This window comes from Larus michahellis, chromosome 5, assembly GCF_964199755.1.
Source record: "Larus michahellis chromosome 5, bLarMic1.1, whole genome shotgun sequence".
Classification (NCBI taxonomy): Eukaryota; Metazoa; Chordata; class Aves; order Charadriiformes; family Laridae; genus Larus; species Larus michahellis.
Genome location: NC_133900.1, coordinates 80,470,225 through 80,908,590, shown reverse-complemented (window position 1 = coordinate 80,908,590; position 438,366 = coordinate 80,470,225). Strand labels below are relative to the sequence as shown.

General features: G+C 41.2%; 6 protein-coding genes across 69 annotated transcripts; 4 read left to right on the top strand and 2 right to left on the bottom strand.

The window, feature by feature from the left end:
- Positions 1–10,700: 10,700 nt before the first annotated feature.
- PDLIM3 (PDZ and LIM domain 3) lies at positions 10,701–37,426 on the bottom strand. 3 transcript variants are annotated; one of them, XM_074588300.1, is made up of 8 exons: positions 36,979–37,426; positions 31,373–31,524; positions 29,610–29,694; positions 22,565–22,632; positions 17,909–18,172; positions 14,805–14,932; positions 13,590–13,701; positions 10,701–12,620 (listed from the first exon to the last, which is right to left on the bottom strand). In XM_074588300.1, exons 1-8 carry the CDS (start codon positions 37,069–37,071, stop codon positions 12,431–12,433), a joined length of 1,092 nt encoding a protein of 363 aa, XP_074444401.1. In that variant the 5' UTR covers positions 37,072–37,426; the 3' UTR covers positions 10,701–12,430. The 3 variants fall into 3 exon arrangements, with proteins under 3 accessions (XP_074444401.1, XP_074444402.1, XP_074444403.1); XM_074588301.1 differs by lacking the exons at positions 17,909–18,172; positions 22,565–22,632 and adding an exon at positions 23,091–23,278 and having other exon boundaries at positions 36,979–37,248; XM_074588302.1 differs by lacking the exon at positions 17,909–18,172 and having other exon boundaries at positions 36,979–37,214.
- Positions 37,427–54,052: 16,626 nt separating this feature from the next.
- Positions 54,053–244,403, bottom strand: SORBS2 (sorbin and SH3 domain containing 2). Of its 50 annotated transcripts, none has more exons than XM_074588244.1 (26): positions 244,025–244,403; positions 197,299–197,422; positions 138,900–138,949; positions 130,545–130,571; positions 129,423–129,547; positions 127,834–128,451; positions 120,081–120,560; positions 115,544–115,688; positions 113,025–113,200; positions 107,778–107,844; positions 106,602–106,646; positions 105,206–105,392; positions 101,156–101,270; positions 84,709–84,761; positions 83,839–84,026; positions 76,860–76,951; positions 74,155–74,201; positions 72,591–72,705; positions 72,353–72,481; positions 70,366–70,569; positions 66,243–67,019; positions 65,025–65,219; positions 63,523–63,630; positions 59,858–59,907; positions 56,878–56,984; positions 54,053–56,160 (listed from the first exon to the last, which is right to left on the bottom strand). In XM_074588244.1, exons 3-26 carry the CDS (start codon positions 138,907–138,909, stop codon positions 56,099–56,101), a joined length of 4,122 nt encoding a protein of 1,373 aa, XP_074444345.1. In that variant the 5' UTR covers positions 138,910–138,949; positions 197,299–197,422; positions 244,025–244,403; the 3' UTR covers positions 54,053–56,098. The 50 variants fall into 50 exon arrangements, with proteins under 50 accessions (XP_074444345.1, XP_074444348.1, XP_074444353.1 ...); XM_074588247.1 differs by having other exon boundaries at positions 76,860–76,948; positions 106,608–106,646; XM_074588252.1 differs by having other exon boundaries at positions 120,525–120,560.
- An 81,959-nt stretch (positions 244,404–326,362) lies between these two features.
- Positions 326,363–337,794, top strand: TLR3 (toll like receptor 3). Of its 3 annotated transcripts, none has more exons than XM_074588241.1 (5): positions 326,363–326,487; positions 330,025–330,470; positions 332,420–332,611; positions 334,349–336,174; positions 336,817–337,794. In XM_074588241.1, the coding sequence occupies exons 2-5, from the start codon at positions 330,033–330,035 to the stop codon at positions 337,043–337,045; spliced, it is 2,685 nt and encodes an 894-aa protein (XP_074444342.1). In that variant the 5' UTR covers positions 326,363–326,487; positions 330,025–330,032; the 3' UTR covers positions 337,046–337,794. The 3 variants fall into 3 exon arrangements, with proteins under 3 accessions (XP_074444342.1, XP_074444343.1, XP_074444344.1); XM_074588242.1 differs by having other exon boundaries at positions 326,377–326,606; XM_074588243.1 differs by lacking the exon at positions 326,363–326,487 and adding an exon at positions 327,140–327,297.
- Positions 337,795–341,431: 3,637 nt separating this feature from the next.
- On the top strand, positions 341,432–378,195 carry FAM149A (family with sequence similarity 149 member A). Of its 6 annotated transcripts, none has more exons than XM_074588238.1 (14): positions 341,432–341,808; positions 360,875–360,985; positions 361,564–361,696; positions 363,610–363,752; positions 368,172–368,297; positions 368,455–368,631; positions 370,510–370,700; positions 372,166–372,308; positions 373,490–373,593; positions 373,800–374,027; positions 374,344–374,464; positions 375,202–375,339; positions 375,731–375,809; positions 376,632–378,195. In XM_074588238.1, exons 1-14 carry the CDS (start codon positions 341,591–341,593, stop codon positions 376,703–376,705), a joined length of 1,986 nt encoding a protein of 661 aa, XP_074444339.1. In that variant the 5' UTR covers positions 341,432–341,590; the 3' UTR covers positions 376,706–378,195. The 6 variants fall into 6 exon arrangements, 4 of the variants coding, with proteins under 4 accessions (XP_074444339.1, XP_074444337.1, XP_074444341.1 ...); XR_012587125.1 differs by having other exon boundaries at positions 341,433–341,808; positions 361,564–361,729; positions 373,800–373,942; XM_074588236.1 differs by having other exon boundaries at positions 341,436–341,808; positions 361,564–361,729.
- Positions 378,196–382,249: 4,054 nt separating this feature from the next.
- Positions 382,250–400,985, top strand: CYP4V2 (cytochrome P450 family 4 subfamily V member 2). Of its 2 annotated transcripts, none has more exons than XM_074588235.1 (12): positions 382,250–383,229; positions 384,989–385,339; positions 389,198–389,310; positions 390,313–390,398; positions 392,183–392,373; positions 392,797–392,866; positions 394,111–394,237; positions 395,924–396,115; positions 397,463–397,565; positions 397,920–398,054; positions 398,220–398,399; positions 400,104–400,985. In XM_074588235.1, the coding sequence occupies exons 2-12, from the start codon at positions 385,129–385,131 to the stop codon at positions 400,277–400,279; spliced, it is 1,584 nt and encodes a 527-aa protein (XP_074444336.1). In that variant the 5' UTR covers positions 382,250–383,229; positions 384,989–385,128; the 3' UTR covers positions 400,280–400,985. The 2 variants fall into 2 exon arrangements, with proteins under 2 accessions (XP_074444336.1, XP_074444335.1); XM_074588234.1 differs by having other exon boundaries at positions 382,250–383,871.
- Positions 400,986–406,281: 5,296 nt separating this feature from the next.
- Positions 406,282–425,867, top strand: LOC141743616 (coagulation factor XI-like). Of its 5 annotated transcripts, none has more exons than XM_074588230.1 (15): positions 406,287–407,563; positions 408,151–408,209; positions 410,292–410,454; positions 411,107–411,213; positions 413,341–413,500; positions 414,079–414,188; positions 417,424–417,583; positions 418,389–418,498; positions 418,598–418,757; positions 418,884–418,999; positions 419,519–419,693; positions 421,652–421,827; positions 422,132–422,227; positions 423,603–423,742; positions 425,290–425,867. In XM_074588230.1, exons 1-15 carry the CDS (start codon positions 407,475–407,477, stop codon positions 425,443–425,445), a joined length of 1,977 nt encoding a protein of 658 aa, XP_074444331.1. In that variant the 5' UTR covers positions 406,287–407,474; the 3' UTR covers positions 425,446–425,867. The 5 variants fall into 5 exon arrangements, 4 of the variants coding, with proteins under 4 accessions (XP_074444333.1, XP_074444334.1, XP_074444331.1 ...); XM_074588231.1 differs by having other exon boundaries at positions 406,287–408,209; positions 419,519–419,578; positions 419,675–419,693; XR_012587123.1 differs by lacking the exons at positions 421,652–421,827; positions 425,290–425,867 and having other exon boundaries at positions 406,282–408,209; positions 423,603–423,737.
- Positions 425,868–438,366: the final 12,499 nt, after the last annotated feature.

Below are 438,366 nucleotides of genomic sequence, written 5' to 3'. Positions count from 1 at the left end.
TTCACTTTGTGTACATGGAAGGTTCCTAACAAATCTAATCCATCTTTCAAACTAGCTTCTTCTCAGATGGAAATGTGATCCTAAATGTACACCTTGCCTCCATCTTAATAATTTTTTTCATGTTTTTATATGTGATCCAAGAAATTTGTTCAGGTAAATCAAAGGTAACTTATTATAAAAAGTAAAAAAATACTCAGCATTTATTATTACATGAAGACAAAATTTATTTATTCAGTTGTATTAAAGATTTTACGTACCACTGTAGAATATTCATGAAAGGGGACGCTTACTGCCTTTAACATAGGATAATAATTTTTTTAAGAAATTCCAGACTAAATCTCACGTTTCCTGGCATCAATAAAAATAAAAATAAATGCAAGAATTGTTGGTCAGGTCTTCCAGCATGTGTTGAAGTATAAAAACCCTTACCTTGAGATCAACAGGACACAACAATATTTTAAAGTATTAATTTATACAAAAATTTTGATGCTTTCTCTATCCGAAGACCTATAACAGAATCCCTTCTTCCTTTGGTTGTACCTTGTATTAGGCAATGGTACTGGTGCTGACCTGAGGTACCTTGGTGTCATCTTTGTAGAGAGTATGAGGAGCATTTGCCATCTTGTTCACTTGTGAAGTCTGCAGGTGGAGCATTCCTAGGCAGATCGAACTGTACTGTACTTCCTCCTAACTGCTGTTCTGATGTAGTACAGCTGATGAAGACTGCTCTGAAGTATTTCTTTACCCCCTTCTGTCTCTCTTCTCTTTTTGCAATTCTTCCTCTTCTTTTTTCTTCTGTATTTCAATAATCTTTTCATTCACCAACAAGATGGAAATATTCAAAGCCGGTTAAAATGTATTCAGATTAATTTAAAAAAATTTGAGAAGATGTTAGTGTATGGGGACCGGCCTCGTGTGGTCATCATAGGAGCCAATAATTTCTCCTGATAAGTTCCCACTAGAAAATGTGTGGTCCCAAGGACCTGACACCCAATTCTAGCGAAGGCCTCAGTTTGCTCTTTTAATACAAATGATAATTGTGTCCCTTGCCTTCTGTGGCAGTGCATTCTCCCTGCTGAAGCCATAACCGACAGAGGGGGTCATGATGACTGCACCTAGCTTACCTCACCAAAGGTTGTCTGGAACAGGGACCCAGATTTCTTGCTGGTACGCAAATATGACTATAGGTCAACCATCTTACTCTATCAATAGTGGACAACCCAGGGCCTGCTGAGCTCTCCTGAACAACAGCAGGTTGCAAGCCAGGATCTCCCCTTGAGTAGGGACACTGCTCAAGGTTACTGCTCGAGGCTGAGAGATTCCTTATTGTGTCAGATACTCAGTAAGCGACTTGGGAATAAGCGTGCTGAAACTTTGGAATCTTAGCTAAATGACATAAAGGATTGATTGCGCACATATAATTCTTTATATGTAAACCATTGACCAAGTCTGAGGCTAAGGTTGGATCCAGCCATACCTAGACTCCTCTGAGCAGGAGTTTAGAAAACAAGGGAGACCTCTCTGAACCTTGTGACTCAACGGGAGAGTCTCCCCGATGCATTTGTCTGACCGTGTCCTCTATACAGTAAATAATCAAGCGTACCTCGCATTTACTATCAAACTTTGTTAAATAGCTGTTTTCAATAAAATATATTTTTATTTCTCTCTTGCAAGTGGAGTGCATCACTCCATCCATGACAAATTGGCATAGTCGACAGGATGGCAAGTAGTATCACCGATTATTTACAGAGGCATGGAGTGAATCCAAGTCCCAACTTCTCAGAAGAACAGGCTTGTGGCAGTTGGCATAATTGGGAAGCCATTGAAGAGCACCTAAAACTCAGAATGCACAAAGGCAATGTTAAAACTGCTGATTAGAGGAGCCCTGGCAATTCTTAAAGCCCAACTAGAGTTGCAAAATGAGATAAGATCAAGAAAGACACAGAACACAATGAGGGCCTAGGTGATAATGCTCAAGATGCCCACAAGCACCTCTTGAAAGAAGCAGAATTAATGCACAGCATTAACTACAGCTGTGAAAAGGGCTGGGATGATGCAGCAGCTGAAAAACAAAACCTGAAGCCCTGAAGATCACAAAGTTCAACTTCTCCAGTGCCAGTCCCCAAAAAGGGAGACAACCCCTTCCTGCACCTTAGCAAGAATTGCCGGGCATGAGGCCAAAAACCGAATGCTTGTCCGGAAGGCAATTGGGCCTGCCTGTCTGGAAAGTGGAGGCTTACTACTGATGTGATGGTGGCCCATCATGGTCTCTGAGGAAGCAGACTAGGCTCCTGCTGAGACCGAGCATCTCTTTGAAAGAGATGGATCAACCCTGGCAAAACGTGTACCTCAGGGGGCTTCTCTCACTGCCCCACTAGTGAGTAACTATGAATAACTTGGTTTTGGGTGAGCAGACTCACTGGAAGACTCCTCACCTAAGGAGGGGGCTCAGGTGAATGAAGTCTGTCTGATCCCACACAGGTTCTTAGGCCTGATTGCTTCTCATAAAGCACCTGTAAGGCTGATGCACATGGGAGGCTCTTGGTTGCAAAAGCAACTACTGACATCATCAACATTATTTTGGAAATCAATACTACCAAAGGTAAAGTGTTTTGTTTTTTTTTTTTTAAATTTCATTTTAATTTTGATCTGTGTCAGACTTTTAACTCAAAGATTGTATAACAGTTAATTGGTGGAAGTTATATATATTTTTTTAAACCAAATACTGCATAAAAGCTAAAGATCTGGCAGGATTTCTTGATGAAAGAACAAATTCAACCTCAACCTTTTTATTTCACGTTCAAATTGTGTGTAGTTATTTCTTTTAATTATTTTTTAATAAGGAGAGAGAAAGTGGATGAAATCTAGAACATAACTGGTTAACTAGTTTAGTGGTGGGAGATGTTGAGGAAATTTGAGTTTTTTAATATTCAGTCATGGGATTTATCATTCTGTATTTATGCGAAAAGCTTGCACATGTGCTTACAGGATCAGAAGATTATAGTTCCACAGGTTGACAAAGACATTGATAATGGTAAAATTGAGAATCATTTTGGAAGGGTAGTTTGCAATTATGTAGATAAAAGAGTTAAACTGGGATTGTGCCTCTCAGTCCTTAAGAATGGCATAGCTGTAATATTCGAGGTTTTCGGGCTCTCTAAATAGTTCTAACGTGTTTTTGCAGAAGTACAAAGTTGGTGAAACCACTTGACACCTGTCAAGGGACAGCTGAAGAGTTTAGTGGCTCGAATTAGTCCTGCAGTATTACACAACACCAACGAACATAAACCTTATCTTTAGCTACTTACTTTCCAACCCAGAAATAATTACTTTTCATTTTTGTCATATGATAAGGGGAAAAACAAGTTTTGGTTTATGTTTGCAATCCATAATTAATAGAATATAAAATCTGTCACTGTAACCTGTCCCTTGCTTACAATTTTTGAGGTTTTTTTGGTTCCTATTCTGACATTAGTGACAATGATGTTTTCAAAGATGTTTCTTCAGTACTATTCTGTGAGCTAGAATCAGAACCTTTTACTGGGAGTCACTGTCAGGGATGACTAGTATTTTCTGTATGTGGCATTTGAAATTGATTGTCGTGTCCTTAAAGAAAGCTTTCACAAAAAGAGTCAGTAAGAGTATTCACTAACTGTTTCTATTTAAAAAAAAAAATAAAAAAAATCATAGACTCATAGGATCACACAATGGTTTGGGTTGGAAGGGGCCTTAAAGATCATCCAGTTCCAACCCCCCTGCCCTGGGCAGGGACACCTCCCACCAGACCAGGTTGCTCCAAGCCCCGTCCAGCCTGGCCTTGAACCCCTCCAGGGATGGGGCAGCCACAGCTTCTCTGGGCAACCTGGGCCAGGGGCTCACCACCCTCATAGTGAAAAATTTCTTCCTTATATCTAATCTAAATCTCCCCTTTTCCAGTTTAAAACCGTTCCCTCTTGTCATATGGCTCCATTCCCCGATCAAGAGTCCCTCCCCATTTTTCCTGGAGCCCCTTTAGGGACTGGAAGGGGCTCTAAGGTCTCCCCGGAGCCTTCTCTTCTCCAGGCTGAACGCCCCCAACTCTCTCAGCCTGTCCTCACGGCAGAGGGGCTCCAGCCCTCGGATCATCTCTGTGGCCTCCTCTGGCCCTGCTCTAACAGCTACATACCCTTCTGATGTTAGGGGCCCCAGGAAAAAAAAAGGAGAGCGACGTATCTGGAAACAGCCCGTTGTTTTTGTAACTTGCAGTATCAGACACCAACCTGGCTTGAGACTGCATGGCTCGGGTCTTTATAGCCCCATGGGTCTTCTTAGGGAAATGTGGGCTAAACGTGAACAGCTGATTAAATTTGTCTGTGTCCCTAAATATGATAGAAATGTTAGAATCAGCTACAGGGACAGCTGTCACCTCTTGATTATTGTGAGACGACGAGTGGACATGTTCCACGAACCTTTGAACAGGTGCAGCCGAGGCAGGTTTATTAAAACATGATAGCGGTAACTATAAAAGTATGTGAGGCATTGGGATCTGACAGCGGGATCACAGAGATGAATACATTAAATATTTGGAGGTATCAGTTTGTTTCTCTAAATTGAGAGGCAATGTGTTAGTCAGAGCTACTGTCAGTTTACATAAGTTGACATCTTTCAGGGAGGTCTGAAGTATCGAGGGCAGAGTCATTTAAGATATAAATTCAGAAGAGGATTCTTGTATCACCACTGTGGCAAACTTGCCTAATTTTATGTGTAGGAATCTGTACGAGTGTGACACTTACATTGTTCTACTCTACTAATTCATTTTACCCTGTATCCAGTATCCTCTGTAATTGGTACTTAAGATAAAAGGTTAGACACTTAATGTTTCTGTCTGATGTTGGAATTTGAGGAAAAAAGAGATTGTCCTACTATCAGATTCCTATATTATCTTTTGTAGCGTAGTGAGAACGTGAGTTTGAGCCCTTTCAGCATTTTGGAGGAGGGGTTGTTTTCAGGAAATTTAATTGCCATGGAAAGCCTTTTGGCAAGCAGCAATGAGATCCTGGGCAGCGCTGCAGTTTGAATGCCGCGAAGGTTTTTCTTTTTTCCGTACATGCCAGAGTAGAACCATGATTGATTTGACAGCTCATTATTTGCCCAGGTGCTACCACTATAAAGCATTTTTTACTCAGTCCTTATTTCTGTCTTGAGCCGGGCAATAGTTGATACAATTTTTGCTAACAGACATCAAAAACTACATCTGTGTTTAGGTGTGACTTTCAAAGAACAGCCTTTGTGTCACAGAGTCATTAGAACTCCACGCTTAATAAAGGGACTCACCTCGTCAGCATTTTGGTGGACCCATAAGGAAAGAACACCATATCTCGGGATCATTTCTGAAACGCTGCTCTTCCATACTCTGTCAAAGGTGAGAATAGCTCTTGAGTCAGGAAGGTGGGTTGTTAATAAGCAGTGAATAGGAAGTACGTAGGAAAGGCAGTTGACAGGCAGTTAACGTGTGTGTATTCATAGAGCAGAATCTCATAGTGAGAATGGAAAAGGATAGATGAATTGTGAGTCAGGGAAGAAAAAAGTGAACATTTTTAGAATTGTATTAGGATCATGTATTAGGATAAAAGAATCTCCTGAAATCCCTGAGGTTGTGTAGTCATAAATTAATTTATACTCAAACAGAAGTGCAAAGACCTAGTCCTGTTAGGACACAGAGCAGGATCCTTACCTTGTCTCGTTTTTCCAATTAATTTGAGTTTAGGGAAGAGAGAAATTGTTATGAGCCAGCCAGCAACTGAGTCAGCTGATAAAAGGTCTTGCTGGTGTCTTGGCGTAGTTTTTACACATTTTACTCTCTGTGTTCTTTCTTTGTGCTGAATGGTTATTTGTGCCTTTTTCTCTCACTTTGTAACTCTTACGGCTTCTTTATTTCAACCTTAGTCCACCAACTTATATGAAGAGAAGCAAAAGAACAAAATATTTATAAATTATCATGTCATTTATCCTTCATATTGTGTATATTCCCTTCCATACTGTAATTGCCTTGTCTGCTTAGTCTGAATTTTAAACTCTGGGCTACCAATTATTTCTTATTCTCTATACAGTAGCTGATACAGTTGGGCCATCTCTGTTTCTGAGTGTTCTTGTAATATACGCTTTTTTATAAATAATAAAAGGAGATAAGGTAGACAGTGGAAGAATCTCACTTTGAAACTTTGACACTTTTCACTTCATACATCCTACTTGCTTATAGTTTTGAACTGGCCTGGTTAAAGAGGTGCAAGAGATCTGGAGCAGTGAACAGGAGCTTTCTGTAAAAGTGGCTGTGGTTTGGAAGGTGGGGGTATTCTTGCAGTGAAAGTAAAATGAAATTAAAGGAATTTGCAGGAGTAAAACAGCAGAAAGGGACGCAATTCTTGGAAAATATTAAAAAGACAAAATAAATGCATCTTAGTTAAGTGTCTCATGTTTGTCAGTGTTAACCCACTCCCAATTTTCTTAAATGCGCAAGCTGTAGACGTAAAAATGTTACAAGTCCAATCTCCACAAAGTATAGCAGTAGTAAGAATTATTTGTGACGCTGACAACTAGAGAAATTTCAGTCAGAAATATGATAAATAAATAGATAGCATTCATTTATAAGTAATAGCTTGAATGACACAGACTGAATAGTCAATATGTGAGAAGGATATTTTACTTGTAAGTAGACCCAAAGACTGATTGTGCAATCATAGATTCTCTTTGGGGTTTACTCTTGCTCAAACAAAACTACCTCCACCTGTGCTTTGTGTACTGCACAACCTGCAGACACCTTGTAACTACACTGGCTGCAAAGCCGCTGTTGGAGACTCTCCACGTGCAAATTCCTTTCGATCTGCAAATGGACTGAATGTTTCTGTGCCTCGTGGCAAGAGTGTAAGGAATTGCTGCTGACACCCTACAAGTTTTGTGTAAAATCGTAAACAACGTTGCTTTTATCGTAATATGGAAACTTGGTTTTGGCCTGAACATGCTGAGACAATTTGAGTGCATGTATTACTTTTTTTTTTCTTTTTTTCTTTTTTGCCATTGAATATATTGTTCTAGTCATATCTCTTTAGTGCATCTGGTCTAATTAATATTTAACTTTTTATAGGCTGCTGGTTTAGCAGGATAATTAAAACCCTCTGAAATCAAGAATATACTAAAAACATTTTTTAGAAAGATCATTATGCAGAGAATGAGACATCTATAAAAATCTGGTTTTGAAGAGTATCTGCAAAAAAAAGATCAAAGACTGAAAATCTTGCGAGAGACTCTTCCTCTTGCTCAGAACCCTCTTGGTATTTACTGAATATTTTGTTTTCAGAGTAATAAATAATAAACTTTAACTACAGTTTCTGTGTTTCTAGATTTGTCACTCCAGCACAGCTGTAGTTTAATTTTGTCAGCACATGAACTGTATATGAAACAGTGTTTCTTTGAAGTTTTACTTTGGACAATGGTTCTAGCCTGTGCCAAAGAGAGCACTTTTTGTCAGAGTAATAGAATATACAATCTTTCAAGACTTTCCTAAAAGCTTTACTGGTCTTTGGGTCATGCCCTAGTGTGGGGAGAGGGAGGATTAGGTGGACTGAGTGTGACTAAAAACACTCCCTCAGAATGCTAAAACAAAACCATATATAGAAAGAAAACCCTTTGTGAACTTGGACATTGTGTAGATAATATTACTTCTCAAGCCTATGCTGTGGAGACAAAGATTTTGGTTGGTGATACTGAGCATATGCTGAAGGCTTCTTGTATGCATTTTATTTTAGGAATTCATGTATTAAGAAAAAAGGAATAATCTGCTTGTATAATTTTCTTGTTAACAATTTCAGAAGAAGCTATCTGAACAGCTTGCTTGGATGAGAGGAGAAAAAAAGAGACAAAAGGGCAAATCTGCAGAGTATGGTTGCCTTTAGAGAGAATAGTTGCTGGATATATGCCCACAAACATGTTTTGAATCACAGAATCATAGAATAGAATCTTCATGGTTGGAAAGGACCTTTGAGATCATCGAGTCCAACCATACACACACACACACACAAAAAAACCCCCCTACAGTCTCTGCCACTAGAGCATGCCCTGAAGTGCCAATCTAGACGTTTCTTCAATACCTCTAGGGATGGTGACTCAACCCCCTCCCTGGGCAGGCTGTTCCAGTGCCTGACCACTCCTTCAGTAAAGTAATTCTTCCTAATATCTAATCTAAACCTTCCCTGCCGCAATTTCAGACCATTTCCTCTGGTCCTGTCATTATTCACCTGGGAGAAGAGGCCAACACCCACCTCTCTCCAGCCTCCTTTCAGGTAGTTGTAGAGGGCAATGAGGTCTCCCCTCAGCCTCCTCTTCTCCAAGCTCAACATGCCCACCTCCCTCAGCCTCTCCTCATATGACCTGGTCTCCAGACCCCTCCCCAGCCTGGTAGCTCTCCTCTGGACACGCTCCAGCACCTCAGTGTCCCTCTTGTACCATCACTTCCCTGCTCCTGCTGGCCACGCTATTCCTGGTACAAGCCAGGATGCTGTTGGCCTTCTTGGCCACCTGGGCACACTGCTGGCTCATGTTAAGCTGGCCGTCCACCAGCACCCCCAGGTCCTTTTCTGCTGGGCAGCTTTCCAGCCACTCTGCCCCAGGCCTGTAGCGTTGCTTGGGGTTGTTGTGACTGAAATGCAGGACCCGGCCCTTGGCCTTATCAAACCTCATACAGTTGGCCTTGGCCCATCGATCCAGCCTGTCCAGGTTTTATTTCCCACCATTTTATTTCTAAATGTATGAACCCACTAGGTAAATAATAATCTTGTCCTTGTGAAAAAGCCCCACTAAAACAGAGTTTAAATCAAGTGCGTGTAGTTTAAATACAAGTCAGATCTATACCCAGCTGCACAATTGTTTCCTTTTATATGGTTTATAGAAATTTGAACCAAAATTCTTGAGTAAACACCTCTGAGCTTTGGAACATCTGAAGGTGGGTCCAAATTCTGAGACTGGATGTATCTCTAGTTTTAAATGGTGAGGAATTTAATTTCTGTTAAGAAATTTTTTCTCTATGAAAATTGCAAGAAATGCTCCAAGCTATGTTAGCAGGCAGGGTGGTGCAGTAGGAGCAGCTCGGTTGGTATGGAGGACCTGGCATCTACCCATCAGTGCTGGTGCTCATTAACAGTCCTCCCAGCGATTCTCTTCTAATTGAATTTCATTGTAAAGGAACCCACTTTGTGCACCCTGAAGCTGTTGTGTGATGTGAACCAAAATGTAGGGTTTACTTTCAATGTCAAACTTCTGATCTGAACAAAGGTTTTAGTCTAATTTTTAAAGTGACAAAATGTGGTTGAAAAACTGAAAAAGTTACTGAGTTGATGGAAACACCATAGTTTCTCTTAACTACTTAAGAGAACATTTTAGGTTTCAAATTGTTGGCAACTTAAAAGAGCAAAAGCATTTGCCATGGAACAATTGTACGCTATAAATTAATGTGTATATTTACAGATACGATTCTTGGCTTGCTCATTTGGAGAATTACAGTTTCATGTAAGCCTTTCACATCTCCCAGAACAGCCCTGCTGTTTATGCAGGAGGAGCATAGCCGAGGAAAGCTTTTCACACCTGTTGATCGACATCTGAAGAGTCGAGATAACAAGCATGTGAAGTCACACTTACTATCTTTCTCTCCATCTAAAAATAAATGCCACAGCTCTCTGCGGCTTGTAACATATATATAAACAAGCCTGGACTTGTTTAGAATGGCTATGCCATTCTTAAGCCAGAAGATAAAGTGGATAGTCCTTTAGCTGGACTCTTTGTAAAGGATTTGTGCCAGGAGCCACTGCCACCCTACTGAGATAAAGAATTCACCCTTGAGCACGCGATAGGAGAATTGCTGTGTCTTTCTCTCACATTTAAATCTCTATATTCAATTCTCCCAGACTGCAGTGATTGTAGGATGAGATTTCCTTTTTCTCCTCTGTCAGGATCAAGGATTTTAGAATCTGCATTAACTGAAAATCTTTGTTTCTGTTATGTTATTTTGGTGTAAAGGTTTTCACGTAAGTCGGTACTTGCAATTAGATAGTCTTACCTTCTAATTCTATCAAAGTCATGTCCAACCTCAAACCTCTCAAAATAGCACCATGTGACGATGCAACACCACTGAACTTTTGCCAAAGTTCTGGCATCAGATCACATCCTATGACTTTCTTTTAACCTGACGGTTCTTGTATCTACCTTTCCCAGAGTTTCGCCACATTTAAAAACTTCCAACACAATCCCACATTCCAAAACTTCCCATCCCTGGAAGTTTTTAAGGCCAGGTTGGATGGGGCTCTGAGCAACCTGATCTAGTGGGAGGTGTCCCTGCCCATGGCAGGGGGTTGGAACTAGATGGTCTTTAAGGTCCCTTCCAACCCAAACCATTCTGTGATTCTATGATTTACGATTGGTATGTTTGGCCTGTTGAAGAGAGAGCAGTTTAAGTCTTCAGTTCCGAAATCACGTGATCTCATTGAGTTTCAGAAAGTGAATTTTGCCCAGATTATATACTCAAATGCCTAATACAAAAACTGTATTTCATTCTTGCCCGTCGCTTGATAAATCTTTGATAAATCCATACTCCGTCAGGCTGAAAATGCCAAACTTCTATTATTGTCACTCACGCTTTCTCGTTTTTCATACCAGTCGAAAAGAAATACAGAATCTTTATCTAATGTAGTAGATTTATTTTTACCTTCAGTTATTCCACAAAGAAATGAACATTAAGCAAATATTTTAAATAGACATTATGTGCACTCTCACTTCAAAAAGGATTTTCAGGTTTATTTTATGGGCTTTATCAGTGGAAAAATATAAATGCTACACATAGCCTCCATGATACACGAGGAGCAGAATTATGGTTTGTGCCCAAAAATATTCAGGAATTAACCTTTAAAAGGCTGCAACGCTTTTTTTTATGTCTGCTTTTGATATGCAGCCATAAATTATAAATGCAATGATACGCACATTTTTAAAATATTTAAATTCTGAAATAATACTTTAAGACATTTTGAAAAGTCTTTGAAGATGTGCACATTGTATTTAAAGCTTTGGGACTCATCTGAATTTTTAAAATAAATTTAAATGTATAGCTTCTTATTTTGATTTCATAGTCTTCTTCCATTTTAACCATCTTATATTGTAGAATGGGAAAAGTATATAAGATTGATTGCCACCAAGTTGTTAATTTCTACTAGTCTTGTAGACTTGGTATAAAATTTTGTAGATTTTTCTCCTTTAAAGTGGGTTTAAAGTACCCTAATAAATCATGTATGAATGTGTTGAGATTTTTTTGAAAATGCTAAGGTTGGGTTTGTAAGTCAGGTGTGTCTATGTAGCTGCCACCTACCTGAAAGCAATGTAGCCTTTAAAACATTTCAGAAATTGATTTAAAAACTGTATTTTTTCAGCCTTTTTTTTCCTTAGGACTTCACCAGGCTTTTAATAAAAATCTTTCCTTTGCATATTTTTATTACCGTTTATTCTTTATAGTTGTCCAAGTTTTAATTTACCAGCAATAAAGATATTAGGGTGATATTTTCCCATTATTTCTATTATGTGAATTGCCAAACAACCCAGTGCCATTTTCTGCAGAAGGTTTTTAAATTTACTTCCGTTCCCAGTTTGCAGTGAGTTGGTTTATTTCCAAGAGAGAATGTGTGTGTGTGTGTGCCTTAGCACAATTTCCTGCTGAGTGATGTGAAAGCTCATTTCATTGCAAATCATTAAAACAATGTAGAACTTCTATTGTACTTCTTACTAAATCGTCTTTATTATACCGTTGTATATTTATCGTACGGGTTGATATTTTTCTTATCACAGTTGCTGCATCAGAAAATTCAGTCAATATAACCCCAAATTCAAAGCAAAGTAAGCAAAATCTATTTTTGGCATACAGTAATGGTAGTTGAATAATAGATGGTGGAAGCAGACATGAACAACAGCTTGTTTTGTGCTATCCATGTAAAATAGCTGCTTTTCTAACGATCTGTCAAGTTTCTACCTTTGTTAGGGCCCAGCCTGTAACACTTTGATGGCTTTGGTGATACTTAATTTATGTTAAAAATAATGTCTTGATTACAGCACTTATGTATATGCTGTAGTAATCATATAATACCTCAGCTGTTTCACTCTTTTTTTTATTCCAGTACAGCTGTTTTAGTTTATACTTCATTGAGTTATATTGGCAACTTCAAAGATAATATATTAGCAGAATTTTACTGGTGTAATATGCTACTACTGGTGAATAGGGACTTCCACCTTCCTCAGAACCCCACAAGAAAAGGTTTAAAAGCTGCTATTTTGGAACCAGGCAGAAGTCCTGATGCTTGTACTGCAGTTCTACGCTGTTAATGGCTTTTTGTGTGCATGCATGGATTCGTGTCTTAAGGTAAGACTAGCATTTTGGGTAAACAGTAACTGCTTCATATCCCTCCGGTGGCCTCATGCGAGCTCGGGCGTGAGCTTCACAGTATAGCTGGCCCTCCACAAAGAAGTAGCCTTTTTGTTTCAGGTTGAGGTTGCAGTCAGAGCACACGAAACATTCTGGGTGCCGGTATTTGTCACGTGCCTTCACCACTGTTCCTCTATGTGGAAATAATGGAAAGAAAAAAGCACAATTAATTCGTATTAAAGTGAGAAGAAACTTCAGTATGACACAAAGTAAGTTCTATGTATTTATCTTAAGGCTTTTAGGTTGTTCATCCGGTGGTTTTGCCAACTACTATATAATTTAAGGTTGGAAGCTGAGTTTGAGTAAGTGATATAAAATGCCGTGGAGTTGATCACAATAGTTCCTTGGGAAACTAAATTTTCCAGAAACACGTTAGTTTGGTTACAACACAGAAAGTACAGTATAACCTATCAACATGGTGACAAAATGAGTTTAAAACCCCCACGTTTCTTTTCCTCAGTGTCTGTTTTCTCTGAGCTCATCATTACCTGTATTTTTTGCTGAAGTTAGTGATGTCATTCAGACAGAAATCTGGTCGTTTTAAAGTAGGCCCACAGAGCTTTCTGGATGCTCCCGCTGCGTTGGGAGAAGGATGCTTTACACTGCCGTGAAACTTTTAAGAATTCAGAGCCTGAGACAATGCAGCACAGGTAACTGCTGGTTTCATTATCTACGTGTTAATGGTTGACTTGCAAAAAGGTCCTGAGAAATCTTAATTAGAGCCTTGATAGTACGTTGTCAAAACTGAAATCATCTGTATTGAAAGTGTCTAAGGTACAGGTTAATAACTTGGGATTTAGAAGAATATGTTTTATAATCATAGAATCCCAGGTCGGAAGAGACCTCAAGGGTCATCTCGTCCAAACTTTCTAGGCAAAAGCACAGTTTAGGCAAGCTGGCCCAGCAGCCTGTCCAGCTGCATCTTAAAAGTGTCCGCTGTTGGGGAACATTGTCGTTGTATCTCTGTTCTCTAGTAGAGTAATTTCTCTACTAGTGCAGAGGGAGACGAGGACCATCACTTGGAAAACATTGCTGTAGTCTGCCGCAGTGTTTGCGGACACATGCTTGAACTATGGATTTCTAAAACTAAGAAACAACTTACAGAATCCCGTTCCCACACTTGTCGCACAGTGGCACTTTTTGGACGCCAGGCACGGCACTAGGTATCTTTGTCACAGGCGCTTTCACACTTCTTGTACCCGCGGGGCGTCCATCTGAGAACAAAACCAATCCTGTTATGTACAGGCTGATATAAAAGCCGCTGATGCAGTTAAGTACTTCTCCTGTAAATACACTTCTGCGTGTATTTACAGGCTTTCACTTGTATCAACAAACAACAAAGTTTCTCAGTACAAGTTTAGTGGGCCAGATTCCACCTCTTTGGAATTAGGAAAAAATATTCTCTAGCTGTAGCCAAAAAACCAAGTACAAAAGTGATTATATATATAGTGTCATAGACATCATCTAATTATATGATAGTAGGTCTTGGATATAGCAGGAGAGGAAGGGGGATTTGGCTTTAACATAGCAACAAACATACTCCAGACCTGTTGTTAGAAAGCTTCTTATTTATATGACTAACCATAGAACAGATCTGAAAAGATTAGTAACATGATATGAATACAAAATTAAAGCAAAATACAAAAAAATGCCAAGCAAAATCCCACAATATTATATATAAAACAATTACATGTATTTATCCCTTCTCTGGTACATATGGAGATATAAAAAATAAAATTTTAATTATTTACCTTTTAGGTTAATTTTGGTTGTGTTTTACACTTACAATAAGTATAACAAACTTGCAGCCTGTAGTAATGTTATTTTTCAAAACTTCTTCATTTGATGGAAATATAACTATAAATTATATTGTCCTCTTCTGTTTTTATTTAGAATGAAGAGGGAATGTGTGAAACTTATTTTAGGAGTGGGTTTAAGTTTCTCTTTTCCTGGAAGTGGAAGAGAGTATTTTCTTTCTTGGTGTCATGAGTATATGCAGCTCGTCCCAAAATTTCTCTTGCATAAAACTTTTTGTCATTCAGTTAAAGTCAACTTTGTACCTTAACGATCCAAATTAATGAAAGTCTGAGAAGACATTCTGGAAAATGTGCTCTAACACCCCCAATTTATTCACACAGGAATAAAAGAAAAGCTAGCTAGAAAAGTGAGGGGGGAAAATGTTAGGGGGCTGGTGTGCTGTCTCTAAGATTTCAGAAATTCTCATAGCTCTGATCTCTCTTATTTTCTTCTCAGATTCCCCCTTCCCACAAACATCTCAAAATGCTTTGAACAGGTAAAATATGTCATTATTAACCACCTTCCTCGGAGACTAAATTCTGGAGCACCTTAAAGGAACCAGACTGGCGAGGTTGGCTGGGCTCCTCCTGGTTGGTGTGCAGCATCCTGTAGACGTCGGACTGAGGCACCGAGTTGGGAGAGGGGTCACTGCAGCACAGGGAGGAAAAGCAGGTAAAGCAGTTTAACAAACGTGACTTTAAAGCAATAGCCCCACCAGGCACAGAATATGATTCAGGAAACCAACGTAAAGACAATGTGTTTTTACAGCTACTGAAAGACTCCGTCTTCCAGGTAGCATTGCTTTATGTAGTGATCTAAACTGCTTTATGTAGATCTAAAAGGTGCTGAAAAACAGATCTGCGCAATTGTTAGAAAAATAAATCTACAAACTCATGAAAGTATTTCTATAATTACTGTTCTGGCTCTAACGGCATTTGGAAATCATCTGGCACCTGTGTTCAACCTCAAAGCAGTTGCATTCCTGGAATCAACTGCTGTATTACCGGCTGCTCTCTGGTGTGGTACCCAGAAGTTCCATTTTCACAGCATATGGCCTCAAGAGTGTTGTTAAAATCACAACTCTATCTTTACATAAGGTCAGCCGAAACCTAAGCAAACAAATTTTTTGGGAGAGTAGCACGATATGAAGGTGTTCTTGTTTTCACAAGTTGGTTCAAGGACTAGTTAATGTAGTGATTATTTGGCTAAGATAATTGTTACTTATTTAACTTATGGAGATGAAAAAAAAAGAATGAATTAGGTATTGCACAATAGGAAGTATTGTAACGTGAACACTTACGAATTGAAATTCAATTTTTAAATTTAATTAGAATGGGACATGGCTTAACTTCTGTAATGCCACTTTTATGGTAAAAATGCAAAGTAAAGTATTGTCTAAGCAGCACTTGATGGTTGAATTTCCAATGACAGGCGAGCCAAAAATTTTACAAGAATATTTCATGGTATTTTAAACTGTGCCGAATGTTTTAAATTGATCATGATCACTAACATCCGAAGTAGTTGAGAGGAAGAGTGGATGACTATATTCAGGGGCAGGAATTAGGCTGAATGTGTGGCATCTGTAAATTTCAAACTGCTACTGGGACTAATTAGAAACATCCAGATTTACTTCAATGAAGTCTGTTATTTCACTGATATATACGTAAATGTCCAGTTTAAGTTTCCTGTTGCCACTGGCCTCCTACTGTCCATCGAACCTTAGGTAAGTTTCCACTGGAAATAAGCAACTAATTCCCCCCGGAAGTAGGCTGGGTTTGCTTTATATGGTTTGGTTTGGTTCCCAGGGTAGCATCTAAGCTGTTGAATGGCACAGTGAGAGCAGCCACAGTGGGGCAGTGAGCCCTGTAGCTTATGTTAAATGTTTGCATCTTCCGATTTCTTCGAGCTGTCTTTAAGCTGGTGAAGCTTGCAACAAGCTTTTAATGTATAGGAGGAGCTTGGTTTTTACAGTTCTCACCAATGGCTAATTAAACCCCTCATTCTCTCCTCTTTACTAAAGTAGTTCTAAGTATCAAACAAGTGATAATACAGTTACATACAGAAGGCAAAAAACCCCCAGGCACAACGGTGTGAGATGACATTTCTCAATGCATACACAGTGAAAACCAAGCCCGCAACAAAAGACATTTCAAACCCGCGTAGGGAGTCCGTTCTCAAACTGGGAATGACACAGGCATTTGTGAAATCTGATTACTCTGGGCTTAATCCATGATTTCAGAATAAAGAAAAAGGAAATTTTTCTTTTATTCTGTTATTCTCTAATTGTTGTGACTGAGGATAAATGTCCGTGCAGTAGAGTAACATCACTTTTCATGAACTATAGTTTTATTTTCCTCAAATAGTGTGAACTTAAACACTTCTATATAAATGTAATTTTTATGGTTAGTAATAGCCCAATTCTGCAAGGTGCTGAAGAAGACTTGTTGGTGCCAGTGATTATTGCTTATTTAAAATATTAGTAATTAGCTTTAGTTTACACCATATATATTATGAATTATTAACTTAAGTACTGTTGTAAAACAGAAAAATAAGTTACTATTCTGCAAAAGTAAAGATAAAGATAAATAATGATGAATTGTCCCTTGAAAATAATGCCTGGTGCTTTAAAATTTTTTTTTGTTTAATCAACATTGTTATCCAGATACCTACCTACCTGACTTTTAGTCATTGCTATGGATAAAATTCATAAATTGGAGATGGATTAATAGGGCTAGAAACTAAATTTTGGCTCTTCTTGGACGAGAGCTAGTTGTGCTGAATGAGTTGTCCTGAATGGGATTTAAATATCTAGAACATTATAAACATCTACAGTATTCCTAATATGCATAACCTGAATTTCAACAGTTGAAATTAATTTGAGTTAATAATATTTTATTAATTATTAATAGGTTATTAAATGCTTATTAAATAATAGAATCATAGAATCATTTAGGTTGGAAAAGACCCTTGGGATCATCGAGTCCAACCATCATCTCCACTCTACAAAGTTCTCCCCTACACCATATCCCTTAACACCACATCTAAACGAGTCTTAAACACATCCAGGGATGGTGACTCCACCACCTCCCTGGGCAGCCTATTCCAGTGTCTCACCACTCTTTCTGGGAAGAATTTTTTCCTAAAGTCCGGCCTAAACCTACCCTGCTGCAGCTTGAACCCATTCCCTCTTGTTCTATCGCTAATCACCTGTGAGAAGAGACCAGCACCAACCTCTCTACAGTGTCCTTTCAAGTAGTTGTAGAGAGTGAATAATAATAATGAATAGTTTTGAATTTTGGAGGGAATCAGAATCTTGATTTGGAGTGGTCAGTCAGCTAATAGTCGAGGTAGCATCATCGGTTTTTATTTACTAGCTACAAATATAAGATTATTTCCTATGAAATATTTATTTGTACATTCTGAAAGACTCCTTTAATATTTTGGGTTAAAAATGGTAAATTACTAATATTTTAATGAAAATATTGAATGGCTTTAAATGACTTAAGTTCCCTCTAACCCTTTTACCCATTTTCGTAGAAATGGTTTGGTATTATTAAAGCTCATGATTTTTGGTATCTTCTAAACGAGCGTATTCATAAATACTAAAGATACTGCTCCAATTACCTTATTACGGGTGTTTCCCCCAGAGCTGTAGAAACTTGGCCTTGCAGTGTTTCCATGATATTGTCATCTGAGTACAACTGCATGGGGGTGTTAAACTGAGCGTGCACGATCTTGACACCAGGAAGCTCCATCTCCAAGGGAATGTTCGGGGCCATCTTAGACACGGCTTTCAGCTCGGTGGGGCAGATGGAGCTGACCGTGCTAATGGAAGAGGGGGTACTGCGGCCGCTGCCACAGTCTATCCCCGAAGGAGTGCTGCATCCACTGTGTTAATAGCCAGGTTACAGAAGAGGGTGCAATGCATACCGCATTATAGAGAATAAAGACAAAAGTACAGGAATACGGTGGGGTTAACAGGGCTGAAAAGCGTAAAGAGAACAGATACAGAAAAGCAAAAGTATAGAAAATGGAGAAAAGCAAAAGTATGTGTATTCATTGAAAAGTATTTTCCTATAAAATGTATCAATGCCAGTTACAAATAGAATCATCTAGGTTGGAGGAGACCTTTACGATCATAGAGTCCAACCATTAACATGGCACTGCCAAGGCCACCACTAACCCATGTCCCTCAGCGTCATGTCTACGCGTCTTTTCAATACCTCCAGGGATGGTGACTCCACCACTTCCCTGGGCGGCCTGTTCCGATGCTTGACAACCCTTTTGGTGAAATTTTTGCTAATATCCAATCTAAACCTCCCCTGGTGCACCTTGAGGCTGTTTCCTCTTGTCGTATCAAAAAAAGCAGTCCTTAAAACTCTGGCATACATTTTGTTTAAAGACAGTAAAAATTCTTTGATAGATTGAATAATTCAGAACATAATATTACTTTACATTTTTGATGCTAGATTTTATTGTGTATTAATTAAGCCTCCCTAAAATTCTTTGTTCTGGGTGAGTAATTCTTAACATTTACAAAAGGGTAGTATACAAAGGTTACGTGAGTTGTCCGTGTCAGGGACAGAATAAACACCTGCAGTACTGGAATCTGAGACACATCATTCCAGTCCTGTACCTTACAATGGTCTTAGTCCGCAGTGGAAGAGACTACTGTAAAGTAGTGTAAAATAATGAACGTGACGTTTCCTAGATTTCCTTAAATTCTACAATAAGATATTTACAAATCTTTTAAAAATAGTTTAAAAAAATATATATATTTAATATTTGTTGAACATTTCAAAGAAGAAAAGACACTAAAATAGCCAGGCATACTTTTGCGTTTCTAAATTACAGTGTTTCTGATAGAATGTAAAGTGGTCCTTCACAAGAACAATGGATATGTATTCAGAGAATTAATTTCAGTGCTTTTGAAGTGGATTTCATATGTAATTTATATATAATAAAAGGATGTACAGTTTTTTAGAAATATTGACATTGCTCGACATGACTGAAGTAAAGTTACTGCACACCAATTTGACATCTCTGGAAAAGGATTAGTAAAATAATGTGAACGTTAAGCCCAAAGTCTTTTTCAGTGTCACTATTTTGAACACTTCAGTCTTTTCTCCGTAGCGCCTCAGAGGCTTTTCTTTGTTCTAGGCTATTTCTTTGCTGTTGCTGTGTAACAGCACATAACCCAGGCGTTCCACAGTCGCTGGTTACCAGTTTTATGGTATTCAGAGCTCTGAGATGATAAATGCTTAATCTTTTCTCCAAACTGCATATCTGGGTTGTGGGTAGGTCTTTCCAAACTGAATAATTCTCTGTAAACCTGGGAAAATACTCTTATTTCCCAGTTTGATAGTACAGTATTCTGCTCAGTAGCTACTCTTGGGTGGAGAAGACGACCCAAAATTCTCCCTTTGATTCAGAAGGGAATTTGTGTAGGACCACTTTCTCAAAACTGTGAAAGGAAATATGTACTCTACCATCGAAGGCATATCAAGAGAAAAGAAATTCCAGAAATGGTAGGCAAGCCTTAAAGCAAAAGTACAGTTCCGCATCACCGCCTAGCATGAGCCAGCCAAAAAAGTCACACAGGAGCAACTTATAAATTTACAGTCTTTTGTTTTAGAAGAATCAAGACCACCTTGAGATCCTGCAGCAGAATAAGTTTTGTCAGTGCTGAGAGTGTTAATAAATAGAAAGTAGCAGGAAAGGGCTGGAAAAAGCACAAGTCTTCGTAGGAGCAGCCAAAGTAATGTTAAAACAGAATAAATTATAAGTATAAAAAAAATATAATTATATATTAAATAAAATTTCCAGTTAGAGTAAAGTCCAAATCTGTGGCTAATGTCCAACCTGTTAGCTCAGCCCCACAGTCCAGCATCAGCTCTTCTTTTAGTTGAAGTCCTATTTAGCCTCAGCTGTCTGTCCTAAAGGGGTATTTACAGTCAGGGTGGCGGTTTGGCTTTTGCTGTGTTTAGCAGAGGACATATATCGAGCCAGACTGTTGAAAAAGGAGCAGACAAACACTGTGACAACCAAGGTTTTGTGGATGTAACACTCTGCAACAGAGATTCTGCAGTTTGTAAATCTGGGCTTCCCCAGTGCTAAAACACCTGACAGACCTTGGCCAACTAAAGTTCTGAAACTTGTTGCATAGCTCTCACGTTAATTTTTGCAGATTTTTTTCCCCATCTGACATGCTGGAAAATGGCCATTTACTTCAATATTTTCATGGAAAAAAAAAATTGTTTAATTGACATTTCTGAATTAGGAGGTTAAGCTCTTGATACACTCATTTGAAGTGGGCCTGTGTGAACCTCATGAGGTCCAACAAGGCCAAGTGCAGGGACCAGCCCCTGGGTCAGGACAACCCCCGGTATCAGCACAGGCTGGGGATGGAGGGATGGAGAGCAGCCCTGCCGAGAAGGACTTGGGGGTGCTGGGGGGTGAAAAGCTGGACGTGAGCCGGCAACGTGCGCTCACAGCCCAGGAACCCCCCGCAGCCTGGGCTGCATCCCCAGCAGCGTGGGCAGCAGGGCGAGGGGGGGATTCTGCCCCTCTGCTCCGCTCTGGGGAGACCCCCCTGCAGTGCTGCCTCCAGCTCTGGGGCACCAACAGCAGAAGGACACGGAGCTGTTGGAGCGGGGCCAGAGGAGGCCCCGGAGATGCTGGGAGGGCTGGAGCCCCTCTGCTGGGAGGACAGGCTGAGAGAGCTGGGGGGGTTCAGCCTGGAGAAGAGAAGGCTCCGGGGAGACCTTAGAGCCCCTTCCAGTCCCTCAAGGTTCTCCAGGAAAAATGGGGACAAAGTTTTTAGCAGGGCCTGTTGCGGCAGGACAAGGGGTAATAGCTTTAAAGTAAAAGAGGGAAGATTTAGACTAGATATAAGGAAGAAATTCTTTACTGTGAGGGTCGTGAAACCCTGGCCCAGGTTGTCCAGCGAGGTGGTAGATGCCCCATCCCTGGAAACATTCAAGGTCAGGCTGGACGGGGCTCTGAGCAACCTGATCTAGTTGTAGATGTTCCTGCTCATGGCAGGGTGGTTGGACTAGAAGACCTTTAAAGGTCCTTCCAACCCAAACTATTCTATGATTCTATTCTATGTTTTGAATCTCCTTAGATCCTATTAGGTGCCTGTAATTGGTCCCTGGTGGTCCAAAAGTCAGATTAGGTACAGCATGCGAGTGGTGCCTACGGTTAGAGGCCATGCATGCTTGCTAAGGGCTGCTTGGTCCTTTATCCTGGGTCAGCATCAGACTGCAAGGAGAGACAGGCACCTTTTTCCACTGCAGCGGTGTTCTACGTGGCTAGTTGTTCACAAAAGGACGGCAGCCTGTCCATCTTCTACAGTCTGCCATTTATCACTCAGGTAGTTGATAAATTTAACGCATCGCACAAAACTGATAATCCCTATGAGATTGTCCTTTGTACACAGGAATCAATTAGCACCCTGTTTTTCTGGTTTAGAATAGACTTAAATTAGTATAATTGAAATGCAGGCATTTTAGACTTTCAGAATGAAATGTGGAACGCTAAATCCATGGGTAAAAACTGCTCCTGCTAGAAAGGATAAAGGGTAGCAATACGTTGCAACACTCAGGCACTTTTGAGCTTCCTTGCGTTTTTAGCCACAGAGTTTGTATTGTTTTTTCCATTATTTTCAATAATGGAAATAATAGTAAGTGAGGCATTTCATCCCCAGTTATGATACAGGAATATTATGCTAAAATGATGGGTGTAAATATATAAGCTTCTTTGCATTTTAGGGCTTTACATGCCTGTGGCATCGGATAGTTCTATTGTAGCTCTGCATTAGGTTGCCTTCTGAAGAGACGTCTGCTGAAAAGCAAACGTAAAATCTCTGAATGGCCTAGATGACAAGTTATATAACTAGCTATCTTTTATCTAGCAAGGTAACAAATTACATGTATTTGGACAGAAGGATTGCAGTGTGCCATACATTTATAGGTATAGAGTATCTGGTGCTACGCTGTAAACTGAATCAGGTTCATCAATACAGTTACTTCAGACTCATATCAGTATATCTGAGGTGGGAGTGTGGACCTGCTTTCTTTTGGAAATAGAAATCTGAATGTCAAGCTTGATCTCTGTAAGTCAACCATTTCATTTTTTTAAAAATTTCAGTGTTAGGCTATATACTACTGTAAGTAAATTTCAAATGCATCAGTAGGCTTTATTAATGTCAATGGTGAGTATCCGTTAAAAAATAACACCATGCATCCAAACCCAGCACAGCACTCAGAGTTTTTTAACCTGCTTCGGCCTGAGACTATGAAAGGTTTGGGCCGAATATTATGCTTGTGTTCAAAGTAGTTCACATCCTGTAAAGAAAAGAGGGTTAAAATAACTTTCTTTTGCCTACAAATGCTTATTTCTAATCGAAAAGTAGCTAACAAAGTTTTAAAATCGTCACCATGAAGTAACCGTGTTTAGTTTGTACGTTCCTGGCACCCAAAATACAACCACTTCAGTGTTCAGAAATATCCGAGTAAAATGCAGTTACAAGAGGGAGGGACGGTAGGTAGTGTTGCAGCTCGTCAGCGAGGGCAAAGTTTAGCTACCTGCAGCATTGCTACTACAGAGCTGAATAGGTAGTTTTCTGTGTTGGAAAAGAATTCCTTTGTTTATCACCATTTTTTTTTTTTTTTGGATAATCAACAAACTCCTGATTATCAGAAAAAAAAAACAAAACAGCAAGAGCTGGACTTTTTAGTTGAAAACAGAACAGATAGTGATATACCACAACTGACTACGTATTATAATAAATACCAGTACTCACTTTTGCGATGAATTAGGAATGAGACCCCTCAGTTGTCCGTGAAGCGCGTCTTGAATATTGCCAGATGAATACAGCCCAATGGGAGAATTATAGGAGGAGCTCACTACCTGTCTTTTGTCATCAATATTTGCTGCTGCAACAAAAGGCTGGGCCCTTCTGTTGTGAGCTGTACCAATAGGCTTGAATTCCTGTACGTGATAGGCAGACAAAATACACAAAGCTACAATGCACACCAAAGCTAGTAATGGGTCAAACCGACAACATCAGTATTGTTAATCTCTGCATTTTTTACTTTTGCGTCTTTGTTATTATTATTTTTTTTTTTAACTGGTGCAAGCATACTATATTTTTCCATGAATTTTCTACACGCTACTTAAGCCAGGCACATTCAGAGACCATTATTTTCCTGCCTCAGAGCAAACAGAAGGCATTCCGCGTTTGTAAATAGTGTGCAACTTTAAGAAGAAATAGGAGGGATGAATGTTGTAGTAACATGTTGTGTTCTCTAGATTTTGCACTGTTTACGTTCTTCTTTTAGAAACATTCCATATATAGTTAGCTTAATTGCTTTGCTTTAGTGCTAACCTCTGGCTTCTGCTTTTTTGTCACGTAGAGATGGAGGGACTCGCGAAAGTATGAAGATTTTATTGTAAAAGTCTTGCCTAGAAAACCCATAATTTTCAACATTTCTTTTAACTGAAATAGTCTTGGATATACATCAGATTGAGGACATTCTTTGGACCTTATTCCGTACTTTGAAGCATACCCGTGTGTCAGAAATTGTGATGCTGTATAAATTACAGATAATGGGAAATCATCATAAATAAGTCAAACCCAGAAACGGGTAAATTGGAAATCAGTGCTTATTTCTGGAATACAATTTTGTTTATTGTTGGCCCAGATAATTTCATCCGGTTGTGGAATTCATAGGGATAAGACCTGGAAACAAAATCTCTGATGACCTTTCGGATAACTTACAATGTTCTTCATTGTAAATTCATTCACTACAATGTAGTGATTGGCCAGGAATGATAAAGACTATTGACTGCATGAAAATCCACTTATTTGTATTGTGTGTATTTAGTCCAGTCTCCTTTGAGTCCCTGTCAGCTCAGGTCCATCACGAATCCACAGAAATACAGAATTTGGGAAAAATAGTGCTGTCATCTGCTGAGGTTTTTTTCTCCCCGCCTCTGTTCTAGTGGGGGAAGAACGTTTGCTGCTGTAGTCCATCACCTTGTCCTGATGTCCTGCAGTGCTCTTTGGAGACAGTGCTGCGAGAGCACTTGAATTTCCATCCATATGGAATAAAAAACTTTTGTTCCTAACGAATAGGTTTCTGCAATCTGAATTGGTCTCTTCTTTAGAGACTGGAACTTGCTTAAGATAGCACAGGTCATTTATACTTCAATTTTCATAGAAATCTTTGCCAGTTCTCTGATTTGGCTTTGTATTCCCAGTATACCCATCACACTCAAAAACACCTACAACACTATAGACCATTTCTGTATTATTTTTTATATATATATATATATTCTGTATTATTTTGCTATCCCACTGTGCAATATAGAATCACAGAATTGTTAGGGTTGGAAGGGACCTTGAAGATCATCCAGTTCCAACCCCCCTGCCCCGGGCAGGGACACCTCCCACCAGACCAGGTTGCTCAGAGCCCCATCCAGCCTGGCCTTAAAAACTTCCAGGGATGGGGCTTCCACCACCTCCCTGGGTAACCCGTTCCAGTGTCTCACCACCCTCCTGGTGAAGAACTTCTTCCTAACGTCCAGTCTAAATCGTCCCATCTCTAGTTTTAATCCATTCCCTCTAGTCCTACCATTACCCGACTGCCTAAAAAGTCCCTCCCCAGCTTTCTTGTAGGCCCCCTTAAGATACTGGTAGGCCACTATAAGGTCTCCTCGGAGCCTTCTTTTCTCCAGACTGAACAACCCCAACTCTCTCAGTCTGTCCTCACGGGAGAGGTGCTCCAGCCCTCTGATCATCCTCGTGGCCCTTCTCTGGACGTGTTCCAGCACCTCCATATGACCTATAGGCAGTCCAAGTTCTGATACTGCTGAACGAGATTTATTTCAAATGGTTGAAACCTGTATCTTAGTAGTCACTGTGTACTGTTTACACTGTCTGGTATTTGCTGTCAAATATTTTTGATGGTGAGACACCCAACATCTTCAACTTTAAAATTATTCAGGTGCAACTGTAGTCTTTCACTTGTCTTGCACGCTGTACAAACTAGTCTCCTTGTTCTGCTAAATTAAACTCTGAATAAAGTGGGTTTTTTTAATGCAGAAATGCCTTTTTTTTAGATTACCTTAGCCTTTAGGAATGCTAGAAAAATTTCGAGTTAGAACAAATGCAACTTGTTACCAAAAAACAAAATAGATATTTGAATACTCAAATCCACAGAATAAATCAAGATAATAAGAGCAGATTAGATAAGCATGGACAAGTTTTTGACTCCCGTAGATTTTTATTCATTCCTCAGAGCATTATTTGCTTTCTCAGAGAATATCAAGTCTTTGTTCAGAGATTTGGTGAATAATTTATAATAATTATGAAAACCTGAATGTGATTTGGCTTTTTTGTTTTCATTTAAAACAACAGTTTCAGAAATATATTTAGGGACAGACCTAAAGAAAAGTCATGGATATATAGAATGTGCAACCAGAAAATGCAAAGAGTAAAAAGCAGTTTTATTAAATGAAAATGTTTAGCAGCATTGCACTGTAAGAGGCTATTGAAAGCAGCAATCAGCTAAATGAGCACAAAGATTTTACTTGCAATTCCTTGTTTCTGGCTGATAGAACTGGGTTGCAATTAACAAAATGTATTAGTAAATGGAAATAATCTACTAGTGTTTAGGATCATCTACTTAATGAAAGATATTAATGTCAAAGTATTTAAAATTGATTTAAATCCATGTATGATACAAAACAAACAAAAACAACTGTGAACATTGTAATTTCACCCCCTTTTTTATTTCTTGTTGACAAATGAACAGCACAGAAGACATGTGGCGCCATAGTAGCATGTTTACAATATAACAGTTGTGAAACAAGTATTTGCAGTTAGTTAGACTTAAATTCTGGTTTCTTTTAAACTCATCTATCCATATAAAATGTCAGTGACAGAACAGACAGCAGCAAAAATAGTCCAGCTCTTGTGTTTATTGGATCACATTGAATCGGAGAAAAGTCCTCCTTTAGTTCAAAAGCTAAATGAGAACTGGAGGTTGTTGAAATTCCTAATCAGGAATAGTAAAGAATTACAGTATTTCATTTCTTAAATTATTTTTCTAGCTGACCGATGTCCTTTTTGCAAGGCTAACTACATTTTGCATTGATACAGGTATCAGGAATAGAATGAACGTCGCCCCCAAAGCCTGTAGAAATGCATCCAACATGGACCATATTCCTCGGGGCTAATTACTATGATGGTACACAGATGTTCAAATTTTGGAAGTATCGTGTAACTAAAATCTTTATCTCTGAACGCTGTTATGGAAGAGCGGGTAGGTCCTCAAAACTTGATTATAAGTGGTAATAGACTATAAACTTACTTTTTAGAATAGTGTTTTTTGGGTTTTTTTAGATTTTCATATTTATCTATGTGTATAGTATATTTATATCTCCCAGGAATGTATAATGTCTTTCATGGCCAAAAGCCTAGTTACACTGAACAAAATGTTCAAAGGTAAAGATAGAAGCAAAAAAAGAAAAGCCCAAATAAAAACAATTCATGGAATGCAAACAAATTCATTTTAGATGAGATTAAAGGGATTGTAATTGAGAAAAAATTACAGGTTATAATATTGTTTTACATTGACAATAGAGGATAAAGAATTTAAAAAATAATTTTAGAAGATACAGTTTGCCATTTAGATTGCTTCAATTTCTCATCCTAGTTATATTCTTTGAGAACCTTATGTTCTAAATTGCTTTTATATAAAATACGATGTGATTGTATTAGTCATACTTCCAAGTAGTCTATTATTTCCTATTATTTATCCATCATGCTATAGGTTGCTCCAGACTAATGAAATTAGGTGGCTGTAAGTTATTTACTAGAATTTTTGTCTGTTTCCTGTTCCCAGAGGAAAAAATAGCGAGAGGTTTCATTGCGCTCTGACAATTGCCTCTATCAATCTCCAAATGACTCGTTGGGGATGCTCAGCCTAATGCAAAAGTTTGCTGTGGTGTAAAGGTGCCTTGTCCCACAGCTGCAGGTAGGCACAGTATTTAGTTGTTTATCAGTTTTCACATAACCATCTCCAAGTACCTGTAGAATAATTTTCATTCACTGAAGCTAAAGTAAGCATTCTTTGGCCAAACACTTGGCCAAATTTCCAAACAATTCAAAATATGTTTTACTTTAATTTATAACTAGTATTTATTAGCTCGCAAATAGAAATTAGATACTTACTAAGAAGATCGTGTAAGTCTTCATCTATTATTGTTATTTAGTTGGCTTTTAATGTATTTAAAACTATTGACTTCCCTTTGTGAAACTTTCTTAGTGAACTTTAAAATGCCTGTCTGGCAAGAATGAAAAAAATCTGCCTACATTTATAACATCTATGACCTTTTCAGTAGCTCTAGTTATTATATAAATGGAGGAAATGCTTTTTATAGAACTCAATGATTTTCCGTTTCTGCACACCAGCCAATGTGCACAATACTTTTGGATAAAAGTGTTTTACATTTGAAGGAATACTGCTTTCGGATTTTCCTCCATTCGTCTGAGCTTTGATGCCTTTATTTATTGTTGGACTTTAGGAAACTCTAATATCACCTAAACAGCACAGGTTATAGTTGTGCAATAATTTGTCATCTGAGGTTAAAGAAACTTTGACGTTCTGTTTTCACTATGGTTATACACACTGCTGGCTTTCCTGTGTTGTGACTAAATATGCAGTAAAATTTAATTTAAAATTTCAGCAATTGCAGGGAAAAAGCTATACTTTTTTTCCCCAGGGAGAGCAGAGGGATGGCTATTCTTGGATGGAAGAATTGAATCTAAAATGTAAATCATCCCTAGAATGGTTTGGCATAGTTGGTTACAAGCATTACTACTTTTCTGGGGCCTACTATTTATTAAGTATAATCAGTACTCCTGATTTTCCTAGGAAGGAAAGAGGGAGACATGCTAGAATGAAGGGCTTGGCTTTTTAATGTAGGAGAAACAGTTTTTCTGATAGCCCAATGGGGACTGCTTTTCAATAGTCTGCCGAATAGCGCTTAGTGAAATCTTGTGATTTATTTTTAAGTAACTATCCTTTTTAGGAATGCAGCTTTCATGCAAAGGGATTCCTCTCCTGTCATACATGCCTATGTGTTTTTTTCTATAGCTTTTTTAGTGAATTCGTTCCATTGCTATTTATTTTATCTATATCCTAGCTACTCCACAAAAACATGCATTTTTAATAGCTTTGTTTCTTCACTATACTATGTCCTACTGCTGAAGAAGGTAAGTTATTTCTGATGAAATTTGCTGTATCACTTAACACAAGTTTTTAGATTGGAAAGAAGAGAGAGAACTGGAACGCTGAAATACCATATTCATGTTTTGAAGTGTCTCCATGAAAACAGAATCGGTGGAAATATTTATTGCCTAGGATTTACTGCAATGGAATCTGCACTTGCATTTTTCTAGGATAGCACAGAATAAATACTTTGACATCCTTGCTTTGATCCTGGAAGGCCAGGAGCAGCAGAATGCTCTTCCCTCCCCTCTCTTGAGAGAACAGCAGACATTCGTGTAGGTTAAAGAGGAAAGACAAAGGAATAAAGCACTAGTCGTAGATAGTAGCTAGCTAATTAACAATTAACAATATGGAGACTTCAGCTCATAGCTTTGCACAAGGGGGTGGGTGGGAGTTTGAAGAGAGAGGGGGATTTCAATTGATTGGATTTGTTTTGCCCAGGTACAAGGATCCAGACTTTGCTGGCCAGAAGCGATGAATCGTTTGCTTATTGATCAGTACATGTGTTTTGTACAAATTTGTAACTTTCAGTTCTGTGGTGTAGTATAAAAATGTCTGGAAATAAAGAGACTCAGCATTAAGGGCTCTATTTAACTGACTGTTACACCACAATGTCTCTTGTGATGTGATGAGTGTATTGCTTTGCTACTTGAAATGTATTCCTGATTGAAAAACTTCATATGATGAAGGATCTCTAAGAGTTAAAGCAACTTAAACTGTATCAGAATAAAAGGAGATATTTTCTTTCCATAATAAAGCTATGGAGATATGTACAGTTTTAGAGAAAAATGGGAATGTGTTGTAAGGTGTTAATGTTTTGGTTCAGTTATAGCTGAAAAATCAAAAACATTCTGTCAGATAAAATGATGTTCATACGTATCATAATCATGATGGTTCGTATTGGCGTAAACTGGCAATAATGGATGAAGTGCTATTCAAAGACCTTTAATGACCACAAGGGAGACCACTTGGAGTGTAAAAAGGTGAATGGAAATGGTTAGGTAACTTTTAAGAATTCATACCTGTGGTTCAGCTTCCAAATTTATCTTGAAGGGATGTGCTTTGCCATCTTCTGAAACTTGTGGGGACCATAATTTTGTTCCTGCCCTAGAAAGAAAGGCAGGCAGAATTAAAATAACTTGAATTCCTATGGAGTTTTATATGTCCCTATAAAATACAGTGCAGCTTGAAAATTTGCAGTTTGTTCTGTGCTTTTTTAATATTTTGCCATAAAAATACTTCAACAATATATGTGTACTATAGGTAGATAATATGTAAAAAGTGTACGTGCTTTTTTAAAACTTACGTATACTATGAACGACGGGAAATATTTTGTTAGTAGTCACCAAATGCAAAGGGAAATTAGTGCCTTTCTGACATGACCTGACCAAGTGTTTTACAGGTTTTTTTTTCTTAAATGGTTGATAGAAGAAATGTTGGGTCCTTGGAATATTTTGCACAGATAAGTGAATATATTAGTAATAACCCTAAACCAGATCGATATAAATTTATTTTTTTATGACCACAATATCCATGCAAAACCTGCTTTTCAGTGTAGGAGGAGTGCAATCTAGGTACGCAAAGTATACGTGCAATTGTAAACAGAAGTTGCACAGGTGATTCTTTCAGTCACTGAAGCAGAGATAGCAAACATGCGAAATTCAGCAGCTAATTTTAAAATGGTTGAATATTAATGTTAAATATTAATCTAATACTTTTTCTTATATAAATCTTTGGTATTTTAAAAATATGTGCAGATTTCATAGGCACAAGTACACTTAAAATATTTTCAAAATTAATTCCTAAGAGAATTGCTAAATGGCCTATGTCCATCTAACAGGACTTGCAATTAACTGCAGGAATATTTTAGCAGTGGTATGTGCTGTAGTGATTAGATAAAGCTCCTTCCAAAGAAAAACCAACCCCACCCCTTCTGTATTTGGAACAGAATATTGTGGTCAGCTGTAATAAAGTGCTGTGCCTCCTTGAGGGCCTCAGGTCAATCAGAGGTGTCTGATTCTTGGAGCCAGCTGGAGGAGTGCACCAGGTGATGCTTATTAAAGGCTGAGCAAACTTAGTTAGGAGATGAGATGATGCAGGTTCTTTCTCTTGGTGGCTTTAGTTGAGAAAAGTGAATGCAAGAAGTTTCTGGACTCCTGAAACATAGGGCTTGCGGGGTCAGCAGAGGCAGGAGATGATATGGTTCACAGCTCAATAAATGTGGTGAGTAGACTGAGGGGAAACTATTCTTCTTGTGCCTGTGAAGACATGTTCTGGGAAGTCTCGCCTAGTCTGAAGTTGGTAAGGTAGGTCTGGGTGCTCATAATTTTAAAGGTTTTGTGAAATTCTTGAAGCTGTTTGAAATAGTTACACTACACAATAGCTATACTGTATAATATAAATATATATGTATTACATATGTGTGTGTATATATACAAAAGCTGGAGTGGGACTTACAAGGGCATGTAGTGATAGGACGAGGGGTAATGGCTTCAAACTGGAAGAGGGGAGATTTAGATTGGATGTCAGGGAAAATTTTTTCACTATGAGGGTGGTGAGCCCCTGGCCCAGGCTGCCCAGAGAAGCTGTGGCTGCCCCATCCCTGGAGGGGTTCAGGGCCAGGCTGGATGGGGCTTGGAGCAACCTGGGCTGGTGGGAGGTGTCCCTGCCCAGGGCAGGGGGGTTGGACTAGATGGTGTTTAAGGTCCCTTCCAACCTAAACTATTCTGTGTTTCTATAATCAGTTGGTGGGGTAGTATCTTCTTTCAGAAGTATGCACACATACCTCTCTATTTTCAAAGAAAGCTGGTGTGCAGCTGCTTTAATTCTCTCCTGGGCATCATTATGTGTCATGTTCTCTGTGCTTAGACCATCGATAGCTACAATCACATCACCAGGGCACAGGTTGGCAGCTGAAGCCTTGCTTCCAGGTGTGATCTGGAAAAAACAAAATTCAGCTGTTTAAGCACCATGCATACCCGAAATTCGACAGAGAAAATGGACTTTGCTGTGCTTCCCTATTTTCTATTGAATGGCTGGGGAGAGGGGGCCTGTAAACAACTATGTGATTCCTTACAGAAAAAGTGAGTTCTTAATTCTGCCAGACCCTCTGTAGCTCTGTTGTCAGATCACCGTATAAATGCTTTATTCATCATAACTTCAAATTAGATGGAGATTATCTTCACGCTCTGCATTAAATAGTTTCCACTCTGATTTCTGTAGTTACCGTATCTTGTCTTTGAACCTTCCATCTCAGCTGCCACTGTGTAATTTCCTTGAAAAGTTAAGTTTTCCCCTCACAACTCCAGGCAATAGCAGAAGAGTAGAATTGCTAAGAAATTGTGCTATTTGACGTTCACATGCGTGATGTGCCATTGACTGGATAATATGGAAAGCCACTTGTGGCCTTACCACATTTAAGGACAAGTATTGCAGTTAGTGTGTTTTCCGCTAGCCTGGCCTCTCATGTTGTCTTGCTAAGTAATCGTAAATATCCTAATAATACTGAAATGACACTTTTCTCTTTATTCACATCTAATCCAGACCCTGAACTCCTTAAAGTGCTTAGTGTTAAGTCCCATTGCGTTTGGATAATAGTGGACCTCAGTTGCTACTAAGGCTTATTCTAGAATTGGAGGCCTTTATTTGCAAACAGGCAACTTGTCATACCACCACACCGCTTAAACAGGCTTTTGCTCACTGGGTGGGATTTTGGTCCCTTAGGTGTGTGTTGCCATTTTAGGTGATCTTTGATGCCCAAGACAGCAACATGAAATGGATGGATGGATGTAGCACAGAAGCTTCTGGAATTCAGCTCATCTGAAAAAGCAGCACAAAGGGGATGGGTGGATTAATCTAAAATAACTCTAGATGCTTGTTTCTAGATAACTGAATCCCAGTGTGAAGGACAAAAATGTCAATATAGTCTTACTTACAAGAGCAGTTCTCTGATCTGTGCCATGTATGAAGTAAAAAAGCTGTTGGAGATAATCTGTCTCACTATGGGTTCTGCTACAGCCAGAGTAAGTGCTATCTCAATTGGTAAAAGTAATTAAGTGTTATGGAGAACTGGAAAACATGCTATGGAGACATTCTTCAATTCTGGTGTTTCCCAATTTTCCAGCAGAGGAAGAGAGTGAATTGCCCAGTCTACTTCCAGTATGCTCTGAACCCCAGCTATGGTGAACCTGTCAGACTTACTGCCTCTGAAGGTGACAGTAGGAACTGACAGCATAAAAGCCAAATAGAAATATTCTTTTTGATATGTGCTGCACTGCATTAGTATTGAAACAATGGCAAAGATCATCCCAGTAGAGTAATTCTCTCCTCTTCCCAGCTGTCTGTTTCTGTTAGGTGGGTCTGAATGCTCAAAGAACTTTCTTTGTTTTGTGGGCTTTTTTCTGCATTCCAGCGTGTAAACTTATTTTTGTTTTCACTGGAACACTCTGCAATGCATGTGCTATTATCAAGTCAGGCAAACTTTCCAAATGGGTACCTGTGGCCAGCTGGAGGCTTTTACCCCCCAATCCTCTGGAGTCTCCAAAATTGTCCATTTCTCAAACTTCAACAGCTGCAAGTGTAAGTGAACTGCACTGAGACCACTTACATTATTCTAATAAGACAGGGTGGAGGTTTGATCGTGCTTCTCCATCCAACCTGGAATGGCTCCTGACTTTGCTTAGCACGTCGTGGACATGTGTGGAATGACAAATGCAGCAGAAGTCCTAGCGTTCGGGTGTGACTGTTGATGCTCTAATACCCCAAAAGGGGCAAAAGCAGCCCTCTCTAGAGTAAGCTTGGTTCCCTCTCAAGAGTGAGCTTGTTTGAATAACCCTTATACAGGTTACTTGGTAGATTATGCTTTTTGCACATTACAGCAAATCATCTGCTGTGTCTGTGGCATACCTCAGCAACGTACTGAGACAATGACCCTGCCTCGTAAAGTCCTGTGTCTGTCTAGCACGGTACGTTCCCCTGCAGCTGTGCTACTAGTAGGACCTAACATGCTCTGTGTCGCTGGTAATAATGCACAATCCCTTGGATTTTTGTGACATGCTGTCACCAGCTGCAGTGATAGCACTATACAGTTGGATGAGGTTATCCTTGCTCGGTGGGAGCAAGGAAGGAAAGGAGCAGGGGTCTGTATTTCCTACTCGTTAGCTTAATTGATTACTGCCAGGCTTCTGGGACGTGTCTGTTGGGCCTTAACATCTTGATGGGTCTGAGTTCTACTTGCCCAGGCCTTCTGGGGTGCAGAACTACCTGCCCTCGTGTAATCCTTTCACTCCAAGACCACACCATATCACGGGTGTATATCGATATTGTTAGTATCTCAAGAAACAGTATTGCTTGCATTATTAGGGAACTTATTTGCGATACATTAAATGTATATTGCGAACACTTAGAATCATATCGTGACTGCAGTGTTTCTTGCTTGCTCACCCCTGCTTCGTGAGGTGGATTCTAGTGGTGCTTTGGGATTCTTTTTGGTTTTTTTTCTTCAGCATGTGTCTTTGTGGCCTGCCTGTTGCTCCTGTATCCTAGGAATCTCAGCTACAAGGATATGTGTTGAGCATTCAGATGTTGACAGAGACTAGATAACTGTGTAACCACGTGAGGGGCAAAGTCTCCTATGAAACTTTGAAGAAAACCATCTGTTAAGAGACTTGTGAGCTCATCATGATGCTCCTTCATAAATATTTCAGGCTCTGTGCTTTCTGAAAAGAGTTATGAACGTCTGCAGACAAGGTGCCTAAATATAAAATTGAGTTAATATAAATACTTGCGTTGTGATCTGTAAAGGTTTGTATTAAAAGAGAACTTAAATCTAGAGTTGATGATATTTCACCATTCCCTCAAATCTCTGCAAATTTTAATTGTTTCTGTAATGCTTTATTCAATATGACTGAAGTTCTAGGATTGTGTTCCTCTCAACACTTAACCCAAAATGGTACCTTCTGGTCAGATTAAACTGAAATTATTCAGTTTCATTAAGACTCGGGTTTTGTTCAGTTTTATTGATGTAATGTCTTTTCGTCTATGTAAAGTTCAAAGGATTTCAAGAAATGTTCTCATTATTTCCAGTTAATTTGTTGTTTCTGACCCTAATAGAAGCTGAATATATCTATTTTTAGTCCCCTCCTGCTCTTCCTACCCTCCCAGTGACCATGATCTGTGGGTTTAGCATTTGCTTGAAACAGTCAAGAGAATTTCCTTGCTTGGGAAATCGCAGATGGGTTTTCGAGGTGACATCTGTTCTTTAGACAGGTGGATGATGATCTCTTACGTTGTCTGTCTCTCTTGACAAGTCCTGGTAAAAGCTTTCTCTTGTTGAACGAGGACTATAGCCAACCAAATGTAACACCTGTCCAATCGTTTTATTCAAAATGTATTTTAAAATAATTTTGATTTATTGGTTTAATGGCTAATAATTTCTTTTTTCTTGTGAGGACAGTTAAGCTAAATGTGAATGGGCTGCTGGTGATATCTTCTGTGAAAGGAACACCTAGGCCCCAAGAAGCAAGGCATATGAATCTTTTGAAATATTCATTACTATTTAAGGGGTGCTGCATGAATACTTATTTAGGGACTCTTCTAACTGTGTGCTGCAGCAACAAAAATAGTAATTTTAAACAAATCTACCATTAATATTCTTGAACTTGAGCTAAGCAAAGTTAAACGTGTCATTTTCTCATATATCTATATTTTATTTCGTAGTTCTATTTGAAGTCTGATTTTTTTTTTTTTTTTGAGCCTTTCTGTAATATGCTAGAAACCGATGGCTTATGTCTTGTGAGGCATTTGGTAGGTATGAGTCAATTGCAAAGTCATTTATTCTTTAGAAAGTTACATTTATAGTAACATCCTTTGTTATTGCAGTTTTAAACTTCATTGCACTTAATCTAAACACAAAGAAAATACAATCCAGACACCGCTAAAATATTTTTCATTAGAGATAATGGAAACTATTTTTCTTTTGGAGGCCCATAAAAGGCAATGAAGGTCCCAAAACATCCAGAGGCTTTTTTTTTCTTTTTTATTCAATGTTTTTGTCTCCTGTTCCTCCAAAAGTTTTGCTATGTCCTATGAATATTTGTTATGAAGCTACATACTGTCAAATAACAGCATTCTGGTTTACTTCTGTTTAAAATAAGTAAAATCTTTTATGCTTATATAAATCTGGAATAAGTGATTAAATGAAATTAATTTTTACTAGTATAATATGTGAAAGGATCGTCCTTAAACTTTCTACAGGCTCCTGTTTGGAAGCCCATTTACCGCAAGGCATCACCAGTGGTCTCCATCCTTCAAGGCTCTTGACGTTTATTTAATACCAGGCATAGTGCATATATTGAGTCATAGTGCAGGGCTTTAAAAAAAAAAAGGGGGGGGGGGCCAAAAAAAAGCATTGGTGATTTGGAGGCTCGTGGAACACATACTTGGTGTGTCTGAGGTTCTGAAAAGCAGCAAAAGCATAAGGAGGACTAATTCTAGTCTGACGTGCATTGAACACAATTTTCAAGACATGCAAAATATCAAAATACACGTCCTGTCTTTTGGGTAGATCTATGCCTGTAGATGCAGGGCAGCAGACAGCATTTTATATTCTCCATTCATGCAGTAACTGGTTTCTTAAATAAATTGCAATTAATAGCTTAAAATCCATGGAAAAAAAAAAAGAAAGCTTGGATTCTTGCCCTTTATTGGGGGGTAAGGTAAATTCTCTATTTCTAAATATGGCAGAAAACACCAGAGAACTCTTTCCTTCATATTCAGGACTGGATAACTTTCTAATAATTCACTGATTAAACTTTCATGAAAATGAAAACCTTTACATACATAAAACAAGGTACTGTTGCCTTTGCTGGCAATAATCAGAACATCAGAACCTGACTTAATTAAATGAGAGTCAGATTAATCTTGTCAAGTTGGCAGGGAGTTTGCAAAGCACAAACTCCCAGGCGTGAGGAGCTGCTGCCAAGCAGCTTTTCCTCCCCCCCAGCCCCGTGATCCCAGAGGCTGCTCCTGAAAATGATAAAAGTGGGCTCTGGCCTTTAGTAGGCTCAAAACTAATTTTCTCATCTGAATGCCTGGGGAAATCATGCCAGAATTGATTTTTTTTTTTTTTTTTTTTTCCTGCTGCCAAGGCACTTAAATTCAATTTTTGAGGTGTAAGTAGAAATGCCGTTAAAGCCTCTTGGACCAATAAGGCAATCCCAGAAATGCGTCCCACAGAAGTTGTAAAAACTGTCAGCGTTCAGCTGGCTCCCCTCGGGACCAGCAGCTACGCGCAGCTCCCTCTGCATCCCTCAAATCCAGAAAAGTACAGGGCAAAACTCTGCAATAACTAATAAATGCAATCAGTAGGGAAGAAATGGAAGGAGTACATACCCTGGTTATGATTAAGGGTTGGTTAAAATCTATTCCTCCCGAGAGCCTGAATCCCCAGGGCGCCGGTCCTTGGAGAATAACGTTTTGTGGCATCCTGGAGGGGTTTTTCTTGGTTACTGCTCTTCTTTCCCCTGAGGTCTGGGTGAGGAGCCGGGCGGCAGGGTGCTGGCAGCGGAGCACCTGCCGGCCAGGGCAGCCCAGCTCGTGTCCCTCTTGGGAAGTTGTACGCGTCCCCCAGCTGTGGCTGGGCTTTATCCCTGCACTCCGGCTGACGTCAGCCCGGCCCTCGGCTTCTCCACCCACGGAGGGGAGTATCAAACTCGGACGTGTAAAGCCTGAACGCTGGAAGGTTTACAACAAATGCAGCAGCTTTATCTGCTGCTTCAGCGGCCCCTCACTGCTTCGGGGTGCAGCGTCCTTCTGGTTTCTTACAGCCACCCTCTTGCTCATTTGGTATCATCCCGATGATATTGCTGGAGCTTTTCAGCTTTATGGAATGCACTGCTCTGACTCCACACACCATTCTGTTTCATGTAAACAAAAATATTGATAAGGAGATTTCCCTCTCAAGCTCTTGTTCTACATCTACTCTGTTCTTACATCTCCTTTTCCACTCTGGTGAGACCCCACCTGCAGTGCTGCGTCTGGCCCTGGGCTCCCAACATGAGAAGGACATGGACCTGTTGGAGCGGGGCCGGAGGAGGGCACACAAATGATCACAGGCAACATGAACCTCTGCTGTGAGGACAGGCTGAGAGAGTTGGGGGGGTTCAGCCTGGAGAAGAGAAGGCTCCGGGGAGACCTTCCAGCCCCTTCCAGTCCCTAAAGGGGCTCCAGGAAAGCTGGGGAGGGACTCTGGATCAGGGAGGGGAGCCATAGGATGAGGGGGAATGGTTTTAAACAGAAAGAGGGGAGATTTAGATGAGACATGAGGGAGATGTGCTTTGCTGTGAGGGTGGTGAGCCCCTGGCCCAGGTTGCCCAGAGAAGCTGTGGCTGCCCCATCCCTGGAGGGGTTCAAGGCCAGGCTGGACGGGGCTTGGAGCAACCTGGGCTGGTGGGAGGTGTCCCTGCCCAGGGCAGGGGGTGGAACTAGGCGATCTTTAAGGCCCCTTCCAACCCAAACCATTCTATGATCTTGTCTTATTTGTACTGTAATAGTTTATTGCACTAAAAAGTCCTTCCAGCCCTTCAGCTGAGTTTTTCAGCTGCAGTCACTTGAGACCATGGCATGCACCAACTCTAATGGCTTTAAAATTTTGGACTGATGTCATGCATGTTTCTCATACTGAGGAAGAGAAATGCAGTATTGGTTGGCGATGTCTCGTTTCTTTGTAAAAATCTTAGCTTTTTTTTGTAGCTGCAGATACCTCTGTAGATTGTTGGTGTTACTGAATAAATAATTTGCATTCCTTTTGGTTTCCTTGCGTCAGCCTCATCAGCTTTATTCTGGCTTCACTATCCCTTATATTTTGTTCAAAAAGAGATGGAGAATTTTTCAGTGGTGGTGGACATGTTCACTCACTTTCCTATCACGGTGTTACAGATTTCTCTTTATAGGTGACATTAGCAAAGTTAACATATGCATGGGTAATGTTTTTCAGCATCTCTTTGCCCAGTTTGTCCTGTTCAGTGACAGTATCTACTGCTCTTATCAGACAGCGTGGTGATTTTTTTTTTTTTTTTTTTGATGCTAAATGAGTGAACAGCAAGTCAGTGAGAGCTTGAAAAGAATAAAACCTGATGATATATATGTTTTGGTAGAATAACGGTACAAATAATTTTTCTGCCTTTGAGGAAAGTTTCTGGGTTTTTTGTGTGTGTTGTGGTTTTGCTGGTGGTGTTTTGTGTGCCTTTTTTGGTGGTGGTGTTTCAGTTTTGGGTGTTTTGTGTTTGGTTATCTGGGGGGTTTTTCTTGGTTGAGTGTTTGTGCTTTTAGTTTGTTTTTTTGCCCCCCCTCCCATGGCTGAGGATTTACCCACGTTTGTTCGCTCCATGTGCTTCCCTTTCTTGCTAGCTGTAGCCTGCTTGGAAAAGTCTCTGATGGACAAGAAAGAGCAGCAGGTGAGAGGGAAGAATAAAATGCAGGTTCAAACCATTCATATAATTTCTGGTATGGGTAATTTGTTTAGCTGTAGATTTCAATGTAAAATTGGCTTCCAGCAATTCCACCACTTACTGAATGTCCTTATCTATGTCTGCTGCTAATGTCTACGTAGTCAAAGCCCTTCTCAGAAAGATATCCTGAGTTTTGGTGGTGTTTGGTTGCGGTTTTTTGGGTTGTTTTTGGTTTGGTTGGTGGTTTTTTTTTGTTTGGTGGTTTGTTTTTTTTTTTTTTTTTTCCACTGTGAAGGTTAGCCTCAGAATTTTATTTTGGTGTTTTTCCCTTACTTGTGGCTTGCTATTAGATAGTAGTGTTCATGATGGGGTTTTGTGTTTGTGTTCTTGTCCAGAATATTTCAAAGGCTTTCTGTATTGCTGGAGTATATTTCACACCCTGATTGGGATAAAATAAATAGCAGTAACTCCTTCAAAGAAACTACCGGAAAACACGTCTGTATCACAAAGAACTTGCAGCGTGACAGTTGTCATGAGCTTGTTGGGGGCACAGCTCGCGTTGGGGATGCGAAGGGAGATAGGCACGTTTAAAGAGCTAAGGCAAGGCAGGTGTTTAGGTCAGGAGTATATCGATGGTGGTAGCTCAAATATTCTGTATGTTCTGAAGGTGAGGGGAAAAAACCCTTCTCATTGCTTGTGAGTAGTGTACATACTCTGATGTGTTCTGACACGTTTTGAGGTTGATTCAACATATACCCTCAATATATTGAGGCTTTATGTGATTCATCCTGCTGGATTACATTGTGTGTTCAAGGTCAGAATTTATCACCAAATAATACTTCACTTTCTTCCCTTTGCTCTTTCTCCCCGATACCTGTTTTGAGTGAACACACTCCCATGCTTGGTACCCTTTTTCCCCCCCTCTTTTCCTAGTGAATCCTGTAATGTCTTTTCAGTTGTATCTGGGAATGCATAGCATATTAGATGTATTCGTTTGAAGAGTTCCTTCGTGTGCAATTTGCATTTTCTTCTTCATTGAGTACTGGCAATCTCAAATAGTGAATTCTTCAGGGCACTTCAGTAGAAAAGGATTCAGAAATACAACGTTTTCTCTGTCAGGCTCTGAGTTTCCAGTGTCAAAAGTCATAATCGTGTAATAACTTGCTCACTTGAGAGGTTTCTTCCAAATTCCTGTTAGTAAATTATTGATCTATCTTCTTTTTTTTTTTTTTTTTTAGAAATCCCAGTTGGTGAAAGTAATTTGGGATTGTTCATGTGTCTTCAGTATTTTGAGATCAGCTCATATGTCCCTTCTAATCTTGTTAGACAGATGTAGGGGGAGGGCAGGCTTAACCTAGGCAGGTGATCGCTCTTAATTTCAGTGAAAGTCGTACGCTTAGATGAGACTGAGCTCTGGATCGAAGATTATTTTTCTGCCTGGTTTACTGGAAGGGTGACTTGCTCTCCAAGCCGCTGTTGTCCCAGTCAGCAATTGCAAGATCCTGTTTTACTGATGTATCGTGGGTTGAGCTTTAAGTCTGTGTGCTCTTTTATCCCTCCCCCCCTTCTATAATTCTCAAAAAACCCAAAAACGCTCAAATAAAAAAAAAACAGACAAAACTTGAAAGGCGATACTGAATTGATACTTGTGACATACGGCTGTTTCCTAGTTTATTTTCAGTGACTGCTTTTAAGAAAGTCCTTCACCTATTTACAGCATATGTGTACATTTTTTGTTTTATCACCCTAAAACCCTTCCGGTTTTTCATACTAGACCAAAATGACCAGCTGAGCTGAATTGAAGCTAGAGCCTTTTATCGCTTAATAAAGGTATATTCCTAAATAAGCAAATACTGAAATTAAAGATTCATTGTAATGAAACAACATGAAACTGAGTAAGATGAGTCTTCTAAGACAACGATAGTACAGATTTCAAACTACGCACCTAGCTAGCGCTTTCTCTGCTGCTTGTTTTGGCTTTCATAATAGTTCGAGCTATGAACACGCTTTTTTGTAAATATGTATCAGTGTGAGATTTTAAGTTGGTTTTTTTTTTCTTGTGCCACTGAAGCTTCCATATAAGAAAACGATTGCTTGTAATGGATTTTTCTTGTTTTGTTGTACAGTAAGATTATTGGTGTTACAACTTTTCTTACCTACCAATACGCATCCTCTGAATTTAATGGCTCCTCAGAATCATAATACAGTCTTTTGGTTTGTAGTATGACTAGACATAATGTTTGAAGGAGGCTTTCGCTCTCTAGATTGGTATTTCATTTGATTTTTGTGCCAAACGTTATCTGTCCACCCAATGCAATCTGAAAGAGTACAACCACTCCTTTATTTGATTTTATTTTTACCAAACTGGGGCCGGGGAGGAAACTCTGTCAACTTTTTTCATATCACTCAAGTTTTTGGGATTTGGTGGGTGGGGGCACAGATTGAGCATCAGAGTAGTAGCATGATGCACAAATTCGTCATTGCATACCACGCTGTCTCACTAGCTTTGGACAACTGAACTCCTGCGCCTGCGGCATGGCATCGTTTCCCCCCTGGTGTTAGTGAAAGGCACTCTTCCTAACCCAAGTCAGAATATTTTGGGATGCCAGCTTCCTGTTTTCCCTCCCAGTATGTTCCTGCCTTGATGGAAGGAATTGTTGTTTTCCTGACCATTTGGCAGACCAAGAGTTGAAAAAAAAAAAGTTATAAGTAGCAAATGTTTAAGGCCAATTCATCCCTCGGTGATCTTGTGGAGTGCTCTGCTGCAGAACTAGAATCAGCCCCGGTAGCGGCAGAAACAAACAAACAAACAAAACCTCTTCAGAGTGTGCATTTTAAACCATAAACCTCCTGTCCTGTTTCGGAGGTTAGTCTCTGTCATGATAAGCTGCACTGGGCCAGGCTGCTGTCTGTGAAGTTGGGACAGCAACAGCCTGGGATGCTAAATGGCGCTTGAAAATCACTCGCACATGTGGAACAGCGTGTACTTAAACTGGCTCTGCAAGGGTGAAAGGCCAGAGCATTCCCTACTGCCCGGCCTGTTTTCTATTTCAAAACATGTGCGTATATGGGAAATCTTCTTACAATAAGCACTACTTATTTTAAAACAATTTCCCAAAGCAGTAAGATGTGACTGTTTATGTACAGTTTGAAGTTTTTCCTAACTGCGCAGTCGGGGAGCAGGAATGGTTAATAACTTGGATCCCAGTGAGCTTTTCCTGCCAGCTTTTGGTTAGTGAATGCCTGATAAATTAGCAGTACCCTTAGTTCTTCCTAGCAAAGGAGAAATCCTCTTTCCTTTTCCTAGCTGGTACAACAAGCACTTTTGGTAATCTCCCCATGCACCCGGCAAAGAGAGGAGGAGCGGGGCTCTGGTACTGCACCCCTCTCCCAGGCGTTAGAAATTTCCAGGTGGGAAATACATGGGAGGTGGAGAAGGGCATTCCTACAACCCCTTCCTACCCACCCAGCTCTGGCGCTGTTTTGAAACAGCAATTTGGGTCAACCGTTCTCTCGTTTCAAACTTTTGGTTACCGTTTTCGCATAGCTCTGGTACTTTTCCCTGCTGTTCAGGTTCTGAGTAGAAAACTGCAACTGATAAGCATCTCCTTAAATTTTCTGTCTGCAGGCTCGGGAAGCCAGGAATGTCCTGTCTTGGGTTTTTTTTTTTTTTTCCCCCCCTCCTTCTTCTCATTAATCTTTCAAGGGTGATAAATTTGTTCTGAGAATACTCCAGAAACTGCAGACTTAAACCTTCCCACCTTCTCCAAGAAGTTTCCTACGTAGCAACTGGGGACTAGGTGTCTCGGAGCCTTTGAAAGCCTACCTTAAGGATCTGATCTAAATTAACAACAAATGAGCGGAAAGTAAGTTTTTTACTGAAATAATGTATTTCAGAACTGTTGCATAAATTTCTAAGCAAGCTGAAAGTAGACATTGAAGTCTTCTATATAAAAAAATCTGTTTAATTATAGCTGTGCTTGTTTTTCATTTGAGTTTTCATCTTATCTGAAATTTGCTCGCTGATTTTTTTTCTTGTTTTCCTTTTAATTTAAAAAAAATGTGAAGGAGGAATTGGGGCATACGTAAAATAATGACTTGCGTTTCAAAAAAAAAAATAGTCTAAAGAGCATATTGAATGGAATGAGATGCTCAAGTCACAGTGAGGCATTGAAGCACTTCACATTGTTCACCTTCATTTTAAAACTCGCGTCTAACTTGTCTGCAAACCGACATATGAGCGTATTGACGCTCCGTCTGTGTTGCGAATATTCTGGTTAGTGCATTGGTTACCTGAAGCGTTGCTTCTGTCATAGCACTTCTGCTGTGTCTTTACCTATTTCACAGGGGTTAGATATTGTTGTGACTAGGGAAGAAATCTGTTGTCCTTTATTGGTTTCTTTGTGAGCCTGATGCAATATCAGCTCCTATTTTAACCTACGATTCCTAGCCAAAAAGTAAGTTGCAAAGCACTCCTTGGATTTCGTGCTTAATTGCTGCGCTTCTCAAATTTCATGCTTAATTGCTTCTGCGAGAGTTGGATGCTTTCTGAGAGGATGTGTTTGCTGTTGTGTACGGGAAAGGGTTTGCCCTTCTCCACTGACAGCCTGTAGAAGTTCTGATGGAGAATCTGTGAGGAGAGAGTTGTTTTTTTTCTTTTCGGCTCATTCACTCCTCAGTGCTTCTGCTCCCTTTAATAGCTACAGTCAGACATCACCTCCAAATTTGGCAAGCCGATGCCTTATTTGGTTTGAAGTTAAAGCCCGTTTTGGCACTGGAAACGGGATAAGCTCATTCCAGAAGAGTAAAGTTGGAATGAAGTTAGCAAGGCTGTGCGCCAGCAGATAAGTCCAGTATGCTTCATAAATTAACATGCTGCCACATACGTAACTTTTAAAAGAGTGTAAGGTAGCTGTTAAGCAACTCTGATGCACTTGCCATTCAACGGTACCCGAACAAATAATGCATAGAAATCGTTAGATTTATGAAATCTCTTTCATGATGCGCATTATAGAGCAGCATTCAGGAAACTGTTAAAAGACTTGATTAGGTGTGTAATGACATGTGTCTACAAGAACCATAACGTAACTCTTCAGGCAACCAGCAGTGCCTCTAACAAAAGCAAAGTTTCGTTTTGTATTTCTGCAATAACTGGTCTTATTTCTTGATTTCATCTGTGATTGTATGCATTTAGCCGTCATTTAATCTTTTTTTTGCTACATGGAAACTTTAACCACCTCATCTTTTCTGGAGAAAAGCTTATCATATTATAGGGATGGTGAAGAGATCAAGTGGGATCAAGAGACTTATCTCCTGCTCTTTCCAAACCATAGAGGTAAAATGTGAACGTTACCACTAGATTGTTCTCAGCGGCTGGTGGTGATTCTTATAAATGAGCTGTTCTCTGGTGGTGGAGGTAAATAGGCATGAATGTGTGTTCTGGCAGCTCGTTGACACGTATACCATTAACAAGCAGATGTTGCCTGGCCGGTGAGCCCTGGTAGAAGTGGACGGGAGTGCTTTTTGGTGGCTTTATTACTGTTCGTAATTTGTAATTTGAGAGACTTTGCAAATGTTGGGGTAGTTTCTCCACCCCAGACACCTTGGGAGGGCAGGGACTGCAGAGCAGCAACCATCGTTATGCTTTTCCTTGGGTGCACGGGCTGAAAACAGGAGGGGTGCCTAGGTCTGCGTAGGCCAAAATAAACGTATGAATGCTTTCAGTATGCTGGTGGTAGCTAACCGTACATCTTCTCTTGTGCTGGTTTACGTGACGGAGGTCGGGTATTGGCAATGCACAGAAGAGAAGAGGCTATCTGATGGTCCTGGAGGAAGTAAGGTGATTGGGATCAGGGAAGCAGGCAGTGAGAGTGATGGAGGTAACGCCAGCTCTCCTGAGGGGCTGTGTTAACTTGTCATTCAGAAAACAGCAGTGATTTCAGATCCTTAGAAGCTGTTGGCTGGCTGTGTTTCAGACGTGACCCAGTCAGCTTCTGCTGCGTGCATCTCGTTTAGATGTTGTGTCCTTTCTTTTTCGACGTGCGTTTTGTCACTGCTGTCCAAGTTCCAGGCATGGGATGTGAATTGTTGTATCCACACTACTCAGGGACTAAAAGTGGTAGGGAATGCTGTGGTACGTCCTTGCTATGTTAGTCTGTGGAAATATATGCCGTAATTGCAAAAGTGTGATCCTTAATGTGGAGTGACGACAAGCCTTGCAGAATGACCCTTCTTGTACTCCTTAACTAATCAAGATAAAAGGTAAATTACAGGAAAAGGGGTGTTTGTGTGGAGATCACCCATGCTGCCGCTGGAGAAGGAGCTGATCTTATTCAGTAGCACTCGAGGTGACAAAAATTTCTGAGAATTTTGCAAAGTTCAAGGCTTCAAGAACAGATCCATAGTATAATTTGTGTGACTAGGGAAACCTGTCAGGCAGCAAGTAGTAGCGATGCTACTTTAGGAAAAACTGCTTTTTGAAGAGATTAACGTTTCTTTTAGTCATTGCTAGATGATGAGACAAAGTCCTTCTTGGACTGGTAAAACTGTCAGCTTGAGATCCTGTGTGTAGTGTAAATATGTCTCTCCCCATGGAAACGTGCGTGTGTGCGTATGTATGTTTTCTCCCTTCTGGTTTATTTTTGTCAGTGGAAGTTTGTATCTCTGGAAAAAGATCTGAAATGAAGTGTCAAGAAAAGGACAGTGTTTTCTTGGTAAAGAAGAAAACGTTTATTGCTTGTATGGCTGTGACTTGTACTTTATTCCTGGTCTAAGCTTTAGCCTTCCTCTGGGTTATCTTTAAAGCAGATCTTTTTTTTTTTTTTTTTTTTCTTGTCTATACTTTTAAAACTATTTTCCTACGTTTGGCTTATTGAGAATGCCTTCCATTGTAAATAAGAGACAGTAAAAGTCTTGAGATGCTACTACTATCTACAAAGTGCCTTTAGGGAAGACAGAAGTAAGGTGGGGGGCAAAGCTGCCCATCCTGTTTGGGGCTTCTTCTGAAGTTTCTCCCAGTTTTCCTTCCAAGCAGTTCTTTTTACTCCCTGTCTTTATCCGCAGCTGTAAATTAGTGCTCTTTGATGGGGCTCTTCAGGTTTAGCAGAGCAAAGTGCTTATATACAACTACTCCAACAGCGTGAATGCCGTTGAGAGTGTGTCCCTGGTGTTTCCCTTGGGCTTGCTGCAGGTTTTTGGAGGCGTGTGGGCAACAGGGGACAGTAAGGACTTCCAGTGTGGTCCATGGTGGCTTATTCTGCACCACTGAAGTTGGCAGGTCTTTTGATCAACTCCTCTCTGGGTGTTTGTGTGCGTCTGTGTGTATGAGAGAAAGATACCTTTGGTAATGGGTATTTACAATTGTTTTGCGTTAGTCTACTGGCCCAAAACCTCTCTCTGGGAGGCTTAGAAGGAAGGGGAAAAAAAAAAAGAGTTAATTCTGCCTTAAGCCTGAAAGAATACGTAGATTTTTGTAAGTACAGAGCAGTCCAGGGTTTCTCTAAAGCATGTGTCAAACTTTTTTAGATCAATACCTTGATAATTTGTTTGTGGTCTCCCAAGAGATGAGACTTCATACACAAACAAATGATGAGATCACATATAAGGCCACAGCCATTTGTAGCCCAAGTGCCAAACCTTCCGAGTATTTTTCTCTAAGAAACAGGCATCAGAATTTCTTTTAACATACAATTTTCATCTTTACGTTCCATGAACTATTGTGTTCCATATCTATTTTTCTTTCACCTTGTGGTTTGGGTTTAGCATTTTAACAGCAGTTGCTATGGAAGAGTTAGCCATGTTTATTGGGTCATGACAAACGGCAACAGCTGAAAGACAAATACGGTTTTCTGTTTCAAGTGTAAGGTGGGCCCCGAGCCAGAGATCAGCAGCTTCAGAAAGTGGCTAGCCGCAAAGCTGGATCCTAGGGTCCTGACGCACAGGGTAGTTACTCAGGCGTAACGCTTAAATTTAGCCGATACTTTAAGTATTGTCCTTGTTAACACTTTTTTCTTCTTTACAACTCTTTTTTTCTGTATTTTCCTGTTTTTCTCTCTTGCTTGCCTTTGTTCAGTGACGGTAGGAGCAAGTGCACAGGTTTGAGCGGAAAAAAATTTGCAAAAGCTGGCTGTATCGTGAGAAAAGACACAACCGCAGCAGGGGCAAAATCGGTAGAAACTTAACCAGGGTAAACTTCTCAGTTTTATCGACATGTGCTTACTGGATCTGAAATGGTCAATGTGAAAACTGCCGGACAGGCATATACACAAACAGTCTCAGAACGGGTATTCTTACATCCACTCCTGTTATACTCCAGCTCGCGGGGCGTTAAGATGATTCATACCATAGCTGGGAGCTTCTGCTCTTCAAGTTTTCTAGTACTGTAGAAATCCAGGCCAGAACTTGAGTGTAATCCCTCCGCGGCTTTTCAAAGGACGATCCTGTCTCTACGATATGAAGACAGGTAAATCGTGGTATATACAGCTAGTGCTTTGAAATGTGAGTAAACCTCTCCTAACAGAAGTCTTCCTGGAAATGGAGATCTGGAAATGGGCTTGCTCACCGTCCTTACCACCACTCCCCAAAAAACCCCAAACCACCAAAAACCCCCAAAACAAAAAAACATTCAGAAACGAAAAAAAAGTTTCCTTGGAGGTTGAGGTTTTCTCTTGCCCTGTCCATCGCATTTTAGCAGTTCCTGTTTTGCACTTCCCAGAGCTTAAAAGTGACTTGCCAAAGTCTCCTCAGGTGAGGGAATGTCAGGATGTTTAAAAGTCAGGTCCTTCTAACCAACGCGGGTCATGTGCTGTGGGAGCTGTTACCATACGTGTTATGGCCCGATGCAGGAGACCTCTTCCAGCTTTGGAAGTTCTGGATTTTCAGTAATGATGACCAAGATGCTGCGGGTAATGCCTTTGATACACCTTTGGATAATGTTAAGACTAGACCCAGAGCGCAAGACCTTGAATGGGGTAAAGCAGAACTCTGCAGTGTTTTTCAGTTGTAAAATGTTTCGTGCTTCCATGGCTGGCTGCCTTTCCTTGAATAGTCCTCTTGCCTGTGCGGCTGACGGGAAGAGGAGAAGTGGAGAACAGAAGGGAAAGAGGGACAGGGCGCTCTTCAGGGCAGGCAGTAAGAGGCCCATAGAGCCTGTGGGATTTCAGACATGGCTTGACCTCTGCTGAGCTTGCCATAGCAGTTCGTATCTTCCCCTGTTGATCTTGCTCTTGTCTCTTCCTAGCCTGGTCTGACTTGAACAGTTGCCTTGCTAAAGGGAGGTGTCATTTGTGGAAGCACAGGGGGGGTGTGGTGAAGGAAGAAGGCCGACAAAGATTGACAAGTCTGCCTCCATGACATAGGAAGCTAAAGAGAAGCTCAACATGAGCTGGCAATGTGCACTCACAGCCCAGAGCCCCCCCGCAGCCTGGGCTGCATCCCCAGCAGCGTGGGCAGCAGGGCGAGGGGGGGATTCTGCCCCTCTGCTCCGCTCTGTGAGACCCCCCTGCAGTGCTGCCTCCAGCTCTGGGGCACCAACAGCAGAAGGACACGGAGCTGTTGGAGCGGGGCCAGAGGAGGCCCCGGAGATGCTGGGAGGGCTGGAGCCCCTCTGCTGTGAGGACAGGCTGAGAGAGCTGGGGGGGTTCAGCCTGGAGAAGAGAAGGCTCCGGGGAGACCTTCCAGCCCCTTCCAGTCCCTAAAGGGGCTCCAGGAAAGCTGGGGAGGGACTCTGGATCAGGGAGAGGAGCCATAGGACAAGGGGGAACAGTTTTAAACTGAAGGAGGGGAGACCTAGAGGAGATACAGTGATTCTACGAAGTAGCCCAGTATCCTGTTTGGAGGCCTGAAACAGCTCTCCCTGGTCTCGTCTGCCTCTGGTGTCCCAGGTGGACTGCTCTTTCTCCAGCAGGTATCACCCCGTCTCTCTGGTTTTGTGTTTTGTTTGTGTGGGGTTTTTTTTTTTTTGGGGGGGGGGGGGGGGGGGGCAGGGGAGCTTGGAACAGTAATTTTACTTGTATTTCTGAAACATTTGCTGTTCCTGTATCTGAGTTACAGGATGTGGCTATGAATAGATGTCTATAAGTGACATAATCTAGTTGAATCTAGTGATTTATTGCCCCCCCCCTTTAAGGTTAATGGTTAAGACCTTAAGGGACCAAGAACCTCTTAGCATCGGTGCTGGACAAATAAGCTGCAGAAGGCTGAGTCCTCTCTCGAAGCCTGCACTGTTTATGACCATACAATGAGATCGATAAACAACGGAAGAGTGTGTTGCAAACAAATGCGAAGAGGGTTTGGCGAGTAAGCAGTAGTTTCGGGGTGCTGCCATTTATCAGCGATGTGTGCTACTGAAAAGTTGGTTTTCTGTAATGGCTTGAAACCCAGCAGTTCTGCAATTAAGACTACGATGATCAGAAATTATTATCTGATGCGGACGTAGGTTGGGGACAGTTTGTTTTTTGGTTTGTTTGGGTTTTTTTTGTCTCTGACCGCTCTTCTTTAGAGCTCCTTTTCACTGAAATGGCAGGTACAAAAATTTTGCACCCGTCTGTAGCAGCCCGCTTGCTTCAGAACACAGGTGCGGATCGGGAGCTAGGAGAGGGGGTTTCTATGCGTTCTAGAATTTTCCCTGTGGTTTTGGTGGCGTATGACTTTCAGACTTTCTGCTGCAGGTTGTGTGTAGCGCTGCTCTGTGCCTTGTACCTCCGAGCTGGCTGCAGGAGCAGATGAAGTGAATCTATTAATAGTTTCTAGAGCTTTTCTGTGGCACGTAAGTATTGCTCTCTACTACCTCAGGCGTACCGGGCACATTCATTTGTTCTCTTTTATGGTTTAAGGAGGGAGGGGTTGATCCTCACCTGTTCGAGTATTTCCAGTTACATGTGAAAAAACCCTCTATGTATAACAGATGAATCTCTGGCAGTGTAAGGAAAGCCTTTAGCCCTACTTAAGCCAGCCAGTGTTTGTACATGTTTCACGTTACAGTTTGGAGCGCTCACCCGGGGAAGCATGAGTTGGGTCACTGCGTGCTCGGGGTTTATCTCGCAAATCACAGCGACAGAAGCGGTGCGATGACCCACTCGGAACGACATGTTCGCTCTCCTCGGTGTTCCCCGCCGCCTGCAGCGCTGGTTTCAGTTGTACGCTTGGCTCTGTGGCGAGGGGGGAGAAGAAATCTTGAAGGAAACAACTGAATGGTTGGTTAATAGTTTAATATGACAGTCCATTTCCTTGGTTCCCAAGTGGAACTTAAATGGAACTTTCAAGACATGTGGGAAGTCTTGAAATAAAATGGAAGCTTTATTTTTTTTAAGACAGCCAAAAAATTCTTAAAGGACCAGATCCTTTAAGATATTTAAATAGCAAAGTACTGTGCAAATCGGTTAGAGCTAAGAACCTGAAGCGGACCCACGGGAATGCGGGACCGTCTCTTGTAAAAGGCAGTAGTGGCTTGCGACAGAGAAGTGTATCCCCTCCTTTTTGGAGGGAAGTATCAAGAGTCACTCTAGTAATTCTTCACTCGTAGAAATAAATAATTACATTATTCTTGGGGTGTTTCTTAAAGTGGTTTGCTGATTTCTCTGATGGATGGAAAATGTAGGAGGATTACTTTGCTATGCATCTACGCGGGTGATGAAATAATGGCTTCCAAGTTTGTTATTTGTGTTGGCAGCGAGAAACACAAATTGTTGAGATGTGAGTATCTGCACTGAGGATAAGCCTAGCAACGCGTTTCTTGTTGTCAGTCAACACTTCCCCCCCCATCCTCCCCGCTACGGTGTCGCTTGTGATGTAATGCTGTTCCGCCAAAGCGGAACCCTCCGTGCGCCCCGTCTGTAATTAGATGTGACATCACTATACAGAGGCTGCTCAAAAAATTGCCGCAGGATAGTTATCGTAGGCATTAGAGCTATTTTAGCAAGAATGCTTTCTACTTTTCAGTAATATAAAATATTCTCTTAACACAGAACTTCGCTCCTTCTCTGTGACCCTTGAAGAAACAGAAGTTAAATACTAGAAGGCATAATTCTGAAATGCTTTATATACGGGTTCACACTGATGCGAATGAAACGGGAGCTGGGAGTTCTGGGTGCCGGTGCGGGGTGCAACCCACCACCAGGGTTACACTAAAAACTGTACCTGCAGGAGTGTTCGGGCTCTTCCCTGGTTCCACCACCTCATATTAACCTAGGAACTTCTGTTGTTCTTATGTTTCGGAGGTGACACGAAATCCATGAATGAGAGCCTATATGTCACCGGTATCACTTCCTAAATAGTATCTGACTCGGGGTAGCGCAAGCAGGAATTCATTCATTCTTTTGTTTCCCTTTCAGTGGATTTCTGCCATATTCTGCATTGATAATATGTAAAAATATTTTTTATTTTCAAAGGAAGGTGACTTCACTGTATTGGTGGGAGTAATAGATTCTATTGGGCAATTTTTAGCTAGGACTTGGGAACTTAGAGCTATCTGGCCATTGGGGAGGAGGATAAAAGCAAAATGGCATTTTTTGCATCCAGTCAAATGAATAGCACGATGTGGGTTGATTACCTGTAGACTTGCAGAAGAAAGGCTTATTAAATTAATCTTCCCTGCTTACTGTGTATTGGCAAGGTACCAATTTCTACGCGTTGGTCGGGCAAGTTCCTGCTCTGTAAAATGGGTGGATTCGGGTCTGGGTCTGGTTGATATTTGCCGGATGTAGCAAGGGGTTCTGCTGTATAAACGTGTTTAAAAAAGGGAATTATTGTCCCTTTCTATATGGTCTCGCAACTTTGGAGCCACATATGATTTGCCTTTAAGTTAACTTGCCAGTTAGGTGCTGGGGAAGGGGTAACCATGTTCTGTGCTGTGTAGTGGGAGCAGTTAAAGGAGCGGTCTCTGCCTGCTCTCGTACTTCTCAATAAAACCCACCCAAACTGGACGTTTGCTTGTTTCAGTGCTTCTCTCATGCAATTTTTTTTTTCAAGCTTAACACGGTATTCCCAAGACCGTGGGATCTGTTGACTTCAGAGGAGTTTGCTGTTAATTGGAGCCGGGGCCGGGTCTCACCGTGTAACTATAATGCTGTAAGGGAATATAATTAGCAATGACCTAAGGTCCTTCTAGAGCTCCTGACTTCATGTTTCCAGCTGCCCATTGGCTCCCGCGCTGCTTTTTCAAATGCCCAGGAAGCACCTCGTGTTCCTGTCGGAGGGCTGCGCGTGTAAATGGCAGCTAGTAAATACCAGACGTGGCAGGGTGACAACGTGCTTCGCTTTGGCGCGGGTGACAGAATGTCACACCAGCTGGGGTGACCCTTCCCTCCGTTTGGGATTTAGATCGTTGCCCTCAGCTGCTTGTGCATCGGCCTCGCTGGCGCGTGGGTGTCATCTTGCGGGTTTTCTCGTTTTAAGAGGCCGTTGCCTCAATGACAAACACTGCGGGGGAGGCAGCGGGATCTATTGGTTTTTTTAGGGACACTCTGGTTACATCACCAATTTATCCGTAACGTAGCGCAACTCTGCAACAAACCTGATTTCACGTGGACTGACGTAGACTTTTCTTAGTCTGCTAACGCAGCTTTCAAAGAAATGATTTGATACATAATTTTCTAGAAAAATCTGTGACTACCTGAGGCTTTTAATTGATTTGTTCTGGTCCCTTCCTAGAGATTAATCTGGCTGGCCTCTAATTCCCCAGGTCTCTCTTCCTCTGGCCTTAAGGACAAAGCACCGCCGTGTCCTGTGGGCTCTCCGTGAGTGTATAGGGGAGCGAACGAGGGTTGTACAAGGAAGCTCAAAAAATCCTTCAGTTTGTTCCTCAAATAGCGTAGGTGGGATTTCAGCATGCTTAGCTGATTTGAATATATTCGGTTTACCTGGATATACCTTTAATATTGCTTTACTTTTTGACTAAAACATGTAAGCTACGTTTTTTCCTGAAGCCTCAGTGGCTTGCTGTTGTGATTGCAAGGACCTATCCTTTCCTTTCATCCCCTCTGCGATTGGCAGGGAGGATGCTGTTTCACCCCTCAACCACTCAGACCCTTAAGCATCCAGGTATTTTTTTATATTGGCGAGATTACACCAACCAGTTGACGTTGTTAGACTAACTCTTACAGAAGACGACCGCTGAAGCGCACCGCTGCCTACTTCTTACAGGCTGTGGCTGCCCCATCCCTGGAGGGGTTCAAGGCCAGGCTGGACGGGGCTTGGAGCAACCTGGGCTGGTGGGAGGTGTCCCTGCCCAGGGCAGGGGGGTGGAAATGGATGGTCTTTAAGGTCCCTTCCAACTCGAACCGTTCTATGGTTACAGGGCTGTGGGAAGAGCTGTGTGCGGTGGGTTTAAGCTAACAGCACTGGAAGGGCGCAGTTGCCTCAGTGGTAGTCGCGCTGACTAAATTAGGTCTTGTCCAAATGGAAAGCACTCCCAGCACCGACCACGTTCGTACTGACAAAGGAGTTTATCTGCTGCTGATGGAGTTCTGACAGCAGGCCCTGCTCTGAAAATGTTAACTTTGTCTGAAGGAAGGCTAAGCTACGTACTCGGGTATTTATTTCGACATGTGGCTGGTTTTGCATTTTCCAGGCATTAAGGACGTTACGTATGGGATAATTCAGTTTTGCAGGCGGAGTCCCAAGCATAAGATGCTCCCCCCAAATCTGTATTTTCCTGAAATCTTGCTTCTCTGCTGCCACTTCACAGAGGAGTCCTTGTTCTGATTTTGTTGAAGGATTAGGGTGGGGGAACTTTTGCCAGGAATAAAGGGGTCACCGTTACGCGTTTTACCTTTGTGCTTCTGGAGTGAGGGGCGGCTCTGGCAATAGAAAAACTACCTCAGGTGAGCACAGTCCATGCGGAAAGTACATAATGTTGTTTCAGGGATGGCACCGAAGACGACCACCCGAGAGCTCTGTGGGCCACCTTAGTTGCCCATATCTATAACCAGTCCAGGCTTGGTGGTGGAAAAAACCTCTGTACAAGGCAAAACTATGTGCATATAGGCAATATGTACTTTTAGAAATGATGGGGGAAACAGTTGTGTACTCCAAGCAAAATTTATTAGAAGTCTATTCAAGAAAAAAAACCACAGAGACCTTTTGCTTGTAGGAATTCAAAGTCAGTTACCTGAAAGCCAGGTATGAAAAACCTGTATTTTTCTAAAATCAGATACAGAGTAGAAACAGTACTTTTTAAATATCACAGGCAACAGATATTTAAGTCTTCAATCATAAATGGCATCAAAGATAGGTATTAATCTCACAGCAAAGCTGCATGCAGATCTAGTTTTAAAATTGAAAGCCTTTGAATATAAAGCCTTTGCCATGAAATCTGCAATAATAAAGGTATGCTGCACAAAGATGTTTCTTTACCTTTGTCTTAATGACATTTCTCAGTAATAAAGACATATGTACATTTAGATTTGGCTGGTAAACCATATTTTAATTAATAAAATTTTGCATAAAATGCTATCTTACAGAATTGCACTATCCAGATGTGCTTATGGTAAATAGAGCAAGAAAAGAAGGATGCGTTGAAATGTTCTGTATGTGAAGGAGGGCAAAGATCAAATAAGGAACTTAATTTTTTAAAATCGACAACCAAATGGCTCTGTACAAAAAAAGCAAACATATGTACAAAATGCTACAGAGACTACATACATTTTGATAATTTCAGTCCTTTACCCATGAGAAATGCAGTAGAAGCTTTTGCCATCTATAAGGTGCTGAAGAAACCAAATCTGAATTTTTATAAAGCCATAGTCATTATCGTCCTGTGCCTTAATCCCGTTTGCTATGTATGCTTATCTTTGCTTACGGAAAATGTGTTTTCAAATACTTTTTTCATTCAGAAAAAAAAAAAAAAGAAAAACCCACCTCTAAAATGTATCAGTTTTAATACTTGTGACTTTTTTTCCCTGTACTAAATTCCTAAAAAGAATGTGTAACTCAGGTTTTGTTAACATACATATGTGTATATATAGTGAAGTAAATCAGTACGTGATACTTGTGAATATTTTTCTTTTCAGGTGGCTATGTTAGGAAAAAAAATCAAAACCCCAAACAACCAACAACCCTTTGCACTAACACTGTTTACTTCCCGCTGCTTAACATTCCTGATACGTAAAACCACTAACCTCTCAAATTCCATCTTGCTTACTATTACGACTTTTGGATTACAACCATTGAACGTCAGTAGCAGGTTAGTATTTGTCTATGCTTATATCATTGTCTGTCTCTTCGTTAAATCCTCTTTCCCGAGGTTTTACGCCTCTTGCACTTTTTACCTTTTAACAGAAAACGCTACAGCTTTATTAGGGAAAAAAGAAGAAAGGTTTAGCCGATACCATTGCACCCGTTCGGAACACTTGCAGTTCTTCCATTATTATTTTCTTTTTTTTTTTTCACTACGCTTGCTTGAGATTTTACAATCACTGTGCATATGTTACAACATACAAGTGCAGGCAAAAAAATCTACGTTACAATTTTGTCATACGTTGTAAACCAGCACAATAGGCAAACCTGTGATACGGCAAAGTGAAAGCGACAAATGCTGCCAAAGCTAATAAGGATGGGGAAACTCAAACAATATCTTTTTTTTATTCTTTTCTTTTCTTTAAAAATAGTAAACAGCAACTTCCCCCTGTATTACATGCATGCTGGAAAATATCCCATCGCACTTCATGATGGTACCCCAAAATGTCCAAACCGAGAACGGTTTCTCCCCCTTCCCACCCCCCCTCCCGGCAATTCATCCGTGTACCTCTCATCAGGCTTCTCCTCTAGTGGCCTTTTTCCTATGTCCTTCATATTTTCCTATGAAAAGACTTTAAAGCAGGGAGTATTTAAATGTTGAAACGCTTCCTCTCTTGTTTCAGAAAAGCTTAGTTATTCACGCGGTGGTCGTTGCTGTAATACTGCAGGGACGGCGGGGCGGGTGGCATGGGATGGGGATGAACTGGATGGTCTCTGTTCGAGACTGCAAGCGAGAAAACAGAAGGCCAGCGGAGCATGTTTTCTAGCAGCTTTATGCAGATGTGTTGCAGAGATGCAGCATAAATAAGTAGGGGAAAAAAAATAAAAATTCACAGCCTCTTGACATAGTTTCCAGGGAAAGTACCAAAGAATTTGGTTCTTCTCGAGGTTCCTGAAATTAGAAGCAAGAGATGAAAGATGGGCATAACAACAGGAAATCACTATGTAAGCACGGCCTTTAAATTCTCATGTTTAATATTGCACAAACAGAAATATCTACAGTTCTTTCAAAATAACTTGTCGAAGTTATATTGTAATTTCATTTGTGAGTCGCGTTAGCAAATTGTAACTGCAAAATTTTAACTGAAATTTTGACTTGATGCATAATTTAATGTTAACGACATCAAGCCTATTTAAATAATCTGAGTTTTCGGAATGTCGAAGACTGGTCAGATGGTTGAGTTAGCCACTGCGTGCGTGGGCTTATGGGATGATTAAGCCACCCGGTCCGGGCCTAGCTATGAAACCTCTGTTTGCTCAGGAGCCCTCGGTTCTCACAAGTCGTCGACAGGTAGATGTGTTGGCGCGGGTAAGTTTTACGTTACCCGGCCCTTATGAAGAGAGCAGTAATACGCGTTCCGTTGTGTGTCACGTGAGAACGACAACAGTGCCGTTGTCACATGTCAGTTTGTGTCCATCATTTACCAGACACAAGTGAAAAACAGCCCACTGACTTTTGGCGGATTTTGGTTGAGATTTCTCCTCATAAAGCCAGGTTCAGGTTTATTGCACTGAATATCAAACGTTAATTTGTTTAAAAGACACCAAGCAAAGAGGGCAGCAAAGGTCAGGAGGGGGAAAAAAAAGCAGAAACCAGATGAGAACATACCCACAAACCATCCATCATCACTCTTTTCCATCACATCAATGACATCTCCCTCTCTGAGCTCCAATTCATCTTCGTTCCTAGGAGTATAGTTATATAGAGCCTGAAACCTTAAATAGGACAAATGATGTATTTTAAAAAGAAGTAAGAGTTTTTTGCGCCTTTGCTGAAGTAAAGGAGCTGGTTCAAACATTAACTAATACGTAACACTTCTCGCGAATACAGCGGAAAAGGGTTTATTTTGCCTGGTGGACTGCGGGGCCAGGTACTTGTTATAGTAAATAAATAAAATGTTTTTTTAGGGGACTCATCAGACACTACAGACTGGGGACTCGCAGCAAGCCTGACGCCGCCTCAATCTGTTGCTTTGAACGCAGAATTCCAGTATTATTATTTTTATTTATTTTTTTTTTTAGCCACTCTATGAGCTCTGCATGTAAAAGAGGCGCCCGCCTCTGTGGGGACGGGGGAGAGTAATTGCTGTTTGGAAACACACAGCTGTAACCCCTTCCCTGGTTAAAACTGCCCTTGAGATAAATAAATGAATATATATATATTTTTTTTAAATTTATTCTTTTTTTTTTATATATATATATGTATTAAAAAACCATATCTGAAAGTGAGGGAGAGGCTTGACTCAAAGCGGGGGCCGTAAGGATGGAAGCTCAAGCGGTGTTCAGCCGCTGACTTGTACCTCCACCCCGGCTGCAGGCTGAAGGATGTGAGGTGGATGAATGGGAAGAGGTATGAGATTACTGCATTTATTAGCTTCCGCTCCTTGTCAGCTTTTAATTGAGTTTCTCAGAGCTGAAAGACCGGCACTAAACTCTGTCTAGGGGAAGGGAAGGGAAGGTGCCGGGGCGGGCAGCCCACGGGAAGATGCTGCACCAGCCCCGCACAGTCCGGATCTGCCTTTGCGTCCTCGCCCGCTGTGCCCCAGCTACGACTGACTGGGTGAAGGAGCAGAAATTGTACAAAGGCAATAGTTTTAATTTCAAAATATTGAAACTAAACATAACCCTGTCCGTTTTTCCCTCTTAACAAGAGTTCACTGACTTTAAAACCTTAATGTCATTACACTTCCCCCAATAAAAACAAAATAACCCCCCCTTTGATGTGTTGGTGCCGAATATTTCCATTAGCTCTGTATCGTTCAGGCAAAGCTTCCATGGCTTAAGGCGAGATGTTTATTTTGGTAAAAAATTCCCGCTCCTGAAAGTCCCACGTGAAAATCCTATACACAGACCGGTGCCGTGCTTACTGCGGTGGCGGTCGTCCTGAATAAACTACACAGATTTTTCACATTGCTCACTTGGAGAAAAAAATAAAGATGCTGTTCCAAGAAAAAAAAATTGATTTTAACTTAATTTCTCGTGACTGGCAGTCGTCTCCCCAAATATGAAAAGTCTAATTTTATATTATAATCATACTAACAAAATGGAACGGGACTCTGGCTATTTAAGCAATTATCTCTGGTAATTTGCGTAGCAGGAGTAAGACCAATCTGTGCAAAAAATGAAACGGCAATAACGCTTTCTGTCATGCTTATCCTTATTCCAGGAAAACAGAGCTATGAGGATTTTCCAAAACTGATGAAATGCAGCTTCCAAAGGGACGGGAGTTGCAGATGTAATGTGTCACGAATAGGATTCAAGCCAAATACTTATTCAAATACAGCAAAAAGAACTTCCCAATTAGCGCTCTTTGGCCTTCAGAAATCTAATCTTAGTCGTTTCCAGACAATCCATTTTACTCACTCCTTTGGAGGAGTTTCTTTCTCTCTTTGCTAGTTCTTACTTTCATTCTCTCTTTGCTAACCTAAGAATTTCTTAAATAGATAAATATATATATAATATGTAAAAATACTACCATTTACAATACTAAAAATACATATTCAGGACAAAGAATGGTTGGTTGGCAATTTAAATTTTTAATTTTAGGAATAAGTAACTTCAGTCGTGAACTACTTAAACTATATTGAACAAAATTCATTAGGTAATTATTGCTTACAAACGAGAGTTAGATGCTTCGGTGTGCTCAGATACCCGCAGGAGCTTGTGGTTCTACTGAGATTAAACCCAAAATGTTGAACTGTCGTTATATATTGTCTGTGGTACAGTTATTTGGTAACTTTTGCCCCTCTCTTCTCTTTTGTCATTTCTTCACGTGACTAAGAGGTAAACTTTTAAGTATTTTTTTAGATACTAGGCCTTAGTTACATTTAAGGGCACGCTGCGAAGTGCTGTGGTGCTCGAGGAAGAACGGCTGCTGGTTTCCGTGGTCACGGAGGCAGGACCCGAGTGCAAGGCTGGGAGGGGGGGAACCCAAAAAAGGAAAAAAAAAAAAACCACCAAATAATCCTGCACTGAACTTGCATTTTAACAGTCCCCACTGAAACAGCCTTACGTGATTTATCCCAAGTGCTTACGTTGCTTGTGAGAATAAGGCTTGGGATCCAGGTGCTTCTCTTGTTTTTGGAAAGGCTTTCTTGAATCTGATTTTTAAATTGCCCATGTAAACGGCACCAGAAAGTGTCAGCCTGTGTTCCCGTGATCAACGTGACCGAGTTGTTTTTTTTTTTTTTCTCTCTATTCACACCCAGAACTGTTTCTGAATAATTTGTGTCAAGCCAGTAAAGCAGATGAGTTGAATCAACGCTAAATCTTTAGTTGGCGTTCTGCTGAGATGTAAAAATGGAGAGAATAAAAAAAAAGTCAAACTTTATTTTTACAAAATTATTATCCCTTTTAAGTATGAACGACGGAGAACTGTAAGTTGGCACAGCTGGCTGAGTTTGATGTAAGTTACACAACTAAGGCCTCACCCTCTGGGACCTCCCTGGATACTTCCCTACATCATGCGGTTATCGAAATTCCTGCACTCTCTTCATAACCCGGCGCGGCAGGCTAACGAATGATTTGACGACGTGCTGGCTATTGCTTAAGCGTTAGGTTTTGGGTTAGTAGACAAGAAGTATACTTACGGTTCCCCCCCACCGTGTATGTTTTCATGAGCAAGCACAGGGCGCTGTGGCTGAAATGAAATGATTTGAAATGTAATAAAGATTTATAGGCTGAGGTCCAAAGAGTTGGGGAGGGGCGTGATGCAGAGTTGCTCAGGAGTTCAGATTCTACCTTGCTTAAAGCACCACCTCCCTCCCCTCCCACTCACGATAAATTCTGAAGAGACGTGGCAAGCAACAGAGAACTTGGGCAGGTCTAAATATCTGATTTTTGGAGGATGTAATAAAAACTAAAACAAAGCTGTGAACTTTTTCAGCGGTCCGTTCTATTTATAGTGGAGTAGAAAGTTGGCACAGAACCCTGCTGCCTCTTCACTGTGGAACAGAAATAGCGTTAGAAAAATCAGATGCAACTGATGAACATTATACATTCATCGGGTGAAGTATATTTTTAGATAAGCAGAAATAAAAATCTATACGTAATGGCAGAATTTAGAATATTCATGGACAAACGACGTACCAATGTACGTTACGCACACACAGAGCACTAACTTGGCAGGCACAACATGCTGCGCTTTAATTAATTCTGTTTCATCTCAAGGGGCAGCACAAAGCCATGCGGGCTGTTGGGAGGCAAAGAGCAGAAAGGATATTTGAAGGAATGCACGTAACTGTGTGAAAATAACAATTAACACTTTCACTTCAGAGGAAAAAGTAGTTTGTATTTCCAGTGCAAAGCTTTATGAAAGGAACTGTTTTCCTTTTTAATGGAGCATTACCCACCACTAATACACAATAAATCGGGACGCAACGGAAATGATAAATATTAATCTACTAGAGAAACCTTATCCTGCTTAGAAAGCTGTTGACTTCTGCCCGTTAGAATCTGGCTGGGGCCAGAACCGGCGCGGGAGCAGCTGCTTGGGAGAGCCCTTGGCGTGCGTGGCGGTGGCGTTCTCTGCTGACCGAGGCTGCCCTACGGCCGCGCTGCAGAGACGGACGCAGGCCTGGGAATCGTATCCGCTTGGGGAGCGCGGGCGGCAAACACAGCTCATGGCGCTTCCATGAACTGAGAAAACTGCAACCTGATCCCGAAGCCGTGGGACTCGTCTTATTGCTCCATGGTTCTCCCTTTCCCAGGTTTGGCTATTTCAGTTCATCTTGCTTCAGTTCGCTCTTGAAGATGACGCAGTCTTCAATGAGAGAGGGCCGTGGTAAACAACCCGCAGCCTCATGATATCAATGGAATGTTAAAATGCACTATGTTTTTTTGATTTTCTATTCCCCCCACCCCCCCAACATCTCTAGGTGAAATTGAAGTAGTTAAATTTCTTTGCATCCAGTCTGTGTGTGTCCATGCAGAAAATACTGTGAACATTCTCCCCTTCATTTTTACAGTCTGTAGAGTATAATTTTAAAAAGGTGCCTCAAGATGCAGGCAGGTAGATTACAGAACTGTCATGCGTATTAACGGCAGCTAAGTGGGAAAGAGGTTTTCAAAGTCCAAAAAAAAAGTTGTTTATACTCTTTGACTCTCTCCTCTCCCTCATTTAACTCTCCTCTGCCAGTGTACAAGACAGACAGATAATTTTTACTGAAGAATCCAACAATAACGATTGCAAATTAGACATTTCAGTTCTCAGTAAACCCTCTTCAAGAGTGGGTTTGTCAGGCAAGAAGAGAATATTCCACTGGGCGGTTTGCGTGGTATTTGGATTGGAACCTGACCTTATTCTCTGCTCATCTTTCAGCAGGTCTGTGACTGAGCTGAAGGCCAAAGAGAGTCAGAGATGCAAGAGAACTCAACCGAGGTTAAGGATTTTTCTTGCAAACAATAAAAGTCAATGTCCTAAACAATACTACAACTGATTTAATGCTCTGGACATATACCAAGCCAGGAAGAAAGTAGGTAGGTCAGTATTATCTTCTTTTTCTGCGTAAGCTTTAACGCTTGAGAACATTTTATTAACATTTAACTACTGTACAAACAGATGACAGAAAATAATTGAGGTGAGTGAAGATTTTCAACCCTGTGTTATTGCTACAGGAAAAACTTTGATGGATTTAGAATCTGGGAAAACAGGGGTGAAGCAATCTGTGCTATGTCTGAAGAGGGAGCCCTTGGAGCTTGCTCTCTATCCAGATGCATTCCTCAGTAGTACCCCAGCTGGCATTAAGTAGCTTTCTCCGTGTTTTCTTTCCCTAAGCTCTCATTCCCACATACAGGGGCATTGGCTAGAATGGGGAACGGTGCAAGGTCTGGCTAATCGTGCCCAAGAGAGAGCACGAAATGCGTCACCCTGTGGGTAGCTCCTCTTCATTAGGATTGCTAGTTTCCAACTACGGCTCAGTTCACTATCCTGTTTCCTGGGAAAAACTGTAGGGCCTAATCCCCAAAAACATTAAAAATTGTGCAGTCAGGTCAGTGGTCCCAGTTGTACATCTGATTTCCATGCGTGATTGATATACCCCTGCGTATAATGGTTCCGTTTAGTCCTGAAGATGCCAATTAAGTGTGCGCTTTGTGCTCTTGTAGCTTTGGAATTAAAGACATAAATGCACTGAATATTGACCAATACAGTCCTCTCAATTATCAGTTACATACCATTCATTTGGAGTAACAAACAAAATTAAAATAGGGCTTAATCCCCTTTTTTATGGATCTTATTCCCAGTTGGACTTTCTTTAGGATGGTGTTGCTCCGCTACCACAAGAATCCTGGCCTTCCTATGATTGAATTCTCTCTCTTCAGTAATGAAGAAAGCACTGTCCCTCACACCTGGCAGCAAACAGAGGCCAGCCAAAAAGCCAAGACTTTGAAAAGTTACGGAAACCTGCGCACCTTAAATTAGAATTCAAATTTTAAAAAAGGGAACCACCAGAAAGATGATAACCTTAAAATCAGCAGCAACAGCCTGGAGAACAGTTCATCCCGTTAGCAGTTTTAAGAGTCGAATGTTAAGAAACCAACGCAAAGAGTGATTTAGTCCTCAACTGAAAGTAAAACATAACCCCTAAATTCTCATTCTCACAGAGTTTAGGTTGGGTGGGTTTTTTTCATAGTTCAGATCACCTTTTTGAGCGAAACACATTCAAACTCTAAACAATCTGACTTTCTGGCTAGGTAAAACTGTTACAGTCCCGTTACTGTTATACTACAGGTCTGAAGGGAAAGGCTGAAGAGGTGGCGGTGTGGAATAGCAGGGCTTGGATAAAGAGCACACGACTGAGTGAACATAATACAGCAGCAACAAAACAGTTTGAAAAGGAGGACATGGATTCCAAACCAAGAATTCAGCCTGTATACCTGCAGTGAAGTATAAATTTTTGACTCTTAGAAGCTGCTGTAATTTTAATAAACCAGAAACGCTTTGAAATGCTTTGAAATAATTTAGGAAAAAAACAGGCTAAATGTAAAGGACCGTGATCTCCTACGTGTTGTAGCACTGGAAATACGATGCAGTACTGCAGAGGTACAAGACACTAACAGATTTATAAAACAAATTTGGGCACACACAGACCTGTTGGCTTTACTCAGACATCGCACGGAAGCACAACAGGAAGAAAACACGGCGTACTGAGAGTGTTGAGACACTTGGGGAAAAGCAAAATACTGAGAGACTGGACACTGTCCTCCTTTATCTACATAAATACTGCTCTTGCACACTGGGCGCCCAGTACCGTACCCTGTGCGAATGGCTGGGACCTCGGCCAGGTGAGCTGCAGGGTCTCCTAGTCATCACTGGGCTACGAGGAGGTTTACCCAGAACAAATAGCTCTCGCTTTAAATTAGCCTAGAAAAACCACAAAAACTCCGTCAAGTGAGGGCTCAGTGATGAAGCATCGTGGGATTTTTGGTGCTTCATTCATACATGCAAACTGGACATGCTTTTCTCGATAACAAAAAAGCGGTTGCGTTACAGGTGCAAAGGACGGTACTGCTAGCGTACGGCAGTTTCACTGTCGCCACCGTACCTTTTTTCCAAGGGTTTGCTGCTCTGGCACGTGCCCTTACACATTGCAGTTAAAAGATGAATCACGCACAGCGTATGCAGTTGGAGTAAGAACGGTTATTGCAAGAGTAGCCACTGAAGTAGCTCGGTCAGTAATACAGAAACGCAATCTGAGAAATACCAACGACAAGCGTTGCAATTCCTTGCTGTTAAACAGAACGCGGCCCTTAAATTTGCATTTAGAAAACAAGTTAATACTTGATGGTAAGTACTTCAAGGAAAAAATCCTTGTTTTCTTAACATCACTATAAATCAGCTCAATATTTGTCAAAATTTGGCTCTTAAGGGGTGTGTGTGCAGCAAATGTGAATTCCCAGGGGCAGGGGTGAGTCGGAGGGAATGGGAGAGGAGGGGAGTGCTGCGATTGGAAACCTTTTCTTTGGTATTCGTGACTGTTTGCCAGTAGAATGGGGCAGGACAGAAGAACAGCCCCCTCTTAGAAGCTGAGAGGGTGAGCAGCAAAAAAAAGGATACCAAAGGAGGCCAATGTATTTTTTTGCCATAGATGTAATGATCACTTTTTCTAGGATAGTTTCTCAAACTTTTTACGTGACTTTTCCTCCTTCTCATGAGCAAACGGACTCTCAGGAAGTCAGCCCTGGAAATTGACTGGGTCTAAACTGGGGCTTGACTTTGTCCATCTAGAGCAACTTTCCAGATTTGATTTTTCTGCCACGGATCTGCAATGCCGACACAAAGTGTAGTCTTGACGAGCAAATAATCTTTGTCCGGTCCGTGACTAACAGAACTGGGATTTAGAACACAACCCTCTGCAGTGGGGCTTTGCTGTGAAATTTATGACTCTTCTCCCAGGCTTTGGATTGAGGTTGAAAACGTTTTAAAACTACAAATGTTACTTAGTTTCGGGGTACTTAAATATGATTCTGTTTCTTTCAATTAAATAGGAGTTACTGATGTCCTGGGATGGACTTGAATTTGAGTCGAAGGCTTTCTGCTTTCCTGTCACTGGTACCTCCTTAAGCTATTTCACTGTATCATCGTGGTTATGGTCTCACCTTGCGCTTTATCTGAAGAAGGCCTAATGGTCCACGTGCTGTTATTTAATATTAGTAAAGGAAACAATACCTCTGAAAAGATCGAGCTTGGGGTTAGCCTTGCAGTTATTTGATATACGTGAAGATTTGCAACAGTCCATGCTGGAGAGGTGCCGTTACCTTGAACGTTGGTGAGTCTTCCTCCTGCTGATGGAGGGGTGCAGGAAGGAGAGGAGGGGAGAGGGAAGCGGGAGACGGGGATGTTGTAGGGACAGAATGAGAAGCCGGTGCCATGGCAGAGTGAAACGGAAGAATAGAAGAAAGGTGGGGAGGAGGATCAGAGTCTCCTGATGTTCCCGCTGAATGTAGAGCTGGCTTAAATGTTTAAGAAAAATGAGAATTGTGCTATAAAACCAGCTGTGAAGGCCATAAAATGCTCAACAAGGAGTCATGTAACTAATTTTGAACAGTTAGAAATGTGATGCTGATTTTATTATGAGTCAGTCTACTTTTCTGGAAGAAAATTCTTCCCTCAGAAATCAAAACGAGTTGCCATTTGTGGCCATGGATTTCGCGTCTGTTCGTACTTTTTTTTTTTCTCCTGTGTTTTTCAGGTTAAGTAAGGGCAGAGGCAGCCTGCAAAATCTTTCTAATTAACTAGTTTTACATTTGGCCTAAACCATATTGTCCTAAGTATCTGATTTGCATGTTGGCATGTGCCAGCCAAAGCAACTGCCTGAACAGTCTGTTGAAATAAGTGCTGGACAGAAAAAATCTGTTCTAAACCCGTGCCCAGAAACCACACAAATGGTGTAGCGATATTGTGGCATTTAATGGCGAGCAGATATTTGGGATAGTCCGGTGGTGTTCTGTCCCAAAGAGGAAGTGGGGAGGGCTTTAGGGGGAAGCACTCGTTTAACTGCCAAACATAATCTGATCTGTTATTATTAGTCACATTCTGGTAACAGACTCTACTATAAATACATCCGCGGGTGAAGCGGCACATGGGAAGCGCAAACCGCGGAGTCTCTGCGGGAGGCACGTCCCTCCCTCCGAGGGCTCTGGCAGCACGTGCTCCCTGGGGCCTCTGGCTCAAAAATGTAATGGGCCAGTGAGGAAAACAGGTGACTGGCCCTTCGCATCAGAAGCCCGATGGCAGCTAACAAGGACAGAGGGGAAAGCACCAGCAGAGTCGATACACCATAGAACTTAGTGGTGTCCACAGCTGCGGCTGAGAAAGGACCATTCCCTAACACTGACAATTTTTATCCGATGCAATAGTATAAATCTGTGCCTGCGCACAACGCGAGCATGTAAATACAAGAAAAGGCGGAGAATAATTATACTGAGTAAGCTATCTGAACACAGAAGCCAGGTTTTTTTCAGAAATTAAAATACCTTATCAATAGTCGGTGAAGTGTATCCTTCAGAACATACCATGGAGTCTCCTCCACTCGCTACTGGGAATTCTAAACTGTCATCTCCCACATCCTCCTCTATATGGAGTCTTGTCAGCTCTTCCATCGAGTCTCGCGCTCCTCTGTAGAACTCTGATTCTCGAGGCTGTGACTGATCCCCTGTGTTAACTGAGAGGTCTGCAGTACACATTTCCTCTTCGTTTTCAGCAGATGCAGCTACCACACTGGAGATGGGGCCACCTTCCTGTGGCGAAGGGGTGCTACTGATAGCGCCAACATGTTCACCTTCGCCTGTAGCATCTGACAAGTCTTTAGGTTCTTCAATAACCAAAGAGTCAAGTATCACTCTCAAGTCTTTATCTTTTCCTGGTTTGGCATGGTTACCGGTATGCTTATAGACTGTGTCGTGGGATGAGACAGAGGTAGGTACAAGAAAGGACAGAGGAAGAGCTGGAGGAGAGCTGAGAGAGACCTCTGTATTTGGGCTAAAGTGATCATCCTCGACTCGCTGAAGGCTATTACCTGGGGAGATTGCTACAGACTGGGATGTTGTCAGTGCCAAAGAATTGAGCTCTTCTAAGTCACAAAGAAAAGTGTCTGGAAATGGTGGAGGAGGTAAGGTGCGCACGCTTGAAGGTGAAAAGCCAACAGTCCTTGAAAAGCCATCACTAGCGGCAGCCGGGAGAATCTTTTGATCAGTGTGAGACCAAGAGGAGGAAAGGTGTCTGGGAAGTGGGGACAGTGCTTGGGCAGGCAACTTCAAAAATAAGAAAAAGACGGGAATTTAAATAAATAAATAAGCAAGACAGAGAACTAGGATATGAGTAGAGTGGAAAAGAAAAATGTCTGTGCCATCATCTGGATTATAGGGTGTCATTTCGGTGAGCACGGGTGTCTGAAATCATTACTACGTGAATCATAACAGCAGGAAAGACATTTGAAAAATGAAACTGTATCAGGTTCTGGCTTGCGGCTTAAATGTCAAACGTTAAGACAGATCTGAATCATTACGTCCATGAAGGCGACTGCATTTGATCTGCTGAAGTTATGTTACTTATGGCGCTCTGTTAGTGAGCCTGTCACAGGTTATTAAATCATACAATTAATATTAACGTAATTTGCCCCAAACCATTACTGTTATTTTGAGAACAGCATTTTCAGAAGTACATTTCAGGTGTCATTAAGTATTTCTTTTAAACTGTAACAACTGAGGTGATTTCTAATTACCCTAACGATAATACTTCTACTTTTTCGTAGTACTTCTGAGTAAATGTTTAAGAAACATCTTTAATACATCGCATACTTTTATTAAGGCACGAGCAGCTACAGGATGCATTTTTCTTCAAAAGTAACCCTATTAATTCAAAATGACATCGACATTTGTGAAAGGTCGGCAGTCAACAATGCTTTTAAAACACTGAGAGCACAGAACACAGCGGTATACTCTGAGTACCGTTACACAATATTGATTGAAGTATCCTTCTGGTAAAAGAAACATCCTTTTGTAAGAACGAGAGACTGGCGAGTCATACGTACACAGCATCAGTAGATATCCATTGCTTCAGTAAATACTGAAAATGCATTTTTGTTACTACGAATCCTCAAAATTAAAATGGAAGGACAAATATTTTGATCTCATTGCTGGAATTATCCAGAATAATTAGGCGCGCATCTCTTTAAGTTATCTGGACTACTTTAGACTTTAAGTATTGCTCTAGAGTAGGAAAATAATTTCAAAAGGCTAAATCAATGTCGCAGAATAGGGAGGTTCATTTACTTACCTTCTGTTTGAGTCTTTTTTGAGGCAAATAGCTATATTTTACAGTTAGACAAACCTTTGTTATGGAGCCTCCTGTACCAAAGCAAACGGCACAGACTGGTACAGTGCAGTCTGCTGAAACGGAGCCAGGCTGTTAGCGGCAACGCTCAACCTCTTTCCCTCCTCTTTCCACTTGAACAAGGGCCTATAACCTGTGTTTTTAAGGTTAATAATACTGCCAGGGAGATATGGCCACTTTGAGTTTCCTGTGGCTACAGGCTGCACTAGGGCCCAAGATGGTCTAAGGCCAAGTTAAGGAGAGTAAAGCTCGCTCCTGACTTGTATTGCTTTTTTATTTTTATTGCGATCAGGCCAGAGAAGTTTAGCACAATTGCTCTAGCAACAGGGAGTGAGTCGTGCCAAAAAACTCCGAAGGAATTGGAAAAGTGGTATCAGTAATTGTAGTAAACTCCAGAACACCTTCAGGACGGCTGAAGTCCTTCTAGGTAGTCAGGAGCAAGGTGTATTCTCACCTGGTGTCGCCATTTCTGAATACGGCTGAATTCAGAAGCACGATGTCTGTTTAAGTGTGCCAGCAGAGGCTTGCTGCTTTTTTTTTTTTTTTTTTTAATTTTGACTTACGCTAGGACCCAATGACTGGAAAAGTTTCCTACGTTACAAAGAAGGCTTCTTCCGCTTCCGTCCCATCAATAACTAACTTAATAAAAGCGGCAGGACAGTTCTGTAATCTGCATGTAAACGCTCTGAAGCGTCACCTGTGCTCAACAAGGATCATAGGGGTTACACCACCAGCAGCTTTAGCTGCAGGATGCCTTAGAGACAAGTCTGCCCCATAGAAAATGGGGAGAGAGAGGCATCTCCAAATACAGAGAGACAGCTCCGTAATACGGAGCGGATAAATGCCTCGTACTCTTGACTTGCCTTCAGGAACACGTGGATTCCTGTAATAATAAGGGGTCCTGCCTTATGAATACCTCAGTCTGCGACTATAGAATTTGATGCTACTTCAATTCAACAGTTTTGTTGGAAGGGAAGAGCGAGGAGCTGGTTCTCTCTTGTGACACCTTCTGGAAAAACCAGACAAGACCTGTTCTAGCAGCTCTCCAAAACCAGCTAATACTGTTTAGCCGTAAGCAGTATTTTCAGAGGCCGCTGTTGTCTATAAATGACATCGTTTGGTAGCTGTCGCCAAAGCTGCCAATAAATGTGGAAATTATCTCGAAGTTGAAGCATCTAAATGAGCACGAGTATGCAAGTATATGAAAGTAGAAAAGGGGGCAAACCCAACAGAAACAAATAAGAGATCAATAGCGGGATAAGTTGTTTATAATTACAGACCAAACCCAGTGCCCATGCTGAAGAGATATAAACAAAGAAGGTAGAGAGGAAGACTTAGAAAAGCTTCCATCTTGAGTGTTCAAAATCATCGATAATACATCAATGCTAATCACAGTTTGCAGGCAGAAACTGTCTTAGTTTCTATCACTGCCAAAGGGGTTGTGTCCCTGCACAGGTGACTGGGAAATCTCACAGAAAATCACGAGATAAATCGGAACACAGGAATCTTTTTGCGGCAGCTTCATGTAGTGTGATTCGTGGTGGTTACATAGACTAGGAAGGAAAAGAATTCAGAACGTACGATGGACGTTTGGTGTGAAAAATTCCAACTCTAAAGGTCCGGATCCAAGCTCATTGACAATGTGGTGACATGTGCCTCGCTGCTAAATGAAACAACACTGTCACCGGTGTGATACCCCTCCAAAGAACCTCGGTGGTACCAACAGCCACCTCCTGGCGTGTGAATGGCAAAAGGAGGGAGGTTATAGCCCCAAAGCGCTCCTGAGCCATTCTCCTTTGAGAGGCGCACAACTGGTCTTGGCAAGCCGTGTCCCCACGCAAACTGCCCTCTCCTGCCCTTCGCGTGCTGGTGGGACTGCAGGCTTTTGGGGCAGCTGAGGTATGGGAATGTCTCCGCACTGCACTATGCACAGTCTGCTAGATCCATCCCTCGTGCTCGAATTCTAAGATTCTTGAACTAATTTTGTTCTGTCAGCTTGATTTTTCTGCCCACATTTTGCCTGGCCCTACTCTCAATAATGTAATAGCCAACGAAGACAAGAGCACAAATCCTGGCAGAATGTAAGACACACCCTCAGCTATTAAAATACTTTAAAAACAAGTTAGTAATGCAATTCTACCATTGCAGGTAAGAAAATGAAGTGTACTTAATGCATAAATTATGTATTATCTTATATTAACAAAAAAATTCCAAGTCCTTCTAAACCCACTGTAGGGGTGACAGCAAAGAAAAAAAAATCCTTACCTTAGTTGAACTTAAATGGTGTATTCTGTCACTAGAATAGCTTTGGGGTATCGGAGGATCAGGGTAGTCATCGAGACTTTTTGATGCATTCTTTTTGATGACTTCGACGTAGGAAACGGGGAAGATGCCTTGTCTGTTGGTTCCTGGTATTTTACCTTCGTACCAGTTCTGATCAACTCGCTTCAGAAGGATTACTCTGTCTCCCTGAAATGCATCATGAAAATGAGTTATCAGCAGATACATTGCAAGGTAATTTTTTGAATAGCAGGCATTATTTTAACACGCAGTATTATTTTCCCTGCAGTGCTGATTCCCACCAGTCTTGAGAATAGTCTCCATTTTGACATTTTTCCTCCCTTTTATAACAACCGGGTATACAACTACCATTCCAGCAAAACGGGGGGGCGCTACTCAGGGACTGCAAACGCTTTTCTTTTATCAGAGGGGAATCTCGTGTACTCTCCTGCTCTTGGTTGGGGGATTAACATTTCAACTTTTATTTGGAACATAACCTGTTCTAATTGTTGGCCAAAGTACTAGGTAACACCCCACCTGTGTAATGTGCATTAGTGACTGCTATGCCCAGTTCCCTGAAAAGTGATAAAAGTTAAACAATGAAATCCATACAAGTACTTTGTTATCAGTAAAACTGGAGTTAAGTGGAGGTAGAAAGTGATAAAATGAGCTAATGGGAAAGATGAGAGAAAGAAGTGCTTTTCCTGTGCAGAAACGACGGGCAGTGGCTCACTCGCTGTTTTTAGAGAGCTTAGCAACTGAAATGGAAAACATCAACTTTCTTTTCAAACTTTTCTCTGTAGTGCAACTTCACGAGCGACCCCCTCCTTTGTTTTACCTGATGTGCTTTTTACTGTGTGCGTATTTGTAACAAATCCTTCCCTATTAGTTTTGCCTTCTCTTGGGTTTCTGCAGTTTTGTTTCTGTAGTTGGTTTGTGACGTACCCTCAAATTAACTTCAGTGGGATGGAACAAAAGCAAACCAGTGCAAATTAACTTTTAAAAACAAACCCAACCTGGGCTGTCGAGGTTATGACAACCACAATAAGCATAAAAGAGAATTAAAAAAAAAAAATAAATCTTCAAACTACCCCCAACCCCCGATTTTTTTTGATGTTTACCAATCTCAAATGAGTGGAAAAACACCCATTATCTTCAGTGATGCTGGATTAGGCTTTAGGCCAGCATCAAATAAATATCCTTAATCTTATTTCAAAAGAAAAATAAACCACTGAAATAATTGTATGAACTCTAATTCTTAAAAAAAAAAAAAAAAAAGAAAAATAAGAGGTAGAATTTTCCAGGGGATAAAAAGTACATGCTACTTACAACTAAGCGTATAACACCTGCAACAATAATGTTTCTCTACATCTGTAATGTTCCAGTGTCTCACCAACCTCGGAAATTAAACATTTATTTTGCTCATGGGCTATAAAGCATAACCATCAGGATGCGCACAGAAAAGAGGAGAGAGTATTACAAAAAGCGGATTGTTGTAAAGTGAAATATTTGCAGGAACTGGCGCATTCACAGAAACATCTCTGAGCTTTTTCTTGCCCCCTGTATTTTCTGTGTTCTTCTATTCCTTCTAGATTAAAACCCTTACCGTGATAACTGTCACATCAAGAAATAATTTCTCGTTTTTCACTTCGATTGTCCATTCCTTTTTTAAATAAAAAAGGAATGGACAATCGAAGTGAAAAACGAGAAATTGAGGTGGGCAGGTAGTTGTTTGCGTATGCTAACCTGCTCCGAGCCAGTTTATGTGCACAACATATTTAAATTATTTGCAGGCAGCTGTGAGAGCAGACTGCAAGCCAACAGCCGGTACGTCAGTAGCTTCCTACCACGACTTTGCTTTGCGCGTAGCCAACGCTGAATGCGGCGTGCACCGGAGCACAGTATTTACCTATGTATTAATTCTGCGTAGTGGTAGACACTGTAACAGTATTTCGATGAAGATAAACTGTACCTTTCTAAGCGACAACTCCACATTTGTGTCTGCACTGAAATTATATTTGGCAACGGCTTCTCCAATCTCTCCGATCTGTGCGGGGGGAGGCGGCCTGGCAGGCTGTGCTTTTTCTGGGGGAGAAAGTTTCTAAGGAAAAAGAAGAAAAAAAAAAAAAACCCTCAGATTTTCATCATTCCCCTGCAGTTTGTGGACCTATTACCCAAAGTAATTCAAGGAATTAAAACAGAGAACAAACCTCGACATAAGAAATTGGGAATATTCCAACTCTTCCGTGGTGCTCGCCCTCATACCAGTTTTGATCAATTTTCCTGAGGATATAGATAGTATCTCCTTTCTTAAAGGACAGCTCTCTGTAATAAATTTATTTAGATCAGATGTTTACAGCTTTACATTTAACTCTCCTAACTGCACAGTTTCTGAGATCTTTACAGTTTTACAGAACTGAAACGGAATGTAGCAACCAAACATTAGAAGGAGAGGTGTCACAGCTATGGTACATTTACTGCTTGATTTTACCATATAAAATGAAATTATTCACATTTATGAATCCCAGGTACTACCTGTAAGTTATATGGGTCCGTTTTACACTGTGATTCCAAGGCAGTATTGCTAGTTATTACCAGAACACTTAGTACAGCGTATGCACGCGAGTATGATGTCTTTTGGATGGCCTGTTTAGGTGATGCTTTTAGGACAGGCATCTGAGGGGTATTTGGTGCTCTTTAGGAAATCGGTAGGGAAAACTGTAGAATATATCCCCCTCCCACGTCTCTATGGCCTATTGCTACCTGTTTGCAGCAGCACAGCTTGGCGTGCTTCTGCTCTCTGCAATTTTTTATCAAGACAGCTGTTCAGAAGCATGACGAACGCAGGATTACATTCTCACCGTTTCTGATACTCAGGGCCTGTGATGCGCTTCATGGTGGATACCAAAAAAGGGAATTATACAAATCATAGAAGAGTTGGGGTTGGAAGGGACCTTTACAGATGAGCAGGGACATCTTCAACTAGACCAGGTTGCTCAGAGCCCCGTCCAACCTGACCTTGAATGTTTCCAGGGATGGGGCATCGACCACCTCTCTGGGCAACCTGGGCCAGTGTCTCACCACCCTCAGCGTAAAGGATTTCTTCCTAAAATCTAGTCTAAATCTTCCCTCTTTTAGCGTAAAGCTATCACCCCTTGTCTTATCGCAACAGGCCCTGCTAAAAAATTTGTCCCCATCTTTCCTGTGGGCCTCCTTTAGTACTGAAAGGCCGCAATAAGGTCTCCCCGGAGCCTTCTCTTCTCCAGGCTGAACCCCCCCAGCTCTCTCAGCCTGTCCTCCCAGCAGAGGGGCTCCAGCCCTCCCAGCATCTCCAGGGCCTCCTCTGGCCCCGCTCCAACAGCTCCGTGTCCTTGTGCTGAGGGTTCCCGAGCTGCACTGAAGCATTATAGAGAAATTTGATAAGCACTCGATCGGCACTGTACCTTGTCTAACCTAAATACAATTCACTACAAACAAAGAGCGTTCCGTGGGTGACCCTCAGGACCTGTGCTCTAGGAAGGCTGAAGATGCACAGCCATTCATCTGTTCAAGCAAATGCAATGGAGAATATAATAATTTAAGACATTTTTATAACAAAATAACTTCTCACACAGTTTGCTAATGCAGAGACTACCGTGACAGCAAGCGGGGTCCTCTGCTTCCACGGCATTTGCTTTTGAAACTGGCTCGAACGGCAGTTAGCTGCCACCAGTGCTAGAAGGAGGAGTTTTCTGGAATTATGAAGTCTTAAATGAACAAAAGTCCGGTACTTACTTAGAAGTCTGAGCTTTAAAGTCATACACAGCTCTAGCTGGCAGTTTCTGAAAAACAGGCAAAGTGATCAATACGGTCAGGTAGCATTACTGTACGGTAAACATGTTTCAGCTTTTAAAAAGGTGACCAGGATCCAAAAAAAGGAAAAAAGGACACGTGCCTTACCGTGGTTCTTGCAGTAACAGGCAACTAAATACACAGCTTCCTTTTTTAAGTTAGGTGTTTGGGACTTAGTGTTTTAAAAATAGAAATAGCAGCTAAATTTTACTACAGACTGCTTTGCAATTTTATGTTTAAGAGAAATATAAAAGTAAAAAAAAAAAAGTTAACTAAATGCCAATTTGACTTGTAGGCAACTAGATCTCTAGGTACAAGGGAAATTCACATCCTTAATATCCTCTAATACTTTAGATGCCTCTGTTAAACTTGATACCTTTAGGCTAATTTCACCTGCAAGTACTGCATCGCATTTTATATATGTATATATAAAGGGAAAATTACTCTTGAGAGCTGGAAAACGTTGGGAATATTTTAAATTTCTATAATCACATTCCTAGTTTTAAGAAAGTCTGAGAAACACAGGACTGGAAGTGACCTCCCGAGTCATCTGTGCAGCTCCTGTGCGATCACAGGCAATCACAGCGTATCATTCCTTGCATGTATTTATCAAGTTCTATCACCAAGTATGGGTAAGCTCAGGATTGTTTAACAAATACAAGTGTGAGCCATCCCTAGCTCTCCTCACCTGCCTGGCTGACACCTGTGCTTTCACTGTTTTCAAAGCTGTGCTGAAATCACAAACTGCGACGTGACCCGAGAGCCTCCCTCGTCTCGTCTCTGCCGCGGACGGATAAACCAGCGCCAGGTACTTCAGAGGAAGGTGCAAGAAGTGATGAGCAGCATTATGCGAGGATATTTGGTAAAGTGATTTAGTCTTTCTCTGCAAGTACTTGCACAGATGAGATACTGCTACATTTTTAAAAATCTCTCAGATATACTGGTGACTAAAATGAGCTGATTAGGGTAATTCTGAGAGATACTGCTTGTAATGATGTCAGGGTGCTCATCTTTGCATAAGAGGAATAAGAAGGGACTCTTGTAACGTCTGCATTTTACCTTTCTTCCAGGCCAGATGTTCTCGACTGGGTTCTCTCCCTTCTTGTCATCTAAAGGCTAGCAAATTCAGCATACCTACAGCACTGCCTTTGCTATGATAAAAAGGTCCCCCAAATTATTACAGGGATCCTGTCAACTTGCACTTTGCAATACTAATACGATTTTCCATTACAGGTCTTGAAATACCATGGCCTAAATATAAAAGCATTTTTCTGTTCTTTGCTGCTGTTAAAAATAGCATTGTAGCCAGGAGGGGATATTCGTATCATCGACCGTAGCTAAGCCCTTTTCACTCTTTCCTGATTTTGGCACAGCTGGTGCTGTAACTACTAAAGCAAATAATAGAAGAAGGGGGATAATACTAAAAAAACAGTGGAGCTGCTAAAATACAAAATACTTTGAAATGTACAAAACATGCTGGAAATAGAGAAGCCTTTCTTCTTTCATCTTTTTAAATGACAGCAGTCTTAAGAATGGTTTGTAGCATTAAGGATTTTACGTATTTTCAAATCGAAAGATGACTTTCCATGTCACAGAATTCTTTAAAAGGAAGACACGATATGGCTCCTGGAAGTTTTTTAACCTTTATTTTGTAATGAGCAGCCTGATTTTGCAGTCAGACTCTTGACCGAATGGCAGCAATATAACCATGCCAGTGGGGTGTAAGTGGATCTGAATTCAGATCCCGTAACCAGGTCTAACCCGCACCACCACTGAACAAGGCAGATGGCCCAGAGCAAAAACTTAAATATTAGCAATTACAATATGGTACTCTCTTATGCTGCCGTTATTTTGTGCAATATTTTAATAAAAATGAATGGAAAACGTTAACAACCTATGGTCTGTAGATGTTGGTTAATATAAACGTACTGACTTTGTGATGGAGTAAATGCCCTGAAGCCTGTTTGGAGAGCATTTATAGTTCTAGATCTAGAAATATTCTTAAGGTACTGAATGACACACTCCATTTTTTGGGGTATTCTTTTCAGTGATACTTTGTGTTGCTTATTAAAGGTTGTATGCCTGCTTCCATTTCCTCTTCCAAAGCATTAATATAAGTAATCAGCATACACTTACCACCACCAGCTGTTACAGAAATGAGAGATTGCTTTTACGATAGTGGTTTTGTCTGACACACGGCAGTGTTTTTGCTTCTTCTGAACAAAAATAATGGTGAAATACAGATGTTCTTTGAATCAGTTTTGAAATGACTGAGGCAGTTTCTTTGTGTAACGCTCAGGTTCTCAAAAGAACCTTTCCCTGGTCACATCTCTTCTCCTCTGTCCCAAACACCCACCCCGGTCAACTTTGGCAGAGTCTGTCAATGAGTAGCAAACTTACGCTCACATCTACTTAAACATAAATAGATGTAGCTTATCTTACAAAGCTTGAAATTCTTTTAATTTCTTGTTGAACCAATCTGCTTAATGGAAAAGAAGGATGCTGTCCCATCTGATGATATGATGATAAATAACTGTTCCTTTGGTCTGTATCATTACAGTGTCTTAAAACCAACACAAATCTTGTCTCAGATTTGTTACTCATTTTCCGTATGGATATTGCTGCATTATTGAGTGTTGTTTCACTACCTCTTTCTCTGTAGTTCCTCTTCTCTCCCTTGGAGTACATCGTCCCACATCAGTGAAAGCAGAAGAATAGCTTCCAGGAGACTCCTGGTCTACTGAAAACAGAAATTATGTGAAACTATGGTAAATTAAACCAAACCATTCCAATCTGTGATGGTGCTTGGTTTCATTTAGGGGGATGGAGAGGTATTGAAATCTATAATTTTACTTTTAATAGAAAGAAAAGCACATGATATGATGACTAAAGTGCACCTTTAAAGAAAAAGAAGATACTGATCTCAAGCAAAGGCAAAGGCTGTCCGCTGAGCCGCAGCAGAAGAATATATGACAAAGGATCGAGAGAGCAAAACTACGCCTCTCTGTACGAAGGGGCGCAACCCTACTGGACCAAATGGAAGATGTGACAGCAGTACCGGGACTTCATCAGGGTGCAAGAAACTGTTTCGGAATGCCAACAACGTAAACACATAATTATGTGCACAAAACGTGATTAAAGCATGCTTCAATGAGAAAATAATGAGCAAAAACTGTTTCCTCCTAAGTGATCTAAGATGCATTTCTACTTTACCACGGGCACTTGTTAGGCAGCACAAGGGAATTTAAAAGGCTGTTATTTCATAAAACCAACTCTGTTTTAAGAGATGGAGTACAAATCATTATTCACCAATCTATGTGGCAGATTTTTCTCTAAAGCAGAGTTTACCAATGTTTATTACAGGCTGGTGAATACATCTTTTCATGTTTTAATAAAAATAAAATCCAAATCTTACACTCTTTATAGCTCTGCAAGTTGCCAATGTGAAATGAAAATATAACGGAATCATTTCAGACCAGAGGATGAAATGAACTGCCTCTTGACTTCCCAGATTTCCTATTTTACTATTATTTATTATTTTATCACTGCCACAGTGATACCTGCTAGTGGAGCCATATGACATTATAGCAGCCTTCCAGTACCTGAAGGGGGCCTACAAGAAAGCTGGGGAGGGGCTGTTTGCAAGGGCATGTAGCGATAGGACGAGGGGCAACGGTTTAAACTAGAGCAGGGCAGGTTTAGATTAGACATTAGGAAGAAGTTCTTTACACTGAGGGTGGTGAGACACTGGCCCAGGTTGCCCAGAGAGGTGGTGGAGGCCCCATCCCTGGAGACATTCAAGGCCAGGCTGGATGAGGCTCTGAGCAACCTGATCTAGTTGAAGATGTCCCTGCTGACTGCACGGGGTTGGACCAGATGGCCTTTAGAGGTCCCTTCCAACCCAACACATTCTATGACATGCATGTCTTCCTTTGACTTCATTCTCACAATGTGTTCTTACCAAGCCCATACACTCCTAAAGAAGAACAAAGTGGGAAAAAGGATATAAAAGATTGGCAGCGGGCTGCTGGCTAAGCCACAAAAATTTAAGGCTATTGCTAAATACAGTGGAGGCAAAAACCCTTGGGGTCTCTGTGTGGATGGTGCTGTAAGAGACACAGACAGAGCCAACAAAACATGAAACTTCATTAGAAGTAGAGCTCAGCCATGACTGTTGCTGATGGAAGTCAATGGAATATTCCGCTGTACTAACTCTCCACGCTACTCTAAGGATATCGATGTTGACAGAACGTACCATTTTGCTCATGCCAGACTCCTTCATAGCTGCAGAAGCTATTAGGGATCCACGTTTACTCTGCATCGTGGATTTACTTATTTTCAAGGACTGGAAAATTCTCATTTAGCAACTGTGGTACGTGACCAGCACAATTTCCAACAACTTCGGTCTCATTGTGTAGTGCTGCCTGACAGAGTTAATCATGATCAGGCCTCAAGTACGGCTAATTAAATTCTGAACTGTGTTTAATAGCTGTTTTTTACCAAATTCTCTGTGCTCAATGTCTATTTTAACTAGTTAAGAAGAGACGGTAACAGCTTCAATTCTGATGTGCTGCTGAGGGACACGGTTTAGTGGTAACTTGGCAGTGCTTGGTTAACAGTTGGACTTGATGATCTTAAAGGTCTTTTCCAATCAAAACGATGCTACAATTCTTGAAATACCTATTTACTAGTGTGGCACTTGCGAAAGTTACAGGAAAAGTTATGAGATTAAAGATAAGTAAGATGAGTCTGATCAAATATTTTCTCTTACATCCAGTTGTGATTTCAATAACAGCTTTTTAATGTCATTAAATTCTCAAAGATGCTCTGTCAGAGGACCCTATGTCTAGAGGCAGAATTCTTTAGCACAGAAATGTTGCCATTTAAAAAGAGAAATAAATGACAGGCTTGCCAAAGACATTAATCTAAATCATCTGGGATACACCTTTGTGCACTCCTGCTATGAATCTAGTTTCCTTCTTTTAATATTGCAAGATTAAACTTTAAAAACATTTTAAGCTCAAGCAATTTCTTTTAGCAAAAGAGAAGCAGAGCAATGAACTCAAAGCAGTAACTTTACAACCAGATCACTGTCAAGACAGACTTCTTTAAAACTTATATTCACCCCGACAGTTCCAGTCAATTCTTGATTATCGAGAATTTCCCCTCTAAAAGGATAGAATATTTCTCAAAGCTTCATAGATATATGAACATTCTATGAGAAGAACTAGTTTTGCTGCCACAGAAATTGGAAATTGTATTGTTTGAACAGTGGAAATGGAAACTTCCTAGAATGACTGTAGGGTCTATTCACAAAAAATAATACAAAGCGGTGGAATTAGTGTATTTTCATAAGAAAGCAGAATCAGCTTTCTACGATACTGGCAGAATTAACAGCATTTTTATCGCTTACATGTAACAAAACTATACAGTACAACACGTTTTAGATGAGGATATTTTTTTTTCCCAAAATAATAAAGGAAAGGCTATCTCCGTATCATTTTCTGTTTGACCAGCGTCTTATGACACATGCGTTCACTTTCTGCAAGGTCTTTTTCTTGGAGAAAAAACCCACATTGGTTAATTTAATAACACCATCGTCATTTGTAGCACTAATAATCTCTTAGGTGAAATCCACCGTTGCTCCAGCTGTCCAGATTACTGTTTTTTGTGAATAGACGGCAAATTCATCTATCCATATCACCTACGTAAAAATGACATCCTTCATTAAGGCTTTTGTGGGATGAAAGCTTCTTCTAGACGACACAAATAAAAATGGAATGAGAAAGGGTGGGAAATACAGGGAGCAAAGGTTGGATAAGTAAATCACAAGGACAGAGGAAGAAAGTTAATCCACCTTGGAAACACAGTGCACTATCATTGTTGTTAGTTGCGTCCATGTCTGGAAAAGAGGCACTAAGAGGTAATCTTCCACAATCGTTCTGGTACAGTGGGCAATGGATAGCACCATCTTGGGGCAGTGGATGAAAAGGCTGGTGCATGGGACTCTTTTTCAGAGCTTTGAGAGATGAATTCCGTTCTGGAATGTCTGGAAGCAGCTCGGTAATAAGTCTGTGTAATATACTGTTGTCGGGCAGGCTTCCCCTTCTTTTTTCAGCTTTAATTTGGTCACAGATGTCTTTAAGTGCAGAATCGAGTGCTTCAAATACAGACGACTTGCATTTTTTCTTTTCAGTTTGTTTTTTAGGAGCTGCGCTTTTTTTCCTCCGGAAAGGCACTGGGCTGACTAGGAATGCTATCTTAGAGAGGCCAGACTCTGCTTCCTGTCTCCTGGGATCTTCAGTGGTTTCTTGTTTAGCCCTTTCATGTTTGAGCATGGTGGTGAAGCGGGTGTAGGATGCTGGGCATCGCCCTTTGCAGGAGCTGATGAGATGCCGGTGGTGGTGGTGGTGGTGGTGATGGTGATGGCCTGATCCATAAAAGCTTTCGGATGATGTGAAGGAAAAGTGGTCGAAGTCACTTTCACTACAAAAGGATGAACCCTCTATCTGGATAAAGTCACTGAGGTCAGAAACCACTCCATCTTGATCACTGTCGGAAAAATCCATATGCGATCGTTGTGGCTCATCACTGGTCACTTCAATATGAATTGGCACCAGGGTTTTAGACTTGTAGCTCCGTTGTACCTGAGAGGGATGTCTGACTGGATTTTCTTCTTCCAGCAAGGATTCAATAGAAAATCGCCTCTTTGGACATAAGCCGTTTTTAGGAGGCTCTAGTGTAACGGTTGACAACATTTCATCACCCAGGTTCGGCATTGATTTTGACTTCTGAATTAACTTTTCAAATTCAGATATTCTGGTTGGTACCATGTCTCTAGGCACCTCTTCAGTAGAAGACTCTCTCCAGCCTTGAAGAATACCTTTGTGCTGTTCTTTTTCGTACTGCAGGATTCTGGACTTCACAGAACAAATCACCTCAGAATTCATCAAGTCCTTGCGATTGATGCGGTGCATCTTTTTGTACATTTTTAGGAAACCTGGGGCATCGTGTGCAGATCTGTGACGAACTCTCGGCCTGCTAATACCACCACGGCCCTCAGGAACATATGGGGAGGTCCAGTTCATTGAGCAAACTTCTTTGGAGTCCTCCTCACATAACAGAGAGCCCATGCTTTCAGACTTGGCCTGCGCATCGGGGAAGCCATCCCGGTCATCTGTTAACAGATCATCACAGCTACGAGATTTCCTCTTTGGAGAAGCGGTTTCTTCTGTGCTGCTCCAGACTTCTGCATTTTGACGAGTCATTTGCCAGCCATTCTTGTAGTTGATGGCCCTTCTTGAATCGTTTGGAACAGCTAAATGTTGCCTGTAAGTGCTACAGTAATCTAATTCATTTGAGGTGTTGTGGTTGTGCACTGAATAACTTAAAAGGGATGGATATACTTTGCTAATGTCCCCACCTTTATAATCCATAGAGCAGCATGGTAAAAAAGAGACATTGCCAGAAATTAAAAGATTCAGAAAGTTGGAATTAACATCAGTAATAGAAAGACTAGAAAAGAGACAGCAATTAATGCATCGAGCAGCTTAGGTCAGTACACAGGTTGCTACAGCCTGGGGCAGCAGAGCTAATCATTAAGTTTTTTCCAGCTGTAAAAATGTACTCACGATAATTTGAACATCAAAAAGATTTTTTTTATGAATTATGGAGATTTTACCCCCTCCGCAACCCCCCTGGCCAAAGCAATGCAAGAAAACAAGCATTAATATTGATTTTGAAGCAGGTCAAACAGACAATAAAAGCTGCAAAGGATTTAAAGATGAAGCCAAACAACAAATCCAGACCTCAGTCAAATGTTGACTTTTCCACCTGTGCATTCTGAAAGAAGCTGCTCAGAATTTTTGAGCTGAGTAATGCTCAGAGAGATCACAGCAACTGCATATTCTAAGATAATTAAGATAAAGATAAATCTTTATATAAGATCGAATGGGAACTTGTTCCCAGTTGTTGATAGGTGGCACAGGGAGCCCGCTCTTTCCCCGTGTGGTAGCCCTGAAGGGAGTGGTGGTGTCTGCAGCTTACGGAGGGCAGAACAAGGTGGCTGAGGAACCGCTACACGGGTTTAAAGGAAGATGTATCAGTTCACTCAGCCTAACCAGCACGTAGAAGAAACATGCTGACTTCCGTAGCTTGACTTCCATAACAAAGCCTGAGTTTTCAAGCAAGCCTTAAGACATATTTTTATGGGCCTGCCAGATCTAGAAGTCACTATGAGACTAATTTGGAACTTTGGTCTCATACTTGCACTGAACTTTCAAAAACGGTCTCAAGTGGCAACATTCAGTTCAGGACGCATGCTTCAAACAGCTCAATCTGCGTTCTAGAAAAACAACCTGAATCTGGATCAGAAACTGAAACACTTGAGTTCAAAATCCACACTGATCAAAGAGGTTGTAAGGTGTTGCTTCTTTAACAAAATGGTTAATTCCAAGAACAATTAACATTCTAGTAGGTTTCATAATGCTGGGAGAGGACAGAGTGACACAGCTAGGTCACCTTCCAAAAGTTAATTAGCTGTGTTAGGTGTTCTTATGGGAAGGATTTTCAAAGAGAGGAAGTGTTTAAGTCATGGTAAGTGCTCATTATCGGTGGTGTAGTCAAAGGTAAATGCGGGTAAATGGAATTTACCAACTTTTCAGTGCCTGGCCTGGTCACACCACATGAATGAGTTTACCCGCTGTTTAAATTACCCCTATAATACTGGATTTAAAATACATTTGCTTTTCCATCACTTCACTCTCAATATTCCTCACTGCTTTTCTTTTTATGACACATTCTATTGCAGGCTGGATATTACGTTCTTTTCAGTGGGAATTGTCTTTTACAAAGGTTTGTAAAGTCCCTAATAGAGCGACAGGCCGATTAGAAAGTGTAGCTCAAAATACAGCCATTAAATGAATAATGATAACTTAAACAGAAGGAGACATACTGTATACGGTATTGCTCTGTATATTACTTCCATCACATGTTTTAGTCTTGGTAAAAAGACCCACTGAAAACTCCAAACCCAAACCAACAGTCGATTCAATGATCTCTTTTCTGGAGAGACATGGAGAACAGCAATGGAACGGCAAGTGACTTGGAAAAAGAAGGCAATTAGATTGTATATGCTGTACTAGATACTTCAAGGATTTACAAAATCAAAAATCAGACTATGGATGTTGCTTGATGAAATCTGGTCCTGGTAACTGACAAGGTCTAAGATATCAGCTATGGATTTGAAAGGTCTGCTAGTCTGGAAACGCATCTTTAATCTTAATGCTATTTGTCTTGATTTACTTTCTGTAATAATCTAGTAAGAGAGTAGTAGAGTTAGAACTTTATGGGTTTTATATACTCTGGTACAAATCATAGTCTTAATTTAGTCAATTTTGTGTTGTTAGAATAAGCAGTTGAAACTGGAAAATCTTTGTTGCAAATCCAGCTTTTCAGCTTCAAATGACACGTGGAAGAACAAATGAGTTATCTGTTCAACAAGCCGTTGCTTCATAGAGTGAATCTCCCAGTGAAGCGCACTGAGCAACAGCGCGCAGTTGTGTTTAATATCAAGGTTTTGTAAAAAAACCCGTCGTCTTCTTGCTAAGGAATATGCTCTCCTCTTACCTTTTGCTCTTGATGGAGAAGAAGGAGACGAGCTAGTTAAAGGCTTTCTAAGGGTGGAATACGGGCCTTGCACATCTGCGCGGCCCAGGGTAGGTCTGCTGGCGTTCTGATCGCTGTGCGCCCTCTGATGACTTACAGCAGGTTCCGACTTCCTTCTTTTTCGGTAGTCGCTCGCCGTACTCGCAGAACTACAGAAATAAACAGTATTAGCGGCAGTCTAATTCTGAGACCATAATTCAGGAATTTAAAAAGTAAGCTCATAATTCTATCAGCAGTTTATAGATTAAACAATGCCAGAACAAATACATCAAAACATGTAAAGGGGAGAAGTGCTGGTCTGAGACATCTCACAGGATATTTCACAGGAAAAAAGATGAATTTCTTCTTCACCTGATTGTTTTACAGTTTTATACAAAACTGCTGTGTCATTTGCCTGATGCATTATTTGAAATAAATGCATCAAATTTTTTTTAGACTGGGTTTTTGGTACTAGAAGTTGAGCACAAAGATAGGCAAAAGACAGAGGGCGAGAACGGATGAGGCAGCACGCTCGGGGAAACGGCAGGCAGCGAGGCTGAACGACAGATTGCTGCTGTTGAGGCAGCAGCTGAGGGACGTTAGCGGGAAGACCCAGAATATGGCACGGCTTATTTTGGATGTAAACAGTAAGTCCTTGTCAAACGAAAGCAAGGTTTACACTTCGGTACCAAAACACGAACACCCTCTCCGTGCATCTCTCTATTTTCTCGGTGGCTGACAAGGTGAATGTCAAAATCTGACTCTCCGCCACATCGGCTGGCTTCGGGTCACAAAGGAAACCCTCCGGCTGCACAACCTGCGTCTGCTGAAATCACAAATCGTATCTCTTACCTAGAGGGCCTGTCCAGGCCTCTGTCTGTTGAATAGTGATGATACAAGGAAGTCTGTGAAAACAAATACACGCATCTGTTACAAGTCTGTATCTGAAACGGGGGTGACAATTCTGCTCATCGTGTTTGATGATGCTTTGTTACTCTGTGACAAGTCCTATAAAACCAGACGAGGATGATTAACACCCTGGGCGCTCCAGCACAGACACTGCAATATTTCATGAGAACAGTTACGCAGTTTTTATAAAGCATCACTAGGTTTCGTTTCATATTCTACTTCAATAATGGTTTTTTCTTTTGAAGCGCTACTAAATACGATCCAAAGTCACGCTTCTCTATCTGCTTTTCAAAAACAGATACAGAACGGCTGAAATGAACTTTTACTGCAAAAATATAAAAATCTAAAACCAATTCCTATATGCGCAAGTGAGGTCTGCAGCGCTGCTCCTCCCTCCCAATTACTCACCAAAATCCCACAATCGGTTATAGCCAGAAACTTTTGTAAATCCCATGATGTTTGTGGCCAGGTGTTGACCACCTCCTGTTCCTGGTAAGAACGGTTCTCATCACACAACACTAGCCGTTGCTTATGGAGTTACGGAATTAGCTACTGCACAAACCCAGGAAGATGGGATATAGTATTGCTCCGTAATTTTATTATTAATACAAAGTCAACCTTAAATGACCGCTAATTATAAATCAGTCATTTCATACATTTCAAGCCTGCAGTGAGAATCAGGTAATACTACAATTCTGGTACCTAGGTATGAATCCCGGAGGAGCCGCATGGTCCCAGGGGTATTTCTTCACGGGTACAAAGCAGCGTGATTCAAAGGTTAAGCTTGTTCTAAGTTCCTGGCGCGTCATTTCAGAGCTCACCCCATGGACTGGAAACAGAACTACCATACAGCTTCGTAAGCTGCCGGAACTATTTTTCTCTCCATAGAAGCCCTCTGGATTTTTTTCTCTGTATGGAAAGGTCTGTACAGACTTTTCTCTGTGCAGAAGGACTGAAGATGTAATAGCGCTCACGGCCCGGGTTAGTGCTGGTTTTGGCGAGGTATCCCTTTTTTCCCCGTGATTTGAATTGCAAGTTCATGAACAGGACTTCACCCCGATTTGCAGGCTGACACTTAGGTATACTTCTAGAAGGCCACCTGTAGTCTAAGAATATTTGGGAACAGATTTCATGAGACTGTATGTTTTAAATGACATTCTACAGCAACTGTTGAAGCCACTTTTACAGGCACTATAAGGACGATACGATTGGTCGGTGAGAGCTCATTTGTCAGTAGCCGTCGTTATTTAAGACCCGCATCACGTAGCAAGTGATGCCATCAGGACACTCACGGAGGTTTTGATTTCTGGATTGTACTGAAATTTATTATACTGGGAGGCAGGAAGAACCACACAAACATGATACAACATGAATCAAATGCTGTCTAAAACTTCAGCTAAGATCATTCTCATTTTCTCCATAATTTTTAATTGTAGTTTAATTTAAGTCACATTAAAAATCAGGTAAAGAAAACTTCCGCGTTTTTGGTAAGAACAGCAGCTGAGATGTAAACAGTTAAAAGAGGTTAATAATTCAAAGACTTTAAAGTTACTTTCCAGAGAAAATTAGTCCTCTATAACTTAATTAAGGTGATCTCTGCATAAGGGTTTCAAAATGTTCATTTTTTTTAAATAGAAATTTCTTTGCTTTGTGGACAAGTATTCAACTATTTCTTCTGCGTTGCTCCTTACTACTCCTGTTATTCTCACTGTTAAATACTGTCACATTCATAAGCTCCAGTTTGCATCAGAATAACGTGCTGTATAAACACAGAGGTAGAATCCCTCCTCCAGTGGGATTATAAACGCGAGAGAAGTGATCTATCAAGAATATGCTCACTGCAAACGCAGCAACATAAACCTGACCGCTAGAAACGGCAGAACTAGGTTCCTGATACTTCTCTCAAGTCATAATTAGCTTAACTTGTAAAACACTGTGGCGGAACGAGCTCCAACATGAATTTCCAGGAGGCTTAGCATTCTGAATGTGAGCTATACCCTGTTGGAGGGGTTTGTGCACAGCTCTTGTTCCTCCTGATTTCAACAGACCTTTTGAAGGCAACAACATTTTGTGAACATTGGGTTGTAACGTTGGCAAAGAGGGTTATGGCAACTCTGGTATTTCACCAAGAGACAGCATAGGAACTGGCCTGTAATTGACGGAATTTAGTTCCGGGCCTATTTCAAGGCGTCTTGGTGATCTTGGATGCTTCAAGGTGGCACGTTTTCATCCCGCAAACACTCATGTGCATTTCATTGTGGGGGAAATCTCAAAGTAAGCACGTGCCTAGGAAAAGGGGAAACCCAAGCTTTTGGTTATAACAACTTCTCTGTTTTCTTCCAATTTGCTTTGAAATGAAATAGACTACTGGACTAAATCATGAACCCACAAGTGTACCGCTTCATTGTTTTAGTAATCCGTGTGCTTAAACCTGCTAGTCTTTGCATCTCTTCAGAACAAAAGCAGTGCAAGACGCAGGCAATACCTCTAAGAGTCACATGCTCTAGAAGCCATGTGTCTCCTTTAATATTCCGTCACCACAGTAGAGGCAAAGCTGAGGCCATTGCTCTGCTGCTGCTGCAACTCTCACCTGATGGATGCTGTTAAATTGTTCCTGTCAGAGCTCAACTAGCCCCAAACCGCTGAAACTGCATCCAAAACCCAAATGTGATTCTATTGTAATGCACTACATTGCTCTAATTTGACCAATATTTTGTTTTATAATAAATTGGGAAACCAGAAGAACAGATTTCATCTTTTTCTCATCCTTATCTTTCCATGGTTGCGCTGCATCATGGGTTTTCAGGTTGTGGTAATCTACAACTCTGCTCCAGTGACTTGTGCTACGGACGAAAAGAGGAGAGCTAGAAATAAAAGCTCTGAAAATTATGCTAAAAAAGAGGGCTACGTGTGATGCAGTTATTTTCAGCTCATCCAATACAACCTCCAGACACATCAGAGGAGACATGATCACCTCCATTCATCTGCATCTCATTTACATTAAAAAAGTTATCAATGGCAATATGTCCACCTGCCAGGAATTATTATGGTGTTCATTCTTTCTAAATTAACATGTCCTCAGGCAACACTCATCTGCAATTTGCAGCCTGTGGATGAGAGATCTCCACATAATCTGGGAATGAAGCTGTTACCAGGAGGACAAGGTGAGGTAGTGGGAGATAGCCCACGTTCTCAAGGAAGAGGGCACCAGTGAGGCCAGGAGGGTGGCTCACTCGGTGGGGCAGCTCTGCTGCAGTAATGGCCTGTTGGAAGACGACTACCAACATTACTGACCATGTGCCCAGCTTCTCCCAGTGTTTCCATCAGTCAAGGTTTGCCTCACTCGTACCATGACGAGTCCCTTTCCCAGGTGGATTTCTGGGCAGTGGTGCTCCACATCATATGCTTTTGTTCCCATGATGGGAGAGTACACAAGACCGTGGAATACAATCAAGTTTTATCACTGCATTTGATTTTTATTGCTACATTTGATAAAACCAACCTGGTATTTTTCTGCAAATGACTGTGAAGTTATTTCTTACAAGTTTCATTTTCCTAGCAAAACCCAGATTTCAAGGTTTGGGTTTTTTTAAGATGATCTATCATTGCATTGATTTTAGGTGATAAACCAACTATTTATGACATGTTAAAATAAAAACTGATTTGTGGATTTGAATGTGAAGAACTGAAGTACTGTAACCGAGCTCATAAAGTCAATGGAGTTAAACATTAGAGAGAAGGGCTACTGTGAAACAAAACCTTGCCATCCGCTCTAGGAAAGGAGGAAAGAATCAAACCTCCTTTCCAAAGGTGGATTAAATAGAAGCCTGTGTTTTGGAGCCAGTTCTGTTATGGAGCTGTGCTGATGATCATCAGACATTCTCAGACAGAACATAAACCTGCTATTAGCACTCAGGAAATCATCCCTATTTTATTTCTCAATATTTGGAATATTGGGCTCATGATGAGTGCATTACTGTTAACTTATTCTGTCTAAACAAAATATCGTGGTATTTATTTTTTAAAATACATTCTGAAGGAGGTATTTATTCTCAAGTCTTTACTGTTCACACAGTTCATATTTTCAAGTTTTTGCCTTACATCCTCTGAAAGCTGCGAACTGCTTTATGACAATTCTCCCATCACTATCCAACTTCAATGATTTTAAGATAAATATCTAACGTTGTGAGGTCTGCCTGCAATAAAACCATAGAAGCCAGCAGCAGCGTCGCTCACGCCGACAGCTAGTGTATCCACAGTTCTCCTCGCATTTCGACACAATGGAGTGAAGCAAAGGCCTCAGATCCATGCGCTTCCCTACACTGCCCACAAAACACACATCCAGCCTGTTCTGGAAAACGTCAGAGTCTTATTTCAAAACTGTCCACGACTACGAGTATCAACCTCATCTTTGTTGACCAGTCACTGACATGGTCTGGTACCAGCGGAGGAAGGAAACTGGGGCTCACAGGTGACCTCTATTAGAACCGTTGCATGAAGTGACACAAACACTGCAGATCCATTGCGGGATTTCTTAGGCAGGTTCCAAGCCCTTCCATTAGAAAGTGAACCGAGACCATCTGTCACATGATGGCCAAACAGACAGAAGGCCACTTGTAATGGCTCTGGGGCTATACAGACCACGATGTTAATCCCAAGGGTGGTGTAGATCCCCATGGCCTCCTATGGAAGGGAACAGGTAAATCACACAACTGAAACCAAACCATAGAGAACTTCTTTATCCACAGCATTCCGCAGGCCATAAATAGTGTGTTAGTGATCCGCCCAAGACAGCAAGAAGTGTGTGTCGTGCCAAAATCGGCTGCTGGGTTACTGTATGGCTTTTGCTTTTAAGATACTCTTATCACCTTGACTGTAACTTGCCCTTTTGCCCTTTCTTTGATGGTTTTCTCTATATGAAAGATGCTGTATGTCGCACATTCTACAACACTGATTTTTCCACAGGCATATGGTATTATATATAGGCTGTGTAGAGGTCATACCTTCTACCCACAGGTAGAGCCGGCACTGATACGGCGTATAGGGAAAGATGAAAGCAAACAGTGGATGTGGTTTTTTACTGCCAAGGGTGGGTACCACTGTTTGCAGCTGTTCTATCAGCTCTTGGGCATTTATCAACCCATGATCCCGCCAAGCCTCTTCCGGGTGACCCGATAGAACACATACCCCCCCCACTCCCCCGTCTCCAAAGCTAATTAGGCAACTTCCAGAATATTCAATGCTGCCCTATATGGATAAAGGCTGCCCAACAAAAATAATTAAATATTGGAGACAACCACCCCAAACTACCAAATACAGACTTTGTTGAATACTTTGATTCCGTTCTACTCAAAAAGCCAGATACGTATTTACAATTAAGCCGATGTTTTAGCTGTTTTCATGCACCAAGACTTTAATGGTGACTGAAAATGAAGTTAGGAAAAGTAGGCAAAAGTTGTAAACAAAACCCAGGCTTGTTTGCATAATGGTTCTAGTACTTTAACAAATTATTTTGAAATATTTTCCCTCCCTGGAAAAAGATTTAATTTTCTGTAGTTTTTGAACATGATTTATCATATTCCAAGATTTAAAAAGTTTCAAAATAAAAGATAAAGGTGTTTGTAAATTAAACAATGAGAAAACCAGTATACTTAACAGCCATTTTACCCAGACCTACTGAACACAAATAATCATCCTTGGGCTTTTAAATTGTCTTCTCTGATATACGGAGCACTCTTGATTATTAGCGAAGGCCTAGCAGCTTACTGTCTCGGAGAACTGGGACCGAACTTCACAATCATGAGGTTTGTCCAGATTTATAGAGCTTGAAACCAAATCAGAGTAACTTGCAAACAATTAACAATTTAAGGCCACGATTTGCCTTTAATTTTTGAAGAGACTACAGAAGGTGAGAGTGAATCATGAACACGAATGAGTTAAAGCCACCATATGAAGTAAAGCTGTCATTACAGGATTCACTGACTTTTGCCCTAATGCTCTAAAAATGGGGAGGGAAGGCGGGGAGAAGGAATGAAAGCCTGAATCTCTCCCACTCAGAGCCGGGCAATGACAGCCCACCACCTGATCCTGATGCATTTTGTTTGGAGTAACGGCAGTGCTCGTCAATCCTGCCATTATAAATTTACAACGAGATTATTAATTGCTGTATTGCCTGATTAGCAACCTTAGTCGTAAATACTTAATTGGAGAAATGATGGCTTAGCCACAAAGGCTTTCACTTGACATACAGAATTTGCAGTCAGGTATTTTAATTAAAAAAATACTAGTGTGTTGATGTATTCACTGTGTCTGAAAGCAGTGCGCCTGCCCAACTCTGAAGAAGTGGGAATTTGTCAAAGAGTTAGAGATGTATGGGCTGCTGTGGAATTCCGAGTGTTAATCTCTGAGAAGTTCTGGGGATAAGGACTCACAGTTCCTAGGAAAATAAGATCAACATCCAAATGCACTAGTGATCTGGAAAGATACAATGACTGTGAATTAGAAACACCCCATAGATACCAGAAGGAAAGCACTAAATCTTAACAAACGTTAAGACACAAATGGCGAGCACTCCAACCCTTCTTCCCAAGAGAATCATCTGAACAAGAATCATTCATTTACCTCATTGGAAACACCAGCAGAACTGTCTTGAACATAGTCCAAAAGCTTTTTAGGTGGCTGCATCATAAAAGCAGAAGTGTAGAGATGAAATGGAGTAGAGTCAATGGCAGCAAGGAATGAAACATGTGGAGAAGGTGACACAGTTAGAAACTAAGTGTTGACAACATCAGATACAAAGAGTGACACATATGCGCAGAATGGAAGGAAGAATGCGTTACAGCATTTTTTTAAATTATAAGCATCTTAATAAAATGTTAGTAACTTTAGGTGGTAAAATTTACAACTGGAATGGTTGAATCACTACTAGAAGTTTTTAATACTGATGAGACAGAATAGTGTAAAGCATCACGGTTACGTTCTACTGGGGAAATCTCAATATACTTTATCTTACAGGAGCCACTATTCTCAGGTTATCATTATCGGTTAAATATTGTTGACATATAGTTCATCAGAAGAATGTATTGGGACTGTTTCTGCCCACCTAGAGGGAGGAATGACAAAAGAGCTTGAATGGCGATATACAAGGAGATAAAAGGTAATCAGTGAAAATAGGATTCGTTATAGATGACTGGACAAGAAATTAAACCCAGAGATATTTAACTTTTTTTTAATATTTATTTTCAGGTCATATTCAATGGGTAATTTTTTTAAATGTTATGACTAAAAAAATAAAGTTTTAAAAGAATGTATGTGGTTTGCTTTCTCTTCTGCTCTCACTGAAGTAGCCGGAAGTTCTGATTTTGGCCTATGGCCAGCTACAAAAAGGGACTAAGGTGCCTGGTTCCCTGAGTGCCCTCCGGGGCCCTGCGGCAAGTGCTCAGGCTCCCCATGGAGCCCTGCACATCAGTAATTAGAGGGGGGTCCAGAGAATTGTTAGCTAACTGGGAAAGGTAAGAATGGGCATGTTTTAAATCCTGGTACTCTCAAGCTCAAATGTGGATTTGGGATTTCCCTCGAGCTGCCCAGGATCCCGGGGGGCTAGGAGGATACTCAACCAGAGCGAAGGAATGCTTGGGATAAAATATCTATATCTATAGTATATCTCTTGTTTTTCTGAGGGCATTTGAAGCCACATCTTCCACCTGTCTGGAAAGTACTCTAACCACCGCGTTAGACATTCTCCTGGGATGAAGACATTTGTTATCCTTTTTCCTAAAGTTAAAGTGTGCAGGAAGGAACTTGAGCTCCGTGGAGCCAGAGGGGGGTGCGCAAAAGCAAGAGCAAGTGCATCTCCAACCGAGTCGTTAAGGCAGGGAGGAAGCGGAACCCAGATCTCAGTCTTGCTTCGAGGACAACGACACTGTTCTGTCCTTGTATAAAATCTATAAAGAGCCCTTGGTGCTTACAGCCAATACGGCCGGTGGGATTTGCAGAAGAATTGTGAGTGCGTAGGCAACCAAAAGTGAAAAACCTGAGGTATCGCTGACGTTTATCTGTTTCAACCAATGGAGGTTTTCAGGTTTGTAATTTTAAACACAAATGCTTGCAGTAGGACTAAGGTGGCATCTGTTTGCCCTAGTCTTTTTTATTTTTTTTTGGACCTGGCTATTCGTGAAAATGGGAGCAGAACTGAAGTCTGTTTCTTCAAGCAGGTGTCCAGCTTGAAAACGGAGCAAACCCGTATCCCTGTGTTCAGGTGCAAAATACATACTCTGCATGCATGCATATAAGAGGACAAAAAGGAAAAAATTCTCAGCATTTACTGCCATAAGCAATTTGTATACGGCTGACTGCCTTTAAATTCAGACACATTCCTTTAAGTAAAATACAAGGTTCGTAACTTTGCATCCCTAACGCAAACTGACGTGTTTTTCTGTTCTGAAAGATTGGTCGAAAATAATCCGGCCAAATGCAAAAGATTTAGGTAGACTGGTAAACATCCCTGTTTAACGTGCAATTGATCTTGTTATTAAATATTTACACACTATTATTTTTCTAATATGTAGTCTCTATTAAAGCTATTAAAGTCACTACTCTGGCAAGTTAAGGGTCCACTTGAAAAATAGTAGTTATATGCATGAGATGACTTTATTAGCCTTTCTCAAAAAACATCATATTAACTTTACTGGCATATGTTTGCTGAATTTGGTGATTTGTAAATTCCTCATTATAAAAATATTTTTCCTAATGTTTAAATATTAATATTCTGTCCTCACTTACCGGACATCCAAACTCCAGTTCTGAAAAGAATTTATACCAGGGTTCGTTTTCTAAATCTATGTCATCTGGGTTTATGCGATCGGTCTGGAGCAGTTGTGAAGGAAAAGGGAAGGAAAAGGCACACACTGAGCAAGGTGCTAGAAATGCCATGTCACTTTATCAACACACACACAAACACAAAACAAATATGGGGAAAGGAATGGAGTAAAATCAAAGAATGAAGACGGTATTTAGGACAGAGAGTATTATTCAAGAGCTGTCATTGACTGGGAGCTTTAATGCTTTTCTTTTTGTTGCTGTTCTTCCGATGACTGGAAGATGTTAAATGTTTTAAAATTACTCTTTTAAAGCTCAGAGGGCTCTTTGACCAATTCTGTAAACACCGCTGCATTACTTCAGTACATTCAATGCTACGAGAGATTCCTTGTTAAGAAGATGGTTTAAACGATTGCCATCTTCAGCATAGGCATGAAATTGCCCACCTGATCAGCAATAAAGATATAATTTTATTAGTATTGCTTTTGGTCATTCCTTGTCTTCTCACAAAGCATGTTAATTCTGGATCTTGCTGTCTTGAAGCAAGCGCTGAGCAGAGATAAGGAATATGCATCATGCAGGCACGACTATATTAAAAAGCCACTTCAGCATATGAAATGGAACTGGTATATTTAAATCCTATGGTCAAAAAATAGGCAATAAAAATGTACACATTCCATAATACTTGTTTTAGTAGTATTTTGTAATGCTTTATCTCCCACAGCCTTGTTGACTTAATGAAGCAGTTTTTTCCACAGTGAAATACATCGTTTTCGGCTGAAAATTCTCACAGCAAAGAGATAAAGTAGCAATTGAAGATAGCATTAAGAAAATTTTTCAATGAACAGAAGAATAACTGACAGATTTATTCAAGTAGCATGAAAACACGACAGTGCAAAACAGTAGAGCTCCCAATGGGATATCTAATCAACTGTAAACTTGGCCGCATTGATTATTTTCTAAATAGCTCCAGTTCCTTTTGGAGGATCTGATATAAGCTGTCACGCAGCACAGAATTACAGTGAACTGTTGGCTTAAAGGTCTCCGAAACAGAGAAAGCCTCTTGTTAGAGATATTTCTGAATTTAATATTTGGTCCTCTGCAACTGTAATTATCAGAACTTGGACACTAATTATGGTGTGACTTAGAAAGCAATCCTCAAGGAAGAAGACAGGGTCCTGCATAAAGAACGATACTGGTGATTAAGTATGTACCGGCTTTTCCTCCTGACTCAAGCTGTCACCAATACGCCACAGCAATCACATACAGCTATTTCTGTTTTCTGCGAGAGATAACACCCTGCTCTTGACCATTTCAGGTAACTAAACGTCTTACAGCACTTTTCTTGCTGCCTTTGATGTTGCTGGAACAGACCGCCAACTTTGCTCTATTGAAAGGTCAACAACCCTTTTGAACTACCTTGGTCCTCACATATCTCCGAGCTGTTCATGAAGTATCTGGACACCAACTGTTGTTTTATAGATTTATCTCCACAACGTCCCTTTCAAGGAAGGGATGCATTGCTGCCGTGAACAGAGTGGGAAGCTAAAGCCAGTGAGGAATAGCTTGCCCGTGCTCCATGGCAGGGTTAGGGGTGAAGCTCCTCTGGAGTTTTGCCCTTAGGTTTCCACCATCCACAGACATAATGCAGCACCACTAATGACAACTGTTTCAGCTCTACTGTACATACCCAAGACTTTAGTAGAAAACCACCACTGAAATGAGTTTCATGAGCTTTCCAGTAAAGATTTGTCACCTTAATAGGGACTATAATTGATTTAAGAAAAAACACAGGATTCTCGTCTACAGAGAGATGAGGGCAAAAATTGTCAGATTCACAAAGCAGAAGATAACTTCGTTCTATATCAACTTGATTCCCATTACAGAGAATGCTTGGTGTATTCAGAGTTTTGTGCTTACCTTAAAGAAAATAATCCAGAATTTAGATCTGGATAATTTGAGAAGACTGCACTAAAAAAAGGCTTTTTCTTTATTTCTCCAAACTAAGTTACAGTATGTTGAAATATTTATAGCATGCTTTCCTCTTTCTATTATACCAATGAATTAATTTTCATGGACAGAAATGTTAATATGAGCAATTGGGTGCATCTACATAAATAAATCAATCAATCCCGTGAAATGCATATGGGGTGGAAATCGCGGGGCTGTCGGCACTACAAAGCCATGGATGGAGCGGTGTCCCTTCTTGCAGGGAGCCAGAACACACCGTCAGACCAGCTAGGCTTCCACCCAGCTAGCCAAGGAGATCAAAATGAGAATGGGAGCTGGCTCCTCTTTTCTCTTCAAATACTCTCGCAACTAAGTTAAAAGCTTAAACTCCCCCGCATTTCTGCTTCTAGAGGAAAAGCTACAAATAGAGTATTTTATGTCGTTTCTAAGTTTTTGAGTTCTCCTCGTGTAGTAGGGCGCAAATAAAATGAGAGCAGAAGAAAGCATGTAAACTCCACGCACCCAAGTCCTGCTTTTATTTACAGCTTGAACCGCAGAGGGCAGCAAACAAAAAGAAACCGGGCACTAAAGGTTGCGAATTGGCTGCTGCCTGCCAGTTCCAGGGAGGATGGTCCCTGGGCTCCCGAGATCAATACACGGCAATTGATTTCGCTTGGCTTTCAGATTCAATTTGGCTGATGGACCTTTTTCTATTCTCTCCCCTTCTAAGAGACTTCAAATGAACAAATCACTTTGACTTAAAAAACTGGTTTTGGCTTGGTCTCACAAAGTATCTCCCAAACTGCTTGAACAGAGGATAAAAGCAATAAGAAGGTAAATTCTCTTCTTATGACGTGTCAGTCAACGAAGTCATGTTCTTGTGCTCTTATCCTTAATCTAGTCATTCAGCAACATTTTCATTATTTGTTGAAAATACACTACTAAAGACCAGTAAGTATCTTTACTCTTTTTGCATCAGATGGTCAACACAGCTCTGCATCGACGTACTCAAGTATAAAAGAACACTGATGCTGTTTTAAAAAAATACATCTATAGTGTTGCACGCAGCTTTGCCTGCGCTTGACCGGATATACATTAGACATTCACAGGTAATAATCAAAATCGTGCGTTTAATCTGGTGGGTTAAAGGTTCTTATACGATCTGCATGGTCAAATTAATATTTTGCATTTGCGATTTCAGACACCATACTGAAGAATGGACTGAGATGTTTGTTGTCTGCTTGGCTTTGGCCAAACTAAAGAGATTTCCTTTCTCTTTTCCTCCCCCCTCCCCCTAACATTTAAATAGCTGTTGTAGCTCCAAGTCCACCACCAGATTGACCTGGTCTCCCCATATCTTTATGAGAAGACATGTTTTCTAATGTCATATCAAAACATACCTATATGTGGAATTCCTGATTTCATTTTAAAACACCCTGAGAAATTTTTTTTTAGTTGACAAAGTGTTCTTGAAGTAACTCAACCAAAACCGCGTAGAACATTCTGATAACCAGCTTGAGATGTCAAAGGTGATCAAAGTTGCATATTCTAAAGAAAACTTCAAATTTTCCACCACAGTAAAAAAAAACCCAAAACACCAACAAACAACAGATGTACATCACGGTGCAAGCCCAGACTGCTTCTGCTATTTGACAAAACAGTAATGTTTTTTAATTTATTCTGATCATGAAATCCTCTTGCATATAAACTCAGTAGAAAATTTGTATACTGAACATAATAAAAAAATCTAGAAGTAAAATTTAACCTGACAGTTTTATCTGACTAGCACATGTGTACCTTCGTGCTTAGACTAAAACACCTAATGGAAATAAAAGCATCTATTGGTTGTCCCAGTTTTACAAAGTCTTTCTTTACAGTAACAGCAGGATTTTTCCTTTCTTGCTTTACTGCAGAAATAGAGAACTGTACATGTATGAAGGAAGTACTTCACATATACAAGGTTGAAGCTAGCAAAGAATAAAAAGTTAGCTTCATATCCACAGGAGTAGATTAAATTATTACACTGCCACTTACTTATTTACTGAAAGTAGACACCCATTTTAGGAAACAAATCCATGGTTCGGATGACATTAGAGAAAAAGAAGAGCATTTTACTGAATTGCAGCCATTGGAGATGGAAACATTCCTCAGAGCGACTTACGGGCCACCTTACAAAATGGGAACGTTCTCTGGGCTTATTGAAATGGGAAAAAAGCAGCTGCCACACCGTTGCTGGGCAAACTATGCAACAGTTTAATGTCACTTAGATGTAGCTGTAATCTCAAAGCATCAACCCAAGCCCCTCCTTTCTGTTGATGTTTTATACCCTTACAAGTTCAAATTACAGAAGAAAAAACATTAATTTCCCATTTCATGACGAGGGCTGCTACATGATAGTGCAGCCTGCAATTACACTCATCTTTTTATATCCATAACAAAGATAATAATCTACCCCTCGCCAATCTATCCATGTAATGTTTATTACTAGGTCATTTTTTTAGGTTTCTTGTTTCTTACATTCTTTTGATCTACTCAATAAGAATCTGCTGAATGATATTTCCCATTAAATCTTAGTTTTACATTGACTCTCATTTTATTATATTCTTCCCATGTTTCTAATTTCCACATTAATGACCACTGATTCCAATGGAGTATCTACGTCAATAATGGGAACGCTGATCTTTCAAACCTCATCTGTCCTGTTTTACTAAACAGGCATAAAAGGCAGTTGTAAATATTTTTCTTTCTTTTTCCTTCAGATCATTTTGCCACTAAAGCTGCAATCCTGTAGACATGAAAATGATTTAATTTCAGCAAAAAATTTTAAGATTTGGAGTGTTGGAGAACTCCCTTTGATTTTTTTGTTTTAGCAAAACCGATAAAGTAAGAATTTCTATTTCAAATGTTGTAAATGTCTATCTTTTACAAAACTAATAAAATATTTATCTTTATATTCTATAATTTGATTTGATTTGATTAGTATTTTCTTTCAGTATCATCAGAACAATTTTTTCGATATTAAAAATCAAATCTTTTGAAATTCTGAAATTACCAAGATGAAAGACATTACTCATGCAATATTGACAAAATCGAGAATTTGGAGTTTTCATCTGCCTTCAGAACTACTACAATATTTTCAGATTTCAGATTTTCCTGGACACTCAGAAAAATCTTTTAACCTCCTCTGCTGACCATCGTTTAACAATTCCCGAGTTGTACTTCCCATACCCCATTCAATGAACACAAGGACAGCAAACGCTTTAGTGAAACCAAGTCTTTTTCTTTTTCTAACTTGGTCCAAATAAAGCTAAACATCATCGTTATCAACAGCAGAAATTCCCCACTGATAAAACTGGGATAGCTTACTCCATCTATTTTTATATCAGTCAATAATGTTACACTAGTGTCAGCTCAACTTTCATCTCTTGCATTCTCCAATCTTTTACAGCTCTGACTTATAAATAAATAAAAATCTCTCCATTCTATCCATGAATATTATTTCCGCAGCTTTTAAAATTTATTGTACAAAGAGATGTTTCCCTGTATTTATATCAGCTAAATATAAACTTCTAGTCTAAGCTTTAGATGCTAAAAGTGTGACCTTGCCCTTGACTGATACTGCTCAGTAAGTACAATGTGACTAAGGCTTTTCGGGGTGGAAATATTTTAAGGACCAAACACAAAGCTCAAAATCCAACCTCTTGATCGAGAACAACAAAAATAAAATGCATAAGCAAGTTAACAAAAAAAGGTTCAGGAACAGTCAGCAAAGATCACTTTTTTTGTCATTTCATTCATTTGCTAAAATTGAAAAACTGTATCTATGATCGTATTCATCAGCACTGCAATTCCTGTATGAATTCTTTTTTCACATTACATTAGTAGAAAATGTAATTTATTAGAAAAGAGAGGCCATTCTTGAAACATCACTGTAATTTTATTACTTTTAACTTGAATCTGCTGTTATTCTTTGGCATTGGGAAGGCTGGTAAATGACCTCCGTGTGTATAATGGCGCCATGGCAATCAAAAAAGCTCAGATTAAATGTCACCACCTTTTAAATAAAATTATTTGTTAAATTCAGCTTCATAATAAATACTAAATCCCATTTAATTATATTGATTTATAAGCAGTTCATCTAGAAATGCCAATTTCCTCTTTGAAAAATGCATCAGTTCTGCAAGAACTTAATTTCACAGAAACACAGCTTAGTATTTGCTAGCTAACAACAATTATATTCCTGCAAAGACCACTAAAACACAAGGGAAAGGTGCTTAGTGGAGGTGTTTTGCACTGTTGACATAATAAATACTCTAGAATTCAATTATTTGCTTAATTTATTTTAAATTAGTAAAATAAATTATGCGAACAAGCATGTAATACAGAAGCAAATAATAACCCAGTGGTGATTACATAAACGCCTTCTTTAAAACCGGACTCTCTCAACCATTTCAACCTCAAGGTAAAAGCCCGAGAAGAGAAAATACTGCCATTGGTACATAACAGTTTTCCTAAAATAAGGAAGTATTGAGATAGCACGAAGGTAAATTCGAAAGGCTAGGTGAATGTGTCTTTCAGCAAATGAAAAGTTCCGTTAGTGGTCATTTTGCATGCATTAAGCGTAGCTTTATCAGACATGCTTGTGAAAAATTCCACAACTGCGATCATTATTCAGAAAGCAGAAATAAAGACTTCTAATTACACGTTAATGGACACTCAGAAATCGCAGAGCAACTGAGGCTGGAAAGGACCTCCAAGAGGTCACCTAGCCCAACCTCCTGCTACAAGCAGGTCTAATCAGATCAGGTTGCTCAGGGCCGTGTCCAGCTGAGTCTTGAACACTTCCAGAAATGGAGATTCCACAGCATCTCACAGAATCACAGAATGGTTCGGGTTGGAAGGGACCTTAAAGATCATCTAGTTCCAACCCCCTGCCCTGGGCAGGGACACCTCCCACCAGACCAGGTCGCTCACAGCCCCGTCCAGCCTGGCCTTGAATCCCTCCAGGGATGGGGCATTGACAGCTTCCCTGGGCAACCTGGGCCAGGGGCTCACCACCCTCACAGGAAAGAATTTCTTCCTGATATCCAATCTAAATCTACCCTCTCTCAACTTGAGGCCGTTACCCCGTGTCCTATCATAACACTCCCTGATAAAGAGTCCCTTCCTCATCCTTCCTGTAGGCCCTGACCAGTATTTGACCAAAAATCTCCTTAAGTGTACAATTAGGCACACCCTGAAAATGCAAATAGTTTATTTTTATGCATTAATTAATCAGATATCATGTGTGCTGTTAACACTACTGAGTATTACGGGTGCTGGAGATGCATGCCAATTAGAAAAAGCAGTTCTATTAGTTCACAGTTCTGCTTATCATCCATTAGGTTTTCAGAGCGGTGGTTTGATTTCTTGGAAATAGCAGAAGAGCTAAGTTTAACAAATAAGCCAAATTCACATTTTCAACACAATCATCAGGAAAGAGCGAAGAGAAATTGCTGCAACATCCTATTTGAAAATGGACTTCAATATTTGTCCAACTAGTTATAATCAGTAGTAAACAATAAAAAGACGACCTCTCACCAAATCTCTTTACTGTATTACCCATGTCACTTATGTGTCTTACCGGTCTTTCATGTTCAAGGATTGATGACTTTCCCGGCTCATATTCAAAAATACTTCTTGGTTCAGAACGGAACTTGCGGGTATCTACCTTTCTGTCAGGGGGATCCCAGTCATTTCTAAATAACAAACATGAGCAATTGAGTTAATTTTTTGCTGTACAGCTCCATGCAAGAGAAACACACTAATAGAAATGAATTTCAGCATGCTTTCTCTTTCCGGATTTCAGTTATGAAATATCTGGCCTAACATCCCAGTGTTTTAACTACTGTATCATTGCAACCATCAAATGCACCCTCAGCAAGTTTGCGGACAACACTCAGCAGAGTGTTGTGGTTGACACACCTGAGGGACGGGATGCCATCCAGAGGGACCTGGGCAGGCTGGAGAAGTGGGACCATGGGAACCTCACGAGGTCCAACAAGGCCAAGTGCAGGGTCTTGCCCCTGGGTCAGGACAACCCCCGGTATCAGCTCAGGCTGGGGATGGAGGGATGGAGAGCAGCCCTGCCGAGAAGGACTTGGGGGTGCTGGGGGGTGAAAAGCTGGACGTGAGCCGGCAATGTGCGCTCACAGCCCAGAGACCCCCCGCAGCCTGGGCTGCATCCCCAGCAGCGTGGGCAGCAGGGCGAGGGGGGGATTCTGCCCCTCTGCTCCGCTCTGGGGAGACCCCCCTGCAGTGCTGCCTCCAGCTCTGGGGCACCAACAGCAGAAGGACACGGAGCTGTTGGAGCGGGGCCAGAGGAGGCCCCGGAGATGCTGGGAGGGCTGGAGCCCCTCTGCTGTGAGGACAGGCTGAGAGAGCTGGGGGGGTTCAGCCTGGAGAAGAGAAGGCTCCGGGGAGACCTTAGAGCCCCTTCCAGTCCCTAAAGGGGCTCCAGGAGAGGTGGGGAGGGACTCTGGATGAGGGAGGGAAGCCATAGGACGAGGGGTAATGGTTTTAAACTAAAAGAGGGAAGATTTAGACTAGATATAAGGTAGACATTTTTTATGCTGAGGGTGGTGAGGCACTGGCCCAGGTTGCCCAGAGAGGTGGTAGATGCCCCATCCCTGGAAACATTCAAGGCCAGGCTGGACGGGGCTCTGAGCAACCTGCTCTAGTTGAAGATGTCCCTGCTCATTGCAGTGGGGTTGGACTCGATGGCCTTCACCAAACTATTCTCTGATTCTATCATTAACCTGTTTCCAGCAGCTACATTCAGTACAGCAGGAAAAATACTAGGGAGCCTGTGTGACCACTCACTCCTTGGGTATAACTGGTAGAGCCGTTTATAAACTTCCCTCACATACTGTGTCAAAATACCATGACAAGCCTTCTCAAATTGCAAGTTGCCTGTACTTGTTCTATGCACTATACTAATATGGGCGAGTGGTAGATATTTTTGTCATCACAGAACATGACAGTAAGTCCATATTGAAAAAGTTACAAAATTTTCTGAGACAAAAAATGAGAAATTTTTTAAAAGACACTGTGAAAATCTAATAAATGCTCTTTATCCTGATCTGTGGTAGAACTGCTCCTGAATATCCTTGTAAGCACTATCTGAATAGAAAGCTGAATAGATAAACAAGAACAAGAATTTGGCAGTTGACTTTGCGAGGGAAATGTAGTCATTTTCTCTGTAATTATAAATTTGCTTTCAATTTAATAGTGCTATGCAGAGAATAAAAACTAACCCCTACTACTCTGTTTTTTCAGTAATTTACCGTGTTATATCCATAGCTACCAACACATTTTTGGGCGATAGTTAGCTAGTTACCATCACAGTGCGAGTTACCTTTTCATGACAGTTTGTTTAGTCACTCCTCACATTGCCTTTGGAAAAATGTAGCTCACCCATCTTTTTATTCAGCTCTGTGTAAAATGACCCACCAGGAACTCAAAGAATGGGGGAAAGGAACGGGGAAATCCTATCAGCTATTGTCTGTGTTTACAACAAGAAAGAACATACAGGGATTAAATTCTACCAGTTCTATCTGCCTTTTCGATGTGATTTTGTTTGATGTGGCCTGACATCATAAGGCACATGTCACATGCCTCAAAAAAAATAATAATCTATGGAGTAGCTTTTGTTTACAGTATGTTTGTGAGTGCAATTTCTGGCAGACAGACACCTCTATCTACAAAATGCCCTTCATTTCAAGGGAAGTGGTTCTACGTGGCCCTATTGTTTATTTTCACTGAGGAAAAAAATTGGTTTCAAAGCAGAAAAGCCTGTATTGTTTGAGAATGGACAGGAAAATGGAAGTGTACTGATCAAGCTGCATTACGCTGCAAGTCACTGAAGAAAAAAAGATGCTGCTGAAATCCTGATTCACGCTCGGTTCAGTTAATTTACAACGTTTAGCCTGTAATCCCTTATGGACTACGTTAATGCAAACCCTATCTTGCCTCCCAGCTATAAAACTGTGATACATGTGGACCTAAGCCTCTTATGTGAGATTTTAAATACTCAGGCTTTATAGGCAATTAAAAAAAAGGAATCTCCCAATGGCAGGAAAAGATTGACAAGCTGTAGCTGTCAGCAGCAGGCAAAGCACAACCAACGTGTTTGGCATCCCCTGGCCTGGAGAACATAGATTTTCACTGCCTGGCTTATCACGCAGGGGATTAAAAGGAGAGGATAAACAGCCCAATTCAGTGCTGAAGCAGTTATTTCCAAGCTTGACAAAAGGAACTGTAACAGGCCTCAGTTTCTGGGATCAAGGCATTTGGCCTAGCACAGGATGGTGACTCAGACCTTCAGAGAGCAAAGCCAAGCAGATCCACACTTTGGTGCCTTGCTAACAAAATCTACACTTCCCTACGACTTGCTAACAAAATTCAAACCTTTGGGAGGTAGCCCAACTCCAACCCGTGGCAACCTGCCCTCAGCAACAGGAGCAGCCCCAAACCGGTACCCATCGAGCAATCTCTCAGGCTGCCCAGGGAAGGGGTTGAGGCACCACCCCTGGGGGCATTTAAAAGATGGGTAGACACAGTGCTTAGAGATATGGTTTAGTGATGGCTTTTGTCAGCGTTAGGTTGATGGTTGGACTAGATGATCTGAAAGGTCCCTTCCAACCTAGGCGATTCTATGATTCTATGATCTCATTTTCCTCTGCAATACCTGTATCTCCTGAATTACCTTCTGGATAGCCACTACCTACAATTTTTTCAAAAAGCCATAGTCGTAGTCTTAATTTTAAACACTTAGCTTGCTTTTTTCTCATAATGCTTTATGAAAACTGCAAGTTATTTGGAACTGCTTAATATAATCCAATTTCTACATTTAAAAATGTTTACAACGTCCAAGCTGACACAATGGACAAATTCTGTTTTGTTTCTGGAGTGTAACGAAGAGACGTGGGCTTTTAGCCACAAATGGAACAAGAATATTTTGAAAAGATATTTTGCATATATAAAATATCTACATAGATACACATATAAACGTGTAATAACATAGTATTATATGAACATGTAGTATTCATGAAGGTAAACACTGAAGAAAAAGCTTTGTGCTTGAGCTAGTAGCTTCAGATATGCTGAAGAATCTACAGAGTTTGTGTGCAGGGCACTCTGCATGTTTTTATTAGAAGGATAGCATATCCTTCCTGAGTTATTAAGTATTAATATTTTCCAGACTGGACCCTAACCACTAGGACCTGGTTTTGGGCAGCAAGTTTGAAGCTGGAAAACCATGAGAAAACTGAAAGGCCCCTTTAATCTGTAAACAACTTCTCGGTCTACAAAAACAGAGGTGGCGATTAAAAAAATGGGGATATAAAGCACTTCTGAGCTCTGGGGAAACGTGAGTTGACTCTCTCTTACAGTTTTGCTCTTCCTTGAATTTCAATGTACAACATCATTTAGATCCTTTCTTTAGCACATTGAAGAAATGGCAGGAGCATGCGTGATGCCCACACTGCTGACGAAGATTGCCCCCATCATCTGACTGTCCCTCGAATAAAGCCCTCGAAGTCCTATTATTCTATAGCTACTATTTTATCCTTCGTATCCTGTAATTGGATTACCGCACATGCCAAGAACACTTTTTGAAACCACGCTAACTTACTTTTCTGGTGTCGACCTTTCCCTCAGACGATGCGGTGGGACTGGAGGTGGCACATGTGGAGGTGGTAAAGGGGATGAGACCTTAAAGGCATCGGAGCTACTGTCAGAAGCGCTTTTAGACAACGGTCTGTACGTCTGCGTCTTTGCAGCCGGGTGTGCCTGAGCAGAGAAGGACGGGCTGTAGCTACCTAACAGAAAACAAAAGCAGAAATAGTCACAGAGTGAGGGTGAGTTTTAATAAAACCCAAGACGGAATGCTACAAGCACCCCCAGTTAGTCACTAAAGCTGCAAGGTTACAAAAATGTGCAAATGCATTTTTAAATGCACACTGCTGTACACTATGTAGCTCATTAGAATATTTTTTATGTATTTCTATATAAAACCACAAACACACAGATAAAGTGCGGTATAGTTAAAACAAATTAACGATTAATTTGAGGCGGGGAGAAGTTAATGGCTGTCTGTACCCATCGGAGCTGTTAATGACACTCTTGTTAATCCCCAGGCTCGTCCTGCCTCTCAGTGGTTTTACGGTCAGAAGGAAGAGAAGAAGCAGGAAATGCACTTTTTTTTTTTCATTGTTTTAATAATTACTGTTAGTCTAGGACAACTAGGCAATAGGGTATCTTGAAGAGGATCACAAGAGTCCAAACAGGTCTCGAACAACTGACCCACAACAAATGCTCTCAACAGCACACAAAAAGGCAGTGTGAGAGTGTGTCCGATGCAACAAACACGGAAATGGAAGAATTTTGAATGGCATTTTTGCATAGGCACTATATATATATTTTTTTCCCATATAGTCTTTCACACTTTCACTTTTTTTCTTTTAAATAATTTTACCACATGGTTTTAATCTTCTGAAAGGCACAACAATTATCTGTCTATGAGATGAATATGTCTTCCTTGCCAACTACATAACATCCACACCAGTGCCGACAGCAAAGATGAGCAAGATCATAAGAGAGAGTCATCTTTATTAGGCACTCTTACTGCGTATTTACAAAAGGTGTTTTCAGTACCACCTTTTTGCCTTCCCATCGATGTAATTAGCATTTGTACTTTCACACAGTAGTCCCCTTTTCATTTTGATAAGGAAAGGCTGTGTTGCAGACAATCACGAGTGAAAATAAACGCAACGTCATCAGAAACTACAGTACTACAATACATCCCATCTGCAGGATTAGACCCACAGCTGCAATTCATTTCTGTGGCAAAAATGAAACCAAAATTAAACTTTGTTTCATTTGGGAAAAAAGGCATGAAAAAACACCAACTGAGATCAAACAAGACAATAAAAAGTGTTTATATAAGCATTATCAAAGCAAGCAAACTACCCCTGTTACTTGCTGACATTAACAAAAGACTCATTTTGAAGTGAGGGAATAATTCCTACCAGTACCGTATGCATATGCAGTATTATACATGTCTGTGTCGTCATCTACAAAAAGAAATACACATGTTACAGCAGTGCAATTCGGGCCAGTTTATCACAGCAACGCAGCTTTGGTTTTGCAAATACAAACAGAAGACTGGTAGGCAATCAAGCGCTGTCTTTCTTTTCCTCATCTCACAGGTGTTTTCTGAAGACTCTCTTTTCCCACTATACTTACCACAGGCTATTTTTACCACCTTATTGGTAAAATGGTATCTTTTTGTCGTGTCACCCATGTTGTGTACTTGGAAATTGTACCAAATTGGAAATTATACCTTTTTGTCTGTTTTTCCTCCTTTCCCCAAGCTCAATTTCTTCGTTATGTCAGCGCTCCTCGACTAGAGACTATTAAGTTGTTGTTCCTATCACAAAAAGCAACCTCAAATATCTACTACGTGACCAGTGTTCAAAGTAGATCTTGTAAGCCAAAATTTTCTTGCTTATATTTTTTATTCTCCCACTAATTCTGTATGACCATACTGAACGCAAGCTCTACTTCAGGTGAATAAAGCCTCCTCCCTTTCAGAGGTGTAATGAGCATAATTGCCGTTTATACAGTTTCTTGTCATCCTTGGTGACAATCATGATAAAGGACGTTTACTCTAAAGCTAGTATTGTCACCAAAGCTCCATTTCGGCAAAACCAAATAAGACGTTCTGTGAAAAAAAAATGCAATTCAGACGGAAAATGTATCCTCAAACCAGCCAGTTTACTAGCCCACGCTGTTCCTACACACGAGCTCTCCAAAAGAAAGCTGGTATGGTAGGAGATTTACAGGGGCCAATTCCTCATCCCTCAAACTGGAGATGAGCATCACTTCACTGAGCTGCCCAGTGACATGGAATCTCAGCGGTTGCATACCTGTTCTCATCACTTTATTTTTTTTATTGAGTTTTAGTGATAAAATAAAGCCAGTAGAATTTTTCAGCCTTTACCAGAGGAAAACATATGTCTCTGCAGTAAAATCTATCATTCAATTTACTCATTTGATTTGACTCATTACCTGACACTTGGTGAACATATGTATTTTCACATAGCAGACAATCAAAATGCAGAAAAGTGCATTTTTAATACCACTGAACACCAAGTGGTATTAAAGCCACTGGTATGCACCAGCCAAGAGAAAGGCATACCTACCGGGCTTGTGAACCATATGGATTTGCTTGAACATTGTCTTGTACCAATCCTTCGGCCTGTCAACTGTCTAAATAAAACACAGTTTTAACAATTAACACAAAAATAAAAATATCTGTGTGTACAGACCTGATCAGACATTTAATGTTATTCTGGACACAAAGTCTGTTATGTTTTGTCCCCTATTTAATATAATCATTTTCATACCATCTATTCCAAATGGTGTATTTAAGCTTTTCATCTAGGAACTCCTGTAACAAATTCTGGAAGACGCTGAAGACTGAGTCAGTTTTGGACTCTGATCTTGGAGGGTACAATGGTTCGGAACAGAGGAACTAGTGCCAGATCAAGAGTTTATCTTCTTAATGCCCTATATTTGACAGTGATGAATGCTACATACTTTATGGGAGAACACAAACACCTCAGCAATTACAAGCATGTAAGAAGAGCTTCTTTTGAACTCCCGGCAATTTCCAACATAAATTACCTTCAAAATGTAATCGTTAAATAATGCAGAAAAACTTGGGAATACTACTGAGAAAAGAACTAAGACAACACTATATTTAAGACTATATATAAGACAACACTATAATTAATGTTTGTATTGTAAACAAACAATATTTCATCTTATCAGTTTTAAATTCCCTTTCCAGCAACTTAATTTTAACTTATTTTTCTATTTTGAGAAACATGCATACAATATACCTTTCAATAACCATTCATTAAATTACACTTATCCTTACTTTTGCAAACTAAGCAATCCCAAAGTTCCCAAACTCTCCTCATATTAACATTTGCTCATGCTTCTAATTATTTTTCTCTCTTACCTTTCTGCATTCCCGTTTTTGCTGCAATGTTCTCTGAGATATTATGATAATATTTCAAAAAAAAAAAGAAGACAACACAAAGGCAAGCATGTTTTCAGTATTATTATTCTTAGGTCCTAAAAAATTGTACTTGTTCCACAGTAATCAGAAAAGCAAAAGTTTTAATGCAGATGAACAAAATTATCTTCAAAGCTCATGGTGCTCGGGGATAATTCAAAAGACCCTTCTTGACGTGCGTTATCTTGCATTAGGCTAGCACTAAATCCGCAATCGCTCTGCCCGCTCCTCTTTACCATGAAAAGTGAAAATCCACAGGCTCTTCTCTACAGAATAACCAGCAGATCTGAGTGTGATCACCTGGCTCCGCTCCATCTTCAGCAAATTACACTTTTGCCCTAAATACTTGTCACAATTACTGTACTTAAATAATCTGTTTTGTTAATGATGGTGAGCACTGACTATAAGAGACTAAGCAGAAAATGCTCTTGTATTTTGAGGAATCAATATGAGTTCTCATAAAATTGCTACTAAATGGCTTTATTTTAAAAAAAACCCAATAGTTTAAAGGAAGAGCTGACAGTCAACTGAAGAACTTGGGTATCTGCTGGGGAAGAAAGAAGTTTAAGCGGCAGGTTATACTTTTTATCCAGACCTACTCGCAAGACATGAAGGAGATACAGTTTTGTACCAAGATCAGGTCCCTTCCCCCAGCTACCGACATTCCAGACTTCTGCCAATAAGAAGATATTCAGAAACAGATTTGGACCATTTTAACATTGTTTCCCTAAAGGTATTAAACATCTATACTAGTGGAACTTTGGTAAGAATAATTTAGTCAGGTTGGACACAAGCATGCTGTTTGGTGCTCCAAGATCATGTATGTTCAAAAGTTCACAAGGAAGTCCAGAAGGTCTGAAGGAATTCATGCTGATGGACATAACCTCCACGGTTGCTCCTCATTTCCCACCGTTTTACAAACCTGCAATAGTCCCATGATACCACAACTGCCTCTGGTTGTGGTGGGCCAAGAAGAGTCTTCCAATAGAGCTTGAATCAGTGATATGCAACCAGTGCATAAATATTACTGCCATGACCCTACTGTTTGTCAAAGGACAAAGGTGCACAGATATCTCTTTGCTGGATCCTCCTTATCAGTCAGGTCCTCCACAAACCAACCGGAGGCTTCCACATAGAGATGAGGTGTGGAGAAGCTCCCAGGTGACCAAAGAAGAAGGTCTCCCAACATCTTTATGGACATTTGAGTGTTTTTCTCCCATCATCTCCCCCTCAACCCCCACCTTAGTGTTTAAAGCCTCAGCCAATAATTTGGCTTTGCACTATAAGCCACCTAGGATTAGTTAACGAATAGAATAAATTAATTCTAAAAATACATTTTCTCAATTTATATTCGCTAATCCCACATACCAACATTTGTTTGAGGAATTAGCAGCATTGACAATGCACTGAGCCATTCAGATGCCATCCTGCTCTGTCTACATTATAGTTGTTGCAATTCAATGCTGGAACATGGTATCATCACGTGTGAGCGAACAATCAGCCAAACAGTGTGAAGAGGACACAACAAGTATCTGCACTTGGTACTCAGGAAAGTCCATAATCATTGCAGTATTCTAATAATCCACCAGAAAGTATGCAATTAAAGGAGGCATTTATGACTTTCAGTGGACCATCTGTGTTGGTTTTTTTTTCTAGATGAAATATTACATCACTAAATACAGAAAAGAAATCTGGTGTGACTTGATTTTTTTTTTTCATTCTTAGTAAATAGAGGCCTTTTCAGTCTACAGATTAATTTTGCTCATTAGACATGAAGCAATCACTTTGGATAGTCTAAAGCAGTGTAGTCACACTGTTTTCCACGAGTCTGGGTTTTTTCCTTTCCTAGGACCCAGTTGGTGGTAAACTGGTGGTGCCGTTTGACTGAACGCTTTTCTGAGTGAACAGCATTTTACCTTCTCTTTTCCAAAGACTTCATTTTCAATGCTGTGGAATTTCCCCATCTTTGGGGCAGGGCTTGGCATGGTGGCAGAACTTAACAATGATCTGAATTTTCAGGCTTCAGATTTGCACTTCCCAGCGCTGGCAGGAGCTCAAGTGGTATGGAGGGAACATGCTACCGTGGGATGGAGGTTCTCAGAGAAGGGAAAGCTTTATAGGAATCCTTCCCCTCTTGGCAGCTTTGGACAGAGAGAGTTTGCAGGAGCAGGAAGAGAAGAGAAGATGGCTGTGCTATCCTTGGCTAAACTGCCGTCACAAACCAGGCTTGGAGGAGATAACCACAGCTTGAAAAATCTCTCTGCTCCTGAAAAGCACTCCAACTCTGGAATACAGATAATCCCAAATTCTTATTTACAAGTTTATCTTTGAGTAGCAAAGTGTTTCGGAACACAGTGTGTATGTTGCCTATCACCCGTGAATCTGCATTTACTGCTTTTTTGATAGACTGCTGCCATTTTCATAAAGATGGAAGAATAAGAAACTTTTCAACTTTGCAGCCAACAAGAAACTCCACTCATTTAAAAACTCCTATCTCTCTCTGGATGGAGTGAGGCGGAACTTTCTGGGACGAGATGCCTATTTGGATTACTTGCTGACCTTGGAGAAAGAGCCAGTGATAGATCCTGCCTTCTATTCTTTGTGGGAAATGCAGTTATAGCACTTTTGCATGTTTCTGCATCGTACTGCACCGCTGAGAGGTGCCAAGGTGCAGCATGTTTGAGTCTTTCGCTGACAACTGTTATCACCTTTGCTCTTACGCGACTGGGAGCACACAGGGCTCAGATATACTCGTGCACATTTAAAACGTAATCTCAGATCAGTATCTTGAAAACAATCTCATTTCCAGCTAAGTCCTAAGGAAGCAGAATAAGGACACGGAGTGGCACACGAGACACACACTCACCCATACACACGCGTAGCATAATCTTTTAACTCATATCTCACTGAGAAAAATATTAAGTTTACAAGCTAGGAGATATTTTAAAATTAAAACATAACAAAAACCCGAGCAAATCCAGCTGAAAAATGTCCTAATTCAAGTTACGTTATGTTTTTAGGTGAAAATCAGAGAGACTCAGACCATACAATCCGAAAGTTAAATATAGGCTGGCAGATTGCCGACTCTGTTAAGCACCCTTGAGGGGGATTTCTTGAATAATCTTTTATAAATGATATGCACCGTATTAAATCAACCTGCTATTAAAAAAAAAGAACCAAAATAATTACTTTATCCTATAGAAAGCATAGGGGCATATTTACTTAAAAAGGGGGTAGGAAGCTACAAGCATTGTTGCAAAGAAATTTATTCATTTTTAAAGATTCTGATCGTACTACTTTTTAGGTCAAAAATAAAGCAAGAAATGACAGAGTTTCCCCCCCTTCTTATCAAAATTGTCCCCCAGTCTTGCCACTCATTCTGAATTTTTCCTATTGCTTTTCTCCATCAATTCCCGATTTTCCCCCTAAGTTTTTCAATCCACGGAAGCAGTTCTTGGCAATACAACCCAGCCCCGTGTGTCTGCAGTGGCAGAGAGGACACATCCAATAGCTGCTACATCCTTGTACCTCCCAAAGACTTCACCTGCAAGGGCTCTGCCGCTTTCATCCTGGCTCCCACTCTTCTTACTCTTTCTCCGTCTAGCACAGTACTTCTCCGGCTGGGAAGGCCAGTGAGAAATCCCTTTACGGACCCAGTACAGCTGCCACTGTGCTCTCTGGAGCAGCCAGAAGAGGCTGCCCTGACAGCAGAGTGGAAAGAATGCTTCAGCGTAGTGAAAACAAAACTCCTCAGTTCGACATCCTGCGACCGCTCAAGCAGGGACTAGTGGCAGATGATCAAAACCGGGCCAGCCGCAATGAAAGGGCTGCCACGCTGCTCCTTTACGTGTCACTCAAGGGCACAATGATTATATATCGCGCTTCCATGAAAACACTGGTCACTTACATTATTATCAGAACAAAACTATTCATTCCTGCACTACCCTGACGACACAACCATTGCACCTAAAAATGCAGAAGCGTGAGATTTTTTTATATATACATACACATATGTATACACGTATAGTTGCATGCATGCATATATATAGTATGTATAAACTTTATTTTAGAAATCACAAAAGAAATGCAATTACTGCATATCTCCAAAAGGCAAGAGCTACAAGAGAATCAAGAAAAGAAAGACAAAGTTTTGGCTACTTCTAATTAAAACTAGAAACATGAGGTTGCCCAATTATGCTCCCATCAGCATTCTCCTTTTCCGTCAACACACAATATTATATTCACGAGCTCGTTGATTACGCACACTGTATTCCGCATTATATAAGACTAGAAGAATGTGAAAAACCCATTACCAACAATCAGTTCATTGTATGAGTTCATACACAGATTCCCCAGAATTTCCTACCGTTCTAATTGCTGTAGGGATTCCAGATTCATCCACCGGGCCAATCCCTGCATAATGTGGAGCTTTAATGACTGTAATTTTTTTTTCTTCTTCTGAGGATCTACAGATCGGTATTGTACTGGTGGTGGTGCTGCTGCCAACAGTCTGAACATGCTGTGAGTATGTCTCTGTGGACTCTGTAAAGATAACATGACAGAATATTGTGTAACGATACAATAATCACACTTGGCAGTTATAACACGCTTCCCCACTTCATTATGCTGTGCAAAGACTGACAACAATCTTAACCACATGCATATACAACACTTAAAAAAAAATTTCATCTTAGCTGGGGCTTTGCCCTGCTTAATGTTACATTAACAGAATTATAAACTTATTGGAAGGACCAGACAGGCCATTCAACTCAGGTCTTCTTAGATTAGAGGTACTTTTTCCCAGCATCTTGCTCACAAAAAAAGAAAAGAAAACAAAAAACCCCCAAAGCCAGCAAAATCCATTGTGAAATAGTGGCAGCAGCCTTTTGCCTATAAACCAAACTCTTGCACCTTTCCTATCCATTCCTTGAAACTAGTGATACAACTTCAAAACTTCTCCCTCCCACCCCAAATCTAGCAACGTATAGAAAATTGCTGTTCTGTAAGTACAGCAACAGACTCCAAACAGCCCTCCACAAAGACTTATGCGATATGTGTTTAGAAACACTGTGCTGATGCGTGAAGATTTTTAAAAAACGAATTCTGACATACAATTTTTGTCCTTTAGAATTATATGTTTAAGTGCCTCTACCTATAATCCACAAAAACGGACCTCAGTAAGTTGGCATCTTTAGAGCAACCTGATGATCCACCCCCAATATTTAGGTGAACTGTGCAGGCTGCTGCTGGTTTGTGGCCACTTGCAATATTTTACCCATCTTCCCCAAATCTTCCTTTATAGTTAATGAAATTAAAAAGTCACTGTTACCATTTCCCTCTAAAATGCAGAGTCGTTTATTGAAGGAAAAACCCCTCACTGCTGAGATGTGTCATGTTTGTACTGCTGCAGATGATGGAAAAGAGCCCTACTCCTTCAGGCAGCCCGTTTCAGTAAATTAGTGCGCTGCTAGGACAAAGCAGCTATCTTTATTTTTTTTTTTGCAAGAGCAGGTACTGTGCTTGTAAGACATTTCCACCGCAGGATAAATGAACGTAGGGAGTAAAAATAAATATTCTAACACTATTGGTGAAGATTACAATTGCTGTTCGTGTGACATCAACATCTGTTGATTCTACTGAAGCAAAATATTTGAATTGTAACACAGATCAGCAAAAGGAGCTCTGGTGAGTGAAAGCTCTAATTTTAATTTGAGTATTTCTGTTCATTCCTACTGCAGAGAGACGGATTTGGTGTGGCTGTTTCAGCTGTTTACTCAAGTTTGAAATCCTGTGAATAATCCAGTGCTACACATATATGGCGAGGGGCAACTCTGCGTGGCAAATATCTGAATATTTGGGCCTTCTTCCCAAAATGCTTGATGTTAAATTTAGAAAACATTTTGGATTTGATCTTTCATAGGCCTCAAACTGAAGCCATCAGTGGGATTTTTACATAAGCAAGGAGAATTAAATCAGGCTGCGGAACACAGAACTTCAGTGTCATACAGGAATAGAAGCCTTGGGAAAACACACTACTTACTTCAGGTACATCCATCACAGAATTGATACGCCTTTAGATCAGCAAACTGGAAGCAAGCAAAGAATCTAGAATTCTGGGATGGGGAAGACCCCACGTATACAGTTTTTGTGCTTATCACTATGATAGGGAGAGCAGCATTTGCCTGAGCTGTAAGTCTCAGAGTGAGAACTGTCACCTAATTTCCCTCCATGCACAACAAAAAAAGTAAATTCCAGGATCACATTAAAATTATTTCACAGGTATAGTCTTATCTGAGTATGCAAAACACTGGTAGAAAAAGCAGCAAGCAAACAATTGTTCTGGCAAAACTGGATTATACTGGCCTTTCTAAGGCTGATCATGGATTTTTTTTTTTTTTTTTAAATTAACAACGCCCTACGAAAAAAATACATAAAACAAATTATAGACTGACACGTCTCTAGGTGTTTAAAATCCTGGAGCCCCTCCCTTTGCCAGCAGTATTTCTACTGAAGATTAAGGAAGCTGTGGGGAGACCCAATGGACAAAGTTGGCCCTTGGCTTCTTAAAGAAGGCAAAATCTGAAGCGGTTGCACAGCTTGAGCTGTTTTGATATATGCCCCTTCCTCGATAAAGCCAGTAGAAAGGTGGCAAGAGGTCACCCTGACACATATAAGGAATAAAACTTCAAAGCAGCTCCGGCTCAGGATCACTACTGCACCTAACAATAAATGCTATTTTTTTTTTTGCATTTCCTTCCCAAGGTAGATGAATAGACAATACCTTCATTATGGCTGTGAAGCACTCTGCCATTGTTTGCAGTCTTTGCCACATGAATTGGAATATGTTGCGTAATGTATAAAGCAAACATTCTGCGTGAGGCTTACCCATCATCCTGCCATGCTGCATGATAACAATGTTGGAATTGAGCGAAGCTGGCGGAGGGTAAGCTGAAGAAGGGGAAAAAGGCCTTTGGAAGTGACTCACTGGGCTGGCAGCCGTGCCAGAGTTCCCATTCACTGTGATCTGAGCCTGAGAGAAACAAAACAATATCCCATTAGACTACACACAAAGCCCTCCGACCGCCATCCCAAACAGAGTGATGCAAGACTGCCATCCACACAACAATTACCAGTTGTCAGGTACCCGGCCATAATGGCATCTGCGTTCACTGAAATACAAAATTCATCACAAGGGGAGCAGAATGTGTTCCTTATATATCTTGTACCTCCCCCGTTCTCGGTAGCATCTCTTTTAATGCAGAACTCTTCTTTAAATCCGAACAAAATCAGAAGTGCAACAAACTTTGCTCAATTTTATGTAACAAAAGAGAAGAACTTAAGCATGCTGTGAATGTAAAATATGAGACTACCTGAAGCAGCAAGGCAGAAGTAAAAAAACATATTAAAGGGCATATTATTTTTACATTTAAAAATGAAATGGTTCATGACCTCTTGTATACATTTGTATTTTGGAGATTACTGATTTGATCTGAAATATTTAACGTCTTAGCCTCCAATAGCTAAGAGAGCAAAACAGACATCCTGTGAACTCCTCGGTGCATTCAGGGGTTTCTCATCTCAAGGGTGTCTTTTTTCAGAACTGAGCTGAAAAGTCTGTGTTGCAGTGATGCCTCCGTTAAAGCTTTTGTGTTTAAATGTTTCCTCTCTTAATAAAAGTCCAGAACCGAAATGTCAACTCAGTTGGCTTTCCTCACATCATCCTCCCCTCCAAAAGAACGTGGAGCTGGAAGGATACAAAAGCTCCATGAGCTCAACCATAGCATTTTGAGAGGTATGAAGCCATGTTTTCAGATGAGGATCCTAGATGAGGCCCAGCCAGCTCTACGCTGCTTCAGGGGTTCACCCACGCTCTTTTCCTGCATATTATCTTTTGGGGAGAGCTTGTTTCTAGGGAAGGCAGGGTGTAACTATGCCCAGAACTTTACACCTTCTTACTCATTTACTACGGCTTTTGTTTCTCTGAAGAGAAGAGCAGAACTAGTGTGAGTTCTTTGTAGACTGGGAAGCTAATCCCGTGAACTTCTGTAATAAAAAACTAAGATATTCCTGTCATGGGCTTTACCGAGTAGCTGGGTTAGACAGTAAGGCTCTTACACTACGTAGGTACACAGTATTACGAAAACAGGATCCACACAAGTAGCTGATGGACGTCAGTCTAAGTGTGTACGTGGCATGTCCATACAAGACATTTTTGGATTTGCTTCTAAAGGTTTTAGAGAGGATATCAACTCAGCTATAATTTCCTAGTTCCTAATGACTTTCTTCTGGAGGAATGTTTCCCTGAAGGTGCCTATTGCATTTGTTTATCTGACACATCTTGCACTGGTGAGAGAGTTAGCAATAAAAGATTTGCAAAGTTTCAAGTTCCAAGGGCCTTTCCTGCCCTTGGAATCATTTGGGAGCTACTGACATTTCTATCTGACAATGCGATGCTTTAGTTCCAGGTGACAGAGTTTGTTCCCAGATTTTACACAGAAATCTTTAAGATGCCTATTTGTGAATGAGACCTTTTACTTTCCCAGGTAATCTCCTCTGTGGGAAAATAAGATGATACAGAAAATACTATCTCACCAAATGCACCTATTTCCCAGCTTACTGGGAAGATAATCCTCATCGCTTTCATGCTGTTCATTTCCTCAGGCTCCTCCATTTATTTTTTTCTCCAGTATACTTTACCCGTGCTCCTCTGCCAGCAGAGCCACCTCCTTCTGCTGCTAGGTAATCAAACCCTTGTAAAGATTCCTCCTAGCTACCAGGTTTAAACTTCCTTTAATTTGCCTGGGCATCAGAAAGAGCAGCTCTCTGGGCTTCCGAATCAGAGCAAAGCATCTATTTGGGGCTGAAGCTGCTTCCTAACTTTCTGCTGAGGCAGGCAGCAAAGGGAAAGAGGTTCCATCACGGATGTCTGAGCAGTTTTGTGCAACAATGCTGCCCAGCACACCCCTGGCCTCAAGATGCTGAATTAGGCTAAAACACTCAGGATCAATTCTTGAAGCTCAAGACAGGCCCGAAACTCGGGAAAAGGCAAAAATCTAATGTGTACTTCCATTTCCAAGTTTCCATTAGATTCCGCAATTTTAAACTACATAAACAAAAAGAACCCATGAAAATGACTTTATAAGGGACATGTTCATAATTGGAACAGAATCAGAAAGGCTAGTTTCCAAAACCAGCTGTTCTCTGATTTTAACTCTAATTCTAAGCATAAGCCCAAAGAAGAATTACAATTCTCATACTTCGGAGGTTTTCAAAGAAACTGTAATCTGTGACTAGAAGTATAGCCAATTAACCACAGCTTTATGTTTAGCTCTGCCTTTTGCCTGGAATATTTTACAATTTTGTTGATTCAGCTCTTCCTGATGCTGTTTCTTCTTCTCAGAAGATCTGCTGTAAAACCTTTTGCCTAAGCTTTCATTAGGGACCTCAAGTACAAACAAACATCCCCAACGTGGACCTAACGTCATGAAAGCCTTGAAAGCGGGCACAGTGCTGGATAGCACAATCCTATATTAATTTTAATGTTCTCTCAGCAGTTTTCGTCTACAAAACCAAGAGGAATCTCCTTTGATAATGAAGATCATTACAGGAGTAGAGCTACCAGCAGCATACGTGTGTGTGCCACCAGCTTCCCCATCGTTTTCTCATTTCACAGACACATTATAGTCATAGAATCACAGAATGGTTTGGGTTGGAAGGGACCTTAGAGATCCTCTAGTTCCAAGCCCACTGCCCTGGGCAGGGACACCTCCCACTCGACGAGGTTGCTCAAAGCCCCATCCATCATCTGTTTGGTCCTTCTCTACAGAGGGTGGGAGACGAAGACTTTTCTACGCTGCAGAGGTAGGTCTTGACAGCAGTTTAACTTCTGTGGGGTTCTTAAGATCGTTTGGGGATTTTTGTCCTTTGGTGGGAGACTCATCCTTTCTCTTTGTCCATCCGTGGAGAACAACTGTTATGCTCATCCCTGCCATGTCTGAGAGAGAAAGCGGTGGTCAGACCTGACCATAATGTATCCCTCTACAGGGAAATCCCAAAAAAGGAAAGAAGGACGGACTTTCAGCTTACAAAAATGGTGCTCAAAGAAAACAAATATAGCTAGCTGATTATTTTAGAAGCAGTTTAGAAGAAAACACAAATGTTCCATGCTTCCCACAGCCAGTAAATGGTCACGTAGTGATTGAGCCTCATTTACACGTACCAGTCTACATTGATTACGGGATCTTTGATTACAACTACTGGGCTGTATGCAGTTTCACTCGACTTGACTTAAAAAAAAAAAAGGTTTCAGAGCTGTGTTACAAGAGTTAGGAATGACAGCTTTTACATGCCTGTTACGAATATTATGTTTTTAACACCATCCAGAGCGCTGACAACAGATTGTTCACTTTCCAGGTGACTATGTGCAAGTTTGGGCTCAAAATACTTTTCATAAAATATACATGAAACTTTAAAAATATATACACTGTTTGTTCTTAAACTTGAAAATGACAGCATGCTGAAGTATTTGTACAAAGTCTCCACACCGTTGTGACCCAGTAAAACTGTAGACTCAGAACATCTCCCCGTTTTGTAATTCAGCAACAAATTGCTCAATTTAAATGACGGCTTTGTTCTGACTCATTTTAATCATGCAGATAATCTCAAAAGAAACCAGAGTGATCTGGATTTGACCCAAATTCCATACCTTCTTTCTACCCATATATGAGTGTACTAAGGTACAGAAAAGTGAATGTACGTATAAGATGTCTAATTGCATGATGGTTTTTTCCTTGATTTAACCAAGAGAAAAGTAACGGGACACTTGGGTACTACGAGATTATTTATGAAGTTCACTCCTGGAAGAAACCGTGCTTAGGGGAGGAAAAGGTTAGTTAGAGGAGAGAAAAACAGTTTTGTGCAGTCAGTGGTGGTGGCTGGGGAAAAAAACTGTGTTAAATATTACCAACATTTACTATGAATATACAAGTTATATTATTGAAATCTGTACCTCAGTATAAACAAAAAATGGTGGTAGCCCAGAGGCTGCAAACTCCACAAACCTGTCCGTTGCTAACAATATTTTAAACAAATCTCTTCGAACTCTACGGACCACTCGCTTTTAATGCATTTAGAACTGATATTTTTTGAATTTATTTTCATTTATTTTGAGCAAAGTGTTTGATAGACCTTAGCTGACCATACAACTGTGCAACATCTTAGAATCATTTTCCTATTACAAATCTGCTACGCCAATGGCTTTTTGTTAAACAACTGTTTCAAAACATACTGTCAGACTGCGAACACAGAAAACTACTAACGGAATACTTGTCTGTGCAAGGGGAAAACAGACAAGTCTGAATTCTTTTCCCCTTTGACAACCTGTTTGAACAAAACGGAGGAGGAAAAAAGGAAGCATAATTACATGAGAGGTGGCAGCAGTGTTGGTTAAGGTGGTGCCATCTGACACAGCAGACATCTGGCTCAAGGTTGGGGAAGGTGTTTCAGAGCAGTCAGTGGTATCATAGCTACAAGTCTGCAGCTCATCTAGAATGGCCGTGGAGGACTCACTCACTGTGCGGGAGGAGCACTCGCTCATGGCAGAATCTGTGCTTACAGAGGCCGTTTCGTTCCTGTGGATAAGGCTTTCGGAAGCTAGGTATGGGCATTTGTAAGAAAACTGTGAAAGGGCTGGGGTTTTATAAAAGCGTGAAGGCAAAAAATCATCAAGCGTTGGCAAAGAATATGGTACTAGATGGGTGGCACTGTCTGGTGAGAAAGAGGTTCTGTTAACTGGTACCACAGGAGGAGGAAGAGGCAGTGGAGAAGCTTCTGTTGCTGTTTGTCTGTGTGTCTGTGAAGCATTTACCTCCATCACAGGGGCAGTTACTTTCTGGTTTCCAAGCTGAGATTTGAGGAAAAAAAAAATAAGAAAAGAAACAGATTACCAAATGAATAAAAAACTTTTCCCTTTGCCTCTTGCTGTGTGTAGGAGAATTACAAAAGCGTAAGTTTTTCAGCAGCCCGAGGAAGTTCACATTCACATGGATTAGGAAATAAATCAACCACGCTCTATATTAAAGTAGGAAAACATGAAAGAAATGAATGCACCAAATACTAGTGGAAGCAATGCCAGAAACCATAGTGTGCTGGGGATGAATATTCATAATGTGCTGCATCTATTAATGATCCCGGTTGCGCATCGAGAAGGTTCACACTCCTTTATACTTGCCGTAAACATGAGGCTGGAGAACGTCATATTCATTTTGTTTGCAAAAGGAAAAAAGGAACCTGGAAGTCTGATCTCCGTAAATGTTACTCTCTCTTTGGGAAAAGGACAAGTATTATTTTGAAATTGACTGTAATGTATATTGTGTATTTTGAAATCAACTGTAAAGTATAATGTATATCCTGCCCGATGGGCAGGGCTGCAAGCTAAATGGAAACACTAATATTGAACTCTCGTACAATCTGCAGGCAACGGGTTGTGGGCTTCTTTGCCTCTTGTGACTGAATACATCTTCTCCACTGCCTCTCTAAGAAAAATGTTTGGATGATCTTAGAATTTCCAAGCACCCTGGAAGCACCCTGTCAGCTTACTGGGTAAGGTGTACGCGTAGGAGCCTTTTCAACATTGGAGGACACAAGGATTGTTGGGGTAACTGGTGTAAATCTGAGGAACAACAAAGATTGGGAGCACAAGAAAAGGACAGAGATGACTTGTACTGAAACAAAACACACTAGTTGTTTGGCTTCAGCATAATTCCTTAAAAGTATAAGGGAACGTGCTCATGAGAGTGCTTCTGAGATCTGCCACACGATGTACGGGGCTTTATGTTCTGTCATTTCAAATCGGACACAGGACACTGGGTTTAAACTAGTCCCAAAACTGGCTTTTTGCATCTGCAGCTTCTTTTTGCATTAAAGACACATGAAAAGCATGTTGGCATCCAATCTTTGTTAAACAGCTGCACAAATCCCTCTATACTGCCTATTAGCCACAGGCTTTCAATCAGTTCCTGAAGTACGTAAAATACTGCCTACTTCAGCACCCACGGCTTCACTTTTGGTAGGGCTGAGGAACTCTGGAATAGCTGCAGGGGAAGAGCTGCATAAACAGAGGACAGTAAGATACCGTATCCAGTAATTAATATTCAAAAAAGCAACATTTACTCATAGATATCACATTGTTACCAAAAATATTATGGTTATTTCCTACGCTCAGAATAGGCAGATGTCTTTAATCATTCAAAAAATGTTTCAAGCCATCAGATTAAAATGCCACTTCGGCATTTTAATCCAAAATCTGAAAATATCTTCTAAAGCTCTTATGGAAGACTTGGAACACAACCCAGATTGTGCTACTTATGAGAGGTCACTGGGGGTCCAGTTCCATAACTCTTGCTGAGATCAACTAGAATTTACACAAATAACCTTACTGAGGTCAATGGGACTATCCCTATAATAGGCATTTCAGAAAAGAATCTTAAGCACGTGAACAGCTATCCATCACTTGTTCCAAATGATTCAAAAGAACTCTTTGGCATTACTGCACCTCTGGGGCAGACAAAAATAGCCAGAAGATGCTGTTAAAGTCTGCAGTTAAAACAGTGAAGAAACTTAATCAAACAGCTTAAAATCCAAATCTTATTCACAGCAATGTTTCAAATCTACAATTGGAAAAAGAAAAATAGAGTAAATCTGAACAGATTAATTAATCGGAAAATCAATAATTGAATATATGACTGTAAAAGGAGATATGATCTTTAGAGATAAATAAATTGCCCATGGAAACTTCAAAAGAGCAATGGAATACTATTAAAATAATTTCATGAAAAGTAATCATATGCAGATGTGAAACAGCCAGTTGTACAGCACAGTGTCTCAGGGGTTTAAGATATGTGCACTTACATACACATATAAGAAACAGTAATTTCACCTCAGAGATACATAAAGGGAAGACAGAATCATTATACATGATGAACTTCTTCACCCACGTCATAATTCAAGATCTCCAGCAAAAGACATGAACCAGGAGATCCCTAATGCAATTATGAGGCAGAGCCAATATGAAGTTCTGAAGTTCTTGAGAGCAGGTAACCTCTCAGCATCCCCAGAAGAAAAGTTACATATGCCTGAGCCAAAAGATGAAAATTGATCTCTAAATAGTTAAAATAACAGGAAATGTTGGAGACTTGAGAAACCTAGTAAGCCTTCTGGCTTCAAACTGAGAAGATTGCCTGCATGCTTGAGAAACGAAGGGATGGACAACACAAGAACAGATATTCAGGGTGCATCCAGAGAGCTAGTGAAATTGAGTTCTTAAAGAATTAAATTAATTGTGTTTGGCAAATAATAGCTGATTTCACCAAGCCAAATTCTTAAAATGAATATAAAGTTATCGTTCTTACAATGTGGGTAGAAGGAATGCAGCAATTCTAGGTACAGATTCCCAACATGAAGTTTCTCAGCTTTGTAGAGTAAAACTTGAATATTCTGCCTGGGTCTAGAATTCTGTCATAGCTACAACCATCACTCTGGGAAAGAGTGGCTGAAATGGTGATTTAAAAGAGCATTATTTTTGAAAACTGATTACACCGTTTAAAAAACATGAAGTGTTGCTAAACTCTAAATAGAATCATTTGGCTACTACCAATCCATATTTTTCATCGCCGTGAAAAATATGAGGAGGACAAGGCTGAATGCATTCCAGTGTGCTTCAGATTAGGTTTGTTATTGTTATAGCGCAAGAAACGCTAGCGGAAGTCAGGCGGATTAAATGCCAAACAAGTACTTAATCAATTAGAATGAGGAAAAACTAGTTAGACTACATAATTATTTTGGATCGTGGAGCAACTCTTGAGAGAGAGAGATAAATGTCATCACAGTCTTGAAGTGAACTGAAGGTCTCAAGCGCAGCTTTCTGCTGGTCCTTAGAAATCTTCACCTTCCATCAAATAGTAAAATGTCAGGCCTGAAGAATACAGTTTCTACCAAATCCACATAAAGTAGACGTGTGACCCCAGTATGTGTTTCCAAACCAGTCATCTATCATTTCAATGCAAGATCTGCGGGCAGTGGTGTGAGATTACTAATGACACCAAAGTGCTGGCCTTGCTTCGACAGTCAAGACACAGATAAGGAGACTCAGAGATAAGTGAATCAACTCATTTTGTTAATGCATAGCAGAGTTTAGTAATCAACAATCAAATTACACCCATACGCTTGCACAAATGGGTAAAAATACCTCTATTTTTAATTGTTAAAAGCTGATGTCAAAACCTCCAAACCGATGCTGCAAGTGGTATTCCCTATGCCCATTTTCGTGACCTAGCTCTCTTCTACACTCAGTACAAGGAGGTGGAGTTCAGCCCTTGCACAAAACCACACTAGTGATACAGAACTTAAAATGAAAATTATGCGCTCGATTTTCTTTGCCCTCTGTCCCCAAAACATTGAAACCTGTCTTCTCTCTCTTCTAAATCACTGGATGTATTGTCAATACCTAACAAACAGGGATGTATTAGACAAACCGATTCAGAAACAATTTTTTGAATTCCAGGTTTATTTTCCTTGCTTCACTTGTCTACAGCCATCGGGCTGGCAAAAGAAACATTTTCATTAACATCTAGAATAGTAGTTTTTATTCCTCCAGGACACCAGGACTACAGCAAGTGTTCACTCATTGTGGAATTCAAACAAACGGGACAAATGTTTTGCGTCCCCAGTTTCAGAGAGCGGTATCTAGAACAAGAGGACACTTGGGAACTCAGGAACAAAATGAACATAAAAATACCAGGTGTTTGTTTGAGAAGATGCAGCTCAGAATTCTTCATCAGTGTAGAACTTTCTCTTATAAGAAATTTGGACGGCAGAATTTACTACCATCGGTGTCATACTAACAAATACTAATTTCTCTGTTGAAATAGATTAGGTTATTTCTCCTGTATCCACTGTATGGTACAGAGCAGCAGCATCTCTCGAGACTGTAATAATGTAAAAAACCTAATATTGAGCAACCTGAATGCTTCTCTTTTCATGTATACTTTTAAGGGGTTTAACCTTTCTCTGAGTAGGAGTGTTTACAAAATGCCACTTGGTGAGTCATACCACACTTCTGCTTGCGCCTCATGTTTCAGCAGATACGCTCTGAAATTAAGTGCAAACAGGAGCACAAACATAATAAAATAGATTAAAAAATACTGCAAAATTGCCGTGCATGAACTCGGACCATACAAGCTCTCTGTTGGCTGTACTTTTCCATACTTTGTGACATATTATAGTTGTACATGTTCCCTACACACAGAGATACCCACCAATACAAAGTATTTCTCATTCATCACCTCTTAAGAAGTGATGATTAGCCAATCTTACCTCATTCTCCTCCACACGCATAAACCCAGATGCAGAGGGAGAGTTGTCTGTTTTTACAGCACCTTTCTAAATGTCTTTGGGTTTTGAGAGTTTCTGTGGTAGCTTTGAACATTGCTGATGGGCTTAATCTACAGCCTGAGAGCATCCTTGGGGGATACAGCTTAACATAACAACCTACGATCTGCATATACAGAAGGATTTTAACTGGTGTACAAAGTCCTGTAGAGCTTGCAAATCTAAAACAATTTAAAAAATGAAAGTACTATCACGCACAGTATACTGAAAGCTATCTTGTCTTTGTGAGAGAACTTCTGAACTTTGCAAATACCATGAGACAGAGCGCTAAGGGGGATCATAATTTTTGGCATTAGTTAGAACAGTTCCAAGACTTCAACCAGAGATCTGACTCAGAAAAGAAATCCTTTTCGACATATAGCCGTAGCCTTTATTTCTACCTGTAGCCCATGGCATCTTGGCTTCGGGACCTCACCTGACGCAGAATTTTACACCACCACACATGCTGCTTTGTACTCTAGTTTTAGGTATGTATTTTAACACAGAGCTAGCAAAACCCACCAGCTCCATGACTCGATTGTGATACCAGATACACCAGACACTAATGTTTAGAATTTACTTCAAAGCTGAACATCAGGGAGGATGTCAGCTGAATTTCGCAGGCAAAAGATCAATAAATAGATGCAGTCTGAAAAGCTGGCTACTTTCCTTAGTGATCCCTGTGATCAAGTGAAATTTTTATCATTTTATTCAAAAAAATCCAGTTGCCAAATTTCTGATCATTCTTCCCACACACTGAAACCAAGGAGAGGGCAGAAAAATAAGTGTAGAATTGCCAATCAAATCACAGCTACTTTTCTAACTTTTGTCAGCTCATAATGAAACTAAACCAGATTCTAAAATAAAAAGAAATCACAAAATGTGTTATGACTCTTAAAATTTAAAAAAAAAGGAGCTAGAAGATAAATGATTTTTAGTCATTCTGATTAGAGTTTATTATTTTGGATCATTAAAAAGGTATTTCCCCTAATTCTTGTTAGCTGGCATAAAACTACTTTCTGTTTGAGAGGCACTTTGACTTATCTGAGCATATCTAATGCATCATGCTGCTAACAGGCTGAACAAGTATTAAGTGAAACGAAAACACAGACGCCTAAGTTGTATTGGCCACACTTACACCTGTTCTACTGTCTGACCGTGCTCCTCGATGCCCATATTTAAAAGGCTTGCAAGCCTGCCTCCTAAAATCTTCATACCCTAGCTAGCCGGAAAAAGCTCTTGCTCAGCCTTCATTACTGTCTTCTTTACTGTGGTTCTTGCTTGAACCTGTTCTACTCGACAAAAATCACTAAGTAGGGAACTGTTTTTTCTCAAGGGTAAAGTAACATGTTTTTCTCAAAATGTTCTAAATTGTATGTAGCCTAGTAGAAGGGTTTAAGATGACAGTTTTGTCTCCAATCTTGAGGACAAACGTGATTAATTCTTGCGTGCTCCCGTTTGTTAATGGAGTGAATTCAAATGGAGCATTGCAAATTGTTGCCATATAATTTCACTGAGCTTTGTTCTGATCGAAATTTTTACTTGGGAGTTGAACGGGGGAACTGACACATTACAACTTGTAAAACCATCCTGTAGGTAACGCAGGCGCTTGTGGCTTCCAGAGTAAGGACCTGGTTGAATGTGATGCTCTGAAAGAACCACAGTCCGAGCGAGCAGATGTGTTACTACTATTGCCAACGGGGCTGTCAACGGAATTCAAGTTTGCACCACTGATTTCAGTAGAACCAGATGAACACAAAACCACCACGATGGGATCCTGGCTCAGACGAAGCTCTGAGGCAGATATGACTAGACCTATAGCAATCCCCACCTCCAACTGAAGGGCTTTCAAACTCAGGTAAGCTGGTATATTGGTAGATACGCTAGAACAATTAACTTTTAAAATAGAAAAGTCTTAATGTGACTAGGTAAAGCGAAGTAGAAATGACAAAGTATTCTCTCCGTTTGCCTTGCATGTATTTGCTGCTGCTTTATTGCTCCCAGGCTTATTTTATTTGACTCAGTAACTTTCTGAATGGAGATCAACCCTCCTCTGGTCCTATAACTGTGTGCTTGATACTCCCCTTTCTCCTAGGTGAGCTCAGTATAGTTAACAAAGAATTTCCATCTCAGTAGGTATAGGGGAAACAGAGGGACTTAAAAGTTCAGTGCCTTGTGATGCTTCATGTAGAGGTCGTTGACAAAAGATTTTATCAACCCATTTTCTTTAAAAAGCGCTATTGCACAGGACACGCAGGAGACAGCAGTGACTAGCCTTGCAGAAAGCACCGGCTGAGAAAACATACTTTTTTTTTTTGGTAGCCCTAGCAAACTGGCAGAGCTGCATTTGTAGAAAGTCCCCCAACCCAACCCTTTTCTATCCATACTTGATCCTTCCAGCACCTATGGCAGCATAATGCTGTAACACAACCCCCTCTAGGAAGAGCCACTTAAGCAGATGCATCACCTACAATCCACTAATTTCCTACTGCGCATTTGCGCTCCATAAAGTGCTCACAGAGGAACAAAGAAATCTACCTTCCAGCTCAGCTGGGTTAATTTTTTTTTTTTTTTTTGCAATACCCTTCCAAAAACTTCAGGTTTTGTTCAGTTCTGTTTTGATCCATGTGACAGGTAGTTTTACCCAGAAAACACAAGGTCTAACTTTGATAATGTAAGTATAACTAAACAGAGGGTTATTAAGTGATTCATGAATGATCTAAAATAAAAGATGGAAAAATTAAATATACCACATGGCATTCTGCAGCCTGTGAAGAAGGAAGAACTGTAGACTTTTGTCCCAAATCCTTTGAAGCCATCTTTGAAGTGTCTGGAGAAACACTAGGTGGATGTTCTTGGATTTCAGGCTCTGCTTTATTGTCAGGGATGGGAGCTATCTGAACGGAAAGAGATGCTGTGTGTTTCTCAGGCACGGGGTTACGGGCAGGTGAGACAGGCCTTTGTGTAAATACTGGCACTTCAACAGGCTTGAGCTGTTGCTGGGTATTACAACGAATGCTACTCGCTGGGTCGCGTGTCCGGGTTAATTTCAGGGTAGATACCCTACGTTTTTGAGACTGTTGCCTTTGGCCTTGATGGAGAGTAGTACTAATACCAACTACCGTGCTTGTGCCTGCACTGGAGATGGAGGTGAGTGGTTTAGTGATTTTTTGTGCATAGCACACACTCGTGTTAGATATTTGAGAAGACATTGTCTTCTGGACAGATTCCTCGTTAGTGTAAAAGGCAGTATCTGTGGGAAGGTGTTTAGCCGGACCGGTCGTTACTGCCTGGAGGTTAATTTCGTTCTTGTGATTAGTTACTCTTGCTTTCCGAAAACTTTCTTTTCTAGGGGGTGGCAGAGGTGCCTTATTTGCCAAAAGCATCCACACACAGCAAAATAACATTGAAGAAGAAACAGAAAGAAAGTATATGTTAGCAGGAGATACAACTCAGTTTGACTTTTATCTTTAAATAAAGGAACTAGCAACTTAAGGGGCTTCACCCCACCAGCGCTCAATTCAATGGACAAGTGAATTGGTCGGGTTCCCACCACCTTTTGCTGTGCAGGGCTGTACAGCTTGTGTTTAGAAAGCCAGATGCTCCATTTGCTCAGACTAAACTGGGATCAGAAGGGAGCCCACAACAGTCCATTTTCTTTTAAAAAAACAATTATTACACTGAATAAGAATTATTCCTGTGAAATTGTTCACATATGTAAGTAATTTGCAAAATGTACTCCATGATCTTAGATAACAAGCTATTATTCACAGGTAACAAACATATATAAAACACACAGAGCGTCTTAAACCTTTGAATTAAAATAGTAACAGAGACAGTACTGATGTTGGCATGTTCATCTTTTTTTGACAGATAAATATGCTTCCAAGTATTGGCTTTTTTTAATGTGCTCTAATTATATTGTCCTGCAAAACAGGCAGAAACATTGTCTACCTTATAATTACTAAACCTTTATCCTCAGATATTATTTTGATGACCGATGCATTTCTCCGAGTGTAAAATATTAATAAATACTCTTTGAAGTCTGGGAAAATGCCTAGAAAGCTTTTATTTGTGTATGACCTACTTTCATTTAAGCTGGCTGTCTTGTTCATTGAAAGCAATTTCTGGTAATTAACCTGGAGGCATGCATCATGTGTGGAGTATATTTTATCTGTGCAGGAAACCAGTTTGTAATGACCCATATGAACAGATGATTCAACTGTCTGGAAGACATCAGGTCAATGTTCCATAGAGATATCCCATCTATATATGCTACCCCCCAAGAATAACCCACACACAAATGCCAAAGCATGCAATTTGGTGTGTTCAGTTTTACCTGAGTTGGTGATTTTTTATCCTGTAGATTTGGCCGCACGCTCCTAAAACCTTTTGCTGTAAGAGATGAACTGCTAGCATCTCCATTCAGTGCCTCTCTACTTCCATCATTGTAAGATCTCCAAGCTTTTGTGAGGAAAAAAGAATCAAAGCAGGGTTTTTCTGTGATTAGTAGATCTGCATGTTGTTATCATCATAGCAACCCAGCCATTACACACACTGTGGAAAAGCTTAGTTCCTACACGACTGACACTGCCACTGTTATCACCATGGACGTTATTAGAACAGGGCTAAAGCTGCCACTTTACACAATATTTATCTTTAAAACTTAGAAAACTCAAGCAGGGACAATAGTGCTGGTAGCAGTTTGATGTCTCCCCACAGACGATGGGTTTTAACCTTGGGGGTCCTTTGGAGACGTTGGTGCTTCAGCCCCTGTATAAAGCAGGCCAAAGTACTTTCACAGATTCGGTTCTTGAACTTCACTGCTGCATCGGATTTTGAAAAACATCCCAGCTCACGTAAAGTTAGTTGGTCATGGCAGTTCCACCACATTTCACCACCACACCCAATTAGTTGTTCCAATAACGCAGCTTATTTCCAAATCTGAATGACACCTTGATTTTACAACCAACCAACCATGTTTTGTCTCTGTCTTCAAAGCTGGAAATGCCCTTAAGGCATGGTCCAAACATAGAGGGGGATACTTTCACGCCTCAACGAGTTACAGATTTGAAGACAAAATATTATAAGAGGCTGGGAAAAGTAACACATTATGTGAGCAAGCTGCTGTGTGGGGTGGGCAGAACTTGCGATCCTGAGTAAGGGACTAAAAAGGAAATAGCAAGTGCCACTGAAGCTAAAGGTGGCAAATAAGCAGTCTGTATTCTCCCACACAATTCATTTTCTGACAACATATACTGTGTTACAGGAAATACTGCTTTCAAATGAGACCTGAATTCGAGGTCTTAGCCACTTGCAATTATTATTACAATTTCAGTGGTGCTTTCCTTAAAGAATGTGGACGTATGGAGCAACGAAATCAAATAAATGGGAGATTGTTATAATTCATTCACTTCCATAGTATTACACTGAGGCATAAATAACACAGTGTTTTATTTACCTGAATCTGGAGACTGAGAATCAGATCCTGAAAAAGAAACATCCAATATTAATTTGTGTTAGAAATAAAAACGTGATGACCAAACTTGAAAAATACGTAGGAGTCTTTCTGTTCAGTTACCTAATTCCCTCCTGTTGCCTAAGCACACCTCAGATTATCAGAGCATAGGCAACTGCGCAATGTTTATTGCACAAGTTCTACAGAAGGTTGTAACGCGCTGAGAGTTATTGTCATTTAATCACTGCTACTTCAGACAGCTAATAATAAATAAACAAACTGTGGATTTGCTGTGGATTTTTTTCCCAGAAAAACTCTGATATACTACCATCTAAAGTCTGGATATCAAAAGAAAAATCATTCCTCTAAAATGAGCTGGAAAGGTTTAATTCAAACCCAAGCAAGATGCCTAGAGATGCTGTCAGGATTTTCTCTCCCCCTTGACAGCAGAATGTGTGATGCTTTCTTCATCACTTTGAAGCAAAACACAGAAACTGATACATTCAGACTGCCAGCACAGAACAGATTTGAAATTCTGGTGGCGTTTTAGCTTACTTTTAGATATATTAGTGTTTTTTTTCTCCTAAAGAAACTAAAATTACTTCTCTAAAGAAATTTAAAATATTTTTAATAATTGTAGTACTAAGAACGCTCCTTATCACTAACTTTAAGTGCAACAAAGCAAGACATTAAGAGGCTTGTATTGCACGCTTAAATGATAAAAATTTGTTAGAAGGGTTGCTAAGAAATAAGAACCCAGTGTTTTCTTAAATTTACATACACTCAATAATCCCAATAGCCATTCCACTGACCTTACAAAAAACAGGAAGCAAATTTTCAATTTGATTCATAAATTCTAACAGTTCTTATTTCTGGGGATTAGTCTTCTATTTGAAAAGATTTACAAAACAAAGACTTCATCTTGCAATTATTTTCTGGCTCAGTCTTTCTTCAGCTTCCTGTACTGTGCCTGTTTGGTGTGAACGCTGCATGACCAGACTGGTGTAAATTAGGCTACACCACTCAAGATTCTTTACTCATTTACACCTACAACTATTTAATTCACCAGTGAACCTGGGCAGCTGATACCCATTATGATTTAATTTTGCAAAATCAGACATGAGTATTGCTAAGAAACAATTCTGCCTGTCTGCTAAATATTCTGCCTGATTTTATTGTTTTAAGCATTTTCAGGAAAACATGCTTGATAAACGTTTTTTTTAAGTTAATCTGGCTTCTGACGATCATTTTACAACAACATTCAGATTCTTTTGAGATGAGTTTTAAAGCAAGTTGCAATAAACAAAGTTTGTAATAAACAAAAGCTACTTTTCATGCTATGTTATCTTGAAATAAAACAGGGGGCATGAGACTCAAAATATGGACAGAAGGTAAAATTAATTTATAAATAACTGATTTTTTCCTAATTTTCAATTAGGAAAATTCAAAAATTTCCAATTTTTTTTTTTTTCATTAATGCATAGGCAGTGAGAAATTAAGATTACTTTTTAAAGAGCGCTGTAGAAGTAACAGACCTGTCAGCAGAACAGAAAATACGGTTACCCTTCTCCTCCTTGCAGAGGAATATTGCAGGAATGCAAAAGACTACGGAGAAGCCATTGAGGAGGAGCATCTCCCTGGTTAGCGGTTATACCTGAGGCCAATAGGTTTGGAGAACTCTGAACTCTCTTCACAGCTGTTAATGTGACAGACATGGCAGCACGTTTGCGAGCGCACCCACCGCTATCTGGAAGCACAAAACAATACAGACAGCAGCCCCAGACAAAGCACATGCAACGTCTCGCAGGGTGAGGAACGCCAAAGGTAGAGGAAAACAAGCGTGCAGTTAGGGAACTGCTGCAGCAACGTGTCGATTAGCGAGTTTCGCGGATTAGCAGAATACATAAAATCTCACGAGCTTCAGACTACAATAAACCCCACAGAAAATAAGTAAAGAAAGCAATATTTTAATACTTAATCCACTAGGGAAATATATACATTCTGTCACCTGAAAAACTGCTTAATTATAGCCAATTAGTAAAAACAAACAAGTAATCAAGATGAAGGATTACACATTCCAGAGTAATGTCAATAATCTGCACTGTAAAATCATTTCATTGTATGCATTAGAAAGACACCATTCATAAACTAAGCTTATGTTTGATCAGCTGACAAAGTGCTTTTGTTCAGTCTTTTGGCTCCTTTAAGCTCAAGAAACAAAATTACTAAGGGTGGCATAATTTTTTTGTTGTTTTGATGGAACATCCTTGTTATCCCTCCCCCCTCTTCTTTTTTATCTAACGGAAGGTGAAAAAAAAATGCATGTCTGGAACCCAACAACATCCTGAGGGAATGATTAGAAATCTAAAATCACTCCGAACAGCCAGGAATGGAAAAAACCCCTTTTTTATTCTGGATCTTGCATGACTCCTTCCTTTCCTTACTCTGCTCCTCTCTCACTTGGAGCTGTCATTCTGCTTTATAAATACTTCGTTATTATTAGAAGGTAGCTTTCCCACAATTATGTTTTTAGCAACTCTATCACAGTTGTAAAAGCAAGTTAATAAATATTCTTCCTGATTATATTTAACTAGAGTATTTTTCTGCTCTTACATTTAACAATTATTTTAATTTTCATATTTGATATTACTGAAATTCCATACAGGGCCCTTCTGAAGTCAAGAAGAACCACAACTACGATAGAGGGTTTTATATCTGTGTGCTATGATAGGGAGTTTTATAAAATTATACTTAAGGAAGACCTATTAGCAGAAAGCATTTCCCGTGACAGCAGTAATTTGAGCCACAGAGACATCTTCAACCCACGTCTGCAAGAGAAACGAGCTCCGGGTATTTCTTTGCTCATTCCAATACTCCCCCGAAATAGAGAGCCCTCTGGCCCCAGGTCTTGCAGGATATGCATTAAACGCGTTAAATACTTGTTAACGTTGGCAAACATCAGAGCCACAGCCCCAGGTGTGAGCGGTTCCGAAGACTCATTGCCAACTCCAAGCCTCAAGGCAAAAGGCCAAATGACTTCAGTCAGCAACAGTCGGAAGCAATAAGTTACCCGCAATTAATTATTGGTGGCGTACGTGTGAAGCAAAGACAACGGCTATCAAACCTGCACACTTGTTTTAGCTTGCTAACCTAAATATGGAATGGCAACAGTATTTAAAATCACATTTTCCATTCTTGTATTCCCTCCCTGACACACAGCAGAAGCAATTCTAAGGAGATTTGATGATGTGCTGATACTGAGGTTCTGTTCCTACCCGAATACTGGCAGGCAGCATACTTTACTTGATTAATACAAGCTAACGGGCAAACTTGCTATACTGTCACATTTTTTATTCAAACAAAGCAATGCTTTATTTGTATTTTTTCAAGACCTACCTTCCTCAATTTCAGGACAGACAAACTGAAACGGAAGGAAAGGAAGAGAAAGGGAAAACTGACTACAGATATTTCATCATTGTAACTTCAAGAGATTCTGCTTCAAATTAATTTTTAATGTAACTGAACTGAGTCAGATTTTCATGTTTAGTGGACCCGTTATCTAGCAGAGTATTTGACAAGGCTTCAAACGAGACAGCTAAAACAGGTGTTCTGGCTATATAGATAAATGCATACAACGTTTACCCCTATATACAGAAGCCCATATGCAAGCCTCTACCTGCAATAACATTCTCAGTATCTGCACAAAATAATGAGAGTCAATTAGCACTCAATTAAGACACAACCTCACAAATATAGCATATCGAGTTGTGCAAAGTTTCTAATAAAATACAAATGTGTGTGGGCAAGCTTGTATTTATGAACAATGGACTCCGTCTCCCCATCTTTGTTCAGCCCAGGCTCCCGCTAAGTCAAGGGCATCGTATCTGAGTGAAGGTCAGAAGAATCTTCATGCTGCCTCAAAAAGTGGCAGTTTTCAAACTGCTTCCCTCATCTGCACGGCCTTACACAGTGGAACTTTTAAGAGGCTTATTCCTTTTTCACAGCGCCACCAAACTCCCATCAAATACTGATTCCATTCACCCAGACTCTTGAAGTCCAAATAATACCAAAAAGCTCGAAGTCCAGACAACAGAGAATTCAAAAACAGTAAGGGAGGCTGAATTCATGATCATCTGTTCATTCCGCTTGCACTATAAGCAATTAATATTGCACAGCTGTTACTCCAGGAACAAAGGAGGATATGTGAAGCAATCTATACAAAACGTATGTGTATATAAAAAATGAAATGTGTGAAAATACGTATACACATATGCACAATTCTCTATGCTTTTGACATGACAAATTCTTCAGGAGTGAGATTCCTGTTTTCCTAGGTATTGTTTTAATATTGAAGCAAAGGGGACCTGAATCAGCTAAGGTCTGCAGGCAGTAACAGAAGATGAAGTCGGGCAATAATTCACAATCAAAACAGCTGCCTCAGATGCAAGTCCAGCTCAAATCAGGACTCAGCACAGTCGGTGTCTAGATATTCTTTTGCAAGCGCTGCATACTGTCATCAAATCGGGAAAAGACAAATACGCATCCTTAGCAGGCAGTGCAGAAAATGAAGGAGAAAGGGGAGGAAAGGATTATCTGGCAAGACACGTTTCTGATGGTATCTTGCAGAGCAAGGGCCATACGGGGACAAACTTCTGAATGCTAGGATCAACTTACCTTCATGGCTGAGGCTCTCCTGGGATGGTCCTGGGAGGGACCTGGACAAGAGAGGCTCTTGTGCCTCCCTTTGTTCCTTGGGAGTCCTTAATTTGGGTTCCTGCCTGCCCCTGTGCGTCTTGAGGCTTGTGGAGATGGACCTTTGATGGCTCCTGTGATGGGCCTGGGAGTCGCCTGGCAGGGCAGGCTATTACTTGAGCTTCCCCTCCTGCCACTGTTCCTCCCAGCTCCTTGGTGGGAGTGCAGAGGAGCTTCTATCCCATAACCCAACATCATTGACTACACTGGGGAACCTCGTATTATTTCGTTCTTTGATGCTGCTAAATTACAACAAATAATGATTAAAGACGGAAATTTTTTGCAGAATGCCTGCAACACTCAAGCCCACCTAATTTGCTTTAACGATCTAGAAGTGGCTTCACAATCTATTCAGGGACTCTGCAGGGACCCAAGAATTTCTATTCTTGTCTCCCAGACAAAATGTAAGAGATTAGTGCATGTGATGACTTCCATTAATAATTTTAACAAACACAAAATATCTGCAGTCTTCCAGAACTGCATACTTTTTCACTCTTGGCTCGTCTTTATGTGCTTCATGTCTTGCAAGCAGCTAACTTGTTTAATAAATTTAAAATTAGATGCACTTACCAAGAATTATCTGTGTGAAACTCAGCCAAAATATTTACAGATAGACACTAAGAATCTGTTTTAGCGTATTAACTTGTATCCATTCATTATTTCTCAATGCAATTTCCTCTCCCCCAAGATCAGCTATGCATGCACATATATAGTATGAATAATAAGCACATTTATCCCGTGTTTTAATGTGATGTGAGCTTCATGGGTAGCTCAGGTTTCCTGTGACTTAGTTTCTCAAAATGTCTCACCAAGTTAATGACGCTCAGCAATTCTGTAAAGTGCTTGAAGACTTGTTGATGAAACCCCCTATATATAGTTTTAAATATTATTCTGTTGATGATTGCTTAGTCTGGGTTTAAAAAGGCACACATTCTGCTAGAATACTATTTTTAAATTATGACAGCATTTGAACACCAAGAGAACTATGAGACAAAGTACCTTTGGTCCTTCTGAAAGACTCCCCTATACCTTACGTCTGTTTCTTTGCTTTTGCAAACATGTTTCATTGCCTTACGCTGTTGAACATTCCTTCCTAACATGTGGTACAGAATTAACATCAAATGCTAAAAAATCCCTCCCATATATGGTAGAGTATTGAAAACCAAAGCTCTTCAAAACATTTTCTCTGTAGACAAAAATATCTTCCGCAGGGTTTGCCGAGACGGGCTGCCAAGTCTGCAGCCACAGGGAATGCTGGATTAGAGGAGCCCGCTCTAAGCAGTAGATTTACTTTTTCTTTTTAAAGCTGCATAGAGGCTAGCTTTGCCACTTCAGCAGTTACGGGCATCAAACCAGAGCGCTCATTTATCTGTAGAAGTAATTAAGAAATGCATATTTTTAAAACAAACTAGTGGCAAATCACTAGTACCTGACAACTTCCAATTGCGTCACGCACAAATTCCTGTTATAAAGCAATGAAATAATAAAAAAAATAAAAATAAAAGAACTGCAGCACTCATTTTGTATTCAAAGACAACATAGAGTAAAAAAAAAAAAAAAGGAAAAAAAAGAAAAAAGAAAAAAGGAAACAACTAGACCAGAACACCGTGCAGACCCGTGCAGAACAGCTACCACCTCAGTTGTTCTCTGCCTTAGTAAAGTGCTGCTTTATCAACAGACAGGTGCAAGATGTTCACTTTTACACCCCACTCACTAGATTTTATCTTTTTTTTACAAGAAACAATCTACATCAATAGAACTGATAGGAAATTTTTTGTCAATACCTCCTTTTAGTGAAGCTGGTAACATGCACATTAATATCAAGTGTACGCAAGTTGAAAAATGTTTTCACTGTGTAAGTGCAGAGTAGATTAAAGTTCAGCTTACAATCATGATATCCTTAGGTAACTGGAAAGGGTTTCAGGTGCGTTCAGGTCTTTTAAGTTGATTTTCAAGACTCCTGTGTGATCAGAAGACTCCCAATCCCCAATAGAAGTCATTTAGCCACATAAATTACTTAAATCTTATGTCTATTTCTCTTGAGAATTTCTAGCTTACACGAAAAATCTTAGTACAACACAGAACAAAGTCATACTTAGGAGCTGCGGTAGCACAAACTGGCAATTTACTGCTCTGAAACTACCCAAATTTTTCAAAGTAGAAGCTATAAAATGACATCTATCATATGATTTTAACTCATATGACTGCAATGCACAATGTAATCACAGTTGAATGTATGATGATTAGCTGGGTTACTTCTGAAATTATAGTTCTATTAAGCAACCAGTATTTCAGTACTACCTTAATTATACAGACTGACATAGTTAGGAAAGACGTCTTCACTAAAAATCCAAGAGGATAGGACAAATTTCAAACAGTATGTCCATAATTTAAAAACACACCACCCTGGTTAGCGTCTGTAAAATAATTCAGAATCACCAAAACTTTGGGGAAAAAACCCCACAAAGGCAACTGAGAATTTTAATTTCTCCTGCTTATTATATTTACAAATGTAGTGGTTTCACGTGAGCCAATATATTTCAAATTTGTACTAAAAAATGGGTCCAAGAACCTGGTCCTGCTGAGTTCCATTATCTCAGACAATGACTGGGAAGCCAGGAAGGCTGATTAACGCAGTGGTCTATGTAATGGCAGCCGATACCATGGCAAAGCCAATCCCTTTGATTTAGAGCGTGCTGCTGAAACACCCGAACTGGCTTCAAAGGTAGTTCAGGTCCTCAGTTCCCACATCCCACATTTTCCTTATTTCCAGCTGTCATGTCAGTCACCTTGGTGCAGCCCTACAGTCAACGACAAAACCAACTGGTTTGTAAGGGATGGGGATGTCTATCCGTGGGTCACAGTTAATCTGCAAACCAGGCAGAGAGTACGGAGTATAAAAATTTGAAAACTGAAAATTTACACCTGACACAAGTGAGGCCGGGATTTCACCAATGTGCTCTCGAGAGGCTTCTTCCCACTTCCAGCAAAACCAGCAGCACTATCTATTGGGTTCGATGATCCAGGAGCAAACATTAGGACGTTGTCATAGATCAGGAAGATAACTGCCTCTAGAGTGCTTCACTGGGTCAATACATCTATCACAACTTGAGAGAAAACACAAATCCCTCCAAATACGAAATTGTTATCCTCATCTGATTAGGCAAGTGTAGCTAATAATACAGGGTAGTATTTATATGCCCCTTAATTTAATGAGAATGAAAACAAACCATTTTTAAAGCATGTGCACCTTCCTAGGAAAATGTGATGCTTTCACACCACTTTTCCATAGCCGTTATGTCCTCATACTACATATTTGCACATAAAACATACACATACAAAACTGATAGTTAAGCACAGGAAGCTAAACGTGCATGCATACTTCACATATCCATATATACCCATACATAGAAAAACATGTATGTAAATGTTATATATGGAATACAAACGCACACAAGCAGACATACCAGTAAAATATCTTGCTTAATTTGAGGTCAGCACCAACTAAAGTACAATTTGTTCATAAAAATTTAAGGAAATTTGGGACCTTCTCCGCTTACTAAACAACACGTTAGAGTAACGAAAGATCTCACAGAAGCAGCATACCTGTGTTCATTTTGACACTGGAGGATTTGCTATAAAAGTCTTCAGATTTCCTGTGGAAAATAAAACGATCTATTAATTTGCACAAGACAAAAACGTGTGGTACAAAATGGCAGCAGGACTTCTCCGAGGGGTGGAGAATCCCTGTGACACAAACGACAGTCCTATTTTAACACAGCTTTAATTAAGTAGGTACTGCTTGTCCTTCCAAAGTTAAAGATGAGCTGTCGCTTCCATTATAAGCGACTCTGTTTTTAAGGGTTTAGTATCTCTGTTGTAAACATTTGCTCTGGGATAAAAAACTAGTGACTGATTTTTGGTCTTGAAACTATAAAATAAAAATTAGTACAGGAATTGGGAAATATTTTTAAAGGCTTCTTATAAGCTTTATTCACTCCTTTGTGCAAACAGAAAGATATAAAGAGTAGGCGTCTCAGAATATTTTTTTAAGCAGCCAAAGTTACCAGGTTTTTTTCAATGGTTTATAAGCAGAAGACGTGGCTGTTTTCATCTGGTGATTTAACGTGTCTCTACAGACAAAACTGACACTCCTAATGTTGCTGACTGTACCGCCATGCACAGAATCAGGGCACGTGTCCTGATCCACAGGAATCCATTTCAAAACTCCCAATGGAGTCAATAGGTAGGCAATCACGTCACTATACATCAATGCGCTTTTTAAAGGTAATAATTTGCACCAAAATCATGTCAAGGTTGAATCTCTTTAGTTAGATATCCCAACTCTATACAGTAAGTACAAACAAACAAATAGCAAAACCCCACAAAACCAAACTACAGCTGTAGGAAAAGCACAACATCCAGCATTAACAGGTGACTTTAACCTACTGCTGGTCTGTCACAGGACAAACTAGACAATATTTTCCATCTACTGAGTTTATGTCACAGCTTTATCTTAGGATCAGGAGCTTTAATACCTCTTCCATTCAGGCTCTTTTAGAGAGTTAAATGCAGAAAAGGTTGGCATTCTGCACTCTGGCCAATCTCAGCTGTACCCTTATGTATATGCTGCCCACTATAATTTACTTTACCGAATGAGCAGACACACTGGAGGCCAAAATACTGAGGGCTAAAAAAAGTCATTCTCCCTCTGAACTGTTCCCACATCAAGTTCAGGATAAATCAAAGGGAAAAAAAAAATCAGCATTTTTAATGTAATACAGCTTCAAAAAATAAATTTAAAATATAAGCTGCCCAACTACGTTGGAGTAAGTTGGAAGGTATGCACGAGGGACCCTTTTTATAATGGGAAACTCAAGATACTGATTAATACAAGTAAACAAAATATCGAAACAGAGTTCCAGCTCAACTCAACAGGAACCCTGAATTAACTGTACCTCTGAGGGAACATGCATGTTGCTGTATTCTCTTGTATTCATAATGAAAAACTTACTGCTTTTCAGAAATTAACTGAACTCTGCTGCAGTCAGAGAGTCACAAATCACGCAGTCAGTTTTGGGACAAAAAAGATCCACGTTAAACTTCTTGAGAACTATGGAAATAGATCTGCGGCAGTGAATAAAGTTTTATTACAATCTTTTAATGCTGCAGCTATCAGCAAACTACCTCTGAGAATTTCTAAAAGGTCTTTTTAAGGCAAATTCTCTTTTATTCATTTTTTGATAAATTGTCTTGGACTGAAATTTTGGATTTCTATAACAGCTACAGAATATTCTTAAAACCTCAAATTCCTGCAGTGTCTTCAGGCTGCTTGAGCAGACACCATTTTCAAGCCTTCTTTTAGCTTGGAACTGAACCACCAATGGTACCACACGCAAGCTACGAAATGCAACATGATATTTATTTTCAGACCCAACAACTACAGCACCCTCGGAACACTGCAGAGCCAAAACGACTTCTAGCAGGTGGCTTTGATATATTTACATAAAGCATGCTTAACTCGTACTCCTGTTTTAACAGACAACACTCAATTTTTGCACTCCAGCTTTGTCCCCCCAAGAGTTTTTCTATCTGAACAGCTTCGGCTGTGTTGCTGACACTTAGCGAGGGATTGCATACAAATCACAAACATTTCCACATTAATCTTATTTTGCTGAAGAACAAATTAGTCTTGCGTCCCTGAAAAGTAGGCATGTAAATAAGGCAATATAAATCACACTCATGCAAAGAGTAAGCCTTGCATTTAATACTAAAATTATTTGTAACTCTCTGCTCTGAAGGAGCTGAAGTAGCATTCAAACACTTCATGGTATTGGCAGCAGGATCCAAACAAATGCAATGAACTTAACAGCCATATGCCTGAAAGAATTTTACTCAGCATTGTTTCAAGCAGTCTTTAAGATCCTTATTTCAAGAAAGGCCGGGATGGAGGGAAATGCGGGAGCAAAGGGCTTTGTTTGCTTTGTACTTCTGTTCTTACTTCAGCACCTCTTGAAAATTGTTCTTTGTGAATGGGTTTGTAAGAAGCCCTAATCATAGAATGGTTTGGGTTGGAAGGGACCTTAAAGATCACTTAGTTCCAACTCCCTGCCCTGGGCAGGGACACCTCCCAACAGACCAGGTTGCTCCAAGCCCCGTCCAGCCTGGCCTTGGAGAGATGAAGACCCTTGGTAGAGGTGAGATGAATGTTCCACTGGAAGCATCGGACACTCTTCACTACCAAAAAGGTGCACAACGATCAGCTAAAATACTCAGCTACTCGATAGCGAATGCTGTGATGGAAGGAATGCCTGTAATTATCGTGCAGACACAAAGCGCTACTGGAAGGCATGAGTTTGCAAAATCAGAGACTGCTCTTCAGTTACCTACATCAGGCAGGTTTACTATTAAGCTCACACCTGGTCTGAGATGGTGAAGTAAAAGACCACCAAGTTTAACCAGAGTAGCGTGCCTAACTTTTACCGAGGGAGATCCAGGATCAGTCTGCAGGGCATTCTTCTATGGTTGGCTTCATCTGGCAGAGGTAAGGCAGCAGGAACTGAATGACTGCGCTAATGCACAAAAATGGGTCTGTCAGGTTGAATACACCTGCAGTTACCATTGCTACAGTTTCACTAAATACGGAATATATATTGCTGTGTTATTTCTTGATAACTCCCGATATTTCTTGATAATGCTAAAAAGATTACCTCAGCTCAGCAATACTTTGCACGGAGAGAGACTACGGAAAAGCCTTGTGGGAATCTCATCGACACCTGCTCTATTTTCTCCAAGAGACCCTGATAGCTAGTTGCAATCACTTCTTCTGTTCCTGATAAGTTCTGAAGTGTGGGGGGCTGCAGGGAGCCATGCTGTCACCCCTTCTGTTCCACATTGATATGGAGCTATAAAAAGGGTTAGTGAGAAGTCAAGAAAGGTTTCCCCGCCCTCAGTTTATTCATGAATACAAGACGTGTCTTTACTGTCAGAGGTTTAGCTCCATTATTGATCAGATGTTAGAGCACCTACAGCCATAAGGCAGGAGCTCTAACATCCAACCAAACATCAACTAAATAAACCTAAGTGCTTTGTGAATCAAAGCGTAAATGAGTAATAACATGCTATTATCTGCTTGCACCTAATTCAAAGAATTAGGATAATCATTGTTAAGAATCATAATCCATAACTACCTAAGGATAGCGACCATCAGAAGTTAGAATATCCTCTCCATGTAAAATTCTGGAAAGAACTGGGGGATAAAGGAAAGGAAATAAGGAGGTTTTTTTTTTAAGCACATCTAGAAACTCCAAAAATTTTTGTCACAGCCTTATTAATAAATTAATATATTGCAAATTCCTAAATGTCACATAGGAGTATCAGATCAAAGGCATCCAAGCTCATGGATAACTTTGAGGGTCCTTCTGCCTCCTGCTCTGTAGCCATGGAGTCTAGACCCCTTTGCGTAGCTAGCCAAGAGGGCAAACTCCAGAATGGTAGTTGCCTGCTTGCTTACCAAGGTTTTGAAAGGCTCTCGAAGAACAAGATGGTAAGTTCCCTTATCAGCTGTGTTTTGAGTCAGAGCATACAGACTCTATTGCTGTTGTAAAACAAGCCAGCAGTTTCCACACAGATTGAGTCTGAAAATATCTTTTACCTATTCTACTTAATACGGTCAGCGTATGAAAGAGGCTCAAAGAGAAAATAGTTATTATTACAGCCCCCCTTCCCCCCCGACAGCAGCCCCTACAGTTATATTACAGGCATTCTTGGTGCTGAGTACTGCAGGGTAAATTCTGAGTTCAATTGACTTGAACGAACTAAACGTTTTCCCTCAAGGTATCCAAGACAACTTTTATAAGATGACAGAGATCAACCAGACAGTGTTAACGGACTAGTGACTTTTCAACAGATTCTAAGTTACCTGCTATAAACTTCTTGCCATTTTCACAAAATATATTATAAAAAGTAGCTTTAAAATGTAATTTTCTGATACAGTATTTATATTAATTTTAAAGCTAATTCTAGTATGTGCTCTTTATAGTTACCATCTTTTGTAATGAATTCTACCCCAAGGACCTTCAGTGAGAGGAGCTATTGGCTTGCAATACAGAGCGCAGATGGATCAACAGCAGGATAGACGTGTGTGAGATCTGGAAAATGATAGATTTTAATTTTCTTAGGTAGGCAGCAGTGCCCAGATATTTGGAAAGGACAGGAGCTTTCCAGGCTTGCATGAGAAGCGTCAGACTTGCATTGATGTTGTTTGCCAGTCTCACAGTTTGAGCTAGAGACAGTAACCTACACGAGAAAATATCTGCAAAATTAAGGAGCCAAATCAGTCTGTGACTTTACTCCAACGATTGTTTATTCAGTCAGCTTAAACATGGCAAGTGATCTACAAGCAGGTATTTATTACCAGGCAGGATTCTATACCCTAATTTGCATGTAGTCATAAATTCTTTTAACCCAAATCATTAAGAGTCTGGAGAGCATTCCTGATCTCTGCAACATACTTTATATGCCAACTCATACATTCAGTGAAGGAAGGAAAGAAAAAGTATGACACATTAGTTCTGGAAAATAGTGAAGCTGACTATTTTATTTCTTCCAGTTTTTAAAAGTTGTTGTTTCAGATGTTTAGCCATAGCAGGATGCCCATGGCAATGAGAAAGCAAGGAGAGCTCGACAGACCGCAAAATGTTTAGAGTGTGGCAACAGCGACTCATGTGAAGAATCAACTTCCAAAGCTTCCTTGGGAGCAGAAGTCTCTCCTGCGGAGCCCCTAAGCTGAAGGAAGGCGTATATGCAAATGTATTGTTCCTATGAAAAAACATTTGATGGAGCGTAGGTAGATGGTGCTTATAATAAAAAATTGAGAATGTCCCCTGTTTCAATTTCATTAACATGCAACAACAAGGCAACAACGTGTCAGGGACCCTGTACGAAGACCCAACCCAGCAAGGCATACACTGAGCATATGCTTAAGCATATGTTTATGGGCACCCCACAGATCTATTTCTATGCTTAATGTTAAATATAAGCATAAATAGCGTTTGTCCCAGATCACATTGCCTTCCCCTATAAGGAGCTAAATACTCCAGTTCTAATTGAAGTGTTTTCAGATGGACAATCAAAGAACAAAACACAGGCAGACAACTGCCATCACAGTTTCTGTAATTCTGACTTAAATTTTGCTGACATGATTGTGAAGACATCCTCATGTTAAGTGCAGGTCATCGCACATGTGTTACTTATGGAAATGTAACATCTGGAAATATAGTGATCAGGTCATTAAACAATTGGGATGTCTGAATAGTTTGTAGATGGCCATAAACTTCTACCGAACACAACGGATAGGTCGCATCACAGTCAGCAGCAATACGTGCACGATCAGGGAAATCTGTCCACACAATACCTCTGTTTATTGAATCATCCGGGGAGACACAAAATACTAGGGGACGTCTGGGCTGCAAGGAGCATGAGTTGGTTCAGCTGACCAGGAGAGGGTGAGGAGATCTGTGTTTGCAGAGATTCTGTTGGAGGTAGGAAGGGGATGGGTAGTTACCCTGCTAGAGCTGTCGAGAAATTTTGGTTGAGAGTGATATTCTAGTAGAAAACAGGTGATTTCTGAGCAATGTGGAAAGACATGGAAGTTGGATTTATGATGTTTGCTGTGTTTGCCAAGTTGTAATTAGATATTCCAACTGCCTACAGTACCACTAACAAAGTTAGGTGGATATCTAATTTACGACTTAGAAGACATATAAGCCTACTTCCCCCAGCAAATAACAACGCTAACATTGTTATTCAAGATCTTGTCTTGAAAATCACAAGCCATTCTAGTTCCCATGAGCAAGAGTTCAAAGAGCATCAGGTACAGGAGAATCCATCACAGGAGTCCATAGCTGATCATTTTCTATAAACACATCAAAGGATTGGGCATAACTGGAGGAAGTAAAGGAACAACGTTGGTATAAGAACTACTATTAACCATTTCATTTATCTTAAATGCAAGTTGAAAATCACAAGGTAGTTTCTGTTCATGACAGTCATTAAGGTCTGGAGCACCTTTACCGTGAGTGCTGTGGTCAAACTTAAGAGCCTGAACTTGACACGTGTATGTGAAAAATGTGGCTGGCTGAAGGCAGGCAAATAAATACGATGACCCAGGAACTGCTTTCCAGACCTTGGGCTTTTCTCCTAATGTCATTTTTCTGAGAATGCAATAAATATAAGGTTAAGAGAAACTGGTATTATCTCCTCCTTTCCCTCTGTTTCTTCATGAAACAGAGAAAACTCACTAAATATCCGAGGAGAGAGAAAAGCAAAGACTACATGTTTCTAAACCAAAGGTTCCTTACAGCAATCGTTGCTACTGCATACAGCATCAGTAGAAAAGTCCAAACACTTGTATTTAAATTGGTACCAACTTAAAAGTCTCTCTTGAAGCTTAGAATTTCTCCTGTTGGAACATGCTTTTTACTAGATCTGTATTCTTTTGACTAGCTATGCACTGAAAAACAAACTGAAATCGACCTTCTGCACTTAGTTCTAAATAGGTACTTGCTGTCACCTCAAAATACCTCTCAGACGCTTCAATATCAGAACATTTTCCTAAAATGTAACTGCAAGTATAAGAGGATACCAAGAAAGCGGTTCAAGCTGACAACATTCTGTACATTTTACTGGTTATTTTTACAGCTGCAAAAGGAAGGAGGAGGACAAACTGCTGCTTTTATATTCTGCAACTCCTTAAAGCTCTACCGCTAGAGAAAATTTTAATAATAATTCCAGTCGTGCTTGTGGTGTTTGTGATTTTTCTTTTCTGAATTATTTTTTATTGCTTAAATATAAAGAAAGAAAAAAAAAAGTCCCATTAGCTGCTGACTGCAATTCACATCTCTTACCCTTTTTTCCCAGGCATCTACTACTGGTTTTAATAATATAAAATTGTAAATTTCTAGCCTTTAGTGGTGGTAGGTTTTGTTCCCTGCTTTCGGCTTCCTCCTTTGCTGCTGTTTTACAGGAACGGTGTTTGTTCAAATTAACTCATTCTGTAGGCAGGAAATTATTTAAGATTACTGTATGAGAGCATGTCACTGAAGTAGATATGCAGCAGATTAGTGTCCACGGACACAATGCGTTCAAGACCAGGCTGGAGGTGTTCCAAGGCCAGGCTGGACGGGGCTTTGAGCAACCTGGTCTGGTGGGAGGTGTCCCTGCCCAGGGCGGGGGGGTTGGAACTGGATGATCTTTAAGGTCCCTTCCAACCCAAACCATTCTATGAGTCTATGATAATTATGAAAACCCTCCACCTTCAAGACAGAGTACCTAAAATGACTTACACATATTCTTAATCCTTCTGAAAGCTCCTTTGTTGGGCAAACTTAGATGTTCCAGGTGCAGATATAAGCCACTGTCAAGTAGCCAGAACCCAGCCAGACGGATGCCTGCGGCATTCATTTCCATATTACTCCACGTGGGGATGGGTAGCAAGGCGGTTCTGCTTGGGAAGAGATTTCAGCATCTGGAACCCCAGAAGATGGTGGTGTTCATTGTGTCCCCTAGCTTAGTACTCCGGTGTACACGACCTGCCCAATTTTCACCCTAGTGGAACAGGGAACTGTGTAGCACTAGCAATAACACCAGCTTTCTAGATGGAAAATGTAGAAACTAGTGACAGGCTCTTTGGAAATGTAGAAACTAGTGACGGAAAAAAAGCTTGATTAGGAACTGCCAATCATTTCACCACGATGAAATATCTGTCCTTTAGTAAATACAATATTTAGCATTGTATTCACCTTTTTTAGACATTCTTTAAAATTTTACCTCACATTTTTATTTCCCACAAGATCCAAATGGAATAGGCATTATCCAACTATTTTTCCATCTTTCTCAAGACATGAACAACAAGCATCATTAGAGCTATGTTTCTGAAAAATACATGATTTGAGCGTTAAATTTGTGTCCGTTAGCCTTCAGTAACTACAAAAGACATTAGGAACATAAGCCAGATGTAGTTTCATTCCTCATTTCCAGGACTTCGCAAATTACTGGTCACTTAAACACTTCAAGTATTATCAATTTTTCCATGATTATACAGTATGACCAACAATGCATTCCTGCTCCTTGCTGCTGGGTATTTAATACCTACCAATTTGAGACTAAACGTGCATAAATCTCCACCTAAACAGAATTCCTTCTGATAAGTTTGTTTTTTTCCATGCATCAGTACCACTCCCAATAGCATCAGTGGGAACAGTGTTCATTCATGAAAGAAAAATCCTTTTCTGTTTCCTTCCACCGGTTTTGTCTTAAATATAAAAATACACTTCCCTAAACTACAGTTAGGTAATGTTACATCTAGCTAACAGAGTCAGACCAATGTGTGGGGTGACATAAGACTCCTTAATATATTCTCAGTAAGTATGCTGAAGCAGCAGGTGTGGCCTGACCAGCGCTGAGTAGAGTGGGATAACGCTGTCTTTGTCTCTGCTGGTGATGCCCTTGTCAATGCCACCCAGCATCCTGTTGGCTTTCTTTGCCGCAGCAGCACAGTCTTCACTCATATTAAGCTTCTTGTTCACCGGGACCCCCAGGTCCCTTTCCACATCTACTCTGTGAACCCACAATGACATGAACCAGAGAGCAATAAAATGGGGAATGATCAGAAGATTTTTAGTTCAGATTAAGGAGCACAGTTGTGAAGCAAAAGCTAGGGCAGGTTTATTCAACTGTTGATCTGAATAGACATTAGTTTTCTTCAGTTCTGCTGCTCAAGAAACTACTTGTAGCCTTTCAATCTTCATACTGACATATAACAGACTCTAGTGACAGAAAGATCAAGTAACAGTTAGGTGGCACTGTACTTAAATACAAACCAGTAAGACTCATCAAGAGCCACAGCGGCCTTTTGGAAGAGTGAGTTTTTTCAGCTTCTGTTAATGTTAAGACTTTGATACCTTGATACCTAAATGACTCGGCATTTAGAAGCTTCAAAGTCAAACGCTCTAAACGTCTACCTTCCCTCCCTGCTTTAAAGCCTGCCTTGTACCATGCTGTTTATTTCATTAACTCTTTGCACTTGTTGCTATTTCTGAAGAATCTTAGTATTGCTTTGCATGACTGTAGTCCCATTAGGAACTTAACTGGTCACAGGAAAGAAGATATTTAGCAGCAACAGTACTATCTGCTCTCAAAAGAAATGAAAACTTCAGTACAACAAATGAAAAACACTGCAGTCAGCTTTGCAAGCTTGCATTTGCATGTTTTGCTGACACTATGTTTTGCCCTTGCTCAAGGGGCGCAATCACCAATTTTAATTTCAAATAGCTTCACTCCCCTTCTCCATATAATACACATCAAAATAATGCAACTTCTAGTGTTTACAACGCTTGTATCGCACTGTACTGTCAGCTGCTTTCGTACCTTATGAAGTCTGACACTTCTCAATGCTATACACAACAAAAAAAAGCTGTAATTCTTACTAATACAAACATCCAAAGAAAGAAATACAAACCGTTATAACTGGGAGCACAGTTAAACTCACCTAATTGAGAACTGTTAATACTAGCTACCTATTCCTGCTAACCGAATTTCAAAAGTTCTAGGGGTTTGGTTAATTTTTAAAAATTGGATGCTTATCTTTCTTCCTCTCAAATCTGAATTGTGCACCTTGTGCACCAGCACATTTAAGATTTCTGCTACTGAGCTCATCCTTTACTGATTCCTGATTCTACAGCAAGTCAGAAACAGCGTAACATTAAAAGCCACAAAGGTTAAGCAGAGTGCTACAGGAACAATTGGGAGAGAAGACATACAAAAAGGCTCAGTCTTCACAGAAACGTGGGAAGAAAACAAATCGTTTTTAAATTGGGGAAAAAAATGACAGTATTTGACAGAAATAGCTGGAAAGCAAGCATATGAGAAACCTGAATGATACTGCCTGATACCCGAGGGGCTGACAAATCATACGTGAATCTACAAAGCAACTCAGAACACACTTAAGAACATGAAGGAAAAAATATAATAGTTCTTTTCCATATGCCTTTCATGCAATCGCACCGTGAAATTATATTAAATTGTGAATGCATTTTTAAAAATATATTGCAGAAATTTCTATTACTGATAGCCAGTTATCTGGCAATTTTAATTCCAAAGGTAGACTCTTCTAGCATTCTTGTTTCTGATCATGGAGCAGAAGTCACCAAGATAACCTGGAAAACTTGAAGACCTTGGGGAAAAAAATAATCAGGCTTTGAAAGGGAAGTGGAATTCGCCTGCACAGAGACTATCAGGCTCTTGAGTGATGGTTATCAAATCTTGTCTCCCATGGGAAAAGGTTCCATCTTCTCAGGACTGTCCAATGATCCACTAAACAAAAAGATCAGGAAAACAAAGGATATTTACGTTCCCATTTGCTGCAAGTTAAGATCTGTTCGTGGAGGAGGTTTTGTGAAACAGGTGCACTATTAAACCTATCAAACTCACAGCCATTCTCATGGCTTCACATGCCAATCAATTCTACTCACGTACCTAAAAGAATCAACATTGGACTCACTTATTTTTACCAATTTTAACCATTTCCCTGTCACTTTAACTTTTCAGTGACATTTCAAGGACAGAACTGAACTATTTTTTCATGCAGTCTTACATGCTCCGAGGCTTCTTTAGGCCAGGTGCCATATGGTATACAGATTATCCCCTGTAATAGGGCATTAACATGTGGTTTCTACACCTGGCTCTGCCATTGATTTTCAAGTGATCATTTCACCTTTGTCGGTTCAGCTTTCTCTTACCCTCCTTCATCACTTTTGGAGAGGGACAGTGTCCGCTCAGCTCTTTCCACAGACATACCAGGACAGGATCCCAGTCTCTGCTAAGATGTAGCTCTTCCTCAATGGCTGGAAGCTGCTTTGTACTAATACCAATAAAAATCGATTCCTTGTATTTCAGTTGCTGCCTTTATCTGTTACTTTTTCATTTTAGATCACAAACTCTTGGGAAAGGTGACTAATTTAGATCTGTCTCTGTATGTGTTACAGAATAATGGGATGCTGGTCCTTGATTAGAGGTCCTTATGTACTGTGATAGCACATATACTAAGGCAGAGTAAAAAATACTATAGCAAACAATGTTAAATTAGGAGATCTAGGACAAGTTAAGTTAGGAGCCAAACCAAGAGAGATTGTTTAACCAGAGGAGTTCCAGATATTTGCAATAGTGGTCAAGAAAATAACGAAGAAACGCCGTAAATTATAGACAAGATTTAAAAAAAAAAATGTTGATCAAATACAAAGGGCATGTTGGAAGTTTCATTAATTGTACCTTGATCACTGGCTAAATAGCAGCTGCTAAGAGAAGACATTAACGAGTCGATAATAAAATCACTGCAAAATTCTACAATCACAAACCTGTGCCAACATTATTGAAATAAAACTTTGTTATAAGCAATTTTTTAAAACTAGTATTTCCCAAGATTGTTACTATTATTTAGATAAGAATTCATCTAACCAGTACCTCTACAGTATATGGTTTCCACTACAGAAATTGTTATCCATGTAACCATACAACTGGTAGCTATTAGAAGTGATAAAGAGTGTTATTTTCTGCCTGCAAGTAGCATTCATTTCTGTAAGAGCCAAATTTACAGTTACCAGATTTAACTTTAGTAATCAGAGGACTGATTTCCCCCTCTCAGTTTTCTCCAGGAATTACAGATAATATATTTTTACTGATGGGGTAAAATACTAAATCTTTTGGTTAAATATGTTAATCACTAATCATGCTATTTCATTACCCCTTGCTCAGTTCATGCTTTTATAGGCACATATCGGGACACAGTACCCAAATATCTCATTTTTCAATATGGGGATAAAGCATTACCATGTGACACTCACTCTTGTTCTTCCTGCTCTTAAATGAGAAAAAAATTGGTTCAGCATTCCAGACAGCGAAGGTCAGAGACAAGGTCATCCTTTACCAACATAAGATTGCCCCTTCTAATTTCTGACTGTATAATAACAATAGGTTGAATAATAGATAATTCTATGAGCCATATCGTATATTCATAACAACCTCAAGAACACTTCAATGGAATTCTCATTCAACTCAGAGGCATAATGGCACTGACCATACACATTCTGCAAAATGAAAAGACCTGGCTCTAAGTCTTTCTTTGAACCTAGCATAACCCTCAGCGAGAAAACGTGCTCAGGGAGAACACAGACAGAAAGTGCCCGTACATGTACATACATATCCACATGCCTGTATCTACATCTATATGTAACTTTTAATAAACTACAATTAAAGAATTATAATGGTGTAACCTAAAACTTTTGGCTGCTTTAAAAAAAAACCCACAATTTTTTTGCCTGTGTAAAGAAAGAATAAAGTTCTTCCAGTAAGCAGCTATGCCATATTTGACCATTATACAGCATACAGCCTTGAACCTTATTTATAACTCTTAGCTTTCCATGCTCTTCTCCAATAAAGCACAACACCCACTGCCAAAGGAACCAGGCGGCAGGGACACACTCCAGGATGAGGATTCAGTCTCCCACTTCATTCCCTACCACCAATGCAAACTGTGTCAGCAAATGAAAGAAGGATCCTAAAGGGTCTACAGCTGGCTCCCTTACCCAAACCTACTCTTGCATCCCATGAGGAGATACAACTTGTGCTCTGGACGAGGCCATGGATTTGCAGAAACGAGCAGATGCGCAACTATTGAAATAACTGGATCTGCACAGAGGGAACAAACTGCAGCAGCAAAGGTAGATTTTAAGGGGCCTATTTCATAGAATCATGGAGTGGTTTGGGTTGGAAGGGACACTGAAAGACCATCTAGTTCCACCCCCCTGCCCTGGGCAGGGACACCTCCCACCAGACCAGGTTGCTCAAAGCCCCATCCAGCCTGGCCTTGAACACCTCCAGGGATGGGGCATCTTCCCTAGGGAACCTGTTCCAGTGCCTCACTGCCCTCACAGGAAAGAATTTCTTCCTAATATCTCATCTAAATCTCCCCTCTTTCAGTTTAAAACCATTCCCCCTTGTCCTGTCGCCCCACTCCCTGATCCAGAGTCCCTCCCCAGCTTTCCTGGAGCCCCTTTAGGGACTGGAAGGGGCTCTAAGGTCTCCCCGGAGCCTTCTCTTCTCCAGGCTGAACAGTCCCAGCTCTCTCAGCCTGTCCTCACAGCAGAGGGGCTCCAGCCCTTGGATCATCTTGGTGGCCTCCTCCGGACTTGCTCCTACACACAGCCTCCACAACGTTAATGTAATTCTTTCTCATATCACCTTCTAGATTTTCTTTCCTTCTGAAAGGAAGGGGAAATACTGGAGTCTCATTCTCTGGCACCACAGGGACACCTGAACCACCTTTCTAGAGTCACCAGACAAACCTCTGCCCGTTCAGCTACCGGAGTCAGGCAGGCACAGGGAGCTTTCAGCTGTCAGCCTCAGGCTCCTTCCGAGCCACTCTTACCTTTGCCCGCTTAACTCACTTAAATCCCAGTTTCCCTGCCACCGCTCTCCAAACCAAACTCCTCCTTCCCCTGCCAGAGGCAATTTGTCACAGGCTACTGCTTTTATTCCTGTGGTCTTTTCCTCTGCAAGGATCAGCCTATAGGAATAGCAAACACTGTCACCTTTTTTTTGGCTTGCTCCAGCATTCATTGCAGTAGCAAGTCCATGAATAGTCCCACTCGTTCCCTATACTACTATCGGCACTCAGAAGCATTCAAGTCCTCAATTCCAATTTTCTGTTCATGTGCAATGGAAATGGATCTTCAGATATTCTGCTTTTGCCAAATCTTCACTGAGCACCTGTAAACAGATTTTTTAGTGGCGCGCAATTTTTATAATGGGAGAAAAATTCTCATTCCTAACAAAGCTGCGTTAAAGTTTACGGCTGTATTCCACCCACTGAGTCCTAGCTTTGCTAAGCTACAGGTGACTAGAATTTTTAATGTGAACAAAATGATTAAATTGTAGAATCGTGACCTCTATCTTTTGGCAAGAAACTTGAAACAAGATCTTAAACCAGAAAATGACGAATGACTTCATTAATAGGCACTATCAGTCCACTCCAGCTAGTTAACTGAGTTCAATAATGCAGCGCTAAACAAAATGCATGAATATTTTGAATTTTTAAGACAAGGTTTGTTTCATTAGTATCACGATACGTTGCCTGTTTTGCTTTCTAGTGAAATTTTGCCAAGGGTACGTCCCCAGGAGTGCTGACGCCAACAGGAACCCTGAATTGTCTGAGCGGGTTCAGCACTGGTCCCAAATGGAATGTTAGTTCGAGGTTATCAGATTAGTTTAACCGTACCTGCACCTGCAGCAGTTCTAACGCTGCCACAAGTGCTATTCAGGGCTCATTGTTCTGCGTTGTAAGCGTCACTCAACTAATTCATGGAGCGCTAGCACACGAGATGGTATCCGTTTCATGAAAATGCGTAGATCAGTTACATGCCTCGCTGTAATACCAGCCACTCAACCCCATCAAGCGCGGTGTGAATAACAAAAAGAGGACAGATAACATAACGGAGCATCGCAGAGTATTTTTCTCCATGAACTACCCCTCAGTTTACTTCATATAATTATGAAAATTATGTCCTCAGCTTAATCTGGTGCATGTAATATTTTAATGCTATTTTTACAGCATCAGGCTTTTTTATTGTTTTTTTTTTTTATTTATTTTAAAATTGGCATCAGTAAGTGTCGTTCCCTTAGCAGATGTTCTCAGTTCCCACACACTTAATTATAGCTTCATAACTACCGTCACCTACCATACAGTGCGCTGCAGCGTGTCATTTCAAAAGCCACTGTTACTTGCTCGTTACATTCCTCTAGTACTTGGAGCACAACTGGTTTCAGCTGTGTGCCAACCCACACGCACGTGACAAGGAGACAGGCTTCCGCTTTAATACATGTATTTCACACCAGCGCGTACAAGCTAACATGGCGGCACACCCATTTTGTTTAGGAATGTTCAGAAAAAGAAAATACCATTAAAATAACTGACATTCCATCGTTTTAATTAATCCATTGGTTGTTCAGTGGTGTAACGAGTTACAGTAATTTTTCCTCTGAAGAGCTATTTCAATTAGCTTGAAAAACAGAAGTCTAGCTGTAAACAAATCTCATTATAAACAAACTGGCAAGACGGAGAAAGATTTTTACCTTTCTGTTGCTTTCACCCCCAACTGCATGAAAATCGGGAATTTTAACCAGGATTCAAGACCTTCCTTATACTGATCAGTGATGGGCAGACAGCGTTTGCTTCAATGTCATGGCAGCCCGTCACCTCCTTTCCAGCTTAACCATAAGGAAAATCACGAGACTTTTATCAGGAATAATAGTCCGGGTGCTCTGGCAGCTCTCCGCTTGCACAGCGGCTTTCTGGGGTGCCTCCCAGCACTCGGAAATCACCAAGGCTCTCAAGCTGAAGCAGCAGCCCGGCCACCCTCACAACGGAGGATCTGCATCTTTAGAGTGACCCTGTCCAGATTTTTCTGCGGACAGAAGAGTAATGCCACGAGCTGCAGAGATAATTCATAAATTTTTGATTATTTTGCAAATGGTGGTCTTAAATAGGAGACCAGTAAATTTTTAAACATTTTTAAAAAGTCATGGGGTTTTAGGCATGAAAATATGGTAACTGTGGACCCCATCAATAAATTCTGTTTCTGTTCTTGTATGATATTTATATTTAATAGTCTGGCTTGTAGCAACATCATCTAGAACTTTGTTATGTCACAATCATTCAATTCCAAAAATACATTGTTGAACTTTATTGGCATTTAAAAATGCATAAATATTCACAGATCTGTATGACAGATGGATAAGAGAAATAAGCTTCTCCTTTCTTAAAGGACCAAATCAATCACTCAACATTTAAAGGACCAACATGAAATCAGATCTAACGAATTTAGAGTGACTTAAATTATTGATATTTCACCTAAACTTTCTGAAGGAAAGGGAAGAGGGTTTAAAACCACACTGTACTTATTTTTTAAAATACACCTTTTTCCTCCAGTAAAGAAATTATGCTAACTAGTCTTGAAGTTTCCTGAAGTCATGAAATGACTATCTGTGAAAAGCTGTCAAATTAATAAAGTTAATGAACTGAAAACACAATTGCTTTTTCATTCCTTACACCAGTCACTGCTGCTGCTTACTAAACACAGCATACAAGAACTCAGAAGGCTAAAAAAAGGAATATTTTAAATATAAAAAGCTATTTTAATATCTCCACAAAGCTGTCACTTTACAGTTGGTCCCAGGTGATGTAAATACTTCCTCTGAAGATCAGTAATGTTTGAGATAGTAAGATGTTCTTTCCCACATTTAAATAAAAATGAATCGGAGCACTTCCAATCCAAAAATGATGTAATTCTAAAAGTCCATGAATAAGCAAAGCACAGTATGAAGGAATCAATTTGCTTTTGAAGGGAAATTTTTGACCAAGACAGGTTAATGTTCTGATTTCTTTTTCAAATAACTAAAAGTGAACTGATCTCTTTCTTGAGAAAATAACAGGTTTGGGGAATAAATGATCTGTATTATCACCAATGCATGTCTGGTTGTTTCTTCCTATTCTACACTCTTGCTGAAATTCTCTACTTCCCGTCTTTCAATGCTATAATCCCTTTTGTACTCAGTTTTCACCAATGCCTCTAACTCCCCTCTGTCTCACTTTCCTGACACCTTATCCTCATTTCTGAAGACTGACCTCAGATAATTTTTCTTCTCTCCACTTCCTCTAAGTACCATCAATGGCAGGAGTTCAGCAGTTCCCAAATAAGGTCCTTTCATCTCAAAGCTCGGGCTGTGAACATCTCTCTCCTTGCTGGTATTTTGGCTATAATTTCATCCCATTCTGCCCTACCCCTTGGAAGCCTCCCTCTCTTACTCAAAATCCGTCTTAAGTACCACCTCTGTTTCTAAAGAATGGACGCTTCTTGTTTGTAGGATTATTGCTAACGACAACTATGCGTGTATCTCTTGTAAGCTTGATGAGGTCAGAATTAATCATCCACACCCAATGTTTTGTAGAAAATGCTGTTTCACAGAAAAATTATTGTAAAAAAGTGTAGCAATTCTGGAAAATGTTTTTGCACATAAGTTGCAAAAACTGTTGATAAATCCTGTTTTGACCTTTTTTTGTTTTGTTTGATTTTTAAGCTAGTCTAAGTTTTCATTTAGAAATAAGTTAGTTTACAGTAAACTGTCTAAGAAGTGCAACACAAACACAGTGTCTGGGAAAATTACCTTAATCTGATCTTTCCCCTCCCAGAAACGTGACGCTGACATGCAGGGTTTGATTTGCTGAGGAAGTCAGCAAGACTTCCTGAAATTTCAAAACAGCTCCTGTAAAGCAAGGTAACGATCTCCCACGGAACTTCACCCAGCTCTGCAGCTTTGCCCTGTGATTCACCTCATTTTAAATATCGATACAGCAACGGTGCCTTGCCTTCCAGCATGTTTTAACGTGTAGCATTAGTTACCTTGAAGAAACCACCAGGCAAACACCAGATTTAAGTGAAGATAAGCTTTGTATTTTTCTCCTACTCACTTCTGCTCTTTACCTTATATTTAAAGTAATTTCTACCTCCTTGAAACAAGCTGCTTCAAACTGGTTTTTATGTTCATACTTCATTTTTAAGGGCCATGTACACCGCTTCCACCTGTGGTATACAGCTTTAAATTTGGCATTTTTTGATATAGCACGGTAATCTAACTCATTAGTTACGTGGGGAAGGAACGTCTGCTTTCTATGCATTTTCTAACTAATTTGTGTCTGTCACACTGTTTTTCAGTGTAATTATTTTATTATTTCTTACTAGAGAGACACGTGTGCCCACTGCTTCACAGAATAACGCAAAACTGGCTGTCTCAACACAATCGCTACAATGAAAGACAGCACAACAGACAAACCATTCTTGCTAGAAATTTTTCTGTCACACGATAAGCCAATGCTAATACCACAAAACAGTGAGTATTTTGAAAATCAACACTGTCACTCTGAACTAAAGAGGGAAAAAAAAAATAGGGGAATACATGCATTCTTAGTTTGCTTTGACAGCTGCCATCAAATCATCAAATCAATGGTCATATTGTAAAAGCAAACAACACTGTTTCATAAAATTCTTGCTGTGGTGTAAAGCCTGGGTATTTTAAAATGTTTATTCCATCTTATTAAAGACATTAGAATATGCATCAGGTAAAGAGAATAATACTTCCTTCTTTTGCAATTGTTCAAAAACTTATTGTAGTTGTACAATACTGTACAACCAAATATATTGTGTCAAATTTTTGTGTTATACACAAACATTTTGTGTACTAAATTGGAACACAGATCCATAAAAATACGAAAAGTGGGTAAAAACTGAGTAGAGGATAATAATTTGTTCCAAATTTAAAGAAACTACAAGTACACCTTTGAAAATGAAACCGTCAGCAGCTATTAAAAATGACTGTCCAGATGCAAAACCTGCTATAAGAAGCTCCTAAGCTACTGGTAATTGGAAGTTCAGGGGAAATACTGGGGAAAGGATCACTTCGACTATCTTACACCTACCCAAACCCCTTGTTCCTAGACAAAGTCACAGACACGGTATGTGATGAGATGGAATCCAGCCAAAACACCAGCAGTCTTGCTTTGCATACATTGATGCTCCTTTGGAGTTACGTCCTACACCTTTCTCACAATGAAAAGGATGGAAAAGTTTGCATTTCCATGTCACCCTTCAGTGTTCCAGGACGGAAGCAAGCTGTTGCACTGCAGCAATAGCAGATGATGAATTTGTTTTTATGCTTGTATTGGGGGTGGCGGAAGAGGTGCCCGTGGAATTCATACTAAGTTCTCAAGTCTTTCTCAGTGGTCTCCCACTTTGTCTTTCCATTTTAAACTTCTCTTGATCCTAGGTGAAATACAGCTGCAGAACAGATCCCCTTAATAGAGTAAAGAACTGATTCACGTGGCTTCAGCAAAAGGATCATGTGTATTGGATACACACATTGCCCTCGCAAAGATGCAGCAGAGACCCTGAGAAACCTAGGGTTCTCTTCTTTGTAATAAGTAAATGAAGGCAACAACAGCCAAGACTATCGAGAACCTATGATAATGGGAAGCAGGCATTTTCAAGAGCGACCGCTCCATAAAATGCTCGCCAGTGATCAGGTCAGTGAATTTACTGTACATCTGGAGCTTTCAGAAAGTGAACCGGTCACTCAATCAATTAAAAAAAAAAAGAAGGGCACGAGATCAAGTTTTACATAAGTTGTTTTAGTGAAAACAGTTTTTATGTAAACAAACCCTTCCCCTTCCCAATGCTAACATTTATTTAGCACCAGTTCAAGATGTTTGGATTTATTACTTCTTCTCCCAGTAAGAAAGCCTGCATTTCTCAAACAAAAGTCACATTCAAGAACACCCCATTACTCGACATGGCAGTAGGTGTGGTTCCACCGTTTGTGGATGTCTAAGGAAAGCTGTAAGCTGGATCTGTGCTCTCGTGCAGGATTTCTCTGTACTATCTTCAGCTGACTGACATCAGCATAAACAGCAAGTAGAGAGGAAGACAAGGCCTTACGAATAAATAGGCAGTGAATTACTAACTAAGGCCACACCACCCAAAAAACCACTGAATTTTTATGAAGTGCACAAACTCTAAAAGAGCAAATGCTTCTGGATATTAAGTGAAGCAGAACTGTAGGTTTCAAGAATGATTATTTGCTCCCTTGTGCCCTTGGCATTCCTGTTTTATATTGAATATGCTATTGCCTCTCATGGCCTCAGTACAGATTGGCAAATACAATTCCTCCTTCGGCTCCATCCAGCACCTTTAGATACTGGATGATTTGCTTCAGTTCAATAGATTGTAGAAGTACAGATACCAGAGGAAGCTATGAGCAAGTTAATGAGCAAGACAGACACAAATACATACCCCAGCCTATCCTCCATCACAATTAAATGGCTGTAGAAGGCAGCTGTTATGTACCCCATTTCTGGGGAACGTCGGGCAAACCTCTTATGAATGCCTGCATTTGCACAAATGCTGCCCATGCATGCATAAAACCTCTTCGTTTCCATAAGCATATAGAACTAAACGATGGATGTTAGATTCCTCCAAGAAGAAACCTTGCACTTACAGTGTAAGCATGCAACACCAAGCCCTCTACTTTTCTGCTAAAAAAAAAGAAGGAAACTGTGCTTAACCTTGATGGCCTCAGACGTTTTGCATGAGTAGTGCATCAGCCTCATTTAAATGCTATCCAATCAATGCTTAAATGAATTGAGAGTAAAAAGTGAGTCAGAGTAAATAAATGTCTATTTGGATAATACAAGCAATAAGAAAGAGTCCTATCTCAAACTAAACCGAACCATTTTCTTTAATACTCCTATAAATTTTTTTGTTTGTCCTCTAGTCACAGCTCTTTTCTTTATCTTCTAGTCTTAGAAATAGCGAGAATGCAAATACTTCCTGCTGTTTCCTCAGCTGTTATAAACCAGTGCAGTTCAACTGAGGTTAATGGTCCCCCTTCACTCTAGTTTAGGGTCCAACCCCTTAATCATCGCACATTTATTAAAAAAAAAAAAAAAAGTTTTGGACAAAAAAGCCCTCTGTAAATAGACATTACATGCTGCAGAATTTCTTTCACCACTTATGACACCGAATATAGTAGATGCTTTCATGCTTTTTAATTTAAGCCTTAAGAGACTATGGAAATACAAACTACTCCTATGCACTAATAAGCCCCTGACAAGTACCCACTGAACTACATGACTACACTTAACGTTCTTGGGTAAATCACAATTTGTAGTGGCCTGTCAACGTTAATGGAGAACAATATATATTGTTGTATTAGCATACAGCAAGCGGAAGGTGATAGAACAACTATTATGAATACAAAGTTCTATAGCTCTGCCTACAGAAAGCAGACACAGGATGTATGTGTGACATTCTGAATGCTGGGGTATGAGGACGTGCCCGGAGAAGAAGCACCACAAAGCAGATTGCATCTGTTCACTGGCTCTAAAATAATTTCTGGATCTTGTAATTTCAGCTAATTCACAATTCTGGTTTGTGGTATATAGCCTTTTATAACAAGGGACCATCATTTATCTTAAATTTTCATACACAGAGCATGCTCAGTGATTCAATACAAGTTCTATATTCATTTTTATGCAAAAGTCCCCAAAGTATCACCTAATGAAATTCAAATGACCTGTGTCAACAATGCTGCAGCTATCAGAAAGCAATCGTCACCTTTTTTTCCCCCCTATGCATCAATTAAGTTTTTAGTATAGTTTACAAGAGCAAAATCCATTGTACATATCAATGATTATCAAATCGATGAACATTTCTTATGCTGGTTTAATCTTTTCCCATTACAGAAATACTATTTCCACACTGCCAAGTATATCTGGTGGCTTCCTGACTTCACGACATGAACACAGCCTGATTCAGAGGCAAAGTATTTTTCTTCGTGCTATCTCAAAACGACAAAACCCTATCACTCCTTTTCCCCCACTAAATATGTGATTCCACAACTGAGGATTTATATTCTGAAAGAGCAACTTATGCTGTTTATAACTGAATGCAGTAAGCGTGGCTGTAAATGTAGGTACTTGAAGCAGATGAGCAAGGCTCCCACACTGCTGCTCTCCGTCAACTTCTGTGTTCTGAAAACCTACTGAAAACCTCTGAAAATCTCTGAAAAATAAGAGCAGCTTATTTTAAGAACATCAACCTGAACTTTCAAAACACAAGTTCACTCTTTTTAAGAGCTAACCATTATCAGCATATCTGTAAATCTGAACCTGGTCTTGAGGACTTCACCGGTAAAACATTATTTTACTGAAATGCCCAAGATTGATCTTCTCACCTGTTACGTAAACATCACCACATACGCAAGTAAACAGCATGGTTTTTTGTTTCCAAGCCTCGTCGCAAGACGTAGGAGGATGAAAAGCCCCACCTCCACTGATCTCAATCTCTTATCCATGAGAATTTTTGTACTATACAGGAGCTGATAAGCTATTCAAGAAAGCTACTATGTCAAAAAGCCCCCCAACATCTACTAAGCTAGAGGGCTATAAGAAACGTGACATGTAGAGAGTCATAGAAAAGCAGTCCTACCTTTGCCAAAACGATACTTCTGAAATTTTTCTTACAAAAAAGTTACACACCACAGGCCTCTCTGAGTTTGTAATTCATCCCCACAGTGGCAAGAAGGTTATCAAACCACTTGCTTCTCTCTCCAAGAACGCTAGGCAAACATAAACCTAAATTATGGTGAACCGCCACACTCCAACGCCTCTCCGCTAACTATGTTTAGCAGCTACTTCATTTCAGTTTTGCATGCGTGACTCATACGCGAAGAGGATGGGCATTAACACTGATAAGTCACCCTGTTTCCAGCCATGACTGTTTGGCAGCTGCTTTTGCAAGCTGCCGTCGCCACACGGAGCAGATTTCCTTGAAGTATGAGAGCAGGAAACAAATCTGGGTGTAGCTAGACAGGCGGTCATTGTTTTGAACTTCCACTAGAAGCAGAGTTAGCGAGTCGCTGGGAGGTCAGAGCCGTCCCAGAGTCCGGCCAGCCGAGCGGTGCTGCTCCATTGCGTGTTTGATTCATCTCTCTCGTAGCTGTTTCCAGGCAGACAGACACGGGAAGTGTTTAATACCAGAGCAGGCAGGCTGTGGTTTTATAAGAGTCATTTTCTCTGCGTTGCTTTTGATGAGACTTTTTAAAAGGCGTTTGAGAGGAGCCGGGAAAATTCTTCCCAGGGGAAAGAATTGGTAATTTTGAGGCATGAACTAACTCACAGTAGCCGCAAGGGCCAATGTGGAGCACACGCTAATGAACTTTTCACTGTCTTAATGTAGACTGCTAAAGCTTCCTTTAAACAAATCACCTATAAAGGATCTCAGAGTGAGTTAACCATATGGTTTTAGGTACTGGACTGAACCTCAGGATACCTGGACCCGTTTCTCAACGTGAGAACAAAGAATCAATATGAACTCTGGCAAAGTGTCATTTTTTTGAAACTATGAAACAAAATATTCCGCAAGGGAGCAAGAAAAAATGCTTGCCAGAAATTTTGTATTGAACTTCCTCAAATTTTATGTACTTTTGGCACAAAAAGGCAGGTTACCAGTCCTGTAAGTTTGGCTCTTTATTCAAAAATAAACATTCCTTGAAACTAAGTGCAGCTGGGTTTTTTATGGGTCATTAGCCATCTTGGCAATAGTACCAAATTCAAGTTCCCAGAGGTCACCAGACTTGGGAAGTTGCTGTTACAGTGGAGGGACCCCTCAAATGCTGGAGGAATAGGCTGATAGAAACCTCATGAAATTCAACAAACACAGAGACCTGCACCAGGGATGGAATAACTCCATGCAGCACATACAGCCTGGGCAGCAGCTCTGCAAAATAGGATCCGGGAACCATGGTGGACATCAAGCTGAATGTACGCTGGCTGTATGCCTTTAGAGCAATGAGGGCTACCTGCATATAAGCTACACTAGCAAAAGCATCACAAGCAGGTCAAAGGAAGCGGTCATTTCCCTCATACCTTGTCCTGGTGAGGCCAAACCTGCAGTATGCCATCTGATTTTGACCACCCCAGTAGGAGATGGATACCGATAAACTGTAGCGAGTCCAGCAGAGCCTGGACTAACAGGCTCAGGGCACGGAGCGCACAACACGTGCAGAAAAGCTGAGGGAGCTGTGGAGGTTCAGTCTGGAAAAGAGAAAGCCCAGGGGATCTAACTGCTGTCTTCAATCCCTTAAAGAAGAGCTAGAGACAACACAAGAGCTAGATTTCTTCTTGGAAAGGCCAGTGAAAGGACAAGGTGCAAGACTTGTTGCAACACAGGGGATTATGAATCTTGGGCTTGGAGAGGGAACTTCACAGGAGTAGTCAAGCACTGGAATGGGCCCAGCTGTGCAGTCTCCATCCTTAGGGGCACTCAAAGTTCAGCCACACAAAGTCTTGCGCAACCTGGTCTAACATTAGCCATGCTTTATGCAGGACACTGGACTACATGATCTCCAGAGGTACCACATGACCTAATTTATTCTACGATGGATGGGATTCTCTTCATGGCTCTAGTGAAATATGTTACTACTATTGGGTTTTTCACCTTTTATTTATTTTAAGACATTGTGTCCAAACAGAATTTAGTCTTATTAAATACACAGAAGGAAACCCACTAAATTACAATGGTGAAATATTTTTACTGTTGTCCTTGCCTCAATTTTAGATGCATGATTATAAGCCCATCAGCAGGTACCCCTGCTCTAGGTGCATAGGTCAGTTTAATTATACTTCAGCTTTCCTCACAGAGGAAAAACTTTTGGAAAAAAATAGTTTGATTTCACCAGCCACTAAGTGAACTTAATGGATGTCTTCTGGGTAGTCTTTTGAAATTGTGGGGCTTGGGAAGATCTGGAGAGTTCCAAAGCTTCAGGTTCCAATAACATTACTCCACATAATCAAGAGAAAACATGCAGTGTTAAAAAAAAAAATTGTATTAAAAAAAAAAAAAGGCAAGAAAGAAAAAAGGTGGCAGGAGAGGAGGGAGTGGCATAAAATGACCTTGAGGATCTCACCAGGAAAACAGCAGTCAGAAATACATGAGCTTGGGAAGAAGAATGAATGGGTTTAGCCATTCCCTCGAGTGCATCCCGAACAACTGCATTGTGCATCATCAGCAGAGTGAGAGTGAACACTGCAGAGATAAGGGAGAGTTGCATTTTCTGTAGCTCCCCTTCAGAATATATATTTAGTTCCATCTAAAATGAACTGCACTGGGATCTCTTTATAGTATGTATATAATGCGTATAAGCTCATTTTTGGCACAAACTTAAGTCTACTGTAGGTAAGTGGTGATTTTTTTTTTTAGAGCTGTTTTTGCATTAGCCAACAAAAATTCCTACAGAGAGGTCCATGAAAAATCATGAAGCAAAAGAATCAAAATCTGTGATTACAGACTATCTTTTTGATAAATGATTACTGGCCTCTGCCACCGTATACAGTCCTACCTGGACCAATTTGAGCATTATAGATATTTTAGAATCGCAGCCTTTCTGACAGAAAGGCCATGCAGACGTATCCAGTCAGAGTAAATTCAGAAAGATTCCCAGTCTCCCCTGTAAAGGAACATAAATACATTGGCTACGCTTACACATTGGCAAATAGCTTTTGAGACTCCCGATCAATAGCTATAAGTTAATTTATTACCTGCCAAAGGTCCCCACATCATGTGAACAACTCACAGTGCAGACAGCAACATGGGCAAAAGGCCAGGGATATAACAACCGTCCTAGCTGGGCATTTGTGATGAGAGGAGCTTGGTTGATTTTTGACAGTGACTTTTTTTCTCAATTTATTAATGTAAATAGCAAAAAAAAAAAACCAAACCCCAAAATTCCAAAACCACCCACAAATTGGTAGCTGAAAAACAGATGCAAGGCTTGAGTCAAGGCAAAACATGACTAAAACACAGGCCTGAAGTTCTGTTCATTTCAGTAAACACATCTAAAGCGCTTATTAATTAGGAAGCTAATTTCTTCTAGCTTCAAGACCATTAAGCCTGTTTTTAATGGAAGGGGGTGGGGAAGACCACATTTTTTCAATCGGCTAAAACAATGCTTCGATTAAGATCGAGGGAAGATTAAACACATCACAGGTTATCACATGCATTTGAAAGCAGCAAAGACAGAAATAGGTAGTTTAACTATTTTTCCTTTTCCTCAGTAGAACTGTCAAATGCTTTACCTCACACTTCCTCTACCCACCAGCTGGGATCAGTTTGCTCATTGATGTCTGACCTAATTTGTTTTTTTCATGGCACCTATTTACTGCCATATGTTCAGCCTTTACATTTGCATTCTTCTGTTGTGACTAAGGTTCTCTTCTAACAGAGAGAAAAATTAACATCCAAATGCCATCCCCAAACCTTCCTGACAGCTCTATTTTTGTATCTATAACTAGCTGTCTAAAAATTGGTGGGAAAGCCAACTATTGCAAGGAACTGCATTCCAAGATGTAAAAATAATACATACCTGTATTGATTTCCTTCTTATGGCTTAAGGGTTACTCAAGTACCTTCCCAGGATTTTCAAAAGCTCTTAAACATTGACACAAATGGCAACTAGAAGGATAGGCACCTTTTGGACATCCCATTGCGTGGCTGTCTGCATCTTTAGCTAATTACATATCATAGAATCATAGAATGGTTTGGGTTGGAAGGGACCTTAAAGAACATCCAGTTCCAACCCCCTGCCCTGGGCAGGGACACCTCCCACCAGACCAGGTTGCTCCAAGCCCCGTCCAGCCTGGCCTTGAACCCCTCCAGGGATGGGGCAGCCACAGCTTCTCTGGGCAACCTGGGCCAGGGGCTCACCACCCTCACAGCAAAGAATTTCTCCCTCAGATCTCATCTAAATCTCCCCTCTTCCAGTTTAAAACCACTACCCCTCGTCCTGTCTTGAAACAATAGTCCTTGTGCATTTATAGCATTTCAGAATAGACCTTTGTGAAACCTCAAATATACCACAGGACACTAGCAGTAATTCTCCAGAGTTTTATTCTGTTCTTGGGCTGTCTTCTGAACTGGTCTCCTTAACAAGCACAAAACCATACTTGACACATGTGCACCGATACCTGTGCAGGGCTCTGTATGTGGCTGGAACATCCGCTGTCGGCCATTCCCTGTGCAAGGACCCGGACCCCTGAAGTCCAGAGACAGTCTTTCTGATTCCCTCACCTTAAAAGGCAGCCCAAGGGGACCAGTACTGTGACTGTACCTTGCCATTCTTGCACTGGCCAGAGATGGAAGAACCACGCATCTTTGCTAGGTCCAACTTGCAACAACTATTTGGCTGAGAACCTGTACACCACTGCATCACATGTATTTTGTTTTTCTCTTTCAGTCCTTCCTAAGGCCTTGAGAAGCAAGTTTAGTTTCCATCCTACAATTCTGCTGAACGTACTTTGAGATCCATTGTTGTTCCTCAATCTGGAGGTACTTTCCCCAGCCAAAAATAAAAGCTACTATTTCAGTAAGCATGCTACACACTCAGCAGAAAGGCAATATAAAGAGCCAAAGCATATTTCACACCATTCTTTCCAACTTCTCTCTTCTTTCTGGTATTATCATGTGTTGCCATTACCATCTCACAATCACGTAAGGCTTATAGCAGAACATTTTCACCTGTGCACACTATCTTTCTCTCATTCCCTTTATAACGAGGCTACAGCTAAGTCTTTACATCTCTTCCTTCATTATGCTGACCGAGAACAATAGATTATTTTAACATAGTCAAAATTCTCATAAGTAGCTTGTACCCCCTTCCACTGAGCGCCTCTGGCTTTCCTGAAATTCACTATACTTCTTTAGGTCCTATCCAAATTCCATGGCAAAAATACCCCAGTAATCACTCCTTTGGTTGCTCTCCAATTCTGATGGAAAATGTGCAAACTCCTATTTAGCTATTTATCCAGTTTTAGTAACTCACACTGATGTTGTCATCGCTGTGACTGGTAACACTTTAATCCATTTAACAGCCTCTTTCACAGTAACTGATGTTTTATCTGTGCTGGTTTTTTTTTTGCCACCTAACACACAACCCACCTGTGTTTTCCGAGCACCTCCTGTTGAGGGGCATACCAGAGAGGATAGTGTCCTCACACAGCTGAGTCCAGTAAGGTGCTGGGGGACAATTAAAATGCCCAGAAATCTCATCTTAAGAAAAAAAAATAAAAATGTTTGGAACCTCTTGGTACTGGTGACAACCCCCTAGGTACTGTAGTTATTAATTAACCAGATATAGGTCTACCATAGTGCAATTCAAAATATGAAATAATTTGTCAGGATATATCAAACATTCAACTCTTCCAGGATCGCAGATCATAAAACATGTCTTAAAACTATAAGAAAGCATCTTTGTTTTGAATTTTTTACAATTCCACTGTCGCTGCCAGCGTGGTTAGTTCTACTACCCAGGAAAGAAAAACTTTTTTCTATTTTCAGTCTTTTTAGATCTCAATCTCAGCCCCTAATTAAAAAAAAGAAAAATTTTAGGAAGGCTTTTTAGAAACGCCTTGTGCCATGCAATTATCTTTTTAATGGAAAATTTTCAGCAGGGATCCCTTGTCCTTGGACTAGTCCTGCGAGTACTACAAATGCCTACTAATACCATGCATGTCTAATTAGATGACTGTGGGTCCTATTCAGAAACATCCTCAGCCCGCATATGTGCAAATCGCTTTTTGTATGTAAACAATTGTTTCATGAGATTCATTAAACCCTTTCATTAAAATCTTTTCACCGTGCACGTACTAAGAAAAAATGTTCAGATCATACTTGAGAAAGGTGCATCAGAAAGCCCCAGTCCCACACAATTTTAAAAGTACGCAAAAGAAAAAGCAGGGGAGCATGTTTTGAATTTTTACTTTCTCATGAAAGAAGAAATTAAGTCAATGCAAAGGAAGGCCATGAGGCACTAGAAGCAAGATTAGCAGCCATGCTAAGATATGTGTGTGCTTATTATTTTATAAATCACTTTCCTGCCCAGAGTAAATACTGAATCACAAAAAAGGTATTAAATTCCAAGTAGTACAAAACCTTACCTGACCATCTCAAATAACGGAATAATTTACAACTATTGTAGCAATTTCCAGACTTTTTATTTCATGGCATACAATTACTTCACCAGACATTTTCCATAAGCAAGCATCAGCCAAGCAGTGCAATGTTTTCTGACACACTGGCCAAAGAGAGGTGAGCTGAAGGGAAGGCTGCAAGATGGGGTTCCATCCCCAGCAGCGTGGGCAGCAGGGCGAGGGGGGGATTCTGCCCTCTGCTCCACTCTGAGGAGGCCCCCCCTGCAGTGCTGCCTCCAGCTCTGGGGCACCAACAGCAGAAGGACATGGACCTGTTGGAGCAGGTCCGGAGGAGGCCCCGGAGATGCTGGGAGGGCTGGAGCCCCTCTGCTGTGAGGACAGGCCGAGAGAGCTGGGGGGGTTCAGCCTGGAGAAGAGAAGGCTCCAGGGAGACCTTACAGCCCCTTCCAGTCCCTAAAGGGGCTCCAGGAGAGGTGGGGAGGGACCCTGGATCAGGGAGGGGAGCCATAGGATGAAGGGTAATAGTTTTAAACTGGAAGAGAGGGAATTTAGATTAGAACTTAGGAAGAAATTCTTTGCTGTGAGGGTGGTGAGACCCTGGCCCGGGTTGCTCAGGGAGATGGTAGATGCCCCAACCCTGGAGGTGGTCAAGGCCAGGCTGGATGGGGCTGTGAGCAACCTGCTGTAGTTGGAGGTGTCCCTGCCCAGGGCAGGGGGGTTGGGCTAGATGGCCTTGAAGGGTCTCTTCCAACCCAAACTATTCTATGAGTCTATAAAACGCTGCCTGGCTCAGGCAGCACAGTGCGAGGCAGATTACCTCCATCCAAAGGCATGGCAGCCTCAGCTGATCTTAGTGCTCTGACTACAGTCACCTTCGCTGAAAATCCCCCCTCCCCTAATAGGATAGGCAGGCAAAGAGGGTACTGGAGAGCTGGATAATAGAAAAGTCTAAAGCAAGTTTCCTTTGCTGTCTTAAGGCTGTTACACATCTTATAAGCCATATCTGAAATAAACTTTGATTTCTGCAATAAACTGATTTCCACAGGTTCTCAAAAGAGGACACTGTAGCTTCATGGCTCTGTACTAATATTATGTCATGCTGTTACGTTATATTATGATGCCACAACGTTACAGAAACCACACAGTATCGAAGCTGTATCTGTTCTGAAGCAACAGCAACAGCGTAGTGTCTCTGTTGCAGGCTTTGCCCACCCTCCGTTAGGCTTCCTCTGGTCCCACTGCCAATTGTTCAGGCACAATATGCGGAATTTGCACACAGAATAAGGCGGACAAGGGTGAGCTTTCGTCCCAAAGCGGTAAACAGAATCAGCAGCATAAGAACTGCCTACTTAGCAATTTTAGCCTGATTAAAAAAGCTTAGCGTGAAATAAGAACAATTGTTCCATGCAACAACAGTTTCCTAACATGAGACTACCTCAAGAAGTTGAGAAATTAAGAAAATCAAGGCAAAAAAAAATTACGGCCTTCAGATGATTATTTTTTTTTTCTATTAACCACTGTGTTGATGTATTCCCTGTTACTAAATACACCATAGCAATGTCTGTAAATGTGGATGCTGTGCATCCTGTGGAGGAATTCAGTTTTCTGATTCAAATATCTGAAATTTTAACACTGGCTAATACCAGATCTGTAGCACGTTTCCACTTTTAGCTTTGTCATTAAAATTGTTAGGGCTCTGATTCAAAGTCCTTAATATATACTCATAAAAATCCATGGTCTTCTATGAGATATAAGCACATGCTTTTCTGTATAGGAATGGGATTATTCCCAAGCTAAAAGTAAACATGCACTGTAGAAACCTGCTAGACTTAGGCCCAAGGAAAAAACCTCCTGTTAAACAGATTTCCAGCACTGGAACATTTTGCATATTAGAAAGCAGACATTTTCTTCTTGCACACAGTTAACTGAGCACAGTTAGCTTATCTTAAAAGCAGCCTAAACATTTTTTTGGCTACTGTAGGAACTGGAAAAGCAGCTTTAACTCTGCAGTTTTGCAATGGAGCAAGTTCAGGGATATTTTTATACTTTCTGCTTTGTCAAGCATTTTATACACACTATTTCGTTTCTTTAATTCATTCCAAAAATGTCCACTCCAAATATTTTTTCCATATCTAGCCACAAGATGTTGTTTCTTTTCTAAGTATAAACAATATTTCGGTTTACAAAAACGTCAGTCAAACTCACTGACGTGAACATATCTTTATATAGTAAAAGCATCCAAAGCTGCCTTGTCTGGTATGTGGTTACAAAGGGGCAGCCTTTGTGGAACCTATAAAGGTGGGAACCTACAAAGCCACATTTCCCTACATACCCGATTGGTCATACTTACAGAAATTCCTAGTGGAAGCCACAAGGTTATTTTCCCTTGGCTTCTTTTCTCTTTTTTCCTCTTTGCATTAAACGAGAACTCATTTATATCTTTGCCCACGTACTGAATATGGTTGCTTATGCAAAAGAATCCTGTTGATACCTTATTAATTAGCATTTCCAGCTGGAGTCAGAGGATTCAGGCATCAGAATATTAAAAGTTGTATCACCACATGAGGTGGGGGAGGGAGCTTGCAAATTAGCTGTCAAGTTGAATAAAAAGAATAATAACTTACAAGGCTGGCAGTTACCATTTGATACTGCGTTACCAGCCATGCCTTATGGTAAATATTAAATTATGTTAATACTGAAAAACTGTTTGCATCTATTGCAAAATAGAAGCAATTAAAAAAACCCTAAACCAAGCTTAATGCACCTCTGAATTGAGAAAGGCGCAACAGTCTTCCTCTCAGAATAGTAAAAGTGTTATGCATTAAAAAGTTAGTAACATTTTAATGCTATTAAATGTTTGGCACACAGCACAGCTCAATAAATGGTTTCTAAAGTCAGACATCATGCATATTGTGGGCTATTTATGTATTTATAGCTATTCTCTGCTGACAAACAAACTCCTACTAGTAGTTTTAGAAATGAAGCACTTAACATACACAAGAAAATAAAGGAAAATTATACCAGATACTATGTAGACTCTTTTATTAGTCTATTTTGCCCAAAGGCTCTCAAAACACAAACGCCTTTGCTACTGGTTTGCATGATTCTCTCTCTCTTCTGTCTTTATGAAGTACATTAAAGGTTGTATTTATGGTAATAGGAAAAGAACACAGCAGATGTAGATGAGTGTGCCTGGCTCATTTGAAGAGCTGACAAAAAAAAAAAAGATAAAAAAAAAAATCATTTTCTTCAGACCCTCCACCCCCCTTACTTCACACACGAAGATCTGCAATACCAAGAATTCTGCAACATCAATGACAAGATGACAAAACCTCAGGGCTGAACAGGGATGGCTAGCTAAGATTTATTATTCTCTGCCTTTGATAAATTCCAAGTGCCAGATTTTGTTGATACGCTCACTTTTATCCAGCCTCTTAATTTGTTGCTCCTGCCTTACGTGCAGGAATTGCTCATCATACCTTTAAATGCCACGCTCTATAGACGCTTAACTGTATGCTGACTGCTATTTCAAATTAAAAAATGTTAGCAGTACACTTTTCATGAGATGAGCAAGGATCCTTACGGCTGCAAGAACAGACACCACCCCACCCACCCTTTACCGTCTACAATGGGTTAAGTAACAACACTTATAAAATATAGATGATGGAAAACCCAAGCCCTTGAGAGAACGAGATGACAGGATAATGTGCAGTATATAGTATTTGTCGGCACAAATACTCATTCTGTATATTTAGTATTTTTGTATAGCATACAAATATTTCACTAGCTGCTCAAAGAAGAGAAATCAAAACAAAAAGGATTGTTCATTTTAAAAAAGGAAAACAAATACTTAACTATAAAGTTAATGATTGGACAACTTCTTGTGTGTCAGCTTTTAAAACTATGTGGGAGTGCAGCTTGAGATTTTATATATCGTATTTGGTACTGCTTTCTACAACTGATCCATGTCATGAATGTCAGATAAGCTTGCAAGAGAAACCAAGGGGAATGAATACACAGACCACTGAAAAACTCGTGCTGAATAAAATCAAATTCAGAACACAACAGCCAACAGGAGTAAGCAGACAAATATTTGACCGAACTTTAACTAATAGTAACAGAGATACAGTGCTCTCTGTTAATGAGACAGAGCATGCACATGTTAATTCTCTTTAATATGTATGTGTGAGTGCCAACACCTGCTATCCTATTTCTTGCAGAATTCCCAGGGAAGCCAAACATGTAAGTGCAAAATCAACAGAAGGGGGATACAACCTTTAGACTGGGATTCCATGCCACCTGAAGAACCCAGACATATAATAACTCTACTGCTGAGTTTAGTGTATCCAGCTTTCTAAGCGTATGCTTATAACATGCAATTGCCATGGCACAGAAACCTCACGATGGCATTGCTCCAAACTCCTGGGTTTCTAAAGCGTGCTCCAGCACAAAAGATAATTTAATCCCAAGAGTAGCCCAGCTCTAACATTTTACCCACGCACGCCTAACTAGCTCAGGTTTGGTGCCAGGTTTACACGTAGTCTGTTCTAGAGCTAGCACAATTCCACGCTGCTTGTTCAGGTATCCAAATCCTCACTGCACATACGCTCTTCTCCCATAGGCCCTTAAGGAATTTCAGAAATTTCAAGCTCCCTGTCCCATCTAGGTTCCCTATAGAATACAGCAGAGGCTGGATTTCTATACTGCAGTAAATTATGGCAGCAACAACTTGGACCCTGGCTCTATAACGTTTTGGAAGCAGTTTGGCCTATGTCACACAGGGAAGGGTGTCCTTGTACCCCAAATAGTCAGAGCAGCCTAAAAGGAAAAGCAGGCAAATGTGTCACAGCTAAATTGTAGAACTCATTTTTCCTCTTTATTTACATTTTTTGTTAAGGCTAAACGTGCAGATTTTCAATGTCTGGCCAAATTCTTCACTAAGATTGTAGAATCAAAGGCAAAGCTATGAGTTTGAACAAGTGTTTTTAAAACAAACAAAATCCACAGCTCACCCACCTTCTTGCACTGCGTGACTTTTTGAAGCCAGGGAAAATGATGCATCTCCCCACTTCCAGCAGAAACACCAAAATGTGCGGGAATGTAAACAAACATGGATGATTCCATGGATTTATAACAGCGAGATTTTATCTTAGTGTTTTGAATTTGGACTCCTTAAAAAAGTATAAACAAACTAGTTTGTGTATAACAACGATACGCAGCACTCCGTGTAGTTAACTAAACTGAGGTTCAACAAGGCCAAGTGCCGGGTCCTGCGCTTGGGTCACAACAACCCCGTGCAGCCTGGGGCAGGGCGGCTGGAGAGCCGCCTGGTGGAAAAGGACCTGGGGGTGTTGGTCGACGGCCTGCTGAATATGAGCCATTAGTGTGCCCAGGTGGCCAAGAAGCCAATAGCATCTTGGCCTGTATCAAGAACAGCGTGGCCAGCAGGACTGGGGCAGTGATCGTCCCCCTGTAGTCTCCAATCTCTCTCTCTCTCCAAACTCTCCAATCGCCCTAGGGAAATATCTGGATACAATTATGAGGTTTTAACTTTTACAGCACAGAATGAGTTAACATGTCACATATCTTCCAGACCAAGGACGACACACAACCACTAACACCTGATGGCTCCCACTCAGGTGAGAGCAATCAAATCTCATGGGATGGTTAAACTCAGGATTACACTCTCTTCTGCCTCTCAATTGCTGGGAGATAGAAGTGGTAAAAAAATGTCAAAGTAACAGATCACCTGGTGAAAAGAGTAACTGAGAATTGCTTTCAGTTGCTTTTTTAGAGAAAAAAAAAAATCTCAGGAAGAGGAGGATGAGTAAAAAGTTTGCTAAAGAGTGAAAGGAATCACAAATTGAAAAAGCCAGATTGTTACAAAAGTGGGTTATCAGACATATAGCCTTATCTAAGACAAAAAGACGACTGAGGATAAAGCTTGACCTATATAACTTTCAACTGCTAAGAATTTAAAGTTAATTCAGCTATAAACAGTACTGTGGGGTCAAGAATTTTGTTTAAAAGGACATATTTCCATCGCAATTAATGCATTACCCTCTCATTCCAGGAACTGAGGCATACTTAAAAAGATCAGCATATTCTATTTCAAAACTATCCGTATGTTTTGCATAAGTATCTCAGAACTGAACTTGTAAAAAGACTGTTTCAAACAGTTTTAAAGTTTTACAATGAGTCAGCAATTCCACGTGAAAAACAGAAATGGAAGGATAATGCACTACTCCAGAGTTCCCATTGTTTATTGTAAGTTATGAACAAAACAATGACAGATATTGGCCTAATTTTTAACATCAAAGTTGCTCTTTTCCTCAAAATTTGAAGCAACCTCCTTTGAGATGACCAGGAGGTTATCTCACAAAGGTAAAAGGCATTTCAACTGAACTGTATCTTGCCAGAATCAAGTCTTGCTAGAATATGTAGCATATGATTGCGTCTGTTCACTTGAAAGGATTGTCCAATCATCTCAGTTTACACATAACTTGCCAACAAAGGGTATTTTGTACAGTGGCAAATGGAAATGTACAGTTTGCGTGGCCATTTCAAGAGTGGTAAGTCACTTTACTCCTCAGCTGTTATTTCCCTTTGTGTTTGGGAACATAATGTCTCTGTGACTACGCAGGATTACAGACTGCAGTCATTTCCTATCGACTAGTTCATCGTGCAGCTCAAAGCATGTCAAGGTCATATTTTTATGCCAAGCCCTAGCTATAGCCCTGAAGGTAGCATGCAGTGCTTCATTAGCCACATTGAGTTATACAGAATATTACCAATACCTAGTTGAAGAATCTGCTTTAAAATCAATGCCATATCGGAGATACTTTGTCTGGAACACACAAAAACTGAGGAAAAAAAATTAAAATGTTATGGTTTGACCACACCAAATATTTTGTCCAGCAATTTCTTTCATAACCAAAACACTTACCCTTCCCAGGTTGTAATAGTTGGGGCATGATTTTGGGACAGCCTTGACCCAGCCCACCCTGGTACATACAACAGTGTGCCCTCACTGCTTTTCAGATGATCGTGTGTGAAAGTAAGCGATACAATTTGCATATGCACAAAGAAAAGTCACATGTAAATTTGGCACTTGGGTAAACATGAGGATCAGCATGCCAGAAATTATGTATGCAATTAGTATCACATACATGAAATGGTGCATATAATTATAGGCCACATTTGGAAATGCATCCTGTGTCTTGACAAACATTCTGTACGCTTCTCTGCGCCCTCACCAGGACCTCAAGTGCTGGTCTTTGCAGAACACTAAGCATGAGCGTCTTTATATTCACTGGTCCAGCTGTCACGAGTTTTGCCTTCCAGCTATCGTTCTCAGATGCTCATCAGACACGCTTATTCCAATTTAGTCCACAGAGCGTGAGTGGCCCAGCTGCGGTCCCCAGTATGGAGTTTTAAAGCAGCAGCTGTTGGACAGTGATGATATTAAGTCTATATTTATAAAGGAAAAGACATTCCTGAAGAAAAAATTGACAAGACTGCTTTCAGTTTTACAGAGTTCTCACATTTTCTGGTCCTAAGGCTGCAGTGTCAGAAACTTTTACACAGACTCTTCCGACACAGAAGAGAGAAAAGTACGTTCACAAATGTGGAGAAGGCAGTGTCCTCTTGATTTTACACAGGCATATAGTATTTGTTTGACAGATTGTACTGTTCCCAGTATGTAATTTTTAGTTTAAAAAAAAAAAAGAGTGAAAGAAAACTCACTACTGTTATCTACTAAAGGGCACTTTTACCATAACAACAATCTCAGTGTTATTTACCTGTACATAATTCCACTTAAAAGTTCTTTTTGAACAGTATTTTGTATTTTTTTTTCCTCATTGGTAAAAATTGTAGGTCTTTAACTTGAATACTCTTTAAAGGTCAGTACTGTAAGTCAGGATGCCATACTTTAAAAGTAAGCCTATAAGGCCTGTAACCAAGCTTCCCTCAGAACTACTGTCCTGAACTGAGATCTTCTTGCTGATCACAGCAATCTGAAGTTTGCTATAAAGGGAAAAACTTTCAATCGAAAGATTAATTAGAAATGAACTGTTTCCAAAGCCACTGAGAGAACTGGAGGACTCACAATCAAGTGTCTGTAAGGAGGAGTTAGGAAATCGATAACAAACATACTTGACAGAGAAAGTCTCTTATGACATTCACTTCGGTAAATATGAAAGGAAGGGGAATCTCGTTGTATATAGCATTAGGCAACTAACAACTCCAAAAGGAGCAGCTTCCAGTTTGAACTTCCCTACCATCACAAACCATTCTGTGATTCTATGAATAAATTGCTGTTTCTGCAATTGGCCATAAACCTGGACTATGACACCAGGAACCACGAAATACTTGCCTAGGCTTGGAAGAGGCGGCAACCTTCTGAATAACTGCTATTTTGTATTACCCAAATACTATCCCCAGATACAATGAAAATTTCCCCACACAGATCTCTACCCCTAGTCCCAGCACGCATGCAGCTTCTGTATTTTCTTAGTTTGTCTGCTCGATAAACTCCCAAACCCTGTTTTGAGTAGCATCACTACGAAGTTACAAAGCAAGTATCTGCTGTCTCTCAGGTAGAGTTTGCCAAGTAGAATATTTGTATAAAACTTAATAAAAACATTCCCATTCTGTGACAAAACACTTTTTGGAAATATCTTTCCCTCAGCAGCCACAAAAAAATTTCCCACGCCCATTTTTTCTTCAGCAATTACCTTATTTGACCTGGTTTCATTCTGAGGAGGTCTTAATGTCACTAGCCTAGTGCACTAGGAGAAAGCTAATATAATTAACTAGAAAGCACTCAGGAATCAGACTCGACAGGATGAAAAGCACTACATAAAAACTTGGTTTGGGGTTTCTTGAGCATCTGGGGAACACCTAGTTTACATAAAGAATCCTCAGTGACTTAACACTGCCAAGCACTTTTATTCTGGCTTGCTTACAATCACCTTGTGCTAATACTATGCCTCTCCTTGTGCTAAATTAGTTACTAGATTGCATGTGTTTGGGGGATCTGAATGCAAACAGCTAGGCTGCTGTCACAAACACAACACACAAAGCATTTACCCAGTGAGAAAACATCTAAGGGTTTGTGGTAATTTTGATACCCTTTGAGAATGTGAAAAATGAAAGCCAAACTTCACATGTAGTCATTGGTTTTCAGAAGAAAACGGTTACCTATATGAGACTTTAGATTAACAGGTTGCCCAGAGGGGTTGTGAACTCTTCATCCTTAGAGATACTCAAAAGCGGTCTGGGCATGGACCGATGTGCTCTAGGTGATCCTGCTCTGGCAGGGGGTTTGGACAAGATGACCTCCAGAGGTCCCTTCCAACTCAGTCATTCCGTGATTCAGTCTGCATTGGTCCCTCCAAAGATAGCACTTACATTACAGTGCTGTTACTAAACTTGAAAAACTGCCGTCTCTTCTCACTTGTTACTTACAGGCTGAACAGGGCTGCACTAATCAGCGTGGGTTGTTGACAAACATAGCTGTTACCCCGAGAAGATCTTAACAGGTAGCACTGCAGTGTCTTTCATGTGTGGATCCTCTAGTTTTCAAACTCATCACTTTGCTAGCAGGGATGAAACTACCTCATTACCTTCTTAACAATGACTAAGAGATTGAAACTGAAATGCCATCAACACGCTGCACTTACAGCCATCGCGCCACTTTGATGACAGTGACATGATGATGTTTGAGACAACTTTCTCCTTCCCCTGTTCCTCAACAGCTTCAGAGAGACAGAAACAACTGCATTCTATAGCTTCAGCAGTACACTAAGCACCATTAGGAAAATACAGATAGAAAATAGTTGACCTAATTCCAACCCTTGCATTTACATTTAAAGCTTTGAAGGGGGTGCCACAGGCTACAATGCTTAATTTTATCTTCATTAGTTTGCAAAGATAATTTCCTTGGGGTTTGGAGACTAAGCACAGAAACCTACTCCCTTTGAGCAGTGCTTCTTGGTTTTTGGAGAAGGTCAGCCCTAATTTTGAAATTTCTTTTTTAAATAGAAGTCAGGTTGCCCTATGATCACTGCTCCCTGTTAAGAATCTAGAGGTACTATTCTAGAACTGCGACTCCACACAAAAAATTGATTGCAATCCTGCTCTCTCAACTCTTGTAACACAGGTAAAGCTTTAGCATCCATCTAGAGAATGCTATACAGCTAAGTCCAGAGCACTGCTGGCTGAAGCATTTTCTCCATTCAGCTTATCCATTCCATCTTCTTCCTTTACACCTGATTTTATCTATTTGTCTCTACCAAAGACGCACTAAAGCACTATAGCTTGACAATGAGACAATTCTGAACTAGAGTGATACTTCCAGCCCTCAGTAAGAAGAGAACAACAGTGTTTGTTGTAAACATTCAAGGTCACATCCTGAAGCTATAGAACAAAGTTTTATTCTCAATAGTGACTGATTTCTAGCAAACCAAGATGAAATATGTCTTAACAATAAGGGACAGAATTTAGCCGATAGGCTATAATACAAAAAGCCTAGGCTATACTTGATATTTAGTTTTCTTACCTGGGTTCTTAGATGCTTCTTGTTTGGTTCATTATCACAGACTACTACACTCAGGCACTAAGGATGCAGCAGCACACAAGCTCTTCGTGGGCAAACCCATTTCTCATCATCTCATTTACCGATTTCCCCCAACTTGCGTTTATTACAGGTGAAAAACGATACTTAAGAATGTAGGAGGAGGTACAATACCCTTAGGCACCTTAATCTATGAATTTAACAGGATAGTCCTCAAAATAAATTTTGATTCGGGTACCTAAGAGTGATGGAAAAATTATATACTATGCAAATAAAACTTCTACTCTAGATGAAAAACAATCCACAAGGAAGAAATCCCTGTGCAGATTTATTCAGTCATGTGTTACTACTACAGCACATTACCCACAAACAATTTCTCCATTACTGAATACACTCAATTCATCTACCAGTGCTTAATAAATATTTGATCCTAATTAAACCTAATGATTCTCTCGGCTTCTGAGATCCTGCTGCAGATCAATAAGAGGCTTTTTTTAGCACAACACTTGGTTTAAAAGCAAAATTCGGAGAATCTGGTGTGAATTCTGTTAAAAGATAAGTGAACATGGAAAAAATGTGTTTTCTCTATCAAGAGATTCTAAAAGGGGAAAATCAGTTATGCAAACCATGTTGCTTTCCAGAAGACTGCACTAGATACATCCCTGTCACCAAAAAACTGTAACTGATAACCAAAAGCCACTCAGTGCCCTTGGGCCACTTGAAATCTAAGTATTTGGACATAAAATACTTTCTTAACATATACTCGTCCTCAAACCAGGACAGCTTGTTACTTTAAACTGTTTTGCCAGGTTATTTTTTAATTAAGGAAGAAATTTGGGAGTGTGCATGTTTACTTTAGCATTCGTTTGCAATTTTCAGCGTTCTGTTTGATCAGGAAATGAGGGAGGTTTTCTTTTTAAAAGACTTCTACCATTCCATAAAGAAGATTTTGCAATTTTCTTGAAAAACAGAACATTTCATAATATTTTTTTAAATAAATAGCTTAATGAAAATTCTTCTGTTTCCCTTAGGAGTAGGAAGGTTACCATTAGGACTAGAAAGACCATTCAACCGAGCCAGGCACACAGGATTTAGTGTGGCCGGCACTGCTTGGTGGAGGTGGCAGTAGGGAAAGAAAATCCAAGACCTGAAGCTCTCCTTTCTACCAAAACCAGTATTAACATGTTGCTTTGAATATTTCCCCGGGATGGTTCGAAGTCAAATATATTGCAACAAGTATTGTATAAATTATTTCCTAGCTATCGAAAAAAAGAATCACCACCTTAATTGGCACTAATTGGTGGCCCCGGCACAGAAGGGATTTGCATGCTTGCCTAGACAGAGAGCGTCCCCTGAGACATGCTCCGTAGTGGTGTCATGCCAAGGGAAAAGCATCATATGCTTCTGTGACTTCTGAGGATGCTCTGGTGCTGCCCAAGAGAACTCAATCCTGTACCCTTCCAAGAGGGTACGTGTCGCACATTTTCCTCCAGCCAATTAATGAAGAAAGTCAGAGGCAAACATTCCTCCCTCATGCTGAGCCCATAGATGAAAATTAGAACCTCAATCACTTACATAAAGTAATCTTGGCACAAATGGGTACTTAAAACTAGTTTAAACTAAACATTCTAAATTGTTTCATCAGACAGCTGCAGGAGTTCTCATTTATTTTAATTCATGCATCTAGCAATTCCAGAAACAGCACATTTCAGCAGTATTGCCAATATCAGCTATTTAGGCAAAGGCAGTCAAAGACGTCAAAATAAAAATTTTAAAAAGGAATTAAAATGAAATACTATATCTTCTGTATCTGGAGCTGACCTAACTTCTCATTAGGGAACAGGCAGAATGTCTTTTCAAGTTTGGCTAGATATTTCAAATCTAAACAAAGCTGAAAATCTCAGGTATATACCAGGAGATACAGAAGTGAGACTTCATGGGACATAAATAGACACTTGTGCAAGAAATGCCAGGAGATGGCAACACAGGGTCTAGCAAAAAATAAATCTTTAGTTTTATAAGACTTTTTGTTGTTGTTGTTGTTTAAGAGCATGGCTGAGATCATCCCTTGGACAACAGTATAATGTATGTGTTTATATGCTAGAACATGTAAGAAAACAGGCCTCCCCTAGGATATTCACAAGGTAGGTGTCTACACTACAGAGTCACAATTTTTTTTCTCTTTGTTACCCAAAATTGAAAATTAAAGCTAGTTTTCAAGAAAAAACACACCCCTCCACAACACCTACTAACAGCCTGATTCCACAATGAACTCTGAGCCTATCGGTCTTGGTAGGTGCACCTGAGATCCACTAAAGCTGGTGGGACAAAAATCAGCGTGGATCCTGCCCTGGGCAGAACGTACAGAAACAAGCAGGAAAAATCACGGGAGGAATTCTCTTCACTATCATTAGTACCGTACTGTGTTTTAACAAAATCAGCACTGCCAAGCTGCTGCTTCTTTGCTGGTTTGCAGATGTTTTACATTATTAATACATTTTCAGTATATATTTTCTTCTGTCATTGCTCATGTTAAGCCTGTCACCTAATGCAGAACACGGCAGATTTCCGGCTTATTGCACCCAAAGTTTCTAAACTCACCAGGATTGCCGTCTGCAGCAGAAAACACTACTATGAGTGATAACAATAAGGAAATTCAGCATGCATAGTGCAATCCTAAAAAATTCTATTTTTCAGTATCTGACACTACTTTAAAGATGATTTGCAAAGTCAACATATGAAGTCACTTTGATGTTTAATGAACGTGCTGGAGTATAGTAAAATTTGAGATGTACTCGATTTGTATAAGGGATTCCAAAAAGCCCACATAAGCTATGAATATTTTTTATTCTAGGAACACTCTTGATTTTTAGAGCTGCAGTGCAAAATTACCAAAACAGTAATTTGGATCTGTTTGTTCTCCAGTTTTTGCTGCACAGTAAAATTTAATTTGGGGTTTGAAATGTGTTTTTTAATTTCTTATTTAACCCATTCTGCTTTTTAGGGTGGTAGAAGGCATGTTGGGGATCTTTTTAATTTTTTTAAGAAAACAATGGCTAACCTACTGTTGCGTTGGTTAGCTATATATCAAGAAACTATACTGGTGTTGCATAAGTATTTTATGATTTGCTACAAAAGCCATCTAAAACTTTGTTTTATGGAAGAAGCATAAGAATGACCACATTTATGACTAAACAGCAGCCTTGTAACTAAGCTAGTATATGGGGTAGTATACAGTTGCCTTGACAGAAGAATAAATGGATAATTATCTCTGCCCAGGGGACTGGGAAAGCTGGCAATCATCTGTTACCTAGTGTGATGAATATCCTGTTGCTTACCACATGTCTCCTAATTTTTAATGTGCAGTGATGTAAAATAACTACATAGACCAGGTTTTCTTCCATCTTATTAGTTCACTCAGAGTTCACCTAAGCAACTTAAAGAAGGCACTTCATATTAAACACAAACACTTTGATCACTCTTAATTTACAATTACAGCAGAAAAAAAAAAAAGACCACTTTAAAAATATGGGAAGATTTGGTTTATTTCGGGGATTTCTCTACTTACTGCAGTGTGCTTTTTTTGACTTTCTGTAACCCTGTACCTCGTGCCTGCTTTGATCTGTGCACTCCTCTTGTGCTGCCTGTGCTGAAACAGAGAAATGAGTTGTGCTGGCAATTTTATTTATGTGTAGGTCAAGCAGTAGAGGTCATCAGCACCCAACTAGTTCCCACCTGAAGAGAACAAAGGAATAAGTGCACCCTATATAAAACCAACTTACTCTATATTTCCTTAAATACAGTCCTTTGGGAAAAAAATTCTCCTAGAAGCAGCAAAAAAGATATAATTAAATAATGGACTCGTTTTGGCAGAAGAACTACTGAAGAGGTGTCTGCCTTCCCACTCAGTCCAATCCCAGTGTTAGAGCTCATCACCACCTTAGTGTAACATAACTTTTTATGAAATGAGGTTATAAACTTATCACTGAAATGAGCTGCATTCAAAGTACTGCACAAGCAGTTACACTGTGCAAAACCAGCTTTTACTGGTAAAACTTTAACAAGATTAAGAATGTTACTTTTGAAACATGAGTGAAAGATTTGGAGGAAAGGGAAAAATTCAGATACAGCTTTGGCAGGGGAGAAAAAGAAAATATTTTTAAAATATTTTTTTAAATAAACAGGCTTTTTTTTAAAAACAAAACACAAAAAACCACATACCAGTCTGGGACTAAGTGAAAGTCATTAATGACTTCAATTTTCTTGAGCTATGGAATCACTCTCACCTGAAGAGCCTGGCCTCCAAATTACCGTTTCTCTACAGCACAGGGCGTATTCTGGTCCCCAGGTCACCCAGACATATGCAAATGGAGGGACAAGGCAGGTCCTACCACTACGGCTGCAGATCTGTGTGCCAGCCACGAAGCGCCTTATGCAGTACCCTGACCCACAGTGTAGAAAAAGCCTCTCAGATTGAAAATGTCCAAGTAGTAAAGATGTCTAGATAGCAAAACATAACAGTGATTTCTTTGAGTCTTCGAGTCACCTGGTCTTTCTGAGGTTAAGGGGGAAAAGAAGGTTTGTGTGGGCCATACAGTCCATGAAGGGAAGTAACTCAGGTTAACTTTTGGTGAGGACAGCTAAGTTTCCCCAGGTTTCTTCCCTGTCTATGGGAAGAGACCAACAAAGCCTTCTTCTGAGTGTAACCATGGGCAAACACGAGAACCTGCCCGGCCCTTTGACAACACTGTTCTTTCACACATTAAAGCAGACACCTAGGGAGAATGGCCCAAGGACAATAGGAGTTATAATTTTTTAATACCACCCTTCTCTTCTGCTGTGAAAGTTAACAGCATGAAATATTTCAAAAATGCTACTGGAATCTAATACTTATTCTTCAGCATGCAGATTTTGCTGAACTGTACATCTCTGAGGATTCTCACAATGAACAGTCCACGGTTCATACACATGGTTAACACTGATCTGAAACTACTAGGGTATATTAGGTCTGAAGGCTGTGAACAGAAAGTCATTTTTCTGTTTCCTACAAAGGCTACTGAGGACGAGTTACCCAGTTCTGAAGTTGATTCAAGTCAATCTAGGATCCTGCCTTCACCACAGGAAAGGTACACCTCCTTTCCCTGTCACTTCTGCATCTCCTCTGTCAGGTCTACTGAACGCTTGATCTGGGGCGAGTTGGGCTCATCTATCTACTAATCCTGCAACTAAGACTAAATACTAAAACCATTTTCAGTTAGATAAGTGTTATACTGACTTAAAACCAATTGTGAAAGCGCAGGGATAGTTGGCCTGCGGGTTGTATGGATTTCATATTCAAGCTGGTTGTTTACAAAGACTAAGAGGTCACTACATCTGTAGCCTAACGTGCTTCATTACACCACTGAACACAAGTAACTATCAGACAGCAGACCTTGTCTGAAACCTTGATGTCAGCCACCAACCTAGTATTTCTGTGTAGGACAGAAGGATTTCATCCTTCCAAAGACCTGGCAAGCTACGGAAGCCTAGGAAGGACAACTGATTAGCCACATAAGTTGCTTCATATAGTGATATAGCACTGAAAATTTTTCAAAGGCAGTTTTCCTTAATATTACAAATGATACCATCTTTTGCCAGAATATTCTAATATTTTTTTCTAATCTCTGTATCTTGTAGCTTCAAACAAACATTAATAAAAAAGGTGACAATTGCCTACCATCACCTGGTATTTACAGAGTATCAGAAAGCAATAAGCTGGGTCTGCAACTGAAGATCATCTGAAGCAGAGCTCAGTCATCTGGATAGTTCATTTTCTGCACATCTGCTGTAATGGTGCTGTGAAACACTACCACATAAAACATTACGATTCACAAAATACTCTTCCAGAAATAAACCTGTAATATTTTTACAAGTTACACCAATTTCAAATCTAAACACCTACTTTGGTATAAAAACATAGCAATGAGACTACCAAGATCAGCCCAGCGTAATTTCTACCATTCTTCCCTTAGATTTTCACGTTTGCCATTAAATTAGTGAGATCCTTTTGAAAGAAAAGTATTCTCAGTATGAAAATGGCAGAACTGGACAGTATTTTGTTTCATAAGGTATAAAGCAAATCAAGTTCATTAACATGCATGGATGACCATCTTCTACTGGTATCAGGAAACTCAGGTTTTGCTATTGTTTCTACAGCTTTGTTACTTTTAACTGCAATCACAGATGTGCAATGAACAAGTGATTTGGAAAAGGAACAGAAATGTAACCAGGAAGACATCTGCCCTGTTTGCTAAAGGGCTATTGAATTTAATAATGACTCATGGCCAAGAAATGTCACAAAAGTGAAATTATCATGGGCAATTTATGCACGTATTTAGACAAACTGATAACACTCCCATAGCAAAGCCAGGATACCAGTCTCAGAATCTTAAGAATTTTCCTTCTCTGGGTTATGTTGAATTTTTTAAGCAAGATCAAGAAACTGCATAAAACAACATGCAGGAATGGGAGAAATAGTTTCTTAGGAGTGTCTTTAGCAATTTATCATAACAATATTCAAATTATCCCTGGCCTTATTCTGCTCTTAGCTATACAGCCTTTATGCTGCTCTAGACACTGACTTCAATAATATTCCTACTGCTTTGTAACAAAAGGAGGAGACTAGGAACTAGGCACAAATGTTAATGAAGGTATTTAAATAAATTCTGACATTAGGAACAGGGAAAAACTACATTACTCAGCCATACTCAGAAGAAAAATCCTCCTGGCACTTCCAAAGAAGAATGGTCTGTCCATTTATTACAAACACTGTGCTCTGTAGGAAAAGGGCAGTACGAAGCCCAAACCAGTAAGTTTTAAAAAGCATGTTCATCATTGGTATTGATTGGAGATGCGTCATTGCTGCATTAAAGCTACTCCCAATCTCCAAAATACCGTAACAAGAAACCTAACAAGTTACCAAATAAGGGACAGTTTAAAATGTAACTTGAAATTAAGTTGCAGAGTTAGCAGTAAGGAATGAGTTCAAGTATGCTGCCTGGTCAAAACAGAGCAAAAGACCACAAAGACTGTTTTAATTCCCAGTATATATTAATGTGAAGGGGAATGCTGTTGAAAAATAATTATTGACTAACATAGGGTCAGTTTTTCTAGACTGAGCATCAGGGTACCCACAGCAAAATACAGAAATACGGCAGAAAACTGGAATACTGCACCTGCAAGAATCAAGCAATTGAAAGCTTTAACTGACAAAGTTTACTTTGCAACTGTATCTCTATTCATCCAAGTATCCCTGAAGCATCTGACAAATTCCTTCAGAGATGAGATACCACGTCCATCGTAAGGCTAAACACCCCCTTATTTTCAGAAAAGTAAATTCAATCAAGATTAAAGCTGGCCCTCTACGCTGCAGCCATGAGGAAGGAGGGAAATAAAAAAAATAATTAAAAAACCATCACACTGCATGAATACTGTGAGAATCTCTTTGGCACGTGTAAAGGCTTATGTTCACGTATTTAAGTAAACGTCTATTTGACAATCACTGAAATATTTGCACCATTAAAAAGTTTGAGGCAACTTCTTGCTTCCTTCCTTCCCTCCCCTCAATTAGGCTTTTCCCACACGTAACAAACTTTACCCTTTGTTACACCTAGGGATGGCTTTGTTGGACTTACTGACAGTATTGTTACTGGCTACCTTTGAGAACACACTTGTACCCTAAGGCACACCAGTGGCTGCTACACCACAGCTGCTGAGGGAGCTGCTCTCTCCCTCTCCTTATGCTGAGCAGTGTGTAGCATCCCAGTATTCTCCAAGGCACAGCTCTGGAAAGCCACTCTGGAGCTTTCCAGCCGACAGGCAGATCATAGAATCACAGAATGGTTTGGGTTGGAAGGGACCTTAAAGATCATCTAGTTCCAACCCCCTGCCCTGGGCAGGGACACCTCCCACCAGACCAGGCTGCCCAAAGCCCCGTCCAGCCTGGCCTTGGACACTCCCAAGGACAACAGCACAGAAAAACAGATGACTGTACCAAAGGTCTTAATGACTTTCTCCACTCTTTCAGGCAAGGAAATCGCATCCTGGCAATTAATGAGCAGAATATTTGATGGTACCACAACAGTTTAGTTTAGTATTTTCTAGGGCAGGCTTCCATTACAGAAACAATGGATTATACCAAAATTAAAAAGGACATAGCCCAGAGTCTTAAATGGTTTAAGATACAGAAATATCCTCTGCCGCAAGAACAGCTAAAGTTTCTACCATCTTGATCAACGTTCACCCTACTTCATAACCTCACCGGGATCAATCAAGTCTGTCAAATTGCACTGAAGCACAGGGACACAGTGTCCTCAAGACTGACTCAATTTTTAATAAAGATTTAACAGTTCTTATAGACCCTCTTGTTACAAATATGTGTATTTCAAGAGAGTCTGAATCCACCTTTATTTTGATAACAAATACCTGTATTTTTTAGCACGTTTAAGCAAAAAGGCAGATTTTGCACTTGTGCATTTTCCTTCACAAACAGAACAAAATTCATGTATCAGATAAACAAAAAATGCACAGACACAGTTTCCAAAAAATGATCTGCTAATAAGCAGTCTCATCGTCAGCTCTCTTCATTAGCCAGTTCAAGCATTAGAGATAACGCATGTTTAGACAACTTGACCTACAACGGGTTATGTTTATTGTCCTTCCTACCACCTCTCCAGTGATAATCCAGTGGTAGAAATGAACCACTAGCAAAATGTACCATTGCTGAATGAAAGATTTGGGATCCAGCTCCCTACTCACCTGATTCTGCAGCTCTCTACCACATTTAAATAAAGCAGCTAGCAGTAACGTCTCTGGTAAAATTATTGATTAGAACAGTATATTTTGCTTGGTTACAACAAAACTGTTTTTCACTAGAATCTTAGAGCAGGCAGGCACAGCAAATATGAAAGTGAAGGAAACCCTTTAAATGATCAAAAGAATGTTAAAAGTGTTCTCACTGGCAGTGGAATTGCAAAAAGCCAATTATTAACAAGCAAAGATCTACGGTAGGCTTTCTCAGCAGGTAATGTACTCGTAACCCATGGACTGAAACTGTCACTGAACATTGACCAATAATGGTAATGTTGAGAGAAAACGATGAAGTCAGCACTGAAGTTAGGACACTGATTTGCCTCAAGACTGGACCATCTAGAGACCTAGTTTGACCTCTCATGGCCTTCAGCATGAACACAAAGAACCAAATACCAACATTGCAATCTGCACCTGCAATACAGATGAGAAAATGCAGCATGCATTTGAGTAACAATATTTTAATAGTGGAAATATTCCTCAAGTTCATCTGTAGTTAGAAAAAATAACGATTTAGGGAAGATTTTTTTAGTTTTATATTTCACTCGCATGACTGATTTTCTATTTCCTTTATTTGTCTATCTATCATATCCATGGAATGATAAACACCGTCCAAACAGCTGAGCCTTCACCACATGCCCTCAAATAGTTCTGTCTTGTTATGGCTCCAGCTAGTCAAGTTATTTTCAGCAAAGGTCATCAAGTTCCGGAGTCCATTAGAAAGCAAGAAAAACAAAAAAATCCCCATATTTGTCAGTGTTATATCTATTGCAGCTGTCAAGGCACAATTATTCTAAAAACATATTTGACGAGCAGCCTGAATTGAAGTATCAAGATAGGTCCATTCTTACAGAGAAACAGATTTTTGTTTTTTTTGTTATAGCTTGTTATCCTTTTCTCTTTCTGTAAATCCATATCCATAGCTACATCTATACCTTAATTCAGAAACCAGAATTCAGAAAATGAGGTAATTCTCATGCAGGTCATTATGGCCAGAAATAAGCCTATTTATGAAAACCTAAAGATTTGAAATCTGGTTCAAAAGCAGGCCTTTATGGTGCAGATTTTGAGGTACGACACATCAGCTTCATTCTTGGTACTCTGACTGAACCTACACCTTTCTTCCAATTCTGTGCAAATCCACTGTGAAGCTTTACTCAATCACAATTAGTCCAAAACATGTCTGTAAATATGAACTTGGATTTTGAAATGTAATTATGCCTCGTACATTGCCTAGAAAAAAAAATTAAGTGCTGTATTTTTTCCACATAAAATGTTTGGAATGAATAGTAAAAACAAAACCCTCCTAGCTTCACTTGATAAATATACCTTGGGCTGACCCTGTAGGGACAGAGAGAGCGGTTTAAATTCCTTGTTTATAACAGACACAGAAGAGGCCACGGCCAGACTGGAACCCCATGAGGTCTCCTCTCAGGAGACAGTGCTTTGCCAGCAGAGAAGTGCCTGTCTCAAACCGACTAAAGCGTTTTCACATAGACCAAATTGCTATGCTATCGTAAAACCCGTGTGATCATTACCTGCCTGGATTAGATTGAAACTACCAACCTAGGCCTATAAGATGTTATTATCTATTTTTTGGCCTGATCGCTTCCCACACATTGTTTACAGTCAAAACATTTATTAATTAAAATGCAGCAATCTATGCTTAGTAATTCCCTTACTCTCTAATTCAAAGTAACATGATTTATCATTCCACTCTGGAACAGAACAATTCCACGATACATTACATGCAAACATTATACAGAAAACAATCACATAGTGACTTTTATCAGTGTCAGTGTGAAAGGCAATGACATTTAGCCAATAAACAGCATAAAAATGGAAGATGCTGTCAAAGAAGTGACTGAAAACCTAAAGTTTGACATGTCACAGTTCATGTTAGATGCACAGCTGTATCTGAAGGGCCAAGCCAGCTACTGTGGTCTAACCTGAATGGTTTTACACTGAACTTCGAGCTTGTTTTCTTTATTTGTTGACTTGCCTGAAGCAGGGCAGTAATTCCCGGCACTGGAACAGGTTGCCCAGAGAAGCTGTGGATTTCCCCTCCCTGGAGGGGTTCAAGGCCAGGCTGGACGGGGCTTGGAGCAACCTGGTCTGGTGGGAGGTGTCCCTGCCCAGGGCAGGGGGTTGGAACGAGATGATCTTTAAGGTCCCTTCCAACTCTAAGTATTCCATGGTTCTATGATTTGCATGGTTATGCTAGCAATTTTGGTATTGATTATTAGCACTAGGTAGCACTCAGTGCAGGGCTACCATCACTGCTTTATTACACTCGGTACCGTCTGAACAAGAGCACACCAGTTTCCTTTGTTCATCACCTTTATAGCAGTGACAGACAGGATGGACTTTTCCTTAATTGTGTATTACTACAAATTGCCAGGAATAACTACTATCAGTTTCATATAAGGGATATGAAAATTTCCATATCATTTGAATAACTAAGCCAGAATCAATACATTTCCATTGACTTAGAAGTGCATTTAGGAGATATTATCATGGTTGCTCATTACAAAATTTAATGAAAAGTTAATCCATGCAATCATCTTTTTTTCCTCACTTGAGGAAGAGAGTTATTGCTGTGAGTTTTCAGAAAGGAATTTACAAGTGTTAAGTGTTACAGTGTGTAACTCATGCAACAACTGTGAAATTGCACAGGGATGGCAACAGCGAATGAACTATACGTCAAACATGCTTAAAATACTGTAGTTACAAAGGGAAAACAGGGAGATTTACACACAGAAAGGTTATTGCCAGAAAAATCAATGAATAGATGAGGTGCATGCACTTCATGGGGGATGTTGCATTTTTAATTCTGTTGAGATTTCCTCTCCTGTTAGCTGTAGAACACAACCCACCACTACTGCAGCTGGTAACACACTTGGATATATCAACTTCATGTAATTCAAATAGATACACGAGAGCACCAAGCGTGAAACTGAAAGGGGCAGGAAACGAACAAAAACTGAATATAAGAACTCCATCAGTCCAACAACACACAAAGTACCATTCAGTGCCTACTGTGCCAGAACATGAGGTGTTACTTACGAAAAATACAGGCTTCTACATTTATTAAGTGGTTCATTACAATATTAATTGAGTTGTATAACAGATGTGAAAGATGTTCTCTTTGCAGAAAGAGACACTCATTTTAAAACCTGCCTCATTTTTATTTGGCGAGGAGCACCTCATCAAGGAAAGTGCATCTTTGACTGTGGAAACAAAATCAATCCTGAAAACTCAAAAGAAAAACAAATGTAGAATTTCTTAATCAGTCTAAACTTTTTTCTCAATCTAAATGTGGCAATCTGCAAAAGTCTAAAGACAGTATTTTGAGTTTGTACAAAACAAGGGAATAACATTTAAAATAACTTAAAACACTTACACTACCTATCACCTAATGTGATTCTCTCCCAACAAACATTTTGTCCATGTCCTATTGATTTCTTCAGTTTTTGTTCATCCTCGAAGATCAGACTAACCATTAGGTCATGTAATTTGCGACCAGATAGGTAGACAAGAGTTTGTAACACTGGAGTATTCTGCAAGTATACTGCAAGTAGAAGCTGTTTGTGACAGTTCAGTAGGCCCAGACATGTACAAGAATCTTCTAAAGCCTTAAGAATAAGAACAACCTTTGTCCAGGTCACTCTGATTTGCCGGATAATTGACAGACAAGTTACAAAAATTCAATGAACAAACACGTTGTAATAAGTAGTTCAACCAGCTGACTCAAAGGTCTTTCAAACTTGCACTGTTGTGTTTGCCGGCCTGTAAAGGACTTGCTCAAAGAGCCCAGATTTCCACTGGAAACAGTTCTCCAACTCTAAATAAATGTTTTGGTCAAGCAAATACTATTGCTAAGAATGGAACAGACTTCAAAATTTAGAGCTTTATTTTGACACTACTGCTTTTCATTGTACCTGGACCCAAGGAATACAAAGATTGGAAAATTTAACAAAAGCGTGCTCCTTACCAAGGTCACATAATTACAGTATTTTCAAGCTGAAATAAGTTGACAGATTTTGTTCAAATTCTGATTAGAAGCCAGCTCTTGGTTCATTTCAGCTATTCTACCCATTCCTTATTACTACTATATGTATTTTAATACGCATCTAGGCAGACGCAAATGTTTCTTGACCGATCATTTGGTTTTCCAGCAAATATTTGGCACATCTCACCGCAGAAATCTACGCACTGCAAGTCATTTGGATGAGAATTCCAAGATCACAGGAAGACAGATCAACACCATGCTGACCTGCCGCCTGTCACTTAAGTGTTTTGCTAGAAAACCACCACGCAGTCAGCTGCTACAAAGCAAACCACACAATTATTTCCAATTAAGTGGATTTATCTTTATCCTATTTACATAAAGGAGGGAAATCCAGATAGGGGTGGGGAGGTTGGTGTATAGCAACCTTTGACTCTAGCATATACAAACTTCACAGGACATCAGGTTCTGGAGTTCAAAGTAATTCAGTATAGCCCATTTGCAGTACATATATACACTCTTTAGGCATTCAGACATTTTTTGAGCCTTTCAACTCCAACTTTTTTTTTATTTTTTTATTGTTTTTTAAAAAATGGGCAGCTGATGATGGCACTTTTCAGAAGCATCATCCTTAAGATGAAACAGAATTCCAGTTCAAACAGTAAATTAAATTGTACATCTGGTCACTTTTAATAAAGCACCTTTCATTTAATGCAAAGTCATTACTGTAAAATGCTTTCTGTGAATCTATGACTGTTAGCTACTCCAAGAAGTATCAGTATGAAACGGTGATCTAGCTTTAAACATTCCGGTCTTCCATTGCAGGAAGGCTTCTAGGAACCTGTCTGCAGATACAGTTGGGATGTAATTTAAGGAAGATTTTTCAAAAGCTCTCAATATTAGCTTAATTCTGCCTCCAGAAGTCTGAAGTCTTTGTTAATCACTGTTTCTGTCACAGGCAAAAGCAGAGTTTTTCAGTACATCAGAATGTGCCCAGACTTTAAGCCACAGAATCTAAGTTTTTTATTTAACACGCACATTTCATATCCTCATTTTTAATGAAGTGTTATATAAGTTTTATCCTGACTTTTAAACTGCTACTTTGGGCCTGAGCTGTAACATTACAAAAATCAGCCATCATCTTCCCTTTGCTTTGTGCAGGACCCGGAGGGGAAGCAGAAACAAAAAAGGTGATTTTACACCATTTGGAGATCCAACGGACCTCTGACAGCAAGTTCCAGCTGCCCTTATGTGCCTAACCATCACCCTGGAAAGGCCAACTAGCTAATTCTATATATTGAAGGCTATGAAAACTCTTGAAAAATTCCTTCCACTGCTAAGAACTCGACTGTACTGAAAGACTAAGTGTTATCAAGACTGAGGAACTGGCTCTCCAAATCAACTGTCCCTTCATATGAGCAACATAGCTTATCTTCCCATTCTCGCCTCCTCTGCTTCCTTCCCTCTCAGGAAGGAAATAAGATAATAGGATCTTATTAGATAAATACTAATTATCTCCGCTGTCCTCACTTCTACTTCCGAGAAGAAATCTGCTGCTTTCCAGAAGATCCAGAGATGTGACAGATATTCAGGGTCACACATACAGTTCTGCTGCGTCCAGTCGCAGCTCACCTCTTAGTTCATTTGGATCTATTGAGATGAATCCCACGAGTGAGTGAATCCTACACAGGTGCCTCATGGAGCACTTCTGATATTGAGAGACTTCTTGAACAGACTTTTAGCTTCAAAAGGATGGAGTCACTACTACTTTTGTCACCTGTTGGTGACAAACACGGACTAGGAAGATATGCATGTTAAGAGTCTCCTTTGCACCAGGTTATTTCCGTTTTAAATGCATTTACACTGTATGATTTTTTTATAGGGAACTAAAAAACCTTTCTGCAGAACAAGTCATTAGGAGTCTCAAGTGTGGAAGCAGCCTAAGTGCTCAAGTTGCCTCCAGCTGTAAAGACAACACAGCCTTCTAAACAGCATTAAACATTTAGGGACATAAGCCACTAATGAAACACACTAATTCTTAAGCCACTAATATACGGAGACGAATGCAGTCTTACATACAAACATAAGCAGGTAATGCCTTATGTGAGCCACCCTGAAAACAGATTAAAGCATACTTATTAGATGTATGGTTAAGTGCTTACTTAGGAAGAGATGGTACATAAGCAATGCTTTTCTCTTTAAAGTAGAAGCACACAGGTGGCCAAAAAGGAAAACCCTCTACTACGTATCATGCAACTTTATTACCAAATCGGTCTTTTTCAAACTCAAACACAAGTCAGAGTCAAATGAAACTCTAAACTCGAGGCAGAAGTGAAAATTACACTACTCCTGTGTGTTTCATATGCAAAAAATACCTGCTTTTGGCTGCCAACTTTTACATTACTATTATTTTTTAAAGATGGAAAATAAGTACTTTTGAGGTTGGAGAATATGAAAAACATTGGTCTCAAAAGACAGGGTTTTTTTTAGAAAGGTTCAGCAACTAAAAGCTTGGACATCACAGTTAAAAATAGTAATCCTGAGAGAAGATGCTCGTTGCTATACTTGATTATTAATGAAGTGATTAATTTTACCCTCTTCCCCCAAACCACAGGTCAGTGAGGATGAGCAAAGGCTACTGTGAGAATCTGGGAATGCTGCCATTCCCTAGTTCCTTTGGATCTATCAGGTCAGAGCACAGCCTAAGCCCCGGAGCCAATAAAGAGGCATTGCCACCTCACTGCAGATAGAACCCAACCAGGATGCCGCAAAAATTGCATCCCTCTAAAACAGCTAATTACATACAGAATCACATCACAAACTTTCCAGAGCTATCCATTGCCATCTGAGAACAGTGTAGTCCAAACTCATAGGTCTTGCATGAGAATACACGTGCTCTCAGCACCTCCAATCTGGCATATCCCCAGCCCGAGGCTGATGCAAGGAACAGGCACCTGCAATGGTTGAACTTGATGATCGTAAAGGTCTCTTCCAACTGTAAAGATTCTATGATTGTCTTTCACTCAGTTTAATTTTCTCCATCACCAGGTCTTATTCTCCAGTTTTCAAAACACTTTTCTCTTCTCTGGCATTGTCACATATTAAACCCATGCAGTTTCAACACGTTACTATGATTTGCTGATATAATCTTGTCACTTTGGTGCTCATGGACCAGAATCCCATACAGAACACATACCATAAAACCCTGTTGCCATCAATAAGTGAATTGACCTTAGACCACACAGGGGAGGCAACCTTGACATATCGTATTTAAATAGTATATTCATTTTGTAACTAAATAGTATATTAATTTAAGAACTTTATCAGCATCAAGCTCTTGACAAGAAATCCAAGCTATCATGATCTATTGTTTCTCAAAGTAACAGTTTGGTAATATCACACATTGTTTGGAGAACACTTATACTGGCAAGAAGGAAACATTTTCTGAGACACTCTGATCAAATAATTCCACCATAAAATGCTTATAGATACATTTGCCTCCCACCCCTCTATTTGAGCTCGCAAAGGCCGTAAGGAGGGAGCAAGTTTATTTATGTAATGTGAATCGTTCTGAGTGAGCCTTTATTCCTAACACACAAAGGATTACGAACAATGGTGTTAGGCCATTCCAGACTTAATGGGTTCCCTAGGACCATATCGTTAAGTAAAATGAAAAATCTAAATAAGAAAGTTTATTTTTTTCAATGTATTTGACACCACCTTTGGGAAGTGAACAAAGACACACTGTCAAAAGCAGAAACCTGCACAAAATGTTACTGTTTGTTCCCCGTGAATGCAGAGGTACACTTACTCAAAGAAAGAAATTTCACTGCTCTCCTGAGATTTCCTCCCTTTAGTTGAATTAAGTGCCAAGTTCACTCAGCTCAAGTTTGGGTTGTGTTAGCATGCCAGATACAAGTTCCTGTAAGTCAGGTCTATTAGTCAAAAATTAAGTGCCAAGCAAAAACTTGGTCTGACATAGGAAGTTCAAAGTTACATGAATTTAAAAAATAACCATTAATAGACCATCCCTGTCCCTTACTTTACACAATTCAAGCACTGCTTTTAATTGAAAATACTTGGTAAATATTTTGTCTATTATGCAGCCTAATTTTGTGTAATTTCACCTCCAGCTATGTCTTTTGGACACGTTAAGGGATTGCAAATTTCTACATTGCTCAAACAGTAACCACAGTGTGGCCTCCATAGTGTCCTAAGTTCTTTCAGAAGCTTCAGCTTCTTCTGAAGTAAGCCTTAGGTGATAAATTCTTTTTATCTGAAAAACCATCAGTGTAAGACAAGTATTCAGTAGAGCATGGTCAAAAGAATTTAGGAAGTACAAGGACAGGGTGACTGATCTGCAGGACCAGGGAGGCAGCTTTATATGAAACAGTAAAACTGGAATAGGGAAAATCTTAAACCAAAAGGAATATAATTTAATTAAAAATGAGAGGGGAAAAAGAACAGAAACTGTCTCATTTGGAACACAGTATGCCTGGTACTGAAATACCCATGGTTTCAAGTGGATACCTACATTACACTATCAATATCTGCCATTGTAAGGAAGAACAAACAGAATTAGATGCATGATTCTCAAATATCAGAATAAAACGTGACTGAAAACATTACAGCTGAACGAGATTTGGTTTTACTTTTTCTGAAAAACAGTTAAAGTCCTGATTTCTACGCTAAATTCTGTATTTTTAACAAAAGGATATGCTATATGAAATGTATACATAGACTTCAGATTTTCTCTTTTTATCCAAAAATAAGCTGGAAAGCTTCTTACTAAAATTCAAATGAATTGGAAAGCCCCCAAACAGCTTTTATGTAAAGGCACTGATCTATTTTTTTTTTTCCTATGAAAATATAATGCATAACTACTGCTTCACATTAAATGTACAACAGCTTTTAAATACGACTTGGGTTTTCATTACATTTTTGTATTATATTTCAATATATTTTTTAAATAAACTCAACTTAGGACTATAGCAAAGCCTGCACAATGAGCTATGCAGAACCAGGGCATGCAGTACATAAGTGCACAGTAATTGTGGTAAGGCAAAGCGCCACAGCGTTTGTGATCAGATGGACCGGGTACATATGGGCTGCCATTTAATGCGTAGCCAATCACTTAGAAAAGCCACAGCACTGAGTAGAAGTCTTTTGCTCTTCAAAGATTTTCTTCATTTTAATCACAATAAAGAATAAAAATAGAAAGTAGAGGACAAAACTTTCTTTTCTTTGAGTTGTACTCAGTTAACACTTCATAATCAAAGAAAAAACCCATTTGTTTCAAGCAGTAAAATCAAAACCTGAAGAAACTGTAAGCCACAAATATCTTGACTAGAACTGTTACAGAATTATATTATCAAATTAAAGACTACTGACAAGCATGCTTACTGTCCTATGAAACAGGCACATCAGCAAGAAAAATACACTGTTGCATCAATAACATGAACCTATTTTATCGACACAAGATGAAACCAGCAGCGAGACCTGAATGAATTGCTGGCAAAGTTTATTTTTAAACTCTGACTTGACACAGAATATACTTTGTAATGTAAATTCTGAAGTTAATTCATTAAATTCAGAACATTCAAACACGTAAATAATTTAAAGACAGAACAATCACCAGTTTTGCTTTAAAACATTTCATTATTTCATTATGGCAAACTTAGAAAAAACTACTAAACAATTACAACTCTGCTTATACCAAAGTATAATACAGAATCATAGGTACTATTTTGAAGTTTGCAAAAGCAGCATGGTTAATGCCTTTGCAGATTAGTCTTCATACAGAGTATGCAGCAGAACTACTAGCAAACAGAAGCTGCTTTTCTCTGAACACTAATTAGAAACTCAAGAATGCAAGTCATAAGGGCAGGAAGAAAGACAAATCTGTAAGAAAAATATGACTTACCAGACAGAGGAGTTTAGCTGTGTCTCAAATGCAGAAGAACAACTTTCTGTATATGCAGATCTTGTTTATTTAGCCCTTTATGAAGGTTTCTCTCAAGAAATTAATTTAACTCACATGCAAGAGTCTGCGAAAGAAAAAGAGAAAGAATCTGAACTGCTGGCCGATGTTTTTGTTCTAAGCACATTTGAGCTATTTTCAGCAGCAATGGGCTTGCCTACAATCAAAATGAAAATGCAATACAGAATAACCAGCCTCCCAACCCAAGCTGAAAAAAAAAAAATTAAAAAAAAAAACAATCAGGAAATCCATAGCAAAAAAGCTTTGTTCATTGTCCAAATTTTTATTTAAAGAAACAGAAAGAGCAGGGAGCAAGCTCTGTGGATGATGAATGAAAATACTGTTAAAAGGAAATCTGGGAACTTGAAGACTATTACCTGTATCTCAGGAAATGAGCCAGCACGGATATTTTCTATATGAAAAACAGGTTTTGAGTTTAGTCATCTCTGAAGATGCTTTGCCTTTACACAAGGGCTCATCTGAGATGGAAATACTTCTATTTGCATTTAAGTGCATCCTATCTGGCTGGTATACACATCTGAGGACAGGACAAATCAGTTTACCAAGGCTGAAGCCAGTAATTTGTTTCTAGTTTGGATCTAAAGTCTCCTGTTTCAGCACCAGGACTATTTTGGAAGCTTAGTGACCCAAAGCTGCTGGCACTCCATTTCTTCCACCAGGGCCATTGAATGACATGATAAAGATCTCCCTGCCTTCTTCTGCCACATCCCCGACTGCCATTGAATGACATGATAAAGATCTCCCTGCCTTCTTCTGCCACATCTCCGACCCTCCCATGATGTAAAAATGCTGGTGAATGTAAAGTAACAATACAAATTAATGACCATAGGAAAAGACCCCAAACCATCGTGATGGGTCCAAAAATGCTAAATACTTTGATGTTTCAGACAACACAGGTAAGTTAAGTCAGTGGAAAATCACCACTGTTATTTAACTTTCTGCAGCTTCTTCTGGTACAGGAAGAGGCTTCCAAGATGTCCCTCTACATATCTCAGCAATTCTGACAGACACAACTTCCTTTGCTTCACCAAAACAACTTTTCACCTGTGTCCACACTGTTAGGTACTGCCACTGAAAAACTTGCTACTTTTGTTCAAGGTATGAGATTTGAAGATACTCTCTACTAAAAACCTAAAAGAGAATGGCGTGGTGGCATTACTAAATGTTTCAATAACTATTAAATTTCCAATCAAGCCTACTTAAGCACACTCATTTGAAAATGTTTTAGAACGCCATGGGTCACCTTAATTGCTGATTTATTTGTGAACAGTAACTATTTGAAAGTTACACTGACATATGAAACAGGATGCCAGACACACAAGCTATTTAGTAAACTATTAAAATAGTAAAGCAATGCTCATTGTTAATAACGGACACAAAAAGCTTATTTGTTCCTGAAGACACATATAAAAACGATTAGCTATAATACACTTATAACAATAATGAAAAAGCTGCCAAGTGTGAAAATATAGCACAAATTCTTTCTGGATTAGCTCAAAAGCATCCCTTCCATTTGATCCCAACTATTTTTAGTGTTACTGTAGTTAAAAGCAGCTACAACAAAAAAACACAACCCCATAAATTCTAACTACCAACCCTTTAAATTAGTCATTGCTGCTGCTTCTTTCCAAATGGCTAGTTTAAGGCTATTACTTTACCACAAAACTAGTTCATAAAAGTTAAAAAGCTCAGTTTAAATTTAACTTAAGATCCATGAACAAAGAGATTTAAGGACTGCAATATCTTAAATTTCAGACAATATTTGACTGTGTGAGTTATAGCCAGCCCGAGAGCTGTAATGGGGAGGAATTTATTCAGGGTGAGACAAGAAGAAACAAGAAGCAAACAAAACTGGTAATACAGTTAGAGAGACTGTTTCCCACCCTCATTGGCTTTTGTCAGGGATTGCTTTTGGCAGCCTCATGTTCCTCACCCTGTGGATTTTTGGGGAGGTCTCGCTAATTTCTAGATGGGCAGTAAGTGGACATCCACGTACAGGTCCAGAACCTAATCCATATGGGTAAGTGGTTGTTTATTATTATTATTATTAAAACAAAACAGTAATCAAAAGCCAGTACTGTAGTGGGTGATGAATTAAAACTCAACCAGCTGACGGTATAAGAACTTACATAGAATTAAGTGGGTACAAGGAACTTCACACAGAGGACTTGTTGGATTCGTTCTTGCTTTCACATACCTCTGAGCATTGTGTCTATACCAATAAACCTTAAAATTTTCTACTACAGAATGATTTTTATTTCAGCAGTAAAAAACTTGATTTGCCACATTGTAAAACAATTTTTGAATTAGGGTCTCATCTCCCAGGCAACAGGCAATAGGACAAGAGGAAACAGCCTCAAGTTGTGCCAGGGAAGGTTTAGACTGGGTATTAGGAAAAATTTTTACACTGAAAGGGTTATTAAGCATTGGAACAGGCTGCCCAGGGAGGTGGTGGAGTCCCCATCCCTGGAAGTATTTAAAAGATGGGTAGACATAGTGCTTAGAGATACGGTTTAGTGAGGGTTTTTGTCAGAGTTAGGATGATGGTTGGACTAGATGATCTGAAAGGTCCCTTCCAACCTAGGTTATTCTATGATTCTATGTATATACTATGCAAATATGAAGAGAAAATATTAGCAGTATCAGTTTACTACTGAAGTAATACAATACAAGATGCTTTGCAGCACAGCATTTCTTTTCTGAAGCATTTTCTCAGAAGGCACATTTACCATTAGCTGATCGACCATCAGTGCTTAACCCATTTTGGTACCTTGTTTCTTCATATACTTTCTGCAACTGTGTTTTTGTAAATAAACAATTTACCTATTCGTATTTATAGCATTTACTAAACGTGACAAAAGCACTGTTTCGGTATATACTGACATGTGCTTTAACTATTAGATATAAATTAGATGATCTTCATCTACAGGAAACATTAGAAGCCATAAATACCATACATACCACATAGGTCTCAAAGAAATGTCTCCGTATGTTTATTAGTAAACCAGACAAATACGTCACTACTACCAAGATTACCACCTTATATTTTCCGAGACTGATGATAACTGTATCTCCCATTTTGTGGCTATCAGCAACACTAAAATCAAGCATATAATTTCTTCAGTGGCACACTGCAGTGGGATTTAATCAATGGTTGGTATTAAGCAGTTCAAACATGACCAAGTGTACAGTTCACGCTGCTAATGTAGGTGCTTGGTGCAAGTCTCCAAGAGCTCCATGACCAGATGCTACAGGACAGTTCTGTTAAACCAGAAGAAAGAATTTTGATAGATAAGAGATATGGAAAATTGTTCAACATGCTAACAGACCAAAGAGCTGAGTACCTGCTCCACTGCACACATTCATATAAAGGAAATCTCAACTTTTACAGACCTAACCTTTCAAATGCAGTTGAGTCACTGAATCTTCACATGGAATGGGTAAAGAAGAATCCGCCTTTTGAGACGTCTCCCTGTGCACATTTCGAGCTATGCAGATGAACACTGTACAACCAGGTGTAATGACTTTTTTTCTTTGTATTATTCTATACATGTGTCTATTCAGATCTTTTAACAGCAGTGGAATACCTTCTAGTAACATGATAACATGTCTAAATGAACTGCATGTTACCTACCCCAGGAAGAAACAAGTAGTATGGATAAGATTATTTTTTTATTATTATTTTTTTCCAAATAACCACGTTTCTTGAATTTGAACTGGACTATGCCAGATAACATTAAATGCATTTAACATTAGAGAATGCAAGCACAACACGTGCGCTGTGCATTTGCAGAAGTCTCTTAAGAGAGTTCATTCCTAGAACTGACCATTTCAATCTCTGAAATGAGTATTTCCCAGATTGCAGGAAAAAAAAAAAAATCTGCAGAAGGACAGAGCGAAGCTATCAAAAACATGCTTTGTCCTGGACTTCAGCTAGTCTTGCAAATGTCTTAGACATGTATGATCCTGAAGGATCTTATAAACAAGAATGAACCTTTTTTCAATGTCTCAGGTGTGCTTTCAGCAGCTTCCACTGTTTAAAAGCAATGGAGCTATGATGAAGCGTGGACATTCACCTGGACAGGATGGAATACCTAGTTACACGCAGATCATATAAACCATTACTTGTGGTTTTTCCTACATAATGAAAAATAAACGAAAACCGCATGGACACAGATTAACTGACCCTACAGCCAAGGATGCCTGTCTTCAGACAAATGCAGATGCCTCTAAAGCCAGAGGATGAAACCAAATGGGAAAAGATTAATCCCCAGTGACATCAGTTTAATTTCTTAAATTCAGCTAGCCATTAGTAGTTTATGTTTGGCATCATCAGATGAGTGGTAATTGGCCTCCACCTGTGCTCAGTATGAATGTGCTCAGGAATGAAAGGGTGACAATGGCCAAAGGTTGATCAGAACAAGTACCTGAAAAGTCTGTTTCATGAGAATTGGTTTGAGGTTCATTTCTTTGACAGAAAGAGTCAACACCTCACTTAGAACATTTCTGCACTATTTCACTCATATCTGACACAAGATATTTACAATTATCACAAAACTACTAAAAAGTTATTTATTGATGGTCAGTTTATAGTTTTTCTCCTACTTAATGTGTTACAATCAATCGTTATATTTTAGTGTAGGAAACCTGGTATAAATTTTCCACAAATGAGAGCTTCATTTTTATATATAAACTCCTTCAGAAAAGAATAAAGAAAATTTACTTCAGCTCCTTTCTCCTACTCCAAAGTTTCTAGGGCCTCGTTAACCATAAAAGCTTCTTAAAATTCTCACTAGGGCAAAATATGCACTGATCAAAAGTGAGTATAAACTTCCATTAAGTACAATAATCAAGACTTGACTGAGGATTAACAGGTAGGAAATTTTTAGATAGGAAAGCACTACAGCCAGCCTTCTATATTAACAGTTCTTGCCCTCCTGCCTATCATTAAATGCACCTGGCATTATAGCCTGGTTACATCTTAATACATCTTGATGCCCCATGCCATCATGCACGCCTCAGCCTCACGAAGCGGCAGTAGCTTAAGAATTGTCTTATTATAATGACAGCACATATAACAATGACTAAAAATACATATGCAATTTTCTTTAGTTGAATATGTATTAAAAAGGTATTTTGGCAATTTTCTAGACCATCATATGAAAAAGAAGAACTTTTGAAAAACGTTCAACATTAAAAAACCCACATCAACAATAAATCCTGAATTTCAGTCTCTACCACAGTTTCAGATGAGCTACACATTTTAAAAGGTGGATCATCTATTGAAAAAGAAATTGACTCAAGCTTTCAGAATGCAGGATTCAACATTGCAAGAAAGAACACGTAGGCAGCCAAGTTACTGTGATAGTTACATCTGACACTTCTTCCTAACCCTAATTAGGGTTAGGAACCTCAATAAACTACCCATGGTGACAATGTTAAAATACTCCAAAATTTCTTCCAGTGTGGCTACAAAGGAGTATGTATGTATCTTAAGTACGTATATATGTATCTGTCCCAGCACACATAGCAATAGAATCTTTGGTGAAAACGTTTCAAGACGTGGGAAGTTACCTGCATCCCTCAGGGACAATGAATTGTAACCTGCGTGGATAGTACAGAACTGACACACGTAGCATTTATCACTGCTTTGTGGCTTCATAATCCCCATACTGAAGCTCTCATTAGAGAACTCTCATCTTTAACAAAACTTTCAAGGGAGAGTGAAGTTTGTTGACGTCCATACAATGGAATTATTATTTTTTTATTATTGTTATTTTTTTTTATTGGTCTATTACCACATTGGTTTCCTGCAGAAGCAATTCTGTTCTCTGGTATCACCGTATATCCCAAACTAGCTCTCCATATTGAAGAAGCAGAACTCTCCACCCTGCCTAAGAGTTTTTTTCCATCATTTCCTTAAAACAATTAATGGTGGATGGCCTACCTCACTAATATTGGGTATAAAGTTATTAAACTTTTCTCTCCAGGTTTGGTGTAAGAGTGTTCCACCCCTATATAACACATTAGAAAAATTTGGAAACTGGGAAGGAAGACCAAAAAGAGGAAGCTTGGAATTATGTCTTTTTTTGGCTTGTGTTCTGCAGAAAGCAGTTAAGAGCCAGCCAAGAGTTATCAGGCAAGCCCTGATCCAGCAGAGTATCAAAGAAGCCTTCTGAATTTGTTACAGAAGTGTTTTACTGATAACTCACACATTTGAAAGACATGGATCAAGACATCAAGTATGAAGAATCATGCTCTCACTTCATTAACACCAACTGATGTTTGTGCAAAACGGCAGATGCTTGAAGAAGAGCTGCCTCTGCTGTTGTTCTCTAGAACAGCAGATCTGCATTCTCTTTAAAAGACACCATCTGTCTTCAGTTATATTCAGTTCTCATTTTTGACTTTGGAATTTGCTAAGTCTGCTCCTCCCCCCCCCCCCCCCATTTATAACAAAATTTTGTCTGATGGTAGGAAAAAAAAATTATATAAGACTAAAATCCCTGGCCAGATTTTTGTGCAAGAAGTTTTGTAAATAAGCAGCTCTGCTATCACAGCAAACTGAGTTTACTATACAGCTTAAAATTTGCTTTTCAGGAATGTTGATATATCTGAGAACTTTTATAAAAGCTACAAATTGTCACTGACTGTCTTTATGGTTAGACGTTTGTGAAGACATAAAAGGCTTTGATATAGAGTTGGCATCTATGAATTTGTGACCTTCTTTATGCTTCTTTGAGATCTAATATACTAAACCCAAAACACCCTAAGATGCTTGTCAAGACAATACATCACTGGAAAATTAATCTGTTCTCTAAATAGAAGCTGGGAAGACGGCTAGTACCAGATCTTCTGCCAGTCACCTTTGGCAAAACAAGATTCAATTTCACTGCTGCAGATTTAGTTTGATATCTAAGGACTCAAAAACCAATGTTATGTCAGTCACTGAAATGGTTATAATTTTTAGAATGTTTAATAACAGCATTATATACAGAATTCTTTTAAATTTGCAACGCCTTTAACTGAGCAACAAATAAATGCATTAAAACATAAGGAGACTCCCAAGTCTGAAGTGAATTCACATGCATTAAAAAACCAAAACTATTAAAAGCATATTATCTAAAGATTTAGAGTCTCTCAGCGTTGTAACCAATTCCAATACTTTAGGCCAATTTCACAGAACTGGTAGCAAACCATATAACTGCTCTCCTACTGATGTGAAAAGCGACTACAGTCGCTGCAGCTATTGCTATGAAGGTGGACCAAGAGAACGATATGCCTGCTAAGAGCACTATTTTGCTAGTAAAACGAACTTCCTCTGTCCCAAGAGTAAACAGTTAAAAACGTATGGGGAAATAAATACGAAAAGGCCTTTTCAGGAAATGGAGACAGGAGCTCATTGTTTATCTCACTCTTGATACACATCGTTAGTCCATTGTTTCAAGAACTCTGTACAAGGTTATTTGTCTTTCAAACTCATTTGCTGCTAGAAGTTGTTCAACTACTGTTTAACATCATGGGGATTTTTTTGGGAGGGTGCTGGGGGCATTAGGGAGCACAGTTTCCCTAAAAAGCTAAACCTCAGACATGTAAAGAAGCCAGGACTCAAAACCTGCAATGCTCATTGTGACTTACCAACTTAAATGACTGAGTATGTTGAACTAGCTGCTCAAAAGGATTTTTGAGCCCTGTGGAATAATTACTAAATTGGCCAAGAATACAAAAATACAGCATTGTTCACACATTAAGGAAAGTCATAAAATCAAGAGGCTTCTGAGGCAGAATACAGCCGCAGCTGGCACACGAAGAATGCAACATCTGTGATTCCCTGTACAAGGTTGTTTGCGAAACTACACGAGGGATGGAATGGAACACGCTTGTTCCGTGGCCTTCCCTTGTGACGAATAGCAGATATGGGGACGAGATGGTACTACGGAACTGATAAGCGGCCTACACGCTACCCGAGCCAACATTTCGTCGAATGTTGATGAAATGCTGTCCTGTTGTGCGAACTTTGCTCACCACAATGTACCAAAACACACCTCCATCCCGGAGGCTATCCGCCCCCAAGGTGTGAACACTCCTCCTTGAATACATTAATCATAATAAAAGTACATATGACTAAAGTCACTCAAACTCCACTTTGAAGATAAAAAAATAATATAAAATAGCCCAAGAGAGAGGGGATGTCAGGGAAGACACCATCGCGAAGAATTCCACCGCTGATTTCCGGAATCAGTCGACGGGCTGAGCCTCTCTTCCCCCCAATAGGGACGCCTTTGGGTAAGACTTCGATTACACCGAGCGGTTTCTCGGGGACTTAGAAATTTCTCTAGAGAATCTCTACCCTACATTTATAGCCAGGCTGTATCATTTATAATTTTGTCGCGCGTTTGTATACTTAGCAATATCTTTATTTGCACGTGCTTTGCAGACAGTGTATTTATCACCGGCAATCCTAAAGAACCTGTATATCTGTCATTTAAATAAACTGCACTGTTTAAGTAGCTAGTCGTTTCGCTTTCTCACTGAACGCGACCAAAACTACAGAGAGGCCGTGCTAGTTCAGGAGCACGACTAGACTGAAGGTGCAGTCCACTATTAGTGTATCCAAATCGTAGTAGTTTAATACATATTAAACGCGATTGGACTGATAGTGCTGAATTGGGCATCACTCAGAATTTAAACCTAGCCGCACCTAGCCTCCCACCTCGGTGAGGAGTGTTAGAACGCAAGGGGGTTTATCTTCTGCCAAAACCACTTGGCCCCATTTCACGTAACAGAGCCCAAATCCAAAGTGACAATCTTTAAAATACTCATTTTACGTATACCCACATTCCTAAGCATCTACGTATCTTTTAACTGTAAAATTCCCAGTTACCTAAAAATCTCCTAGTGGACTAAGCAACTTGATGAAACCACTTTGGTGACAGCTGTCATCTACAAACGTGTTTTATCAACCTTGCATCTGAGGCACAAATATCCGTAAGATGTTCTCAGGTTATTTTCATTCTTCATAAAAACCAGGGAAGATGGTGTTACCCTACCACATTTAATTTTTTTTTTTAAAAACACTGCACTGATGGTCATTAAAACATCTGCCACAGATACTGAAAAGCTGGATTAAATTTCCAGACGGATTTACAGTCACCTCTCCCACTTTGCTGACACAGAATACTAAGCATGAAGCTACTGTCTGGTCTTTTGAGGACACTGGGCCATCTTTTATAGACTAATTACAGACTTCATGTGGCACTCAGAGAAAGAGCCTGACTCTCTCTCTTTAGCTTAATAAAGAGAATTTACCCAGGAGAAAGGAAAATTTGAGTTACCCTACCAGTTACTCTGAAATATTAACACCTTCAGAGAGTTGGCCAGGGATGAGACTGTGCTCCCTCCTCAAGGGAGAATTGCCATCACTAGGCTCTGAGCCTTGCATGATCCTGGGCACAGCTGCTCCTCTTGGTCTCAAACTCGCTGGGTCCATGCAAAACCAAAGCAATGCAAAGAAACACAAGTCCCAGTTCCCTCCTTTCACTTCACAAAGATTTATGTCACAGAGCACACAAGCCCTAATGCCATTCTGTTCTTTCTTAAATCACCAGATTATGGCCAGGCCAGCTTTACACCTCCACACTCTGTATTGAGTTTCTATTCCAATTACCACGACTAAATCCACAGAGGAATTTAGGCCTCTCAATAATTAACACAACGGTGTTCAGCCAAATTGCTAAGCTGTCAATTCAGCAAAGAAAAAATAAGGGACTTATATCAACAACAGTCCTTAGCTTTACTAATCAAGTAATTTTAACAATTTCTATTACTACTCGTAGCACAGAGGGTAGGGGACAGCAGACTTAACTGCAGCTGAAGCTCTCAGGCATTGAACCCCAAGGTGAAGGGAACAATACTTGTGACCTCAACTGAGTACAAAACCTCTCACTAGAAGTTGAACAACAGGTAAAAACAGTGCAGAGAACCATCCTTCTTAAATGTTCCTTTAGTCAGTTTATCCATATTGCTACTATAATCCACTTAATTGAAAACACAACCTAAAGACATAAGCAACTGTGCAAAGCTTTGAAGGCTTCCAGTTACGGGTAGATAACACTTCAGTATTTTAGAATACAAGCTAATGCTGGCAGAGTCTGATATTTTTCTGATATCTTTCCCCCACCCCCCGCAAGAAGCTGAGCTCAAAGGCAATATCTGGTTTTCAACAAGACCCAAACACTGCAGCACCAAGCCCTAAAGCATGCTTTTGTCTAAGGACTTGGGGATAGCGGTGGATGAAAAACTGGACATGAGCTGGCAATGAGCACTCGAAGCCCAGAAAGCCAACTATATGTTGAGCAGCATCAAAAGAAGCATGGCCAGCAGGTCAAGGGAGATGATTCTGCCCCTCTACTCCACTCTGGTGAGACACCACCTGGAGTACTGCCTCCAGCTCTGGGGCCTCAGCACAGGAAAGACATTCACCTATTGGAGCAGGTCCAGAGGAGGGCCACAAAGATGATCAGAGAATGGAACACCTGTCCTATGAGGACAGGCTGAGAGAGTTGGGGTTGTTCAGCCTGGAGAAGAAGCAGCTCTGGGAAAACCTTATAGAGTCCTTGCTGTACTTAAAGGGGGCCGACAGGAAAGATGGGGACAAAGTTTTTAGCAGGGCCTGTTGTGATAGGACAAGGGGTAATGGCTCTAAACTAAAAGAGGGAAGATTCAGACTAGATAGAGGAAAGAAATTTTTTTATGCTGAAGGTGGTGAAACCCTGGCCCAGGTTGTCCAGAGAGGTGGTCGATGCCCCATCCCTGGAAACAGTCAAGGTCAGGTTGGATGGGGCTCTGAGCAACCTGATCTCGTTGAAGATGTCCCTGCTCTCGGCAGGGGAGGTTGGACTAGATGGCCTTTAAAGGTCCCTTCCAACTCAAACCATTCTATGATTCTATCTGCACCACATTCTGACAGAACTTGAAGTCAGCTTGAATTCTCCTTATGATCACATGCTTTTACTCCGAACCACACATTCTTATGCCTTCACAGGAGTTGTTTCTATAGACTGATTCTGAAGGGATTTTTGATGGGATAGCAGTGACAGGCTGGTTATTCATGAAGGGTGTGAAAATAGATCTGGCTACAAACCAAGCCATGTCAGGTTGTAGGAAGCCACAAACCATTCTGACTTTGGGCAATATCAGAAGCAGCAGACTGAATTTGAGTTAGTTCTCCTACAGTTCCTCATATCATCAAAGAGAAGGGATCTCCAGGTCATCTTGTCCGTCTGCTTCATAACAGCAAAATCGACAGTAGGTGTTTCATTCCTGGCAGACATTTGATCATCCTGTTTCAGAAGGCATCCAGCAAGCAAGATATCCCAACTTCTTTAGACACTCCAGTACTTAGTTATCCTTAGCATTATTTTTTTTTTCCTAGCTCTAACCAGAGTGTCCTCTCCTCTAATTTAAGCTTGAAATGTAGCAGTTCAGGTGATTTACATGTACAGAATCAAACTCAAATTCCAAACATACACAAGTCAAAGCAGGACCAGAGCTGCCCAACTGCCAGCCTACACCAGACAGCACAGCATGCTTGAGGGCCTGCAGGGTAGCCATAGATATCAGTGAGGCTTAGCCAATATATAACACTAAAGGAAGTAATATGACTTAAAGAAAATACTATGTTGGATTGGGACTCAGCTCAAAGTATCTTACAGATTTAGAAATCACCTTATCCAAAAGTAGAGCCCAATCACTGCTTTCTTTAAAGGTGTCATGGACCCTCTCCTCTCTATAATCAGCTCAGTGGGCACAGTAAAGCTGTTTCTCACCCTTCTAATAAGCTAGAACTGGCATGTCAAACTTGTGGCTTCACGCTGTTGGCAGGCACAGACTTAGTTTATGAAGTTCGGCCTGCACAATAAAGAAAACAGATAAATTATACACAGCGTGAACTATGATTCCTGCAGAGAAGTTCAAAAGCTCTAGGGCTGCAAGAGCCAGAGTAGAAAACCCAGGGCATCAGAGTGTGATCAGTATCAACATACATTTTGGCTAGAAACATCAAGGCTCTCAAGGCTTTACGAGATTGAGCATGACCCCCAAAATAGGCTTTAACACGTACCAAATTGTTGTACCCAGAGAGACGCAGACAGTAGCTGCTTCATGTTTTCTTTCCCACTTACACATCAGTAGATAAATGTGAGGACTCAACGTATAAGTTCACCTGAAATTGGCCAGGGCAATAGCATCCCTGGACGTATACAGCTGGATGTTATTACATAGCAGCATGCTCATACCATCTTGAAAGGCCAAAGCTACAGTATCTTGTTAACTGCATACATTTGGCTCAGAATTGTACAAGAAAGTTTCATGCCCTGGAGAACTTGCAACTGACTTTTTTGGATTTGAAAATCTTGACACCTCAATTACAGTATTATCAAAACCGATGCTTTCCAGACAATCCAAATAGAGACTGTTGTAACTTTGAGGACAGATAAATTACAGAAGTATGTCAGAGAAGGGCAGTGATATAGCAGCAGGAAGCTGCTAAACGACATTTCTTTTTTTGGTAATGGCAAATCACTTGGGCAATCTCCTCTTTTGCAGCATGATGTATCATGATCAACAGGAAGACCCCTAAAGCAGAAAACGGATCCCTTCTTGTTGAAATCCCTTTATTCCTGAAGATCATAATTTCCCCAGAGATTTCACAGTTCCTCACACTAGCAGCATGGAGGGAAAATAGGACTTGGCTTCTAGAAAATTCTTCGGCTTCCAAAGGTGAAGGTAGAGCACAATGCCAATATCCCCCACTGGATACTCTACACCCAGATTAGCCCCTAGGAGAATGGCTCAGGAAACCAGCGCTGAGCTTTCATTTGTTTTGCCTTCTTGTTAACAGAAGCACATTACTGTGTAGCCATTTATCACGTATTGTTTCAGCTAAGTGAAAATGAGAGCTCTTTTACAGGTTTTGTTTGCTATTTGTGTTCTCTATAGTACTACTAATTTCAGAACAGGCTATTAGGTTGAAACACTTGTTTGAGTTATATTCATGCTTTTCCTAGCTGGGGAAAGACAAGGTGATGTTTGCTGTGTTTAAGGCAACACAGGATGTTACAGCAGCATTGCCAGCTAATTGCTCTATGTTGACTTATTTGCAGGCCAGAACTAATTTTTCAGCTAACAGAAGTAGACCCTCCTTTAAGTGGCAAGTACAGTGATGACAAGACAGAAGTCATCGTGGGTGACGCTACTTAAAGGATTTTTAGGAATTTCTTAATTGTCCTCTCTCAGTACACTTTCACTGCTGATCAGTGCAAACATCATTAATGATTAAAGAATCCAGAACTGCAGCCATGTTTTCCACCAAAGGCTTTCTCCCTGCATAGAAAAGTTCTTCCTTAAGTAACACAGTGTACAGACACAATTCTAAAATAACATTTCCTTGCTCTCTCCATTTTTGGTAGCCAGTATGACACATGATGAAGGGCTACACACACTCTTCAAGAGATACAGCGTATACTTCTTATGAAAATCAGGCCTTTTAAGAGATCCCAATTCATATAATAAAAGCCAGTGCTAACTAGGAAGGTGGAGATAGAAGACCTTGAAAATATTGTTGACAGCAACAAACTGACAGTTGGAACAATAGGACTATATGTTTTTCGCAAATTGCGTAAGAAGCCAGCACCTGTTTCCATACCGTAGAACTAAATCCACGGCAGTTGAAGAAGCTCAGAAGAAGGCCCGAAGAGCAGAAATGAAAACATCACAATCACATTCAGGCAGATCTTAAGCTACGTGAGAACTGGAAGTCAAAGGTTGTATAGTTTGAAGTAGATATTGTATTTTGTATCCCTGAAGTTGAACACTTGTTAAGTAATTTCCTGCCTTTGAAAAAAAAACTAAAATATGGAAAAGCGGATTTCCCTTCCTAGAAATTGTTTACTTCCTCAGACCTTTAACATCCTCTGTTTTTCAAAGTCATCCATCTCTTAATAATAAAAGCTCAAAAGACCATTTTTCGCCTCAAGGCTTTTCAATTTTTCATCAGCTTGGTCCTGTTCAAAACAGAAATTCTCAATTCTAACCCTTATACAAAGATCACTACAAGCAACTATGTTTGCTAATGAATGTTTGCACATTAACTAATGAATGTTTGCACTTAAGAAAACTAAAGGATTAAGTCAGCGACTTCTGTGATCCTCTGCTTCTAAAATGGCTTAAAAGCATTACATATATGGAAAAAAAAAAACAATTAGAGGTTGAAAGGTGAATTCTCTCTCCTAAATTTATACAGGATAGTTAATCATCCCAGTTTTCTATCTTACCTCCTGAAAGAGAACACAGAGATAAAAAAGTTGTCAAGTTACAATGTTGTACATACACCCATTAAAAGTAGACATATTAGATATATCTTAGCAGAAATTTAACTATTACAAATTTAGTGTCCAAAACACATTAAGCTCCTTGCATTTCCTTGTCTTCTGCTACGAGTCCCTTGACTTGCAATTTAACCTTAAGTACATTTGATTCCTATGGCAATTAAACAAACCACTCATAAGGAAAACATCAGAAAAGCATTTAATGTTCATTTTTTAGCCGTTGCATTCCAACCAGCAGGATGAAAAGCAATGACATATGATCGACAGTTATCTGACAACTAGAGTTTGAAACCAGAGTACAACAATAGAGTGGGGGCAAACACTAATAGTTTTATGTAGTATCTGTACAGCTTTTGGTTATTTATAACAAAATCAGCTTACGATAGACTGGTAGCATGAACTAGAAACATGTGAGTGAAGACCAAAGTCTAAACTGTCCCTAAGGCGAGTACTTCAAACCATTTTTATAGTACTTTAAAAAATAGAAATAGCATTGAAATATAAACAAAACAAAACTCTATGCTAACAATTGTTATGTGATCCATACCTAAAGGAGTCAACATGCAAAATCTTTTTATGATACAATATTGAAACATTGCTGCCTTTGTAATGACAACACGGTATCTCTATTTCCCATTTCGTCCTCTTCATGAAACTAAGGTGACTAAATCACTTACTGTGATTTAGATGGTGACATTGCAAACTTTCAGGTCGTCTGATATCGACAGCACAGAAAGTTAAGCATGATAAAACACCAAAACCGCATTGACATCACTTTGCAAGTCTGGTTAGCATTTGTAGGATCCCAGCTTGAAATGCACAACGTAATCTGAAAGCAACTTCTGACGTTCATCAAGTTTTAGGAGGCAGAACTAATTGTGTATCTACCAGGACATCAAAAAAATAGATAAAACGTGTGTATATACACATGTAAAGCCATTTCCAGTAATAAATATACTGTAAATAAGGTTAGCAGATTCATTCAGATGGTGCCAACCTTTACAGCATAGATCTTACTAATGATAATAAGGCTTAAATGCCTATATGAATTAAAACCAAAAATTATTATTTCCAGTGGCAGAAATAGACAAAGTTGTAACATTTTTTTTCATCTTTTATTTAAATCTTTCCAGTATTCTCCAAAGGACATTTACTAGGCATTTTGGGCTGAACCTAAAACTAGAATAGTAAGAAGCTGGATACTAATGCTTTTTCAGTAGGATTTCAAAAGCGCACAAATTTCCTGTAACTATTTTTAATTAATTCATGAAGGACTCCTTTCATTGCCTTCAAAGGGAGGATACAGACCAACAACAGCTTCTGAAAATACCATAGTCTATAATCATTTCATTTGTAAGGTTCATTTTGCTAAACTTATCTCCGCCTTCTTCAGGCAAACAAATATTTAAATAAATTCTAAGTTCCTCGTTTAGAATGCATCTTTGGAAAGAATACCATATACACCAGGTTTGAGGTAAGTCACAGAAGAACAACTACCTTGAAGTCATGACCTTGCTTTTAAAAGTCTTATTCAGACTAGATTCTTACAAGCCTAAACTTGAATCTGAACTTCAGCACTTGCAGCAGGAGATACTAATTTAGCATTATGAGAAGCAGGAAATTAGATTTCACAGTTTTGCAGATCCAAGGGTACAAATTTTACAATTGTATATTGCACACACTAAAAGGGGGTAGGGGACTCAGAGTATAGTTCCAAACTTATCCCTGAAAAGGTTCATTAACAAAGCTATTTGCTTTTGGGCAACCTTTAAAAAGCTTCTCATCAAAAACTATCCACATGTCAACACTAGAGAAAATAAATCCAGTAAAAAAAGGAGTGGCTTCTTTTAAGGAGATTTATTTACATATATGATTAGAATGTTTTTACAATTTTAAGTATTGAGCGTGAAACTTTCACAGCATTATCTGCAATGAATTAAGAAAAACACGCTTTTAATGAACGTAAAGAGAAGCTGTTCCTAAACATACTGGAAGATAAAGTCCATAGATACTGAAGATGACAGTAGAGTTATGTAGATTTCTGAGAGGACTACACACAAGAAAGCTTGCAATATAATTATTCTTTTAAGGCATGTTTGCACTGAAGCTTCCGGCTCAGCTGATAATTTGAAAATCGAGTACGTGCACTGAGAAATGGACACGTTCCATAAAGAATTTGCAGTCCTAATACACAGGCATATATAAAGCAAAACACACAACATATCCCACTAATATTCTAACACAATTTGCCCCTGTTAAAACAATTTGGTAGAAAACCAATGGACACAAATCAGAGTGGAGAATCAGCAAATACACAGATAGCAGAAGGAGCAGATAGCTGAGAGAGTCAAGAGCTGTTTCATAGATGGTGTAAGGGTACAGACTCCAGAAGGAGAGCATCAAGTTCCCTCTTTTACAATGGCCAGCTAAACTGAGCACCACAGCAACTTCTTTTATGAAGCATTACACTTGCCTCCAAACTACTTACTGCCTGACCCCATCGCTCAGATATTTCACATTATTCCATTGCTGGTGGAAGATTACTAGAGAGAATCCCATTTCCATAATGGATATTCACATAACTATTGATTTGAAAACACAGGCCAAACTTCTAATGCTTGATCTAAAGTGCTTATGAACAGCCAAGGCTTAACCATTTGGGTCTCCCAAGAATAAAATGCAACATAAACAATAAAACCACAGAAGGGGATCAATTTGTTTTCAAATCTGCAAATTGGGATTGGAATTCGTAAGCGTACATATCAAGACTGAAAAACAATTAAAAAAATAAAACTGTGTGATGCCCTGGCACACTGCGCGTAGGCTAGAAATTTGACTAAAATGCAAATATAATGACTTTTTTAAAAAAAATAAAAAACCAACAAACACAACAAAACTGCAAGACCTTGGATACTCAAGCATGTGAATTCTCCAAGGACCTGGCTCATTTTTCCTCCACACCTGCTTCCCCTTCACTCTCCTAAGCAGTGTGTTGTAGTTTTTCCTGAGAGGGCTGATTTCTCCACAGCGTCTTTGAAGTCTGACTTTTTTTTTTTTTTTTGCCCCCCCCATCAGGAATGCTATTGATTTAGGCTTCTGTCATCCCACAATTTAACTACAGTGTCTGGGCCCATAGTTTTAGGTAATGCTTTCTCATCTATGAAAAATGCGCCCCATGAGACCACTCTAGTTTTTTTGCTTTGAAGCCATTGTACCTGTCCCTGCCCCAGAGGAATGGGCACATCCAGCCGGCTCCTTGTCTTCTCACTGCAGCAATTATGCCTTTCTCCTCTTCCCTTACAAGCACTTCCATCATTCTCTTTCTGTCTCCTCTTGCAATGCCCAAAACTCTCATCACAGCTTTGGACAACATCTGCTCAGGTTTTCACGCGCACACACCTTTCATCCATTCATAAGAAGCAGTCACCTTTTATCAAAAGAACACTTCCCAAATTTATCTACAAAGCTTCTATTTGCTTGTTCCGCAAACTCCTTTTAAATTTTGATTTCTGCTATAAGAAATCTGGAAACCACTGATATCATGGTCAAGTGGTGGACAAAGCCAGCTGTTAATAAACCTGCTCTTCACTTTGCAATCAAGTGTGTTTCATCTTTTATGTTCAACACTTATTGCAAAGAGAACTAGACCCTAATCCCTTCTGTGCATGCTGATGATCTAATATTGATAGAAACAATTACTTAAACACAAGAGTTTTCTTTAAATAGCAACTCAGATAGACAGTCCTTTTATCCATTCATTAGGAAAGAATTCACCTGCCCTTTCTCAACAATGTGCCCTTGTCGCCAAGAAGGCCAATGGCATCCTGGGCTGCATAGGAAAGACTGTGGCCAGTAGGTCGAGAGAGGTCATTCTCCCCCTCTACTCTGCACTGGTGAGGCCACAACTGGAGTACTGTGTCCAGTTTTGGGCTCCCCGGTTCAAGAGGGACAGGGAACTACTGGAGCGAGTCCAGCGTAGGGCAACCAAGATGATTATGGGACTGGAGCACCTCCCTTATGAGGAAAGGCTGAAAGAGCTGGGACTCTTTAGCCTGGAGAAGAGAAGGTTGAGGGGGGACCTGATTAATGTTTACAAGTACCTAAAGGGTGGGTTTAAGGAGGACGGAGCCAGGCTCTTTTCAATGGTTCCCAGTGACGGGACAAGGGGCAATGGGCACAAGCTAGAACATAGGAAGTTCCGTTCAAATACACGGAAAAACTTCTTTACGGTGAGGGTGACAGAGCACTGGAACAGGCTGCCCAGGGAGGGTGTGGAGTCCCCTTCTCTGGAGATTTTCAAGACCCGCCTGGATGCAGCCCTGAGGGATGTGCTTTAGGCAATCCTGCTCTAGCAGGGGAGTTGGACTAGATGATCTCTAGAGGTCCCTTCCAACTCTGAAGATTCCGTGATTCTCTTCTGATGGCTAATGACACAGAGTGAATGCCAGAACTGAAAGTGCATCTACATAGAAATAGTGTAACACCTATTTGCTGTTGTCCCTTTTGTAGCTCTTTCGTAATGATACTGACATGTTTATTTTCACTTGTGGTTTTTAGCTCAGTAGTGACTTATTTACACTTCAGCAAATTATATTTAAGATAATTACACCACTAAATATTACAAAAAGTAAACAAATTCACACCTGCTTTAATTTAGCATAATGTCTCTGCAGTTCTTTTTGCCTTGCTCATGAGAAAACCACTGCCTCAAGTTGGAAGGCATCCTCCCCATGCTTCGCTATATTATGTGTTAACTAGAACAGGTGCAGACTTCCAAACAGTTTTTGTATAGTTTGCGGTCTTGATGATAAAGTGAGTCCTGAATCTGGCCTTTGCTCAAGTCCATAAATCAGTCATCTGTGAATCAAAGGCCGCTGCCAAAAGCATGTGAACATGTAAATCTACAGCTATGCAAATAAGGAATTAAAAACCTCTCTCTTGTACTTGTTTAAAAGTAGAATGATAATCTGCAAGGCTCAGATTACATGATCCGTATCAGTAGAGTGACCCTTATAGAAGAGGTCTGTAAAAAGACTTGAATTTGCCTGATTATCTGCATGTATGTCAAAACAAAGTCTTTGGTTTGGTCTTTATTCTACTGTCAAACCTGTCAGTGTCTCACTTAGCTCTCATACAGTAGCACTTCATTCGATTAGCCTCTTTTATATTTTACTTATTCAAAGTAAACCATTTGATTGCATCAGTCACACTGAAATTATTATTTCCTCGAGATTCCTAACAAATACGGATTTCTCCAAAGGAAAAACAGTGAAATTGACACAAATGTGATTATCTGGAACAATGTCACTGCTTGGAGTTCCCTGTTCATTAGAAATTCACTAGAAATTAAGTTAAATAAAAACTGTGCTGGCAACTGGTGGCTTCTGTCAGAATTTGCTTATTAAAATGTACAAAATGCATAACTGGCTTGAAGGAGCGGTGTGATGTACACCATCAATAGATGACTTAAATGATATATACTGAGTGTTTTCCACTGGCATCCCTTTGCGTTGCTACTGCTTGCTTGTCTCTAAAATCATTACTATTAGTAGGAAAAAAATACAGGGTTGATGCCTAACTCAGACAATAGCTGCTTAAGATTTTAAGAAGTGTAAAGCACAAAACACACAGAAGTCAGTAGTGCGACTTCCACGTTCAAAAGGGAATTATTTATTATATACTCCATCTAGGCCAATCACTACAGTGTAGGATTGCCTTAAAAGCTACAGTCTTTTTGAAATTCAGAACTTCCACAGATGTCTTATGATGTTTAAAAACAGCAGCTGAAATACCAAGCCAAAGCTGGGGCCATCTAGCCCATTAATCCACCCAATTTGTATGATGGCCCACACTGCCTGCTTCATCGGAGAGCAAAACATTCTGCACTAGAGATTTACCAAACAGCCTTCATAAAATACAGTTCTCTGTAATTCTCACCAATCAATAACTACCTCATACCAATTATCATAGTTCAAGGAACTACAAAAGCTGTCATTGTCTACATAACAGAATAGAGAATCTGAGGTTCTCAAATGAACATGAAATTCCATGAGAAACAGGCATTTAGTGCCTTACAAATGTTATTTTGCACCTGCTTGAAAACTTGGTGCCAGTGATATCCTGATTTCAGATTATGTTTATGCTTACAAAAAAGGAATTATTTTTTGTTTTATAATTGTGTCTAATATTTTAATATTAAGAGAAAATGAACATTCAAAGACAGACAGCATTCAAGCACATGATTTAACTGTCTACCCCACACTTTGTCCTATTGCCCCGAATCACTATTTTTCCCCTGTGGTTGCTTCAAGTAGTGAAAATGCTGTTCATATGCACAGAGACCTCTGCGGTAACATGTGTAATTTCTAGCTCATGCATTTTTCAGACATCAGAATTGATCCACATAGCTGAATTATGGCCAGCATCCCCCCTCTCATTTGCTAAAACTAAACTTTGGCAAAGGATTAGCTTTCAGGAATTCAGTCCTACTGAGTATCAGTCAGTCCTAGTCAGATTCAAAACAGTTTATGAGATTAGCTGTAAACAGCCATGAGATGCTTTGTTTGTATTTGCATTCTATTCAAATGAAAAGACCAAAAGCGTTCTTAATCCTAACTGTTATGAATTTAAATTTGTACTTTTACAGGTTTTGTGGTATAGTCTAGTCTGCTTTTACACTTAATTTCATTAATCATAATAAAAATATAAATCTGACCACTCTGCTTTCATAACTCATTCTGACTTTTCTATATATGATAAACTCAAGCACAAATATCTCTTCCACAATTTACATTTCAGAAATCCTTATTTCTATTTTTTTATTGGTATTCATTATTGCTAAATCTAGAGATGGGTCACTAAATTTCATCAAGAACACCCACTTGATCTCTCTAATTTGCTAATGTGTCTTTCAAATTCTTACCTCAGGTACAAATATTTATAACTTGTTGACACAGGAAATCTTGTTATATCTTTTGCACCTTCATCACTTTAACTACTGATATAATGTTTAAGTAATACCTATGTCTTGTTGCAAGGTGCCACGCTGTGCTTTCTGAGGCTTCCCACATTTGTGCCTATTCCACTGAGAAATACGTGGCTTTATTAAACATGATAACACACAAGGTATACTATGGTGATGAAGCTTTACATTCAGGCGACACTTAATGAGTCCTTGGACAACATGGCAACATGCTGAAAAGAACACTCCATGGCTGTCCTGCTCTTGATACAGTCCCTATCCCATCTCATCGTGGGCTACACCATCCAGCCCCAAGCCTGGCAAGAAGCATTACAACTACCTTTAAGTCTTACTGCAGTGGAACTGAGACCTCACCTATTGATGCTGCTCCAAAAAAAAAAAAAAAAGTTTAGTAAGGAACTGGACCCATTGCTTATAGACTGTTTGAAATACCACAAAGACCTTTCCTACCTATTTTGACCTTCAGTTGCAACTATTGGTTTCTTAGTAGCATAACTGTTGATCCTATAAACAAATGCAGCCTTTAGAAATCAATGCATTTTACTGTTTTTACAAGCCTCAACAAATCTGATTTTCAGCTACGAGAACTGCAGTTACTGATTCCATTCCCCTTAGGTTTCCTCATGCATCACTCCCTTTTCTTTTGGGTCCTGAAGAAGCAAAAGAGTAAAACCACTATGCTTGTGGACAAATTTAGCTAACCAGCAACTGCTGCTAAAGTAGGGATAGCTTTAGTTACCCATGAAACAGTTCAGTTGTACACTGCTTTAATACTTGCACAAAAAATGCAAGACAAGTGCCCTAAAAATAAGTAAAGCTTTCATTGTTCTATGCCTTAGCATTATTTAACAGTGATTTTCTGAAAAGGCCAACGTAAAATTTTACTGTATAGTTTGATCATAGTAAAGATTGAGAGGAAGAAGGGTTGCTTTTCCTGCCATCGTATTTCCCCCCCCCATCCTTTGAGGCTTGGGATCTTCAGCATCGGCTCTTAAAACAGTGCACTCTGTTACTCAGGTTACTTAAGAACACAGAACCACATCTGCGCTGTTCAGCCCCCCGATGGTTGTTGGTGAGGTTTTTAAGGGTGGATGAATCAGAACACTGTCTTTATTCAGTTCAGAAAGAAGAAAAAAAAATAAATCAATCTATTTAGGGGGAGAAGTTAGAAATAACAGAAGAAAAGGCTCTGTCTTTGGAATTTCCTGCTTTACAGCAGCATTAGCTATGATGTATCACTGTTATGGAACAATACATCTGAACAGAAAAATACATTTCATGCTTCAAAACAACTGAAAGCAGGAGTAGATCTAGAATGTGGTCATCCAGCACACCTTTACTCAGATACATGCTGCCCTTCTAAGTATTTACTTCTCTTCCTTCTCCCTCCCATACGTGAGGTTTCCATTACATCAGTGCCTTTGAAAGTCTTTTTAGCTTTTGTTTTAGCCTTAGAATATAAAGAAGCTTCCTAATTTCAGGAAGGTCAACTTTTGTTAAAATACTTTCATTAAAAGTTGCCATACTATTTGACAAAAAATGAACACAGAGTATCTATGGCACAGTTATCTCTCAAACAGGAAGCTATACACTACATTCAACAGTAAAGTAAAAATACAAACTGGCAATAAGTAACATGCTTAATGCCATACTGAAATAGTGATATGTGAAAGGATCAATATCAGAGTAGCAGGACACAATACCAAAGTACACATTTGTAAAATTCTAGTTTACAAACAAGCAGGAATTGTCGACTTTTATTTCCATGTTTGTGCAGACAGCCTCACTGGAGCAGAAATATTGTTCCAAGGTCACATCTGACGCAATTTGCCTGCTCCAGATGTAACCTCAACATTGGTGTATTATATTCAATACCTGATCCTTCCGATACAGAAGTGACATTCGGCTGTTCCATAGTGTAACACTATACAATATACCCTAATTTGATAGCAGAGTGTGTTCCCTGGGCACATGCCATCTGTATTGTTACGCACAGCTTGGTCATATGTGTAAGAACACAGAGAACAGTCCATAGGCTGAGGGTAGATAACACATTCCTACACTACCCCTCTCATAAGGTTATTGTGCTCCACAGACTGCATGGTTGTTTGATGCTTATCACTATTTGCTCACAGCTGATTTTTTTAAACAAGCAACATAACCAAAAAACTACCATACCACTTGATTCTACCTTCTTAGGTCATCCTGTTCTCTCATTTCTATTACTATTTGCGCCTGCTACCATGATACTGTGTTTTCAGATTCATCTGCCTCCTTTTGCTTTGTTAGTAACCTGTTCATGAGCCCAGAGTCACCTTCGAAGGTCATCAGTCTAAAAAAATGTCTGAAGCGACTAATGTTAAAGCATGACAGCTCATGTTATTTACATCATTGCTGACCAAGGGAGAGCCTGACTTTGCATAACCTACAGACTTTCAAATCATGTATAATCATCTCTTGGATAGAAAACATGACTCCACTGACACCTGAAAAACTTCTAGACTTCAACTGGAACTTGATGTCACCCTTTCCAATGCACAAATACCCAATTTGTCCTGTGTCATATTACTGTCAAGGTCTTCTTGTAAGCCTTCTGTTTGTAAGTACGCTTCAGTTCACCGTAAGCTGAAAAATGTCCCTTCTCCCTTCATGCCCATTTGATTTCTGCATCAGTGACCCAATTCTATACCCAATTCTACCACCTTACATCATATGGAATGAGTTCACACTGGATACACTCTTTACTTAGTTGCTGTTTCTTACCTCTAACTCATTTAAATTCTTCCTCCACACCAGATTCTATTGCAGCACCTCCATGGCCATTACTGACAGTCACCGACTTGATTTACAAATAGCTCTGAGGGGATCAGATGTTGCCAAAGAGACAGTAAGGAAACAGAGGGAAGCTGGGAATTGATATGAGAAAAAAGACAAAGGGAGAAAAGCAAAATGGGAAGAGCACAGAATACTGCTTTAAATAACAGAGACGAATAAGATGCATCTGTCAGCACCTAACGGGTGCACACTGCTTAGTGATTAGTCATAGCCAGTCTTCACTTGTTTTCTTACACCATAAATTCTTCATAGTGAGATTATATCCACCTTGAACTGCAAAATCCTGCGTGTTTTGCATACTGCTATATAGGTATTTCTTAGTGGTATAACAAAAGCTCTCTATCTCTTTGTTAAAGGCTTACAAACACCTTAAAGGAAATCAGCTGTGCTTGTTTATAATTTTCATCATAATTACAGACTCGATCATAAATATTCATGTAGTACCACACTGTAAATGCACATTCCACTTTATAGAACACAGACGAAAGGAGTTCTCTAAACAACTTACTGTGTGACCCCTACACAGAGGTATAGAAAAAGAAGTTGGGGTGTGCATTCACCAAATAACAAAATCCTGGAATGATTCAAGTGAGATGGAGCTTTTCTAATGGAGAAAATGCATAGTGGCAATCCATTTATATATTGCTGTTTCCAAATGCAATGTCTCATTTGGGGGATAGCTGCTGAACATGCTTGTCCAAATACCTTTGCAAGATATATATACAGAAATAACACATTGGAATTTGGCTCCCAATTACAGAGCACTGGTTACTAATTTAACTATAAAGATACCAGACCTCAAATTCTTGATTTGATGCCCACTCAACTGCCCAAACAAATGGCTCATCTCAGTGTGATTTAAATCCATATAATTATTAAATAAGAGTTAAGACCAAAATATAATTTCATTTTCTATAGATGCAAGGTGAATCAGAATGTTTGGTTCAGCTGTCAGAATAATTTAATGCATTTCAGTATTAGCTAATTCAGGAATTGTATTACTCTGACAATACAGTTGGCAGTTCACAAAATGCTACTTTTAATACAAGATTTATCTGTACTGAGTGACTGCGGTTTTATTGACCTAGGTCTAACTACCGTTTTCATCTCTAAAGCAGATGTGTTGTGACTAGCAACTATTCAGACCAATCCATTTTGCACTGAAAAAAAATCTACAGCATCAATACACGGACCCAATCAGACCGCTCCCATTTCAATTATTTCTTTGCCTTCATGCTTTTATTTTCTCTCCCTTCTCCAGCCCACCTCAGAATGGCTGAGATTGTTCCATAGAAAGTTTAACTGCCTTGTGCTATTAATGTGCTTGTGCTCCATGTGGAGTGCTGGTTTCCTTCCTTTTATTGAAGGCCAAAGGCAGGGACACAATGGGCGTGTTGTGCTCTGTCTAGCACGGTATGTGTGATATCTTAAAAAAAAAAAAAAAAAAAAAAAGGAAAAAAAAAAAGGAGGCGTGAGCTGGCTGCAGTACCACTACTCTTAACAGCACAAGGACCACAACCTCATCAACCCTGGCACTGGGGCATGCAGTCCGTCGAAAGCTGGGGGGAAAAAAAGCTGCTTTTTATTATGACCTACATAGCGCAGAGCGGCAGTTGGACAATTTAAATCTAGTTACGTTGAGGCTGAGCACAATGCATCAATTCCCCTCGCGACGATTCAGGGCTGGCAAGTTGTTATTACCTCAGTGCTACCCTGACGGCAAAAGGCACTACGAAAAATAAACATACATAAATAAATAAATAGATAAATAAATTCTTTCTTTTTACCAGAAAACAAAAGCATGAAATGTTACTAACTACTGGAAACACCTTTCTGAATCTGCAGCCATATGGAACACCACGTTGCAATATGTAACAATGCAATCAGATAAATTAATGCAGCACCCGCTCCAGCCAAGCCAACCTTCTAATGCGGAGATACCTGCCCGCTGAGCGACCAGCACGAAGCGGATTCTCTCCCATGGTTTTCCTCAGTTTTCTTTCGGGAAACCGAAGCAGCGGGTGCAAAGCCGTACCTCTCTCACAGAAACCGAGGGTTCCCCCTTCGGGACAGCGGCGTCCCTCAGCCCGCGGCCCGGCCCGGCCGTCAGCGCCGGGGATCCCGCCCGCCCGGCCCCGCACCTGCCCGGGCAGCGCCGCGGAGGGAGGGGAGGGAGGGCGGGCAGCCGCCTTCTCCCGCTCACCGGCTCTCCCTCCGAGCAGCGACACTGCGGAGAAACCTCGCCTTTACCACACAAAACCCCGCTCCGCTGCCTGACAGCGGCCGCGCAGCTCCGCCGAGCCGCGCTCCTCCTCCGCCCGCCCGCCCGCCGCCCTTGTCAAAATGGCAGCTTGGCGGGCGCGCCGAGCAGCCGCAGGTACTCACCGGCGTGCCCCTTCCTCCCCTTCCCGCCGACGAGCTCTCGTGTTTATTCCCCGGCGGAGCCCGGCGCGATGTGTCACATTGTTGTCCCCTCAGCAAAATGGCTGGTGCTGGCTGCCGGCGCTGCCGCAGACGCCTCATTGGGCTCCCCCGGCTTGCCGGAGCCATGGCAACAGCCAACGGCCCGACGGCAACGCCGACGCCGCCAGGGGCGGCTCCGCGCCCAGCGGGGACACCGGCGGGCTCCGCAGGGCTACCGCCGGGTTCCGCGCCCCGCCGAGGGACCGCTGGGCTCCGCGGGGCGAACACCGGGCTCCGCGGGGACACCGAGAGGCTGCCGGGCTCCATGGGGCAACCGCCAGGCTCTGCTGAGGGGCTGCCAGGCTCCACAGGGGCTCCACAGGGCCACCACGGGGCTCCGTGGGGCGACCGACGGGCTCCGCTGAGGGGCCACCAGGCTCTGCTGCTCACTCGCCCCTTCCCAACAACCATCCGCTCCCTCAGCCTGCTTGTGGCATTTTGGGGTTTGAGCTGATTTCTCCCATTTTTTCCTCAGTTTTCCTCAGGTAAAAGGCTGCAGCAGTGAGCGGCATCAGCTGCCAGCAAGGCAGGCCAAGAGGGTGCAAGTTGCCAGAGGAAGATGGGCTAAATTTAAGCATAAACACTCTTCGACGGGGCACGGTATAAACACTCAGGGTAGGAAGAAAAGAAAAAAAAAAGAAAAAGAAAAGAGAATCATCTTTCTACAATAGTCTGCTAGTTTTGCAACAATAAAGTCCAAACCCCCACTCGTTTACAAAAACCTAACCCCTGACATTATCACAGTCACCCCCAGTCTTTATAATCACATTTCTTGATCTCAATGGGGGCCTCAAGGCTGCTGTTCATTAGATGAGTTCCAAAGATTGTACATTGCAATCACCCTGTAAACCAATTTTATCCTGCTTAGAATAACACAATTCTTCATTTCAATTACGAGTAGGAAGAAAAGGAGACATTTGTGAACAATTTAAAACTGCCTATAAAAATTTCCCCGCTTCAGGAGCTGTCATTATCTCATACCTCAGTCACCTAAAGAGTCAGGAACAAAAGCTAGAAAGCACATGCAGTGCTCCACAACTTAAAGTTCTTTGAAAATCATTTAGAAACATTAAATACATCTAGCTGAGCATGCTGCATTTCATACACAAAAAATTCTGAGTATTGGTTTGAGGAAGATTTTTCTGTCCCTTCCTCGTCATTAGCAGGGATTGTCTTAGCACCTGTAACAAATCATGGCATTTCCTTGTTCAGTGTCACACTTTTCTAGGGCTGCAGCAGGTTTTTCACCTCTGAGCACAGCTTGCAGACAAAGTTCTGCTGTTCCACCACACTCCAAGTGGAATTTCTGCTCGTGGAGCCCAAGGGCAGTGATGCCTCAGTGGAGTCCCAGGCTGAGAACTAAGGTCCATTGCCATGGATTTTACACCTTTCTTCCCTCAGCATCTTCACCCTCCTCCTCCCGGGTAAGCGCTGGTTTCCCTGAAAAGTCGGTATTACAAAAGAAAAGTGGCCTGGGTGGGGCTCACCATGAAACAAGAAGGTAAATTCTGTTTAGATTGCTGATGTGTCAGAGCTGAAAACATTCCGGTACATTTGAGCAGGTGTTTCACCAGTAACACTAATTTAGTCTTGTTACTTCTGCTCTTAGCCTTCTTTCAAAAGGTGGATGGATGGCCACATCTCCCAAACTGCAGTTGGGGCTCAGAGCCTGTGAGCCATCAGGCAAAAGTACCCCCAGCTCCCATGACTCAAACATATACTTTCTGTGCCATGATTACTGTCCAAAAGTACAGGGTTTTTTTTGACCAAAACGGGATATCTGCTGATTTGGCAGCCTGTTTCTGAAGCTTTTGGCTGGAAAACATTAAACTACTGAAGTAATTATTTACGCACAAAGTAAGTATTAAAACAAAACCTGTCTGCATTACAAGAATACCATTTCACCATGATTAGTTCACTAACTTTTTCGTTAATAAGCAACAGGAGATAGACAGACACAAATCCCTTGCTTCTTAATGCATCGATACAGTCACTGACTCTACCAGAAAAATTGTCTTCAGTAAGTAAAGACAGAAGTGGGTTTTCTATCGCTTTATCGCACTAACCTACTATGGGTACTGTCATAATGCTCTCTACTGGCAGGCTTTTGAAAAAGTAGAGGTCATGAGTTTTTAAACAATGGGTTAGAGCTTGGAAAGGTTTCAAGATATTTGTCCATATCTATGTATCCGTACAGGTATCTGATCAGGTATCTTAACACACCGTGGAAGCACAGTATATTCATTAAAATGTTCTTGTACTTAATTTTTTTTTTATTTTATAAAAAACCCAGTTGAAGGTATACAACTTTATAATTCAATCTTCAGGAATCTAGAACTATGCAGGCACACTTCCGTCCAGTTAAGAGTGATGGAGCTTTTGCCTGTGATATGCACATAGGACTTGATGATATACGTGTACGTGCAACCTTTCCTTCTCTTCAGTGACATAAGCGATTAGGGGGAAGTTAGAAGAGGCTTAATCCAAGTGCACATTATGGTTCTAATTCAGCAATTAAAGCATGAAGTGTGAGAACTTAACCTGTCTGAGATTCTCTAAAAGCTCCTCAGAAGTCCTAGAAACAGTTTCTGCCGCGTGCTCTGGACAGCCATAAAATTTCTCCTGGCAAAACCCACTGAAATCACGACATCAAGGATGGGAACTGGACACACAGTGCAGCTGCCAGAGACTGAATAAGCTCCGAGAGGCCCCCAAGGCTCAGTTACTGGTATGTCTGCATGTCTACGTCTAGGAAAGGTCCAGAATCAGGCAGCTGAGATGGTGGCTGCTGGCCTACTCCCCTTAAATAAAAATTTAAGTGCAGGTAATGGAGTCATACTGACCCTATAGCGAGTATTTAAGTTCTTAAAGATAACCACTTGCCTGCTGTGTTAGAACAGAGCTGAAAACAGAACACATCATTCGGCATCTCAGCTCAAATCCTACTCTCACATTAATTCAAATGAGCTTCCTGATCCCACTGCAGTACCTGGAGGACAGTTGCTCACATCAAGAACCATCAGAGCTGAAAGAAGAGTAGTGCTCACTGATCCTTCACCAGAACATTGCTAACAATCTTCAGTTTTAAGACAGAAATAGCAAGCATTATTCTCAGCCTTATCTATAGATAGATACTGTATCAACATCTCATTCACCGTTGTAATTTAGCCCTTCCTGCAGTTTTTCCTTCACAAACTAGCTTCCAGCTGTCTCAAACCAGCTCCGCAGAATATAAAATGTATGCCTCCATTAAAGCAACATTTCATTCTTACGACTTCTTCAATCAACTCAAGAACTGTTATTTGCATATATTTCATTAAAATTCATTGTTTTATGAAAAATGAGATTACATTCTAAAACTGTCTCAAAACCAGGAACTATAACAAATATTAAAAGATATTGGCATCCATGGACAGGAAATGTCAAAAGACCAGATCCTAGTTAAGAAGCAATCACTATATTTAAATCCGCATTTTATTTCCTACATTGCGTTGTAATTGTTCCCTAGATATATTTGACTATCCAAATAGGAAAACACCTACTGCTCAGCCATCCTGAATATCATTAATAATTACAGATCTTTCTGATCCTCGTCCAATTTCTGTAATCACTTGATGGTATATTTAAATGAAAAAGGCTCTATTATGAAGGCAAATTGGACTGCTTTAATCATAAATAAAGCATCATCTATCAAAAAAAAAAAACAACACTGTAAGGTCTCCAATTTAAAAAGACCCTAATTCTTTTTTCATATTGGTTGGTCAACTTGCTTAGATGCAAAGAGCAGGTCAACAGAATGAATATTTGTAGGTGGGGATGCTGAAGTATAGACTAGTTAACACCATTTTTCCAACATTCCAGGTGACAAGAAGCCTGGAAAAAAACCCTGATGTCCGATTACCGACACATCGCTGTCTCTAACTGCCTGAGACACAACCTGCAGAAGAGTGAACTGGAACTCAAACAGGAGTTAATTTTATGCAGGGTCAAACTTATTTATAGCTCCTCCAGGTATTGAACACTGAGAACAACTCCAGCTATTGGCTTTGTATTTTCAGGTTCTCACCAATAACTCTGATCAATTTTCTGTACTGTGGATTCAGTCAGATCCTTGGTGAAGATGCTGACGGAGAATTCTGTGTAGATTGTATAGAGCAATGAGTTGATTTAAGTATTTAAGGTGTGGCATAGACTTAAATAAAACAATCATGAAATAATTTTAGAAACATTTTCTAAGGAGCGTTTGGGGAAGTTTTATCACAGGCAGTATATATTTCACAGTTACCTTTTTCACAGTTTCCCTTTGGGAGTGTTGCTCATCACTAGTAGAACAGCCATAAAATGCTATAGAAAAGATGAGAAAAGTAACTCTGATTTTCTTAAAAGCAAATATTTAAAAATTTTAAAAGGAAACCCTGAAGCCCTTTTGTAATTAGAGATGAAAGTATGTTAACCTAATAAGAGTAGATCCCTCATGTTTTACAGCAGTGTTAAAGATGCTACTGCATTCCTGGAGCAATTTCCACACTATTCCCATCCCATATTTAGTGTTTTACTTTGATATAATTTAGTAAAAAGGCAATAGTGAAGGTATCACTGCCTAATCTCAAATACGAAATCTTACTAAAATTATATTAAGCTACTTTTTAGCTGTTTGTACATTAAGTTTTAAATTACTTAAAATGCAGCTAAAATTAAAGATAAAAGAGAGCCTGAAAGAGAGAGAGACTCATTATCTTCCTTTTCTATTTGCTTGGTTACCAATTGGGTTCATTAACATATCATGTATTACAACACTTATCTATTTTGTTGTCAATTATCCCAAGAAAACGTTTCAAATTTTATGATATATTGAGCAGGCGTTAAATCATGTGAACTATAGCATGGATGAGTGTTCTCTTTTCAGGTCTTTAGGACAGTATTTGAGAGAAAAAGGTAAACTTGAGCTCATGAAGACATAATATACGAGGACGTCCCAGAAATGAGTGCTTAAATATCCAGTTTTAACAGAAAACAGCAAACCTTCAAAAGAAAACTAACACACAGGTGAAAGTGTCTTAAAGGTTATCCTCCCGATTCTTGAAATAACACCAAGACATCAACTGTAACCTAAAGCGTAACAAAAAACGAGAAACAGCTACTGAAATGCACTAAGCTTTCAGAGTATGACAAGAATATTGCCAAGACAATTAATAGTTTATCTGGTCAATTTGTACTTGAAAGTTTTCCAGTCCTGATTGTGCTGTGTACTGACAGCTCCATTAAATAGCTACATTAATTCATAGAAGTAAGCAAGAATTCAGATTAAGTTGATTTAAGTTCTGAAGAACATCCCAGGCCACCTAGTTTCCAGCACCCCGCAAAATTCAAGTTTTGCTTCCATTCTGAACTGCGGATCCCTACAAGCCTGTGAATATCAAATGTCAGTCTGAGCAGCAATTCTCTGTCAAAATGCACAGAGGCCTGAATTCATGCTAACAGTGCCAGAATTTTAAGGATTTACAGCAAGAAATTAGGAATTTTACAAGAAATTTTCTGCTTCACAATTTGTTAGAAAAAACACACTTGGCAGCATACATTAGAAGTCTTATTGTATATTCTGCACATGTAAAAAGTAAAAATATGAGACTGATAGCTACATAATGAAAAGGAAATGTTTTCCCATCTTTTTTGCAAGAGTAGGGCAATTAAAATTAGAAAGTGAAAATCTTATTAACTTCTCAGTAAGTGGCTCTTCACATATTACATTTTATAGAAGCAGCAAATAGACAAATACCCAGGATAAAAAATTCTTCCCCCTGCTTAGACACCAAGAGTCAACTCCTCTAGGCTGAGAGAATGTGAATATTTCTCAGACATCACGGTTAGATATTTCGGAAGGTGAGCTGTCACTCAGCTGTCTCCAAGCCTCCTCTTCCCTCCGTCTATAATATGTAAATCCAAAACTTTCACCTCCTTTATTTTTATCCTCCATTGCCTTCTCCTTACCTGTAAGCTAAAGCCATAACCCTGGGCTATTTGCCAGAGTTCTGCTGAACTGCAGCTTCTCGGCAGCAGACCTTTCTCTTCCTTAAACCACCGCTTCGGATTTGCAACTCCTTGAGAGCAGCTGCCAGAAAAGCTCAGGCCCATTGTCATGGTTTCAGCTGGGATGGAGTTCACTTTCTTGCTAGCAGCTGCTGCGGTGCTGTGTGTCGGGTTTGGGATGGGAATAGTGTGACAGGGCACTGGGGGTTTGGGTGGTTGCTGAGCTCTCAAGGCCTTTTCTGGCTCCTCACCCCACCCCACCAGGAGCAGGCTGGGGGGCACAAGAAGTCGGGAGGGGACACAGCCGGGACAGCTGACCCCAACTGACCACAGGGATATTCCATGCCATGGGACGTCATGCTCAGTGTATGAAGCTGCGGGAAGAAGGAGGAAGGGTGGGACGTTTGGAGTGACAGCATTTGTCTTCCCAGTCACTGTTACACATGATGGAGCCCGGCTTTCCTGGAGATGGCTGAGCACCTGCCTGCCCGTGGGAAGCAGGGAATGAATTCCTTCTTCTGCTTTGCTTGTGTGCGTGGCTTTTGCTCTACCTATTAGACTGTCTTTATCTCAACCTACCAGTTTTTCCTCACTTCTGCTTTCCTAATTCTCTCCTCCATCCCAACCGGGGTCCATGAGCGAGCAGTTGCATGGCCCTAGCAGCTGGCTGGGGTTAAACCATGGCATGTATCCCCATTTGGCCATCTACTGCTGTCCCTTCATTTCTAAAGCCTACGCCATATAATAATGTCTTTGCATGCACCTTATTACCACAACATTTATAGGCTACTCTTTCATACTGTCGTAAATGGGACATGCATTTCTTTTCTCCTATTTGAGAAACAATTCTCAACTTCTAATCACTACATTTATAGAATATCAATTGTAAGAAATGGAAAAAAAATTGGTAAGAAAGAGTTTGCTAGTAGGAGAGTGGAGCAGGACCACAGATTTTCAAGTGTTGCCCACAATTCTTGTCACAAATGCTTTGCAAAAGGCTTTTACAAGACACCTGGAGCTTCTCATCAATCCTACTTCAGGCCTGCTTGGAATAAAGGCCCAACAAGAATCAATTCAAACCGCTCTATTCCCACGCAACTTGAAATATATAGAGATAGCTGAGTCATTGCTGATAATTGGGGGGTGCATTTTTATTTTTTTTTAAAGATCCATTTGTCCATATCTATATTCCTTTTCCCCTGTGGCCTCAATCTCTTTCAGCCACCTGCATGGTTTTGTATTTTTCTACCCTGTGCACTGCCACCCCACAAATTACAAGTCTGTTTCTTAATATGCCTTTTTGACCAATCTAATTTTGTTCAATCTGGCATGTGTTCGATCATAACCAAAGAAGAAATCAAGTAACAAAACCAGCCCCAGCGGATCTCTTCCCAGCTCCCCCACCCCATACTTTCAACATTGCAGGATGCTGAGAGCCAGATGATAACCAGCTGGCTAAAAATAGAGAACACTTCCCTAGACACACAACCATACTTGTGGCGCTCAACTCAAAAGTTGTTCTTGCCTGATTAGATTGGCTTATGAAGAGATAGAAAGCTTGTTGGGCTAGTCCTATCTGCCTCTGACACTCCTCAGAGCTAACCAGAGGACATTTAAAAGTTTGCCCTTCCTTACGGCTTTGCGTGCAGGATTTTGCTCTCCTGCGCGGTTCTCCTGGAAAAAATAGCTGTTCAGTACCTAAGCATCTGAAAAGAAAATGAAATCTGAAAAAGCATCTGAAAGAAGTCCCATCAGGTATGATACTTCAGACCATCATTTATTAAAAGCATCAAGATTTGGGAAGAGTAGCTGACTAAGAGCATCGGTAGCAAACAGGTATGATAAAGCTAGTGAACCATCATATTTTCCAATGTTCTTTGAAGTCAGGAAGTTTTAAATAAACTCCATGTAAAGTGGGTTTACATTTTATCAATTCTGAGAACTTGGCAGCACCTCTCTATGCCAGATGAGGTCACAAATCAATCTCAGAACACCTCTGACAAAGTATAAATACCAGAGCAGAGTATGTCTAAGTCACACGAACATGTCTGGCTGGCATAACTGCAATAGCAAAGTTGATAAGGTACCAACCAGCTTATCCACAGCATTCTTTTCATGAAGAGGTCATTTCTTCTTTTGTGCTAGGAAGTGAAACAATGCCAGAGCATTCCAGAACTGCTTAAACAAACAGCAGCAGCACCTACCTCCCCTTAGAGGTTAACAGTTTGTACTTTTTTGTAGCTTATTTGTTTTCTTTAGAGCGTAGCGTAACATATTAGGAAATTTAGCAGATCACCTGCCAAATCATAGAATCATAGAATTGTTAGGGTTGGAAGGGACCTTAAAGATCATCTAGTTCCAACCCCCCTGCCCAAATACATCCTTTGTCCTAGGAAGTGAATCAACTTTTTGTGACAAGACTTCTATCTAGCTTGAATCATGAACGGTCTTTTTAAACCTAACATTCACTTCCCTTTTTCCTTAAGTGATTTTCAACTCTGTCTTAATTTTTCGTCCTGAACAGTGTTAAAGCAGTAGGCATAAAATTATGAAACAGGATTATTTTAAGAAGTCTGCTACCAGTTTTCCATCAAGTACCCAATGTACATTTAAGGAGATTATCATAGAAACTGAACCTGGACTTGGCACTAAAGAGAGGAAAGCTGAAATATCTGAAGAGGAATGTGGTCCTTCCCCTCTCTGCAGCACTGGTGAGGCCACACCTGCAGTGCTGCAGGATTGTGTCCAGTTCTGGGCTTCCCTGTACACGAGAGACATTGGCATCTCTGTTATAGGAGATATTCAAAAGCCTTCTGGACATCCTGCTGGACATCATCGTGGACAATTGGCTCTATCTGGCCCTGCTTGAGCCAGAGGGTTGGACCAGACAATCTCCAGAGCTCTCTGCCAACCTCAACCATTCTGTGGTACCACAAAAAAACAATTGCCCAAGTTTTTGCTTTTCAATTAATATTGGTATTCATTCCTCTCTGGCACAAAACCTTAGATATTTGATTTCTCCTAATAGGATCGGATTCAGATCAGTGGAAACATGAAAGGCAGTACCAGAATCTCCGATATGAGAACATTCAGATACTACAGTCTCCTAGCATTCAGCTTTAAGGAGGTAAGAGTTGAAGAGTTTGTGCAGCATCACTTTCTGAAACAAGCTGCAGATGTAGTGTGGGAGGAGAAGAACAACTGTATTCACACACAAGAGGAAAGAAAACAAGAGGACTCAAATGTATTCAAGATTTAGAAGCTCATAACACTGATGTTGTTTCCATAGCAACTAATATACTTCAAAGCAGGGAAAAAACCAGGGTGGGGATTTTAAAGGACAGCACCACGTACAGATTAAAAGCGGATATTGCCTACCAACTGATGAACTTACACAGTTTATCACAAGAAGTATCACTAGTTAAGGAGTCAAGATCCAGTGAAATTACCCTACTAAGAAAATAAGCGTGAAAGAGTAAAAAAAGCACAGTAGAACGCCCCTGCTACTTGACAGCCTGTCTCCCAACTCTGTAGCAGCCTAAACCCAAGATGAGCAGTACAGTACAATCCAGTTGTGCCTCGTGCACTCACCACTCACTGTCACAGGCGGTTTGCAGTGTTATCTCCCTCCTTGGTCAGAATAGCTGACCTACGTGACCCAAGGAAAGACAGGATACAGTAGATAAGCAGCAGCACGCATTGCTCTAAGCTGAATCAGATGATCCAATTGGTTTGCAATGCTCACCTTTTTATAACTTCCCTGTCCATGCCGCTGAGAGAGTTGACGTAATTGGCCTTTCCATAAAAAAATACAGGCAAAGGAGTGAATTGAGCTTAGGGAGATAAAGGAAGACAATATCAGCTCTAGAAATAATATTTAGCATTGGAAAAATGCTTGGTACAGAGAAGACAGAACTATACTTGTGCCGGATAAAGGCCTTAATCGGTCTCTTTCACAGTAAATAGTAAGTGACAGGCATACAAGACAAACTGATTTGATATCCAGTGGAACCTCACCCCACAAAAACTAAACCCCTGTATACAATTCTCCCATTTATCATCATTTCTGAGAAATGAATCAACAACATCAGCTTGTGATTTACCTGCTGCCCAGACTCAATAAATGGCTTTTGCGTCAAAGGCAGAAAAGCATTATGAACCGTCGATCTCTATACTGCATCAGGCTACGTCTCACGCCCAGTACAACTTTAGAATTTTCAACCGCGTAAGAGTTACGTGGGAGACAAAATCCAATTTCAGGTTATTTAGCCACTTAGTACAGCTGTATGCATCCAGTTTCATCCTCACACGTGGCAAGGGACACGGCCAAAGGAATTTAGAATCACAAGTGCCAGACTTCTACCCTTTGCAGCTGAGTTTTTCAAGAATAGGATCACAAAGACTTTCTTGCTTATCATGAAAATGAAACATCATGGAAAGATCAGTCTGAAGCTAAGTTTCAGAAAGGTGATAACAACACTCTTAGGATCTTCAGAGCTACACAGTTCGTGTCTATAAAGTAAAATAAGTCCAGCGCACTTTTTTCAAATACTTGGTTTGGCGTAATAGTAATTTTCAAGTGTTGTGCCAATAATCAACAGGGAAAGTCCTCATCTGGAATTCCTTTCAAGTACCTTTTCCTTCTGGAAATCAGCATCCTAACATTCATGCAAGAGGTAGAATACCTAAAAAAAAAATAATAATAAAAAAAATGATCTCCAACAGTTTCCCAGCTGATATAATTCAGTACTCTGGAATTATGTAGAAAATTCTGGCACTGGGCTGCTAATTTTACTTCTGTCACCAGAATAAAATAAGGAAAAGCATGATGATGTTTGGTTTTTTTTTTTTTTTTTTTTTTTTTTTCCCCCCCCACAGTGGAGAAAAGGATGTAGGTGGGGAGTATAATTGACACTAATTATTTGTAGGAAAGGTCAGGGTTACCTTTTACCAACTGCGTGAGGCAGCTGATTATCTGTCACATCTCTGGAGCACAGTCACGAAACCGTCAGTGACTAAAGGACAAACAGGCCTTGGCGAGGAATCAAACTTGGCAGCGTTCAACAACACAGCGCAGCAGATGTCTTTTTAAAATAGGTAAATTGTAAGACATTAGATAGCATAACACGAGATCTCTGCCACACTGAAAAAAACCCTTCAATAAAGACGACTGTTTAAGAACCTAATAGGTGACTTGGTAGTATGATCGCCTCTGCAATTGAAGGGCAAAAAAAAAAGAGCACCTACATCAGAAAATTCCAGCTCAGTTTTGAGCTCCCTCGGAAAGTCTTCAGTTTCTAGAGGACACGTATTTTAAATTTTTTGATACAATAAACCTCAGTTTGAACAAAACCTGCACACAGAACGTATAAGACAGAGAGCTGCGTCAAAATATCTGGAAACCGGAGAACGAAATGCATAGTTTTAAAAACTAAAGTACCTCAAAAAATGTAGGAATTTTCTTGCCAGAGTGTCAGGAAACACCTCTTTTGTCTGTCGTACCATATTATAACCATTATTGTAGCTGGAAAACCTAAACTGAGATCTGATACATCTTGTATGAGCACTGATTTGTTACCAGGATACTCAGTGTTCCAAAAAAAAAAAAAAAAAAAAAAAAAAATAATAAAAAAATTGTTTGTTATTTAGTATGTCTCTTGAGAATTTTGCTGTGCGTTAAGTGAAATGAAAATTCCACCCCGAGATCCACTTCCTGGCTTTCCAGAAAGTGGAATTTACAAGGACGAGGCAACTCAAATCCAAATAGCAATGGCTTCAATTTTAACCTCAGAACTCTGGGAGTTCTCTATGCCCATATACCCCTACTTAACAGGTTAGCTTTCTCTAACAAAATCCTTAAAAGAAACAGCATAAGAAATTTAATGGAATTTCTCTTTATGTGATTTTGGACATATACATTGTAATTGTTGCAAAACAAAGTGGGGCTGGGGGTGGGGTTTTTTGGCGGCGTTTTTCTTTTTTTCTTTTCAGTTTTCTAGGCAGTTATTAAGGTACTGCAGAAAGATTATCATAGAAGCATAGAATGTGTTGGGTTGGAAGGGACCTCTAAAGGCCATCTGGTCCAACCCCCTGCAGTCAGCAGGGACATCCGCAACTAGATCAGGTTGCTCAGAGCCTCATCCAGCCTGGCCTTGAATGTCTCCAGGGATGGGGCCTCCACCACCTCTTTGGGCAACCTGGGCCAGTGTCTCACCCCCCTCACTGTAAAGAACTTCTTCCTCATGTGCAATCAATCCCTCCCCAGCTTTCCTGTAGGCCCCCTTCAGGTACTGGTACGGGAAGGGGCTCTAAGGTCTCCCCAGAGCCTTCTCTTCTCCAGGCTGAACAACCCCAACTCTCTCAGCCTGTCCTCATAGCAGAGGTGCTCCAGTCTACTATGTATAGACTGAATTTTGCTTCGGGGTATGAAGAGTTAATTTGCAGTTCAGCTAGGCGGTTCTGCAGCAGCCAGTTTAGTGCTATCAGCTCCAGCTTTTGCCTGCACATACATTCAGCACAATCCTGAGAGCCGGCAGCGGAGAATCCTGGCACCACCACTCTTGATACTGAGGACTGGTGTGTCCAGGGAGTTAGAACAGCCACCTGGGCATTTCCATTCTCTGAAATTCTTTAGGTAATACTGCAAAAGTTTCATGCCAGAGCAGCAGCTCTGGGCAAAGTTTCTAGTTTCCTCAAATGTTTTAGTGCCATATTTCTAAAAATACATTTCGCTTGGGAAAAATCAAAGACTTGGGCCCCTCCAGATAACGAAGATAGCTTTGATTAGTAAGACTTCAGCCTAGCAAAATAGGGAGAAAAAAAATGCAGACTATTATTCCTGGTGCATAAAGTTGTCTACTTTCCTTCCTTTCTGGCCCAAGCACAGCGCGGAATCACACTGTTCAAGCTTCACAAAGCACATTGAAAACCCCGACACCTGTTTTTGCAGAAGTTAGAAAGCCGCAGTTTGCAAAATGATACTCCAGAAAGAAAACACTACATCCTCTCTTAGTTCTCCCCAGCAGAGACTCAAAGATATTTGGGAATCAAACCACAAGTGTTTTTATGTGCGAATCTCTAACTGCAACAAGCAAACTGAAACGTGCCTTTGGATTTATAACTGACCGCCTTTGGCTAGAGCATTTTCGTTGCTTACTGGAAGCTACAGCACTCTTGTGCCTATTGAGTAACTACCTTTAATTCCAGTGTAGCAATGTTAAAGGTTAAAAGGCAGAAAGGCTCTGACTGTAGGCAGTGCCACGGCACACACTACCGGTTTTGTGACAGACCTGTAACTTTACTCATAAAAATATGAAATTGGCAGTGAGTTATCTGGTTCCTATTGAATGTATCTGAACAAGGAGGAAGTTATTACGTATTATTCCCGGGGGGTGTGTGTGTGTGTCACAAAACAGGACATGCAAGAAGAAAAATCCTGGTGTCCTTTCTGAATAGCTTATCTTTCGTTCAGGAACAGAGAGGGAAAGATGTCTCAGTGTCAAAAAATGAACAGAAAAGCTTGACTTCAAATTTTATGGAAGGAGATGACAATCAGGGTGATTTTAGGTAGGTACAAGGTTTCTACAGCATTTCTTAAATTGCAAATCCCGCTGTTAAGTATGCAATTCACCAGAGCAAGGCTAAACTTAACTTAGTAGTACTCAATTTACCAATCCTATGGAAGAGTTTCACTAGATGTGAACAAACATGCTGCATGAATGTGTCTAGAACACACATATACCTTAAGATATCATCTTCAGGCTAGCTATCAGCATCTGGACCTCAATTTTAAAATGCATTCAGCCTGGTTTTGCAGCTATCTAGCATTAATACATCTCAAGATTTCTAGAGAGAGAGAGATTTTCAGTAACTTCAAAATACCTGAAGCTGAAAAAAAAAATATTTAACAATGTTTTCATCTTAGTTGCCTTGCATCTGTAGCACAATGGAGAGTCACTTCAAAGACAACAAATACTGACACTTTTGAGGCAGGTAAGCAAGTGCAGACAAGCAATGTGCCCCAAAATCCTCTTATGGGTCAATGAGTGCCACCTTGAGAAATCTCAGCTTCCTGCATCTTCCACCATTTTTCTGTCCACCTCCCCATGTAGTCCCTGCGACCTGACATTACACCAGTGCCAACCTTAGGTCCCTCCATCAGTCTACACGGTGAGATACGTGACTTGCACTATTACCTCTTTTAGTCAGCAAACCTATCCATCCTGGCCAAGGCCTTAATCAATAGTCCCAGTTGCTTGCCTCTCAAACCATCACTGCCTCCACTGGCAGCTCTTGGCATTTTAACTTCCCACCTGAAAGCTCTGATGTACAGACTAAACCTGACTTTATATTCAAGACGACTCAGGCAAGTATGCAACTGACAGGAGAAATCTTATTACGTTTTAGTCTGGAGGAGAATTCCAAGTATTTTCCTCCCTTTTAATTATTTATTGAGTTATCAGAAAGCTTGATGGCTTATCTCCTCCTCCTCCACAAAGTGGTGTATTTTTTTTTAAATAGAGAAACTCTGAATACCCTATTGTTTTTAAAAGTACCAAGTTTTTTTTTCATTGGCCAAGGTCAAGACTAAAGAAGCATTCAAGCTTCTAAATGAAACAAGAGCTTAGATTTTTGAAAACGTGTGAGGAGATGGAGCTATACTATTTTCAGTATACTGGTCCAAATTGAAACAGAATTCAGTTCCCCAGTTAGGAGCACGTAGCCCGTTTGCATTTATATAGTTAGCTGTAGGCTGCACTCCCAGTTCCCATTCCAACGTGCAAATCCTCAAACCACTGGAGTCTGACTCTAAATTCAAGGATACAGAAAGAAAGCATAGTGCATATTACCTCTCTCCACCTCCAACCCATACAAGTCCTTTTCCCATGCACAGGAGCCAAGGCCCTCTTATTCCACAGAATCATAGAATGGTTCAGGTGGGAAGGGACATTAAAGATCATCCAGTTCCAACCCCCCTGCCCTGGGCAGGGACGCCTCCCACCAGACCAGGTTGCTCCAAGCCCCGTCCAGCCTGGCCTTGAACCCCTCCAGGGATGGGGCAGCCACAGCTTCTCTGGGCACCCTGGGCCAGGGGCTCACCACCCTCACAGCAAAGAATTTCTTCCTAATATCTCATCTAAATCTCCCCTCTTCAATCTACCCTTCTTCATTTTCTCCACCCCTTCTCCGCATCCCAGAAGGGGAAGGAGAAAGGTTTTGTACAGTCACTGCTCACCTTGAACTTGGCAGCAGGGTGCAGACCCAAACACTGACTCCTGTTAATGGCAGCAAGAAAGCCCATGACAATACTCCGTCACGCTGCCACCTTTTCGCTGCAAAGGCACAAGTAATTACCAAGTTTAGAGGAGGTCAGACATATTACAGCTTCGGGACTTGAACCACAGCTGTACGGTTCCAGATCCTTTACTGTTATGCCAGGAAAGCCCTAAAGGTTGGGGAGCGCAGCCAGAGCCACTCTAAAGAAAGCAGTCTAGCAGTCGGGATGCACATGTTCTACCCAGATTTATTAATCTCTTCCCACTTATTAAACGCCGTTTTATCAAATTGGTCCAAGCCAGGCTAGATCCTCTCTGAGTTCTGTGGATTTCCAGAACAGTAGCGCTGACACATAAGGCCTTGTAAGCTTCTCTTATTTCTCACCGACTTCACCCAGAACTTATTTGGGAAGTGAAAGATCTAGTTGCAACCACGTGAAACAAGCTATAACAGTTCAGAAAAACTAACACACTAATCTGCTTTTCAAAAGCGTTTTGCAGCTTTGTTGGTGCAGAGTGGCCACGGCTTTGTCAGAATAAAATGACCGTGGTGGAACTTGAACTTTCCCCCAACATCTAGTATTCCCAGCTAGAATAACCCGATACATGCTTGGAAAAGTAAGACTTCATAATTAGTGCTATGAAAAGCAAGGGATGCCAAAAGATATGAAAGAAAAATTCATGGAGAATGAAAGTTTTATTGCCTATGCAATGACTCCTGGGCTTTGAATAAAGACAAATCTCAGTTGCCTGTTTACACATTGTTTTTTGTCTGACAATTTACTTTTAAGAACTGTGGTATCAAGAAAATAAGTGGCAGTGAGTCAGTCTTAAGAAAGCACAAAAAAAAGAATCTTGGTTTCATCCATTGTTCGGTATATTTTTGTAGATTGCAATGAAAAACACATTCCACAGCCAATTATTTTCAGTGCTTCTGCACTAAAAGTTCACTTACAGCTAATTACTAGGGTTTATTTTTAACAAGTACTTGAGGTATACCTTGAGGTACACTTGAGTTTTTCATTCTGACTGTAATTGTGGAGTCCCCAAAGTAAATGTAGGTGAATCAATTTTATTTTCATTTGAAAGGAAAAGATTGTATTAAAAGGAAAAGAATATGAAAAGCATCATTCACAGCCTAGAGAAGAATCTTAAAAGTGATAGTATGGTGATGATTTTTACCCTATGAGAAAAGCATTTTTCAAGAGCCTGTGGGAAGTAGACGTTCACTGTATAAAGCTGCAGTTTTCCTTCTTTCAGATTTAGAATTTAGGCAGAAGTTAGAAATTTGAGGAAAAATCATTCCAAAGCTGTGCACTGCCATCAGGTCATTAATTTAAGTAAATCCTCCCACTGAAATAAAAATTTAAAGCAGGAAAGGTTTAAAGGGTACCTTTTTGAATAATCAGACAGGCTTGATTTGGTTTTTTTTTTGTTATTGTTTTTTTTTTTTTAATTTTATTTGTTTGTTTCTGTTTTTTGTTTTCCAAAACTTTTAATTAAATTCCTTAAGTTCTAGTCTTTTGATCTCCTGAATAATAATAAAATTAATTTTCAAAGTGCCAAGACACCTCAGGACAACATTCAGTAATCACATAGCTAAAGTTCAAACAGCAAACTCTTTTACTACTTCATAGGCATTTATTTCTTAAAGAAGTGGCTACAGTTAGTAAGGGAACAGGTGAATGTACACGTCTGACTATAAAGTGGTATGTGAAGAATTTCAGTGATTTAAAGGACGCCATGATTTTCAGGATTCTTCTCCATTTTTTTTTATATTTTGCTTTACATTTTATATACCTTTATTAATGAGAGCTGCTAGCAGGAACAGGAGAAGTGACAGAGACAGAAGCTACACTGATAGTCATATCTATGTATTAAATGAAAAGTCAAGACCTTACGCATTACAGATGTTTTCATAAGGCATCAGGATTTGTGTTCCAAGAGTACTACAAGTGCAACCTCTGTTCAGCTGGACTAGCTAAGAACTTTCATAGCTCATGATAAAAACCTTTAATTGTAATTAGCAGCTACAATTGAGTTACTGATAACAACTCTAAATAGAGCAGTTACTCCAATTCTGGACAGTTAACACCTTTCAAGGGAATACTAGGTGGGTATATGTGTGTTCCCAGGCTCCAAATAAAACTTGGTCTAGCGTTCCATACCGATGCAAGATCATTTTCAAAATGCTGAGAACTCACACTTATCTCTTGTGCAGTAATTGAAAACCTGTTTACAAGAGAGTTCACTATCTTTGAGGCAGTTGCAAGCATTTTGCCAGAGGATCCTCTAGACAATTGCACTACAGTTATCAGGACTGTCTCACTGCTGCCCTGAAGCACGTTGGACTCGAACTTGAAGGTCTTTTCTAACCTAACTGATTTTAGGATTCTATGGAAATTTCTATGGATAAAGCCGCATCGAACTATGGATTAGCCATATCCTATCACACAGGACAGGTGAACAATAGGAGAAAGATCGTGTACCAAACAACTAGACTGTGGAGGATAAATTCTCTTGGAAAGAGAGAAAGCTTTTTGTCTCAGATGCACCTATAGGAAGGCCAAGGAAATCACTGCGTGTCTTAACATGAGCTCTTTGCTCCTCATTCCCTGAATAGGAACAGCTAGCAGTCCCTGCACAAAATGTACGGAGCACAAATATAGCCATTCCATCTCTGCTCGTTCATAACACAGTTGTGCCCCACGTTCCACCAGCAAGACCCCAGTGACCAAGCCTGCCTACAAGCATCTACTTTGAGAACTTGAGATTTACACTTTGAGAACACCGCTGAGAGTCAGAAACTTGCAGGAACGCAGCAGCTAGCTGCCCTTCTGACAATTCCAGTGAAAGCTGGGAAATATTCAGAGCTAGTTTCTTGACCTAAGGACTCCAACAGGAATTCTACAATGAGGGAATAAAGTTTGAGTGGTAACAGATGCCCTCCTCGTAAGGAACTCTGAATCTCTTACTGCAAACCTTGAAGCTCTAGTGTCTATGATTTAGAAGGTTAAATGACAGCAGCATGAAATTTCGTGATGAGCATAAGGAATTTTCAAGGAAACCAAAGTCTGTCAAACAAAATTCCAAGCATTTGAAAAGCTAGCCTTACTGAATATTTTGTTTTCTTATCACTTACTGTAGCTTGCCCCGCACTGCTATTCTTTTAGAACCCTAGCTGTTTAAGAAAAAGCATCTGTTCAATACTAGCCACATCTTGAGGAACATGCATCCATTACATCAGCAGAGCTAAAAGATGACGCTGCCATCAAGCACTCAGACTCTGGGGAATAGCTGCTTCTTGAATGGTTTTCCTACCTTTTCCTCTTGAAATTCGTCTGCAGCCGGAACTTAGTGTCAAAACTTTATAGCACTTTTGCTGCCAGAATCAGAAGCATTCAAAACCACTAAATTTATGCTGATAATACTACCCTAAAACCACTAAGCCAAATGCATAGTCTCATCTTTGATATTTAGAATACTACAAATAGCAATTATAGTCAGAAGTGTAGTTTTTGTGATTGGTCACCAATGATGCCACCTGCTCAGCAAGTTACATAATCGCGTACTGTACATTCCAAACGAGTGAGCAGACTCCTAGTTTTTTTAGATCAAAAGTTACCACTTCACACTTTGTCAATGATTTAGCATTCATTGAAGGTCTAGAGACAAAGTGATATGTGCATTTCTGAGACTCATCAGCTTAATTTATATATAGTCGGTTGAAAGACTGGCTTGCTCAGAGCATGCTTTGGGAGAGAACAGAAAAACAACTCAGGCTCTTCTACTGCGAGGGCTCCCACCTACGGGAGATGCCAGAATTAGCACTAGCATTTGGTTAAGTGGTAGGTAGGAGCCCTAACTGGGTAAGTAGCTAGATCAGCGCATAGGAAACTGTACGACGAGAAATCAGGGTTTGATGTGCTCAACTCAAAAGGACTTATTCTGAATGCCTGCAAAAGCCTTGCACTAGTTTTAGCACCTTCGAGTTTCACGCGCCTCAGAGTTGTGTTAATTGACTTTTATCATTAACCTCTCACAAAATTCCTCTCAGCACCATTTCAGCAAGAGAAATCAGCATCTCCTTTTACACTCACCTGTAAGTCTTCCAGTTACTGTAAAAGGGCACCATTGTATCTGCCTTTCGTAATTCATGCTGATTTCCATATCGCTATAAGCTGAACAGCTGATGATGCAATTAAGATCCCTTCTAGTTATTAGAAGCTATTGAAGAGTCTCTGTTCTCCTTAATAGGGTCTTCCTATAGCCAATTTATGGTCAAAAATAAATTCATTTGCAGAAAAGCACTTTAAAAAAGAAGCTTAGCCATAACAAAATCTTCTCATTGTGCCTTGTCTGTTTTAACAAGGATTTGGTTCTGTAATAATAAACTGTCTATAAAGTTATATTCTCACACTTACGTTTTTAGCTTCTCAAAGCTCGCAGCACACACAGAAATACAAGCAGATATCTTACCAATGTGACAAGAGTTGCCTGTTGGCTTCTTTTGGTTGGGGCGAGGTGTGAAAGAGGACAGGAGGGACTCCAGAGTAGCGGTCACCCTGAAGAACTGGTAACAGCACACTAACCTTTCCCCATCAAGGTCAGCTTAAACTCAGCTAACTGCAGTCAGCGAGAGAGACGGTACTTCTAAGATCTCTAAAGCCATTATTTACCTGCTTTAAAAGGAGTTATCCAGATCTCGGTGTACCGATTCTAAAATTCCCCTTTACAAATAAATTTGTCCAGTCTTTTCCCTCCCAGGGGAGCTCTGCTACCCTTGAAAGCAGTCGTGCGTCTCTTGCCTGCACTATATATGGTCTGCGGAGAGAAGTCAAAATACTGGTGGTACTTTGGGTCATGTTGTCTGGATTGGATCCGTCTCACTTATTTTTAAGTGCTATGAAAAATAGAGTGCAGATTTTTTTTTCTAAAGAAGTTGTACGCTCTCCAATGATTTATTGTGACGCTCTCCAATGATTTATTTTATTTTTTTTTTAAATCAGATTCTCATCCTATTCTAGTTATTTAGTTGTATAAGGCAAGACAAAGCACAGGCTGGCAACTCCTTGCACGCTGTTAATTTTAACCACCATATCAATTATGAGCTGCCATTCAAGTTAATCAAGGAATTCCATTATTATTATCATCAGGTTAAGAGAATGAGATCATTAGCACTAGTCAAGCTATAAAAAGCTGTGGCATAACTGAAAGCTGATGCAATCCTAAAATGTACTTAGAAATAAGTTTGCCTTTTTCCAAACAGATAATTTAATTCTCTTAAGTAACGTTACATACACACTTGAAAGAGTTACAGTTCCTTTAAAAAAACCAAAAACAACGGATTATTAATACAATGAAAAGCATTCACTGGGTACCCAGCATTCATAATGGTAATATTCTATGTGTGGGAGTTATGAAAAATAGTCGTAAAAGTAGTATTGTAAGGTTCCATTTTTATCCTGGATGACTTCCACCACATTTTACCAGTACATTTGTTTTCTAAAATACCAGGTCTTCTGCCATAAAGAGATTGAAAGTGACAGTTACGGTCAGACAGATTTGCATGATCACGGAAAACGTCCTACAGGTCAAACATTATCCCAGCTCCTACTTGTGCAAAACCACACTCCTTAGACAGGGCAAACGTTTATCCCTTTTCTCGGTAGTATATCATGAGAGGTATAGTTTAAAATAGTGGGGTTGGCCAAGGTATTGCTGCAGTTAAGTACACCAATCGCGTTAAGATGCAGGAAAAAAAATTTACTCCCTCACAACACTCGTAGCTCAAGAACAACTGTAAATAGGGAGATATTTAACGTAATATGCTTTGCAGAGTCAAATTGATCTGTATAACAATTGCGTTTAAGCATTTATTGTAAAAAAACGGATGCCATTGCACTGTGTATGGTATGAATGCATCAGGCCACCTGAAATAACTCAATCTAAGTGTATTAATAAAGTGACGATGACATGGACTGAAACACCTCAAAACCAGATTAATTTTATCTCTTTAAATCAGTGGGTGAATTTGGATTTGTATTTTTCATCACTTTCGTGCTGTATAAGGAACGACGACCTCATTTTTGGGAGAGCTTGTACACTCAGATTGAGCTAAAAAATGAACATTATACTTCAGCTCTGAATTTGATTCTTCTCTTTAAAGAAATTAACTCGCTTTCTTGCTCCTGTGCTCCTCTAAAGAGGTAGGACCCAAGCCTCAACAGGAGACAAATGCTTCTAGCTGCAGGAAGTTACAGAGAATTAGAAATATAATTCCTTTTTGTTTTCTGGTAATACAGCAGCTGTTACGGGTCAGAAAACTAAGATATCACAAGCTTTTGCTATCACAATTTCTAGCACAACAAACGGTTTTGCTGTGCAGCATTAATATATAGCATTTCTTTTATAGGCACCTCACCTTTCTGTGCTTCAGGGAACAGAATATGTTTGGGAAAGATGAGAAAAAAAATAATTATCTTTGACCTTTGAACGACTTTCAGCAGAACGGTAAGTCACCCCCTCAGCGATTATTTTGACCTAGCCAGTCATGAATCTGAGTTAAAATAGCTTAATCTGAAAGTTTAAAAAAAAAATACATGTAAAACATCACTAGAAAAACCCTGAAGTGTGTAACTAAACTTAGTCCTGCTTAAGAGGAGCTCCCCTCGGGAGGTCTGTGTTGCCAGTGTGAAATAATAAAGCAACACCGTGTCCACTCCCATGAGAAAAAAACCTCCATCTTCTACGGACTTGAGGCAACAGGAATCCCACTGTTATGGTTACTGATACAGCCACGCTGGTACCATCCATCACAAAGGTGTTTACTTAAGATTTTTCCCTAATAAATTTTATTGGCAAGAGCCAGAAAAACTGGAAGAACCCCTGCTCAGCTGGAAACTGCCCTGACCGTGGAGTCATATCTCCGCTCGTGTAATTGGATTACTGACGTCATAGTTTATGACAGGTACCTCTAACCAGCCGTCATAAATCATGGCCAAGACTCCTTTATCTCCGGCGTAGCATCATAAACCACGATACTGACATAACGGGTGTTTCGCAGTTTCCTCAGGCAAGATGGATTGTTGTGGCTCCCCTCCAATCGCACTGAGGTTTTAAGAACTTTATTATGAAGCATTTTCCAGTCAACCGTAGCCGCTATTTCTAAGTTAGTCTCATCCCTGAGGTACTTTTACAATCAAGCTTCAGCCCTCAGCAAGCTTCCACTGCGGTGAGATGCTCATGGAAATAAAGCAATCCCCAAGGCTTTCAAATAATCGCTACCGCACAGTGACGTTATACCATTCGAACCATGTTTTTTTAAAGAATATGCACATTTCAGAACACTGAAATACAAATATTAAGTGCACTAAAATCTGTGTTTGTTTACGTTCAAGTGATGACTCACATGAAGACAGACAGTGCCTATTTTGCCTTACAAAGCATCAGGCTATTTAGATGTTCGAGTTAAGACAAATATCCTTTGTACCTAGTGGAGTTCACGTGAATTGAGGGAAGTCAGCACGTAGAGAGAAATATCCAGCAACTGCGTCAGACTGAAATTTAACTGTGTAGGTCCAGAAGGTCCGTAATCACGTCACATCTTTTGACACACCGGCTTCTTTTCACTTTTCTGTTTTATTTTGACTATGCAAACACTTTTTTCGTTTTATTTTTGCTATGCAAAGCATGTTGTATTTTCATACGATAAATATTTAAGCGAGTGACTGGTATTAGACGGCATACTGAATATTCTTATCTGTGTTAATCTGCATCCCTGAAACACAAAGGCAGTTTTTCCAGGGAGCGTATCACTATGCTGGGCAAAGCAGCATTCCTGGCTGAGCAGCTCATTCCTGCCGTTCTCAGAAGCACAGCTTTTACAGAAGCAGTTCCAAGAATGAAGGCAAACGCATGCCAGGTTTCACAGCAGGTAGTCACTGGCATGGCAGCGACTCCGCTTCTCTAATCCTGATCCTGAAAACACCGCCCACGTCTGAAAAACCTGGGCGTAAGTGTGATTGCCTCAGCGATAACGTGAGAAATCCAACAAAGTTAGTTTGAATAACAGAAAATGAAGTGGACGGTGTTTTTCAGAAGGCCAAATTGCATTGTTGTTTCAGCTTCCATGCATATTAAATTTTAATCCTCTAGTTATTGAATATGTTATTATTATTTAGTTATTGAATAGGATATACAACATTCATTCGCACCAAAACAGCAAATTAGATTTCAGGGACAAAATACATCAATACCCCAGCACGCCCATCGTACTCCCTGCCAGGTCCATCTCTAAGGTTTCCTGGGGTTATGCTAGGTTTCTCTTTGCTTTTAGGTTTTGGCTGTTATTTTTATACAGTGTGTAATCCCCGAAAGTACAGTGTTAAATTTACAGTCTCTAGCTTGGGGTTCAGTAGAACCGAATGCAGTGTAACTGCCTACCAGCCCTGCCATGACCAAATATATCTAATGTTCTTGCTAACACAATTTGAGTTCAGTTTACTAAATGCAGTTTTCCAGTTTTCAAAGGAATTTTCTTAATAGCATTTTGTATTCCGCTTAGGCTTTAGTTCTACTGTTGGTTCTTAAGATGCTGAAGCATATTTAAGGAAGTTCCATCTCAACGTGAGGAAAAACCTCTTTCCTTTGAGGGTGGCAGAGCCCTGGCACAGGCTGCCCAGAGAGGTGGTGGAGTCTCCGTCTCTGGAGACATTCCAAACCCACCTGGACACATTCCTGTGCCACCTGCTCTGGGTGACCCTGCTCCGTCAGGGGGTTGGACTAGATGATCTCCAGAGGTCCCTTCCAACCCCTACTATTCTGTGATTAAAGATAGCTTTTGTAAGTGACCATTAAAATATGTAAATGTAACAAGCATGGTTTTGAAAAATAACAAGGCTAACCTGGCTAAGTGTATGGCTGCAGAGAATACGGTTAGTCGAAGCACAGAGGTTGAAAGACATCTCCATCTTCCTTCCCCCTAGCCTTCTGAGAGGTATCCAGTGAAAGAATGATAAAGCAATGGGCAAACATTGAAACACAGGAAATTCCATTTAAACAAACCAAAACGCTACTGTGATTGCGCATTGGAGGAGGTTGCCCAGAGAGGCTGTGGAATCTCCAGTCTGGAACTGCTCAAAATCTGTCTGAACAGATGAAGTTGTACTGACAGTTTTAGGTGGAGACACTGGAAGAGATGTTCAATGCATTTCAGAAACCACAGTTAAAATCACCTTTCAGGCTAATGGATACCCAGTATAACTACAGAAGACATAGGTGTTTCCTCAATAGAGGGATTCTTCATTGGAGGAGTATAATTCCAGTTCAGAGATAAGCAGTTCATTAGGTCTTGTAACTCCTGTGACTCAAAAATAAAAAGCACAGCCTTTAAAAACTGTAGCCTTTCCTGAAAGTATCTTGTTCTTCACGCTCAGATGGTATGCTCAAACGCTACTGGAAACTGGTAAAATGTCAATTACTGCTCCTCAGGAATCCACATTAATATTAAAGTCCTGCTGATCACTGACTCCAGAGTGTGGGAACAAGGCACCGAGAACATCATCGTCATCTACACCTTTCTGCACTGTCACGATAGAGATAAACTGCTCAGCTCAACAGAAGGTTCGGTCAGGCTACCTTCCCCCAATTTAGGGAAGAAAAAGCACAGAGAAAAGACAAGAGAATGCCTGAATTCCAGAAATCAGAGACAGCAGGTTTTTTCCTAAGGGAGCTTGAACGGTTTGGTTTCACTATGTTGAGGCTCTACAGAACTTTGGAATATGACTGAAAGGCAAAAGTTTTTGGGTGTTTTGTGTTTTTTTTTGGTTTTTTTTTTTTTTTTTTTTAACATCAGGATTCTTTTAATTGATTTTTTTTTTCTGCCACTCCTAGACCCAAGCAAATATTTAGAAATTTCAAAGTGGTCCTAATGTTCTAGACCCAGTCGGCTGTTCACACAGCTTATGAAGTATGTAAACCAGATACGGCACCTAAAAACAGAGTTCACAAAAACAGGGTACTCGGGTACCAGAGATACCCCTTACCCATGTGAAAAATTCTGATGTTCTTTGTTGCTACCAACTGCCACCCGTCCTTAGTCACGAGGGAAAATATGCTTAGATTACATACCCCAAACCAGCACAAATTCACTCATCTCATGATTCAAGCTGTAAAAAGAGAGCTCTGCGGTTGTAGCAGCGTAGCCTGAACCTCAGCTAATCGGGTTCGGTCTCAGGGAGTTTTACTTGCTTCGGTTAGTGCTAAACTCACCTGCTTATCTCCCTGATGCGATAAGACATTCTTCAGCTTGTGCCACGCGTCTGTCATTCCTTAAGAGCGCAGCTGGGGATTCATCACAAGTTCGTGACAAATGCTATATTGAGCCGAAATACATGATGCTGGATAACTAGATGCTTTCACTCAACAGCTCAATAATCTAAAATTACACTTAAACTCAGCTCCTATGGCAAGTACGCTGCAGAGTGACAGCCAACCTGGAAATAGGTGTTCTCTGAGGAATCCCTCCTAAAAGATCACTCCAACCTGTGATCTATGGATCAAAGGGACCCAGTGGATTCACTTAAGACCAAAGCACTGTTGTCAGTCCTCCACGTAGAATTAGCAAGCCTTAAAGCTTCAGTACATACCTGGTATCTTGTGCTATCCAGTTCCTTTTAATTAAAACAAAATACAGAAAAATGGTAGTATAACCTTGGCACTAATAACACGACCAATAATTCTAGCTGCAGTGCTCAAAACTCAGTTTTAGAAAGTAAGTTTGTTCCTTAATCTGTTGTACTTTTTAGGGCTCATTTTAAGCTGCACCACAAATGGCAGAAAGGAAAAGAAATAGTTTCTTTTCCAACTGAACACTGGTATTCTTACAGTCACCACACATAAATTCAGAGACTTAAAAAAAAATTAAATACCTAAACACTAAATTTCAGAAGAAAATCAGAGTTAGCACTAAACTAGGGAACTCAGAAAGGAGAGGTCTTAAAAAAATAATCAAAGGACTCTTCACAGAACATAATGAACAAAATGAATAAAACTGCATCGTACGACAGAAGAGTCTTCAGGTGTTGATCGTTTGTAGAATTCAGGCACGTTGCACTTAAAAATATCAAAGTTCAGAAGCCTTTATAGTTACTTACATAATGCATAAATCACAACTCTATTGTAAAAATATCTGGTACTTGAAATTGCCTCCACAAAAGCAGCAACGTCTGCTAAGATAGTTTGCCGTAAACAGACAACTTGCTTTTTTCATCTTAATGCTGAATGTCACCCTTCTCAAAAATAGGATTTGCAATGTCTAGGTTTTTAAAACAAGTTAGTGTATATTGATTTCCAAATTAATTGGTTTTAAAATAAACTAATTTTCTTTACATTTAAAAACAAATAGCTACTGTATTACAAGGAAATCATGAGGATAACTTCCCTTCTCCTTTTCCTGCTGTAACTCCTTAGCTTTTATGACTGGATGCCGTTGAGCCCTATGTCAAATATTAAAGGACCATTAACTCAGATGACAATATTCAAAGTCATAGACTTGACCTTGATCAAGTGTATTGGGATGGACTATCTGCACGCATTCAATTTATTTTGAAATATATCCATAAACAGCATTGTAAACTGAGGAAAACTAACAGCATGCTGTGATTAGTGTGTTACACTAATTTACCACAATTTACCATAACAATTTACCATGTTTCCACCCACCTCTGTTTTGTACATAGGACACGGACTAAACTATCACTGTTTTTAACTGCTCAATCTTACAATACTTACTAAACTTCTGGTGGTGATTACTATAAACTACACATTTGGTCCAGAGAGCTGGCAAACATCTGTGTCCAGGTTTAACGGTTAAAGCCTCTGTTACCCATAAAAGCTAACTAATTATTATATCTCCTTATTTTTATTAAGAAATTAGTTTCTCCAGCATATTGATGAGGTAGATGCATTTTCAAAAAGTATTGCTTACTACAGAAGCTTTAGGGCTTTTGAGTTCAAAATTGAAAATGCTAAGTTGACATAACTGATTAATGAACTGAGGAAAGGAAAAATCAATTTTTTTTTCTCCTGAAAAATAAGCTCAAGTCAGTAACAGCAATTCCAGTTAGCTACACTAATCAGCATGAACAGTAGAAATGAAAGATTCTCTGAACTGTGGAAATAAAGCTACTACTTCAGACAAATAACCGTAAAGATGTGCCTCGGGGGAGGTACCATCTGAGCAAGCACCTGCCTACTCACAGGCTATCGAGAGTAGGGTATTTACGGTCAGGATTCTCCTGTGCCCCTGTGCAAGTGTGTGCAACAGCCTGAGTCTGTACCGGAACATGGGTAAACACAACGGCACTAGCTGCCTCACCTGGGAACTATTTCAGCCATACTCGAACAGACCAGTGCTGTTCAACTTCCTTTTTGGCGACATGGACAGTGGGATGGAGTGCACCCTCAGCAAGTATGGGGACAACACCAAGTGGAGTGGTGCGGTCAACACGCCTGAGGGACGGGATGCCATCCAGAGGGACCTGGGCAGGCTGGAGAAGTGGGACCATGGGAACCTCATGAGGTCCAACAAGGCCAAGTGCAGGGTCCTGCTCCTGGGTCGGGACAACCCCCGGTATCAGCACAGGCTGGGGATGGAGGGATGGAGAGCAGCCCTGCCGAGAAGGACTTGGGGGTGCTGGGGGGTGAAAAGCTGGACGTGAGCCGGCAATGTGCGCTCACAGCCCAGAGACCCCCCGCAGCCTGGGCTGCATCCCCAGCAGCGTGGGCAGCAGGGCGAGGGGGGGATTCTGACCCTCTGCTCTGCTCTGGGGAGACCCCACCTGGAGCCCTCAGCACAGGAACGACATGGATCTCTTGGAGCAGGTCCAGAGGAGGCCACAAAAATGATCTGAGGGCTACAGCACCTCTCCTATGGGAACACACTGAGAGAGCTGGGGGGGTTCAGCCTGGAGAAGAGAAGGCTCCGGGGAGACCTTAGAGCCCCTGCCAGTCCCTAAAGGGGCTCCAGGAAAGCTGGGGAGGGACTCTGGATCAGGGAGGGGAGCCATAGGACGAGGGGGAAGGGTTTTAAACTGAAAGAGGGGAGATTTAGACGAGACATTAGGAAGAAATTCTTTGCTGTGAGTGAGGGCGGTGAGCCCCTGGCCCAGGCTGCCCAGAGAAGCTGTGGCTGCCCCATCCCTGGAGGGGTTCAAGGCCAGGCTGGACGGGGCTTGGAGGAACCTGGTCTGGTGGGAGGTGTCCCTGCCCAGGGCAGGGGGGTGGAACTGGATGATCTTTAAGGCCCCTTCCAACCCAAACCATTCTATGGTTCTATGAAGCAACATTTGATAATCACATTTTTAAAAGCACGGTACATGCTCACAACAGGACTTAGGCTTTATGACCTAGAAGCAGAGCTTTCCTGGAAGGCATGCACATTGTACTACTGAATAAAAATCCCATTTATGTTAATTCCTGAAAAACTGATTTTATTTCTTTAGGAGCAGGAATATAACTGACACTTGGTATATTTCAATTTTCTTAAGAAGTCTTGCAAGAGTTAGCACAGTTACACCAGATTTAGTTTTTATGTTTTTACAGTTGTCACAACCAAGCAATATATGCAGACCTCATCCATTAGGAGATGCCAGCCCAAGAGAAGAAAGTGATGACAGAAAAAACCTGCAAGGCATGAGAGTCCTTATGTCCCTCCCTATTTCCTGCACCAGTATTTCCTTCCTAGCTGTTACAGAAGCCTCGGAATCCACACAGGAATTACTGCTTATGTGTAGGCTGTTACACTTCGTCTTTTGGGAACCAAGAAATGCTTATTCTTTTAAGCACAGCCTCAGCGAAAACAACAGTCGGGAGTTAAAATAATTTTGCATAATTACTCAGTGGTAAAAAAAATAAGGAATCTAGACTCTTTCCCGGAAAACGAGTGGGAACCCAGGTCCCTCAGAGCTCAACTTCAGTGGAGAAACAACTTAATAATTGGGCAAAGACATACTGTAATCAATAAACAAAAAACTAATTAGCGAGTTTAGTCAAACTATAGACTGGCCACATCAGAAACACTACATCGCCAGAATCTTGCCTCCAGAAGTATGTCACGAAGAGATGAGTACCAGCACTTTCCAAGTGAAAAACCCCACAGCAGCATTTCTTTTTTTTCTGAATGATTGCGTAAACGGCGATTACAACTTCCTATAAAAGCACAGCGCTAGTGACCTCATCAGCAAGTCAGCATTCAGGGGCTAGAAATGTTTTAGCTTTAAAGCGAAGTTCATAAAAATATATTATACTTGACCAGAGCAGGAAGGAGTGCAGTGACATATCTTTGGTAATTAGTCTGATTTTTGTTACTATCAGAAGGAAAAAAAGCTTTTAAAGTCCTGAAAGACCCGAGTATAAACTTTGCACAAAGCTTTGCTAAATGTCCCAAACAATAAAGGAATGTCCCATCTCTATCTGGACGTAAGGTGTTCCAAAACAGCTAAAACCTTTTGTGTCATTTTCTCATGTGCAACATGAATATGCATCTCATTTGTATTTTAAAAAGCACATGGAAAAAAGCTCCAAACAAAAGAGAAATAAAAAAAAAAAAAGTACCGAGGCAAGATGTATATGCAATGCAAAGATGCTGTAAGATTCCAGGCAGAAGTCCACCCCTCTTTTGGAAAACAGAATTCGTTCTCTTGTCCCTACCAGCCTTTCCCTTTAATTCAATAGCTGCTTTTGGTTGAGATTCTGATGATCTATTGTATTAGAGAAATTCTGTTACCTTTGAAAGCTCTTCTAAGTGCTAAGTTTACAAATGTTTTCACATCAGCAATTGACTAGTACCACTGAAGACAAACCACTGTCAGACAAGCTTTTAGGTTTATGAACCCAGATCAAATACGTATCAAATCAAAACCATAAAGTTGGAACAGAGCCACTAGTCCGAGCCCTTTTGTGGGTAGGGTGGGAGTATTTCACCAAGACAACTGTGTTTTTGCTGTTAGAACCCAAAGAAAAGAATTTCTCAAGTTGAACAGCAGGGTCAATTTACAGAAAACTACACCCAACTACATTTGTAAACATATACATACCTTTACATTTGTACTTTGTAAAATTAGGACCTACTTAAAGAGTGTGGTTGGTGTTGTCCTGAGTACGTTTGCTACACAGAAGGTGAATTCAAATTATTTATTTCTATTCACAGAGCTCTAGAGCGATTCCAGTAGGAACCAACCTAACCAGATCTGAAATTTGTCTCACGATACACTAAAATTAATAGCTTAAAAGTGGCCGATCATCACTGCGTACAAATGCTTCAACTCACTGTCTTCCTCACAAGTGCTCCAAAAAAATTTAAATTTGAACATACTCTTAGCAGCATGTCTGTACTACAAGTCCTTAAAGATTACTTAACTTTGAGTTTATTCCAGATTACCAAGGACTGAGAACATGCCTGCTATTGTACAAAACAGATGATCTGTGCCTTGCCCAAGGGGCGTGTAATGTCATTCAGATGAAGTACTACCAGAACACATCCCACACATTGTCAAAAATGCATACCAGTATCACATTTTAAAGTTTGGTGCACAAAGAAGGAAGTTCCATAATTGCCTTTAGAAACTGGAGGCAACACAAAGAGTAGCTGCTTGAAATTTGCATGCAACAAAACAGCTAGAAAAAGCAAGAAAGCGCGAATTAAAAATACAAGCTCAAAGAAGTAGAAACCTGAAGAGCAGTTTAATTAATTTCATATCCTGTGCAACAGTTTAACTATTGAATATTCCCTCCAGGAAGCCCACAGCTTGTTTGAGCTGGGAAAAATTACCCTGCAGCATACTTTCCTATTACAACTTAAAAAGTACATCGCATTCCCTAAGGTTTTAAGGATTGTCTTTGATATCTTTAAATTTAAAAATTCCAACATAATATGCAAAGTCGGTATAGAAATTTTCCTCCGATGCCTAAGAGTGTTTTAGGTACAGTGACGTTTTGAGGTTACAGTTTTTAAACCTGTTACTCCTAACGTTTAATTATGTTGTCTGCTAAAAAAGAAATAAATCGGTATCTGGAAGATCACATGCTGTATTTTTGTGTCAAACATTACCATGTAATTCATCCCCAGGTGAAGATACTGCAGTATTTGCTTTATTCCCACATCGGCTGTACTCATTTTTTTTTCCTAGCACTACTAAGGCTTTGAGCAAAAGCAACTACAGGAGCACCTAGATGAAAGAACTGCCTTTCTTTGAAGCACCACATGCTTTTTAGATCTCTTCTGCTCCTTCTTCAATCCTGAGGATCCCTAAAACGTATTCATGGGATCACAGCAACATGAGGTTGGAAAGGACTTCTGGAGCTCATCTGGAGCAGGGTCAAGCTAGAGCAGGTTGCCCAGGGCTACGTGCAGTTGGCTAACAGCTACAAGGATGGAGATCTTACAGCCTCTCCAGGCAGCTTTTCCCCCACGTATAATCATTCTCATTAAATAAGTTTTCTTGTGTTCAGACCGAATTTCTGCCTCTTGTCCCATCAGTGAGCATTACCAGGAAGAATTCTAGTAAGATCCCCCAATTATCTTCTCCTGCCTAAAGAGTCTCAGATGTCTCTGTCTCTCCTTACGTGAAAAATGCTTCAGTTCCTTAATCTTCATGGACTAGCTCTAGCAAGTCCATACCTTTCATGCAACTGAGGAGCCCAGAACGGGACCAAATACTCAAGGTGTGTCCTCACCAATGCTGAGTGGAAGGATCACCTCCCTCAATCGGCTGACAAAACTCCTCCTAATGCAGCCAAGGATGCTTTTGGCTTTCTTTGCTGTGAGTGCACATTTGCTGGCTCATGGTCCACCAGGCTCCCAAGATCCTTGTTGAGGATCAGGCCAGCTGTTTGGCCCCCAGTGTGTACTGGTGCATGAGGTTATTCCTCCACAGGTGCAGACTCTGCATTTCCCTTTGTTGAACTTCATCAGGTTCCTCCTCTGCCCAGTCCTCCAGCCTGTCCAGGTCCCTTACAGCTCTTTGCATGGTCAGCTCTAGTTCTAGACTGAGTTTCTTAAGCTGTTGTAACGGTGTAGGCCTGACATGACATGTAACACTGAAGTAAACTTGCTTGTTAGCCATACCAGGGCTGGGGGTGGAGTACACATAGGACAAGTTAAATGGCTTGACTCAAAACAGAGTATGGGCAAAACTGAGTTGTGACCAGAACTGTCACCCTTACCCACCATCTAAGCCTAAAGGGACCTAAATTATTTAATCACCTTAGGTTTTGCCAATAAAAAACTCACAGGTGCCGAATACACCTCTGGAACTGATCAGAAATCTTGGCAGCCGAACAACACAGCATTGATTTCACAACATAGTTCAGACAGGATTCAGTACCTACATATTTCTGTTTATTTTATTACCTCTGGGGCTAGAGGCAAGCAGCATACTCTGAAACGTTCCCACCACAGCCAGCCGAGGCCCAAAGCGCAGCAACACCTTCTGAGATGCCAGCCTTTTACCAAACAGCTCAATGGTTAGACACAGACCAGGGGAGACTCCTCCTTCATGTGTTCTTTTACTGAAGTGCCAAAGGCTCCAGTATTTACATAGCCCTTCAAGCAGACTGAAATCTGGGACTGGCCCTCCCAGGTCAGTTCAGTGCTCTTGTTCTTCTTCCTTTGCTGGACCATGGAAAGGCAAAAGGCCATCTTAAGGAAAACAGAAAGGCACACTTGTCTTGCGGCAGTCAAAACTCAGTCATTAGAGTATTCTGGAAGACAACACACTGGACTACAACCCATGGCAAGGGAAGGTTGAATGCAGTTCTTTCATTTGCTGGTATTTTATCACGCTGCTACACAAGAAGGAAAGTTCTATTGTTTAACTGCATTTAGTTAGATGTCCACCACTAGGAGAACCTCAGAGTGACAAGCCTTGAATATGTCCCTGCTCAGAACTGCAAGGAAGCAAGCATGGCCCTGTCCTCAGCGTTCAAGGCCGGGGGCTTTGAGCAACCTGGTCTAGTAGGAGGTGTCCCTGCCCAGGACAGGGGATTGGAACTAGATGGTCTTCAAGGTCCTTTCCAACCCAAACCATTCTATGATTCTCCATTGGCTAGCTCTCCCTCGCTGAAGAAAACTGTACCCAAGTCTTTGGCTGATAAGTATCTCTTCTGGAATGTGGAGCTGACTTCTGTACGTGCTTCAAAATTGAATGTTTCAAGTCTTTGTTTGGCCTTAAAGATCTGTCTTGTTTTACTCACCCTGCTGATTCCTCTCATTCCCATCACAAGCTAAGGCAAGGCTGCCTTTCCAAAGGCCCAGAGAGAACAAGGACACAGAAAATGCTTCTATTCTTGGCCTTGTTGCATAAACAATTGAACTAGGAAGGCTCTTTCTCCTTGTGTAGATAATTGTATTGATCTGTATAAAGCAGACAGAACTTGCACTAATAAAAATCCAGTTTATCCCAGAGATTAGGAATTGCTGTGTTTAAACGTTGGAAAAAGTCAATGACCAAGAGGTTTGGTGGTGTGGTTTGGGCTGGGCTAGCCACTAAACATTTGGCAAGGGATTTCTTTGTCGCAGTGTAGAAAAAGCAGCGCTTGATTAGGCAAACCATGGCTTCAAGAAAACGCCTGATTTGCATCCTTCAGGATGTAGTCTAATGTATTCAGTATTCTTGGGCTAACAGACACCAAATAAGAAACTTTGTAATAAAATTTGAGAAAATGGCTATAACAAGTGGTAGCACTCTTTAAGTGACAGTATTGATAAGTCAAAGAAATCTTCGAGTGCACATCAATTAGTGCATTCCAAAATAGCATGAAGAACAAATAAAACCCTCAAGATCAAGTTTGATGTAAAAAAACATCTATCAGAAAAGTTCAGTTAAAAGAAAATATTAATCAAAGTGTCCTTCTTCAATATCCTAAAAAAATTACGGTAGACGAGACAAGGCTGACCATGTCTATTATAAATGGTCGAGATAGTTCTAAGGTTATCGATTTTAGTGTCACAGGACCACAACTCTCAACTGCTACGTGCTATTAGAAGCAGCATGAGGATATCAAAGTGTTTATGAAAGTCTCATTAAATAATTAGCACTACATACAGTTTTTAATTTAACATTTACAATCTAAAGCACAGTAATAATAATAATAAAAAAATCTTCTGATCTGCCCTTCTAATCCCTGATAAAGGGATTATTGTACCTTTATGTAAACTCTCCCAGTATAACACATTATATCCAACAGATTGCACATACAGAAGCGGACAGAGAAAGCAGTGAGGTATGTCTGTGTTTGTGCCTGTTAAGTATTTGTCTGATAAAATTCATTAGGTAACTAAACTCATAGCTACTTATACAAGTATCGTTTCCTCCAGTTATGGAATTCACACAAAAGTAAATGGAAGCATACTTCTGCAAATTATAGCCTTCAAGCTTCGTTAGGTTTGACACATAAGGTTACGTCTCCAGTAACTGCAGAGGAAGAATTAAGACGAAGACACCCCACAGCTTTGCTGACTGTTTCACCTACAGTTCTGTGTCAGAAGAAAGGAAGCAGAGGTGCTTGCTGCTGAAATATTTTAAAAGGGGAATTTAACCTTCAGTTCATTGAATTTGTGTATTATCCCATTATACGTGTGATATAAAATAATAATTGTTGCTATCAAAATAATTTGTGTGTATTTAAATAAACCCATCATGATTCCGTATATTGTCAGTTTACTTTAAGTTTTCACATACCAGCAGCTTCTGCAGAAGCCTTTGGTCCACAACCACTAATAAAGACATTTAAACATGACTTAACATTCTCCTCATGATAGAGAATTTACTATTTGCATTTTTGAGGAGACCACTATCACATAATTTCTTATTATTTTGGTATGTATACAGGTACGGAGCCCACATATATACATACACACATACACTGTGAGCCTATACATACACAGGCTCTGAACAAGACACAGCTTTATCTTATCTCCCAGTATTGCAGTGTACTTAAAAATCCTCTTGGAGGGAAAGCTTTGTTTTTAAACCATATTTAGTTTCATCTTCACATTTCAATTCCTTCAGAAAATGTAGGCACAACTCTGCACAGCATTCCGTGGTCCTTGCAATACACGGAACTAATCCCATCTACTGTTATCAGAACCTAAAAGGAGATTGAAGCTTTTAACCACAACATCACCCAGGGAGTTCAAGTTCAGGTCATTATTCATCAACAGCCGAGGTCCACTTTCTAGGCAATCAAGGGAGTATTTTTCACTTTTTCTATGGTTTGTACAATTTTCCCTCTCCATCTGAGCTTGTGATTTGACTACATTAAAACATCATTGAATTCGCCTTCATTTTATGAAGGTATGTGGATTATCTTGCAGAAGCGATGATGTACTCATCTCGAGTGCCCATCTTTAGTACTATCAAGATGAGATTCTAATTAACTGAATTTTTAGATTTGATGTGCAGAAATTTTTCTGTTCTTCCCCATATAGCTAAAAGCAGAGGGCTGTGATAACTGTAAAAATACATGTGCAGTAATTGGGATGTATCTAAAATTTGGGTTTCAGGCAAGTTAGTGTTAAGTGTTCAGAAAGTATAGCAAACAGCACACAAGTATCTTGTAACACTGAGGGTGTAGCCAAACAAAACCATTTTATGTAATTATGGGCAACGTGACCATCAAAAGGGTAAAGAAAATTATGTAGCTGCATTTTGGAGGCATTAGAGTGAAAACTGCAAGACAGAGAACAAGATAAGCACAAAGGACTGCAGAGAAGCAGGACATTCTGCCAAGTATCGAAGAAAGATGACTGAGAAAACCATAAACAAGACAAACAGTATTGAAGTAGGTGAGATTCTCCTTTTTGGAAGGGTGGCAAGAAGTATAAAACTAAGAACGAAGATGAGAAGAAGAAATTCACTTTAGTTCTGAATTCTCTCAGAGTTAAAGCCTGATCATCTCAACCTCCCTGAGTAAGAGCATCAAGGACCATGGCCACCAGTTCTAACTACAGAGCTCGTCAGTTCTCAGACACCGTAGACTCGCAGCTAGCACAAGATACGATTAAAGACCAGTTTTGGAGCAGGTAGTGATTACATTATGATTACAGGCAAGAACTAACCCTATGCCATTTTTTTTAATGGTTGAATTTAGTAAAGTTTTTTTCTAGAGTTTGAAGATGGTTTCACTAAACAGTTTCTAAACTCTCCTACCACAGCAGTCTCCAGTTCATACAACTACATGCACATTTCGGTTTTAACAAAAAAATTCACACTTTCTTAAATAAAAACAGGCTCTTGTCAGTGTCCAGCTGTATCCATAAAAAGGATAGTCTGAAAAGAGGGACGTTAGTTTATTCTTGAGAACCTGATCTGCATTTCCTCTGGAGGTGTTGTTGACTTCTCCTCACTACTTCATACTTTCCCATCAGTAGCATTAGTGCAGGAACCTGAACTGCTCAAACTCTGCATATATGCAGACTTCTCTCTCAAGGCCAGGGTCCTTGCTTGTCTTTCCATCACAAAAGTTAAGTCTGTTTTAAAGCAGAGGACAAGACTATTGAGAATCAGCCTAATACACCGTATTGGCTTAATTAAGTCTCTGCTAAAAGGAAGAAGTTCAATGCTATATGATGAAACCTATGTTCTTGGTGCTCATGCAAAAGCTACAAAAGCCACCATTTTATAATTGCAAGTGGGATACAGAGACCAGCATTTTCCATATTTTTACCTTTGGGGTGTTTTTTATTTTTAGCTTTTTTTATTTTTATTTTTTCTAGAATCTGCCCATTCTAGTTTAAGAGCTAGAAGAAATAGTTTGGGACTACCCCTGGAAAAATCACCTGAATTACGATTAGATAACAGTATCTCAGCCCCTGTGTTCACACACTTAAAAAAGTTACAGATCAAAGTTCACCGCCTCAGTTTTTCAGACGCTGGTCTGTATTTTTAACATTATGAATCATTCTACTGTTCTGCTGTTTGGACTCTCATCACTCTGTTCAACTACAAAGCCATATAAGATTCGAGGCATAGTCATGCTATAGTTAGAGACTATTTCAGCTGTATACACCCCAGAAGTGTTACTGTTTTTTCTTGGGCAGTAACTCAGGTTCTTAAAATATATTTTTCAGAAGCTACAGGCAAAGTTTTACGTGAAACAAAGTTTAGAAAGCCTTCACCACCATAGGAGTCATCAGCAACTCAAGTTTCCATGCTGACCGCTGATACGCTCTTTAAAAAGCTATTGACACAAACTGTACAGTTTATGAAACTCAAATCAGCACCAAGAAAGAGAACTGTGAGAAAATGCTCTATTCGAATACCAATAGCACAGCTTTCCTATTGCTTTCCCGAAGATTTTAGGACAAATAAGAACAAATTAAAATGATAGCCAAGTAACTGGTGGGCAAAAATTTAGCCTTCTGAAGTTAATTAAAAAAGCCAAAGGGAATATTATAGTAGTGTAGAAACCACAGATGAAAATAAAGTTCTCCCACTTATTTAAATAAATGGGAGGAGAGTCAGAGAGTGGAATACGCACTGTTCAGGCTGGAATAAAAGAGCTACCCAGTGCCAGAAGCAGAGATGTTTGACTTATGATAAAGAACAAAGCGTAACTTTGCAAAGTTTAGTAAATACAAAGAATTAGTTCTGTAGAAAGAAAACTGGGACGAGCTATGAAGTCAAAGCTTTTAATGCAACTATCTTGAAAGCAATTAATTGAAATTCAGGGTAGTCAAGCATAAGCATGATAAAAAGGACAAGAGTCATGCTTAATGTAATAACTTCTGGAGAATTCATATATGAATACTTTAATCGATTCTTCTACATTGCAGTACATTTTCCAGTTAGTGATGCACTTAATATTCTCCTCCTCTCTTTGTTACATTAACCAATTATACTTCATCATAAATCTTCACCTGACCAGTACTGTCTCATCCCTTGAAGCATCATTCCCCACTAATTACAACACTCAGTGAAAGTATTCTGTAGTGTGCCCTGAACATCAAGATGCATGAGCTATTTGGGGTCAAGACAGCAACAACATCTAAAATAGCTTTTTGTGAAATACCCTTTTAAAAGAATTTTTAGCAGGTTAGAATCGGCTCAGTCTTTATTAACCAGCCAGAGATCCACAGCTTGAAGAATGAAATAAAGCGCAAAGGTATTTCATAATTTCATCTCCCAGCCACTTTCCCCAATCCACTTCACTTTCAGCTAAATAAATCTTCAGCCAGTAAACCCTCCTATATAGTCAACAAACCAGGTACAAAATGGACGTAGTTAATCATTAAGCAAACGGCGCAATACTGCGATACAGGAGAGTTTGAGTGCACTGAGGAAAGTGCACTTGTACTTGCTCCGTGCATTATTTTAAGCGTTTACAGCTGCACACCAAGTCTGATTTCTGCAATAAGCAATCCTTCTGCTCAAGCTTGCATCCGTCAGAATTAACGGGGTAGGAAGATAAAAGGGGACATAAAAACTAGATAGGATTGGATCCTATCCATAGGAATCAATGTGGCAGTAATGTATTGAGGGTTAGAGGCTTGAAGGTAGAAGAGCCCAATACCTCCAGAAAATATCCAAGTTGCCCAGTGTTGCTGCACCCAGGGACGTGACAACGAGGGATGAAATTAGGTCTTATACTCCACACCGAGCTTGTTCCTGCCTGTGGCGTGAATGCAGGTTGGTGGGACATCTTGTGAGTGTGGCCAGACCTCAGATAGGAAGGCAGGGGGAAAGTACAGCCAGGGTGGTCTGCCACACTAAGAAGCTGGATACTAGATTAGCTTGAGTTCATCAACTACGCTACGTAAAACCCTTTAACTCATCCACACGTTAAAGCACAGGAATATACAAGCACATAGGAGAAGCACACAGAATAAAAATACAAGCATATTCACGCAGGTGTGCTTTCCAGGACAACAGGCATTTGTCTAAACCGACTCTCCACCTTTAACTTGCTTTAGGCTAGCCACAGATAGCTGAAAAATCTGCACGAAGGGCAGTAAGAAGCTTTGTTTGGTTGTACTTAGTTTAGCAAAGAACACTTAGGAACTGCTTGCCATCCCCCCAGATCCCTTTCTGCCTGTTGCCAAAGCAGGTGGAACGCTACACGTGTGTGTGTGTGCCGTATGGGGAACCTCCTCAGCTGCCTCCTGCTCCATGAAAGCAGCAGCCCTTCCAGGACAGGATCTACAGCTTCACATTTCCTACGTTTCTTCTTCTCATCCACCACAGAAGGTTATCTAAGTCTCCACTACTAACTCCAAGTTGGGCAAAGGGAGCATGCTATTCTGACCTGGATAATTAGAGCATTTCAGCTAACTTGTGCTTTAATGTCACGAATCCAGAGTAGTTAAAATACTTTCCCTACAGGTGAATAGTATTACAGGAAAACAGCAAAGTCCTACATCAGATAGCTACGTTGTAGCTGTGGAATAGTGTTTTCAGTCAATTTTATCAAGCCATTCTATCTGCAAAAATACATTTCTTTATACTTCACAAGTACCTACTGCATGTTCGGAGAGCTGGACTGGCATGAGTGTTTCTCCTAGGATTTTATACCGCAGGCTAAGTGACCGTAGCTTTGTGGTGCAAAAGAAAACACTTTTATACTGTTAAATATCCATTGTCAGAATCTGATAATATTACTAGGTGTTTAGTATACCATCAAGACAAAGTTTGCTTACAAATATGAGTGTACTTTGCATGAAGTACAAATTTAGTTATCTAAGGCGACACCTTTTTTTGAATAAAAAGCCTTGAGAGTACATTTCAGGGAAACTCAGCTGCTACAAGTTTTATGAGTCATCTTGTGTGTCCGTACCTCTCACAAGAGCTTGGGCTCAGCAAAACTGTCTTTTCCAATTAAAAAAAGCAGATCAACCTTAAACAAAACCAGAACCACACAGTGGGCATGTAGGACAATAGTAACCGCATAAAACCGTTCAACCCACATTTGTATGATCACACACTTGACTAAATATTTACCTCTAAAAAAATTTGAGTACCTGCTTGAATAAGATCTCCCTATGAGAGCTGTATTTTGAGACAAGAACAATTTATATTTCCTCAATCATTTCATTTGCATGAGTAGTCACTTCCCTTTAATAATGTCCTGTATTTAAGGTAGAATTCTCAGTAGTTTGCTATATTTTCTTGTTAAAAAAAAAAAAAAAAAAGGGTGATGGACAAATACAAATGTGAGTGGTGCCTAGATATATACCATTAGACTTTTTGTAACAGTTGGAAAATTCATTTATTAGCACTGGAAAATTCAAATACTCAACAGGCAAAACCAGAAAGGACTAAAATTAAGAGCGCTTAAAATTTAAAAGCTGAAATGAAATTACTGCCGGGAGCTTGCCCAAAAATTTTTTAACTTGATTAAGCATAGGTAGACTTGCCAGTCTGCAAAAGGCTTATCTTTGATACAAATGCTACATGCCTTCCAGCTTTCGAGTACCAGACTCCAACTAACCAAAACTCAACGTGGCTAGAGAGCAGAGCTCCTTAAACCTCTAGAAAAGGCTGAGGTTGTTTCGTGCCTGAAATATTGCACAGCCTTCCACCTCACACATCAAAGCTTCAGGATAATCAATGAACTGAAGTACAGCAGAAGTCTTTAGAATCCAAAAAAAACTAGGCTCACATATCATGAATTTTTGTCTGCAGGAGCACAGCAAGCTCAGCATATAGGTTTTGCTCAAAGCGTTACGGCATTTAAGCAATGTACTCCAAGAGAATCTTACCTAAAACCCCACAGAACTATGACACAGGACACTTTCCTGAACATTTTGCACACTGGACATAGGTCCTAAATTGTCAGTTTAATTCAACATTTACTTCATTATCAATTTTAATGGCCTAGTGGCTCTTACAGCATTCCCAAATTACTCACTCAGCAATAACCAACTGGAAGTACCCTTCAGGCTGTCCAGTTATTTGCATGCCCTGCTAAGTTCTTCCATGCAACAGAAGTATTCATGGACTTTTTCACCAGCATTTTTTGCGTCCCTCAATGCAGCAATGAAAGAACTACAAGAAAAATCAGTACAATTCTGATTGGAAGGTACCTCTGGAGGCCACCTGGTCACACCCGCAGATTAAGGGTAGAAAGACTTTCAAGTTTTGGAAAGGGATGACCAAAGGGCTGTCAAATACCAGTAGTAAGAATATTTGACAAGCTTTTTCACAACACAACTTCAACTGGGTTTTCGAGGAGTCTTGAGGGACACTGTGAGGAAAATAGATGGTGAAACAAGTAGATTATATAAAGGAATTCCCACTGTTTGTAGAGCACTGTACCCATACTAGCTTCACTCTTGTGAAGCCTAATTGTGGGCAGGATTATATTTAAGCTTTCTTACAGAAGAAGGGGGAATAGAACTTCCTATAGAGGAACCTATAGAACACATGTAAACACTGAAGTTTCTTGATACTTTAGACAGACATTAGCAAAAGCTCTGGTAATCCAGGACAGTCAGGCAATATGCAAATTCAAGAGCTCTATAGATTAAAATCATTTGAACCATAATGAAAAGTGGGAAAGCATGAAAAGGAACCAAGAGATCACCGAAATGCGCGTCCATGAAAGTGGCTGAGATTTTTCATCAAATGGAACGTAATATACAGTATAAAACCAAAAATAGATCAGAAGTCTGATTGTGGAACAAAAGCGAAGTGTTTATTCAGTGAATTTTTCTTTGCTGATACTGCAATGACACCAATTTTTAAAATGTTTTAAGGTAAACATATATTGCAAATTCGTGACTTGTTATTTTTCTTTTTATCTCCTATGTCATTTGCCAGCCATTTCTCACCTTCTCTCCTACCCATACCCGTAAGCATAAAATATATCTGTTTAAACAAAAGCTTACTTAACATAGCTTCCTATCTTCTCTTGAAGAATAACACAGTTAACACAGTACAATATATGTCATTACAAAGCCACCTGTGTCATTTACAAATTGCACTGAAAGATAAGATATCACACTGAAAGGGAAAAGATAAGTAGTTTCTGCCTGCCTTTATTTTCTACAGCAAAAGCGAAAAGCTTCTATAGCAAATAATCCCTTCAACAGGATTACTACGTCTGTGACAAACCGGAGTCAGTTAGAGGGAAATCATATTTCAAAGTATGTAGTGAAAGTAACTGGCTGGTTTTATTACTGGATTAAAGCCAACCTAAAGAAATCTCCACTTTACAGAAAGGGGAAGCATAGGAGGCTTGAATTTTGACTGCTAGACACCAGCATACAGCTCTTTCCTGAGATTAGCGTTACAAATGTGTTGACCAGAAACAGAACTCCAGATAATGTGATTGGGAATAGCCAGCGTTGTTAAGTATGATTTCCCCTTCATGAATCAAACCGATAGACATCTACGGTGAAATTCCTGGCTCAGTGGATGAAGGGAGAACAGTAGTTGCTCTCTTGACTCTATCAAGTCTTTCAGTCTCCTATAAAATCCTCACACTGATGAAATGCAGACTAAGTGAGTGGTCCGTGAGATGGACTAAAAAACTGGGCAAACTGCTGGGCTCAAAGGGTTATGATCAGCAGCATGATCACAGCAGGTCACCAGTGGTCAACCTTCACTAACGGTCTGGACAACGCAACGGAGTGCACCTTCAGCTACTTTTGCAGGCAATGCAAATCTGACATAGCGGTTGATATTACTAATTCGTTGTGCTGCCTTTCAGAGGGACCTCAACAGGCTGGAGAAATGGGCCAAGCAGCAGCTAATGGAGTTGAAAGGGAAGTGTAAGGTCCCCGCACCTGGGGAGGACCAGCGTCTTGCACTAGTACACACTGGGGAGCAGCTTTGCAGAGAGCCACCTCGGGATCCTCATGGAAAACACACCCAATGCAAACCAGCAAGTCATCCTTGCAAATTAGGCCAACAGCATCCTTGACTGCATTAGGAAGACCACTGTCATTAGGCTAAGGGAGATGATCCCTCCCCTCAGCACTGGTCAGGCCGCGTCTGGAATAGTGGGTCCAGTTCTGGGCTCTCCAATTACATTAAAGTTTGGGACTTACTACAGCAAGCCCAGCGAAGGGCCATAAAAACAATTAAGGAACTGAAGCATCTTTCATATGTGAGAGTGAGCTGGGATGGTTCAGCCTGGAGACAAGGTTCATGTTGGGGATCTTATGTGTACAAATATCTCATGGGATAAGTAAACACTGAGCCAGACTCTTCTCAGTGGCATCCAGTGACAGGGCAAGAGGCAAAGGGCATGAACTGAAACACTGGAAATTCAATTTAAATGTAAGAAGAAATCCCCCCTCTTTATTCTAAAAATAATCAGAAACTGGCACAGGCTGCCCGGAAAGATCATGGATTCTCTAGTCTTGGAGATACTTGAAACCCATCTGAACACAGTCCTGGGCAACACACACTAGTTGTATGCACTTTGAGAGCAGGGGAGTTGGACCAGAAGATCTCCATATGCCCCTTCCAACATCAGCCATTCTGTAATTCCATCCTACATTCACCTTCTGGATTTAAAAAAAAAAAAAAAAAAAAAAAAAAAAGAGAGAGACACACACAAAAAAATCCCAAACAAACAAAAAAACCCCCTTCACTTTGGAAATAAAAATGCCTCCACTGAAGATTCCAGAGTGCTTTTCCCATTAAAATTGTGGATGTCATTCCGCAACAGACTAACCTACACCAGAGCGATTCGGTTATTTATTGCATCCAATAAGGTGAATGGGAGGTAAGGGGTAAAGAAGACTGGCAGTATTCACGGACGTGTGACGCTACTGCGTAGGGACAATATTGCTGACAACACTATGTGACATTGTGTAGCTCTTTTCCTGTGAGGTACCTCTGGGGACCAGCTACTAATGCAATCCAATATTTTCTTATAACTGTAGAAAATACTAACCGTACAAATACATTGGTCCACTCTTACAACAAAGTTGTTATGATTTAGGTTCTTTCCAGGAGTCAGTTTCACAGGTCTGTAATTCGGATCTGTGAATTCGGATCTATGAATTTCAGACTTCACTGCACGAGAGTAAAAATTAACACACAGAAACACAGTAGAGTTACATAGAAGTACTACAGAGAGATTATCACTACTGAGCTAGACCATGAAGTAACCCTACTAGGTGTCACAGAGCTGTTTTATGTAAGCATCTGTCCTCGCTTGATTCGCTATTCAAATGCAGGAAGGGCAAATGCACCAAGCGGTCAATCTGGTTCACCAGCTGCTCTTCCACATGAAAGGTCTTTGCATACCCTGCAATTTTTATGTATTTTTTTTTTTTTTAAATTAACCTTAGTGACGCTTTCTTCCTCCCAGACTCCAAAAAAAAGGCTCTTTGTACCAAATCCCTCCAGCCACACTCGGTGAACAAGCCCAGACTGGAGTAACTGCTTCCTTGACATCTTTTTATTTAGGGGCTACTTTCACTAACCAAATCACTGCTCCTAAGTGAGCAAAACCGCTTTTTTTTTTTCCCCATTCATTAGGCAAAACAAATCCTCAAGTACAGTGAAAATAAAAAGACTTACCATATGCTTCATAACCAGCTAACTGCTCAGAAGAAAAATCCAGGCAATTAGCAATGGGAGTCATCGCGGACACCTGTGCCCCTCAGTAGCAGTTTTCCTTTTGTAAGGCCTGTTCCTTCTACCCACACTGCGAGCTGGGATCTAGGCTGTAAAGCAGCACGCGTTGGCAATTTAGTCATCTTGCTTGAAGCGAACTGTTTCTGTAAGCTGTCTGTTACAGGATTATTTCGCACACAAGCTGTAACAGTACACAGCTGGGTCAACATAGCTGAGAACACACTTTGACCCACTGGTTATAAGAAGAGCTGCCAAGTTCAGTGCATATGTATATAAAACAATTTAACCGAAACTGGCAGACTGCTCTTTCAGCTTCATACTTTGGGTTAAAGTAATTGCACCCTAAAACCCCAACTACTGAAAGCTCCTACTGTTTCCCTGTTGGATTACAATTCTGCAGTAACAGATCTACAAATCCATGTCAAAAATTTTGGCAAAGCCTTTGACACTGTCCCGCATGACATCCTGGTCTCCAAGCTGATAAAATATGGGTTTGATGGACTGACAATTCAGTGGATAAAGAACTGGCTTGACGGCTGCATCCAAAGAGTGGCTGTCAATGGGTCCATGTCCAAGTGGAGGCCAGTGACAAGTGGAGTCCCTCAAGGATCAGTACTGGGACCGGGCTTGTTTAACATCTTCGTCAGAGACATGGACGGTGGCATTGAGTGCACCCTCAGCAAGTTTGCTGACGACACCAAGCTGTGTGGGGCGGCTGACACGCTGGAGGGAAGGGATGCCGTCCAGAGGGACCTTGACAGGCTGGAGAGGTGGGCCCATGCCAACCTCATGAAGTTCAACAAGACCAAGTGCAAGGTCCCATCTGGGTCGGGGCAATCCCAAGCACCGATATGGGCTGGGCAGTGACTGGTTTGAGAGCAGCCCTGAAGAAAAGGACTTGGGGGTGCTGGCAGACGAGAGGCTCAACATGAGCCGTCAGTGTGCACTAGCAGCCCAGAAAGCCAATCGTATCCTGGGCTGCATCAGGAGAAGTGTGGCCAGCAGGTCGAGGGAGGTGATTCTCCCCCTCTACTCCACTCTCGTGAGACCCCACCTGGAGTACTGCGTCCAGGTCTGGAGCCCCTACTACAAGAGAGATATGGAGGTGCTGGAACGTGTCCAGAGAAGGGCCACGAGGATGATCAGAGGGCTGGAGCACCTCTCCTATGAGGACAGACTGAGAGAGTTGGGCTTGTTCATTCTGGAGAAAAGAAGGCTCCAAGGAGACCTCATAGTGGCCTACCAGTATCTTAAGAGGGCCTACAAGAAAGCTGGGGAGGGACTTTTTAGGCTGTCAGGTAACAGTAGGACTAGAGGGAATGGATTAAAACTAGAGATGGGACGATTCAGACTGGATGTTAGGAAGAAGTTCTTCACCATGAGGGTGGTGAGACACTGGCACAGGTTACCCAGGGAGGTGGTGGAAGCCCCATCCCTGGAAGTTTTTAAGGCCAGGCTGGATGGGGCTCTGAGCAACCTGATCTGGTGGGAGGTGTCCCTGCCAATGGCACGGGGGTTGGAACTGGACGATCTTTAAGGTCCCTTCCAACCCTAATAATTCTATGATTTTATAAAGGCAAAAATTAAGTTCTCAATGCAAAAAAAATAAAATTCCATAGTTTAATAAAAGCCTCTTCAAACGTTCTACAAAAAACCCTGAACTTTTCCATCAATGCGAGAGTTTTAGTTAAGTGTCATAGAAGTTTGCCTACACCTGTAAATAAAATGATCACTGGGGGGGGTGGAGATTAAAAAAAAAACAAAACAACAAAAACCCACAAGCAATAATCAAGTGGACTATATGCTCTAGCAATTGATATTATTTAAACCATTTTAACTGCCCAACCTGCCTTTTACATGCTATGAACTCTGAACTGTTAGGTAGATTTCATAATTTAGAATGAAATCATTATTACATTTCCATTAATGGATAATACTTGATTAGATGAACTCATTGGATAATGCAGGCGGTAACACCTTCTCATTGTGAGACTTCATTTCACATATAAAGCCATCAAGCCCTTAGGATTAACATACTACGTTTCTTAGAGCAACACAGGAAAAATATTAAGGATTTTGTCAAAATGCAACTAAGTGTTAATTTCAGATGCATACTGCTGTGTGGAAATTAAGCTCATTTGAATAAGGAGTGAAAACTGGAGCAGCAAGTGAGAATCTGATCCTTTTCAAAGAAGCAAACTGAGTTACAGTAAAAATTTCACATGATTGTCAACATGAAACTACATTCTGGAAAATTTCTAAAAAGTTAAGAATCATTGCAGGAGCTGTACAATAAACATAATATGGAAAAAAACCCCAACTTGTTTTAAATCCACTGTTATGCTAGAGATGAACTAATTAATGAAGGAGAGCAACTACCAGTGATCCAACAGTTATCCAACTCAGAATTAAGTGGGACAGCTCTTCGGAACGAGAAGGATTACATAAAGCAACATGCAAACTCACAGAAATACAAATATCAGTCAGTAAATACAACACCGGCACCCAAGAATCTCCTCAAATTCCTGTTTATAAGCAGGTTGTATGAAGCTATAGTGGCTGAAAGTTTTCCAACGTAATTAGTTTCTTACTTAAAAAAGCAGATGCCTTAGTATTTGACAACACTACTTTGATTTTGATGAGCTTCCCAAAAACAGAGGGAGATCCCAGTAGAAACCTGCCTAGTTCCCCACCATCAGCAGGAACCTGTGGAACACAGGTTTCCAACCACTCCAGCCAGGTGAGAGCTTGCCTTCCTCCCACCTGCTGGTTAAGAAGCTCCAGCTGAATATTTAGGCTCCTAAGTATAGGTAGCTGAGAACATGGGAGGTGGCTTGTTAGGGCTTCTCCTTATCATTATTTAGGGCTTTTGTTATCATTCTGCTTTGCAAGTCCCAACAGAGTTCACTGCTCTCTCCATGGGATGAGGAAAGAAATTTTAATTCCTCTTGCTCTCCTGGCTTTACCTTCATCACATTAAGAGAATATGCTTTTTGAGGACAACATGAATTTAGCCCTTTATTTTGAACTGGAAATACTTAAAATACCTTAATCAAATGGAAACCAGGTCTCAGTCAAGCTCAGGACAACCAGGTAATAGGCAGAAAAGCTACATTTCAGGAAAGGTGAGTCCCATTAAAGGCAGGACAGACTCTTCTCCTAAACATACGCTGATGTTGGCAGGAAAAGCTACAGAGGAGTTCGAAATAACAAAACCAATTGAGGTTGCTTTATAAGAGTCATGGAAAAAAAAATATAGCAGAAAAATCTTTCAAACAATACTAAGACGAGGTCAAAGAAAGTCAACAGACGTAAAAGACATTCTCACTGTTCTGTAAGACAGGGTCATGAACATTAAGTTCATCCAAGGATAACCAAGGTCACAGAGGACAGATAACAAAGATGGAACAGAGTAACAAAAGCACTGAAACCAACAGAAAACACTGCCATTGAGATTGATAAGTGTGAAGATTCAAGAGAAGGATACTTGTTTAGCTCTACCTATCAGCTAGTTAATGCCTGAAACAACGTACGGTTGATGATATGTATGGTATTTTCTTTTATGACTATTTATGGATCCCAATTTTCTCTATGTAAGATAGACAGGAAATTGTAAGTTTGTTGAAAAAGTGCAAGTTATACAAGAAAATAAAACCCCTCCCCTCCCTTTCCCAACATTTCCATGTTAATCTACTATGATTACAACTCTCCCAGCCTTTTATCTTCTGGGACTCACTCACACTAGGTAAAAGGGGTAGGTTCCAACTAGCTAGGAAACACCTGAAACACGGAACTGACTTTCAACCATGTGCCCGCGAACTTGTGTTAAGATGAGAAGTGTTTTCATTGCCATCAATAGCAGAAGCCAACGTAATCCTGGCTCTGAATTAAGTTACTAATGACACCAAAAGTCACTCTATCTTTAACAGATGCATTTTCCAATTAGTGTATTTTAAGGGTCATTGTCATAATGAAGCAACAAGTCTCATGTTGACTTGACTCAAGGGGAGACAAGTCTCATGACACCATGGATCCCAGTCCATTCGCCCTAACGAGTGCTGCAGAATTCTGAATTTGATTCTGCTGCGTTCATCTTTTGTGTGTAATTGTGAAGGTACACACACACCCTGAAGTAGAAATGAGAAGTAGAAAAAGCAGAAAAGTAGAAAATGTATTCATACATAGATTTTATTCCCTTTGTGGGAAAAAATCCTCAGCATGAGTAATACATATTTTCAGGGCTTTTTTTTTTTTTTTTTTTTAAAATCAGCTCCTTTAAGAATGTTAGGATTTATGAAGAAAATCCAAATCATGTGTTAGATTTCAGCACAAACTATTTTGAAAAACAGATCTAACTTGTAGTCACAGCTTTTTTGGTCACAGCCCTGATGTTGAAATCCCGTAAAGATTTACAGTATCGTAACGTGTACCAACCTATGCTCTGTTTCTTTGTGTTCTGAAGGTAAACAACTTTAGAGATACCGCTTTCTTTTTGAACATTAAAGCTGTTTGTAAGACTTTATTATAGAAGAAATTGAGGCGTGCTGTATCTTGACACTGACGTGTGAAACCGCGCTTAACTCCGGGCAGTGACGTTATTCAGAAGCTAGGAAGCGCATGGCTGCTACAATGTGCGTCTAATTAATATTGCTGAAATTAAGCTAAGAAAAAGCTACAGAACAGCCATGCCAGGTGTATTGCTTACCAAATTACAAGATAATCAATACTCCTAGCACCCGACTCCCACCAATAAATCTCATGGTAAAATACATATTTCCTGCAATAACAGTATCCTAATTCTAACAAAAATTTCCTGCCATAAGCACCATTATTGCCAGAGTCAGAGTTCTAAATAGCCATGTTGCTACAGTGAGAGCAAAATGCAATGCCTTAACGCCTCTTGCTAAAAGATAATTCTGAAGATTTCTTCCTTGCAGAGGAATCTGACTCATTAAAACAAATTCGTCGCATGTAAATACAGAAGTCAGCGTAAGCCAGCAGGCTTAGGTTAGCGATATGCATTCCTCTTTGGTTTTACATACACGTAAAGTATGGCTGGTTTAAATAATTTTAATAATTTTAATGAATTCACACACATATATCATAAAAACATCATTTATATTGCTTTCTTTGCGTGACAAAACGGCTCATTTCCTAAAGTATTTGGAAGTTGATCACGCTCCAAACTTAAAGACTATTAGTCAGCTACAATGACTACTTTTAGTCACTGTCAGCAAGTAAAACCTCAAATTATTTCCCGCTCCAAGTAGGAGGAAAATAGTTGGGTTTGATCTGATTAGTGTTGGATCTTAAAGAAAAGCGGCAAATAATTGAAAATTGATATCTCCAAGTTACTCCCTTCAAATACTCACCCGTGTCCTAACAGATACTCCTGTTTGAGAAAGGGATACTTGATAACCTTAACTCCCTGACGTACACCCTGAGCAGCAGATTACGCTAAAACTCTCTTGAAGCCTGACGTGCTTCTAGAACAGATGGGCATACCTACCATCTTCTGCAGTTTCCCTGTATTCCATTGAAGAAATAAACGCCAAACTTAAGCAGGTCGATCACTTTGAAGACTACCAAGTTGTTCCAAACAATAGCAAAGTCAAGTACCATAGTTGGACAAGCTCTCTACAGGTCTCTGGAAGTTCTCACCTTCTAAGAAGTACATCATGCAGACAGGACTTTCTCAAGAGCATAGACGTCTAAGTTGCAGGAAGGCAGCTAAGTTCAGCAGACTTGAGTAGTGGCAAGAGCTGCAGGTGCAGAGACTCCTTTGTAGGCTTAGAGTCATACGTGGAGCAGCTTCTCATCCACTCCGGTTCACACAATACTGTACAGTAATGGTGGCATCACCGGTTCCTGTCAGTCCACGCATTACAGAGTGAGCCGAGGTGCTCAGACAACACGTGCCGTGCTCTGCAGAAACTACGTTGCAGCATACTAGTCAGTCTGAACCAAATCTTTAAATCCTTCCTGCTTTTCAGGCAGATCTCTCTCCAAAGCATCCCCTCGTTTGGGTTCCCAACACCAGATACAGCATTTCACATTAAAAAATTTGCACACACATCTATCTTCTACATCTTAGGAACAGGATACTCAAACTCAAGTGATATTGATATGAACATTTCTGCGGTGCTTCTGACTTAATTTAATCATGGAGTGTCAGACAGAACTCCTGGCTCACCTGGCTGGATGCCTGTACTAAATGCTTAAGTTATTGTATATAACTAAGAACTCTACGTACAACTTCAACGGGCCAGGACTAGACGCTAGGTATTTATACATCTTTACAAACCACGGAGCTATTACATGCCATCTAATGTGATAATCTCAAGCCTGAAAAGCAGTTATTTCCACGGGCTAAAAATATCTTGCTCATCCAGCTCCACGAATAGCCTGGCAGATAGGTCAAGCTCTTTAATTGTTTGAATTAGCTTCTAAGACTTACGCATGTAACTGATACGCTGTTCCTACCAAACCCTCCCCACAGAGGCTGTGCTTAAAGAGATATCACTGCACTAGGACTTTTTACCTGTGGGACACTTTTTTGAAAAATTCTGTGGGCTACAATAGCCACGGTATTTCCACGCAGTTACGTGTGGGAAAAAAAAAAAAATCAGTACAATCAGAATCCAGTATCATTAAAGATCCCTTTCAGAAAATACATTGCAAAAGAGCTATTTTCTGACCTTCAAATTATTTTCTTTGTGGAGCAATTTATTACTGTCCTGGTTTCAGCTGGGTTAGAGTTAATTTTGTTTCTAGTAGTTGCTGGCTTCTGGATTTAGTACGAGAAGAATGCTGATAACACATATCGTTTAGTTGTTGCTAAGTAATGTTTACATCAGTCAAGGACTTTTTCAGCTTCCCCTAGAAGCTGAGAGGGAACATAGACAGGACAAGCAAGCCAAAGGAATATTCCATACCACAGACATCATGCCCGGTATATAAATAGGGGTTGGCCAGGGACAGGGATCCGCGATCGCTGCTCGGGATGAGCTGGGCAATCGGTCATCGGCTGGTGAAAGCAACTTCCGCTGTATCACTTCATCCTGTATATTCTTTTACCACCGTTATTATTATTTTTCCTCTTCCATTACTGTTCTATTAAACTATCTCTATCTCAGCTCACGAGGGTTTTTTTTCCCCGCTCCTTTTCTCACTACCCTGCTGGGGAGGTGGGTGGGAGGGAACGAGCGAGCAGCTGCGTGGTCCTAGTTGCAGGCGGGGGTTAAAACACAACAATTACACATGAGACAAGAGGTAAAAATGCAAACTTATTGGGTTTATATAGCAAGGTTTGGTTAGCCAGGGGGCTGATTTGCTGCACGTTTCAGTAGCACCCAAACTAGCTGATCATAAAAGTCTCAGCACCAAATGGAAACTCGTATGACTGTCCGTGCATCCGGCTTTCGACTATAAAATGTCAATTGTTAATTCCGCTTGAAAGAATCATAACAATGGTTCTATTACTGTAAGCGAATTCTTCTCACTACTAAAATAATTTCATGGCTTGCCTTAAGAATGCTGCATGGAAAAGGGCTGCGCAGAAAAACATCATCAGAAATACCCAAAGCAAAATAAACCGATTCTCAGAGGTGACGCATTCAGGGACTGGATGCGATCTGGTGGTGTCAATAAATCTAATAGGTCTAGCAAAAGCACAGCATAAGTTCTGTTTAAATGCTCCTAGTCCTGCGTTAGCTTGTATGAAGTTGGGTCAGTTCTCTGAGCGTATCTGAACGCTAACGAGAGGCTAGGAGATTCTTAGGACCATCAGTCTCCAAAGCATGTGTATTTTCATTCAATCATCTCAATTCAATAAATCTTTATTCATGGTTTCATACTTTCCGGGTAAACCATTACACTGCATATAAAAGAGTTTCTCTCCATCCATCCCTTTTCACAAAATATGAATAGACGAGAACAAAACCCTGAACGCAAGCCAGTTCCCACCATTTCTGATTGCTAGCTCAGGTCTTTTCAGGGGAATGATTTAATAGAAGCTGGCGAATATCAGTTTACTTCAGCACACAGTGTCTTCTGTCCTGGAATCTGTGTATTCATTAGCACTCCACCTTTGCAACATATTACATAGCTGCTTAAAGTAATCCGAATCCAACAATTCACAATGCATTGAAAACAGCAAATTCTTTTCAGCCTCAGCTTTCCAATACGCCCTCTCTCATTTAATAGGAGCCTGCAAAACATTATTTCTATCCCCCCCTTTTTTTATTTTTATTTTTTTTTTTTTAAGTGAAATAACCCCAGGAAAATACAGCAGTTACAACTATCCTAATCTAAAACAGCAAGTCTGAAGTTTTAGGGGAGATCAAAAATCTGAGAGCAACAGCCATGTTAAAGCCTAAGTTCTAAAAAGTAATACTTAAAAAACAAAACAAAAACAACCAACCAACACAAAACTGAGCTACTGAGAAGTGTTTAAATACTAAGCATTACGATCCGGTGTGTACACATTAATGGATATATTATTGGTGCTCCGGTGACTGACAGCAGTCACGGATACCCTTAAGCTTCAGCCATTTGTGCGTTTCTACATTTCCGGTCAAAAAAATCCCAATCAGTTTTACGTGATATTTAGGCTGCGTTTACATCACTTTAACACCTGGGAAGGATGCCAAGGTCATTTATTTTAGATAAAACCATTTCTATTAAGCCTTCAGAAAAGGTCCCCCATCCCTCCCCCCCCTTATTTCTCACAGTTGTAAACCAGATTTTTGGGGGGATGCCTTAGTTCATAGGTCAAGATACCCTCTGATCATACTAGGAAATGCTGAACTAGTAGCTCCAGGCAGCAGCTCGATGTGTTGTCTGATTTTAGACCTATTTCTAAGGCCCCAAAGTCTCCTTTATGCACTGTGAGGTACGACTAAGCACCGAGCACTAAATGTAATGTCATTAGAGTAAATACTGGGGTGTTTCGTATTAAGTAACAAAGTCCTTTGTGAGATTTTTTAAATCCTAAATGGCTTTAGGTCCAAAATTCCGCGGTGGTGGTAGAACAGAGCAGGTCTTCTACAGCATTATTCTAATCAAAACTGTCATCTAACTTGATCTCACTGGATCCTTCACCAGGCAGTTTAGGGCAGCTGGTTAACGTGCGTTCCTTACTCCATCAGAAAAGCTGAGCCTTACATTCATATGTATTTGTTTATAATTATCGATGAAGTTTTTATAAACAAACTTACCAAATTCTGGATAAATTGGTGTACAAGTACATAGCATATTCTATTTCCCTTGTGTTATGATTTTCTCGGCCAAATTCTTCACTGAAGACATACAAAAATTATCCTGGAACACATAAAACATGCTATATAGTGCATAAAACCCCCCTATACTAATAGGCATGGTGACATTGGGGACAAGCAAGAACTTAAAACTTCAGTGCCTGGGTGCAGCCCGCGCATGGCCAATGCCCACTCCATAAAGTGTGCGTGTACACATATGATAGAACTCGGCGCACGTATGAACACCATACTGAATCACTTTGATGTTGGTATCTCTAACAACGTGGCCGAGAAGACAAGAATTACTGCTTAATTTGTTTGCCGGTACTTCACAACAAGTGGTAATAGGCCAGTTGTAATAGACCAGTCTGGTAATCCTCCTAGAGCGGGATTTGTATATTTTTGAACATAGCATAAGGAAAAAATATCTTCTGAGGTAATACAATGAAAACAAACGAAAACCCAAACATCAAATATAAATAAATATAAAATAAAAAATAAACAACCCAATTATTAGGATACTGCAGAAAAGCATTTGCTATTAATTTGACAAGATACGATTGTATTCGGTGTAGAGCAAACGAACTACAAAACGTATCATAATTATATGGTTCAAGTTCAGCCTATTTTAACTTTTCTCAACGATACTGCAAGGATTGTGACTATGTCAGTAAAACGTTCATTTCAGTTATTTCAAAAGCCTGAGCTAAGAAAAGAGGCTAAGTCAAATGATATCACCTCATCTTAGTGGAGATTGGTGAGAATTTTCTTGTTGCAGGTAACTGAGGTGCGTACCGAAGGATTATACACCTCCTTCCTCCACCCCTCAAGCCCTGGAGTTCTAGTAGAAGCAGCAGCTTTTCTTTTTCACCAAGTTATGGCAACGCCTTATGCCACATTTGAATCGCTCTCCATATCCCTTACGGCTCAGATTAAACTCATCAGCTTTCACCGGGGAAAAACTGAGAGAACTGCTACACCATTCATCAAGAACACCTTTCATTCACCACTCCTTCCACATATACTTTTACCTAACCACTCCAATACAGCAAAGCCATCCAACGACTGAGAAGTATTTTGAGAATCCCTAGGCACGGATCATTTTCTGACCGGTGCCGCCAGGCTTCCTCATGGTTTTAGCTCAAGTAGGACACAGCACTTGGGTGGACTACTGGAGCAGGTTTGTTCTTCTAGATTCCAGGTTATTACAGTTAAATCTTCACGATGAATCTAAGTTTTCATCTGTACAGTGCACAGTTATATTAATATTTTGTACATTATTCCTAATAATTATTCCGTAAACTAATCTTGAGGATTAATTCCTTGATATCTAAACACCGTTTTGCCACTTACAGCGCTACAGAGTCGCTAGCGTCCAATGCAAACAGGATTTCGTGAAAGGACTCCCTGAAGCACTAGAACTCTAGGTCTATATAAATACTGTTCACATACTTTTGTGAAGTATTTGGTGTGTTTCACAGACTTTCTGGCAAGAGCTACAAACCTCTGCTTCCCCACGTCTGTTGCCATGAAACACAGGGCCCAGTTTTCAAGTTTTTATAGCGCGGTTGTAAGCCCTACCTTCACAGAAAACCCCCCAGTTTGGCACGTTTTGTACGCCAGACCAGTCAGACCTGCAAGCAATCACGTTTCCACAGAAAGAGAACACGCGTTCAACAGCCAAATGAGTGTACACAAAACATGTACATATCTATACAAAAAACCCCCAAACCTTTCTGATTTTAAGTCTAACAAGCACAAAAAGCACTAGTTCTCCTAACTAGCAATAGTTACTTGAAGACCGTATATTCTTCAAGCAAGGCATTCAATAGATATACTATATCTGGCAGCTGGCTACACATACAGCTAAAAATGCAGTAAATATGAAGAACTACTAGATAAAGTAGTTATATTGTTCACTTATTTCTATACAACATCTATTAGTATCACCTCTCAAACGACACAGCTACCACAACTAAACCAAGATCTCCAATTAGCTATTTTTAATTTGGTTACACAGATACTTGCCATTATTTCTTTTTAGTTAGTATTCTAGTTTATTAATCTCAAGTAATTGACATTATACACTGACTTTAATCTCCGATACATCAGTTTAGATGTGTAAATATAGAGATACGAGTAGTATTCAATTTGAGGGTCTACACAAGCAAGAAAGCATACGGGAATTTAAAAAGCCTAACTTCTTACCCCAAACTATGATTACCTAGTGTGTGATAGGCTCTGGAGTCTGAATTTTGTCTATTTATTAGCTAATATTGATGAGTATCTCATCAATTATATAGTTCTCCGGGCAGGCATACCACCTTTGTTCATTTTTTACTGAAAAGACAGTTTCTTTAGTTTATTATGCAAAGATATAAACGGCTGGCTTACCACAATACAAGGAATACTTCGGGAGAGAAAGATGCAAGTGTACTATTGAATGCAAATCTAAGGTCTAAGTGTAACCCAATTTTCATAAATTTGCAAGTAGGGAAATACAGAATGTAACAATTGCTAAGGAAACTGATTTTTAAATATATCCATGGGGCATTGATGCCACTGATCCTATGGCACATCACATTGGACTAGCCACAGGGTCACTGAAGTATTTTATTCTACAGCTCCATCTTGTCTAGCTGTACTACTTCTTAATGGAAACATAGCCAAACTGCACTATAAATTATGTTTTTATGTACCATTAATAGAGGGATCTTAAATTCGTATTGATATTCACTGGAGGCATAAAGAAACATTGATGTCTTAGTATTTACTTTGCAGATGGAATAGGAACACCTTCCTCAACCTTCTTTTCTAATGGAGTCTGTTAATAAGGCTTTAATAAAGATCACAGAATGGCAGGGGTTGGAAGGGACCTCTGGAGGTCATCTAGTCCAACCCCCTGCCAGAGCAGGGTCACCCAGAGCAGGTGGCACAGGAACGCATCCAGGGGGGGTTTTGAATGTCTCCAGAGATGGAGACTCCAGCACCTCTCTGGGCAGCCTGTGCCAAGGCTCTGCCACCCTCGAAGTAAAGAAGTTCCTCCTCATGTTTAGGTGGAACTTCCTATGGTCAAGTTTGTGCCCGTTATCTCTTGTCCTGTCGCTGGGCACCACTGAAAAGAGCCTGGTCCCATCATGATTGTTCCCACAGTTCCTACCTCTCCATGACTGGAGCACTGTTGTTTTCTATCTTCTTGTAGATCTATAGAAAAAACAGGCACTTTTTGTACTAAAAAAAAAAAAAATTTAGTCAAGACAAATACCCGAGAAAGTGGAATCCCAACGTTACAGGAAGAGCCTATGAACTGAAGCAGCTGTATCGAGAAAGGGACATCCGTTAAGACGGCTACGAAACAATCCCTTCCTAGTTTTATGGAGTCTCCATTAACAAGGAGAGGTGCGTCAAGCTCTTTGCCTAAGCTCACCTACCTACCAGTCTTCTGGACTTCCCCAGAAGTAACTTCCCACGAACCTTGTCCCTTTGCCAAGAAACACATTTGAAGGGAAATACAGTTACATAATTAAATGCATTAACTTTTGTAAATAGTATTGGTGCTTTTCTGTATTTTCTCCCTTTTGTTCTTCTAAAGAACTCCTCTTCACCCGTACCACATCCACCCCGGGCAATCAGTTTTCAGACTCATGCAAAGCTTCGCTTAGTGTTTATTTCAGGTCGGGTTCTCCATTTTGCATAGTTCCAAGGGCACTTAGTCCTTAGAAACAGTTAAACACTCCTCTAATAAGAAAAGTATCAAGGATTTATTTAAAAAAAAAAAAAAGCTTTTATTTCACATAAATATGCAGTTCAAAGTTACTTAACCTCAAGAATTCCTGCCAAGCACTGCTTTTCTGAACTGTAAATCATTGATAACTTTTCTTAATTTGGTACAAAAAAAAAAAATAGAAAAAAATAGAAAAGCTAAGAGACTTGCTCAGTGCTTTTGCTATCTGAATGCCTCCAATAGATATATTTTCATATATCGAGGAAACTGAAATACTCAAAAGTGCTACAGAACAACATTGAGACACTCTTTTTATTTTTGTTTTTCAATTTTTTTTTTTTTTTTTACAATTAAAGGGTCTGAAGGCAAGGAATTTAACATTTAGGTTTCATTATATAAGTCAGTTTGCTAAGCTAATTCTTAGACGTTAGTTATTTGATATCCTGTCTATCTCCAACTCTTCCTACCTTTACTATCATCATGAGAAGTTAACTATTTGTTTTTTCCTGCAGAGAATCCACAAATCAAGAGATGTGCAAAGCACGAAGTATTTGAACATGAGGAAATGTGTAGCTAGCAAAAGTAAAGCAAGGTAACAAAAACGTGTGATCAGAACATTAGCTGGGAAATAAATGGAATTGTCTGTGTTTAGCAGTTCAGCTGTGAACAGGCTTTTTGTAGCCTGCACGGCTGTATTTTAGAAAGAATACTTTGTTTGGAAGACTTTAAAAGGAAGTATGGCATCTGGAACTGGGAATCTACCATAGTGACTGGTGAGCTTCAGACATAAAAGGTGTTTCAACCAATAACACAAGGTATAAACCTGCACCCATGGAACTTCAGAGATGCCAGCGCTGTGGCAAGAGTCTGGCGTGGTTAGAGTTTAGACAATTATGGACACAAAGAGTTAACCAATTTATTCCTATGTATCATATCAGGACACAAACATGGATGACCTTAGAAGATGCAATCACAGCAAGTTAGCAAAGATCAGAACTCTGATTTGTCCCTATTGTTTCAAGGCACGCCACCAGTTTCTGTATCACACCTATGTTAACTGCCCACAACGCCATGCTGTGGCGCACATGGACTTGGTCAACATGATTAACCATATATTGCATTTTATTTATGAACGCATACATTAAGTACAATTGTTATTGCTTCCCAGTATTGCAACAACAAAGCTATCAGCACAAGAAATGCCAGCCTCAGTTTATAAGTACTGTATTTATTCAAATGCCCGACACTTATTGGTGCTGATAGATGAACGCTACAGACAGAAGACGACACTCACTGAGGGAAACCCCCCCCGAGGGCTCCCAGCCAAATAAACTTCTGTGGATCTTTAGCTTCAGCTCATTGGTTTGTCTTTTAAGTTGTCCAGGAACAAAGGTATTCAATATGCTAACACCTGCTTGCTCCTAATAACTCTTACCAACCATACTATGACAGTCCTCATGCCGCTACTCAATGTCACCATTGTGCATATTTAAAGCAGCCCACTTCCACAGAACTTCCATTTGCATTGCTGCGATCCCCTGCCTAATCACAATGATTCAACTCAGCCGTTACCCCGCACTTTACAGCTCCCCTTTCACCATTCCTTAAACAAACTCACGCAGATCAGCAATAAAATATGCCTCTTCACCCTAGCAGCGGTTTCTTTTTGATTCTGCTTACACACATAAGTAAGTGCCACTTGTTTCGCAGCAATACACAAAGCCAAGTTATAGAAGCAGCAGAAACAAGAGAGCTCTCTGATTAGCCAGCTTGTCCAGTCTTATTTTAAGTCTCAAGAGATAAAGCAGTCAATGGAGAACAGTTAGCAATGTATGTAATTGAGCCATTTAAAAACCCGAGAGTTTACGTGACAGATGTGTTTTCTTGAAATACATCATTTAACCCAACGCACCAACACCACGACAATCCCTGCAATTTTCTTTCAATGCATCATTTAACCTAATGCATCCATACTATGGCAATCCCTGTAATTCTTCTTCCATTTTGAAAGAAGCATGGAATTGTAATGAAAATATCAATACCTTGAAATGGGACCACTCCGGCACAGAAACGCTGCAGTCTGCTCACCAGGTACTGCATAGCCTTACAGCGCAGCCTACGCTTGTGCCCCTCAGGTGGTGCCCTTTCTTCCCTGATGGGCATGGTAGCCTTTACAACCACATTAGGCATTGACAACAGGTGTGTTGCGTTCGTGCACAACGAAGGAGCGTAATCAAACCCGTCCCTCGGTAGGAAGCACCAAACCTTTCCCTCCTGGCCAGTCGGAGTGGATGGCTGCTGAGCTCGGGGCTCCCACCTCACCCTTCAGCTGGGATCGGTTATTTCCCAGGGGATGCATCCAGAGAACCGGCAGCTACAAGAGCAGCAGCAGGTTAGCCAGAGCTGGTTTGGGGGAGGGGGAAATGCCAAACCAAGAAAAGCTTCTCAAAAAAAAAAAAAAAAAAAGGTTAACAGCTTTCCAAGCTTGCAGGGAGCCGAAACAAAGACAAGCCTAATAAAATGAATTGCTTCACAATAGCAAGCTTTGTGTTTATAGTCTGAAAATACTATAAGCTGTATCTGCTTAAAACAATACTGAATGGTCAGGTGGTTTCCAGTTTTAAGGCATGTTAAGCGTAATCAGCCTTAAATTAAAACAGATGGGAATGACAGATATATTAAGGTTATTAAAGACCTCTAGAGGATAGAGTTAAATAAGGTCACCTAATCCATCTTAGAAGGGTATTATGAATTGCATCACTTAAACAAGAATAGCATTCTTGATCTATTTTAGATTTTACAAGACTAAATAAAACTACCAACACAATGTAACTAATGGCATGGACATAATGTGTATCTGCTAGTCTCAGTTTTTGAGAGAGATAGCCAGAATGCGTTTCCTGATGTTAACAGGTGTTCATACAGGTCTTTTAACAACAAAGATGATCATTCTTTTGATGTTGCAGCACGTAGTGAATGGTCACCAATGAGCACTACATATCAGCATGTTAAAAATCAGCATATTGCATCTATTTAGAGAGAATGAGAATTCTGCCACTGAAAACTTTAAAGTATTCCAGTGTAAACTTCTCAGAGGTTCCTCCAAACAAACCCAAAAAACCCAAAGCCTTTCAAAGGTTGCAACGCATCCCTATTGGGCACCTGTGCAAAGCGTAATCCAAACTGAAGTTAATAATCTCATCTTCATACATGCAGCAGTTATTAGCACACCTTTGAAGGGCTCCTTCTTGCCACAGTAGCTATGACAAAAACACCTGTGATAGCCATTGGTTGAGGTACACAAGTGGAGTAGGAACCAGGACTCGAGCCTCCACTCCTGTAGCGATACCCACTTTCCTGCCCGTGAAACGTTTTTCAGCTCAGTAAGGAGTTCCCAACAAGCAATCAAAATAGCTGACAGCCTGCTAGAGCATGGAATCACCACGTGAGAAACATGGTTTAGAGGCTCCTCACATCAGAGGGAGAAGAACCTCAACCTACAGGCACTAGGTAAGTTCTTAGCACCGGGCTATCTTGCAAAGGCGTCTTTATGCACCTTTCCCTATGGAAGACAAAGGGATGTTTAGAAACTCGACCAGGTAGCAGCGTTAATCGTGCTTTCAGAGCAGAGGTGCCAGAACCAGCTTCCAGGCAGAGAAACAATTTATGAATCCTGTTTGGGTTTTGGTGTGAATTGGTGTTTGCATGCTGAGCCTGGCCAAAGCCACAATGCTTTCTCAGTATGCACAAAAGCCATGTGATATCCTTTTTTAACCCTTCCCCCTTCCACTTTATAATCCCCAGACTAACAAATCCCACTTCCCAAGGTTAACTGAAGATCAAGTAACAGCTGAGCTCTGGCTCCCAGAATCACTTTTCTGAATTTAGATGCCTATACTCAAATAAATCCTGTTTTGCAACCAGCTTGGAAGTGACTTTCAAGGATTCCCAACATCAAGGTGAAAGGTACATGGATAATTTAATCCAGTGGGAGCACCTAATATCTAAAGTTCTGTGCTTGTAAACATCAGCTTGGAAAGAAAGACAGAGGCTTTTGGAAATTCTTCAACGTCTCCATTTCTGAAAGCAAATGACCCGGCACCTATTTTTAACGTACAATTTACAAATAACTTTGATGTTTTTACAACATTTGCTGTACAGGAAAATGCAAAGTGACGAGGGGTCAGTTTGTTTACTTCCTTGCCTTTTTAAGATTAAACAATGTATTTTGTTCAGCTACGAGGTACATTCAACTGTTTAAAGAAATCTACATAATTGAAGTTTTCCTTGTGTATTTATGTATAACAAAGCTGTGTTAGGTCAACCACCACCTGTTTAAAATTTTGGCTACGATTTGCCCAACTACAGGGCACCGACGATAGCTGGGCACGTTCTAGCCATCCAGCAGCGCCATTAAAAGTAACTGAACTGGAATCTAACAGCAGCATAATTCACTAAGACTAAATTCAATCAGCACTTAGAAGGAAGGGGGATTAGAACTAGCATTCTAAATCTGTGTTTGGTAGATTACATACACACTTTCTTTTCTATTCAGTAGAGAAAGTTGCAGTGCAGAATACGAAGTGGAATCTTCCCCAGTGATAAAACACATAATGCCAAAGCAAGTAACATTAAGTGAAATTAAAACGCATAGCTCAGATAAGATCCACATCTATAGAACCAGAAGAGAAAGTTAGACTCACAGGTTCGTTAGAGAGATCAAACATCGAGACAAAAGAAAACCTTTATCTATAAAAGCCCTACCGTAAGCTTTAATATAGAAAGAGCCGGAATATTCATCTCAGTACGCTTCTACTTTCCATTATTATGGCTAAAGATGTTTTCCAAGCAGTTTCCCGTATGGCAGAGGTTTTGGCGCGGGTATTCTCTAGGAGTGACAGGTATATACCAATTTGCAACTAGCCTAAGGTGACCGATAAGTGACTTCTGACAAGCTATACCAGTCTTCCTCATGAAGTTCCCTTGAACAAGGAAAGAACCTTTTTTTTTAAACCTGCCCCATAAAAAAGGAATCTAAAAGGTTCCATGGAAATCATTTTGGTTTTTATTTTGGTTTTGGTTTTTTTAGAGCAAGAAGAATCAAAGAGGAGCCTGAATCATAACAGGTTCTGGAAGCTCACAGGAAGCATCTCTCAAGTCATAACAAATGCATATCAGAAAAAAGGAAGACAATTAATTTTCCTTGCATTATTAAATCAAAATCTTAACATTAAAAACGAAGATCAGCTATTTCCCTTTGCCAAATAGGTCAAGTTAAAAACTGGGGTGCAATACCCCAGCAAGTCTTTGCACCACCTTTACCGTGCGCTTTGGTTCATGTTTTCAGTGTAGCCATAAAACTAGAAACTCCTTTTAAAGATAGAAACCAAGAGTGTCAAGTATCAAGCGATTCTAGCAGGTCTGACTGTTAAAAAAATTAATTGCTTCCAGTTAGCGCAAGATTTATCCTAAGTTAGCAGGTTGCTGAGTTGAAACAAGCGTTGATCAAGTAAATATTACAAATGTTTAGCAGAGTAAAAATTTTCCCCGTTCCGCTATTTCTGTGGGCTCTACTCTTTTTTTTCCTTTAGAAAAGGTTACATGCTACTTGAAGCGCACTTGAAAAATACCAGCTAGCATGTTGCCAGGCTAAAAGCTAGTGGCACCAACCTGCTGCTGCTATCTGAAGCATCAGCCCTACCGCAGGCGCAGTTCTGCATAGAAGCCAGCCCTGTTTGCAGACCTGGGGCACTACCAGAGGAGGCAGGAGGCAAAGAGGCAGCTGGGGCTTCAAGAAAGCGCAGACAGATTTCTCTGCACCGTATTTGTAGAGGAGAATTAATTGCTTCCTTTCTCTGCTGTAGCCTTCTCTTGCAAGCTCAGGCCCACATTGTTCTCCCATACCCTTAGGCTACTGAATACGGAGTTGGGTAGCTCTTAAATGGCAAGCTCTTCTAAACAATTCTCACTTATTTTCCTAGCACCCACCATTCAAAAAAATTAAATACGTACTGGAACGAGCACACTACTACTAAATACAGTGTTTCTGTACGTTATCCATACAACCCGGCACCGGAATAGGTTGCCCAGAGAAGCTGTGGCTGCCCCATCCCTGGAGGGGTTCAAGGCCAGGCTGGATGGGGCTTGGAGCAGCCTGGTGTAGTGGGAGGTGTCCCTGCCCAGGGCAGGGGGGTTGGAACTGGATGATCTTTAAGGTCCCTTCCAACCCAAACCGTTCTATGACCCAGCCTCAAACCACACAACACACACAGCAGCCAGATCTCAACACTGCTGGAATGCAAAGCCTTGAGCAGGGGTCCGTGTTAGTATCCTACGTGTCAAAATGAAAAATGTCAGAAAAAACCAACAACTACTTCAATGAATGAATAAAAAGTAGAAGTTTGAGGTTAAAGAAATAGCCCAAGAGGTGCTCACTTCCTCAGGGGACTGCCATTTGCTCCCATCTGAGCGATTCTCATTAGCACATTCAAGTACAACGTGTGGGCCTATGCAAGGCTACACTGTAAAGTTGGCAAAGATTTTAATCTCCGTTAAAAAAAACCCTTAAGAGCACGACATCCATTTATTTAATCGAATATGCCAGGGTTTTACGAAGTCACGATAAAGAGGCCTTTCAGACTTTACCAGCCAATTTGGAAGGCTGCTCGGGAATTACGATAACATTAAATATATTTGAGTTTATATTGGCAATAGCGCACCGGTTTGAATAACATTATTGTGCAAGCTTCCAGTTGTTCATGACATCCCACCACTTACTATTAGTCACAGCTGAGCACCGTAAGGCACAGGGCAAGCGGCCGCCCAGGGCAGAAAAAGCACGGGTATCTTCACTGCCTACTTCGAATTGGACCGAGCCTTGGAAAGACTTGCAAGCTCTTGTTGCCTCTGAGAAGAAAAGCAGAAAAAAAGTCTGGGATAGAAAGTCACACAAGCGAAAAACTGTCCTGCCTCAGAAGCATCTTTACCTCCCCATTCAGCTGGCAGAAGCGCCAGACCTGACGCTTGCTCTCCTCCCAGCTTTGCTTCTGCTACATCAGTTTATCGCTGATCACTGAGGGGGTCGCTCCGGATACAAATGCCCTGGAGTTAACAAGGAGTGAAACCCCGGTGGGTAACTGCAGGAGCAGCAGGTAGATTTCTTCTAGCACTTCTCCTGGTTAAGAACACCTTGGCAGTAAGTCAGCTGAAGCTTGTGGCCAGTGGTGTTGAAATACCATTTATGCTACAAAAGCCACTTGGCATTCCTTTTGCCCAGGCCTGTGTTTCCTAACTTAAGAGCAGGAACATTGTTCCATCTCTTCTCTCCCCAACAATGTCTTAAACGGGAAGTTCCTGGGAGACAAGTGATGTTCAAAAGAAAGGATCAATGAAAGCAGTAAATTAGAAATAATTATTTGTAATATTTAGTCACGTTGTTAAACAGAAGTGGACTACCTGAGGCTACCGGTGCTGCAAGGTCTGCTTTTGTCTCCATCTTTACCTGCCAAGCAGATACTATGGCAGATTCCAAGATTTCACAGTAACTTCTTATCCTATCACATCTAATTTGGAATTATTTTACCATTGCAGTTTTAATCCTTGTCTGTCTCCAATCCTCACTGTGGGTTGTACGAAGACAATTGTAACTCCAAGGCTGTGCCCCCAAGAAGTGCAAAGCAGGCAGCTAACGAACTTTGTTACAGCAGTATGAATGAATCAGTATTCCCAGTCAGGAATCCTCAGTTCAGCCACACGCACCCAGAAATGTCTAAAAATACGTGCTTTGAGTGCTACTACAGAGGCTTTTCACTTGTCAGTTGGTTTTTGAAAGGTCACTTTTACATTTCTTGCAGTAGATGCGGTTGTAACTGTAGTTTAGCTTGGCATCTAGTTGGTATTTCATTGGCTTGGTATTTTTACACATACACTACGCTTCAAAATCCGCACTGAAACAGCTCACTGTTTCCTCAGAAATGAAGATATTAAAGATGGAAGGGTTTCTCCAGAAATTCAAGTTCTGTACCTCTGCCAAAGTTGATACAGTTTCCACGAAAAGCAAACTCCCCTCTAGCCTTGTGCCAATAGGTCTGTGCAAACAGCTCCAGCTCGTTCTCCGCTCCAGTAGGATTGACCGACTTCATAATAAACGGGCTACACCATAACTCTTGTGCCTCACCCAGCAGCACCAGGCCAAGGAATTATGCTGAGAGCAGTCTGGATGGCTAACTTCTACCTTAATTTACGAGACAAGCATAGCTCGCGTTCCCACTGCCTTGCCACAGCAGAAGACTGTGAGCTCCGCTAGTTTTCCCTCACTTCTGTTATAAGCACCAAAAATGCATAAACCGTTCTCTCAGCTACTCAACAGCCACAGGCACTAAGAGCACTTTACTAGAGATAATCAGCTGGGTTTTAAAACACGTTTGCTGCAGAATATACAGCTAGTTCATCGCGGCAAAGCTAAACTCTGTCTACAGACGCTTTATCCAGGGTCAAGTCCACCGTAGGTCTTACTACAACCTTGGCTATTTCTCGACAGATTACAGTGATTTTATCTGTACTAAGCTCTTAGTAGCGTGAGGCCTAGTCTTGTTCTGTGCAACGCTTTTTCTTCGGTATTTGGAGCACTGTATTTTGGCAAGCATCCAATTAGTGGTATTTTATTTGACTCTGCTGTCTTTAATCCAATATTATGACAGCAATAAAAGGCTTGGAAAAAGTCTAGGAGAGATACTGAAGCAGTTCTTGTCCTCCGTAGTAAGCATACAAGCCACGCTTGTATTAGAAAAAAAAATAAAATAAAAAGACATCCTGACTATGTTCTTAACCCAGCTCAAAGCCTCTATCACAAATTCAATTCAGCGCTGAAATGAAAACTCACAGAAATAATTTCTCAACGATTGATTTCAATAACGCGTTTGAAAGTTAAGTAGGTGACAAATCACCAGGGCAAGCAAATTGAAAACTTAATATGGTATACATTTAACTTTTCATTCATAAAGGCTTGTCTCCTTCTGAGGGAAAACAAGACTCCATTCAAGCTCATCAGCAACATCATTAGGAGGGTGTGGTAAAAAACACAAGGTAAAATCACACAGCTGCATGACTTGAAAAATCAGGAAATAGCAGGAAACCGGCCAGAAACAAGCTTGCCTCATCCACACCACAGAATTCACTTTTAGCAACACCAAAAGTTACATTTTTAATCACACCTTCCGTCCAGTCATAAGGGCGAGAGTTTTTACGGTTTGAAAACAAGCTTTCGTAGCTATTGGTGCTCGGGAACTTAGGGACTCCTGGGCAGATTTTACAGCGAACAGTTGAACTCATTTCCACAAGGAACAAATATTACCAAGTTAAATGCTCAATTTTATGGCAGATGAGAACAGGTGCTCTATTTTAATGCTGCAGCAACACCCACAAAGTTCTCGCTGAGAAACTCAATCGCTCTCGGAGTTAGGATGTTTCACTTTTCCTTAAAGATACCAAAAGCTCGCTTTCCTCATTTTGCAGTAAGTAAAGGATACAGTTAGATTGTAGAAATTGATTTGGCCCTTCATCTCAAACAGTAGCTGTATACTATATTTCTCCATATTTAAGTTTCTTGTAATCTTAGCCCCTTATTTCACTACTAGATTCAAACTTTTAAGAAAAGGATAAAAAGTCAGAAAATTAATGCTGTCTACCAGTAGCCAATGTTTTAGCACATGACTGCTAAAGAAACAGTCAAAAAGTTGACAAAAGCAAACAAGCTATGAAGGAAAGCAGTGTTGGAACCTCTCTATGAAGACAAAATACCCTCCAAACCAAGCCTTTACGGTCTATCCTGGTTGCTTCCTTATAGCTATTGTCATACCTGGTAAAACAACAGCTTAGTAACACTCATCAAGGAGCTACTCATTCCTCTCTGAAGTTCTCAGGCCTATATTAGAAGTTTTTAAGGGGGAGGTGTGAAACAGTGAGAATTAATCATTAGCACCCCAAGAAGAGCTGATGCAAGAGTGGCATCACTTTTTGTGCTTTTTGTAACTACAGTTATTTTGCAGCTGCACGCATAGAAAGAAGTGATTGTGGGGGCGAGCGAGGGTGTGACGTGGAATCATAGAATCATAGGTTTGGGTTGGAAGGGACCTTAAGGATCACCTAGTTCCAAGCCCCTGCCCTGGGCAGGGACACCTCCCACCAGCCCAGGTTGCTCAAAGCCCCGTCCAGCCTGGCCTTGAACCCCTCCAGGGATGGGGCTTCCACCACCTCTCTGGGCAACCTGAGGCACCACTCAGAGTAAAGAATTTCTTCCTTATATCTCATTGAAATCTCCCCTCTTTCAGTTTAAAACTGTTACCCCTCGTCCTATGACTCCCCTCCCTGATCCAGAGTCCCTCCCCAGCTTTCCTGGAGCCCCTTTAGGGACTGGAAGGGGCTCTAAGGTCTCCCTGGAGCCTTCTCTTCTCCAGGCTGAACCCCCCCAACTCTCTCAGCCTGTCCTCCCAGCAGAGGGGCTCCAGCCCTCCCAGCACCTTTGTGGCCTCCTCTGGCCCTGCTCCAACAGGTCCATGTTCTTCTTATGCTGGGGGCCCCAGAGCTGGACCAGGTAGGGTGTCACAAGAGCCTGGAAGCCTGTGATGCTGTTTGCACCTTGAGTGCCTTGTGTATGGCAACTGTCTGGGTGGCTTGAGGCCTTCTGGAAAGTGCCTGTGGAGCCTTCACAGAAGTGGTAGGTGACTTTAAGAGTGGTGCTTGCGGAAAGACCATGCAATAGGCGTGGCGAGCATGAGCAAAGGCCCTTGTCTTGGGAGCTGCTGGTGTGGGCTTGTGGCTTTTTGAGAAGTGATCTTTGATAGGGGTAGGTGAGGTGGGCACCTGAGTCTGATCCTGCTTCATGGGGAGTGGTGGGAGAGTGTGAGGGTCTTGCCTGGCTAAATGAAGTACCTTCAGAAGGTCTTGTAATAATGCAGACAAGTTTTTTACGGAGGGGAGCTATGCCCAGGCTTAGTGGTGTCTTAGAGCTCTGCCTCTGTCTGCTGGGGAAGTGGCAGAGTTGTATCTGGGTGAGATTATAGTCATGGCAGGAGGGTGCAGGGTTGCTTGTGAAGCCTGCGGTTGGGGTTATGGAAGGGACAGGTGGGAGACGGTATAAAGGGAAGTCTCCTTACAGAGAGGCAGATGCATGTGTCCAGTTTTGGGCCCCTCACTGCAGGAGGGACATTGAGGGGCTGGAGCGTGTCCAGAGAAGGGCAAAGGAGCTGGTGAGGGGTCTGGAGCACCAGTCTGGTGAGGAGCGGCTGAGGGAGCTGGGGGTGTTCAGCCTGGAGAAGAGGAGGCTGAGGGAAGACCTTCTCGCTCTCTGCAACTCCCTGAAAGGAGAGGGTAGCCAGGGGGGTCGGTCTCTTCTCCCGGGTAACAGGTGATGGAACAAGAAGAAACGGCCTCAAGTTGCGCCAGGGAAGGTTTGGATTGGATATTAGAAAAAATTTCTTCACCGAAAGGATTTTCAAGCATTGGAACAGGCTGCCCAGGGAAGCGGTGGAGTCACCATCTCTGGAGGTGTTTAAAAGACATGTAGACATGGTGCTGAGTTTCATGGTTTAGTGGTGGAATTGGCAGTGCTGGATTAACGGTTGGACTTGATGATCTTAAAGGTCTCTTCCAACCAAAATGATTCTATGATTCTGTGTGGGTATCTGCTGTGTGTCCTGTATGCTGTGAAGGTGGTGGGTTAGAGGGAGTGTGCAGTGGGAGTGATGTTCACTAACAGCCTACCTTGTGTTTGGGAGGTGTTTTGTCAGCTACGATCTTTGCAAAAAGGGCCCTCTGGTGGGGGAGCCTTTCCCAGGAGTGGTAATCAGCTTTGAGAGTGGTGCTGGCAGAAACAGAGTGTGGCAGGGCCTGTGTTCTTGAGCTTAGGTCTTCTTGTTGGGAGGCATGGGTGTGGGCATGTGTCAATGGAGAAGGGAACCCTAAGGGTGGAAGGTGTTACCTGGGTTGGAGACCTGTGTGCGGAGACCTGAGTTTGCTGTGGGGGTTGCAGGAGGGTGTAATGGTGTTCCCAATTGAAGCAAACTGTTACAGAAATAAGGGAACGGAGAAAGGGAGCCTTGTCCAGGAGTGGTGGGTGTGTGAGGAGTGTGCAGTGGTGACAGCAGCTTGTAAAGTGTTGGGGTTGTAGAAGGGAAGGGGGGGGAAATCTCTGTGAGCAGTGGTGCATGCCTGTGCACAGCTTCCATGAGCTGTGGAAGGTGCGAGGTTACGCACTGGCATTCGAAATAAAATGCTTCAGGTCTGGTGGGGCACATAGTCTTGTGAAAAGGAACTTGTGGGGGGCAGAGCAGTGTCTTGCTGGACAGAAGCAGATGCCTGACACGCAGTTTGTTTGGTGTGGCGGTGGCAGGAGTGTCTAAATCCCTTTTGTCCAAAAGGGCTCATGGCCTTTTTAAAAGGAACCCTACTGGGTAGGGAGTAGCCTCCCCATGGAGGGACAGTGCCTGTGTGCAGCTTTTGTATGCCGTGAAGGTGACACGAACAGGAGGAGTATGTGGTGGCAATGGCCTTTATGAGCTTGTCTTTGAGGGGAGCTTACAGTGATGTGCAGTGGGGGGGCAGGAGAATCCTTCTTAAGGATTGGCAGAGGCTTGTGTGGGTGTCACAGGTGGAAAGAGTGTGCGGTGGTCTTCATAAGGTAAGGGACTTGTTTTTGGGCAGGCTTGCACTCTCGTGAGAAGTGAACTGCGAGTGAGGAGTGCAGCCTTACCCAAGAGCAGCACATGTTTGTGAGCAGTTTCCAGTTGCTGTGGGACCAGGAGGAGTGTGGCTGCTGTGATGTTCAGAGGCTGAGTGTCTCCTCTGTGAAGCAGACTTGTGGGTTCGTGGAGAAAGAACCCACTGGAGGATGATGGGGAAGCTTTGCACAGGAAGGGTGCATGCTGGTATGCGCCTCCCATTGGGGGGGGGAGTTGTGGGGCAGAGTGTATGATGGTGTTTCCAAGTGAAGTTCCTCAAGTTGGAGAGGTGTTTGGATGGGCTTAGTCTCCCAAGATAGAAACTGCTTGGAGGATGGGGAAAGCCTTCCCCAGGAACGGCAGATGCCTGCGTGGCTTCCACGTGCTGTGAGGGTGGTGGGATCAGCGGGAGCACACAATTGCTTTTGCAGGCTGAATGACTCATGTTTGGGTGGCCTCGGGTCAGCAGAAGGGACCTGTGGCAGGGGTTGGAGCCTTAGCCGGGGTGGGGGGCAGAAGCCTGCGTGCTGCTGCCACTTGTGGAAGTGCCAGGACTCCGTCTGCAATGACGTTTGTGAACTAAATAGCGTTTATACGGGCTTGTATTGTGAAAGCATCCACTGCAGAAAAGATTAGCCGCCCCGATGGAGGGGCAGAGGCCTGTGTGAGGTTTACGTGGTCTGTGAGGGCTGCAGAGCTGGCAGGAACGTGCAGTGGTGATGGTGTGAGAGGCATCTGGGTGGGCTTGCAGCCTCTGGCAAAGGGATGGGGATGGTGGCGGTGGTGAAGATTTGCCCAGAAGGAGCAGATGCCTTTGAGGGTGGCATGGTGAAGTGTGCGGCGGCAGCACGGGTTCATGGGCTGAGGTATTCATGCACGTTCGCGGTCTGGTGAGAAGGGAGTTGTTGGGGGAGGGCAGCCTTCTGTAAGACTCGCACATGCATGTGTGCAGCTTCCATATGGTGTGCGGGTGGTGGGGGTGGCAGGAGAGTGCAGTGATGGTATTCATTAGCTGAGTGCCTCATGTTTGGGTGGGCTTCTCTTCCAAGGCCTTACCCGTGAGCTAGGTGCCTCATGTTTGAGCAGGCTTGTAATCTTGGGCAGAGTGGTCCTTTGGTGGGGGGCAGCCACCCCTAGGTGGGAAAGAAGCCTGTATGTGCCTTCTGTGTTCTGTGGAGGTGACATAGGTGGCAAAACGTGTGGCAGCACTGTCACTGACAAGCAAATGGAGTGGTGTTCATGGGAGCTCATACGCTTCCACAGGCCTCTGTCAAGGGCCAAATCTTTCCCCAGGAACAGTAAATCTCTGAGGGAGAGGAAGGAATGCAGAGCATGCACTGGCGGTGGTGTTCATGTTGAGCAACCTGGTCTAGTGGAAGATGTCCCTGTCCACGGCAGGGGGCTTGGAATGAGGTGGTCTTTAAGGTCCCTTCCAACCCAAACGATTCTATGATTCTAGGTCCAATTGTCGTTGAAATTTTTTGAGAAGGGGACCACTGGGGCAGAGCCATGTCCAGGTGTGAATGCCAATGCACAGCTTCCACTTGTTGTGGCCGTGGTGTGGTGGCAACAGCGTTCATAAGCTTAAATGCTTTCTGTTTGAGCAGGCTTGTAGTCCTACGAGAAGCAGTGCTCAGGTGTGGCTAGCATCCTCAAGGAAGGGATGTGGATGTGTTGGGAGGAGCCTGGTCTAGGGGTGGCCGGGGATTGTGAGGTGAGATATAGGGGGTAAGAGCCCGCTGTGGTGACGGCATCATGAGCAGCGAAGCCTGTTTGGGCAGGCTTGTAGCTATGCAAAAAGGTATGTTCCGTAGGGTAAGGAGAAAGCCACGTCCTGGGTTGACCACTGCCTTTGAGCAACTTCCATTTGCTGTGGGGTCCTTGTAGTCAGCAGGAGCGTGCATTGGGTGCAGTGACTTCTGTTTGGTGGGCGGGGGTCATCTTGAAGAAAGGCTATTCCAGCAAGTGGGGATGGCTGGTAGATGGACCCTTGCCTGCGCATGCTGGATGCAGCCATAAGCTGCAGGAGGGATGACGAACTTCTGTGTTTGGCCTTCTTAGTAAGGGTAGTTACTAAGGGTAGTTAAGGGTAGTTAACTTCCCACCTGCCTTTCCCACATCTTAGGTTTATTTACAGGGAGAAGTAAAGTAAGCAGCAACCTTAGCAACAGTTAACATCCCACGTTACCTTACCCTCTGTGAGCTTTTTCAGTGCTGCTTTTCTTAGCTGCCTGGGAGACTGAGGCAGCTTTCTCTGGAGCCTTCCACCCACTTGAGCCCCTCTTTAAAGCAAGTTCACAGCAAGCTACTGTAGCCCACCTCAGGCTACACCTCCTACTCTGACCATTCTCTTCTGACTCCCGTTTTTAGAGCATCTGTTTTTAGGACGATTACACTTTGTCATTTCTCTTTCCCATCCTTCTCTACTTTACCACTGCCGAGCAGAGGCACAAGCTCCACGTGGCCCAGCCATCTCACATCCCCTCTCAGCACCTACCTGTTTCCAGTCTCTTCAGCTCAGCAATGACTTCTCTGTGCTGTTGCCTTTATGCCACATCCAGATGGAACCAGGAGGATGAACCGGAGCAGCGAGGCTTTTGCAAGCTGATTCTCCGGAGCTGCAAGTCCTTGTGGTGCCCGGAAGGCTCTACGGGTGTGCTATGGCTGGCTGTAATTCCCGGTTTAGGAATCCCTGACTTTGTTTTCTCTAATGCTGGCGGTCTTTTTAGAATTTGGACTGAGGTTAGTCTGGGTTATAATTTAACTTGATTGGTATGAAACTACTTTCGTTCCAAATATTGTCCCCAGTGCCAAGCACACTGTTATACTCGGGATATTCACAGTCAGGGCAAAGGTGACTGGTTAATGTCCAAATTTTTTCTTTGCTGTAGAGGAAAGAGGTAGTGGGCAAAAGTCGAAGTGAAGGGGAAAAATCTGACAAGTAAGTGTGGTACTTTAACACCTAAATCCTCTTTATGTGAGATGTAGGTTATAGGTTCATCCTTCTGAAAACCTACTGAAAATAGTAGCACTGGAGGAATTGTTACGAAGTATCTTTATAGTGAAAGCTGCAATTCCTAATTGTGTGGATTTACTGGTTTTGAAAGACACTGTGTACGCTCTTATAACAATTACCTTAAAAGATAATATTATTTTACGTTAAGTTATTTTTCGTGCCTGTTTAGAATTCTCTTAGATGTAATAACAAAAGTGTGCTGCAGGAACAGGTAGGGATGTGATCTGTCTGCCGTTAGGATCATTGATTTTTAAGAACTGAGTTTCCGTGTTCTTGCCTTAACAGTACTATTTTGAAGACTTCTCTCAGCTATGCTGTTACTCAGCTGTGCTGGGTTTGTAGATCTAGGACCTGAATTGCAGATGCTGACCCAGTTTACTGAAGGAGAGAACTATCCTGTGGGGTGCTGAGCTTGATTCTGCCCGGTGTGGTGCACTCTGGGCTGCTGTGATGTTGGCCCCCACTGCTAAATTTCTGCTCCGCCAAACCCAGCTTTATCTTTCAGTGCCTTAAGGGAGCACTTCTGGGAGCTGTAATTGCCATGGTGATTTTGCTCATGCAGTAGGCCTGCGAGTACACCTACACTCACATCTACTCAGGCAACTTTTAGTGGCTGCAGACACAGTTCATGATGCAGCAATCAGTAGGAAGATATGCCATGCTTTTGTTTAACTGAGAAATTTTCCTATGGGAACAGATTTCTTTCCTCATCCACAGTTTTATATCTGATAAGGAGCAGAACAATCTGTTGCCTTCATTACAGAATCACAGAATCACAGAATGGTTCAGGTTGGAAGGGACCTTAAAGACCACCTAATTCCAACCCCTGCCCTGGGCAGGGACACCTCCCACTGGACCAGGTTGCTCCAAGCCCCGTCCAGCCTGGCCTTGAACCCCTCCAGGGATGGGGCATTGACATGCCCTGGGCAACCTGTTCCAGTGCCTCACCACCCTCACAGTAAAGAATTTTTTCCTGATATCCAATCTAAATCTACCTTCTTTCAATTTGAGGCCGTTACCCCATGTCCTATCATAACATCCCCCAATAAAGAATCCCTCCCCATCCTTCCTGTAGGCCCCCTTTAGGTACTGGAAGGCCGCTATAAGGTCTCCTCAGAGCCTTCTCTTCTCCAGGTTGAACAACCCCAACTCTCTCAGCCTGTCCTCACAGCAGAGGGGCTCCAGCCCTGGCAGCATCTTCGTGGCCTCCTCTGGACCTGTTCCAACAGGTCCGTGTCCTTCTTGTGGTGAGGACTCCAGAGCTGGACACAGTACTCCAGGTGGGGTCTCACCAGAGCAGAGTAGAGGGGGAGAATCACCTCCCTCGATCTACCAGCCACGCTTCAATTCTTAAATTCTTATGGGTTTCACTGCGAAAAGGGTGAGCTAGCTGTCGAGGGTCTACCCTTGCCTGTTAGGAAGACAGCAGTCTGCGAATGACTCAATTGGAACCACAGCCCAGAGGAGCTTATGAAAAGGAGATATTGCTGCCATCAGCAGTCCTGTCTCGGTGAACAGTTTGGAAGTGAGGTGAATGTGTGGTGCTGGAGATGCCCAAATGCCTTCTTAATCTGTTCCTAAATAGCAATCCATGACTTGCAACAAATACCTCTTCTCCCTGCCCCAGCACAAAAAAGTAGGAGCTTTTACCTTTTTACTGTGGCTAGGATGAAGCGTAAGGTGCAGAGGGCACCTTCTAAACTTTTTTGAGGGAATTTAAAAATCTATGCCATCTTTGACAGGTGTCTTTCCTTCCAAAAGCAGCACGTTTTCTTAATTTTTTGTGTGCTACCATTTGCTTTGTATGAAGGTAGGCTCTGTTTTGTCCTTCTCTGAAGCAGTTTTGGTTTTGTTGATACCAAATAAGATTAAAAGAATCCTTTCCGAGTCGGGTAATGTAGACTTTGAGATTTTTTACATGTGCCATAGTAGAGCTTCCACGGAAAGCTGCATTTAGGCATCTTCTATTTTAACTGAAAATCCTCCTGTGTTCTGTCCTGCTTAATCTTTTAGTAGCATTTGGATGAAAAGGATAATTGCCCTCAAATGTATCATGTACTGCCTCCAGCTTGACCTTTTCGTACCACAAGTAGTGACTCACCTGAAGAGCAATGACTGATTGTATTGCACTGGGACAAAGTTTTTGCTCGCCTGGCCTTTCAGTCGGCACCGTGCCTTACACACACTGGACTTCAGGAGCCAATAGAATCAACAAGTGACTAAATTTGGTGTTCCTACTTGCGGTTGTTCGTGCTTGATTAACGATTCCCACGTTGCAATTAAATAATATTTTTTTTTTATAAGTTTCATAACAGAAAGGAAGGATGCAGTGATGTATTATAATTACAGATAAAAATCCATAGACTGTGATTAGTTACACATTTAGAAAGCAACGGACCCTTTGCCTAGAATTCCCGACTATTCTTGCCTTTGCTGGCAGCTGCCACCTAGTGTGAGCAGCAATACGAGAGGTATCAAAAGTACCTAAGGGGGAAAAGGCAAGTAAAGCACACCTTTATGTTGCCGTCCCTTTTCTTTACCAGGACTCCTTCAGTTGTACATAGCCTTTGAAAGGCAGGGTAAACTCTAAACCAGACATAATGTTTGCTCAACAGTTGGAGTGCTGTTCTGCTGAGGTGTATCTGAAAATGTGGTACTTGGCAACAAGGTTGAGGGATTTTTAGACTAATAACATGAGTGGCTGGTGATGATGTATTTGAAGACAATTGACCTTTTCACCATGAAAGATAAAGGTGCCTTTGCTGTAAGCGCTCATCTCAATAAAACCTTTCTATTGATGACGGATTAACCTTGAATGGTGGCTCACAAATGTCCCACTAAAGAATAATAGGACACTTAGTTCTTTTTTTTTTTGTGATGAGTTACATTATAATTTTACCTTTTATCCATCTTGCCTCAATTTCGCAGCTTCATCTGCGTTCTTCAGAAAACCTAGTGGGGCTTCCATATTTGACTCCTTCACTTCTATGAAGTATGCCCTTAGGCACGACTCACAATATTATTTGAGAGCAAGATCTGAAAGCATTATCTAATACACAGCTGGGCATATTATCTTCAAATTATTTTCCAGAACGATTGCTGGCACAGAACAAAACCAGATTAAATATTGTTCACAACGTGTTGCCTCAAAGCTGTTTTGCCTTTTTTTGAAAGTATTTTGTCTTATTTTCAAAGTAAAGTCAAGTCATCTACCCAATGAGAACTGAGATGAATTTCACTACATAAAACAGTTCTTAAGACTTGCTTCTGGATGTAGTTGAATATCCTGAGACTTACGGCAAGTATGTCAAGTTCTGGTAGGGTGAGATACCCTGCAATGTATTTCTTTATGCACGAGCACTCTGTTCCCATTAATCTCTTCTCGGGCAAGATTTGATCTGACAACATGCAGTCTGGAGGAAATTCTGAATGAAATGTAATCGTCTTTAAAGACAGAAGTAGCGGGTGAAATATGACAACTGGGTAACTTTGACAATTCAGTAACTTTATGTGCACATGTTTTGGATAGTAAAGGATTTTTTGGATTTTTTTTTTTATTTTTTGGATTTTCTTGCACAACTCTTTAGTTTGGCAGATGCTATTTTAGAAGGAAAAATTGAAGTGCCTTAAGAGTAATGGAAAGCAAAAGCTTTTTATTAAAAAAAAAAGATAATTTAATAATCTGAAGTATTGTAAATAGTTTGGGTAATGGAAAAAAACGAAAGCCCTGAGTACAGCAGTAAGTGACAGATCTTGTTAGCTTTTACCAGGCTTTATCTATGCACAGATGTTTGCTTGCGCTCCCTGCATAACATTACGCTTACATAAACATAGTGGGGTAATAGTCCGTGGGCCGTATCTCAGGCTACCAAGGCAATTCACTTGGCCTGCACCCTGCTTTTGACCATCCAAGAATTTCTTGGCCCGGCAAAGGAATGAGCTACAGGCCAGATCAATATTCTGACGGTAGCTGCTTATTTTTGGCTGCCATTTTGAGAGAGTGGTGGTCTGTCTCTCCCTGACAAAGACCAAGAGGAAGCTGGGAAGAGTTTTGTGATCTGTGCAGTAAGTGCATTGCTTCTGAAAAGTATTATGCCCACTGTACCTATCTAGTAGTTTGTGTGGTGATGGAAGACAAAATATGGTATAAAGCTGGAGAGGGACTTTTTACAAGGACATGTAGTGACAGGGCGAGGGGTAATGGCTTCAAACTGGAAGAGGGGAGATTTAGATGAGATATTAGGAAGAAATTTTTCACTATGAGGGTGATGAGGCACTGGAACAGGTTGCCCAGAGAAGCTGTGGCTGCCCCATCCCTGGAGGGGTTCAAGGCCAGGCTGGACGGGGCTTGGAGCAACCTGGGCTGGTGGGAGGTGTCCCTGCCCAGGGCAGGGGGTTGGAACTGGATGATCTTTAAGGTCCCTTCCACCCCAAACCATTCTGTGATTCTATATTACTCTGATATCCATAAATGGCAAACGTAGCAGGAAGGTGGGTGCTCTGACAGAAGTCTTTTATAACTGTGTTCACAATAAGGGAATGTACCTGCAGGATTCATCAATGACCTGGACGAGGGGACAGAGCGCACCCTCAGCAAGTTTGCCGATGACACAGAGCTGGGGGGGGTGGCTGACACACCGGAAGGCTGTGCTGCCATACAGAGAGACCTGGACAGGCTGGAGAGTTGGGCAAAGAGGAACCTTATGAAATTCAATAAGGGCAAGTGCAGGGTGCTGCACCTGGGGAGGAATAACCCCATGCACCAGCACAGGCTGGGGGCTGACCTGCTGGAGAGCAGCTCAGCTGAAAGAGACCTGGGAGTCCTGTTGGGCATATCTAGAGGCTGGAAGCCAGAGAGCAGGGAACACTAAACTGCAGGGCTGGTAGTGAAATTTAGCCTGGGTGACGTTGCTCACATGTTGGAATGACTGGAGGAACAGCGCATTGAAAAACAAACTTCATCTGGTACTTTGGAGCAGCATTTTTCCTTATGGCATGGAGGCTTGTATTTAAAATATGGAGCAGGTGGGGTGTTTTGTGAGAATTTTCAGGAGAAAATACTGATTTTTAAAAATTGAAAGGACCATTTTTGCAAATTTTGTTCTTCCAGAGGGGTTTGAGTGGCAAGAAAGAAAGTCTGAGCGCCAAGATAGCATTGCAGTCAGAGATAAAATAATGGCTGATGAGGATATTAATCTAATTTCAAGTTGTGTCCAGGGTTCTGGGATGTTCAGGGTCAAGTCATTCCTGCTGGGAACGTTTAGTGATTTGTACAAGGAAGAATAGTTCCAGGAGAAGACATGGAGAGAAACCCTAGCCACGTGTGGTGCGTAGCATCATCCTCCTTTGTGGAAGGCACAGGTTGCCGTCCTGGGTGATACAAAAATTGAAGAAAGGCTCCTTCTCTCTCCGTTTCTTCTGGTTTAAACCCCCTTTCCCCAAAAGACTGAAAGTCTGATTTATGCTTGTGCTTAATGAGAAGGATTTCACAGAATCACAGAATAGTAGGGGTTGGAAGGGACCTCTGGAGATCATCTAGTCCAACCCCCTGCCAGAGCAGGGTCACCCAGAGCAGGTGGCACAGGAACGCGTCCAGGCGGGTTTGGAATGTCTCCAGAGACGGAGACTCCACCACCTCTCTGGGCAGCCTGTGCCAGGGCTCTGCCACCCTCAGGGTAAAGAATTTCTTCCTCATGTTTCAGTGGAACTTCCTATGCTCAAGTTTGTGCCCATTGGGGAATATGAAGTCTGATTTATGCTTGTAGTTAATGAGAGGCATTTTGCAATGTGAAATACATAGACATGACCTTGCGAGTTGGTGTTTGACAGCATCCCCAGTTACTGTGAGGATTAGCGTGAACAATTACTTCTACTGAAATCCTCCGCAGTATTTTTTTTAAGCAGAAATTTGTCAATTTTCCAGACATACTTTTCACCTGGCTTCTAATATTGTACTTGATAACACATACTGACACATTTGTCAGGCTTATAAGGATCTTGGTGGGTTTTAAAGCAATACAACAAAATATTTATAAACCTTCTTTCAACTAAAAAGTGAATGGTGCAATATGTGCACCGTAATGCCGTAGCTGCATTGTTGGTCATCGGTTCTTTCTGTGCTTGGAAGTGTGTGCATTTCTTGAACATGCTGTAACTCATCGTTATTCTATATTGGTACGAATTCCTGAAAGTCAAGCAAGCGTGCTTTTTAAACAGAAACCTTGGCAACAAGAAGAAAGGAAAAAGAAAAAAAAACCAAAGGGCTTATTTTTCTAAAGATCGACAGAGGCTACAAGTTGAGAGGTGAATCAAGTAAGCTGGATAATGTCCAGAAAGTGAGATTAAGAAGAAAGGAAAGAATCTTAGGCTCAAGCAGCAGAATGATAGAGTAATTTTCTAAGACTTAATAGCGTGACACCAGTGGGCCTTTTAAGTCTGTACACCAGCGTATTTGTTATTTCCTTTCTAACTTAAGTTCAGTTTGCTTTACTTTTAATGCTGTCCCCAGCAAAAGAACGAGTCACCTCTTGCAAGTAGATCCATGTTCCAGAACAATGCAAGTTTTTATATGGGTACTGAACAGTTTTCCAAGTCAGGAGAATGTAAAACAAACAGGTTCTTTAGAATACACTTGAACTGCTCTTGATCACTAAATAGTTGCAGCCAGTTCGTTTTCTGATGCAAATAGGCATAACTTCCATTGATCGCGACAGGGCTGTGTTGAGACTTTACAATACAGTAAGATATTGGGTAGGGAGCTGTTACCATCCTGTTTTCAGGTTTTGTTGTAAAGGAGTCTTGCGACTTTTCTTGAGCGGCCGTCATGTCAGAGCTTGCAAGAGGCTTTAGATGCTGAATAAATGAAAATGGTTTAGTTTTCCTCTGCTCAGTGAGTATTGTCAGCCTGGTCAATGCTGTCAGTTGTTTGAAATGAGATTCTTCATTTGCTGGAGCATCCCTGAAGTTCTAGATCACTACAGCCCCAAAGAAAGCTCTGTTTCCTGTATTTTTCTTCCCAGCCCAAGCGTACAGAGTCGGTAGCTAACACCAGCTCAGAAAAGACAGAACAGGAGATGTCCCAGCTCTAGGACTGAAGAGATCACAAATGTTAGATTTCTTATGCTAATGTTGGCCGCTTAGTCCTGTGTGGTGGACTGGTGAGATTTAAAAAATTGCTGTTGACAAAGAAGGCACCATATTATGGCTGCCTGTGAAGGAATTACTTTATCACTTTCTTCAGAAGGAATAAGAGCATTTGGATGTAAGGAAAAGTTTATAGTAAACGTGGTTACTTCTACTGAAAAATCAGGTGTCTGAAGTTCGTTAATTTTTCTTGGCTTCATAAATACAGAGAATTTTATTCAGTCACTGGCTTTTCACCCTGCTTTTCCCACAGATGAATCATTCAGGATATATAATGAGTATAAGGAGTGTCAAAATTAAAGGAATCGCTCATAATTTATTTGAATACATTTTCAACCTGACAATTTTCTAGGTTTTTTTATTTTCACCTACATAAATTAATAAAAATCCAAGGGTCTTATAGTTCTATAATGTTAATTTACATATACTAATTTTATGATTTTACTATATGTAGTATCATTTTCTCTGTATTTTAGTTGAAAGCTAAAATGATGAGAAATACGACAGCGGAGGAAATCCTCTTGACCCCTCACCTTTTTCTAGTATAACAGCCTTTAAAGCCAGAAAATGACAGCGGTTATTTTCTTTTAGTGATGTTAACTTGCATGTTCGTAAAGATTTAATGGAATGTCTTCATTGATGAGTTTGAAGACCTCTAAGTGATGGACAGTTTAAGGCAAAGAATGTTAATGAGTTCAGGCATTTGTACTCACAGCAACGTCCACTGCACAGAAGCTGTTCTAGGCAAAGTCGTCTTGGCCCCAGCACTTCTGACAGAGAGAACAGTCAGCAGCAACCCTCGTTTCAGCACCTCTTAACATATTTGCCTAACGAAACTTCAGCACTGTATAACTTATTCCCTCTTCTAGTCCGTATGGAGTGAAGCAGAGAATACCATACTCTAGGTCATATTTCTCATTGTTACCTACTGACGGGCACTGGAAGGAGTATTTATTTATTTTTCTGCTCTAGGCCACCAGAACAGTACAATACAAACGGGTTACAGCAAAATGTCAGGTTCCTTTGGAGCAGATGTTCACCCTTGATTTCAAAGGAACCTTGTTCCTGCTGGAATATCGCCAATTACAGATAAAGTCTGCAGTTTGAATATACAGAGATAGCCTGCCTCTCTGCACCAAATCCTTTTAGTCTGCTGCAGCACTGCATAGTCTACACTAACTCTGCTTAAATGCATGCTAGTTGACACAGGGTGTTTCAGTTTCCCATTAGCACTGGGTAAAGATCACATCTAAGGCTCGTGGCTTTCTACCAATATTATCACTGAATGTTTTCCGGTATCATATATAATGTAAAGGGAAGCCTGAAACTGGTTTTCATTGTAAGTGGTACATTTGGTGCTTTCCTTTAATAAGAGATGTGACCAAGTGAAAACCCATTAAAAGGAAGTTAGGTTGGCCTGAGCTCTTTGAAACGGATGATGTGAAGTCTCATTGGTTCTTTGTAGAATCATAAAATAGTTGAGGATGGAGGAAGGGATCTCTGGAGACTGTTTGGTCAACCCTCTGCACAAAGGAGGGTCACCTAGAGCAGGTTGATATGGGCCATGTCCAGTCTGGTTTTGAATATCTCCAAGGATGGAGACTTTACAGCCTCTGAGCAACCTGTTCCAGTGTCTCATCACCCTAAAAGTAAAAAATTTTTTTGTTTAAACTATTTCCAGTATTTCAGTTTGTGCCCGTTGCCTCATCCTTTCGCTGGATACCGCTGAGAAGAGTCCAGCTCAGACTCTTCTCAGATCAGATATTTATACACACAGATATCAGATATTTAAACAGATATCAGATATTTATACACACAGAGATCCTGCCTGATTGTTCTCATCTCCAGGCGGAACAATAGTAGTGCTTTCACCCTCTCATATGAAAAACACTCCAATCCCATAATTGCTTTCCCTGGGCTTTCTCTGGTATGTCTGTATCTGTCTTGTACCCAGGGAGCCCAGAATTGTGCGCAGTGGTCCAGATGTGGTCTCAGCAGCGCTGAGTGTAGAGAAAGAACCTCCTCCACCAGCCTGCTGGCTAATGCAACCCAAAATGTCGGCTTTTTTGCTGCACAGGTGCATTCCTGGGTTGTGCTCCACATGTTTTCCACAAGAACCTCCAGGTTTTTCCCTGCCGTGGCCTTTTCCGTCCAAATGGACCCCTGTGTGTTTGGGTACATGGGGTTATTCCTTCTCATTTGCAGGATTGTTGCACTTCCCTTGGAATATATAGGTTTGTCAGGATTAGCCTTAAAAAGTACTTCTAATGACAACCTCTGTTTTTCTTTGGATTTACATTGGGCTTCATTGGCAAAATGGCTTGGATTTGGGCAAGAGGATAAAAATCAGAAAACTAGATCATGGTCTTGCCAACTGTAAATACTGCAACCTTAAATCAAAGCTTGTGGGCAAGTGCTTAAAACTTATAAACTTATAAAATAAGTTTATATGGACTTGAAAGCATTCGCTTTGGCCTAATTTTGCCATGTTTGCCTATTACTGCCTAGAAAATGTGATTTTTGTGTGAGAGCAGGTAGTTTTGTACTAAGTGCCTTTTCCAGAATTTATTTTCTGAAATCTAATTTGCGTAGTGCTGTAAGCGGATGGCATTGGTGGTGTGTTCTCTTGGATTCTTGTCTCGACCTTGACAAAATCAATTTGAGCAAAGATCTTTGACTACTTCTTTCCAACCCATATGATGGGCCTTTGGCTTCTGCAAAGGTTATATTTATCCGAACACCATCCTTAAAATTCCCTCCCGAAACCCCCAAATATCTTCCTTGGGATATCTAAAATCAGGTTCTCTTGTAGAGTGTCTGCTTCCAAAGAGACAAAGCTTTAAACAACTAAAAATGCACTGTTTGGGTATGCCCTAAGAGCTTTTTCCTGTTATAATTGACTGCAGAGGTTAGTTTCCTGTGTTATATTATATAGCACACAAAATTATGTAACTTTATAAAAAAAGTTGCTCAAACTTTTGTATAATCATCTTTTCTTTCCAAGCTGCTGGTGGAATGATGTATGTTGTATTCAGACTTTTTCCTTCGGAACAGCCTGTTTTCTTCATGCAGCTGTTGGTCAGGAGGTTAGGGTAGCTATGCTTCCGCTCCGAGTTATTAGTTGGAATGTCACTGTTCTCCTGTCTTCACTTGCCATATTTTGTACTTAGGCCTGCTGAAAATTGGTCTTGTGTACATGTTTCTATAGATTTTTTGCCCCCTTTTACTAATGCTTGGTACAGGGTAGTATTTCATTTGCCTAGCATTAAAAAAAAAAAATCCCAAGTTGCTTTATAGTCACAAGTGAAAGCATTCTTTGCTGTATGCCATTGCAAGAGCATCTATAGTATCAAAATGAAAATTAAGAGTTTAAAAGCCAGCTAGTTAAGCAGGTTGCTTTTGACACAACATATGTATTTGTTGCAATGACAGATTTGCACAGGAATTTTGAGTAGACAGAGAAGATTTAATCTGAGTAACCTGATCTGGTTGAAGATGTCCCCCTGCTAGCAGGGGGGTTGGACTAGGTGGCCTTTAAAGGTCCCTTCCAACCCAAACCATTCCATGATTCTATGAATATGGCTGCATTGCTTATAAAAAATGAGACGGCTGTTCTTACCTAGGGCCCTAAATTCTTTTCAATGGGTTACCCATTGACAAAAGTATGAAAAGTTTGTTTAAGGAGCTATTCCTGTGGAAAAACTTGCTGATTGATAAAAAAAGCGCAGCCCCACTTAGTGCAACCCAACAAAAATCTGTAACACGCTGTACAAGCTGCAAAGAAGTTGACACTCTCATCGGCAGGCAAACGTGGTCTCATAAGCTCTGTCAAAGCATCCTTACAAAGCATGAAGTAAAAAATACCAATAATACTAAGAAATTGAAACACTCAATCAGTATTTTAGATGTAGAGGAAAAAAACTTTCACATTTTTAACAAGCTAATGGGCTATATTTACTTTAATTATCACAGAATCACAGAATTGTAGGGGTTGGAAGGGACCTTCAGAGATCATCTAGTCCAATCCCCTGCCAAAGCCGGGGCAACTAGAGCAGGCTGGACAGGAACACGTCCAGGTGGGTTTTGAATGTCTCCAGAGATGGAGACTCCACATATAAGCGCATTTCCAGCATAAGGCTTACTATGACGATTTTCCCAAGTGGGCTAACTTAAAGGTGCTATGCTTTGAAGTTAAGGATATGTAGTTCCATCCCTCTTGATGGCCGCAGAAGGTTTGTTACAGCACAGCAGGGCTGATAGAGGTGATGGCAAGGGTCTCTTTCCAGCATATCTCAGGGGTTGCCGAAGGTGACTGCTTACGTTCCCCACCACGTTCATGAGTACTGGGAAGGTCCAGTGCTCCTGGCGAGGTGAGACAGTGCTGAACACCTCTTTGATACAGCCCTACACCTTGCCCTATCCCAGAATTTTTCTCCCTTAGGCATGCTTAGCAAAGACACACTCCTTTGGAGTGTGTCTTCCACTCTCCTTCAAAAGGAGATACACTTTGGAAGGAGTGTGTCTTCCACTTTCCTTCCAAAGGATTCTGCTTTGGTCTGTGTAGTGGATACAAACATAATTGCTCACACAAGAAATAGAAAAAAGTACGTCAAAAGCAAAAAAATGCTCATAAAGTGTCAAACCCTGGAAGAAGGTACATCCGGATGTGTACATTGCGGTAAAATGTGACTTATATCCAACAGTGTCTTCAGTGCCCAGCTTGTTTTCTCGTCTCTTCTGCTGAACCTGAATAGCCGCTGCATTGCATTAGCTTTTCCATTCTGTGTCTCTTGACTTGATCCAAGTGAACTCTTTGGCCATAATTTATGTGCATTCCTTAACCTAGCGTTTAGAAGTAATTTCATATGGATGAGTGATTTAAGTTGATAGCTTAACGACTTCCCATGATTAAATTAATGACTTGATTGTGCAATGAAGTAAGGAATATAATGTGAATACTGAAGTGTCACGGTCAAATTCCGGTTTTTCTCAGTTCCAGCTACAGGCGCAGGCTCTGTACGAGAGTCCTGAATAACAAGTGTGTGCAGGGGAACGCCCTGGGCTGCCTTGCGTTCTGTGCGGCGTCATCCCTATTTCCTATTTCACAGCTAAAAAGCCTGCTTTTTATCTTGGCGAGCAAACAGTTGGCTGGCTTGCATTGCTTATGTTTATCAGCGCCCTTATGCTTTTGCATAAATCATTAGGATTAATTTTTAATGTAACCTAGATACACAGAATCTCATTGTACCTTGTAGGAAACTTCAGGTTGACTTCCTGTTTCGCGAGTACCTGTGTTCGCGGGCCACACGGATACAAGGCGGACGCTTGTCGCACTCGTTACTTTCATGCTTCCAACGACAAGTTTGGAAAGGTATGCATGAGAAACCTACCGCCGAGACCTGGGGTAGTAGCGAGTTTCCCATAGCATTCCTAGAATACCAGAGGAAGAAATATGCAAATCACTTCAAACCCAGACACTTTGGGCACAGCTTACAAATTAGTCTTTTCGGCATAAATCCTAGTTCAATAGCTTAATTATTCAACTGTAGTTTTGCGCCCCGGCTACAAAAGGAAGGAATTTCAAGCACATTGTTTGTGAGCTGCTTACAAGCCCTCCCCTCTGAACCTTGGACCCCTTCCTGAACCGCAGCGACGCAGGCTGAGAACATACCACAGAGCAGTACGCTGGAAGAGTTTTTAAATGTTAATGAATAATATGATCACTTTATTAGAGAACCCTCCTGTGATGTGTTTCCAAGCACTGTACAGGAATGTGTTTGTGCCCACAACGTTGTATTTGCTTAAGAGAACAAATCACTTTTTTGATATCCTTTGACCTTCTTCCCCCCCCCTTCCTTTTCAACTTTTAAAGTTGTTGATGTAAAACTTCTGCGAAACGGGGCAGGGTAACTGGCAGAGAACAGTGTTCTAACGTCTACTGTAAGTATTTTTAAAGAGCCATGATCTACTCTGTATCTAAATGATTAAGGAGATCCTTTCTGTGCAGCAGCATTAATATTCCTTCAATTATGTCCCCAAACTGCTTTCAGAGCTCTGATATCTCTTATTTCTTCATCTTATATTATATGTGTCAGGAATGAAAAGTGGCTGGAATTACATAAAGTGGGCACTACTTCCCAATTTAGTTCCTGGCATATATAAAAGCACAAGCCTATTTGTATCTACCACTAAAAATCTGGGCAACGTTCTCACTTACGGAGAGGATACAACAAAATGGATGGGAATAATTCAGGTGTTTTTCCTTAGAACAGGTTGGCAACTTGAAAAAAAGGTGCCGTAAATTAAAACCGCTCATCCAAGCAGCTGTAAATTGCATGACGAGCACTTACTCAGCAAGTGACTTCCCGTGGACCTCACTGACCTTGTCAATATTGTGAGGAGCGTGGCTTCAGAGGGAGAGAAATTGCTTTTGAAGAGCTGCTCTAGGAACATACAAACAGGCACCTCTGTGACAGGAGCCGTGGGATAATTTAGGAACATACGAGAAGTATTAAAACACTGGAAAAACAAACAAAAAAACTTCTTTATATTTGGTGTTCCTGGTTCACACCTTTTTTTTGCTTGTCTCACTGTTTTGTGTTTAAGGCTGTAGCTTCACGAATCATTTTAAAACAATCTGAGCTTGCTTGGAGGGGACGTTATTGGCCGGCATCTTTATTTAAGAGCTTCCAGTTGTCAACTTAATTGCAATAACATGCCGCAAGTAATAAAGCTTTTTTGCCCCAAAGTTTTACTCTTGATGTAAGATCAATGTAAAGACACGTTCAGGTTTTCTGGGAATCCAGATCATGAGTGCGTAATGGTTGCAACCAGCAATACTGGTGATACGTGCTGCTCTGCAGCAGCTTCTTCTTTGTACTTGTTTAACTTACAGTAAAAATTAATAATTGAAAATACAGTCTTTCAAGGCATAATGCTTATTTTAGTTTTAAATACCTAGATTCCATGAAAGTTATCCTTTTTTTTTGCTGATAAGAAAGGGTACTATTAGTAGCAAAGGATGCTATTAGTAGCAAAGATCATCCAGGTGACTAAAAAGACAATTGAAAGGAGATTTGAACCCCTTTATTTTTAAGTTTGTAAATCGTTTGTCTCCCTCACTTTTTATTTTCCGCAATTCACCTCTGACTAGATTTACAAGGTAGAGTGCTTACAGAAATGTGCTGGGAATTGTCTTGCTTCTGGATAGAAGTGATTTTACTTGCAATTTGAAGGATTTGTTGTCTCTTCCCTATTGTTTCCCGAGTAATGGTCTTGGTAGCAGAAATGATTTAAAGGTTAAACGGTTTAGCTCAAAGAAGCACCATTTGCTTCAGACAGTTTTGCTACGTGCTTGGGTATGTCCAGTTGTCACAGAATCACAGAACGGTTTGGGTTGGAAGGGACCTTAAAAAACATCTAGTTCCAACCCCCCTGCCCTGGGCAGGGACACCTCCCACTAGATCAGGTTGCTCCAAGCCCCGTCCAACCTGGCCTTGACCTCCAGGGATGGGGCATTGACAGCTTCTCTGGGCAACCTGGGCCAGGGGCTCACCGCCCTCACAGCAAAGAATTTCTGCTTGATATCCAATCTAAATCTCCCCTCTTTCAGTTTGAGGCCGTTACCCCTCATCCTATCATTACACTCCCTGATCCAGAGTCCCTCCCCATCCTTCCCTCCCTTTAGGCACTGGAAGGGGCTCTAAGGTCTCCCTGGATGGAGCCTTCTCTTCTCCAGGCTGAACCCCCCCAACTCTCTCAGCCTGTCCTCACAGCAGAGGGGCTCCAGCCCTCTAGATCAACTCATCAATGATGGTCAAATGATCAACTATGCTAGCTTAGGTAAACCAGGGAGGTGCTCTTGCACACCTTCAAGTGTTCTTGGACTCAAGGACTACAGAACTTGCCCTCGGAATCTTTGGCAGATCTTTTTTTGACATTTCAAATTTGAATCTTTCAACCAGCACTAACACCATGGTAACGGCCAGAGTTTAAGGTTGTCAGGTGCTATATAAATTCAGATACCGTCTGTGCTGAAGGACTTAAAACTTAATTCGCACAATGCCCAGCTGCCTGTAACAGCCGTTTCAATGGAACAAGAGGGAATGGTGAAAAAAGCAATAGAATAATCTGCTCGGCTTTCCTGTCAGGGCTACAAATTTCATGGTCAGTTCACTTTCAATACAGGTGGCAAAAATCGCGGAGGAAGAACCGAACTGAAAAACCAGTGGGATTCGAGGCGGCTGATTCCCGATTGCGTGCACAAATGCAGCTGATAACAGGCAGCAAATTTCATCTGCAGATGCCCAAGTTTTCTCTAAAAATGGAAACCAAATTTCACCTCCACCTATAGCACAGGGACAATGATAAAAGGGAAGTATAACAGCCTGCCCACGCTTACACTGTAGGGGAACATCAAAGGATGGAATTCCTTCTGATTTGCATCCTGACTATCTGCAACACACTTTGCTCTTACTCTCAGCTGCAATCAAGCTAATAAGATGAATCTCCTACTGGCGTTGTTTGGGACAAAAGTATTAACCCAGAATTATTCACCACCGCTCCCTTCAATCCACGTCCTCTCAAATACAGAAATCTGTCTGAAATCTAAGTCCAAAAACGTTCCATTATCTATACCGCAAATTCAAAACAACTTATTGCCATGTGCGAATCAACTTCACAAATTGCTTTAAGGAGCGGCGTGAAAGTCTAGATTCCAATACTGGCGTTCCTACACTGGGGACTTTCATATCTGGCTTTCAGACCTGCCTGCTTCTGCAAATAAGCCCAAGAATTCAGAAAGAAACACGGGTCAAAGGCATTTTAGTCAGGGATTTATCCCCATGGCAGTAAGCAAAGTGAGCAGATAGAAGAGACACTCAACTGAGTCAGGAGAGAAATTGTCAGACACTTTGCCAGTCGCCAAAAAAATACTCAAGTGCTTGCAGCTTTCCGGTTTTGCATAATTTTAATGAATAAGCCACCAGAAAATCATATGAGAAATAGCTTGTGGGCAGTCTTGCGGAAGGTTAAGGCTCATATCTAAGGAGTAATAAGCCATGTTTGTCAGGTATCTCACCACTACCATGCTGATGCAACTCTGAATTTTGCAGGAATTACTCTGTTCTAAAGCTGTTAAAATGCAGTTAGGTCCATATGTTACTCCTTATGTTATTTAGATAAAATTCTGGTAAATTCAGAAGCAGCAGCAGGCTTATGAGTGGCGATCGCAGCACAGATACTAAATTCTTTAAGGCTTTGGGCTTGGCTTTCCCAGCTGCAGCTGAATAAAATGGTTCATCTTATGTGTGTTAAATGTTGAATTATTAAGAATATGCTACGAGGAGCGATTGAAGGAGCTGGGACTGTTTAGTTTGAGGAAGAGGAGGCTGAGGGGAGACCTCATTGCTCTCTACAAGTACTTGAAAGGACACTGTAGAGAGGTTGGTGCTGGTCTCTTCTCACAGGTAATCAGCGATAGAACAAGAGGGAATGGGTTCAAGCTGCAGCAGGGTAGGTTTAGGCTGGACATTAGGAAAAAATTCTTCCCAGAAAGAGTGGTGAGACACTGGAATAGGCTGCCCAGGGAGGTGGTGGAGTCACCATCCCTGGATGTGTTTAAGACTCGTTTAGATGTGGTGTTAAGGGATATGGTGTAGGGGAGAACTTTGTAGAGTGGAGATGATGGTTGGACTCGATGATCCCAAGGGTCTTTTCCAACCTAAATGATTCTATGATTCTAAGAACGTGGAATTTCTTTGCAATTCTAAATTTAGCTCAACAAATTGACCTGCGACAGCCATATGGCCCTGATGCTGAACCAGTCGCAGGATCAACCTTTAGGTTAAACCTTTCCCGTAAGGAACTTGGGGCTTCATGAGCTGCTCGGTGGATTTGCGACTGTCCCCAAGCAGAAACTCAGCGGTTCGTTTGTATTTTGCAAAACGTTAACGCTGACATCTAGTGGTGGCTTTTTGCACGTACAAAAAACCTGACGAGTTCGGTGCCTCGGTAAGTGACTGCTATCCTGATACCTGGATGCTGCCTTTTCAAAAGCTAATAAAATGGAACGTTTTCTGTTAAAGAGCTTTATTGTGGGGGAAAAAAGAGTCCCATAACAATTCTATGCTTTTCAAATGATTTTACTGTCTTACATACAAAAGAGAGATTGGTGATTTAATGCATTTCCCCTAACTTTCTTATAATTACAGTACCCAAATATACCTAAATATATTTCTCATAGTTCTCTTATTAGGTCACTTTCTAAATAATGCAGTGCAAAAACATTTTTACAATATTCTGGGTGCATCATTTTTGTATCAAGCTGTTTTTATTTCAACTATCAGCCGTAATAAAGCAGTGACTGATAGTCACGGGTCTCAAAAGCTAAAGGAATTCCAACGAGCCTGTTCAGCATTTACTTCTGTATTTGGCCACGTAGCACCACATATAATCAAATCTGCCTTTAGTGCCTCCTATGTTTTCTCCAAAGGAAACTTCGTTTTTGTTTCAGTGCTTTTAATTGAAGGGTTTTTTCAATACTGCTAAGAGGAGGAATTCAAATCGGAAACCATGCATAGTATCTACTGTCTGTTTACAAACTATAGTAAAGGAGATCACTTCCAAAGTAGATAATTCAGTTGTATCATTTGGGGGATACAAATAACTGTTTTGAGACATTTTGGCCGATTCTGTGCACACATGCATCCGTCTTCATTGTTAAGTACAGATATTAGGCAGATAAATGAAAGGTGCTGAACTTCACTTGAAGAGAAATGAATTTGACTTTTGTGGTCGTGTTTATGTAGGTAGGTGACCCTCATTTCACAAAGGATTTCCCAGCGTGGTCAGCAATAACCTGGCACAAAGAACTAAAATATCTAACCTGTGTGTTGTCACTAAAAGGGATAGTTAATGTGAGATCACTTCTTTAGGCAACACAACACATGTGCTTTCTTCCCTAATATGCATTATACCTTACGATCGACATAGTGGTATGCAGAGTGGTAGGCAGCCTGACCTTTAAGTCCTAAATATCATTAATTTTTTTTTGAGACAGGCTTCTGGTGTAGACCTAAGATTGTGTATATATTGGATTTTTTTTTCATATAAACTTGGAAAGACATTGACATGGTTTTTAAAAATCCAACTCTAAAATTGGTTCCTCCTTTTCCAGACTGCGGTCATGTTTTAGCTCCGCCTGAGGTCTGTGATGTCAAGCAGAAATGGTAATACAAGTATCAACTTGTAATAAAATTAAATTCCTGATGGGTTGATGGAAATTATGTCCCCTGAGGCCAAATTTTTACCCACTGAATTTTGATTCAAACTCAGAATTCCTGTGGGGCTTTTCTTTTACGTAGCCAAGTGGCAGTACTTCACATCTGGCTGAGCTGAAGAGAACGGTTTTCACATTGGATCGTCCCCTTGCTATATGCAGACACCATCCCCATAAAGTTAGTAACTATGAATTGATGCACAGGCATCAAAGATGAAGGTATCACTTTTTAAAAAGTGATACCTTAGTCTTTGTTCTGTTGAGCACCCCACAATTCAGATTTCATGGAGTTTTGAGATCTGATGTGCACAAGCGTGCGGCGTACTGTCGGTAAACCGTAAGGCTATCCTACGCAGGAGTCGGTATCTCATTCTATGTGACATTCTCTGATATATTTTCATGTAACTCAAAATAACTTTCAACTTAAGATAAACCTGTGCGATCAGTACCACAGCTGAGCAGAAGCTTTTTACCAGTTGAAGGATTTTCAAGCGTGTCTTTAAACCCTTGCAAACAGGCTGCTTTTGTAGTTAATCAGGGGGTGATTTAACGATTCTTACTGTATCACAAATTTGTGAACAGTTGAAAATATTCCGTATGCAAGACTTCAGCTACCGAGAGCTAAGGAATCTGAGGTCACCTTTCTTCAGTTTCTGGGTTTTAATGTCTGTATACTGAATTGATTTCAGGCTATGGGATCTCGTCATTTCACATTGGAGAGGAATGCTTTAGTTTTAACTGAACCTTAGGGCTTTTTCCTTTCTCTTGAAGCCCTGTGAACTTGTTAGTGGCGGTGTTCAGACAGGATGCACTGCTTTCATTACGTTAAGCGTGCTCAGGTATCCGGCAGGGGTATACCATTTGTGTACTCCGATCTAAGCCGTGTGTGTCTGTGGATCGGACCGGTGCTGTTCAACATCTTTGTTGGCCACGTGGATAGGGATCGAGTGTACCCTCAGCAAGTTGGTCAATGACACCGAGCCGTGTGGCGTGGTCATCACAGTGGAGGGAAGGGATGGCATCCAGAGGGACCTGGATAGGCTTAAGAGGTGGGCCCATGGCAACCTCATGAAGTTCAACCACGCCAAGTGCAGGGTCCTGCACCTGGGTCAGGGGAATCCCAAGCACAAATACAGGTTGGGCAGAGAATGGATTGAAGAGCAGCCCTGAGGAGAAGGATTTGGGGGTGCTGGTGGGTGAAAAGCTGGACATGAGTTACCAATGTGTGCTCACAGCCCAGAAACCACCCACATCCTGGGCTGCATCCCCAGCAGCGTGGGCAGCAGGGTGAGGGGAGGATTCTGCCCCTCTGCTCCGCTCTGGGGAGACCCCCCTGCAGTGCTGCCTCCAGCTCTGGGGCACCAACAGCAGAAGGACACGGAGCTGTTGGAGCGGGGCCAGAGGAGGCCCCGGAGATGCTGGGAGGGCTGGAGCCCCTCTGCTGGGAGGACAGGCTGAGAGAGCTGGGGGGGTTCAGCCTGGAGAAGAGAAGGCTCCGGGGAGACCTTAGAGCCCCTTCCAGTCTCTAAAGGGGCTCCAGGAAAGCTGGGGAGGGACTCTGGATCAGGGAGGGGAGCCAGAGGATGAGGGGTAATGGTTTTAAACTGTAAAAGGGGAGATTTAGATGAGATCTGAGGAAGAAATTGTTTCCTGTGAGGGTGGTGAGATGCTGGCCCAGGCTGCCCAGAGAAGCTGTGGCTGCCCCATCCCTGGAGGTGTTCAAGGCCAGGCTGGACGGGGCTTGGAGCCCAGGGCAGGGGCTTGGAACTGGATGGTCTTTAAGGTCCCTTCCAACTCTAACCATTCCATGATTCCATGAGTCTATGATTTTTTTTGCCCTTTTTTGCCCTGTACGCATTACAGACAGTCCCATAACAAGTTTTCGTATTGCAGGAATACTTTTTCTGCATAATATTCTGTTTGTTTTTCAATTTATACTGCAGATTTTGAGTTCATTGCATTTAGTGTTTTGTGGTCCCCGCAGATGTTTTCCTCCTGATCTAGACTGGCTTTGCACAGTCCGTAAAAGCAGGAAGCAGGTCTCAGTGACAGGGACTGCCACTTTCCGTTTTATTTGGCTGTGTTGCTTGGCAGGATTCTCTGCAGAATGTAAAGTCTTGCAGAATCTTTCTGGCTCTCAGTTTCTTTTTAAATTAACAATGATCAGCAATCGGTTGCATAAGACAAAGCTTCAAATGGATATGAACAACTCATTAGACACATTTAAATAGTCCCTGTGGTGTCTTTCATTGTCAAGTCATCTTGCCTCTTCCCTGTGTTGCTAGCAATGAGCGATAAATCTTTACTTCTGGTAAATTACGTCAGAATTCAGCCAGTGTAACCTGCTGTGGGGCAAGACGGCTGTCGTGCATGGGATTTTTCTGTGTGCGCCTTTCCGACCCCTGGTCCTTACGCTTCCTAGGTTTCTGTCTGCCTGGGGTTGAAGTCTCACTACTTCAGCAAGGACCCATATTTTAAGTGTATAATTTCTATATCTCATTTTCCATTGTTTGCATAGATGCACAGCACGCTGGCAGATTTCTTTTTGCCTTCTCTGCCTGTTTATTTTATCCTCAAGAACCGCCTGATACTTGAGAATAGAAAAACCCAACCGATGACAACCAGTTTCCAATGTTACGGGCATGTTGTTTTAGTTGTGTGACCCATACTTCCTTAACATAGTTCTGCAGTTTTAGCTTTCCCTAATTCAAATCGGTCTGAATGCCTGTTTTATCAGTCTGTTCTACTGTTAAATTCCCCATTGGGTCAAAATTATAGCCAAGTGACTGGGGCATAAGGTAATTAAATCCCTTTATCAGTATGGCTAATGGAGAACAGCACAGCTATTACCATGCATGGGATCATATCGTTTGTGTGCAAATGCCTATTTGTATTTGCAAACAAATGTTTCCAAATGCATTTTGTGTGCTCAAAGCATTAGGCAGTAGGCAAAAAGAAACTGGCACTGGCCCCGGGGAATGTATTTTGCGCAATACAGACAAAAATTGTAATAGTCTCTAATTTCAAGACATTGAATCAGGCCCCGTGCTTTACATTTTGTTTATAAAATGTTTTCTTGGATTTCAGCTTTTCATTGATATAATTGCTGTCTGAAACAGACATATTCCCAATGCTTACATAAAACTTGCCTTAAAAATGAAATGAAATTGGAAATGTGCATCAACTGTTAAACCTAGTATTTTTTTATCTAGTTACAATAAGGCATACTTCTCTGTTTTTTGGGGTTTTTTTGCCTTTACTCTGGCTAGGAGAAGGAATTGAAAGATATTGTTCCACACTTTATTTATAGATAAAAGCTTTCACAATCTTAATCTTTGAATAGCAACGGATATTTAAGCTCTGCAGATGAATCCAGTAATGATCTAATGCACTCGCACTGGGATTCAGTTCTCAGATTTTAATCTAACGAGATTACAGTTAAAGCCTGGCAGTTTTGATAGCAGTTATGATTGACCTTTCTTGGTTTTCTTCTCTGTAAATGCGTTGCTAACTTTCACCGTTCCTCTTGTAAAGAGTGTGGGCCACAGAATGGCACTGTTGGTGATGGACCGAAAAGAGCCGTTGATTGGATTCAAACCGCTGTTGTGTTCACTCCAATTCTGAATGAAAAATTGAAATTCAAAACACCTGCAGAGCAGAAGTTTTGTTTCAAGAACATCCAACCGCGTTACTTCCTATACTTTTATTCAGCTTCATCGTTTTTGTGTTATGTTTGTTAGATTTAAAATATATGGGTTATTTTTACCATTACTAAAATAAACTCCTCCTAGCATGTCAAATTTAAATGAGAAAGTTGAAATGATTTGGTATTTCTTACTCAAAAGCTATGTCCGAGTACTTGTTCCCCTAGAACATCTGGTTTTCTAAAGACTGTTACAATCTCTTTGGCTATCCTGCTAAGGAAACCAAAAGCTATAGCCACTGAAAGCAACGTATTCCAGTTTTAGTCAATCTGGAAGTTAAACAAGTTAAAAAAGTCTGGCATAACTCGCCTTGGATCCTTCCCAATGAAACAAAGCATCACCAAAAATCCTACACGATTAGTCACAATTTACAGAAGCAGGATTTTGGTGAGGAAAAAAAATAACCAGAAGAATAACTTACTGCCACTATTTCCATGGTTTTATGAGAGACAATAGAGAAGGTGTGGACAAGAGATGTACAAGGGGCCATTGTAGAGAAGTCATTTGGGATGTGAAGTCAGTTGTCAGCAGAGCCAAATACTTCTTGGGGGTGGAGAAGAAAAACAGGTGGACTCTGTGGGTGTGTGTGCATTTTTATTCACTTCTCCGCACCTCACGTTCTGTGAGCTCAAAGTGAATCTGAGCATTCAGGGCTTCCAGGCCACGGTGACTACTGAGGAAAAGATGCAATGCAAAAAGATACTGGTTATAACTGAATAGAGATTTTGGTAAGTGGAAAGATCAAATGCAGCTGTGATTCTTTTAAATGCAGCTTACTTTCAGAAGCTAGAGATTATATTGCCTTCAAAGGCACGGTCTTTAGTGGGAAAACATTTCTAAGATTGGCAGGCTTCTGTAAGTGTTTGCTATCTGTGTTGCAAGCGTGAGTGCAAATCAAACCCTCGTATTTCTACTTTATCATTAAAGTTTGCCGCGTTCACAGTGAAATCACTTGGTGTGGGGGCAATTGTATATGGGCTGCATTGGGATATAGATTTTCTGTTGGAAATACGCTGTGAAGACAAACATGAAAGTGTGCCAGAAAAAGGGGGAACAACAAAAAAGGAAGGGATTCTGAAACCAGACAATTAAATACTGCAGGCAGAGGCTGGCAAATAGAAACTACTGCAAATCAAAAACGTTTAAGATGCACGCTTATTTGAGAAAGATGGATAAGAACAAGATTTTAAGAAGGCCGTCACCTTTTGGGGAGAGTTCTTAGAGGCAGAAATTGCCAAAAAAATATTTCCAAAACAGGAGAATACCCAAGTCCTAAATTCCAGCCTCTTTACTATGTCAGTATGTAAAAAGCTAAAATATTTAATAATAATAAAAAATATATATACATAAATCCAGCAGTGCAAACATTAAAAAAATACCGAAATAATGAAGTGGAGCATTTTGACGTTCTCTAACCCTGACTAAAAGGTTAATTTAGAAGTGGCTTCTCATTTCTCTAGCTCCAGGGTTCTCTCTTGGGGAATAGAATTCCCTGGATGGAAAGTAAAGCACTAAAATAGCCCACGTACTGGTAGAGATGCATCCTTGTTCTTGCTGGAGCAGCGGAAGACGCAGAGAAAAGGGTTGCAAAGGCTGCCTTTGCAACTGTCCCAACAGAGACAAAAGAAGCGGTTTTGAACAGGGAACCATCCTAGAGCTGAATTCTTAGTTCTCCAAATCGCCTCCTGGCTAGGCTAAGCAAAGCAACCTAATCGTACTGAAATGAGCTTTTGCGAATGCTCTCACCGTGCCCGAATTTTTCAGGTAATGCGACTTGTTCTGCAGTTGCAGTTGATCTTTACAGTCAGCGCAACACCTCAGGGAAGTGTACACCGCAGTGTCAAAGCTGCTGAACAAATGCTGTAGAGTTTATCTGTGCGTCTCCACTGGCATTTTGCGTGTGATTTCCAGGCGACGAACAGTTTAGCCAGAGCCACTGCTCGTGGCTGGCGATGAGATAGCTTAGATCCCAAACACTGTCTGGAGTTCTCAGCTACCTGCCCAGGCCACGTTTCCTGCTAGGAATGAAGAAAGAAGTGCATGGAAGGAAATTCTCCTGTCTTTGAGCACCCAGAGTTCTGGCAGAGCACTAATGAACATAGTCTGCCTTACCATTGATCTGCGTGTCAGTCCTCAGGTACTCTTTAGCAAAAAGCTAATGTAATTCAGTTTTTACAACCTGTAAATTAGCAGTGATGGGTGAGCAGCCCTAAAGGAACTATTGCACCCAAAAGGCACTTGATCTGTTAGATTCATTCAACAGCACAATTAAACCTGGCTGAATTCATCAAACTTGGCTGAATTCATCAAACTTAACTGAATCTGGAGAATTCATTAAACTTGGAATCTGGAGGCAGATGCAAGGTAACTCTGTCTGCCACACTGTCCTTCCTTCTTGTGACCGGCAGAAGGAGGGAGGTGATTGTCCCCCTGTACTCAGCACTGGTGAGGCCACACCTGGAGTATTGTGTCCAGTTCTGGGCACCTCAATACGAGAGAGATGTCGAGGTGCTGGAGCGAGTGCAGAGGAGGGCAACGAAGCTGGTGAAGGGCCTGGAGAATAAATCTTATGAGGAGCGATTGAAGGAGCTGGGACTGCTTAGTTTGAGGAAGAGGAGGCTGAGGGGAGACCTTATCGCTCTCTACAACTACTTGAAAGGACATTGTAGAGAGGTTGGTGCTGGTCTCTTCTCATTGGCAATTAGGAATAGAACAAGAGGGAATGGGTTCAAGCTGCAGCAGGGTAGGTTTAGGCTGGACATTAGGAAAAAATTCTTCCCAGAAAGAGTGGTCAGACACTGGAATAGGCTGCCCAGGGAGGTGGTGGAGTCCCCATCCCTGGATGTGTTTAAGACTCGTTTAGATGTGGTGTTGGGGGATATGGTGTAAGGGAGAACTTTGTAGAGTGGGGTTGATGGTTGGACTCGATGATCCCAAGGGTCTTTTCCAACCTAAATGATTCTATGATTCTAGTCACCTTCATGTTGCAGGATGTCCCTTGTCAAGACTTGCCTCAGGTCTTAACTGTTCGGCTCTCTGCTCTTCCCTGCTTTCTCTCTCCTGGTAGCTAGGCTCCCTTCCAGACATCTTTAAATTCTATTTGTGCGAACCCATTCCTTGCCGCATGGGATGTCTGAATCCAACCACAACACACGGAGCTTTCACCGTTCAAGTGGCTGACAGTCAAGGGAAGCGTCTGCCTGTGTTCCATCAGTTTGGGTCTTCCCCCTGATGCCTGTAGTCTGACTTGCAGTTTGCAAAGACACTGAAGTCCAATTAGCCATGTGCTACGTTAATATACTTGTTTGTATCTGAAGATACAATCAGTAGATTTCCTTTTAGCTTTTATTCTCAGCTAAGTTGTGGTGGCATGTTTGCTCTGGGAATGTTCCGTGAGATACTGTACTTACGTCCCCACCCTTCTGCGCTTATAGCCCAGATAAGCTTAAATTGGGTCTGTGCAGAACCGGGGACTCCGCTGCTAAAGATATATGTGATACGGCTACAGTGCCAGAATTTTACCTGGCTGCCTTTTGTCACCATTCAGAACCACCTCATTCAAGCTGCTTTCCTCGACCACCATGTGGGAGCATTGCCTAGTTTTTGCACTGTTTGGGGTTTTTTTCCTAAAATATTCTCTGGACGTGTGGATTGCTTGACATTCCTCTCCATTATGAGTTTGCCACGTTCTTTCCAGCACTTGAAAACATAAGTACAGTTTAAAGTAAGCTACAGTGGAGTTACGGCAACGTGAGAGCCTGATGTGATTTCACACCACTGAAATATGCACAGATGTGTCTGCTTTGTCCTCTGCCTCAGAAATACCCATAATGGCTGAACCTGCACTGCTTGTGTATGCCCTAGAGTCTATCTTGCACAGTAGTGTCTGCTGGTTCTTGTAAATCATACTACAAAATCTCTGCAAGAACTTTGTTGCTTTGAAAAAGCAGCAGGTTGAGGGAGGGGATTCTGACCTCTGCTCCGCTCTGGGGAGACCCCACCTGGAATACTGCATCCAGCTCTGGGGCCCTCAGCACAGGAAAGACGTGGACCTGTTGGAGCAAGTCCAGAGGAGACCACGAATACGCTCAGAGGGCTGGAGCCCCTCTGCTGGGAGGACAGGCTGAGAGAGTTGGGGGGGTTCGGCCTGGAGAAGAGAAGGCTCCAGAGAGACCTTAGAGCCCCTTCCAGTCCCTAAAGGGGCTCCAGGAGAGATGGGGAGGGACTCTGGAACAGGGAGGGGAGCCATAGGACAAGGGGTAACAGTTTTAAACTGAAAGAGGGGAGATTTAGATGGGATCTTAGGAAGAAATTCTTTGCTGTGAGGGTGGTGAGCCCCTGGCCCAGGTTACCCAGAGAAGCTGTCAATGCCCCATCCCTGGAGGGGTTCAAGGCCAGGCTGGACGGGGCTGTGAGCAACCTGGTCTGGTGGGAGGTGTCCCTGCCCAGGGCCGGGGGTTGGAACTGGATGATCTTTAAGGTCCCTTCCAATCTAAACCATTCTATGATTCCGTGATTCTATGAAATTTTCTGTAATAAAATTGATATTCTCGTCCCTGGTGCAAGCGTTCCACAAAGGAGTGGAGTTTTTGTGCTATTGTCTCCCTGAGCCACTGACGTTATATTCTAAGGCTGGAGTGTTGGAAAGGCATTACTGATAAAATCAGTAGCTTCATCAGCATCAGATGGTTTTCCTCCATGGTGCCTGAATCAACTCCAGCTTCCTAATAGTCCCCTCCATGTATAGGGAAGAGAGGGTTGAGAGGGAATAAATTGTGAGGGGAGATCAAAGAGCATGCTTTATCTGCCATATGATTATGGTGTAGGGGGAAGATAGGAGGCAAAATTCCTGACAGTATTGCTATGCTAGAAAAATGACCCGCAACCATTGTTAATTATTGGGCTGCTTTACCACCAGTGTGATCTCTTCTCTTCCAAAACACAAAGGGAAAATCCTCTTCAGAGTAACTTGATGTGACTTCAGGTGGCTGTGCTTAGGATCAAATGACCTTATCCAGTGCAGAAGCCCACAGGGCAGCACAGAACAGAAATTTGCTCTTCCCATAGCAAGATGAAAGGGATGATCAAGGTTTAACCGTGAAATGGGAATGACCCAGACTTTAGAGCCTTCCAGCTCCTAAGAAGCTTGGTTCTGGTCTCAGTTTCAGTGTCCTAACCTCAAGAATAAATATTAGGCAGTTCCTGAAAGAATTCAGAGAGAAGGAGTAGAAAAGGTGGGCCCTGACCTCTTTGGTAGCCAGCCTGCCTCCCAGGGCCTCACAGCAAACCTCTCAGTGGTCCCAGATTTAATGGGACATAGGGTAGAGACCTCGCTTCCCAGAGCTCCTGGTGGGCAGGCAGTTAGCACATTGCCGCAGACTGCAATTTCAAACACTTTGAATGAAGTAGAGCTTTGAATGAAGAATTAGAGCTTTGAATGAAGAATTAGAGCTTTGAATGAAGAATTCTGGGTGAGGCTGCAGCTACCCACTCTCTACTCAGGAGGGACAGCACTACTACCTAAAAATTTAAGCTGAACTCAGTGCTGCTGTTGTGTCCTAAGTATGGCTGGGTGAACCCTGCAGAGGATTTATCGATGGCAATATAGTCAAAGCAGTAGCGCCTTTTGTCACATCCAGAAGCTCGTACTGAGGACGTCCCCTCCAGGGAACTGATGGTCAGGTCCCTGGGAAAGCAGGGCCACGTGAACTCACAAACAGTATGAAGAGGACACACATCTAAAAGCTGTCCCTAAAACTTTCACTTGGACTTTTGAAGCAATTTCTTATTTTTAATACAATAGAAAATATGTTATTATCACTTAAAAATGTAATATATTACTTTCTCACATGAACAAAGTTCATTTTAAAAAGGCATACTTTATGTGGTTCTGTAGGAACCTATTGGTGCTTTGTTTCTACATTAAAAGAGCAATATTCCTATGTCAGTAATCTGCCACTCAGCATATCTGCTTTTGGGATGTGTCCTGAAGGATTTTCAGAGACCATGGAATTAGCCAGGAATAAATTGTTTCCAAGTTACAAGTAGGATTGTGTGATGCTGACCCCCGACTCTGGGCTTAGGGGTGATCTCCGCCCTCGGCACCTCTGAAACGTTTCAGGGCAGGGAAATTCGGTGCGGAAGGGACCGCAGCGGCTGCGCCGGCTCCGGGGATGCTCGCCCCGCATCCTGGGGGGGATGCTGAACCTGCTTTTCGGGGGATGCTCGTCCCGCGGCTCGAGGGATGCTGGGCGGCTCGGGGGGATGCTGCCCTGCGGTTCGGGAGTTGCTCGCCCCGCGGCTCGGGGGGATGCTGGGTGGCTCGGGGGGATGCTGCCCTGCGGTTGGGGAGGTGCTCGCCCCGCGGCTCGGGGGGATGCTGCCCTGCGGTTCGGGAGGTGCTTGCCCCGCGGCTCGGGGGGATGCTGGGTGGCTCGGGGGGATGCTGCCCCGCGGCTCGGGGGTTGCTGGGTGGCTCGGGGGGCTGCTGGTCCCGCGGTTCGGGGCGGACGCTCGCCTCGCCAACCGGCGGGGGGCAGCCACCGCCTCCCGGCCGCAGGACCGGCTTCCCACAGCGCGGCGAGCCCATCCCCGCTTTCGGTTTCACTTCTTCCTGCTCCGGGCAGAGTGTTTCCTCATGGTTTTCGTGTGCTGAGAATCTTACGCAGTCCCCGGACACCCCCAAGGTGAGGGAGATAAAGGCCGCAGCGGTAAGTGGATGCCATTCTTCACTTTTAGTAATAAATGCAAATATCAGAGGTACGCAGCCGAAGTACTGCTCAGAAGTGTGGGCCAATTTCCTTCATCTTGGATTTCTCCTAACTTTCAGGTAAGCAAAATCGGTGCTATTGCTGTTTTCTTAATGAGTGTACTTTGGTGCTTTGCCCGGATGGGGCGTCCCCAGCTGGCATTTTGTGCTTTAATAAAAAGGCAATATATGTGAAGTGGGAATGTCTGTCCCTGGGATACACTGGAGGCTCCCCTGCTAAATTCTCCATTTTTTAGAAGTTCTTGCTCATAACAGTCAAACTGTCATTCTTTCTTTTGTCCATTAAATGTTCTGTGACACCGTCCCTTCAGTCTGAGAATGGGTGTGTGCTTTATTCACCGGATCCCCAGCCAAAGCATAAATCACCTAAAGCTGACTCCAGACTTCCTGCGATGAAAAAAAGCCGAAAAAAGGCAGCCCTTCAGGCCTCGCTGGAAATCAGCCAAGGAACTCGGTTTGTGTTTGTTGCAGAACGTTTCTTGCGCCGTTCAAACTTTAAAACGAGCTGGCAGCAACCGCCGAGGAGCCTGGCAGCCACCTGATCTCCCGAAAACAAACCCTCAGAAGGGGTAAAACTTTTGGTACAGACAAGCTCCCCCTTTGTTTTCCTTCGCTCTTCCAGCAGCCGGGGTGCAGAGGAATGAGGCAGGACAAGCGGTCCTTAATTTTCCTTGGCTGCAGGGATATGGGTGCTGCGTCCAGCAGCAGGTGAAGTGGATCAAGCGACCAGCTGCAGATCAAGGACTACCAGGTTCAGTTATTTGCTGTCCCCTCCCTTTCCGTGTTTGCCAGTGGCAGGCGAGAGGAGAGCCAGGCTGTGTGAGCTGCAGGAGATGGGTCAGGCCCACGCGCAGCGCCCAGCAGGGAATTGGTGTTTTCATTAAGGTTTATTTTAAATTGCCTTTTGCAGTCCTTTGTGTATGCCTCTGTGGTGCTTTAGGGACCTTTCCCTTGATTGTATCCCCACTCCCATTGGATTTTACTGACGTCTCTCCCTAGATGGCCAGGGTGCTCCCACAGAGGCACTCACAGGGCTGCCCCTGGCCACTATAATGTGGCTTTTTGTCACTGGAGCAGTCCTAATGTCTGCCCTCTGAAAAGGCAGGTCATCTACGGAGCCAAACTCTGCTGGGGTCTGACCTGCTAAACTCTTGTCTGGCTGCAGGTTGCAGTGTCAGCTCCTCAGAGCGTTTTGTTCTGGTAGTGAAAACTCTTCTCTTTAAAAAAGACGAATTCTGAAGGCTTTTTCTTTTTCTGTACAAAATGTGTTGGTTTAATTTCTTGTTTCAGTGTTTGCTCTTGAGCAATAATCTAATGTGTTCAAAGGTAGGTCGTGTTAATTAAACAGAGGTTGCAAGCAAAGGAAAATGTGAGCTGCAGAACTAAGAAAAGTCGTCTTGCTGTGAGCTAGTCTTTTGAGAAGCTTTTCTAGATTTCTTTTAAGTCTAGTAAGGTTAAATTGCCTTCTATAGCTTGTTCTGTACTGGAGCACCGATAGTCTTCTCTACTGGGAGCCCGTCACGCTGAGACTCAACTCATTGGTAAATCGAGGTTGGCAGGGAGGTTCCAAATTTGTTGGCAGGCGGCCATACAGATACATGTATACGGAGGTTGTGGAGACGCTCAAAGCTTCAGGGGTGAAAGTATAAGCTTTTTTTTTTTTTTTTTTGAAGAAAAAATTGAAGCAGAGAAACCTTACTGTTCTCTGCTAAAGCATGGAAAAATATTCTGGCAAGTGCTCCCAAAGTATTTGTTCTCCCTCAACTAGAGATTAATGCTGTAGGGAATGATATAGGTGATACCGTGGACTCTTCTCTGGATTAGCAGAGATGCTATTTAATTAGACAATCTCTATGACTCAGCAGGCTAGTCAAACCCTTCGGAGCTCTTACACCTCTATTCCGGTCAGAATTTGTGTGGAATTAATTTTCTTCCTTATCCAGTAAAGCCGCATTACAAGATCACCAGGTGAATTTAGATCTTACGGATACTAAATTGAAACTGAATAAAATGTGAAAAAGTCTGAGATTCATCAGAAATGTAATGCCTCAAGAGCCAGAGCCATCGAAGATTAGAGCACCAGCGGACAGGGGGCGATATCCTAATGGAAATGCTGTCATGGTTTCAGCTGGGATAGAGTTGATTTTCTTACTGGCAGCTGCTGCTGTGCTGTGTGTTGGGTTTGGGATGGGAATAGTGTGACAGGGCACTGGGGGTTTGGGTGGTTGCTGAGCTCTCAAGGCCTTTTCTGGCTCCTCACCCCACCCCACCAGGAGCAGGCTGGGGGGGCACAAGAAGTCGGGAGGGGACACAGCTGGGACAGCTGACCCCAACTGACCACAGGGATATTCCATGCCATGGGACGTCATGCTCGGTGTATGAAGCTGGGGAAGACAAAGGAAGGGCGAGACGTTGGGAGCGATGGCATTTGTTTTCCCAAGTCACCATTACATGTGATGGAGCCTGGCTTTCCTGGAGATGCTGCATGCCTGCCTGCCCATGGGAAGCAGGGAATGAATCATTTTGCTTTGCTTGCGTGCGCTTTTGCTCTACCTATTAATCTGTCTTTATCTCAACCCACTGGTTTTTTCCTCACTTCTACCTTTCTGATTCTCTCCCCCATCCCGATGCGGGGGGAGTGAGTGAGCGGCTGCGTGGTCCTGTCTGCCAGCCACGGTTAAACCACGGCAATGCTCAAAAGAGATGGGGTGGGGTATATAAATTCTTAAATGTGTAAGTTTTACCAGAAGTATGTGGATAAATGTATTGAATCTATGGACAGTGTTTTCTCTACACCTTGGCTCTTTGTTATTTTCCCTGATTAGGTTGGTACTGATTATTTTGTCCGCTCTTACTTTCTCATACACCGTTCTATAGCCTGGTATTCCTTTCACTATCATATGGAAAGAGGGTTAGACTTTTGTGTGGCTTGCTCGTAAAACAAAAACTGGCAAGAACTGTAAAATAAAGAAGTGGTATATTAGGCATTCTTACTGCATATAACTATAAATACTTTAAGTGTAGTTAAGCTCGGAGCATAGTGATTAACACTGAGGGACCTGTGTATAAATATTTATCAGTGTGGTTAAGCTCAGAGCTCAGTGATTAACATTGAGGGGCCTGTGTATATTTTGCCATTTTTATTGTATTTTATGCATGTTAAAGCAAAGCAGAATTAATCAGAAAGGGGGAAATGGTTGGAAATTCGCATTGATAATAGATAAAATGTTGGTAGCTCATAATTATTTCTACATAGTAAGGCAATACTATTGTTTTTCAAGAAAAATCTTAATTTAGAGAGATTATTAAACTTAACTTTTCTGCAGAAATTAATGCTGCTTTATAAGAGAACGATAATGAGCGTTTGCTCAGCATAAAACTACATGGTTTTTGAGCCTGGCTTGCTTAGCCTTCAGTTTAAGATGTAAGTTGTGCCAAAATGATTGCAATGTGTCCTGTGTTCATTTTGCCTTTGCAGATAAAGCGATGGGAAGTGCTGTTTGGTGGAGCAGGTTGTCTCTCCGACTGCTGTCTGTCTGCTTGCTGTGTGCGTCGGTCGGAAAGCAATGCCAGATCCGAAATGAAATGGCTGACTGCAGCCACCTAAAGCTGACGCAAATTCCTTCTGATCTCCCAACCAATATAACGGGTTTGGACATTTCTCATAATCAGCTGAGGCTGCTGGGTCCTGCAAATCTGACCAGGTACAGCCAGCTGGTTTACTTGAACGCGGGCTACAACAGCATCTCTAAACTGCAACCAGAATTGTGCCAAAACGTGCCCCTGTTACGGATCCTGAAGTTAGAGCATAACGAATTGTCTAAGCTCCCCGACAGACTCTTTGCTTCCTGCACCAACCTGACCGAGCTCAACCTAGGGTACAACAGAATAAATATAAAAAATGATCCTTTCAAAACCCTGGAGGTAAGCTTTAGAAATGCACCTTTTCATGTAAATAAATGGGGAATTTACTGTATTTTCCAGTGTGTATACGGAACAGTTACCTCTTTGCATCTGAAAATACCCAGCATGTCATCTTCTTTTATTGTTTTTCTGAAGAAAAGGCCTGGCACACTGGAGTCTCAGCCACCCTTATGAGCCACTGTTCTCCATCCCCTTTTCCCATCGAGGCACCTCTCCGTACAGGATTTGTGCTGAGAGAACAGTAGCAGTAGGTGACGTATAGGGCGAAGTGAATGGTGTGGAATCTGAGTTGCCTGGGGTCTAAAAATGGTAGCTAGCCTAAATTCTCAAGGTCAGGTGTAATTACTCAGACCATGAAAGCCAGTGCTTAGGCTGAATGTAGTGTCTCCCAGGACACTGAGGATTGAGAAACGGTAAAGACCTTTTTACTCTACCTTCTTTTTTTTTCCGCTGGTAGTTTACACGTGGTTAAATAGTTTTCTCTGTAGCATCTATGAGGTTGGGGGACCAGCACTGGAGGCAGAGAAAGACTATTCCATGGTCTTTGCACCGAGCAGGGAATCATGAAAAAGGAAGGGCCTAAGGACAAAAGGAAATAGAGACAGTCAGGAGGTAGGTGATTCTGCCCCTCCACTCCACTCTCATGGGATCCCACCTGTAATACTGCCTCCAGCTCTGCGCCCCCAGCATAAGAAGAACATGGACCTGTTGGAACGAGTCCAGAGGAGGCCATGGAGATGCTGGGAGGGCTGGAGCCCCTCTGCTGTGAGGACAGGCTGAGAGAGTTGGGGGGGTTCAGCCTGGAGAAGAGAAGGCTCCGGGGAGACCTTAGAGCCCCTTCCAGACCCTAAAGGGGCTCCAGGAGAGATGGGGAGGGACTCTGGATCAGGGAGGGGAGCCATAGGACAAGGGGGAATGGTTTTAAACTGTAAGAGGGGAGATTTCAATGAGATATTAGGAAGAAATTCTTTGCTGTGAGGGTGGTGAGCCCCTGGCCCAGGTTGCCCAGAGAAGCTGTGGCTGCCCCATCCCTGGAGGTGTCCAAGGCCAGGCTCGACGGCGCTGTGAGCGACCTGGTCTGGTGGGAGGTGTCCCTGCCCAGGGCAGGGGGGTTGGAACTGGATGATCTTTAAGGTCCCTTCCAACTTAAACCATTCTGTGATTCTATTAATTGTTGTACAATGTTCTAACAAGTGTGAATGTTGTTTTGAACAAGTCTGGACTTTTCTGCTAAACTCAGCATTCCAGTTCAGTTACACAAAATGTACTGGTTTGTGTCGTAGGACTGCTGACTCTCAGCTAAGTACAAACGGGTACAGCCAGCTCTAGTGCTGGGAGCAGAACTGAAGTTCTGCTGCCCTGTTCCTGATGGAAGCCGGACTTGGGGCACCTCAAGGCATCTTCTGTGGAGTCGCCTTCAGGGTAGCATCTCCTTCCCTGCAGATGTGGAGGAGTCTGAGCACCTGGGCAGGAGCTGGAGCACTACAAGGCGTACAGCTCTGATCTGTGTGGGCTGCTGCTGCCCTCCTCTTCCCTTCCTCACTTTCACTCACAGCAGGGGACCACAGCGAAGAGGGTGGAACGCACAGTTTAATACTGCAGTAGTTGTAACTGCAGCCAGCTGTAGACTTTTGCTTTTGCCACTTTATCTGGAGCAGGAGGGCTTTCAGCGAGTTAAGGAATTTTAGATAAAGTAACTCTTCGGTTTGCAGCAGATACTTCAGCAGGTTAAGACTGTGAACACAATGAAAGTTACAGGTGGGGAGGACACAGAAGGCTTCTTCCTGCAGGAGCTTGAAAGCTGCCATTTCTCTATTACAAATTTATTTCAATAGTAGTATTGCAACTAATTTCTAATCGATTAGATTCTAATGGAATATTTCAAAATGGTTTCGTATTATATAAAATAAAAAGGATTTTATACTTTTCTGTTTGCATCTTCTCCCCAGAACTTGAATATTTTGGACCTATCTCATAATCTTTTGAAGTCAGCAAATCTAGGATTGCAGCAACAGTTGAAGAACCTTCGTGAGCTCACGTTGAATAGCAATCAAATCACCGAGTTAAAAAAGGAAGACTTTGATTTTCTTAGCAACACCTCATTGAATAGCCTTGATTTGTCATCAAATCCACTGAAAGAGGTAGGAGGCATTTCAACAGAAATTCAACAGGTGTAAGTATAAAATGGAACTATCCTGGTTTATCATTTATGATTGTGTGACATTTATATTACATTTTGGATTCACCGAGGTCAAAGATAAAACCATATATACACCTATATACACACATATATATACATATATACACATATATATACATATAAAAACCTGTATACAGCATTAGTGACACACGTAATTCTTTTTTTCTGTCTAAAATCAGCAAGAGCTGGTTCCATGTACATCAGAGGTCTCAAGCAAGAGCTAGATCAAGTAGCTCTGTGAACCCTTACCAGATATTTTCTACGCAGGATTTTGTTTGTATATGCTGAAGGTGAACGGCTGACATACTTTCTAAGTGGGGAAAAAGTGTGATATTATGCAAGGCTAGTTATACAGTCCAGGTCTCGCTTCCTAGTTAATCAAAGAGAACGTCCATTTGTGCCTGTGGGGTACCCCAGGGAAATAATCTTTGCAGAAAAGAATACTCACTCTTTCAAAAAATGAAATGGGTGTTTTCTCTGCCACCTACCTCACTGTTCTCCCTGACCCACTTCTCAGCGTTACAATATGATTCTTTGAAGAGTGATGGTAAGTGCTGCAGATTTAAACTGGTTGACCCTCAGCAGAGAACCACAGAATGGTTTAGGTTGGAAGGGCCCTTAAAGATCATCTAGTATGAACACTGAATAGCAAATAGAAGTCATCAGCATATGAACACTGAATTTGCATTGCATTTGCTTGGGGTTTTTTTCCTAGTTGATTGATCTGTAGAGAACATGTACAAGGAAATTTCAAGAATATTTTAGAGTGGCATAAGCTCGTACCACTGCTAGGAGGCGATCCCACCTTCCTCTTCCCTTTGGATGCTTCGTCCCTCCCTCTTTCTGGTACAAGCTTTAGTGAGGCCATGCTCTGCGTCACTGGGGAAACTCTACAGATGTTTTGGCTTGGTTAGCTCGTTGTCGGGTTGGTTCCCTATCTCGTGCACCATGTCACTGCATGTATGGCCATGCTGGCATGTGGATAGGAAGATGGGACTGCTCCTTTCTTGGGCAGTGCTACTTTATGCTAGTTGAACCTGCTCTGATTTTACAGTACTGCTGTCTGAAAAGCGGTCACATGCATTTGAGTCATTCTGACAAATGGAGTATTTAATAATTCATCTAATATCTGCCTCAAGATGAGGGGCCAGCACTGTGACAGAGACTTGTGATTGACGTTGTGGGAGCAAGTGTGTAGTATCACATTTCATGAGTGTAGCTTCTGCTCACAGAGAAACTGGGTTTCTTCTTGGCTCTCTGAAGCCCTAAATAACTTTTTTACTGGTTTTGCACTGGTATATTGGTATCCTTAGCAGATGCCCATAAAACAAAGCTGAAGAAAGAGATTATCTCAATTTCTAAGATACTTCTAGTGCAAGAGTTGCACTAGTTGGATACAAATTGTTGTTCACTTGCATCTCACTGAGCAACTTTCTATCTTCTTCTGCAAGAGTACCGCTCAGAATGATGATAATCGTGTTACAAATTTTAGAAGTATTATCACAAGAAGTATAAACTCCAAGAACTGTTTATCTGAACTTGGCTGTGGAAAAATCTGTGTGTAGAAGTTATATTCTGCTTGAAAATCTCGTTTGAAAACCTTTGCAATTTTCGGCTTTATAGGTCAACTTTCTAACATAATCCCCTTCTTTTGATCAAAACTCTTTTTTCATTTCAGTTTCACACAGGAAGTTTACGTGCAATTGGAAACCTGTTTGGCCTCATACTGAACAACGTTGAACTTGGTGAAAATTGCACAAAGAAACTTTGTACAGAATTATCAAACACAGCGATTCAGAACCTCTCCCTGAGCCACGTGAAGCTTTCGTACATTAGCAAGTCAACTTTCCAGGGACTGCAAGGAACAAATCTTACCATTTTAAACCTTTCCCAAAATTCTCTGTCTTTGATAGAAGATGACTCATTTCAGTGGCTTTCAAGTTTACAATACTTAAACCTAAAGCATACTAACATTCATGTATCTTTACATTTATTTTCTGGATTATCCAGCCTCAAACATCTGAATCTGATAAGTTCAGTTACTGGGAAAATTGAAGATTTTTCCTTTCATTGGTTACGTGACCTGGAATACCTTATAATGGATAATAACTATTTTCCAGGAATTACTGCTAATATGTTCACAGGTCTGAACAACCTGAAATACCTGAGCCTCTGTAACTGCATCATAAACTTACAAAGAATAACTAATACAACATTTTCATCACTTGCTAATTCCAGTTTGCAGGTTCTCAACCTCACAAAAACAAGAATCTCTACAATAGGAAGTGGGGCATTTTCCTCCTTGGGAGACCTGAAAATTCTTGATCTTGGTCTCAATGAAATTAGTCAAGAGCTCACAGGTCATGAGTTTAAAGGTCTCAATAATATACAAGATATTTATCTTTCCTATAATAAAAATCTGTCCTTGCGAAGCGAATCATTCATTTTTGTCCCAAGCCTTAGAAAACTGATGCTGAGGAAGGTAGGTTGCAGTAATCTGGCAGTTTCTCCTTCGCCTTTTCGTCCTCTACAAAATCTGACCATTTTAGACGTCAGCAATAACAACATAGCAAACATAAAAGAAGACTTGTTTGATGGACTTCACAAACTGGACATTCTGGATTTGCAGCACAATAATTTAGCGCGGCTTTGGAAACAGGCAAATCCAGGTGGCCCTGTTCTTTTTTTAAAAGATCTTCCCAATTTGCGCATTCTTAATTTAAAATCAAATGGTCTCGATGAGATTCCAGTTCAGGCTTTCAAGGGTCTGTTTCAATTAAAAAACTTGGATTTAGGATCAAATAATTTGAATTTGCTTCCAGCCACCCTTTTTGATGATCAAGTCTCCCTGAATGCGTTGAACCTGCAGAAAAATCTGATAACCTCAGTGGAAGAAAAAGTGTTCGGCCCAGCTTTCAAGAGCTTGAGAATACTAACGATGGATTCCAATCCTTTTGATTGCACCTGTGAAAGCATTGCTTGGTTTGCTGACTGGCTCAACGTGACCCAAACATATATACCTGGGTTGAGGTCCCAGTACATTTGCAACACCCCACCTAAATATCACGGTAGTCTGGTGTTGCATTTTGATAGCTCAACCTGCAAAGACAGTGCTCCATTTAAACTTCTGTTCCTGATCACTACTACTGTTGTGACACTAGTAATTTTTACTGTTCTTATCATCCATTTTGAAGGGTGGAGAATAGCTTTCTACTGGAATATTTCAGTAAATCGAATACTTGGCTTTAAAGAACTTGACAGACAACAGGAAGAGTTTGAATTTGACGCCTATGTTATTCATGCAAGACAGGACAAGGATTGGGTGTCTAAGAATTTAGGGTCTCTGGAAAAAAATAACCACTATCAAATTAAATTTTGTTTAGAAGACCGTGACTTTGAAGCAGGCATATCTGAATTTGAAGCCACAGCTAACAGCATAAAAAAGAGCAGGAAGATTATTTTTATTGTGACTGAATACCTCTTACAGGATCCCTGGTGCAAAAAGTGAGTTGGATATAAACTTTTAAATGTAAGAGGGAAAATTTCTTAACAGATTTTTTTAACAAGTTAATCTCTTTTGCTGTGTAATTTAATCAAATATACTCTTTAATAAAGAACGCCATGCAAATTCTACTTTAATATATTTACTTAGTATACCGTAACTTCAGAATAATTCCTAAGTTAATAAAGTTAATTGTTCCACATGTACACCAGTGGAAATTTGAATCTTGCTGTCAATATATTTTTTTTTTTTTTCAAAATTCAAGCTGCTCAGACTGCTTTCCTTAAAATTACATGTTTGAAGAAGAGCAGTAATGGGTGAGCTCACTAGCATCCAAAGATGATTTTTATTTGGCTTTAAACAAGTCTTTTCACCTTTCTTATGTCGTGATCTGGAAAAGAAAGGAACTTTGCTAAACAAGGCTGTATCAAGACAGTAGACTTAGGTTATATTTTTAGAGGATGATTGTTTTCTTTATTTAGAAGGTAACTAATTTAACATAAGTAATGACAATTCTATATCACGGAATAGACATTAAGACCCCTTGTGTTTGCAGTGCGCTATTATGTGAGGGATTAAAAGAACTGTTACTTTTTCCCTCCACATGAAAGAAAACATGTAATTTTGTCTTATTTCTGTTTCAGGTTTAAGGTGTATTATGCTCGTCAGCAAGCTATTGAACAAAGTCGGGACTCCATCATATTGATCTTTCTTCATGATATCCAAGATTACAAGTTGTATCATGCACTTCAAATGAGAAGAGGGATGTTCAGATCTCGCTGCATCTTGAACTGGCCAGCTCAGAAAGAACGAGTCGGTGCATTTTATCAGCAATTAGTGATGGCACTTAAATCTAATAGTAGAGCGCAATGAAGTTTTAAAGTACAGATTTGAAAACTAACAACTAACATTGGAAAAAAACTAACACTGGAAAACTAACAAGCCTTCAGGAAGACCTGAAAAAACTTTGTCATGCTGGAAAGATGTGTAAGAGTCAGTATAATTTAAATTTACTTGTCTATATTCCTGTGTTTGCTGATGTTTTAATTCACCTGCACTGAAGTGACATGTTAAAATGGATCACGATTGATAGTCATTTCAGTCGGTGTATCAAAAATGTGGCAGAATTTCTGAAAAGCGGTGAGAATGGCTGATGTCCTAGAAAAAATGTCGATCTGATGTAGTGCAGGAAAGACACAGACTCTCCACTTTAAAGGGATATGCAAAAGAGCATGCAATAATGATAAAATGGCAATTTTTTCTGTGTAGAAGGTAGAGTGGATACTACTGCTTGCTTTCATAACACAAGGGGATATTGAGCGAAACTAAAATTGGAAAACTTTCCATGTGAAGCACAGTAAGTAGCATGGAAAATTATTTCTGAAGTCAAACCCAAGAAACATAGCAGAGTTTCAAAGTGAGCTTTAAAACCTTTATTTTAAGAGAAAGCCACAGAAAGAAACTGGACCCCGTGGGCAGCCTGTTCAGAGCACGCAGTGAAGGATTGCTAATGCCTTCTGGGTGGGGCTGGTACTGATGACTATCAGAACCAGATCTTCAGACTAGTGAGTCAACTGATTCAATCAATGTGGTATGAGTAAAAAAAAAAAAAAAAAAAAAAATTTCTACTCTTCCCTACTGAAATTCGGAGAGCTGGCAGAAGGACATTTTGAAAGTACGTATTTGAATTATGGGATCATTTTATTGCATATTTATTATTGCATCAAGGCTGGGTTGGACGGGGCTTTGAGCAGCCTGGTCTGGTGGGAGGTGTCCCTGCCCGTGGCAGGGGGGTTGGAACTAGATGGTCTTTAAGGTCCCTTCTGACCCAAATCATGTTCTATGGCATTTATACTGAGAGATACCACCTTAATTCTTCAAATGTGCATAAAACTATATGCCGGCCTTCAAATAGAACTTGAAGTCAATGTGAAAAGTGGCCAAGGCACAGCTGATGCACCTGCATAAAATGAGTAAAGGCATAGATATTTCTGTAGCGTAACCAGAAGACAACTTTGTGGGGGAGGTGGTGCTACTGTAATTTCATCACTGAAGAATTTGTTACTGGTGAAACAACAAAAAGAAAAATTAACCCCCCAAAAGAAATAGTTTTAGACCATATCATAAATATGACTGTGACTACAGGTACAGCTAGAGTGGGAGGAAAAAACTTCAAAAGTAGATTAATTTCATATTTTTTTTCCTTCTGTGTGACTGTATATAGTTTTGCCTTTGATAGTGAAAAAAAATAATTGTAAAGAAATCAGAAAGAATTCTGTAGTTTAATTTCTTATATATTAATCTAGTTTGTTTTTTCCTTAACATAGTTTACAGAAATGTGGGCTAGTTGGCAATTGCCAGAGCATTAGGGTTCAAACGTGGGCTAGTAGCTTGATCTGGAGAGAGCTGAGAACGAGCAAAGTGTGCTCTGAAAAGATGTTTATAATGTTTGAGACTGGTTGCAATTTTATGGAGTGTTTGAGCACAATTTATTGTAAATTAAACACTAGACAGACACTTATATGTCTTTCTTAATATTTAATTGCTGTTCTAAGGACCTCATAAAACTGTCAATTTTTAGTAGGTGTGTGATCCTTCAATAGCTCAGGAATATTTTTAAATTGTTTTTTCCCCCCTGGCATTTCCCTCATCAATTTTAATGCTACCATTACTCCAAGAATATTGCTTTACTGCTTTAGAAAACAGCTTTCAGATAGTTCAATACTTAACATTTTAAGCAGCTTTTCTCATGATTTGTTACATGCATAGATGAAAAACGTTGGGTTTTAATAGGTTTGTATGTCCCATGATGACACAAAACATAAATGAGTAAAATAATTAATGGAATAGATTTTGCATGCACCCAAGAGTGAAGGGGACTGTCTTCACTTGCTCGGGAAGTCCTGAGTGAAAACAAAAAAGCCTTTGTTTACAGCTGAAGTGATAGATGATGATTCCCTAATTACAGTAATAGGATTATCCCCATTGTGATGCTTTCATCTCATCTTTCTGACCTTTTCAGGCCAAGTGACAAATTCTCTCTTCATGCTTAGGCCATGAAAGTTGAGGAGGCAAGTCAGCAAGGATGGGGTGCCAGGTATGCACCATGTCAATCCGTCTTTCTCTTATTTAAAGACTACCATGAGAAAGGGTTTCTATGTTTCCTGAATTTGTAATGACACATGGTAGCAGAATTTCTCATTCCGCAGCAATATAAATTGCTTAGAAACTGTTAGCAGTTCACATGGATATTAAAAATGACATAGAGATGCAGAGAATGCATGGAGAAATGCCGAGGTGAAATGTGATACAAGAGGTCAGACTACATGATCAAATGGTCTTTTCTGGCCCTTAAACCCTGACAAATGACAGCGTGTCTAAATTCTATAAAGATTTTTCTTATTACTACAAGCGGCCCCAAAATCGATCTCAGAACCTTGAGAAAATGTGCTATGGATGCTTAGTTTTGTAAAACAGCTAAGAATACAAACTAGAAGTACTTGCTGATGAGTGAAAATCATTTTAAATGACAAAAACGTGATGATGCAGTCTAAACAGATTCAGATTAAAATAATTTACAACAGAAAACGACATTATAAAGGCTCACAATGAGAATTAGACTAACGTTGAGGAAAAAAAAAAGCGCAAAAGCAATAAGCACGGGGCCAACGCTAATCATCAATTATACTTGACATAAAATTTTCTTGTAAATTTTCTCTGTTTGCCTGGGATTTACCTACTACTTCTCTGCTCCTGTACATCTGTTTGACAATATTATGGAGAGTAAATAAATGGGCTTACCATGGCAAAGCGTTCTAAGTGTTTTCAGGATTAACAGTCCAAATCAGAGCTGGGTAGTTTCTTTGCAGTGGGTAGCATCAGACTATATTATGCTGATTTACTGAGGAGTTGGATACCAAATAAATGAAAAATAGTTCCAAACTTGTAGTTATGCTCCAGTCGGTAGCTTTGGGGTGGAACCTGACTGTTTCTGTGGTTCTTGAATGACGGGGAGTAATGAACAGGTTACAGACAGTGATGTTCATCAGAGGTTCTATTCCAGGTCTTCATGCAGGGTTGCTTCAGGGCTGCTGCTGAGATAAATATACTACACACCAACGTGCTCAATGATGCCACTTTCACTGTAGTTCAGTCAAGGCTTTTTGGCGTCCTGGGGAATAAATGCAGGTCGTGCTGCTGTTAGGTTTATGTGGGCCTATTCCGTAAGGTTTGGTCAGCACACATTTATTTCAGTTTGTAAGAAAAAAGGCCCAGAATATCCCAATTTCAAATCTCAGTCCTCTACTTGATGTCACCTGTGCTCCACTCTGCCGGCTCATTGCAATCCTTGATGTGCTGGGAAGAAAAGGCAGGGATAAAATTCCCCACCTTGTACCCTTGGTTGTCATCCACTAGCGCCTGCCAGCTTCAAGCAACTAGTTGCACTATCAACTTAATGTATGATCCTGGGCTCATGCGTATAAAGGAACTGTACTATCTTCCAGCCTGGGCTGTACTTTTGGATGCTGCCAAGGGCCATGCTACTTGCCATATTCTGAGTTCAGAAAACGTTTGCCCTGTCCATAATAGCAACCATTACAGCATCCAAACTGATGCTGGCAAGAACATAAGGACATGGATGTGTTGGAGCCGGGCCAGAGGAGGCCACGAAGATGCTGGGAGGGCTGGAGCCCCTCTGCTGTGAGGACAGGCTGAGAGAGCTGGGGGGGTTCAGCCTGGAGAAGAGAAGGCTCCGGGGAGACCTTAGAGCCCCTTCCAGTCCCTAAAGGGGCTCCAGGAAAGCTGGGGAGGGACTCTGGATCAGGGAGGGGAGCCATGGGACGAGGGGGAATGGTTTTAAACTGAAAGAGGGGAGATTTAGATGAGATATTAGGAAGAAATTCTTTGTTGTGAGGGTGGTGAGCCCCTGGCCCAGGTTGCCCAGAGGAGCTGTGGCTGCCCCATCCCTGGAGGGGTTCAAGGCCAGGCTGGACGGGGTTTGGAGCAACCTGGTCTGGTGGGAGGTGTCCCTGCCCAGGGCAGGGGGTTGGAACTGGATGATCTTTAAGGTTCCTTCCAACCCAAACCGGTCTATCATTCGATGGTATAAAAAGGTGTACTGGGTTGGGTCTGTTCAACCCTTTCCGTGCAGAAATGCGTGCACCACCCAAAGGAGAGGTGTGAAGCTGGGCCCTGGCAGATGGAGTTGGCTCCAGCCCTTTAATATTAGGTGTGGTTTTAATTAAAGGGAAAAGCACAGGCCTCGCGCTTCCCCAAGGCCTCCGGGGCGCGCAGGCCGATAGCGGCCCGCCGGCCCCTTTGCTCCCCGCCCAGGGCGGGTTTGTTTCGCCTGGCAACCGGGCGGGAGGCGGCGGGCAGCCCCGGCCGGGCCGGCGGCGGCGGGCAGGGGGTCCCGCCATGAGGCTGGCGGGGCTGGACCCCGCCGCCCTCCTGCCTAACCTCCGCCGCGGCCCCGGCCCTCCCGGCCTGCGGCCCCCGCGCCCGGCGACGGCGGGCAGAGAGCCCGGGGGGCGGGCGGGGGCCAAGGCCCGGCTGCTCGCCCTGCCCGGCATCGGCGAGGAGGCGGCGGCGGCGAGGGGCGGCGAGGAGGCGGCCGGCAGCCCGCAGTGTCCGGCGTGAGTGCGCGGCCCCAGAGCTGGGGGGGCTGTTCCCCTCTCCTGGGGGGGTCCCCTCCCTCTCCTGTGGGTTTCTCCCTTCTCCTCTTCGGGGTTTTCACCCCCTCTTGTGGGGTCCCCCCCTCTCCTTCTGGGAGTCACCCCCATCTTGTGGAGTTCCCCCCTGCTCCATTGAGGTCCTCCCTCCATCCCCGTGCTATGGGGTCCCGCCCTCCTGTGAGGTCTCCCCCACCCTTGTGGGGTTTCCCCCCTCTCCTTTGAGGGTCCCCCCCATCCTGTGGAGATCCCCCCTCCCCTTTGGGGTCCCCTCCCTCCCCATCCTGTGGAGTGGTCTCCCCCCCTCGTCTCCTGTGGGGTTCCCCCTGTCTTCTCTGGGGTTTCTCCCCTTCTCTTTTGGGGGTCCCCCCCATCCTGTGAAGTTACCCCCCTCCTTTGAGGCCTCCCCCACCTTTGTGGGGTTTCCCCCTTCTCCTGTGGGGGTCCCCCCCATCCTGTGGAGTTCCCCCCCTCCTTTGGGGTTTTACCCCCTCGCCTTTGGGGTCCCCTTCTTCTCCTTTGGGGGTCCCTCCCCATCCTGTGGAGCGGTCTCTCCCTCCATCCTGTGGAGTTCCCCTCCCCTTTGGTGTCCCCCCTTCTCCTTCAGGAGTCCCCCCCCGCCATCCTGTGGAGTTCCCACCCCTTCTCTGGGGTCTTCCCCTGTCCCCTTTGAGGTCCAGGTCCCCTCCCTCCCCTTTGGGGTTCCCCCCTTCTCCTGTGGGGTCCCCCCCGCCTTCTCTAAAGCATTGATAATGGGTATGAAATGTCATTTGGGTGCTTCCGTGTTTAATTTTCAAGTGACACCTTGAAAATGTTGAGGTTTTGTTGAAGAGAAAAGGGAGCTGTGAAGTGTGTGTGCTGTGGGGTTCAGTTGGTGGTATTTTGCTAAAGTAAAGGTGTAGTAAAGCAGAAAGTGGTTTCTTACCATATTTAAAGCAGAATACCTTCCTAAAGTCAGTAATAGTTGTATTACTCTATTGGTATTTTGTACTCTTACAAAAAAAAAAGGCTACTGTATCTATTATATGAGCATCTATAATTGCTGCCTCTATAGTACTAAATCGTGGTAATCTTTGATATTACTGATAATCAGAAATAACATTAATATTTTCTCAGGTGTTAGTAGAAATGAACATATTTTAGAAAGTTAGGTTTTTAACTCTTCAGGACGGAAATCTCTTTAGTACTCTGTTAAACTTTCAGATGGATTTCAGAACCTATACTTTTAGTTTGGCTTCCATGTAGCATAATATTTAAATGATAGTCCTCTGGCTTTCTGAATTAGTCTCTAGCTCTTCCCTGGCAGAGAAATTGTGCTTATTTCCCAGGGTCCACAGTCATTAGAGTCCTTATATTAGAAGGCAGGCACCTATTTTGGAATCAGTTTACCAGCCTGATGTCTGTGAATGTGGCCGATCTGTTTTTGAATGTGCTAGAAGAGTTTGCTTCTGTAAGCTTTAGTAGCAGCAATGTCTTGAAAGTCACTGCCTGCTCCGTTTTGGGGAAAAAAAAAAGTTTTTCTTTTATGCCTGTTTAAACTGATCTGCTGATTTCAAGGAGTGTTTTTAGTTCTTGTGTTGCAAGGTATAGTAATCATTCATTCGTTTTCTAATTCATCTACCTCTTCTATGTTTTTGTAAACCTTGAGCACATCATCCCTTAGCCGTGTCCAAGGGTCCCAGCCTTTTTAGCCTTCCTTCTGAAGGTGGCTCTATTCCCTTAAGCATGTTTGTAGCCCAGCTTTTATTCCAGTATGTCTTTCTTGAGATGCAGGGACAAGACCTGTGCACGGTATTCTGTTTGCGGACACAGTAAGGTTTGCCACAGCAGCTGGATGATGTTTTTCATTTCTGTCTGGGGATTGTTCCTGATGTGGACCAGTGTTCTGTTGGTGGCTTTGGTTGTCACTATATGTTGAGTCCATGATGACTCCAGGATTGCTTTCTGAACCGTAACTGCCAGTCACAATGTCACAACATGTAAAGGTGCTTTAGGTTGGTTTTTTTTTTTCCCTGGATAAGTGTTGACAGTACATATTTGTAAATACATACTTTTATCTAGATATCTATAAATTTATTTTAGCAAATAGTAAATGAATTGAAATATTACAATTGCCAGATCACTAAGCTATGTAACACTGTGACAATAATACAACTAGGAACGCAAACCGTCCCTGTTGTGCTTCTTTTATTTCCCCCTATTCCCATCTAATGCATTTGGTTTTGTTTCAGAATAAACTGTAAGCTCTTTCAGGCTTGAACTTTTTCTGCATCTGTGTAAAATATTAGCCTTTCTGGATTAGGAAGGTTAATCTGGTTTGAAGTGTATTGTCAGAGTCCTATTTAGAAGGTATTTGATGCTTTATATAAACAATACCAGAACCAAATCAGTGTTACTTGCCTATCATTTCCCATGAGTTGTTTCTTTTTTTTACTATTAAAAATAAAGCCAAGTATAATGCTGTATGAGCTGGTATTCTTGTTGAAGGACCGGTGACTTTTATTGTTAAAAAAAAAATACAAGATGAAATTCACTCTTAAGACAAACTAATTGGTTATATTGGGATGAAGAATAAACCCTATTACATTAAAACTGGTTGGGTACAGCAAAATGCTTGTTTCAGCTTGCTATTGAAACACTTCTGATATCCCCTAATTATCCCCTAACTGTTATACTTTTGTATGCATGGAGGCATTTCAAATATTTTATTCATAGCGGCCAAGCTTATTCTGATACGGTATTGTCTGTCTTCAAAAAAACCAAAACCAAACCAGAAAGATGTAGAAGGAGGAATAAGATACATCACTTTGACAAGGAAAGTCTATACCTCCACATTAGCATTTTTTAATTAGATGGTTTCACTTAAGCTTTTAGAAGAAGCATCTCAATTAAATATTGAAAACTTTAGTATTCCTTGCCTAGAGTTCAGATTTGAATTTGTGAATTACAGAATATGGTATTATATTGTTGACAGTTACACATAGGAAGCTTTTGCTTATCCAAATTAAGTTCCTCTGGCCTAAGTTTTATTGCTGTTTGAAATGCTTTGGAAGACATTGTCAATGGCCAGGGTACTTTCATTAATAGCAATTTAACAAGGAGTAACTGATTAACAAATTAAAGGATCCATTTTATGTCTTACTATTCTTTTTCTTTGGTGCTGACAAGTTGATAGCAATCAAAATACACCAAGAGCACAAAACAGTGAAAATTTGGCACTGATTTCTTCCTGTCTTTCCCATGTACTCTGAATTTGCTGAGCTCTGCAACTACCAACAACTGGTCTTAATACTATATAGGGCTAAACTATAGTAGTACTTTGTAAGATTTTACATTTACTGGTTTTTTTTGTAGTGATTTCATGTCCTTCTGATCAAATTGAAGGTGCCTTATGCTACACTTACCACAATACGCCAGTGACACTAAGATACATGGATTCCTTTTTTTAGGAAACTTTATTATTGCTGTCCTAACATGTTGCAGTAACTAGAGGAGGTAACAGCCCTTAGCTGATCTAAAGGTAAGTTGGGCAAGGCTTAAGTTATTTTGTCAAAATTAATTGCGCTGCTCCCCATTTTCAGGATAGCTCTAACGCACAGAAAACGTGTTTGTGAACTTGGGAAGAGAAGGAGGGCTTTATCTGCGATGTAAAAATGTCACTGTCGTCTTTTTATTTCTCAGTAGCTCAAGCTTTGGCCTTCAAAATGATTAACTTTGAAAATGTGGATGTAAGTAACTTGATGAGCTGCAGAAGAGGGTGGAAAATCAGATTCCTTGCCTCCTGTTTTAACCACTAAAAGCAATAGATCTCTTTCACGCTGTAATGCATACTAACCTGGATAGAGCACTGCAGTGTTACTTAGCTGCTCGTTTCCATTGTTGTTCTGATCTAAAAGAGTAAATGTAGTAATGGGGTGGTTTGCCATGGTCTATTTTTTTTTTGTCGTTGCAAATAAGTGTAAAAGAGCTTAGAGGTAAATTTTAAGTTTACATAGTACTACGGAAGTCAATATTCCTCTATGTGGATGGAACTAAAAATTATTCCCAACATTTTATAATATTATATGTAACATTAGGTTTTTGATAAAGTCTTACGAAGTTTCCATCAAGTAGCTAATTATCCAGAGAATAAATGTCAAAAACCCCCCTAAAACCAAAGAATACCAATTTTCCTCAAAGTGTTTTCAGATGCTAAGAATTTATTCTTGTGTACCTTTAATATTAGTCTGTTGGTCATAGAAACCAAGGTGGTATGTTTACAACCAGGCATTTAATTTCTGATCCAGCGCTCGGTGAGCAGAGGGATCACCAGCGTTGGCCGTGGAAGGGAGGAGAGGAACTGTGGTTGTGAATTCTTCTAAAATCTTGTGAATTGGGGAGCTAGAAATGCATTCTACTTTGTAATGCCTATAATGCTTTTTTATTGCTCGTCAGTGTAGAGTTTGTTGTGCAATTGTTTTTGGGGTTATACTTAGTTTAGCTTTGGCCCGTAGTGGCACCAGATTAATATTACTATTTTTTTTTCCCAATATTTCTGATAAGATAGAAGAGTCTTGGATCCTGCAGTAGTTCGTTGGATGTTTATGGTCTTTTCAGTGGTGAAATCACTCCTGTCAGCTTGGTGAAGTTCTAAAGGAATTGGAGATTTCTTGTCTTCAAAAAATACTGAATTTGGGATTGAATGAGTCAGACTTCTCTAACTGTTGACAGAAGTTCTGTGCTCTTTTTGACACCTTCACCTGAAAAAACATCTGTGTAGTGTATAGAAGCAGGCACAAGATTATTTTACCAGATAATTTCCTCTGAAGGGGAAGTCTTAAGTAACCAACACAGGAAGAAATTGCTAAAAAACCTCTTTTTTTTTTTTCCCTCTTACTCCTGTATTTTTTACAAAAGCACATTCCAAATAGTTCTTAAAAAGCTCTGGAACTAAGTGTAAAGATTTTTAGCATTTTTGGGAAAAAAAAAAGTGTATATATATGTGTGTATTTATGTGTGTATATATATATAGATATGCATACTTTATACTCCATTCAGAGAGTTTGTAATTTTTTGGTAAATTCTTTTATTCTATAAACTGTAAGGAATAAATCCGAAATAGTATATTCTGAACACTGGCATGAGTGATGTTGCAATGAGACAATTTAGCAGTCCCCGAGAATATTCTTACAGCATTTTCACCCAGAGAGAAATCTTCAGGTGAGGCCAAACCACACACAGCATTCAGCTGAAAGGCTGCCAAATAACTGTTTGTTGGTAAATAAAACAGAAGGACATACAAAAGTGTTTCACGATTTTACTCAGTCAAAAATACCGAGTTACATATGTCAAGGTTCAACAAGTTCTGTCTTAAATCATCAGCATGGCTACAATAACCTGTATTTGTTACCCACCAAAATGTGTCCCAACTACCAAGGCAGTGCAGAGGTAAAACATGAGATAACGCACAGCTGCTGAGACGGGGAACAAGCAAGCCATGTGTGTGGTTTTAGAGAATGCATGTTCAGAGTTCAACATATATTTACAAAGAAAGACATGTTCCAATAAAATACTTAATGTCACTGATCGCCCGAAGTCATACTGCTTCCCTATTTTAATATTTTTAATCATAGATTTGCCTAGATTGGAAGGGACCTTTCAGATCATCTAGTCCAACCACCAACCTAGCTCTGACAAAAAACATCACATGACTGTGTTCCAGCTCTTTACAAAGAGCATATTGGGAACTTCTCTACATCAAAATGCACATCCCTATGCATTGTTTATTGTGGGTTATAAGGATATGTGACTTAATATGGAAGAACTAAAACATGACACAAGGAACCCAAACCTTCTGTCTTGCTTTCTGTTTTACAACCTATTTCTAGTGGCTTTTGTGTTCTCTCCATTGTTTTTCTCTTCTTTTCATGTTATTCCCGCTCTTCCTCCTGCTCGTTGTCTTTCACAACACTTTTTGAATGAGTGATTTATTTTTTTTATATCCTGAGTCTTCCCACTCCTGATTAGGTGTGCTGAACTCCTAATAGTCTTCAAAATACATCCTCTCTTGGCCATGTAGATTCCATGTAGATTGTTTACTGTCTTTCTCTCCACTGTCTAAAAAAAAAAATCCTCTTATCTCCGCAGTTACTAGAGGTTTTAATGCGTTGTTCAACCCTTGAATTTATAGAATCATTTTGGTTGGAAGAGACCTTTAAGATCATCAAGTCCAACCGTTAACCTAGCACTGCCCTCACTAAACCATGTCCCTCAGTGCCACATCTATATGTGTTTTAAATACCTCCAGGGATGGTGACTCCGCCACTTCCCTGGGCAGCCTGTTCCAATGCCATTTAATTTTGGTTTCTTTATTATCTTTCTATAACCTGAAATTAAAGCGTACGTCATAGTGTACATTATTTATTTTTTTTTCTTCCTGTGTTAAAAAGAAATGCCTGGACCTGGACACCCAGCTGGAACGCTGCTGTGCACGTTTGTTTGGTTCATAGGAGCTAATGGGACGTGAAAGCTGGTTCCCCACTGGGTGATGTGGTGGCCCCTTGGCTGCAGCCAGCGAGGGACAGAGGATTAACACAGTGACTGGATGGCTCTTCTTCATAATCGGAAAGCAGCAGTGGGCATGAGGGATGCAGCAGGAGATGACCTAACTGAACACTGTCCATCAGTAGCGTGTAATTCCTCTGTTTGGACTGATATACCTCTGTTTTAACATATTTACATGCTGCTCTGGCAACGTATTGCAAGATTGATTAGTACTTGAGATAAGCACTGGAAGAGATGTGTTCACGGTACTGGCAGCATTTCAGTTGTATCGTTATTTTTGTTGTTTATGGCTACAGGATCGGAGGGAGAGGCTTCTGCCGTGTAATCTTTTACTGGAGTATTAGAGCACTTGCTGATGTTTGATACTGGATGTCAGTGGCAATCTAGCAGATGAAATTGAGTATTGAGCATTGCCAGGTAGTGTAAGTGAACCAAAGTCAAAGTACAGTTTTCATCGTGTGAAGAGCAGACTAGATGTGGTGATTAACTTTCTTACTGTGATAACGCAGTGTCTTGATCTCACAGCAAAATTCTGTAAGGTATTTTAAACAGAGACTATTAAACAACTTCATTGCTTGAAATAGAAGTTGTTTATATTATAAACAGACTGATCATGTTACTTTATGTGGTGGGTAAAGTGATCGTTAAACTTCATGAAATCTGGAAAGTTCAACGTAAAGGCTGTTTTTCTATGAAAGGCAAAGCAAGCCTTAAATACATTATAATCTTGGGTTTTTTTGGAGGAAAGGGGTTGAAGTTGTGGGATAGATGAAGGGTTGTTTCTTTGTTTTTCAGTCATGACTTTCTTCCAAACCAACGCCATGCAAGCCACACTATAGCAAGGTTAGAGGAGAAGTTTCAGGTCCTCAAGTCTGTTGGGCTACAGAAGCTTTTAGAGACATTGTGTGACATCGTGGCATCTCAAGCCAGGGGTGTCTGTGGTCCCAGAGGATGGAGAATACCTGTATACCTTAGTATACCCGAGCAGATACAGACTAAGGTCTTAAGGCCTCCCCACACTTGCATTGCTTCAGTCTGTACTGTAGGGCTGTGGCCGTACAACATTTCAAAGAACTTAAAAAAAAAAAATAAAAAATAAAAAAAAAAAAAAAAAAATTAAGTGTTCAGAGAGGAAGAAGTTCTGCACCTGTTCTGAATGATTTATTATATGTCCGATTTTTTTCAGAGATTATTGAACAGAGTGGAAAAAAATGTTCTGATCTCCTTGGCGTTATGCTGATGAAAGAGGTCTATTACAAAAAGACATTAACTGAATTTCCAAATGTACATCTGGAACAACAATGTAAAGGAAAAACCTTGGGGACCATTTCCAAGTGTTTTGTCAGGGTGCTGCTCCCTCCCTGTGTGTTCACAGACACTTGATCCTGCAGCAGTAAATGCCTCCTATCAGATCCAAAGAAATAAAACACCTCCTCTAAGACACTAATTAGCATTCTTTATTATTGCAGTTAATTAAGATGAGAGTATTTTTCTTAATGTTAATTCATAATTTATATGAAAAAGTCAGATTTACTTCTATAAATAGAAGAGGTACTTAACATGCATATCTTGCTCTCAGAAATTGTTTGTGTTTCCTAGAACCAAGTATTATACTTGTGTTTACATTTTCACAATGAACCATTATTACAAATAGATTTAAATATATATATATTACTCAGCAAGCTCACGCAATCTTAAAGGCTTTATAATTTTGAAATGGATTCAAAATTCCAGAAGAATAAAATGACTATATGCAAATAAGCCTATTTTTAAAATTGGAACAGTTTATTGTCACTCTGTTGTGTAAAGATAGGAGCAGAACTCAACACAGATCATGGTTGCAAAAGCCTTAAATCTATTTCACAATTCAATATGAAAATGCGTAATAGTAGGCGTTCCGCTTAAGTGTATGTATTACAAATATCCACCTTAGATGCCGTATGTACACTTATTATATTAAAAATTATGGCCTGTTTTTCCCTTACTCCAGCTCTTTAGGACTGGCCCTGAAGATGTAGGAGGATACTATATGTGTGCTGCTCTGTGATATCAGTAGTTTAAAAAAGAATTATGTTCACTTATTTCTTTTTTTTTTTCTTCGCTCCTCACCTTAACCCTGAGGAGAAGCCGGTCTTGGATAGAAGAGGTGATTTTAAGTGCAGCTAGCGAACGCTGTGTGCAGAAGGCTGCCAGAGGGGACTAACAAGGTGCGGATGGAGATGGGAGGAGGCACTGAGGAACGTCTGTGCTCTGGGATTCAGGTTCTGAGGGAACCTGCTGCTACCTGGCAGCAGAGAGGAGTGGTGGTTCTGAGCTCCAGTGGGTCCTTCTCTCAACATACTGCTGGCCAAGATATTTTTGTTGTATTTTTGACTAGACATTATGCAGTTGTTCCCCCAAACTGAGATATAAGATCAAATCATAGCCATCTTGGAGGCCATTTGCCTACCTAGACCATAGTCGTTGCAGTGTTACCATGAGATAATGAGGATGGATATTGATCAGCTGCGTTGCACTGAGGAGTGATGATAGTCCTTTGGCAAAGTCTTTCAAGATTACCTCCTCTCTGGAGATGAAGGCAGCGTACTCCAAAGTTATCTTCTTTTAGAACCAAGTGTGGCTTTTATGATTATGTAGGAAAAGGTTTTTAGCTACATATAAAGAAAACTTACATTGTGGAAAATGATGTTAATTTGGTCAGATCAAAAAGATTGTCACCTGAAAACTCATCAACAGTTCAACTGTATGAATGCTACCAGGGTAGCCTAATCATCAAAGCATCAGTAACACATATGAAGATTCAAAGACAGTAAATGCCATTTCTGAAAAAGGAAGGGCCCAATCAGGTGGTATAATTAAATGCAAACAGTAGAAAAATTCTGATAAAGATTTGTATTTTCAAGCTTCAGATGCAGTCAAGACTTCATTGAATAATGAGCAAGATGACTGAAAGCACTGAAATGCTGTTGACAATGCTCATTAATAGATAAGAGAACAAAATTAAAATCATCTGTGGGTCTGGAGTAACACTCAGCAACAAAGATGTGCTGTAATTTTTTGGCGTGTATCTTTGCTAGCTGTCAAGCTGTTCAGTAATAATAATAATAAAGATGTTGTATTGATGGAAGCTTAGAAGGTAAATGTTTGCTATACCACTTTCCAAGGCAGATTTTTTACCCCCTCATTGAGCCTTGTCATTTCTAAGCAAACAGGCCAAGCGGATATGATAGCTATCTTAAAATAATTTTCTGCAGAAGGCTAGATGAAAGATATATTAAATTTCTTGTGTTTCTTCTTCATTTACTGGGCACCTACTGGGGTTACCTCAGCTAAACTATTCCAGAGATGACTTTTCAAGATATGCCACAATTGTCTTAACTTTGAGAAAGCTGAAGAATAGGGATTATAGGCAGGAACAGGCATTGTTGTCATCTACTTTGATTTCCTCCGTATTGTCGCAGTAAGTAATAAAAGGCTGAGCCAAACGGAGTGTTTTTAACAGTTGCAAAAGTCACTGGATCTAAAAGGTCCAGACTGCTGGGTGCTGTTGTATTAACCACAGGTAAGTATGCTCAGCCCTGAGCACTGTTGCTACAGCAGAGTCTTGACATACACTGACTCTAGGGTATGTCAAGGGTATAGGTATATATAGGGTACATACCTATAGGTATAGGGTATGTCAATGAACACTGCCAATGGTGTTCAGTACTGACTGTCATGCTTGGCAGTTTGTGGTCACTGAAGTTGTTATGAAACAGTGAAAGTGCTCTTGTCTTCTTAAAGGTCCTCTGAGTCTGTTTGAAAAATATGAGTAAATAAACTTATCTTATCAAGCAGTACAGGGAGAATGTACCGTGGTTGACTACATCCAAGTTGGACAGATGGCTACCTTACCTAGAATCACTGAATGGTTTGGTTTGGAAAGGACCTTTAAAGACCATCTAGTCCAACCACGCTGCCATGAGCAGGGACATCTTCAACTAGACCAGGTTGCTCAGAGCCCCGTCCAACCTGACCTTGAAGGTTTCCAGGGATGGGGCATCTACCACCTCTCTGGGCAACCTGGCCAGTATTGCTCATCTCACTGTCTGTCATTGATGAAGACATTAAGAATGAAGTGTAGAGGGAAGACAGTGTGTGTGTTTCCTATGGCCTTTGTACTTTCTGTGGTATAAATATCCAGCTCCGATGCTGCATTGCCTGCCTGGAATTTTGTTCATCATTGCTGCAGAAAGCAGCTGGGGGACGTGTGGAAGGGCCCTTTTGTGTAGTGACAATAACTCAATGTCCTTTGTAATGAATTTCCTGTGTTCTGCTCTGCAAACAAGATAGTGACCAGGAGCGGTCTGTTCAGTGTCATGGAACTACTCCTAAAAGGTGGGCACTGTGTTGGCTGTAAGACTTTACCAAGGAATATTTAAGCAGGCTGGACTTTTACTCATCTGTTAGAGAGATCTCACGTGCATGTATAATAGATAGTAACATTAGTATTTTTCTCTGTTTATTGACTTTTCTAAACTCACCTGGTTGAATGCCTTTAGGCATCTCCTTCTATAACACTCCAGTTCCAAATTAGGGTGCTGGAAGTAAAAGTAGTAGTAATAATAGTAATATACTCCTTCTCAATTAATTATCCATAAAATTAGCATTGTCTGGGTGGGAAGGGAGGAAGAAAGGGCTTGGGTTAGTGTAATGCAGTTGGTTTTGTGATTTGTTTCTTGCAGTTGCAATGACAAACAAGCCTTCCAAACGCAAAAAGGTTACACAAAATCTAACTCTTGGTCTCAGTCTTTACACTGAGCGCATGTGGGAAAAGCTGGGAGAGGAGCTTAAGCGTGGATAAATGAAAATAATGTATTTATGGGAATAATAATCAAAACACACCTTACATAATGCTGACCTCAAAACTGGCCTTTATGACTCGAGACTGAGATCTTGGCAGTGTCTTTTAGTTCTGTGGACGATTGCCTCTGTGGACGCTGGTATCCAGAAAAAGCAATAAAATCTTGTTCCCCACCAGGCCCAGAGTGGAAAGCCCCGTTTCAGCACAGCGTACCACATCTTGCGTGCTGCCTGCAGTTCTGGTTTCACATCTCAAAAAAGGCAGCTGGGATGTGTTGGGGGGGAATAACTACCTGCCCTCAGAAGAGAGATTATGAAGTCAAACTTGCTAGTTTTGAGAGGAGGAGGCTCTCAAATTGCCCAATGAGGCTTTCTCATTGCTACAGACATGACGCTCACAGAAGTGTGGATTTAGTGTGATGGACAACCAGGATGAGAACCTGGTGCTCGTGCAATATCAGAATCAGAGGCTAGGCATGGAAAACTAGTAGATTAGTCAAAACAATTTAGGGGAAAAATACACTTTTTTTAGGGGGGGAAGTTTGTTTGGTGGGATGTTTTTGTTTGGTTGGTTGGTTGGGTTTTGTTTGTTTGTTTTTACAGAATGGGCACTAGCTTCTGGAATTCGCGAGATGTTGTAGAGGCAAACAGTACCAGCAGGTTCAGAAACGTTTTCAAGGTGGTGGACAAGAAATGGTGGACAAGAAGTCCTAAAGGGATGTGAAAGGACTAGACAGGGATATACTTTCTTAACATCTGTTAACCCATGAGAGTGGATATTGCTGGAGAAGCTATAGATGATGGCCCGATTTATGTGCACACACCACTTGAAGGATGCCACACTGCAGGGCTTCTGGAGAGGAAAAATGAGGGCTTTCCAAGCCTGTTGTTTATTTCCATTTCAACTTTTCTCCCTGACTTTGGAGGACACCTTTCTATCGAGCATTTCTGATTTTCATCCTCTCTAATTACATTTCAAATTCCCTGGGAAAATAATCTGCTACTGACGATATTGTACATCCTATCCCCCTTCAAAACTCTGACCTCATGTACCACCTTCCAGCTCTTTGGCGTTGAAACCCCATGCAAGGTAACGGCTTGTAAGGGCTTGTGCATCTCATGTTAGGTCTCTTCATACCCGCATCTTCCTTTTTTTCTTTTTTTTCCAAATAATCTTAAAACATTTTTCCTTCCATATTCATAATTTCTCTTGCTTTTATCTTCTCGTATCCTGGAACTCCTCTTTTAAATATCTGTTATGCCTTCATATCAAGCCCTTCATGTGTGATGGGACACATTTTTTCTGACTTGTAATGGGAAAGGAAACCTGAAGCTCTAATTTATTTTTTTTTAATTTATTTAAGCTTTTTGTCCATATGGGCTTACTTTTTCTTCTTGTTTAGTCTACTTTTCCTTTTATCTGATGCCCCCTTCTTCTTTTCTTCTTAATGTAGACCAAAGGGCTCTCTTACCTCTGTACAGCATTCTGAGGTTGATGGTATAAACAATTCTGTAGCACAGTTTGACCTTTAAATGCAACTGTGAAACTTCTGTGCTTAGCTGCCCTATTGTAGTTACCCCTTTTTGATCTAAGCAACTGGACAAATTTTGTGCGTTGCTTCGGGAAAGAGGGGGAAAAAATCAAATGTTTCTTGTAATGAATATATAAAAGTTAGATGGACCTAATTTAAGCTGTTTTACTGCCCATGAGTCTCTACTCCCCCCGTGCCCCTTTACAATAAACTAATTATCTTAAAATTCAACTGAAGACACGCGCTGCTTCGTTTGCTCAGGCCTTCTCCCTGGTTTGTCTTCTTATTTTGCTCTATTTCAGTCAAGATCCTTTTTTCATGTCATCCAAACTCGAGAGCAGCCTTACATTTTCCTTTGTTTTGACACAATTTTGTTTTGAGACTATTATTTCCTCTCCTGTGAGGAAATGTAGTGACTTAAGAGCAGTGGGAATTAAACAGCATGCCCAACAGCTTGGCTGAGGTTAATTCAGCCTATGTAGGATTATTTTTGTGCAATGGCTCTCGTGAATGTTATTTTTAAAGGAAACAAATTACACACAGTAGAACCAGTTCAAACATGTTTCATTGTTATATGTCTATTTATTAATAAACTGTTATTGGAAATGGCTGTCACACAAGTTTGGGGGATTTAGGGAAAGATCATGGGGTTTCTTCTTTTTGCTTTCAATTGTCTGTGCTGTGGATGATGTTCTTTTCACTTTCTCAGCTAGAAAGGGCTATCCCACCGCCATGTGTGTGCTAACATTCCTCTTCTCATACCTTTTGTTAAGCTGAAGTAACAGAAAGTGCAGCCTTCAACGCTTTGCGCTTCTGGAGGTAACGCAAAACTGCAGTTCTGCCACTGTGGAAATGCATTTTTTTTAATGTTTTGAAGTGTAAGACATGTTTAAAGGGGGATGAAACTCAGGTGACCACAGCAATCAGCTGAGGCACAGACAATTACTGTGGATGTCAGTCTTCCTCTTGGTTGTGATTTTGTAGGATAATTAGTTATCTAACCTCCATAATTGTTACCCTCGACACAAGCATTAAAAAATAAGTGCTTGATAACTTTGTATCTGCATTTTTCTTGCCATCCTCTGCTTGCATATGTGAACAAGAGAACTTTGCGAATAGGCATCGTCCCTGGGCTGATGGTATAAATCTCTGCTGATGTGTGGACTTGATGTAGAGATGCGTGGTCTTGGCCCAGTGTGTTGCCTCCCTTCCAGTCTTTTCTAGCAGATTAGAAAATAGAAAAAAAAATAAATAGTCATCTTAAAGACTATTTTTGTACGTGTGTGGGTAGGTCTTTCGGGCAGAAGTAACCTAAAACTAGATGGTAGCAAAATCCCTTTACAGCCTGGATTCAGTTCCCTTAGCTCAAAAGAGGGTTTCCGGAGACGTAGTTTGATATAAGGTATAGAAAATCTTCAGAAGGCTTCAGAGAAATAATTTGCTTCATGTTCTAAATATTCTTGGAAGGGCAGTTGTAGTTCTCAGAGATTTACAGTGTTCTATTTGTCAAAGTTGCATTCCACAAACACATATATGTACAGCGATTTAGAGTTAAAATTGCATTTTCTTAACCTGGACATAGCTTGCTATTCTAGATCTTCAGCTGCTTGTTGGATACGTGTGTAGCTAGACAAAGAACTATGCTTTATTTTGTGTGTGTTTGAGGTTTCAGACAAACCTACCCTTATAGAAGAATGATGGCTAAGGACAAGGAGAGCTGTTACAGCACATGTAAAAGCCAATTCTTTTGTAATGTTTTACTGGATCAGAAGAACATGGAACTATTTTTAAAGCTGTTTAGTGAGAAATCTTTAAATACCAGGGGAAAAATACATCGTCATTTTCCATTCACCATTCTTAGTGTGTAGTATTTTGTTTGGTTATGAAACTTTAAATATCATATGAATGCTGCTGTTTTCCTGTAATAAGAGGTTTCATACACCCTAATTTTTCAGTCTTAATTTTCAGCCTTTTTAATGTTGCCTTTCTTCTTTCCCAGTAAGAATACTTATTTTCTTCTTGCTTATGAGTGAATGTACTTCCTCTGAGAGGGGCCTTTAGGAAAGCACGCAGGCACCAGGATTTATATACCAGGGCTAGAGATGAACGGTGTAGTTGTAAATCTGCAGCTGACAGTTTATACTGTGCCTTGTCACCCGTGCTCTGGGAGATTGATGATTTGCGCAGGGATAATTTGGAAGGGAACTCGATTAATTAACAAGGATAATTCTTTATCCAGTTGTCCAGCACCGTGTAACTTTTTTATCACCTATACAGGTGAGGGAGAACCCTTCTGGGCAGAAAGACCCTAAATGAGCCTTTTTTGGCTGCGTTTTTAGAGGTGGGGGACATGTGCACCCCTCCCGCACCTGAGGGTGCCCTGGGAGGGGGGGGGACGACCAGCACTTGCCTCCCCGGGATGCGGGGGGATCTGCTGCAGACCCACCGGGCGCTGCGGGGCGGGCACCGCCGGCCTCTTCCTCTTTCTGCTGCTGCTGCTGCTGCTGCTGCTCCTCCTCCTCCTCCTCCTCCTCCTCGCCGCCCCGCGGCGGCCGGGGGCGGTGGCGGGGGCGGCGCGGGGTCCCCCCCATGCGCAGGGCGCGGGGTGCCGGCCCGACGGGCGGCGGCGGCAGCGCCGCGGGGCTCCTCGTCGTGGGGTGAGTGGCGGGGGGGCTGCGGCCCCCTTCTTGCCTGCTTGAGGAGGGGGAAGCTGCAGCAGGGAGGTGGCCGGGGCCGGCTTGGTAACCCTCCCGGGGAGGGTGGCGCACCGGCGGGTGTGGGACAGCGTTATTATTTCGTACCGTCATCATTTAATGCCCGCGATTGCGGGGACTTGGGTTGGGGCTGGGGAGCGGGCGGGAGCTGGCTGCTGCAGTCCCGGGTGTTTGCTTGCCAGCGCTGGGCAAGTGTGCTGTGGATGTGCTGGGAGGGGTTTTTCCTTTCGGTTGATTTTAATCTTCAGCAATGACATGGACGGTGGGATGGAGTGCACCCTCAGCAAGTTTGTGGATGACACCAAGCTGAGCGTTGCAGTTGACAGGCCCGAGGGACGGGATGCCATCCAGAGGGACCTGGGCAGGCTGGAGAAGTGGGACCATGGGAACCTCGTGAGGCTCAACAAGGCCAAGTGCGGGGTCCTGCCCCTGGGTCGGGACACCCCCCGGTATCAGCTCAGGCTGGGGATGGAGGGATGGAGAGCAGCCCTGCCGAGAAGGACTTGGGGGTGCTGGGGGGTGAAAAGCTGGACGTGAGCCGGCAATGTGCGCTCACAGCCCAGAGCCCCCCCGCAGCCTGGGCTGCATCCCCAGCAGCGTGGGCAGCAGGGCGAGGGGGGGATTCTGCCCCTCTGCTCCGCTCTGGCGAGACCCCACCTGGAGTACTGTGTCCAGCTCTGGAACCCTCAGCATAAGAAGGACATGGAGCTGTTGGAGCAGGTCAAGAGGAGGGCCACAAAGATGCTGTGAGGGCTGGAGCCCCTCTGCTATGAGGACAGGCTGAGAGAGTTGGGGGTGTTCTGCCTGGGGAAAAGAAGGCTCCGGGGAGACCTTATAGCAGCCTTCCAGTACCTAAAGGGGGCTACAGGAAAGATGGGGACAAACTTTTTAGCAGGGCCTGTTGCGACAGGACAAGGGGTAATGTCTTTAAACTAAAAGGGGGAAGATTTAGACCACCTATAAGGAAGAAATTCTTTACTGTGAGGGTGGTGAAACCCTGGCTCAGGTTGCCCAGAGAGGTGGTAGATGCCCCAACCCTGCAAACCTCCCTGGACAGGGCTCTGAGCAGCCTGATCTAGTTGAAGATGCCCCTGCTCATTGCAGGCGGGGTTGGGCTAGATGGTCTTTAAAGGTCCCTCTCAGCCCAAGCTATTCTATGATTTTATTGTAATCGTTTCCCGGCATATCTTCTAATGGCATGTGGTCCAAGGAGTCAGGAGGAGTACCACTGCATGCAGTGAAATGATGTGGCAAAAACACTTTTTCTGCTACATCTCACACCATGTATTATGCCATTAAGTATGCCATATGCTTTTTTTCTGCAGATAAAAGTCTGTGAAATTTTCATAAAATCATAGAATACCAGGTGGGAAGGGACCTCAAGGATCATCTAGTCCAACCTTTCTTGGCAAAAGCATGGTCCAGACAAGATGGCCCAGCACCCTGTCCAGCTGAACCTTAAGTGTCCAATGTTGGGGAATCCACCGCTTCCCTGGAGGTTTTGAGAAGTCAAAAAGCCTTATAGATACAGGGCGTCCAATCAGTGTAGTCAGCTTGGGCTGCCAAAAGTCTGTCAAGTAAATGAAGCTGCTGGAATACAAAAGAAAAGGGTTCTTGCTGAAGGAAATCACTGCAATAGGAAACAGAACGTAGAAATGAATGGTTTCCTCCTCCAGTGGTGTTTCATAGGGATCTGTACTGGGCAGTTCAAGCTAGTTGACCAGGTAAAGGGGTGAGCAGTGAAGTGAGATATGTTGTTGGTGATATTAAGCTGTGGAAAAATACGAAGGACAAGGGGTCATCTATGAAAAAAGTCGAGAAAGACCTTGTAAGACTGCCTGGGCAATAACACGGCAAATGAAATGGCAGAATGTGAACGGGGGAACCAGCTTTCCATGTAGAAGATGGGCTGTGAGCTCACCATTATTGCCTGGGAGACAGATCTTCATGTTATGACAAAATGAGGTTTTCATGGGTCTGGGCTGTTCCGCGTTTGATAGGGCCTCTTGGCTCTGACAGTAGCCAAAAGCAGAAGCTGGGAAGAGGGAAGAGGATTAGAGCGAGTACACAGAGATGCTTTCACTGCTCTTGTACCAGCCTCCAATAATTTGCCATTCAAGATCTTCCCTGATGAGAAATTTAAACTTGGGGTAGGTTTTTGGTGGCTTTGTAGCCAAGGCATACATAGGACTAGCATGTGTGCTGTGGGGAGTTAGATTTCTGCCATATGTATCTTTGTAATCTGTGCAAAGGTAAGACATACCAGAAAGGATAGGAAAAAGGTAGATTGGCCCTGTAACAGTTAGGATTGCTCTACAGTTCTTGGCTAAAGAAATCTTGGCTAAGGAAACTCTTAAACAGTCAGCTGTTTCCTTACAGTTACTCATTCACAAATGTACTTTGATACAATCGTGTTGCTATTCACGGTTACGACCTGAGGATTTTATGGGATGAAAATCCTAACTTCCACAGATGAAGTAATCTGTTGCTCTAAGTGTTTCTGAGGAACATTTTGACACATCTGTATGTGTTCTGAAGAGGTGGGTTTAACATATTAATAACAGAATTTAGTGGGATTATGGAAATGTATGATTATAAGCAGTTTCCATTTAAAAATAAAGTGTATTCCTCCATTAAAAGGTATTCTTTTAAGACTAGTAATAAAAGTGGAGGCGTTCCTGTGCCTTACTGGATCTTGCTATTCATTGGTGGGGTTTCTAAGAGATGGTTTTAAAGTTTGGACATGTGTTCAGGTGTTTGGAGAATCAAAAAGGATTTTGTTCTAGCATTTTTTATGCTGGCAAGGCATGAGGTTAGAAAGTTTGTGGCTTGGGTTTTAAGACAGTGTTAAGGAGTCTTTGGTACTGGAGGAACTGATGCTTTCTGGCCTGTAAATGTGTTGAGGACGTGCCCATGTTTCCTGGTGCACTAATGTCTCAGTTCACTTAAACCAGCCAAATTGAGAGTTCATGGTTTTAGTAAGATCACTGTTTGCTTAGCACCATATCTGTAACTTATTTTTGTGCAGAGAGACATCTGAGAAAATGGGCTCTAGGTTAATGATTGAACAGAAACACGTAGTTAAATAACTACTGTACAGACAATTACTGGCTTGTGCCTTTGTTCGGTCCCTGCAGTAGTGAGGTGCTGCTGCGTTTGTGTGCGCTTCATGCAAATTTTAAGGTGCAAATTTGCAGGGGAATGCTTGTGAAGTAAAATAAGTCTTAAATTAAATGCACATTTTTCTGAAAAATATTCGTGTAAATGAAGTAAATAAAACTATTTTCAAACAGGCTTTGTTTCATGCAAGTGTTTCTGTTGATGGATAGTATTGAAAAATTCAACAGAGTTGCTGTCATCTTTCTTTTTTTTTTGTTTGTTTTTTTTTTTTGTTTATAGGAAAGGACTGTCCAGAGGTTCCAAAAATCAGTGTCTTTCTGGAAAAAGTGGAGAGTCTCTTCCAGCAGTTTTTGAGAGAAATGTGCAGGAAGCCATTGACAATTACACTTGGTACGCATTCACTGCTGAAATAGTACTTTATTAACAGACTCTTGGCTTAAATAGTTGTTTCAAGATTGGTATTCGTTTTCACTATACATGCTTCTAGTCATTCTCATGGATGACAACTATTAAGTATGGAATTTAACTTTAGAAATTATTTGAATTTGCAGACAAATGAGCACTGTAGTCAGCTGGGATGGCTGTGCTCAGGCCTCTGTGTATGTCAGCTTGATTTGTCATTACAGGACTAAGAAAATATGTCTGTTATCTTTGCGTTCTGTAATTTACTTACTACTTCTGTGTATTTGTTGATTAGAGTACATTGCTGTGTTTTCTGCTTCTGCCAGCTGAGTAATTCCTCTCTATGTGTAGAAATGTGCAGATTACACATAACGCAGGATATAAATTGGTCTAAATCATTGTTGAGGTTTCAGCTTTACTCCTGGTTTGTGTTGAGTTTGCATACTTTTAAAGCATCCGGCAGGAATATGTGTCACTGTCCGTTTATATGATCAGTTGCATTATTTTTAAAAAGTTTCTGCAGAAAACCACTGTGTTCTTCATTTCAATTTGTCGTCTTTTCACAGTGAAGCCCTGTCATCACTTTCATCTAGTGGTCGCACAACACCCACAGAGTCGAATAATTCTTGGACTGGAATAAACAGCTATACTACTGGTTTGTCTACTGAAAGAAGTTCTGTTTACTCCTGGAGGGATGATGTACGTCACAGAAGCCTTTGCAGTACACTTTATGTAAATATTGTAGAAAAGATTTAATTTTTACAGAAAATGGACATGCAGCACTTCTCCTGTAGAAGTTAACCACTTTCATCCGTAATAGCCTAGTGATTAAGTGCATGAATTGAATATTTAAAAAATAGCTTTGTTTGCAAGTTGATGCCAGTGCAGCTGATGTGTAACAAAGACAAATGGAAAAAAAAATCTGAAAAGATTAAATCTGGGGAAAACAAACCTGTTTTACCAAAGGAGGTAGGCTTAGGTTTCTGAGTCCAAGAGGGTGATAAAATACATGTTTTTAAATACTGCATAATGCAGGCAATGTCTACATTGAACTATTTTCAATGTTTTGGGTCATAAAGTACATTCTTGAATAAGTATGCGTATAAATGTCCCAGCCTGAGTAAACATTTAGCTCTTGCCAAAGTTCAGTTCTCTTTCGTAGGTGATGCAGAGGGAGGTTAAGCCCATTAGGGAGGCTGACCTCTGAGGCATACCTGGTGCAGGCTGGCAGTGCTGAATAAATCCAAAAGCATTGCTGTCACTGCCACTTTCATTTTAAAAAGCCATCCGCAGCTCGTAGTGGTAGTTCGTAGAATCACAGAATTAGAGTTGGAAGGGACCTTAAAGATCACCTAGTTCCAATCCCCCTGCCCTGGGCAGGGACACCTCCCACCAGACCAGGTTGCTCCAAGCCCCGTCCAGCCTGGCCTTGAACCCCTCCAGGGCTGGGGCAGCCACAGCTTCTCTGGGCAGCCTGAGAAGCCGTATCTTTTCTGCCATATCTTTTGCACAATGTCCTAACCTCTAAGGTACTGACCCCATTTGTCACTTGCAGCCTTCCAGGAGAAAGTTTGACCCTGGATCATATCATTATAATGAGGGTGAGAGTTACTTTCCAATTCCTTTTGGGGCTAATCCCCTCTGTAGCCTGCAGTGTTTGGGGCACTCAGCTGGAGGTCAGACAGAATTTTGGCCCTGAGTATTACCACTTTTTTCACTGTATCAATGTGTCTAGTATAAGTGGCCAAATATCATCATGAGCATAACGAGGAACCCTCAGCCAAGTGCGTGTGTCCATGTCACTGGATAAAGTCAAGCTCTTCTTTGATGCTTTCATATACCCCTGCGCTCACCCCTTTCTGAATGCACTGAGTTGTAGCTTCAGTGGTGTGGAAAGCCATTTCTCACACTGAGGGCTGTTTCATAGAATCGTAGAATGATTTGGGTTGGAAGGGACCATAAAGATCATCCAGTTCCAATCCCCTGCCCTGGGCAGGGACACCTCCCACCAGCCCAGGTTGCTCCAAGCCCCGTCCAGCCTGGCCTTGAACCCCTCCAGGGATGGGGCAGCCACAGCTTCTCTGGGCAACCTGGGCCAGGGGCTCACCACCCTCAGTGGTTTCCTAACCCACTGGTGGTTTCCTTAATCCTGGTGGTTTCTTAACCATCAGACTATGTCATATGGAAGGAAGGCGTCCCCTCTTTACCCTCTTAGCTGTTTTACTCAGAAAGGAAAAGCGCTGCTGAAAAAAGCAGGGAGCTTTGGTACTGTGTGTGCATTCTTCACTCCATGCTGGAGCAGGGAGCGGGCCGAGACCCCAGACACTGTATAACTGGTGTTTTCTGGCAGCTAATCCTAGGCAGCTGTCTGTTATCCATTAACTTCATAGAAATATAGACTTTTAGTTCTTTTTTGTTAAATCACCTTGCTCAGGCCAGCTATGTGGGGTTTTTTTTGCACTATGGTCTATAAATTGTGTGTCCCAAGTAGGTAGTCTGAGGACCCATTCTGAGATGCTCAGCCCAATCGGTCCAAGTTGTCCTGTTCTTTAAATATTGTGGGGTTTTTAATATGCATACTTGCTAACAACCATTAATTTTATAACATGTAGGAATTTGATAAAGCCAACACGCAGAGAGTGCATCAGTTATTTTGGGAGATTGATGAAATGCTGTTTGAAGGAAAAGTGACCTCCCAAACGCAGAGCCTGCAGGCAGAATGTGCGGACTGGGTTGAACAATTTCCTCATCTAAGGTAAGGAAATTTCTTCGAGGTACTAGTTTTACCCGTTTTTAATTTGAATTTTTGGGGTACCCTTGTATTAATTGCTCTTGATGTATGCCACCAGTAACACTTTTGTGTTCAATTCTGGATCTCTGGGACTGAGCTTTGCCATAGTTGTGCAGTAAGTCTGGCTCATGGTGAACTGGCAGCTAATGCTCTTTATTTTCCTTAATACAATGACTGCAGATGAAGATATTTTAGCAGGTTGTAATGAGAAAATAATAGCGCACCATTTTCATAATGACTTTTCCTAAATAAAGAACATATCATCATAGAATCATAGAATCATAGAATTGTTGAGGTTGGAAGGGACCTTTAAGATCATCGAGTCCAACCTTTAGCCTACCCTGACAAGAGCCACTTCTAAACCATGTCCCTCAGTGCCCCATCTACTCTTTTTTTAAACACCTCCAGAGATGGTGAATCCACCACCTCCCTGGGCAACCTATTCCAATGTTTAATAACCCTTTCAGTGAAAAAATGTCTCCTAATATCTAATCTAAACCTCCCCTGACGTAACTTGAACCCGTTTCCCCTCGTCCTATCACTTGTCACCAGGGAGAAGAGGTCAGCCCCCATCTCTCTACAACCTCCTTTCAGGTAGTTGTAGAGGGTGATAAGGTCTCCCCTCAGCCTCCTCTTCTCCAGGCTAAACAACCCCAGCTCCCTCAGTCGTTCCTCATAAGGTTTGTCCTCCAGGCCCCTCACCAGCTTTGTAGCCCTTCTCTGGACACGCTCCAACACCTCAATGTCCCTCTTGTAGCGAGGGGCCCAAAACTGAACGCAGTACTCGAGGTGGGGCCTCACCAGTGCCGAGTACAGGGGGATGATCACTTCCCTAGTCCGGCTCACCACACTATTCCTGATACAGGCTAGGATGCTGTTCGCCTTCTTGGCCACCTGGGCACACTGCTGGCTCATATTCAGCCGGCTGTCAACCAACACCCCCAGGTCCTTTTCTGCCGGGCTGCTTTCAAGCCACTCTGCCCCAATCCTGTAGCGCTGCATGGGGTTGTTGTGTCCCAAGTGCAGGACCCGGCATTTGGCCTTGTTGAACCTCATACCATTGGTCTCAGCCCATCGGTCCAGCCTGTCCAGATCCCTCTGCAGAGCCAACCTACCCTCAAGCAGATCAACACGCCCGCCCAGTTTAGTGTCATCTGCGAACTTACTGAGGGTGCATTCAATCCCTTCATCCAGATCATTGATAAAGATATTAAAGAGAACCGGCCCCAGCACCGAACCCTGGGGGACACCACTTGTGACTGGACACCAACTGGATTTAACTCCATTTACCACCACTCTCTGGGCACGGCCATCCAGCCAGTTTTTTACCCAGCGAAGAGTACACCTGTCCAGGCCATGAGCAGCCAGTTTCTCCAGGAGAATGCTGTGGGAAACAGTGTCAAAAGCTTTGCAAAAATCCAAGTAGATAACATCCACAGCTTTTCCCTCATCCACTAAGTGGGTCACCTTATCATAGAAGGATATTAGGTTTGATAGGCATGACCTGCCCTTCACAAACCCATGCTGACTGGGCCTGATCACCCTGTTCTCCTGCATGTGCCGTGTAATGGCACTGAGGAGGATCTGTTCCATGACCTTCCCAGGCACCGAGGTCAGACTGACTGGCCTGTAGTTCCCCGGATCCTCCTTCCGGCCCTTCTTGTGGATGGGTGTCACATTTGCTAACCTCCAGTCAGCTGGGACCTCCCCGGTTGTCCAGGACTGCTCATAAATGATACCAAGTGGCCTGGCGAGCACCTCCGCCAGCTCTTTCAATACCCTTGGGTGGATCCCATCCGGCCCCATAGATTTGTGCACCTCCAGGTGCTGAATATCCTGTAAGGAAATATTTGTTTTTACTGTAAGTGAAGAGATACTGTGAAATTGCAAGAAATTCAGTGTTAATTCTGTTACTGATTTTTCTAAAAAGAAATGAAAAATGAAGGCGACTATGTGCTTCACATATTCTGCGCAGCCATAATTTCTTCCTAGGCTGTGTACATCAATGTAAAACAATGTGTGATATTAACCTGGCAATAACGAGTTGAACAGATATGAGGATGCAGACGTGGTTAATGAGAATTGTTTTGCATAGATGTGCAAAATGTCTAGGCAGCCTGATGACTGCTTCTTATAACACCGGGGACAGAAGTCGGTGTCACATTGGGTCGTGCTGTGTAAATGCCTTCATAAATGGTGGTGTGTCATTCTTAATGAGATGTGGTGACTCTAAGCTATTCTAAACATAGACCTGCATGTGTCTGTCTTCTACTCAATAGTTTAACACTGTTAAAAAGAATTAAAAAGGCAATAACTGCGGTATGCTTTCAGTGCTTTTGGATAATTTGCAGAGGCTTGTTACTAGTAAATATAAACTAAAATCAATGACCAAAGCTTTTCGCACTTTGTCAGGAATAAGAGAGAATTATTAAATAAATCTGAGTCAATTTGCACTGGCATTAAGCCGTGCTTTGCCTTTTATACATACTGTAAAAATTAATATAACATGCATAAAACGGAGGCAGGTTTTTGTGCTGTGTAAGTCATTCAAAACTTAAGTCATTTCACTATATTTTTAGAGTATTTTCACTAGGTGGAGTTTTTTTTTAAGTAAGTGGTTACCTGTACATAGGATGTTTTGATTCAAATCCAATGCTTGCAATACCAACCAAATCCAAGAGGTTGAAAGCGAACTGAAGAAATCTGGGAGCTCTGTGTCATTTGGTACTAAAGGATGTGGTACATCCTGCGGTTTAAAAAGAAAAAAGTTATTTCCATTATTAAGCTTAAACCTTAAAACTTAGTTTGCATTGACTTGTTACTCAAAAGAATTGCTTCAGGGATGCCAGATTTATTTCTGAGAGTTGTGCTTCAGAGAGCTTCCTGGCTGTCCTTTTTTTTAATTGGTAAATCAGCTATGTTGATATCAAAATGTTGCATCAAAAGAATCGTGGCCAGCAGATCCAGAGAGGTGATTCTCCCCCTCTACGCTGCTCTTGTGAGACCCTCCACTGCGTCCAGCTCTGGAGTCCTCAGCACAAGAAAGGACATGGACCTCTTGGAACGGGTCCAGAGGAGGCCATGAAGATGATCCGAGGGCTGGAGCCCCTCTGCTCTGAAGACAGCCTGAGAGGGTTGGGGTTGTTGAGCCTGGAGAAGAGAAGGTTCCGGGGAGACCTTAGAGCCCCTTCCAGTACCTGAAGGGGGCCTACAGGAAAGCTGGGGAGGGGCTGTTTGCAAGGGCATGTAGCAATAGGATGAGGGGCAATGGTTTAAACTAGAGCAGGGCAGGTTTAGATCAGACATTAGGAAGAAGTTCTTTACACTGAGGGTGGTGAGACACTGGCACAGGTTGCCCGGAGAGGTGGTGGAGGCCCCATCCCTGGAGACATTCAAGGCCAGGCTGGATGAGGCTCTGAGCAACCTGATCTAGTTGAAGATGTCCCTGCTGACTGCACGGGGTTGGACCAGATGGCCTCTAGAGGTCCCTTCCAACCCAACACATTCTATGCTTCTATGAATTCTTGGTTCAGCATGTGGGAATAAATATACTTGAGAACTGTCATTCATAAGAGAAAGATCAGATCTATTTTAGAAAGAAAGCTTTGTGGTTTTGGCTGGCAAAATAAAAAGCAAAAAAGGCTATTGCTTAGACCTTCATGTGACATAAAGTGCTGTTCTGGAAAAGGTTCTCTGCAGAAAATGTGTTCAGGTGAATCTGAATGTTTCTGCTTGTGCTACAGGTGCGACTGGCAAATTCTTTCGAGATCCCTTGTGAATTCTAGTGGAAAAAACAGTTCAGTAAGCAGTGATTGTTATTGACCTGTACTATGTTCAGAAATTATTCTATAGGGTGATGTTTTGGTGCACATTTAAATAGAGTTGCTCTGCCCCTGTGCATTACACATGTTGGAGTTTGTGCGTTTTCTGAACATTAATTCAACCCTTACCTATCCACACAAACGTTTTGGATTAGGATTTCTGCTCACATTGATGGTTCCTGGAATTGGATAAGTGAAGTCATAGCAGATGCGATTTGTCTTCTGCATCCATTTTTAAACATTTCTTATGGAGTTTTGATAAGAAAGGAAGTGTGTTTACTTAATCTGCTTTTAGAACAATCTAACAAGTTTGACCGTTTGCTCTTAAAAATTGTAAGCTAGAATCTCATCTTGAGTATACCGGCTTAATTTTAATGACTTAAATGCTAGGCAAAGTTAATGTATTATACAAGGCCCCGGCCCCTCCATAAATTGTTTTTTCAAAGCAAAGGTAAGGTGTGGTTTCGCATTGCCTACTGTTTGTAAGTATTTGTATTCTTGATATTTGCATATGGAGTGGATTTCCATCTAAGATACCGCTCGCTCTCTCCTTTTTATTCAGGGTCCTGGGAAAGCAGCTCCTATTGCCGAAGGATGAAGGCTTTCAGCATTTTCAGAGCAGAAGTGACACCTGTGTGGATACTAAGTGTTTACCTGGCCTCTGTGAATGTACTAGTAATATAAAAGAGTATGTTATTTTTTTTTAAAGTTTTCTTTTTGGTCTTCCCTCTTCAGAAATATGTGCAAATATTACTTTTGTATTACTGAAACATTTCAATGTAAGTAAATATGCATTTTCTTCTTTCTTTGAATATTTAATTCTCATCTTACTGATATTTTTTCAGGCTCTGCATTTCAGGCTCTAAACTGATCCCAACAGCATCTCCAATACATAAATCACTAGATCCAAGTTCCACTAGGATTTCTGCCCCCGACTCATCCCTGTATTCATTCCTGGAAGAAGAAATCTATGATGTGGATGGAAAAATAGAAGAATATCTTGCCTTTGACAACAAGGAACTGTAAATAACAGATATGTGTATTTTTGAAGGATAAAATGAAAAAGTATCAGTGAACCCAGTGAGGGTTCATACATTTTGTTTCTTTTCTGTAAAATGCAATTCCTTCTGTCCCTGTGTTTGGTAGCACAGTGGTCAGAGCACTCACTGGGCATGTGGAAGATTAGGTATGTTGTCTTTCTAGGGGTTCAAAACTCACAGCTCCCATGTCAGAGGAATGTGTCTTGACCACTAGGTGCTTTGAGGTGTTTTGTGCATGGAGATTCGATAAAATGAACATTTAATTTTGAGGCGGGGAGCAGAATGAAGGAATCCCTTCTCCCCAAGTGAGTGCCTTGACCACCAGGTTGTTGAGGGTCATTACGCTGTTCATGCTCTCATTGTCTGCCCTAATAAATCTGAAATTCTTTCCTTCTGTAACAGCTTTGTGAGGAGAGGTGCAGGTACAACCTGCATTTGGAGCACTCTTGTGAGTGACAGGAGTCATGCAGCTGTCTTCTTGAGAGTGCACCCTAGGTTTTCCATGGCCCAGTTGAACGTTCCAGCAGCTAGGCTACTGGGTGGGTGAAAGACCATGAAGGCTTGGGTGACTGTCTTTTTGGAAGTGGTTTGGGTTTAAGAATCCTTTTAAGATTCTTCTCTCTTCGTTTTGCTGAGTAGGCAAACTTAATTTGGGAAGAGAGACTTGACTGAAGGTGTGTTTCTTTTCTTTGTGCCTCCTGGATATGTTGTTTCTTGTTTCCTACAATTCTGAAATATCTTGTTCTCCATAACTAAAACGTCAGGTGTTACAAAACCTAAGAAGAAAACAGTGTGGTCATTTTGTGAGTTGGACCATTCAGCCAAGTCTCAGTTATAGTTAAGAAGTTTGCAGTCCAGTTTGAGCAAGAAGTGAAGAAGTGACTGAGAAGAGAAAGGGAGATAGTAGAAACCAGTATGAATTTGGGATCATACTTGTAATCTCAAAAAAAAAAATAAAATTGCATTTCCTTTGATGGCATTAAAAAAAGAAATAGAGTAGTTTGGGTTGGAAGGGACCTTTAAAGCCCAACCCACCTGCCATGAGCAAGGACATCTTCAACTAGATGCTAGATGCTCAAAGCCCCGTCCAGCCTGACCTGGAATGTTTCCAGGGATGGGGCATCTACCACCTCTTTGGGCAACCTGGGCCAGTGTCTCACCACCCTCAGCACAAAAAAAAAAAAAAAGAAAAAAAAAAGTTTAAGCCTTTCTTCCTGAGAGGTGTATTTGAAGACCAAGTTAGGAAATGTTGCTACACTGTGCTTCCCTACGTAGGGAGGGAGGTGAAAAAATAAAGAAATAAAAAATGTAACTGTCCACACTGTAGTGGAAAGGGAGGAGGCGAGCGTAAGGCTATGAGCTCTGCTACTCTTGTCAGGCTGCAGAAATCCTTTCAAATTGCTTGTCTTGGGGCGGAGTGTTGCAGGTCTGTGCAGGTACACAGGATGTGATAAAAAGAAGTGTTTTATGTGATAGTCCTCCTGCCAAATGCAACAGGCAGTAGTTCATAGAATCATTCAATGGTTTGGTTTCCTTGTGTTATGGTGAAAGCATAGGATTTAGTCTCAAATGACTAAGTGCCATGTATAAAGCTGCTCCTTCTAGAGCTGAAGATCTTCCTGTTGTAACACCCTGACTGGATTTTTTAATTTTTCACCTGCAAGCAAAAGAAATCATTATATGTATTTGACAGGTTCTGTTCCCATGGGTACTCTCTATGCTTGAGTTTGAATTTTTTTGTGATCTACATCTGACTGGCTTTTCTTCCATATGTGTGTTTCTATTCATTCAGTGTATTAGAAGGGGAAAAAAAAATATCAAAATCCGTGGGAATTCATTTGCATTTTCTTCCTTTATTAGTGATGATGAGAGTTGGGAACAAAAGAAAATGCGTCTTGCTGAGAAGAGGAGTAAGCGTGGCATTCCCCCCGTTTCTCCCAATGCCTGTATCAAAGATGCTGTGGCTTCTGAAGTATTTGATTGTATCTGGAGCAATGTAATCGGAATATTGGAGGAGCTGATTAAAAAAAATTGGGAAACAAGTATCACAGGTATTTGGTATTTTTAGATATGGTATTTTGCTATTTTTAGATATGGTGTTTATCAAATCTGACTCAGGAAAGTGATTTGTTTTTTTTTTCCCCTTAAAGCTTGGGGAATCTGGTTATTTTAAGATAGCCATATTGGTAGTACAGCATTATAAGATGTGTAATGCCTTGCCACATCAGTGCATACACACCCACCCACCCCCAGCACCTGAAATATAAACATTTCTACTAATTTTCAGGTAGTTTTGTATATGAGGTATAAAAAAAGAGAGAAAACTGATTCAAAGAGCTTCATAGCAGGAGAGCTTGTTTAAAAAAAATAATAAAACCCTCTTAATCACTGGCTTGGGCTGCAAATTGCTTCTGTTAGCAGGGGATCACTCGATGACGTGATCTGAATCTGGAACCTCGGAATCAAAGTCTAGTCCTCGTTGTTTGAGCTTGGTTAATAAAAAGAACCCTTAGGTAGTCAGATTGTTGAAGCGAGATAAGACGGCCTTGCTGACGGTGCAGGATTTCGTGAGTTTAATACAGGATGAAGAAATGGTGATGCATGTAATTTTGGTTTATTTTATGGTTTTATATTCTAACAGACTGTAGCGAGGAAAAGCAAAAGCTAGGAAAATTAACTGAAAGTGCGATTTTATTTGTGTTGTCTTTGGAGGCTCAGGGAAATCTCACTTCTTCTTTCAATGTATTTTAAAAGGACAGTAACAGAAGAATACCTGGGGGTGGGTTTTGGAAATTACCTCAAATTTCAGGTACGCTTAACGTAAGTCTACAACAAAGGAAGAAATGGCAAAATTTTACAGAATACTCGCAACATCAGAACTTAACATTTGAGGTGTTACTGAAATATAAAGGGCTTTTCACACCACAGGGGGATTGTTTAGCTCAATATTATACTTTAAGGAAGATAGCTTAGCAGTTTTATGATAGGTGCGCGCTTTTATCTTTATGAAGGTCATAAACGTGTGACAAATAGATAGCTAACCAAAGTATTTCAGCTAGGAATGTAAAAGAATTTGGGTTTAATCGAAATAAGATGGTGGTATATACATAAAATGAAACACTGCGTAGCTGCTGTCAGACAAGGACAGGATCAATAGACTTTTTTCTTGTATATATATATTTTTTTCTGCTTAAAAAATAATCTTTGGTAAATTTTAAATAACATTCCAAGAGTCTTAACAGTATTTTCTTACACAAACACACCTTCTCCAACTCTACCTGCATAGACCAACTTGTTTGTCAGCGTCAGAGAAAGCATAAAGTAATGGGAATGCATTCAGAAAAACATCATTTATGGTAGATTTTAAAATATCGCGGAAGCTTGAAACTATATGAAAGTCTTTATTTACTGTGAAGTGTAATATTGTTTGAATCCCAACAGATGATGGCTGGTAAACCTATAAAATACCTCTTATTCTCTCTACGTTTTTTTTTGGTTTTTTTTGCTGTTGTGCAGAGGGTGACAAACAGGTGGAAAAACTGAAAGCTCTTACAACAAAACTGCCACATTTGCCAGTTGTTCGTATTACAGCAGATGCTGGGAGCGTTCCTCTTTCCAGAAGCTCTGAAGCACGAAGCGTATCTTTTGTTTCCTCGCAGGTAAAAATAGCTTTCTGTGAAATGGAGTTCTTTTTACTCTGCACGTTGGAAAGAGTCCTGCTTGAAAGTAGAAAAGACTCAGGGTTTTTTCTTTTTTTTTTTTTCCTTTATTTTATTTTTTCTTTTATTCTTTTTTTTGTCTTTCTCTTTTCTTTCTCTTTCTCTTTTGTCCTTTTTTTTTTTTAAACTCATTACATATTCTTAAAATATTTAATCTCCTTTTAAAGGAAGGTTCATTAAATTTCTTCTTTACTATCACTTGTTCTTTGGTTGTTCTTAAAGGCACGGTTTACCACTAAGATATTGCTGAAGCTGGTTTACAAAAAAACACTTATTAGACTGCATTCTGTCCTTAGAAAAAAGTTCTGCTTTTATTATCGTCCGGTCATTTCCTCTTGGTAGTATTAAGAGAACAAATTGGGCTCTTCCCTGGACCGCAGGGATGTGAAGTTGCAACTTAAAGTGCTTTACTCACAACCCTGAAAGTTTCAGACTCTCTCGTTCCTTTTCATTTCCTTTGCCTCTGCTGTGTGTCCGTTCAGCCTTCCCTGTCGTTGTGGAAGCTCATGTTTGTATTGATCAAATGCCCTTTTTCGTCCTCTGTCTGCCTCCTCCCTCTGTCCCCTGCTTCCCGTTCTGCACATCTTTTATTTTCCAGCCACTGCTTCTGTTTGGGTTTTTTTTCCCCTGTCTCTCTCTGTTCAGTTCAAGCAGCTTCATTCTCTTCCGTCTGCTCTTTTTCCGTGCTTGTTAGGTTGTGAGATAAGAGACGCGGAACAGAAAGCAAAGCAGTCTCGGTGCTCCCCGTTGCTGCGCTTGGTTCTGCAGTGGTCCCAGCAGCCAGAAGTAGTAAAATGAGAAATTCCCAGGCTCTGTGTCCACAGGCTGGAATGTGCTGAGGGAGTATCAAAGTTCAGAGAATCGAACTCCGGCTTAAACTAACACTTAGATTGCAAATTGAGTTGCAGTTCAGTAACAAAATTATCCAAGTTCTGTTTGTAAGAATCTGTTTAAAATAAGCAAAACAACACATTTTCCCCATCTACTACTGAGGATTCTACTGAGCCACCTTAACATAAACTTTTCTAAAGAAACAAGTAAAATATCTCCTAACTACGTGCTTTTTTGAGATCTTCCTTCAAAAAAAGTAAAGGTTAACGCGTATTTGTTGCTTTTACTAGGCTCACCGCTTCTCCAGCAACTTCTGTAGTGATTTGAATGGTGTGATGACAATTCAAGCTAAACCGCTCCAACGGAGGCACGTTGCCACAGTGGAAAAAATACAGTAGGTGTTGGTATTGATGTTTTCAAAATGCAGCATAATTCATATCATGTAAAAGATATTTTGCCATAAGAAGGCAGTCATCTCCTCTGTGTGTACCACTGATGCAGCAGCGATTTGTAGAGGTTGCAATGATGCTCTGTTAAGAAATCCTGTTTTTTTTTTCTTCATCCGCATTCCCTGTCTCATTCTCCTTCCTTTTCCCCTAGGAATGAGCAAGAAGACAAACAGCAGAGCATTGGCTGCAGTGCTCCAAATGCAGTGCACGCTAGGTTGGGGAGAACCGCTGGTAACAGCGTTCTCTCATCGTCTCGGGTACTGCTGGCATCTTCTAGGAAGCTACCAAGCCATCGTAGGTTACCTTCTCTCACTTCTGACCAACTCTCCTCAAAAGCTCCTAATATGTACAATGATGAAATCCTTAGGGGGACTAAATTGTGAGTTTTTTCGTTTTATTCTTTGCTTTCCTCAGAACTTTGCTGAAATTTCACCAGTGAAGGATTTTGCGAAATATTTGAGAACTAATCCGAGATTCATTATCGATTCTATAATTCAGAGAGAAAAACAAAGCAAGCAGAACCATGTTTTTTGAGGAGAGGCATTTGTTTTAATTTATTTTTGCTATGTTAGGTGCTGTTACTTTCTGTAGCTGAGCTCTATAATGAAATGTACTGCTTAATAATTTCATATTACTTCAGTGAAAAAGTCTTTAATATGAATTTTCTTAAAAGAGAAATCCTTAAACTTCTGCAGGGGTGCCAGCTCAGATCGTTTATCTTCTGCTCGTGCACCTACAACCCGGAACAAGTTACCACCGATAAACTCAGAGGCTGTTGAACAGTATCTTTCAGTACCTCGCCTGCAACAGAGCTCTGTAAGTTGTGTCCATTTTTGTACTGGTGAAGAACTTCAGGCTATTGGGAAATAAATTGTTCTGTGTCACTAGTGGAAATGAGCAATTTTACAGTTTGTTTTGGTTCGTATTTATTATATGGTCTTTGCGTGCTAATGCGTGTTACATCCGGGTACCATTAGAATGCAGCAGAAGCCAATTTAAAACTCCAGGTCACAACCGGATCGTGGTGGTAAGGCTTTCCTCTGAAAACAGAAAAATCTGTGTGGTTTTTTTTTTTTACTGCATCTGGATTTAAATAGCTCTTTTCAGTGTTTTATAACCTAACATTAGCGAATAAGAAGTAGAAAATTATACTGACTGAAGTAGAAAAGGATACTGACTGGAAAAAACCCCATAAATATTATTGATACTGGCCTGTTTTTGAAGGTTAGGGAAGTAATAAGTCACCAAAATGAAAGTAAATTGGTATCTTGATATTATTTTGCTTCTGAATAATATTTTTGAGACATGTCTAAAGTCTGTTATTGGTATTATTATTTTAATTAATAGAAGCATTTGGGAATCGTAGACTAATACTAGGGAAGAGTCTCAAATCTCTTTGAAAAACATGAATACCCTTAATTTACCTTAAATTGGTGGTTTTGGTTAGCGAAAACTTATTTTTCTTTTGTCTTCTGGGGATTTTTTTGTATGGCAACGGAAAAATTATTGTTTTAACCAATTCAGTTGCTGCATTCTCTGAATGCTCTCTTCAGTTCTCTCAGCATCGAGGACGATTTGCTCACAGCAGAGTGTCAAGTGCTGTGCCTGGCAGTACAGAGCAACGGCCACTCAGAGAAAGAACTGTTATTATTGAGCAATTTTCAAGACCCAACACAACTCACACATTCAGGGTGAGTACATTACAATATAAGCAGAGATGTGGGAAAGGGAAGAAGCTTCCATTCATGCCCACTGTTGGTCTACAGAAGGTCTCGTTTACCGGGTCTCTCCTGATTTTTGGTCTACCTGTGGAGAGGAGGATGTTAAAAGTCTTTGGGAGGGTGTAGGACCTTCAAAAGCAGGGCTACTGTATGAGGAAGAAATATTCTTTTTCAAGTCTAATGCATCAAATGGTTCCTGAGAGGATGTCTCTGCACTAGAAGTGTGCAGGTTTAGTACTGCCTGGGGCTTTGCAGCTTGGTAGGACTCACTCTGATGGACGAGATCATAAAAGCTGTAATTAAACCATTTTGGTAGACGAACATACCGTACTAGCTAATAGTATGTCTGTCTTTTTCACAGACAGACACGCCTCAGAAGAGATCGCTGACTCCCATGGATTTCGCTAACCGCAGAGGGCCAGGTCAAGGATTTCTAATAGGTGGGCAAAGTAGGAATCACTTGGAAGGCAAAAGACCAGCAAAACCTATTAACCCATAGTACAGCCGAGAAGGAAAGTGCTTGGGGAGAGCCACCTTGGCGTGAAAGAAGAACAGGTGTGCTTGGCAGGATCTTCTGAGTTTGGTTTTGAAGTTTCTTCTCACTTGGTCTGAGATAGCCCTAACTGTTAGGAACCCTGCAAAGCTTCTTTTCGTTGTTGTGACCTGGAAGGAAAAGGATTCTCCCTCATCTTAATATTTTTTAATTTTTTTTTTAAGATTTCAGCATATTTACAATTATGGCAAGAGTATGTGGTGTACAGGCTAGGTGTTTTGCTGCTGCTAGAGTAGCAACACAAACACATGTTTGTGAACTGTTTCATGGCATAAATTTTATTTTAGCCCCCGTATAAATTCACCAAATCAGTAAACTTTTTATGTGGGGAAAAATAAAATTGAAAATGTGCATTTTTAACGTAAGTATAAAGCTCTCTTCAATAAATAAAAGAATCAATATTGATTTGCAGCTGTGTCTTCCATTTATAACACCAAAGAAGAGAGCAGCCCTAGGTGACCTATTTAGTTCCATTGTTACAATAAAGCTATCTAACTCCTGAGGTATTTGAGTACTTTTACATAACCTTTATTTGTTCCTTGAGTTTAAATAATTATATGATTGGCATAATTATATAAAAGGTGATGTAAGAATAAGGGTAGGTTAGCAAACACTGATGTGAGCAGACTGATAGAAGTAACTCGTCCATAATCTTGGAATGTCTTTCAGATTCTTCCGCAACTAACAAACAATATTTTATCTTTTCTAGGCTCACAGCATTACTACAGATCCTTTCAGAGAAATCCTCCGACCTTAAGGAAGAGATTTCAGATTGCTTCTTAACCCAGTTTAGGAAGAAGCAGAAACCCCTTGCACTGAATGGAAGACCGAAGCGCCAGATTTGCCAGCTAGTAACTTGGCTAAAAAAGAACGTGTGCAGTATGCTGGTTTCTGCTGAGCCTTGCAATCCTCAGGATGCCTGCATTGCCTTCTTTTCAAGTTGTCTGACCAGGGGTTAGATTAAAAATTAGAGCAAAATGAAATAAATGGCCAATGCGTCTGCTCTGTTTGCACAGTTAGGATGCTGCTGCTGCACTTTCTTCTCAGGCATTCCTCTTTTTTTCTAACTTTCCTTAGGGAATTGTTCTTCTACCTGTAGAAGCAAATAAGTTATGTTTAGGCCACGAAGTCCTGTTCCCACTTTTTCGTGTTTCCTCAGTGTTAAAGACATTCTAGTCTATCCGAACATCAGTCATATATAAAATTTCTACTTTTAAACACGAGTTTGTGGTATCTCCTCTTTAACTGCTGTTTTGAAATTTCTCTGTTTTTCAGTCTGTCTGCTTTTTGCAGTTGCTCTCTTGTAAATGTTGTCTGTCTCTGCTTTTCCTTCTTCTTTTAATTCTTTTCAGATGGAATTCTTTCATTGCTTCTACTTATGCTGTTCTAATCGTCGGTAACTATGGGAACTGCTGGGATGAACGTTGTTTACAGGAAGCAATGTTTTCCCTGCCAGGCCAAACGTGTTTATAGATGCTGAGCAATTGCTGACAAGTCAGTACGACTGTTCCCAGCTCTTGAGATTTCTTAAAACATATTGCCTGTTAGTGTGCAAATTAATCATAATTTGAAATATCCGAGCCTTCAAAGTTTTAACATGGAAAATATTTCATACCTCTTTGTGTAGACCCAAATGGGAAGATCCAAGAGGAGGCTGAGATTCCGTTCTGCCCAGAGGTCACAGCCTTGGTCGGGTCCCAGGCGTTTGCCAGGGGGGATTCCTCCTTCCACCAGAGAGCCAGCAGTTTAAGTAGATGTGGCTGAAGAACTGTTGAAGGGGAAAGGGAGGAGGAGAAAAACTTAATTACTTGCCCAAATTGTGCAGTTAAGAACAGAATCAGTTTCTTCTACTTGGGAACTAATACCAGTTCTCCTCCCTTCTTTTTGGGAAAGCTGGAGGATTGGTAATCCAAGGCAAAGCATTTGTAATTGTATATTTTGTATCTGTACTGTTAATCAGATTTCTGGTTTTTGTAAGTGGTCATCAGGCACTGCATTCTTTTGAGTAAATGAAAGCCTTTTTAAATTACTTTCCTGGCATAGTACTTCCCTCCTTCGGCTACACTAAGTTGACTCGCTGGTGATATTATGGTACCAGAGAAAGCAGAATGCTTTTCCTTTGGGGTTGCAGGTCGATTTCATGCAGTTTCAGGTCAATTTGATGCAGTTTCTTCAGAAATATCAGGTCAAAGATGACATAATGTTCAAAATTCACATTTAAGTCATCTTCAGTGGTGTGTCTAAAATATACTTTTGCTCTCGTGAGTGCTCCCTCCTGTACTGTGTACACATTGACAAGAATGCAGAGAAACGATGGCAAAATGTGTCCCTGACCATCTTGTGGCACTTCATGGCAGCCCAGATCTCACGTTGTGGGCTAAATGAAAAGCTGAATATGTGCCATTTTGGTTCTGCAATGGCAGAAGTGGGAACCACACAGTGAAGAGTGGTTCATCGTCTGGCACTTTGTGAAAGAGAGAGTATTGCTGACCTCTGTGAAGCGATGGAGCTGAGTCACTGGATTTCTGAATGGAGAGAAGACCAGAGTAACAAGCATCTGCTTCTGCAGCTTAAAAGGAAAGGCAAAATCTGCTGATTACTACAGCAGCAATGGAATGCTCTCAGGTGGCAGAGGAGAGGGAAGAGAGATGATAGCATCACAGAATCGTAGGGATTGGAAGGGACCTTCGGGGATCATCTAGTCCAACCCCCCTCCCAAAGCAGATTCACCTAGAGCAGGCTGGACAGGAATGCATCCAGGCATGTTTTTAATATCTCCAGAGAAGGAGACTCCACACTCTGGATGTTTGCACCAGAACTATTTTCAGCACTTTTCCCTTTTGGTCAGTTTTCATGCACAGGACAGAATCATGGGTCATCTTTCAACCTGATAACCAATGTGTTGGATAGAGTTCTTCACTCTTGATTTTTGTTTCTCTCATGGTCGTGGGACTAATAAATCTCATTTTCCTTACGATCTGCACACCTAAGTATTTAGGAAGCCTCCTTATGCACAGGAGTAGTTTTGAAGTGAAAGTCTCTGTAAATCTGGACCCCTAGGGCCATGATACAACAGCAGCTGCTATGAACTGGGCCCTGTACTTAGACATAATCCTGAAGCCCAGAAGAAGGTTCACAGAGAACTGGATGAGGTGTTTGGTACATTTTCCATTCCTCCTTTATCAAGGTTGAAGAAGTGGAGGTAGGAACATGTCTTGTGGCCGTTTGGGAGCTTTCGGTAGCTAGAGGTGCTTGGGATGGGGTGCTGGAAGATCTGCAGGAAAGAGTACTGAGAAGGTTTCCCAAGTAAAGGGCACGGTTTTTCCCTATTTTTACTGTGAAGCAGTTCATAGAAAGTCACATTTGCTGTTGTTTTGATCGTTCTCCTCCCTTTCCCTTTTCTCCTCAGGAAATCAAGTACCAAAAGGCACAAATATTCTTGTGGCCTGCACAGAGACCCCGAGAACTTCCCCAACCCAGAGGAGTTCAGGTCTGAGCAATTCTTCCCTGAAAATTGTAAGGGAAGGCACCTGTATGCTTTCCAGATATTTAACGTTGTTGATAGCTTGCGTGTAGCTGACATCTCTGGTCTCACTCTAGAGGTTGATGTGGAGGAAATTTCACCCCCATTTTCCCCTTCAGTCTTGCTGTGGTTTCACGGTAGGCTTTTCAGCTGGATGTAGGTGTCAAAGTGTTGGCAAAGATGGTGCTGCTGGGGTGGCTCCTGTGAGAAAAGGCCAGAGAAGAGAACACAGCCAGTATCTGCTGGCTCTGTAATGGACCCACTGAAGGACACAGCGGAGCCCAGCAGCCAAGTTTGTGATGCCTCCGTGAAAATGTATTTAAGAAAGGGTACAAAAATTGCTGGACAGACAGAGGAAGAGGGGGAAAAAGGAGAGAGCAAAACAGCAGTGCAAGGTTGGTGAAGGACGAGGAGGAGGTGCTCCAGGCAGCAGAGCACTCATTCCCCAGCAGCTCGTGGAGAAACCATGCTGGAGGAGGCTTATCCTCAAGGGCTGCAGCCCATGTAGGACCCATGCTGGAGCAGGATAAAACTGTGAGGAGGAGAAGGGAGTGGCAGAGAGGGACTTTTTTGTCTTTGTTTCTCTCTTCCCAACTCTCTAATTGGCAAATTAAAGTAAATTAAATTTCCCCAAGTTGAGTCTGTTTTGCCCATGATGGTAACTAGTAAGCAATCTTCCAGCCTTTGTCTTGACCCACGAGCTTTTTCGTCCTGTTTTCTCTCCCTGTCCTGTTGGAGTGAGGGGAGTGAATGAGCGAATGGGTGGGTGTCTGGCTGCTGGCCAAGGCTAACCCTCCACGGCTTCTAACAGGCCGTACAGCTGTGACTGTGTTATATGCAGGCGCATCAGATGTGGACGGTGAATTTCCTAGCACAGATGTTGGACACCAAATCTTCTGTGTTGCGAGAGCGCAGGTGGGCCGGTTTGCAGTATCGTGTGTTTCTGTGACCCACCATCCACAAGTTCTTCCAGGTCTTAAACTGACCCTTTTATTCATGCTCCGTGACCTCTGTCTTTCTTCGTCTAACGTGTAGCATGCTGCTAAATTATTTCTTTAAACTTGCTAGAATTTAGCAAGGAGGAGGCCCTGTAGGGTCTCGCCAAACCACAGAACAGTGGGCAGAATCTCCACCTGTGACCTTGGGGCGGGTTGTGGCCGTCCAACTTGGGAGTATGCTTTTTCCTTGACATAAAGATGAATAAACATAGGTGTGATGCTTTGGTAGCTACTTAGCATTAATATCTATTAATTATCACAACATCACATTATCAGAATTGCTTTAGAACAGTAGGCTGTGAGGCTGTGTTCTGGCTGATGGGTGGTGGCCTGCTTTGTTGCAAGACATGTTGTTATTATCCTGGCATGGAAGATTTTGGTTTCTCAGAGAGGAGGCCTACTTCTGTATTCTCTTGGGGATAATTCATTCGTGCAAAACTTCATGTAGCAAAGGAGCCCAAATGATGGCTACAGAACAGAGCAGTTGCTGCTGTACAGAGAACACCAGGTTGCAGAAATGATAGCAAGGTGTGCTTGATTGAGGGGAGCATCACAGCAACCGGTCTGGCTCTGAACAACATAGCTCTGCTCTCTGTCTCTCAAATGCTGTTAACTTCCTTTACCTGTGTGAGGAACTATAATCCACTGAAGGATTTGAAAATGGAGTCTTCCTCAAGCTTTGGGCTTTGAAGCCTAGGTTTTGGGGCTACAGTTGCTTGAAGTTCAGCATCAGGCCCTAAAATTCCTCTCTGAGGACGCGGGGAGATCTCTGAGCTGTTTGGCACTGATGGTGTCTTTTCATAGAATCATAGAATGTGTTGGGTTGGAAGGGACCTCTAAAGGCCATCTAGTCCAACCCCCTGCAGTGAGCAGGGACATCTGCAACTAGATCAGGTTGCTCAGAGCCTCATCCAGCCTGGCCTTGAATGTCTCCAGGGATGGGGCCTCCACCACCTCTCTGGGCAACCTGGGCCAGTGTCTCACCACCCTCAGTGTAAAGAACTTCTTCCTAATGTCTGATCTAAACCTGCCCTGCTCTAGTTTAAACCATTGCCCCTCATCCTATTGCTACAGGCCCTTGCAAACAGCCCCTCTCCAGCTTTCTTGTAGGCCCCCTTCAGGTACTGGAAGGGGCTCTAAGGTCTCCCTGGAGCCTTCTCTTCTCCAGGCTGAACACCCCCAACTCTCTCAGCCTGTCCTTATAGCAGAGGGGCTCCAGCCCTCGGATCATCTTTGTGGCCCTCCTCTGAAACCGCTCCAACAGGTCCATGTCCTTCTTGTGCTGAGGGCTCCAGAGCTGGACACAGTACTCCAGGTGGGGTCTCAGGAGAACAGAGTAGAGGGGGAGAATCACTTCTCTGGATCTGCTGGCCACGGTTCTTTTGATGCGGCCCAGAATGCGATTGGCCTTCTGGGTTGTGAGTGCACATTGCCGGCTCATGTCCAGCTTTTCATCCACAAGTACCCCCAAGTTCTTTCCTGCAGGGCTGCTCTCCATCCCTTCACACTCCAGCCTGTATTGATAATGAGGATTGTCCCAACCCAAGTGCAGGACCTTGCACTTGGCCTTGTTGAACTTCATGAGGTTTGCTTGAGCCTACCTCTCTAGCTCGTCCAGGTCTCCCTCTGGATGGCATCCCATCCCTCTGGCCTGTTGACCGCACCACTCAGCTTGGTATTTTCAAATGGAGACATACTGTGTTAGCTCTTTCTTTGTGCAGGTGATGCCTGTTGCGGACAACAAACTGACTCTCTTCTTCAGTGCAAGTAACTTTATGTAGAAAGTTTAATCATGTTGTGATCATGTATGTTGAGAAAGAATTAAGTTCTTCCTAAGAAAAACCCCTCCTAATTGCAAGTTAATTGTAGTGATTGCTAAGTTAGCAACCGGTTAATCTTGCTTACTGTAGATGCTGTGTTTTGCAAGAGATGGCAAAAACATCAGGTATGTCTTGGCTGGGGCAAAGGACTAATGTAAAGAGCACGCCACAGTTTTTCAGAATGTGTTGTGTACTTCTTTTTTGTCCTTCTGTCATATCAGATCCATTTTAGCTTTGCTTTGCTTTGGGTTTTTGTTTTTCTTGCCAGTAACGATGATTTTGTCGATTTCCTTATTGAAGAACCCAGACCTGCATTCTAGGGACATCGTGCCTGTGGGCTGACATGGGTGCCTGCCCTCTGCCAGCACGGGCTGCCACTTAGGTGAGAGGCTGATTAAAAGCAGATTTGCACTGTTACGCACGTTTATAAAAGCCAAGATTCACTAACCAGTGGAGTGCCCGCTGAAATCCAACACTGAGCTAAGAGCTCTCCGGGTGAAAAGGGAATGCTGATTGCAGTCTAGTAGGAAAACTCTTCAGGTACAGAACATCCTCCAAGGTTCGTAATGATTACAAATCTGAGTTAGGCCTCAGAGATGCCAGACCTTTTGTTTCTTCCTTCTTGGATATATCTTTTTTTATCTCGTTCCAGTGTAGCTGCTGCCTTTTGTTAGCAGCATCACCATTGCCAGCTGCTGGCAGGATTTTGCAATGTTTGTTCTGCTGTGTTCCCTGATGTTTTCCCTGTGGCTTTTCACCCTGTCCCTGCTGTTTCACTGGTTTTCAGTTGGGTTTTTTTTTCCTGCAGAAGGAGTTACCAGCAGTTAGAAACACATATTTTGATTCACAATCACAATTAACCACTTCATCTAACTATCATCTTCATGAAGGCAACAAACTGCAAGGCTTTTTTATGAAGAAGAGAGTATAATTACCCAGCTGATCTCCATGTTACAAAGACAAAAGGTGAGCCTCTTAGTCCTGCAGGCTTGCTTCCTTCCTGGGATGTCACCTGAACAAAAGAGGGGACTGATGGCTATGTACTTTGCCTTTTTTTTTTTTTTTTTTTTCCCAAGACAGGTTATGTATCTGCTACTTTCTGTCACAAACCATGACAAATAACAACAAACTATGACAACCAACAGCAAGAGCAGCAAAGTTCATTTCCAGCTGTTTACTGTGCAGGGAAATGCAAGTCAGCATTTATGATAAAGCATTTGTTGGGAGATTGTTGGAACAAAGTGCCAGAACTTTCTCCCCTCTGCTGCCAAGGGTCATCAGCCCTTCCTTACCTTCTGATGTTCTGAGCTTTCTCTGTTTGTGCTTCTTATCTCAGTTGCTTTGTTTATGCTGTTTGTTGGTTTACTAAAAACACCAGTGCACTCAATTTTGGTACGAAACAGACAAGAGAAAGATGACCATGGCTATAAAAGCTCTTGTTGTATTATTCAAGGCGTGAAGCTTTGCAAATAAGGTGTGAGCCGTGCTGTCTTTTCACTGAGCTTCTGCTTGACCACAGGGTTTCTGAGCATTGGAGGCTTCGAGGAGCAGGGGCTCCACAGCCCTGCAGCAGTGAGAAGAGACCCTGGATGCTCCTGAGGCAGCAGGGTATGTGGTGGGTACGGCACCACTTCTACTCAAGCACTGTGCAAGTTGTGACACAGGTGCTGGTGCTGCCAGTCGTGTCCCTGGCACCCTTTAGCCTGTCACTGAGCGTTCAACAGTGAGGTCAGCAAAAGCCATTTGAGTTGAGAAGCATCAGCGTGCTTTGCAGTGCTGCTCTTGATCGTGGGTCTGCAGGGGCTCTGGTTTGTGTAACCCCTCAAAGCCATCAACCCAACTGAAGAAAGGTACTCCCCATCGGAAGCACCTGAATCACAGAATGGTTTGGGTTGGAAGGGACCTTAAAGATCATCCAGTTCCAACCCCCTGCCCTGGGCAGGGACACCTCCCACCAGCCCAGGTTGCTCCAAGCCCCGTCCAGCCTGGCCTTGAACCCCTCCAGGGATGGGGCAGCCACAGCTTCTCTGGGCAACCTGGGCCAGGGGCTCACCACCCTCACAGCAAAGAATTTCTTCCTAATATCTCAGCTAAATCTCCCTTCTTTCAGTTTAAAACCATTCCCCCTTGCCCTATGGCTCCCCTCCCTGATCCAGAGTCCCTCCCCAGCTTTCCTGGAGCCCCTTTAGGGACTGGCAGGGGCTCTAAGGTCTCCCCGGAGCCTTCTCTTCTCCAGGCTGAACCCCCCCAGCTCTCTCAGCCTGTCCTCCCAGCAGAGGGGCTCCAGCCCTCCCAGCATCTCCGGGGCCTCCTCTGGCCCCGCTCCAACAGCTCCGTGTCCTTCTGCTGTTGGTGCCCCAGAGCTGGAGGCAGCACTGCAGGGAGGGTCTCAGGCATCTTGTTGGAGAGCACTGGAGCAGTTCTGTGTGGCAAAATGGTGTTCCCTGAGCACCTGAAAAAAGATGTTGAGAAAACCAACAGACAAAACAAACAAATCAGCAAAAAGGTGTTTTTTCTCTGGCTAGCGGTTTGTCTCTTTTCCTTCTGAGGTATCGCACGGGCCTGTGAAGAACTTCCTTGCTCTTCACTTGAGTCAGAGGAGCCAAGAGAGGGCAGGGAAATGGCACCCTTCCCTGTGGCTGCTCTGCCGTCACAAAGCGCTTGCAGGCAGCCTCTCTGCGTGTCTGGGGAATTTTTTTTATGTCTTTGTTTATTTCCCTGGCAGGAAGCTGTGTCTCGGGACCGCGTGACAGCTCCGCCTCTCGCTCTCATGGCCCTCAGCACGCTGGGCTGGCAGCAGCGCGGCAGAGCCGGCCAGCGCCCGGCTAGGGATCAAGGCTGGGAGCAGGAGGCTGGAAGGTGGCGATGGAGGCCATTCGGGGAGCTGTGGGGGGACCCCAGCTGCTGCACTTAGGGGCTGGGGTCATCACTCTGCTGATGACGGTTGTGGCCATCTGCTCCCTGTCCTCGCTGAGAGATTACTGGAGGCTGTGGTGGGTGATGAAGCCGATCCCGGGTGTCAGCCCCTGCCTTCCTGTGCTGGGAAATGCTCTACTCTTGGAGCGGGATGGACAAGGTAAGGGCAGCTCACGCCGTAGCCCTGCTGTGAGGTCCCCGCGCTGCGTGGGTCTTTGCTGGAGGAGCCAGCGCTGGTGAAGTGCTTGGGTGGTCGAGCTGTGGCTGACCCGGGGGGGTTGTAGGGTGTGCCATCGCCTTTAGGTCTCTCCGGGGCTGAGGGGAGCTGCGTGTGAAGTGGGCAGTGGAGGGGAAAGGAGAGAAACTGCATAAACGCGGGGTCACTACCGGTCAGAGGTTCAATCCGACAGAGCTGGAGGTTCAATCTGACAGTGGCTTCCAGGTGGTGATGCTGGACTTGGACCTGTTGCCAGTTGTTGGCGAGGTGGAGCGGGAGCGCTGTGGAATGTGTTTCTGCGGCAGGGCGGCGTGCTGGGTGCTCTGGCGGGAAACGCCGTGTCACAACAGAGACTACTGCGTCCCCGTGGCTGTTAGCTGCCATCCAAACACAGCTCCTAGCTTGCGCAGGAAAAATATTTCTTTAAACACTTATCTTCCCACAACTGAGCATGTGCCAGGGACTTCCACATGCTGAGTTGCTGGGTGATTTTCAGAATTAGCTGTGCCTTGGATTTATGCATTAGACGCAAAAGACTCATAGAATCGTTTTGGTTGGAAGAGAACTTTAAGACCATCAAGTCCAACCATTAACACAGCACTGCCAGGTTCACCACAAAACCACATCCATCAGCAACACACCTACGTGTCTTTTAAATACCTCCAGGGATGGTGACTCCTCCACTTCCCTGGGCAGCCTGTTCCAATGCTTGACAACCCTTTCGGTGTAGAAATTTTTCCTATATACGCAATCTAAACCTCCCTGGTGCAACCTGAGCCTGTTTCCTCTTGTCCTATCACCTGTTCCTTGGGAGAAGAGACCGACCCCCCCTGGCTACCCCCTCCTTTCAGGGAGCTGCAGAGAGCGAGAAGGTCTCCCCTCAGCCTCCTCTTCTCCAGGCTGAACACCCCCAGCTCCCTCAGCCGCTCCTCACCAGACTGGTGCTCCAGACCCCTCACCAGCTCCATTGCCCTTCTCTGGACACACTCCAGCCCCTCAATGTCCCTCCTGTAGTGAGGGGTCCAAAACTGGCCACAGCACTCGAGGTGGGGCCTCACCAGTGCCGAGTACAGGGGGACCATCACTGCCCCAATCCTGCTGGCCACACCATTCCTGATACAAGCCAGGATGCTGTTGGTCTTCTTGGCCACCTGGGCACACTGCTGGCTCATATTCAGGCAGCAGTCAACCAGCACCCCCAGGTCCTTTTCTGCCAGGCAGCTCTCCAGCCGCTCTGCCCCAAGCCCGTAGTGTTCATGGGGTTGTTGTGACCCAAGTGCAGGACCCGGCACTTGGCCTTGTTGAACCTCGTGCCGTTTCTGATTATTAGCAGTACGACCCTCAAAAGCAACCCTTTCTGTCCTCGCATGGATCAATGGTACCTTTTTTTTGCTAGGTACTTGAGAGCGCACTAGTACGCTACACATTCCCTTTCTGTTTGGTACTTGGTTTTGCATAGGAGCACATTTCTTGAGGAGTCTGTGATGTGAAAGCGGCTCTGGCTGTGCTATCGGTTGACCAGCAGACTCTTCTGGGTGTGGTTGTGTTGCCTGTGTACAGCTCTCCGCACATGCATTCCTGGCTGTGTGGCCAGGAGAGAGAGCAACTGGGTCACAGGAGCGTGGTGAAGCCAAGGACCAGTACAGCACAGGCATGCACATTGCCTAGTGCTGACACATGCTGAGACATGGTCAGCATGCTCTTCACCAGGGTACGCGCTGGCATCTTTCCTCTGGACCCAACCCCGTATCTAAATACAGATATGAGAGATCTTTCTTTGGTGGAAGCGAGGGCAAGCAGCTTTCCCTGAAGTTGACTTTGGGAAAGCAGTAGCAGTTTCATAGTCAGGGTGTGCGTATGAGCCTCTCTAAGAGATCGATCTTCTTTTTCTTTTCTTTTTTTTCTTCTTCTTAGTTATTCTTAAAAAACAAAACAAAAGAAAACAAAACAGAACAGAAAGCAATTTGATGGAGGCCCTTGTTGTTCTGTGGAGTCTCTAACCCCTTTGTTAGCAGGAGTCACGTAGCCTCCATGCTTTAGTTAAGTCCATGACCATCCGTCTTTGTTCATGTTAATTTACATAAAAATGAGTGGTTTGTGGTTTATAAACTTTTTAATGAAAAATGTGACAATTTAATTAAAAATGGGTTTTTTTTGTGGCTGCCCCGTCCCTGGAGGGGTTCAAGGCCAGGCTGGACGGGGCTTGGAGCAACCTGGTCTGGTGGGAGGTGTCCCTGCCCAGGGCAGGGGGTTGGAACTGGATGATCTTTAAGGTCCCTTCCAACCTAAACCCTTCTGTGTTTCTATAAAAAAAAGAATAGTTTTTTAAAAAAAGGATAAGGTTTTATAGCAGGAAGAAAAATGACTTGTCATCTAATCGTGATTTTACTTACTGACACCGATCACAGAAAATTGTGATATTTTAATCGTGGTGATGGTAGGAAAAAAAAATTTTAAAAAATAGCAAAATAATTTGAGACTCTTAAGCCTTTTGGGTGAGGTGTCATTAGAACTTTGCCGGAGACTAGGTAATGCTGTAGTTTGGTATCTATTATGAAACTAGGTTATTTTCCTTTTTTTTTTTTTTTCCCTTTGATTTGGAGACCTTTGAATTTTCAACTCTGCAGAGCCGTTGGAGGGAGTAATTTATTGTTTAATCTGGTTTCCCAAAGGGCAAAGGCATGTTTAATCCGTGAATATCCTGATAGCGGCCACCTCCTCTAGAATTGCAGAATGAACCTGATTGCCCTCTGTGATGTGATAGCTGGATCTGTGAGCTTAATTTAGTTCAGCGAGGTCTCTGATGCCCTCTCCCATGCTTCCTGTATAGCCAAACTGACAAGATGTGGACTGGGTAAGTGGATAATAACGTGGGTGGAGAATTGGCGGGGTTGCTGAGCTCACTGGTATGAAGTCCACCTGGCAGCTGCACAACCGTGGTATCTCTCAGGTGGTCCCTGGCATAAGCGATCCTATGAGTCTTTGTGCTCTTAGAGATGGGGACAGCCGAATTGCCAAATCCACGGTGGCCCTGTAAGCGGTGACTTACCCTTCAGTAAGGACAAGAGCGGAGTTTAATCCTGGAGCAGCCAGCTGTCAAAAGCTCCTGCTAGAATGGCAAACCATGACTGATAGTTAGGGCTGCAAGACAGTGAGATGTTTTAAGCACCTTGGGTAAGATGTCATTTGTTTGCAGACAAACAATAATGGTGTAAGGGCTCCGAGGATTCTCTTCAGGAGTCCAGCTATCAGAAACTAGGTGTTTCAAATGATGCTGGGTCCCGCGCAGTGCTCTGCCATTACCGTGCACCACATCACTTGTGTAGCACCACAAATGTAGTACCTGCAGTGAGGTCTCAGACGGGAAAAGGCCTGATGCTCTACTTGGAAAGTAAAGAAGCATCTTGATATAGCATTTTGGCTAGCGTCAGGTAAGCCAAAACATAAGCATAGCCTTGGCAAAGTTTGATTTGGCTCTAATTGTTACAGAGAGCATCGCAATGCAGAAGGCCCAGGCTGCAGTGCTTTGAGACTGCTTAAATCAAAGTGCCTTATCCACAGCTAGGAGGGGTTTCTCCAGAACAGAGTGCTTTCAAGAGTACAGCCGTAAAGAAATGCTCCTGCAGTACAGCTAATAGATAGGTGCAAAATATGCTGCTTGGGCACAGGAGCAAGATAAAACTACAACAAAAGCAGATTTACAGGGCGTATGGTGAAAAAGAGTCCATTACAGAATCTTGCTTATTCAGCAAAACCCTCTTTAAAAAAAAAAATTCTAATCTGCTTTTTTTTTTATTCTAGGTTTTTTTAGACAACTACAAATTTATGTTGAACAGTTCAGGAGTTGGCCATTGTTCAAACTTTGGCTAGGACCGTTACCTATCACGATTTTGTATCACCCTGACAGTGTGGAGGTGAGTGTACTTGTCTCCTGCCTATTCTACTGTCGCGCAAAGCAGCAGCCAACGTGTTGCTTTCTATTCCCTTAGTGTAATTTTTGCAAAAAAGGGCTCGGACCGGTTTTACTTGAGATTGTCTTCTGAACCAGTGCTAAAGAAAGGCTGAAAGTGGAAGAATATAAAAAGCCTAGTCTTGGGGGGGGAAATACTGAAGATGGCCAGCAAATGAAAACACTGACTCAGTATGTTTTATACAAAGAAGCATCTCCTTCAGCTTTGTTTTCACATGTGTGAAAACTTCTACTGCCAAGATCAGAACGGACAAGCAGATCACAGAATCACAGACTGGCAGGGGTTGGAAGGGACCTCTGGAGATCATCTAGTCCAGCCCCCTGCCAGAGTAGGGTCACCCAGAGCAGGTGGCACAGGAACGCGTCCAGGCGGGTTTGGCATGTCTCCAGAGACGGAGACTCCACCACCTTAGAAGATGGGACCACTGAGATAGAACATTATGAAATGCAGATTGCAATGCTTGTGTCTGGCTGGCTTCTGCATTGGAAGTTGGTGGGTCTGTCTTGGTGCAATGAAATGTAGCCTGTGAGGTTTGCTACTGACAATGATCCTTGAACGGGGATGACAGAGTTGTTTCTTTGTTGGGGTGCTTATTGAAGAGATGGTGGTACTTGTGAGTTTGGTTAAGGCTGGAAACAGTTTGGTTTTCTCTGAGCTCTGCCTGTGATGTTGTAACACAGATTTTTCTTTTTCAGGAAGATAAGGGGAGTGGGAGTATTGAGTATTTCACTGTTTCTCAGGATTGGGGTATTTACTGCAAGGCTTGAAGGTGTGAACTCGATGTTTCCCCTGTGTACCAGCTTGTATTGAAATATTGTGCATTTTACTGAGGCTCGGGGCATTTTTGTGGAGGAACCGAGGTTGTGTGAAGTGATCTCAGCTGAAAAAAAATCTCTCTCCATCTAACGAGGGATGTTTTTTCCTCTCCTTTCATTTTTCTGGCAGGTTATTCTGAACAGTTCGAAACACATAGAAAAATCGTACCTGTACCATTTCCTGCATCCATGGCTGGGCACTGGACTTCTGACGAGGTACGGTGGAATGCAGGTGCATTGCTGTCTTTTTGAAATTGGCAGGGCATGTGACAGGAAGGGGGCTTGGCGGCAGGAACGCTGCGTGTATCGCTGGACAGAGATGTAGATAATAGCTGTAGAAGCCTTATTCCTTGTGGTGGTCTTGGTTGCTCTTTAGCAGCTAATGTTCGGTAAAAATCTTTTGGCATTATTTGTTTCTTGGCAAATTTGGCCCTTGTTACTTTTTTGCCCAGAGGCTTGAAATGAACGTGAGTTTTGGGAAGTTGTAGCCTGTGGCAAGTGGTGTCTTTTAGTCTGCAGTGCTACATGCTGGATGTTTTGAATGCTGTGATGTGTGTCGAGTGCTCGGCCTGGGGCAGTACTGTGACTGCGTGCATCACTTACCTCAGCTGGGTATCACAAACCAGTTAGGATGGGCCTGAGGTTGGTGATGCTTTGGGGTGGGGTGGGAGAGAATCTATGCCCTGTCCTTCATTTCCCTCATGAAGCGGAGGCTTGTAAGAAGTGAGCCTGGTCAAAAGCATGGGTCAGGAGTGGAGAGAAGGAGGAGCAGTGATACAAGGGTTTGGTGTCCTCTGGTCATCAGAGGGTCAAGAAAGGTTTGGTCTGGGTGATGCAGTTATTCAAGAGTTGAAGCAAAGCATACGTGGGTTGGTTTGGGTGCCTTTGTGCCTCTTCTGGGTGTGTGCGAGAAGGTCAAGGTCCTCGTGTTAGCAGTGGAGCTTTGTTGCCTGTTTGGAGCCCTCAGAGGTGAACTCCTTGTGCTTTGTGATGGGACCATGGCATCGTAAAAGCCAGCTGTGATCACGTGGTGTGGGAGGTGCAAGTTTATGGGAGAGGACGAGGAATGCCTTTTATCCTGCGTTTTGTTCATGGCCCTTAAGAATGCAGTGATCAGTAGCAAAGTGCAGAGAGCTGAGGTCTATGGGTGCCAGGCATGGTGTATCCTCACTGTTAGTTTTCTTCCTTACTGGTTGTTTTGTTTCCAGTAGGTTTTTAGAGGTGTTTTGACTTCCTTGTGCTTGCAAAAACATAATGCAGGAGAATGTTCCAGTCTTTGCTGATTAGGGGTGGTTGTGGTAGCCAGCAAGCAGATAAGGTGGCCTGAGGAGTGCTGCAATAGCAGGTTAAGAGAAGTGGTTCGATGGCTTACCCTGTAAGCAGAGCTGCCAGTTGTGTCCCCGTGGGGCATGTGATTCAGAAAAAGCGAACAGGAACCCCCAGGAAGCTGGTGTCACCCGCTGTGGCTCTGCGCGCTTTCACTGAGGTGTGGGAGGTGGTTCCCTGTCTCCAAGGAAGTACTTTATTGCCAGACCTCGAGGCAGTAATTTGTGTAATGTCTGCGGACCCTAGTTCTCCGCAATGCTCACTTGGATTGCCACGAAGGCAAGCATGGGTGGTGATTCACAGAGACAATGTGATGACTTCAGGCCTTGATGCTGAATAGCTGGTTTGTCCTATAGATGGCTTCTGCTCCGTCCCTCTGGGGCTGTGCACTGAGCAACTATGAGGCTGCGTTGCCTGAAGGCTTGTTGGCAGCTCCTTTTGTTGAGAGCAGCTATAGAAATGGTGACCTGTGCTTTGGAGAGAGCTGGAGCAAGAAATATTTCCATTTTGCTCCTTCTGGGGAGTGCTACGGAGAGGTTGAAGAGTCATCTACAGCGTGTCCATCGGTGAAGGTGTTCCAGGCGGTAGTTTTCACTGGGTACTTCCTGTAATGGTGAGGGTTTTATTTTTGACTTGGAGTTTTTAACCCTTTCATCTCCCTGTTAATTTTGCAGCACTGGAGACAAGTGGCGGTCACGGAGGAAGATGATAACTCCCACGTTCCACTTTGCAATCTTAACTGACTTTCTAGAGGTTATGAATGAGCAAGGAGGTATTTTGTTGGAGAAACTTGAGAAGCATGTTGACAAGGAACCATTTGATATCTTTCTAGACGTTACTCTGTGTGCCCTTGATATCATTTGCGGTAAGTTCTCTTCAGTTATTGTGGTGGGGCTGTGAGTGATGCAGAGGCTCATGAGTGCAGCTGGGCAGTGTTGTGTGAGGAGGCAGTTGAAGATCAATGTCCCCGCATATTGTGTGAATGCATTTCCATCCTCCCAAGGCCATCCTTTCTCCTAGGGATGCACGCCATTGTGTGCATCTGAGGTGAGTTTGTGGGATGGGCAGGGCAGAGGTATCAGTGAGAAGTGAGGTTGTGTTGAGGAACAGGGTTCCTGGGCTTGGAAATGTAAAGCGAGCTCATCAGCTGGGAAGGGGTGTGTGTATTTACCCGTCAAAGGGAGGGCGAGGTGACAGTCAGAGCCTGCGAGCAGTGGTAACTTATTGTGTACAGGGACTCTGCATCTCGCTTAGCACTCGTGAACTGTTGGTGATTTCCTCCTCCTAGAAACGGCGATGGGCAGGAATGTGGGCGCTCAGGAGAATAAGGATTCTGAGTACGTTCGTGCTATTTACAGGTAAATGGATGTTTTCCTTGGCTGCTTTGTAGTTGGGCTGGAGTTGATGCTGCTGGTGTCAGGAGTTCATCTGCTGTGAGCCAGGAGAGAGGAGCAGGGGGGTCACAGGTGGAGGCAGAAAGCCAAGAAGGCAGGAAAAACATTGATGCGTTTTCTGATATGAGTATATGCAATGGGAGGCTGAGGCTTTGAAGAGGGTGTCGGCTGCCATTTAGTTAATCCATTGCTGCAGGAGGTTAAAAACAAGTATGGAGCTGCGGCATTTCCGATCAGTATGACTGGCAGAATTGGGAGGGTGCTGGTTTAGGCAGCCTGTTAAAGCTGAGGCGCTGCTGCTCGGCAGCTGAGGGCAGTTTTTACACCATTCAAGTGGTATGCGACTATCCACTGTGTTAGGAAAAGCGTGGCTTATATTCCTACCGCACTGGTGCGTCAGCCTGGGTGAGATGTAGCTGCTTGTGGCGTCCCACCCCTAGCCTTTGGCAGGGTGTGTTGAGACAGGTGTGTTATAAAAGGGGGGTGGAATTAGAGGGTTTGATTGTCATCGATTCCTTGGCCATTCCCAAATGGTACCACAAGTGGGCTCAAAGTTGGTCTGAATGTAATAAGTACTCCTCAAAGTCTATTTCTGCAGCCAAAAGCATGTGCAAGAGCTGAAAAACAATGAAAATCATCCCTTTCAAAACTAATCCAGTTGTATTTGAGCATATTTGAAGTCTCATAATCTTTATTTCAAATACTTTTTGTGAGCCGTCTGGCATGTATGGTATCTGGATATGGTATCGGGATAGTGAAGTAGGAATGTAATACTTTTAGAGTGATGTTTGAGGTCACGGAGCAGATATTTTGGAGCCCTGACAGGAGTAGTCTTTTTGGGTTATACATAACTTTTCAGCATGGAACATGCTTTACAGATGTGGGGTGGGACTGGACTGGATGACTTAATATGTCTGTTTCAAGAGGATTCCCACCAAATAAGAGTGCGCTCTCCTTCTCAGGGATCAGTGCTTAAAGATATAAATCATGGTGATGGGGGGACAGGTCACAGAAATTTTGAGATGGTTTGAAATCAGGAAACAAATATGAACGGCCTGCTCTTCATACAAATGGGTTTAAACCCACACAGAATGTTAAGTTCCATTTCATTGGACGAGGTAGAACTTTGTTTTTTGCTCTTGAAAGTGTGCTGTAAATTTATTTTTTTTGTCAAGCAATGTTACATGATGTAATTGTTGTGCCCTTAGGATGAGTGAGCTCATCCAGCAGCGACAGAAGAGCCCTTGGCTTTGGCCTAATCTTCTTTATATGCTGTTCAAGGAAGGAAGAGAGCATGAGAGGAACCTCAAGATCCTTCACAATTTTACAGATACAGTATACATTCTTTTTTTTATTCTTATTTTTAAATGATACATTCTAGTTGTTGGAGCAAAGTCTTGCACTCAGTAGAGAGCTTCCAAATGGGGGTGAAGTTCAGCCCCCTTGGTATACATCTATGAAGAAGAGAACTATCTCTCTGTTGGGATGCCAAGGAATTCCCTGAAAAGAAGACAACAGCTTGCTTCTCTGCCAGGAGCTCTGTTGTACTCAAGCAAGGCATTATACTACTGCAAAGGATGAATAGGATTTACAGATCCTTGACAACTGAAACAAACAATAGGAATTCATTGCACTCTTGTTCTGCCCCAGGTGCTCCACATCTGAATCACCTGCAACAGCTCAATGCCAAGTTGTAGAAACCATTGAGCGCACGTCACTGACTTGGTGTAAAGTGCAGTGTTCTCTCACCAAGTTAGACTGTGCAAGTAACACCCCTTTTTCTCACCAAATAGTTCCCACGCCGTTCTTGCCAATGGTTGCCCTCCCAAATCTACTGTTAGGATGTTACCAGACAGGCTGCTTTCCCTGCAATAGGCGTGTGTATCCCATGATGTCATCGTATCAACAATGCAAAGGAAAGAATCTCTGAACTTTCATGACAGTATAACGAGCCACATTGACTCTGCGTTGTTTTTAAGAAGTTCGTGTTTTGCTTCCTTTTATTGGGAATTGCAGGAGTGAGGCATGAGAGAGGCTATTAAAGGGACCTAAGGTAACATTTACTCTCTTGCCATGCTGGGCTGGTGCACCGAGTCTAAGAAGCCAAATCTTAGAAGTCAGCAAAGGAACAGGAAATAATAATATCACCCAGTGTAGGTGCTGACAGAAAGCACTGAGACAAAAGCTGGCTCAATATGTGTTTTTACATGTGTATGTTCAGTGAGGGAAACAGTGTTGTGTGTGTAGAACTGTTTGGGTTCCCCCCCCCCCCCCCCCTTTAGTGCTTCCTCTGAACAGAATTACATACTCTACAGCCTTTATTTCTAATTAATTTGTTGAGAGCAATACCAGTTTGTTGAAGGGTTCTGTTTTGCTGTTATGGCAACAGTGGTGACAACAGGAAGTCTGTCTGTCACTGGGGCTGTGCTTTGACCTAAAAATGGGAAGGTCAACCATTGTTCTCATACTGAAGAAAATTTGGGAAGTTTTAGTATAGTGGTTCCAACCGTGCTATGTGTATTCCTGATGCGGCGTCGCAGGGTGCCCTGGCTTCTCTTCAATCTCCTGGGTTCCCCCGAGGTTGGAGATGTGATCCCTCCCTTAGTTATTGGACAGAGTAGAGAATATCTTCTTGGTGATCAGTCTGTTCAAATTGTGGTGATGTTTTTTGGTTTGCTGTTGTTGGCATTCATGATTGGCTTGTCCCAGGTATTCTGGGTGTGTTTACACTTCTTGATGATCAACAACTTCTTTGCATAGTTTGGCTATCTGTTTTCTTGATCACACAAAGGCTATTCAAGGTTCATTCTACTGCCTGGGACAAGAGGGCTTGGTCGTATTTCCCCTTCTAAGACAAAAAGCCAGTTAAAGTTCGTGAGCTAGTGCCGGCAGCTATGCTAACTAGCTCATGTAGACTGCTACACATGGATGTTGTTTTAATAAGTTGTGACGCACTTGTGTGATGTAGGCTGTGCGCATGTGCTACGTGCATCATATCTAATGTAACGATTCTAATCTCAGGTCATTGCAGAAAAAGCTGCAGAACTTGAAAAAACCAAGGAAACGAAGGGCCATGCCAATGGCAACTGTGGAGAAAGTGGCTCCAAAAAGAGACGGGCTTTCCTGGACATGATGCTGAATGCAACAGATGATGAAGGGAACAAATTGAGCTACAGGGACATTCGTGAGGAAGTGGATACTTTCATGTTTGAGGTACCCAAGGAACACTTTGTTTTGTTGCTTTTTGGGGGGTTGGTTTTGGTTTTGTTTTTTTCCCCAGAACCTGAGATTTACCATTTGCGGATAGTGATGACTCCTTTTCTTAGTTCAGGTGGTTGCTTTTACTATGAAGTTATTTTAACCCTGGAGGCCTAAGAGGAAATCTCTGTAGGATAGAAAATACTGAACGATAGAAACATTTGATCCAGAATCCTGTGCCCTGGCAAAATGTTGGGCAATACACATATAGCAGGCCCTGCCTATGTAAGCGGGCCCTGCTCATGAAAGCAGGTGAGTAATAAGGGCTTAATGGCTGACATGGGCCATGAGCTCTCAGCTCCTGTGACAAACCTCATTAAAGCTAAAGAGAGCACTAAATGTTTTCATTGTTTTGCATTAATTTTGTCAGCTGCCCTCATTTTGTTCCTTGTCACATTGTCTGTAACCTCCTGGTTCTGTCATCAACTATGCATTCGGGTACTGTCATTTTATGTCTGGTTCCCTGTCCAATTAAGGATCTAAACAAGACTTCCACAAGTTTTCCACACGCTTCCATTAGGTGGACCTCAGAAGAGCTTAATTCAGAGTATTATTACTGCTGTTCTAACCTAGAGAAACTCTCTTCCCATCTCATCATTCCTGTACTACTCCATAGCTGGATTTTGAAGAGGTGCAGCATCCTGAACTTCACAACAAATGCACCTCTTGAGTACCAAAATCCTTTGTTGGTCAAATTTTCCTTCTTCTGTTCCCTTCTTTTTTTTTTTTTTTTTTTTTTTTGATTCCCCTTCCCTTGTTTCCCTTCTTTTCCAAGTTTTTATCCGGTGCTGAGAACTGTAATAGCTGATCCCCTTCTCTTAGGAAACTAATAAGTATTCCCTCCTATGGCCACTGAACTGTGTCCCTACCCTTTTTTGGATAGTTTTGTAAAGGTTAGGGATTGTGTCCATTGTATGTCTCTTGTGGTAGTTGTTGGTCCCCCAGATGTTACGTTGTTGACTGGACAGTAACAAAAAGATGAATATACAGCTGTTTCATTGTGTAGATACTGATAGTTCATGCAGCTTCTGGGAGGCAGAGGAAAGGGATGTTTACTTCAGTTTTCTCAACACTTTTCCCTTTTGGTCAGTTTTCATGCACATGACAGAATCATGGGTCGTCTTATAACCTGATAATCAGCATGTTGGATAGAGTTCTTCACTCCTGATTTTTGTTTTTCTCACGGTCATGGGACTAATAAGTCTTACTTTCCACACTACCTGCACGCCTAAGTATTTAGGAAGCCTACTTGTGCACAGGAATAGTGTTGAAGTGAATGTCTTTGTAAATCTGGACCCCTAGGGCCATGATACAACAGCAGCTGCTATGAACTGGGTCCTGTACTTACTTGGACACAATCCTGAAGCCCAGAAGAAGGTTCACAGAGAACTGGATGAGGTGTTTGGTACGTTTCCATTCCCCCTTCATTGGGGTTGTGGTGATGGTTGCATTCGTGAGTGGGGATGTGGCACATTATAAGCCCAGATGTATGTAGAAGGGGAGGTAGGATCATGCCTTGTGGCCCTTCTGGAGCTTTCAATAGCTAGAGGTGATTGGGACAGGCTCTGGAAGTTCTGTAGAAGACTACAGCCAACCAAACATCTTTGGGTCAAGGCATACACATTCGATGTATGTGTCGCACCTTTTCCTATGTGGTCTCGGTGCATGATGAGAGTTCATGGAGGGAGCTAGGATGAGTTTATTTAACCAAAACTGGGAAGTTTTGGTCTTGCTCATCCACCTATTTGTTTTTGGACAGGCAACACCGAGCGTCCTGTTACAGTGGATGATTTGAAGAAGCTTCAATACCTTGAATGTGTTGTGAAAGAAGCCCTTCGGCTCTTCCCTTCAGTTCCACTGTTTGCCCGTACCTTGAGAGAGGATTGCTGTATTAGTAAGTAGTGTCCTGCGTTTGCCACTTCCTATCCTGCTAGCATCTCCTCAGGGGAGGTGTTTCCCAAGTAAAGGGCAGCATTGTTTTATTTTTAACTCTGCTGTGGTGTGTAGAAAGTCACTTATTTGCTGTTGTTTTGACCCTTCCTTTCCCTTTTTTCTTTAGGAGGATATCAAGTACCTAAAGGCGCAAGTGTTCTTGTCATAACTTATGCCCTGCACAGAGACCCTGAGATCTTCCCTGACCCAGATGAGTTCAGGCCTGAGCGATTCTTGCCTGAAAATTGTAAGGGAAGGCACCCGTACGCTTATGTGCCTTTCTCAGCTGGTCCCAGGAACTGCATTGGTAGGTAGCTGAAGACAAAGCCCGTGTGATGTGATAGTGCTGCTTTCGGTGCGGTGACTGTGGCAGCAGCGAGTGTATCAGAAATTGAAGTCTTGGTGTGCCTGCTGGTTGTGTCCCCTGCTGCCCAAAATTCCCAAAATTCTCTGCCCCCAAATTCTGGGCACTGTCTCCCTTGCAAGCCTTGTGCTTGAGCCGCCCCATTTCGCATTTTCCCAAGGTTTTCCTTTCTTCCCAGGGGCCAATACCATTCCGTAACTTGTTAGCTCTTCAAGTGCCACTGAGACACTTGGCGTTTATCAGCACTGAAAGTGGAGGTGTTATTGTTTATATTGTAGAACACATGAAAAGGCTGTTCCCTGCACTGATCTTAAGCGCAGATGGGGAACGTTCAGCAATTGCTCTGCCATTTACAAGAGCGGGAACTAAAACTTCTTCGGGGGTTTTGGTTTTGTTTGCTTTCTTTTTCGGGGAGTGGCGTTGGATTTTTTGGTTTGTTTTTAATTTGTCTCAGTGGGAATAGGTGCCCTTCCCATAAGAGCAGCAGACTAGGTCTTCCCATGTTCCAAAGAGGAATCTCTTTTAATATTACACGTCTAGCTAGTTCCTGGGTGTACAGGAACATGTGCAGGAGAGGTGGTTCATTAATGTCATTGCAGAAATACATCGCTGTGTGCATCTGTACAGACATCCATCTGTGCATTACGCAGAGGGGAGCACAGAAAAAGTTTTGAGCGCTGGGTTTCGTGTCCTGTTATAGAATCATAGAATTGTTGAGGTTGGAAGGGACCTTTAAGATCATCGAGTCCAACCTTTAGCCTACCCTGACAAGAGCCACTTCTAAACCATGTCCCTCAGTGCCCCATCTACCCTTTTTTTAAACACCTCCAGAGATGGTGAATCCACCACCTCCCTGGGCAGCCTATTCCAATGTTTAATAACCCTTTCAGTGAAAAAATGTCTCCTAATATCTAATCTAAACTTCCCCTGACGTAAATGTTCCCATTTTCAGTTTCGTTTGAGTGAACTGCCTGGATTGTGACAGTTGGTTTGGATTCCCTCCTATTTCCCTGCTATCCCCTTTCCTCCTCCACCTTTCTCTGAAATGTAAATTGAACTTTGTCCTCCATGCTAGAAAATCATCAGTGTGTGAGATGTTTAGGGTTCTTTGAAGGACAGTCGGTCTGTTGTTGTGTTGCAGTTGTATCTCCTTTGCTCCTCTCTGCATATATGGAACAGTGGGATTTGCCTCTCCTCACAGTTCCTGAGCTGCATCTTCTTCTGCACTGGTCTGTCACCCATCCCCCCCGCCTAGTCATAGAATCATAGAATGGGTAGAGTTGGAAGGGACCTTGAAGTCCATCTATTTCCATCCCCCTGCTGTGGGCAGGGACACCTCCCACCAGACCAGGCTGCTCAACCATCCAAGAGACGCGACAAGTGTTGACCGTTCCCTCTTTGCTGTTTGAGTCCTGTGGACTGTGGGAAGGAGGGCGTGCTGGGGATCGTCCCAGGAAGGCCAGAGTTGCCATGCAGAGAAAAGTGCTAGTTTCAGCAGTATCCACACGACCTCGATTTTGGCCTAAAGCAGATGCACAGTCCTTGCTGTCCTGTGTTCCTAGGGGTATCGCTGTGAGCATGCAAGTGCAGCAACTGTTGATGCACTTGACGTTAACATCTTTTTTTCCGCTGCCCTGTAATTCGTAGGTCAGCGCTTTGCACAAATGGAGGAGAAGACTCTTCTAGCCCTCATCCTGCGGCGTTTTTGGGTGGAATCATGTCAAAAGCTGGAAGAGCTTGGTATAACTGGAGAACTGATTCTTCGTCCAAGTAATGGCATCTGGGTTAAGCTGAAGAGGAGGCCAAACGCTGGGCCGGAATGAAAGGAAATTCAAGATTTTATTTTTCCAAAAACTTCCGAGCTATTTAGGCTGAGATACGTTTTTAAATCGGATATTTTGATTGCAGTCCAGCAATTCATTGAACCTAAAGTTTTTACTGATTGTTTCATTAAAGAAGATATTGTAATAGCCCTAAGTTGCTCTGCTTTTCTAGTACATGCGAACTTCATGTTCATCTTTGAAGTGCAAGTTTTAAACATCAAATCTTAGTGCCTTATCTACTTGGATGAAACTATTCTATTGCAACAGTGCAAAACCCCCTTAAATTATGGTAGTAACAACAGTAATGCCTGTGATGGAGTCATCTGCTTATATTTCATAGCATTTGCGAGGTAACTGATAGTCTCAAATCTTTGTATCGTTTTCAGGTTTCTTTGGTTCTGGAAGGTACAAGTGATCAATTCTTCCACTTGGCACAATTTTTATTTTTTTTTCCTGTGTCGGTGATGACTGCATCTATGAAGACAAAGCAAAAATCTCTGATAGTTTCACTCCTCCTTTGTGAGCATTTACAGTAGTTCTTAAGTAGTGGGTGTGGTGAATTATTTTTTAGCAAAGTGTACCATAAGCATGAATCTGTATAATCATACCATCAACTAGATAGTGCGCAAATCACACGCAGGATTTCATGATGACAGTAACACTGTATTGTTGCCAATATTGAGAATAAACTTCTACTGTGCCTCAATATGGAATGAAATCATATCTGTAAAAGTTACATGCCTGGGTGCAGGTAAATTACTGATGGATAATGATTTCTTACCGTCAGTTCCTCCGGGGTGATCAATCGACTAGATTTTATTGTGTTAGTCAAAGCCGAAACCATGAGCCAGTCTGCTCATTGCCTTCTGGAGTCCTGAAGGCAGCACAGAGAATTTCTTGCTGATTGATGTTAAAGAGGAATTACAGTGATGGAACGATGTGCCTGTGAAAGTTTCTGACTGTTTTTACCTTCAGGACAGGTCAAAATCTGCACCGAGCCGCGCAGCGGGAGAACAGGCTCTCCATGGCTTTTGTAGGCACTGGAGAAAAAGCTGGTGCTACACCAAGCAGAGGTCCTCTAGCTGGTCTGCCCTTTATTTCTGCCCTGTGCTTTGGCGTTTCTTTTGGCTGGTGTGCGTTACCCCAGCGTGACCCCTGGTGCTGCAAAAGGAGGGTGCGCGCCGATAACCACACCTCTCTCTCTACCTCCTGATGGAGTGGTTGCTCTTGCCACCGTGGCTGGTGGGGGTCGAAGGCGTGCTGTCGCCTTTAGGTCGTTCTGGGGCTGTGGGTGACCTGCAGAGGGGGACTGGGTGAGAAGCTGGAGTTCAGACCTGACGTGGCTGATACATGGATTGCTCCACCTCTAACGATTAATGTGTTACAGAGCAAGAAAGGAGGTAATTTGCCCTTATGGGTTTTGTCAGCCTTTACAGATTGTATTTTCCTTGTGCCCTTTTAACAGCACTTAGTGGTTTAATACCTGGGATACCGCTGTGCTTTGTAGAACACCAGAATAGAGAGAATATAATTCCTATGTTTTCCAAGTAAATGAGAGGTTTCCTTGAACCTGACGAATTCTTTATATTCTGATAAACCTAGGTTTTTCCATTTTCTGAGGATCTTATAAAAAGAAAGGGTTTAACTGCCTAGTTTACATAAATGAAATCACAGCCCTTGACAAATCGTTTATTGGAATTGCTACCTTTCTTTTTCCATTAAGAAAACAAAAGTCATGTTACAATGATAATGTGGTTACATTCTTCAGCCTTCATTTTCAAAGACAGGTTTCATTGCTGGATGATAACAAGAATTTAAATTTCCAGGGCTGATTGTAAAAATTGTTTTCTTTCTAATGAGATAACTTTCGAGACAACTTCTTGCGTTAATAAACATAAAACAAATGACACGTGTTTTCCAAAGAGACTCTGAGTTAAGGAATTATTTAATGCTTCTGGGTAATTGGTAACGGGAGCTTTGTGGGTATACAAGATTTGCATCCAGAATACGTTTTCTCAGAACCTTCGGTATGTAGCTCAAACCTGGAGAGGTACCTTGTGTTTTGTTAAACTATATCCTTAAACTGAGGACATTCGACACAAATGAAAACTAACGTTAATTCCTTTTATTCTGTGGGATCTATTTTGTAGCAACAGTTTTTAAAATTGACCAAGCTACAACAGTTCTCTCCATAAGGAGATAATTTTTGGGACATCTGTCTACAACGGTATTTTTGGTTGTGCTTTGGTTTTCTTCCATGCTCTTGTCATATAATGGGATGTCAAGTAAATTGTAATTTTTTTGCAGTCTCTGATGGGAAGAATAAAAATAATTGAGACAAAACCTGGATAAAACTGTAATGAGGAACTCACTATTAAAAGTGCATGGGCTCAAATGCTGGCACAGGGTTACCGAAGTAGAAAATCCCTATTTATATTAATATGCACATAGTATCTTTGCCAGGATGAGCACTGATGTGTAATCCTGTAGTCTTTGTGTACAGAGTTGTTCTGAAAAAGTGGTGACCTGTCTTTTGTTGTGAAAACTGGTTCTGAAGCAAGGTGTGTCTGCTAAGGAAATAAATAGAGGAAATCAGTAGTGAAAGAACAGGAACTTTGTGCCTGCAGGGTAGATATTAGATACGTTGTGTTGAGTGTATGCTTTTACTAAGCTGAGTCATGTGGCATGTAATTCTTGGTTACAGTCAGCAACAACACGTGTTTTTTGTTTGGGTTTTTTTTAATTTCTTTTTTTAACCCTGTAGGACTTGGGAATGCACCGCAGCCTTGCCAGGTTTCCTGATAAAGTAATGGGACAATAAAATATCGTGTAATAAAAACTGCGTGTGCGTAGTAGCTGTTTGTGATCTTTTTCTGATGGCTAGGGATCTGCTGATGCTTAGATCTGAAGGTAGTGGCTGAACTCTAAACCCAAATATTACACCTAGGTAGGGTCACCTCCATGATGCTAATCATGGGGCGGTGCTGGCTCTGTTGGTGGAATACGACTGTTAGGAGTTGACAGCCTTGTATCCTACAAAGAGCCCTTTTGTACGGTGACAGGAAGGGCACAGTGGCCTACTGGGATGACAGCGAAAGAGTGCGTGAGTGCTTCTGCTTCGTGGTTTATGGCTGTTATGAAGAAAATTGACAGCAAGCCCTCTGTGACCTCTTGGGTAGTGGTTCTTCAAAGCGTCTCCAGAGGCGCTAGAGGTTTCCAGCCACCTTGACACAAAATGCTTTCTGGTCTCTGAAAACCTCATGTTTGGGACACGTGCAGGAGGTGGACTAGCGGTGGCTACCTAGACATCTGCCTGCCTTCCTGGATTTAATCCTCATGCTGCAAAAGACAAACACCCACGTATGGATGTTTGTAGACTCCCTCATACAGGGTCCTGTCATGGACATCTCACTGATACTCCTCTTCCAACAGGGACAAGACTCAAAGAGCCTTTGGAGAATCCCACTCCACCTTCTTTCCTAAAAGCGGTATTGGTGTCACCCCTTGGCAAGCCTCCCAGTATAGTACTACCGCAGTTCATAGTCAGGTCATATTTGGAAGATGATCTTCATAAATTGCATGGATTAAAAACTATAACTCACTTTCTAAAAAAAAAAAAAAAAAAAGACATTTAAAAAATCTTCTTTGATTCTTCTGAAAATGGGAGTTCTCTGGTAAATATAACTCCATCTTTTCCTTGACAAATGGACTTTTATGATCCATGCCTGTAGTGTAGCTTGTGGAGATGAAGTGTCCTTTGGAAATGTAAATTATTTTGATAGAAGAGAGGCAGTCAATTAGCAAAATTGTGTGCCCAAACTTGCAGACCTGGCTACAGGCTAGTACTTCAGGTGCACATATAACTTCCCCAGGAGATACTGTTCGATGATGACCAGGCCCTGTAAATCTTGGCCAATGGCAAAGTCACTGGGACCCTTTAATAGACTGAAATGTTCTGTCTTCTCTAATGTTTACCAAAAAGCAGCATCAGGTGTTTTAGCTGCAAGCAGTAAGGCCTTGGGCAGTTACGTGATTCTCCATTTATAAGAAAAAATAAAATCTATTTAGAAGAAAAGAATCAAGGCAGCCCTCTTATAAAGCAAACCCAGTAGTGATTTGTTGCTTAATATTTGCAAGTGTCTTCTGTTTTTCTCTGTGATCCTGAATTTGGTCTGCATTGATTTCTTACTTGACATCTGATGTGCAGTTATTTCTGGGCTGTATTTCTAGGAAGACTATTGTTGACATGTAATTGCAGGACATAGAACTACTATATTTTATTTGAAGAAAATATGCAATCCAGCACATTCCAGTAACTGATGAATACATTATTCCAGCCATCCTTTTGCAGCCATTTTGGGTGGAATCAAGCCAAACACAAGATGAGTTTGGCCTAGTGAGAGAGGAGATTCTTCACTCAGATGATGCCATCTGGATTCAAATGAAAAGACTCCTGTTTGTTCTTTGTGAGAAGGAAAGATCAAGATTTTAATTTTTAGAAATTTTTTAGCAGTGGTTGGAAGAATTAAAGACAGACAGAGAATAGACTTTGGGTTGGAAGGACCTTTAAAGGCCATGGGACATTTCAAGTAGATCAGGTTGCTCGGAGCCCCATCCAACCTGATCTTGAATGTTTCCAGGGATGGGCCATCTGCCACCTCTCTGAGCAACCTGAGCCACTGTCTCACCACCCTCAGTGTAAAAAATTTCTTCCTTATATCTAGTCTAAATCTCCCCTCTTTCAGTTTCAAGACATTACCCCTTTACCTATCGCAACTGGCCCTGCTAAAAAGTTTGCCCCCATCTTTCCTGTGGGCCCCCTTAAAGTACTGGAAGAGTCTCTAAGGTCTCCCCGGAGTATTAGATGGTTTTGGTATTCTACGCGCTTTGAATTTCTAGCTCCTCTCCTAGTATAAATCACGTAATCTCTTTGGATTTCAGTGAAACTGTGTAAACTGATACCAGCTGAGTGTCTCAGCATATTTTATAATTTGTCCTATGATATAATAAACAACAATTCATTCAGGAGCACGGGGTTCGTAACGCATTCTTTTCTGTGATGTGATTTGAGTGAGGGTGCAGCGGTGTGAACAGGAGCATTTGTCGTGTGAGGAGCAGGCCCACTGGAAGAAAACGCATGTATTTTCCGAAGTGAGTGTGATCATTGTGATTCTCTTTGAATAGCATTGCCGCCTTATTTCTCCGCTTCACCATCAATTCCAATTGGTGCCCGTATAGATGGAGTTAAAATGATGTTTGCTTTTGGAAGGAGTGCGACATATGAATTTGAGAACTGCTGCTTTAAGAAAGTCTTTTTTTCTTTTTCTTTTTCCCCCCACCGGTTTCCTTATGAAACAACCATCACCAAAAGATTCCTTTTCATGAGAAAAATTTCTAAAATAGAGAGAATGGATTATAGAAATGAAATCTTACGGAAGCTTCTGATGAATTGGTATGACTGCATATTCTACGATGAGACACATGATCTTGGTGAAACTTATGAGGAATCTGCCCTGTTTTTTTGTTTCTTTGAACTTTATACCTTATTTTTCCAGAAGCGTGGGGTTGGGTTTTTGGTTTATTTCATTTTGTTTTTTAATAAGACAGTAAGGAACTGGACTAACACTGCACAATAACTGAGATGGAAAACCTGGATGAGAAAAGTGAAGAAATTAGAAGTCCTTGGAGACAAATTATAATCCCTTTTGTGCCACCAAGTGACATGCATAGACACAAAGAAGGAAGAATAATTATTTGAATTGGATACCATGCAGGTTGAGCAACAGAAAAGTGTATGAATTCACCTTGTTTTGTTTATAAGTATTCAGATACATGATAGTTTATGTGATTACTTTCAGGAATGTGAAAATTCAGTAATTCGAAGCACAGGTGATATTTTTCCAGAAGTGTAAAGGATTATTATCGTTTTATAGATGAGAAAAGAGAGACTAAGTGACATACTTGAGGTTACGCTGAAAGGCTTCCGTGGTGGTGGCTGGGGATAGTGTGTTATCCTGTAGCTGTAATCCCATGATACCTCTACACCCCATGGCCGATGGAAAATCTCCTCTTCCGAGCTAAAGGTCAGAGCTGTACGGGCATCTTGGTCTCAAAACACTTCATGTTACAGGAATAATCGATGTGTTTTGCAGTAAAGCCTTTCAGCACTCTCCCTTGTCGCTGTTACACACTCAAAACAGAAAAGAGCACATAAAACCGAAACCTGTTGTACTGAAAACCTCTGAGTCCTCTCCTACAAGTGTGTCAGCACATTGATGCACAGGTGAGGATGAAGACTTTTTTTTTTTTTTGAGACAGTTCCTCCACTGTAAGGAGGATTTGGAGACCTTGGTGACACAGAAGTCACAGAGAAGTCATTTCAGTCATCAGGATGTCCAAAAGGGTCACAGCTGGGTGAAATCTTTTGATCTAGATATTTTTTTAAGTATGACATATGTATCCAACATACTCAATCTAAAAGAAAAGAGGAAAAAGAGAGGGGAGGAAGGAAGAGTTGTCCCTTTGGCAATTTCACTATGAAATGAAACGTCTTATTTATTTCTTTTTTAAGATTTGAAAGAATTTTTTTGGGCTTGAAGTTTATTTTGTTTTGGTTACGATAATTGTCGGAATCAAACCAAGTGATTCAGATCAGCTGTAAACTAAGGTTGATTTCTTTCTGTTGCATTTACATTTCACCTATCCCCAAACAGGTTTTTTTTTATGGGAGGTTTTTATGGGGGAGTGTAGCAATAGGACAAGGGGTAACGGTTTTAAACTGAAAGAGTGGGGATGTAGACTAGCTATAGGGAAGAAATTTTTTTACATTGAGGGTGGTGAGACACTGGCCCAGGTTGCCCGGAGAGGTGGTAGATGCCCCATCCCTGGAAACATTCAAGGCCAGGCTGGACGGGGCTCTGAGCAACCTGGTCTGGTTGAAGATGTTCCTGCTCGTGGCCAACCCAACCCATTCTATGATTCTTTCATTTTAAAATGCCATCAAGAGGCAGACGCTCAGCGGGTGTAAACCCCGGACATTGATTTCAATGCGCTGTAGATGATGTATGCTCTGAAAACGTGGCCCAAGGTCAGTTAGAATATTGACAGAAAGAGGACCCATTCAAAGTAAATATTAAAGATAAGCTAGCATCGCAGGCACAGTGATATTTAACACAAACTGTTGACTTTTGGTTTTATGTTTTTTGGTGTTTTTTTCTTTTTTCTTTTTTTTTTTTTTTTAGAGCATAAACCTCTTCCATTCATCCAGACCTACTGTACGTTCAGGTATGTAACCATTATTGCAATTGATATTCAGTGAAAGGTTCTCGTAGCAACAAGACAGTATCGATCTATTTATGGATCGTGTTGCGTGGTTAATTTATTTGATTCTTTCAATGCTTAAGTTGTAGTATATAAAAAAAATAAAAATAAATTTTTAAAAATGTACATAACATATACCAGAAGCAAGTGTGAGTGCCAGTCATTTGTTTGCTACGCTGCTAATAGTGTCCACTTAACTACCAGGAGTCAGGTTTAATGACATTTTGATGAATATTGCTCCTAGTCTAAGCAAAAATAAACGTTCTTCTGTAAAACAAAGTATGAATTCTCTAAGTGCTTATAAGCTTTATTGCTCCTTGCAACAATAAGTAAAGGCCAAAATCTTTGTTGCTCTTTCAGGTTATTTTATGCATAGCGTAACTGTACATCACAGCTGTAATTTGTAATTCTCTGCGTCATTTTGAGTTTATGGTGTAACGGTGCATGTGTAAATCATCCAGCAATATGCCTTGTGGTACTTTATAAAACTAATTATACACCCTTTATTAAACTTATCCTAAAGAATGATTTTTTTTTTTAATGTTTTTTAGGATGATTTGGATGTATTGGACTTTTTATTTCATTTTCTTACTTGCTTCTGTTTACAGTGGTAAGTGAATGTATAATTCCTAAGATAGACACGCAGTAAGGGAACTCTTCTAGAAGGGGAGATGATGAGTAACCGCAGTCCGGTCCCAAGAGCTCTGTCTCGATGCTGTGGGTTTTGCTCAGTTAAGTTTGGCTAACTCACAGGGGCTCGAAAGACTATTGCAATAAGCCTGAATAACCCCAGAACCAATTGTTTTATTGTAAAGGTGTTTTTTAGAATTCTCTCGATACGCTGGAAAATTAGGAGTCGTGTGTGTTTTCCAGTGTCAATCTGTGTTAATGATTTACTTTGTTCAACTAGTGAAAGTCAAACTACAAAAATTGCATTGCATTTCCCTGAAGTTCCCTGAGCTGATAAATTATAACTAAGGCCTAAGGCAGGTTTATGTTCAGTAATACATTAACTCTTCTCCTGGAGGACAATTAGGTAACTCAGCTTTTTAGCAAAATCTGTTTGATAAATGTAGTGTTATTTAACAAATGTTTTACATGGATTGCAATTTCAGCTACATTAAAATCTCGGAACATTTCTGAGGCTTTGGAAACATATTTTTATTAAATTAAAATATTCAAAACTGGCATAGTTTTACATTGTATATAGTTATACAGAATAAATCAATTTTTTTGTGTGTCTTACTTGACGCTAGAAGAAAGTAAATAAGACCAAAAATTTCAGATAGAGCATATCTTTCATTTTGCCTCTAGAATTCACTTAGAATGTTCTAAGTAATGGAAAAGGCTTTTTTGGTAATGACAAAGTTGGGCAAAGGAACTCTACTGAGAATCAGAAATACTGTTTTTTTTAGAGAAAGCTCATGAAAGTATATACGCCAGAATATTCCGTCAGTTTATGAACTACAAATTTTGTATTAACAAGAAATTAACTTCAGATATAAGCATATCTTGCACATGTGTCTAATAGTTCCTAACTTTTTCCTTTTTTGTTGTAAATTATATGTTTTGCCTTTGTGCAGGAGACACAGAATTCCTTAAGTACTTGTAATATTTTAAGACTGTGAAATCCACTATGACAGTTCCATTATGTTTTCATTTTAAATAGTTTTTGATACAGCAGGATAGCTCTCTAGTAACAGATAGGCGGCTGGATAAAATGTTTTCTGTTGGGTTTTACACTGTTCTGCAAAAATACAGTATTTTCTCTTTATCTTTTGTCTAAGAAGAAGCACCTTTGTAGACACAGGAACAAAAATTGGCATATTTGCTGATTTCCTACCCGTTTGGAGGGTAAAATAGAAGAAGATAGTGGGCTCCTCTGCCAAGCCATCCCTCTTGTGTGTTTTAACATGGAGATCTTCCAAATGCCTTTGCTTTGAAAGATGGGAACGGGTTGCTGCTTGGGTATCTCGATTGCATGGCTCTGCAGGGTGAGCGGGTTTTGTTCCAGAGAGTCTGGTATGGGATTGATGATCAATTCCTGCAGATGCGAGGGCAGTAGTCAAGCTCCTTTTTATTCTGGACGGTTCCTGAGACACGACTCCTGTAACAGTATTTTCTTTGTTGTGAAGCAAGTCAGATGGGGTTCGAGGTGGGTTGTGAGGGACCAGAAGGTTTATAAAATGCTGTGGAACTATGGGCGGTGGCACCACCGGTGAATCTGTCCTCAGAGCATCCCTAAACAAAATAGGACTGTCTTCACATAGAAGTTTCTAACGCTTTTTGGTCTCTGCACTTCCTTCTTTTGGTTTTCCTCTGACTGGTGCACCATATTGGTCTGCCTCAGAAGATGCTTCTGCCGCTTCTGAGACGTGCCACGAGTAGGTCCCTTCCCTCTCTGCCCTGCAGATCTGCCTTGGGGCCCATCCTGCTGCTCGGGCTTCTGCCTCCTCTCAAGCTGCCCTTGGGTATGAGGCAGGAAACAGGGAGAGACACCACAGAAAATTTTATTTCTGCTGGAGAGCAAAGATGAGACTCTCAGAGGAACTGGGCTGTTCACCTTCTTCTGCCAAAGGCCTGTCTTAAAAGCAAGGTCAATGCCAAAGAGGAGAGGTGGCTTCACCCTCTCCTGGTGAACCGTGAGCACTCCCATCTCTAATAATTTATGCGTTTTGTTATTCCTTATCAGAATGTGTGACTCAGATCTATGAAAATACGTATTTCCAAGGAGGAGACCTCGCTACGTTTTTTACACCGAGTGCCAATTACTGCCAAGTAGTGTGTACTTACCATCCTACCTGTCTGCTCTTCACCTATTTGCCAGCGGCATGGACTAAAGAACCTGCAAAAAGGTAAAATGTTCATGTTCGGGTGGCTTTTGCTGCTCTCCTGTGATAATTTTAGGAACTCAGTAACATGTTGACAGAAAACAGGCATACAGGGAAGGCTACAGGGTTGCCGTGTAAAACAAAGTCTTGTATCTTTAAAACTGGTTATCTAAAAAAATAGTTGCTTGACTTTGAAAGATTAAATTTGGCAATGCCCAATCTTTCACACTCATATAACAACCCATCTAAGGAAACGGAACCGACTGTGCATCCATCCTCTGTACGACATATTTATCGTTGAGGGACAATGGGAGCAATCTCACATCTCCAACGGTCCCCTCTACTGCCCACCCCCCGACTCCCAGCATGTTTTTCCCCCAATTAAGGACATCAGTAGCATGAGAGGATGAGGCTGTCCTCCCTCTCCATGCCCAGTACGTTTCTGTCCTCCAAACCCTGGGCTGTGCTTCTCACTTTAATGAGACCTCTTGGAGATCCCACTGTCTATTCTCATCTGCCACCAGACGCACCTCTACCCCATCGTTCTCTGAATTGCACTTCTTGTCTAAATTTTAACACTGAGGGATATTGGACAGTCTGCATTTCACCTGAGAAACAGTTCGGAAGGACTGTGCTGTACTGCAAAAGCCGTGAACTGCTGCTTTTTGAAACACAGGTTTTCCTGCTACTTAAAAGACAGCGATACAGAAATGCTGCCGAAAGTGGATATGGAAGGAGCCATCTCTGGACATTCCTTAAAACAATGCAACATCCAAATTAGTGGTAAGATAAGGTTATTGACATGTATGAATGTTAGGCTCCATGTCATGACGCAGATGTTAGAAAATTGGCATTTTGAAAACAGGAATAGAAATAGGGAAGCAGCTGAGCAGTGACTTGTATGATCTTTGCCACATCTCTTTCAATCACAGCTGACAAAATCTTCCACTTCAGCCCCAACTACTGACTGCCGAGGCTCCTCGGATGAGGTAACATGGCAATTATGCACCTCCACTCCTTCATTTGCCAGAGGCAGATGGGAACACATGTTTTAACTGACAGCTCCCGTTCCAAAGATTAATTTACTACTACAGTTCCCCTCCAGCAAGCTGCTCGTAAGGCGTGTGTGACCCCGCTTTATAACTGTGTAGAGCAGATGCCCAGCAAAGCAGAAGTTCATAGTCACGGTGATGTTGTTCCCTTCATGATTCTCTTTAATAATTTATTAGCAGCTTCTTGTGTGTGCACGTGATGCACAGAGTCTTAGTGTCAGCGTGCCATACCTGGGGGTTATCAGCCGGCATGTCTAAAGGCTACTAAATATGTTGTTTTAAATATGTTTTAAACTTGCGCCATCATAATGATTTTATTAAGAGGAGAACACCTTTAAGCATAGCATGGTACTGCGGAAAAACAGAATAAGGAGGAATATATTTATTCAGTCCCTGACTTTGTGGCCAAATAGTGTCTTATGGATGTCAGGCTAATTCTTTAGTTTTGTTGGTATAACACTTCCGTATGCCAGGGCTAAATGGGTCTAATTTATGCGAGTTCTCCGTTGCAGCTATTGACAAAAAAGTTGTGCTTGCTTTTGGTTGCCACTTGCCTTTCAGAGCAGTCAGGACTTTTAAAAGCCCTTTCCTGCCAACATCCTGTCACAGTTATATTGGAGTAGCTTTGGCCCAGCAAAATAGATTTCAGTGGGATGTTATTCTTTATGCTATATAGACTAATTGATATCACTGGAGTTACTCTAGGATCAGACAAATGTCACTAAAATGAAAGTCTACCCATAGATGTTTAAAAAACCCACCAACGGTTGGCTGACTTGTGTTCTGTGAAGAAACTCCATGGGGGAAACTGCATGGGGGAAAGCTGTTCCCACCCCACGGTCCCCATTCTCCCTCTGTGGAGCATGGATCCAATCTTCTGACTCAAACGGGAGATGACTGTGTCCAGTACTGTGTCCAGTTCTGGGCTCCCCAGTTCAAGAAAGATGAGGAAGTGCAAGAGAGAGTCCAGTGGAGGGCTATGAAGATGATCAAGGGACTGGAGCACCTCTCTGATGAGGAAAGGCTGAGAGACCTGGGGCTGTTTAGCCTGGAGAAGAGAAGACTGAGAGGGGATCTCATCAACGATTATCAATATCTAAAGGGCAGGTGTCAAGAGGATGGGGTCAGGCTCTTTTCAGTGGTGCCCGGTGACAGGACAAGGGGCAACAGGCACAAACTGGAACATGGGAAATTCCATCTGAACATGGGGAAAAACTTCTTTCCTTTGAGGGTGGCAGAGCACTGGAAGAGGCTGCCCAGAGAGGTGGTGGAGTCTCCTTCTCTGGAGAGATTAGAAACCCACCTGGATGCGTTCCTGTCCAGCCTGCTCTGGGTGACCCTGCTCTAGCAGGGGGTTGGACTAGATGATCTCCAGAGGGCCCTTCCAGCTCCTGCCATTCTGTAATTCTGTGATTGATGGTTGGACTCGATGATCCCAAGGGTCTTTTCCAACCTAAATGATTCTATGATTCTGTGTTGCTTATGAAGACAGAATTTGCCTTTTAAAACTGCTCTATGAATTTGGAAATGGGAAAGTATGTTTTAGCATTAATCCTGAGTTCTTGCTTTGATTAATGTCATCAGGGGCTCAGCCATGGTGGTTAGATCTCCTCTCTCGTGTAGGCACTGTCAAAGTCTGCCAGTTTTTTCCTCCACAGCACTCTACTACACCTACACTTCTGACCTTCTTCCTAGAAGTACATGTGAAGGATGATGTAACTGAAGTGAGCGTGGGATGTGGAATCTGGATTGTGAGGGCTGTGTTATACGAACCGCTGTCTTTTGGGCAGTTTGGGGTGCAGGGTGGAGAAAAGAGAAGCAGCGTGTTTTCAAAACCTGACGACTCTGTTTTTCACAGCTTGCAGCCCAGATGTCCACATAGGACTGGATATGGAAGGGAAAATTTATGATGTTGCTGTGGCTGACAGCTATCAACAGTGTCAAAAAAGATGTACCAATGACAACCATTGTCATTTTTTCACGTATGCCTCAGAAACGTTTCACAATGCAAGCTTTCGGTAAATACAGGTTTGATCTCTCTCCTTGGGCAGCGCTGTGCTTTAGTAGAGTAAATCGCAGAGCAATCTCAGGTGGGAGAATTTGTTCAAGGAAATATTTTTTCCTTGATTTGTCATCCTTGCAATGTTTATTCGAACTTACAGATGGGAAAAGGTCTGTAGTAGATTAGCTTTCATTTGACCATCCGTCAGAAAGACAAACTTGATTATCACAGCACTGAAAAAAAGATCATTAAAAAACTTGTGGAGATATTGAAATGCAAATTATTTTGGCAGGTGTGCAGCATATTGCTCTGTTAAATCTTACTCTGCTTATTGCTCTGAAATTAATGTCGTCAGAGCAGCTGGAGAAATTCTTTCATTTGTAATAGCACTATTTTTGAGCTGTTAATCTACTCAGTTTTACAAGTTAAACATTGTTCAGCTAGCCCTGTTCCTCATTTGAAGATTGTTCTGGAAATTGGAGGTTGCTCTGGCCAGAACACACACCACGGTGGGATTTATGGGGCCAGGAGGATGACGTAGACCAAGGAAGAGGGCCTGTTGTCTTACCGCTTTCTTTATTCTTCGTCACTCAGTAAAAAATGCTTCTTGAAACATACCAGTGTAGGAACTCCAACCAGCATAAAGGTGCTTGATGAGGTTGTGTCTGGATTCTCTTTAAAGCCGTGCCAGCTTTCCGAAAAAGGTAACTATTTAAAATCTCTGTTGATTCCGTTTAGATTTAAGGGTTATGGATGATGAGGCGCATCTCTTACATGTTTAAATGTTTCATTATGTAAAAGAATTCTAGTATAAGCTTATTCTTGCAAATATGGTTAGTACTCTCAGGCACAAAGGAGGTTCAGATCCTTTTCATTTTCCATTTTATTATTTGTCTTACAAAAACAGTTGCCGACTTTGAAGATCTAAAGAATTCTTTTGTAAGATTAGCTTGACGAAATTGCATACAAAGAGTACCGTGGATACAAAAATGAAAGATAAAATCCCATCAAAGTCAAAGATCAGGAGGAATATAAAGCTTTCGCGTTCTGTTTGGGTATTGTGTGTGCACTTTGAAATTTTTAATGAAGGTCTGCATCTTTCTAATACAACTGGCTAATATGAAGGGAGGTATTCTGTGTTTTGTGGGTGATTTGTAATGTGCTTGTTCCTGCAATCATTACTCAGGCAAAACTCTCAAGAGTACAAGATCAATCAGCGTGTATCATACGTTCTTAGTCTCAATTTGACCATCTTTCATTGTTTTTGTTTTTTCTTTTCTTTATTTAAAAAAAAAATATCTACCTCCACCTTGTCTTACTGACTGTTATTCTCCCTTCTCAATGGTAATGATGTTCTTCTGCTTCCATATAACCTTATTTTAAGATAATTTAGTTTTCCCATATAAATTACATTTTGTAGAGACTCTGCATCTTTTTTTTCTATATCAGTACTTTCTCTTCACATTCTGCTAGTCCTAATGCAGGAATAATCTTTGGAAACTATTGAAAATGTAGTTTTGTTCAGCTCTTAACAACAAAGATACTTAAAGAAAAATGAAGTCTGAAGAATAAAAAAAAGGAAGAAAAAGTTTTGTAAAGAGAAGAAATCAATTTAGCTCTTCCTCACTGTGTGTATGAGAGAGAATGGAGGCAAGAATATTTTTTTTTTCAAAATTGTTGCATTAAGATATACTAGAAAGACACATATTCATGACTACAAGAAAAATCACGGTACTCAGGAGGTTTCTGCTCACGGACTTTGAGAAGAATCCGTGGACTGCAGCATATGCACAAACAATATGATTTCAGGTTAAAAAAAAAATAAATCAAAAGCCATTTGAGACTTTATCAAATGCATTTATGGTTTATGACAATGATGACATGGTTCTAATGTTCCATCACAAATTAAATCAGGATTTCTGAAAGCTTGTGAAGGTCAATCTTATTCCTACCCGTCTTTCCTTGCTTTCTGTGTCTGGTGAGAAAGGCAAGAGGGGAGAGAGAAGGAATAAATCATGGTATCATAGAAGCCTAGACAGTGCTATTGCATCAAGAGCTCATCTAAGGAGGTCGTCTGTCCTAATCCAAGAAAGATTAGCTGTGCCTGTCCAGACAGAGATTTGTCAAATGTAGTCATAAAATCTCAGTACCGCCTTCTGCACTGTTGTGTCGTAAATATCCGAAATGGGTTTATTTGAATATTTTTTCTAGTTTTTTCTGGCTGTATTTAGGCTGACTAGTCCTACATTGTGAATGTTCCAGTGTCATTTTAAAAATAGATGCTTCCCCTCTCAAAGCTTTTGGAATCACAGCAACCCTCCGTGAACACCAAACAGCTAAACTGTAGCAAGAAACTTTGAGATTGCTCCAGTCAGATTCTAAGACCATTGAAATCATCAATATTATGGGATTTCTCTGTTTCCTGTTCTACCATGCCCTCGTCCCTCTGCTCAGTAACGCTAATGTTGACCATTTAACTGCAGTTGGTTTTCATGAAGAGAGGCATTAAAAAAAGTAGCCCTTTAGCCTTTCTTGTGTCCTTTACCATTAGTTTTCCTTCTTCCCTGAGCAGAGCCTGAGCTCCTTTCTTAATGCTGATTGAGTGGCACTGCGTATTTTTCTTTCAAGAGTTTGTTCCTTCCTGTTTGGCCTTTCATTTTGTGCCTCTGCCTTTCTGACCTTGTCCTTATGCACACGTGCTATTACACATCCACAGCAAGCTGTCTGCCTTTCCGCCCTTTTGCAAAGTCATTGAATATTGAACAAACGATCGCTGAACAAGATCATTGAGATCATGGGTTATCTTCCCTAAACTTCTAGATCCACAAATTGTGCTTTAAATTAGAAACTATCCATTCTCCTGAACTCTCTTTCCCCTTAACATGAGATCTTACCTACTAATTGTCAGAGTTAATTGACCCTTACTTTCTAGTCTCCTGATTACTTTTTTTTCTGGTGTCGTTATCGTCTAATTGCTGTCCAGTATTGTTGTCCTTTCATGCTTATGTTTTTTGAAAACCTCACGAAATTATGAGGAGTCATATTAAGCTCTGCCTCTCCCTTTTACTGTTTTTCCCTTTCTGTAGTAAGGTGTTCCCAATGCGTTTCTTTAAGTCATTGGGCCGTATCTACTCGGGTGCTGTGCTTTCTCAACAGCTGAAGTTCTCTGCTGCCACCAAGTCCTGTGTTTTTGGATCATTTCACCATTTTTACTGTCTTTACAGATCGATAGTTTCAAGGAACATCCTCCATGCTGGCACTTCCTTTTTTTCCCTCTTTTCATCGTTGCACTGGGATTTTAACTTGGACTTCAAGTATATCTTTGGCGAAGGCAACTCATTCTTCTCTTTCTAAACATGCTGGTGCTTCCTGTAGCTTCTCTATCCATGGTCTGGTGGTGTGAATTATCCTGCCAAGCCTCTGTTACGTTATTTTTGTCATGTCAGAGGACAGACATTACCCTGGCTTATTCTGCCTGCTTTTCAAATAGCATTTAATAAAGTGTTAAGAGGATCATCCCATTATTTTTCTTCCAGTCTTCCCGTGAGCCTCTTAGATATACCCATTACCGTAATTATTTTAGTCTTTGCCTAGGTTACCATGATTTATTCCTGACTGTGGATTTGTACACTGATCTCCACTGTTCCTAATTTAAAGCCTTCCCTATTAGATTAGCAAATCTGTATTCTAACATGTAATTTCTCTTCTTCTCTATACCAACCTTATCCTTCCTCAGCAGTCCTCTCCATGAGTTTACACACTCAAAAATGTTCTTGAGAAATAGTTTTTGGTTCCAATGTGCTGTTATCTTCCCAGTTTGTCAGTCACAAAGGAAGGAAAATATGAATAAGGATAGAAACGAATAATCTGTAAACCTTAATGTTCTGATGACATAATAAAATCTCTGGAATTTTGATATTTTGTTCTTGTTTTCTACAGATTGCCAAATGGATATTTTTGAAGACCAAGAATTTTCAGGAATGAATATTACAAGTTTTTTCACTCCCGATATTTCTGTCTGCCAAACTATTTGTACATATTTTCCGAAGTGCTTGTTCTTTACATTCTTTACCAGGGAATGGCAAATAGAATCCCAAAGGTGAATATGGCAACTAGCTTTAATTCTCTAAGTAGATTTTTTTTTTTTTTTTAAAAAGCACACGTTTTTTTGTAACCACTATTTTCTTATAATTCTGAATTTTTTTGTTAAAATCTTATTTTCAGTAAAGCACAGCTTTATATGTTTTGTATCCATAAGTTTATAATTTCCTATGGCCACTTCATCTGTTCTCCAGTGTGATCAAGGGTTTAGTATTGCAGCTGCCTGTCTGGTGTTAATCTGAAGAGAGTTATAAGCATCGAAGACACGGTGAGCCTCCAGATTGCTTAAATTACTTAAAGCTGAATTTTATGAAATTATCAAAAGAGGCGTCTGGTTTCCTGGCAGTATTGAGTTATTTCCTTGAAAAGATTTTCGATAAAGTTAACAGCTTTAAAAATGTTTCTATTGAGCTTCTTTCTTTCGTACTTAGTAGTGAGAATAATTAAAAATCTACATTCCACGCAAATCAGAAGAATAAAGTTTCAAAGGAATTTTGGAGAGAAGCAAAACTGAAATGGCATACATCATCTAAAGTCACCTCCTCTACAAATGTATAAGTACTGTACAATCTCTAGTAGTACAGTCGTATGTTATTTCATAAAATTACTAAAGCCCTCTCTATAAATTTAGTGTGAAATAATGAATCTTGCGAATGCATTTTCATATGAAACACTTTTCCAGATAGAGACTTGGGAGAGACATTTAAGGAAGAATGTTCCCTTACCAGTACCAAAAAAAAAAAAAATCAGCTCTAGGATGTGAGAACAGATTGAGTTATTGTAAAAAAAAAATTTCATTTTAGAAATCTTTGCCTTCTGAAGACATCGACAAGTGGGATACCAGAGGCACTTGTAGCACGAGAAAATGCTGTATCAGGCTTTAGTCTCCTAAATTGCAGAAGATCCTTTCCTGGTAAAAACCAAATTCCAATAAAAATACTAATTTTGAATGAATCGAATGAATAGACTAATTAATTAACTTCTGGTGCTTGGAATGCACTCATTCTCACAGCCTGCAATTCTCGCACTTACACGCATATGAATTTTTTGGGAGAGGAACTCAATGTCACTTATACTAGAGGACACCGAGCCTGTCAGCAGGTTTGCACTGACGTGATCCGCTGCCAATTTTTTACCTACTTTCCCCTCCAAGATTCATGCAATGAGGAAAGGTGAGATATATTTTTTACACTCTTTAAAGATTGCTGAAATAATCATCCTGCGGACTTGGGGAGGGGATAATGGATGCCTTCTGCATAAAAAGTACAAACTGAATCTTTGCATTAATTCATTGGCAGAAAGTGTGAGTGTCACCTAAGAATGTCCTCAAATGGATCTCCAGTGGAAATAGTGCATGGGCCAGGAAGGATCTCGGGATACTCACTAAGATTATGCAAAAAAAGAGCCAGTACTGGTAAGTAAAACTTTCGTGTAAAAGAGGCAGCGCTTGGCTGATTTCAGTACAGGAAGCCAAAACCTCATTCATTTATTTTTGTTTTAAATAAAAAATAAAATTGTTTGCATTGAATCGGTTGCATTGTCCAAATGGAACACCTTGTGGAGTTAAAGAGTGCTCTGAAAAAGTGAAGTCGGCCAGGTCCGCACACTGAAAACACCACCAGTAACATTGTGAACTTGGTTGTAAAAGAGTTCATGATCATAAATCTTAAAGGGATGAGAATGTGTCACGTGTCCCCTTCTTCGCAATAGATTGGTTCCTATTCAGGGGTCCGCAGTTGTCTCATCTTCATTCGGTGAATGCTGCCCAGGGAGCTTGTGAGTCTCCTTCTCCAGGCAAACCTGCTTTGGCAGGGGGGTTGGACTAGATGATCTCCAAAAGTCTCTTCCAGCCCCGACCACTCTCTGATTCTGTGTGATTTTTCATCGGTGGGTGCAAATTATCTTTAAGCACGGTTTTCAATTATTTCTGTAGTGTGTATGCAGCATTCTGCAAGAACGATTAGGATCGTGGGAGGGACAGACTCTTCCCCTGGTGAGTGGCCATGGCAAGTCAGCTTGCACGTGAGGTTGTCTCGTCAGAGACACCTCTGCGGAGGCTCCATCATCAGCAACCGGTGGATTCTTACAGCTGCTCACTGTGTCATGAGGTGAGGCCGAAATGTCAATGTACAAATGAAAGCAAAAATTTCCTCCAGCCTGTGAGAGAAGTTGGGATCTACCTTTCAGAAAAATGAAGATGAGGGCTAGAATAAAATAAACTGGTTTAATGTAACCAAAAGGTGAGCTTTTAAGGTAGACAATTCATATTCTTAACGTAGCTGGAACTCCATACTTTGTCTCTTTGTAACATAGTATTGTAATACTGATGCTAAATTATTTTAATGCATCTAGAAGATAAAATACTAAAGCAGACACCAGATACCTACAGAAACTTAGACATTCTCATGCGATATAAGCTTTTTCTAACTGTAATACCATAACCTCTATCAAGGAAAATCTGTTGCTAGGTCATTCTATTTCATAAACTTGCAATGACTTATCTCAGAGATTGCCTCCATGGCACTTAAGAAATGGTACTAATCTGATAGCTTCAGCAGCAGGGTGCTCAGCAAGTTGTTTGCTGATTTATTTGTGATTTATTTGACCAGAAGAGAAAGTAAACCTCTGTGGGGGTCCCCTTAGGCTGCTTCTGCTACCTGAGATCCAGATCCCAGTTGTCCTGGTTTTCCTTTGATAGTTTTGGGGTGGGTTTTTTTTACAAATTTTATCAATCAGTCAATTAATACCCTATTTTTAATGCAGATTTCAGCTGTAAGAACAAAATTTAGAGCAACCAATACCCAAGGCATTTCTCATTTGCAGCGACACATATGGTCCATAGTGTTAATGGCCCTTAAAATATCATCAGATTTGGGTCCTGAAAACGCCTGTGTTGTGAAGAGCTGATTTAATTGTCATGCAGGTGATTAATTTCCCATGTGAGATTGTCACCACCCGTAAAGCAGGTTATCCTGTCATCTACAGAGTGAAAATTGTGAGGCTGTTATTCAGCCTGATGAGAGAGAAGGGACAGGTAACAAATAAAATGCTTCAAAGAGGGCGTTGACCCAGTAACGTGGTCTGAAATCAGGCACTTTTACTCAAGCAGTGTACTACGTTACCCATTATTATTTTAGCGTTGCCAAATATTGGCAATATTTGGCTCCAGTGACAAGCCTTATAAAGGTTGTTAAACCCTCTAAAAACCATATATAAAGCATATCCTTCTCTACCTGCTATGAAATGTAAAAAGTTACCAGTATTATAAAATGCAAAGGGAAAATGCATGAAAAATAAGTAAATAAAAAAAAGGCTACATTCACTGAAAATTATTAAGCCTAACTGATATTTATGAAATCATATATAAAATACTCAAAATTCTCAGAAATTTTTTTTTAGGTCAAGTTTTGTATCTCCTTCATTGCATGCACTACAATTTTTAGGTTGCCTTGATGGTACAATAACACAATGAAATATCCCTTAAACTTACTTGAAGCAAGTTGAAATCATAAAGATTAACTGGAACTTTTCATATAGGTCTGTGATATTACACTTTCGAATCTCTATTTACATTTATTTTGGCGAGTAGTTTCATTTTGATAAGTGTCTTTATAGAGAGGTCTTGAATTTATATTTCCAACCCTATTTTTGTTACTAGAAACATTGTTGTGTTGGAATGAGTGGAAAGAACCTCATGTATTTCTTCAGGGCTTATGTCCGGTGCTTGAAGATTTAAAAAAAAAAAAATAGGGGACTAGAAAATGAGCAAATAAAGGCAACAGAAGGGGACGGAGGATGAAGGATCAGGACAAAAGGAGAGAGAAAAGTGAGGTGGGGATGAAAATATGTATAGGAAGAAGAACAGAAGGAAGGAGAATGGAGGGAATGGATGAAACAAACCTCTTTTTCGTTTTAAGTGTGGAAATAAAAAAAAAAAATTGAAAGAATGACCTCAGTGCTGTTCACTGTACACTCAGGAGTAAGAGAAGATGTTGCCATCTGCACACAAGCTCTAAATCAGTGCAAATCTTTTGCCACAGACTGACTGTTTGTCTTTTTCCCTCAGTCTTGAGAATCCCAACATTTGGCGTGTTTATGCCGGTATTTTAAAACAATCAGAAATAAATGAGGATACGCCCTTCTTCAAAGTGGAAGAGATTATTGTTCACCCTCAGTATAAATACGCACAGACTGGATATGACATTGCTTTAATGAAACTTGATAAGCCTATGAATTTTACTGGTATGTAGTGTATCGCAGAGGAATTCTGAAATGTGCAGGATGACTTAGGGCTGGCGTTGGTATGGCAGTGCATGACAGCGGGGCTGGCTTCCGTTAACATGCGGTTACTGGGGTTTGAGGAGAATCGCATTCCGTTGGCTCCGACAAGAAAATGGGTGGCTTTTGTTTACGTGACTGGAGCAATATATAGCATAAGGGACAACGCATAACATGGAGGCTGTCATCAGGGGTTGTGTAGGTGCCCACAAAACCCTTAACGTTGAAGTTATCTCTGGTCATACTAATATTTTTCATCATATTTTAGATCTTCAACTACCTATTTGCCTGCCGTCAAAAGAAGATGCTAACGTACTTTATACCGACTGTTGGGTAGTTGGATGGGGCTACAGAAAAGAAAAAGGTACAGATAAATATTTAAACAGCAAGTTCTCATATTTGCAAAATTCACGTGGTTAAAAAAACTCAGCACCCCCCTTGGGGGAAAAAAAAAAAAGAAAACCCTCTTCTTTTTAAAAAGAAAATTCCGCTATGATCTTGGCTACCATTATTGCTATTTGGCCAGCACTGTAATATAGTGAATATAGAATCTACTTCTATTAAGACATAGTAAAACATATATGAAAGATGTATGAAATTATCATTAAATAACTCTGTGCTCTGACACAGAATTTAGATTCAGTAATTTCAAATACATAAGAATGAAAGCCTAAATACATCCTGTACAGCTCTCAAATATGTTTCCTTAGATTCTAACTTATTCTACCGGCAAAACCCAGGATATATCTGGAACGCACACTCCCTTTCATGCTCCCAGCCGAAAAAAGCCACCAGACTTATCACTGAACTGTGAGATTCTGAATGACAGTTGGCACAAAATCCATGCTTTTTTTTTCTTTTTTTTACGCGATTGTATTCATGACTTTAGAAGTTGAAGATTGAAGTATGTTGCTTTTATGATTCTGAAGGCTGATTATAAACAATGCCAATGACCTTTGTGTTTTGATAGTAGGTGGGATTTGAACTCCTCCGATTTTATACGGAGGTAGGCCAAATAGCTGTTAATTATCAAAGTCTGGTTTTATATTTATTTGTTTATATTTTTGTGTGTGTGATATTTCTCTGTGTGTGTATATATATGTATACACACTCTGTGTGTATATATGTGTATACACACATCTATTTAAATAGTGTCCTTTCCTTTATACACCTTCCTATTTGAAGGTTAGAGTTCAATGTGAGATCTAACAGATCTAGACAGATATTGTATAGGCTGATTTCTTCTGTTAATTTCTAAGAAAAGGCTGCTCTCAAATACTCTTATGTACTCTATGTGCAAATTTCTCCGTCCCATAAACGGCTAGGGCATGGCACAGCATAGATGTGGCAGCTGGGATGTTCCAAACCTGTCGTAATACACGACTAAGAAATAGTTGTTAATAACACAAAGCGATGCTCTCAATGGGAGGACGGGTTCCAAGGGCTAATGTCCTGAAAGCCGTACGTAGACGAGGATTTATTGCAAATCACAAGGGAGTTTTGAAGCTTCCTTGCCCAGTCATGAGACACAAAATGGCATTATGAAAAACATTCAAATTAGCGGTCAATTCACATTGTTTACTAGCATAAAAAGAGGAAAATCAATGCCATAAACATCTAACAACACTCTAAGAGCAGCAGCCTCCAACTTTGCAGTATTGCTGGATAGGGATTTCCAGTTTTTAACTTTTATTGTGCCAGAAGTAAATGTTTCTCTGTTGATACCGCCTATTACATAGGTCGTGTAGAAGATATCCTTCAGAAGGCTACTGTTCCCCTGATGTCAAAAGAGGAATGCCAGGCAAGGTACCGGAAGCGCAGAATAGGTGACAAAGTGATCTGCGCTGGCTATGATGAAGGTGGAAGGGATGCTTGTAAGGTAATGAATAGTAGTAATATACAGTTATATATGGTCCAACCATCTTGTTCCAATATATAATTGAATACTGTAATTAGTTTTTAATTGTCAGTAGAAAAAACGTGGTTATTAATAGAGCTGATGATTAATGTGTCACTTCTGCATGTCAAAATCAAGGTATATGCAAAAGGTTTCTTAGGTGACATTGGAATCAGTAGGGATAGATTCCATGGATAAGAAACTCTTGAGAGTGTGTGTGTGTATATATATATATATATCTGTATTATATATATATCTGATCTAGTTAAAGGTGTCCCTGCTCACTGCAGGAGGGTTGGACTACATGACCTTTAGAGGTCCCTTCCAACCCAACACATTCTGTGATTCTATGATCTCATCCATTTAGGGAATAAAACAGTATTCCTTCAAAGTATCAGGTATCCAAAGGGAGAAAATATAGTATCTCAAAGCATTCCTCCAATAAAAGCAGGTTTCCTATGCGATGTGTTTATTTCTTGACATGAAATACAGTATGCGAAAGCTTATTTCGAAGCACCCGCTGTGTACAAACCAGAAGGGCGGGTGCAAGCAACGCTATTCGAATGCACGGGGGATGGAGGGCTAAAGACAACTTGAGCAGACCGCTCGGCTCTTCCTTAGAATTGAAAATGTCACAGCAGCGCGACTTCAGCGCCAAATTCTCTGCTCGAGTGTAAACTCATGCACTTCCATGAATTTAAATATTATGAGGTAATTTATGCAAGAAGAAAATAGTCTGATTAGTAAGATTAAATTATCTACCAAATACAGTATTTTCACTTTACGCATTTAACAGTTAACATTTTTATATTAATATGTTACTGTCACCATGAATAACAGTAGCATTGAGTACTTAGGGCTAAAAACACTTGGAGCTGGGAAGTAATTTTTCCTCTATGCCAATTAAGCTTCATCTGATACGTTGTACCAGAACATGGAGATGCTGTTTTATGAAAATAACACACTTGCTATTGTCTCAACAACTCATAACAGCTATGCTAATGAACCTTATGTTCAGAAAGATCAATTAGGAACAGGAAAAGGCGAGAGAGATGTGTTTTATCCAGGGGAGGACACTGTCACTCAAACACGATAAGCCACGAAGAGAACTGAGGTTTGCATACTAAAACCACCAAGGTCATAAGAGATAACATTGGCAAATTTACTATTTTGTCTCACTTGCACATGTAGTATTCATTAGGTGTTAAATGATGCCAATGTAGATAAATTTAAAAAAAAAAAAAAACAAACAAAAAAACCCAAAAAACCAAAAAGACCAATACCCAAAACAATGCGAAACATAGTCGTTTTGAACCTTAGCAGGAAGTGGAAATTATTTGCAATGACTGGGAAGTATTTAGAAGTCAATTTGCTACAAAACCACAAAAAACCCGCTGCAGTACTGAAGCGAAAGTAATTGAAATAATCTTGGCACTTCTGCTGGTGGTAAGGCTGTATGGCACGCTGCTTTTAATCAAGGCTGACCCCGGCTGTTCTGTTGCCTGCTCTGTCTTTCTCCTGTGGCACAGGGAGACTCGGGAGGGCCACTGTCCTGCAGGCACGAGGAGGTCTGGTATCTGGTGGGCATCACCAGCTGGGGCGAGGGCTGCGCTCGCCCCCGGCAGCCGGGGGTCTACACAAACGTTGCTGAGTATTCAGACTGGATTCTAGAAAAAACGACGTGACGTAGCGTTGAGCGTTGCCTGCCTGGCTCAAAGGGACGTCGTGGAATCATAACCCTGGGACCGATGGAATGAAGTGTGTGAAGGTTTGTTTACACGGTATTTCTCGTTAGCCTGGAACGTCAAAGGCTTGATTGAAAAAAGTAGAAAAACAGGAAGGAATGAACTTTGCCATTAATAAATAAAAAAAATGGTAATAAAAATAAACTCTGTGGCCACTGATTTGACAGGAAAAAAAAAAAGAGTATGTCTGAGCCATTGATTTCTTCTGTCCTTTCTAGAATAAAATGGGAATGGATGAGGTTGCAGCGTGTGCATGGAGCTGGGAACTGCTCCTGAGTTCTGAGATGGGGACACAGCAATGGAGATTTTCTCCCCTCTCCGAATTTGGTTGAAATGGGCCAACCAGTTACAAACATACTAAGGGGCTTGGGGAAGGGAAGCTGAGGCAGGGAGAAGCCTATACGGTTGTGTAAACCTTGTTTCCGCACAGTATTAGTCAAAAAGGTGGCAATACTAACCGAGAAAACAAACCCAGGGCCTCGGCAAGCTTTTCAGTAAAAATTTTGCAAGTGTGTTAACAGCGCTGTCTTTCCCTTACGTTATTCTAATTTCTGTAGACAGTTTTGTGATAAGAATGATCATGTGGGTCGACTTCCCTTGAAGCAGAACATCCAGAAAGTCGACTAAAGAATCACCCCCTTTAGAGGCATCATATGTCATTGGTCCATAGCACAATATATTTTTATTTCCCAGATCCCTAGCTCCTGGGATTAAAGAAACAGCTTTCTCTTCCTTTTTCTCCTTGTTTCCTTTTATCTTTTCTCCTTATTTTGTGTCTGGTAGCAAATATGCTTTGTGGCCAAAATTGACACTCGTGTGAGAAACAGCAGTCAGAAATGTATTATTTTCCCCTTCTAAGAGGCAGCATTTCACACTGAATCAGAAAGGAAGGCACAGGACTTAGCCTTTGTCTTTGCGGAACCACATGAGCTTGTTTCCTAATCATCGAGACATTACTTTAATTGCTGAAAACGTGTTCTAGAGTGCTACTCATAATTGCTAGACACACACAGTGGGGATGTTGTGGAGGTAAACAGCAGGAGCGGCTTTACAAGTAAATGAGGTCGCGGAGATTAGAAATTAAACATGTCAAATTTATGGAGGAAAACAATCAAGCTGCTGAAAATGACTTCTGCGTTTAATTTTTTGAGGCTTTATTTGCAGCTAACGCTGAGGGAAAATGCAATTCCACAACTACGAGGTCGCGAAGAGTTGTATTATCTGTGGCTGAGCGTGCGAGGAGCCCCGGGGGTGGGAGTGCTTCCCGGGGAGCGCAGTGCTAAGCTGACCGCAGTCAACGCACCCCGAATTCCAAAGCTGTATTCAAAGGCTGAGGGGGCTTGGTTGGTTGGTTGGTTGGTTTTGTAAAGAATCAAAATTCAAAGCAGGGGCTTGCAGCACCAGTGGTGCTCGGTGCTGGAGGTCTCTTGCTTGGGGAATCCCCGTGGTGGCTGTGGATGGTCAGAGAGCCGACATGCAGAAGCAGAATGGGAGATAAAGGTGGGGGCTGATGGCCTTTTCGTGCTCTGTTTAATCCACAACTGCTGTAAAATATCAGCAAACCTCAGACATGCTGTCAAAAACCTAGAGACTTAAACAAGGGACTGAGAAAGAGTAGGAAAAAATAGAAAACACGGCAAAAAAAAAAAAAAAAAAAAAAAGGAAATGTTCCTAGCATTCAAATGTGGTTCTGTCCTCATGGGGAAAGAATGAAAACAGCTGGAAAAGAGCTGCTGAAGAAACAAAGGAATTGCTTCGGTACGAAAACAGAGACTGAAACTCTCTAAAGAAGAATCATCAGGAGACCGTCCGAAATACCCGTCTGCCAATACTCAGGCTGTGTGTGTGCTGAAGAGCAGGTGCAACATCAAACTGATAACCTTTAGTGCTTTCTCATAATAATGCTATCATCAGCTGCTTTTTCAAATGCATACAAAATGCATGTGCTTTTCTTTTTTCTTTTTTCTTTTTATTTTTTTTTTTGGTGTGTGTTTCATTTTGTTGTCTGCTGTGAGACTTTCGGGTTTGTGGCTGCTGGAGTAACGAAGAGGAACGGCAGCTCAGCAGGGCTCTGGAGACCCCCCGGAGCACCGTGTGTTATTCCTCAGGAGCATACCCGGTGACAGCAACATGTCAAAGGTAACTTAGCTCTTCCTGTGGAAAGGATAAGGGATCTCAGTGGCCGCGTACATCCTTCATGAGCAGCTGTTGACCAGATAAAATATCTTATTCCAGTATATTTTCACCTAGAACAGATACTCTTCAGTGAAGTTTTGCATTAGCTGTCTGTTCATCCATCACAAGTTCCTGATAGCTACAAGTGAGTAACAGGAATAGATATTATGTGGAGAATGCAGGAGTTCCTGGAAACTTTATGAAGTCCTTATGACTTCATTTAAGAAGAACTACATGAGGGAACCTCTGACCTTTCTGTGGATTTATACACTGGCATAATATGAAATTCACTGAGACCTTTAGACTCATAGATAGAAACACATTGGTGTTATTGTTATATTGCTTAAGCTCTCTGGTACCAATAGTAGCTTGCACTAAATGAGAGGCAGTTTATGACTGTTATTTATTCTCCCTTCTCCTCTACCTCCCCGGGGAAAAATAATTTTAAAAAGCCAACAGCCACAAAACCTATCTCAATCTCATTAAAGAAAAGCCTGGCCTTATGCTTTAAATCTGCCTCTGTTTATGTTGGTACAGGACATAAACACCAGTGCTTTAGTTGCTATTTTGATTAATGGCAAGTGTCTCCGGCGGTGTCTTATGTTCAGCTCTTTTAGTTACACTGAAAATCAGTAAAGCCCATAATCTCACTTACGCTAGGTGGGCAGAAATCCTGCAAGGGGCATTCACCCCTGTTGATGTGTTGAATGGCAGCATTAGTCTGTCCGGAGTTTTTGCACAAATAAGGTTCCTCATCCCAGAAATTTACAGTCTCGTTCAGGCACAGATGAAACGCTTTCTATGTGTCGTGATCGTCTGGAGAGCAATTAGTTGGTCATAAAGTAAGGCAGACCACGGTGCTGCTCAAGTGGACTCTTTACCTTGTAATAGCCTTCTCTGTGGTCATTTTAATCAAATCATAAACAAACAAACGCAGCTTCCATTAAACCGGCATTGCTTGGTGTTTCCTACCACTGCTGGTTCTTTGCCTAGTGTCTGAGGCTGAAGTATATCTTCTTTAACGTGATCTGGGCTGGGAATCAGACAAAATGAAGTCTCTTTTCTTCTTCCTGGGAGAACTAAAAATTCTTGCAGTGAAGGTGTCCAGAGATCACTGAGTGTGCCCATTTCCTCTGCTTCCCCAGAAAAGGACCAGGGAACAATTTGATATAAACTTTTAGCGTAAGTTTTATTTGTTCTGTGAAAAAACGTTATTCTGCTGTGACGAAAAACGCGTCTCAAATGCTGAAAAATAAGAAACTGGATGAAATCAAAATAGTTTGTGGTGGTGCTCTTCATAGTAGAACTCACTCAGTTAAATTAAAGTGTGGATTCTTATTCTCTGTCTAATTTCTAGTATATATGGAGGATTCTTTGGAAAATTATTGCTAGCTCATTTTTTAAAAATGAAATATCTACATCACAATCCATTAAAAATGCATTTCCACTTCAAATAGAGGGCAACGGTAATTTGTCTCTTTGAACAATAATAACAGATATGAAATATCACATATTTTTACTCAAACATTTCCTGGAATAGTAAATTAATTGTTTTTCCTGTAGTCTTTGTATTGTAAATGAGGATATTGATATTTATAGATGTATTAGAGTTACTGTGGAGTGTTGTATGTTACAAGAAATTTTTGCATGAGAGTTATGCAGTGGAGATGTAAACCAGTTGTTTTGCATCTTAATGTTTCTTAATTTTCATATGATCTTAGAAAAGAGATCTGGAGAAGGTCTTTAGACATTAACTACTGCACCATCCTACCCTCGTGCACCATCGAGAACCCCTACACCATTCATGACCAGAGTTTCTCTAGCCTCTAGCCACAGAGGTTCTACACTCACCTTGCACAAGGTATTCCTGGTGCAAAGTTTTTGCTTCTCAATGAATTCAACAATATTTCCCAAAATTTAATTCTGCTACTTCTTGTGCTACCTGCCATGGAAATGGAAAATGGGGACAGGGGAAGGTGGGGTTTCGTTGTTGGTGATTTTTTTTTTTTTTCCATTTTCTGTAGTCACCCTTTGTATACTTTGTACTATTTTCACATCACAATGTGATGTTGGCAGCGTTGAGTCAGTTCCCACATTTCTGTTAGCTGGTTTGTTTGTGAAGACCAGGAAAGGGGGGTGAATGCGCTGAAGGACGAGGAATGCATGCACCGGGCATGCACGAAGAGATCGAAAGGAGCTGAGGGGAACTAAAGCTGAGGTGAAGTCATTGAGAGAAGTGTTTGAACAAAATAAGAATCGGTGCAAGCTGAAGACAGAAAATCTCAAAGAGCAGGTACTCATCTGGGCACCTGGAACTGAAAACATGATGGAGCACGTAGACGTCCCTTCCAGTCCCATGCAACTGTACCCCAGGACCTGAAGACTAATGAGGTATGGTGCAGAAATGGAATTATTAGCTCTTCGTATACTCTTTGTATGCTAGAAAGTTGTAGAGTCATCTGAAGTGCAGTGCTGCCCTAACATGACTGACTATGCTGTGCTCAGCCCTGAGCGTATCGCCACACACCTCTGCTATGATTTGCTGCTCTACATCGACCTATCAGTCTGAATCGTCAGCCTCATGTCTGTACTTCCATGCTTTTTTTCCACTGATTTTACCATCTGGTAGATTTTGTCTCCCAATTACCCCTTTGCTCATTTTTGCCTCCGAAGGTCATGTGAAGAACGCTATCATTTTAATTATCACAGGTGGTCTGGAGAAATCGCTATTCTAGGGTGTTAATGGGTGATGTAGCCTCCCTGAGGTTTATTGCATTGCTCGTCCCTAGTACAGCATTGCTTTTTCAACCGGTCCTGTTGGTTGAATGCTGCTCATGGAACAGCAGCATGCTTATGGAAAGAACCATCTATATCGCTCCTGAAGCTCTTGTGTTTCTGCACTGTGAGTGATTCCCTTGTCTTGTGGTTCACCACTTAAGAACTTCAAGCACGAGCATTTTGGTTTTGAACTTGTGCCGCACACATTGCATAGGGAAGAAGATGTGCTCAACAGATCACCTGATGTGACTGGGGAAGGAGGGAGGAGCAGTGACATCCCATGGGGGACGGGGGGAAGGAAGACAAAGGTATGTCGGCTTCAGAGCTGCTCCTCTCCTCTGGGCTTCCTGGGATTTGGCTGTTTTGACAGATGACTTGATGCCATAAGCAGCACTGAATGCAGCTAATTTTCTGAACTCTTTTGTTGGAGGAGCTGTGGTGAACAGTTAATAAAACATTTAGATGATTCATATTGAATGAGTCCACATAATCCACAACTTTGGACTTCAAAGAGTCCAAAACTTTAAGATGGGCAGAATGGGCCGGTGGGAGCGCTGAAATAACTATGAACATGAAAAAGGAGTGGAATAAAGAGGTTGTATATTTCTTTCCAGTAAAGCTTTCCAGCAAAGCTTATCTAGGTTTTTATGGCTCTCAGTAAGCCTCTGATTTCTTTAACACTCAACTGCATGTTCAGGGAAAATTTCAGGGGAAAAGAAAAGCGTTTTCACGTATTCTAAAACAGCTTTCAATAGTTTTGTCGCTAGGTGGCACTTTTGCTCTAATTTGTTTTGTGTTTAATAGCTAAGACAACAAAATGAACTTGTTCTAGTATAGCTTTGGTTAGAGTATTATTACTAAATCTAAAAAGGACCTAAAAAAAGATCTAAAAAGTAGATCTAAAAGATTTTCATTCCTATAGCTGATAAATAATAGTAAATAATTAAATTAGCATCCTCATCTGTAGAACTCGGGGAGTTGAAAGACTGGATAGGTTTATCTCCAATTTTCTGCATGGTACAGGGGCGTTAAGGGACAGCAGGACACGGAGGCTGACCAAATCAAGCCAAGCAAGCGCTATTTGCCCACAGCTCCCTGCCTATGGAGCTCCATAATGTTTCACATTTTAATAAATAGGCATCAAACCCGTTGAAAGACACAGTCAAGGCCCCGAGCACATCTGCTCTCTCCGGGGAGCTTGGCTTGCGGCCGGCCTGGGCACAGTGCAGTTGTCTGGCCCTGAATCAGGGAGCCGGGGGGAGACAGAGTTGGGGGAAACCTCAGCCTGGGGGGCTATGTGAGAGCCTGGCACTCACACACTACTGCATATTATAATCTTAAAGCAAACTTAGGCTGTACTCTAATGACTGGTTCTTACCACCAAAAGTATTCCTAGCTGTTCAGAATTCCTTTGTCAGATTTTCATGTCTGGAAAAGCAGATCGAGGGAGGTCATTCTCCCCTCTACTCTGCCCTGGTGAGGCCACATCTGGAGCACTGTGTCCAGTTCTGGGCTCCTCAGTTAGAAAGACAAGGAACTACTGGAAAGAGTCCAGCGGAGGGCTACAAAGATGATCAAAGGACTGGAGAACCTCTCTGATGAGGAAAGGCTGAGAGACCTGGGGCTGTTTAGCCCAGAGAAGACAAAACTGAGAGGGGATCTTATCAATGATTATAAAAGTCTAAAGGGTGGGTGTCAGGAGGGTGGGGCCAAGCTCTTCTCAGTGGTGCCCAGTGACAGGACAAGGGGCAATGGACATGAGCTGGAATACAGGAAATTCCATCTGAACATGAGGAAAAACTTCTTTCCTTTGAGGGTGGCAGAGCACTGGAAGAGGCTGCCCAGAGAGGTGGTGGAGTCTCCTTCTCTGGAGACATTCAAAACCCACCTGGATGCGTTCCTGTCCAACTTGCTCTGGGTGACCCTGCTCTAGCAGGGGGTTGGACTAGATGATCTCCAGAGGTCCCTTCCAACCCCGACCGTTCTGTGCTTCTGTGAAAAAACAATACTGAGATTGTCTGAAATGGATAAATTGTTCAGAATTGGGCAGAAATGAAAACATGACTTGTTAGTGTCCAGCATTTGCTCTGGACACAACCCAAGGGGACCATGCAGAATGATGTCCCAGGTACTACAGGTTCTCAAGAAGCAGAAGGGGAAATAATATCTCGCCGTTCTACTACAACTGTATAATTTCAAATTGGTCATTGATCATAGTAAAACTTGCACCAGTCAGGCAGGAGGAGAGAGATGTTCTTTATGTGCATCAGTGAAGGAACCAGCGTTTTATAGATATTTGTGGATTAAAGAAAAACTAATGGCCTTATGTTACAGTAAGAAGGATGCTGAGAATAACTGTCTGGGGTAAAGAGAGTGAAACAGTCAATAGGGGACAGTCAAGGATGTTGTGGAACTTCCATCACTGGAAGTATTTAGGCCTAGGTTACACCATGGTGCAACTGGCCCTGCCTTGCACAGGGCAGGTGGGCTGGATAGTCTTCCCCCCAGCGGCTGCCTGTGATCACCAACAGCAATACCACTTTTTTTTTTTTTTTTTTCTATAATACACGTGGCTTTTTGAACTTGAAATGTCTTCAGGAGAATATTTATTTGTTTGTATTTTCGTACCCATTCTTTAGCTGGTTCAGCCCTTTCATTCTACTGCAAACAGTAGAATTTTTTATTACGGACTTCTTTTCCTTCCCTGTAGTTTTGTTTGCTTTGAAAGCTCAACTCAATTTAAAATCAAATCAAAGTGAAAGGAATAAAGAAAAATGAGAAGACAAAATAGGCCTAAATGTGACTAATATAAAGACATGAGTTGGTTGCGCTAGCCTGGTAAATGTGATTTTTGCCATCACCAGGAGAAATCACCGACTTTGCACTGACCGGGCTGTGTGCGGGGACCCAGCACTTCTCTGTGCCTCGGCCGGAGCTGGTTGTAGCTTGGTTTAGCAGTTGTGCAGTGGTCAGAGGCTGCTGCCTGACCTGTGTTAGCTTGAACGATGGAAAACCGTATGTGGTAAAGGCCAAAGAGCCCAGAGAACCAGTGTGCAACAAACAACAGCCCCTGGGGGTAACAGGGCTGGGGGGAGCATCTTTCAGACTTCAGCTGGGGAGCAATGAGAAAGCAGCAGACTGTGATAAAAATAATAAAAAGATAATTTCAAATGGATCTTTGGTATTCCCACCATGAACATCATAGTCCTTCCAGTGCAGGATGAGGATGATGATGGGTGCTGTACACACAACACCCTCCCACCCCACCTCCCCCCGAGAGCCTCTCCAGGAAGCCTGAAACCATTGACCTTAGGACTCAAGGGGACGTTGGAAGGGCAAGCACACACCAAAGAAAAGAGGTACGTAGCAGGAAGGACTATTTTCTTCCTATAGCAATTTTCCCCGTATTATTAATGGAGCTTTTCTGTGTTAATTGGACGACATGGGTTATTAAGGTGTTAAAACATTAGCTGGACTGGCAATACGTTTTGAATGTGCATGTGTGGTGCACTCTCTTCTGCCCACAAGAATATTTTTTTTTCAGTGTGACACAAAGTAAATGGAGATTTACCTTGGGTTATGGAGGCATGCAAGGAAAAGGTAGAAGAACATCTCAAGGTGATAACAGAACTTCAGTTTGGAGTATTGTCAGCCATTGACTGAAAACAAAGAAAACCACTCCTTTTGCAACTCCTTCTGTTGCTTCTGACCTCTTATATTACTCTGCATAATGTGATGGAAACTTATCTCATTTAGCCTCCAGGCGCTATTTAATGCAAAAACATGGTAAAATAAATAACTCATAGTGTCCTCATAAATACAGTTGATATCGACACATGGAGATTTTGTACTCGATTGGTATTGATTATTTTTTAATTTTCTACAGACTGTTCTGTATTTGATATTCCTTTTAAAGCTGCAGCAGTGAGATTCATAAGACTGGGTAGGAAGGTCACCTTTACACATAGAAAGTACATTTTTGTCTCTTGTGGTTACAGGGAGAAAAGCTGAAAAACATGACCTATGGCCATCCTAGAGGCTTACAAGCTACCATTAGTATTTGTAAGCAGTTTTTCTCAACAAAAATTCTCCTGATATTAAAGCTTTTTTCATTATTTTCAGAGATCTGACTCACAGCCGTCACATGTGTGGCGTTGACAATATTGTGTAAACCTTCAGACAAGACGAAGGGTAAATCTCCTGAACTAAAAATGTAGGCCAAATGTTCCAGCAGAACTTAAATTCAGCAAAATCTGACCTGAACTTCTTGCACTCCCTTTTATCTATACCACAGGCTTTTGTAAATGATTTAAATCATAGAACCATAGAATACCAGCTTCATCTGGTCCAATCTTTCTTGGCAAAAACATGGTCTAGACAAGATGGCCCAGCACCCTGTATGTCACTGACAGGCCACAGATGATATGCCAGGACTTGGTGTTACTTTTTCCTTCCAGTAGTGACCTCTCTGCATCAACACTAGCCAGACCTAGGGATGTAGATACAATTACCCTGGGAGAAGCACACTTGGAAAAGAGACGGATAGGATAATCTTGCAATTAAATCTGGAATCTGAAAAAGCTGATTATTTGGAGCATGTCACTTATTCTTTCTTTGCTTGAAGAGTATCGCTTATGATGCCTCTCTATGCTTCTTTGCTCTGGCCTGACTGGGGGAAGTCTCCAAGGTAAATAATAATAATACTGGTTTATTATTAGGAAATTATAACAATATTTTCAGCTGCTGTTTCTGTGCTTTGATTGATGGAGAGACTCCCAGTTGGGCTGTTTCACGGGTGCACTTACAACGCCATGATGACCATGTACAATACTTCAGGGCAGACAAGATTACAGAGAGATAACTCATGTTTCCTAAATGCATTGTCTGAACACAAGTGATACCCATGGCGAAATGGCTCACGCCTGCCTGGTAAGCGAGACACTTATTTTTCAGTGAATTTCTTTCAGAACCTTATTACTTGCATTACTTTTATGTGCCGTCAAAGCAGCCTGTTTTTTTGGTGTATGTTTTGATGCAGTGCAAAAGGTTACTTTATAACACATCTAACACAGGCTGTTAGATTTATTCAACCAAAATCTAGATTATACCCTATGAACTTAATGGGATAGATTCAATATGGTGTTAACGTAATTTCTCGATTGTACTAAGTGTTACAGGATAACGAGCATTATGAATAGACTAAGTTTAACTGTTGGACTTGAGCACATATGGGGGACATTCCCATATCTGAAGAAACCTATATCTGGACCTGACTTGGGCACTCCATGAGTAAAGCTCACTTCACTAACTCTTCTTATTTTCGTTCTTGTTTTGTTTGTCTCTAGTCACAGCATTGCAAAATGTTTTAAGGCCCACTGGATGGGCGGTGAAGGGCTTTTGATGAGGTAAAAATGATGTTTCAAATAGAGGTGCAACTATATTTCCTTAAGATAGATTGCAGGAACAAAAGAAACAAGTAAATTTTTGAGACCACTGTAAAACAGGCAATTCTATAGTGAAATGAATTATTTCTACGTAGATGAAAAGGAAATGACAGATGAATGTGGAGGATAAATGAAAAAGTTTTTCATATGTATGTGTTGGATTCTTTTTCAGAAAATAAAATAACTCATCCATTTTTTAGGAAATAGGATAAGAATGCACAGTAAAGTATCAATATTAAAATCAGCTGGTGGCATTTTACTGAAGTGTAATGGTGAGATGGGTAGTGGACTTGTGTTTCAGGTGCTATGACCAGTTTTGTAAATAATAGGTCTGCTGCTCTGTTCAATGCCGCTCATGCATCTTCTTTGTAATGTACAGTCAACAGATAGTTTTGGCTGGTTGGAATCATTCCATTTCCCATATCATTAATGTTTAGTGCATGAAACATTCCCCATGAATCAAAGGTTTTTCTAAGCGTGGCAGAGACAGCAAAAGGGGTTATGGCAATGTGTAGAACAAATGCACAACCCAGACGGCTTTATAACAGCTGTGGGCCAATTTTGCTTTGAAAGACTACCGACTGAATTTATAACCGCACGAGATATACAAAGAAAACAATCTCTAAGACTAAGTACCCAGAGAGATGTTAGTCAAATTAGCGTACCTGATAACTCTTCTGGGTATGGCGTTGCAAGACCTTGTGCTGTTGCGTTCTGTAGTCATGCGAGTAAGGCAGAAAGTAAACAAACATAAAACAAAGCGGATTTTTGGATGTTCATTTTTAGACTACAAACATTTCTAATGAAGAGTGTGACATTTTCATTAAGTATATTAAGAAAGTATTCATTGGATATGAAGTTGGCTTTCTCGATAAAGATTCTCAGTGTGTCTGTCAAGTCTCAGCTTTGACTACGTAGTTCTTATTTGGTAAATAGGATTCTTAAGCCATTGTGGTGTCTGATAAACTCCTCCTTCACCCTATATCGTGTGCAGTTGTAAGAATACAAGCCTAGGTAACCACACTAAAAAACCTTTCAGTCTTCTACGCTTTTATTTATCATCCCTTTGCCTCCTGGCACCAGCATCCTCACCGCAAAGACCATTTTTTGTGTTATCAGAAATGTTCTTTATACCAGAAAGGCCAAGTTGCTTTCCCCCTACTGTATGAGTTTACAGAGAAAGTAAACAGCGTAGCAAAAATCTTTGTGTGAGAGGATTAAGTAAGTATCTGCCAAAATAATTATTTGTTAAAGATAAAATGGGAGGTTGTCAGACCTTTTTTACATCAGGGAAGGAGTTAAAAGAAACTGGAGGATGTGCTGGTGCTAAGCAGTACACGTAGAAAGATTGGCCCTCACAGTGCAATTTTAAAATGTAGAAAAGATTAAAATGTATGGCTCGAGGGAAGATTGATTAAAGAGCTTACACAAAAAAAAATCACTGATGAGAAAAAAGAACGGGGATAGACTGGGAGAGCTAAATAGACTTTGGCAGTTGAAGCCACACAATAAGGCAAGCAAGAGGAGAAAATGAAGTACTGCTGACTTTTGGACTTTTAACTGTTCCATAAGCACGAGAAAAAGCAATACTTTAAAAAGAGAGGGAATACAAAGGCCTGATTCTGTCTATCAGCACTATAAGGTAATATTATAAATATATAACACCGAGAGAAAATGAGAGAGGAGCAGTACAAATTATACTTTGCTGATGGATGTTCAAAGTTCAAGGCAGCGCAATAAGGAGCGTTGCCGTTTGTGATTACTCTGGCACTTTTTCGAAATACACAGATGCCAACTTGCACGGTCCCAGCTATATTTCAGCCACGGCAACGTTTACATTCTCCTCATCTGCCTTTTACTTGCAGTTTCTTCTGAAGATTTTTCCTTTTCTTTCCTGTCTGAAAAACAGCCTTGAGGTGTCACAGGAATGAAATGGATGGCGTGGCCTTGCGACCCTGAGGGTCAGAGCATTTCAGACGTGGGTGAGGTGATCCATACACATTAAGCAAAAAAAGTCCAGCCAGAGTGAACTCAGAGGTGAAGTCTTATGACTATAAAGGTAGCTGATTCTGAGTCGAACAGCTTGGGGCTCACTTCAAGGAAAGGGAAATTCTGGCCCTATTCAAGTTTACGAGTAGTTCACCACTCCCTTTAGTGAAGCCGGAGCTTCTCTCTGCAGGATTTCATCCTATGTCTTCTCTATGCTGTACCTTCGGGGCTGCAAAGTGGCATCAACAGAATGACTTGTAAAAGCTCTGCTGTATCACCGGAGAGGGCTGCGGGCTGTGCTCCTGGAGGTGGTCCTTGAGCCAGGTCTGCGAAGACCACCCTGGGCTCTGGGAGCAATTTAGTGCTCTTCCAGAGTAAACTAGCTTTGCTGAATAGCAAAGGTAATTCGCCTGGATTCAGCATAGTCCTGATGCAACAGAGTTCTTGCTCTTTTTATTATTTTTTTTTTGTGTGT

Coding starts and splice junctions, on each gene's coding strand:
- TLR3 (XM_074588241.1), top strand. CDS start 330,033: ATGGGAAGTGCTGTTTGGTGGAGCAGGTTGTCTCTCCGACTGCTGTCT. Junction 330,471..332,419: donor ATCCTTTCAAAACCCTGGAG/GTAAGCTTTAGA, acceptor TCTTCTCCCCAG/AACTTGAATATTTTGGACCT. Junction 336,175..336,816: donor CAGGATCCCTGGTGCAAAAA/GTGAGTTGGATA, acceptor TTTCTGTTTCAG/GTTTAAGGTGTATTATGCTC.
- LOC141743616 (XM_074588230.1), top strand. CDS start 407,475: ATGTTTTTTGGTGTTTTTTTCTTTTTTCTTTTTTTTTTTTTTTTAGAG. Junction 410,455..411,106: donor ACTAAAGAACCTGCAAAAAG/GTAAAATGTTCA, acceptor TTTGAAACACAG/GTTTTCCTGCTACTTAAAAG. Junction 418,499..418,597: donor TTGCAGAAGATCCTTTCCTG/GTAAAAACCAAA, acceptor TCATTCTCACAG/CCTGCAATTCTCGCACTTAC.
- SORBS2 (XM_074588244.1), bottom strand. Junction 67,020..70,365: donor ACCATTTAAGTTCAACTAAG/GTAAGGATTTTT, acceptor TTATTTTTGAAG/TTGCCTGCCCAAGCACTGTC. Junction 59,908..63,522: donor GTCCCAGCCATTCGCACAGG/GTACGGTACTGG, acceptor ATTTCATTTCAG/CCACAGCGCCCTGTGCTTGC.
- PDLIM3 (XM_074588300.1), bottom strand. CDS start 37,071: ATGCCACAAAACGTTATTCTCCAAGGACCGGCGCCCTGGGGATTCAGG. Junction 22,633..29,609: donor ATTTGGAAGCTGAACCACAG/GTATGAATTCTT, acceptor TTTTCTTTACAG/GATGTGAACTACTTTGAACA. Junction 18,173..22,564: donor ATAGTCTCAGGCCGAAGCAG/GTTAAAAAACTC, acceptor CTATTAACACAG/TGGATGCAGCACTCCTTCGG.
- FAM149A (XM_074588236.1), top strand. CDS start 341,591: ATGAGGCTGGCGGGGCTGGACCCCGCCGCCCTCCTGCCTAACCTCCGC. Junction 361,730..363,609: donor GCCTTTGCAGTACACTTTAT/GTAAATATTGTA, acceptor TATAACATGTAG/GAATTTGATAAAGCCAACAC. Junction 375,810..376,631: donor AGGTCAAGGATTTCTAATAG/GTGGGCAAAGTA, acceptor TATCTTTTCTAG/GCTCACAGCATTACTACAGA.
- CYP4V2 (XM_074588235.1), top strand. CDS start 385,129: ATGGAGGCCATTCGGGGAGCTGTGGGGGGACCCCAGCTGCTGCACTTA. Junction 389,311..390,312: donor ATCACCCTGACAGTGTGGAG/GTGAGTGTACTT, acceptor TTTTTCTGGCAG/GTTATTCTGAACAGTTCGAA. Junction 392,867..394,110: donor TACGTTCGTGCTATTTACAG/GTAAATGGATGT, acceptor TTGTGCCCTTAG/GATGAGTGAGCTCATCCAGC.